Genomic DNA, 460629 nt, shown 5'->3' on the forward strand with positions numbered 1-460629 from the left:
GTAAGTCTACCTGTGCTCAGCACTGCATTTTGTGGATGATGGGTTTTTTGTTCAGGGGGTATCTAATAATGATGGATTTTTTCCTCTGGGTATATCTAGTCATCACTCGGGTGTCTCAGCAATGTGCCTAAAACAACTGAGATGTGCCTGCCTGGGCCCAGTCTTGGGAGGAGAGGGTATTTCTTGACAGCCAGAAATAACCTCTTTTGGTACTTGTTTCATAAGTAATCCAGCACTCAGTGCTTGTTGCCTAAACATCTAATCTGAGAAGTTACCAGAGATGGCAAAACATCTGTTGTTGTCTTGAGGTTTTTGCTACTCCCACAAGCAGGTAGATTGGTTTAAATTAGCTGGAAAACTAATTAAGCATAGCTAATGTCACTGGAGGGATGTAGTGAGGCTCCTGGGCCTTAGAGAATGTTTCCTTAGTAGCTTAGTGAAATGTGTGTACCTCTCTTTGCCATTGGGGTGGAGGGAAGCTGTGACTACAGCAGAGGACACTAGCCAAGTAATGTGAAAGGAAATACTGTGTAATTCTGCAGAGATGGCTGCCAAGTGCTGCATCTGGGCAGAGCACTGGGAAGCAAGAGAGCAGCGCTTGGCTGAGGGATCTGAGCACCAGTGACTCTGGCTGAGCCAGTCTGGTGTTATGTGGAGTTGGGAGTGTGGTGTGGCCCTAACTCTTGTTACTAATCCCTAACCAGTGAAGGCCTCAGCTGCTGTAGTAGCACCAGCACTGCTCTGGGTGTGATGGCCAGGTGAGATAGCCTGGCAGCAAGTGGGGAGGATTGAGGTGTGGGAGCAGTGGAAGGAACTAAGGCAGTTTAGTCTGGAGGAAGGGCAATGTAAACAGTGAGATATGTAAATAGTGATGGCAAGGATGGGGATTGTAGCCTGTGAGACAGCATGGGCCTTAAATTAGTTGAGGGAATTTGGGTTAAACATTAGGGAAAAAGAGCCTTGAAACTTCAGAGGAAGGCTGCTGAAAGAGCACAGGAATCCCAGACAGGTGGCATTCCTATGCTCTTTCATAGGAATTTCATAGGCTTGCTCTTTCTGTCCTTATCTACCCTGGGACACAAGTGACAAGTACCCCCTGTATCAAATTCCTGTGCTGGGACTGAAGTGCTGAAGTTGCAGAGAACAGAAAGGGCCTTGAGGCTATGGGTTTAGGAAGCTGTGTTTGTCTTGGCTCACACTTCAAGCTGTGTGATTCTGCTGCTAGTTTAAATCTTCCTCATGCTTGCAAGCACAGCTGCATGCAAATGCACTAGTGCAGCACAGCTGCAGCTAACATACCTGTTCAGCCATGGGTGCACAGCACTGTGCAGGGCTTCCCTGAAAGCAGGTGGGTTGTGCAGGTGCTGATGGTCCACAGGGTGGCAAAGTGAGCAGCAGAGTAAAACTAGCTTCTCTGCTGCTTTGTCTCCTGATAGCCTCTGGCAGCTTCCCCCAGCTGAGAGCAGGTCTCTGTCCTTGTTGGAAAACAAGTTGAGGGAGAAATGTACTGGCTGTCTTTATCTCAGGCATTTCTCTTCTCACTGCAGAAACTTCTAACAGGCTGCTTATTTGAAGAGTCATTGAAGTCATGTTTGTCACATGTTTTGTTGCTCCTGTCCTCAACTCATGGCACATGAATCTCAAGAGAATGAGGTTCCTGCTGAGCAGATATGCTGGGGGGGGGTGGGGTGCTGACTTCCCCTTTTCTCCAAAGAGCTGTTTTGCTTGTGCACATGCTTGTCCTTGTTCTCAGCAGCCAGGGACATCCCAATGGCTGTGCACTTGCCCAGCAAAGTGTTATAATGTCCCTCTGGTCTTTGCAATCCATTTCTAGCTGTTTGAGGCTGGTGGGATTTGCAGAACTGTGCATCCAAAGGGTCTCTCCTTGAAGGTGTCAGGCCAGCTGGAGGCCATCCCAGGGCTATTCCCCTATTGTGTTACTAAACATGCCAACTGCACCATCATTACCTCATCCCAGCCCCTCTGCTTCATAAGAACAGCTCTTGAAATGTCTGCTAGTATTTAATGATGTCTGAATATCAAATGGAATGATATAATGGAGGTAAAACCAGGCCTGGTGTACAGCCTGGTTTCCACAAACCTGTGGAGAAGGGCTTAAGGCTCAGCTGCCTGCTGAGGAGGGCTGGGCAAATGCTGTTTCTAGGTTCATTGGCCTGTGCTGCAGAGGAACCACCTAGAATTTCTTAAATTAGCACTGGAAGTTGTATTTGCTGCTCTTGCACTGCCAAATCCAGACTGCAGAATCAGTGCTGCAGAAACACAGCTGGTTGCTCTTCAACCCAGCTGCACTTGGCAGCCTCAGCTATGAAAAGCCTGGACTGACCTAGGGCCACCTGTGTGCCAGCTTATTTTTGGGGGGTTTTGAAGGTTGTTATGGGTGATACTGGTAGGGAAGAAAAGAAAGCAGGTTTGTTTCACAAAAATTTTGTGGAAAACCATGTGAAACTTCATAGTTCAAAAAAACCCCTGTCATGGGTGGTTTACCCTCCCAAGTGATATAGTCTGTTAAAATCTCACAATTCACAAACTGGAGTTAATGAATTTATTTCCCTAACATCCAAGCCTGTCATGGTCATAATTATAACTGTAAGAAATAACCTCTCTTCAAAACCGAATCTCTTTTCAACCCAAGATTCCTGCTGCTGGGGTTTGACAGCACAACCCTGGACAATGGAAGACACATGGTTGCAGTCTCCAAGGGCTGGTGCTGGATGTGTTGGATTGACTGGGACCTTGTGCTGCTGAGCCCTGGACCTGTGTGAGATGAGAGCAGCTGGGTTTGGGCTTGCTCTCCTGCCATCCCAGGGCTGACCTGCTCTATAAGACCTGGAGGTGGTGCTGGAGCCTATCCTGCTGAGGGAGCAGAGTGGGGCCAGGCTACCTGGCAGGCTATCTCAGGAAGCAGCTGCAGGGTAACACTGAACATTTGGGTCAATGCAGCACAAAGATTAATGGCACTGTGCTGTACCTCTGCTCTGGATAGTGTAGGGAAAAACAACCCTCATTATAGGACAATCCCCAGCAAGGTGGTGAGCACATGTGTGCATGCATGGCCTTCAGATAAAGCCTTACACAGCAAATATTTATCAAAACATCTTCCACCATCCCCTTTGCAAGCACTACACACCAGCTTGGGCATTTAACCTTTCTTTGGGTTTTAAAGCCTGCCCTGCCTCCTGCTAACTGAATTTAGCCTTTCTTTGTGTTTTTAAATCTGACCTGCCTCCTGCTAGCCTGACCTTGCACTGAGAGGAGGCTGGGCTGCTGTGTCCCTGCTGCCCTGGCCTCTGCCTGGTTACTCCAGGGCAGAGATGCTCGCAGAACCTCCATGTTCCACATGCTTTTGCTATTGTAGGCGGAAAGTCTCCAGCCTTCCTGTTCTTGCTGGAGGTTAATGCCCGGCAGTCCCCTGTCCTCCCTTGCCCCTAGCTCAGGTCATCTGCCAGCAGCAGCCTCTGAAGCAGTGATGGGGCAGGGGAGCTGGCCTGTAAGGGGGCTGTAAATGCACTAGATCTACCATGACCAGCACATTGGCTCTGGGTTCTTGGTCTTTCTGTCCTTATCTGCCCTGGGACACCAGTGACAAATACCCCTGTATCAAAATGCCCTGGTTTTCCCTTTCCTTCATGCTGGTATGAATTTCTGACCTGGGCAGAGGGGTGGCTGTGACCTCCTGGGTCCTGCTCTGCTTTCATTTACAGTGACCATCACCAGCCTCAGTGGGGCTGCTTCCCTGCTGCACTGTCTCCTCTGGGTCTGTTCCAGTAAAACTTAAATTGGCCGAGGTCAATTGTATGAGGTTTAACGAGGTCAATTGTATGAGGTTTAACAAGGCCAAGTGCAAGGTCCTGCACTTGGGCCACAGCAACCCCATGCAACACTACAGGCTTGGGGAAGAGTGGCTGGAAAGCTGCCAGGCAGAAAAGGACCTGGGGGTGTTGGTTGACAGCCGCCTGAATATGAGCCAGCAGTGTGCCCAGGTGGCCAAGAAGGCCAATGGCATCCTGGCTTGATTCAAAAATAGCATGGCCAGCAGGACTAGGGAAGTGACCGTGCCCCTGTACTCAGCACTGGTGAGGCCGCACCTCGAATACTGTGTTCAGTTTTGGGCCCCCCACTACAAGAGAGACATTGAGGTGCTGGAGCATGTCCAGAGAAGGGCGATGAAGCTGGTGAAGGGTCTAGAGCAGAAGTCTTATGAGGAGCGGCTGAGGGAACTGGGGTTGTTCAGCCTGGAGAAAAGGAGGCTGAGCGGAGACCTTATTGCTCTCTACAACTACCTGAAAGGAGGCTGTAGAGAGGTGGGGGTCGGTCTCTTCTCCCAGGTAACAAGTGATAGGACAAGAGGAAATGGCCTCCAGTTGTGCCAGGGGAGGTTTAGACTGGATATTAGGAAATTTTACTTCACTGAAAGGGTTATCAAGCATTGGAACAGGCTGCCCAGGGAAGTGGTTGAGTCGTCATCCCTGGAGGTATTTAAAAGACGTTTGGATGAGGTGCTTAGGGACATGGTATAGTGGTGGTCTTGGTAGTGTCAGGTTTACGGTTGGACTCGATGTTCTTAAAGGTCTTTTCCAACCTATACGATTCTGTGATTCTGTAAACTGTGCGCAACACTCCTGAGTTTGTGTCCTGCAATAAATGGGAGTGTGTCCTTCCTCTGCTGAAAGCTGTGCTGAGGACACAGGTGGATGTGCTCGTGTGACACCCAACAGCACTGTGTCTCTGCTGATTTAAGTGTCTCGCTGCCTCTGATGTGTTTGTGCTGCAGTGTCTGGGGGTAACCCTCTTGCTGTGTCTGCAGAACTCCCTCACTCCAGGCCTTGGCCACTGCGCCAGCATCCCTTGAACTGCAAGCTGCTGGGGAAGGCTGGGCATGTGAGAGCCATGAGCTGAAGGACAGAAACCAGAGCTGTTACAAGGTTAAAGCATCTTTAATTTAAATCCTTTTGTAACATGTCTGTGCCCTTTGCAGCTTCCCTGTAAAGATGCCTCCTAACCAGGGCAGCGAGGATGCCACGGCAGCTGAGACAATGGCGCTGGGCTGTCATGTGGGAGCTATGCTGGCCAGACACCTGCTATCTTTATATGTGCTTCCAACATTTAGTTTTTAATTTCTAATGCAGTATTGCCTCGCAGCAGGTAGCCTGTCCCAGGCGGCCTGTCTTGGGCCATCATGTCGCTCGCCTGGAGAAGTCTGGAGGAAGCCTACAGATGCTCGGTTTCCCTCAGCGGGTCACTGACCGCAAGTGCCTCCCACAGGGTACCTGAGGCCATTCACTTTCTCAACTCAGGAAGAAAACAGGGTGACAGGGTGGGGGCCGCCAGACAGTGGGGCTCCATGGAGGAAATGTGCTCACCCGGTGCAGGGAGGACAAGACATCTGCCGGGGAGAGGAGTGAGGCTGGCACCTGGTCTCACTCAGGGGGTTAGTGTGCTCCTGCAGCATTGCCAAGATCTCACCTTTCCTCCTCCATCAGCCTTTGCTGGCAAAATGGTTCACGTGAGCTGCTGTGAGCCTTGTTGCTGTAATAACCTCACTCTGTTTTGTCCTGGAGCTCATTTTGGGATGGGCCCCACAACAGGGGTGCGGGGGGACAGTGGTGTGCAGGGCAGGTGTGCACAAGGAATGGATGTGAACTTGGGTTTCTAATGTTTCCCAAATAGCAGCTGAGAGGCTAGGTGCATGAAAAGCTCCAGCTTAGAGGGTTCTTCCCCATCTGGAAGGTGGCAAACCACGGATGGTCCACAAATCCAGCCGAGAGGCAGAGAGCATCCCAGTCCTGTGGTCATGGACCTCTCCAGGGATGTGGGAGATGTTGGTTCAACCCAGTGGTAGCAGGAGGGATACCCTTCCTAGCAGCATGCCTCAGTTTCCCCACAGTGTGCCTAAAATCAGTGGAGAGGAGAGCAGTTAATAATGTAGGTACCTTTTGAACAGGGCTTTGCTGGGAAATTGCTGCAGGAATGCAAAATATGGAATATTTCTGTGTGAAGAGCAAATGATGAACTGGCTGGAGGCAGAGTGCCTCCAGAGTCAAGGCTGATCCCTTGACTTTATCCCCTTCCAATCTCCATCCCCCTCCAGCTTTCTCCACCCACCTTGATGCGTGCATGTCCAGAGTTAAAGCAGTTTTGGCAGGAGAGCCAAGTCCTGCAGCCCGAGTGCCTGCTGTGGGAGGAAGGCAGCGTGCGACTTGAAGAATGTTAAGGAAACTATAGGAAGATCAGGAAACGTGTGATGAGTTTTGATAACTGGAGGAAGCAGGTCATGTCCTGCTTCGAACGAGATCTGCTTGGAGGTATGAAAGCAGCCTTTGCCACAGTCAAGAATCAGTCGATCTCATCGGTGCTCCCCGCTCTGGCTGAGGATGCTCTGGGCCAGCAGGATGAGGCTGGGGACCTTTGGGATCTTGCTAATGTTTGTCCACGCGTCAGCAGCCTGTGAGTTTGGGCCCTTCCCTTACAGCGTCACAGGGATCGTCTGCAGGATGACCAAGCCTGCAACATTGCTGTGTAAGTGCCTGCTGTACGGGGCTGCGTTCCCCCGCTCTCCACCAGGAGAAGTTAGTCATAGATCAGCCAAGTGAGGGGGTTTCTTGGTTCCCTCGTGGAAACTTTATCTAGTGAAGATGTGTTAATACCTGCCTGGGAGCATGGGTTAAACCATGGGCACCTGAACTGAATAGGCACAAATTTTCAAAGGAGCTAGAAAACAGTCTTCAACCCCTCTCCTTAGTCCAAAGTTTTAGCAATGTTCCTTGCTGGGGGCTGACATGATGGAAGAACTAGAGCAAATGTGTGTTTGATTTCTCACCTTGCTGCAATTTCGTCTCTTGGGGTCGGTGTGCAGAAGAGAAGAAACACAGGGGTTCTCTGCTGCTGTGGGTATATTTGCAAGGGTTTGGGGGCTCTGTGGGTGGAGGAAGAATAATTAGTGCTTCTGCAAAGAGTGGGAACAGCTCTGTCCCATCCCCTCAGACAGTGGTACATGCAGAAAAGGATGCTGGGCCAAACTAAGAGAGGGTACTTCTCTAAGGAAAAAATCCTGTACAAGCGTGTGCCTGAGGCTGAAATGAGCTGGATAACTTTAGGAAAATGGGTACAGAAACTTAGGTCTCAGAATTTTTCCTTTGGAGACCCAACAGCTGACTGCAATACAAGCAAGCAGCAACAGAGCAAAGCACTGGGGTAAAGTCAACCGCTTGTGCAGTGTAAGGACAAGCACAGCCCCGACCTTTCCAAAATCTGCCCCTAAGGTGCAGGTGAGGTGTGTGAAAGCTGGGCTAGATTCCCTGGAAACAGCCCTGCTGGTGACTGTTGAGCCACACATGCTGCTGTCCCCAGGTGCCATCACCTGTTAAAGTTAGGGACTTGGTTTTGGTGTGGTTTTTTTTGTTTTGTTTTTTTTTTTTTACTTTACTCTGAAGCTACTTCTAGTGCTTCCTTAATCTAATGGAAATGCCTTGGATAAAACTATTCTGTAGTACTCTAATCCAGGGTGTGGACCCGACTTTGCAGCCAGGATAGATTGCAGTTTGGTATCTTTGCCCTTTTCTTCCACTGACAGTGAACCAGGAAACAGCACAGGTCATTCAAGCAGCATTCAGAAATGCCAAATTCCCAAATATCACCGGGGAAAGGTCCATGCGGCTCCTTGGCAAGGTGGCTTATGGGCTGACCAAGTGAGTATCTCTGTGTCTCTGTGCCAGGGGAGGTGTGGGCTGACAGAGAGGAATGGAAACTGGTCTTGGAGGGAGCTTTGATCCAGCGATTCCTGGTGAAAGCAAAGGTCTGGACCAGGGCAGTCACATTTTCTGATCTATGCCTTGTGGACAATTTGCACATTAAGGTTTAGGCTGCTGATGTATTATTTAAGAGCTTTTCCAACTCCGTGGGCAGACAGCGAGGCAGCGCGTAGAGCAAATCTCTGACAGTGGGGATGGGGAGCTCTGTCCCTGTGGGCTGGAGCTCCTGGGGCCCGTCGCCGACAGATGGTGCCCATGGCACATTGAGTGGCAGAGGGAACTCGGCCGGGGCTCCCGGAGACACCCGTGTCAGCAGGATGTCACTTGGTCGGGCTTTGTGACAAACAAGGCTGGGTTTCGCTGTGTTACTAACTTTTATTTGGGGACAACAAATGCAATGATGCAAATGCAGGACGGATTTCCTGCTGTGACTGCAGCTGACACAGAGCACTGCAATAAAACGGAGTTGTTTCTGCAGCGTGTTGCTCCGTGTTTCCTGTTTAAAGCATTCCTCCCCGCCTCATATCCGAACACTGCAGGGGAGGGAGGAGCAGTGCATCGAGGCTGAGCAAAAGCACCATTGCCCTTGTGCGTGGCCCCTGTGATTTGCGAAAGCTCCTGAGTGCTTCCCGGAGTTGGCACAGACCCCTTAGAGACCCCACATCCTCAGGAGCAAAGCTGTCTTGCCCGGTCACAGAAAACAGCCCCGGGGTTGGGGACAAAATGTGTTTCTGTTGTTTCTAGCATCCAGGTCAATGACTTGTCCATAGAGCAGAGCGAGGTGGAGCTCAAGGAGAATGATGCCATTCACATTGCCATTAAAAATGTGACGGCCTTCTTCAAAGGGACCCTGACCTACGGCTACGCCGGGGCTTGGTTGTAAGTACCTGGGGGCTGGCTGCTGCTGAGCACCACGGCCCCAGCTCCTGTTGCTGCCCACAGGCAGGACTGGCCCGTGGCACGAGTAGGTGCGGAGGAGCTGTGCTCCTCTGGCTCTCTAGCAATGGCAGCATTGCTTACTGCCTGAGTGAGGTGAGATTTTATATGCCAGCAGTGCTGCTTAGCCCCATCACTGCTCTTCTTGTCTTGCTTTCTGCCTTTCTGTCTGCACCATCACCCCTTGCCTGAGGAGACAAGGTGGCCAAAGCATACAAATTGACTTCTTCCCTCCCCTTTGTTGCTCTATAAACTTTGAGTGGGGAAAAAAGGGGCTTAATGCTCCCGTTCGCCTAAGTGCCGCTAAGGTGGTGATTTGCAATGATTTAAAGCCCTGATGATTTGCAAATGATTTGAGATAGGCTGCCATGTGCCGGTGCCGGGGTTTTGCATGCTGCAGTCCAAGGACCGATGTGAGAGGTTTTATAAAACCCACCCCCAGCTGATGTGCGGTCAGGGAGAAGCTGCTCCCAGCATGGGTTGCTAAATGTCCTGTCTTCTGCTGTTACAGTTTGCAGCTTTTTCATTCAGTTGATTTTGAAATCGAGTCTTCCATTGACCTCCGGATAAACATTAAACTGAGTAAGTAACAGCTGGGGATCGCTAGCTGCAGGGGGTGTTTGTGCGTGTGCTTCCTCCAGAGCAGCAGGACAGACTGGGTGATGGGCAGTGAGCCCTGGCCAGCTCTGCTCACCTCTGTGGGGATCAGATGGCATCTGGAGGCTGGAAATGGGTCTCTGCCATGCTGTGCACACAGGCTAGGAGACAACATGGCCCTCAAAGACCACATAGTTTTAACAGACCAAGCAGAGGAAGCTGGTACAAATAATTTCAGCAAAGTTATGCTGATTTACACCAGCATCAAGTGAAGAACAGTCTGGCCTTCTGGACTGTCTTTAGGACCGGCTTTTCATCTCCTGCTGTTCAGGATGACTTGAAAAAAACATGGGGATATTTCAAAAGAGTGAGCCAAATAAGGGCTTTGGTGCAGGAGGTTTGAACATCCTTATAGTCCACTTTTTCAATTGTCTCCAGGTCAGGCCTAAGGTGTGCTCTGGGAAACAAATCTTCTTCCTCAGTAGTCATTAGACTTAGACTAGAAAGGGACAGAGGCAAACTATGCTCCTCCACCTCCCATAAGGGATGAGAGGGATGTGGGTTATCAAATGTGCATCAAAATACATTTTCCTGCCTCAAAATACGTTTTCCTGGTAAGCTCCCAGGGGGAGAAGAGCAGCACGAAGCTCTCCATGACAGTATATTGCAATTTCCAAGCTTTTTGCAATATGAGTTAATTCCCTCCCCGCTCTGGTTTGTGGGTTGCACATACTGCCCAGGTTCTCCTGGGTGATGTTAGGGGGCAACTGAGTCCCTGATGATAGGAGCTAGTGAGGCAGGCAGGTATCCAAATGAAGTGTGAAGAAGGGTGTCCAGTAGACTTGCTCAGCTGGAGCTGTGAGCAGAAACCCTCCATCCAGGTACAAGGTAGCCCCATCTGCCCTGACTTTGCAGCGTCCTGAGTCTTTTGGAAACATCCCCTGGGAGGTGTGGGGAACTCTGGCTACCCCTCTGCAGTGATGCCCCGCTCCAGGTCTGCAGTGTCTGCAAAGTGCACTCGTCTTCCTCGTCTTGGTAGCAAATTAGCTATTGTTTTTTTCTTTTTTTTCTTTCATCCCATACAGTGTGCCAGAAGGACCAAGTGGCTGCTGATGCCTCAGACTGCTACCTGACTTTCCACAAACTGACGCTTCACCTCCAAGGAGACAAGGAGTGAGTCTGTCCCCCTTCAAAATCAGGCTTCACTTGCCCTGCTCCTGGTCCCTGAGCGCTTCAGCCCGAGTGTCACCCACTGTGGGCACTGCTGGGCAGTCCTTAACCATGCTCCCTGTCTTATGCAGACCGGGCTGGCTGAAGCAGCTTTTCACGGATTTCATCTCCTTCACTTTGAAGCTTGTTCTCAAGAGTGAGGTAAGACCAGCCATTTCCTGTGGACAGAGGAAAGGTTGGTTTGTATGCTACATAATCCTCTGGTCACGTATGCCCACAAGATAATAGCAATATAATTTTAGTGCTTGTGAAAAAGAAGACAAATAAATAAATAGAATCCACAAAAAAACCCAGCTTGGATGAGGTGGGAGGTTGTGCTGACACTGGGATCTCTGATGGTGCTGGACTCTGACCAACAGCCCCCAATCTCACCATGAGGCCCAGCTCTGCTCCACAACCCAAAATCCTACCCCCCGCCTTCAGTTTTTCCCATCTTTTCCTCTTGTAGGTATGCAATGAAATAAATTTTCTTGCCCAGGTGCTGGCAAATTTTGTACATGACTTAGCAGGTAAATATCCTCGTTTTTTCTGCTTTCTTTTTTATGTGCAACTTGTAACATTTGACGCCCAGCAGGGCAGTAGCCACATCCATCAAAAAAGTCCTTTGAAAATGTGTATGGGATCCCAAGCCCTCAGACAACAGCAAAATAAAACTTAACGATGTTATGCTTTGAATTTTCTGCATCAGGTTGATTTTTAAGGGTGATTGCACTGGTTGAAAGACACATTTCAGTTCATAAGGTATTTATCCTTCATTATGTAATGACCAGAGGTGCAGGATAGGTGCAGAAGGACTGATGTTAGCTAGAACAGGAGCATGCATTGGAGTATTTGGGCTGAGGTATTGCAGCATCTGTATCTGCCTGCTGAAGATTTTCCCATGGTTCCCAGTCCCAAATATCAGGGAAAAGGAGCAGAATGTAAAACTAAGAGTAATTACCCCTATTTCCCAGTGGAGAAACTGAGTAAGTGAGCAGTAGCAGGATCAGAACTAGCACCCAAAGGAATGGGGCCCCCCAGTCCCATCCCCGTGTTCTTTTATAATTCCCAGTCACCTTCTGCAGGCAGCAAGTCCTAAAAGCAACTGTCTCGCAAGCTCTGCTTTTCATATTTCTGGTGTGAGACTTTTGTGTTTTCTGCCTGCAGCAAATTTTGTCCGGGATGAGGATATCAGCGTTGATATCTCCCTTGCATCAGTTCCTTTAATAAAAGCAAATTACCTAGAATCGCATCACAAGGTAAATTAACCTGGGCTGCTCAGAGACCAAAGGTTTTCTGGCGATGATATTCACTGGAGGGCTGGGAAGGGTTGGTCCCTTTGCTGCCATGCACTGCTGCTGCAACGCAGCCAAAGGTAAGTCTGCAGTGTTGGCTGATGCCAGCCTTTCACCCAGTTGAGCAGCTTGCTCTCTGCTCTGAGTCCAGCCAGCCAGGCCTTCGCCTTGCAATGAAAAGGCAGGTATTGACATTTTGTCCTGTCTCCCTGCTGCTTGTCATGGCCAACATGCTTGCTTTCCTTTAAAGGGCCTTGTCCTGTACAAAAACTACTCTGATGTCTTCAGTGACTCTGTTTTCTCCCCGTCGCTGCTGACTGAGTCCCGAATGCTCTACTTCTGGCTGTCTGAACACATCCTCAACTCTCTGGCTTCAGCAGCTTTCTTAGATAAGCGCCTGGTGTTGACCATCAGAGGGGAGAAGTTGCAGGTGACTATTTCAGGGGTAGTTCCCTCCTTACATCATATGTCATATTTTGGGGAGAGAGTAAAAAATTATCTAAATTTTGGTTTTTGGTGAGAGCTAGTTTCTGGAGAAGATAGAAATCTATAGACAGTCACTACATGTGATCCTGGTCAGAAATTGGTACCTTCTTAGCAAGTATGTCTTACCAGGTAGTGTTATCCCTTAAAGCGATAACACCAGCTGATAGAAAACTTGTCTTCCAAGTTGTAAAGTGATGTGTTTTCTGTGGGAGTACTGAAGTAGAAAGGGGGTGAACTCAGGAGGAACTCAGCCATGCTTCTGAACTGGCCACAAGCAACACATCAGCGCTCTGGCCCATCCAGCCTGCATCAGGGCTAACCATAACCTCGTGTTTCATTTTTCTGCAATCTGTTTCTGGTTTGTTTCTGAAGGCGCTGTTTGAAATGGAAGACACAGAAGCACAGCGGAAGGCGGTGCAGATGGTAACTGCATTTTGTGTCAAACGAGGAACTTCTCAAATGGATTCTGTTGCATTGTAACATCTTGTGTCCTTCCCTCGACAACTCAAGAGTCTTGGGTGCGACTGATGGGGAAAACCAGGGACTGATGGAGAAACTGTTGTGCTTTGCAAGGAGGATTTCCCCACCCTCCATGCTGGCACAGCTTCCTTGAAATGCAGCTGAGTTATTTGGCTTGTGTGAACTGGAGGAGGAATTGGGGACTACAAAGGGGACGCAGCTGTGTGAAAGTGGGACATGGCATGGAAAAAGCCTGACTCTTCTGTTCCTCCTTATTTGACCAGATTTTTCAAGGTACCTCCTATAATGACTCTGTGGCCAAGGTGTGGAGTCTCGCCCATCCCCAAATCTCTCTTCAGCCTGAAGGGGCAGTTGTGAAGTCCTTGGTAGCAGTGGAGGTCAGCATCTTTCCCCTGGGAGAAGAGCCCCTGATGGTTCTGTACATGGAGAAGGTCAGTTCTTGCTTCTCCAGACTGTAAAGACCTTGGGACAGGCTCTGTCCCGAGTCTGGACCACTCCTGGTGCTCAGGGACAGTAATGGCAGGGAGCCCTTTGGGAAGAGGGTGGTAGCTAAACCATGGGAGGTGGAGAAGGCAGATCAGTTCCTTTTAATACTTCGATCTCTTCTCTTGACATTTGAGGCTGGGAATGATGATAGTGACCGTGTTGGCTCAACACGTCCTCTATTAGGCCAGCCCATCGCTGATGTGCAAGATGCTAAGTGCAGCACTAGAAAGCTCTGATGAGCCCCCATTAACCTGTATCGGACACAGTGAAACTCCTTTAGTTGAGGTATTTTAGGAGAGAATGAAGGCACCATGGGAATGTATTTATTTTGAAATCTCCTCATTCCCAAATTCTAGCTCTGGCCCCCACTTAGAGGATGGTTGTCTCTGTAATGAAGATACAGTTCTGAAGAATGCGAAGCTCAAAATATAACCTTTTCCTCTACGTATACCTGTATGAAAGTTCCTGCTTACACTGTGTTTTACTCCAAACTGCTTTATACTGAATCTAAGGAGGCAGAAAAAAGAAATGCCAACAGCCTTGCTGTTATGGATAACATCACAAGAAAGCAGTATGTTTGTCCAGCCTTGTAATTATGGGCTGGTATGGACACTAAACACTGCACAAAAGCATATCCCTGCCTAAGGGTAGACCAGACTCTTGAATTTAAAGGCTTAAACTGTAATTGAGAATAATTCCCTCCTGCCCTCTGCAAGTATCCCACATTAGCAGGGTGTTACAGGGAAATACACACAGCTGGTTTCTTTGCTCCAGGTGATATCTTGAAACAAATTTCTGGTAGGACTGCAGAAGCAGTCTAGAACTAGAGGTGGTCCCTAAAATCATGGCTCTCAGGATGTGATCTGCTCCTGGCCTGCCAGACCCCTGGTTGTGACCCGCAACTGGATCACAAAATGTTCCTTTTAACAAATGTTTGCATACAAGCAAAAGCGAGAAAATTAGACTAAATGGCCAGAATTCAGAGATTGATTTATTTTTAAATTTGGTTATAAATGAAAACACTATGGTAAGACTACTTGTGGTAGCCCTGGCTACCCTGGGGCTGGCCTCTCCACATCCAGTCTGATGATCCTTCATGTTGAGACAGATGGTCATTGGGAAACAACACCCTACGTAACCATTTCCTTCCTTATGCAGGATTTGGTTCAGAAAATGGCAAAAGCATCAGTCCTGTGGATGAGCCAGTCTAGGCTCCACAGGCTGAGGCTGTGGGCCTCAGAGAGGAGTTTGTTGCATGCAAATGGAGAAGTAAAATGCCAACCTTCTCTAGTAAAGCCATAAGGATGCTGAACTCTGGGTCATAGAAAGTAAACCAGAATTTCCAAATGCAACTCCCTGCTATAAGGCAAGATGTGCTACATCTCAACTCTGCCGTTCATCTCTGTCCAGGAAATCACAGTCACTATCCAAGCTGCCTATGTGGATAAGAAACTCACTTTGCACCCTTTGGACTCCAGGTTGGTACTGTGGTTTGTTGTGGGTTTCATTGCCCCTTTTAGCCCATGTCTGAGAGCAGCACAAAAAGAGGATCTCTGCAGCCCTTAGTGACCTTTTTTCCCCCTTTTTCCCCCTTTTTCCTTCCCTTCAGGACAGAGTTTAAAGTCTTTAAATGCATAGCTGATCCAAGTGGGGTAAGTCCTAAGAAAGTATTCTCTAGGCCATTTGTGGCTAAATTATGTCTTTAAAACCTTGTTCTGGCTTTCAGAATGACCCACCCATAAGAAACTTCCTGCAGACAATGATCTCGGTTGTTGGGATCCCAGAAGTGATTTCAAGTGAGTTTTCCCTTTGGGGATGTGCCAACCTACTCTGTAAAGCATCTAACATCAGATCTCCTAAACCTAAGCACTGAAAAAATACATCAATAACCCTGACAGCTGGGGGGGGAACCACATTACTGATGCAAATTTCTGCTGGATTCAGTTGGGGAATGGGGAACCCTTTGTAAATGGCTGGGACAAAGGAAAAGTGAGTTTTCTGTCAGGCCGAAGGTCGTGGGGCGTTGAGGCACGATTAGGTTTTGGCAACAGGCAGACAAGGTCACAGTACATGATGAACAGCAAGCCAGGACGGCCATACCTGTAACTGGATGGGTTTACTGATTCCATAGAGATCGAATCAGCTTTGACTTCACTGATGAACAGCAAAGGGCTTCATCTATTTGAGATCAGAAATCCTGAGATCATCACAAGAAAGGTAAGCAGAGTTCAGAAATACCTGGCTCACAAAGCCCTTCTTGGGAGTGTGGCATAACACTTTTCTTTTTTCTCTTCCCTTTTTAGGGATACCTAATTGTACAACTTGACTTTAGCTTCCCGAATCATTTGCTTCTTGATTTTCTTGAGAAAAGATTATAGAGCTGATCTCTTCATAGAGGAGCTTAGGAACTTGTGTACAAACAGAAAGATTGTGTGCGAACCAATTAGAAGACAAGCTGATTTAAATCAGCTTCAGTTGAATTTTCTTTCCTTTTCCTGAGAAACACTCCAGTTTCTGTGCAATTGTACTTCCACGGAGCCTTTCCTCTGCAAAGATCTTGATGTCTCCACCTCTATGCACGCTACTTTTTCAGGATCTTTAAAGGACTTTTGTGCTTGGGAGTAAGGGTTGGACTCTTGAAGTGCATGAGCTCTGGGTTAGCACTCACAGGAGGCAGCAGAAATGGGCTTTGCCCACCTTTTTGCATCTCTGTTTTTACATTTTGGAAATGTAGCACCTTTTGCGCTGATCCTGGGTTTCATTTCTACCATGAGCCAAGAGGCTTCTGATTTTGACAGATTTCAGCAACTCAAATGATATTACCAAACTCCAAGTGAGCTCAGAACCAGTTATGCTAAAAGACCTGGGTATGTCTGAAAAAAGTAAATGGGATGTGAATTTACAGTGCAGTACAATAATGGAGAGATCTCGTGCCCTGGGTACTTTCTTTACAGAGCCTGTAGACTCTATAAAGCACTAGGAAAATTGTTATGCCCATATTGTTGAGACAGTGGGACCAAACTTGAGAAAAGCAATAAAAATTATATGGAAGTGCAAGTGATTAAAAGAGAAAGTGGAAGTGTCTAGTCAGACAGCAGGTTCCTGTTCCTTCCTACTACAGTGCAATAATTTATCTGAAGTGGCTCAATTATTTTCCTGTATCAATTCATGCTTGCCTTTTTTAAATTTGTCTTTTCACTTGGAAGAGATCTCAGGTGACAAATCTAAGACTGTAATGGTAATTACAGTAACAAAGGCAGAGGATGATGTTCTCCCCCACAAAGTGATATTAAAGTTGGGGCTTCCACAAAGAACCCTGCGAGGCTCGTAGCAGGATGGCCTCAGTTTCTTGAGCTCCCTGGGCCTTGTGGTTGCTCCCTCCGCATTGCCATGGATGTCCTCCCCGGGGAATGAGCCAGGCCATTCTGACCTGCTCCTCTCCCACCCTCAATGCCAGAGGCCACCAAGCTCCCCCAGCACTTCCTTGGTCCACGCGACTGCTGGGTTTAACATCTCTTCAGTGGTCATGACACCAAGGCTGGTGGAGGAGAAGGCTGGGACACATGGAGTGGGCTGAATTTACAGGTTGCTCCATGGCAGCCAAGGAAGGTTTATCTTACTGGGTCTCAACCAGCCGTGCCCATGATGCAGCAGGAGCCAAGTGGTGCAAAAGGTGTGACACCATCGTGTGGCCAACGGTGGCCTTGAAGAAGCCCTGGTGTAGAGGGCAACTTTCCACCTCCCTTCCCACCCTGTTCCCATCACTGCCTCCGCTGGCTATTTCAGTACCATGTAAGGGCTTGCCCATGCTCCCTCCTGCTGTAAAGCCACCAATGCTGAGGTGATATTTGTCCTCTCTGCATGGCAATGTCTGCTGAAGACTATGGGAACTGGCTTCTGTCAGGCCAGGGTCCTCTGGTCCTCCTGAGTAACATCCCACTAGAGTGATGAGCATTAATAAAAAAGAAATGGCATAAAAAAAGCCTTTTTTCTGCCTTGGGGGTCCTTTGTCCTGCTGGGGGAAAAGTGTCTGCTGGGGACATTCAGTGCTGGACAGGCCCTTGAGGCTGGGCAAGACGGCTGCCTTTGCATGTGGGAGTGGGGACTCTGCTGAAGGAGGGGAAGAAGCAGGAAAGCGCCTAGTGGACGCCCCGAGGGTCCTGAGCTGGCTCCCTCTGGGGCTGCAGCACCCACCACAAAATGGCGGCCCAGCCCCCGCCGGGCGCTGCGGGGCGCCTCCGAGGCCGTGCCTCGCCGAGCCTGGCGCGGAGCCGGCACCGCGGTCCCACGTGCTTTCCCGGCAAAGCTGCTCTGCCGCCAGGCGGTTTCGGTTTCTGTTTTGGGGTGGTCCAGAGCTGCCGCCGCTGCAGCTATGGCAGCGTGCTCGGACAGACAGCCAGCCGGGTAAGTGCCGCAGGCGGGTCGCCCCAGGCGGGGAGGAGGCATCGTGCTGGGGCCCCCCATGAGGGTTTAGATGTGGGGGGGACTGGCGGTCTGGCTGCACCCTTTGCTTCCCCATGTTCAAGTCTAAGGTCGGAAGTGTTGCTGGAGGTGACTTTTGCTCCCAGGTGCTGGGAGCAAACCAATATCGCAGCTTTTACTAGCTGGAGCGATGTGTGGGAGTCTGTCAAGGATGAGAGTGGGGATTTTTAGGCACGGAGTTGCTAGGTTGGCCATAAAGGGGTTGCGTTGGTTGTGCTGTGACAGCTTCTGGTCTGGTGGAAACACCAGTGGGAGGTGTGGTGGGCCAGATCTAAGCAGGGAAGGCGGCAAAATAGGGCAGAGTGTGGCAGTGGGCGCTGCCCATCACCTCCCCAGCTGCTCCTTGCCACCCATGGTCCCCTCCATCCACCCCCAGTTCTCTCAGAGCTCCCCCCATCCTCTGCACCATGCTTGAGGCAAGATAACCAGAGCAAGCATTTCTGTCCGGAGATGTAGGTGTTGCTGGACCTGTGGTTTTTTTCTCATAAACGAATTTTGAAACAGCGCTGTGTGCCATCTTGCCTTGTCTGGGACTTGGCTGCAGGCTGCATCTGGTTTTCTAACCTAGCTTCTCTGGTATCTAGAGAAATATTAATAATATTTCATTGTGTGTTGCACCCTATCTGGCTAGATCTGGAGATCTCTGTGCACACAGTTCTATCTAGAAACCTGGGATTTTTTTCCTCAAATCATTCACATCTACTACGTTCTCATTAAACCTTGTCCCCGTTCCAAAGGAAAGGCAGGTTGCTTTTTTCTCTTAGATATAATGGAAATGGTAAATAAATATTTTGCCGTGTCCCAGAATAATCAGACCTATGCATATAAATAAAAATATTCCCATTGCAAGAGCCTTAACCACAATCAAGTCAGAGTTTAATCCAGTGAGAGCGTTTGCCCCTGAGTCCTATTTCTTTGGACCACTCCCCAAAAGCTTTACCTAAATTATCATCTAGCTATAGATTTTAGAATAGGATAACACTCTTCTGCTGTTCTGATGGGTATTTTTGCTCCTCTCACTGTTTTTACCACAGATGAGTTGCAGTTGGGGAATTCCTGGCTGCTTTTACTTTCATTTTGCTGTCTTTTGCTCATCAGGTCCCAAAAGCACCAAAGGGTTGTGTGCCTCGAGTGAGTTAGCAAGTGAAGAAATCAAGGCAGTGGACATTGTCCCCCAGCTCCTTTGTTTTGTGACCCCCACTTTGTTTTCGGTGCTGCTGCTCTGTTTCTGGGCTTTCGGTAAGTAGCACGCGCTCGTCAGAGCGTGCAAGAAGTTGGTAGATTTGCAACAGGGAGCTTCACATTTTGGTTTTATTTTTCATGGCCGGGAATGGTGTGAATACCAAGTTGAGGAAGGGAGGTGAGGAGTTTTTTGCAATGTGTTTTAACAGTGTTTCTGCATTTGAAGGATGAGGGCAAGAGTCAAAGCTCAAAAGTTTTCTGGCTCTTCTTGGAAGGTTTTTGTGCTTCGTTTCGAGCTCAGAGGCATTTTACTGTAGGTCACTGCCCATTGTTTCTGGTGGTCTGATTTAGCAGAGCAGTACTAGTAAAGGAGCTGTGCAGTATCACCTGAGTTTTCATCTAACCTTTCAGGGTTTTGTTCTTGAATATGAGTCTTTAGTTATTTCATGTGAGTCTACTCTTTGCCTGAACGGCTTTCGGTCTTCATTGGCATTAAGGTCTGGTTTTTAGTTTATTTTTTTAATATGGGCTTACTAAGTAGATAGTTCTTGGTCATCAGGGGAATAAAGTCAGCTGTCTACAGCTTTCTGTTTTTTGGCTGGAGAAATGTAAAATGACAGTCCGTAAAGGTTGACTGATCAGGCTACTGGGAAATGAAGTTTGTTTTGCAGGAAGCCCTGTTATTTTGCAGTTTGTTTAAATTTGAAATGTTTAAATGTTTTCTTTTAAGCTTTCCAGTTAATTGAAACATTGTTTCCTTTGTTTTTAATGCATGTGTTACTATTAGCATTCTTTATTTGTATAATTGATAATATAAAATGAATTTCATAGTAAAACATTTTGAATGAAAACTTGCAGAGTCCTTTCCAGTAAGGTTCAGAGTTTCAGTTTTTGGCATCACAGAAATGGCTTGAGGAGGACACTGGTTAAGCCCAATTTTCTTAGCATTTCACCAGGAACTTTTTTGTTGTTCTTGTTAGAATAGTGAATGAGAGGCATTAGAGAATTTTTACAAACTGGGGGTTTTACCCACATTTTGATGGATCCCAGAGCTGCTTCACTGTTTATGGAACACATCCTGAAAGCTTGATCTGGAGTGGGAACCTGGGTAGAGTCTTTCTTGCAGTGATACTGTACTATAACAGTATATGGTGACGCTGCATAATAACCAACTTGTGACATGGTTTTGATCTGAAGAGTCAGAGATTGGTAAAAGAGCGTACAGTATCACCAGCTTTGCTCTTCTTGGATGTCTGCTTGGCTTTTGGAGTGTAGGAACAGAAGAAATTGATTAGGTCCTTCCTATCCAGTCCCCTGCTGTAGTGCTCAGTCAGGTTATATCCCTTTGCTGCATTAATTTGGCTCCGCCTCAAAACATGAGGCTGTTTGAAAAGGCAGTACAGAGAGGGCTGAGAGGGGTGGTGGATTATGGGAGAAGGGGTATCCTCTTAAACATGAGTGGGACAAACATCTTGAGCAGTTTTATGTCCAGTGCTCTAACCTGGTGCCTGCCTTTTGTTTTGTCTTCAGATTCTGGGTGCATGCCATGCCCAACAGTGATGTGGGGAGGTGATGTTCTCTCTGTGCAATGTGCCCCATGGAGCAGCATGGCTCTGCTGTGAGGTCACTCCAGCACGAGCATAACTTTCTGATGAGTTAGGAATTGTCTATGCGCAGATGGGAAGGTCTTGGCTCTTTCCATCAGAGCGCCCTTCTGTCTTCCACTTCTGTTTTGAGTTCTTCCCTCAGCTCCATAGAAATCTCCCACTTTCCCTCCTTGGCCAGGTCAAGAAGGTGGCAAAAATAAAAAGCCTGAAGGCCTGTGGCTCACTTTACTGTAGATACCTGAATGGTCAGTGCAGAGGAGAGCATGTTTGGGAAGTGAGGGCTGAACACTAGAGAAGGTGGGGTCCGCAGCACGACTCCCCCATCCCTCCATCCTGGTAGTGGTGGGGTGGCTGCTGCTGTTGGGTTGAGAAGGTGTTTGCTCAGGAAATGGCAGTTACTGGGGAATGGCACTGTGTGCACCAGCCTCGTTAGGGGATGAAACAATTCTACCCAACAGGATGCTTCCACTCAACAGTGATACCAGCTTTTTGCTGAACTAGGTTGGTCACTGTCCTGTCCCCACCTCATGTAAACTTGGGTGTTACAGCAACTGCGGGAATTTTTCCCACATCACACACGGTGCAGCCATCTTGGACCTGGAAGGACTGTCCCATCTAGATGCAAGACAGGTAGCTGGTGATGGAGGCCACTCCCTGTAGTTTCTATTTCTCAGCCTTTCTGCAAACATGGTGATGGTAGTTGTAGTTGGAGCTGGCTTTTTCAACATCAGTGTAGGCAGCTGTCTGTTGGGGATAGCACAGTGGCACGGTCCTGATGCTGCTGTAGCCTGGGCTGGGGTTCTGCTGCAGGATGTTTGGAGGCATGCAGGATGGCAATCGCTTTCCTTGTCCCTTTCCCTGTGGTTGGACACCAGCCAGCGCCAGCTGCAATGCAGGGAGAAACAGTTCCCTTTGCCATCTCTGCTGAGAGGTGGGGGGCTGGCACTGGCACAGGTGGTGTTTTCAGCCCCCTGCACCTGAAACTCCTTTGCGAGAGCTGTGTAACCTCAGAGTATCAGCTTTTCACAGTTTTTCTGGTGTGACAGACTGCCTGACTTGAGCAAGCTGCTGCTTCTTCTGCTTCAATTTCCATGGAGGGGCTAAGAGCAGCAGGTTGGCATAGAAGACCAGCTCAAGTCAGGCAGTGACACCAGGAAAGCTGTGATTCCCTTGAAGTGTTCCTGTAAAGCCTGTCTTCACTTGCATCTTAGGGCACAAGGCTCAGTCCTGCATTTTCATCACACCAGTAGTGGATCCTCAAATGTCCAAGCTTTGTGGTCACTGCTGGTTTCAGTTGAGGTTGCTACCTAGAGATGAAAAGCTCCACAGCTGACTCCAGGATCAAAGGCAGAGCTTCTAGATCTGGGACCCGTGTAATTGCCCATGCCCTTTCATATCTACATCCTGCTCTGTTGTTATTATTCCTAGGCACAAGCACCAAGTGAGGCAACTGCATATAGGCATGCACCATGTGTTGGGGTTGTCACTGTGTGCTGAAGCACTGCTGCTAGCAGATCAGTTCTTCGTCAGGGTATGGAGCAGAAGCTACCTTTGCATTTGACAACTGAGAGGAAGCTGACCACACAACAATGCAGGTAGGAGACCATATGTGCATGGCTTTGCTGTGGGAAAGAAGTGGAAGTGGAGGGTGACATTGTCACCAAAGCAGAAATGAGTTGTTCATCCCCACAAAACGAGCAGCAAGAATAGCTGCTTGAGCCCTTTGTGCGGGGAAATATCTTGCTCTTAGAGTGCCATGCCTCCCCAGAGGTCCTGCTGCAAGTGAAAGATGTCCGAGATGTTATCTTTGGCAGATAGCCACCACGGTGATACAGACGTCAACAGAGCTTCTCCCTAGCTGATGCTAGAGAGACTGACTCCTGTTGTTTGCTTGTAGTACCACTTGCAGTACCTTGCAGTACCACTGCATTAGGCACTGTGCAGACAAGCACTGTGGTCCTTGCACCACGTAATGGCTGGGCTGGGATTTGCCACACGACATGGTAAGAGTAAGGCAGATAACAAAATGCTGGTTTGGACCAAGGGGTAGAAAAGCAGATCAAGTTATCAAGGGCTGTGCTGGCTGCTCAACAGCAGGGCTGTGTGGGTGAACATCTCTCACTCCTATGCCCATTGCTACTCTTTCTGGTTTCATCCCTCTAGCCTCCATTTCAGAATGATGATCTAGACCTGGAAGCAGCCATAGCAAGTGCCCGCCCCCAGCTAGTGGAGTTTCTCAGTCACCGTCCCGAATGGCTGCTCACGACCTCCCAGCACTTCCTCCCAGGTATGGCCCTGAATGGCCTGGATGGTATCACCGACCACAGAGAAAAAGTCTCAGTGCTTCTTGACCTGCTGGAGAAGGCTGGCCCTGCCACCTGGCAACAGTTTGCACAGTACCTCTGCATGGAGAGCGACCTCCCCCTGGATCTGGAGATACTGCTTATAAGTTCTGCCGGAGAAGGTAATGGAGATCAGGCCAGCTTCCTCTGAGAGTCTCCAAACACAGCCAACGCCTTGGCCCCCCATAGCCAACAGACCAGTCTAGGCAGTGAGACCACCAGTGCCCTCACTTGCGCGGTCAGTGCCTCATCAGTGAGAGGTGGCAGTCCTCTCCATGGTGTCCAGGCAGCTTACAAGCCTTTTTAACCAAGCCACTTGATTTAAAAAATGATGCTCCGCAGGAAAAAAAATGATGCTTCGCAGGGAGTCTTACACAATGAGTCCTTCTCAGCGGTACTGTCTTTCACATCCTGCTTGCAGTAACTTGTCGTTACTTGCATCAGTTGGACAGATGCAGCCTTTGGTAACCAAATGCAGCAGTAGTTACTTTTGCAGAGATGAAACGGGGGAAAGACCAGACAAACAGCAGGGAACACAGACTGATAGGGGCTTTCTCTTGGGACCAAAGGCAAAACAGATTTCAGCCTTTTAATGCTGCAGCATATCATAAAAGAAGATGTCTCTTAAGGTTTCGGAGTTGGTTTATGCTGGTGTAACTGTAGTATTAACAGTTTAGCTTCACTGATCCTTCTGAAGATTAATTGCTTTTGGTTTTGCTCTAGGGGTGGCTTTCAGTTAACCCTGACCCTCTGCGTAGCTATGTGGTTGCAGGGGCTGTCCCAAGGGTGTAGGCAGGAGTTGGTGGTTTGGAGGAGGATGACACGGGACCGCTCTTTAGAGTAGCAAAGCAGTCTTAGGTTAGGCAAGATTAACCATTAGATTGCCTCAGCTGAAGTGACTCCTAGGGAAAAGTGTTTCTGTCTGCATGGTGAGTGAGACTGGAGAACTGATGTGGGCTAAAATCAACTTGAGGGGCAGCCCAAGCAGTGCTTGGGATGAGCAGTGGAGAAATAGTGGGATCGAGTCTTCCAGCACCAGAACTGGCTTACTTGGCTTTACATGGCACACAGGGCAAGAGTCAGGATATTTGAGCTGTTGAATGGATTTTGTGTGAGGCTGTGGCGCAGCACGTGTGCCCATTTAGAGTCTTGTTCTCTGTTGCTTCGTACTGATGCTAGACCTAGAAATACCAGAGTACTGGCCTGCACTCCCAGCTGGGAAATGCTGGAAATGACAGTGAGGGGAATTAATGTATGAAGGCTTCCCATTTGATTTTGGAGAGCGATGCTTTCAGGCATTAGTTTATCTGAACAGAAGAGTCCTGGTGGTATGCAGACTCCTGTTTGGCCTGAGTAGGATCTCCCTCTGAAGCTCTGTGAACATTGTCTGTGGGGCTGGCTGTGCTGAGTGGGGTTTTGTGGCAGCTTGAGCTGTGCAGTGAGTCAGAAAAGGCCCTTGACTGGGCTGCTAAGTGACTCTGCCAACAGTTTCATCACAGAAACAACTCCTTTGCACAGGAACGGGGAAGAGTAGGACTTCCCTTTTTGGCTGCGGTGTGGTTTTAGATCAGCCAAAACTGCCCACGCTCTGAGTTTGTATGTATCATAGAGAAAAGTTGTTTCACTCCTCCCTTGAAAGCAGAGGTTAACTGTATTTTAGAGCAATCTGAAAGGAAAAGATCAGATGGGCAGTGTGAAAGCTGTCTGTGTTGCATCAGTCCTTATACTGAGTCTTGGTTTGTACCACTGTGTGTGCTGCAAGCTGCTTGCCCTTTGACTTTGGCCAGTAGCACCCCATATTTCAAGAGCAGGACACTCGCAGTAACTATTTCATTTCCAATCCAACTCCTTTAGGTAACTTAAGCCAGAAACAAGAAGCATGCAGAGATGTGAGCGCCCGGTCGCCTGTGTTGAAAGGTAAGGCTGGAACAGAGCCTGGGGTGCTATGCTCTTGGAGTTTATCTTCTCTGCCCATGGGCTGGGCAAGGCTACAAAGGTTCCACGTATTTGGCCACAGTGCTGGCAAGGTGTGGGGAAGCCACTGCAACTTCAGGTTTGATTTTTCTGTTCTTAGTGCTTTCCAGATGAAGCTCCCCGGTTTCATTTTCTCTCCCTGAATTTCAGAAAAGCCTTGTTGGCCCTGACTCTGCTAAGGAACTCGCTCATTTTAGTTTCTCTAGCCAAGGGAATCTCCCACCCACTCTGCAAAATCCCTGCTTTTTGCGCTTTTACTGTGGTTGGCTCATGGGTAGGTGGAGGAAGTTGGTTTGGCTTTTAAAGGAAGAGCAGAAAGACTATTCAGGAATTGATCCAGCAGAAACCATTGCAGAGTTGTCAGAATCAGAGCTTAGAAGAACAGACAGTAGTAGTTCTAGGGCTTTCTTCAGGGGTGATTTTGGGACTGCAGCCTTCCTACTCAGTGCAGATCATGAAATGAAGGATTTATTTTCAAGATCCCTCCTCTTCCCCGGCACTTTGCAGCAGCATCCACCACCTGAATGTCAGAAGCCTTTGGTGCAATATGAAAATACTGAAGGTATGTGCCACCACTTAGCGATGTCCCTGGGCCCTCAGGTAACAGCTGCTGGAATATCTGGAAGCTGCTAAATTCTGAGTTGCCTTCTCAGTTACCAGGTATTCCGTTTCCAGAAAATGAAACACCAGCCGAGGTCCTCCCCATGTGAAGAGTCTCACAGCAGAAAGAAAGGATGTGATTCTGGCATCCGGCTTTGTGAGAGGATAAACAGTGGAGGTTATCACAGAAAGCTGCCGTCAGTTTGCTGTGTCCTCCTGAAATGTGTGCTGGGGGAAAGCAAAGCAGAAGGAAATGAAGTGTTGTGTTCTGCAGGCTGCAGCGCAGAGGAGTCACTGAGCCAGGACCCTGGCAGTGCAGAGAGCAAAGTGCAGGCCTTGTGTCCTGTAGAGGTGCTCAGTGTTGGTGGCTGGGGGTGGGTTTGGTGCTGGATTGCCCATTGGTGAAAAAGAGATGATTTGAAGGAAAAGCTGCTCTTCATATTTTTCCTGCTGTGTGAATTTGGGGACTGGCTAAGGCTCACACTCACAGCAACAGGAGCTTCTTGCAGAGCTGGCTCTGGTTCCTGCTGAGGTTTGCCAGTGCCCTGTCCTGGTTTTGGCTGGGATAGAGCTAATTTTCTTCCTAGTAGCTAATATAGTGCTGTGTTTTGGATTTAGGATAAGAATAATGTTGATAACACACTGATGTTTTAGTTGTTGGTAAGTAATGTTTACACTGGTCAAGGACTTTTCAGCTTCCCATGCTCTGCCAGGTGCAGAAGAAGCTGGGAAGGGGCACAGCCAGGACAGCTGACCCAAACTAGCCAAAGGGCTATTCCATACCATATGACATCATGCTTAGTGTATAAACTGGGGGGAGTTGGCCAGGGGGTAGCGATTGCTGCTCAGGGACTGGTTTGGGCATCAGTCGGCGGGTGGTGAGCAGTTGCATCACTTGTTTTTTTCCTGGGTTTTGTTCTGCTCTCTCTCTTTTGTTGTTTTCCTTTTCATTACAATTTATTATTATTTTATTTCTTTTTCCTTTTCCCCAATTATTAAACTGTTCTTTTGTCAACCCACAAGTTTTGTTACTTTTGCTCTTCCGATTTTCTCCCCCATCCCACTTGGGGGGGAGGGTGAGCAAGCGGCTGTGTGGTGCTTGGTTGCCGACTAAACCACGACATGCTCTCAGTACCTTATAACTTGTGTGTTTGCATCTGCTGTTTGCATTCCCTGCTCCTGGCCAGACAGAGACAGGCTTTTAGCACTGTGCTCCTTAAGCAGTGAGCTCTCCCTGCCTCACCCTGCCTCACCAACTCTGCTGGTGTTACCCATTTTAAATCATAGGTCCCAGCCTATGCTTTGCAGTTCCAGCTGATGATATGGTCACAGAGACACTTTTGCCTCTGCTTTTCACTCAGACTGCTTCTGTGTCACGGCACTGCAAGTACTGTATCTTGTGTGTCACATGCAGTTTTCAGATCTTGAAAACAAAAGTGACCTTTCTGTTCTGCAGACAGGCTGCTGCTGCTAGCTGCTGTGGTGCCCTAGTGAGTAGGCCGTCGATCTTGCAAGTTGCTGATGGAATAGAAATTTGAAAATAGTGCTGAAAGTTACTAGGACCGGTTAAGAAAGGAAAGACTCATGCCTCTCTCAGCTCTGCCCATTCTCTCCATCTGAGAGAGCACCATAAATGAACAAGGAATTAATCACCATAAACAGCCCTGGGAATCTGGGCTGTGCATTCTCCAGAAATAGCTGTTCCCTGCCCTGTTCCCCAGGCTAACAGAGCAGTTCCTGTGCTCAAAGCAAGACAGATGGATCACCCAGCCTACAAAAAGACTCACCAGTGAGGTGGTTGTGGTCAGTCTTGGAAAATGCAGGGCAGCTTTTCACAGCAGTTTATCTAGCGCCTTCATCCAGTGCTCTCTGGCCAGCTGAGCTTGTGGAGGCTGACCTGGCAGCTGGCTTTGCTCACAAGCAAACTTTCTGTGGAGCTGAGATATGTCTAGTAATTGATATTTCCTGCTCCTGCTTTCTTTCAGGTCCATCGCACGGGCTTATCCTGCTTTGGGTGGACTTAAATCCTAAGGAGGAGTGGAGAACAATTGAAAGAAATTGGGCTGTGGGCTTTGCTACAGTGTGTAGCTGGGATATGTGGTACTGCTATTTGGTTTATTTCTGTCTCAAATCTGCCAGGCTTCTTTCATATGCTCAGAACCACTTCCTCCATGCCTTATGTAACTCTGCAGTGCTTGTGGTGTGTCTTGATTAGGCTGTCTGTAGCCCTGTCGTGATTTAACCCCAGCCGGCAGCTGAGCCCCACACAGCCGCTCGGTCATTCCCCCCTGTGGTGGGATGGGGGAGACAATCAGAAGAGTAAAAGTAAGAAAACTTGTGGGTTGAGATAAAGACAGTTTAATAGGTAAAGCAAAAGCCATGCACACAAGCAAAGCAAAACAAGGAATCAATTCACTTACTGTATGGGTTACAACAACTTAAAGGTATTTCCATTACAATCTCCACCCCTGGTCCCTTTGGACCAGACCATTGGGTTTAACATTGCAATGAACTCCTCCCCTTGCCCCTGCTCCAGCTTGGACTTACCCACAGACTGCAGTCCCTTAGGGGCGTACCTGCTCCAAGTGGAGCCTTATCTATGAGCCACAGTCTCTCCAGGGGTATAACTTCTGTGTCATAGACTTATCCACAGCCACAGTCACTTTGTGGTGCACCAGTTCCAGCGTGGCCTTCTCCATGGGCCACAATGCCTTCAGAGATATACCTGCTCCAGCGTAGCCTTACCCACAGCCACAGTCCCTTCAGAAGTAAACCTCCTCCAACATGGCCTTACCCATGGCTGCAATCCCTCCAGGGGTGTACCTGCTCTGTTGTGGGCTTATCCATGGACAGATGCTTTGAAGGTGCTCCAGCATGACCTCATGCACAGCCACTGATTCTTCAAGGTGTACCTGCTGCAGCATGGACTTATCCACAGCCAGAGATGCTTCAGGGTGTACCTTCTCCAGTGTAGATTTATCCTTGGGCCACAATCCCTTCAGAGGTATACCTCCTGTGGCACAGACATAACCACGGCCACAGATACTTTGAGATGTACCTGCTCTGGCATGGGCTTATCCATGGCCACAGATGCTTCGAGGTGTCCTGCTCCTGCGTGGACTCATCCACAGGTCATAGTCCCTTTGACTCGAGGTCACACTGGCGTTCCAGCCTGTCCAGTACAGCAGCGCAGAAACAGCAGCGATGCCCTGGCCATCTGCCAGCCCAGGCGCAAGGCCATTGCTGTTATCAAAATGTTCCCAGGCACAGCAGAGTAAGATGATCAGCAGTACAGCAAGCAGTGAAAGCAAAAAGCAGCCACTAATGAGCACTAGACTCTAATGTACAAGCTCCAGGCAAGCAAGCTCCATGGCAAGCACAGAAGTCTGCCAATTAATAGCTGAAGAGCAATAACAGCTATAAATTCTATCATCTAGCACATTCCAATCAAATCTGTCATTATCTCGAACCCTTCGAGCCCCACGTTGGGTGCCAAAAAGGACTGTCGTCGTTTAACCACAGCTGGCAACTAAGGCCTACACAGCTGCTCACTCACTCCCCCTCTGATGGGATGGGGGAGAGAATCCGAAGAGTAAAAGTGAGAAAACTCGTGGGTTGAGATAAAGACAGTTTAATAGGTAAAGCAAAAGCCGCGCACACAAGCAAAGCAAAACAAGGAATTCATTCACTACTTCCCATGGGCAGGCAGGTGTTCAGCCATCTCCAGGAAAGCAGGGCTCCATCATGCATAACGGTTACTTAGGAAAACAAAGGCCATCACTCCGAACGTCCCCCGCTTCCTTCTTCTTCCCCCAGCTTTATATGCTGAGTGTGATGTCATATGCTGTGGAATATCCCTTTGGTCAGTTGGAGTCAGCTGTCCCAGCTGTGTCCCCTTCCAACCTCTTTTGTAGTACTAGCTACTAAAAGAAAATTAACTCTATTCCAGCCAAAACCAGCACAAGCCCTTAATGCTCTCTCTACTTCTGTATGCTCCTCTGAATGCAGAACTGCACATACCTCATTTTTTTTGCCTTCCAGCAGCCGTGCTACCAGTAGGGTCATTTCCTAGGATGCTTTTTATGGACTGTTATGATAGTTTTTTGCTAAGGTTCTGGCACTACTTAGCACTGTGCCTCTAAGCAAATGAGGGGATTGAGCAAAAGGATCTGAGCATCATTTGCTAAATATATTTCTTGCAAAACATGCCTTTTAAAATTCATGTTGTTTCCTGCAAAGATTTTCAAAGCCAGGCTTCCACCAGCAGCTTGTACCTCCCTATTTCTGATGTCCCAGCTGCTGTTGGCTGCGAATAGTAAGATTTGGATATTAACAGCTCTGTGAAGTGCAAAGTCATGTTCCAATATTAGATAAATGTTGAATCCTTCTAGCTGATCATGTGTCCCAGGGAGGAGGAAGGACCTGCTTAACTTCTCTGCAAAAACACTCAAGTGGATAGAACAGGGAAGTAGCAGATCACACCGTGGCAGGCAAGATCGATGTTATCCACTAGGAAAATCTATATAAATAAACTGAAGTGTTGGAATGAATTGCTTGGAGAAGTTCAGGGAGCTCCATTACTGAATGTCTTTAGACCTGCCCAGACCCCTAGGTCACCCCTGAGAGCTGTAGCGTATTTGGAGTGGGGCAAGAGGATGGATTAGCCTCATGAGGACCAGCCCAAATTGTCTTTCTATAGCTAGATGCACCTCTGCTTTTACTTCAACATTTGCAAAAGCAGTTCTGTAAATTCAGCCTGAATTTGAAAATAGTTTTGACTCTCCAGTTTTGCCTCTTCAGGTCCCCAAATGCTTTGCTGGAGAGTCTTGCCCAGCTCTAATAAGCTGCCATTCAAAATGCTCTTTTGACATGTTTCTGACTTTTCAATTTTCAGGGTTTGCTTGCCGTCGCCATTGCTGCAGCTCTGTGAGTGATAAGGATGTTAAACAGCAACGACTAGGTATGTAGATGTTCCAGAAGCAGAGTGGTGGTGTGCTTTCCTCTGAGGAAGGACCTATTTAACTTCTTTGCAGAAACACCCAAGAAATCAACCTCCTGCATTGAGGGAAACTTTTGTTTAGTAGCTGGATAAACTCTTAATGCAACAGGTTGTAAAATATACAGACAATGGGACCTGGCAAATAACAAGAATCATCCATTTCCATTTCAGGGATATATTAAATCTACCTGAGGAGAAGGGATGCAGATGGCATAGGCTAAGAACTTCCTTAAAGTGTGATATGCTGGTAAAGCATTCAGTTGTAGGTCATCCCTGTATTTGTCTGCTTTTTTTTAACCAAATCAGGTGACATACTGACAATTTAAAACCCACTAAAGGCTCCACAGTTTCTGTAGCGCATTAAAAACTCCTATGATTTCAGCTCACCCTAAAGTAGAGAAGTAACTGAATAGATGAGTGATGACAAAGTCAAGGCAGAGTAGTTCCAGGAAAAACTGGGTAGCCTGAGCAGACCTGCGGGCTGTATAACACCAGTGTCCACATCCTTTCCTTCATCATCTGCCCTTCTTTACCCTTTTCTACCTCTGCTTTTAGCCTTACAATCCCCACGGTCCAGCGCTGCCCAGTGTCTGGTGGGGCAACACAGGGAGCATGGCAAAGCTGGCAGCTGCAGCTGGGCTGGAGACAGTTTTTGGCTGAAAGTTTGCATACAGGAATGTTCTTGAGGAGGTCCTCCCAGGAGTCCAGATTTTACCGGCTGACAAAACTCAGCCAACTTAACAGCAGTGAGGATAGCATTTTTCGGAAGGTGCTGACCGCCCTTAAGTATCACCACTATTCTCTCTTCAACAAAGAGATGCTGATACCATTGGGGATCTCAAATTCTCAAAGCAAAAGATATTTCTGTGCCGAGGTGCAGATAGCTGAGCAAGCGTGGCGCAAGGCCAGCATGGGTGAACAGGGAGCTAGTGAACACGGAATTATATGCATAATACGCCAATACCTGATTCTAATCTTAAAGAGATAATAAGATGTAGTTTTTATATAAAGCTGTTTCACCTTTTCTGGGAATTTTCTTCTTCTTCAGCCCCTGTGCAAAAATAGGAAAAATTACAGGTTATTTTCATGTGTTCAGAATGTGTCATCTTTACCTAGCTCTGTGGAGCAGCTTCTGATCAGGGCTAGTGTTTCTCTGTGTATGAGTGGTAGTATTTTGGATCTGTCATGGCTCAGAACTAACTTTTTCACTCTCATACTCACTCTGTTGTCTTCTCTATCAGATCCGGCTGAAGAGTACCGGCATCTCCTCATTGATTCTATCCGACAGAGATGTGGAAGCAGGAGAGCAGCAGGAGCAGCAGCACAGGAACAAATGCAGCCACTGGCTTTCAACCAACCTTTTGTCAACCTTGTCATTCGGTGGAGCAAAGCCTCCCGCTTAAAAGAGAGAACAGATAAACGCCGAGAGGATGTGGCAGATGCTCCTGAACTGGAAGAATGTGCAGATACAGCTGTGAAAGTGTCAGATTTGTTTCGTAGTGTGGTTCCATTGGGCATGACGAAGGTGATCTTTTTGTTTGGTAAACCAGGTGCAGGCAAGACCATGCTAACGCACAGGATTTGTCAGAAATGGGCAGAAGGTGTCCTACCGCAGTTTCTCTTCACTTTCCTGTTTGAGTTTCGGCAGCTGAATTTATTAAAAAGAAAATTGACTCTGAAGGAGCTTTTATTTGACCTGTTCCTTCAGCCAGAAGACAGCCCTGATACAGTGTTCCAGTACCTCCTGGAAAATGCCTGGCATATTCTGATCATCTTTGATGGACTGGATGAGTTTGCAGCTAACATGGATGTGTCATCCTCTTCTAAGGGAGGCCCAACATCCCATATGTCCATATCTGAGCTCTTTGCAGACCTCTGCCATGGGAAGCTCCTGCCTGGTTGCACAGTTTTGGTCACCAGCCGACCTAAGAGAGTACCTGACTTCTTATTAAACACAGTAGATCTGCTAGCAGAAATTTTGGGATTTGACCATAAGAAGGTTGAGGAATATGTCAGCCACTATTTTCATCAGAATTCATTTAAAGAACAAGCCATTGCTTACCTGAAGAACAACACCAAGCTCCTCAGCATGTGCCTGATCCCTGCTCTGTGTTATGTTGTGTGCATCTGTTTGGAGTATTTGCTCCTTAAACATCAGATGAGTGTGGAACTTCCTCAGACTATGACACAGTTTTATATCAAAATGCTTCTCATCTTCATAAACAAACAGCAGGGAGAGTGTGCAGGTGGCGAGGAGACTCAGCTGAACTGTAACAAGGAGGCCATATTGGGTCTGTGTGATCTTGCACTGAAAGGCCTGGAAGATAAGAAGCTTGTATTTTATGTTGGTGATATTCCAGAGCACGTGAAGGAATTTGCTTCCTTACATGGACTGCTGACTGTCTTTGAGGTAAAGACAAGTGGCACTCGGCCAGAGGCTGGCTATGCCTTTGTGCACTTGAGCTTGCAGGAGTTTTTTGCAGCACTGTGTCTCATGGTAAGTAAGAGGGTGGACAAGAACTACCTGAAGAAGAAGTTCTCTTTGAAGTCAAAGTGGACTTTAAAGAATGAGGCAAAGACCGAGTTCATGGAGAGTTTTCACATCTTTCTGGCAGGCTTGTCGTCAAAAGAATGTAGGACATTTCTCATGCTGCTAGCTGAACAAGATGAAGCTTGGGTGCAGGATAAGCAGGACGCAATCCTGCAGTCTCTCAAGAAACTGGCAGCCACTCATCTGACAGGGCCTAAGGTCATTGAGCTCTGCCATTGCACATTTGAAACACAAGACCTCAAAGTAGCCCAGCACATTGGGAGCCTGCTGAATTTCAAGTACACATTTAAAAACTTTAGACTGACACCTCTGGACATGTCGGCTTTGGTTTTTGTCATAAACTCAGGCCAGGATTTGACTCATTTGGATTTTGCAGGATGTCTCATGGACATTGACTGTTTGGAGGTTCTGGCCAGCTGTAAAAATGTAGAGCACTTGAGGTAAACACACTGAGTGCTATGAGCTGGTGGGTGGAGAGAAGGGCCAAGGGGTTGGAAGGGCAAGCCTAGTATTTGTTTTAGAAGGGAGAGAAAGAAGATGTGAGAAATTCTGATCTGAGCAGCATAACTTTGATACTGAAGAAATTATGAAATCATGAGTTTATGAGTGATTGAAGGATATTAAGGTGATAAATCCATTCTGGCTGTATTTTTTGTATGTTTCTTTATTTTGATTAAAACAATCAAGCAACAGGGTAGTTAGTGTATTAGATAAGAGAGAAAATGATAGGTATTTCTTGACAATACAAAGGCAGGGCGAATCCTGCAAGCAAATGAGAAAGTTGTGATCTAAATGAAATCGCCATAAACCAGATGAACAGGAGGTGACAACTGCACTCTGAGGTGCTCTCTATCAGTGCTTTGCTGTAATGCTGGAAGGACATTTCAAGGAGGATCTCTTGGGATCCTGTTGTGGAACGGGTCTCATTCTGTATTTCTGTGAATGACTTAGAGGAATATGTGTAGAGTTTGCTAATGTGGAGAAGATGGGGAGCAGCCAGGGTGAGAATTACCTTGACCCGAAGGGAATGATGTTGTCTGCTGTGAAGCAGATGAGCAGAAACAGATATGTGCAAACTGCTATTCCTGGATATTGATATCATTGTAAAAAGGACAGTAATCGATTGTTCTCTGCCTCCATTAAGAATAATAGAAATACCATTTAATTTACTGTTAGAAAAGCTTTCTGGTGATACATCCTAACTCTAAATTGCTAATGCAGGCACAGGGCAGTGCATGGAGTCCTCTGCTTTCAGAGAGCAGATTAGGCAGATGCGTGAGGATGGTTGGGCTGTTCCCTTGATTAGGAGAATGGAACAGGGGATTTTGGGGGGTTCTTCCTCAGCTCATACACACTCAAGTCCGTGCCTGCTTTTGTTTATGGTCTGCAGGATACTAGCAGTCTCAGTACTGTCTCTTGGAAGGGCGGGCAAAGGGCAGTGGGACCCCAAGCATTTCAGCTGCATGTTGCTTGTACAGAACCTATCTAAAGAAGAAGCATCACCTCAGATGTGTTCCTAATGACCGTAGGCCATGTCCGTCATGCCACTGCACCTCTGCAGCATGTTCCTGACTCCCTCTGGTTTAGGGGAACGTGGCAGAGGCACTGAAGGCAACAGGGCCATAGGTGGGTTTCTGCTCTCATGGTCCCCAAACATGCTGTGGGAGACATGCAACCCAGGGGGCTTTGTACCAATACATCCTGTAATCAGTACATCCTGCAACTGATTCAAAGGAGGGCTTGTGTGCCTGAAGACTTATGTCCATTTGTTTTTTCTAACACCACCAGTTCCTTCTATAAAAGAGGTACTTTCCCTAAAAACCTTGTGTGTTTTATATTTTGGACAACTCTGGCTACTCTGCCACCCAAATTTAAAGTATCTGGCCTGAAATCAACCCTCTCATAACTCAGCAGCTCATCACACGGGAGCTGTTAGACACTCTCTGTTTGTATGAGTTTGGTTTGCACCTGTGTGACCTCCCTTGTCTCCAGGGTCCTGACTCCGGTGGGACATGCAATAGGGCTGACTCTTCATCTGTGGCAGCACTTACACATGGTGTCACTGTATCAAAAGGCAGAAGCCATCTCTTGAGGTATTTGCAGTTGATGCGCAAGTTTAATGTTTTTTTTTTTTAAACAGATGTGTGAAAAGATAAAGATGCTGCAAAAAAGAGCATGATACAATGGCTGTTAAGAAAGAAATTCAACACTTTTTTTTTTAATGTGCTCTGTGGGCTAGCTTATTTTGGGTTTTGCTGTGTTTATGTTTTTTCCCTTTTCTTCATGTTTTAGCTTTCGTAGTAGGAGATGTGGCGATGACTTTGCTGCTGCTCTTTCAAAGAGCTTAGGAGGAATGGGGAGCCTGAAGAAACTAGAGTAAGTCTTTGCTTGTAAGGTCAGAGCCTTCTGTCTTTCTATCTGTCCTCTGTTTCTATCTTACAGTCTAATTACATCTGCTTACTCAAGGCTGATGTGCTCTGTGCAGCACTGTATAGAGAATAATGCAGTGCTATGCAGATCAGCATGGATATGTGTGGCTCTTGTTTTATGCTGGTATCAAGAGGAGTATTGCATTGCCCTGGTTGAAAAGGAGTATAAAGTTGTTTGCAGGTGGCAGAGTCAGGCCACCTCCTCTTTGTGTTGGTGTGCTGGGAGTGCGGCACAGGCCCATATCTGAGGCAGGCTTGCCATGCGCTGCACAGGATGCTCGTCCTTCCTTTGCTTGGTTTGAATGATTCTTTCTTTTTCCAGGTTGACAGGTGGGAGCATCACAGCTGAAGGGATGACTAACTTGGTCCAGGCTTCATCACAGTGCCTCCAGCTTGAGGAAATAAAGTGAGTGTGCTGTGGCAATGCCCCTCAAATCAACCAGTCGTTCCTTGGGGGCCTGGGGTACTAATGAGAATGAATCTGTGTGCAGCTTGCAGGACAATCAGATACGGGATCCAGAGGTGAAGAGCGTGATGGACCTGTTTTCCAGAATGGAAAAGCTGAAGAAAATAGAGTGAGTAAAAATGGCTTAAACCTATTAAAATTGGTAGCCACTATGAAGCCAAGCATAGCATCAGAGAGAGTTTAAATTCTCATCAGAGCAGAGTTGCTGGATGTCTCTGTAAGGGTGACACTCGCTCTTAGAGATGCCAGTGGTGTACACGCGGGGCACTAAGCTGAGGCACAGACATTTAAGTGCAGGCAGGGCTGTGCTGGAGGCCTGACTCAGTTTGAGATAGACTCAGCCTCACAGTTCTTACCCAGGTGTTTTAAAATAGTCTCAAGGGAGTCCTGGCACCACTGACACCTCTCCAGGAATTACAATGCATGTGCTCAGCTTGGTGCCTGGCAAGACTTTTTCCTCTTCTGCCTCCTCACCTCTCTTCCCCTTGGTCAGGCTCAGATTGAGATGCCTCATCTCTGCATAAGAGAGGATGGCTCCATCCCTGTCTTCCCAGCCTTTTTGTTAGCCCTCTTCTCCTGTACTCCTTCTTCTAACACTCCTCTAACAGCACAATACTGAATGAGAGGGACTGACGGCTAGGAAAACTCCCAACACGAATCTGTGTCTTTTTAGGTGGAGAGAACCAGCCTGATTTGTGAAGGGATTTAAAGCCTTTGAAAAGCTAGCAGGGGCAGTTTAAGCAGCAGCAGGCAAAGCAGAGCAGAGCAGAGCTGCTGCAAGTGTTGGAGTCTCAGTGTAGTTTGCATTACAGGAGAGGGATAGCCACAAAGTTGTACTGCCCCTGTAGAAGGCAAAGCCACAGCACTGCCTTCCCATCCCAGTTGAAAGGGAGTGACTCTGCCTTTGAAGGTCTTCCACATACCCCTGGGCGCAAGCAGGTGAATGCAAAATACATGCAGTTATTGCTGGATCCCATCTTGGAATTAATTACTGTCTTTGCAGTATGATTAGAAGTGTTTAAAAGCATGTTGGAAAGAGGGAGGACAGGGGGAGTGTACCTGCTCCTCTGCTTTCCTGGGCATATTGGAAAACAGCTTGTGGGAAATGCCAACATGTCCCCAGTGAAACAGCTTATCATATGGAAAAGGTAGGAAGCCAGTGCGATTTGTAAGGCTCATTCCTTCACACATTTCTATTACACACATGCAGTGTTGTTGTCATGGATGATTCCTTTGAGGCTCACAGGGATGGTGCTCTGTGGCCCTGAGAACAAGCAGAGGATTTGTAGAAGCAGACCTTATGCTCCATATTTAATGAGGTTCAACAAGTAATGAAACAGAATAAACATGCAATTAAAGAATAAATCCTTAGAGGTTGCTAGTGTTGTGTCTTCAGGGATGTTTAAATGTGAAGGTTTAGACCACACTACTTTAATATGCCATACTTAAATTGGATTTTTTATAGCAAGAGTTTAACTGCACTGTGGGCTGGTTGTGTAATCATAAGCATATAAAGTACATTCCCTACATAACCCCAAAATGGTTAATGATTCTTCTGTTGCACATAGAGGAAGTATGTATGATTCTAAATTCATGGGAGCTATAGCGTGCAGAGAAGAATTATGATTTGATAATGCTTTTGTTAATGCAAAATTCAGAAGTTTTGGAGAAGTCCCCTAACTAAAAGAATGTGTGCTTCAGGGTGTTTGGGTGTGGAGCAGAGGGCTTTTGTGTAACAGAAGAGTGTGCTGTTGGGTCCAGCAGCTGAGGTTGTGTTCTTCCTCATGTTCACAGTCTGAGCAACAACGATCTTTCCTTGAATGCTGTTCTCATTTTGGCAAAGGAAGTAATCACGTGTCAAAACGCTACTGAACTGCGTGTCAGGTATCAATGCATGAGAGCTGTTACAAAACCAAGTATGTTGTCTCTTTAGACGCTGACTTTTTAAAAGGACACTGTTTTACAGCTTAATTGTTGGCTAATCAAAGTCTACAAAAATTAATTTTAATCCTTTTTGTTTTCTGTTTGAAACAAAATTTGAATTCATCATATTATGGACTTTCTCTTTGTATTTTTTTAATAGGTCATTTTATCCTTGGTCTGTAAGTTGATTTGCAGGGTGTAATATTTCTTCTTATATGACAGAATTTAAACTTGCTTTTAAGCTCTGCAACATATCAACTAGGAAATTATTTGCTAGCTAGCATAAATTTGCTATAAATCAGCTAAGTTTACTGAAAAGGTGTGGATTTAAGTAGCTCTAGCTCTATGTTCCTTTAAATTACAGGTTTTGATGTTTTCATAGGTCCAGGATGACAGAGAAAGGGTAGAATTTTTAAATCCTAGCTCTTATGGTTGTCTTACATTGTAAGTTTAACAGGCCAAATTATTCCTTGGTGTAACTCAAGGGAAGTCAAATTGCCTACAGCTTTTTCTTATTTTTCGTGCTGGAGTGGAGTTTCTACTGAACCTCTTTCCAAGAAACTGCTGGTCTTGCAAAAAAAAAATCCCAGCCCAGTCTTCTTAACTGTGTTACTCTGTGGTCTGTACTGAGCCCCAGTTCAACATGTGGGGGTGTCCTCCTGCCCTCTAGCCACATGGTTGCTCAATTGCTCACCCGTGGCAATGTGCTAGCAGGGCAGATGTCAAGGCCCTCTTTAGCATCCAGGCAACAGCTTTGATCCTTACTGAGCACCCCTACTAAAGAAATGGCATGCTTCCACCTGTGCCCTAACATTGGCTTGGATCTCTTTTTCAGGAAGGACACCGTGATTATATATTTTTCTGGCCCATCTGGGAAAGTTACAAGGTGAGAAACTGCCCTTGGGGTTATGCTATATTCAGTTATGCTGATTCAAACCATCAGCTCGGTGTCACTATAATCCACTCCAGCAGCAGAACTGGTTGCCTCTGCCCTTGCATCTGGCAGAGTTGGATCCACCCGAGCAAGGAGAAAGGTAACCAAAATAGCTGGTCTTTGCGCAGACCTGCCAGCCAGTTCCACAAAGGCAGCCTTAGTGCCTGTGTAAGCTTAAAGTGCTGTGTTTCTATTGCAAAACTGCTGAAAAACAGTTTCATGTGAGGATAAATGAAGGAAAAGGCTTTGCTCCTTCTCTGGCTGGCTCCTGTGTTCTCTCTGCTTGTGCATACTTTTGAGGGAAGGGTGGATTTGACCTTAATTAAGAAACTATAAAACAATCTATTGTACCCTGATAGGGAACTCACTTTGCCCTGTGTTGTGCGGTCCTCAAGGGACCTCATGATATTTGGCATGCATGTGTGAACCGGCTCAGCCTGGCCCTGAGTTAGCTAGAAACTGCTCCTATTCAGATGCCTGAACATCTGTTTTGTGCTGTTGTAGGCAGCCTGGCACAGGTGGATATGTTTATCCCTTCCTGTGGTGGCACAATTCCACATGGAGGCAAAACATCCTGCATCTTAGTAGTGCCTTTGAATTGGGGCTCAGTTATCAAGTTGATTCAAATACACAGTGAAATCCCATGTGGACACCCCCTGTGGTCCCATCTCCTGATGGAGGTCTTCTGGCTCTTGAAAATCACTTAACCTTGCATGGAATGGTTGGACAGAACACAGACCTTGTGGTTTCTTCCAGAAAACTTCCAGAAAATACTAACCAGCTCCCAGGTCCTCATATTTTGTGAAGGCATATTAGAGGTCAAATATTTTGCTTGTTTGCAGATCTTTGGATTTGAGGAGGGAACAGAATAAGGAACATGTAATTCCAACTAGACATGTGAAGTTATGGTAAGAGAAAGCATTGAAATTCCTGCTGTCGAATGTGATTTGCAGATGACAGGTACTACAGAAGGACAAGAATAGCAGCTGTGTTGGTCCTTAAGGACAGAGGATGTTTCCACATACGAAAAAGTTTGAAATAAACCTGAATCAGTAAATAAAAATAACAATAGATATCCCTATCTGGCCCAGACAGTGGCTTTATTTCTTGTGTATTGGGCTCCACAGCCCTGGAGAGGCAGAATTCCCTTGATAATGCCCATCTTGCCATATGTTCTTATAGCTACCAAAGGCATGAGCCATATAGTTTCTTTCTTGCCTGGGCTCCAGAAGAGAGCAGTGGCTTTCTCAAAATAGGAGAATTCAGGCATGTTATCTGAGCATGTTAAAGCTGGGAAATGGCCCTCCCTTACCTCCTTCTCTTTCCCTCACTACTCTGCACAACAGAAACAATTACATCCATCCCCTTCTCGTGGATGGCAGTGCCAGGTGGCTCTCACACAAGCTGTTGCACTTGCACAGCACTCTGCAAGTGCGTCCCTCTGCACTCCTTTTGCAGCACTGGCTACAGAGAGACAGAGTAATGTGCCCAGGATTGTGTGGCAGAGCAGAGAGTAAAACCTCCCTCGCTTGGTACTGCTTCTGTGTGCCCTCATTTGGAGAGAGACACCAGAAATGCCTGGGCCCCACTGTCCCCTCACTGCTCATTAACCCTTCCTGTTCACAGCTTGCAGGATTGCAGCCTGTCTTCCCAACATGCAAAGGAGATTGTTGCCATTCTCCAGAGCTGTCCCTGTCTCTCTGAAGTGGAGTAAGTGCCTCCTTTCCTTCCTGTTGAGTGGCTGCAGGCAGGTAGTGGGGAGCAGGGGATGTTACATGTAGAGGGCAGTGAGACATGGGACCTGACCCCAAGGAGGGGTCCCAGCACTCTGTTATGTCTAGTGGGATCCTGGTTAGGGATTTTTGGTGAGGTTCAGCAGGAGATGAATGCTGAGCAACCTTCGATTCCTGTGACAACTGCAGCCTCTGGCTCCCTGAGACTGTAACCAGAGATGCCAGTTACAGAGCAGACCCTGCTAAGGAAGCAGTGCTGCAAGCTGGAGGCACTATGGAGCTATCCCAGAGGCACAGCTCCTCCAGCAAATCCTCTGAGCCAGTGAAGGGACACAGATTGCTTCTGTGTTGTCCCTTTTGTCTTCTAAAGCCATCCAGCTCTGTTGGGAGAAGTGAGTGGAGGAAGGCAAGAGATCTGCTTCATAGCCTGCACGTTGCAATGAGTATCATCCCTATCTTTCCTTATTTGCCTATATATGAGGCCACCTGTATTTGGCTGTAAAGCTCTCCTTCTAGGCTGTCTGCCCTGGAAAATGCAGGAATATCTGTTGCAAGACAGTTCAGTCCAGACTGTATCTTGAATTGAGCTACACCTCAGACCCCAGTTTTCTAGCTCACTGATTTGAATTGGGATCTGCAGATCTTTGTCATCCAGTGTTTTCTGCTTTCCTTTCTTCCTTCCAGGAGGACAGTAAACACTCATTTGGTTTCTTGTTTTATACTCCCACTTAGGTTTTCTAAAGTCAGATGTCTTTGAGGCTAAAGCATGAATCATGTTGTCCTAGGGATAAAACTCTTTGTCTGAAGTTCCTTCATGCAGAGATAAGCAGGGAAGATTGATCTGGGACAGAAGAATAGTCCAGGCAAAAAAAGCAATTGCAGGAAATGGAAAGCAAGCAGATTTTGAGGGCTTTGTTGTTGATACTGTTCAAAACAGTCCCCACTAACTGGAAAATGCATCAGTTTATCAGGTAACAAGCTTGGAGATGAAGGCTGCAGTTGCCTGCTGGAAAGCCTCCCTTGGATATCATTTTCAAAGCAGCTGGAGTAAGTGTTGCCTTGTACAAAACCAAATTGCCCTCTTTTCTTGAGCTTGGCAAGGACCGTAGAGAGATGCTGAGCAGGGATCCAGGAGGCAAAGGCCTCACCCAGACCAGTGCTACAGAAGCAGCTCTGAGCACTCTTAAGGAAGGATGAGACTCAGCCCATGAGACTGTTCAGGCTGAAGTTGGTCACTTGCTCAGAGCATCACACACGGAAACTGATCTAAATGCATCTGAAGTGCCCTTTCATTAAAACCCCTTCCTCAGGAGTAGTGGTCGTGTGTGGTTTCCACCATGCCACTTCTGAAGTGAAGTGGGTTCAAGCATGCAGCACACTGATGACCACTTCCACTAGGACAGTCCCGTGTGATTTCAGTGACCAGCTAATTGCCTTTTTTATCTTTCTTAGTCTCAGTCAAAACCACCTCTCTGTTAATGGCATTTGCAGTCTGTTGAAGTCAGTAAATACCTGCCAGAAGATGATGGAGGTACAAGTCAGGTATGTAGGTCTTGAATCATTCCTGCGGTTAATCCCAATATACAAGTCTGAGAGTTAGGTTCTGAGATTTTTGTTGAGTCACCTCAGAAGTGGGGTGGGTGAAGAACATGTCCAAAGGTGATTACTAACACTGACACTTGGTAATACATTGCTGTAAGCTGATTTTATCTGAGCCATCAACCAGAATTTGAGAAGGTACAGAACTGTGTGTCCTTTCATGCGTGGGGGCAGTTTTAGACTCTTTCCTGCTCTCTGCCCTGGGAAGTTTTGGAGAGGGGATCTCTGTGGAGTATGAGAACTGGTGACATCTCCTGATGTGGAGCTGGAAGTTCTCTCCTATTACTTTCCCTTGGAGACCCCCTGGAGTTCAAGTGTAAGAATTTTGTCTGCACTTTCTCTAATGGTTGAGAGAAACTGGGTTCATCTGATACTGCATAGTTTGATCCAACCAGGATTTAAAGCTAATGGGGATTGTTTTTTGCTTGCTTTGGGAGTGTTTTAAGTGATTGGTGTCATCAAAGAGTTCTGCAGAGCAAAATCAAGCATTCTTAAAACAAGAAGTCCTGTAATAACCAAAATGTGACATTGATTGATTCCTTCTCTTCTTCACAGCCTTTGTCGTGAGACTGCAGTCCTGAGGTTTACAGAAGACAGAGAGTTTGCTTCCCTACCTCCTAGGTAGAGTGCGTGTGCACAAATGGTGTTTTCTCAGCATCTCATTTAGTTCTTACATCCTGTTTAGGTACTAAGGGTAATACTTCATCTCACAGCAGTTCTTGCCCCCCTCCCCTTTGAATCTAAATGTAGTACTTTCTCCTGGTTTTCTTAGCCACTGTGGAAGTTGTCCACTGCCTTCTATAGTGTTTGATTATGTTTTATGTCTCTAGGGGACATTTCAACCCACAGCATCCTAAGCAAAGCAGACTGTTTAATGACAGCTGTGCTATCTGATAATAGTGAACAGTAAAAAACCAAGTGAACCCCACACCTCCAAACCAAATTCCAAGAAGATTCACAGATCCCTGCATGTTTAAAACCATCTAGTTCACTACACTATGCATTCTGGATCATGGTACTCCTAAATCAACATAAATTTGGAGTTTTATTGTTCCCCTCAGAAAATTATGGGTCAGACCAGCTCAACCCAAATGTTTTGTTTGAGAAATTGTTTCCTGTTGCTCCTGGAGCTGTAGGTTCATTTTTTTATGCCTTTGTTCTCCATGGACTGAGCCCACTGTAAAATAGCATTTCTCATGGTGCACCTGCATCCCACCTCTTAACTGGGCAGGAACAACAGGGCTATCATGGGATGCAACCCAGTTGTTGTGGCTATGCTTGAAAGAGAGTGACAGCTTGAGACACATGATCTGTGACTCCTTTAAGGCACGAGGTGACATTTCAAACTCAGATATTTTAGGATTTGGATGTTCCATTTATTTATGAATAGTAGTTTTTTGCACAGACATGGACTCTTTTCACAAAACATGTTTAGCGAAAGCTGAATTCTCCATCAAACTGCAGCTTACATGAGAAATGTGTCTTTTCCCCTTCTCCCCACTTGCCTGCATGCTCAAGTGTTTGGTTAATCACTGAAAGAAAGAAAAGCTTGCTGTTGGCAAGATGTGGGTGTGAGCTAGAGCCCACAGGTAGCCCCAGGGACCTGCCAAATTGCTAAAGCCTAAGCGTTTTACCCTTGTCTGGTTTTGTGCTCACTTAGGGAAGAGCCTGTGTTCTCTACTGATGACCAACAATATGGAGAGGAAAACCAGACACCTACTGCCCCCCAAAAACTAAGGTACCATGGCAAATTTTCATTGTATTTCATGCATGTCCTATCTCTGGATTGTATAGCTGATGTAACCTGCATCTCCAAGTTTGAATGGTGAATTGCAAGAGAGCTGGTAAAGGCCCCTTCAGTCAGTCATTTGTCACTGTGTTCACATTCCCAGCTTGCAGCACTACAAACTCTGTGGTTAGCATCTGTGGTCTTCTACAGGAGTCAAAATAGATTGTGGGTTGTGTATCTTATTCACAGAACTGGTGTGGCGATTGTGCGGTTACTGCACCAGCTCCCATGAAGGAGTTGGGGGAGCTGGTGGTGACAGAGCTCGTGATGTTGGGGGGTTCTCTACTGGTATTTGGAGAAATGCATCCTAAGCTGGTCCCATGTTCAGATGCATACCAGATCATGCTCTAACTAACTCCAGCACAGAGAGTGCCTGTCTGTTTTGTAGGCTGCAGTGAGGAAGGAAGAAGTTGTGGCTAAAGCCTTCTAACGAGGACCTTGGGGACCTGGTTCTTTGTTGTGCCATAAGTTTTCTTTACCTTGTTTCTTTATTCTCTGTTTGCAAACAAGAGCTGAAAGTACAGATTATCAGTTGTTGCAGACAAAAAAAGCATCAAGATATTTCAAGGGTATTTTTTATTTCATTATTATCTCCTCATTTATTATCTGGTTTTCTGAAGGAGTGAAGTTTACAATCTTGTTTGCAATCCTGCAGACCTGGAGTACTGATTTCTCTTTGCCCCTAGACTGACAGACAGTCGTTTTCAAGCTAGTGACCTGGAGAAGCTGTGTGCAGTGCTGAAGGAATGTAGCAGCATCTCCGAGCTGGAGTGAGTCCTTCAGTTCTTATGGTCTTTACCTGCAGTTCTTTGGGATATTGAGAAAATGCCACTTTTTTGTTCTGCACCGTTGTACAGAGAATGTGGTAGAGACACAACCTTATGAAAGGCATAGCTTTACATGGGCTAATATGCTTTGCAAAGGAGACTTACAGTTCTAGTGCTCTCTTAGGGCAAAGGTTGCAGGATATAAATCTAGAAAGAGGCTGTTTGATCACTTAGCCTGACTTCAGGTATTACAAAAGCTGTAAAACCTTGCCCTGTCATTTTTGCCTTTGGGCCATTTGGGAGCAAAGCTGCAGAGCATGAAGAATCCCACCTAAAATGAGCATGGCAGCCTGTGTTTTTGCTGATGATCCCACATATGGTGTGCAAGGATCTTCAGCACCAAAGCACTTTCTTCTGTTAGCGCTGTGTGTGGGGAGTTATTCTGTTTGCTAACACCAAGAGGTGAGCAGACCCAGCCCTGATGGAAAGACTAGCTAACACACCTCCCCACATCTAGGTTTTGAGGACAGAACAAGGACCGGCACAAGCATCTAGTCTATGTACCATCACCTGAGGGCTGGCTATTCCCTTAGGCCTGGCAGCCTGTGGAAGAGATTTTTAGCCTTTGCTCTTCTTAACCAATCATGTCCCTTGATCTCACATGGGCCATAGCCCATTGTAATCCTTAGGCTCTAATATCAAAGCCTAATATCCTTCTCCAGATGGCTCCTCTGTTGGGCCTGCCCAGGTTGATCATTTTTCAGAGCTGTGGACTTCTGGTCCCTGGTAACTGCATTAAAAAGCACTGTCAGTCCAGAGGGCCCACTTGGTGGACATGAGAAAAGGAGATTGAGCTAGATTTCTGTCTGTCTTACGTTGGTTAATTCCAGTCTCTGATTTCCATGTAGGCTTTAGTTGTCAGTGGAGAGGGGCAGTGCATGTGTTGTTTGGATTTTAGACTCTTTCTGCTTTCACAGCTCTTGTTACTAAGAGCTGATTGTGCCTATTGTTTTCTTTCTATGAAAATGAAATGCCTTTCTTTAAATCCTAGCCTATCAAATAATTATCTGGGAGACGAGGGACTTTTGCAGCTGTTTCAGTTCCTTCCGAATTTGAAAATGTTAAGTTCTCTCAAGTGAGTAGCTCCTGTTTCCCTTACTCATGGATGGGTTTTTGTGGGAGTATTGGTTGCGGAAGTACAGTCCACATTTGGGAAGGGCTCTTCAGGGTCAAGTGCAGTTATATTCTGTGTCTGTTGAGGGTAGATCCACTGTGCTGTCTGGTCTGTCCCCACCTCTAGTCCAGAACAGATTGACTCCACTTGAAGCTTGATTGAGATCAGTGCCTGAGAGCCTCTGTTCTCAGTCCTCCATGAAAGAGACAGGTGATCTTGTGTGCAGGTGTGGCACTTGGTTTCTAAAACATGCTGAGATCTTTAGCAGGCCACTGAATTTCTCCTCTCCTGGTTCCTCATCGGAAGGGAGAGCAATCCTTCCTCTCCTGAGGTGGGCACCTTTGGAAGATAAATGCTGGGGAGCTCCAGCTTCAGCAGTGGAGTCTGAATTCGGACACAATCATTGGCTTATGTTTATCTGGATATTTTACCTGGCACTCCCATTGCAAGTGCACTGTACAGGACTGTGGCTTATGGAGTACAACACCATTCTGCTTTATTGAAAGAGATATTTATTGTTCCTGTTTGATTAATTGAACTGTTCTCAAGCCAAGACTGTTCCAGTTACTGACAGTCTGCAGCTTCTCTTCACGTCAGTGCAATGAAACACACAGCGGTTGTTTATCTGTTTTTTTTTCCCCAGCATCAAGCACACTGCCCACAGTCACACGATAGACCTAATAGACCTGAGCATGATCTTAGTGTGGGTTTTGTACTGCCACAACTGCACTTACAGCCAAAGAGTTGTTTTTGCCTTGCCTCAGTGTCTCAAAATACAAGGAATTCCATTTAACCATAAGAAAAAACTTGTGTGGTGAGGATAGTCAATCACTAGAGCAGGTTGCCCACAGAGATTGTGGATTCTCCATCTTTGGAGATACTCAAAACCCAGCTGGACAATGTCCTGAGCAGTCTGCTCTATTTGACCCTCCTCTGAGCTGGAGAGTTGGACTAGATCATCTCCAGAAGTCCATTACAGCCTCAATTATTCTGTGATTTCCTGAACAATAAAAGTGAGGGAGAAATTTAAAAAATACTGGAGTGAGTTGTGTTTGCAGAACTGTAGTTGGAAACACAGGCAGAAGGTGCCAAAGAAGCAGTCTCTGAGAGTGTTGGACAAGGATCGCTATTAATGGGTGACGCAGTGTAAATTGCTACTTGTTTTGCTTGCAGCAGCTGATTTCATCTCTTCTTCCTGTAGGCTTAATGACAACCAGATCTCCCTGAGCTCTGTGTTTTTCTTAGCTCAGTTCTTCTCTACATTGGAACACATTAAAACAATGGACCTCAGGTATGGCCAGGAGTACTTTTCCTAATTTTTGCTATTTAAGACCTCAAGCTCTGGCTTTTGAGGAGTGATACAGGAGCATGTGTCTTCAAACTCCATCCTAATTATCTTCTTTTCTGGTTACAGCTTAGGACACATGCAGGTGGTTCATCTAACCTTTTGGGAAAGAATCAGGTAAATTCATACCCACTCATCTGTCTAAGCCTTTCAGACTCCTCCTTATGAGATTTTATATAGATGGTGATGTGTGAGTCCCTGAGGTATGCCAATTAAAGAGCCATTTGGCTCCAAACTCCAGTCAGGGTGGTGGAAGCGGGGTGAGCTGTTTCATGGCTGATTGATTGACAGCAGCTTGAGAGTATGGAGCAGACGGCAGTATCCCACTGCTGATCGGGGCTGCAGTCATCTCCCTCCCGGGCCAGGGCAGAGCAAATGCCCAAAGTGCTGAGTGGATGCAGAACTCTCTGGAGGCTGGACGAGGGATGATAAGGACCTTTTTCTTCTGGGGATGACGTGAACCTAATTCTGGCAGGTGGTGAGAAAAGGCAGACTGGAGCATGAGGCCACCTCACCTGCCACCACCTCACCCTCTTCCCCAGCCACAGTGTGGGGAGTCAGCTACACGGGGGCAATAATATCAGCACAACTCATGGGGTAAAATGCTCTTTCCCCAGGGTCAGAAGTACCAGCAGATGGAGAAGTAGTTTCCTGGCACATCCCAAGCACGTAGCAAAAGGACGGTGCTTTCGGTATGGCAGCCCTAGCTTCCTTTTGTCACCCAGGAGTGTAGGGAGGGATGGCTGTGGGGGTCTGTATCTGTAGCATAATGTGTGGAAGAGACCCATCCCCCTCCAGCTGTGTTTCATCAAAGAGCTGTCCTGTGCCCTGCCTGCCTTTGGAGGCAGACTCGGCTGTCTTGGAAAGGAGGTGTTTCTTTCCTCTGCTTGTATCCTGTCATGAATGATTCCACATGAGACACCTCTGGAAAAGGTCCATCTCTAATATATCTCTCTTCCACCCTCTCCCCTGCCAGTCCCCAAAATAACACTTGGTTACAAGGGAGAAGGTCTTGGCTGGTGTAATTTGGCAAAGTCCTAAAGAGATTGGGCCAGCTGGCATCAACCCAGGCCAGCAGTTATTTGTGCTTTGTGGTCACTGGAGGGACACAGTGACATGCCAGAGGCGACTGGGTGAATAGTACACCCTCTTGGGATAGACTTGGGATGTCCCCTGCTACAGGCATATATATGAAAATAAATAGTGCATCTTTTGCTTGGCTAGGCTCATAGGGATTGTCTTGCTTTACTGCAGGGGAAGCTTCTACCCATAAATAATGAGATACAGATCTGGCTGGCTTCTACATTTGTCCCATGGACACCTGCCAGTTTGTCACCCAGGAAGGTTTCTGCAATTTCCTTCTTGGAGAAGGAGATAGGAGGCACCATTCCCAGCCTTGCTCTGGGAGAGCTGAGACAGTGCTGAGCAGGGAAAGGTGCTGTCCAGTCTCCTGAGACAATTTAAGTACCAATGATGTGGCTCTAGGGAGGCAACACCCAAAGTGACATGGTGTTTTAGTGGACTGGCTCTCTTGAGTCAGCTCAGAGCTGGTGAAATTGTCTGCTTGTCACAGGTTTTGACTTCTCAGTCCTAGATTGTGGGTAGGAAGATACATGTAGTGGAAGCGAGAGGGTTGCTATGGGCCTTGTCCTAGGATGGGAGGCTCTGGGATGTGAAGGGAGTGCTGCCATACCATGGTCACGGGAAATGTTTAGCTCCTGAGTGCTTTGTTTGCTTCAGTCTCAGGGACTGCAGAGTGGGTCCAGAGGACGTGACCAGGCTGTGCCAGATACTGACTCAGTGTCCCCAGCTGACAGAAATTGAGTAAGTGTTGTGCACTTGGCAACCCTGCCTGTCTGTCTCTTTCCCCAACCTGCAGATACAGAGTCGGTGTTCAGGTTAGTAGCTAGTGTAAATCAGCTCTCCTCTCACCACAGCCTCCTAGAAACCCTGGCAAAACTTCACCCAGATGCTTAGATGAACCCACACCTTCCACTGCCCTCTCTGCTTCAGAGTTTGGCCTCTCCTAAGTCTACCATGTCTGTGTGTAAACACTTCAGAACACATATGTGTTCTCATAGTCTTCCTCAATCATGTGGCTAGACACAAGTGTTGTCATCTACTCCTTGAGACCCTGGGCTTGCAGTATAGCCAGAGCAAGAACACCTGGCCCACTAAGCCATGAACCAAACTCCTGAGGAGCTGGTCACTCCAGGCAGGAGCTGAGTGCCAAGAAAATTAGAAGAATCCTGATCAGAACAAAAACTTTGTAATAACAAATAAAAATACCATAATACCCATATTGCATGCACGAAATACATCAGTAGCATAATTTTATAAATTTACAGTAATGGAAAAGTAAGACTCTTAAAACTGGAATGTTAATTGGCTATAGGATGTAGAGAAACACAGAAATCAGACTGTAAGGTCTAAATCTTGCCCAACTTTCAGGGCATTTCTGGACATGTCCTTTTTCAGAATTTGCCTGTGCATGCCCCCCATGCACATGCGTGTGTGCCTGTCCATGTAGATTTTACAGAAATACTTACAGATTGTCCCTGTTTCTCTTGGAATTTGTTTCCTTCTGTGTTTTACAGACTGTCTGGAAATTCATTGAGTGACCAGAGCATTGAGAGATTACTGAGCTTCCTGCCATATCTCTGTCATCTGACACTACTGAGGTAATGTTTGGGGTCCCTGCTTTCATTGCTGCCATGCAACATTGGTTTGGAAAGTGTTAATACCACAACATATCTCAGGAGCATTAATCAGTAATTGTAGATTAACAAGCTAGGCAAAGAAAATGCAGAAACTCTTTCACACCCATTTCTGTCTTGTTTCTAGAACCAAAGCAGCACTGAACCTTTTTTTATTTAATGATACATAGAGAAAAAAAAGGACGGGAGGAGAAATACCCACCCTAGGCACAGCATCCCAGATAATCCTCACTTAGCAGGTCCCATGGAACATGACTTCCAGCATCCATAACGGATGTAGGACTTGTTGGTTGACTGTCGTGGTTTAAACCCAGTCAGCAACTAAGCACCACACAGCCGCTCGCTCACCCGCCTCCCTCCAGTGGGATGGGAGAGAGAATTGGAAGAAAAAGTAAAGCCCGTGGGTTGAGATAAAGACAGTTTAATAGGACAGCAAAGGAAGAGAATAACAATAATAAGAATGATAAAAGAATGTACAAAACAAGTGATGCACAATGCAATTGCTCACCACCCACTGACCGATGCCCAGCCCGCTCCCAAGCAGCAATTGCTGCTCCCCGGCCAACTCCTCCCAGTTTATATACTGAGCATGACATCATATGGTATGGAATAGCCTTTTGGTCAGTTTGGGTCCACTGTCCTGGCTGTGCCCCTTCCCAGCTTCTTCTGTACCTGGCAGAGCATGGGAAGCTGAAAAGTCCTTGACTACTGTAAACATTACTTACCAACAACTAAAACATCAGTGTGTTATCAACATTATTCTTATCCTAAATCCAAAACACAGCACTATATTAGCTATTAGGAAGAAAATTAACTCCATCCCAGCCGAAACCAGGACATTGGCACATGGTGACAGCATACCACCTGTGTGCGTGGTCAGCATGTCACAGCTCTGCCCCTGCAGGCATCTGGCATCCTGCCACACTCGACACCAAAAGTGTTTCCTGGCAGCATATCAGCCATCTAGGCTGGGAATTTAGGCTAGAGAGGTGCTGTCAGGGGCTAGGGCACTCCCACCATGTGGACAAAAAGCCCAGAAGGAGCTTGGCCATCTTTTGCAACATGTTGTCGCATGGAGGAGCTGCAGTGTCTTGAGAGACTGAATTTGTTCACGCAGGAGGTTGATTCCAGTCTGGGGTATCACTAGTCCAGTAGCCCTGGAGAGGAGTTATTCACTGTAAACCCTTGGTCTGTACTTCCTTTTTAGTCAAAGGAGACTAAAGGAGACTCTCTTTAGTTAAAGGAACACTGGGTGCCAATGCTCAAAACTTTAGATCCTTGCTCACTGATCTTGAGTTAAATGGTCCAGCCTTTTGTATCTCAAAGTAAACAATGGGAAAATTGGGCCGTGTGTATTGGAACCTTTCTTCTTGGGAGCTGATTTCATTGCTCTTTCTTTCTCCTCCTTTTCAGTATTAGGAACAACACATTTTCCCCACGTTGCACTGTCTTACTCATCAACTCCATCAATCTCTGTGAGCGGATCAGAATGGTAGAAGTCCGGTAAGACACTCAGACTGGAGCCCAGCAGCTCAGCTTTAAAGGGACTACAAAGTTTGTCATCTTTGAAGAGCATTGCTGAAGGATTGTGTTTTCTGTTTGCTTCAGGTCAAGTGAAAATGCTTTTTTGCATTTAGGAACAAGCATGCGAAGCCAAAAGACATCCTGCAGGTACTGACATACAACAATTATAATTCACTTGTTTTGATTCAGTTTGAAACACTAGTGTAAGTAGCCAAATCTCCTCTTGTAAGAAGAACTCATGGGCTGGTAGTCAAGGAGCTTGGGCTAGTAGCTGAGGCTTTGGGGCTCAATTCAGTTGCCTAGGTACAACTCAGTACCATTTGAGATGTGCTGGGATAGCAGAGGCCTGTGCCGTTCTTGAGTGGCCACTGGACTACTCATGATCATCTTGAGTGGCACCAAATTCTGCTGGACAAGCAACTGAATTGAGCCCTAGCCACTGCATTTTCCACGTGTGTGCCTCAAATTCTGGGTGATAATCTCCATAAGAGCATCAGTGTGATGTGTTTGTGATACGTGTCTGCAACCTCTTTGGGAGTGATGGTTGCTGGGTGCCCCTGTAAAGAAGACTGTAACGTGTCTCCAGTTAGGCACCAAGGAGATGGAAAAAAATGTGAAAAGATCTGTTTCCCACTTATAATGTGGGGTTTGTCATTACTAACCTCAGGGAGGTGTTATGAGAAGTATCAAACAGTGGCGTAGCTAAGGGCATTCATCTCGGTGAATGTTGCATGAAGTGTGATGTAAAAATGCAACTGCTGATGGGCAGCTCTCATTGCTCAGGCTGAGCCTGGTTGCCGGACGTGCTTTAACTCTCTTGCTGTCTCATACACAGGCTGACGGGCTGTGCCATCAGTCAAGGGCAGATAGATGAGCTCTGCAGAGTCCTGGAGCAGCGTGGGTGGCTGGCAGAAGTAGAGTAAGTGGGTCTTGAGTTGCTACCATGACATTGAACAGGAGTCACTGAGGAAGAGCTGGGTTGGCATGGTTCAGCATTGCCTGGGGTTTCCCAGCCTGCCTGTATGTGTATGCGTGCTCGTTTGGACTATTTAGAAACAAAATTGATTAGTGATCATACAGGTCCTTTATATATATTTTTTAAGAGGGCTTGAGCTGGTGGGATAACTTCCTTGGGATTTTCACTCTGTGGCTGTTTTGAGGCATTTGTTGCTTCATCTGAGCTCTGCTCTGAGCTTGTGTTCAGAGGTCTTCATTTGAGCTTGCTCTGGAGCTTATGTGTGAGGTAGTTTTGTAGGGCAGCAGTTTGTTTTAGACAGACCTTTAATGGCCAAGGCCGAGCTGGGATTTAAGTCCAGGAAGTTTGTCTTTTTCCTTCAAAGCTTATCAGAGGAGCATTGCTTCTTAAAAGGCTGAGTTTGGGTTGGTCACCTTGTTCTTCTGCCTTTCAGTCTCTCCAGGAATCAGCTGGGAGATGAAGGCCTGAGGTGCCTCTTGGACCACTTGCATCAAGTGCCCATTACCTGTTCCCTCAAGTAAGAAAACATACTGTGAATGTGAGGTGCCCTAGCAGAAAGGTGTTCACGCAATCCCTCCTGAAGCTGGTTGTCATGCTTCTTGCCCACTCCTGCAAGGTCTGAGTGAGCCATGAGCACAACTCAATGCCTCCAGGCCAGGGTGACTCAGGGTCTGATCCAAAACCTGTGAAGTAAGTAGAAGTCTTTCTATTAGTGTCAGCAGGAGATAACAAGGCCCAGGGTGGGGTAGTGTGACAGAAGTTGACCCAGTCCCCTGAGTTTTCAGTTCATCACTTTTCTACGTACGTTGTCCTCTTTGAATAACTCAAGGCACATAGATGCTGTGAGCTTAGCTGTGCCCTACGCCAGCCTCTCCCTTTCCCTTTCTGGTGGGGAAGCAACTTCTCCAGCAGTCAACTGCCTCTGTAATGCAGGAGGCATGCTGGAAGTTGGCTGTGTCACCCAAGTCATCAGTGCTGTGTCTTGGAGGGGCTTGGTTCATTTAGCACAGCTGAAGGGGCCCAGCACCCCACAAACTTCTCTGCCTTTGGTGCCAACATGAATTTCACCTCTGTGGCTGAGGAGCCTGGGGGCAACCCTGACTCTTAACACCTGAAAAACCTTCCTTCTCTTCTGTGCAGTCTCAGCCATAATAGGATTTCTCAAGATGGAGTTCTGCATCTTATAAATGCCTTTGCCACATGTGGAAATACCACTGAAGTTCAAGTAAGGTGTGTGTTTCTCCTCACTAATTTCTGATTCTTCCCTGCATGTTTTCCTCTTAATTATCGAAAGTTTGTGATCTTCAGGTAATAATGACAAGGGCCACGTTTTCAACCTCCTTTATGTGTAAGTGCATGCAAAGCTTTTGTTTATGTCCGTTTCTACTGGCAAAACATAGCTGCCAAGGAGGAAGCTAGCAGAACTGTTATTCCACAGGGCCAAGTCATTTTTCTGTATAAAGACACAAGTATTCAGCTGTACTAATTGTTGTCACATATGTATCTGTAAATGAACCTCTTCAGGGCAGGAGTCAGCATTTTCTCTCTAAAAATGTGGTCCCTAATTCACTTCAGTATGTTGAGATTTCAGAGTGAGTCTGTTGAAAGCAATTTCCAATGTTCTTTACTTGGATTTGCATCTTTATCTCCTTTCCTCTCTGGCAAAAATAGCCCATGGTTTCTGGCCTTGTCACACTGGCATGAACTGCTTTTTCTCATAGATTCAAGTCACAAGGCTGGTCCATCCTGCAGATCTGCCCTTATCAATGTTTATGTTGACGTAGACCAGTTGGTCTGTCGTGAACCAAATTTAACCAGGGTCACTTCCATTCATTCCTGCAGTTAAATGTGGGTGCTGAATCTTTTGGCTGGGCTATTTTAAAGCAGATCAGTCTCCTGTTTTAGGTCTCCTCAGAGGTTGGCAGAGAGTGCAGGGGCAGGAGGAGGCAGACAAAAGCAGGGCAGATCAGGATTGCTTCTCCAACCACCAGTGCTGCCTTATCCCAACTCAGCATTAGCAAAACCTTATTGAAGCATTTCCCTGGGCTGGTTTATTGTAGGGAGAGGTGAGCTGAGCCAGGTAGCTCTGTCAGTGCTGTGCTGTGTTGCTTTGTGCAGTTTGATGTATTGTTACATTCTGACCACTGGGAAAAATAGTCATTTTCCCTCCAAACCTTACCCTCACATGTCTTCCCTGTGCAGTTTGTGCTCCAAAGCAACTTTAATCATCAAGTTGACAAGCAGAGATGACCCGAGAAAGATTTTGAGGTAACGGTACAGATTTTTTTTGGTGATTTCTTTGACAAAAGTGGTGTCCTTTTTCTAGGGACAAGGCAGACAAAACCTCTTGTACCCTCTAGCTCCTGGCACAGTGATATTTTGCACTAATAGAAGATAAGTTTCCTTTGATTCACTTTCTGAGAAGAGCTTTCTCGCATCACAGAGAATCCCACATCCCTTTCTCTCACTGCTTCCCCACTGGCCATTCCTCACCTAGGAACCTGAAGGCATCCCTACAGTCCCTGTCACAGGACAGGGTGCTACAAAAAGCTGCACCATTAGCATAAACGTATCAGAACATCTCAACGGATGCTTTTGAAGTGTTGCCACAGTCTTTTTTGGAAGCCCTGCAAGGCACTTAAGGTTTTGGTGCCATCCTTCTTTCTCTGTGGGGAAAGGTTGTGATGCCTGAGATTTCTGCATCAGAAGGCCTGAACTGTTTGTAAGGAACTAAAACTGTTTTCTTTTGCATCCTTTCAGACTTGCAGAGTGCAACTTTCAGCCAGAGCACTTGGAAAAGTTGTGCTTGCTCCTGGAAAAGTGTACTGGTCTAACGGAGTACATGTGAGTTAATGGCTGTTTGGACCCATTTGGCTGGGCTCGTTTGTAAGCCATTCATTACAATGACCTTTGGTTCTAGATCCTCAAATAACAACGTGACAGTCCAGGCTGCAGAAAGACTTTTGCATTCACTGAGGAAAAATCTGGGTCTTCTGAAAATCAGGTACTGTGTGACTGTGCCATTTTGGATACTGATCTGAGGCTGGTCTGATCATCTAAGATCTCCTTTCATTAAAAACAAAAGTAAACTGTGCTTCTTCCAAAGATAGGTAGCACTGCCCTGAGAAATTCCCACAAGTGACTCTAAGTTATTGGTATTTCGGCTTTATCTCCTTGATTCATACTAAGCATCATGTAAAGCTGGGGCCATAAACTGTGCTGTCTCTGTAGACCTCTACCTGCCTTACAAAGAAGGTTGCTAATTCTGGTGAACACATTCCTACTGTGTCCTTAACTAGGTCTCGCCAGGGCATCCTGTGGTTCACCTGGGTAATGAGTTCTTCACTTCTCCCAAAATGTGTTGTGTTAGAGCACAAGGCCAGGCTCCCTCTTATTGCTGTCAGTGGTAGGCAGGCAGGAGGGAAGTTGATGTTTATGTCCTCCTCTGCAGGGACACTGGGCTGCTTCTCTGTTTGTTCCCAGTTTGCATCCTGTTTCCTATGTAGAGATTACCGTGATAAGCAAAGCCACCTTTGCATGTATATTAGAGTGTTGAGCACTCAGCTGACAGAGGCAGAGATGGAACTGTGCATGTGAATAAAGCAGAGCTGCCTATATTCTGCTTTGCAGCATAGAAGAGCCATGGGTATGTAAAGAAAGTGTGACGAACCTTCTTGAGCTGGCTGTCCAGGCCTGTGGAAACATTACTGAGATCACGTAAGTAGCACCTCAAGTTCTGGTATCTTTTAGCTATTTTCTTTTAGCATGATACTTTTAAGGAAAAGGGATTGAAGCCAGCACTTTAACTTGCTCTTCTGTTCTTTTTTCTCTGTCGCCAGCGCATTTGTAAGCCATTAGCCAACTTGAAGCAAGTTTGGCACAAATGTCTGTCAGGTAGAAGTGCTTAGGAGGTTTGTGGTCGCACACCTTAGAACGTTTAGTGGAAAGGAGACCATGTTCCTGGTCTCCCTTGGGAGAAAGGGTGCCCAGATTAGGCTGGATTTGGAACTAGTTTAAACATTGCAAACCTCTTCAGAGATGGGTTGTTAGCATTCATGCACCAGCATAGTCCTGTCCCATCCAGTCCTCCTGATTTTTCTTCTGGAAAATAGCATTCGCTCTCCCTCAAGAGTTCACAGGCTTATGATGTTCTCTAATCTCTACCTTTCCAGGATACATAAAGATAAAACCCTCTTCCAATTAGGTGTAAGGTTCCCACACTGCCTGGAGAAGGTGGAATCAGTCATTAGCAGGTGAGAAAGCAACTATTTGTCATTATTTTCTGCTTGTTCTGAAACTCACCATGAGATGAAAAGTATCTTCAGAGTGTCTGAGGCTCTGGTCTCCATGGTTTCAGTCTCAGAGTGCCTCTGTGCCACACATGCAGAAAGAACCTTATTCACATGCATGTGTCTTTTGGGCCACCCTCCTTCAGGCCCATACTGGACCTGCACAAGGCAAAAAAAATCTACCTACCTTCCCCACAGGACCAGCAGCACTCAGGAGACGTGAGCACTTTGAAGACTCTTAAGACATGCTGGCTTCTGCATGAATGTGTAGGGAGAGAACAGCATTAGTGTCTTTTTCCCTTTGTGTGGCTGAAGAAGGCAGCAGCTGTCTTCTTGTGTGGTTGGGGAAGGGCTGTGTTTCTCTACACTGGACTGTGGTGTAGATGGGACATAGCAGGAGAGCCCAGGGAGGGCACTTGGAAAGCTCTGATCTGTTCCTAAGCCTGGCCCTAAGGAGCACCAGACACTGCAGTGGGCATCTGCTGATCATCACTGACAGTTGCACTGTGTATTTGTATCCTGCAGGTTGAATCTGTACAAGCCAGGAATCAAGCATGCTTGCTTCTACCAAAGGGTTTGTGAAAAATGTGCTCAGCTTCAGGAATTGAGGTGAGTTGCCAGGCATTGTAGAGGATTTTTTTGGGAAGGGAGTAGCTTGTCCTTGTAGCACAGGCAGGGCAGGGGAGAGGCCAGTGCAAGGTCCCAGCCCCTGCCCTCTGGGTACCCTATGGATGGAAAATAGAAAAGACCCATAGACCTCGTGGCTTCCTGGGGTATCCTTTGAAGGCATCTAATTATCTCCCCTGTACCCAGATAACCTGTACTTTGTTATCGTGGCTGGGAGCTCGCATGGGACCTTGCCAAGTATCAATGTTGTGACACTTCAATGTCCCAGCACCGGTGTGCTTTAGCTGTGGGCTTGGTACAGGCCTTTCGCTACCAGTGGACACAGCACAGATCTGTTCTGTTCTTGCAGGTGGTCTCATGTTGAGCTCCACAATGATGAAGCAGAAATGCTAGTCAGGACTTTGCTACCTCTTCCAGAGCTGAAGAAGTTTGGGTATGTCCCCAGCTGTGGTCTTTTCCACATCTTTATTGTTTGCTCAACCCTGTGCCTCACCCTGATCCTCTCTGAAACACTCTTTGTCTGGAATATGGCCATGAGCTCTGTGATCTCTCCTGAGCCACGTCTAGGTTGCAAACTCAACAGCTCTCTGCAGTTCATGCTAAAGGTGGTTATAGGGGCACCATGTGCATGTCTTGAGGTTTTTTCCTCTTCCCCTTTTTTGAAGTGAAAGCAATTTGAGACTGAGACCTTGGCTCTTGTTTACATTGTAGGTAAGTTTGTACCACCTTACTGTGTAAAAGAGCTTTTTCTGTTATGAATAGCGTTCAGTCCTTTTCACAGCCCTCTTCAACTGCCTGTAAGTGGATGGCAGGCTTATAAAGGGCATCTCTGCCCAGTGAAATGCTGGGGGTTGGCTGGCCCAGGCAGAGACTGTGCTGTTTGGTATATATACATCATGTGAACATCTCTGAACTACCTAGTCCTCATAGTCCTGTACACAGGAGGTGTGGAAATCTCTCCAGACTTACTGGTCCCTGATGTCTATGCTGGCTGGGGTTTGGGATGGGGCAGCTTGCCTGTCAGTGAAGTAAGCTCCTCTTTTTCAGTATGCTGAGACCTGACCCTCTTATTTGATCCTTGCTGTTTTGCAGGCTGACCTCTAGCAGTATTATGGCAACTGGAATTGATTACTTGATCATGGGCTTGCAGAATTGCCAGGCCATTGAAGAGCTCAAGTGAGTGTGTTGTTACCAGGCTGTTCAGAGTCTGCCAGATCTTTCTAGAAGCTTTAGTTAAACTGCAACCTCGCTTCTGCCTGTACTGTGGACAGATGTAGTTTTCCTGATGGCTGGAGGACTTCAGATGGGGAAGAAGCAATAATTCCTTTTTATTTGCAATGAACAATAAGTGAGAGAGACAGAGATCAGTAGTCTGTGGCAGGGATGGCTTTTCCAGGCACCTACATGTAAGGCATCCTTCTGTTATGAAGTGCCACTGAACCGTGTGTGTTGCTGTCACGAGAGCTCTGCCATCTTGTGGTCACAGCAGCACCTTGCTCCAGAGATTTGGAATTCTCTTGGTATTTTATTAGGATCCAAACACGTCCAGTAGAATTGCATTAGAGAACAAAATTTAAAACTATTTGCAGGGACTAGAATACACTCCCACTTCTCTTCCACCCTTGTTCTGCTCTCCTCTGCTGAGTGCTCGCATGACTGCCCATGGGTAGTTAGTAGTTCCTGTGTTATTTCATCTTTTAGCCTGGGCCACATGAAACTCAGCAGTGCTACCATTCCTAAGCTTGTGCTGGGACTTCATGAAATGCCATCTCTGAAAAGGCTTATGTAAGTATGTGACTGCAGCTTGCCTTTAGCCTGGCTTGTGATATTGAATAACACTAGCTTAATGTCCATTTTCCTGGTGATGTTGTTTCCAGCTTGAACCATAACAGTATTAGCAATGATGGCTGCTCCAGACTCGCAGAAGCCTTGAGGAATATGCACTACCTGGAGGAAATCAAGTAAGTTTCTCCTTTCTTGCAGTCTCTCATCAGCAGAGAGGTGACCACTAGTGCCAACATTTGGAGAGACCCATATGTGCTTACACACCATGTTGTAACAAAAGCAGGGATGTTGCAAAACGCTCATGTATGAGCATTGGGCTAGAGGAAATCAGAGCTTGATGTTCAGAAGAGGAGAATTTGGTCTAACCCACCTCTGCTGCAGTCATGTAGAAAATAGATTAAACAGCCTCTGGATTTAAATCTTCTCTGGAATCCCTGGGATCCAGAACAGAGCCAGAGGCCCCCTTCGCTCCTGGGAGAGCCCTGGACCTAGCACTTCCCTGCTCTGAAAAGATCTGAATCTAGAGCAAACCCCAGGCTTGCTGTGCTTTTTTTCCTCTCTCTCTAGCCAGATTCTGTCCATTCTCCACTGTAGTAGTTTGGAAAATAATAACCAGCTGTTGCCTATTACAGTATTCTGGCTGAAGTAATTTCCCACCCATTAACAAGATCCAGTGATTTTGATTGCTCTTTGCAATTTTTTTTTAATGCCTCATTAACAGCTATTAGTGTTTCATGAGATAGTTGAGACAAGCAGCTCTTTGATTCTGCTGCCAAGGTCAGAGGTGTCATCCAGCAGATGGGAGACATTAAATAAGATCTCATACTTTGCCTGATGCTTAGCATTTTCCTTTACAACACAGCCTTTCTTCTCTTCTTTAAAGTTTAAGCCACAACAAGATTGGAGATTCAGGCCTGATAAATCTGGCTGCTGTCCTGCTGGAAATGCAAAACCTGAAGAGAATTGAGTGAGTCCCTTTGTTTTGTTTGCACTGATTTTGGTTATGGCCACAGTTGGTGGGGAAGCCTGTGTGGAAAGCCCTGTGCCACCTTCATTTAAACAATGTTCCACCTCCTTCTAGCATTTTCAATGTCATTGAAGACCTGATACGAAATCTACCAAACCAATGGAAGGTGTTCCCTCTCCTGCCCTCCCCATGTACAGCTGGGACTGGCAACGACGTTTTCTGCCAGTGCAGAGACTCTCTGACACTGAAAGTTGTCCTCGTGGAGTCACACCCAGAGACAGTGATGGGCATTTGCCAGCCTTCGCTAGCTGTTAGAATGGAGAGATCTCTGGCTCGGTTGTGTCCTGGAACATAAATCTGCAAGCTTGTGGGGAATCATACAAGTGTTAGATCCATGCAGCACCTTTCCTTGGGCTATGTAGGGTTCCCAGCATGGTGGCTCCCAGTGTTGCTACACTGCTTTCTTTTACCAGTGGAAGTAGAGGTGAAATTGAGAATTTGTCAAAGCAAGGACACAGTTTCTAGACAAGGCTCTCTCTCAGAGACATGGATTCAAACTTTCCCTCCTCCAAGGGAACAGAAATTAGAGCATCCAGGCTGTTTGTTAGGCTCAGATTTGGGGTATGCCTTGTAATTTTTTGAAATTACAAACCTGGAAATGACTTGAACAAGAAAAGGAAATTCCCAGTTCTGTCTGGGAGAGGGAAAACTGCTCCTTCCCCCCAGTACCTGCAGGGGCAGAAGTGACTCAGTACTTGACAAAAACACACTACAAATCCCCAGGCCATTTTCCAGAGACCTGTGTCTGCAGCCCCGTGTAGACCATTGTTGCGGTGACTCAAGCCTCCCATCACGCCAGGCAAACTGTGAAATATCTTAAGCTGGTATGTTCTGGTTCTTGTTCAGTCACTGAGAGTCTTTCGTGTTTATTTTAGCCTTTCAGGGAACAGTCCTAGTCCTGCTGGAGGAGAAAAACTGATGGAAGCTCTTGCCTATTGCAAGTGCATTGAGGAGCTACTGTAAGTGTGTCATTTACAATGTCCCTTCAGGAAGCTGGGCAAAAATCAAGGCATAGAAACCAAATCTAATCTGGCTCCAGTAAAGCCAAAATAATTTTTACCACTGATTCTTATGAGAGCAGGGTGAAAACTCACAGCTACATGGGATAGGAATGTGTGGTGCTGGATGTGGGAGGTTTGGGGATTGCTTGTTCACTGCAATCTCTCAGAGATTCCCAAGAACTGTATGGACTGCATGAGTGGGGAAGAACTGAATCTGCAGTTTAATAGGCATTTTCACAGGCATATGTGCTGTGCAGTGCCTGTGTTGCCTAAGAAATCAGCATTAATCTATATGGCTGCAAAAATGGAGGGAAGATGACAGATAGAGGCTTTACTCAGACAAATTTATTATCAGTCGTCATTCCATTGCAGACCAGTTTATAGAACAAACACGCCCCTGCCATATTAAAGAAATAAAATAATAAAAAAATAACAAATCAGAAAAAGTTATTTCTGTTACAGTTAAAATGCTGGAGCTATTCATATAACCTTCAGATTACAGCATACTGGACTAAGGTCACATATTAAAAAGTGCAATTTTGGTGTAATTCCAGCTCAGGACAACCCAGTCAGGAAGGGAGATCAGTATGCTCATGAGATGTGCAAGTCAGTTTTACTTCCCTGTTTAACTTCTGCTGCAGGATTACAAAACATCGTTGTTCTTTTTTTCCACCCTCTGCGTCCTTGGAATCATGCATATTAGCTTCTTTCAGCATAGTCCCATGCACATGTGGGTGAGGAATAGGGGTCACAGATATGTGTGGGTGACACACAGGTGAGGAATGAGACTCTGTAGTTCACTGCCAGTAACATTTCATTTCTGCTCCTTCCAGACTATCAAGGAATGGTTTTGGAGACAGGACAGCAGTGAAACTTGCCCTCTGTCTGCCTTACACGACCAACCTCAAGATCCTGCAGTAAGTGTCAGCCTTTGCCCCAGGAAAGCTGGATATCCTGGGAATATGTGGGATGGTTGAAAGAAGGCATGGAAAAAGGCATAGACTGCAGTGGTGCACTGGTCTCTTGTTTAGACATTATTTTAACTGTCTCAGGATTGAGAAACCCTCTACAGTTACTCTGCTGCATCAAGTTATATCAACTATTCTTGTATAATCTCTTGCAGCGTTAACTTTAGAGATGACAGTAAAATAACCCTTAAAATTGGTTTTGAGTATGTTAGCTTCTAAAGCCTCTGGCTGTCTTCTCATTCTGGTGTAATGCAAGCATAAATATGAGCATCTTTTCTGGTCCCTCACTGTTTTGTGCAGGCACCTCTGAGTCATTTTACCCCCTGAACTCAGTAGTGTTACATTTTTAAACCTTTTATGGGAGTCTTTCTAGGGTTCTAACATGTAGAACTTTATCATACTGTTGTACAGTAACAAAGCAAGAAATTGGTGAGCTAGAAGAGCTCACTGGGCTCCGTTAGCCTAGTGGTGTGTTTTCCAGCCTATGTCTAAGGTATCGTCAAAAGATATCTTAGGAAAGGAATCCTAGTGCTGGGAGACTTCAGTCCTCTGGGTAGGTTCTTGTCTTCACTGGAAAGGTGTTGGGAAATCTGCAGACACGAGGTCCCGTCCACTTTTTGTTCTTAAGGCCGTTCCTCACTCATGTCAAACAGATCCCATGTGCACAGAGCTGGAGACAGACTCCTGGTGGTACTATGCAGCCTTTGCTTTTGCAATGACTGGCTGACTGTGCTCCTTTGTTGTGAGCATGGGCAAATCCACTGAACTTGCATGTCCTTAGCCCAGGTGTCACTGACAGCAGCAGGAGCCACGTGACATGCTAGCCACTTGCTGGCCCTCTGCTGTTGCCTCCCTGTTTTCTGGGCCCCTTCATTAAGACTAATCCACAAGGATCCCAGGTTATTACCAGCACCAAGCGCTGGTTCAAAAGATGTAGCAGTTACCTTCTTGGCAAGTTAAATATGAGCTTTTGTTACAGCTTTATTCTAAAATAATCTTCCAATGCTTATGTTTCTTTTGTTAGCTTGCAGAACAATAACATTGGGCCAGCAGGAGGGACAGAGCTGGCCAGAGCCCTGGTGGCGTGTGGGCTGCTAGAAGAGATAAGGTAGGCCATGGCAGGTGCACTTGGGATGGTGCCAAACATATGGACTAGTATCACTCTGCGTGTGGGAATCATTTCAGCTCACAGGCCTGAGGCTGTCACGTAGCCTTTTTCCATGCTCAGGGTGAATCTGCAGAGGGCAATCTCTCCTCCTGTCCTAGACACTTTTCGTAGGATGAGAGGAGACACTCTCTGAAGGTCACTGCAGTGCACTGCCTGCGGGGCAGCTCAGATCACTTTAGATGTTAAACCTTGTCTGCCAGTGCTGTTTGCCAGGCTTTGTGTAGCCATGTGCCTTTCAACTACTGTATGCAGTAACCTGAGGAGTGGTAAAATTTCTAAATATGGAACTGAAGGAATGGAGATGATGTGAATTAACCCGTCCTGCTGCATCCTTGATGCCACCGTTCTTTGTTATGTGTTTATTTTTTGTTATATGTTTGTTATGTATTTGATTATTGTTATGTGTTTATTTATTATTTGGACAATGCCCTTAACAACATGCTTTAGCTTTTGGTCAGCCCTGAATTGGTCAGGCAGTTGGACTAGACAATCATTGTAGGTCCCTTCCAAATGAAATATTCTCTTCTCTTCTTGTCTCGTCTCGTCTCGTCTCGCCTCATCTCTTCTTAAACAACAAGATTAATTAGGCTGTTGGTAATTTAGGTGTGAGATATGTTAGAGCAGGGAAGGTATTGCCATGGCTTGTATTTGCTGGTAGATGAGAACAGAGCAGCGCACTCTGGTAAAGGCTGGAAGGCAGTTACTGCTGCCTCCTGAGTCTTTGAGAGCCATGTCTTCTTCCCACTCTCCCTTACTGTCATCTCCTCTCAAGTCACACCAGTCATTAACTCCAGTATAACTTCTTATTTCCAGTTTCACATACAACATGATGTGCTGCAGGTCTGTCCATCTTAGCCATTGGTATAACCCCATGTTACTGTCTGCAAACAATTCACTGCTGAATGGACTTATGTTGCAAGTTAGAGCAAGGCTGTCGTTCCCATTTTACCAAGCCAGGAATTGACCCTGAGTTGCCATGTGCCAGTCTGGCTTGTCCCTGCTGTCTAGAGTCCTCACTTAGTCTGGGTACTAGTTATTGACTTGCTAATTCACATAGTTATGTTTTGATGGTGGCTTTTCTCTGACTGTACCTGCTTTTTCTGTAGCCACTCAAACCTTTTTCATTACTCTTACAGTTTATCAGAAAATGACCTTGGGGAAGGAAGTATCCATGCCCTGTCTGAGGGACTGCCATGCTTTGAACACCTCCGGAAGATCGAGTGAGTACCAGGGCACTGAAGGCTGCCAGGGCAGAGCATGGCTGGCTTTGTTTGTAGCGTTGCCAGGGCAGGAGTGTAGCAGATGGTGCTGGTGCTGGTGCTGTATTCCCCACCGGTTCTGACACCAGCATATTGTGCCCTCTGTTTTTTGTCTCCCTGCTGCTTCAGCTTGAAACTCTGTGGAATCACTGATGATGCTTCAAAATCACTTTCTCATGGCTTCCGACAATGCCCTTCCATGGAGGAGATAATGTGAGTGTGGGAATGGATGGGGAGACCTTCAAGACACAGGTCACTCTTGTTTTAATGCCTGCTCCTGTTTTCAACTCCAGTACACTTCTGATCCTGCTAAATACTTATTGATACTTACCACTAAGTAGTTTTTAGTGATAAATTCACTAGTAATTTACTAATTGACGAAATTCACTGCTAAACATTTCCTGGTATAACTAGCGACTTATTGGAAGCTGAATGTGAAGAGCTGAACAGAATATGGAGGAAAACGCTCATCTGCAAACTCTGCCCATTATCCTTGGTCTTTTAGCATCTGCTTTGTGAGGCAAGACAAATTCCCCATCTTGTTCTCCATGGTCCAAGTCTTGCCTCCATTTTTTTACAAGATAGCCACAGTTGTCTCTCAGAGCAGAGCAGGAGCTTCTCTGTGCAATTGTAGAGGCTGAAGTGAGAGCTCAAAGCGAAGTGAATTCAGCCTGTACATGAACAGGGTGTACCACCAGCTGCAGTCTTGCTCTCCACACTGGAATAAAAGGGGTTGTTCTGATGCGTGGATGTTTAACAGGTTTTCAATAAACAGCATAGATGGGCTAACTACATTCTGACATGTGTTCACCTGCCTAAGAGAACCTCAGTGAGAAGCCTGCCAGGAACCTGCTCCAGCTTATGTCTTTTTAAAAGCAATTTGCCCCACTACACTAGAGGGACCTTAACTTTAATTGTAGTACACAAGATCCCATGGAGTCAGCAGCACTCTCATCAATCCTGAGCTACCTGTAATTTTAATGAAGACTAACACTGCCTGAGGTGCTAGCAGGGTACAGACCTCCGAGGCTGAGATCACTCCTCTGTCAGGATATAGATCTGTGAGACCTAGGCTCTCTAGTCATCTCTGCTGTGGCCAGCTGGGTGACACTTGATTAGCATGCTACTCTTATGTGCCTCAGTTCTGCAAAGTACTCGTGGATAGTTTGAGTAAAATGATGCATGGGTCATAAGCTCACCAGACTTCCCTCTCCTTCCCCCAGAAGGTATTTGTGTGGAGATCACAGATCTCTTAGGACTCAGGGCATTAGGTCAAAGCCAGGATTTTATTGCCAGACTCATGAGAGGTCTTGCAATAATCCAGTGGAGTAATGGGATGAGTAAAGCAATATTCACTGCATAGTTGTGTCGCTTGCAGCATGGCACTAAGACTAGTTAACCATGTGGGGAGTTACTACTCCTGGATTACTAACAGATAGGCAGATTCTCCTTTAATAGTAGTGTTAGGAGGGGTCTTGTCTTGTCAGTGAAGGCATATGTGAGTTCTGTCATTGGGAAATCTGAGTGACACAGCGAGCAATATGCTGATACTCACGAAATCCCAGAACAGGCTGTGAGCTTGTTTGGTGGAAGGCCCCAATTCTTGAGCTGGATCCTGTCCTGCCTTTCTTTTTTTGGCTCCTACACATGATACAGAAATTCTGGAGTTCCTCAGACGTGGGTAGAGGAATGGCCCTGTGGGGTGGCCCTAGAATCATTCAGCTGATTATTGTAGTGAAGCACTGATGGTGCCATGCTAGGTTTCTGTTTTCCAGGTGAGAGGGAAATGGCCAGGCTGTTCCGCCAGTAGCAAAGAAAGGATCTGAAGAATTTTCTCACTTGCTAATGCACCAGAAAGTGAAAAAACCAGCCTTTCAAAAGCCCTGCGAGCTATCCTTTGAAAGAGCTCAGAGTCAAAAGGCAGCTTTAAGAGCAGGTCGGAGAGACACCTTAGCTGCTGCAATAGTTTAACACCATCAGCACAAGGAGGAGTTGTCCTGGGGTAAAGCTGTGTGCTCAGCAGTCATTTCCATCTTTCGCATCTCATTCCCTGGGCCTGCAGGACTCTGGAGATAACCACAGTCCCCAGGCTCTGTGTTGACACTCCCTGGTGTCCTACCATACATGAAAATATGTGGTGAAACTGAGGAAACTCCTCAAAATTAAGCTTGTAAATCAGTGGAACATTTACCTGCCATGATAAGAGGGCAATAAGCTTTTTTAAACAGGCTAATCTGTGAGGGTGTTGTATCACAGCACTGCTGTTGTTCCCCTTGTGTTTATCGGCTGACTCACAGTTGGGATTTCTTGTCTGTCATAGACTGTCTTGGAACGCCCTTGGTGATGGAGGAGCCCAAGAGTTGGCCAGTGCTCTCCCAGGGATGGAAAAGCTGAAGATGTTGGAGTGAGTACAGCCCTGAGAGCAACCCCCGGAAGAAGACTTGTTTTTCTGTCCTTGAGCCTTCAACCACAGCACTTCCAAAAAGGGGACAGTCGTTAGGAACAACAGACAGGCTTTTGCAGTTCAAATTCTTGCTTAGCATTCTTGCTGCACGCACTGAGGGCTAGCCTTGCTTGGGTGATACACAGCACAGAGAGGCATTTTTTATTTAAGGTGTTTGTAGTGTAGGTATCTAAGCAGAAGCTAGTCTGTGAAGGCCTCCTGTTTGAGTCAGGGAAGACAAACTGGTATGTCTAGAACATGACTCATATCACTTAATGACCTCAGGTGAGCTGCTTCCTGCAAGCTTTTACTTCTCTTCAGTGTCTGGGATGGTCTAGATGGGTACCATGATCAGAGAGTCTTCCTTTGTGAAAGCCTGCAGCAAGGCAAGCAATCCGTCCCCAGGATGGAGCTGCCAAATTGTGGGTGTTGGGCTGTAGGAGCTCACAGGAAGCTCAGATGCAGCTCCTGTGCTGGAACTGCAGTGCAACCAGCAGCTCAGGTCAATGTCACCAGCTCATGTGCTGGCCTGGTGGCATCACAGCCCAGCCCTATTCCGTGGGAGAGACTGTCATCTTCTGCTCAAGAACTGTTCATGGAGCTTTCCTCCTCTTGGACCTTTGGAATATGTGGTATGTGTCTTCCATCTCTCAGCTGTATGGAAATATTCGTCTGTGGGTCATAGGAACTGAGTTTTGTTTGTCTTGGGCAGGGAAACTACATAGTAGAGCCTGGCTGTTTTACAGGTACAAGCAGAAAGGTTGTGTCTGAGGCAGGAGGAGTTGTTACTAGCATTTTCTGGCACCAAGCTCACAGTGGGATCTGTTAGAGTGCTCCAAGGGCAAGAGATCTGCTTACAAGTCTTGTTGCTAGAGGGAGGTCAGTAGGGAGCAGTGCACACACACTTCTTGCATAAATAGGGCCACAGTCATAAAGATGAGGCTGATGTAAGTTGTATGGCATTGCTGTGCTTGTGCAAAAGTATAGCTCTTCTGGGACAGGAGAAGGAGCCAGTGATTATTCAACTGTTTTCCACTCTTGATTTGGTTTTGGATTTTAAAACTCTCTTTTTGTTTCTAAAACAGCCTGGAGAAAAATCGCATTGGCGCCTGTGGGGCCACAAAGCTAGCAGAGGAACTTGCCAAGTGCCCGGAAATTCAATTCATAAGGTGAGCAGGTATCACAGAGCTCTGTGGCTGGGTATCGGCTCAGCAAGGGGAAGTCGGGGTGACCAGTCTTGGGACAGACATGACCCATACTGGCCTGCTGCCCTGGGTTAGCTGGCATGGAATAGGATATTGCAGGGGACAAGACGCAAGCCAAGTAAGCTGAGGGTTTTCTAGGGCAGCTCCACCCCTGTCAGAAAGTCCTGGGAAAAAGGGACTGAATAGCTTACTGGCTTTAAATGAGGTAAAACTGAAGACCCAGTTGTGTAATGTCCCCATCAGGAAGTTTGTTGCATTTTTTCCTGTAAGTTTTCTTTGTCCCGTTACATCTGATTTCACTTCTGAGATACACTCTGTCCTGGGATCCAGACCTCGCAGATACTTGGACACCTGACTTTTCCCACTCTTTGTCACTGCTTCTCCAAACCCTGTGTATCAAATTCCACTAGAAACCTCTTGTAGGAGAGACCCACTCATCCTTCACTTGTTTGAAAAGTCACTCTTCTGAGAGTGCCTCTGATAACTTTCTGGTAACACAGGTCCCACAGCCAAGTGTCTGCTCCTACGGGAGCTGTCTCTTTGGCCCAAAACAGGCTCTGCCTTCCCTAATAGTGAGAGCAGCCCGCGAGCAACCACTGAGGAATGTTTCCAGTCCCAGCTGGAGCTTGGGGCCCCTGTGTGCTTCCTCAGATTGGTGGATGCAGCACAGCACGCAGTCCCTCTGACTCCTCAGGGCACTCTGCTTCACGAGGTAGAGGCACAGTATGGGAAGCTTTTGGGTAGACTCCACCAAATGAGGCAGGTGAAGAAGGGTGGCTCATGTAAATCAGGTTGCTTGTGCGTAACTCCGTTCTTCCTCCCCTTTCTGAGATCCTAGTGGCCTGAGGACTTTTCAAAGACTTAATCTTTCTCCCAAGCTAGATAAGTGAGTCCATCTCAGTGGGTAGGCAGCTGCTGGGTTGCTGCTGTGTCGCTGAGATATGGCCATACCTCGCTTCTGTCTAACTGTCGGACCTGCTTTGATGAAAACCCAAAGCTGCGTCTTCCGCTGTCTTCAGCATGCCACCTCAGTAAGGTAACAGTAAGGTACAGTAACACATTTGCTGTCATTGTAGGCTGTGGGACAATCCAGTGCCCAAGGGCCTCACTGAGAATTTGACAAGCCAAGATCCAAGACTATGTTTCTCCTTCTACTAGCAAAGAAGAGCATTTGCCTGACTTGGAATTGCTCTCTGTCTCCTACTGCCCTCAAAAATTGCACTGATGAATCCAGGAAACCAAAGTTCCTACAATTAAAAACTGTAACTATTAGGTCTTCCTTTGTTGCACTGAACCAAGTGTGAACACTTAGTGGTGATTTGTTTCTTGTGAGCTTTTATTGTACAGAAAAGCAAAAGACTGTAAGAATCACTGCTGAGAAGGCAGCATTCTTGGTGTAAAAACATTGAAGCTCTCTTCAAGAGGATATGATGCATCTGCTCAGGCATGCAGAAAGCCAGCAGAGTATTTAATTATCCTTAATCAAGATTACAAGACCTACAGGGTGTTCCAGTAAAAGAATGCACATCCTCCAGCAGAGGATGTAAAATTATTTACAAATTTGTAAACTGTTGACCCTGTTAAAAATGCACTCAGGCTGTTTGAAACTGTGTATGTTGTGTATAACTGTGTGTGAAATACCTCTATGATTTTTAGGCAAAAAATGGTAATATGTTTTTGTTTGCTTTATATCAGGCTCCTTTTCATACAGAATTGCCACAGTTTCCTAGTAGAAACTTCAAGACTTTTGAAATTTCAAATCATTGCCCAAAAGTGATCAATATTTATACTGTGATAACATGGAAAGGCTGATATCACCATAAATTTCAGTGAGAAAATTTAAAGTACTGAGGTTGTAAAACAATTTGTGAGAAAACCGTGACTATTCTGTGTGAGAGGATGTGCACTACTGACTATTTTCACGTGGGGTTTTCTAGACCTTTTGGAGTTTTTGGAAGACTTGATTGCACTAATCTCTTTGAGGTGAAGCGAGGGGTCAGTTATCTTGAAATGTTGACCACATGGTAGATCCTTCAAGCCTCTACTATTCCCTGAATCCCAAAGCCTACTTGTCTCTGGGCAATGGATGTTGGACCTGTGGAAACTGGAAGGAGAAGATCCCAAACACCAAGTTTGCTGCTTAGCGGAGGAGACAGACTACAGCTGCTCTTTGCATGTGTGGAAGGACAGCTTGGGTTGCAGGAGTGTGGCCACGTTGTTCGCATTATTTATTTACTTGTATTACAATGTTTTCCTTACATGTTTGTGCTGTAAATATTTAATCATTGTGGTGGATTTGTTTATGGAATTTTGTTTACAGCAGTGTTTGCTTGGGGAGACGTAACTGATCTGATTTGGGGAGGGCAGGCGTTTGGAATGAGATGGAAGTACTAGTCCAGCAAATCTTTGGGCAGAGGATGTGGACAGCTGGTGCCCGTTATTCCTGGGGGAGCCACTGTCCTTATTTAAAGATCAGCATTAGGCTCTGTGAGATACTGACATCGTTGTGTAGAGGTGGGACACATTTTTGCAGAGACTCTACTCTGAAAAGAGTTTAAAAGCAACAACAAAGAAAAAAGGTAGTGAAATTCCTTATCAGGCCATAATTCAATGAAGTAATGAAGTACCTGAGATTCAAACACTGGCATTTAGGAAAAGCTTCACCAAATGTGGCTTTTATTTTCATCCTGTATTTTCAGATCTAGTTTGCAGATGCAAATCTTCCTAGCGCCCATTGGAGGGAGAGTGTGGCACAAAAGGCAGCATGGCCACATACCAAAAGGTGTCTCAGTGCTGTTACCTCTTCACGGCTTCCAAGGTTTGTCAGCTGGGCTCTTCCCTGGTCTCCCGGGACTTCTTTTGGAAGTATGAGAGGTTGGACAGAGTTTGCAGTAACAGTCCGTTTCAGTGTGGCTGTGAGCTGAAAATTCAGTTTTTCCTGCATTTTAAACATCATTTTAGTAGGACTAAGTACTATGTGTGATAAATAATAGAGGCTTTTTACTCTGTATGAAGAAGGAAAGTACTGGGATTGGACTTTTTAATGCACTTTATGATGGCTGTTTTGTCATCTTCGATAGCATCCATAGCCAGAGCCTTTTGCTGTTACCACAGGTCTAGGTATTGGGGGAAAACCAGAAAATACCAATGTCAAACAGATCTTTGTTCAGCTCCATTGTATCATCTCCTGATGCCACCCACTCCTGCATCGGAATTTCTTCAGGTGTTGTGATGATTTATTTTCCTCCTTTACTGGTGTGAAACATGCCTTCTTGCTTATTGTTTTTCCTCCTTTTTTGTTGGGAAAAAAATGTTCTTTAACTGAATAAATAAGAATGCTGCTTTGATGAGTGCTTGGCTGTTGAAGTCAGTTTTGTTTCAGGGTCTTGGGTGCTAACCCTAAATGGCTGCCTTGGGTAGAGCAGCCACTGCAGAGAGATCTCTTGGGTTTGGATCACATCGTTGGATTGTTTTCACTTGCAATGAAATGCACTATTTAAAAATAAATGAGACCTGAGATTGCCCCATGCAGTTTCCCTGACTCCTGAAGTTAGGAAGCATACATCTATACCATGAGGTTTGCAGTAACATAACAAGGCATGCTACAAATACTGCTGCAGCACTTCTCTTGACTTGAGATGTTTAAGAGTGCCTCTGAAACCTAGATGCACACCTGCATTTCTCAGGTTCTTCCACAAATTCAGGATTAGCTCCCAGACACACATCTGTCTGACCTGAGAGAGCAGCCATCCCAACAGAAGCCAGGGAAGGGACTTGTACGATGTCACAACACCTTTTCCAGAACACCAGGTGTCAGCAAAACCCCAAAAATGGGAAGCAGTTGTCTAGTCCAGCGATTTCGGCTACAACCGGGCTCTGCTGTATTTTGAGTGCGTGGGTTGCATTTTTAAAAAATTGAGATTTGGATTGAACTGTGTGTGAAATACAATAACGCAATCGCTCCCTCGTTTGTTTCTTACATCGAATGCCAGGGTCTTTTAGACTGCCCTTCCCCAGTGTGCTTCCAATTTTCATTGCGCTGCTGATGTCCATATTCCAGCTTGCAGTCATGTCTGAAAGTTTCTGAGGGGAACCTGGAGGCTTTGTCCAATTTTGAGGGGTTAAAGGAAACTCCTGGTACGCAAGAAGATGTGAGGCTGTTGGGGATTGTGTGTGATGGCTGAATACCAAAACAATTCCCAAATAGCTAATTAACATGGGCCATTTTTAGAGCTGTTACTATTACATTTCAGATTTATCATGGTCCAAAAATGGAAATGTATCAGGACGGTCCACACACCCCTATTGTTTCAGGCTGCCTGCAGTCTCTGGAAGACAATGTCTGAGCTAGTCAGTACTGGTTTCATACACAGAAGAGATTTTGTCTCCTGAGACCAGGTCTTTAGAAAGAAATACACTGCTGTAAATAAACATGCTGCTGGAGGGTGGTGAGGAGCCTGAATTTTGTGCTAGGGAACAGCCAGAGCCAAGCTGGGCCAGGCTTTTGCACGCGATGGCTGCTGTTTTGTAGAGCTGGAAATGCAGCTGCCGTTTCCCCTCTGCTAAAACCAGTTCCAGGTAGCACTGAACCTGCTGTGACTTGGAGGGATCATGCTGGGCAGGAGAGGAAACACAGGAAAAGATGATTTTGGATAAAATAAGCACATTGGCATTCATGAAAGACTGGCTGCCTCTCCGTTTCCCCCAAAGTGACATTTTAAGCCATGGGCACAGAAGTGGGAGGGTAGGTCTGATACAGACCCCACTTCTCCCACTGAATTCCTCTTTCAGGCACAACCTTGTCCCTTCCTGTGATGGTTTCTAGCCGGGTTTACACAAAAAGAAGGGTTTTGCTCCTAAAAACTAGGCTCAGCTTTTAGTTGGATGTTGCCTGTCGTGTTGCCTGCGCTAAGCAGGAGCATTCTTGACCTGTGAGCCCGTCCTGCATCCCCCTGCCCTGCTCCTAGGGTGCCGGAAAGGAAGTAGGGCTGGTGGAGGGAGGGACCTCATCCACGCTGAAAACTGACTCGGTGCCTTGAAACTCTTCCGCCTTTAACAACTCAAGCTGCAGGAGAGGGGAAAGCTGGCCGGGGGGAATACGGGACTTGCTTATTTTGCCCGTGATCTGTAAAAGCATGAACAGAGCCCATAGTAAAGGGCCCTGTGCAAATAAAGATGGTTTATTTAATCTGAAGCCTCAGAGGGAGGTTTCCAGTCTTATTACCCTATCTCCATATCAAAAATATCTATATAAATATCCCTGACGCCTGATGATGTGTCCACCAAGCATCAGGTGAGGTTGCTAATGGTATGTTGATCATCAGGTGAGGTTGCTAATGGTACCACAAACCTCAGTGGTACCAGGCTGGAAGGGAAAGCATGCCAGCTCCTTGGGTCGAGCAGGGTGACGGGTAGGTGCGGTGCTGGGCAGCCTGGTGGCTTGGGCTCCCCTCCGCTTCTGGGACATGCATTTGGGGCCCACCGGTTTTCCTTGTTTAACCAGGTTTTCCCTATTTGAAGTGGCGTCAGCGAGCCACTGCAGGGCACAGGGTCCTGACCCGGACCCCATACTGATTTCGGCAGGGTGATGCCAGCACCGGGAGCACCCAACACCAGCCAGGGGGGTGAACCCCACTGGCGTCCAGGCAGCACAAAATCACTAGTTTTTGGTTAAGAGCAAGGGGCGTTGGTCCAACAAAGTTATGTTTTCATTGTAGCTGGCTGGATAACACGGAAAATAATTTTCCAGCCTTTCCACGCATTGTATTTTTTATTTTTTTAAAAGTTTTTTTTGCAAAGAGTGAAGCGAAAGAAGCCAGCTGGGAAGTTTTGGGGTGGATCATTTTCTTTTTTTTTTAATCCGAGACGCATGATGCTTGGCCGGGCGGGGGAGGGATGACGGCGTGGGGGGAGCCCAGGCATGGCCGCGCCCGCCGCCCGCCCCCCGCCATCACCGCCCACCCCCCACGTCCGGGGGGGTGGACGGTGATGGCGGGGGGCGGGCGGCGGGCGCGGCCGTGGGGAGGTGCTGAGCCCGCGGCCCCGCGGGAGCTGCTCGGCCCGGCCCGGCCCGGCCCGGCCCGCAGCGGTGAGTACCGGCAGCCCCCGAGGATGCCGTGGGGATAACGGAGGGGCGCAGGGTGGAGGGCGAGGAGAGGGAACATCCGGCTTGACACGGGTGGCTGAGCCAGTCCCACGGCGGGATCGTTCACCGTGGGTCGGGTGGGTGGTGACAGCCGTGGGGGATGCACCGGCAGTGACCTCGGATATCCCGGTGGGAGGGTCGCACTGGCCGGCCAGCATAATCCCGGTGTCAGCCCCCCGCTAGGGACCTGCGGGGCAGTGGCCCCACCGGCTTGTTCCGGGGATGCATGGTATCCCTTCTGCCCTCCTTCCCCTGCGACAGACCCTCCGTCCCCTCGGACAGACCCTCTGTCCCTTTGGACAGACCATCCCTTGGGACAGACCTTCCAATCCGTGGATCAGACCCTCCATCCCCTGGGACTGTCCCCCCCATCACTTTATGCTCCCCTTCCCCAGCCGGGGCCCCTCTGTTCATGCACAGTGTAAAAGTTGTCCCGCCCATCCCCACTCTCTGTGCATCCACATACACTCCTAAAGATGCCAACCAGACGTGTGACCCCCGCCAAGCAAATGCCGGGCCTGGTGGCTCCCCAAGGCTGGGGACGTTTGGTAGGGGTTTTTCCTGGCAGCTGCCGCAAGCGCCTCTCCTCCTCTGGCATCGAGTCGCAGGGTGGGGGGAGCGGATCTGGCGAGCTGAAGGGTGGGGAAGTGCAGAAGCGCTTCTTCGGAAGCTGTTTGCAGCCCGATGCTGCTCCAGCTGGTCATTATATCCTTCGTGCAGCGCATTTAGAGAGGGACAGAGAGGGTTTACACTTGGGGATGGGCTGCCCCTCTCCCCTTCTCTGTGCCCAGCAAGACACCTTGTCCTCCAAGATAGCAGTGAGCAGAGCATTTTGCTTGGCAGCATGAGGCTGCTTGGAGGATGGCAGGCAGGGAGGTGTTTTTCCCATCAGCTGCGCCAGTCTGAGGACCTGATGCAATAAGTTTCCGGGTGAGTAACCCTAATTTAGGCAAGCGGCTGGATTAAAGCCAGCGGGGCTGCAGGACTGGAGGACTTGGTGGGCAAACACACCTTTTGGAGCTGGTGACCACAAGGAGGGTGGAACAGGAGACAGAGGTGAGTCGAGAGCTGAGCTTCTGTGGCAGAAACATCTCTGAAGGGCTGGGTCCTTGTCGCTGACTCCTCGAGAGCCTGAGCTGCTTCGTGGAAAGGAATTGGGAGGATCCCCGTGAACCTCGAGCCCCAGATTTGAAGCCTCCTGGAAATGCACTTGAACCTTGCTGGAGAAGCTGGAGTCAGAATCAGGCTGGCGCGAGCACAGCCCAGGGGTGCTCAGTTCTGATATCGCACCCCTCATCTCCGGCATCAGCCTCTTCCTGCCAGCCCAGCTATGGGGGGGCTTTCATGCCAGTGTGTGACACCACTGTGCTTTTCTGGGGTCAGAAAATATTTTATTATGGGCCAGAAATCACATCCCATTGAAGCCCATTGGGGAACAGGGAGCAGAGCACTGGGAGGAGGAAGGCTGGGAACAAAAGCTCGGGGCACGTGGAAAGGATCTGTTTTGAAGAACTGAGTCGGTGGAGGATGTTTTCCTGGATTAGCCTCAGGGAAATGCTGCATTTGCTTTGGTTACAGCTGTGTGATAGCCTGGGACACACATTTTCTGATGATGTGCATTTTTGTTTCTCTGCTGTTCCAGAGGAGCTTCCCGACTGGGATAACGTGGAGGGAATGCACCTGGTGAGGCTTCCAGCTGCCCCCCAGAAGTGCACCTATCTCTGGTGTAGGCAGCCCCTACCACTTGCCCTAGGCAGACAAGCAGTCCTGGAGCTGCTCTCCAAGGGCCCAGCATCCCTCACCACCTTGGGGACAGGGTTTGCCAACAGCCTGCCTCTGCTGGCACTGTCGGCATGTGCCACGCTGTTCCCAGGACCTGCTTGGTCAGGGTTCACAGTTTGCATCTCTTGAATGGGTTGCAGACATTGTGCTGTAGCAATGTGAAGGTGGGCAGGGTTGTAGGACTGCTGGTATTTGAGACATCGGCTGTGACGCTTCTCTCTCCCCACTGCCTTTCTGAGCTCAGTCTAAAGAGAAATGAGATCATTTAGAGACACATCAGTGCGTCTCACCCTGGGGACATCCTTGCTCCTGGGGTCTGCGCTGGTGGACAGCAAGGGACCCTGTGCTGGTTGCTGGCAAGCCGGTGCAGTTTGTAAAGCCATTGCTTGCAGGGAGTCAGGGGACCCCGGTGCCTGGCCAGTCTGTGCTGGAGGTGAGGGGCATGGGCCCCATGCTCCAGGGTTTCCAGTGTGAAAAAATCCTCTCAGGGTTCAGCTGCTGGAGCTCAGCTGCGGGTGAAGATGCTCTTTGCCCTGGGGGGATGTCTCTGCCATGCAGCCCCTGGCAGTCCTCATCTCCGCTCATCTTCAGCAATCCGGCTCCCTCACCCCAAAACAGTGGGGTTGGTTACATGATGCTGGAACAGCTGCTGGCTACCCCGTGGTTTACCAGTCTGCCCACTTGTATACCATATGCCCAGTTGAATTGCCTTGGCTTTGTTCACCTTTTAGCAGTCTCAGTGTGGCGTGCGAAGAGTCTGGGACGAATAACTTCTTCTCCTGCTCCTGTTACACCCGGTGGAAAGAGTTTCCCACTCACTTTAGTGGAAACCTCTGCCCAGGGAGAGCTTACTCGCGCCACCGTAAATCAGGGCTTGTTCTCTGGGAGCCGTCAGCATGCCGAGAACGTAATACCCGGTTAATTGATGAAAAAGCAATGCTTGCAGTCTCCTGTCCTGGTTTGGGGCTGCCAGCTCTCATAAGGAGCTCTTTATGTGAGAGCTTTGGCTTGCGTTCAGAGGCAGGATGGGAGGAAAGGAGAAGAAAAGGTAAATTTTCTGGCATGGTGGAGTAGCCAGGCGTTAGAAATGGTGCTCCTGGCAGGATGCAAAACTGCAAAATGGCGTGAAAAAAAAGAATTGAATGCTTCCCCCCCCCCCCAAATCTTACAGTTTGTCTTTTAAACCTCTAAAATATCTGTCGAGGGACCTGAGTCATCACTTTTTGCTGCTTTGGCTTGGTTTCCTGGTGGCTGGCTTTGCGAGGTTACTTGTTTGGATCACAGGAGCAGGGGAAAAAGTAGTTGCCGGGATCTTGGGTGAGTTTGGAGATCTTAACAATGTTATTAAAACACCAGAAAAACAAACAAACGTAGTATTCAGTGAGAAGGGCTCCACTTTTTATTTGCCTGCTGCTTTTGCTGAGGCTTTGGGTTTGGGAGCTGTCAGATTTTCTGCCTGTAGCCAGCAGGAAAAAGCTCATGTCTAAAATAGTCGCCTTCCCCCCAGCCCCGGATTTTCCGTCGTCACAGGATTCCAGAAGCTGAGGATTCAGGAAGAAACATCAGCCATCGTGAGGCTGATTTTAAAAATGAGATGAGCTGGAAATGCAAGTTTTGCTGTTAAACAGCAAGTCCAGGGCTATGCAACCATTTAAACCAAGTTTTATATTCCCTCGAGTGGTGCCTAAAGCTGTTGGGAAGAGGTTGAGAATTTATCAGACATAATTCTCATTATAAACCACCGCATTTTTTGTATTGCTGGCATACAAAGCCGTCTCAGGGTGAAGCTTTGCACGTCAACTGGCAGCATCTCTTTGCTGCAAAGCAGGCCAATAAAATACAGTTCTTTAGGAAAAGCTTGGATTGTAGTGATGAGAGTCACCTGCCTGAGGGGTGAAAGTGGGCTCCAGCCCGTGGGGACATCAGCGGTGCTCTTTGTGGCTTGGTGTCAGTGTGCCAGTGCAAATGAGTATTGCACATAACTACCTATTAATTAATATTTATTTTTGTTATCAGGGGAAGGGCTCTGAAGCTCTGGCTGCTATGGGGATGAGACGGTGCATGGGATGGACGGACCTGCACGCTTGTCCTCCCTTGGGGCTGCTGGTGGGGCCTTTCTGGCACGCTTGTAATTTTAGCATGCGGTTATGTTAGAAATTAGTTAAAGATATTTTTATTCATTACCTAAGTGATGATTTGTTTTCCCCCTCTCACTTGTGATACATGGTGTTGGCTGGAAATAGGAATTCAGTTAAAATTCAGAAAGCCAGCAGTTTTGTTTTCAATAACGTAGAAAAGCCTTTAATAAGTTAAACAGCCAGTATACATTAAGTATACTTAAAATGCAGGAGGTTCCCTCTGCACCTGCAAGGGAGCCCCGCTGGCTGCATGTCCTTTACTGCCCAGCTGCCTTCCTCATGGGGCTCCCCTACTCCTTTACATTTCATTGGGTCTGGCTTTAATTAAGCCAACTTTTTCCTCCAGGTTGTTGAAACAGATACATCCCTCCTCATCATGAAAGCATGTCCCACTCTTGTACAGCTGCTGTAGTATTGGGGTGGGGAAGTTTTAATTCAGTGGCTAATATCTGTCCAAAATCCTGAGAGTGCCACGTTCTTCCTCCCTGCGTCTCCTCATTTGCTTGTTTGTCCCACCTGGAGCATGTGTCCGAAATGAGCATTGCTGCCACAGGGAGGTAAGAGATTCGTGTTTGGCATTTGCCTCTCTTGGACCGAGCCTCCCACAGGTGCTGCCTGCAGCAGTGGTGCTGCCTGCAGGACCCAGCCTCCCGCTTGCCTGCGGCGAACGGGCAACATTGTTTTCTGCTCCAGCAAGGCAAAGGGAAGTGGCTGCTCTGGCAGTCAGCAGTGTGTGAACGCAGCGGGCGCAGAGCTGGCGTGTAAACCTTTTCGTTGGGTCTGCTCTGTAGGGTGGTTGTGTAAAGGGTTTGATGCAATCGCCAGGATTCACAGCAACATCACGATGTTTTCTGCCCTAAATCACAGATTTCCCTAAATTGAGCCCTAGAGGAAGCCTGTAGTCAAGCAAAAATGTGCAATCTTCTCAGCATATCTAAGTCAAATACGTACTTGCCAGCAGAGACTGGAATGGGGTTGGTCTATGCAGCTTGGCCATTGCTGTGCATCCTTAACAGAAGATGCTGCTACGCTCTTGTCTTGCCCTGGCCCTCACTTGCCCTTTCTCCATTTCTGAGCAGCAAGCCCAGAGCTGCTGCTGCTCTGGAAACCACACGTATTTGTGAACAGGGCATGCAGCAATCACAGGGCATGCAGCAATCACAGGGCATGCAGCAATCACAGGGCATGCAGCGGGCGCAGGGCATGCAGCAATCACAGGGCATGCAGCAATCACAGGGCATGCAGCGAGTACAGGGCATGCAGCAAGCGCAGGGCATGCAGCAAGGCTGGGCTCTGCCTCCTGCAGAGGCACCCATGGTGCAGTTGTCTGGTAGCAGCCATCAGAGCCCATCTTTTTTCTCTCAGGTTTAGAGGAAATACTTTGTTTGTTTGTTTTGCCACTTTCTGAGCACTCTCCCAAAATGCGCTCAGTCTGCAGCTCCTCCAGGCCCCTGCCAGCAATGGTGCTGCCTTCCTCCACACATCACCGCTGGGTGTGGAGGAACAAGTTTTGCTTAGATTTGCCAGGCTGGAGCCCTTTGCTTTCTGCCAGGGCAGAATTATGGAAACATCTTTGCCTCTGGGAGCCCGAGGGCTATGCCCTCTCCGGAGCACTTGGCTCTCCTGCTCTTCAGGGCTCGTGACTTCTTGCCAGTAAGTGGTTTTAGATAGTTTGGGAACAGTGTAATGACATTTTAAGACTTCATCCAGAGAGGGTTGGAGAATGAATGCTGTTCCCTTTGCTCCCCTGGTGCCAGGGCAGGCTCTGCCCAAGGGTGCCAGGTCGGTGCCAGCCAGCTAGCATCTGAGGCTGTCTGCATGCCAGGAGCATGTAAAGCTGTTTGGTTTTACTCACGCATCCCTGGCTTACTGAGATCTCCAGTTTTGGTGTCTCTGAGAGTGTGAGCCCCTCTGCAAGGACGTGGGTCCCATCCTCTGGTCCTGCAGCAGTGACTGGGCAGTGGCCACCCCAGAGGGATGCTGGCACAGGTACAGGACCACTGCAGAGGCTCTTGCCTTTTCCAATGCCCTCCCAGGGGGCGGCAAGCTCCCCTGAGCTACAGGGTGGCTGCTCAGGGCAGAGCAGCCCCAGGTCCCTCCAGTTTCTGCGTGGATGGGAGAAGCAGCCAAGGTGGCAAGTTTGGGTGGTACCACTGGGGGATGTGGGGGGACCGTTGGAGGCATCGTCAGGGCTGCATGGTGGTACTTGGAGCAGGGCTGCGGTAGGAGGGGGGGATGCAGGGCAGGATGGGAATGTGTGGAGGAGTCTTGCTCCCATCCTGGGGGTCCTTAATCATGAACTGGTTTCTTCACTGGCGCCGCTCTCTCCCAGAGTCCAGCAGCCGCTTTGCCACATGTGGGGATGGCAGAGGCAGCTGGAGGTGGTGGATTTGTGCTTGACATGTGCAGCAGCTGCCTCAGCTCTGGACTAGGCAGGGGAATCACACAGAATCACAGAATCATATAGGTTGGAAAAGACCTTTAAGATCATCGAGTCCAACCGTAAACCTAACACTGCCAAGCCCACCACTACACCATGTCCCTAAGCACCTCATCCAAATGTCTTTTAAATACCTCCAGGGATGGTGACTCAACCACTTCCCTGGGCAGCCTGTTCCAATGCTTGATAACCCTTTCAGTGAAGTAAAATTTCCTAATATACAGTGCTTTTGAATGGCTTTTCAGGTGATGATGCTTTCAAAATGAGACAAGCAGTGGATGGTGCTGACGAGCCCTGTGCTTTACAGGCAGCACAGGAAGGCTCCCGCACTTGTGGGTCTAGGCAGGGGGATTGTTACTCCCATCCGCCCGGCTTCTTCAGAGTATCTTCCCTATCTCTAGCTGCTGACAGCTCTCTTCACAGTCCTAAATCCCAACAGGCGGTTGTCAGCCTTGGGTTGGACCCTCGGGTGGGGGAGAGGGGAAATGGCACAGAGCAGTGAGGAGCTTTGCCCAAGGAGGAGGTCTGTAGAAAGCAGAAAATGGGATGGCCCCACCCTCTCCGGCTGAGGCGGGATGGCTGCGTGCCATAGCTGAGGTTGGGGCCGCGGTGCTTGCAGAGCACCCAGAGCCTGCGAGGTCTTTGCAAGTGCTTAGTGCCATTGTTGGTGATACAGAGGAGCTCTGCCAGCATGATGAACTGTAAATAATGGTGTTCCCTAATCCCCTTTTCCTGGAGGGTCTTACGTGCCGGACCTGTTAATGCGATTACACTGGTATTACGGTGTGATATATTACGCTGTTATGGTACCTGTCAGTGTCCCGACTCTGTGGGGCACCGGCAAAGCTGATGCTCTGGCACCTTCCTATGGATGGAGAGGTGTCCCTGTGCATCCCACGGCATGCCCTGGGAAATGGCAGTCGGGCAGGTGACACTCCCGTCTCATGGCCTGGCACGTGCCTGTGCCCCCTTGGCGGGTCCTGCCTGCCCAGGCTGAGCAGGCTGTCATGGCTGAGCACCCGGCTGGGGTTGGGCTTCCAAAGAGCACCTCCAGGCCATCCAGCAGCGGCACCCATGGGTGGGACAGGCTGCGTCACGGCTCCTCTCCTCGCACAGCGTAGCTCCTTGCAAGCCATCTGGCTGCCTGGCGGGGTGTCCAGAGGCAGGGCTGCAACGTCCCCTCTGCAGGGAGCAAAGGGGCTGGGATAGGGACTGCTGGGAGGTTCCCGGGAGGTTTTATGCCTTCTGCAGGTTCCCTTTCCACCCGTCACTCATCCCAAGCAGGGAAGCAGCGATCTTTCCCCCTGCATCCAGCTGAAGAAGCTGGACGGGGCTCCTAAATCCATGAGTCAAAGGTGCGTGACCCAAGGCTGCAGAGGGAGTGACGAGCAGGTCCTTCTGCATGGAAAGTGCTTCTTTCTTCAAAGTTATGACCCCGGATTTATCAATGCTTGGATAAATGCTTGGATGCTTGGATGGCTTAGTGGGTCGTGTCCCCGTTATCCCTCTGGTTGCTCTCTGGAGACAGATCTCCTGCTGGGTGAAACTCTCCCTGCACAGTCAGGGTGGAATCCCGGCATCCCTGCCTGCCTCATGCTGGGCCTGGGGTGCTGGGCTCAATCTGACCTAACTCCAGCCACCTAATTGCCACAAGGCTAGTTGCCACGGGTTCTCTGGGGGCTGGGGGAGAGGATGATGCAGCCTATTTGAGATCCTGCGCAGGGTACAGGTGCCCTCTGAAGACGCCAGTCTCTCTCTGGGGGCTGTCGAGGGAGCTGGGGCTTTTTCTGCCTCATTTTTCAGCTGGGATCTGCATTGCCCATCCCACTCCTTGCCCAGTCCTGCTGCAAATCCTGGCTCTCTCCATTCTCTTCTCCTTCACCACCCCAGTCCCGTCTGTCCTGGGTGCTACAGGTGGTGCCTGGCCTGCTCATCTCCATCCCTCCCAGGGATGAGCAATGGTTTGAGGTGGGAGCTTAATGGGAACGTAGCTTTGGGCTGATTCAAAGCAGTCCTTGGAAATTGGTGTGGAGTCTTGGTGAACACCTGGGCTTAAACAAAAGGTTTCATGTGCCAATAGAAGCGTGATGGTGTTACAGTCCCTGGATCTTCCCCATTTCTGTTTCAGAGGGGTGTTTTGCAGTTACGTTGTCTGTTTGGCCCCGAATCCTGGATCCCTCTAACAGCATCGTTATGAGGGTGCTGCAAGTTGCAGCTCAGCCAGCCCCAAAAGGATGCTGCTGGATGTGGCAGGATGGGCTCATCCTTGCCGCCAGCAGCCTGCATGACCAAATGCTTTTCTCCAACCACGCGCACTGCACCGGGTGCCTGCCCACCCTGCCGCGTTGGCTCAGTGGTAGGCAAGTCGCCCCGAGTCCAGCCCTGCTGGCACCCACCTGCCCTGTACTTGGGCTCTGCCATGTCCCTTGTCCCCAGTGCCTGGAGTAGCCTGGATAGATTTATTTGCACCAGGGAGCAAAGGAAAGGCTGGGGCTGTTCCTTGGCTGGTGGTGGCCACTCTGCAGTGTTGGTGATGGAGGGACTGTCCCCGTCCCCCATCCCTGACATGCCCCATGAGACCAACTGTGGTTTGGGAAGATCTTCCTGGGTTGGGACCTGGTCTTTGATGGACATCTGAGCGTCAAGGGCACAGGACAGGTATGGGCTGCCCTTTGCTGAGTGCTGCCCTCTGGGGCGGGTATGCAGGACCATGGGGCTGCCTGGGTCAGGTGAGGGAGCAGGATCAGTTCCACTTTCTTGGCCAGCCCTGATCTTGCTAAGAAGTGCAATTCAGCCCCCCCTGGGGATGCCAAGGAGTTGGTGGTGCTGCCGGCTGGGTGAGGGCTGGGTGCACATGCTAAGCTGGGGGTCTGGCTGGCAGCCACTCTAGACTTCTCGATTTCACCACGTGCCTTTAGAAGGGGTTTTGGGTATTCTGGGTTACTCCCCGCTAGACTGCCCCAGCTCCTTGCATATGTGATACCTGCCAAAGCCGACCATTGAAATTCAAATTGGTTTAGAGCTATCCAACCACAAAAAAGGTGTTTGAACCCTTTCCCAGACCTTTAAAGCTGCCTTTCACTCTCTCCCCCATGATAAATTCATTTAGTTATCGCCAAATGGCATTGTACCATATTAAAGCAAAGCAGAGATTGCAGCGAGATGGCAGACAATGGGACATTTCAACCCACCGAAGACCTCTTTCCACCAAAGACCTCTTTCCCTGCAAAGTGCCTGAATGCAAGAAGTGCCACTGGGATGGACTTGTGTTTGGTGCCTTGCTCTGGGACTCTGGCTCATCCTCCCTTTCTGCCTCAGTTTCTCCCTTGGGCTTTTATTCCTGTTCCCTGTAGCACTCGGGAAAACTCCCTTGCCTGTCCCGGTGTGCTGGCTGGGAGTTCATGGTCTCCAACGCAGCTGGGTATGGCAGCCCTCTTTGTGTAGCATTTTCTCTTGCTGGCTGGGAAGCAGGGATACAACCTTTCTGGAGGGGCTGAAATGTGAAGCCACTTTGGGGGGCCAGCTCTGGTGCTGCGGGGTTTGCCTTGGAGTTTTCCTGCAATTTGTGACTCCCAGGACACCCCAAGTGACTTTTGCACAGCTCTGCTGATCATTACTTACCAGGAGAAGCTTGCCTGGGTGCTGCTTGCATACTGGTCGGCGCAGCTGCTTGGGCTTTTGGCAAGGAGGGTGCTGCCTACACCAGTACCAAACTGTGCCAAGGTTTGGGGGCTTTTCTGGGGACAGCAGAGGTCTGAGAGGAGCTGGATGTTGTGGATGACTATTGCCTGGGCACGAAATGAAGAAGCAGGCGCTGCCGCACCGAGGTGGCCCCCAGCCGTTGTCATGCCTTGCTTGGGATGGGATTTTGCAGCGTGCCAGCCTGGAAACCAGAGCCTAGCCTGGGCATCCCCCTGTGCTGGGTCTACCCCGAATCTATGGCAATTTGGGAGAATTTGAGCTCATTCCCAGCTGTGCTGCCCACACTGGGATACTTGGAGGCAGTTTTCAGCCTTTCCCTGCCTCGCAGGAGAGATGAAGGGCCTCTGATGGTAGCAGGTACCCAAGGTACATCTTTGCAGGGAGTTTTCGTGTGCAAGCTTCCCCTTTCTGCCTCCCCCAGCCTGCTCGCCTGTGGCAGAGGCATTTGCTGGTGAGGGGACCAGCAGCACGGTGCTGTGTACATGACTAATTGCATGTGCGTTCAGAAGGTAACAAGGCTGTTATTAAGACCAGGTGCAGGCTGGTGAATCCACCCTGTTGCCTAGGCGAGACTGAAAGGCAAACATTTTTGCTTTGCAAAATAATTCTGGAGATGACTGTTTTTGTTGACAGGAGGGAGGAAAGCGGCCTGTGTGGGTTTTGACGGCGTGGGGAGCTGTGTCGGGCATCCATCACAGTGCATCCCGCGTTTTCCTGGCATCTCCGGCTCCGTGTGTGCTGTGTTTCAGCTTTTCTGCTGCTCTGGGCAACTGGTTTCTCTGTCCTCCTGCTCCTCTCCTTTGCTTCAATCTTCTGACAACCCATTTTCACCTGATCTTCATCCTCCCTCAGGTACCACTGCTCTCCCACTGTGCCTCTGCTGCCTATAAGCTCAGATATGTGCTTTATAGGAACCCAAATTTACCTGCTTGATGGTCCTCCCTCTCATTTTCCCCTTCTGGAAAGGGAATTTGCTTCTACAATTGCAGTAGGCTGTGGTGGGGCAGCCTGAGTGTGTAAACTGAGTCACGGGTGACTTCTGTGGGGTATTACAGAAATCATGGATCATCCCAAAGAAGGGAAGGGACATCCCCGGGAGGGACCCAGAGGGACTCTGCACCAGTTACTGGTGGATATTGGTACTTCTGGGGCTGTTTCAAATATGCCTGGTATTCCCTGTGAAAATAAATCTGATTTCTTTAATGAGAGGAGATCACTGAAGTTTGACAACATTATTAATATTTTAAAAAGCCCCCAAAATGTTTCTCTTAAAGGACAGTGGCATGGCTTATTTTTTTTTCTCTCTTTTTTTCCTGTTAATGCTTAAAATGGGGGCTTAGTGTGGCCCAAATGACTGCTTCTCATGGGGCTTCCCTTCTGTGGAGGGAAGGGGAACCTCCCAGGGCAGAAGTTAGTTTGCAAAACAAATAATGCCTTCGCCTCCTCCTCTTTCAGATAAGAGAGGATAAAAAGATCCCAGGGCTTCCAGCCGGCCCTTCTGCACTGTGCTTTGGGGATCTGCTGTAGAGACTGGGGAGGGGGCATGGGGTCAGGAGGAGGAGGAGAACATCTGTGTGCATTGCTCTGGGGCTCCAAGATGTTCATCTCAGATATTCTGGGTAGCCCCAGGGTTTGTGCGTGCCCCCAGCCAGTGAAACCCTTTGCTGCAGGATGTTGTGGACGCGAAGCAGCTTGGAGGTGACCAAGTAATAGAGGAAAAAGGACTTGAAGGTTATGAAGTGCAAAGATGTGTCCAGCTCAGGAGGTCTGGTAAGCTGGAGCCCAGAAAGGATTTGGGGACCATGTCCCTCCACCCTGGGGTCCTGCTCTTGTGACACCTCTTCAGACATCTGCTGTGGCTGATGGCAGACGGGACCGTGGGGCAATTGGACATTCATGCTTGTCCCTGAGCCCTCTCATCGGTAGCCTGGCCATGTTTCGGCAGGAGACCACATGTCTGCATGATTGGCATGAGGTTGACAGCTGGGATTTTACATCGGGAGAATATTTGGCCACAGATGCCAAGTGAGTTGCAGGACTTTGTTCAGGGTGGCGAATGCAGGGAGAGGAGAACAAAAAAAGGAGGAGAGACCGGAATATAGATGATGGAGAGCTGGCTCGTTTGGTGCCAGCTCAAATTCTCCCCCTGAATTTAAAGGATTTGCTGGGGGCTTAAAATGCTGCTGCCTTGCTGAAGCCTGGTGGTGCCTCAGATGGGAAGCCTCTGAAGCAGGGGGACCTGTGGCTGCTGCCGAGGCTGCAGGGGCCAAACCCCTGCCTGGCCCCAGGGAGGGTGCTGGATCTGTGCTGGCACAGCGGGAGGAGAGGTGGCTGTGGCTCTCTGGTGGGGAGGAGACGGCTCCCATGGCTGTTTCCTGGGACAAGATGGTGTGCATGGATGAGTAATGGTGGCATCTACGGACGTGAACATGCCCTGGTGGCATCACTATCTTCTGCCTCTGCCACCTCTCTGAGTGTTATCCTTTCCGTGGGGTTGTTTGGGAGCCAACCTGGTTGGGAAAATGACTTTTTCATTTAAACTATTTACTTTTTGGCTGAATCAGGATGGTTGTGCTCCTCAGGGTTTTGTACTAGGACTGGAGCTGGGGGGAAGGAGTAGCCTGAACCATGATTTGGGAGAGCTGCCCATGTCTTTGGCGTCTCCATCGCCAGTGGGCTGGCTGGACCAGCAGCTCCTCGGTGGAAAAATCATCTTTACTGGGATGGTGGTGAAAGGGGTGGCGGCATCTTCCCGCTGCCTTTTGCCTTCTTGAGGAGGGGGCAACCACAGGATTTTGTGCTTGGCGCCTGTGAGATGGCATCAAGCTCTCCAGGTTGGCACCTGGGGGAGAGGCCACTCTCCCAGTCCCTGATTTTGGGTGCCCTGGTGGAGAGTGTGTCCATGCAGGGAACATGAGTCCCACCAGGCCTATGCCCACGGCTGACCCCAGCCAGCGCTGGCCACCTCTCCTCTTCCCTGTGCCTGTTTTGACCATGTACTCCCCTCGGGAGCACAGCAGGCTGAGCGCAGGGGCTGGAGCACAGGCAATGCGCAGCGTGCCAAGAGGATGTTTTGGTGCCTGCCAGCCCTGGGAAAAAGCTTTTTCCACTGAGTCATTTGCTGCCTCTGCTTTTTGTGAGACAGCACCAAGATCTAGGGGAAGGGGAGATGGAAAAACCCAGCCCAGATCTCCCTGCTCCGGCAGGACCAGGTCCACGCTGGCACAGCTGCCCCACGTTTGCTTTTTGGAGGGAGCGGCAGACAGACAGCAGCATAAATAGAACAGGCCTGGCTATTTTAAGACATTCATTGCATGATCTGTACAAAGAAAAAAATAAAAAATCTTTGTTTTAGCTGCAACTGGCAATGTGGGGTTGAGAGGAGCAGAGGAAGCTCTGGTGGGGATGGGTGTTTCAGAGCCATCGCCCCAGCGGCCACAGGGGCTTCGCAGTGGATGAGCCAGAAGGACTTTTGCTTCTGCATGTGTTTCTCCTCAAAGTTGTGGTGGATGGACCATTGCCCACACATGCTGCTGATGTGGTGTCGTGCTGCTGTGAACGGGGAGCAATGGCATAAGATGTGCTTGGTCTAGGAGAGGGGAAACCACAGCCAGGGTAGGGACATGGGTGCTGTTTCGGAGATGTACACGTGTGTGCGCAGCCAAGGATGGGGATTGTTCTTCTTCTGGAGATGTTTCTAGGTTCCTGTGGAGCTGAAATGATTGCACCACTCTTGCCCTGGGCAGTGGGCTGTGATGAAGAGCTTGAATTTACTGTTGGGGGTTAAAATCAGGCTTGTTTCAGGTGACTTAGTGCCAAGCAGAGATCTTGGCAGGTAGGAGAGGAGGGCTCAGAGCTTTGGAAGCGGGAGCTGTTTTCTGCTCACTATTCATCACAGCTGGGGCCAAGCACTCGGAGCGGCTGGCGGTGAGCCTGGAGCTCCCTCTCCCATAGCCATGTAGGGGCTGGGATCACCCCATCGCTGTCCCCCTTCCCGTCCCAGCTTGGAGGTTGAGCTGCAAGGGAAGGGAGCAGCAGTACCTCTCCCAGCACCATGAGCACTTGGAAATAGTCGTGCCTGGGCAAAACAAACAAATAATATTAATTAGGGTTTCAATGCCAAACAGCAGCAGATGGCTTATCAAGGTGGGGGAAGGTGATGTTTGGGGTTTTCAGATAAAGTGGATGAGCCAGGAGGCGCTCTTGAAAAAGAGGGGTATGGCGAAAGGTATTGATGCAGCTGCTGAAAAGAGCACTCTCTCCAATAGCCACCCCAGCTGCAAAGGTTTATTAGTATAACTTAACCTGAAAATACTTTTTCTTCTCTTTTTCCCCCCTTTCCTCATCTCTGTTGAAGACCTTTGATAGTTTCTGCTGAGTAAACTGCACATCAGAAGGCAAAACTCTCATGTGGGATGGGGTTTTGCACTAATAATGATATAAAAGACATTTATCTCTGCAAAATAGCTTTGGTAGTGGACTTTTGGTAAGCTGTTCTTATAACAAAGGGTTTATCAGGGCCCTGTAAATCATCTCGTACACCAGGTCATGCAGTGGTTGTCACATTTGCCTTGCTCTTCTGTGAACCAACTAAAGCCGCTTTTTAATTGCACGTGGAGATAGGGCTGAACCAGGGCTGGAGCTGCCCTCCACCCCACTCATCCTCACAGTCTCACCCCTTTCCCTGTGATGATTTGGGGGGCAGAGCTCAAGTTTGGCCTTCATAGCCTAGGTCCATGGTCCGTGGCTTGGGACCAGCCAGACGATGACCAGTTTTCATGCTGAAAGATGGTGTGGAAGTGTAGTTCCTCCCCACAAAAAAACCCCAACATGCTGGAAGAAGAGGTTGGGGACCCCCCTCCCTCGGGGAGTAAGCAGAAGACGTTACCTTTCCTTGAAAATCTGCTATTTATGGAGCAAAACCAAGGCAGGTTGTTGGACTCCTCTGCTGGGCTCCCACTCAGGACATCTGCCTGGTGTGGTGGCCATGTGGGGTTGGTGACTGGGTGGGGCAGATGCTTTGGAGACAGGAAAGCCTCATAACTTATTGAGTGTAACTTAGAGCATGAGGCTCTGGATGTGACCTCTCTGTCTGGGCCCAACCCACTGGTGCTGACAGAGTGTTTTCTGCTTTTCCACTTGCACTGAGGTTTCTCTTCGTTCTCATGTCCCACAGACTGCCTGGAGCTGCTGCTGCTGGAGTCCATGGCGTACACCGTGACTCCCACACCAGTGGGGCCCATTGGCTCCCAGTACTGTGTCTGCAAAGTCGAGTTGTCCATCTGCGGCCAAAACCTTCTGGACAGGGATGTCACTTCCAAATCCGACCCCTTCTGTGTCCTCTTCATGGAAGTCAATGGGAAGTGGGTGGAGGTAAGTCCTGAAGTTGTGTGGATTTCCACTTCCTGTGGTTTGCTGATGCTAGTGTCTCTTCCCTCTGAGCTCCGCTACAAGGCTGGTCCTTGTTCCTCCTCGAGCAGAGGTGGAAGCTCTTCTGATCCTCCTGAGGCTGTGTGCGCAGCACCGGTGTGTTAATTATTCTGTGTTCTGCAACCGGTCCTTTCCTCATTGGTGCTTTCTGCTTTGTGCTGCGGGTTAGATTTAACTGCAGATCTCAAAATGCCGACCTCTGGCAAGGCACATGGCAGGCATGAAAGGATCTTGCCACCTTCAAAGTGGTTCTAGTCCCTTCTCAGTCTGCTGTAAGTTGGGGAAGCTTCGGATTTGGGTGCCTGAAATGCTGATCCCGTGTGACAATTAGATGTTGTGAGGTCCCGCTTGCAATGGGGTGTGTTTCTAGGTGAGTCAAGATAAGCTGGTTCTTGGGTCACATAGGAAGCTGATCTTCGGGTTTCGCTTGAAGAGTGGCTCTTTCTAGGGGCCAGGAGTGTGCTGGATGAGGGTCTTGCAGGTCATGTCCTGGTTTCAGCTGGGATAGAGTTAATTTTCTTCCTAGTAGCTGCTATAGTGCTGTGTTTTGGATTTAGCAGAATAATGTTGATATAACACACTGATGTTTTAGTTGTTGCTAAGTAGTGCTTATACTAGTCAAGGACTTTTCAGCTTCCCGTGTTCTGCCAGGTGCAGAAGCTGGGAGGGGGCACAGCCGGGACAGCTGACCCCAACTGACCAAAGGGATATTCCATACCATATGACACTGTGCTCAGTATATAAACAGGCTGGGCATCAGTCAGCAGATGGTGAGCAATTGCATTGTGCATCACTTGTTTTGTACATTCTTTTATTATTATTATTATTATTATTATTATTTTCTCTTCCTCTGCTGTCCTATTAAACTGTCTTTATCTCAGCCCACGGGTTTTACTTTTTTTTTTCCGATTCTCTCCCCCACCCCACCGGGGGAGGGAGGGTGAGTGAGCGGCTGTGTGGTGCTTAGTTGCCACCTGGGGTTAAACCACGACAAGTCAGTCCAGTGGAAAAATGTTAATCAGGGCAGCTCATGCTCTGATCACCTGTGGCCTCTTCCAAGAATTATATCAAGGTCAACAGTCCTTAAGTTGGGCATTTCATGGGCTTGTGAGAGGCTGGTTGTGGAGAGGACAGGACCATGGGACAGGGAAGGAGACTGTTGGGAGCTGGGTGCGTGGAGGGTTGGATCAGTTCAGCTGCAGACAGACAGCAACCAGCTGACAAATCCCAAGTGAACTCTTTGCAGACACTGGTCTTTCCTCCTTACCAGAAATCTCATAAATATGTGCTTCAGCTGCCGTATTTGATACCGGGAGGCCCTGAGAAGAAACTGCAGAGGATCTTGTTATTTGCTTGGTTTCAGAAGCCTGCTCCTTATAAATGGGAAAAGTAATTCCTACAGGAAGAGAGGAGGGGAGGGATCGTGACGTAGACAGTGGGATTGAGTGCACCTTCAGCAGGTTTGCAGGTGACACCAAGCTGAGTGATGCAGCTGACTCACTTGAGCGAAGGGATGCCATCCAGAGGGACCTTGACAGGCTGGAGGAGTGGGCCCATGTGAACCTCATGAAGTTCAACAAGGTCAAGTGCAAGGTTCTGCACCTGGGTCAGGGCAATTCCCAGTATCAGCACAGGCTGGGGGATGAATGGTCAGAAAGCAGCCCTGCAGAGAGGGACTCGGGGGTGCTGGTGGATGAAAATCTGGACGTGAGCCGGTAATGTGCGCTTGCAGCCCAGAAAGCCAAGTGTATGCTGGGCTGCATCCAAAGAAGTGTGGCGAGCAGGTCGAGGGAGGTGATTCTCCCCCTCTACTCTGCTCTGGTGAGACCCTACCTGTAGTACTGCATCCAGCTCTGGAGCCCTCAGCACAGGAAAGACATGGACCTGTTGGAGCAGGTCCAGAGGAGGGACACAAAAATGATCAGAGGGATGGAACACCTCTCCTATGAGGAAAGACTGGGACAGTTGGGGTTGTTCAGCCTGGGGAAGAGAAGGCTCCGGGAGACCTTTTTGCAGCCTTTCAGTACTTAAAAGGGGCTTATAAGAAAGATGGGAACACACTTTTTACCAGGGCCTGTAGCGACAGGAGAAGGGGCAATGGTTTTAAACTGGCAGAGGGTAGGTTTAGGTTGGACATAAGGAAGAAATGTTTTACGATGAGGGTGGTGAGACACTGGAACAGCTTGCCCAGAGAAGTTGTGGATGGCTCATCCCTGGAAGTGTTCAAGGTCAGGTTGGATGGGGTTTTGCACAACCTGATCTAGTGAAAGGTGTCCCTGCCCTCAGAAGGGGAGTTGGACTGATGATCTTCAAAGGTCCCTTCCAACCCAAACAATTATGTGATCCTATGATTATCCTTCTCACCAGCTTTGGGTATCCCTGCTGCACCAGGACATCCCGCTCAGCAGATGTGCGCAGCTGCTTGCAGCCTGTGGGCTGTGGGCACTGAGGCTCTGCACAAAGGATCACGCTGGCATGCTCCTCCGGCTGAGGGGGCTTTATTTTTATTTTCCTTGTATGCCCTAAGGAGCTGAGAGCTGCAGTCATTTCCTCTGCCTCCCTACCCACTCCAACACTTACTTACTCCAGGGGCAAGCTTACTCCAGCTTACTCCAGGGCAAGACCCTGCTGATAAAGGCTCTTTAAGGAGAGGAGGACTGTCCGTGGCTGTGCTGTCCCTGACGGTAGGTGAACACAGGATAAATCCGTCCTCTCCAAGATGCAAACAGCACACAAGGAGCCCCTGTGTGTTGTTCCCAGCCCTCCGCTTCAGTGGGACGAGGCTACCACTAACCAGGCTAACAGAACGCGAGGGAATTGACCCTCAGCAGCTGTCTGAATTATTTTGTAGCATAAGTAAAATGTTGGCTTGATCCCAAAAGCTTGCTTCCCAGCATACCCACCAACTGGATGTGTATTCCTTTGAAAATCCCCCTCGTGCGGGGAAGGGGCGCAGGGGTACATCTCCCCACTGCAAGCCGCATCGGGGACTGGGCGTGTGTGTGCTGCTGGCACTGCAGTTCATCCAGAGATGCCCAAATTGTCTTTGAGCAGCATGACCTTGGTCATCACCAGCAGTGATGCTGGCAACGGCAAGAGGTCTCATGTGGGTGGGTCTCCCAGGCAGAAGCATGTCTCAGGCTGGTTTTGCAGTCAGGGTGCGCACAAAGTGGATCAGGAACTCCCAAGGATGGTTTTCACGGTGCTTTATTGACTTTTCAGCATCTCACATGGAGAAGCTATAGTTGTCATCTCCTTCTGTGGCAGTCTAAGTTGGGCAAGGTGCTGTCTGTGATAAAATTGGTGTTGTGAAACCAAACTCCAGAATCTGTGCAAGAGCATTTACCTCTGTGCCTAAGAAAAACCTTTTGGCTACAGCGGGAAAGACTCTGGGATAAAATGCCTGGAGAAAAAAATGGGGATTTCATTTTATAACTGCAGTTGTAGATAGTGTAAGACCTCTTTTCAGTTGGTCTGGGAGGGAGCAGGTAAGCAGAGCATGGGGGTGTGATGGATGGATACAGGCATGGGTGTTGGATGCAGTACAAAATAAGCAGCCGAAGGGCATTAAATCATGTAAGACAAACAAAAATCTTCCCAATTCCTGGGAAATTAGGTAGTCTTTTTCAGACACTTGAACTAGTTGGGCAGCCTTGAGCACTTGGCCAAGGAGCTGGTGAATCTATGGACATCACCTAACATGTCCTGCAGCTGATCTCCTTGCTGTCAGCAGGGAGGGAGTAGGGGCAAACCTCACCTTACTATGGTCTGCAAATAACTTTGCTCAGCAGCCTGGATGAGACTAATGAGCTGTCTAGCCTTGATAGGTGTCATCTATTTGACCTGGTTGTACTTTTCAGGAATTTCTCTTGCTGTCAGTAATGTCTCAGTCCAGCAGTTTTGATTCCAAAGCTTCTTTTACAATACAAATGTGTGGTCTGTGGTGTTTTTTTTTCCTTTCCTCTGCTATTTTTAGCTTCTTTTTAATTGGCAAGATATAAGATAGGCACTGGACGTCAGCCTTGAACAACAGATTGCTTGGCGCTCCGCTGCTGTGGTTTCAGCGGAGGTCAGCGTGTTGTGTGAGCTGGCATGTGGTGTGCTCGCATGCCACAGAGCTGGCCCCAGTCCACTGGCACACTGGGGGCACAGCCAGGACTGAGCTCCTCCCTCATCCACACATGGCAGTAGTGGTGCATGGGTTTGGGCTGGGGCTGGGTGCTGGGGAGGACCAGGAGAGGCAGGCTCACCTGCGAGAGCCTCACTGTATGGGGCACTTGGTGGACCCTTGGCAGCTCATGCCACCATCGTTCAGAGCTTCCCTGGGAGTGCCCGTGTTGTCCTGCATGGATTTTGGCTATGCAGACGTGCCCCTTGCCCTAAGACGAACCTCTTTCCCATCTGAAAGCGGTGGCCTTAATATAGCTGAAACGTAGGGGACAGATGGGGACAGCAGCAGCTCAGCAGCATTCCACCACACAGTCCTCCACACTGGGTTAGCAACACATCCCAGCTGTCAGACCTGGTTTAGGATGTGGGTCTCCTCCTCCAGGACCAGCCCCAGCCACGGTGGTGCCAGCGTCTGAGCTGGGTGGTGGAGCTGAGGCACCAGCTGATGCTGACAGAAAGGTTTCTGCTCACTGTTCTTTCTAGCTATCACATTTGTTCCCAAATACAATTATTTTTGTCTGGCTGAGCTTAATAGAAATTAAAAAATCTTTGTGAATCAGCCTTGGAGGGGGTGGGGGATGGAGGGACAATAAACCACAGGCCAAGAAGTGACATGAAGATGGATGATGTTTAAATGTTCTGCCCGGTGATGTCATCTTGCAGGAGCCATGGAAGACTTGGCCTGTGATGCCGGGAGCAGGGACACATGACTCTCTGTGTCCCTCTGAGTCATCTATCCGGCCCCGCACCTTCAGCATGAGCTTTCCTTGGCGCTTGGGAGAGCATCTCCAGTGTTGGAGCATCAAGCATCTCCATGTGCTGGGAATGCTTGAAGGTCTCTAGCCAACTTCCCTTCAGATGCTGGAGGACTCCCTGGCTGCATTCACTGAACACAAGGGGTGTCATTGGAGTTGATTTCCCAGTTTCATACTTGATTTGTAGAATCAAGGCTCTTATCCAAATAGAAATCTTTAATTAGGCTGCTTGCCTCTTAAAAACCTTTGTGCTTTTCTGCTCTCGGGTGGCAAAGCCACCTCTGCTCTTTACAGAGAATGCAGATGTATAAGCACTGGGGGCAAAGGGGAAGGCAGGAGCTGATGGCGTGCTTGTCTCCTGGTGGAGGTGGTGTGAATAGGCCTCGTACGTGATGGTCACTGGCCAAGGTGACCGGTGCTGCATCAAATCAAAGACCAAACCATGTGCAGCAAGCAGCTGGAGCTTGTGATTTTGTTGTGCTTCATACTGACAATAGGCAGGAGATTAAACGCTCGGTTTAATCTGGGTGTTGAAGGAAGCCCCATCACTCCGGAGAGTTAGCTCAAGATACATTGGCTGGGTTTCTCTTCCCCTTCCCTGGGCTATCCCTGCCAGGGCAAAGCTAGAGATGGGACTTTAAGTTATCTCCTTTGAACTGGTGCCTGGGAGCAGGAGGACTGTTTTCCCTTGGTTCCTGGCTTCCCAGCAGTTCAGAGAACATGGAAGGAGCTAAAATCCACCTCTGTTGCCTGCACAGTCTCATCTCCTAGGCTTGAAAGGGGATTTGCCTGTGTTGTGCTGCTGAAATAAGGTAGAGCTTGTGGATACCCACTGCTCCTGGTCCACTTCATCTCTGAGCAGACGTTTGGGGTCTTTCTGTACAGCGTGGCAGGAGAGAAGGAAGGATCTGCGTGAAGCTGTATGGCCCTGGCCAGCTTACAGCCCACTGGTGTTGATGCATTTGATTCCCCAGAGTGCAGCAGGTGGCTATTCTGGGAACACAGCATTTACTTCAGTCGTTTCTTGGCAATTAAGACAAAGTGACCAACTTCAAAAAACACTGCAATAGTATACATAGCAAACTCACCACATTTCCACTCAGTCCCTCCAAAACCTGCCTCCTGTGTGGAATGAGTTTCTTTGGGACTAAGGTATGTGTTTGCATTTTTTGCTTTTTTGGAGGGCTTTTTTCTGCTCTGCCGTACTTATTCTTGGCTCCCATCGTCCCACAGCCTGGCACTGCCTGGGGGTGCCAGCGTGGCAGCTGCTTTCTGCAAAGGTCTTGCCCTGGGACCTGGGATGTGCAGGCGGCTCAGCCTTGCCCAGGACCGGGTGTGCTGGCTGCAAGATGAGGCGGGATGCTGACCGGGGCTGTGGCATGGCCAGAGGCTCCGTGGTGTCCCACAGGCAGATGGGATGGTCTTTCCAGGCACCGAGGGCAGCAGCTTTTGATAAAATCATGTTGGCACTCACCTGCCTTTCTTTTTTAATAGTCCTATTACCATATCCTGGGATAACAGGGCGATATGGCAAAAGGCCGATGCTGCCAGCTTCTCTGCCAGCTCTCGTGGGCACATGGCTGTTCCAGCTCGGATGCTTGGAGCCTTTGGCACTTCCCATGGGGCTGCCTGGGCAGGGTGCCCATTGCCAAACCGGCTGCTACCTCTTACGATATCAATAGCTGCTCTCCTGACAAAGCTCCTACTTGGTTTGCTTGCTGGAGAGTTTTCCCCCAGGCCGCAGGTGTTTGTTTCTTGTTCAGCACTCAGGCTGTGCCACCAGCATACTTTCTGCCTGTTTTAGCTTCATAAGGGTATGTTGCATGTTGGGCTCCAAACTTGCCTTTTCCTGGTGCCTCTCAGGATGGATGATGGCCTGGTGGGGATGATGGGTCCTGACATTAAAGTTCAGACCCTCCTTGGCCATTGAATTCCAGAAGCAAATACACCAGCTTTTTTTGGCCTCGTTTTCCCAGTTTCTGCCGCTTTGGCTAAAATTGTGGGTTGCTGTGTCTGTGTGAGCCCGCACCGGGAGCCCAGCTGGTGCTGCCGTCCTCCTAGCCCTCCTCTGGTCTGAGTTATGGGGTCTGGGACCAAAACTCCATTACCAGAGGGCAGCGTCCCAGGATCTCCGGTGTGGCTGTCCCCAGGATTCTTTTTTTTGGCTCATGCAAGGCTTTCTGTCCGCCTGTGCCATGCTGCGTCGTAAACCCACACTTCCACTGGCTGCCTGCCAAGTTTCCTCTGCTCTTATTGCTGCTCTTGGCTGCAGGATGCTGCAGACCGCCATGGTGCTTCCCCTCCAGCAGTGCATTCCCCACACTCCTTCCAGTTTCCATCATCCTCTGTGCACTTGCCCTTCCAAGCCATCAGAGACATCATTTCTTCCAGCCTGCTCGCAATAGCTCAGGATGACAAAGTCTGTTGAAGTCTTGTCTTCTGGGTCCTTCCAGCCTCTTGTTTCTCCTAATGTTTGATGAAATCTATGAAAAATGGCCTGCGGTGATTTTTTTCCCCCTTTTTTTCCATGGAAGGCCAAGAAAGAAGAAACCACATGAATGTTTTGGTTTGAGGTCTAGAGGGAAATGCTAGAGGGTTGCTCTTTCTGGCTCGTGACACTTTTTCTTTTTGCTTGTCCTTGCTGTTAGCTGCATAGCCTGAAAGAAAGAGGTTTGGCATTACAGCTGTGAGTGTCTGGTTGAGGAGCAGAGGTATGTGAGAGAGCATCAGCTCCTGGAAGAACAGGGGTTAGAAGCCAGCAAAGACTCTGGCTTCAATGAGCCTTGAGTCCACACCAAGCCTTGGCTGGGTGGGCACTCCTGTCCTGGCTGTTGGCTGGGGTGCACTTGTACAGCCCCATGCACCTTGTCCTCAGGGATGCAGCGCTCTGCATGAAGTGCTGTTACTCATTTAGGTGGATCCCACCTTGCGTACACAAGGTATTACGGCCTGCATTTAGGTGCTCTCTCTCTCTGATGGTCACTGCAGGGTTTCTGGGTGGCTCTGGCTGAAGTCAGAGAAGAGACATGGCAGTGACAAAGACACAAGATGCACATACCTAAATGCCTCTTTTTTTTTATTTTGCAGCTCGACAGGACAGAGACAGCCGTGAACAACCTCAACCCAGCTTTTGCCAAGAAGTTCATCGTTGACTACCACTTTGAAGAAGTGCAGAAGCTCAAGTTTGCCCTGTTTGACCAGGACAAGTCGAGCATGCAGCTGTATGAGCATGACTTCCTGGGTGAATTCTTCTGCACACTGGGCATGGTGAGTCTCTGAGGTCCCTGCAGCTCCTCCAGCAAAGGGACCCCAAATCACATCAGCCACAGGGACATTGTGGGATTAGAGCTGCTACTCTTATCTACTGTAAAGTTTGCTGGGTCCTTCCTGGCAAAACGAATTTAATTTGCTTGTCACACTTCAACTGTTGAGGTTGAACGGTGCCACGTTAGGGCTGTTGGCTACTTGCCCAAGACTAAGCTAGTCATGGTGTGGGCTTTTGCTGGTGCCTGCAGAGAGACATCAACTGGAAACTTTTGGAGGTACCTGTATCTCACCATAGGTTATAGAAAGAGCCCTGATGACCAGCTTGGATTTGGATTTGGGAAACTTCCAGATGTTTAAAGTTAGGATGCATTGTGGTCTACCTTTCTCTCTCAGTTTTTTTTTTCTTCCCCCCCCCCCCAAAGCTTTATCCATTGCCGTTGCGTAGCAAATCATCTCTCCTACTTTAGCATGTTGGTGCAGGAATGAGTCTTCTGCTCTTCCTGTGGAAAAACCTTTGGGACCCAATGCAATTTATAAGCCTTTGGAAGGTCTTTGCGTTCGTGAGCCCAGACCCTGTTAGAAGTTGGCGGCTACATTCTCCAAATGTCTTTGTCCTCTGAGCTTGCTCTGACTCAGAGGCAAGGAATGAGGGGGATTTTTTCCATTCTTTTGTAGCATCTGGTTGCTCGGGGCTGCTGTGGTACCTGGCACAAGCGCAGTGGCTGGGAGAAACTGTCTCTGTTGTGCTTGATGCTGGGAACCAGGAGGAAGGAGACACTGTAATAGGTGGGTCGGCATGGACAGCCAGCCCAAGGTGTTCAGGGAGGCTCATGAGTGTGATTGCTTTATTACACAGACTCCAGTATGGCACTGCAGATGGGAAGGGGGGCCAAGTGACCTTAACATTGCCAACTCAAGAGCTTGAAGTGTTAGAAGAGCACTGACATTTACAGAGTTTGACGTTTAACACCTTGGTTTTGGAATTGCTCTGTGAAGACCTAATTCTGCTCCTGCAGAAGTTAAGAGACAGTGCAGGCAACAGCCCAGGTTGGTGTTCAGTGATTTAGACCAAACCCATCCTTTACTGTTAGTTCCGTTGCTGAAACACAGCCACCTCTGGTGTGGGGCAGTTCAGCAATGCTCCTTGTGAAGGTCATGCTCTTGGTGGAAGCTGCAAGAACAGAATTTATGGATGGAAGGAAACAGAGCTGAAACCTTGCTGTTCCTAAACGTGGCTCTGCAGAAGTCCAGGGCTCTGCAGGCTCATGCCAGAGAGGAACAATATCTGTATGTGCTGGGGAGAAAGGTGGACCCTCCTGCTTGTTGGGTCTCCCAGAAGAGCCCAACCCTTTCTGGTGCTTTGAAAGGTGATTTGAAAGGTAGACAGGCCATCCTGGGGCTGTGGTAATGGTGGGGACTGGGCAGCTATTGTCAGGTCTCACATCAAAGGTGCTCATTCAGAACAGTTGATGGTTTAGCCATGGTGGCTCACGGGCATGGCATAACTGTCTACTGTGTCTTTAGGCACAGCTGGTGGGCTTAGTCTACCAGAAAAAAGAGAGCTCTGAACTTCTACAATCTCATGCAAGTATGTATACTCTGCAAAAGAAAACTTGGCTTATGTGTGCGCCCAGTGTTTGATGAGTTTTTGCAGCACTTCCCATGTGAGCTTCTTGGTGACCTTTAGTCCACAACAAGACACCAGCTTGGAATGGAGGGATCTTCTAATTTTCCTTTTTTCCCTGAAATTCTCTGTTAGCCTCCTCTCCCTGTGGCCAGCACGGGCTTGCAGCACAGCCTGGTCATGGGGCAGAGGTGGACTGGAGGGATAGCATGTGTGCAAGGGTGCCTGGTGAGGAGAGGGGTAAAAAGGGTGGACAGGGGCTTGTGGGTTCAGCCACCCTGCTGTGAGTTTTCTGATGTCTAGATTTTGTCTGGTGAGATGTTTCCGTAAGCCTGCCCAGTTTTGAGGCACGAGCAGCTCTTATAAGGGAAGGAGAGCAGCTGTGAGTAGCAACAACTGCACAGCTAGTATCTGACTTTCCAGTTTTGAGTTTGCATCAGAGGCCTGTCAGATTAGCCAGATTATTTTATTGCAGCTAATTAGGTCTGTGGTAAGATTTAAAAGGATGCCTGGATCATTCATGGGCCTGTAATGACCTCTGCAGCCAAATGAAATGTAACAGGGATCAAATTGCAGGCTGGAGGGTGTCCATGGTTTCTGCTAGCCAGGGCTGCAAGGAGATTTTGCCTCCTTGTGCATGGCATGGCACAAACATCTAGCTACGCTGGCTGGTGATTCCTATGCATTTATGCACCAGGACATGGCTGGCTAGCCACAATGTGAAAGGGTTTTGCCTTGAAATTGCAAGAATCTTAGGATCACAGAATGGTTTGGGTTGGAAGGGACCTTTAAAGGTCATCTAGTCCAACCCCCTGCAATGAGCAGGGACATCTACAACTAGATCAGGTTGCTCAGAGCCCCATCCAACCTGGCCTTGAATGTTTCCAGGGATGGGGCATCTACCACCTCTCTGGGAAACCTGTGCCAGTGTTTCACCACCCTCATCATAAAAAATTTCTTCCTTATATCTAGTCTGAATCTACCCTCCTTTAGTTTAAAACCATTACCCCTTGTCCTATTGCAACAGGCTCTATTAAAAAGTCTGTCCCCATCTTTCTTTATAAGCCCCCTTTAAGTATTGAAAGGCCACAATAAGGTCTCCCCAGAGGGAGGAGAACATTTCTGGGGAGCAATGGGAGGAATCCAAGCATGGCTAGGTCACTTGGATGGCAGGAGCAACAAGTTAAGCCATTTCATTACGTGGGGTTTTTTTCATCATTATTATTGTTGTTGTTGTTGTTGTTGTTATTATTATTTTCTGACTGCGTGACATAGGACCAAAGGTGGAGGCAGAAGGATGGATGGGACCGCACTCTTTAAACTGCAACCCCTAGATCTTGAAGGGGTCCCCACTAGGTATGGGAGCAGAGCACAGCTACTTCCAGTAGGTTGCTGGACCCCCATGTGGGGGTCTGTGCCTCGTGGGGAAAACTTAAGGGATCCCCAGATCTGAAGGCAACTGAAACTCAGTGAGCTAGGAAAAAATCTCAAGGGCTTTAATTCAGCTCCCAGATCATCCTGTCTGGCCTCTTACAAGCCAGAAGTGAAGGGGGGGGACATGCCTTTGGGGGCTGCTGACCCCTGTGCTTTGCTTGGCAGCAGCTGTGCAGGGGGTCCAGAATGATGCTGGGGGAGATCATCCGTCTTGTAATCAGGATTTGTCCATGGAAACGTGGCCTGAAAGCAAGTTGCTGGCAGGGGTCATGTTAGAAGTATTTAAAATGGGGTTTGAAAGGTTGAGTTGTGATTTTGCTGGGAACAAATCATGGTCCTTCAGCTGTGTGAGGTCCCACTGACCTGCTCGACACAAAAAGCTGGTCCCTGGGTTCAACAGGAGATAATGCTTCAGCCTCTTGTGCCGTTGCTGCTCTGCACTGTTCAGCTGCTGCCCTGCACCCCACGGACTCGGGTGATGGTGATATTCACAGTATCACAGTCACCCCTGAGTATGATGTCTTTCTTCTACTGTTGTGAATGCTTAATCTGAATTAGCTAACATGAGCAATGATCAGTTGCTTATGAGTCTGCTTTTAATCACTTGTACAATCATGACTTTATTTTCTTTGGCTTCTCTAGATCGTCTCCAGCAAGAAAATAACAAGGACTCTCCTTTTGGGGAATGGCAAGCCAGCTGGGAAAGGGATGATAACGGTACGGTTACTCCTTTATGTTACCTGCTGAGTGCGTAAAGGTGGATAATAACCTGGGGGTGATGCAGGACACTCACCTGGGGTCCAGGAGACTGGGGCTTATCTCATGAACATTTTTCCCTTTGCCTCCCATTTTCCTGCCCACTTTGGTCTGTTTGGAGGATGATTTATTTGAGGCAGGGAACATCTTGCCTGGTACCCAGCACTGTGAGTCTTCCACCTCTGCTTTGGTCTCTGAAATAAGAAAAACCTCAATCTGGAGAAGTACGAAGTAAATCTATGCTGCTGGTTTTTGTTATCTGGTACAACATGCCTGCAGTTGTACCTTACCTGCAGTCTTACTTTCCTGAAGCAGCAGGAGGTAAGAGGGCTGATTCCTTTGCTGGCGATGGGTGGTTTTGTTTTGTAGGAAGAGGATGGGAACTGTGTCATAGCAACAACTCTCATAGCAACAGCTGCTGCTCCCGATGCAGACCCCTTCGGGCACTGGCCTTCCCGCTGCAGATCTCTTTAGTGATGTGTTTTTTTAAAAAGAAAAGACTAAATGTAGGTGCGTTTACCTCCTGCCACATCTCCCATCCTTTTTGGATCTCTTCTGTGTTATGGGTTTCGTGAGACGTGCAGCTGGGCAGCAAAGGTGTGGAAGAAAAGTCCAGCAAGGAGTTAAACTTCTGTCAAGTTTAAAAGCACTGGAAGGGTTTAAAAGCCCAGGACCTGGCTGCTGCAAGGTTATCTCCATTGCTGTTTGCTCTAGAGGCTGGGAAGACGCTGCCAGCTTTTCTCTCTGAATTGCTGCAGTTAGTCTTTAAATGCAAGAGGAAAAGCCACAGTGAAGTGCACAAGCAGTGCCTGATGCCATGTACCGTCTCTGAGGAGCAGGCTTGCAACACCCCATCTGATGCTGGAGTGGGAAGAGCTGGACCAAATGAAAAGTTTCCAGTGAAGTTCAAAGGTTATGCACTTTAAAAAAGGGAAGGTCCCGATCTGTCACTAACATGTCATTAAAAATCAAAGGGTCTGAGACATCTGCTTCATTTTGTACCATTGATGCAATTTTCTAATCTGTTTTTTTTTTTTTCCCTGGCTTGGTGATGACAACAGGGTCATGTGTGGTGGGCACCTTTCCTCACTGCTTGGTACAGTGCTGGAGCATGGGCTATGGACACCAACCAAGGAGCAGGCTTCTGCTTTGGACTCACTCATATAAAACAGAGTTTGGAGCCAAACCCTGCCTTCCTCACCGCCATCCCCTTCAATTTTGCCCAAGTATCGTTTTTCTTAACTGAGATGCCAGAGGAGTGACTGCAACAGAATAACCTTGGCTGGATGGACAGGATCGCATGGGGATCCCTAGGTTTGAAGAGATGGGGAAAATCCCAAAGCGAGACACTGTGTTTGTAGAAATCAATCCTGAGATCTTGCCACATGCCTCTGCCAGGCATAGTGGTGGGGATGTTGTTATTGTCCATGCTGGCCAAGAGAAGATGCCACCAGCAGCCTGCGGCAGTGTGGCACAAGGACATACCTGGCTTGTCTGCATGGTCTGGCTTTTACATAGCCTCCAGTGAGTCCTAAAATGCTGGACACCAACTGGGCATGCTTTTGTGGAGATCAGCAAAGAGCAAATTTCATCCACTTCCCTACAGCTGCTCTTCCTCATGCTGGTTTTGGTGACCATGCGCGCCCACCAAGGACTGGGTGGGAGAGGAAACCAATGATGTGGCTTTGCAATAGGGAACTTCTGACTTCACGGCTATACGGGGCAGAGGGGAAAATTCGGTTTTGCATGCAGTGAACACATCTTCTGTGGACCAAAGAGTGGTGTCCTCCATGGAAAGGCTGGGAGGTTGTTGGGGAGCTGCAGCTCATCCCCTCGCCCAACTGCCCAGGTGGATTCAAAAGCTGCATCTCTGCCTCCTCATCTCTGCAAACTCCCTGCTCTCCTAAGTGCCAATAACCCTCTGATTGCTTGTTCTGCAGAAAATTGTTCCCTTGATTTCTGCAAGTTTTTCTGAAAGCCTTGCTGTAACTATGCTGTGTATCTCCAGTGAAGGACAGCCTCTTTGTGAGAGCCAGTAAACGGCCATGCTTGGGAGCACCATGTGTGAGGAAAATGTCTGCACCATGCTCCTGGCCATGCCTGTGCCGGCTCCTGCCTGAGGAGGATGCTGTGGCCAAGGATGCCGAGGGACGGCTCAGCCCACCCCAGGGAGCAGAGGAGGGGGACGTGGGGAGCAGATGCTTGGGCAGGACACAGCCTTGAGGAAAAAAATACAAGTGATTCAGAAAACGGCTGTTAACAGAAGTGAATAAATGTGGTTTTTTGTTATAAACATTCCCTTTCTTAAAATACCAAGAGACTCATTAGACCACGTTCCAGACAAAACCGGCCCACTGGTGGTTGGCATCCGAAGCCCTTCTGTAGTGTATGTGAATAAAGTCTCTTAAACTGAAGTAATCTGGGCTGCACTCCTGTGGGCTGTAGCTCCTCAGGAGCAACAATGGAGTTTTCATCCTTGGGGCCGTCTTGTTGGGTGATCGTGCAGAGATGTGGCTCGAGTCCTTGGTGCCGCCAGCATCTCCCCCAAGGGAGAGGGCAGCTGCTTTTTGCCATGCCCAGCCTGGGACATGGAGAACAAGGTGGCACATCTTGCTGGCAAGGGTCTATATGGCTCCTGCTTCCTCTTGGCTTGGTTCTTGGAGGCTTCACCAGGTCCTGGCATGTGAAAAGCCACCTGAGACCAGCTCAGGTGTGACACCCAAGACAGGGGATGAGTTTGTTCCCAGAAGCTTCATTTTAGATCTGATGGCATGGGGGAAGGAGGCTGCTCAGGGTGTCTATTGAATGGTTGTCCATTCAAGAGGCTTAATTGTACCTGTCGACTCCCATACCTGCAAATGAACGTGTTTCATGTGGACCCAGCCCCAACGATGAGGCTGTGGAGGTCGGTGGATGCCACGGGTGCTCCAGATGCAGCACCAGCATCATAGCTGGTAGCCTGCTAAAAAAAATGTATCCTGTTCTGTTTTAAAGCCGATGTGTCACTGCCTTGGTGCAGGGTAAATGGCAATGCCCATCCAGGGGAAGTTTGGGCTTTTTCTCAATCCTTCTCCATTCGAGGGAGAAGCTGGGAAGGTGGCTTTGGTCACAAATTGATCTGCAAAGGTAAAATCAGTTTAACTCCTCGATAGTGAAATACTGTGTGCATTAGATCATCCAGTCTCTTAGCTGGGAAATGGGTTTTGCAGAAGTTGTGCAGGTATCTTCAGAGTGTGTATCCTCAGGGTCTCGATTCTCCTCTGGCTTAGTGTTCACTTTCTTTTCATGCTGAAAATGAATGCAGCCTTCCTTTGTCTTTCAGATAGCTGCCCAAGAGCTCTCAGATAACAGGGTGATTACTCTGAACATGGCTGGCAGAAAACTGGATAAAAAGGTGAGTGGGGTTGTGTCTGGGGGATGCAATGTTAAACTTCTGTCCTTTGTAGGCTAAGGGATCTAAAGAAATCTCTCCTTTTGGGTATAGCAGTGACAGAAAATAGTCCTACTGGAGAAGGCATTAGGGTGAGACTGGAGGGGTTCAAGTCCTGGAGGTGCCACTGGCTGCTGGGTACATCTGTGCCTCAGTTTCCCTATTGTCATGGTATTGCTTTCTTCATCACGCACGTTGAGATGCAAAGATTATGTGTGACACAGGATCTGTGTACTAGCAAGTCTTAAAGACAGCAGATTTTCTACTTCAATGGTTGTTGTTTGGAAATGTCTCCTGATGGAGCTCGCAGTTTTGATGCCACTTGAACCCGTATCTCAGAAGTGCTGAGAGCTCCTGGCTTGTCACCTTCAGCCCCTCTGGAAATGGAGGGGCCCCATCTGCTTGTATATCAAACAGTAGGGCCCATCTTTTCCGGGGAAGAAGTGTTGACCTCACGGAGGCAGGTAATGCATGAGTTTTGCTTTGGATATGATACGTAGGAAACCATGAGCCTTTCTGAACAAAGCCATCTGACCTTATTTATCAGGCAACCAGAGCTATTCCTCTTAAACCAGTGCTGTTGCTAAGCGATCGATGGGAATATTATTTTTTTGCTCTTCCTAGCCTCTCCAGAGCTTGTGTTATTGGCAGGATGGCCCTCAGTTTTCAAACCAGGGTAAAGCAAGCATCCAGGCAGAAGGGTATTTGCTGGGGCAGAAGATGTGGTTTGTCAAGTCCCATTGTCCAAACCGGATGGATGCCTGGTTTATCCAAGTGTTTTTCCCACATCTTGGGAACAGCTGTTTTCTCACCGTCCTGCTTACCCTGCCTAGTGCAAGGAGCCAAATGACCCTATTAAGAAATCCCCAAATAACTCCATTTCATAAACGGGCTGGAAGATGTCCTTGAGCTGGTGGCTTCCTCTGACATATGGCCGAGGGTTAGGCCCATGCATGTCAATGAAGACATCCCTAATGCAACAGTTTTCTTCCAGCGCCCCTGCTCCCTTGTAAAGCAAGGGATGGGATTTCACAGCAGGCTTGGTGCCCTTCCTTTGTGCTTCAGGGTTCCTTTGCAGCTGTGGCCATTGTGAAGAGCAGGGCCAAGGACCTGAGTCCTCCCTGCAGCGCTGGTACCTCAGGCATACGTCCACTTGTATCAGCAACTTCATTGGTGGCATCACTTGCTCCATGGCAGGAGTTGCCTTTCTAATCTGGTTTGCAACCAAGTTCTCCTATCAGGTTATGCAAAGGTGACATCTTTTGATATTCTTCAACTAGGACATGATGCCAGTGGGTCTTGCTGTCCTTCAGACCCACAGTCAAGGTATGGAAATTCAGCATCTACCTGGTTACATTGGGATAAGGACTGTGAATAATCCTATTCTTTCTGGGTCTCCCTCCAGTTTATCAATAGGTGACAGCAGAAAGCTCCTTCCTCAGTGACTGCCTGCTGTCACCAGGAGCTAACAAGATTTCTTTGCTGATTCCCATAACACAGTGCAGCGTTGCAGTGCCCAAAGCCCTGCTCATGGGCAAAGGATGTTCATGTCACTTCACACAAATTAAAATGGTCTCTGAACAAGGAAATTGGACGAAACACAATATTTTTGGGTCGTTATTGGTCATGGGTGAAATGCAACTGTGGGAGCTGGGTAAAACTCGTTTAAGCTCAGGAAAGACAGCAGAGAAGTAGCTAAGTAAAAAAACCACAGGGGTAAGGCTGCAGCCTTGGGGGTAACACGCTCCTGCACCATGCAGCACGTAGCTGGGGAGCAAGGCCGGAGGCTTGGATGTCATGTGAAGGGATCAGATCTCACAGGATTTTGTGGTGTGGCCATGGGATCATCTTGCTGTACACACCAAGCCAAAGCTCCGACCATCCCTTACCAGCAGCTGTGTCGCAAACCCAGGCTGGAGCCATGCTCGGCCCCAGGCAGCTCCTTCTGCTATGACCACCCTGAGGCTGGGACCTCTCTCAGGCTGTGGGCAGGTCCGCCTCCCCATCACACATCCATGGTTTCTCCACCCGTGGCTCACTGCCTTGCTTTAAATGCCGAAGCTGCACAGCGGGAGCATGTCAGCAGCAGAACCAGCCTGAGGCTCTTGTACCTTATGTCAGATCAGCTCTTGAGAGAGTTGTTTTAAGAAAAAATGTCTTGCAGGAGAGGAGGTATTTTCACCTGGGACCAGCCCTGGTGAATTCAGACCCAGAGCCGTGTGTGCCACTGCAGCTGCGGAGACAGCAGGAGGGCAGTGATGCTTTGGGACGGCTGGGGGAGAGCAAGCACTGCAAGCCAGGATTGGTGCTGGAAGCTGTGGTTTGGGGAGCTGCATCTGGTGGAAGTGCCACCTCATCCTCCTTGTCCATGGTGTGCAAGCACCAGTTTGGATTATTTAGATTCTTGGACCAGTTTGCAGATCGATCTGGTCTGCTGAGCTCATTTGGTTGCTCAGTTTCCACCTCCTGCCAGGCTTGCAGGGTGAGATGTTTGTGGTTTTGATGTTTTTAAGATAGCAGCCCACAATCCTGTGGCTTGGAGGCATCTCCCACCCTGCTTTGAATGGAGCAAGGCTGACTGGACTTGCAAACTGGGCTGCTCTGTGTAGGATGGAAGCAGGCATCCTTCAAAGCTCCCTGCTGTCATCTGAGCTGGTGCCTCCACCAACCCATGCTGGATTGGCACTGATGAAACTGCATTGGATTGCAGGTTAAGCCAGCATAGGCAGGGTCAAGTACCCACTGCTGGTTCTTTAATCCATCAGTGAAGCTTGAAAGTGCCAAGTCCAGGCTGCGGGTGAGCAGGATCAGAGCTGTGCTGTAACCATAACCCTGCAGAAAGAATGGCTTGGTTTTCTCTCCTACAAACCTTTCTCCTAGAAAAATAGCCTCATCTCACCAGACGGCATCCCTGCGAGCCTTTATGGTCTGCTCTTCTGGCAGAAGAATTTTGACTGAAGCAGGTTATAGTTTCTCCAAGCCAAAACACTTTGCAGTGATTTACTTTTCTGGCTGGCTTTGGAAACAGGATTTGGATAGAAACATTAATGGGTTTTCTGCTGGGGCGTCACTAGAGCCTGTGTCTGTCCCAGCCGCCACCTCCCAGGCTGGCTGTGGACAGGGGCTCCTGAGGCGTCCATGCTTCCTCCTCCTCCACAAGCAGCCCCCTGCATCCCCACCACATCACTTGGAATCCCAAAAAGCTTCTGTTCAAACCTGTAAGAAGTTCCTCCAGCTCTTCACAGGACTCAGGTAGTTACCTCCCTCTGGGAGAAAAACCCAGCTGAAATGGCTTGAGTTAATGGTAAATAATTTGGAATATTTTGGGCTTGGTTTCTTGTTAGCCACTTCTTAGTTCTTCTGAATGGGAATGAAGTTCTGCTTAGAAATGCTGGAGTTTCCCTGGGTTGGTGCCACCAGTGCCGCCCTCCTCTCCAGGCTGCAGATGCCCCGAAGTAGCCCCTGTGCCGATACCCAGCAGGGACGCGTGTGTATGTGTACATATTTCTCATAAACCAGCAGCCCTTTATTGGGGGAATATCTGAGGAGATGCTGGCAGGAAGGCAGCACACACTGACTCAGGGCTGCGTATCTCGGAGAGTGTTACATGATCTCTGTCAACACCAGGGCAGCTTGCTCCTTAAAGATTTCCTCTGCTCATGCTTTACTGCTGTGTGTAGGAGGGTGGGGTTTTTTTTTCCTTTTTCCCCCAAGACACTTGTGCACTTCGTAATTCTGTTTTTCCTTTGAAGCTTTGGATGTTTTTCCAAGCCCAAATGCAGCTGCCTCCCAGCTGGGGCTGTTTTTGGTGGCATCTGCATCCAGAGAGCTTGCTGGGTGGCAGGCACCTGCCAGCAAATCCCATGGGCGCGTGCTGGGGTGCCGACTCGCCCACTGCATCAGTGCCGAAACGCGGTGTGAACATCAACGGGACTCGTGTGACCAGGACACGGAGGGGTGGCAGGGCACTACCCATGGGTGCTGCCCGTTTGCCGGCGTGCTTGAGCCAGTCTCATGAGGACATAAGGGTGTCTGCAGGGTTAGAACTGTCGGGGAAAGGAGGTCTCTCTTGGACCGGCTGTTGCTGTGTGCAGAGCACCATGTAACCTGTCCTGTTCTTCTCCCCCAGGACCTGTTTGGAAAGTCAGACCCCTTCTTGGAGTTTTATAAACCAGGTGATGATGGGAAATGGATGCTGGTCCACAGAACAGAGGTGAGCGTAACTCTAACCCAAGCTGCTGAGATGCCACCATCCTTATATCAGCTCCTCTTGCCCTTTATGGCATTATCTCATCAATCACCCATAAAGTGGGGGGTGGGATCCAGGGATTTCAAAACCTCACAGCTGTCTTCACCACGTCCAGCTGAGGCTGCTGGACTCCAGCAGATGAAGATATACTGAGGCCAGTGAGGTCTTGAGATCTCTTCTGTACTGCTCACTGCTGTATCTACCAAGCAGAGAGGGAGATGGTCTTTTAACCTGTGCTAACCTCCTGGCTCAGCCTGGGCATGGGCTGTGCCCTGGACCACTTGCCCTCCACAGGCAGGAGAAGCAGGATGAGCTGTGACCTGGGGAGGTGGTGGAGAGAGGTGGTGGGAGGGAGCCCAGGGAACGGTAGTGAGGAAAGGTTAAAATGAGCTTTTGCCAGATCCTCAGCTAATGTGGGAGGATGTTCAGGCATCTCCAGCTTCAGTGCATGAGCACTCGGGCTCGTGTCTAATGGAGCCTCCCCTGGCCAGGGAGGCAGGGACCTGTACCAAGGTCCCAGTGGGTATGATCATGGGCAGCTGACCCCTCCCTCCCTGTCCCTCATTTATACCTGCTGCGATATTTTGATCTGAGCTCCCTTCTGGTTATGTTCTCAAGCTGCTAAAGCCAGTGATATTATGGATAAGACACACAGCACGGGCAAGGAGAAGCAGTCTGGCTTCTGCTTTAGTACCAGGCTAATAAGTAGTTCTCAATGGCTTTTTTTCCTCCTCCTCAAAGCTTGTGTCAAGGCTTTTTTTTTTTGCATGTAGCTCTTGGCAGCTGGTGGAAAGAGGAGGGGGTGATCACTGCAGGAGGGGCCTCACAGCAACTCCCATGTCAGAGGAAGAGGGTCCTAGCACACCCCACCTCACCCGCCTCTTTTTCCTGTCCCCATCTCCCACCCTTCTTTTTCCTGTCCCCATCTCACATCTCTCCTTTTCTTGTCCCCTCAAGGCTTGGTTAAGGAGCCTGTTGTCCCACCGCAGCAAATTGCTGTTAAAAACACAGTGTGAACTCATGCAGAAGGAGAGGGTGGTATTTATTTTAAAAGTCTCTCCATACGTTGTTTTTTACCACTGCTGTGCAAAGTCCACGAGGATTTCCTTCACTCGCACACCCACGTGCACATGAGCACCAGGAAGTGTGTACCACCGTGAGTCCTGTGGTACCCATACGGACTGTCCTTTTAACCCTAGCTCTGTTGGTTTTTTTCAGTGCTTTCCCACACACGTTTCCATGCATATTTAATTCATACCAACCTTAATATTTCTCTTGTATTTCTGCGGGAGCAGGCTGGGCAGCCTTGTTTGGTTGTTTCCTCCTGGTTTAGTGTGGGTAGCTGGGCTTTGACTCACTGAGACACATTTCTCAGGCGTGGGGATTTTGACTGACCTCCAGCCCTTCCTCCTGGAAGAGGTGTAGGAATTGGGAATGCGGCTGTGCACCACTCATCTCTGGGATCTCTATAAGCAGGTCACGTTTATGGGGAGCAGATGTATATACTGATTTTTCCTCTGGGTTGCTGCCCAGTTCCTCCACCGTCCTGTCTCACTGGACAAGGGTCTAGCCAGGTTTTCTTTCAAGTAATGGGTGCTCCAACAGCCTCCTCCTTACCAGCCCCGAATGTATCCTGCTGCCCTCGAAGGAATCCCATACCAGGTGATCATCTTTGAGTTTTCAGGCTGGATACGAATAAATAAGGTTCCCCATTCTTGCAGCTTTCAGTGCGGGAATATAACCAGCTCTCAGTCTGATGCTGGCATTTCTCATGCCACCATGGAGGTGTCTGGCAGGGAAGGATTAGTGCGCTACTTACAGCCTGTTATTTAAGCGCAAGTGTGGACGCCCAGCTGGGCGCTGTGCAATGGAGACGCCGGATCCTTCCCCACCCACCTTGGGGACCCAGCAGCTGGCAGTGTGCGGGCACCATCTTGGGGTGCGTGGGCTCCCCCTGCTCTTTGCAGCCTCCTGGAGGAGGTGTTTACAAATTCTCGACAAATGCTTGCAGTGTCAGGGTTTCCCCCGTCTCTCATAAGAGCCTATCTGTAAAACAAGATGCCCGTTTCAGGTCCTGCGCAGCTGTTTGCCTGCAGCAGCAGCCATGGACCTCTTCCTCACTGGGCTGTGCTGTTGCTGCTTTGGCTACAAAGGTCCAAGGTCCTCCACACCAGATATCCCCGTGTTTACCCTGCACAGAGAAGGGTTAATCTGCTGCCCGTTTCTGACTTTCCTAATATTCACATGAATCATGAATCGCTTTTTGAGCACAACACCTTTGTGAAAGAGGGTATTCACCTGCCCTGCAGGCATCTCCAATGTACACAGCATGTGCCTGGAGCCTGCTAGTGTTTGCTTAGGTTTCCACCAAGCGATTGCATCCTCTCAGGAAATGTCAAAAAGCATCAATTAATATTTCTCCAGCAAATGTTATGCAGATGAGGTGAGAGCTGGACGTGCCCAGGGCTGTTTGGCTTTCCTGGCTGGTTGCGGCATCCCGCTGCTCTGACCCCAGATGGATGTAGGCTGCACTGGGGTGCTGGGTGGTAGTAAGCAATCAGTAGGGTGCAGGTTTGTTTAATTACCCCTGGAGGTGGTTAAATCACCCAACGATGCAAATGAATCTGTTGTAATTCACTCATGCTACAGCCTGAGAAGGGGGAGCTGCTGTGTCTAAGCTAAGGAGGGAGAAGAGGGCGGAGATGGGGCTTTCTGCAGCTTGTCTGGCCTGCCCCACCAAAAACCTGGTCCAGGGTCGCTCTTGCAGACGTGGCCCTTGCTTTGTGCCAATCTCCCCCTGCAGACATGCCCCTTGTAATGGCATCCCTCCATTCCCACCCCGCAGGTGATCAAGTACACGCTGGACCCTGTCTGGAAGCCATTCACTGTGCCTTTGGTGTCACTGTGTGATGGAGATGTAGAGAAGCTGATAAAGGTAATGGGGGACCCTTCAGCTTATATTGTGATGCTTGGCCTCTGGAATCAATTGTTAAACATCTAAAACCCTATGGCTCGTTTATCAAAAAAACCCAAACAAACTAAAACAGAACCACCCCCCCAAAAAAAAACAACCCCCCATCTTGTTTGGGGTCTCCAACAGGAGAGGTTGGGAACTTCGGCAGGTCTCCTCGCAGGAGATAGTTGAGGCTAGTTTGTGCTTCTTCCACCCTAGGTTATGTGTTATGACTACGACAGTGATGGGGGACATGACTTCATCGGGGAGTTTCAGACCTCAGTAGCCAGGATGTGCGAAGCCCAAGATGCCTTTCCGGTAAGTGCTGATACGTTTTCAGGGAACAACGAGGAAGGAGCTCCTTGGGGCTGGCAGTGGGTTTTGGTACTTGCACTAAGACCCTCAACCTGTGCCAAGAAGAAGCCAAGTCCAACTCCCTTTCTCCTCCCACCCGCACTGTGAGTTACCCAGGCCATGGTTGTAGCTAAAGCATCTGAGCTAGAGAGAGGGCTAAGGCAGCCTTGGCTGAAAACAGGGCTCTGCTGAGATGTCTGAAGCAGCACACATGATTTGAGGGGTGCCCTGTGGTTTGGGGGGCTAGAAGGGGAGGTGTGACATGCCACTGGGGCTGCATCTGCTGCAGGCACAGCCTGGTCCCCAAGAGTGCCAGCTCCTGTGCAACTCCATACCAGTTTTGTGGCCAAAGGTGTCCCCGTCTTCCCTGCTAAGTGCTGGCCAAAAGCCTTGGCAGATGCCACCTGACTGAAGGCATGTCGTGAAAACTCCTGGATAAGCAGTGCTTTTCACTGCCATCATTGCTAGGATTACAAAACCGAGAGGAGGTCTTGGTCAAGACATGAGGGTGTGTAAAATACCATGTGTGGTATAATGAGATAAGTTTCCTGGCTGGGGAAACCAAGGCACAAAGGCATGAAGTGTCCTGTCTAGGACTGCGCAAGGTAGGCGTTTAGCCTGTTTTCCCACTGGATTTGCAACCTACCAGCCTAGCAATAAAATCTTCTTTTCTCTCCATGTGACCCTGAGAGATGCTGGTTGGAAGGGAGTAAAACTCACCTTGCGGCATGCCTGTGCTGCTGTGCCCCCATGCATAACGTGGATCCAGCTGGGGATGGGCTCTCTCTGCCTCTTTCCCTTGCATGGCTTGTCAGGAAAGGTCGGGTGCCCTCCGTTCCCCGGTAAAGCTGTTCCCCAGCTGACGCCACTCTCCAAGTGGAGCTGCCATGGGCTCCGGGCAGAGGAAGATGGCCTCCAAAAGCAAGCGGCCACTGCTGCGTATCGCCCTTCAGCATCCTTCCTCCCTGGGGTGGCTCCTCGTGACCTGTCTAATCCTTTCATATGGCCACGCTGATGAGGGTAAATACAGAAGCATGGTCAGAGATGCTCTTGCTGTAGACCAGGCACCGTGTGCTGGCACGCTTGCAGGCGGGAGCAGCACCGACCAGCCACAGCCTGGCCAAGACAGGGGAAGGGCTCATTGCCATGTCCAGGGCCATCACCGGGCAGGTCTGAGCAGGTCCGTGGCCATGATCAGGCTGGTCTGAGCAGGGCTAGGGCCATCACTGGGCTCATCTGAGCATGTCCAGGGCCACCACCAGATGGTCTGAGGAGATCCGGGGGCATCACCAGACTGGTCTGAGCAGGATGCTGGGGGAGGGGGCACAGACCAGCCAACACTGTCCCATGTGGGACCCATGTGGGAGCTACTTGCTAGCGGGTCTGGGCTGGACCATCTGCCTAGGTTTATTCAGAGTTAGGGGATTTTGTCAATAGACCTGTATTTTGATTTTGTTCAGTCTGTGAAATGCAACGTTCACATTCAGGAAACTTAAGGATTTTAGTATTTAAATGTTCCCATTTTTGCAGCTGGAAAGAATGGACACGACTTTCTCTCCCTGCTCCCCCTGCCCAGCCCTGCCCTCTCCCCCAGCCAACCCGCATATAAACTTTATTCTTGGACAAGTGTTTTTATTCAGTTTTAGATTTTAAAAAAATGAAATATTGCAGCAATTTTCTGAATATTCAAAAGTAATTTTGTTTTCCCAGAACTTGTGAGAAAAGGTAGTGGCCTGCCCTAATTGTTCATATGTTTGACCTGTCCCATGCCGTAGACCCCTGTAGCCTCATTGGGGTGTCTTGGCTGCCATGCACCAGGTCCTGGGTAGGTTGAAAGCCCCTGGGAAGGAAAAGGAGCCCCTTCCCAAGCAGGTCCTGTGCCTCCATTTTGATCATTAAATATCAGTAGCTCACTGTGATTCATTTATGACTCTTCAGCACTTAAAAATGCATGGAGGGAGGGTGCCCGCAGGATGTGGCCGCTGGTGGCATCTGCAGCCACCCGGTACAGCCCAGCTCTCACACCAGTGTCTGTCTCTCGTGTGTTACAGCTCGAGCTAGAGTGCATTAACCCCAAAAAGCAAAAGAAGAAAAAGAATTACAAGAACTCTGGGATAATCATTGTCAAGTCCTGCAAAGTGAGTACGACGCCAGGATGTTTCCTTGTGCTCCTCACCGAGCTGTCTTCCCGAGCTCTCCCCAACCCTTCTGCCTCCAGTGCCTTTGCGTTTCCAAGTGCAGGACCTGCGGAGCATGAATAAAAGTGTGATCTTCTTTCTGCTTGGGTTTCTCTCCACTTGGAGCATCTGATGTACTGAGTTACTGGTGCCACCCCGCACCTGGGTGGCCGTAGACCCAAGAGGAGATGTTCAACATGGGCAGCATCTGCACGAAGCCCAAGCTGCAGGCACCTACCAACTGCTTGGTGTCTCTTTGGGGGCAAGGGTTGGGTGCGGGTGGGAGAGGTCCTTCTTCTGAGCTGAGGTGTTGGTGAAGTCTTCCCTTCGTATGGCAGCAGCACAGCGGGGAAAGCGCTGACAGAGCTTTTCCCACACCACATCTGCAAGTGATGTGAGATTGTTTTAGCCATGGGGAGAGGATCTTCCATTCAGTTCACCATGATGGACGCTTGCAGTTCTCAAGGATCCCTGTCCAAGCCTCCCACCCCAGCTTTTGACCAACACATGGCCCTGCTTGGCCCCACATGCCTTGTGAAGTGCCAAAACACTGCCATGGGAGGCCCAGGTGGTTCTTCCCATCTGCTTTGCTACATGGCTGAAGGTCCCCAAAGGCCCAAGCTCACAGTGGCCACAGGCTTGGGCACTTTCCATGGGTTTTTTTTTTGTTGTTCTGCAATGAAGATTGCTGAAACACTTTTTTTTTGTTTTTCTTTCAGATAACCAGAGATTTCTCCTTCCTGGACTATATCCTGGGAGGCTGCCAGCTGATGTTTACCGTAAGGACTTTTGATAATAACATGTATGTAATGGTCAAAACTGGGGAGGGAGGTTCTGTGTGAGATTTGGCACCAGCTTGGGTGGCTTTTCATGGCAATGAGGAGCTGCCCTGTTTTGCTGTTAAACCATGTGGTTTTGGGGCTTTGGGGTCATTACTGACATGCTCAGGTGCGTCCAACAGCATGGGGGGAGCTGGCTAGACTTTGGCTGAAGGCCAGACTCCCACAAAGACCTTCTGACCCTTCACAAAATGTTACCAACTTCTCTCCCCATCGCAGGGTTTAACCACCCTGCAGTTTTTTATGGAAGCGCTCCTTATTTTGAAACCAACTGAGAGGCTCTGGGCTGTTAATGAGATGGTTTTCTTTATTTTTACTGGCATTTCCACCTTCTTTCAAGCTGGACCACAGCTTGTCAAGAGTAACTAAACAAGGACATTACAACCCCGAGTGAAACCGCCACAATGCAAAAGTGAGGGTTTTAATTTCTGCAAACTTTTCTGGTGCAGTAATCGGAGAGCTGCAGGGACTCACAGTATTTCAGTTTGTATTTTGTTGTTTCATCTAAAACCATGATGGGGGGAGAGGAGTAGGAGGAGGAAGAGTTGCCATAGGAACAAGAGCGATTGGGAGAGCTTTTTGTGTGCCAATCTGCCGCTGTGTGCTAAGGTCTTGGTGCTGGAGAGCGAATAGAGGAGAAAATCATTAAATTTATTGGTAGCATGGAGCTCTTGTGTGAATTAGGCTTGAATGCAGAAATCTTCCTCCTCATCTAAATATCTACTGGTTGTTGGAAGGTTTCTCCCCCTCCCGAGACATCTTTGGTCTAAAAACCTGGGTGGGTTTGTGATGGGTGCAACGCTCCGCAGAAACACCTGAGCCTGGAGGAAGATGCTGCCGCACGCATCCCTGCGATTTGGAAAAGCCTCTGGTGTCCTCCCCGCTGAGGGAGATGGTGGGGAGAGAAGGGCTGAAGCCGCAGAGGAGAGGGGCATTGTGCCTGGCCACTTGCCTCATGCTAGAGGCAGACTAGCTGCATCCCTCCGAAATTTGTTGCCCAAGTGCTGCTCTTGGTGACGTTGCTTGCACACATCTGTCTGACTCCACTGAGCCCCCTCCCTGTGCCTCAGTTTCCGTCTTGCTCTCTGACCATGCCCATGGTGGCTCAGCAGGAGCTGGGCGCATGGGTGTGGGTGTTACAGCAGTGAAACGCAGGTTGGTAAGGCTGTAAGGTGTCTTGACAAAGAAGTTGGGTTTTCATAGAACCATAGAATGGTTTGGGTTGGAAAGGACCTTTGAAGATCATCAATCCAACCCCCCCTGCTGAGAGCAGGGACATCTTTCACTAGATCAAGTTGCTCAAAGCCCCGTCCAACCTGACCTTGAACACTTCCAGTGATGGGGCATCCACTTCTCTGGGCAACCTCTTCCAGTGTACAACATTTCTCCCTTATCTCCAATCTAAAACTACCTTCTTCCAGTTTAAAACCATGTCCCCTTGTCCTGTCAAGCCTGTTTTACCAGCCACCCTGGCACAGGGTGGTGGCACATCCTGGGCTGTGATGTCTTCTTGCCCCAGCCAGGCCAAGGTTCCCTCTCAGCCAAATTGGAGTTCATCCTCTCCTGTTAACAGATATGGAGCAAAATCCCTTGTGAATCCCCTGAGCTCAATTTAGCTGGCAGAGTTATTTTGGGGTTTGCCTTTTTGGTAAGCAAACAAGGCAAGCGCAGTCACACTGCCTGCTTGCCTCTTCTCAACTCTTCCTTCCCAGTCATTTCAAATCGGGTGGCTCAGCGTCTCGCCTCTTCTGACCAGATTTAACTGGGTCTGAGACAGGCGTTTCTACAAATGTCTTTAAATAGAAAGCCTAATTGAGGAGGGAGAAAAATTAGTGCCTTGCTGACAAAGGCCCCTGAGAGCTCAGCCTATATTGGTTCCTGGGGAAGCCCAGTGAAGAGCAGCTGCAAGGAAAGCTCCGCTCAGGGTTGTGACTCTTTGGTCAAAGACCTTGAGATCCAAATGCCCAGCAGCCCTGGCTGCTTTGGTGTCCATGGGGCTACTCAGTTCCTGAGCTTAACGCCCGGGAGATGGGCAGTGAGATTCCTGAGCTGGAGATGGTGGTGGTTTGCTCCAGCAGCAGAGGGGGCTTTGGGACGTCTTATGTGATGCTTGCTGGTGAAAAATGCAGGTGTAAGACTGAATGGCTTTGCCTAACCTAGTATTTAATCAGTTTTTTGGGGGGAAGATGAAGAGCTGGATTTTGTAAACCTTTTCAAAAGTTTGAGGTTTGGGTCTTGATGGGACTGTGTGTGCACCTCAAAGGCAATGGAGGCTCAGTGGCCAGGTCTGTAGTAGTGTCTGCTAATGGAGGACGGCTCTGTGCTTTTCTCTTGCCCCCCAGGTTGGGATAGACTTCACAGCCTCCAACGGGAACCCGCGAGACCCCTCCTCTTTGCACTATATCAACCCCATGGGGACAAATGAGTACTTGTCGGCTATCTGGGCTGTTGGCCAGATCATCCAGGACTATGACTCGTAAGCACCATGCCTTTCTGCCTCCACCCCTGTTTTGCAGATGTCTCCCTGGCTTCCTGAGGGGCTGCTGGGATGCGTATGCCTTGATTTCCCGTCTGCAAAGCCAGGGCTAAATAATACCTTGCTTTTGAAAAGCTCCTTGGGAGAGAATGGCCATATACATTGGGATGCAGGAGGAGGAAAGGGTAAGGACAGGGTTTCTCTTCTCCCCCCCATCACTGCTGTTCAGAGGAAGGGTACGTTAGCAGAGGCAGAGCATCCTTTACTGGGGGCAGCTGGAGAGCAGCTACTTGGTGCTTTCTTGGCGCAGAGACAGATGCCCTCAGCTTGCTGGTATTTGCCATTGGCAGCTGCAGCGCCAGACTGCCTTGTTCCCCAGCCACCCTGAGATGTGCAACACAGAAAAATATCATCTTAGACATCAATAGCGAAAACAAATCAGAAATTTGTTGGTCTTGCCATGCTGGCTTTTATGATGAAAATGGATAGTTAATTTTTTTTAAATCTCCAGGGTTACACGTCTGCAAGAGACTCACGTGTTTGGGCCAGAGGATGCTCCTGATCCCTGTGGGTGACAAAGCAAAGCTGGACTCTTTTCTCTCTAAAGATTGAAAGCCAAAGGGGAACATCTACTCTGTCTCTGTTCAGCTCTCATGATTTTTAAAGGCACTGTTTTGTTTTGGGAGAAGGGAAGGCTGGCACCTTTTTTAGCTGGCGCTTTAGCTGTAGTTGGGCGTTGGGCAGCTGATAGCACAGGGAGGCCGTAGCAAGAGCCATCCAAGCCTGCTTCATGTGTGTGTAAATACACCCATATGTTTTTCTTCTTCTCTTTTAGAGACAAGATGTTTCCTGCTTTGGGATTCGGCGCCCAGCTCCCGCCAGACTGGAAGGTGAAGTGTTGTGGTCATCTGTGTGTTTGAGATGCATTTGTCCTGATATTGCATAGGCAGGAGCAGAGCTGACAGGGCTTCCCGGCTGGCTCAGTCAGGGAAAAGCTGTCGGGCAGAGAGGGAATGGGCAGACATGGGATTTCAGCTGGTGGAGAGTAAGATCTGGCAGTGTGGGTGGGCAGCGAGGTGGGAATGGGGCACAGGCAGCCCATTCCTCCCTTCTAAGCTGGCATGAAAGCAGCAGCTCCCTGGCATTAACGGGCAGAGCCAGGTGTTGATTCATTTTCCTGGCAGGAGGCAGGAACAATTCTGGGCAAGGGAAAGGGCCCCTGGATGAGTGTGTCAGATGGTGGCAAAATCTGGAAGGGGGCTGGTGAGCTGGGTAGCCTCAACGTGGTGTTGCACGGGCAGAGCCTGCAAGGACTGGAGCAGAGGGGATTTCCCAAAAGCTGCCTTGATCTTTTGTTGGGATTAGGTGCTGAAGGGGTTAAAGGCACCCTGGTCCTGCAAGGGCATGAGCTGGAGCATCCTGTTCATCAGGAGGGATGCCATCGGCAGGGGTTGGGGCTGCTCCTGCAGCCCACACTGGCTGGTGGGGAGCATCTTCTCACGGCTGAGAAGATGCGCCGGGACACCACCACCTTTCAGTACTGGCTGGGTCTTTTGGCTGCTCTTTGCTTACACCCTTAATGTGCATTTTCTTTCTGCTCGCTGGTTTTAAGAAGTCCCCAGCTTTGGGCTGGGGTTGAACCTCAGCAAGCCTTTTGTGTTCTTTGGCAGGGGAGCTTTGCTCTGGGCTGTGCGCAGAAGGACACGTAAGTCATGAGCGGCTGTGAATCAGACCGGGAAGCTCATTGCTGCCAGCCCTCGAGGCTGGGGATGTCCTGCCCTCTCTGGCTTTGCACTTTCTCTGCTCTCCCGGCAGCCAAAATTCATGTGACTCAAGTAGGAGCTCTTGCTGTTTGCCAGCCACAGGAGGAGATCCCTCTGTGTGCACTTTGGAGCTGATTCATCCTCCTTGGCCTGTTTCTGGTCTGTCACTTCACCACTTTCGGTGGGAAAATCTTGGTAGGCAGCTTCCAAGGACTAACAGCCACCTGCCGTCAGGGATTTATTACCTGGGGAGAGGAATGGGAATGGAAAACGCAGTGGGGATGGAAAGGGTACAGCGGCTCAGGCTGCTGCGGAATGGGTGAATCGTCACAGTGAGCATTCTGCTCTTCTGCCAATATGTGCGGGTCAGTGCCCATGGGAAAGGCATCGCTGGGCTGGAAACGGCCCTTCCTGCAAGGCTGGAGGTGGATACCAGGTTGAGGATGCTGGCTGGGAGTTGAAGGGCAGAGGGATGCTGCTCCTCTGCCCCTCCTTGTGGCTGCCTCCTGCAGCCTGCTGCAGAAATATTTCCCACTGCTCCCACGGGCTTGGGGATGGTCTGTAAGCGCTGCCAGACAAAACACCTCGTTTTCCCCCAGAATGATGTCTAAGCCCACATAAACCTCAGCAGAGAGCAGCTCTCCCTCCCCAGGTGCTTGGCCTGTGCCTAAAGGTCACCCACCCTAATGCCTGGAGTGACCCATCGGTTGTCTTGCATTAGCAGTGGGAGCATCCCCCATGCACCGCCCCACACCACTCCAGCCTGGGGCTTTGTCCCTCCCCGGCCCACGGGGTCTGTGCATCACCGGCTCAGCTCACTCCTTAAAGGTTTTTTGGCCATCAAAGCTCATTAGGTAATTTCAAAGCCAAAGCAGTGGTTCTTCATTGAAACCTGTGCCCTGTGTTACGGTGGGCAGGTGGGGAGCAGCAGGGGACTCCCAGGGGACACGACGAAGGGTGGCTATTGTACTCACAGACCAGAGTGAAAATGGGGAAGATCATTAAGAGATAAGAGTTGTATAAATGGTGTTTTGTGCGCCCGTTGCCATGGCTCCCCCAAGGCTTCCCAGGCGTCCGTCAGAGTGAGATGTTTTGCACACAAAAGTCTCGTTGGAAATGTCAAAGAACATCTTGCCGTGTAACAGCTCTGTACAGAGCCTCGAGTGGTTTCCCAGTACGGAACAGGAGAGGGAAGCAGATGGGTTGCGGTTTCTGGGGGATGAGCAAAGGCAAGGCAGCAGCAGAGAGAGTGGTGCTTAACACTGGAGCCCCACTGGTCTCCCTGCATTTGGGAGATAGAATCATAGAATATTTTGGGTTGGAAGGGACCTTTAGAGGTCATCTAGTCAAACCCCCCCCTGCCATGAGCAGGGACATCTTCACCTACATCAGGTTGCTCAGAGCCCTGTCCAACCTGACCTTGAATGTTTCCAGGGATGGGGCATCTACCACCTCTCTGGGCAACCTGTTCCAGTGCCTCACCATCCTCACCATAAAGAAATTCTTCCTTATATCTAGTCTGATGGGGTCAGCCAAAGGAAATGTCTTTCTGCCCACAGAGCTCAGCCTCTCCGGCCAAAGCTGGCAGCTTTGCTGACGTGCCACCCACCAAGGCTTTCCCTCTGTTTGCCTTTTTTTTTCATATATAGGGAAACTGAGTCACAGCAGGGGTGGGATCACTGGGGGAGGTGGCAGAGAACCCTCTGCAGGGTCAGTTCTGCAGCACGGGCTCCAGCCATGCCTCTGCAAGGCCCTGGTAGGAAAAGATGGAGCTACGGCCATCCCCATCCAGGACTGGAAGAGGACACAGCCTGGCTGCAGATGAACGTCTTACCCTTTGGGGCCATTTGAAAGAGTTTCTGCCTGTAGGTTACCGGTGAATGTGATACCTGTAGATGCTCTATATACATTTAATTGGACTCCACAGAAACGGTTTTTCAAAGTACAAGCTGAATAGGGAATGAGACTTTTTTTTTTTTTTTTTTGTTATTTTGAAGCCCTCCTGTTGAATTTTCTAGCAGAGAGATATATATAATCTGTAAAAACTCCAGAGGAGGTTTTGCAACACTTCTGCCACACAGAGGGTCTGCTCTGTAGACGGTGAGGAACACAGCTCCAAACCATTTCATTGCTGCTTAAAAGAAAGAGAAACCCCTCTTTTGCAGTGGAAAACATGAAATTATTTTTGCTTGCCTTGTCTATAAATACTTGTATGGCAGAATTTTGAACGTCTTCTAAAAAAAAAAAAGTGAGCCCTTTACAACTGAAAATCAAGAAATTTGAATTTGATATATTGCCCAAAATTGAGGCTTCTATGAGAAAGGGTGTATGCAAAACACAGTCATGTGTTTCAGACTATGTCTCTAACCCTGGGGTTACTGGTGGCTGTGAGCGTTACTGGTTGTGCTCAACAGGAGAGACCCAAGCAGGCTGTTGACATTCGCTGGTCTGACAGCTTGTCAGCTTTGCAGCATGGTGAGGACTTTTGGTTGACCTACTTTTGTTTGGTTGCTATTTCCCACCCCACAGCCTCTTGCAAAAATAGTTTCTGCTGCTTTCGACACAATGCCCTGTATAATTGGAAAGTTTGAATCAGATGCATGTTGCTTTTACAGTCTCAGGAGGACTTCTGCTTCACATGCGCTTTAGAGGACAGTCGTTTTGCCAGCGTTATGAATGTGCGTGTCCCTGGCTGAGAAGCTCAACAAACCACCACCCTTCTGAGAGGGAGAAAATATCCTTGTTTTGTAACTCTGGCATGAACAGAGTGGGAGCTTTTTGTTTCAGAGCCCTTGAGCTGGTGGCCTGAAAGCCCAGATCACCCCCTTCAACCTTCAGAGGTGCTGGAAGTGGCAGTCGCATGTCCTTGGTGCTCCTGAGAGTCTGTTTGCTTCTTAAGGTGCCTAAATTGCAGGTAGCAGAGTGAGGAATTCTGAAGCCCCCAGATCTGATGGTTGTTCCCCAAGCAAGCTGTTGACCCATGCCAACACTGGCAAGGTTCATACTGGAGGCCAGGAGTCCTCACCCTCTCTTGCACCTGGGCCATTGAGCTACCCTGCCTTTCCTGGCAGAGACAGGTTCAAAGCAATGGTTGCCCAACATTTTGTGGTTTCTGTCTGCAGGGTCTTCCTGTGGAATTAGATGAGGAAGGTTTTGTGATTTGCAGTCAGCACTGCTGTTTGGTTTCTCTGGCTGGGCAAGTGCAACAAGCCAGGGGCAGGGGTGTGCAGGGCTATCTGCTGTTGCCAGGACATCCTCGTGAGAGCATCTCCCTCAGCTTGGGAGGAGGTGGTGGAAGACCTGAAGGATCTTGCACCTGCCTTGGAGGAGGGGTGGTTTCATGGTCAATGAAAACCAGCCCAGACTGTGCTGGGACTTGCCGGCCACCATGCCCAAGAATTCATGTCACCTCTCCTGTGCTGCCTTTAACCCTCATGATGACCCAGATGATGAAGCTAATCATCTGTTGGCTTTGTCATGATAGCTGACATGCCAGATCAGGTCTTCAACCCAGCTCGCTCTGTGCCTGCCTCCCTCCTGCTGCACCATGCCACTTGCAGAGAGATGGGGAACCAGGATGCTGCCAGAACTGGGGCTCCCTGTGATGTTAATTGAGTTTTCTCCCTTTATAACCTGCAATAGAATGAAGTAATTTCTCCTAGTGACTGGGGAGATGGCCCAGCTGGCTGAGAGTATCCCTTCTGCATGCTTTCCCTCTGGGCAGCCAGTGGGAAGCTGCGTGGACACACCTGCTTTGATAGCTGTAGAAGAATGCGTGATGTGATAATTTCAGGTGGCTCCATGATGGGGGATGAAAGGGCAGAGGAACCAGTCCACCCTCAAACGCTGACCATGTTTGAATTTGCTGCTCCTTGCTGGTTGGGTAGCAGAGGGCTGGGAAGTGTTGCTGACACAGCAGGATGGACCAGCAGGTCTGCAACCACCGGGTCCTGCCCCAGGGGAGCATCAGACCCAAACCAGCCTTGCAGCATCAGCTAAACTGGTGGTGAACATCCAGCCCTGCACTAGCCCTCCGTGTTGATTTGTGTCTTTTCTTCTCCGCAGGTATCCCATGAGTTTGCCATTAACTTCAATCCCACTAATCCCTTCTGTTCAGGTAAGCATCTACTAGGTCTTTAAGACTCCTACCAGGTCTTTAACACCCCTTAGATGCCTTCAGTGTCTTCTGTCCTTTCCTCTGCATTTCTCCAATAACTCATCTCAGGAATTTTTCAAGATCTGCTCAGACACAGACATTAACAGTGAAGCAGAGCACATGCTAAGGGTGCACTCAGAGGAAAGCAGAGAAAATTTGGGGGTGTATAGGCCCAGGGTAAAATGCAACTGGATTCAGACAGCATAAAATCTGCCTTTGTGCTGATGTCTGGTGTGTCCTACCAGCCGTCTGCTCCTCCAGCAAACCTGCAAGAAACACCAGGCCTGTTTAGCAGATGGGGAGTTCAGACTTAATGCTTCATTTAGCAGCTGAGAGCTGATCACACTCATGGCTGAAGAACTGCGCAAATCATAAGTGGTAAAGGCTACCGTGGCTATAAATGTCATCTGGTTTGACCCCTGCTTTACCCAGCAAAACAGGGCTTGGGCAGCCTCCAAATTTCGCTCACTGGTTGATGAAAGCTTGCTGTGAACATCTGCTTTTCTGCTGCCTTTGCTTTGTTCAGTCCCTCTCTGGTAGCTGAAAAGCATTCATTGGACCTGATTTATTGCAGGCATTACAGGGTGCAGAAGCCACTGTCCTGCAACTCTTATCAGTGACAATTCCTTCCCAAAGAATGGATTATCAGCTGTTTAATTGTGGAATTGGTCATTTTTTAATTACACACCCATGCATCCTTTCGGGAGAGCAGCCATTTACCCTGTTCTGGTGTGGCAGAAGCAGAAGGGTCTCAGATGACCTGCGGGTCCCAAGCACAATTTGGGAGCTCTGAGTGTGCTTCTGGGATTGTTTTGCTTCTCTCCGCTACCTCTGCTCCATGTCTGTCTGGTTTTTGGTTATGCTCAGAGACCAGGGGTTGCTTTTCTTTTTGCTCCTCCTCTTTGGCTGATTCTGAGATTTCTGCTGAAATGCAAGGAAAGCCTTCTTTGACTGTGGACATTACAAGGGCTCTCTTACCCCAGAAGATCTGAGCATCCACTACACAGTCACTAAAAGCAAAGCCCTGGTTTTAGAAAATTTGAATTGAGGTGGATGAAACTTGTGGAGCTGGATGAGTTTTGGGGAAAAAAGTATGTCTAACTTCAGCTCCCATGGCAGCATTAGCTAATGATGCTTAATTGGACTTGTGGTGGGCCTAGGCTGTGGCGCATTGTAATGCCTGGCTTCTCTGCTTTCCCTGAAGGTGTGGAGGGCATTGTCCAAGCGTACTCGGCCTGCCTACCCCACATCCGCTTCTACGGACCCACCAACTTCTCTCCCATCATCAACCACGTGGCCCGCTTTGCTGCTCAGGCCACCCAACAGGAGGCTGCATCCGTAAGTCCGTAAGATCCCATGATGTGATGGCAATCCCAATGGCTTTGAGCAGGGGAAGGCAAAGCCTAAGCTTGATTTTGTGTCTTTCCCTTTGCTGCGGGCAGGGAAGCAGGGTCTTCCCACCAGGACTGTCATCACTTCAGACGGAGAATGTAGAGTCATTGCAGATGCTTCTTAGGAAGAAAAAAATAACTCAATAACTTGTCAACAGTCAACAAAACTCCATCTGTGGAAAATCAGAAATTATTGGCGAGAGAATTGAGATGAGGGTGGGAGCTGCTATGAGGTGGGCGTCCCTTGGATTTATACAGATGTCTTGAGCACCATTTTAAATGTTGGTCCTCTTATCTCAAAGAGGATCAAACAGCCTTGGGAATGGTAGCGAGAGAATTGGCCAAGATACTCAGCGACATGGAGCAGCTCCTGTACGGGAAGCAATAAGGCTGGCACTATCTGGCCCGGGAAGTCAACTGGGAATATCAGAGATGCATAAAATCATGAATGGTGAAAAAGTGATTGATTTCTCCCTAATTCTTATGGGGAAGGCCTACAAGGCCCCCATAAGAGGCCAAGAATGGCTGGGTGATGGGTATCCAACAGGCCAGGACACAGTGGAGTCAGGGAGCTGGGACCGCCCCAGGATGGTGCCCAGGCTGATGACTGTGAAGGTCTGGAGAGGGAAGGGGTATGCTCATGGCAGACCCAACTATCAAGGGCCATTTACCACTATGCTGGGGCAAGCTCGGGCTCAGGAGTCCCTGATGTGTGCCAGCCAACAGCTGGCAGGAGACAGGAAAGAATAACTTCGTTCTCTCCTAATTTTTTTCCTAAAATATCCTCTGCTGAGCTCCAAGGGGCTTTGCTCTGAGGAGGCAGCCTCTCTCCTTATGGATAAGTTGTGAACAATAGTCCTGAGGAGTGTGGTCCTTGCTTTCAAAACAGCCTCCCGCTCCTGTGTGCTGCAGAACTGTCCTGGGGCAGGACAGACCAGATAGTCCTGGGGTCCCCAGGGGAGCACTAGGATGGTGATGCTACTGTTGTAGCACGGGTGGGAAACATGAGCAACAGGGAAGAGGTTGAGCATGACTTCAAACCTTTGGCTTATTTCCCTTCAACACACAACAAACAGCTGGAGGAAGCATCTCCCTCTCCTCCGTGGAGATCTGCCAGGGAGATCTGGGAGTGCACACTCAGCCTCACAAACAGCAGGAGAGAGCAAGTCCCTGCCGTGGCATAAAGCATGACGTTTCTGATGTGGCTGATGGCCGAATCTGAACCTTTTGCCAGAAGACCTTTCTGCTGTTCCCCTTTGAATAGCTTTTTATATTTGAGGGGGAATTGCAGAAAACCACGGGATGGCTCGGTTTGATCATTGCTTTTCACGCCACTTGGACAAGCAGCAGGCTAAGAGCCAGGCTTTGGGTTCCTGTGCAGCTGCTCCAGTCGCTCAGCAGTCCTGGAAGTCCCCATTAATTAGTCCATCAGACTGCTCACATCCATATGGCAAAAAGCCGCTTGTTAGTGCAGGGGCCCCAGACAACCACACTCAGTTGCACCAGGCCACGAGGGAGCCAGTGCCAGTGTGGTTTTGGAGGGCGAGGCTGGTGGTTGAAGGGATGCCGGGATGCCCATGTGTGCCAGGAGCTGCAGCCGTGGGTCCAGCCTTGCCGTTGGTGACCAGGATGTCCTCTTAGGGGTGCGAAGATCATCTGAAGACTGCAAGATGGAGCTCACTTGTGTCCCTGTGGCAGCAGGCTGACCACAGAGGATGGCAGGTCTGGCTCCTGGATTTTGCTGGCCAAAAGGAGCTCAGCTTGGGCATCAGCATGTGCGTGGCAGGAGCTGCCTCGGGGTAAAAGCTTCCTTGATTCCTGCCTGGCGCAGAGCTGGATCACACCTGAAATCTCCTCCCCACGGGCACCTCTTCCAGCCTTGCCTTTAGCACTGTTGCGCTTCCCAGCTCTGAGCACAAGGAAATACTGAATTTGGTTTAATTCAGCACAAATCCAGGTTGCTCCTCATTTTTTCGTTTTCTCTCAGCATCAGTGGGGGAGGGAGAAGCCCACAGGCTCCGCACTGAGCAGAGGCGCTAATTGCATGCAAATTGCACCCCTCTGTTGGCACTAATAGTTTAATCAAGGAGATTTTAAATAATGGGTACTAATAGTGCTGTCAGAGGCAAGCCTGGGTTGGCTCGGTCTTTTTTTTTTGAAGCACAAAGTGTTATTGATGAGGGATCTTGCTTCCCCGGGGTCTCCTCATCTTCAACCCGTGCAGCAAAGCCACCCCTGATGCTGCTGGCTTTGGTGGCTGCCTGGACCTGCCCTCCTCTTCCTCCTGCTCTCGCTTGTTCCCAACATTTCAAATAAAACCAAAAAACCTCATAGTTTTTCCATGGCAACATGGATCACAAACACTGGAGCCGTCAGCTCTTAAGGGATGGGAGGACTAAAACATGTTGGGGTGGGGGGAGAGACAGAGGGATTATGCACGATGACTCTTGGGGAAGGATTAATAAGCTTTGGGGAATTAAAACACACCTTGCCAGCAGGGTCCCTGCATCCAGACCTCCCCTTTTCTTATCACATGCTGTTTAATGCTGCCTAATCCCTTCAAGTCCTGCTCAAGTGCGTGAACCTAATTGCTGATATCATTAGCAAACGATCAGGAATCATCCCCAAAGCCCTCGGTGGATTCAGAGATCAGCTATTTTAACAACAAAAAGAGGAGAAAGGGGGAAGGTGCTGCTGGGTTGGTGTACCAACGGAGACCCCAGCCCAGGGGGATCCAGCCATGGGGCCAGCCTGGTCCCTGCCCCAGCAGCTCCAGTCATGGCTTGGCAGAGGTGGCACCCCAGCTGGGTATCACGGCTGGAGCCCAGAGGTGCTGCTCGCACCCCTGCCCCACTGCCATTTACTGACACCAAGAAAATTGTCATCACTCCTTGAGGAATCTCCCACCGATGCTCTCATGCGGTGCCCGCTGCTCCCTTGCTAGTAATGATGCTCCTTGTGAGCTTGCCCTGCTGCAGCCCCCCCAGGCTTTGAGGCTGACCCCCAGCATCAGCTCTTATTCCACTTGTCCTCTGAAATATGTCGTGACAAACAGTTGACGAGCTCTGCTCCCCCGTCTTTTCCTGCATACTTTCCAGCATTTTTCTCTAATCCTGTTATGGATTTCACAGAAAAAAAGGGAACAAAGGGAAATAGTCCTTTCTGGGTTTCTTCTTTTTGACCATGCATAGAGGCCAGGGGAGGAAGGGGGGAATCAGCTTAAAGTCATTCCCATTATCAGCTGCTCTCCACAAGGTTTTACTCTTCCTCCTGTACTGGTTCCCAGACAGGGTCAGGCCCCAGTCACTTGTCTTGCTTCCAGTGATGACTGGTGCTGGCCACCATGGAGGAGCATGCAGGTCTTCTCCTGGAGTTTAGTCTTACCATCCAGTCTCGTATGTTGGGGTCCTGCTCTTCAGACCTACGTCTCCCCATGATTTGCTCTGAAAAGTTTGGATTTAGGGAAGAACTAAACCCTGGGCAGTGCTCTGCAGGCAGGGCTAATGCATCAAAAGGGGTCGGGGCCAGGAAGCCTGCCTGCCCTGGCTTGGGAAAACTTCCTCACCCACGTCCTTGGATTGTGTTTAAGCTTGACCCAGCCTTATTTGTACTTGGAGTTTAGCACTGGAGAGTGTCGAGAGAAGATGATGCTTGGGGAAGGTTTCAGGAGATGTGGGCTGGAGGAAGACGAAGAAAATGGGCTCGGGGCTGCGTTCCCTCTCTTCCTTTTCCAGGATGGCTTCGCTAGTGGTTTTCAGAGGAAATGGAAAAAATGAGGAGAGGAACAAAGGGCTTTAATGCGCTTAAGTGCTTGTTTTTGTCATTTCTCCAGCACACGCAAGGTGTGTAATGTGCCTAAGCTGAACCATTACTTTCCCCTGAGGCGGAGGAGATGGGCTTTTTTGGGGTCCACATGCCCCAGATTTGCTGAGCTGAGTCCAGCAGGACTGTCTGTCCATCCATCCTCCCCCAGCTACATGGACCGGCTCCATCACCCTCCTTTCCCTGCAGGAAGGGGAGTGGGTACCAATGCCACTGCTCTGGCATCCCTCCAGCTTTCTGGTACCTTTTGCATCCCCCCTCGGTGCCTCCAAGACCCATGGCTTTGTACAGGAGATGGACAAGCCCTGAGCATGGGATGGGCCCTCCAGACCCGCAGCCCAGCACTGGGATGCAAGAAATGCTCCCCATCAGTGCAGAGATGTGTTTATGGGGATTGCCCCGAAATGCACCCCGCTGTGTGCGGGTACGGGGAGGTTTCATCTCCCAGCTGGGATTGTGTCTCACCCCAAACTCCTCTTGGCCCTGACACAGAAGCTGTGCACAGGTTGGGTTTTTTTTCCATCATTAAGTACAGTAAATCAACAAAATATTTTGGGGTGGGAGTTGGTTTGTTGTTTAGTCTTTCAAAAAGTCTTTCAAATTATCTTTCAAAAACCAGGGGGAATGGGAGCACCTGAAATTTCTAGGTGCTGCTAAAGGCGGGGGGGTGATGCCACCTGTCCTGGGAAGCGGTGAACCTCGCACTCCCAAATCCCCAGGGGACCTGTCTCCCCCCAGACATGCAGAGCATCCCGGCTGCTCGCACCCCACAGGCTCTGGCTGCGGTGTGAGGGTGCCCTGGCATCCCACTAGATCTGACCCTCTGCCTTCCCCTCCACAGCAATACTTCATCCTCCTCATCATCACGGATGGGGTGATCAGCGACATGGATGAGACGAGACATGCCGTGGTGCAGGCATCCAAGCTGCCCATGTCCATCATCATCGTGGGGGTGGGCAATGCTGACTTTGCTGCCATGGAGTTCCTGGATGGGGACAGCCGGGTGCTGCGCTCCTACACCGGCGAGGAGGCTGTGCGTGACATCGTCCAGTTTGTGCCCTTCCGGGATTTTCGCAACGTGAGTGTGGGCAGCAGGGAGGGGATCACAGGCAGAAATGGGATCTCAAGCCTGGAAATGACCCTGGATGTGGAGCAGCCCTGCTAGAGGCAGATAGGGGCAAAAGGTAGAGGGCTGGCACCCACCTGCCTTACCCTGGCCCTAAACGCCACATCCCTTGGCATAGCATGGCATGGACCACGTAAATCAGCACTACAGGCAGGGGCAGGCAGGGGCAACAGTGCTCTTCACCTCCATAGCATGCTCCATCTGAGCATCCCCGTCTCTGCCACCCCTCCAAAAACCAGTTCATTATAGCAGGGTCACATCAGCAAGCTGGGGCGGTGCTGGGCTTGCGTCCCTTGCCATAGTCCCATGCCAAGTCTTCCACTCAGGCCTTATCCAGCACCCATGACGTGCCATGTGCTGAGGACTTAATGCTGAATTGCCCCAGCCCTGGAGGTGAGCCCTGAGCCCTCCCGTCCCCTCCCAGTACGTGTAGAAACATGTAATGCTGGCACTGGCCCTGCACGTGTCCCCTCTGCGGGATGGCCTCCTGCTGCCCACTGCCCAACCCACTGTTGTGTGTTGGAAAAGTTGATGAAGGAAAAGAATAAAAGGAAAAAAAAAAACAACAAAATAAGAAGCAGTTCTCTGCCCATCTCAATCGGCCAGGAGTCAGCCCTGGGTCAGATGCTGTTGCTGGCACAGGATTGCCAGAGGATGCAGAAAATTAGCCTGTGCTTATCTTCCCTCTTTTTGCAACTAATCAGTGTAGTTCCATTTCACCTGCTGTTGCTCAGTACCTGTTTTTTCTAACCTACCAAGGATGTTTTATTCCTTCCTACCAGTGAACAATCTCCTGGAGGAAAGGTGTAGTATAGAATATAATCCCAGGTGTATAAAATGCTGGCTGCCAGTAGACTCTAGGGGGGATTAAATGAAATGCCACAGTCTGGAGTTGGGGACAGCCCAGCCACATGTGCTCAGTCAGTCCCCTACAGCCATTCTTATGCTGGTGTTTGTTTCTTTTCACCCGCAGGCCCCCAAGGAGACCCTGGCCAAAGCTGTGCTGGCAGAGCTGCCCCAGCAAGTCGTGCAGTACTTCAAGCACCAAAACCTGCCACCCATCAACTCAGAGCCCATGTAGAGCTGTGCCAGGCTGCACCCTCTGCATGTTGCCGAATCCTGTTGGTCCTACCAAAAGTGCGTGTTCCACATGCTTTTAAGAGAAGAATACCCTCCCTGAAACACTTTGTACTTCTTAATTTAATTGCTAAATTCTTAAAACTTAATCCCAGAGAAGCATCTGGATTTGTTTTGTACAGTCCCAGCCTGAGGTAACACTAAGCAGCCAGGCCATGCCCTGGTCCTGCTCTATTGAGTCACTTTTCAGTATTGAATGTACTTTGTATAATTTCAGTGGAACAAGACACAATTTTTACAATCAAAACTTGCTTTTTCCAAGCAATGAAATGCATAATGTATTATTATCATTCAATGACCTGGTCATTGTATAGTTCATGTAGTTGTACCTGTACCTCTGTCATGCTCTATGTTCATTTTTATACTGTGTACATGTTATATTTGTTATACTCAGGTTAATAAAGAAACTTGGACATTTAAAACAAGGGTCTCCTGTATGGGAAGGTCTGGGACCGTGGTCAGCAGTGCTGGGTGTTTGAGTCACCCTGACACAGGTTGTCCTGGTCCCCCAGCTGCCCACCCTGCGCTCAGCATTTCTGCTCGCTGTGCCCTGGGGTCAGCCCCAGACCATCAACAGCAGTGTGCCAGAGGGTGAGTTACTGAAGGTGGAAGCGAATGTGGATGTCCCAGGGAGGGCAGCATCCCCTCACTCCCCTCCATCAGCTTTCAGTGCCTGCCTGAGCCAAGGGCACGGGGCTGGTGTGTGTGCATGCACACATGCACTTGGGAAAACACTAGTGAACCCACAACAAACTGGCAAAGCGAGTTTTATGGTTCACTACTGCTTCACCTCTAGAAATCTTTCCAAGACTAAGTAACAAAAGCTCCCTGCTGCCTGGGAGGAGATGGGCTGGGTAATGAAATCCTGTTCTCCAGCAGCTCCTTTGAGCTGCTCATCAGCAACGTGCTATCTTGAGCACTAATTGCTGCTTTCTTCTGTTGTTAACTAATTAAAGCCTTTTGAAGCTGGCAGGTAGAAAGCTGAATATACTGCAGGGATCACCAACCTTACTCCAAACTCAAATAGACTTGACCTCCCTTCTCCCCATTAGCGAAAGTGCTTGTGGTGGGAGGTTGGTGTCTCTATGTAAAGCCTGGAGCCAGTTTGCACGTATGTGTGCTAGCGTCTGTGCTTGTTGCCACCGACCACCGCTAGCGAATGCGTGGTTGTCACTGCTGCCACCAAGTCACCAGCATGCGACCCATGCAGTCCCATGGCTCAGCCAAAGCATGGAACCAAAGCTGATGGTGAGGCCCCGAGTCAGCTCTGAGCACAGCACTGGGCGAGGCCCCATCCCTTGGGAGAGGTGGGACTGCTCCGTGAAACATTTGCCTTGCAAAGCCCCCTGGAAAGGAAAAAAACAACCAACAATACCCTTTTCCAAATGGAGAAGCAGCCTTTGAAGGGTGGCTTGTTTAAAAATAATGCTGTATACAGCTCAGCTTCCAGATCAAAGTCTGTGGCTCTGGAATAATTTTTTTTTTCTCTCCGTAAGAGAAACTCACATGCAGCTGCACGAGCTAGTAAGCTCTTCTAGTAAGTAGAGTGTTTGTGGGGGTTTGTCATTTTTTTAACACCTCTACGAAGCTTTAACAACTAGCACAGACAACAAGCAGTTTATGAAGCTGTCCCTGGGGAGAGGATGAAGCATACACTATGCAGTCATGGCAGAGAGAGAACAGTCTTAAAAAAAACCAAAAAAAACCCCCAAAACCAAACCAAACAAAAAAAATCTAAATCCACCACTGAATGACAGTGTTGCTGGAGCCAGCCATTCTTCTCCAACATGTCGGCCCTGGGGCAAGGTTACTGCCACAGCTGCCGTTTCCAGAAGGTCCAATTTATCCTCCATCCCTTGCACTCTTCATGTCCCAGCATGTCTCTCAGTGCACCTGAGTATTTTAATGTCAGATGGCTTTTGACTGTAAGAAGGTAAATAGGACCAAGGGATGGAGTAATGAGCTAGGACAGCTCTGCAGTTTGTTTACATGGCCAGGCCATGAGAACAGCAGAAGTGACTCAAACTCAAAGGCTTGTGTGAGCTAAAGGTGTTCCCCAAGTGCCCTATTCCTGCTCTTCTGGGAACAAGAGGAAAGCAGGGAGCTCTCACGCCTGCTTTTACCAAATTACATCTCCTGGCCATGCAGGGTCCAACATAACCACCAGCACCCCCCCCCTGGTTTCATCTGCAACCCCTATGGACCACCACCACCATGTCTGTCCACAAGTGGCCAAATCCCACTGTAAATTTCTGTCTAAATCAGCCATTTTGACTGCAGTTGTGCAAAATATCACTGAGGAAAATAGTCCCAGCGTACTCACAGCCAGGCCAGGCTGTTCTGACTCTATAGAGAGATTAATCTAGCTTAATGCCAGGGGAAGGACACCTACATCTCTCACTCCAACTGCTCATGGCTCTTACAAATGCAGCTTTCAAGAAAAACAGGCATTTTTTTGTGCACCACTTCCATTTCACTCCACAGCTAAGTACAATGAAAGTCACCAAAAGCAAAGCATTAGGGAGGCAGCAAGAGATCTAGCTAATTATGGCACTTTCAGGTGGAAAATAGAGTAGCTAGAGAAGAGGCAGGAGCAACTCTGGAGCAACCAGAAGAGGTCCCAGGCAGCCCAGAAGAACATGGGAGGAATTAGTGTGTTTCCAAGGATCTGATTGTGGAACAGGGTTGTGCAAACAGAAAGGGTATTTGGCTAAGGATAGCTTCAGCATGAGCATCACTCTCCTTGTTTCCTTTGGGAAAGTTCAACACTCAAGCTAAGGCATGAATCCTACTAAAGGCCTTCAGGTTCCACTGCTTTTATTCCAGCTGCTCCCTTCCAAGTTGCTTAGTGTCACATTCAGGTAACTGCCCTTCACGATGCATGTATCAGCTGTTTTCTCAGAAGCGCATACACTTCGGAGTGTGGTACGTAGAGCAGGACTGCTGTGACGGAGACTGTCACAAAGACATTTCCACCTCTGAACAGTTGAGCTGAGCTGTTCCAACCCACTGACCCTCCATTAGCACTGTCTGCACACAGATGAATAGGACAGGCCCTCAGCTTTCACAGCCTACTTCTTGCTCATGCCCAGCTCATCCACACCACCCATAAACATGCCCATGTACAGTTTCTTAAATCCAATACAACTTCAGAAACAACTGCAAAGGATGGTGTTCTCCAGCTTCTGCACAAAGAGGTTTGGCTGAACCGGGGTATCCCACCCACTCTGGATTCATGCTGTTCAGGACACCACTGCAGAAAAGCTGAATGACCTGTCAAAAGCACTGGTGTGGGAGCAACGGCCTTTGAGCAGAACAGCCAACTGCAGCTCCTCTGAATGCACTCAGAACAAGAGTTTCCATCACCATCTCTGCATTTGTAGGAGGCTGGTTTGCACTTCTCCTGGATGGTGGTTTGAGGAAGGGGCTGGTTGGCTAGAGCAGAAATTGCTTAATGGAATGGGTACAATTATGAATGGCACAAGCCGAGATTAAAAAAAAAAAAATGCATTCAGAATGTCTTTAATCATGTAACACTAAAACTTCTTTACAGTGTCATGGCAATCTACACTTCACCATCTGCATGATTTTTGTTCTGCCCCCATTTCTCAAATACAGAATAAAAATGACATTTTAAAACAGAACACATGGCTGTTTCTACAAGACTTCACTGCTTCAAGTGAGTTTTTTTTGCCTGTTAGTCTTGTATAAACTTCTTAGATCAGAATTCTTTCTTTCCATAAGAATTTTAAAAGACAAAGCTCTCTCCTCCCTGCCCTCAGACCTTCATTACATTACTAGGTGTGCCTTCTGGTTTAGGATGGCAGACTTTCTTCCAGGCTCAGTATGCACCCCAGAAAAGGAAAGGGGAGGGGGGGGAGGAAAAGAGTTATTTTAGGAGTATCTGAGTGTATTAAAGTTGTGAGGTTAGATAGAAAGATTATATTTGGGGCAGAGGATGCATTAAGCATCCATCAGGGCTTTGGAAGATACTCTGCACTACATTACACATGGAGGGATTTCATTATGGACCATCAAAGAAACTGTTGCTACGAAAGACAGAAGAGACGATCTTTCCAGTGGAATTAATAGTGCCTTCGCTATCCGAGCTGGACTCCGAATCACTGCTTCCTGAGTAGGCGCCCAGGCCAGGCAGGATCCCAATGCACACGGCTGCTGAGGGACAGTGGACCGTGGAGCCTCCCACTGAGCTGCTCCCCAAGGGAACACAGGATGGTTTTTCTGAAAGAGAGGCACCTCAGTCAAAAACAAGAGCGCAGGAAAGGGCTTTTAATCAGTGAAGGAACTGCCACGTGTCATTCACCTGCTATTGCCACATCAGTGGTGGATGACTGCAGGATTTAATTAAAGCATAAGGCAGCTTTATGCTGCAATAAAGCTATTCTGACAGGAAGGACTTGCTACCTCAGGGGATTTTTTTTTCTCATCACTAGTTTAAGCCCAGCTCTATGCTGGCATTACAGATTTTTATTCAAAAGTTGTCAGTTTGATGCTTGTCAAATACCAAACCCACTAAATAAGAATAAATAGCTCTGCTTTGTGTAATTGAATATTTTTTGTGATACAACAGCATAGTTGGGGAAAAGTTTTATTCCATCGCTCTGCTAGTCAACGTCTCCCATCTTCCATGGCTAATTAATTATTTTCAGTATTATGAAAGTTTACTAAACAGAATGAGATTCAGGAAGCACCCTGGGTTATCCTTACACAATTGAAGCTCACCCTGTTTGTGTCAGAGTACCTTGACAGCAAGTCAACTGCAGCCCTGACAGCTAAGACTGAAATGCAACTTAATTTTTCTTCTAGTTCCCCGTAATTTTCTGAAACAAATTGGTTCCAGGATGGACAAGATCACTTCATAGCACGAAAAGCTAACAGTGGAGGTATACAAATACATCAAATGCTGCTGTGAAGAGAAAAGGGATGATCTGTTCTCCATGTCTCCTGTTGACAGGACAAGCACTAGGCTCGAAATGCAGCTACAGAGACTCCTATTAGTTATCATGTAAAACTCTTAAGGGTAAAATCAGTTAAGCATTAGAATAAACTGCCTAAGGAGGGTGCACAATCTCTATCTGTGGAGATTTAAGAGCAGCTTAGACAAACATCTGTCAGGAATGGTTTAGGCAGGGGATAGACTGATGACTTGTAGAGGCTCCCTCCAGCGCTATTTTCTATGCAGGCTGTCAGCACCTATAGTTACCATTTCTACTGCTTTAAGAGAGAACGAGCCAAGTACCATCTGTGCTGTCTTGCATAATGAAGGAGCAGAAAAGCAAATCCTCTATCAGATTTAACACCAAGTCACTTGCTGTTCAGGTGAGAGACAGACAGCTTCCCACATGCAGAAATCAGGACATACCTTGATTCTTTTCATCATGATCAGTATCTAGTTTCAACCTCTTCACACTGTTACCACCATCTGAACTGTGGAAAAAATAAGAAAGTGTCTTGTTCCTCATAAGCCACATCTTTGCCTCAAATGCTACAGCGAATGCCAGCAGGGTCCCCTGATGACCATCACCACTTCTAACTGCTGTTAACTGGGGCTCCTCAGAGAACATGCAGGATCCTAGAAAAACACACCTACACTGCAAGTATCACTTGTTCACCTGGGAAACAGAAACACACCTCTGGGAATCCAAGTCAGACCTCTTACACAGTAACCCTGAGCTGCCTATTCAGCTGGGAGTACCCCACAGGAGATCAGGAATGACTACCTGAACTTCAGCCACCCCACATGACCACAGGCTTGCATATGTGGATGATTACCACGGTTGATGGTGCAATGTTGGTGTCTTTCCCCTTCCCTTCCAGGGTTTCCTTCCCCTCCTTCAAGCACCTAAAGAGCCTGTTCTAAAACATCTAGAAATCTTGCACCCAGCAAGAGGTCCAGTAGGTTTTACAACAATTCACACACAGCTTGCGGTATCTGAACTAAAAAAAGAAAGGGGTCCTTTTTGGGTCCCAAGTGGTATTGGTGGAAAGGAGCATTACTTGGACTTCTGACTATTCAGAACTTCTATAGCTCTTCCTTGTCACTGCTCAGTTTCTTTTACCCCTCTTGCATGTTCCCAATCCTAAGCCATCCACATAAACAAATGCTTCCCAGCTTCAGCTGTGATGAACTAAAGTGATGAAGTATGAGCATTTTTATGCATTAACTCTTTTCTGTCCCTGTCAGAACATGCAGTACAGATGAAAGGTTATTCTGTGTGTGGAGGTTTTAATAGTAATACATCCTTTTCAGGAAACTACAAAGCTCAGAGAGCAGATGTTGAACTCACGCTACACTTGGTTTGGGCCAGTTTGCAATAAAAGATAAGACAGCAAAAATAGAAGACTGCAAAGCAAGTCTGTGTTGGCACTGACATGTCAGTTAAGATGCTCTCTTCAAATAGATGCCATCTGCAGACTTTAGATCTGCCATTAAGCACGTGCCAGCTCCTTAGTTAGTACTAAGTTAACCAGCTCCTGGGTTAAGTAATAGTAGTTACAAGAAAAAAAACATTGTTGGCTGCTTGTTATCAGTTCAGGGTTTCTCTTCTCTGCCCTCCAAAAACCGAAACAACTACACCCCCCCCCCCCCCCGCCATTAGGTGGTGGAGGTGCTTACTTTTCAGTTTCCAGACATGCAATTACTGCTGTACTGAGAGCTAAACATCACCCTACAAGATACGCTTCTAAAATAATCTCTCATTCTCTTGGACAGATTCAAAAACACTGACTGAATTTCTAGATGTCAGTAATCATCTTAAGTATTAGACTACTCGTCTGTGGGAAATAAGTCTGGTCCCACATTCCTAGTTTCTCCATAACCTGTAGCACACCAGCAGCTGCATTTGCAGGCCAAGATCAAAACAGTAAACACAAACCCAGCTGCCATCTCCCTGGGATGGAAGGGGTGTTAATGTACCAGTGCAAATCAACGAGGAACAAGGGAAGTTTGCCTGATGGCCTCTGGGATCAAATCCGTACACAAAGCTCTTCTCTTGTAACCTATGTCTCCCCCATGCTGCCCCCAGCAGCAAATAAAACAATCCATTTTAGAGACAGATAAAATCAGCTGATAAATTACGCAAACCTGAATGAAATTACATGAGTGAGGTGACACACTGATATCTACAAATAGAGATGTAAAATAGATTCCCTCTAGATACCCAAGCAGGATTGCCCAAGCCTGGCAGTCTAGAATGAAAAGTCTACCCACTTGCTTTACACAAGCTTATCTATTTGAATTGCTTCATGTTTTTCCCACGGTTTGTGAGAAACTATAGAAACAAGGCTGGTCTTTTCTTACACTTTTCCCCCTTTTTTCTTTAAGGCTAAGGTTCACACCTCACTTTCTGGAGGCCGTTTTGGCCTGCCTCCCTTTACACTGCTAACTGGGTTCCATTCCTCATGAATTTATAGAGGTGTGAAACTAACCTTCTGTGTTTCACAGCTCCTGCCAACAGCTTTGCCTGAGAGAATTTGTTCTTGTTTTCCACTGACTTCATGGGCAATTTCTTCTCAGTTTCCTTCTTTGGGTCCATACTGACTCCCACTTTGGCGAGAGTACTGTGAATTAAGGGTTAAGGATCAACCAGGAAGGAATGGAGAGAACAGTCGCTTCCTCTCCAATATATTTAGCTAGCATTGCTGACAGCAGCGACCAAAGTTCATTCACATATTCTATCAAAATAAACTTATTTGTAAAGACATTTAGCTGGCATCTTCAGCCAAGACAGAAGAGACTTCACCCTCTGGGTTCAGAGCTCTCTCGGGTATCAATACCACCTCGCCCTGTGAAGACGTCCAGGCAGCAGACTAAGAGCTGCTTTTCTGAAGTCAGAAAGGCGCAACACACGACACATTCAGCACCCATAAACATATCCATTGTCCTACCTCTTCCAAAAGGTCTTAGAAAAGCAAAAAGGTCAGACTGGGGGGTGGGGAGGGCGGGGAAGGCAATGCAGTACTTCCCCCTCCTATGGGGATCAACACATTTGTAATTCAAATTTGCTGCTTCAACCCCTAATCCTTAACAAAATAACTAAGTAGCAACACGCAGGCTCATTCCACTCCTCAAACCCTCCTTTTGCTGAGCCCAGCAGACTTCAGCCTACCAAAGCAAAACAGTTAAATCTTCTATTTTGGTATTTATCACTCTAGCTTTTCAGCTCATCTCTTTGTAAGGGGCCACAAGGCTATTACTGCTGGTTTGAACACCAACCCCAAGAGGAAGGAGACAGATCTGATTAAGGGTGCACGTGGTCCAAGATTCACCCAAGAAGACTGTGACTGCACAGAAAAACTAAGTAGCTTAAAACAGTGTTAGCAAGGTGGGATGCAGCTGAAACCTAAGAGGTGGAGAACCTTAACCATGTTCTCAGACAGGATAAGGGGCTTGGTCTGTTATTATGGCACACTCACTCTGCACACACACTAAACAGGTCTCCTTCTGTGGCAGTATCTAGTCCTATCCCTGATAACAGCTAATGTCCAGCTGTATCTGATGAAGTGAGGTCTGGTAGCAATCCTGTTTGTTAATGAGGTGCCAGTGGAGTCACAAAAGCTTCTGCAAAACGTTTAAACTGCACATAGCAAAGGCAAATCAACCTAATTTAAAAGGGTATTTGTTTATAACCCTAAATCTAGCTTTCTACCAGTTTATTCTCTGACAATTCCACTGATCAGATGACATAACCACAAGCTGGAGTTTCACAGGTGCCCCAGTTATTGCAGAAAATACTGGATAGTGAATTTCAGATTGATGGACCATATATTTGAAGTCATAGGTTTTTTTCCCCACTGAACACCTGCAAATCAAAAACTCTTACACCTTCTTTTGAAGTGACACACTCAAAGTCTCCAATCACTTTACAATTAAGAGTGTTCAGATGCCATTGCTTATTTGATTTTCCTGAGGATACAGCAGTAACCCAGACTGCTCCCCACCTCAACTGAAAGTCGTCTCAGTCAAAACCAGACTGTTCAATTTTATTTATTTTTTAAGATGGCACAGGACTGCCATCCTCTGGCTATGAGAAGCAACCCAAAAGCTCGTTGTGTCGAACACAGTTTGATGTTGCAACACACTGCAGTGTTCAACTTCCACATTTAGGTTCATTACCTTGTTACATTCTAATACTGCCACAGAAAAGCCTGGCTGAGGAACCCAAAGACTTTTCTTTTAAAAGATACCAAATCACAGGCTTTTCACTTCCATCCTCCTAACACTCCTCAACTACCAGAGACACAGCACATTTTTAACAGAGATTTTATATGTACTGCTGCCATTAGCAAATGTAACACTATACCTAGCCAAGAAGTGTCCTCTTTCAGGAAGACATTAGAAATAAACCTCTCAATCTTAAATATCAACTGCATTGAAAAAGCTGTCCTACAGTAAAGCCTGCTTCTTGGAGGGGGACTTTTCCTACATTTACATAGGATTTAAGACAAGAGGATGTTGTTCTTGAACACTTCTTGGAACTGGCTTAAAAAAAAATAAATCTGTAAATCTTTAAACATTGTCAGACCGGTGGAGTCTGGATACATAAGGAACAAAAAAACCTAGTTCTTCATGTAGGAGGAAGTAAAATTCCTATGCATCCACACATAGGAATTTCTTATGCTCGAGAGCACATTAAAATATTCCAAGGCATGTTTATCCTTAAGATATATGATTTCATGATTGCTCAACCTAAAAAATGAAGAAAAAAAGAAAGAAAAAAAGCTCTGTACTTGAATACTGACGTAGGTTTTACCATGAAATTAATGCCTCTGGGTAGCTTAAATTGGATGTTATATGAGGAAAAACACCAAATAATCAAACCCACTGGGTTGATATTCCTCTTATTAGTTTGGAGGAGCACTTGAACAGTACCTATAGATCCAACACATTTACCTAGCACCCACTGTTTTTGTCACTGTAGTGATAAACCATTAGTAACAACCTGCAGATTGCAAAAACACCTTTTGCATTTTAAAAGAATACCATCAAAAATTTCAAACGCTTTTTGCAAGTCATTTTGCAAGTTGCTCTGAGGTTGCTTGAAATATTATGGTGAAATAAAAAAATTTAAAAAGAAGAAATGGAATGGGCAAGACTTCTCAGTTTCTCATGAGATGAGGTGACTATAAAATATTCTCCCTCCATCCACCCCATCAGCAATAAGTTCTATAGTTTAATTTACAGCAAGACTTCAGATACAGAGGCAGATGAGATTACTAAAACTGCAAAGACTGAGGTCAGATGGCTTGTACATCTTGAACAGGCCCTGCTCAGGAAATTCAGGGATCAGTGTGTTATGTGGCTAATTCAAGACAACATAAGATTCCCTCTGGGCTAGTATGGTTCACCCCAGATCTATGTGACCTAACTAGAGCTGTCAGCTGCTTCCACAGCACAATCCTACACTGCACATCCCTGCATCAGTCAGACCCACAAGCAACCATCACTGAAACTAAATATATCCCACAAACATCCCATTATTAGATCCAACAAATCAATAAAATATTCCAAATCCATCAACCAACTACAGCCTTTTTCCGAAGTAAAAAAAATGCATCAGTATTGCTTTTTCATAAACACATTACTGAGATAACTTACATGCTCTTCACAGAACACATGCTCTAAGTTGTAAATCATTAACTAATACAAGGTAATGCAGATCTTTGTAGCATTGGCACTATTCAGCTTTATTTGCTGACTGGTTTTGGTCACCTTCTTGTGTCCACAAACTCTTTCATTTATACTAAAGCATCCTTGAGAACTTGTGCTTTGTTCACCGATGACTTAAAAGCAATGGTTTTCATTAGGAGGCAAAGAAACCATCGGATTCTCCACAGATTCAGTAAATCTCAAAAAACCAACATTTAGCTTAGCACAGAAATACTCAAATCATTCCAACCTCCCTTGACTGGCCCTGATTAGAGGGAAAAATCATCCTATATTATTTTCTAGCACATCTTCATGAAAATTTGGCATTTAACAGGAAAGCCAAACTGTCCTGCTCTTAGTACTGCCTAAAAGTCTATACTCCCAAAGGAGCTGAGTCTCCATGGATGCTGACTTCCCAGAAGACAGTCAGTGCATCTGCACAGATGTATTTAATTTCTCATCCTGCAGTTATCAGCAAGGGAGAAAGTAGCTAATACTTCAAGAAGAGTAACAGAGAGAGCAATTCAAACACTATTTCAAACAGTTATGTTAAAAACAGACAATATGCATTTTTTAAAAAAAACAAACCAAGAACATTTACTTTTCAAGAAGAAGACAGAAGCAAAACATCAGAAGTAATAGGCTGTTTTTCCTTTACGTTCTCTTTCTCTTTTTAGGTATGGTATTTCATGCCCTCAATAACGGGGAAAAAAAACCCAAAACCCCAAACAATGGGGAGGGGGAGAAGGAAAGAAAAGTACCAAAGACATGTGGGGGTTGAGGGGAGGGAATATCAAACATTACAATGGAAGGTCCAAGCTACAGTGAAAACATTAAACTTTAAAAGTCTATCATTGTACATGTTCTGTAAAGCAGTTTTATAGAAAGAATGTCAATGATAGAATAAAGCTACAGCCCAGTCTCATCCTCCTCTATATAACTGCCAGCCACTTTAATGCAAAGGATATTCTGTATTCGTTTAGTTCTTTCAGCTCTTCTTCTCTTCGTTGCTTTTCTAGTAGCTCTTGCTGCCGAGAAACCTCATCAAGGAAATGCGTCTCATCTTCATCTAAGCCTCTTACCATATTTTCTGAATAAAGGAAAAGAATGCATATTGATAAGCTAAAACCACTTAGGGAGCAGCCATTTATTTTGCGTTACTTCGCCACTCTCTTAGAACATTTTCTGATTATTTCAAACTGCCCCATAAATGTAGGTAAGCATCCACGTCTCGTGTATGACATTTCTAATACTGCTGAGGTAGAACAATTTGCACAAAGTCACTGGGAACGTGCGGAGTAGAGTCCTGGGTGACTGAGTGAATCAGGTACTCCAGCAGTCATGCTGTTGTGCCGAGAAAAGGGTACAAAGCAAACTCCACAAGCTATCTGCTGGATTCTGTAATTAAGGAGTAAAAATACTTCCCAGTTAATGATACTGGATGCTAACAAGCTGAAACTCTTACATACTCAGGCACACAAACTACAATAAACTAACACCGTTTGAACACAACACTATTACTACAGAGAAAAGCAAGACACAGTTCATAGGAAGCCATTAAATGCTATTGGACTTGCTGATATAATTAAGGAAAATTGACCAAGTTTTCACACAAGCAGCCTTTCTGCAGTTCTGAAACGCCATTTGGAACAGGTTCTACAAAACAAGGAATAACCACATTAAGCAATGATATATTTGTTGTTTTGGTTTCAGACACTGAGTTTAAGCCTGTCTCCTCAGAATCTGTTCTTAAACCAACCAATAACTAGAAAAAACCCACATTACTTCACCCTATAAATCTTGCCTCAAAATAGGAAGTACATTTTCTTAAAGCAAACCATTAGTAACTTGACTGAGATTAACATCTGTTTAAAAAAAAAAAAAGTAGAAGCAAGACAATTCCTAACTTTCAAATAAAAATAAATTCTTTCTAAACACACTACCCTACTTTAAGGAAAGTATATGCTAGTGCCATAGGAAGGTCTTTTATTTCCTGTTCTGCAAATGTTCAACATCTCTCAATGAAATGATTTAGTTAGAAAGGTAATAAAAAATATTTTTTTAGAAAGACCAAGTCTTGCTGTCTGTAGTCATTCTCAGAAATCTTAACCCAAACATCACCTTTAGTCTTCATCAGAGTTTAATTCCATAAGAGGATTTTTAGGCTTTTACATGAGGTCGCCATATTGCTTTTAATCTTCACCCACATAGTCAAGTCCTACTCACTTTAATGGCAAGCTAAGAAATCCATTTACACCAAGAATTGGCCGGCTTCTGTCTTTGACAGAAAAGCTTTAAAAATCAGTTATTATTTGAGGTTACTTTTTAAAGGCTGGTCCCTACTCTTTCCAACTCTAAGAATGCAGAGCTCATTCGTAAATCTTTAAACAGTAACTTGTAGCATTCACTACTACCACTGAGGGCCCCTTCAAACAGACAGCAAAAGTAGTGAAACTCTGGACATTTTTTGAAGTGAGTGACATGAATTAATTTCATTCTCTGCCTGCCTGATCTGCAAACTAAGAGAAGCAGCCATAGAGATCCTTATGGCTGACATTATTGAGATTCCCTACTAAATAGTCTGCAGTAAGTTTTGTTCTCCTGGTTAGCAGGTATCTGTTATTCCACAAGGGTTGCCTTAAAAGCAGCAGTTGGGTTACTTCTCAGTTATCCCCTTCTCAGGGTTGTCTCTCATTCCAGTACTTGGTTTACAGGTTTCTTGCCTGAACCAAAGGGAAGACGTTGCAGATCTAATATAACTTGGCAAGGGAAACAATTAATTTAGACAGTTATTAGAAGCTTTTCCCATCTAGGTTGACAGCAGGCAGTTTTCTGGTGGCTACTTGGACAAGAATTGCTTAGTCACATCACCAAAGATTACTTGGATCAAAAGTTGACTGAAGTAAACCAGAAACTCTCTAGCTGGAAAGAATCCTGGAGGTACAGTTGGGGACTTTAATCCATTAATGCTGCTATCTGTACTTTCCACTTTTCACCACTAAAAATACAAGTGAAACTTAAGAGACAGGGAATAACTTCCACTTATCCTTATTTTGGTTACTATAATCATTCAGAAAGAAAATTTTTCAAGTTGCATTTTAGAGAATACTAGTATTATTTTTAATTTAAAATGCTGTAACATTCTAGGAAAACTATTTTACTTTGAAAAGGAAAACATTCTTGCAACGCTGAATAACCTAGCAGAAAGAACTGCTAGTCTGTATACCAGTTTTATCTACGCAAAAGGTTTAGAGTAACTAAGTCTGTGTGTTTATGCAAACACAATTCTTCAGCATTAAGGTGTTTCTCCTCCCAAGTCCCATCATCAATTCTGACTGATCAGAATGACAGTGCACTAAACTCGTTTTCTACTCCTCCAAAATTCCCATAGACAGAAAAAATACTTATGAACATGTTAAGGCAAATTCAAGCATATTAGGCAACAAATCTTGTCACAAGTGGCCAAATTGGGCTGTAACTCTGATGAGGTAAGCTAGTGGTCCACAGTCCACCCAACACTGATCTTTAGTTGGTCAGTTTCTCCCAGTTACCTTCTCCCAAAAAAATCTGGCTACAGGAACGATGTTAAAAGCATGTCCTACAAAACAGTACTACAAATCATGGTAATCGGTAATGCACTCGATAGCATCTGCAGGGGCAGGAAGTGTTATCTAACAGAACTCAAAGACTGTGCCATAGTTAAAGGCAGAATATAGTTTTGTTGCATCGCAAATACAAGAGAAATTCTAGACAGAATCCAGTTAGGCAAACTGGAGCTTAAAGACGACAATAGTTTGAGGGTAAGGCTTCCAGCTAAAGAACCAAAATCGATCAGAACCCACCTTAAAATGGAGTCCCACAGTATCATCCTCACTTCTCTTTAGATAGAGCCAATAGCTCCCTTTTTCCCAAAATGGTTGACTAATAATTTTCTAGTTCTCATTATCATCTTTGCACTCAGCAGCACATATACAGGTGATACAATGCAAAGGATTTTTCTATAAAACCAGAAATTCAAACATCAGTAGAAATTAGGTCTCCATTTCATTAGAAGAGTTAAATATCTACTTTTGGAATTTACTCATGTATGTTTACTTCTTCCAAATAGTAATCTTGAACCTCAAATCACTTTTGTGTCAAATAATTGCGGCTTGGAAATGTAACAGCTGCTGGAACAGGATTTCTTTTTATTGAGTCAAATAGGATGGTCTTGTGTTAAAGCATGAGTTCAAGAGTCACAAAACCATGTTACACTTCCACTTTTCCATGGATTGGTATCAGGGCTTTTTTTGATTTAATGTGCAAAATAAGCCTAGTATTCCACACTTTACAGAAATGCAGCTTCGTAACTGCAAGCAACTTTTGAGTTTTGTGTGTGGGCAGTGCTGCCTCGGTACCCAGAACAATGTTATCTGCAGGAACATCTTAAAAAATACAAGATTTCAATAATACTTTTCTGAAGCTTCTGTTTACATCTCAGAGAGGCAGACAAGACACACAGATATGTCCCTTAGTCAGCTGTTGTATACAGCTGTTGCACACAATACATGCAGTTTGCTGGGTTTCAGTTCAAAATAGTAACTGCTGGTACTTACTGAATTTAAATTGCTCCTCAAACTCCTGCTGCTTCTTTTCCCTCTGTTCCTGAAGTCTTTCATACAACGAACGTGGGTCATATGCCTCCTCTGGGCATTCTGAAAGGAAGAAATAAATCAGAAAATTAGACCATATGTTAGAAATACTAAATCACCAACAGTTCTTAGTTTCTTTATGTAAAAACCTTTTGAACTTGTAGAATACAAGCTATTACCTTTCATTTCTGTTTTCCGCAAAAGTGAAATATTCTCAGATCTCTTTCCTACAGTTATTAAAATCGAACCCATACCTTCTGGATCCTCAGGTTTTCGGACCTTTTCCCATTCCTCTTGCCTTCTCTTTCGCCGCTCCTCTAGCTCCGATTCAGACACAAACCTCTTGTTAATCACAAGGTCAGCAGTACCATCTCTCCCATCCATTGTGGAACAGCCCGTCCTAAAAACACAATACAAAAGACACCAGGGGCCTGATTTCACTTGTCAGTGCATGAGACATTACTACGCACCCTGAAAAACAGACCCACTGCACTTATAACTTCAGTTCTCTAAAGACCACTACATAGTAAGTACTGATTGAGATACCTACTCACTGCATAACTGCTAAAACTAACAGCACCACCTATTACTCCTTCTTTACTCTTTTTCATAATTATGTCTTCCCTGTTAGTCATCTGCCTCAGGCTGCTTTTAATGGAATCCCTCAGTCACATTTTAATGGAATTTTGCCCAGCCTACCTTGAATTTACCTTGCTTAAATAAATGTAAAAATTAAATTAAAATAAATTTTAAAAACCCCACACCTATACTCACATCCTTTTATTTCAGTTCTTACGCTACTCTGCTCTGCTCTGGAGAAAGGATCTGACACTTTGCCCTTACTTTACCTAATTTCTTTTTGCCCATCTTGTGAAGACTTGAGAAAGCTTGCCTGTTTTCAATTATTTGAATACATATATTTATAAGTGCTTAACAGTGAGATTTCAGAAATTACTAACTAATCTCTCTAACCTTCAAAAGCGTTCTGCACCTCTTTGCAGCTCTGGGGACACCTAGGCATGGACAGATGATGTGGGGGGGCTGTCTGCCAGGGTTACACAGAGTTCAAGAGGAGAGTGAAAGAGGGAATTCCCTTGGGCTAAAACGGGACTGGGATTAGAAAACAGGAGCAGCACTTCTGACCAAGTGAGCAAAGCCCATTCTCACACAGTACACCCACCCTCTGCTTCAAGAGATCCTAATAGTGAGTACTGGCCAGGTACCCATGTCAATATGAGGGGTAGGGTGGAGATGCTCCAAGGAGTCATCCTAAGAAGGAAACTCATGGTCTTGACACCTGCAAGCCCAGGATGAAACAAACTGCTTGTACTAGTCTTAAGTGGCTCCTTTCAAGATTTATTCTGCCAGCTCCATGCTACAGAGTGAAGCATTAATGCCTATTTTTGTTTCTTACATCAAGCCTGTATAGGCAAGTACAATGTAAACACAACATAAACACAGCTGTTCATTTAAAGTCATGCTGACCTCACACATTTTTCTAGTTTCTTCTTATTTCCTTGGTATAACTTCATCACGTACCCCAAGGACTACAGATGATTACCCCCTGCACTGTCAAATATTATTCATTTAGGATCTCACCCTGCCTGCATTTCAGCATTGGAAAAGAACCCAGAACACTTACTTTTGCAGAGAGGGAAGGATGCAGTAACTCAAATAATGGTAAGAACCAGTTTATCATCCTTCCTTCCTAACACAAGGAACCACTCCTGCAGGAAGCAGACTCCTGAAATTCTTACAAAACCCGATACTTTTGTGGGGTATTGTTTGTAATACAAATGACAAATGAAGGTCTCAGGAGAAATCCAGGTTAGAGCACTGGACAAATATTTGTTACAGCAGGATGCATTCTTAATGTGGGAATTATCAAAGGAAGACAAGACAAAAGGATTCTCTTAAGAACTGGGGAAAGGAAGGACAAACCGAGGGCTGGCGATTTTATCTTTTTTTTTTTACTTTTCTTTTGTTTCTTTTTTAATATTTAACAAAAATCCACCCTAAGACAAGTCCACTTTCCAGAAAGCATGGAACACCTGCTCTTTGAGTGTCATTTCTGAAGGTGGTTCAAGTTGGAAACCTATAGAGAAGATGAAAATTGAATCTCTCTCCTGAATACAGGTCCTAATCAGAAGGCCAGCTTTCCTACCCAAGTGCTGTATAAACACAATAACCTAGTTCTCCACCCGTGTCATCTCAACAAGTCCATTTAGAGAGGAAATAAAAGGTTCTAATACAAAGGTGACAGAAAGTTATAAAAACAAACTGAAAGAGAGGGATTCAGCAAGGGTACGGTATCATCTGGGGACTAAAGCCTTCAACAGCAAACCACCTGTGTTCTGGTTCAGCCAGTTCACTTAGACAATATATTTTAAGATACCTGAAGTGGATTAAGGTTTAATTATGACTTGACATACAGCTACGCTATTTTCACTACAGTCCTGGAAAGTGGCATCTGATGAAACATATTTCAGCAAACAACAGCTTTACTGACAACCACATCCTGGGGCACAAAGATGGGGAAAAAGAATAAAAATCAAGCAGCATCACATTTAAGTACACTTGCACTTATGAAGTTTGCTAGTCTTTTTGTATTCTTTGCCTTCCCCCATCTCAAACACACATAAAGTCTTCCACACCGGACAAAACACATGTGTTTTGAAACCATCCCCTGTTCACCTACAGTTTTGTCTGGTGACAGTATTCTAGTGAGTGATATGCTGTCATTGTAAACGATGGAAGTATACATCACAACTGTAAACTGCACCTTTTGATACTACCAGCTGGTAACGTTCCCAGGATCAAAAAAGTAAAACTTCACTGCTCTTGCCATCACCTAAGCTAGAACAGACCTGGAGCAGAGACAATGTCTTGGGTACCCATGTGCAGCTTCCAATCCATTCCAATAACGAGCCCCTCTACCCATCACTGCAAGAAACTCGGGCAGCGCTCCCCACACCGCCGCAGCACATCAAATAAAGTGCTGCGCACCGAGCCTGGAGCCACCCTACAGCCGGAGGTGAAGGGTCGCTCCCCACTAAGGCGTAGTCAGCCTGAAACCCGCCACGGGGATCCGGCACCCGCTACTAACGGTGCCCGAGTACGCTCGGAGCGGGTGAGCGTCGCCGGCGCAGGCCTGGGCGTGCTGGGCCGGGGCCTGCTCCCAGCCCGCGCCGCCGAGCGCTCACCGCGACCTCCTCTCTCTACCTTCCCTCCACCTACTCGCTCGGGAACGGCCTCTCCCTGCGGTACGGCCTCCGGCCCGGCCCGCCGCGCTCACAGGCCCGAGCCCCAGCCCTCTCCGCCCCTGCACCAGAAGGGCCCCGCACCGCGGCCACGGCCGCTCTCCCCGCCGCGCTCACAGAGCCCCCGACCTCTGCCCCAGAGCCCGCCACCCCCCAGATCTCGGGCCGCCGCCGCCAGCACGTACCGCGGCCGCCGGCCCGTTACACCGAGAGGCGCAGCCCGGCCCAAAGCGCCGCCATTGATCCCCTCTCGCAGGCCCGCCCCGGTTCGGTCGCCGCCGCCGGTCGCCCCACCCCTTCCTCCCGCAAGAGCCAACCGAGTGAGCTCTTCCTTAGGCGGCCCGTCCCCTCCGATAGCCAATCCCTGCTGCTTTTACGGAAGGCAGAGGAGCGCGCGAAAGGGCCGCGCGCACGGCAGGCGCGCGGGAGGGTTGGCTGCCAGTTACGTCAGGGCTGTGCCGCGCCTCGATTGGGCGAAGCACTCGGGCCGGGGTCTGGCCCATGGGCGGGGTGGGTCGCCCGGGAGACGGCGGGGGGCGGGGCCAGGCGGGGCGGGGCCGGTCGGTGTGTGGCCTCCATCTTTCCGCCGTGCGCTGCCGCGGCACAAAGGAGCGGCGCTGCCGGGCTGGGGCAGAGGGGTGTGGGCCTCACGGCAGTCTTGCTGCGTTCCCGGTGGGGCTGAGGCAAGGCAAGGCAAGGCAAAAGGCGGGGCGGACACCGCCTTCGGGCAGCGGCGGCAGCAGCAGGGCGGGCGCCGCAGGGCTGAGCGGGGTGGGTACCGGGCTGGCGCTGTGAGGAACGGGCAGCGCTGGCCTGGGCTCCGGTGGTGGCGGTGGGCCCGGTGCGCTGGGGGCCTGCTGAGGCCGGCCTTGGGTCAACGAGGGGAAGGCGCGGTGCTCGCTCCCACCCCGCCCTCCGTTTCCCCAGGAGCCACGCGTGCCGCCGGGGTAGGGTCCTGGTTGGGGGAGGCCGCCCGGGTACGGGGCCGGGGGCCTGAGGCTGCGGCCCACGCTCCGGTGGGCGCTGCTTATTTATGCAGGTGCTGCCCTGGCTTTTGTGGGAGCGTGCTGCCTCGCCGTACCCCCCGGGGAGGGCAACCAGCAAAAAAAGGCGCATGGCCGCGGTCCAGCCCCGCTTGCCTTATGCCCGGCCGGGCTGCTGGCACGCTGGGTGCTCCCAGTGCTGTGCATGGAGGCCCCGGAGCTGGTGAGAGCTGGGCTCAGGTGTAGTTAGGAGCTCGCAAAAGAAAGTGGCAAAACTTGAATGAAACGGAGGCTTGCTGGAATGGGGCACCCCAAGTCTGCTGCTGTTCGGTGAGGTGTTACAACTTTTTAAGAGCGTTTCTTGGGTGCTGGGACATCTTCCTGGTACTTGTATGACTTGCAAAACAAGGGTGGTTTGGCGGGGGTTGGGTTTTAGTGTGCAGGGGACAAAATGGCATGCTGGTCTGGGACCTCGTGGGAGCTCAGAAACACTCAGAAGAATTTTGTTGAGCACTTGAATATTTTTATATTAGTGTAAAAAGTCAGAAGCCTGAAGACGATTTACTGTGCTCTATGTAAAAATATTTCTGCAGAGCAAGTTTTCTCTCTCTTACAGAGAAAATATGAATATGTGGAATGAGCTACCAAATGCAATTATTTATCTAGATCTTTTGTTTTGCATGCTTGGGCAGTAGATTAGGCAGGGGCACCTTTCTTAGTAGTGTGGTAACACCACGGTACTGCTTTGCTCTCTTAGTTCAGTGCTTTTGAAGCAGGTCTCTTCACTGCATGCATTTCTCTAAGCCCTCTGATTCTGTCCTGCTGATCACTGTTTCTATCTTGCATACCTTCATTTTTCCCTTTTTCTTTTTTTTTTTTTAATATTGCTATTTCTTATCTTTTGTTGTGCAGCAGTAGGTACAGTGTCCCTTCTGGGTAGAGTCTTAATGTAGGTCCTGAGAATGACTGTAGTCTTCTTGGTTTTCACTTTACGTTTTGTTATTGCAAAACTTTGCTCTGAATCTCTCGGTATCCACCCCAAGCGCAGAGTTCATTTTGATGCTCAGCCTGTCTTTATTGGCATTTCCAACGCAGTGGAACTTTGGTCCATGGGGAAGTATGGACATAAGAGCTGCCTTTTCTCTTCTAAATTTATTCAGCCTTCCAGATACTTCAGTGTTTTCTGAATGCTGATGTGTTTGGTGTCTTTTTTCCTTTTATGTCTGTGTCAGTATTTGTTTTCTTCAACATAAGCAAAGAGATGTTTTTTCCAGTTAGCACTAGCTTTGCCTCAGGTTTTTAATTTTTCTGTCCTTTGTCTGGCAGTGAATGTATTTATTTGTTTTGGTCGGTTCTCTTCTCATGCCGGTCCTCAGTTCAGTTCTTCTGCTTTACTCATAATTTTCTGTACATCCATCAGTGCTATGAGGTTATTGTCATGTGGAGACCTACATTCATTTGTGTACTGTGACTCTTCCCGTTTACTTCTCAGTATTTAAACCTTTGCTATTTCCCTGCTAAACTATACAAATCTCTTAACAGTTCTCATCACCTACAAGCCATCTGAAATATTCTGTCATATCTTGTCTCCTCTTGAACTGTGGATTTCTGGAGGACTGTGCATCCTCAAAACTTGTCATATCATTTTAAGAGTCTAGGATGCTGTGAAATATGTTTTTCTTTTGCATTTATCCAAATGCAAAGAATTGATCTGTTCTTTGCTCTGATCTAAATCTGGCCCATTCTTCTGCAAGTGCTTTTTCATATGTCTTTGTTCTCCTCTGATGAAGCCTACTCAGCAAAAGAGGTCCTTTCTGCTGCTAGCACCCATTCCTGTGTCTCTTCCTTTAGGACATTGGGGTACAAAGCAACAACAGCAATCTCTGCTATTTGTTCTTGTTTATAAGTCTGGTTGAATAGGTTGTGTATTTCTCCTGGTGTGCTCTTTTTCAGATGTGTGAAGCACAACTGTAGTTATGTGATTGGTTTTCCTTGTCTCTCCTCTTTTCATCCAAGCACTCTCTTAAGGTTCCTGCTAACTCTAAAAGTTTTCAGCATCCACTGTCCATCACTTGTGTAGGAAGCTCCTCCAGGATATTTTAATGCAGTGTTATGCATCATGCACAACTCTTGTAGTTATTCTTGCTATTGCTGATTGTTTGTTGGCTTAGTCTCAGTTATTTACCTACTCTTAGATTGCTGATACATCTAATTTAGCTAGTCCACACACCTCTCATCTTCAGCTGTGATATCGGTGTGTGCTTCCAGGTAGGTGGGGTTATTGGTTTCCTTGAAGTCTTTAACTTTCCTTTTTGTTTACCTTCAGCCTTTTGCTTTTACCTTCAGCCTTTTGTTTACCTCCAATATATGGAATTTGACTGCAACACTTCATGTTAGCCACTCTGGTATCCTACTCTCTGGCCTTGTAATTCAGTGATCACTCAGTGGCTTCCTTAATCTCACTGTTACCTTGTTCTGTGTATTTCTTAATGCTCATTTTTTCTCTGAGAAGGGATGCGATGGTTTTGTGCACAACTTCTCAGCACTCTTCCTTGATACGTTTTCAATATTTTCACATTGGAGGTCTTGGCTCTCAGCATGTTTCATTTGCTGTGAGCCTCATGGATGGGCTGAAATAGATTACTTACAATATTTTGGTTCCCTCCTATAAAGTGGAACATCTCTCTTACTCTGCCTGTCAGGTGATATCAAAGTCCATTTCCCTCAATCTGTTTGCTTGTTTGTTAAAATTAAGGAATAAAAGGGAGATATTTAGTAGCCTAAGCCATAAGTTAGTGATAAAGGTGGTGATTTGTCATGGAATGCTTGCTGGCCTGTTACTCTTCAGGCTTCTTTGTACAAGTTTTCTTTCATGTCAGTATCTCCCCTAGCTGATAACATATTGTATTTTGAAATGTCTCATATTGGTCTCTAAGTCACTTAGATAATGTGGTGGTATCCTCACAGAATGGAGCAGAGCTTGTTGTGTGCACTGTTAGGTTTCCCTCTCAACGCAGAGGCGGCAAGTTAAAATGGTATCACCTTGTAGTAAATTGAAGGCAAGCTAATGTGATGAAGTTCGTCCTGTTCTGCTCCATTGTCAATATGTTGTGTTCAGCATTTTAAACTGTTTGGTTTTGGGGTTTTTTTCCTCTCTCCTATGATTGCTCCATAGACTTTGAATTTATTCCTTGCTTTAAAGTAGTGCAGGCAGAGGTGCTGTGCTGGGATTCGTTGTCTTTCAAGTATCTCATTAGAATTGTGTTGTGTCATTTTGTACTTTGCATTTCCTTGTGTCCTGACAATATATTTTGTTTTCCCTTCCTGGTTTGTATGCAGTGGCTGTAAAGTTGGCATGACATGGCAGCGGCTGTGCCAGCATGATCTTTATTTCCTTTTCTATTCTTCATCATGTCACTGAGGTCTAATATAAGTCAAATATTCATGCGTGACTCATGAGGTTGTGCGACTGGCCATCATGATCTCTCTTCAGCTGTGCTTGTAATGATCTGGTACCTTGATCTACCACTATTGTGGCCAAGCTTGTGCTTTAGACGTTTACCCAACTCTGCCAGGGGAACTTTGTGTATTTGGTAGGTTTTGCACATTCAGTAGGGATACTTGCTGGCTCAAAGTCTGGGCTGAGGTACTGCTCGACGTTTATTACTGTATGTTTGTTAATGGGGGTTCAGCGAGTCACCATGATCACTGACAAGAAATCAGTCCTTTTCATTGGAGAAGTAGTGGTTTCTAAGCATGCAAAACACTTGCAACTGTAGTTATCTTTCTCAATTTCTAAGGGTTTTTTGCTATAGGAAGTGCTTCACTTTTGCTTTAAGTTTCTGAATATCTGAGTGTTTTGCTGGACGTGAGGGGAAGGACCAGAGTTGAGGACATTCTGATCTGAAGTATTGGTGTGGCATTTTGGATTGCTTGCTTCAGTGCATGTGCACAAACTGATATTAATATAGCTTGAATCACAGATTAGAGGACAGTCAGTGAACTACATGCCAGAAGGCTGTGCCATTCATGTATTTTATACCTTCCTGTAGACAGTGGGTTGTGCTAGAAAGTGATATTGAAAAAGAAAATCCAGCCAGATATGCTGATGCTCTTTTATTTTTTTCTAAAAGCAAGGCTGTCTGGTGGCATGGAGAAGCTTAGAGTTCTTCACTGCTTTTAAAAACATGCACCTAATGGTGAATGAAGAATGATGTGTATGTTTGCCCTCAAACTCGGTCAATGTATCAGTCCTGGAGTGAAAGATTCCAAAAAAAAATTGGACAACAGGTGATTTTTTTCTCTAGTAAAAAAAAAAATCTGGTACATTTGGTGAAATAGTATCTAAATATAGTTATTAGAACAGTTTAATCTTAATTTTCCTGACATTACATATGAAGTTATTTAGGAGAATCCCCAGAGGACTGTGACTTTGTGTTCCTGATATCGTTACAGATTTTTGAGAGCTTCTTAAATTGTTTTTGAGCTTTCTGCCTTTTTTAATGTGCAGCTATAACAAACTAAAATGGGTATACACTTTTATTTAAACCATTCTTAGACTGCCTTGTGAAACATGTACATGCTTGTCTTTGGCCCTCTTCCTAATCCATGTGCCCTTGTCCTAGTCATCTCTCAGGCAGTCAGTCCCTTTCCTCGTCTCAGCCACAGGAGCTTTGAAACCTGTTGACCAATTTCCTCTGAATTTCCTCATACAGGTGGAGGCCTTAAAACACTGTTTAAAAAAAAAAAAAACCACCCCCCCCACCCCACAAAAACAAACAAAAAAAAACCCAAAACAAAAAAACCACCACCCCACAGCTCACTGGTAGGAGCAGGATACCTGTGAGGCCTGAATTCACTGGCTCTGCTGCTGACAGAAGCACTTGTGTTACACATGGTCACCTACTCAACATCAGGATCTCTCCTGTACTGTGCTTTCATGGTACACTTGTAGTGGGGCAGAGAGAAAAGGTCCTCAAGGCAGAACCTGAAGTGTGTGTTTTTCTTGTTTTTCTTTTTACTAGGTGAGATAAGGGGTTCCAGTGACCTGGCCAGAGCTGTGCATCAAGTTCTGTAGACTTCAGTTCTGGAAGCCCCAGATCAGGGATCACGCTTCCCATGAGTTGCCTCTGAGGCAGGTTTGCTAACCTAGTGACCTACATGTTATATTTGGCTTGGATGGCAGTCTTTTGAGCAGCTGTCGCTGTATCCACTTACAGGAGGAAAGAGACTCAGAAGGACATCTCCTGCTCTGCCAGTGCAGTCCCAAACTTACACTAGTACAGAAAGAGCTGCTGGCTTTCTATGGTTGGCAATGAAGGTCACAAAACTGGCTCTCAGCTACTGGCACCGAAAGATCAGGCCATCCTGCAATGCTGCTTGAATTAACAAGAAGTGGAGGTTTCTTCAGCCTGTTTCCTGCTGTGCTGTTAGGTTTTTCATGCTTGAGATGATAACCAGTGTCAAAGTGACAAATTTGGTGATGCTGAGAACAGGAGGGTCTAGACACTGTCTACCCTGTGCTCTACTCTCTGAGGCAGTTGACAGACAGCCGACCATACAAGCTTCCAACTGAGGCATCACTGAATTTTTCAGCAATGTTATCAAAATCTTTCACACATCCAAAACCGTTTTCAGAGTATTTTATGCATTCGTAATAGCTTAGTCATGCCATCTAGCTGGGCTTATTTCTGTGGTCTACAGCAGGAGACTTCTGCCTTCTACAGGGTAGTTCTGTACCTAACCTTCCTTTGAAAATGAGCCCCAGCTCTGACTTAGGAGAAACAAAAGCACTAAGATTAATTTACAGACAAGAAACAACACAACTCTGGGATTTCACCATTTCGGCTCTGTTACACAAAGGCAGTGGTTTGCTGACAAGAATCTGCCCCTGCTTGCAGCAATCCCTACTCGTAGCATCTTTCCATAGCCTACAGTGCGATTACTCAGATGCCTCTGTGCTGGCCCTAGATCTAGGCAGGACTGTACTATATGACTGTCTGAGCTGCTCAGTCTCTTGATTTGTCCCTCAAAATGCTTTTGTAGTTTATCTTTTTTTAATGTATGAGGTGCTTTAAAATAAGTATGTATTATTGCAGTTTACTACAATGAGTTGATCTCGCCATAACTTAAGAGAACTCTTTCATTGGCTTCTGAATAATAACATAGGTAAAGCCTTATCCTTTCTGAAATGGACTATTATTAAATTTACTAGAAAAAGCTTAAAAAAAAAAAGCACTGCATTTTTGGTGTTTCTTTGCAATTCTGCACCTCTGCTTGGTACCTGAAGAGTCCATACTTTCCTCCCAGCACTGTTCTGGAATTTCTTGGTTGGTTTTTTTGTGTGTTTTGGTTTTTTTGTTTGTTTGGCTTTTTTTCTTAAAGTTTTGAATCATTATATCATGAACGTTTTTGTCAAAATTTAGCAAATTCGTTTATTGTTGATAACATCTGTAACCTTCAGGGCAGCAAGGAAGATTAACGTGAATTAATTGGAGGGTTTATTTATAAGCCTCCAAATGAATGTCTGTGCCAAAACTTCATATGATATAGCTAATCAATTTTATTTTGTGTGCTTGGATCCCTTCAGTTTGTAGGATTAGTGTTCCCTGCCTGGGATCTGCAGGGCGTTATCGTTATCTTCCTGCCACTTCTGAAGCAGTGCATTATACTCTGCTCCTTGGGCAACTGCTGAGCTTGTACAGCTCTGCCATGTCAGCTTGCTGGAGGCAAGTCTTGTTCAACTTCCCCAGAGCTGTCAGATACCACTATCTTTTTTTAAAAGATCATTATCTCAGATATGTATTCAGCTGTCTCAAAGCATAGTTTTGTCTCTGAAAAGAAATGTAATGACCCATCTGCAGTCTGGGGAGAAGGGAACCAGGAAGTCATGTTCTGCTTGATTGATACCGGCATTGAATGGGTGGTTTAGACTTTCAAAGTGTTAAAGCAAAGCTGAGATTTTCTAAAGGCTGTGGTATGAAGGACAGTTCCACCTAAATGATCATGAGATGAGAAATTATGACCTCTGAGATGGAGGAAGCTAGGAGGTCGTAAATGCTTCAGTTTCTCTTTCAGAAAGAGCTGTAGCAGAACAGTCTCTGATGCTCGAGGAGCCCTGGGCAGTAGTCTCTCCTTATCCAGATGTAAGGGAAAACCTGGGCAGGGCAGGAGTCTCTCTTTACCAGGCCTACTTTGGAGACATTAGTTTAAGTGAGACAGTGAAGTTCACTTTAAATCCATGCTGCAATTTTGGTGTTCCTGTACCAGCTTAAAAACAGATTTTAAAGGAAGTAAAAAGATAAAGTAGTCCAATGTAGAGGTGACTATAAAATCGGACTTTCATGGTGAGTCTACAGAAAAATAAACTACTGTGGTGGTAGTTAGTATCTGCTGCTTCTTTCTCCTTTGACTATTATCACATCAAGTCAAACGAGATCAGATCCTTCAACTACCCTGTGTTTCTGACAAAGCTACAGTTACCTAGAGGAGACTGCAGGGTTAAAGCCCAGGTTTTTTGCGTAAGCCCTGCACAACCCTGGGGGTTTTCACTGACAACCAGAAGCTAGAAAATTTTTGAGAGATGATCAGTCTCTTTCCCTTTCTGTGAAACAGGCATGCTCGAGGTCAGTCTGCTTTTGGTTTAGGGCACTCTTACTACAGCAAGAAAGCAAATGACTAGCAATCGCTTTTTCCTGCGGGTGGTGACACGCTGCATGCTAGTAAATGCTGTTTCCCATTGAGTTTTGACACTAGTCTTAACCCTCTGGGACATTTTTAAAGAAAATAGAATTGAATTAGGGATTTGCTCCACATTACACAATGTGGTATTTGGTTACTACGTGCAAAAGAACCAGCACGGCATTTACTTGCTCCTCCTGAAGCCTGCGGTCCACTTCTTGCATACGCTGCATGGTAGCCACACTGGACACCAAGTAACTCTTTTTAGTTGCACAAGTCTTACAGTTGAGAGGTTGACCTCAGATCTCAATGTGATCTCCTGAGAGTCTCAATTTCACATTATAATTGTATTTAATTTACTGGAAATTCTTGGTTTTCATCACCTACCCCGGTTGTTTCAAAGCTGATATCCTCTCCATGTTATAAAAGCTTGTAGTTGCAAACAGGCTTATTCCCCCTCTTATTCCTGTATTGAAGCTGATTATCTTGCTGTGTTTCCTTCTTGTTATAGTTTGAACTTTTCATCCCACTGGCCTCACAAGTATTTCCATCCCCTTCCTTTTTAGGAGCATCATTTCTTTGGGAAAGAAATGCTGAGGAAATATTTCTAATTATTTTATCTCCTTAACAGGAAACTGCTGCCCAAAACTCTCAACAGTTTTGCGTTCAAAAAGCTGTCAACTTTACTGTGTGGTTTGCTGACTGAGCTCCCATGTTACTCTGCTCTTGAGAGGAGAAATTGATGATCTTACTCTTGTAACAGTGGCAGAAGCTGGAAAAGTGGTTCCAGTAGCTGAAACCATCTCTACTCATTTAAGTGTATGAGGTTTTTTGTTTGCTTGGCCATGCACTCCATTTCATGGAAAGGAGAGGCATTTTCCATCATGAGGCAGTATTATGGTTGGCTGTAACCAAATATTTGAGGGGATGAATCACTGAGTCTTGTGCTGTGTATTGCAGAGAAAATGAGCCTAATGCCAGTTGGAGCTGACTTCTCCGTTGGCATGCCCTGCCGGATGATCAAGAGGAGGCCTCCGGGCATCCGCACTGCCAGGCAGGTGCAAATCCACTCAAATAGCATTCGTTTCAATGGCTGATGATTATTGCCCCCACTGAGACTTCCAGCTGTGGCAGGTTGGTCAGTCTATGCAGCTTGCAACTCCTTCGTGCATCCATGCATGTGCTTGAGCCTGCCAGGAGAGCAGCTGCTTTGGTGTCGCAGCGGTGGTCCTGATGGCCAGTGGAGGTGCACGGGGGCATGGGAGGCTGCTGCTAGCAGGGCTCTGGCAGTGCCCCAGCAGCTGCTTCTCTCCTGTGCAGGGGAGGTGTCCAGCTCAAATGGCATCTGAGCCTGTGCTTTGTTTAGGGGAAAATGTGCCAGGGCAGCCGTTCAGTGGGTGTCCTGCAGGTGCTTTCTGGTGTAAAGGAGGAAGTGTTGGACACTGGCATTCTCTGCTGTTCCCACAGTATCTGTTCAGAGAGAGAGATGTCGGTACCAGATACTTGTTATAGAATAAAAACTTACATTTTGATCAAATGTTTGGCAACTTCATAGTCCTGCATCCCAAAGTAACATCTGATGGTCAGAATTCAGAGTGAATGGATGAACCTGCCTGTTGAAAAGCAGGTACTGGCTGTTGCCTTTACCGTTTCTTGCACTTAAGTGTGGGGTTGAGCTTTTACTAAAATACCATTTCAAAGTAAAATAAGTATTATCACTTCTATAAATCTGGCTGCCGTTGTGAACAGCTTTCATAGTCTTGTTATTTTCTAAATTTGCCAAAGAATATTCCTTGAGCAAGTGCAAAGCTGATGGGATGGGGCTTTCTAGCACTGCAGTGTATCTGAATTGACACAAAATCAAGCTAATCACGGGGAAAGTGGTCACAGCTTTTTAACATGGAGAACCCATTTTCCTGTCCTGTAGCTTAGCTCTTGCTGGTATTTTCACGCACAGTTGCTTCATCTGGAGACTTTTAGATCTACTTTGACTTGCAATAATTAAGAAAATGATGTTTGCACAATGTCATTTGTAGCCCTGACAGGAGGCAATAGGTTTCTGTTCCCGTGGCCTTCCAGGGAAACTTGTTCTTACACCTAAGCACCAGCACATGAGCTAGCAGCTAAGATACTCTTAACATATTTGGGTTAAAGAGTGTTTTGTTGTGATATTAAAACATGAAAGGTAAAAGTCACAAACCACACTAAGTTCTCCAATAGCATAATTTTTAAGAAAACTGGTACACTTTGGTTAACAATTAGTCACAACATTATAATGGAAGACTGCTAAATTTTAAAAGCAGTTGCAGAGACTCTTAGCTGTGTAACTACTGAAAAAGAATTTAAATGGATTATGAAAGATTAGTTCTCTTCCTTAACTGTGTTCTAGCAGCAAAACAAACACGCAGCCTTTGTTTCAGGAGGCTGAGCTATTGCCTCTCAGGTGAGTGCACTAGGAAAGAGCCTGTTTGTCTGTTACTGTATGCTTGCTGTTATGCCTGGCATTAAGTATCTCCTGCCAGGTAGGACAAGAGGCTTATCTTGGCCTATCTCGATACTGCAGTTGTGATAGTCTTCGTTTGCTCCTTGAATTTTTTTCTTCATTTAGACAAAGGCTTTAAAAAAAAAAAAACAAACCAAAACCCTTTCTTCTTTTATTCCCGCAATATTTGCAAGTAGACTGTTAAGTATTTTTTTGAATTAAAAAACATGTTATTTTGTGCAGGTTTTGTTGAGAGCAGGGATTTGCAAAAGTTAGGCTTGAAGTTAAATTTTAAAATTTCTTTCCATATCTGTATGCAGAGATTGTTACCTCTTACTGAAACAATAATATATTTCATCTTTCATGATGTGCAAAATGCTTTTGGTTTTGTGTGTTGGTTGTGTCACTGAGGTCTCTGAGTTTGGACAGAAGCAGAATTGATCACTCTCATCACTTGCATCTCTTCTCTACTGTAATTCCCTGTTCCGTCCTGCAGCTGACCTGAAGTTTGATGTCTCTGTCCTCTTTACTTCAGCAGTGAGAGTGCGGAAGTTGGGATGGCCACCAGCAGCCTAATGCTACAGTCACAGTTCATTATAATGTTGTAAAGCTGTCCTTAAAAAATATGCCAGCTCAAATGCAATCTAGTACATCACTGTTTTAAAATACTTTTCTTAAAAAGCTTTTCCTTTGCACTTCAGAGCCTCTCTTCATGCATTAGTACTCTGTCCAGACAAGCTGGGTTGCGAGGTGGACCTGTAGCAATCTCTTCTTCTACCTTATGTTCCTAATTATTTAGCCTTTCAGTTTGTTTGGGGCTTGACAATGAACTCCTTGTATGTGATGGTAAGCAGCAGCCAAGTGAATGCTGTCAAACTCAGCTCTTTACTAGATAAGGGAAGTTTGTCCTGTCATTTCTCTTTTCCCTTTATCTAATCAACTTTTATAGTGTACTTGCTTTTATTTTCTTCTGTCCCTACTCTACTGGAGGGTGATCTGGAGCAGATATTATTGCTTCCCTTCTTCTTCCTGTAAGCAGTAATTTGAGGAGAGCAGTCAGTCACTGCTCTGCACTTGCTATGGTGTCTGGAATACCAAGGCTGTAAAAACAGATTGGATTTGCTGTAGCTGTGTCTAGTCCTAAAGCTAGGAGGTGGCAAACTGGTTTTTGAGGCCTTGAGAGAACTTCCACCGTAAAGGCTGAGTGTGGCTGAAAATAAGTGTGACTTGTTGTCGTGGTGGGTGTAGGGAGGAGGTGGCATATGTCTACCTTAGAGGCAGTTTCCAAGTGAATTGTTCTTTCTTTTCCCTCTGTCTTCAGGGACTCTTCAGCATAATGATTCACTGCCCACGATAAATGCTTATAGAGTGCTGCTATTCCAGATACAACTGCGTCTGTGCCCTGAAGAAATACAGTCCACTCTCCTTACAGCGCTTTGAGCAAGCCGAACTGTTCCTGAACCAAACATACTTAAGGGTGAGTTGATCATAATTGCTTGTTTTTAATCATGCTTTAAGTTGTCAAACAGAAAAACCTAGGTTTCAATAATCGGTTTTAATCTTGACTTATGTCTATTTTTGTTTCCTTAGGTAGGTTCTTACTTGCTGCTAATTCCTAAAATACAGCTTTTCCATGCTCATTTTGATGACAGGGTAGATTCACTGTGTTAACGTTTTCTTAGGTTACAGAACAGCTTAACTAAATATAGATTCTAAACCTGTAATGCACTAACAATGCAGTTTTACACTCTAGTAACATAATTTACTAAAATACCCTTAAGTTATCTGGATTCATAAATATATGCGTATTTTTTCCTTTGGAAGACATGTTTTGCATTTCACATAACTAGGTCTTCTTTAAAAAAACAAAAAACAACCAACCAAAAACTTTCCAACCTTTTAAAGTTATTTGAACCAGTTGTGATCTTATACAATTCCATTTAAGATCTATGCAATCTGTATTGGCACCCTCACATCCACTTTTTACTTGCTGACTGAGAAGATAACAGCTGTATTGGCTCAGATGGAAGGACTCCTGAGCCTGGTGTCCCACCTCTTGCTGTGGTCAAACTGCTTGGAGAATAAGGCAAGCATGTTGTGATGCTGAAACTCTCTTAATGATCTGTGGTTTAGGAATTTCTTGAACCGGAAGTCAAGATCTTGTATTTTTTTCCAATTAATATCCCTTGAGGGATTCTCCCCCCCTCCGCCCCCAAGTTAGCCTTAGTTAATTTCTTAATACTGAACTGTTCACTGTGCTAAAAGAAGATAATGTACTTCAAACCTACAGAAGCATCTGTGAGAGCTTGTTTGTAGTGCTTTTCCAGTGACAACTGTACATCCAGACTTGCTCATATGACCAGTGTCTGGCTTCCCAAGTAACGCTGTTATGATCTTGTCCCAGTTGGCAGCCAACAGTTGCACAGTTACCAGTTGGCTCCGATGATAGGCAGCCTTTCATATTTGAAAGGTGGCAACTGTCTTTGACTTTCTTTTAATTCTATGGTGCTACGTCTGCTGTTAAATAGATTGATTAATTAATTGTAGAATAGTAATAACTTGTTACAGGATATTCACTGTAATTCCTAGCTTAAATGTTGATTCTTAAAAGAATAACATGAGTTTAGTCTTAAAAGTTACTTATTTATTCTGGCATGCTTGAAGTGCATAAGTAGTGAAATGATGTCTTTTGAAGGGCTTTATTTTAGCTGAGGCTTTACATAATGTTCTATAGAAATATACCCTATGGCTTGAAAAATAACTTGTAATGAGGCAGGGTTTTGAATCCTCTTGCTTTTTCTATCATTCTCAAGTCAGTGATTCTGAGGGACTGCCCTACAATCCCAGTTACTCGTGGGCCTGGATTTGATCCAAACCATTTGAGTCAAGAACAAAAGAATGACTGAAACAGTCTTGAATTGCAAAAAGGGGAAGAGTGGGTTGATGCTAGGTCCAAACAAGCATACAACGTGCTAAAATGGTGTCTGTAATTCCTGGTTATTTCAGGGTTGGTACTTTGGGTGAGAATCCAGTTGACGTAGGCACGTTCTAAAAAGATGTGTTTATGCACATATGGGTTAAACATGGAGTTCACTGTTAAATCTATTGTTTGTTGAGATAATAGCCAAAACTGTAAAGAACTAGTTTTGTAGAGTGAATCTGGAAATGACACTGAATATTCCTGTTGTGAAATGAGAACCTTAAATGTGCAGACTTTACTTGTGTGGCTTGAGCAGTATGTCTCTATAAAGGGCAAAGAACAAATGAAACTTAATACTTACCCCTTAAAGGGTAGCAGTGTGCTAGATTTAAGGACAGAGTTGTTCTTCTGCATCTAAAAACCATGGAAGAACTGGGAAATAATAGGTAGTGTAGAAAGGAGTGGTGTGTGGGTGGGAGCTACTTACCCAGTAAACTTCCTACTCCTCCTCTTCCTTCCTTTCTCCCTCTCCACAATAGACTTCAGGTACAAACCTTATGTTTCCTAGGTGCTTTATCCACCAAGACTGATTCCGTTTACTAAAATAGGAATTCTTCTGTTATTCATTAGAAATAGTAACACTGACTCTTGTTTTGGGTTTGCTTTTTCAGATCTCCTTCTGGATGACCAATGTGTATTATAACCAATTTTATCGGAAACTAAGTCTCCAACTTCCTATTCATTCCAGCTGGTAGCAACGCTTATAATGCAAAAAAATCACAGTTCAGGATCACACAAACATTACTCTTAAAACTTTCTAGATGATTGTAGTTGCTTTGGTTGTGTTCTATGCTAGCAGAAGCCTTTTTCAAAGTTTACTGTTGACTCTAGAGCACCACATTCCCTGCTTACTGGGAGTCTTGGGAGCTAGCAATATGGGAAACTCGTGTGTTTGCCGCGATGACAGTGGAGCAGAAGACAATGTGGAATCTCAGAGTCGGCAAACAGAGAACAGTAGAGTACACGTTCCTGAAGCAAGAAGCCACCCAAGGGACCCTGTGCGTCCACCCAGGAGGGGTCGAGGGCCTCATGAACCAAGAAGGAAAAAACAGAATGTGGATGGGCTAGTACTTGACACACTGGCTGTAATTCGGACGTTAGTAGATAAGTAAGTACCTCCTCAAGGAATAATTCAACATGAATGAAAATGTTCTTGTCTTCTCTCAAACTGTGACTTCATCCTCTCACCGATCTACACCTGACCCTCCCTGAAGCAGCCGTGTGTTTCCATCTGGAGGCTTAGGAGAGGAGCACCTTTCCTAGGTAATAGAAGTAGCTCCTGAGTGCCCCGGTACTGACTCTTCCAGGAGCTGAAGAGTTTTCTCACAGTTCCTGTATGGGCCTACACGCAGGTGGGATGAGGAGTGTGCTCGGTATTTCTTACCTGGCATAGATACTCGGTTTAGGAGGCAATGAACACTCCAGAGTTTGGGAACTTCCATCCTAAAAATTGGTTGTTGTGCAAGATTTCTGTTTTCAGGCTGTATTTACTTCTTTGGAAATGGTTAAGCAAAGCTGAGAGCTTTGATCTTTGTTAGCTTGTATAAACAGACTGAGGTTTTCTTTCCAGTTATAAGTCTGACTACTTTTTAAAGACTGCATGTTGTGGCTGTTCAACTCATGATCCCAGTATTGCATTCCTTGCATGCTCAAAGCATCCATTAAGGGTGTGGGAGATATTTATGCATTCATCCTTTTCTTTTCTTTTTTTTTGGTTTTGCGTTGCTTTCTACAAAGCTTTAAAAGGACCTTCAAAATGATGGGTTAAGTTAGCTCATCACCTTTTGGCTTAGGTGCAGGCTAGGAATTGGAAAGGCTAAAACAGAGGGGAAAAACACTATTGTAGCTTCACAGCTGGGGTTTAAGATGAATGAGGCTCAGGATAAGTGAGCTTTGATTCGTATACCTGCATCCGTTACTCTGGAATGTGCCTTCCTGCTGTAAAATGCTTTAAATGGAACTACCAGGACACATTTTTTCCTGAACACTGAAATCTAAGAGGGTTTTTTTAACAGGTTTTATTTTATGGTCTCTCTTCAAATCATTAAGTTAAAATCATGGCAAATTTTTTTGAAAGTCCCTAATCTCGCATGCCTTCCCCTTTTCCCTAAGCTCAGCTCTTTAAGCTGTTTCACAATGCTTTTGTGCATAGTTGATTCTGTTCCTGTGGGTCTTGCAATCGTTTTTGTAACCTTGTAAGTGCTTTCCTATGCTACTGAGGGACAATAAGCATAGTTATTTCACTGATCCTGGAGTCCTGTTTCTGACAAATTCCTGAAGCTACTGTATTTTTTTTTTATACAGACTCCAGTGAAATACTTTTAGACTTACGTAATCACATAGGTTGGAAGGGACCTCCGGAAGTTCATCTGCTCCAGCCTCCTGCTTAAAACCCAGGTATAGCTGGAGCAGGTGGCTCAGGGTCTTACCCAGTCAAGTGTTGAACATCTTCAGAATATGGAGATTCTCCACCTCTTTGGGTCCCTGTTCTAGTGTTTGACCACCCCCATGCTTTAAACAAGTAAATATTTTTAAAAGTTGGAATTTCCCATGTTCCAACACACCCCTGCTGCCTCTTGTCTTGTTGCTGTGCACCTCTGAGAAGAGTCTGGCTCTGTCCTCTCTGCTCTTTCCAATTACGTAGTTGCAGAGAGAAATAAGATCTCCCCTCCTCTCCCCTTGTTCCCCCCTTAAGGATGAACAAATCTATTTCTCTTAGCTTTTGTTTGTATGCCACGTTCTCCAGCCCTCGGCCATCTATCTCAGTAGCCTTCTGCTAGACACACTCACTTATAGCAACGCCTTTCTCATCCTGGGGAGTGCAAAAGTGGGCTGTACTGGTATACTGGTTTTCCTTGTTTCATATTAAGGCAGTTGGTAAGACACAGCCGGTTTTGTAACACAGCTACATATTACAAGTTGTAGATAAGACAAAGGCCTACAGCTATGAATAATGGAGGGGTCTGTTCATGAGGCAAACTATCTGAATGTGTCTGAAAAATTTATCCTAGACTTGAAGCTAATGGTGGCCCTTTTCAGATTAATAGGAAAGCTCACTTGGGAAAAAAAAAGTAAATCCGTATCTGGAAATCTTGGCTTTCAGTATAAGTGAAAGACTGTAGGAATAAGTATGTTCCATATTACCTGTTCCTCCTAGAGCCTGATTTTTCAGTTTTGAAAATACCACAACTGAAGGAAACTGTAGGGAAGCTGACAAATCTCTTTACGTCAAAAAATGTACAAGAATAAAGTAAAACTAAAAAGAAACCATGTGAGTAATAGCAAGTTGGAAATACGGGCTTCAGTGTGATAGCACAGCCTTAAAAAGCAAAAGATAATAGTCTAAGGAATGGAAGGCAAAACCCTTTTTCTGACAATTTTTTTTTCCAAATTCTGTACTGAAAGTTAATACATGGGGACACTCTCAGATGAATTGTAAATTAAGTTCTTATACTGTGATCTGCAATGAACAGTTGCTTTCCCTGTTTGCTGTTTGTTTGGGTTTTCTTGTTGGGGGTTTTTTTGTTTGTTTTATCAAATCTCAAAGTCCGGACCTAAAACATACCTGGCAACTGCTTTTTTCCTCTTATATCTAGAGGTAATTCCTTTCTAGAAGGAAAGGAGTTAAGTTTCATTTCCTAGCCTCAGAAGAATAAGTACTAATTTTGGGAATTTATATGAAGTGCTGCTTTAGAAATTAGCAAAATCACTGTTTGGTTTCCAAATGAGGAAGGTGGGGATGTTTGGAAATTAAGTGGTTAAAATGGCAAATCAGTGGGACAGAACTCTCCTTGCTCAGTGCCAGTAGTGCTAACACCTGCTACCCATGACAGAATATTTGTCATATTCCAATGTTATGGCAATATAAAAATGTGTTTAAACTTCAGCATTTTCTTGTGTAAATATTTAAGTGGTTTTTTTTTTGTAAGAAAAGCATGTATTTTAATCATATTTTTAGTCAAAACTGAGATTTTTCTCTTTTATAATTAATCCCTCCGAAGTAGCTTTATCTGCATGATTCATCTGTGGTGAAATTTTCTAAAATTCATCTGTATAAATACATTTCTGGTTTAAGAGGTGTGTGATAGAAAGGAAGTGTGGAACATATCATTCTAAGCCTGGGGTTAGTTTACAATGCCTCAGTAGCACTGAATAAAGCATTTAGGACATGCTGCTGCGTAAGGTTTTTCTGGACCTGGAGATGCTTACTGAATAGGATTTTGAGATCTTCCTTTAGGTACTTTCAACAGCAGTGCCTGCTCAGATAAGCAGATAAGCACTGGCCATAGGTTCATGCCATTGCTCCCACAAACCAGATTGAGGAACTGATCTAATTGAACTTTTTATGTTTTTCATGTTGGAAAGCGAATTGAGTTAAATATCTTCTGTTAAACAACCTCAACTATTTCTTACAGCTCTTGTTAATGAGTTTGAAGTCTATGATGCCTTTCAGTTTTTGTGAGGATTTTTTATATATTTAGCAGAGAATTTCTGGGAAAAAAATCATGTTTAAGCGATGTCCCTTGTGCGCTGCTCTTTATTCACTTCATGACCTCTGACATACAGTTTCTTGTTACGTACTCTGAGGAACCCTGCTAATGAATAGCACTATGCCTAAGCATTATGTTTAGCTTTTAGACATGCAGATATAGATCACCATTTCATTTATTAGCTATAGTAGGTGTCTAGATGTGCAGATATTGACTTTGAGCCAGAAGGCGGCTCAAATCCCATCTGTGCTTCAGATCTGAAAACAGCATTAGCAGTCTGCAGCCTATGTAACTTCCTTTTGTTAAATACTTACTGGATTCATTTTCTGTCTGTTGTATTATAATTTTATTTGGTGTATTATGTTGATGAGTGTGCATAAATTTTGACCTGTGTAATATCTCTTTCAGTGACCAGGAGCCTCCTTATTCAATGATCACGTTGCATGAAATGGCAGAAACAGGTATCAAGGCCCTGTGTTGGGTATTTCAGTTGTGACTCCAAAGCAAAAAAAAAATCCTTCTTTTCTTTGCGAGGAAAAATACATGCTAGCAGTATGTATTATGACTTGCTGTAGCTCTAGCAATGTGGGATCCAAAACACAGTTTTGCCCTTTAGAAGTTGCACTGAGCTCATTGCATTTACCTGAGGTTTTTTTGAACTCCGTTAAACTTCCTACGTTAACTCTCCAGAAGCAGGCAACAGATGGCCACAAACGCATTGTAATGACACTAAACTGTAAGCCACAAAGAATGTCTGCAGTAAGGCGGAAACAACCCATATATGTATGTAGACATAGTTTAAACCCACATGCTCCAGTGTTGGCAAATAGTACATACTTTTTGTCTTGGGTTTTGCTGTCCTTAGACCTCCACTTTATTAATGTACTTGTTCCAACCTTGTCCTTAAGTACTCCTGCAAGCTTAGCTGTGTTTGTGCAAGGGCTTTTTTTTTTTGTATTTTGTTACAGTAGGAGAAATTCTCCCACTTCCACCAAATTTCTTGTTTAGGTGAATTTTTGTCTCTCTCTTAATGGAGTTGGTGCTGGTCTTAGGAAATGTATTTCTATATCAAAATAAACGAATCAGCCTGATTAGATATTATAGCAATTCAGTAAAATGTCTTTTGGGGGAATGTGCTAACAAAACTCAAACCCCAGTGTGTTACTTATAGTTACTTGTTATTGTTGAAGGGAGTGCCAAGTCTCTTCAACCTCACTCACTTGTATGCAGATACAGACTGTCTTTATTTTCACTTCTAAGGGAACTAGTTTCTTGTAAATCCAAATCTGTTTACTTTATTAGTAGTTTAACATTTTATATGTGGATTGTTGTTTACTTGCAAGTAGAAGCCCTTGTCTACTCATTAAACAGTGAGAGCTGTTCCTTATGAAAGCAAATTTTATTTAGACCACCAGGCAAGGGACAAGCTAATGCAGTTCCTCTGAGGTCTGTTTTACCTGAGGGAACTCAAGAAGAGTGCTCTGATTATGACTAGAAGTAGTATTTCTTCAGTGTCATCATGGATGCAGCATTTAACACTTAAGAGTTGACATTGGACACTGAACTCTTGAGTATCACACTGGAACGAAGTGCTTATCCATACTGATCATGAGTGTTCATTCCTAGTACTAGTGGGAACTAAAGGATGCTCTGACCTGGGCAAGACAGTTCTCCAAACCATAGGTGTTCACTATTACCCAGGCTGCTGTAAACTTTTTTCTCCTTGAATTTAAACTTCTGAACTACTGCAAACTAAGACATTGATGTAAAAAGCCAACTGTCTTTTCTTTTTATTTTTCCTAGTGTCTGTAAACTCACTGGATAATTTTGAGGATTTTTCAATTTACATTTATGGATGTATTTTGAACACTTCAGAATTGCAGTGTTAATTCTGAGCATTACTTCTGTTTTGCGGTTGACAGATGAAGGCTGGTTGGAAGTTGTCCAATCTTTAATTAGAGTTATTCCATTAGAAGATCCCCTGGGACCAGCTGTTATAACGCTACTACTTGATGAATGTCCGCTGCCAACAAAAGTGAGTCTAAAGTGTATGTGTTTATCTGTGGCTGAATTTCAGTTATGCATGGTTGCCACACCCGTGATAGCTTCTGGGTGGGTTTCACCAGTGATGCAAAATGCTGTTAGCTGTTCAGAAAATGGGTGTAACTTGTTACTTTAAGTAATTTGTGGTGACTTGGTATCTAATTGCTACTTAATGCTAGAAGCACTGTAAGGAGAAAAAAAAAAGAAGAAAAAAAAAAGATAAATCTGGTCCATGGGGAAGAACAAGAGGCATTTGGTCCTTAGCTGCTTTTATTGCTGTCTTCTCCTACCGTGTGGTACATGCATGCTGGTTCAGTGAGGGTGTACAAATGCTGCAAAAGCAGTACAAGTTCTGCCATTTTGTTCTCAAGTTCTGAAAGCTGCACATTGACAAGTCACTATTGAATTTGTTCCTGCCGTGCATGTAAGGAATGCAACGTGAGTGGGTGTGTTAAGTTAAGCAAATTACTTTTTTTAACTATGAAATATCTAGATACAGTTTTGGCAAATCTGAATACTTTTTTTTTTTTGCTGACCACTAATCTGGTTTTGGATAGAAAGATGACACGAGGTGTTCATATTGTTTTGGTATGGGTGCTTTAGTGAGAGCCTCAAGTGCTTCAAGATGCTAACCACTGCTGAATCCCTTTGAATGTGAGGATTGTACAGAGAACTTGTCTGTCTTCACATGCTTCAAATGTCGTTATCTCATTTAATCAGAAATTGATGATGACATCATTGCAACTTTCACTTATTAATCTACTTGTTACACTGCCAATTTTAGTTTTCAATTTGCATTGTTAGGGATATAAAAAGCTGGTAGCTTTTTATCTTACGTAAATGCATGAGTGGCTGGAGAGCTAGTCAAGCTCTCTACCTGCAGTGAGTTAACTTTAACCAACAGCCTAGAGGAAAAATAATCTGAGACTTTTGAACAATTTAAATGTTGTATAGACTGTCACAGACTGCAAAATGATTTTGAAAGCAAAGCTATGACTAGAAATTTTGCCTGCTTTGAAAAAGAAATCAGGAAGTGGAGACCACTGTGAATGTGCCATATGAAGAATGATTTTATATTTTTTTGTTCGAGTATACAATGTACTTGGCAATCAAATGATTTGTTTTTAGAAAGCCACATGACTTTTATTTAGGTACTTTAATTTTAAGGAGCTAGCTATGAAATAGTTGACCTTAACAAGAGAAAAGGAATAAGAAGCCTGTTTCTGGGGTGCGCAGAGTTTGGGGTTTTTTGGGCGTGTTTTGGTTTTGTTTCCCCCCCCTCCCACCCCGTGCAATCTCCTTATATTGCACAAGAAGCTGCAGTTGTGGGATCTGCTGGTCACATGGAGCCTAGTAAAGTATTTGCTGCTGTTCATTTTCTTTGTATTCAGGATAAGTTTAAGTTTTTGGTCTTTAAGGGTTGTAAGTCAGTGCCCCACTTCTGTTACAGCTGGATAACAGCAGCAGGCTGTATTTCATTTTCTGTTATTGTAGGCTATAAAGTCTGTAAAGTTAAAATGGCAGTGCAGTAAACTGTTTATTCTATAAAGTCTTTATTTAACTCAAAATAGTTGATCTCTGTGACGGCTCTAATAGCGGCTAAAAGCAGTATCAGAGTATTTCAAGAGTCTAATTTTAGTGAGGTTTTTCCATCCCAAATCTGTGGCTCAGTCATCCTTTCTTCTTTCTCTATTCTTTCCACTTAACATCAGTCCTGTTCATCAGTTCTGTTTTTGTGGCTTTTCTTTTGGGAACATAACTACTTTTCAGTGTTATCTCTGTACAAACCTCAGACTCTAGTGCAGTAAACTGATTTGAATGTGGCTCAGAACACAATTCAAAAAACCTGATATATTCAACTGGAGCAGTATTCTTTTTTTCTCCAGATGGCCTGCTGATGACTTCAATATGAGGAGTTCTATTTTAATTAGATCCTAGCCTGAGATTATGCAGTTTCAGTCTGAATCAGCTGAAACTTTCATGAAGTCTGGAAAGTTGAGCAGAATTTGGAACTTTGTGGGGTGGGGTTCTCCCTGCAGGATAACTTGTTCTGGCTCTAGATTAACCCCTAACTACTCTGAAAATGGAGGGTATGCTCTAGATCTATCTTGAATTTTATCCATACCATACTGCCTGAATTGAGCAAGTCAAAGCATGGCACTCCAGATTTATTACCCTCATTGGTTACTTCCTAAATTAGTGTGACTACAGAAAGCCATTTATGCTCTCAAGGATACCATTTATGACGTCCTGTAAAGCTGACAGCATCCTAAATTTATGATGGGGATGTGGGCTCTTTTATTGGGGCACATCTCTGTAGTCCTGAATTCTAAAGTCTAAAACAGTCCTTTTCTTTTTGGAAAGGGTGTTAGTTTTAGGACACCGGAAACGGATTATGTGGCAATAGTGCCGTATGTGCTGATTGGTATTGTTTGCCTTTGTCTACTATTCAAGTTCTTATTGCTATAGGTGGTACTTTGTACACTTGTGTACATAGAGAGGTGTCCTGAGTTGTTGATCACAACAATGACCAGCAATCTGGTAGTAATTTTAAAGTTACAAATCTTAGGTATGTTGAACTTCTCTTCCCATCTGCTCTTTATTTTCTTCTTCTCTTAAAAGATAGCCATGCTGTCTGTAATATGACTTTAGTAATATAATGTAAAAATAATTTGTTGTACTATATTGAGTTAGGGGGAAAACTGTATCTGTCAGTAACGTTGAAGAGACTTCTGATTTTTCTTTTTCAGGATGCATTACAAAAGTTAACTGAAATATTAAACTTAAGTGGAGCTGCTGCTTGCCAGGATGCTTGTCACCCTGCCAAACACCGGAATACAACTGCAGTACTGGGCTGCTTAGCAGAGAAGTTAGCAGGTAAAGCCATGGGATTCTTCTGAAAGCTTGCATTTGGCTCGCTGAAGCACCTTCTGCTTTAGCACGCACGATGCAGACTAGTTCAGAAATGTTTTCTTAGAACTGAATAATGTTCTGCATCAAGGGAAGACCTTGTGTCACAGGTGTGACCAAGTCTACTGCTTGATTAAAATGTCAAACAGTCACTAGCTTGGGTCTGAATGAGCCATTCACAGTCCCAGATACTTAGAAAGACCAAATCCTTCTGATGCATGGGTAGTGATTGTGGATCAATGTTTGTTTATGGTATATTGCCTTAGCACTGGTAATCAGTCTTTCCTGTAGACCTACTCTGGCTGTGTATGAATTACCGAGAACAAGTAGTTCTTTAGCCAGTAGGCAGGAATATCAAATTAGTAGTCTTGGAGGCTGTATACAAACAAAAAAGAAAGATGCTCTTTCTGCTAAACATGTATTGCTCTATTGTAGTTAGCTGAAAAGATTCTCTCTTCTGTGTTACTTAAAATAGAATCCCAGCAATATTCTTTTAAAGTGACTTTTCATGTAGAACTTCTTATTCCTTGTCATTTCTAGTACCCTGCTGGAAACTAATTATTATGTTTCTTTCCTGATGATGGTTGGGTTTGTATGTAGTTTTTTGCTCCTTTTCTGAAAGTGGACAGGAAAAGGAGGAAAGTGATTGTCCAGTATCACCTAATGGTTATTAAAAAATAGTTTCAATATTTCTGTCAAAAAACCTAAAGAATAAGGGCAGGAAGCATTTTTGTACTATAATACTTATACCCTGTTATAATAAGTCAAAATGAGATCCTGTATCTACTTTCGTCTTGGTGGTCATGGAACAGTTCTCATTGTATCAGCTCAGGCAGCAAATCAGTTAATGTTGTGTTGGAACCCTTTGCAATTTGTTAGAGTTTGTAGATGCCAGAGTTCGATTCCCTTGTATCTCTCTCTTCATTAAGCAGACAGTATTTTTTTTAAATTGGCTGCTTGCCGTGGTGCTGCTGCAGATTGTATAGTTAACTATCAAGTAGGCTATATTAGATACTCAGTTTTGCTTATTTTGGGCTACTGATAAATGGAGCTGGTCTTTATACTTTGATTCTGGAAGGAAAGGGGAGCCAGTCTCTTTTTGAAAGTAATGAGCATCAAAATGGTAAGCAGAGGCTGATGGAGTCTTACTTCAAAAACTCAGAAGTGTGCTAGTACTCTACCCATTTACAGAAGGTAAACTGAATATGTTTGTAATTTGACAGTAACTGTGTAATTATTAAATGTGTAGCAAATACTTGATTGTTCACAATGATAATTGTTCTGTATTATAGTTCTACTTTGCTGTGAAGTTCTTAGATGTTCTTTAATTTGTTGCCTTGTGTTTAAAAGTTCTGTGCAATCATGAGTATATGGTAGTTCCCGTGGATGGATTTAATTTTTAATGCTCTTGTAGGTCCTGCAAGTATAGGCTTACTCAGCCCAGGCATATTGGAATATTTACTTCACAGCTTGGTAAGTGTCTCCAGTCTTCTTGTATGTATTCATATATAGCAATTATAATGGAATTTATTTTTTATTATTACTGTGAAAAGTTAGGGTTATGTTTGGTAAATACTGGTAATGTATGTTATAGACAGTTGAGATTCCAGAGAGTCTGTGGGATCTCCATCCTTGGAGATAATAGGAAGTCAATAGGACAAAGCACTGAGCAGCCTGATCTACTCAAACCAGCTCTCAACAGGAGGGTAGACTAGATGACCTTTGGAGGTCCCTTTCAACCTAAAGCATTCTGTGACAGACTAACAGCTTTTCCTATCCATCTGTGCTGGCTATTTATTAAATAACTTTTCTTACTGCCCATGTTTAGAACTTCCAGTCCCATCCGACAGTGATGCTTTTTGCACTAATAGCACTGGAGAAGTTTGCACAAACAAGTAAGTATTAGCCTGATACTGTTCTTAACAGTCATACTATGGCTTCTACTGCATGATTGTCACTTACTTCATCTGATAACATTTGTGAGCATGAGAGACTGGACTGGTGGGAACACAAATGTAGAGGAGAAATGTTTGTCCACTTACAGGCAAGAAGAAATATTTATTGTTTTAGTGACACCCCTCTACCCCTCAGAACCGTTGAGATATTTCCTGAAATTCAGTGCAGTCCTTCTCAGAAATTTATATCGAAGGACTTACGACATGAGGCCTTTGTTACTTGAAAAGAAATAAATCTGTATTAGAGAGATGGAGAACAGCCATGACCTAATCGTCTCTTGATGATGCAGCTCCGTGCTGAGAAGTGATATATCTGAGTGCTAAGTTAATTTCATGTCTGCTGGGGAAAGAATTTCATGCTGTTTGTAATACTGAGGTTCAAGGGTGTGTGGGGGGGGTTCTACTGCATTTGTAGAAAGTTATTCTCTCTAACTAAACTTATCCCTAGTTTATAACTTTTTAGTTAATTATTCTTTTATTAGTTTTTAGTTAATTATTCTTTTTTGCCCTTAAATTGCAGGTGAAAATAAAATTACAGTTTCTGAATCGTGCATTAGCGACCAACTGATCTTGCTAGAGAAATGGACAGATAATCCAGACTATTTAAAACGCCAGGTTGGATTCTGTGCACAGTGGAGTTTAGATAATCTGTGTAGGTATAATGAAGAGATGGATTCATTTAATATTAATCACTTCTCCAAAGAGATGGAGGACTACTTTGTGTTTGTTTTGTATAAGCACTTATTGTAAATATACCTGACTGCATTTGTAATCACTCCTTCAAAAAAAAAAGGCAAATAAATCCAATGTAATTGCATGGAAAGGAAATTTTGGCAAGGAAAATGTGTGTGAAAGGAAGTGGTTTGTACTCTGCAAGTTGAAGCTGCAATGAAAATTCTTCTTTGCACCATATTTCCAGTAACTCACGCTTCAGCAGATGTGCTGAGTAGCTAAATAGTACAGCTCTGTGGAACAGCTGGATTACTGACATCCTGGTGACGGTCACTACAGTAATCATACCCTGGCAGTGCACAGTCTCAAAGAAGTATTAAAGGCTTTTTAAAGTAAAGATATGGTCTTGTCAAAAGTGAAAAGTGTTTGACAAAGCACTTTACTAGATCTATCCTTTTGGATTACTAGCAATCATCAAATTTGCTTGTTTTGTTGTGATTTCAAGGGTGAAGCAACTCTAAAGACCTTGTAATTTCTAATGCCTTTTAGATACATTTGGGTAAAAGGTCTTGGGCTTTATGGGGCTTTAGCCAGCTTATGGAATGCCAATGTCAGTTGTGCTTTTGTAAACGTCTGTGTAAGTGTTGTAGCAAGTTTGGGATATATGAAGTGTCCTAAGATAAGATCTCTGATCTGTAAATTAACATGCATGTGTCAGCAATTTGACACCTGGCAAGAGAAATGCTTCTGATCCTTCCATGTGAAAAGGGGATGCAGGGAGAAAGAGCTGCTTTGGCTCAGTTCAAGTTCATCACCTACCTGAAAATGAGAGGGTAAAAACTTTAAATCCTTGTTTTCCCCTTCTTCCCCATCCTCAGAATCTTTTCCATCATGATGAATCAGAAAAACTCTGCCAACTGAATATACAAATACAATGGTAAATCCTGAAACAGTCGCATCTTGGTATGAACTTGGATGCCTTACATTTGCCTGTGGGTTTCCTGAAAGTAACAGTTAGATTGTAGGAGCTCTAGTCAGAGGTATAGGTCGTGTTCTCATGTTTAGAGGATATTTAACACACAGTGTATTGGACGTGATGCTGTTTTCCTGCAGGAAAAATATCAATATTTCATTCAGTTATTCCAAAAATTAACTGGATCCTAGAGAGATTGATTGCCACTGTGTGAAATGTTTAAAATGAGGCTTTGCTGCAGCAGTGACTAAAACTAGTTCTATTTTGCAGTTTTAAAAGAAGGCAGGCAGTTTACATATGAGAAGGTTGACTTGACCAACATTACGGCTATGCTGAACAGTAATGATGTCAGTGAATACCTGAAGATCTCGCCACATGGATTAGAGGTAGGATGTCACTTCATTATTTCAGCCTAAAAAGGAGTCTGAAGAAAAAGGCAGGTTTTAACTATTTTTGTTTGCTACTTGCTCCTGTGACTTCCTAGAATGAATCAAAGTTCTCTGCCAGCTTTGTATAGAAAACTTGCTTTGTTGGGGGTTGTAACATTGCTACACTGATCTCAATTGTAGAAATGTTCACAGTAAAGTAATGCCTGTATCTGTGCCCCAAAACTTGAGAAAAGCGAGGAGGATTCTTAAGTCAGCTGGCTTTTCACTCATTTTGACTAAAATAGTTCACAAAGTATAATTCCTATTGTTTGTCCTGTCTAGTCTTGAAAAGCGTATAGCAGTATGATTTTTCTCAGACATATGTTTTTATTTTCTTCCTCTGTTACTTTTTCTAATTCATGTAACATGGAATACCTCTCCATCCTTCGTACCAGGAGTCAGCTAACAACTGATGACTTAGGTCTTCCTGTCTTGGTTGTCTTAGTCTTTAAATGTTCAAATTGACTCTTGTCAACTCTCTGTCTTTTTTTTTGGTTTGGTTTTTTTTTCTGTGGCTTACCACTGAACAATTTTCAGTCTTGCCTACTTGCTAGTTTGTGTGACAATTATTGCTATAAAGAGAGGTCACTTTCTGTCTGAAGTGCCTCTAAAATTATGGTGGTGTATTCTTATATGCAAGAAACTTGATCCAGGGAAGAAAGGGGCTTAATGAAAGGGGAAGAATGTTAATTTTGTAGAAACTTAACTTTTGGGTTGGTTTTGGTAGGCTCGATGTGATGCCTCATCCTTTGAAAGCGTTAGATGTACATTCTGTGTCGATTCTGGAGTTTGGTACTATGAAGTTACAGTCATTACTTCGGGAGTGATGCAGATAGGATGGGCTACCAAAGACAGCAAATTTCTCAATCATGTGAGTACATGTAATGTCATCTAGCTGATGATGTAACTTCAGTATTTTTCTACTTACAACACCTATGAAAATAGCTCTGGTTATTCTGTGGCAGTAACTGAGCACTTGCGTGTTTCCTTCAGCAAAAATAGCTTTATGAAAGTACAGAAAAATTGAAGTTAGTGGTACAAGAAAAGGCTGTACTGTCATTGCTAGACTGATGCTGTTCACACAAGTAATGCATAGCTGCTAGCAGTGACAGCTTGTAATCTACTTGCTGTTGTCTGGAAGCTACAGGGAAATGGCTTATTTCTTGTGGCTTAGTCTCTTATTGGAAATTCTTTAGATAACAGCAGTGGTTACTGTCTGTTTTTGTGAAGTAAACAATTGCTTACTAGGAACTAGCAGATTATGCACTCACTTTTACACAGGTCACAAAGCAGCCATTTGATTGCCCTCTTTAACATACTTTCATATTAAATTAACTTTCACAAGGGAAATAATTATTGACTCAGGGGTAGCATGGTATCACTGGATCTGCTGGTAGCAGTAATATGGTTCGGTTTGGGTATGTGACATCTTCTTTTTAATGAAAAATAAGGATTACAAAAAGATTTAACCCTCTACCTTGCCTATATTCTGATAATATAGAATAAGTACACTGTCTTCTCTTAGTTTGCTTTGCTCTCCCTCTCATCCAGATAACTTAATATCTTATTCTTAATTCTAAGTATTCTTCTGACTACTAGTTTACTTTTAAAATTATGTACTTACTAGCATTAAAGCAAAATGTGCCATGTGCACATGAAGTCCAAACTTGTAGTCAAAGAATAATCTGAAATGTTAGTAGAGATGTAACTAGGACTTCTTTCTTAAATCTTCGCAGTAACTCTGTACAGCTGTTGTAAACTCAGTATGCTGTAGCATATTTGCTTCAGTATTTCCATAATACTAAGAAAGTGTAATGGTTACTACCCAAAAAACTTTTCTGCTTCAGCTTAGAGAGGACTTTCCATATTGTCAGCCTTCCAAACTTCCGTTAATGTTCATTAAAGTGCAAGCTAGAATTTTTGTACAAAAGGTGTGTATGGCCCAACCTACTGCCACTGACCAGAATGGAAATACAGGGCTTGGATTTTAAGTTGACAATTCTACTGGCTGAGCTTAGCCCTACTTTATTGTTGTAATTGCATGGCTTTCTGTTGCCACTTGGAATTTAATTTAGGAGAATATTTTTTTATATATTTTTATATATATTATATATTTAATATATATATAAATATATATAAATAAAATTATATATATATTAGAGATAAGCAGTTAAAACTGCTCATTTCTGATTATTATAGAAAAAGTCATTCTACAGCTGAGTCAAATGCAGAAGCTAATATGAAGATAGGCCAAATACATACATGTGAGTAAATATTGATGGGGGGGGCATGAGAGAAAAATACATCAAGGAGGTGAAACAAACACCAGTGGCAAGAAACCCAACAGGAATGGGAGAGTAGCTTTTCTCACCATGTAACTGAAGTCCTTCTGAGAGTTTGGTGGTCTTGCTCCGTTTCTTCTAATTATTCATGTAAATAGCATTGTCCTCTGCTGGTGTACAACATGCATATATCTATTCATCACACCCAAAGTCCAGTCCCACATCTCTAGCATGGAACTGCAACTGTGATTTAAATAAATAAACAAAAAAACCCCAAACAAACAAAAAAAACGCCACACACCACAACCAAACAAAAATACCATACTAGGCCTGTCCTGAGCACAGGCATTGTAGACATTGACTGTAATGGAAACTGTTTGAAATAAAAAGCCATGTGTCTGCGTTTAGACTAAGAGGATTAAAAGATTTTTTTTCCCCACTTACTGTTAAGGAGCTTGGTGTATGCACATTTTTCTGTCCATGCTTCCTGTACAAGGTATGAAAACAGATGTCATCACATCTCTGAGCAGGATGATTTTCTGTTGCTACAACTGTTTTGCTGGTGGCTAAATGCTACTGTTGTTTAAGTTCATCAGGGGTCTACCTGAAATACAAGGATATTATCTTCTGCATATGTCACAAACAGTCATCAGAGTAGCCATATGTTCTTTATTTACAGCATGTATAACAAAAAGACTAGTCCTAAATATGACATTAAACACCCATTAGCTGGGCTTAGCTTTAATTTGGGACATCTGAAGCTTGTGTAATCAGGTACTGTCTAATATTTGCATTGCAGACAAACCATGCTGAGCATGAGGAAGTCATCTTCCATAATGCTTTTGGGTTTCATGTTTGTGCTCTCCTACGTGACAGATTCTTCTCCCACTGTGAAACAGGGCATTTGTCTTGGACCTTGGGACTACCACTTGATAACCTTTTCACAAATTGAGGGAGGCTGGCACTGAAGGGGACACAATATGCAACAAATTCAGTGAAGGGACTATGGTTTTGTTCTCGTTCTGTGTACTGTATGTTCTGGTGGCACTTGGATATCTTGTGGGGAAAGGTATTATGAGTCTGGTATTGGGACTTCAAGACAAGAGAGTGGTTACAGTTCTGTGTTGACTTTAAGATGCAAAAAGTTAGCTGTTGGGGTACTAGCCTTCTGATTTTTAAATAGTTTAATAGACAGGAGTGATTTGAGCTCACAGAAAATGAAAAACACTTTGGAGACAATATCCCCTTCTTCCCCCCTCCCCACCCTAACAAATTCCTTTTGATGTGAAAGTGAAACTAAGACTAGTTTGAAAAAATTATCTTCATGGTGGTGGGAGAAATCCTTCCTGCTCTTGGATGAATGGTTTAGTTGAATAAAAATAAACTTTAGCCCTTCTGTGTGAAGAATGGCTGCAGACTGAAATGCTTTACTCTTTTTCTAAAGGAAGGTTATGGCATCGGGGACGATGAATACTCCTGTGCATATGATGGCTGCCGGCAGCTGATTTGGTATAATGCCAGAAGTAAACCACATTCCCATCCCTGTTGGAAAGAAGGTATTCAGTCCATCTTCTGCTGTTTATCCTAGCTGGATTTCTGCCCAGGATTTTTTCCTCTTGCAGGTGTCTAGAAAACTGTTTGTTAATAGGTGCAAACACAGCAGTTACTGCCTAATCCTGATGACACTAAAGGTTTAATAATTATTGTGCCTTTACTAGTATTTGCAGTGGTTTAAATGTACAAAGTAGGCACCACACTCTTGTTCCACAATCTGCATAAAGAGAATCTTGTTGTTAAATACTTTTTCTTTTCACCAGCAGAGTATAAATCCATAGCACCAACTAATGTTGCTGGACACTTAATCATAAGACTTTTCTCCAGATGTTTCTAGTCCTACAAAACAGGGTTGAAATCTTCCTTTCTGGGTTGAAAGAGTTACTTTAGAGAAGGAAAAAAAACCCCCTTGATCTCTGAATTAGACTTTTTTTTTCCTTTTAAGGAGGAGTTGCATTGTCTTCCTTACTTTAAATTCTTGGATAACTACTTGGACAGCAAAGTTTTGTTCTTGATCTCAGCTTTGAAATCTTGGTAGGAGTCTGTGCATGCTATGCTTGTGTGAACTGTGCCGCCTTCTCTTCTATTAAAGATTTCTTCCAAGGATGGCTAAATTAAAACACCTCTTAAAAATAAATAGCACAAGCATATTAGAAACTTAGACGTTAGCAAGTATGTGTTCTGAGGATATCTTCAACGGGTGTAAAATAGCCAAGGAGAGACGGAGTGCAGCTTTTTTCTGGCTTTGGCAAATACTCTGCAATACTTGACAACTATATGGTATTAATGCTCTGGAGACTAAAATTTTTTTTTACTATTTTGTCCTTTTTTTTACTGTCCTCTATTACTGTTTCTTCCTTTATGCTTTTGCAAACAGTTCCTTTTAAGTGAGACAACTGATGGTGAGATATGTGATACTTAAAGCAATAACTGTTTCATCTGTTGGCATTTAACAGAAGTTAAATCTTTGAATTATCTTTGTTTTGCATGTAAGGAGACACAATAGGATTTCTATTAGACTTGCAAGAAAAGCAAATGATCTTCTATTTAAATGGAAACCAGCTTCCTGCTGAGAAGCAAGTATTTTCATCTGCTGTGTAAGTATGTGCTCGTTTGGAAGGACAGTGACCTGTATGGATAATTGTTTTAATTATATGAAGTGTTTCCCATTTGAGATGTAAATTCATATTTGCTTACCTGAAGCCATCATTAAGCAGGTTTCCCAATTGAAAGTGGCTTAGAAATCAGTGAGAAGGATATAATTTTACAGGTGGATTGCAGTGTCCAAAATAAATACTTTGGCCCTTTCAAAGGTAGGTTCAACTCTGTCTTCTACTGTCAAACTAGCAGAGCATTGAAATAGAATGAGGCTGTAGCAAAGATGAACAAATTTCTAGTAGTGCTTGAGGAATTTTTGATATTTTAAAAAATAAAGCCTCAATCCTCTAGCTACTGAAGAGTGAGTATTAACTTACTGCTGTTTGCTGGGGCCAGTTCCTGTAGTAGCATATTGAATATTAATGGAAGGACATCTCTTGGTAGGATTACAGAAAGGTGTATTTTGCCAACTCTGTTAAAATTAACACATGGCTAACTCCTCTAACTCTCATGGAGAAGTTCAGCCCTTTGGTTCTGACAAGATAAGCTGGTGTGATACTTGAAAGAAGCTTCCTATGCAGCTTAATTAAACATTACAGTACTTTGCTGGCACAGTAGTATTAACTTACAATTTCATTCATGTTTTCTCCTCAAAATGAAGTTGAAGATGCAAGCAAAGAGTAGTTCAGTTTAAAGAGTTGCAGAGTGTCTTGTCTATTCAGCTTGCAGTACTCTATTCTTCATGTTGAATATGTCATTTATATAGCCAACAGATTCTGTTACTTAGTTAGAACTTAGGGTATTACTCAACTTGGGCCCTTTCAGTAAATAAAACTGGAAGAGGTGATAGTTGTGGTGTTTTTACAAGGTGTCTGTGTAGCTGTGAAGAAAAGACAGCTGTCCTGAGGTAATCCTGCCAAGGGCAAGGAGGAACAGATGGGCATTGTGCTAAGAGAGCTCAGACCTGGATTCATCTTGCACCGGTCCCACGCAAGTGTATGAGAGTTGCAAATTCCTCAGACTTGTGCCTGCTGAAATAAAGGAGCAGGAGCAGTGGACATGGAGGTGTCCCTTGCAGTTGGTGCTGCTCCTCACGACTCTACTAAACAGCAGTTGTTTGGAAGAAAAATACTTTTTCCAATGCTGAAGGAGATACCTGAGCTGATCAGTGTAAAGAGGATCAGGTTACAGGCTGTTCAGATATATGCATCTGCTTTTTGTGTAAGTGTGACTAATCCTAGTTGTAGACTAGGCAACCCTTATTGGCTGACTCAGTAGTAAATTCAGATAAACCCTGATAGTAAATTCAGAAGTCGAGAACTAAACAAGGAAAGTAATTGCAACTGAAACTGGATGTGTTAGAGGTTTTTCTCCCAATTAGCTGCAGAACATTTCTATTGAAGGAACTTGTCTCTTTGTTTCAGGGTATATTTTTGTCTGGTAATAGTAATAACATGTCTGGAAAGCTCTATTATTGCTTAAGTCATTCTAAAATGTCTGTTCATCACATTGCAGATCTGGCTTTTTTGCTGCGGCTAGTTTCATGTCCTATCAACAATGTGAGTTCAACTTTGGGGCAAAACCTTTCAAGTACCCACCATCAATGAAGTTTAGTACCTTTAATGATTATGCCTTTCTGACAGCAGAAGAGAAAATAATTTTGCCCAGGTAATCCTCCTGTCTAGTTTGAGTGTGTTTGCATGTGGAGAAATAAAATGCTTAACTTCAAAGTTGTACAGTCTTATGTTGTACATGGCAAAGTTATTTTCTATGGGGTCACGCTGCCATAGGTCTTTTTCAGAAAAGGATTAGACCATAGGCTCCAGTGCAACTTAATGAGTACGGCAGGACATATACAACCAAAACCCATTAAATTACAGTAATTTTGTAATATTAAGGTAAATTAAAATTAACTAGTACTGCACAGTAAACTGTTTTTAGTATAAGTGCCTCCTGCTGTCTAAGAATGATTAGGTTGGTTGAGGAGATATAGTCTTAATTAAAAAAAGATGTCTTATTTAAAATTGACCTAATTTGTGATGTTAGCAGCATGGAGGTACTGAATGATTGTGAGACTTGAAGTTTGACCTTCTTTTCTGATCTAGATGAAAACTTCCCCATTTGTGAATGACAGTACCAACAAAGGTTATTCAAATTTAGAAGTGCTTTCCCACCTAAATATAAACCAAGCCAGATAGAAACAGGTTTGGATACATTTTTCCTTAACTTACCAAACTTCTGGCAGGAATGAATACTAATAGCTTTTCTGGTTTAGGTCATTAGTAATGAAATTTACTGGAACACAAACAGTAACAGTGTACAATGTAATCTGGAATATAGTGTACCCCAGATTTGCAACTTTGTCTAAAGATGGCCCTCTAGAGTGGTGCTGCTGTATGTGATTGAAAAAATCTTTTGTTGCATCTAATTAAGTGGGGGCGGGGATTGTTGAAGGTGGGTACCCCTGACTGTAATAAAATTCAGAGACTGGTGTTGAATTATCTAGCTGTTCAATCAAGTGTACTTGAGGTACTTAAGTATCTTAGTGTTTAAAAAGAAAACAAAAAAATACCTTACTCTTGGATCAGAGTCATGCGTTGGCAAAGTTTGAGGCTTGTGATATTGTATTTATGCAGAGACAATCAAATGCAACTTGCAAGACCATTTTGTACTTACATACAGCCAGAGTAATTTACACTGCTTGTGACTGCAAGTGCTTTAAGTGAGAGTCTGATTTAATCCCTTAAGATGATCTGTTAGTTACCATTCTTGGTCAGCCCCCATTTCAAATTAAGTGTTCTTCTCTCTTATTAGTGTCATGCACTAGATGAGGGGGTTTGCAGTTTTTAGCTGATGATCAGATGTGATTATTATTGATGTCATTCTGGCACTACTCTTGCAGTGTTCAAGCATTAGCTGTGAGAGCTGTTATTGATTGTGCCAAAAGGTGTAGAGAGAGACTGGGGGAGGAAACTGGTTTCCTGCTGATGCCTGACTGGAGAAACTTGGCCTAACTTCTGTTAGAGCCTATTTAATATGTGATAGCACTGAAAGGCTCCATTCAAGGTTGGACACTGTTGCTCTTTGTGTAAACAAATATCATCCCTGCCCTACAGCCTGAACTGTCTGGAAATGATAAGCCAATCCTAAATTAAAAGATACCTTTGATCTTAAAAGTGATAGGAAAAAAAGGCAAGGGCCTAAGTGGACCCTAATTATACATCACAGGAGTTAACATAAACTTATGTAGAGTTGTGCTGAATTTAGTGAATCTAGTGTTGGGGCATAGTCTGGGCTAGACATGTCACCCTGCCATTGAACAGTTTTGATGTGTAGTGTATGTGTTCCAAATTTGAAATGTTTTATTCCATCAAATGGGGGGGTTATCCATTTACTCTCCCTTGTGGCAGTTGCCATACTGGGCTGTTGATTTTATTTTCAATTTCTATTCTTTTAAACCTTGTTACAGCATTATAGGGTTTCTGGATTTTGTTGATACATGGGTTTGTGTGGTTTATTTGGCTTTTTTCTTAACTCTTAAAAGTACACAGATACTAAAGAAGAAAGTTTTTGAAGTGTTCGGCTGTGGGAGCTAGAAGAATTGTAATCTGACACCCTCTTTGTCCCTTTCTGACAGACCAGAATAGGGAGTCAAAGACTATTCTGAACATCTTTGGGTGTGTTAAGCCTTTTTTGTGGGAAGTTATCTATGTTTATCAGCAGTAGTGTTGAGTAGCACAGGCAAGTGTTGCATTGGTGTTGATGCAATACTCATAGTTATGTATCTATCGTTTTAATTCAAACCCCTGTGTGTGTGTGTCTCTTTCTTCAGACACAGGCGCCTGGCTTTGTTAAAGCAAGTGAGTATCCGAGAGAACTGTTGCACGCTTTGCTGTGATGAGGTAGCAGACACAGAACTCAGGCCATGTGGACACAGGTAAAACCTTAAGAACAACCCAAACCCAAAGAAACAGGAAAATGTGTTTGACATTCAGCTTAGGTGCGACCAGATGCAGTCCCTGCTTATCTTGGTTGACTCCTCAGCATAAAGAAAATAACTCCTCCTTTTAAGGATGTGACAGATAGAGATTAAGCATAGTATTTGCACTGTTCCCCTCAGCCTACCCCTGAGCAGATTTAATCCCTAACTGTCTGTGTGTTTGAGCTTGGGGAAGTACTGTGGCTACGTATGTATGCTACCCCTGGGCTACCGAGTCTTAATTCCCTGATATCAAAGGTTTTACTAATGAGTACTTGTTTAGTACTGGTGCTGTGAAATCCAGATCACGTGAGGAGAGCAGAAAACTCATTATATACTCAAATACTCATTAAATGTTCAACAATAGATTGTCTCAAGTCACAAATTCGTCTAAAAGCTAAAAATGGGACAGCAGTATGAACAATACCATAATAGCACTTTCCTGCCTTTTAAGCAGCCTACTAGGAATTTAATCCAGTTAAGTCCACTTCCTTAGTGTTTTTAGAGCACTCATGTAAGCAGTCTTGCCATGGGTCTAGATGCTGGAAAGTTAAAAAGAGAAGAGATGTGCCTGGTATGTGTCAACAAGAAGTGGAGACAGCTTCACTCAGGGCACTGGGACTGCTGTTCTCCAGACCAGAGCAAGTATTAAGATTAACAAAAGCATGCAACTATAATCCTGACCAACTGCACTAGCAGTTTCAGGTCTGTAAGATGCTGAGCAGCAGGAGCCCCTCTCAAAGCCTGTGGATCCATAACACCTGACTTGCAATTCCTAATCTCCACACTGAAAGACTTATCTTGACTGTGTTTCTAGCAGGCTAACTAAACTGTTTAGTGCTTGGATTTTTTTACATTTAGTTTTTCATACTGTAAATGCAGGCTTTAACTGGGGTTTTCTTTTTTTCTTCTCCTTCAGTGACCTGTGCATGGAGTGTGCCTTGCAACTGGAGACCTGCCCTTTGTGTCGACAGGAAATACAAACCCGAGTCAGACAGATCTCTCACATTTCATGACATGTGGAGAAATACCACAGACTTGTTTTTAATGAACTCCAACCAATACCGAAAGGGGAAAGCATCTCTTTACGCACATAGAACCGTAGCCACAGACAGATTTCATGCTAAACTGTAATCTGTTTATCTTAAAAATGAAATCTTTAAGCTATTTCAAGTTGCCAGCAGTGGGAACTGGTTTCAACAGTAAGGAGAGCTGGTAGGTCAGCGTGCTATGGCTATTGGTTCCTCCAGGCAAGACCGTAGGAGAGCGTCGCTGCTCTTCCCCCTTTCCTTCTCGCCTGTCGCAAGTGCTGAAAAAATTTGCACTGGAAGTACATGTACAATGCATTTTAGAAAAGAAGACAAAAGAAATATCTGCTAAAACAGGGCTATTCTGTCTTGTGCGTGAAAGTCTGTTTTTGGCAGAAGTCAGTACTAAAAAAAGAATGCCAATGTTTTCCTATTTAATGTAGCCTCCTGCTGGTCAGAGACTCTGTATTTTCCAACAGTGGATATTAAACTGCTCAGAGACTTCATCTGTACACAGACTGATTTGAAAAGACAATGTGGAGACGGTAGAGAAACTCACGTTTTAATAACTTGGTGATTCCAAAGAACGTTCTGATTTGTTTTTAAATGTTAAAAGATCAGTGGTATTTTCAAGTACATAATATTTCTGATGCTTTTAACTTCAGTACCCACATTTTTTTGTGAGGATATAATTTTCGGGGGGTATTCTTAACCAATTATAATGCTGGACTGGAATTAATTTGATATTCTGGGTATTTTTTAAGGTATCATAAAACATCTTTTTTAATCAGTGTTGGTTTTGAAAGGCATATTCACTTTGGAAATATTGAGCTGTCTTAAAAGATTGGAGGAGAATTTGGGGCCAGTTTATTTAGAAAAAAAGAAATGTTACTTGGATAGCAGGTTTGGTCTTATTCTGTAACTCTTCAAAAATGCACCTTGCTTGCCACGTGTCAGTCCTGCTCTGAGCAGGTTTGGGGCCACGCTTCGTATTTTTGGGTAGGGATCATAGAGTGGGAATCTCTGCTCCACTTTAATTACGCATTTGTGACATTTGTATGTTAAGGATGCATTTCAGCAGGCAGCTTTTGACTGTTTTACTAGGTTTCTACAAGGAATCAGGGTTCACAGCTGGTGTCAGTGAAGTAGCACAAAAATCAGTGGAGGTATACTTATTTTGCACCAACTGAGGATATGACTTGGTCTCTTCCAAGACTTGTACAGGTTGCTTTTTTAAATTATCTGGCTATATAGTAGAACTTTACTAATTCACACACAACTTACACCAAAACCATCCCACTTCTTGGCAGTGATTCAACAGCAGAGGCTGTTGTAGTGAATTCTTATGCTGCAATGTATCTTATTTTTAAAATAGTTTATCATCTTTATTGTACTATCAAGTATTAACAAAGCAGAGCTGAGGTGGCTTCTTCCTGCTGAGCATTCTTGCTTCCTACCGACCTAAACAGGAGCTGAGACCTCTGCATACAGGTCCCCAGATCAAGCTCTCTAGCAATTCCTTTCACCTTCTGCCTTTAACTCAAGGGTGCTGAATTTCATCCAGAGTTAAAAAAAAAAAAGGGGGGGGGGGGGAAGTGTCTTCATTGATCCTCTGGAGTACAATGTGTGAATTAGGAAAGTTCTGTCCATCACTTTCTTGTTGACCTTTTTCCAAATATACACTGAATCCAAAACCAGAGTGCTGGTTAGTCTTTTTGCTAGAATGTGAATTCTCTTCCGCCTTGGTTGGCTGTTTTGATTAAAGTCACACTGGCAAACCTGTGCCACAGGGACCTCATTTCCTCACTAACTGTACTTTACAATTGCTGTGATCCATGTTGCCAGTCAGGGCTGAGTCCCTTCCTGCTTGGTGCTGAATGAGCAAACATGAACACCATCATGAACACCACAAGGATCTTAGAATTTCAGAATCGCTTGAAATGAAGTTTTAAATGCTTACAAATGCAATGATAGGATTTTATCCCTAAGGTACAAACATACAAGCCATACTTTAGGGAAGAGGTGGGACAGAACCATTTTGAACTCTGCCTTAATAGATTCTAGTAACTTCAGGGCTTTGGTTTCCCTGGCCAGGATTAACTGAGGTAAGATTTTCAGAAGTGCCTAGGACTCCTGATTTGTAGCAATTGCTGTATGAGATTAAGCTCTTAAGGCCCAGGTCCACAAAGGCTTTTGGGTGCCTGGTGTCCCCTTGAAATGGAGGTGACCGGAGAGCCTTGCTGCGTTTGTGGACGTGGGACTAAGTGCCTGTGTTCTTTGTTGAAAAGATATGAATGCTCTGGAAAATTTTGCCCCAGACTGTCTTCCATGCAGCTGGTGTTGGGCAGAGGAAGCCAACAGTGCCAGAGGAGGGAGCTGTGTTGCAGAGAACTGTCCTATTCATTTCACAAAGGGAAAGACTGTACAATTTGACTGGCTTTCTGCTGAAATCCATGATGGGGGTGTGTTTGTAAAGCTCGATCCTCCATGACTGGTGCAGTGCCCTCCTTGGTCCCTGCACGCCCCAAGGCTCTGGGCCTGGGGAGGGGAGGCAGTGGCTCCGCAAGCCCTCAGAAGGAGAAATTAATTGTAGGAAAGTTGTCCGTTCAACAATAAAAACGTCTTGAAGGCTATTTGTTGTTCTTAAATTCTTTCACTTCCGTTGAGAGCTGGGGTTACAAACATTTCCGTGCTAGAGGGTGATGCAGGCAGCCTGTGGAACAGGAAGTTGGCTCTGAGGCAGAAAGGCAAGTCCAGCGCCAGGCGGCTGTCTGCCCTTGTGTGAAACATTCGAGCACAGCCTTTTGCCGTGGTGACCTAAACCAGGTTAGGTGGGCTTGTGCGCCTGAGGCCCTGGCTTAGAGTGCTGTCCTCCAGCCTTCGGGATCCTGCTGTGTGAGGGGAAAACCTACTTTAATAACGGCGGGGGGGGGGCTGTGTGAATTATAACGACGCACGTTATCTACGTTTTCTTTTTATTTTCTTCCTAGGACAGCCTTTTGATGCCTGGACGGTAAACTCAAACCAGGACACCGGTGCCACCCGTCCCGCCAAGCCTGACGGCCCTCCGTGGCGGCGGGCACCGCCTTCCCGCCTGGCCCCGCCCACGTTCCCCATTGGGCCTTCTGGGTGTGGGCGGGCTCTCCGCGGCGGCCTCCGCTCTCTGATTGGCTGCGGGCGGGACGGAAGGAAGCGTTTCCCAGGCGACGGCCGGGCCGGAGGGGAAGGGACGTGTGCGATGGGGAGGTGCCGCTGGCTGCCGTGACCCGCGGTAGGTGCGGGGCAGGGCCGGGACCCTGGGCCCCTTTCCGAGGCGGGGGGGAGGTGACACGGGCCCGATGCCTGTGTTCCTCGGGAAGGGGGGGCTCACAAGGGCGGGTTACCTGGGCGCCTTTTGGAGAGGGAAGATGACGGCAGCCGGTCGCCTGGGTCCCTTCGAGGAGGGGGATGTGAGGCGGGACGGGTGCCTGGGTCTCCCTGGGGAGGGATGGGGCTGGGGGTTTCGCTCTCCCCAGGAGCCAGAACTGAGAAGGGGGAGGCGGGAGTAACGCTCATCCCTCTTCCTGTGCCGTGGGGTAGTGCTATAGAGCTGTCTCCCACTCTCGGAGGGCTGCTCTGAAGGCCGGCGTTGGATATAGCCCAGCAACGGTGGCGGGAGCAGGGTGTCCCTAGCACACACCCAGAAGCCAGCTGGCTGCTGCACTGGCCCGTCTCGGTCGCCCTGGGGTGCTGTGTGCCCTGTCCTGTGTGATGGGTCAGTAACTGCTCGCAGCCGCGGGCCGAAGGCCTGGCTGGGACACAGACCAGCGCTGGCCAGAGTCCCTGGCCTGGCACGTGGGATCACTGTCTGACGCACTGGACTGGGGTGGCATCTTCATCTTATCTGGCTTCATTTTCTTGTGTCTTTATAATAGTCGGTCATAGATGCTTCAGGAGAAAAAAATGTAAAGGTCAGCTGAAAACCCCTTACAGAGATTAACTGCAAGTGTGAGCAATTTTGAGCCTGTTCTCTGAGTAGGTGGAGAAAGTTCCTAAAGAATTTGGGTTATTACAGAAAAGAAGTAGCAGTAACTTTGGAAGAACGTGATTTTGAAATTCCTACATTTAAAAATTAAAAGGTTCTCTCCTGATTCACTGTTTGAGAAGTGTATGGTAATTTAACGACTGAATTTGTATTAATGCTAAGTTACATGTTACTCCTTAGCACTTTGTCCGAAAAGAAGAAATAACCACTATCAGCAGCAATATAGCAGATTGCCTCTCCTCCAGTCTGGTTATGCAGTATAATGATGGAGACTTCTGATGAAGAAAACTTTGGTGTAGCCATGTGAGTACACTACATTCTGTGTCAGATTTTCAATAAACTATTTCCTAGCTGAAATATTTTAATAGGAATATAATTACACAAATGAATTTATACCACACTGATTAGCAGATTCTGCCTCTTAGGAGAACAAGGGCATGAAATGCAAAGCTCCAGGAGCAAATAACATCAGTTTAGAGTTTAGATGAAGTCAAACTAAATATAACTGTAATGAGCCTAGCACCAGATAGCCCCGGCTGAGTGATCAAAATAAGCGCTGTAAGGCTGAACATTTTTTGTGTGTGTGTGTTCATCTTAAATTCAAAATTTCTCTCTCTTTTTCAAAAGCGTACATTGTCTTATATCACGGATTCTAAGAAGAGACTATTCCTCTGTGTTGGAATATGCTCCTTCTAGACATGCAAGACCTTTTACAGGTGGCCTCAATCAAATTTTACACTGGTAGATGTAAAATTTGTCTGGCATACTCTTCTCCTAAAGCTTATGGCAGAAGGGGACGTGTGTCTGTGCCTCTGTCACTCTAGTTCATAGATTTGGTTCTTTCAGTCTACAGACTGTCACAAATGGCCATGTGCCTGGGCTTCTTCAGCAGCGCAGGTTGTGCTGGCCTAGACTAGACATGATGAGGTGACAAAGGCTTAAACCCCAAGATTTGTGAGCGCGTGTTTCTTCAGGTGTGTGGATGCAGGTGTGTTGTATAGAGAGATGGAATCACTGCTATTTTGGAACAGTTAAAATTCCATTATTTGTCTCACAAGCTTAAAAAGGGGCTTAAATTAATACTTTAAATTTTCTGTTGCTGTTAGAATAAGCTATAAAACCTATAGTACTGTTTTGGAGGGGAACAAAAAGAGTGGAAATTATCCATAGCAAAGTCTCCTGTCCTTGCATGTAAATGGAAAGCGATGAGCCCTATTGCCTGAAGTCTTAAGTGTGATGCTCAGGGTACGTAACGCTTCGACTGTGCTGTGCCAGCTCCTCTCCTGGTGGCATCCTGCTCTCTGGTGGAAGAGCACACTTTTCCAGTCCCTTGGCTTGGCTTTGCTCGTCTCCCAAGGCTTAACACATCAGAAATGTTGCTAGAACATCACTTGGTGATCAGATGCCTTTTTAAATCAAGTATCTTTTAATTTTTCCTGGTCAGAATGAGCCCTATGGCTTATTATAGTTAAACTGTCAGTTGTTGGATTAATTTCACTGAACTATTTTTCAGTAGCAAAATAACTTTAATGAGTTTTTTTAAAACTTAGTCTGAAAGAGTGTTCTGCTCTGTTTACTAAAGAGAAATTTGAACGAGAAATAGAGAGACTTTTAATTTAATTTAAATAGTGTTTTCACTGATCAAAGCTAACTTTTTTCTTAAAGACAAATGTCCTATAAAGCTCGTTTCCCTCGTGTGAGAAAAGCCTGTCTTTCACCTCCTGGAGAATATAGGAAGAGTTCATCCCCCACTAAAGATGAGCTCTGAATGCCAAGGCCAAGGGGATCCTGTGGATTATCTAATGTGTCTGAACAAGCTGCACAATAATAGATTTAGCAGAGGGATCCAGAGTCCTGAAATGCTGGTACCAAAGGTTTCTTCCCTGGATGACTTCAGATCAATAATGGTGTTTAATATTTGCTCATGACTTTAGGAGATTATACCATTTATTTGTAGCATGCAGGGATGTTTCTTGCATAAGAAAAACCTTTCAGTTTCTTCAGTTGTATAATATTGTGTATATGTTGAGTTTAAGTGGTTCACAAGACCATGTATTTAGAAGTATTCTCTAGAGTGTCTAGAGTTCTGTGATCACCATGTAGAGTTACGCAGGGAAGAGAGCAGAAGGAAAGCTTGTGGTAGCAGCTGGGATTTGTGGAAAATGCTTAATTTGCTGTTCTAATTACACTCTTTACATCCTTCTGCACCAGGACTGGAATTACCTTGACCGTAATGCCAGTAAAACAACTTTTTTTTTTTTTTTTCTTTTTTTTTCCAATTAGGCACCTTACTGGGGGGGAAATACAGTAGAGGCCTGATGGGAATCCCCATGAAGCAGTCTTACCATCAGTGTCGTGGATTATTTGTAGGTTGAAACTAGGAAATTATTCATTTATCTTGTAATTACTGGGCTTATTTGTGGTTAGGCTTTTGTCAACACTTTTTAATTTTAACTTTTATTTCTGCTGTGGTTGAAATATATATTTATGGAGTACCGTCTGTCTTTGCTTTCAGCTCCTCCCCTTCTGACACAGAGTTTGATGCAATTGTTGGGTACCTGGAGGATATTATAATGGGTAAGCTCTGCATGTAGTTACAGACAAGATGAGTGCGAAACATATTGGAGGCTGCTCTTCTCTTAGCAGACATCCAGAGCCAAAATAGCCCCTGCCTGTTTCATGGAATCTTTCCTTCCTTTCATGACCCCTAACCTGGTAGTGTAGTAAAAAAATATATAAAAATATATAAAAGTCTTTTGTGTGCTGTTTGCACAACAGTGCTTATGAGTCTTGAAAATTATTCTCTGCACCACTGCAATACACTCTTTCATAAATAAACAGTAAAGACACTTGTAAATCTCACATAGAAATCAAAGCTTTTTGGAATTTTTATACCCTTTTATAAAGGGGATGGAAGAGACTGTGAGAGGTAGCCTTCCCTTCCCCAGCTCTGCCTAAACCTCTCCTAACCTGTTTGTCAAGATATTCTTAGAAGCTGCCATGGTTTGTCCAGGCAATTTGCTGTAGTGCCTAGCTGTTGCTACTGCAGGCAGCCTTTCATAATCTGTAATATAAAGTGCCTATGCTGCAGTTTAAGCATGTCGTTCCTTGTCCTGTCTCTGCTAAACACAAAGAATGGTTTATTTTCTCTGTCTGCAGCAGCATTGCGTTACTGGAGATGGCTGTCATAACATCTTGCCACTTTTCACTTTTTGAAACTATCCTTCTGAGTTGATTTTGTTGCATGTAACTTGCATGTATGCATACAGTTGTAACATGGCAGGACCTGTTCATAGCAGGAACGTTGAATGGCGCCGATCTCAGTGTGTGAGCTTAGGCAATAAAAGGTGCTAAATTCTCAGGACCATAATTTTAACTGAGAAGTCGGCATGTGCAAGGAAGTAGTTTACAAGATGCCAAGACAGAAATCATGCTAATCAGCCATCAGCTGCTTCATGAGAACAGCATATAATCTTTTTTACCACATCCTTCCCAGAGATATGTAGGTTCTGCAGCCTCAGTTTGCCTGGTGATGTAGTTGAATCTGGAGAAATGCCTGCTAAACTAAATTTGAATATATTAGGTTTTAGAAAGCTGAGACCGGTGTATTTTAACACTGTGTATAAGTAAACTTTATATTTATACCTGTTCTGTTCAAGTCGGTGGTGACCTACATGTTCATTTTTATTTTTGTTTTCTTCCACAACTGGAAAAAAAATCCTCATCAGATGAAAACAAATCTGGGAGTTTCACTAATATTTTTTAATTCAAAGAAAAAAAATTATTTTGAATTCTTGTAGGGAAGAGGTAGTCACTTTTGCTGAACAAAACAAAACAGATCCTGAAGAAAAAGGGGTTCAGAATAAATAACCTTACTAATAAAGCATAAAGCAGGAGGACTTTTTTGCTAATACTAAGTGTAAATGAAACTTGTCAACCTAGCAAGGACTACAATTACATGTTCATCCCATTCCATTCTGAATACACAGATGCTGTCAAAATGCGGACTGATGTGCTGCTGCTCTGTTGATTTGGCACCCTTAACTGAAGTAGTTAATTTCCCTCTGCCCTCCGCCAGCAGCCTCTGTCTTCTCACAGATGGGTCAGAAATGGTGGCTCAGCGGCAGCTGAGCAGTGGTGTGACTGACCCTGCATGTGTGCAGGGCTCCGTGGTTACAACAGGGAAGTGGAGGACTAGTGAATGTAGCTTTTGTATTACAAAAAGAATGACTAAACTCGTAACTGTATGATGCATTTTTGTTGTGGCCCAGATGATGATTTCCAGTTAATACAGAGGACTTTTATGGAGAAGCACTACCAGGAGTTTGATGACTCAGAAGAAAACAAGCTCATCTATACTTCTATTTTTAATGAATATGTAAGATACTTTTTCCTATTTTTTGCATGTAATGCTTTTTTTGTTTTTTTAAGGCCAATGTCAGGTCCTGTATTCCCCCCTTTATAAAACAGTGGGTTTGCATGGAGCACAGCCAACATACTGCCTGCTGTCTCATTCATCATCTGTGAGCAAGAAAGATGTTTTCTGGAGCTCTAGGTTCCTTTCTCTTTTTTTCACCTGAAAACTTATACAGATGTTTTGTTCTCACCAGTATTCCCAGCAAAAATGTTCAGCTCAGTGCGCCTCAGCAGTGGTGTGAATAATTGAACTAGCATTGCCCAGCTAAGGAATCTGTAATTGTTGGCCCAGTGAGGATAATACAAAGTGTCAATAAGGTGTCAGTGTAAGGAAGATGCACTGTTTTGAAATCTGCTCCTGAAATTTGTTATGATGTTGTTGGCGTGGTTTGTTTGTTTTTTTCAGATCTCTTTAGTAGAGAAATACATCGAAGAAAAATTGCTTGATCGGATTCCTGGTTTTAATATGATGGCTTTCACAATGTCATTGCAGTAAGTCTCTGCTTTGCTTTTGGTTGGGGGGCATGTTATGTGCTTCTCAGTTAATTCTCTTTATCTAGATTAAAACTTAGGTTCGACAGTTCTCCCTTTAGAAAGAAGTTTGTCTTTAATTAAAAAAAAGTGTTTGTGCATGCAATGACTGACTACTTTTCTTGCCTTCAGAACATTGTGCCACTCTAAATTTCTGAAGTGTTATGTGAAATATATTGGGGTTTAAGGGGTAGGAAGAGAAACCAGAATGAGAATGCTGAAGGGTTTTCTCCATCATTGTCACAAGCCAGACCCTTAAAAGGTTGGGTCTCATCTATCTCTTTCAGGCTCTGTGTTGGACACTTAAATAGCCTGGTAGTCTTTCAACAGTCATGTGATATAATGTCTTTATTGTAATTTTTGTAGAAAGCATTCAGAGAAAAGTTTGATTTGTCTTAAGCTTTTGCATTTAGTCACTTCAGCTTAACCAACTTTATGAAGAGGCCACTTTTGAAAGATCACTGTTTTTCCCCTTGAATAAGAAAATCAAGTCTCATTGGGAACTGAATATCTTATAATATTTGAATCTATTTAATTTTTTAAGTTTTTAAAATAAAACATTGGGAAGTTACTGTGAATACACATAGTATGCTTAAAAGATAGACTGTTTAAGGTAAAGCTCCTTCTGATAAGAATTAAATAATTAAAAAACCAAAACAAAACAACCCAACCCTTGACTTTTAAGAAAGTCTTGTTGAAATATACCAGTATGGAAGCACAGAGTCTTTCTTCCAAAATGTTTTCATCAAAAGTCAGCTACCAAGTATTGTCAGTACAGTCCCTCATTCTTAAGGGATATGTGTGAGCATTCTGTGCCTCTCCCCAGCCTTTCTCACCTTCCAGGGGAGACTCTAGCTGTTTCAGTGCTCAAGATAAATAAATAGGTAAACGTTAGTTGAGTGTTACTTCTGTTGACTTACTGCTCAATTGCTTTGTCTGGTTTTCAAGGACTGATGTGATACTCTTACACCTTGGATTTATGTAAATATAATATATTAATGTACTTGGATTGGGAGTACTACAAGGTAATATTTGGCTAAAGTTTTGATTTACAAAAGACCCATAGTAACATTATTGTTTAAATGTTGATATTGTTCTATTTGCCATGGTATCCTTTTGACCTCATACCATTTTAAAATAAGAGTTTATTTACCACACAGTTTTCTAATTCCCTAACTTCTTCTCTCTACAGACAGCACAAAGATGAAATGGCAGGTGACATATTTGATATGCTTCTCACATTTACTGACTTTCTGGCTTTCAAAGAAATGTTCTTGGATTACAGAGCTGTATGTATGTCACATGGTTTATTTTTCATTGGCATAATGGCTATTGTTTTTGTGTAGCTCTGCCTGAGAGTACCAAAGGCAGTGTTACTACAGTAGGTAGCATCATTTATTCAAAGTCTGTACAGGGTCAAAAGGCAAATAACTTCTCTGGGTGGCTATTTAAGCTCAAAATGTACATTTAATAATTTATGGAAAAGATGAGTGAAGCTGGCATGTGGAGCAGTTCTTCAGAAACACATGCTTTCTGCATCTTTGAACGTTGATTTCCAACTGAGCATAAGGGAACACTTTTTTACTGTGTGGGTAACTGAACACTGGCACAGGTTGCGCAGAGAGGTTGTGGAGTCTCCATCCTTGGACATAATCAAAAGCCATCTGGACATGGTCCTGCGTGGCCCAGCTTGAGCAGGGGGTTTGGACCAGATCACCTCCAGAGATCCCTTCCCACCTTGACCATTCTGTGATTCTATGATACGTTTTCTTAATTATTTTTTTTCCCCCAGCCAATCCAAAACTAGCTTTTTAAGCTTATTCCATTTGTATTTCTTCTCCTCTCTGTCCAGGCTAGAGAAACAAACAGAATTATTAAGGTTTTTGAACGACCTTTTTCCCAGGGAAATGAAATACATGTAAGCGCTCCCCAGTATCTGTCCAGTCACATTTGACAAAGGAGCAAAAGAGTCAAAGTTGTCAGATTTGTGTCCTCTGCGGCCTCACCCAACCCCTTTAAGTTTTGTGAAAATGGGGGCAGGTTCAGGAGAAAGAGACTGTCCGTGTCTCAGCAGCAGGAATAGTTTCAGTTGGGTTTTGCACTTTTGGGGACACCTGAGAGGCAAACCACAGAAGCTAGATTTCATTAGTTCCTTGAGCACTGCATGAGCCTGCTGGCTGGCCATTCTTGACCAGATGTAAGCAAGACTGTGCTCTGACTTGGACGTACGGCTGGCAGAGTGACAGCGACCTTACTCCAGGGATTCCTGCGCGATCTCTTCTTGACGTTTGTGTTCACATTCAATCATAGATGCTTAGGTAACATGTAATTTTGTATTGATTTGATGCAACAAACAGAATATGTATTGCCTGTTTCGTTTTTTGAACTGCTTATTCCAAAACAGCATTGAGTCACAGATTTCTTTTTCTCTGATATTTCTAGGAGAAAGAAGGTCGAAGTCTGGATTTAAGCAGTGGGTTAGTGGTGACTTCATTAAACAAATCATCAATATCCTCCTCCTAGAACAGTTTATGCAGCACTTTCCTTCTGCAGATGAGTGCTGCTGCTTTCATTTGGACATTAAAACACTAAAGGTCATGAGAATCAAAGTGCTTTTACATGATGAAAACTCATTCACCCTCCAGACTATACCTTCAGAGGCCTGATCCTAGAAACATCTGTTTGTGAATTCTGGTTGGTATTCTGTGACCACAGAAGACAACAATTTCACCTCTACCACAGTAAATACACAGTATTTAGTTTTAGTAAACACACAGTATTTGTACACCAGCCTAACCATTGTGCATGCTGAGAAGCCCAGCAACTGAAAGGACAATAAACAGGCCTGTGCGCGTGTTATTTGGGTTGGCATCTTAACCATCTCCCCAAAATGTAGAACTTTTCAGAATCAAGATGGCAGTGTAAAAAGAGCATATGTCTCCCACTCTTGGAAGGACAGGTGTGAATACATAACCTCTGAGTTCCTCCCCATCAATGTTTTGTTGATTGGTGTTTTTTTAAAATACTTTAATGTGATCTTAAGTGATCTACAGCTTTCTAATGGAAGAATATGTTTTAATTTGTAGAGGTTCTAGCATAAGACTGTCTCTCAGCTCTGACAATTGATATGTTAGTGTGTAAATCTGTCTGCTCTCTGGCTTTTCTAAGTCTCACCCTTAATCTGCAAAGTTCTCTGATTCACTTTTGTTCAGGCCCCAGCTCTTCTACATTGGGAAAAATAACCATGATAAACTGCAATCTGGCCTATGTATGCAATTTCTTACTTTCTTTTCGGCGAGGCACAGCTGCATTAGTTCTAGTAATATAAGCTTGATGGTAGGTTGGGCACAGACATGTTTACCGTCATGTCATTTACTGTTCTAAATAGCATGCTGATTAAAAGGCGTGATTTTGCTATTAAACTGTTAGCAACATTAGTGCAGCCATGCATTTTTCAGCATCCATTGAAAAATAGATGAGTGGCTTGCTGGTGGAACTGTAGCCATAAGCCTGTGACAAAACCCTAGGCGCATCTCTGGCAGTTGGAATTAAAATGCATTTGGAGCTACAAGGACCCTCTGTTCTTATGCTGTTCAGGCACGTTAATCTGCCACTTAATGACGTGCTCAGGCAATGTGAGTATCTCTTTAAAAGCCTAAGAGTAGATAGAACACAGGATGGTGAGCGGTACCCTCTGCTCTGACCCACTGCAGTTTGACACAGCAGGGGAGATGCCCTTCAGCAGCAGTGAAGTTGCTGATTGGTGGCTGTCACCTGATGAGAACCTAGCCTAGACAAAGGAAAATTATGGCCGGGCCATTGCAAATTTTTGTTTGTGGACAAGAAATGTCTTATAAGAACAAACAACATGAAATCCTGTTCCTATTGGCATCTGACTGGTTTCAACAGTAGTAGGACTTTGTTCTTCAGCTGAAATAGTCTTTGAATACCCGTCAAGACTCCTAGCCATGCAGGCAAAAATAAGCCATAATTACACTACAAAATACAGTAACATTAAACAGGTTTGTGGACAGACCATAATGGCTTTTTTAAGGCTGGCTGGCAACAGTAAATGTAGCATCCTAGTATTTTGACTCTGCATATACCAAATTTATGAGTGCTGCAATAATTAATCTCATTAAGTTTCTAGTATGCTGTGCTCATGGCTCTGCAGTTTTTTGTCTGGGATTATTCTAGTATGTTGAAATCTCCCTCATAGGTGCACACACGCAGATACACACACACTTCCTTTAAAAAATAAAACAACAAAAAAACCCCAAACAAACTATTCCTTCAGAATTTTTTTTAATCTCCTCTAATAAATTTATGCTTGCCAGATTTGAATGATAAAAGCCAGAAGCTGAAGCAAAATTAAGAATTGCAATAACTGTCTTGGGGGGGGGGGGTAGGGGGAGTTTCATGGTTTGTTTTGTTTTTTTTTTTAAAGGAGATTAGAAATCCTTCTGGGTGTGTTTTGATCAAAAGCAGTTTTGTAGACTTTCTCTTCCAGTGAACACCACACAAGCTCATTTTGATTCTCCCTTCAGCAACAGTAACCCGCTAAGGCAATGTGAGTACATCCCTAAAAATGCTAATTTGCAATTCTGTGGTTTGAAATGCATGTTCCTGATCCTTCTGACAGCAGCAAAGTCAGTGAAGCTCTGTCAGCTGGGGTTGTCCCACCAGGATTCACAGGTTTTTACAGGTCTACCTACCACCTGTGCCGTAAAAAGCAGCTTTTCCCATGAGCACAGAAGTCGGTGCTCAGGCATGCATGGGTAGTTAGTTCGCAAGCAGAGATGATGCTCCAAGATGTTTATTCCCAGAAATAAAGTTATGAAAACAGAGGGTTGTGTTTTTAACACAAACTAGATGCAGCTCCCCTGCCATGTGAATCCTGAGGTTAACATCAGAGAAATTTGAGACTTAAAATCTAGTTGTTTTTCTACTGACAGTGTATGGACTGGAGTTCTTCATTTAACTTCTCATCTGTTTATATAATGTTGACTTTTTAATGTCAGGAACAAATCTTATCAAATTTTAAAAGAATCTTGTTGACATAATTGTTAATTGTTGAGCTAAAATAATTATTTGCAGCTAAAACTAAAAATATCCCTGACATTTTTTTACTGTAAAAAGTTTTCATTCTTTTTCTATTACAGCTGTTTCAATTAATTACTTAAATCAATGGCAGTATAAGTTAATACCTCAGGCAGTTATTTTCTGGAGGGAGTTCTGTTGTATTTTAAGCAAGGTCTCTTGTAATTTCGGAGGCTACAAGGCACGGTTGGGGATGAATTCTTATTTTGATGGGGAATTGTATCTCAGTGTTTCCTGCAATATCTTTCTGCCCCTGTGCCGCTCTTTTCTGTCTGTGTGTTTTCTGTGGGCTGCTGCTCCCAGAATAACTCGTCCTTCTGCAACACTCCTATCACTCATCCCTGGTTTGATGCATTTTCCATCAGGCAGAGGGGCTTTTTAAAGAGATTAAATTTCTCTATGTAATGGACTATCTGTGTGCAAGTCTAACTTCACATTTTAAGAATTTTAACATTGTCATAACAATGCATGAAGAGGCTAATTTTCTTATTGATTTTTATATATATATTCATAGCTGTGGAAACTTGACGCTTCATTTAGCTCACTGAAAACCAAATAAAGGCAGATCTGCCAGGAGCTAATGCAGTTTGTCCAGTCCTTTTCAATTCACACCTTCCGTTAATGCAGTTAAATTTCCTGAGCTTCTGTAGACAAGTTGTTAAAACTTTTCCCATGCAGAGCATGCGGTAAATTTTGCAGCATAGCTCACTGTGCACCAGCTTTCCTGTGTAGAAATATCCGGAAATAAATTGAACCCATTTCATCTGTTTTTATTAGCTTGTACAAGGAGGATGTGAAAGGAAAAGTTGTGTCGGGCAGGGCATCACTTCAAGTTCTGACAAACACCAATCTGTGTCCCTAAGAAATAAAAACTGACTTTATTGTCTGCAGCATGGGGGAACAGCATGGAACTGAGCCTGGTGTGTTCCCAGAGCATTTGCAGACTTAGTTTTACTAATTTTTAAAGACCACCTGTAGCTAACATGCAAAATCGACTTGCCGGTTAATAGGTGGTCCTATTAACTCCAGCAACTCTATAGTGCTGAGTCTGCAGGAGGGAGTGCATCGAAGCCTTGGCACCTCTTTCATGTTCTTGCAGTATTGGATTCACACTCTGTGTGTGTGCACGTATGTATGTGTGTGTGCATGTATGTAAAGCAAAGCAAGGTGCACCCTGTGGACTTGGTACCTCCTCCCTTGGGGCCAGGCTGTAACGCCCATGTGCAGTGGGAAGGGGCAGTCACCTCTGCCAAGTGACATCTCTGCTGTCCGCTCGATGCCATGCTGTATGTGCACCTTCTGGCAATACAAACTTTTTTCTTGACAGACTCCACTGCTGGTTTTAGGAAGATTTTTATTTAAAGCATAAAATTTGTGCTTCAAATTGTTAGAAATCAATACAAGAACAGTTTAGACTGCTTCCTTTGCTTGGCCTTCATCTTTCAGCTCTGCCACAGTTTATGTATCGTGTTAATTGCGATTACTTACATTGTAGCTGTGAATGACCAGAGACAGGAGCCTGGGCTTTGTTTAATGAATTTTAGTATTGGAATGTATGGAATTGGCTGAGCCCCCTCAGCAGAGCTGCTCCAGCGACGAGCAGAAGCTTCAGCCTCCAGTGAGTCCATGTCCTCCTGGCAAGGCTGTGGGTCACAGCATCGGTGGGTTTGCGCTGTGGGCACATCAGCTGAAAGCATCATCAGAGACCACAGAGCAGTGTCCACGTGACCTGGTACCAACCATTCCTGCCAGCACAGGCTGGTCCAAGAACGAGACCTTGGTGGCACCAAGCCTGGCATGAGCTGACCCAGGGTGGCCCAGGACTGGGCTTTGCTGTCCACTCCTTACGCGTGGTCAGTCACTTGGCTGGTGGCTGCATTGCTGCCGAGTCCTTTCCAGGCACGGAAGCTGAAGAAAGTGCTCACCCCGTAGGCGATCATCACGAGGCAGGCGAAGAACTGGAAGAGGAGAGCACCCCACGCATGAGTATGGCGGCCACCCCAGCCCCATGGCCCACACCTGCCCACCACTACTTACGGATGCCGCGGCTCTCCGGTTGTAATCCCACTGCCGCCATGACGTAGGCTGGACAGTGGCCGCACATGTTATGAAGGCGGTGATGTACAGGATGGTTGCAACAGCATTGAAGATCATCAGCTGGGGAAGGCAAAGAGCAGGTCTTGAGGTCTGGGCTCAGACTCGTGTGTGCTGGCCTGAGGGATGAGCAAAAGGCTCAGTTTCACCTTCCTCCCTCTTCTCCAGGAGAATCAGAGGAAAAGGGTCCAGCCCCTCATGCTGAGAACAAACCTCAGGTTAACATCTCATTAAATATGCCCCAGGTTGCGCTGAGAGGTTTCTGGTTGACACCACGACTGCAGCAATGACAGTGGCTGTGACTTTCTGGATTGATACAGGGCTCTCTGTTTTGAAAATTTTCTAAGCAATTGAGGGGCAGAATGAAACAATGTCATTGTGCAAAGTCCAGTGGACTTTGTTCCATCAGCCCAGGAAAGCCTGAAGCCCTGGTCCTCTCGGAGCATCTCCCCAGGATGTTTCCCACTTGGGACCCCACCTTCCTCTCTCTCAGGTACATACCACAAGGGGCCAGGGGATCACATAGAACTTCAGCTGAAGCTGCAGGAGGTAAGTCATGAAGAAAAGGACTGTTACTATCCAGAAGAAGAGGGACACGAACATCACCCAGCCGTATGCTGCGTGGAGGTGGTATGTCGTGTCGGCGATGAGAGCCCACACCAGTAAGCCAAGCACCTGTAGGGTGAAATGGGGAACATGTTCAGGTGGTGGTTCCTGCAGGTGGAAAGCAGAGCATCACCCATGAACCCAGGCTCACCAGACCCTTGTTGCTTGGGAGTGGGCTCATCCCCTGTACTGCTGCCCCAGGAGCCAGTACAGGGATGTCCTGCAAGGCAGGATGGGTGAAACCTCGGCATCCTCACCACCAAAGGTCCCTTCTCAACCAAAAAGTCCCCATACCCACAACCAGTCTCCTCAGGTGCTGGCTCAGTGTTAGGAACATCTCATGGGCTGGATGACAGCTGGATGTGGGGGCTTCTGGGTCCCCAGCTCAGCCTTGACCTCCTCCAGGTGCACATCATTAAAAAAAAAAAAAAGAAAGAAAAAGCAAGCTTCTCTCCACTGTTTGGTTGGTCTGGTCTGGTCTGGTTTATACCTCCTGTATGTACAGCTTCTAGGGCTCACCTTTCACTGTTAAGCAGGTTTAACTACATAGCAATTGCAGCATCGTGTGCCTGCAGAGTGATCCACAAAAAAACAGGTAGGTGAGTCTGTTTCTGGGTCTGCTCAAGGAGAAATAAGCAGAGCCGTTTTCTCCCCTCACTGCAGCCCCCGGGAGAGCCCGCAGAGCAGAGGTGGCAGCAGGGAGCAGGTCTCTGCCCTTGGCTCCGTCCCTGGCAGGCAGGGATGGAAGAGCCCAGCCCAGGGTAGCATTTCATTTATTCTTATTTTTTTTCTTTCCCTTCCCTGTGCTGTGTCCACCCCTGATCTTTGGACTCTGAAGGACATTCTGCCCCACTTCACCTGCAGCGATGCAGCCAGGGAGCAGCTGCCTTCTCCAGCATCCCCTCCCCAGGGAACTCCCTGGAGCACCTGTGGCAGCAAGTTTGCAGGCATCTTTTTATTCTGATGGCCCCTAACCCATGATGGAGCAAGCAGAGGATGGGACACCAGCATGTAGCAATGGGGCCTGGAAAAGAAAGGCTGTTGCAAAGCAAATGGTGCTTTCTGTGATTTGCCCTGTTTGTTCTGCAGCCTCAACCGCAGCACATGCACTGGGACACAGAGCTGGCCAGGTGCTGGTGGGCTCTGCTTCACCATCCTTCTTCACCTCCCAGCTGGACCAGAGCAAAGCAGGGAGTCTTGAACCTGCTTCCCGGGGAGCAAGAAGGCTCCAGCCCTGCACCCTCCACATTTCCCAGCATGACCGAACATCCCGGGGAGATCCCCATGGCAAGGCTGGGGTGAGAACATGCCCCAAATGCAGCCGTGGCATCTTCTGCTTCCCAGCTGGGCTTGGGATCTCTTTGGGCAGAGGCGGGGAAGCGGCCAGCACCACCCAGCTCCTGTGCTCACCTCCACTTTGGCAGGGGAACCATGGAGTCATCTCCCACCAGTGGGGAGGAGAAGGGCTCTTTGGAAAGCTGCTCTGCCCCTGCGTAAGCCCTCCTTGCTTATTGTCACTGAAGAAACACAACGGCCTTTGTCCTGCCTGAGTACAATGCCCTGGTGCTCAGCTGCCCTGACAATGCCTCTTTGTCTGTCAACATCCATTTCTAACACTCGTGATTGCAAAATATGCATTGAGGAGAAACATGTAAAGGAAGAAGTCTGGTGTGCTCCGGGAGAAGGAGGTGGCATGTGTGAGCTGCCCTGCTCTGGCTGCTGGGGGGAGAAAAGCAGGAGCCCTTAGGAGAGAGGTTTGGGGAGCAGTGGGTCTTGGTGAATGGGAGCTGTGCCAATGTTTAACACTGCTGCCAAAGGAAACGGTACAGCCCAAGCAGGGGCACTGATGGGCTGGAGAGGTGGGACCAGGCATGGGGTTGAAGGGTCCCTTCTCCTACTCTTGGCTCCATCTTTCCTTCTTGATGCTCCTGCAAGACACCCCCTGGCAGCATCCTTCCCCAACCCTTCCCTGAGTGTTTGTTCCTGTGTCACAGCTCAGCTATGCCCAGGGGCTGAAATCTGGAGGAGGGAGCCAAGTCTATACCAGCCGTTTCACAGCAGCTGCTCAGGGCATGTCCTGCTGCCGCCCCCCAGAGACAGGGCATGAGCAAACAGGCTCCCCACTGCAGCGGGCCAGCACCGTGGGCAAACACTGGGGCAGGTCACGCATGGCCCCATATGCAGCTGAATGCCCACCCCTAGACACACAAGCTTGCACCCAAGGTCCCAGGTACCAGGAGAGAGCAGCAGCAGGAGTTTATTCTGCAGTTGCCTCTGACACTGGAGCAATGGAGAGGTGATGCTGCTGCTCATTTTGACGGTGCAAAGACCCTTGGGCTTGTCTGAGAGAGGCTGCCAAAGCCTGACTGCCGGAGAGGACAACCTGGAGGGCTGGGAGTGCGAGAGCTCCGCAGGCACCCTGGGAGCAGCCCCAACACACCCCAGTTGGGGTCACCGTGCTTCATACAGCCCCCTGGACCCACTGACTTGTGCCCCACAGATGCCCATGCAGATCGGCCCTAGCCTGGTGCTGGGAGCTGCTAGGCGTCGAGCTGAGTTACAACCGGCAAAGGGCGCGAGGACAAGCAGCCAAATTTTCCTCTGGCTTTAGAGAGGGAAGGAAGAGAGAGGGGGTCTGAGGGATCTCAGGGTTAGAGATGAGTTAGGGTTAGAGAGCAAGGATGGGGTAGGCATGGCAGCCAAAGGGAAACCTGCCTGTTTCCAGCCAGGGCAATGAAGACAAGCATTCAAAGTGGGTGATGCGCTCGGACGGCCGCTCCCGCAGCCGACCCCCCCCCTGCCCCATCCCCGGTACTCACGGCCTGGGCGCCCATCAGCCCCCCGAGCGGCGAGCAGAGGAAGGCGCCGTCCAGGGCGGGCAGGGCGGCGGAGGAGCCCGGAGAGCCGCTCCGGGTTCGCGCGGCACCGGGCAACCCCGCCATGCCGCGGGCACCGGCACCGGCACGGCCTCGGGACGCCTCCCGCCCCTCCCCGGGCGGAGCGCGGGGCCGGCCCCGCCGCCTCCCCCGGGTGTCGCGGGTGGGTCCTCCCCATCCCAACGCAGCGGGATGAGGGGAGGGGCGCCGGGCTGAGCCCCCGCGGCTGCCCCAGCCCCTCCTCCCCGGGGAGGTGCTGCGGTCCCTTCTGCATCGCCCCGCGCTGGACCCAGCACTCCAGGGGCGGCCCCGCCAGTAGCAGGACCCGTCCCCCTCCACCGCCTGGCAATGCTCGGCCTAAGGCAGCCCTGGACACCACGAGTCTTCTTTGCAGCTCATGTTCTGCTTGGTGTCCACCAGCACTCCCAGGGCCTTCTTGTGGTCCCCAGCGTGTCCCGGTGCCTGGGGTTGTTCCTCCGCAGGGGCAGGACTTTGCACGTCTCCTTGTTGAGCTTCAGGAGGTTCCTGCCTGCCCATTCCTCCAGCCTGTCCAGGTCCCTCTGAATGGCAGCACGACCCTCTGGAGTATCACCCGCTCCTCCCAGTTTGGTGTCATCTGCAAACGTGCTGAGGGTGCGCCCTGCCCCGTCATCCTGATCATTAATGAAGATGTTAAACAGGATTGGACCCAGTATTGACCTCTGGGCTACACCACTCATTACTGGCCTCCAACTAGACTTCGTGGCTGGACATCAACAGCTTGTCTAGGAGGATCTTATGGGAGATGGTGTCAAAGGCAAAACTGAAGTCCAGGTAGACAGTATCAGCTGCTCTCCCCTCGTCTTCCAGGACCATAATTTAATCATAGAAGTTTATCCGACTGGTCTCCCCCTCTGGGAGAAGCCATGCTGCTCCTGATGACCTTCACCTGCCCGGGGATGCTTTCCGGGGGGTTCCACCACCTTCCCAAGGGTGGGGGCAAGGCTGGGCGGTCCGTAGCTCCCCGGCTGCCCTTTGGAAGTCTGGGGTGACACCTACTTTTCCTTGGGCACCTCTCCCCGGTCACCATGACCACTTTGGAACGATCGCGAACGACCCGGCAGAGGCACCGGCCTGGCGACAAAGGAAAGCGGCGGCGGGCAAGCCCTTTTTCAGAGGGTCAGGATGGCCGAGCGGTCTAAGGCGCTGCGTTCAGGTCGCAGTCTCCCCTGGAGGCGTGGGTTCGAATCCCACTTCTGACAACTCCTTTTTGTGCCGCCCAGCGACCGCTTTTTGCTTGGAAGGGGCGGGGGCCGATTAAAAAAAAAAGGTGCCACAGTTGAAACCAATTAGCTAATTAACTTTAATTAAAACTAAAAAAGGCGACCTTACCGCAAAAGTGTTAGGACTTGTCAGAAGTGGGATTCGAACCCACGCCTCCAGGGGAGACTGCGACCTGAACGCAGCGCCTTAGACCGCTCGGCCATCCTGACAGTGTTGTAATCCTTGTTCCGCCGTCCCGTACTACAAGACTCGCAACCGGTCTCTGTGGCTAGCTCCCGTCCCGGCTGAGGGCCGCGAGTGTCGGGCACCGCCGGTTGGGCCCTCTGCGGCTCCCTTCTCGGTGGCCTGTGGTCGCCAGGGGCCTGTACCTCGTTCCCGCCCGGGGCGAGGGGCCGGCAGCTCTCCTGCACGCAGACCACCACAGTGGCACCAGGTGGAGGTGGTTGTACCTCAGTCTGTACTTAGGGGTTTGTGACAAATTCTCCGTGGCCAAAAAGCTTCCCAAAGGCATAAACTTGCTGTCACTGCCCTGGTCAAGTCTCACAACCCGTGCTCCCCACACAGCAGAGAAACTACCATGGCCATGCCCAGGGAAGAAGTGCAGCAGGCTAAATCGGGAGGGTGAGCTCACCCGTCGCCACCACTTCCGCCTCCTGACAGAAATACCCCGGGGAAGTCCCGCTGGGGTGGGGGAAAGGGCTGCAGCCCCGGCTGGTGACAGGAGCAGGGGGTCGCGGGGGAACCGGCAAGGGCCACACAATGGGGACGGCCCGGACCACACAATGGTGGGAAGTGAGAGGTCAGCATCCTACGCTGGGCGGCCATTGCAGTGCTTCAGGAAGCTTGAGGAGGAGAGGAAACACTGCGATCCTTCACATTGTACACCTGCTTATTTAGATATTTAAAAAGGGACCAGAAATAGCAGACAGTGTCCCTCTGAGGATGTGATGGAGGACGACTCTTTGCTATGCGGGCCAGTTGCACAGAAGTCAGCATTTCTCTACAGAAAAACACAAGTCCTCTTGTTGTCTCACGAACGGAGTCCGTTACCCGGTGTGCAACACCCAATACGCACACAGAGCTGAGATATCAATTAATTCCAAGTTTTGCACAAGACTGGGTGCTAGGGAGTAACTCCACAAAGCTAGCACACCGATTGTTCGAACAGGTACAAATATTTATACAGTTTCATTATACATATGCATAAGCGATTACATAAAACAGTTTCTTATTGGTCTACATTTCCGTACCTTAAAGTCACAGTACTACTTTAATGTTCTATGCATGCTCAGAGGTGAGGGGTCTCTACTTGGGCCGGAGTCTCTGGCTCAAAGGGTGTGATTTTTAGTATTACAGTGAGGATATTTCACATAAGGGTGCTTCTTATCACGCTTCTACTAATGAAGACAGATTGTTGTAGCAATGTTTCACTCAGCACACATATTTCTTCAGGATGTGTTTCACTCCCAAGGACGATAATTCTTTCCACATTCCAGCATGAATCCTCCTTATCAGCTTTATGTATGCCTCAGCCTTCCACCAGCTCTAGTGTTCTTCTCACATCTGAATCTTCCCACATAGCTGTATAATACTGAATACATAGCTGTATAATACTGAATTTTAATTTACTACATTTACTTGACTACACTCTCAGCACCCCTCGGCAGCTCCTGCTACTTCTCTGGAGTATATTTAATATTGGTTTTAAACTAAATGTGGTATTATGTATTCTGGAGAATTGAAGACTGCTAGGGGACTGGAGGAGGTGCCAGGACATCTGGCACATGGGACCAGACCGTGCCAGGACAGAAGGTGGCACGTGGTCTTGGTTGCGTATCCCATCTAGAGCTGCTGCAGCTGAAACCCTCTCAGCCACTGCCGAGCCCCAGAGGGTGACTCGAGGCCTGGGTCTGGCCGCCGGGCATGCACTCGCCAGGGCATGATTTAATCCTTCCCCAGAAATGACTTTTGCTTGAAATACTTTAGCTGGCAATTTGGAGAAAGATTTGTACTGAGCCTGCCAGCAGCTTCCTACCCTACGTACACATGGTTATGGCTCGGAGGAGTTGTTCTTGGTCATCTTTGCATGAGGTGTCGCTACAAAAGCAAGCCGGGACAGCAGCCAGAAGAGGGAGAAGTGAATGGGGAGGGTGGAAAGGGAAAAAGCCACGTCCAGAGTGGCACAAACAGCCAGCAGAGAAAGCTATTTTTTGAACTCTTCGGTCAGCCCATTGTCCTGTGGTGAAAGTCCCGGTGGCGTCAGAGCAGAGATGTTTATCTGCGTCCGTGTGCTGTATCTCAACAAGCAGGAAATGACACAGCAGCGCTGAAATGATCTCCTCCACGTGCCCCCTCGAGATGCAGGTCCAGCTTGTGCGTGGGATCTGCGAGAGCCTGGTACCTCCACAGGCTGAGCTTGTCCCAGGAGGTCCTTCTCCTGCCCCACGGGAGAAGTCCAGCCTCTGGAGGTGCCCAGGACCCGCAGGGAGTTTGGTCTTTGGGAGCCCCAGTCCACTGATACCGGCTCCGAGTTACCAGCACCTGGGTAGGGGATCTCCTTGTGGAGATACTTTGGCAAGGCAGAGGGGTTTGCTAATTAACTCCAGGGTGGAAGCAGCAATTTTTAGCATGGATGCTTCAGCCGAGGAAGGAATAACCACCACATGATGGCATTGTCTGCTGCAGCAAGAGGCAGATGCCCTTCCCGCTCAGGAAACTCTGTAGGAGCCTTCCCTGGGGACAGGACACGGTGTGAGTTCCTTGGGGCAAGCAGGACTCTTTCAAAGAGCAGGAAAGGATGCATGTCCCTTCCTCGTGGCCCCTGTCACCTTTGGGCTGGAAGAGTCAGCGAGGGGCCCTGGCTGCGGGCCAGGAGCTGGGGGCACCTGGGATCGGTCTTTTCTTGATCAGCCATCTGGTGAGTGCCCAGGGGAAGCAGCGTATCCTTTGCTGACGGAGGTCTTTCCTCTCAGCAGATGCCTGTCAGTGGTGGCCGGGGGGCTCAGAGGGGCCAGCTGCACCACTGCCCTGCACCCCTCCCGGAGGGAGCCTTTGCTCTAGCACTTGCCGGTGCTCCCCCATCCCCTCTGTCTCGGGATCCTCAAGGGGTCTTGCTGCCCGCAGTTGGGCTGGTCCCTAAATTTCACCCTGCTGGCCTGGAGCGGGTGAACCTGCGGTGTTCTGCAGGTGTGGGCCAGGGCTGGACGTGGAGGACACCCGTGGGGAGGTCTCTGGGCTGCGGTCCAGCTCAGCGAGAAAGGCCAGGGCACATCAGCTCTTGCAGCAGACAGTTCATTTTGTTTTGGCAGGACTGCCTTCAGTCACAAGCCCTGGTTTGAGATCGGCTCTGTCCTGGGGGGAATTTGTTCCCCAAATATCATTTTGAATCCCAGACATGCCTCATTTCTGGTTTCTTCAATTCTCCCCTGCTGCCTCCTCAGGTTGATATGAGGAATCATGGCCCAAGGCAGGAATCTCCCTTATCCTTACTTCCAGCAACCCCTTTTTTAACTATCCCCAGCCAACACCGAAATGCTAATGGCCAGCATTTGTAGCCTGTTGCTCTGTTAGGAGATGAGACAGCTGCATTGACCCTAAAAATACACCCCACAGCCACCACAGCTGATTGGGAGCCCAAGGAGCTCTTGCATCAGATGGTGGGGCAGGCATGATGCTCCCAGAAGGAAAGTTTGGGTAAGGCAAAGGTGTGTTTCCCTGGGATCAAGCTGGGGAGGGAGCAGGTTACTAGTGGGGTTATAGCTGAAACCTGGTGGGAGTGTGGAGGCTCTGGGCAAATGCAGAGGAGAAGGAGGCACCCTGTTCTTACAACCTGGGGTGCAGAAAAGCTGGGATGGGAGAGGGAAGGGGTCTGGTGACTCCCTGGTCTCTCAGTTGAGCCAGCAAGGCTTGAAAAGGGTTAAGAGCCTGGGCAGATAAAGTGCGTCTGGGTGTGTTTCCCTGCCCAGCCTGTGTGTTTAATGTGCTACTTCATGTAAAGGCTTGTTGGGTGTTGGAAGCCCTGTGGGCTCCTGGGGCTGTTTGCTGCTGCTCACCTGTGTCCCTGGGCACCGGTGGGGAGCTCGGCATGTGCCTATGGCCGACGCTTGGCAGAAAGAGCTGCTTGAATAAGCGGGGTGATAGCTCTGGTCTGGAGGGCTGTGATGTCTCATTTCTATAAGAGACTCTCAGGGATCTGAAAGCTTGTGGGACAGGAGGGCTCAGCTCAGACCAGGGGATGCCAATGGCCCCAGCGCAGCCATGTCTAGCAGGTCACAGCACTGCACAGAGGAGCTCCTCTTGCCCTTTGGGGCTGGCCCACAGGTGCCACCGGCTTTCATGGAGACACCGTTGAGGGTCAGCCCCAGTGGCACCTCTGGAGAGAGGTTTTCTGGATCTCTCCTTCACCCACCATCACGGCTTAATGATAAGCTCATGTCAAACTGGCCCTGCAGATGCTGTTGAAAGGCACACAGCCTTCTCCTGCCCTAAGGAGATGGGAAGAGGTGAGCTGTTCTGAGAAAGCAATAAACAGAGCTGCTTCTGGTAAGCTCCCTTCTTGGAGATTGGCAGCATTCATGTGGGAACATGTTGGATGGAGAAGTGGGAAGTGAGGATGTGGAGAGGTGATGATTGTGCTAGCCCATGCATGCTGTTGGATGGGCCGAAGGGCTCGGTCTGCAGCAGGCGGGATCTCCCTGCACCCCCTGAGCAAAGAGCTGGGTCCAGGACCTGGCCATTCCTGCCAGGAGAAGGAACCCCCGCCCAGGACAGGAGCATTGCTGGCACATGTGGTTTCTGCTCCTGCTGCCGCTGGAGGGAGGTATGGGAGGAGTAACTGGGGCTGCTGCAAAGACGTGCATGCCTCATCCTCTTCCTCAGCCAGGTCAGCAGGCACTAGCCTGGCCCTGGGCTCTGGCAGAGGTAAAATAGCAGAGCTGTGGCACTTTTCCTGCTCCCAACCTTCTGCCTGTTCCCACAGTGGCCCTGGTAGGACCTTTTTCCAGGATGCGAAGGAGGGGAGACCCCCTTGTACCACCCTGGTGTGAGGCACAGCACAGCCACTCCTACGCCAAGGGAAAGCCTGGCAGCAGCTCCTGCAGTCTCCTGTGGCACACGGAGGTTTCTGTCATGCCCATCCTGACCAGACCTGCTGCTGCTCTCCCCTCTCTTGCCTGCAGTGCAATGGTGAGAGACCGCCCTTTCAGGGATCATCTGGCACTCCTTCAACATGCCATCTCCATGGAAATGTTGCCTTTGGGGCCTGCAGCTACACAGAAGAATTGCAACATCAGGACGTCTCTCCAGCTCTGTAGACTTAGCGGGACCCAGGGGCCCGATGTGCTCGGGCGAGCCCATTCTGGTGGAGTCCCAGCATGCTCCTTCCCCTTCTGCGCAAAGCTACCCCGATTTCATCTGTGCCATCCAGGCACATCTCCCCAGAAGAGCTTTCCCCATCCCTTGTCCTAGGGAAGAGCTTGCACCCGGTGGCTGTGTTGCTCTGTGGGGAACAAGTGAGTCTTCTCTGTTTAGGAAGAGCTTAACTGTGTTGCAGACTATACAGCTCTGTGTTTGTTTCTTTGCATGCAATATTTTCAACCAACTTAAATCTTGCTTATTGCAGCAGCCGTTGCAGTCCTTGGCAGTCTCCATGGGACAGTCACAGAATGAGTTGTCCTCAGTTCTGGCTGCTCCGGCTGCCGAGAAGAGGCACCGATTCCCACTGCAGGTATGCACCTTTCTTTGTAATGTCCCACTGGGATCAGCCACCAGCTTGCAGCTCAGATGTGATGCTGCCAGGGGAAACAGGTGTGTCCTGCAGCCTGGCTGGCTTGGGATGCTGACTGGTAGCTCTGGGCTGCCTCACTGTGGAAAAATACAGAGCATCAGCATTTTGCACTGCGTGCTGGAGCCCAAATTTGTTCTTATTCACATGGAAGGAGGAAGCCATTATGTTCAGAGAAGTGAAAGCCTGTGTGATGTTCTCTGCTATTTTTGAAAATGTTTTCTAAGTGAAGCAGTTTCTTAAAAACACAAGCCCCGCACTGGTCGGTACTTCCCAAATAGGAGTTGTTCTGTCCCCTGTGGAGACGCTGGCTGCAGACAGTCCCAGACATCTGCTCCTCATTTCCTGACTTTTTCTTTATGTGAGATTTTCTGGATCTCCTGTCATTTAATTCTCTTCCTTATTACACTAATGGCTCAAGAGCTCTACATTAAGCATAGGCTGAGGGCATCTCCAAAATGAGAGGCCACCTTTGGTTTTAAGGAATCGTCTCCTGAGTGTGGCACTGGTTGCCTTGGCTGGGAGAGAGGAGGTTGTTGGGTCAGTTCTGGACTGCTCTGGGCCATACTACCCAGTGCCATGTCATTGGAAAAGCCATCGAAGTTTCTCCAGATTGAAGTCTGGGAGTCTGGTCCCACATGCTGGGGACCAGCTGCACACATTGGCCTCTTCTGCAGTACGTGCACCACCAGTCTCCCATGTCCTGGCTCACAGACCTTGCTGCATGTGCACTCCTCAAGAGAAACTAGAGGACCCCAGTTCTGGTGACTGTAGAAGCTCTGCCACAGTGGTGGTGCTTGAGCTGCCTTGAGTCTAACGCTCTTGGGCTGCAGTAAAGGGGGATTGTGTCAGAGTGGTGGCTGAGCTGCCAATCCCACTGAGGAGAGGTGGGTGTAGTGCAAGGATGAGCTGCCACGAGGCAGCTCGGAGCTGGGAGCGTTAGCAGGGGAAAGAGTCCAGAGTCCATCATATGTCCAGAATTGGAGTCCTGGGTCAGCCTGTCTCCTTTGCAGTATGAAGACCGGCTGGGTCTTTCCAAAAGCTAAGTGTTGTGCTGCCTCTTTCCAGCAAGCCTCTGGGACAGAGATCATTGACAACATCGTGGACAGCAAAGGAGGCTGTTAATACCTTCTACCAGGGGTGCTGGGCTTCCCTGTTCCAGGAAGACCAACTCCTGAGGTCTTGGGAGCTCCTGAACAGACCATGCAGTGGAAATCATCAGCATTCTCATCTGATCAGCTCTGGCATCTCTTTCTTCCAGGTCACATACAGCCTCCTAGGTCTCACTGACTTTTCCTTTTTCTCCAGTCACCACTTGATTTCCAGGAAGACAAACAGGGCATAGTCCTTCTTGCACAAGGAACTAAGAATAGCCAAAGAGCATACATTTCCAGCATGGAAATACTCTGAATGAGACGGGCTATGTTCTGGGGCCATTTCCTGTCTGTTTAGGACACAGCCCTTGTTCTCTCTGCATATTGTTTTGCATATTTTGCTTTGCAGGGTCAAGCTGCTTTTTGCCTTCAAGAGCAATTCCCCTGGCATTAGTCATATGTTCCTTCCACCTGCAAGGACCTTGACCCTGTGCACAGCTCAAGCACCTGCCTGTGAACAGCCCTGGAAAAGCTGCAGTGGGTGGGAAGTGCTGGAGCTGCTTTCATGTCTCTCATGGGGAAGACGGGATCTGGCCCTTTGGCCCGTGGTATCTGTGGTTTGGAGCAAAAAGCCAAGCTCCTGGCTAATGGTTGCCATTGAGCAACCAAAGGTTAGAGGTATGGCATCAGATCAGGCTTCTGAGCATGCCTTGTGCTGTCACCAACATCAAGTCCACACCAGACCTTGTTCTCCCCCTTTCTCCGCAGCAGAGCCAGCGTTTAAGTAGCAGGACATCCATCCTGATATGAAACTGTCCTTAGAGCAGAGCAGGAACTGGAGCCAGAGAGCCCAGACTCCAGTCTCGACACCAAACCACCTGGCATGAGCCACTGAGTCCTTTTGTGGGTGCCTCAGCAGATCAAACCAGGAGCTGTGTCAGATGGCCCAGAGGTTACAGTCCCAGCCCTAAAGGTGCACAGTGCCCTGTGCATGGTCCCTCTGCGCACACTCGATAGCAGGTGTACAGATGTACATTTGCTCATGGTTTTTTCCTTGTCCATGTTTCAGATCAGCCTAAGGTCCTTCCTCATTCACACTCCAGTTAAAGTTATATGGGGGGAAAAAACCAACCTCTTCCTAGTATCTACTGCTTTTCTTTGGTGCTATACCACCCCTTCAGAGAACATTTGGGTGCTGAAGGTGACCTTGAGAAGCCTCCCTCCAGTCCTCCTAAGGAAGAATGGGGAAGGGCTGTGATGAGCTGCCCCAGCCCACAGTCTTCACTGGAAGGGTATGACGTTCACGGTGGGCTTTCTTCCTCCTCAGTCTTGGTCTGCTTGGTTTCATTTTCATACATTTTCTTAGCGCAGTCTGTGTTCCCTGGCTCCCAGTTACTCAGTTTTTCTGTTCTTTGTTCCCTCGAAAGCTGGGTGTCCCTGACTCGCAGGGTTGCACACTCCATTGCTTGGGCACTGTGATTTCATGTTTATGGACTGAGATTGCCAGTATCCTCCTCTGCCTGCCCTCATCCACATCACAATTAAATCTACAGTCCCAGACCCACGCTGAATAACTACTTGCTATTCCTAGAAACTAAAGCAAAACTAAATCAAATGAAGACAACAGTAATTGCCTAGACAATTTATATCGTAACTAAAGAAGCTAAAATCAGCTGAAGCCAAGACGAGCCTAGAGAAGTCCTGAGATCCTTCATTGTCAGATCAATACAATGCCTATGGTTTATCGCTAGTTACAGCAGAAATATCTCCTGGGCTACAGCCGGTCCTCTGACTTTGGGTTTTTCAATGCTGCAAGACCTAAAAGAAGTGCAGTAAGCGGCTGGCACTGGTGTGCTGGGGGAGCAGATGTCCAACGGGATGGGGAGGGTGGTATAGGAAGCAGGTTGGGAGTGATGATGCCAGTTTTCTGTCAGCTGCAGCCCAGGTTTGTCACCACTCGTTGGAGCTGCCTGCTCCCATCAGAGCCAATTGCTGTGCCTTTGTGTCCTGTTTTCAGTGGGAACTGCAGGACTTGCTGGTGACTTAGACCCACGCCGCTGCCGGCACTTGAAAGTTTGCCGAGTCCCATGGAGCCACACTGAGGCTGCAGCTGCCCTCCACCCTCCTGCTGTGGGATTTCCTTGTGCAGATGCCACCTCCAAATCCAGCTGCCAAGCTCACTGGGAGCAAAGGGAGGTCTCCAAGAGTGTTCTGGAGGAGTCCCCTACCAGGTAAAACACCACCAGTCCAGCCTGCGCAGGAAAAGCAGCTGTGTTACCCTGCCAAAGAGCTGTTTGCACCTTAAAACAACAACACCTGTGGCAAGTCATGCCTTTAGCAAACAAAGCACTCACCCTCCTACTTTATGTGCATGCTGGAGCCCTTCCTCAGTTTTATCCATTGCTGGCAGTAACCCCTTTGCAGACGAAGCAGAATCTGTTTCTTCAGGGGAGATGTGAGCATGTGTGGGCTGTGCCATCATCACTTCCAGCAGCCAAGGGGCCCGATGGCCTTAGGCAATGCCAGTTCCTGGAATAAAAGTTTCCTATAAGGCTCTGCCCAGCCTGAGAAAATACAGTTTGGGGAAGGGGCCAGAAAACATCCCAACAGATGCAGCATGTTCTGTTCTGGCTGGATCAAACAAACTATTTCAAGGTCTTAATTTTTATTTTATTTTATTTCCTTGAAATGGGTTTTATCTTCTAGTACAATATAAGCAAAGGCTGAAGTTACAGGCTGGGAGTTTCACCAAATGTTTTAAAAATGCATCATATGGAAACCTGGGGGTTTTCACTCTTTAGGAATAAAATCCTAACTGGAACTGTTGGAATTTCCCACAGCACAGAGAAGCCAAGTTTCCACCAGCCCTAAGAAAACTCAGAAAAAAGATTTCAAGGGTAGCCACACTGTCTCAGTCTGTATTTTATCTTCATCTTTCAGTTGAGGGAGTTGGCAGGGGAAAATTGTTATGTATTCTGCTGGGATCTGAGATGAAAGAGAAAGTAAAGGGGCAGGATGTGACTGCCATTTTGGTATGTCCGCTTCAGACCTGGCTTCGTGCTGGTGCTGGGAAGTCCCCTCAGCCAGCCTGGTTGCTTGCAGATCTGGGGACCTTGTACTCCTGCTCTCAGCATCAGCAAGACCCCGATGGCTGAGACCCTGCCATGTACCGAAAGCCAGGGCTGTAGTAACAAGCACACACTGCAGACAACATGCTCAGGGAACAAGGAGCTGCTTGGGGACGCCACTGGGTCCCTGCTCACCCCTTGCTTTGGTGATGCTCCTGAGAAGCAGCCTGGCCTGAGCTCACCAGTCTAGCTGATGAACTTGTGATCCTGATTAGCAAATGCCGTCTGTTTTGGCCTAACGACCAGCGCTGCTGTTGTGAGATGGCTGCCAAAAAGGAAGGGAATAGCTGCTTTTGCATTCAGGGTAAATAATAAGCTTCATGTGCATCAGGGAGCTGCAGCTTGGAGGTTGGGAGAGCTTCCCAAGCCTAAGAACAGTGGTGTCTTAGCACAGACTGTCTGGCCAAGAGACACATCAGTGAGAGAGGAGGATGGAGCAGCCGACTCCTGAAAGTCCCTGCCTGAATACTTTGCCAAGGAGGCTGGAGCTGCTCTGTGTGCGTTAACTGCAGCTGGCGAATTCCAGGAGCCATCTAGCTCTGGAGCAGGCGGAATTCCCTCCCCTGCCCTGCTCTTCCCTCCGCCTCCTGTCGTCACCCTGAGTCGCGTGTGGGGGAGCTGAATAACAGCTGAAACCCCGTCTCTGGGCTGTATAATCCTGGAACGAGCTGCAGCAGCTGTGTTGCTCCGGAGGATGCAATAAGCAGTCGGGAGCGGGAAATACTGCCTGTAATCCTTCCCTGCCTACCCTTCCTACTGCTGACCACGGGAACATGAAGGCTGTTTCTCTCCAGATCCTGCTTGCACTGAGGGTCTTGTGCCTGGCGGCCCTGGCTGGAGGTGAGCTGCAGCTCCGCTTGCCACCCCTGGGCTCCCCAGGGGAGCAGCGACGTTCACGAGGGGCTGGTGATGGGGGGGGGGGGAGGGGGGCGGAGGCGGTGCAGGATCGGGCTACGAGCACCAAGGGAGCTTCATGGGCCGCGGGAGATCTCGTAGCAGGATCAGGCTGGGTTTGGAAAGGGGCAGGGGGACCCTACAGTGGCAATCCTGGCAGCAGGGTAGTCCGAGCAGCCCCGTAATGGCTCTTGTCATTCCTGAGCGTAGGTGGGGAGAGTGGCGGAGAGACTTTCTGATGATCCATATTAGAAAAGAAGTGCAATGCACTTTTCCCGTTTTTTCATGTCGCCTAGGGATGTGCCATGGGGGCAGACTGCAGCCTGTCCAAGGATGGATGCCTGTCTGCACAGGCTCCCTGTCCTGAGGATGCCAGTGCTCCCATCGCTGCGAGGCGGGGGCGTGCTGTCACCTGCAGCTCCAGTGCCTGTGCAGTGTGTGTGTGTGCATGTGTGCGCACACAGGTGGGAAACGCTCTCCTGTTTGCTAGATAAAGATCTTTGCGTGCTCCAGGGTGGTGCTGAGCAAGGCCGGAGGACCGGGAGGAGGTGGGTGCACCTCTCCCTGGGCTGGTCTCAGTTTAAGTCGGCCTATGGCACACAGATCAGTGATTGCTGCCCAAGGTAGCAATTAAGCAGGGTGGGTTGCCAGGCTGGCAGCCAGCTTCTCAGCAGTGCAGGCAAAGTTGGACTTTGTCCAGGACAAAGGGATGATCTATTCCCACCATGGGAAAGGAGAGGGGCAAAGAGCCCTTAAGATCTGTGCCCTGCTGCCACCAGACAGGAGGAGTGAGGGCAGCAAGGGCAGCTGGGGATGGAGCTTCTTCCTCTCCTCACACCTCCAGGCAGGTTCTCCAGGGCTGGCTTGAGTAAAGCGGGCAATGGGGATGCTGGGCAGCTTACCCTGCCCTGGGAACCTGCTGCCTGCTTCGACACTGCCTAGCTCTGCTCATCTGTGGCCAAGCATCCATCTCCTCTAAAGTGATGAAATCAGGCTGGCTCTGCAGAAAGAAAGGCTGGTCGTGCTCCCTGGCCAGGGTCTCTTGAGGAACCATGCTGAAAAGCAGGTACCAATGGCTCCCAGGAGCAGTGCCTCTGAGGAGCAGTGGTCCCAGGTGGATAAACACCCATATCCCAGGCGTCCCTGAGGCCCCTTTGGCAAAGATTCAGATGCAGCTCAGAGAAGTGGAGTTGAGTGCCCTGGGAGGAGGGGGACCACCAGGGCTGGCTCTGTGCTCCCTGCGACACCGCTCTCTCCTTGGAAGGTGCTTTCCAAGCTCTTCCACTCTGGGAAGAACACACCAGGAGTTCAGCTAATTGCAAACCATTTATTTGTGATGCCAATAACTGGAGAATCAGTAAACAGTTACCAGAGAGCCTTTGGGAGCAGTCCCTGCCCACTCCCTGCCATGCACCTCCCCAACTGTCCACAGGGATGGATCTGGCCCTCTTTGTTGAACTGTTTTGTTGAACAGTGCTCCTGAAAGTGGAGGACACCAGCAGTATGTCCTCTGGCTAATGAGAGTTAATTGGGAAGTTGGTTGCCCCTGAGCAACTCTTGACCCTAAAGTATCACAGAAGACATTATTGTGTGAACAAAGAGTTTTGCTTTAATGTTACAGAGACCTAGAGATTGAAATATGCTTCTGTAGAGCGGCCAGAGGAGTGTTTGCTTGGGATTTCTTTGCAACCATGGGTTTCCCTAGTAAATGGATCAAAAGAGCTGAGGGTGCTCCTGTAGCGACGCTCATTCTTGCACCTGGTGGCTGGATCATTCCCAACTGAACTGCATCAAATTCACCAAATTAATTTGGGAATTTAAGACAACATTTTGTAGAGACTGCCTGACCTAAACCAGACTCCAGCTCCTTTCTTCACAGGGAGCCTCGGATAAATCAGGGCTTGTTTTTCTAAGTCTTGCCCCTGGGATGTCAGAAACAAATTGCCAGGCTGCATTGTGCAACCTCCCCTCACTTGGCAAACACCTGTTGTTGGAGACTGGGGGTAGGTGCAGGAATGAAGGAACCCCAGTGGTGTGACTGACTTTGCCCCTTGAAGGCGTCAAGTGGGGTTTTATTATTACACTTTGCAAAATGTGTAAAAAACCATATTTTCCAGTGGAGATGGAAAAGAGATGTTTGGTGAGAAAGTGCTGTGAAGCTGGGCTGCTGAGATATCTATGGGAGCAATGTATCATTCACCAAAAGGTTCTTTCTCTGCATGCTTTCTCTGAGTCCAAGTGGCGTTCAGAGACCACATATCAGCAAATAGAGAGGCAGGATGCTCACCTGGAGGGGAACTCCCACAGGAGGAAGAGATATGACTGATCCAGATAAGGAGAGGACAAGCATCGTGCCCCCTGATCTGCACTGCCTGCACCAAGAGCCTGTTGGTGATGGTTGCAGCAGGTCTTTTTGGGGATGAAGAAATGCGTCTTCTGGGCACAGTGCTGAGAGCAGTCCTCCTGTGACCCAAAGGGGAGAGGACCTGCAGGTCCAGGTGCTTGCACAAAGGACCTCCAGTCAGTGCTTGCACATCCTATAAGGCAAGCTGCAACAGTGTCCCAAGAGCCCCACGATTTTCACAGTGCTTTTTTGTGGTTTTCTGGGTATCACATCACCTGTTTGTGTGATACAAACAATCATGGCCCTGGCGGGATTTGTCTTCATAGAGGCATCTCATTTTAGCAGTGATTGGAAATTTCCATGGCAAGCTTCGGACTCCTCCTCCCCAGAGAAGGAGAAAAAGAAAGTGCTGGTTTTAATTGTACCTAATAAAAAGCCAATGTTTAATATGTTGAATACTTTATTTCAGGGCAACCCAAAGCACCTCTGAAGTGTTCAACAGAGTGCAGCCGTTTTACATCTGGAATAGCAGCGAAGCGGATAAGGAGCTACCGCAGGACTGAACCCCGCTGCACCAAACAAGCCATCATGTAAGCACTGCCCCACTGTCTGCCTCCCTTGCTGTACACCCCCCAACACCGATTATGCATTAACCTCTCAGCAAATGCTGTTGCTTTGGAGCAAGGAGCAATCAGGAAACAGTGAACGCTGGTATTTATTTGAAGGATGGGTGGGGTTTTTTCCCCTATTTAAAGACCGACAGCCTCCAAGTGAGATCAGGGGCTCACACACAGATTGCGACAGGGATAAAGGGGTGGGGAAAAGGACTGACAGATGTACATGCTGGCAGAACGGGGCAGTGGAATCATGCAGGGCGAGAGCTTGTGTGTTTCTGTGAAAGCAGGTATTTTCTCTGAAAGCAGATTCAGACTTGTGAGCTTGACTGGATGAGAAAAACTGCATTTTTTCCCCAGAATAATTATTGGTTTTGACTTACCTTGGAGGTGAGGCACCATCAAGATCACTTTACTGCAGCCCAGGAGGTTGGTCCAAAGTGAACCTGCTGGGCTGACCCTGAAAAGTCTTGTCTCACTCAGTAGATCAGAGGGTTTTGTCTTCAGGGACACTTGCCCCTGGGTAGCTGGTGCCTGCAGAGATGCCCACTCTGAGCGCTGGAGGCAAACACTGCGTCCAAACATCAGGACAATGCTTTTGAAAGAGAAGAACTTCTTAGGGGGAAACCCTTCACCCATGAGTCATGTTCAGTTGCTCCTCATTCAGTCAGATCTCAGAGGCACCTGCCCTTCCTGAAATAAAAATCCATCCAACCTGGTGGTGTTTACTATGGGTGGAGAGTCAGTGTTGCTGTCTGCATGCCTTCCCTATCATGCTGATCATCTAAAACAGCGTTTTCTTTATCCAGTAAGTGATCCCTTTTTATTTTCAGATTTATTACTCTGAAGTCAGTGGAGATTTGTGCAGATCCAGAGGCAGAGTGGGTGAAGAAGATCGTAGAGAAACTGGACCAGAAAAAGGCCGCAACCTCCCCACTTCCACGTGATGCCACCTCAGCAGCAGTGCCAGAAGAGCCTGGTGTTTTTCAGAAACATGTTGGTCTTACAGTAACAGCTCCATCTCAAGCCACTGCTCCAACTAGTTTCTTCCAAGGGACTGGCACAACAGTTTTGGAGAGAATTCATGTTCTTCCTGCCAGGATGGAGGTGTCCAGCAAGTACCCACCAGCCACGCAGGACACCACCCAGCTCCCTGCAGGATTGTCCCGTGCGATACAGGAAGTTGCTGCCTGCTCTGAAGTCACTCCAGAAGCAAACAGAGATTCCTTAAAATCTTCTGCACCTTCAACAACTTTTGCAGCAGGCATGGTCTCCAGCCAGCCCACCCCATATCCCATGGCTCTTGTGCATGGCTTTGACAACACCGTAGGATCTACAGAAGAACCTGTAGGACATACTGCAAATGCTACTGCTGATGTTCAAGACATGACTTCTAGCTCAAATTCAGACCCCATGGCCATTACTAAAGGATCAGACCATCCTGTACTTTCTACAAAGGAATCTCTGGACCCTGCAAGTGCAAGAGCCAACGCACCAGATGCTGCTTCTAGCCGTTTTAGTTCAGATCTCCCCTCCATCCTGAACAGCATGGAGATCACCACAGCCCCAGCCACACCAGTTCCACCAGAGACTACTTCAGTTTCTACTCTAAACCCCACAACTGCCATAGACAAAGGTCCTTCTGTCCATACCAACAAGGTTGTCAGTTCCTCTGCAGATGCTTTTGGTACTAGAACACTTGATTATTCATTGCCTGTAGGAAAGCAAGATCCTTCAGATACGTTAGTTTTTAGTAGTCAAGCATTCTCAGGCCAAGCCAGAGTACAGATGACTACAGAAAGACCAAATGATCTGCCTCTTCCCAGCTTCTTGTCAAGATCTCAAATGCACTTCATCATCCCAGTTTCTGTGGTAGGTGGTCTGATGGCTTGCAGTGTTGCTGTTGTATGGCTATATGTAAAATTTGGAGTCAAAACAGAAGAAATGTCAAGAGAAATGGTACAAGGCTTGCTCTACCAGAAGGAGGGACATCAAAACAATGTTTATCCAATGGAAATAATCTGAATGCTTTATGGAGTAGACATTTTTGGCCTAAACTATGTGTGTGTTGCTGCAGAAAAGCTAAGTTTATGCTGAACTGGTGACCAGTACGAAGCAAGGCAGGGAATAAAAATACCAGAGAAACCTGATTTTTTTGCAGAGCAGAATGTCCAAAGTCATCATTGACCAATGACAGTATTTTGGAAATAAATGAGATGCGTTTTTTCTTTCTGGCACTGTTAACATACAAAGGCTATTACTATTCTAGAGCTGCTTGGTGGCTCTCTGCCAGGTGGTGGGCAGAAGTGAATTTCCAAATTGCTGTTGGGAATTTTTCTGTGTTTCATCACGGCCCAGCTGAGAAGCCACCGACTCACCCACGCTGCTGGACTCGGGCTCAGCCACCTTGAGCAATCTTAACACCAAACCCACATGATTTGCACTTAAACTCTCTGCTGCTTCTTTCTTTGCACTTCAGGTCACTGCTCTGTCAGACCAAGACTGATGCTGGTGGTCAGCTGAGTGCTGGCTCTCCTTGGGCTCATCAAATACCCCATTTACTCTTGCTGGAGACATGAGGGGTAGTCTCGCTTTTCAGACAGCGGTGATGAGAATGGCGTCTGATTAGGGGACTGAAAGTCAGTGCTACAGATTTCACGTTCAGAGGAGCTGGCAACCCAAAATCTGGCTCCTCCTTGAAATCAGGCCACCTTTCTCTCCAACAACTATGGGCATTTCTTCTTGCAGATTCAGTCTGAGACCTGGTTCTTAGCAAATCAACTGCAATAAAACCCTTCTGCCAGCTAATGCGCCCTGTGTCCAGCTGCGTCCAACACCAGAGTGAGATAATGTGGGTGAGCCTTTGCAAATGGGAGAAAACAGGAAGTCACCCAATAATTTTGCTGTTCCTGTGATAACATTGGAGGGTTTTTGCTGTTCTCTGCAAGCACAAACCCCAGGAAATACTCTCTTGGAGGAGCTAAATGCAATTCTGGATTTAGTCATATAGGAATTACTCCACCACAGCAGATGTACCATCCTTCTGGTCCCATATTCTCTCTAGAAATAAGCACGTTTGCTGATCCACAAAAAAGCACAAAATGCCTGTTTGTGGTCCTACACTTCATCTGCATTTTAGTTTTTCTTTTTTGTACAGCACTGATCATGAGGCTATTAAAGCACCATAGCAGTACCAGGCTTTTTTTTAATCCAAGTTGGTTTTGATTTTTACACATCTAGACATTGCTGTATGTAAGCCTTATCTTTTATCTGTGTCAGTTCCTGAGAGCCCTTACTAAACATTGATTCCAGTATGAATTTTGCTGGAGTGTGCAAAGGTCTTCACAATATGATGCTTTGTAGGTAGAGACACATATCAAGGGTCAGATCCTCCTCTAACCAACCCCAGTGGATCAGATCCCAAAGTATAAATATGCAAGTAGAAAAAAGAAAGCAAAACCACATAATAAGCAAGATAATCGAAGCAAAAATGATGAGCCAGCTGTAAAGCAGAGCTAGTGGAAGGCGGCCTATTAGATCCATCAGATCGCATCTTCAGGGCATCCATCCAGCCCTGGAGGTGGAGAGGATAGACTGCAACAGTGTTTTCTGCCATCATTCAATCCCTTATTTCTGCATTTTGTTGACTTGAGAGAGGGGAGCCAGGGATTCATCTCGGGCTTTGCAGGTACAGAATGAGATCAGGTTAATTGTAATTAGGAATTTGGGGTGAAACCCCTCCTTGTGCAGCAGCACTCCCATGCCCAGTGTAACACTGGCTGGGGTTGATTTACCTGGAGGGGAAATCAGGGGCTGTCAGTGCCGCCTCGCCATCCACCCCGCTTGTGCACAGCTGGGGTTCACGGCCTTGCAGTTTGTGAAGCGGTGTACTATGGCATTATTTTTATATGAAACACTAGAAATGTTATTTTTGTAGTAAAGTTTTGTAGCCATTTGAATGTATGTAATGTCCTGTCGTTGCTACTGGAGCATTGCAGAGTCGAGACCTTTCTGGGAACACTGGAAAACACCGTGCCTTGACTATTTTCTCGCTGGTCTTGGATGGCTTGTGCATGTCCGTGGGAGCTGGGTTGCTCTCCGGGCACTTACAGCAAATGGAGCGGACACTTGTCTTGTCTGGCTACGGGTGAAGTTCTCAGCTCGGAGCGATGCTGGGCAGGTGAATGTGCACCAGGCAGTCCCACCACAGTATTTGTAAGAACACTGTTTTCAGCTCCATGATGGGCTCCCACCGTCTTCCAGCTGCCATGGTCATGCTGGCAGTCATCAGAAGAAGCTGCTCCTCCAGCCTGAATCAGTCCTTGTGCTCACCTTGCTCTCCTCTCCTGTTTCCAGGCTGTTAGCAGGCAGGGCGCTGGCACCCCTCATGGGGGCAGTTAAAACCCAGGGCGGGGGGGGCCCGTGTTCCTCCTTGCTTTACACTGTGCAATGGGCAGTCTGGGAGGGCACAAGGTGAATGCTGGTGCAGAAGGACGGAGCCTGTGGGTGTCACCGGTTCCTGGGGCTTAAAATGTCATTTGCTGTAGAACGCAGTGAGTGTTACAAGTTCTGATTCATTTGTGTGTCAAGTATATATGAGTGTGTGCATGAGATATGTGTTCTGTACCTTTTTTTAGAAGTAAAAGTAATAAAGTCCTTATGTTAAAAACTCTTGTCCTCAGGGGATTCAGCCCAGGGCTGGGTGACAAAGCCTGGTCCCTGCAGAGGTGCGGAGATGAATGCATACGATTAAGCACCGTGGGGGGGGAATCCCAGCATCGCCGGAAGATGGCAAAGCTGGTGCAGCTGATGCGGCTGGGCTATTGCTCCACCTTTTCACTGTTTAAGGGCTTCAGTCTTGCAAAAAATTTGCAGGGAATATATTTTCTCACAGGGAGTCGCATTTCCCATCCTGCTAAGGCAATACCGAAAAAACAGCTGGGTTTTTGCTTTGTTTAAGCAAAGCTACGACCAAACAGGAACCCACAGAAAACAAGCGTTACACTCCAAGTCTGTTCCGTAAGGGGGCAAAGGGGGCAAGAGGCCAAGGGCTGAGCTAGGACCTCTCCCACCCCAGCCAGGGCTTGGGCTGCCCTTATGTGCTCCTCTCTAGTGTTGGGTAGGAGAGGTGGGAAAGGCAACACAATACAAGAGTCATTGCCCAGACACTTGCCTGGAGTGGGGAGTTGGAAGGAGCAAGAAGGTCAGGGATGAGCATCTCCCCTGCATCCCAGGAGCCTCTGTCCCAGCTGTGCCCCAGCCCCATGCTGTGCAGCTGACCTGTCCCATACTCCAGCACTGCCAGCATGCTGGGAAGATGGCAAGGTCCATGAAAACTTCCCCCAGATGAATCACCAGGCCAGAAAGGTCATTTTGGGTATAAGAAGCTCTGTGGAAAGGAGAGCACTTCTTTTCTTTTCTTTTCTCCTCTCTGTTATGGGTAGAGGGTGGGCAAAGGAGGACTGTGTCCCTGTTCACGTCACTGCAAGGGCTGCTCTTGTAGCTGAAGTCCCCCTTGGGTAAACACAGAGGTTGTCAGGACTCTCCAGGGTCACACCTCTTCAGTGACCATCTCAGGTGATGGAGGAGGCTTCATTTCTGAAGCACCCTTTAAGTCTGCCAGGTGAGCTACAAGGCCATGAAGCAAATAATTTAAAAAAATAATAGAAAAAAACCTTTCCCTTCCCAAAAAGTAAAAGAATAAACGCCAAAGGGTCTCCAGGGAGGTGTGAATTTTCTGGCTGCAGTAGTGATGGCTTGAAAACCTGAGAAAGGGGAAGCAGAGCATCCCAGGCCAGATCTTCTGCAAGATAAGCAAGCACAACTCTGCAGAAGCAGGCCCCCACTAGTATTTTTACTTCTCAAAGTCCTCTCCATCCAGAGCGGTCTCCTCTCTCTTCCCTGACCCTGGCTGCTGGGTGCCCCTGTACTTCTTCAGCCACCAGCACTATGTGCTGCCCTGGCTGCCCACCCAAAGCATCCCCCATAGCTGAGGAGTGGTCGGCCCAGGCCACAGGGAGACATGCCATGGGCTTGCAGCAAGACCATGCCTCTCCATCCCCAAAATCCTTCTCCGTCGATCAGGGTCCAGCCCTTGGAATGGTGGCTTTGCCCCAGGCGTGGTTAGGGCAGGCTGTGCGCTCCCTTGGTCTGTGGCTGCAGGGGAGCCTGCATTCCCCACCAGCTTGAGGATATCTGCCATGGGTATGACAGCATCATGCCACCTGCGCTTGGTGGTCCTACTCCTGTGCATACCACAGGCAAGACAAAAATGCATTGGGAGCAGCAATATGGCCGATGTTCCCAGCTCAGCATTGCCAGTTTGGTTGCAGCTCGCAGAGTGTCGTGGTCTCCAAAAGGCTGCCTCCTGAGACAGTCTCCATGGGCTGGGAGGCTACTCTGGTCCCAGCAGCTTGTGGCCCAGGTTTGGGGAGAAGCTCCTGGAGAGGCACGTGAGTCTGCAAGAAGGGAGCTTGGGGCAGAGCAGTGGTGGGGAGGTGGCTGAGAGGGAAGGGAGCACCTGCAAAGCTGTGGGAGAAAGGAGAGATGCTTTTGGGGATCAGCAGGAGGGCACAAAGTGTTTATTACAGTCCAGGGAGACATTAAGTCGCTGGGTTGAACACATGCAGGAAGGAATGGCATTTGTCCTTAGGGGTTGTGGGGCCTGTTTAGAAATGCTTTATTTTTAGTCCTCTGGTGGCTACACAGCATGGGTGGCCTCATGCCAGCTCCTTCTGGGCCAAGTCATGCTTTTGAGACATAGGGACTCTACCTTTCCACAGGAGCTGAGCCAAAGCACAGCAGCTACAGGGGTCTGAGTATGTATTTTAATCATTTCTGCTAGGTTGGGAAGAGCCTTGGCATACCCCAGCTGGGCTCCTTGAGCCTTCATCAGCAGATGTGTCTCCTACTGCAGCTGGGGTTGAGGAGACCTGGGCATGACCAGAGCAGTTCTCAGCATTGGGTGGTTTTCCCCCAAGTTTTTTAAAAGGCACCCAGGGATGACACAGTCCCAGCCATAATGTCCTGCTCCAAAGAGGCAGAGGGTGGCTGGGGGGGTGCCGATGTGAAGAATGGCTTGAGGTGGCCCCTTGGGTAGCTCACAGTGGATGACGGGGGACCATGGTGCTCCAGGGATGTGCATGGGACCCTGCTGCTCCATGCATCCACTTACAGCTTGGGAAAAAGAGGCAATGGGGAAATGAGCTTCAGACCAGGGGCTGTGCATGACTGGCAAGGACCCGCAGAAGGGTCTGGTGGTCTGAGTGTCTAGGTGAGGAAGGGGGAGTCGAGCACAGTGGGGACAAGCTGTCCCAGTTTAACAACACAGAGAGGCTGACACCCTTTCTGCAGATCTCTGCAGGATCTGGGAGGCTTCAAGGCTGTAACGGGAGGAAGATGTTGGAAAAACACCCAAGAACTTTGAACACCAACTTTTCCTTCCACTTCCCTCAGCCTGATTCAGCCTCCTGCCCTGCCCTGAAGCCAAGGGGCTAAGCCAGCCTCATCTGCAAGGGAGGGCTCGGCTGCACCCCCTTCTCCTTTCACCCCACGCTTTCCAGCTATAAACAGGGATTTTTTGTGGAATACTTGTGTTCCTCTCCATAGGAACAGCATGGAATGTGATGCAATTTCTGGCAGTATTTGACACCTTACAGCTTTCAAGCCACAGAGGGCTGGTGGCAGCAGCGGTCACCACGTTTCTGCTTAATGCTCCCCTGGGAATTCACAAGCCATCCAACCGTCTTCAGCACATTTATGTTGGCTCTTGGGCTGAAAAGTGACTTTGCATGGAAAGCTAGGCTTTGCCTTTCCTATCGCTGCAAATCCCCTCTCTGTGGGTTTGGGAGCCCTCGAGTTTATGCCTCCGCAGAGGAGGATTTCACTTCCCTCGTGGACCCTGCGGCTTTCCCACAGACCCGTCTCGATGAACGCAGAAGTTGCCGAAGTCTGTTCAGTCTTTCTAGGTATTGTCTTGGTTGGTAACCCTGAAGATCCCATGTGACATGGAAATCCCCCCGGCCAAAGAAAACATACAGGGATTTCACTTGAATTTGGTCAAAATTCTTTGGAAAAGGGCTAACGTGGGGAGGGGGTGGAGAGAATAAATTGCAGCACCTCCTTGCCTGAGTTTACAGTTGAGCTCCTCTGAAGAGGCAGAGCAGCACCCCGCAAGGAAGAGCTCTCACGCAGCCACCATGTTCAGTGCAAGGACCGTCCTGGTGCTCGCAATGCTCCTCACTCTCTCCCCACACTGTGATGCAGGTAAGGCACCTCACGGGCCACTGCTGCGGGTCGGGGCTCAGGGTCGTCCCTTTGGGGAGGTCAGGCAAGAAACGCCAGTGTGGAGCAGGGACGGTGCTGCTGGCAGGGGGAGCAATCCCCTGGTCGGGACAGGGCTGCACATCCCAGGGTGCAGGGAAAGATGGAGACTGCTCCCGCGGCTGGGTGGCTTCAGCAAAGCTGGCTGCAGGGCTGTTGGTGCTGGATGATAACCTGGAGTGTCCTCCTGCCCCGGGAAGGAAGGAGGACACCTGGGGCTCCTCATGGCAGCATCTGCAGAACTTGGGGGATGTTGTGTGCATCACGGGGGAAGGTCTTAAAGACCACTTTCCAAAGCCAGTGTTCATCATCGCTCTTTGTTTTCTCCAGCCCCTTACACACCGTCTGAGTGCTGCTACAATTACGTAAAGTCCCCTGTCCGGCTGGCTAACCTGAAGGGTTTCTACACAACTCCCAAGGAGTGTTATTCCCCAGCAATTGTGTAAGTCCTGATAATTTTCCCACCGCTCTGCTGTCTCCTGGGCCACCATGGGTTCAGTTCATCCATCCCACCTGGGGACAGGACTGGGCCACGTCTGTGTGGCCTCCATGGGTGGCTGTCTTCCAGCATGAAGAGGGGAGGACATGACTGTCTGGCCACTTCTACAGAGTTAAGGACGCAAGTCCTAACAGCAGCTCCTGAAGGCTCTGCAGAGGCTCTAGAGGCATTGGGCTGCAGAATGAGCTGCTTGTAGGACAGCAAGTACCCAGGAGCAGCATGCAGGGCCAAAGGGAAAGGAGAAGGAGTGCAGGGAAGGGAGGATGGCATGGACGAGAGTGGGGTTATAGCTGCCATTTCTCACCAAGCTTCACCTTTCATCTTGGCAGGTTTGAGACCAGCAACGGGACCAAGCTCTGTGCAAAACCAGAGATGAATTGGGTGGAGAAAGCAGTTGAGAGGCTTCAAAAAAGGAACGGACTCCATGCCCCCTGATGTAGAGCAGGTGCCCTGGTTCAGGCTACCCAACATCCTGGTGGGAAGGAAGGTTTATAGTCATCCTCCTGGAAAGGCCTGCAGAGGTCCCCAATGCTGAGGGATGGCACTGACTCCCCAGAGCCCTGTGCTACATCGACCAGCTGGCCACCAGCTCCTGGGGTGCTGCTGGCCCTGCCAGCACCTGCCCACTGAGCACAGCCACAAAAATAAAGGTTTACTTCATGTGGTATTGGAGAGTGGTGTCCTTTCTTCTCGCAGCCCCAGCAACTGTGCTGCTGCCAGCTGGTTGAGGCATGGAGCCAGCCGAGGGGCTGGGGTGGGATGGGGGCTCTTCCCACTGCCACCTGAAACCTCATGGTTCTCACTGGGTCAGGCAGGGAGGGAGATGGGAGGGTGCGGCATGGACGCTCTGGGCATTTGGGTACTCGCTTCAAGGGGGACCCAAAAGGGGCTGAAGGCTTCTCTGAGGGCTTTTAGGTGCAAAACTGCCATCGGTTTTGGGCTTAGAGTTTTCAACTTGTCCCTTGCATTGCCCCATGCATGCCGTGCATGAGCACAGCCTGGCTGCCCCATCTTCCCCAGGACTTTAGTGTATATCTATCTGAGCTGTGCTGCAGAGGAAGGATTTCTCTGCAGAGCTCCCTGGGCAGGTAGAACAGACAGGTGATACTGAAGCAGGCAAGGGATTCACCCACATACAGCTGTGGAAATCCCCTCTGTGGCAGGGGCCACGGGGAGCTCACCAGTGATCGCTGCCAGGGTTTTGGGATGGGGAGGAGAATTGGAAGGGCAAAAGTGAAGAAAACTCATGGGTTGAGATACAGACAGTTTAATAGGTAAAGCAAAAACTGCACTCAAGCAAAGCAAAAATAAGGGATTCATTCACTCCTTCCCGCCAGTGGGCAGGTGTTCATCCTTTGCCAGCAGAGCAGGGCTCCATCATGCGTAACAGTGACTTGGGAAGACAAATGCTGTAACTCTGAATGTCCCCCCACTTCCTCCTTCTTCCCCTGAGACAGTTTAATAAGGGGGAAAAAAGTAAAACCAACGAACCAAAAAAAGAAAACCACCAAAACCCCCTCCCCAAGTGATGCAAAGCCATCACTCACCACCAGCCAGACGATGCCCAGCCAGTCCCTGAGCAACAGCCACCCTGGCAGCTCCTCTGCCGGCTCTCCCAGCTCCTGGGGAATGGGATTTTGGCTGCAGTACCTTCACGGATGCTTTCAAGGCAGAGGCAAAACCCATCCAGTGCTGAGGGATGACCCTGACACACTGTGGGTCTGGGAACCAGAGGTCTCATGGGCACCAAGAGGCAGGTGGAGATAGCTGGGGTGCACCAGGAAGTGCTTCAGTCTGAGGAAGTGTTTTAAACTGTTGCCTTTACTCTTCAGGAGCCTTCAAGCCATGGAGACACCCTGTTTGCTTGGTCTTGGTGCCCTCTCCTGACAGCTGTGGCATGGATGCAGCACAGACCCCAGGGATCCAGCTGGATGGGGAGGTCCAGCCTGGCAGGTGTTCATCCTTTGCCAGCAGAGCAGGGCAGTGAGTTGGCAAAGGGAGTGAGCGCAGCGTGCCCGAGAGCCCAGAGCCAAGCAAGGAGGAGCATCCCATCACCTGGAGGAGTGACCGTCGGGTCTGAGTGGGGCCTCACATCCGTCCTGGTCCTTCATCTGCCTTCCCCAGTGTCAGCTCCTGGCAGAGACCTGCCAGCACAGAACCAGCATTACTGTGACCTTGGCCCCAGCTGAGCCCATTGAGAGGCCTCTTGCCCCGTCCCACGGTGCATGTGGGTCCCACCAGCCCCTGCCCCATGGTGCATGTGGGTCCTTTCCAGCTCCTGGGGCAGGGGCGATCCTGCTGAGCTGGAGCAGGTCCCTGCAGGACCTTGCCCTGCCAGGCTCCCCAGGAAGGGCTGGCCCAGAGCATCCCTCCTACCCATTGGCATGTGCTGGAGGTGCTGTGCTAGCAGTGCAGGGTGGTCCAGGCCACCAGGAGCAGGAGAAAGCTGGGGCCAAGGAATAAGAGGCTGCTGGTGCCCCTGAGCAGGGGCAGCCAGTTGTTGGGTGCCAGCCCCATGGCGTCCAGCACGGTGGGGCCGGGACCAAGAGCTTGGGCCATGCTTTGGAGCTGCCTTCTCCAACCAGAGCAGTCCTCTGCGGCTGCTGTCACATGGGGACAGGGACAGGACTGGGGCTGTGAGACAACTGCCAGCGCTGTGACACCATCACATGCATCAGAAATCCCTGGCAGAGGGTCCAGACCCAGGACTGAAGGGCACCTGGCTGGGCAGCGGTTGTGGGTCCTATGGGCAGGTCTGGGTAACCTGGGACCTGCTGTCCTGGGAGAGCCCTGCACAGCTGTCAGGAGAGGGCACCAAGACCAAGCAAACAGAGTGTCTCCATGGTCTGAAGGCTCCTGAAGAGTAAAGGCAAAGTTTAAAAGGCTTTAAAAGGCTTCCTCAAGCTGAAGCACCTCCTGGTGCGCCCCAGAGATCTCCACCTGCCTCTTGGTGCCCGTGAGACCTCAGGTTCCCAGATTCACAGTTAACACACCGGCCCCACAGATACCCCACCTCTGATCCCCTCCAAACAGGGTCCATGGAACCAGAGAATGAACATGGCAGGGAAACTTGGGACCCCAGGGCAGCCTTTATACTCGTATATTAAAAAGTTGGTTTTCTTCTGCTTTAATTTCTTTTTCTTTCCCATGCATTTGCATTGCCATCAGCTTTATCTCTTGCTGACTAACTGCCCGCTGCCTAGACACATAATCTCAGCACAACCAATAATTAATTGAACAGACACATAGGTTACTATTATAGCCATTAGCCCTATACATACAGATTTGAACAAAGTTTTAAGTACATTTCCAAACCATCCACCAATGTCTGGTGTCCAGCCCCACCTGTCAAAAGGGGGTTTTGTTTTGGGGGGTTTTTTTTCATTTTATGAAAAGCCTTTAGGTGGTTTTGGATTATCATTACATCTGTTTCTATTCTTTTGCCTTGGTCTACACAGAAACAACAACTGCTGTTAATGAGAGCACAAACCCCTCCTTTGGCCTCTAATAGAACGTCCAATGCTAATTGGTTTTGTATCACCATTTGACATCTAGATTTGACCTCTGTTTGTAAGGTCTTTTTGCTATTTACCATAGCATTTGCAATACTATTTCCCTCGATGCATTTACTATCACCTTTTCCAATTCTATTATTCCTAGCTATGGCAAGAAGGCTCTGGTGAATTTATGAAAGTCAGTTATTGTTATAGTTTTGCCTTTGCCTTTTTGGCCATGGTTGATGGTGATGAAGGCTTCCTCCAGAGAGGGTTTTGGTGGCATCAGTGCCAGGGACCAGTGTCCCCACTGTGCAAGTCCCTTATGCTCTTCCATTTTCTTTGACATTTATCATATGCAGAGGATTCACATACCTTGTTAAACTATTAATTTTTATGATTAACCACTCAAAACCCAAAACATTGTATGAGTCAGAGAATATTTCCCATCTCTACATTGTTTTTTTTGTCTGTGCCTACCCATTTTAATTTCTAAAGTAGGGTTTTTCCTCGGTCAGAAATTTGTATTCAACTATAAATTGTAGTGAGGTTGCAGTTGGTCTGGACACCAATAAAAACATGTGCACAGCCTGTCCCTCCTTTTCTCTCCACACAGATGGCTGCTTGCCTTTGCATTTGCCTAACCAGGAACATCTGGGGGGGCAGCCCTGGAGCTCCACACCTGGAGAAGAGGCTGTGCCAGCGGTGGGGATGGCCCAGGAGATTGCCAGGAGCACCCTGGGCATGGCAGTTTTGAAGGGGCTGGAGAAGACTAAAGCCAAGCCCAAAGGTCCACTGCTGGGCCAGGGACAGAAAGGAAAGCCCTGTCCTCCAGAGACCCTCATGGGGCCTCTCCAGGCCTTCAAATACCCCACATGCACTGATTTGCTTTATGAAGAGCAGATGGTGGAGGCATCTACTAATGCTTCTGATGGGACTGGGGACAGGATTAATTAGCTAAGGGAAAGGAGGAGGCATCTATTAACACTTCTGATGGGACTGGGGACAGGATTAATTAGCTAGGGGAAAGGAGGAGCGACTGCGTGCCTCAGACAAGCCTGAAAAGGAAGTTCAGAGCTTGACACATGAGGTTTTCTGTGTGAGATGTTGGCTGGAAAAAGCCATTAGCTCAGTTCTCCCTTAATTACAGCCCTTCACTTTTAAGCAACGTCTAGGAAATGGTGTGACCCTGGTGGCTTGTTGGACTCAAGGGTCTGTACATCAGGGACATGGTAGGAGCTGCAAAAGGGAAGGTGGGAGAGCGGGGGGGGATGCAGAGACTAGAAGGGGGCTCAGGGTCTGTGTATTGGGTGTTTTCTTCCTGCAGTGCCCTTTCCTGGGGAAACTGGCATTAGAAATCAGCAGTGCCGTGCTCAGCTCTCTGCATGGCCACCCTGCCACCGTGCCAGGCCACCAGACCCGATGTCCTGCAGACCACATCTTGCAAACCAGAGTGGTCAGCACATTTGTTTCCTTCTCCTTTCTTCTTCCAGAGAAGTCATGCAAACATGAGATAATTTTCAAGGAAGTCTGTTTCCACCTTTCTTCTCCTCCGAAAAGCCCTGGCTTGCCTCATCCCTAAGCCACAGCCAGGTCCCCTCCCATGCTTCCACTCACTGTCATCCCACGTGGGTTCCCACCAGGTCTTCACCACCTCCTTGCACACAGACCACAGCTGCATCTCACCTTCCTGGGGAGCAGATCTCTGCATGGAAGCTGGGCTGATGTTCACCAGTGCTCCGTGGTGCTGCTGTTGGGGTCTATGCCACCTGCCCCTGCTGCCCTCAGGGTCCTCTCTGGGGTCTGAGATGACTCTCTTGAGGTTGTGGTAGGGTTTGTCCCATCTCCCTGCAGAAATGACCTGTCTGTGCACTGAGGAGCACAAGCGTCCATCCCTCTGCCCCTCTCATTTCGATCCCATTGCTGGTGTGGGAGGCAGAGGCCATGGTTGGGCTCAGACTTGGGATCAGACCCAGACTCTCCTCAGACGCCCCACTACTGTTGCCCCATTTCTTCCTCTTCTATAAAGTCTCCTGAACCCACCAAAGGCATCTCTGCCACCCCCTGCTCTGGGGTCCCTCCTAGTTCGGTCCAGTGTGGCTTTTTCTGCCTGACAACATCCCATCCCATCCCATCCCATCCCATCCCATCCCATCCCGAGTGCTTAAGTGCCTAACCCAGTGCCTTTGGTATGGCCAGGGTGGCTGGGGAGGCCAGTCTGGGGGGGACTCATTAGTCACTTGCCTTTGATGACTCAGGCAAACCAGCTAAACCCATCGATGACCTGTTCTTGCTCAGAGACTTTGGGTTGTCTCTCCTGTTAGAAATGAACAGGCAAGCATTAGACTTGATGTCTTGCCTTCTCAGAAAGTTGGTTTTAATCTGCTTTCCTGGGTAAATTTCAGTTCCCCTAAAGTCTCCTGGAAGCCACTCGCAGCCTCACGGCTCTTCCGCAGAAAGCAGAAGTGGCTGCCCCGCTCCTCGGCCTCTTCCACCTGCCACTGGATGTGCCCCCAAAATAATGACAGAAATCCCTTTGTCCCTGGGAAGAGGCTTCTTAGAACATGTCCGAAATTTCTGGAAAAGCGGTTAAAGTGGGTGGCATGCAGAGGATAAATTACGGTGCGGCAAGAGCCAAAGCCACGGACACTGGGCAGGGAGGCACGAAGCAGGACGGAGGAAGAGTCCTCACACAGCCACCATGCTCACTGCAAGGACAGGCCTGCTGCTCGTGCTTCTCCTCACCTTCTTCCTGCACCGTGCCACAGGTAAGGCACCTCATGGGTCACCACTGCAGGTTGGGGCTTGGGGTCCCCACTGGGGACGTCCCGTTGGGGAGGTCAGGCAAGAAAGGAGGTCAGGGGACAGTGCTGCTGGCAGGAGGAGCAGGGCAGCATGTCCCAGGGTGCAGGGAAGGATGGAGAGGGTGCTGGGTGGCATCAGCAAAGCTGGCCCTGGGGGGATGCTGCAGGAGCTCAGAGGAGACTCTGGCAGCTGTTCCCCAGGTCTTAGCTGGATAAGCAAGCGGTTGGAGGGGGGGGCATGTGCAGCTGTTTGGAGCCTCCCGAAACACCTTGCAAGTTGTGCCCCCGCCTTGGAAACCCCCAAAACCTTGTCCCCAGACTGAGCACCCCGACCTCACCATGCACTTTGGCAGCTGCAGCAATACGGGCTGTGGGATGTCAGGTCCCATGCCATTCCCCTTCCCGCTGCTGTCCACGTTTCCCAGTCCTGTGCTTGCTGCCATGAAGGGAAAAGAATCCCTGCCACAGGATGCTGTGGGAGCTGCTGAGAAGCTCCACGGCCTCCATCCTGTGTTTGATATCCTGCGGTGTCACTGTCTGGCGATGCAATTAGTTGCAAAATGCTGCCAAGGGTGCTCACAATGTCTCTCCCTTCCCTTCACAGCCCACTTCACGCCCACTGAATGCTGCTTCAAGTATGCACAGAAGCCCATCCGACACATGCAGAGTTTCTATGAGACGCCCAGCGGCTGCTCCTTGCCTGCAGTTGTGTGAGTACCCTTGGGGTTTGCCTCCCACCCCTGGCACAGCATCATGGTTGGGAGCTAGAGCAGCTCCCCCCATCCCATCTTGCCCCGCAGACAGCCCAGTCCCAGCTGGGAACACGTGCCTGGCAGGGGGGCGGGGGGGGCTGTGGCAGGAAAGTAGCCCTGTGGGGTGGGCAGAGGGGGAAAAAAAATAGGTTTTGGTGCTCTCTGCTAATGCCAGTGGTCTGGGAAGACTCAGACGTACCGTCAGCCTGAGGAGGGCACAGGCTGCTGGAGATGGCTCCGAGCCTCCATCCAGGATGGGGCTGCACAAAGGGAGGGGAGAAGTAGTGCATGGGAAGGGAATGGCTCATGGTTCATGTTTTCACTCTTTCCTCACTTCCTCACTGCAGGATTGTGGCTGCCACCGGTGCCGAGGTCTGTGCCGACCCCAAGAAGCCCTGGGTGAAGAGAGCCATGAAAACACTTCGAAGGAAAAAATGAAATACTCCTTCTGCCATCCACAGTCCTACCCGCACATCCGGTCCTCTCATCTCTGGAGGAAGCAGATGGTGCTCATAGCACTTCTCCGAAGGGTTCTGTGGCGGTGGGTGCCAGCGCCACAGGCAGAGCCAGCCTGTACCCTGGCAGGACCAGGTGTCACAGTGGCAGGGGGCAGCCAGCCACAGAGTCCCTCCCGCCATCACTACCCTGCCAGGATGTGCCCAGTGGAGCAAATATTTGTAATAAAGACTCATTTCCACAAGCTGCTCTTTGAATTTTTCCTGATTCTTCAGCCCAAGGAGCAAATCCTTCAGGCCCAGGGCATGGTGCGACTGAAAAAACCCTTTGCCATGAGCACGTGTTTCTCCAGGCTTGTGCCTGGTCACAGCGTGCTTCATTGGGAACATGATAGTGGAGCCAGGTCTTGACCCACAGGTGAAGGACCCATAAGTGAGGTTACTCTCACCCATAGGTAAGGCTATACGTCCTTAAAGCATGCTCTCAGCCCCATGGGCTTTGCAAGTGCTCCAAAATTAGGTGGTTGGGAGTGGAGGGTTCAGGGAAAAGATAATGATCTGCCAAACCCTTAACACCTTGTCAGCCTCCAAATATGCTGGTGGCCACTGCAAAACAAGTGAGGGAGATGAAAAACAATGTCCACAGTGCCAGGAAGGTGAGGACACAACCCCCTTCAGCTGGACAGGAGAAGAGATGTCTCGGCTGCAGACCCTCTGCAGGGCTGGGGAGGGGTGGGAGCAGCATGGGTCCCCAGCTGTGAACACCATGCTGATGGTCCATCATTTTACATGAGAGGTACAAAGTGTACATGGGAAAACCTCAGAAAGGTGAACGCAAGAAATGTGGTGTCATGGACTGATCCTCAACCTAAAGCTTCATCAGTGTTTCATGCTCACAATTAGAAAACATCTAGGGTAGGGTTGTATTTTCTAGGATAGTGAATGTAGCAGGGGACAGCAAAAAACATCCCAAATGACATTTTTGTCGACAAATCATAAGCACCATGGGATGAAGCAGTGGTGGAAAGGAAAGCTGAACCAGAATCAGATTTGGGGGGAAAAATGTCTGTTTATAGACACAAAGTTCCAGGGTTACAGCTTCACAGCACATAACCCTGAGGGCTATGATGGCCATGTTGTCTTCTGAAAGAAAAAACGGATGTGTGAGTAGCCATACAAGGTAGTAAGCTTGTGGATGGCACCCCCAGTCTGTATTTCAGAGACTCCGTAAACATTTTTCTTACTAAGCAGCCTTCTGCAATCATTCAAATTTGAGGGTTGCAAAGATTATTTCCTGCATTATTTTTAAACACCACTGAAAATCAAAATCATGTAGGCCCACAACCAGAATATTACAAGTGGACAACATGATGCTCAAGGAGAAAAAGCAATTCTTGCCATGGCACACAGCCAATCCGGAAATTTTTGACCTGCAAAAAGAGCTGTGTTGACAAGATGTGAAAGGTGTTACAAGATGCTATTGCCAACAAGAGGTGAAAATGTTGAGGAAGACCAGCAGATCATTTAGGAATATTATGGGGATGACACATCGCACCCTCTATGAGAAAGGTGATGATGAAAGTGTGGGACAAATGCCGTCTGTCCATGTTACAGAGCAGCCTCTGATGAAAAAAAAAATCATTATTATGATTTTACTAGTCTCCATCCCTTCATTAACAAAATAAAACAACACTCCACTGGGCACGCCAGTATTATTCCGGAGGATTTTACCACCCTGATGGCCTGTTTTAGGTGACAGGGGATGGAGTTGCAGTGATGTTCAGTACTCATCCAGACCCCAGGGACCTTCTGCTTGGGGACCACTCACATGAGCTGACGACTGAGCTGCTGCCAGTTGGGACCGTTACTGAACTCATGGCATCAGGACTCAAGATGCAGGAGGTGGTCCATGAAAAAAGGGCACTGACTGAAAATGTCTAGGGTCTGCCCTAGGGGTTCGATCACAAGCATGCACTGGAAGCATTGCTTTTCCACCGTTTCTGGCAGGGCTTAGCAACTGTGGGAGAAGCTGTTTTGTAAGAATTTTTGTAGAACAGCCATCATGTGCTTTCTGCTATGCTGAGAAAATGGTATAGTGGAAATATATATAGGTGTCAGCAGAAATATATATAGGTGTTGGCAGCTGCTGCATCATGAACTGCCCCTTAAATACCCTGTTATCAAAGCTGGGTAGGACTTACTTAAAAGTCTTAGCGATAATTGCTTGTTTCCCTCTAATAATTGCACGTGAGGCGGCAATGCCTGAGCCAAGGGCCTGCCCTGACCACCAAGGGACCCATGGAATGACAGGGACACACTTCTGCTGGCATCTGCTTACCCCTGGATGGGGAAAACTGATCCTGGAGCCAGCTCATCCTTGTTGAGGAGAGCCCAGCTCCTTCCACCGGGCAGTCCCAGGGCTGATGTCTCCCAAGCCATGGGGAATCACTGCACTAACCACCCCACTGCCCTGCCTGACAGCTGCTCAGGCAGGGCTGGACCGCATCCCACGTCGGAGGGGACAAAAGCTGATGCCTGTGCCAGCTCCACCGCTCACCTTCCCCAGCACAACTCCAGCGAGCAGAGACTGACAAAGCACACGGCTCCACGCTAGCTCTTGCACATGGATGTGTATTTTAATAAAAATAATTCTGTCAATATACAGCAGAACGTCAATTTCTTTACCATATTTCCAGTATATTTCCATAGGCTTTTTCTCAGTTAAAATCCCCCCCCTCCCCTTTTTGAAGTTTTCATGCGAAGCATCAGATAACTTAATTCACAAATACTAAGCTTAGACTGAACCAATGTGCACAATTTGTGTAATGTCCATTTAGCCGATGTTGTACCAAAGAGGAGAAACCCCCCCAAAGGTGATGAGAAGTCTGGAGCGGCAGAGGGAGATCTGCTCTGTCGCAGCCCAACTGTGGTCATTCCTCCAGGGCTGGTTGGAAACCTGCAAAGACCTCACACCCCATGCTCCAGCTGAGCATTTCATACCTGAGTTTTGAGCAACCAGCAGAAGAGAGTTAACTGCGTGGTGGGCAGGTCCTGGGGCTTGCACTGCCGAACAGGTTGTGTGCAAGAGCTTCACATGCCAGCAGCCTCCTTCTGCCTCCCCTGTCTGGAGAGCCATGAAGAGCATGCACAGGTAGGACTGAGAGAGACAATCCCCATCAAATGCCTGTGCAGAGTCCTTGGTCTGGAAGAGTCACCACACTTGTATTTTTAAAATTTTATTTAAAATCCTGATCATCCCCAGAGCTGCTGCTCCTTCTCCTTTCTTCAAGTTTGAGCTTGTGAGAAGCCCAGCCTGTAAAAATCCCCTGTGCTCCCTCTCGGGGGAAGGATGCAGCTAAAGCCCTCCTGAGAAAAGGAGTCAGAGCACATGCCTGGACTCAAGTGGAGTGACCAGAGAAAAGGTGTCTGCCTGGCCACGGGAAGTTCAACAAGGAGCAGAGGTCTGCATGGCCTCCAGGAATGTTTCTGCAGTGATGTGAGGACTCAGTTTCTTGCAAGCAGGAGAGAGTTAAGCCTCCCCCTTGGAAATAAAAAAGCTGACAGGACATGCACTCCTCAAGCCTGGATGAACCCTCGGCTTGCTGGGCACTGCTACAGCTCAAGGCTGCAGGCTCTGAGCTCTAGTGTGGGATGCAGGGAGAGGGACAGACACGCCACATTCACTCATCCATCACCTGCCACCTCTTGTTGCAGGGAAGGATGGTGGAGAGCAGCTAGTGCTTCCTCTGGAAGAGGCCTCCAGGCTATCAACTGCTCCCCTTTCCTCCCCAAATCTGCTGTAGCTCCCCCCACACACACCCCGCCAACACTTCCTCCAGCTCTCTGACCTATGCGGCAGATGGGACATGGCTCACAGTATGGCTCTGAGTAAGAGCTGCTGCACTGCAGTTCCCTCCATCACTCATTCTTCTGGGGCAGAAGGGTCCCAGCAGCACACAGCACATGTCCCCTGTCATGTTCCCCTTCAGCCCTTTTGCAGAAACATCTAGGGACAGAGATGTACAGCTGGAGTCCCAACACCAGCTCTCTACAAGAGACCTACTCCCCTCCGAATCCACCACTCAAGCTGCTCTAACACGGGCAGGGTTTGAAGGAAGTGGCTCCCTCTGCAAAGGGGACTCCCGGGTGGACCAGGACCACCTTTCCAAGGAACGTGTTCCTTCTCTCATGCTGTGACCAGCTTCACGGGGCCTCACTGCGCCCAGGACTGAAGCGTGACGGACCTCTCCACTTGCTGCCCTGTGGGGCAGTTGAAGACTGCACACTTGCTTCTTCATGGAAAGGACTTCCCAATACCATGTTGTGCACCATGTAGCTTCATGGCATTTACACACTGCTACGTAGCCTGGCTATCACGGTTCACCTTCTCAATCAACCCCATGATGGCAGAAGGAACTCTGAAACTTGCATCTAAGCAACACATGCTATGTGAGTATTAAGGTCCTAAGCACAGCAGCATCACAGCAATCCAACGAGGTTTGCTTTGCTGGAGAAGGAGATGGTTCATCATGCCTGAGGAGGAAAATGATAAATTCAATCCCCAGAGCTAGTTAGACCAGCTCTGCTTGTTCCAGTTGTTGAAGGGAGCCTCAAGAACAAAGCTATTTAAAGAATGGTAAAGATGCCTTAATAAGACTACATGAAAAATAAGGACACAGCTTGAGGACAGGTAGAGGTGTCACTGTAGAAAAGCAGAAGGAATAAGGAAGCAGATGGGAAAATCCTAGGTGTATGCAACCACAAGGAATGATACTCCCGAAAGGGCCCATTATCCACACTAGTCACAGCTGCATCTCTTGGTGTCTGAATCAAGTTGGCAGCAGCACGGTGAGCACCACCAGGATGCTGGAAATAGAAACAGGCTATAGCACCAACAATCACACATCTTCCATGTATCCCAAAGCAATGAGCTACAGTTCTGGTACACATGGGGGGAGGGGCTGGAGGGGAGGGAGAGCAGCCACTTGACAACCTCCCCCAACAGCTGGATGCCATGTACTCAGTGCTTCACTCTGGAGGTCCCTCTCCATTCTGCTGGCCATATGCAAAGGCTTAATTTCTAACCAGACTCCAAAAGAACAGCAGAAGTGCTAAAGCCAGCCCAGCTGCAGGCTGATGGGATCCTGTACGGTGACAAAAAGGGATCGTCCCACACAGATCTGCCCCTTTAGGCCAGTGCAGCAGAAGCAAGCCCAGGAAAAGCAGTTGGAGTTGCCATGTCCATGCTCGACAAACGCACTGTTGGCACAGGCCACAGACCTGACCCTGGTCCCAAAGCAGCTCCTGCAGCACCAAACACTGCAGATACCACTTCTGGAGGTCACACAAGTGAGAGAATACTGGGATTGTGGGAGGCAAAGGAGCAAGAAGGGAAACTTGGTAGCAGTGAGAAGTTTTCCCAAGACAAGCTGGCTTTGAGAGCACATCTAATGAATGGGAAATAGACTGCTGCCCTCCACGTTCACAGGAGAGCTTCACTGAGAGCTCACTCAACCCTGCAAGTCTTGAATCAGCTTTTGTTAAACACCTGCTAGCATAGGATCACAGAGCAGTGAGAGGAATCGTCTGGAACAAGATGGTTCCAAAAGGAACAAGAAGAACCAAGAGGAACAAGATTTGGCTCCCCTGGTACAGGAGAGATGTCCACAAACTGGAATGCATCCAGCAGAGACCACTAAGATGGTCAGAGGCTGGAGTGCAAGGTGTATGAGGTGGATACACCTCCCAGAAGCAGTTATCCTAGCTAGTCCAATGCCTCCAACTCCCAAATCGATCCCTCATCTCACTCCAAAGTTCTCCCATATTACTGTAAATGCGACTGCTCTCACTCACTGCTTGTGGGGACAGCGCAAACCCTTGTCCACGGTGAGAAAAGCCTGGTGATGGAACTCAGCTCCATGAAGCTCTCTCTGCAGAACCACTGAAGGACACTTTAACCAAGGCTCTAGGTCTGGAGTTCCCAAAATGTTAAAAGGCAGGGCATTGGGCTCAAAACCAAAGCCCATGATGTTCACCACCCCTGAAAGGAGGTTTCCACTAGGTCCCTGTGAAATGTTATCCTTCTGAGAGGCCTTTGCTGCATTTGAGGAAGGCAGGTGGAGTGGTTGGTGTCCAGAGTACACAGCTGGAGGGTGCTTCCCACTGTGTTGATTACAGCTCTTTGGTGGTGACACTGGACTGATCAGTTGAGAGCCGAGACCCTATGATTGTGTAGACATGGCAGAGCTGGAAAAGGTGTAGTTGTTACAGCTGCAGCATTTCACAGGTCCCGGGAAGGACGCCACAGCTAGAAAGCCTCCCTTGGGGCCGTGGGGCAAGAAATGTTGCCTGTGAGCAGTGTCTGGCTGTGGTTTGGAAAACCTTCTAGGATCTGAAGTCAGCCCAGCAGAGAGCAACCTACGTGTCAACCTCATGTGATGGAAGTCCTATATCCAATGCCATCAGCGTTGTAATGCAGGGCTGAGACCTGAGACCTTGACAAGGTCAAGCTGAGAAGGTCAATGACAAGCTGAGACCTTGTCACCCTCACCAAGAAATGGGAAGCCAGCAGTTTCTACTACGGGCTACACAATTGTTTACATGGCTTTACTGAAGGACTCCTGGGAGAAGCGACACTGTGAGGGACTGCCCAGATGAAGCAGAGTCTCAGCTGTTCTTAGCTGAGAGGTGTTCTTAGCTCATCTGTTTCCGAGCAAAGCATGAGGCACTTGGAATAACAAATCCCAAATCGCTTTTATAAAAGTAATTTTTAAACTGCATGAAGCCTCAGGTTAGGTGTACAACCACATTCAAAGTTAAAGACCTCAAATCAATTTAGTTCTGTTCATTTTTTAAAATGACCGCAACAATTCAAACCAAGTCTCAGCTGACAGGAACCATCAAGGAGCAGCCAGGGACACTGAAAGACCAAGGAAGGGGCTTTGAAAAATAACCTGGGAAAACCAAGTCAGAAATCTCATCTAGGAATCAGTGGTAGGTTGAAGCCTATACCTCCATCACACACCGCAAACACATTTCTCTTCCCCACACTGAGTCATGACCACATTAGTCAGAATCTGAGCACAAGCAGAAACAACTAGTGAAACTGCAAGAACACTTGAAATGAAAAAAAAACAAGCAACAGGTATGGGACAGATATGTCACAGCAGAAAAGCCTTTGCACTCCCCAAAAAACAGAATCAGGACACCAGGTACAAGAGCTAGTGAGTGCAAGAAGTGGAAGCATCACTGCTGTCTAGTCTACAGGGATCTACTGCCACTATGTGATGCACATTGTCAGAGGCAGGAAGGGTGGCTCAGCCCTGCTACATGCAATTGATCATCATTAAGAGTGTGGCCTCTCAGCACTAACCTTGACACAAAAGCAAGATGGTTTCTACCACAGGGACGGTCTCCACGAGAAGCCAGAGAGACCATCCCATCACGCATTTCTTGGCACCAGAATAACTGGGTATCTAGGAGCATCTCTTGGGGTTTTTTTGTAGCAAAAGGGAAATCAAAACAAAAAAAATGCTCAAGGATAGTCAGCACAGCTTTGCTGAGAGACCAAGTGAGGCATTACTATGACATGTGACAAACAGATTTGGCTTAAAGGAAAAAGAAAACCCAGAAATAGATAAAGATGGCATTGCTACAAAGATGAAAGACAGGTCCGACTGCAGCCGGACAGCAGCAAGCTAAATGGTGACCAACAGCAGAGGAAGTCACCAAATGTGAAAGGCAAAGCCAGGTACTACAGTATTTCCAACCTAAGTACCCACAACCAGCCCATCAGTGGTGCCCTAAGCCTGGGTCTAAGAAATGGAGAGCCTGCAGAAGAATCTCTCACCAGGGCAAGTTCATATGCTGCCTCAGGTTCAGCAACAGCACTGGGGCACGACGGGTTAGGCTGGGCAGCCTGGCAGGTCCAGCATCAGAGGCTCCAGAAAGGAAGCCTGCCCACTGAGTTAAAGTGTCTCTGCAATTGTAGTGAGGTAAGGACTGCAGGCTGGGGTAATATCCATCACTAGGACAACAAGCAGAGTTGAAAATCAACAGATGAGCTTTCAGGCACATGTGCTGTTCCCCAGATTTGAAACAGAAGCCCCAGATTTTCAAGTTAAATTCTTCTGCTTAGTGCAGACCTCTGCTTCTGTCTGCCCAGAAGAAAGGCTTTGGTATGCAGAGCTCCCTCTGCTTTTTTCCACTATACGAGTTCATCTAATAAAAATATCTCCTCCATCTCTAAACCTCCTGTTGCCTGTTTTCTTAGACCACCAGGGCTCTAGCACTGCTTCAAAACCTTCACCGAAAGGTAGTGATAGGAATTCCCAACCACCTCCAACACCATCTGCACATTCACTGCCACAGTTGTCTTCTGCAGTGCAGGGGACACCTGCTCCCCTGCTCTGCCTTGATTTCAGACCTCATGTTCCAGCTGCAAATCAAGCCTGCAAATGCAGCAAATCCTTAAAGCTCTGGGCTACTGCACAGAGGTCACACACCACCTTCCTTTCTTCAGTGGTTCACAAGCTCTCTTGCTGCTTGAAGCCCTGGCACAGGCTAACCTCCATTTTAAGGGCAAACTTCAACACAATCTGTTAATCTTTCACTGAGCCTTCCAAAAAAAAAAAAAAAAAAAAAAATTTCAAGAACAGCACTAAAATGCATGTTGGGTCTGAGCTCCCCTGGGTCCTCCTTAGAGCTACTGACCTAAAATTCATTTGGTGCAGCATTACAATTCTTCCCATGCAGTCAGACTGAACCTGAAGTCTCCTAATGGTACACCAGAGGATGCAAAGCATGCAGTCCTGCTACATGGCCTCGCCAGTTCAGAGTACATGCTCAGAAACACTTACAGGCAGATGGTTTGAATGCCAAAAGCTTAGCAGCACTTGAGTCCCTGGGCCTGATACATACTGCAGCAGTGACATGTTAGTCCATCTTACTTGGAGGTTACTCACCCACAGATGCTTGCTAGTCGCTTTTGAACCTGAAACTAAAATAATTTTCTTAGAAATCCTTAAAGAAACATTGCTGCTTCCTTCTGACTGGCTCAGGCCTTACAAAGCTAGTACTGACCCTAACCCACAACCTGATCTTGGCATGTGCAACCTGCAAGGGTGAGCACAGTTCACACTAGTGTTCTCAAGACACTTCCAAAATGCAGAAGTGCTCATTTAGATCAGTGTTACGTGGAGGGGTCAGTAAATATTATTGAGTCTTAGTATATTATTAAATATTATTGAGTCTCAGTAAATTATTATTGAGTCTTAGTGACAGAGCCCTCCCATATGGAGAAAAAGGGGGATTTATGTTTTAACACAAAAACCGACAGCCCAACCAGCCAGCACCCACGGATGTTTCCTGCAGGCTAACATGACCTGCTTCTACCAATACAGTGGTAGATGACTTCATATTCATCAGTCCTGTCCCTCTAGCTGCTGTGAGAGCTGGATGTACCTATTTCTCAGGGCTGTGAGATGCTTCTACAGTGCAGCCTCTAACATAGGCAATGTCAAGTCTTCTACTCTTTCCACTCACAAAGATAAGCGTTTGAGAGCCTTGTGCTCTTAGAGAGGCAGGCAGGCACCATGAAGGACCAAGCTCCTCCAATTCCCATCATTAGTGCATGACAGAACCTACCTCACCTACCTCCTGCGGGGCTGCATGATGTGTATGGCTGGGACCGAGTCTGTGGGCAATAAATACATCAATGACTTTGTGGAGGTGGAAGAGACCTTTTTAATAAACAGGATTCAAATAAAATAAAAAAAATCCCTCTGAACTGCCACTGCAAGAAGAGTTCAGATAACTACCACAGAAGATGATGCTGTAAGTGCATGATGGAGGGAGAAGGGAAGAAAAGAACAAGCTGTCACCAACTTGATGAACTTCCTCAGTAAATCAGCAGAAACCAGCTCAGCAAAACTCTCCAGATAAAATACTGGTGGATCCATGAGAAACAACTCAAATCAAAATAAAGAGAAATCCCTACATCAGAAGGCGCTACATTAGAATAACCAGCGAAATACTGAGTGCCGCTGGAGCCGCAGCAATGGCAGGGAGACAGGTAAGATCTGCCAGTCGTTCCTGGGGTCAGGAATAGCGACACAGTGAGGGACTCACTCAATCCTTTCACAGGCAGTGTGTGTGTGTGTGCGCACGCTAGAGCGGGTGTTGGTGGCAGGGAGGTCAGGCTATCGAATGAGGTGGTGATGTAGAGTGGCAGCAACGGAGGGTGAAGGGCAGCACTCAACGATCTCAACTCCATCTTGCTCCAGTGGCTAGTGCAAATAGTCGTCTACTCTGGCAAAGGAGCAGGAGCCCAAGCCCACGCGAGCCATGAGCCGCAAACACTCCGAGGCCTGGCCCAGGGCAAGCATCAGCGGAGGCTGCTTTGGCAGGTTCTGAGATTCTGTGGGGGCAAAAGAAGAAATCTGTTAAGACGAGGTGTCCTGGTTGCATGCCAGCTCACCTGCACTTGGGTCCCTCTCAGTCCCACCTGGGCACCAAGCCCAGCATCCCTGGCAGAAGGCATTGTCTCTGGAAGGAAGCTACTCCTGAGTAATGCTTGCTCTGCACTGCTGCTCCTCTGCAGACCTCACCACCCATGACACATCTCACATGGGGCCACAGCTCAACAGGGCCTTTGAGAAAGTCCTGTTGTGGTGGCCAGAGCAAGAAAAAGGTAGTGGAGCTCCTGCTACCTCAGTGTCTGCCAGAAAACCCTCAAAGCATGGAAGAATAAGGAAAGGCAGGAGAAACTGGCACCAAGTGAGAGGCAACTTCTCCATCGCTCCCACTTGTGTAAGTCTACACAAGCTCTAGACAAACTCACTCATGGGTCACTGCTTCTTTTCAACTTCATGTTTGCTATGTATGCAAGAGGGAATCCTCAGCTGAGCTAGACAAAGTGTCTTGCGACCTGTGTGACAAAGCATGTCCAGACACCATCTTTTACGTCTCCCTGGTGACACCCCTCAGCAACTTGTCCGTGCTCCTCAAGCACCGGACAAACAATGACTGAACTGAGCCACCCTGCTGGACACCCGCCCACACTGACTGTCAGGGGAAGGGACTCTCCTTACCAAACTATATCATTTCTGTTCCTTTCCTCAGACAGAACAGGAGCCCTCATGGGTTTGTCCATCAAGCTGTTCCTTCCCCCAGAAGATAAATCTCTAAATCTCCTTCTGGCAAACTCAACATGAGGTGCACAGACCCACTAGGAAATACATCTGGGCACAGTGAGCTGGACTGTGCACAGGAGTCAAGCATGCGTTTCCGAGACAGAGAAGCTGTCCAGCAGACAGCGTTTGGCCAGCTGTGGATGGACTGAGCTAACCCAGACTGGGGAGTGTCCTGTGAAGTTACCTGAGCAATGACACAGCATGTGCACGGTCTGGTGACAGGATCAAGGGCCCTGCCTAGAATTAAACAATTCACTTCCTGCAGACCGGTGGCAGGCCATAACCTAATTATCACTATACCCATTTCTCCACCATGGGATTTTCTGTAGCTGAAGATGCTGGGAGGGTCAGCAACAACATGGCAACTCACTGATTGCAAGCACAAGACTTCCATCAGGGAAAGCTATTGCATTTACTACACCAGGTTCAAGACAGGAGAGTAAATGACGACAAGCTGTTGGGCCAAGGAACGTGCTTGTTTAAGGGCAATAGAAGAGCAGGCATAAACACTCAGCTCTGAGGACACAGAGGAGGGCAAGAGACTCCTTATACCTGGGATCCAACCATGACCCATCCTGCTGACACAAAGAGCAAAGCTCATCAGAAAAAGGGGAGCTGTCTTGCTATCTGAAGAAAACCAACCTATAACCAGATCTCTGCACAGAACAGGGTCCTCTCAGCACAGTTACAACCAGAATTCTGGGAAAGAGCAACAGCACTGGACCATTACCACAGCCCCGATTTCAACACTGGACTGCAGGCAGCCACGCTCTCTGGGCTCTAGCAGGCTCTAGCTCCCATAGCACACAATGGGAACATACAGAGACAATGCTCGAAGGGAAGACAGACCCATTTAACTCTGCATGTCCAACATGAGCTCAAAGGTAACTGGATTTATGGCACCCCTCTGCTTTAGAGCCAACACTATGGAAACTGGCTTCACTTACGAGCTGCTGCAACAGAGCAACTGCATTCCCTACCAGAAAGCAGGATGATGCCAGGACAAAACTCTGCCAACCCAAACAGCATGGAAAAGAGCCCTGCTAATGCCAGTGAACTGATTCAGGTGGGTTTGGAGCAAGAAGGAAGAGGGGCAGGAAATGCATCAAAGACATCTTGGCTTCCTCAGTAAGCAGGGGAAGAAAATCCCAAGGAGCATCCTTGGAGGCAGCATTGAGGAAGACCCAAGGAAGGGAGCCAAAAGAAGATCAGATCAGGAGGATCCACTGTCTGCAGGCTTCCCTCCTGCCTCCCTCCCTGCATCACTGCCTTGTCACTCCCCAGCAACAGAAAGAGAGGCTAAACACAAGTATTTCTGAATTTTTCCCTAACACTCACAGGCTTGCCCGCCACAGGACAGCCCTTGAGAGCAGGTATGTCCAGTGGGTAGTGCTCACATAGGAACCGGGCCTTACCCAATATAGCACTATTAAGAGCAGCACACACAGGTTCCCTCTGGATTGGGTCCAGCTGTTGACCAACAGGGCAGTTCCAAGGGTCTGAGTAAGCTAACAAGCTAAATGCATCCTGTGTGAGAGAACAGAAAGGCACAGTAAGGTCATGCATGGCTGCAAACACACAGGAAAACTGCCGAGTCTGTCAGCTGGGGCACCTCCTGCCATTGCCAAGGTGACAGGTGCCTACCTCCTGAAAAGAAATGGCCCTTTTCTTCTTTGCAGCAAGGGACCACACTGGGCCATCAAGATAGTGGATTAAAGAGGGTGCCCCCTCCACCTGGCAGGGGAGCCAGCACGGGAAGGCAGGTAGAGTGTCACCTGGAGAGAAGAAGAGCGAAGGCAGGCAGGAGCTGTATGTGTCTCTCCTGTGCCGAGAACTGGGTCTAGATGCTCTACGTTCACTGAGTTTCAACCTCTGATCCCCATGCAGGACCCCTCTTCCTCACCAAGTGCAGAAGTGGGAGCCACCCAGAGCTCTGCAAGAGAACCCACACACCCAGTCCTGGCCCAAGGAACTGCTGCGATGCAGCACAAGGCCCAGGCTTACCTGAAGCATTTTTTTGTGTGTTGTGTTCTTCCCATATTCTCTGCAAAGCTGCTCGCTCAGCATCTGCAGCTCCCGTCCAAACTGGATCATTCGCTCTGTGGCAGCATGGTTCCCTCCACAGAGCTGCCTCTGGGGGCAGCTGTCTTCTAGAGGAAAGGCAGTGGAGAAGTAACAATTGTCTCTCATTCCCCACCACTGCCCACTCTGTGCCATGCTACCCATAAACTCCTTCCCCTTCTGGAGCAGGTAGCTGCTCCCTGCTCTAAGCTTATCCCAGTGGAAGCTTCTTCTGATCGCTGCACTACAACAGCCAGTAGTGTTTTTTTCATAGCACCTGTTAGGTACAGGGAAAACTTGAGGTCAGTTTGTTTATTGACCAAGGACTACCTACAAATCAAGTATTCTGATAAAATCATGGGAGCTTGCAACTCCAGCTGTGTTACCCTTTAATATGTGTGTTACAGCGTACACAAGACGGAAACCCCTGGTCTAACAAATCCTGGACTCAGAAAACTTTCAGTCAGAGATGCCAACGCCACCAACTTCCCAGTGTTAGGTGGCCACAAGATCCATTATAACTGGAGGACTCCCCAGTTTCAGAGGTAGTGTAGCAAATTCTTCCTCCCCCTCCTGGCTAAAGCACCCACAAACAAATTGTAGCAGACAACACCGTGCTGAGGACACTTTGCGGCTAGGCATCAGCCAGCCTTTCACAGCTCCGTTCAGTTCCTCAGCTGGAAGAAGTGCCAGGACTGCTCTGAGCTGGAATTCATGGCCAGCGCTGAACAAACCTTTGACTCCTATTCCTTTCCCTGCCCCACAACATCACCAGCACTGCTGCAAGACTATGAAAAGCCAGACCTAGTTTTAGTTCCAGGACAGATTCATTTTCCCCGTGAAACAGGCATCTTGAGAAATTCATTCACTGGCATGGGGAAAGAAACCCAAACTACATGTGTTTTCCCCTCAATCCAACCACAGTTTTAGCTCTTGATACCAACTCTTCCTATTTCCCTTTTTCCCTGCCTGCCTCTGAGGCCCTACCCATGCTGGATTCATCCGTCTGCAGGATCTCTTCATGTTTGTAGGTGCCATTCATTATCCTGGTGGATGAATTTTCCAGGACTCCATTGGGGTAATGCTCAGCCTCCATTTCCATCTCACTGTCACTGAGGTGAAAGGAGGAAAGAAAGGTCAGATGTCTAAATTAGAAAGGGAAGAAATTAAAAGCTCAGATACCAAATGATGGTATTAAAAGCTCAGATACAAATGATGTCCAGCAATGGCCAGTAAACCAGGAAAGGTGCCAGTTAGATTACAGGGAGCCAGATGGTCTAATTCAGCATAGCAAAAATTGTTGCAGGCTTCTGAAGACAATTTATGAAATAGGTTTCTGTTCCAAAAGTGCCTGTCATAATTACAGGTGCAGAGTGCTTATCATCTTCCCTTCAGGAAGCAGTCATCTCTGGGACAGGAAACAGCAGTCAGACAACAGGTAACATACTAACATACTAAACAGGAGGGAAATCTTGGCTGTGGTAAGCCCTCAACCCTTGCAAAAAGTGGAATACAGAACATACAAGGACTCTAGGCTTAAATGTTCAAGACAGCAATCTGAATGAGATTGCTGATTAACTGCTCATTAACTGAAATGATGAGAAAATCTTGCTGGGACTTGGGCTCTACATTTAAAAAAAAAGAATCATAAATCCAGCATTATCAAATTATTCTGGTAAACTGAGTCTGAACAAGTGTTTCTCACTCAGTTACATGCTGTATGGCTCTCAAGAGGTCATGATAGAGACTACAAACTGTCCTGCAAACTGTGCTCAGCACAGTACACAGAGAATGAATGCTAGCTGCAATTAGCAAGAGATTCTACTAATCACAAGGATATCCTCTGCTCCAGCAGGGCCTCAGACACCCCTGCAACACCAACCTGGAAAGTGAGCCCAAAGGAAGCTCAGTTCTCACCACAGCTCAATATGCTCCACATTCCAGTAAAAGCAGCACTAACTATCCCCTTCTCCTGGACTGCCTATGGCTTCTTGGAGAAGGGAGGCTTTCTAAAGATCTGACTTGCTGTCGCAAGCATGAAACAAATTACTGCTGATTCAGAGACTTGTCTGTAAGGAACTGGACAACCGGTAGAGATAGCCCAAGAAAATTACTCAAGAGGGCAATGCACCAGCCTAGTAATCACTTGAGCTGCTGCATCACCCACTAAAGGCAGGCAAGCTGCTTAGCAGCAGTAATCGACTGGCTGAGGCAGCAGTAACAGCTCAATGGGAGAGCTTCTATGCAAACTATCATGTTGGGCTCTGATGGCATCAGTTTAATGGGACAGCTTGGTGCTTGAAACAAGCATCATAATATTCCTTAAGAGATAAGCCTCCAAGCCTGAGCCAGAGTAGGGGAACTGGAACAGGCTTGTGTCTGCTGGGAATAGTAGTGACCTTGTAGATAAGAAGAGTTACTCTGTTGTTCACAAGTGCAGGACAGATGCCCTTCTGGCTCCTCAGAAAGCCCTCTCCCACTATCTCACCCTCCTCAGGCATCTACAAAGGAAAAAAAAATACCTGGTTTCTTGGTTACTCGTACTACTGTGCTGCTGAGATTTGGTAGAATCTGTAGAATTGGACTCAGAGTAGTTCACAGATGAGGGGGAGGAGGAGGAGGAAGATGAAGATGATGAACTCAGTGTTGGGTATTTACTGTGACTCTGTTTGCTTTTTGTGGACATGACTCCATTGCTACAGGTTGGACTATCTGCTCCTGAAAGTCAAGAAGAAAGGGAAAAATGAGACCAGACTGACAATATCACTCTATTGTGAAGTCAACAATTTAGCAAGAGAAGCTGACCCCAAAGGAAGAAAGCAAAATACTACTGCAGATTCTTAAATTATTATTCATCATTCTTAAATTCAATAGGGTTTAGAGAAAAAACAAATTAATACGGAAGGAACCCCACTGTTCACCAGCGACATCTAAGCTTAAGGAAGTTCCAAAAATGGGCTGCAAATAAGAGATCAGCAGAACCAGCTCACACAAGCACAGAAATTATTGTTGAAATATGAAACATGGATGGTTTGTAAAGAAGTTTACAAACTCTCTTCTCACAAACACAAATATTTCTCATAAACCCTCTATCCAGGAAAACTATGAAAGCACAGGTGAAAATCGGGGCACAAGGAGAACTCTTTGCAAGCAGAACTTCCCAGGCTTTCCACAACCTATCTTACATTAGGGATATACTTGATTCACACAACACCCAGCAAATAACAACAATCCTCTTAAAAAGCACAAGCTAACCTTCCTCGTTCAGGAGAACAGACATCACTGAAAGGAGAGTCAGGCTTGAAATCTCATCCCCTCCCCCACAAAAGGTGCTCATCAAGCTGTGGAACTTGCTGACACAGGACACAAATCTCCAGTCATTACCACAAGTTTTATATGGATTCAAAAATTACTGGCTAAACTTACAGGGGCTATTTAATAAGAAGACAACTGCAAATCATTAGGGGGTCAAATAATATTTTGGAAAAACCTCACTATGGGCTTGCCTTCTTCCTAGGCAACCAATAGTGACCACAGGATCTTGACTACATGATGTGACCTGGCATGACTGTTCCTCCAGAAGTGATGGTGATATATCCAAATTCATCAGCTGATCCCACAAATATATTTATAGCTAGGGAATTTATTTATATTTTTATCACAACAACACAAAGATTCAAACAAAAGGCTGTTTTGTGCATTTTAATGACAAAGACGCAGTAGGCTGTGCACAACAGTTCTGCTTAATCTTTGAAACATGACTGATGAAGTTACCGCTATTTTGAAAGCACCACGGTCTGACAGAGAGAACTGGAAGGTGGTGTCCCACGTATGGAGACAAATATATATGAATTCTGCTTTGCATTGCAGGTTTTTTTAATGTAGGCATCTCCTGGTCAAAAACAGGTATTACCAAGAGCTTTTATGGACTGATGGGATCATTCTGACTATCTAGACAGAGAAACATACCCAGGGTTTCTCGCAACACAATATAGGAAAACAAAGATACTAGCTTGGGAAGGTGAGTGACAGCTTGGAGGCATTCAAGCAACTGTCTTCCTTTCCCTTAAATGTTTGCCTGTCCACAGTTTGTCACATGCAGCAGCAGGAATACTGAAACAAAATACACTCAGATGGCTGTGAGCAGCTCAAAGCTCAGTGAAGCAGCTCAGACTGTTTTCAGGGGCTCTGCAGGTCATACTCCCTGGCCCACTCCATCTTCAAAGCTGTATTCAATAATTACCTAGGGAAGATAGCTTGGGTGTCCTGGTTTATCTTGTTCTTTCCACTTGAAATCCTAAAGTTTCATTCCCCAAACTGCAAAGAGTTGATGCTTCAAAGATGGGTTTTGCAGGTACAGAACTGTCCCCTTCCCACATGTTTAGAGCTTGCAAGGTAGAGTCCGTGGGAGAAGAAGCTCTCATTCAAGGCATCCCCCTAACCTTTTGCTCAGTTGGCCAGAACAGTGCATCTTCTGCTCAGTCCTTACTGGAAAGCAATTCTTTTGCAGACTCCAAGGTACAGGAAACAGGCTTTATCTTCCAGACCTCCTCTTACAGCTCGGTCAGTGAAACACTGAGCCACTAGTGCCTGCACTAGAAGGCCACCTTCAAAAGCTTCTTTATTCTGAAAAAAATCTGCTCTGCAGACAATTGTCTGTGGAAAATAACTAATGCAAAACCAATTTTGTAACATTATAGAGACACCCACGACAACAATATGTCCTCTCAGCTGGGTATCATAAAGGAAAGGAGCATTTCATAGAATAAAGTACAGAAAGTAGCGGGTAATGGACAGCAGTCGACCTTTAACATTTGCTCTTCTCACCAGGAGACACAGAAAACACACTTACCGGTACTATGAATGTGTGAGTTGCTTGATCCATGCCTAGGACTTAAGCTGGGGGACCCGGGGTAACTGTCCTGGGATCTGGGGCTGCGGGCACTGAAACAACGTACTTCACTGTCTGTCCCATTTACCATCTCCACAAACTGCCGACACCTGATTTCATAGGAGGGAAGGAGGAGAAAAGGGTGCGTGACAGCCAGGATGCTCTGCATTGAGGTTTCCTTCATTACTGAGCAGAGAGGTCCTAGAAACTGCATAGGAGTTAAATTTCTTGGCTTTGAAAAAGACATTCCAGACTGCTGGTACCTTTGTATTGCAAGCGCTCTGATAATGCTGTGGAAGGAAGGAGTTCAGAAACGGCAACTTTGATGCTAATTAATGTTGAGACATTCCCAAAAAGCAAGTTTATTTTCACTGCACTAAGAAGAAACTGCATCCTTTACAGCATGCTTTCATCTCCACCACCTCTGCAGGTACTCCAAAATTGAATTGTGGGAGTTTTTTTCAGGGAGAAGATATTAAATCTGCCAAACATCATAGTTCTCCCACTACTCCAACAACCTAGAAATACTGGTGTCCAATGGAAAATAGACAAGGAAGGGTAAAAAATGCAATATCCACGGTGACGGTGAGGACAGCTCCCCATTTAGCTTTACTGGGAACTGTCCTGACACAACTCAGGAGGCTGGGAAGACCCACCTCTGCCTGACCTCATGAGGCAAAGCCATACTGGGTCTGAGCAGCAACCAAAGGGCTACGTCTACATTGCTACAAGCACCGTGCAAAGGACTGAACCTACATCCTCCCCCACCTGCTCCCAAAGGGATCTCAAACAGTTTGAATTCAGACCAAGGTGTACAGATGGGCTGGATGGCTGGACTGCCTCTTTCTTCTCTCCTTCATCTACACGTTTCAGCATTAGGGAGTATAAAGCTATTCATACTTACTTTAACATGAAGAGCAGGTTAGGATTATGTTCTAGGAGGCCAGGATAGAGCTGCTGGGTGGTTTCTATAGCCTCTCCCACTCTGCCTGCTAATACTAGCTTCTGTATTCCTGAAAGCAAAAGGAGACCTATTGACACACAGGACTGGCCAACAAGAATGGCCAGAAGAGTTGTCTCACATATGCCACACAGCTCCCCACTACCACCTTGCACATGGGCTAGGGAGAACTGGGGACCACAGTGTTTATTATGGATTAGCATGAGGAAAAGTCTGTGAAAATGAGGGAGAATCTGTTAGTAGCTCAGAAACACCAAGAGTAGAAGGATCTGAAAGATGAAGTGGGTGCACTGGGGTGGGGTGCTCTTGGACTTTAGTCCTTTAGTCACAGAGCTATGCAGCAATGGAGAAGAAAGCAGGACACGACAGCTGGATGGGAGCAAGGAGGTTGCTGGGGAAATTACCATTTCAGAGGGAAAGCCCCTAGGTCACCCCTACGTTACATCCTCTGGTTCACGCTTGGAAGCGTATGTATGGCTGAGCATCAGATAAGCAGGGTATTCTTAGAGGGTCTGTGGGCTTAAACTACAGCACAGTACTGTTTCCCCAATATCCCTACCTCTGAGTAGAAGTAATTATACCAACAAGACTGGGTTCCTGCAAGTCCCACCTCAATGTATTCCCAGAGAAGTAACCTGACCTGCAATGAGGATGTGGCACCTGTAAGCTAGCTCCATGAATCAGCTATTGACTAAGCTAGAAACAGCTCAACAAGTTGTACGCTTCTAGGAGGTGCAAAGATACAAGGCAGAAGCCATCTATCATCCTGGGTGTTCATGTCCCACGTATGTTCCTTCAGTGGGTCAGAAGACACAAGTGCACGACTTAACTTGAGATCCCACCTCTGAACACTCAGAGAAGCTGCTCATCTACAGAGGTTCACATTTTCTTTTTTTTTCTAAGTGCACTTAAAACTAAAAACTAAATGTACTTAAAACAAAAAATGCATTGCACTTCCCTCTCCGTTTTTCCAGGACTCCTTACAAACAACAGAGAGGAGGTTTTGAATCGCCTGTGAGGTGCTTTGCAAGCAGACGCTCTAACAACAGGTTGTGACTTTTGCAAGTCATGAGCAGTTGAAAGCCCAGCCTGGTGATCCTCATTAGCAATCTCCAGTAACAATCTGCAATGACTTGTCTTGGCTCCCACTTCTCAGTGTCTATTTGCTTGTTATCATAGCTGAAAGCTAAAACCAAAGACATGGCTCTCACACCACTGTGTGTTGCACAGTCTCCTTCATTTCACTCTGTTTCTTCTACTTACTGGCACGTCCATTTTCACATCTGACTGCTTTTGACAGCTCTCTTCTTTGCCTTGTTTGGCAACTCTCACAGATGTTGCTGCCTTTTATATTTTTCCTTCTTTTTGTTTTCCCATTTGTGTTTTCCTCACACCTTTTATTTAAGCCCCAACTTCAGAGCTCTATATTCTTTCCCTCCACCTACCTTGTCACCTGTCCTTAGACAAGCAAGACTGCACTGTTTCGCGTGCCTCCCATAAGGCTTTACCAATTAAAAGCACACCAGCAAGAACACTGGCTGGGGTCAGGGTTGCATAATGCATGACCTGGAAAGCACAAAGCCCATCATCACTAATGGGCAGCAGCTACAAGTTATTTTGGGTACTAAGCAGAGTCCCCAAATGAACCCAAATGCTGGCTAAGCGTATGTAATGTATGAAGTGCGAGCTACAAAGGGGCATGATGCTCCTGATGCGTAACAGTCACATGAGAAACAGTTCACAAAAGGAAGGTAAATGGACAGAGTGGGACTTGGCCCATTCAACAGCCAGGAGAATGCAGAAAACACACCAATGTTCTGTGATTCTGCAGGCTGAGCCTGTGAATAGAAAAGCTAAAAAAAAAAAAGCACAGCAGGAGAAATCTGCAAGCCTTATTCTGCAGGAACCAAAAGCACTTACAGCCACTGAGAGATGAACCACTTTGGAGGAAACACCAGTAACCGAAACAGACACATAATACAAATTCTTCACCTAGTGTGAGCTAAACACATTGGCTGTGAATTTGCAAAACCCTTAGTATGTGAAAAATTTACCTGAAGACAAAATGTGCAAAAGGACTGGAATACTCATTAACTCTGGGAGCTGTAGTCAAAATAGATTGATGTGTCTGGGTCCCTATGACCATGCTAATGAAACTGCCCCTGCTGCAACAGACTGCATCGAAGAACCCAAATCCAAAGGGATCTCTGGTGCAGAGTGACCTCAGTTCAGGTAAAGTCCAAGGTAACCAGTTCCCTTCTCCACCAATTTGGCACTACCTCCAAGAAAGCACCTTCTGCCCTGGGTATTACATTTAGCCTGATGTGTGAAACTGCTGTACTCAAAGCTGAGGCTCACCTCGTCTCTTCCAGGATTCAGCTATTCATTTTCAACAAGACTGAGGAAAATTAAACAAGTTCATCAGGCAACTTAGCATAATCAAACTGCCAGGCATGCAGGTCATTTCTCAGAGCAGATAGGTAAAGGAAAGAATAGAGCAGTTCTTCAGGCAAAGACGGCAGAGGGTGGAGGAGACACAGTGATGACAGGAAAAGCACTCCCAGCCGTGGTCCTCAAGCTCTACTGAACCACAGGCAGCAACACTAAGTCAGCAGTGTGCTGTGGACAGCTTTGTACTGTCGTGGAATAGCCTTCTACTTCCACAGCACTTAATCTTCTCTGCACAGTCCTGAAGATAACATGTGGCCAGCATGCCACACTTTGGGAACGACTACCCAAGAGACTTACTTTGTCTGTTCTTTATTGAGGCCTGTTCTTCCTGGATTGTGGTGTCTGTGACTCTGGCAAAGGCAGTTGCTGTTGAACAGTACCCATGATGAACCAAATATGATGAAACCATACTAGAAAATAAGAAAATACAAATAGATGAAGAGGCATTGGTAAAACAGAGTAATCACACTGGAGGAAAAAAATCAACACAACAGAAGTTGCAATTTCAGTGACCAAACTCAGCTTGCTTAGAACATGACCACGGTCCTACTTCTGGGTCCAGACAGTGCAAATTTACAAGACAGGCACCTGGTCCTCAGCAAACAGGAGGGAGGCTCTAAATTCACCTTACAGGAGGGGAAAAAAATTAAGACTCCCAGTGCATACATGGTATTTATTTATTTAATTACTACTCTCCAAGGGTGACTTGTAAGAGCTCAGTACTGTGTTACTGCCAGTGACATTCTATATAGACATAAAATCTGAACCTCAGAGAGGCTCATGGCTTTCAAGTAGATCTCAAAAAAAAAGAGATTCTGGTCCTGAATTTCTTCCATCACTTATTTTGCCAGCAATTATATCTTTGGTAGTTGAATCTCCTTATGAATTCTACACGTTAACAGATACTTTTATCTGCTGATTTACAAAGAGTAGACTGTCAGCATTGATTTTACAAACATTACGTTGTATTTTCAAAAAATGTTGGGGGGTGGGTGAGGAAGTAGTATCACTGTCAGAAAACAAACACAATAAAAACGTCTTTCTGAACAGACCATTTCTAGAGCACTTGTGCCTTCCCAGGATATCTCAGGTAAGTGTTAAGGCTCACTGGACTTTCAACAAAACCTGAAATGCCAGCACAGGATCTCAAGGCTTTTAGTGATGAATCCCCAAATAGATTTCTCATTATGAAGCTGGTATTGATCTGATCAAGTCACAGATCAAAACATGTGTTCAACTTTGCTACTTTCAGTACAAGAAATAAGTATTTTATGAGTCAGCAATAATTTTCAGGCGTAACATTGTACGCAGGTGTGTAATTTTTAAAACCTGTTTTAAAAACAAGTGATTCTGACCACTGTTGGTACAAGACGTGCCCTTTGCCCTTGGCAAGATACAGACAGGCGTAATAAAGCGCATCCCTCTCTGTGTCAAGCACAGCAGCCAGGTCGCCCTGGCTCAGCCAGGCTGAAACACTGAACACAGCAATCCAGGCTGGCAGGAACGGAGGGAAAAAGCCAACTCTTGCTTCAGTGTAATTCAGTAGCCAGAGTCAGAGGCTCAACACTGCGAAAACGTAAATGCTCTACAAAGCTGCACAAAAACTGAGCTCCTCCCTTTGCCACTTCTGCCTGTGACATCACAGGAAGCATCCCTGTGTGGGTACACAGCAGTATTACATGCTGGTCACTATGCCAAGCTAATTTTCAGCAATGACTTATCAGTTCTGTGTCTCAGCTACTTACTACAGCAGTGCTGCACACTCTCAAACATTCAGCAGTATGTATGCAAACAGGGGTACCTCTCCTGAAGTTCTGGGGGAACATTATCGTGCTCCACTGTGACCTATGTGACATGTTCATGAAGACAACAAAAACCTTTCAGAATCCCAGGTTCTCCAAAGGAATAGTTTTTACCACTTGGGAGCCACAGTTGAAACTTGTTGACAGCAGAAGTGCTCAAATCACAGGAGCAGCTACCTCTGCGCTGCACCTAGGGGTGCTTCTCTTACCTAGAGCAGCCTTTGCAGTAGTAGAGAGGCTTGTACCATCTGTGGCTTTTCTTCAAAACAGAACTTGACTGCACGCTTCTCTGTACAAATTACATAAAGTTCTCCTTGTTCTGTATAGCATCACTTAGATTCTCAAATGAACAATACAACGTCCTCCCACTTTATCAGAAACAGGGACCTACACCATTCCTTCGCCCATAATCAACCACACCAGCTGATCTCAAGGCTCTCAAGTCTCAGATGACTCCTACTCAGATTCTTCATGGCAAGAGCTAAAAAGATTAGAGATCCTAATAAGACTGTAACAACACACAAAGAAGATGAGTTATCCATGTGAGTCCCTTTCAAGGTTTCAAGCACCTGAAAACCTTGTCAGATCAGCCTCTCCAGTGACAGCATATCCAGGAATGCAACACAGATGAATGCATGATGTGATGCATCTTGTGATGCTTAACTGCACAGTTAGAGATGAAATAAGATACTAAGAAACCTACCAAAGCCACAGGACAAGATAACATTGTCCCAAGAGCTCCAAAGGAGCTCCAACCTGAAACAGCTGTAATTCTAACATGAGGACGAGCTCTGACTTAAGCCTGCCTACGGAGAGGAGGAAGATGGGAAATGTGATACTGATTCTTAAAAAGAAATCCAAAGGAGGTATGAAGAACTCCAGAGCAGTGACCCTGACACCACAACCATGCATGTCAGAAGAAACAATTCTGGAGAAGACAAGGAACAAACACAGGCATAAACTGGTCTTCCAGTTGGATAAACTATTGCAGAAGAATCAACAGCTTTTGTAAGGGGAAGTCATGGCTCTCTACTTTGGTGATGTTTTTGGAGGGAGTCAGGAAGCAGGCAAAAAAGAGATGCTTTTGCAGTCCACTTGGTTGTTCAAAGATATTTCAGAGAGACTTTCAGCAAAGTCTCTCGAAGACACTTTGCTACCATGTGATAAAAGGAAAGGTCTAACCTGGCTAAATATCCAGTTAAATAACTCGGTGGCAAAAACTGGTCAGTTTACCAGGAAAAAACACTTGAGTGCTACAGGAACCCATGCTATTGACATATTCATAAAACTAAGCTTGATGGACCAGTGCTCTCACCCAATGCAGGTGCTTTTATGTTCAAAGATGCAGGGCAAAGACTTTTTTCTGAATAAGTTGCCTTTTGAGCATTAAGAACTAAGTATTTCCATTTAAATATCAATGAACTTCTTAATTATCTTTGGCTGCTAAGCAAGCTTTCCAAAAGCAGATCCTGTCTTTCCACAGCCTGACAAGATGCGTTGCAGAGAATGAAATGACCCCATAAAGTCAACAATCCAGTATATCAGAATGAAAATTAATGTTAAAGTCAACAACTTAACAAAGTTTTAAGTCTCTGAGCATATCCATGTTGGGCCAGACCAAACATCCCGTTAGCCCAGTACTTGTACCTCCCAACTGGCAAAAGCAAATGCCTAGGAAAAAAAAAAAAGAATAAGGCACATATGAAATTATACTTTTCCCCATAACCCTTCCAGCTTCCAATGATTTGTCAGATACTTCCCATCCTAGACGTGGTATCTCTCTACATCGTAGCTCTGATAGACTCTTCTTTCTAATAACATCTCCAGTCACTTTTTGAATCCATGGCAGTTTTCACGGTATCTTATGGCAGAGAGTGTGAAAAAAAAACCTCCTTTATTTTTTCTAAATGTGCCATCTGGTTAACTTCACTTGATGCTCTTTAATTCTTGCAGTAGAGAAAACAATGAACAATTGTTCCTTCAGCACCTTCTGCAGGCTGTTCAAGATTATTTTTTTTTTTCACACTTCTGCCTTACCCCTTCACAATCATATCCTTCAACGCTGTGGGTCTGTATATTCGTTCCTTGCTTTACACCCACCCCATACCTTTGCATATCCTTCCTGGTTTTTTTCCCTATGCTTTTCTCACTACATACTTTTGGAGACAAAGAACCAAAACATCACACGGTATTCACGTTAAGGGTGCACCACATATTCACACAGTGACGGAATTATTTTTGTCCTCTATTTTTCCCCTAACAAATCCTAGCTTTTTTTTTTCCTGCTTGCTACCAAAAAATGAACTGACATTTCTGTGCAATGATTCATCATAACCCAAAGATCTCATTCCTTCCTGGAGGGTCCCTTCTTCCCAGTCATTTCTGAACACCCTCAGCAGCACAGACACTACCAGCACACCTCCATGTACAACTCTACAGCCACTTCCTCCAACAGTGACAATCCCTTACCCACTCGTTCCCTCTTTTGTCTCTCTTTTAAACAATTCATAATCTGCATTGGGCCTCTGGCTGCACAGTCCCCCCTTAGTCTGCAGCAAGGGAACTTCTCAAGGATTTCCAAGAGAAAGATGGCAGCCCAAGAACCATATCCAAGTGCTTGCTGGCTCCTCTTCGCAAAACCCACGTCCTATTTCTCCACGTGCCCAATGCATCTACCCTTCCATAGTGCTTCTGTGGATTTGTCCAAGCCAGACATTGAAGTTCTCTCAGCCCATCGCTGCCTGACTCTCTCCTGAAACCCTGCATGAAACGTGGCACCATACACACCATCCTCCCTTCTCTTGAACCAAGGCAGTTTGGAGAGAAACTTTGTTCCACAGCCACAAGCTCACCTGTTTTCTCCTTGAGTCCCGTTAGGACTCTGGGTAAATATCTGATCCCAGACACTTTCTCCACTTCCTCTCACCTATTTCTTCCAGTGCTTCTTTGACAGATGCTTCAATCCCAGACACAGCCTCTGCCAAGTCCCTCACAAAGAAGCATCCCAGCATGACAACCTACGTGATTTCTGGACACACAGGCAAAGAATTCAATTGGATATGGTCTTATCTTCCCCAAGGTCTCTTTTTATACTGCAGTCCTCTACAGGCCCGACAAACTCTCTGGCAGGCCTCCTACTCCTGATTTTCTTCAAAAAATATATTATTATTATTTTCAATTGCTTCTGCTAGTTGCTTTTCACAGGCTTTGCTGGTTGGCCTGAATTATCTGCAAATAACCAAATAAAAGACTAGCAGAAAACAAGAGTGATTACGTGGATGCAATCATCACTGCATCTATGCCTCCTGGATGACAGTGACCAGTATCAGGTGTTTAGGGAAAGAATATAATAAAAAGGTGAAACACAGAGTTATCTGTAATCAGAAACAGAAGCAACAGCCATAAATTTGGGCTTTTAAAATATAACTATGGAATTGGCCTCCATGAATTACTGTGAGTATTTATATATGCATCTTTTAAAATCCAATTATATTTAAACTACCACAACTTTCTGCAGCAGCAAGTCCCACAGTTTCACCATACACTTAGTGGAAAAAAAAATTAATTTTTTTTTAAGCCAGAGGTGCTTTTTCTCTAATTCTTGTGTTTTGAGAAACAGTGAATAATCACTTCCTAGCCATACTCTTCATGGAATATATAAGCGACTGACAGACAACTACAGTCCACCTCCTTCAATTACCTCTTTCCAAGCTGTGGAGCCTTAGTCAACTCAGTCTTTCTTCAGGCAGAAGATACTCCTGACCTCTGACAACTCAATCAACATCAAGTTCCACTCAATCCTTTTTGCAATGGGAAATGCATTTAACATTCATAAATTTATAAAGTGCTATAATTGTGTTTTCAGTTAGGTTGGGTTTGGAAGCCTTTGGTTTAGGCTATTTCTTGCTCTTTCATATCTGAATTCAGCTGACTTACATCCTGCCTTTTCTCCTGTGTTAGAGTTTTTATGGTATCCTCTCCACTCCCCTTCGCCCAGTGCATCACCTCAAAGTGTATGTTCTTTCATTCCTACAAGCTTTCATGCAGTCTTTGGCTGAAAACTTCTCCTGTATCTTTTACATTTGAAACAGCAGCAATCTACACAGGAAAGACTATTAAACAACAAAACAGAGGGTAAAATAATTTGAGCAAAATGCACTGACTGGCAATTTTTGCCATAAGAAAACATAATTAGCATTAAAAAAAGTATTTAAAGCCTAAGAAAACAAAAGAAGCTGAACACCAGAACAGTGACTTACTTCTGCAGCATGGCTTGCCACTCGCCTAGTCTGTCTCCTATGGGAAACCGCTTAATGGTGCTCTGAATCTTCGCTCGCCACTCCCTCATGTAGTCCTCAATGTCGAACACAAATGGCTGCTGCCCAAAGTTGGCATCGACTATCTCTCCTGGAGTTTGGAGACCCACTGTAGGGTAGAGATTTGACTGGGAAGGAAGAAAAAGAAACCTATATTAAACCCAGCTTTCTCTTTCTGGTCCCAGTTGCATGGTTTGGTAAGACAAAAGAGCTGCTCTTTAAATTGAAACATGTAATGGAAAAGGAAGGGGCAACAGCCCTTTAGGTACACCTCAAGAAACCCCATGACTTATTGTGCAGTTATTAAAAGCTATTGCATAAAACCAAAACTATGGGATCAATCCCCCAGCAGCCTGTGATCAACGTCACGACTGCTGCCTATGGTGTGTCCACTTTCTGGCTTAGTTTTCTGCAGTTTCTACCAAAGTTCAACAGTCAGTAAATAATAATAATAAAAAAAATTAAAGCAGCATCATCTCAATCAGCAGATTTAAGTGTTCTCCACTGTTTCAACTGAACTCTCTTATTCCTTGGAAGCTGCTGTCTAAATATTTTACATCTTTGATGAAAAGGGAATGGATGGTAGCGGAGCTCTGAGGTTAGGTCTTTGAGGATCCCAAGACAGCAAGCCATCCACACAAGAAATTCCACTACTGATAGATTAATTTCATTTTAAGAACAAGCATATGAATCCAAATGGGAGTTCTGACACCCCTCCCTGCCCCGAAACATGGGGAAAAGAAAAAAGTTACCACTGTGAAAATACCTCTAAAATTCAGCCAGTAATTCAGCTTCCAAAGAAGATGATCTAATTGAAAACAGGTGGTAAAAGTCTATCTAGAAGTTCTCTGAATTCAGGCTATTTTAAGAATAAACTTATGGATACAAATTGAATCCCTGAGTCCACTTAAATATGGGAAAAAGAAAGGGCCTCAGAAAAGGTAAAGGGATGCCTTGTTCTCACTCTGGATCACATTTTTTAAGATCATGTTCCATTCACTGTCATGTTACTTTTCTGCAGCACAAATTACTTCTCTGTTTGCAACACAAACTTCACTAATCCTCTGCTTCGGAGCATCTGCTGATAGCCTGCAGGGTGTAGGAAGAAATCTCTCTCATGCCACTCATGAACTGTTTGGTGTTGGGTATTTTCACTTTGCTTTAACACACTGGAGACTGACACAGCCAGAAACCAGACACTGGGCAAGGCACATGGATGCACGTAGAGAAACTGAAGTCTAGAAGGTGCCTGGTTGCGTTGTCTTGCTCATGGTTGAACCCATGTCAGACATTAGATCAGTGGAGGAGCAGACCTCTCTCTCCAGGTCAAATCGAGAACTACTACTGGTGGTTAGACAGTCATCCTAAAGAAAGCTAGGATGTTCCCTCCTCCTCTATAGCAAGGGGCATGGGCTTTCTTACAATTGTCTGGAAAATTTATTCAACTAATTCTTCACTATTGCAGAGACCTGAAACATTGGCAATGTCGTTGATCTCCCCTTGAGACCTGTAGCTGTGGATTTTACTTTTTACTAAAGGTATTAAGATTGTTACGAGGTGGAACTCAGCAGAATCCTAATCACATTAGCAAAAATGGAGCCAGCGTGTCATGGGAAGTGATTACTTCTCTCTGCTTTCACTGGCGTGTCTACATCTGCAGTACTTACTTGGTTCACCCCCTCCACATCCAGATCCCCAAGACAAGAAAGATATTCACAAACGGGGTCCAGCAGAGTTCTGCTAAGATGGTCCAAGGCCTGGAGCACATAGCATACGAGGAGAGGATGAGGGAATTAGCTTGGAGAAGACAAGGCAAAAGGAAAATCTAACTGCAAGTCTTCCACTCCCAAAAGGGAGGTGATAAAAAAAGAGGGAGACAGATTCCTCTCAGAGGTGCTCTGTGAAAGGACAATGGGCACAAGTTGCAGGCAGGGAAATTCTGATGGGACATAAGGAAGAAATTATTCCTTGTAAGGATGATTAAAGACTGGAACAGGTTCCCAGTGAGATGCAGCATCCCTGTCCTCAGAGATTTTCAAAACTTAACTGGATAATATCCTGATCAACCTGCTCTACCTTTGAAATTATCAAATCTCAAAAAACAAAGGAAAAAATGAATCTATAAATACAGGCAGGAAATTGAAATTAGAAATCAGGATGATTGCATCACTGCTGACCCAGCACACCTCCTCCTTTCCTATTCTCACACCACAGAAGTCGCTGGGTTAGAGAGATGTGTAAAGAAAATATAGCATGATGAAGGAGGAGCTACCAGAGGAAAATGACGTATTTAAAATCAGTCTCTCCTTTCTTTCAAACCAAGCTGACAAGGAAATATCTCTAATGAGGGGTCAGATCGTTTCCACAGTCCATACTTTAGACTTTTTTATTAACTTAACTTTTTAGTATTATGAACCCAAGGACTTCCAAAGCCAGGAATCAGACCCCCCAAATACTTGGAAGTTAGTAGTAAAAAACGCCGTATTTTTCAGACACTTTTGGGTATGTTCATCTTTGAGGGGAAGCTGGCCACCCCCAATTTGTCTCAAATAATCTCCGAGTTAAAATAAAATTTTTCACATGTAGGATGTGTCCTCTCTGTTTAGCAGCTGTTGGGAAGTACACTTATCTCCACCACCCTGCCAGATGCAGGGAGACATCATCCCAGAGCCCACGGACCAGGCAGATGCTTCTCCTGCCAAGTTCTTCAGGCACACTTTCCCCGTGACTTTTGGACCACTTCTTGCCTCTGATATTGGTGGCCAGTTGCTCACAACCCCCAGTTCATCCTGACTTGTTTGTTAACCTCCTTGTCCCTTTGTGCCCCTGCAATTCCACCCTGGGCTCTTCCACATTCTGCTTTTTTACATTTCCTATTGTTTCAGCAAACCGCCAGGCAGGATAAACCTGATAGGGGCTTGTGTAAATAAGAGAGTTAGGCCTAAGCATTGACTTAAATTGGTGAAAAAGGGGAAAACTCCCTCTGTGGGATATTCACTTCTATTTGCAAACAGTTATTTTTGTATTAACTTCCACCTGTGCTAAGCCAAAATGCAATTTTTTCCCTCACTGTATATTTGTACAGATGCAAACACTCTTTAGAAGGAACTGAAACAAACTGAAGCAAATATGCTTCACTGTGTGTGAAAATTATCACAACAAAATGTGGTTTTCAACTGAAAGTATCAATTTCAACTTCCTAATATTGCAAATATTGCAAAAAATTGTCTTCATCATTTGCCTCTGAAAGGGGAATTTTGCAATAAGCACTTCAAGGAAACAACTTCTAGACTGGTAACGTTTTGAAGGGTCAAATTAATTCCTTGTGTAATCTCACTGACGTGCCAACCCTAAAAGTTATTTAAGCTTGCAAGCTGTAAAAGTATTGGGGCTTACTGGCCAAGCTTCTCACTGATGTGTGCTACCAGTCAGCTTCAACATCACATAGGCTGTAATGCAAGAAAAAACTTTCAAACCTACAGCCCCTCCCCACAGGATTTCAGTTATTAGGTATGGAACAGAGCCAGAGCCAAAAAATGCGTGTCAAGCTGCTCAAACCACAGAACCTGAAGGGTCACTCAGGTAAGACTGCTGTTTCCATTCCCGTCTGCAGCTAAATTTTAGACTGCAGCTTTAGCAGGTGAAGAACACAGATTACATTCTGTATCTTTCATATAATGGGTGTTTTCTCTTTATCTTATAACAAATGGATATTATGTTCGAGCCTGGATCACAATGCTGTAATAAATGAAAAATACCACTTGCACATTATATCAACTTCCAATTCCCTACCACCTCAATACTTCTACAATCTCTGACAATAGTCATTATATTTAAACCAAAAGTCTGTCTTGGGTTTGGCATCCCCTTCTTCAGGAAAGGGCAGTAATCTCAACTGTTTGGAAGAACAACCAAGAAGCCATGGACCAAGGGAGCAAAAAGGGCCAGAAAAGACCCTGGAATACATAGGCATCTGCAAGGGTAAGGGAAGAAGGCAGTAATTCAAGGGAAGGATATTGGAAAAGGAGGATGGGAATGACGGAATTCAGGTGCAGGCATCCTTAGGATGAAGCTGCCAACACAGCAGCTGAGCCATTTAGCACACAGAGAGGAACATCCAAAATCCATATGGAGGCAGAAGTCTCCTGTCCTTGCTCATATCCAGTTAGGGGGTGAAATGACTCAGTCAAGTTTCTCTTGCCTTCTTTTTAAAGAGAAATTATCTCATGGAGAATAGTTCTCAACAGCAGGAGGCCTATAGGGCATCCACTGTTCTCCTTCCTGGCCTAGAAAAACAGTGTTATGGATTAGTTGCTGCTGTAAAGGCCAGAAGGAGATTTCCATGGAAAACAGCTCTGCAAACTCTGGCTGGTAAAAGGCACAGAGATACCATTTAACCATTGGAAACTCTGCCACAAGGCATGTGAATAGCTGATCCCAAAAAACACCTGACCAGATCGTCCTCCAGTTTAACACTAAAACAACATCTCCTCTGCACAGGACACACAAACAAGCATGAGATCCTGTAAGGATGGCCTGGTGAGATCAAGAAACAGCAGGATGGGGGGATGTCCTGGGCTTAGAAGGGTTTTGAATTCATTCTTAGCAGCACTGCAAGACCTCACTGCTGCAAGAGCCCTTCTGTCTGGTCTGCTCCCATGCATCTTCCCCAGCTGTTCATCTCCTATTTGTAATAGAGACTCAACACCGGTGTGAACAGCCTACAAGTGCACATTAAACGTATACATCAGCTCACTGTGCACTCCTGGATCAAAAGGATGCAAGTTAAGCTAAGCAGGACAGGTAATTTCAGCCTGCCAAATCAGTGCTGCAAAGCCCTACAGCAACACTTTAGCTGTAAACAACAAAACAACAGTATGCGTGTTTGATAGCTATTGTTGATTGATAAGAGCCTAAACAGTAATTATCTACCTATCTATCTATCCCCATGAAGACTGTTCTCATCTCAGAAAGAGAAGCAGTCTAGCCAATGAGAAGACAAAGCGGTGAAAAAATTAGAAGGAATATAGTAAAACTGTGACTCCTAATGTATCTATATCCACAGGGAAAACAAAGAGCACCTAAAACGAAGGGTTATATCATAGAAACGTCTTCTTGCCATGGATGCAAGGTTGTCACAAGACCTCACACCAAAAGGTTAATATTCATGGACAGGCAAAATATTCTTTTACTTTAATAAACTGTACTTGGACCAAGTGAATAAACTACTGTGAATTAAACCACATAAAGAGGATTTCTGGTTTAGAATACACTGCAACGTTACCAAGTTCAAAGAGCCTAGGAACAAAAAAAAAAAGCTGTATTGACAGCTGATGTGAAAAGGCAAATTAAATAACTGGAACGTCCTTCAGCGCAGACACTGGCTGGGGTATGGGACAGATCTGTAAAGCCATAAATCCCATTGGGAATGTGAACAGGGAATGCTAGTCATTATTTCTCACAACACAAAAATTAGAGGAACAAAATAAATTTTTTGGCAGGAGGTGCAAAACATAGAAAAGCAAGCTTTCTTCCACACAATGTGTAAGTCAGCCAAGAAAATCGATCACTTTGGAGGCCTAAACAAGTTATGGAAACTAAGAACTTCCTCAGAGGAAATTCATTTGGGGTTATTAAGTACAAAGACAGGAGTGCAAGCTCTGGGACAAGGAGCTCTACGTATAAGAGAAATGGATGCAGTGGATGTAATGGTGTATGCCTGACCTGGTTTTATCTTCTTTTCCTAAACACCTGCTCCTTGTCCAGGAACAGTTGGGTCTGAAAAAGAGCAACCATTTTTTTGTTCATGACCCACTGTGAAAGTCATACTTTTGTAAGACCCAACTAGACGTTATTGCCTGATGTAACTCAGCTGGTGTCACTGCACTCAAGAGTAACTCAATATTGGGGCTGGTGAATCAGAGGAGTAACTATCAACCCCACATGGGTGCCAGATACATTCCTCCAGCAATCCCACAAGCTGGTTACTCATCATGGGCAGAGGCTTGACAAAAACCTGTGCAATGAGACAGCTGAGCCTGAGCTTCACTCTCAGAAGTACCCTTCCCTAACCACACTGTGGAAAGGGAACAACTCCACCACGGCTGCAAGACTTGGGTGAGACAGGAAGAAGCTGAGAATAAAATCATTAGGCATTTTTGGGCTCTCTGATGATGGGACATGAGAGGCTACTCAATCACTTTGCACTCCCCACAGTTGAAGCTGCATTTGGAATACAGTGACCTGTAATAAAGCTTGAATCCTCGCTTTAATTCCAGGAGAAGGAGCAACATATTCTTAGAGGTGGTGAGGGATGAGAGGAGGCATGTGAGTAGCCCACAAACCCAGCCACAGTATTATGAAATTTCAGAAGAAGGAGCATCCACATCATTCAGTAATGTGCATTACCATTTTTTAACAGGGCATCAAACAGAAAAAAAAAAAAAAAATCACACCCCCACACTCTTCCCCCTCCCTTCTGTTTGCATCCTTAGTTAAAATACTGAAAATAAGTGTACTTACAGGGAGGTCTGTAAAGGCTATACCTGTGGGGGGAAAAATATTAGAATTAAAAAGACAAAGGATTTTTTTCCCTGCTTGGCTACATCCTTAACATTCTACAAAACATTACTGCATTTCAATAAATCCCAGCCCTGACCCTGCATTTCACCACCTGTCATATTTAGAAGTAACTTCCCTCCCGACTCCCCTCCTCTGCAAGATTTTGCATCTGGAGAAAGGTTCAGGGAAAAGCCTAAATGTTTCAGACATCTCTCCCAGAAACTGGATTTTCTAAAAAGCAGCTCCTCTTTTCTTTGCTTCTCCCTTTGTTACTATGAAGGAGTTGGTTTTCAAGACTCACTTTGGCTTTAGAAACAGAGTTTTACTATAACGTTGCTTCAGTTTAGGCTATAACTACTTCGCCTTACCAGCCAGAGAGACAGGAACAAACACTGAATGCTTTGCATTACAGCTAGGGAACAGCCTTGTGACAGGATCAAGCTGCAGCCAGGAGCACCTAAGAAATACTGTGCAAAGAACAGCTTCATCCTCAACTACACTGCTACAGTTCCAAATATAAGACATGGAAAAAAGTGTATGTTTTCCCTTTTCATTACATTTGGCATGCCAGAAAAGAGCTATCTACTTAAGCAAAGACAGCCATTGCCTAGGATCGTTAACAGAGTTGTGACCAGAGACAACGCTCAGCTAGAGTCAGGCTACCCCCAGGCACAGCTCTGCAATGCTCTGCATCTGATTTAGATGTGAGGTACCACTCAGAAGGAGGGTGCCTCTCTTCCCTCTCCCGTGGCGTGTGTCCCTGCATCCACCGTGGGTGAGATCCAGCAGCCAGGCAGCAGAACAGTGAGATGGATCAGCCAGTGACAGCAGCTCTAACCCACGGGTCTTGGGTCACTCTCATCAACAGCACAAGGGAAACTGCTGCCATGCCCTGTTCATACCATCAGGCTGAGCTTAATTCCTGTTTTAAGGAGTCAATCTGGAAGCTGCAGTCTTGCCCCACACAAGCTGCCAGCAATGCTTTCTGTCCCCAGTCAGAGGAAGGCTGGTATCCACACCAGTATGCCCAGTTCTCACACACGTCCCACCTCTCAGCCACGCAGCAGTCCCTTCTAGGTGGCAGTGAAACAGCCACACAGAAGCAAGAGCGCATTGTTCTCTGCTTTTAATGTTAGGACTATTTTAACCAAGAGCTGCAATGTAATGTTACCAGATCAGCCTGAAATGGTAATTTAAACCAATTTTAGGAGTCAACATAGGAAACAAATAATTATTATTACTAACAAAATCAAATGCTTGGAAAAAAATCCTGAATATTTTACTAAATAAACAGACAATAAGGTTTAATTAACAACCTGACAGATAGTCAATATGGTTTAATTAACATCATGGCAGTTTGGACCTTGTCTGGTGAGTAGCCTCTCCACAACCCAACCACAAATTGTGTATACAGGTGATGCTGAATAACTGGCTAAGAAAAATGTTCAGTAAGCATTTATCTCACGCCAGCACTTTGCCCAAATATAGTTCCTCACTCAAACCTGTTTTTCACTTCGCACTTGTTTTGCTCAGCTGGCTTGAAACAAGCTGAAAGCTTGTTTCTACCCTTACTCCAGTATGAGGCCAACCTCCCTGAGTCTGCAGCCCACTGGAGTCCTCCAGGATCACTCAGAGCCAAAGGTGGCCTGGCTTTCTCACGACAACTCATGTAGCTGTACAGCTGGGAGCTGCATCCAGTACACAGGCAAGCATACGATTTTTGAGTGGACTACAAGGTGGGTGGAAAATTGGCTGGACTGTCAGGACTGAAGGGTTGTGATCAGCAGTTCGAAGTCCAAGTGTTGTCCCTCTGGGATCGATGGTAGGGCCAATACAGTTTAATGTCTCTATTAATGACCTGGATGATGGGACGGCATGCACTCTCAGCAGGTTCACAGATGTCACCAAATGGGTGAGTGGACAATACGCTGGAGGGCATACTGCTATTCAGAAGGCCCTCAACAGGCTGGAGAAATGATCCACCACAAACCTCATGAAGCTCAACAAAAGCAACTGAAGAGCCGTTCCACCAGGTTGTAATATTCGCAGAAAACAGGACAGGCTGGGCCAGTTGTAGCAAGGTGGGTGTCAGTCTCTTCTCCCAAGTAACAAGTGATAGGACAAGAAGAAATGGCCTCAAGTTGCTCCAGGGGAGGTTTAGATTGGATATTAGGAAAAATTTCTTCACCAAAAGGGTGATCAAGCCCTGGAAAAGGCTGCCCCAGGGCAGTGGTTGAGTCACCATCCCTGGAGGTATTTAAAAGACATGTAAATGTGGCACTTAAGGACATGGTTTAGTGGCGGACTTGGCAATGTTAGGTTTATGGTTGGACTCGATGATCTTAAAGTTCTTTTCCAACTTAAATGATTCTATGATTCTATGAATGGAGAGAAAGCAGATCTGCAGAAAAGGATGCAGGGGGTCCACCTGGGCAACAAGTTGAGCAGGAGTCAGCAGTGGGTCCTTGCAGTGAAGCAGGTCAACCACATTCTGGGCTGTATTAGTAAGAATGTAGCTGGAGCTGTATTAGTAAGCTGGGCTGTATTAGTAAGAGTGTAGGTTAAAGGAAGGGATTGGACGCTTCTCTTCCACACTTGTGGGTCTAAACTTGGACTATGATGTTCACTTTTGGGCTCTCCAATACAAAACAGACAGCAAAACTGGAGTGAGTCCAGCAGAGGCCAACAAGATGAAGAGAAGCTATGGGAAATTGGGTTGTTCAGTCTTATTTAGGGGTTGTTCAGACACTTATTGCTGCCTACAACTACCTAATGGGAGGGTACAGAAAAGGCAGAGCCAGACTTCTCCCAGAGATGCATGGTGACAGGACACAGGAGGCAACAGAGACAAGTTGCAACATGGGAAATTCTGATTAGGTATTAGGGGGGAAAAATTCAGTATGAATGTGGTCAAACACTGAATCAGGGGACCAGAAAAGGCCCTTGGGGGATCTCCATTCTTGGAGGCAGTAAAAACTTGGCGAGTTTCTGAGTAATGTGATCTAGCTGGTCCTACTTTCAGCAGGGCGTTGGATGCCATGACCTCCAGAAATCCCTCCCAATGAAAAACACTCTATGATTCTATAAATAAACTTATTACACTACTTTAAATTAAGGCATTTATATGTTTTGCATCCTCTATTACGTAACTAAGACCAATAAAATGCTTTATGCGTACAGAACTAGATCGGTTGCACAAATATGTTTGCTTAGAGAGTTCATCCTGAAACTGTACTGCTACACACCTGCAGTGTAGCAAAGTAATGGAGGACTTTGTTTATATATCACTGTGTTTGGGTATGGGAGTACCACAATGATATAAACAACATAGGGCCCTGTACAAAACCCCAAAGATGGAAAAAAGGCAATATATTTTCGGGAAGAAAGGAGATGGGTGACTGAAATGATTAAGCAGACAAATACAGCATTCTTTTAATGTATCTATTTATCCTGGAAATATAGAACTCACAGGGTTCCTGAAAGATGGAAGAAAGGGAGAACTTGGAAATTCTGTATTCAATCAAACTATTTGAAATCATTGAACTATTCAATTATTGTTTTTCCCTTTCCGTTTTTAGAAGAAAATGTGGCTCTGGATACCCTGAGTTAAGATACCCTGAGTTAGGTCCTTTGTTAGGACTCCTAACAAAGTCAAGAGCAGAAAGCGAAAGAATCACAGCTCTAACTAGGCAGCTGAATTTGAAACTACACTCTTTCTCTGCGTCACCTCCAAAGCCTGGATTCAATTTAAAATAACAAACTTCATAAATTTAAAGACATAAGAACTGGACAGCTCAAGAGGTCAGGAAGCATGAGTGAGCGTGTGAAGAGCCTCTCCTGTAAGTCCACGATGTTAACCTGATCATCAAGGCAGTGATATAAAGGCATGAAATGAAGGTTCAGTGCTGCAGGACAGTGTGATCCACACCTTCACCTGCCATCTAATCAAAGGACTTTCACCTTTCCATGACCAACACACACTTATACATGTCCCCATGCATACAACATGCTTGTGGACCTTCTAGCCCAACTCTATCCTCCACCCAGCAATAACCATCCTGTCTGCTTCACAGTTAGCCATTTTCTTCACAATAAATTTCAGAATTCAGTTTGCACAAGACAACATACATTTGGGTGATCAGCTACAACACTGCACTTCGTATATGGCAGGGTACTCCTCCACCATCTGTTTAGGTAACCATAATTCAGAGAATGCTGATGAACTGCAACAAGCAACAACAGTCAGCAAGATGGGCATCTTAAAAGATTAGACTAGGAAATGCCAACCCATGAAATACTTGAATACTTCTACAACTTGCTGCTGAGGAGAAGTACTATTAAATCCACACAGCTCTACATGCTCTTGGAAACAGTTATCCTCCAATCAAGCCACTCAGGTAAAATTGTTCTTACAGAGAAACAAGGCTGTAGCCAAGTTTGAGATTTTCCATTCATTTCAAATTTGGTTCATCTAAAGTCTTGTTTCAAACCTCCCAATGCACTTGCTCTCTGCAAACTTTATTTGAAGGTTTGAGGGCAAACCTATTAAACCTGGGATGGACATCTGTAGATCTCTGTGATAAGCAGATTTCTTCATCATCCCTAACATTCCTGTTAATCTCTAAACTGGTTGCAGAAGGGGTATTTTACTTTACAGGTTAACTTGGTCTTTCCAAGGGCCTGCACTAGAACTCAGACAGACTACAGGAAGTTTTCTATGCCAAGACTTCAGAGGGTTGCATCCTCTTTTTATAGCCCTGCTGCTCCATTTACTTTGGTCTGCTGTCAAAGTCAGAGATCTGAAACACTCGTACATTAGTCCCTGAGTGAACTCATCCACTTAATCCCAGAAACCTGTAATAGTCACATTCCCATATCATTTTCTACATCCAAGACTCTCTGCTTAATGGCTGGAGCCCCAACATTGCTCACATTCTCCCTCTTTTTCTCCTAATTCAACCTCACCACACTTCTAGCCACATGCCAGGACTCTGCTCAGAACTTGTCGAAAGCATTTCATCAGTAGCCAGAAGACATTCAAGACATTTTCCAGAACACAGAATTAAGACTACATACGATGTCAAACAGCTTTCATGTGACATCTCCAATCAAAGTTCAAGACTTAGCTCCAACCAGAACATCCAGAATTTGTGATGGCCAAGAAAATAGTTCTTATACAGTGCTCCTGATGGATCTGATTAAATGGAAAAGTATGGAGACAATGGAAGATCATAGTTAAGCAACAGGAGAAATTACAAGGAAAACAAAGCAAGGGGTGTCTAATTAACAGATGAAAAGGAGAGGATGAAATGGTGAAGAGAATATCATCTTTAGGGACAGACAAAGCTATAGTAATTCCATTAAAAGTGAGACAAATTCAAATGCCCAGAGACAGGGCCCTGAAACCCTGCTGTCAAGCTAACTGGCATCACAAAGGGGCTGATTAGTCTCATGAATATTTTTTATATCTGCAGCAGGATTACATAGTGATCTAATTTCCTAAGAAGAGAGATATACAGCTTCAGCTGCTTTGTGTCAGGGAACATCAAGAAAAAGTACATTCATCCCCTTCCTGGTAAATCTCGGGTTTACACAACACAGAAATGAGATTCTCAGGTTAGCATAAGTATCATGAAATGTTCAAGATATTCATGGAGATGCTTCCGCTAGGGCAGAAAGTGTTCTGACTTTCAAATAAATCATTGCTCCTTGCCTCCATCTGGTCTTGGTTCCTCTGCTGAGACCTGCCTCACCCTGTCTCTTCACATCTACCTGTTCAGTGATCATGAGAAGCTGGGTAGCAGCCAGATGATTGGGATCTGTGGTCTTACAGGGCTCAGACATGCTCTCCTCAACAGTCAATGGAAGCACTTCTCTTGAATGTTGTGTTTCTTTATAAATGGCACAAATAGACACTACTGGCCCTTAACAAGAGTCTTCCCAGGTGAGGTTTTCATTCTGCTTTTGTAAAAAGATGGTAAAATGTTCCAGCAGCTATTGGGGGGGGGGGGGGGGCGGGGGGCAGCCCAGCAATGGGCTGCGACTCCCTAGTACTTCCATCACTGTCTCTTCTAACCACGTCATGTCTCCTCTCTGAGTACAACCATTATGCCACTACAGCTCAAAGATAAGCTGGTACACGAATGAGCCAGTTGCAAACGCTCAGGAGAGTCTCCTACCTATAATTTTCTCATACATCTCCTGTCTTGTACCATACATCTGAAGAGCCCAAGAAGAGGATACCCAGGAGAGAGCAATATTTATAATCTACTGTTGTTCTCTGAGCATGGTGTAATTTAATTCCCTTCCTTTCCTGTTTCTCCCCAGTGGCATTGTTCACCACTGGGGCAGGCTGCTCCCCAAGGGATCATTCAAATGTCAGATTAGAAAACACCAGCTTTCCACCCAAAAAACCCATCTTTGAAGGAAAAGGAACGCTAAAAATCAAGAAAGGAAGACCAGGCAACTTCATTGGTGTAAAGACGTACAAATGTCCCAAACAAAACAAATCTCTGAGCATGACACAAGGCAAAGAATCAGAGGATGATAATGATGAAATGCAATACAGAAGTTACTGAACTGTGCTCTTTGTTTGGCTTCACCTGCCCAGACACCCAGGCACAACACAGCCCTGGGAACAGAACGGAGGACGGAGCAAGGGACAACTTTTCAACCAACACCCCTTCTATTCTGCAGGCTCCTGGTCACTAAAAAGAAATTAAATTTCAAATGAACAAATTTGTATTCATTAAATAGAAAACCTGGCCTCTTCCTGACCGTTACACTTTCATTGTGATGAAAAGTAACAGCACTGTCAGACTAAAAAACGGTGGAGCTGGAAAACCACCCACTCAAACAAAGGAAAACAGCCAGAAGGGCACAGCACAAACCACTATACTACTTCTGTGTAAATACACACTAAAAATCAAGGACAGCAACTAAAACGAGAGATTTTGTGAAATCTTTTTAACTATTTCAGCACCTTGGTTGCTGTGTATGTGGAACTTGTCTCATTCCTAAGCAACAGCTCCTGCTTTACACCATCAGCTGTTGCTTTCATACCTCCATTTGTCTTCCCAGTACAGGACTGACAAGGGCAATGTCCACAGAATCTGGGCAATTAACTAATACTTATGGACTACAAATTACTCCTAGTGTCTCCACTAGTGACTGATCTTGCTAGGTAGTAAGCCACAAGTCTTCACTAGGAGTTCCCCAGCAACACACATGGTCTGGCTGATAAATAGTTATAATTTCAAAAAAGAAGCCAGATCAGACACTCAACTCTGAGCAGCTCCCCACTGGGCTTCTGATGGAGGCTCCATTTATAAAATTAGAATGTTAAAAACAAGCCTGAAAGGATGCTCAAAGAATTTCTTTTTCATTCAGGGCTGAAGATCTCTTGTATTGCAAAGCGTCAGGACTAGTTGCTGAATGCATGGTCACAGACTCAATATAGAATGCTCCTCAGAAAGCACGTGCCTCATTTCTAAGCAACCATCCCCTCACAAATCAACAAACGGTGGGTATAGAGGAAAACTGAAAACAAATTTCCGAAAGTTCTGTCTGCATGAGCACCAGGCCTTTCTGCATCTGCCTCAGAGGAAAGATCCTTCTTGAGATTTGAGGGGGAAAAGCCCGCATCTCAGATTTGTATCTCTGCTGTAACTGTAGCATAGCGTGCTACTTTCACAGAATCACAGACTGGCTGAGGTTGGAGGCACCTCTGGAGGTCATCTGGTCCGACCTCTCTGCTCAAGCAGGGCCACCCAGAGCTGGTTGCCCAGAACCATGTCCAGGTGACTTCTGAATACCTCCACAGATGGAGACTTCAAAACCTCTCTGGGCAACCTGTGCCAGTGGTCGGTCACCCTCACAGTGAAAAAGTGTTTCCTTATGTTCAGAGGGAACCTCCTGGGTTTCAGTTTGTGCCCATTGCTTCTGGTCCTGGAACTGGGCACCACTGAGAAGAGTCTAGCTCCATCCTCTATGCAGCCTGCCTTCAGGTATTTATATACATTGATGAGATTCCCCCAGAGCCTTCTCTTCTCAAGGCTGAACAGTACCAGCTCTCTCAGCCTTCCCTCCTAGGAGAGATGCTCCAGTCCCCTAACCATCTTAATGGCCCTTCGCTGAACTCCCTCTAGTGTGTCCATCTCTCTCTTATATGGGGGAGCCCAGTACTTTTCCCAAGAGCTCACCAGAAATTACGCACTCTCCAGACACACACTGCACTCCAAGCCCACTCCGTCCTTCAGCCCAGCCAGTAACTCAAAACAACTTTTGTTCTGATAAATGTTTTGAGTGGAGTATTTTTCTACCAGCTGCTTCATCTTGAATTCAGCAAAGTAGAATTGACACAGCAAGGAGAAGCAAAGGAAAGGAGTGCCTGTCCCAGCAAACCAAATGAATTCCAGCACAAAAAGTGAGATGAACTTACCAAAATTTACTGCATATCTTATGTGACAAAAAAATATTACAATAATTTATCCGGGGTGGAGAATATGTCATCCAGGGGAAAGACATTTGAGGTGAAAATGGCCACAACTTTCTATTTTAGACATATCAGATATGATGGATGCCTGGAAAACATCTGTGAGCTATTCCTTTGGGCAAAACTTTGAAGTCCTTAACTTTAGAGGAACTACTGAAACAACTGTGGAATGAACCAAATTATAGGTCAGTGCTTAAGTAAGACTTCTTATGCCAAATTATTGTCTAGCTTTGGGAATGCTTGGACCAATGCGTTAAGGCTTACAGATGGACAAGTCCCTTTAAAAAGTGAAAAGATACTTTTCAGTGTCTTTGATACAGTGGCTTTGATAGTCAGTTGAATAAAACACTAACTAAAATTCCCACTTCTTTATTTCCCTGTTGCCCAGCCATTAGCCATCTTATCCAACCTCCACAGGCTGTGCAGTAGCAGAGGAAAGGTGCAGAAGCTGGGGATGCAATCCTAACCTACTTAAAGCAAATGGAGCAGCATAGAAACCATTTTACATGCTGAAAGTGTTTGTCTTGGAGCCAGTTTACATCTCCTGACTGCTGCTTAGTGCTCTTTTTCTCTCCCGTTTCTTAAATTTTACCCACAAATGTGGGATAAGAGTTACAACACATGCAAACTATTAAACAGCAGCAGTGAGAGCAGGGCAGGAGAATCCATCTCCTGAGAACACCTTTCTTTACTTACCTAAACTGTGGCCATTTTTTGTGTAAAAGCAGGTATTGTTGATAAGGTTAACACAGCAGCCGATCACATCTCCAGTGGTGAACGTAGGGCCATAGGGCTGTCCTGTCCCCGAAGAGCAGAAGGAGTGCCCATCGTCACCATGGTACCCATAAGAATGTTTATCCCATCCTGCAAAAGACAAGACAAAAGAACAGGTCAGCAATGAAGCCAGTTTAGCTGAATAACATGGCAGCTACAGCTCTCAGGACAAAATTTTCTGGTAGGAAATTTGAATTTTGATTCCCACTCCTGATTCACCCCAATATTAATTTTCACATACCAGTAACTGAAAAGAAATTAATGATCATCAATCATAACACATCATTTGGGTTTCAACCTCATTTGTCCCTTATGAGAAATAATAAAAAGAACAGATTGCCAAAAGTCATTTTTACAAAGACCAAGATTTTTTGTTTTAAAAACCCTGTTTCTGTTTTCTCTTGCCTGCAGTGAAACAAGCTCCTCTTTGTAATACATTTGTGTTTCCCACTAACACAATCTTCCATCAAAACCATTTAATAAAATAATTCTTGTACAACTGCAGCTTTGTCTGTAAGTGCTGCTCACAGGTGTAACTGAATGGCCTGAGGCAATTTTTGCACTCTCACATTTACATTTCCCTTCTAACAGTTTATAAGGATTTCTGTGTTCCCCTTGGGCAACAACATTTCCCATTCTGTGGACAGATGAAAACACAACCTGTAAATGTCAACAGGCAATTTTCAAAGTGGTCAATTTTACCATTTAATATCTTTTATTTCTTCTGCCAGTAACACTGTGCGTAGGGTTAAAGCTGGGCTCAGGGATCTCTACATCTCACAGTAATTGCATCATTCTGAGTTCCTGATTTTGTTCTGTTCTACCCCAATTCTGTTGTAAATTCTCTTGTGAATTTCTTACATGTAGGAATGCCAGATATAACTGCAAACGATTGCAAAGAAGAGAGATTAATCCATCCTTTAAAAGTTGAAGTGTTCTTCAGGCAACACACTGGTCTTCTCTTTTCAGGACTCTCATCTCCTTCTTGCAGAGGAGAGGGCAGTGCTCCCATGGTTGTGGCCACAGAGTGATTCAGCGAATGCCACCTGAATCTACTAACCCATACCTGCCAACTTCAGTTGCCGCTACTGCTCAAGATGGCTTATCCTTTCTCTCTTAGGAGACCAGCTACGGCAGGTAGGCATTCATGAGGAACAGTCCTCTTACGAGAGAGTTTAAGGAAAGCATGACACGCTCTGTCTTATAAGACAACTTCAAGAAGAATCAGGATCTTCTCCAGCTCTTTGGAGCGTTCCTATGAATTACACCATCAAAACCACATCTGACAGAGAGATTACTTCTATCAAAAAGCCTGAGACAGACACAACTAATAACAACCACCCGTGTTTTAAATGGATACGGTTGGATCCTTAGGTAGACCATGCCAACTGAAGCAGAAGCGAAATAAAGTGCTTTGACCACCTACTGACCTTATACAACCTAAGGGTAGTGCAGAATCTGTTAAATGTGGAGCAATGGTTTTGGCAAAAGGACTACAGAAGAAATGCAAAAACCATGAGAGGAGAGGGGTTAAAAAGTAGAAAGCGCATATCCTGCAATAAGGCAAAAAAAGACTGAGCACACTGCAAACCAGAGAGAGGAGCCCTGTGAAGGTGGGCTGGAGCACTTCTGCAAGCCATGATTTTCCTACAAAAACAACAACAACATGAGAGCACTAGAAATTTAATCCCGTAAAATGGTGCTCAGCTCCATGCACTCGCATATCTTATTATCAGCGGACCCACATGCTCAGGGTTTCTCAGAAAAGCCTGAAACATTAGGTGCATGCCCAAGGCCCTCCTTTTATTGCACCACACCACATGAATGCCAACGGGAAAGTCAGAGAATGAAGCAAGACTGAAACATGCCATAGTCCAAGATTTTGGACCTCAGGGCAAAGTTTGGGAGTGGAAGGTGTGAAGGACTCCTAGCAAATCCTAGTTCAGAAATGGTGAATAATTTCCTCTGTTAAATCCCACACATCCACAGGAACAGACTGAGATGTCCCAAGAGTCAGCTCCGTCTTCCCTAGGACCAGCTTCCTGTAGCACCAGTCCTGTTTAATAACTTCATGAAAGACAGGGACAACAGCACAGGCAGCACCCTCAGCAAGCTCAAAAATTATGCCAAATCAGGTTGCCAAAAACAAAGGAGGGAGTGATAGGGGCTCTAGAGAATCTGTTGTCAAACTTCCACTTCTGAGACTCCATCCAGTAAAAATCTCATTAAATATTGAGTTTTTAACACTATGGCTCCTTTCTGCTATCCCTTTTATTTTCTCTGCTGCTGGCCTGTGAAAGACTGCGATTGCTGATTTGTTATTTCAGTCTCCCCAAACACGTACCTGTTACATGTGTGTCAGTTCAGAATGTCTCTAATGTAGCTGCTTCACAACTTCAGATGATAACTCTAATCAATTTATCTCCTAAGCTACTTAATAACACAATCCAAAGACAATCTTCTGACTCTTCTGCATAAAAAACATTCCTGGAATTACAATGCATTTAATAAGAACTTGGCATTAATTACATCTAAGTAGTCAGATGCTTACATATCATGCAGCAGGTAGGGCTACCGTGAGAAGTGCAATAGCGTGCCCAACCATGAGGACAGTTTCACAAAATAGTTGTGTCAATGCAGACACTACATGCTCTGTAGTATAAGAAAAAAAGGTTTCATTACCTACAGATCACAACTGATCCTACTGAAAAAACCCTCCTCCTGCTCCTGTAAGACTTGTGCTTCACAGTATCAGTACTTGCTGTACCACCAAAGGTGGTGATGAACGCATTGATGAGATGAACTCCAATGAGAAGTGACTGAATAAAGGCTTTGAGGACAGGGTCAAATTTGGTATGTATTGCAACAGTGCCTGGAAGGAGCTTGATTTGAATCTTATTCTCCACAGACAACCACTAATATCACCAGTTAAGGAAATCTCACTCACCCAGCACTTTGCTAATGACATACAGAGTTAACTTTTTCAACTCAAATGTTGTGTAGTGCTGAATTTGGACCTAACACAACACTAAGTGTTTTAAATCTAGACTGTCAGCCTTATCAAATCACCATGGTCATCTTAAAAAAACAAGCCAGATTTGTTTCAGAGAACTTACTGTACTCACCATAAACATAAGCTGAGTGGCATTAATTAGATGCCTAACCTTTAGTTATTTATTAATCAAATAATGTACCAGTATTTCTAAAATTCTGCCCAGAATAAACACGAGGGCAATAGCATACAGGTCACTCCAGCACTGGCCAACTTCAGCCAGTCTTCTGAAACTTCCTAATAATCTGACTTAAAAATAACAATCAGCACTTCTAATACTTTTAGTCAAAGTTATCTGGGCCTATTGATTTAAATAGCGTATCCCTATCAAAAGTGTTTGGCATTATCTTGGATTACAGCAGAGTGGGGAGTAACTCAACACATGTATTTTGCAAGTACATCCTCCAACTTCTCTCCAAATACAAAAACACTTGCTGAAAACCTGGGACTTTTCTTACCATTAACAATTTACTGTCGCCACCTAGTAATACATCTATGATATTACAACCTTTTATTTGACTCCTATGACACTCTTCGTGCCTCCAGTTATGCAATAGCTTCTTCCTTTACAAAATCTAACACTGTTTTAATAAGGGCTGAATCAAACTTCCTTATATGCCTTCCCCACACTTACATCTGCAAATTCTCCATACATTTTAACCTTTGTACCACTTGTACTCAAGTACTTCTAGAAGCCACTGTTGTGACCCAGAAGGCAGAGATGAGATGTTACCTGCATGTTCTTAAAAAGGCTGGCCATACGGGATATGGGGTCAACCCAGATAAGGATCCTCTTCAAGAAGTGAGACAGCATAAGCATAGGACATGCACGTATCATGCTCTTACTGAACAGCGTTACCACTTTCCAACTACCCGCAGCATAAAGACATACTGAGACAGATGGAGATTCTGTTTGCTTAGTACTCCTCAAAGGATTTTCTTTCCATTAAATTGTCCAATTCTCCTTTAAGCACATGTAAGCATTCACACCATCCACTGTATCCTGCAACAAGGATTTTCACAGCGTAACTGCAAGCTGCATGAAAACACGATTCCTACTACTTGTATTTGATACCCTGTAGTTCTTATACTGGAGATGGCAAACTATGTATTCAGTCTCTCCAGAACATACATCATTATATAGACCTCTACGAAATCCACCATAATCATCCCTTTTCCAGACTGACGACTCCTGGCTTATTTAGCTATTCCCTGCATTTCTGACCATCATCATCTGAACCTTTTCTGGATTTATAGTGTTGCTTTTGAGAATAGAGATGAAGGTGCACCATGGAGAACGGAAGCAGGCTGTAGTTGTTCTCTGTACTGTTCTCTAGCCCTCTGTGAGTTAATCCCAGTATTTTCCCCTTTATTATCCTTTTTACCACTGAACTGATGTTTCCATTAAGTTATTGTAATCACTCCAAAACGCATCATCACTCTTGTGACAACGTGGAATCTCTCTCTTTGTGCGGAATCTCATCTACCATCTCACCACCAGTGCACTCAGGCTCAGCTCACTCCCACAGCTCCTCTTCAGCACCTTTCACCTTACCACCCTCAGCGGCTTGGAATCCTCAACAGCTTAGAGCAGTTCATCCTGGGCTAGCGAGGTGCAGGCAGCTGCTTCTAAGAAAACCCTGGGAGTACCCATGCATGAACAGTTTCTGACTGGTAACTCATTCCAACAAGACTGTGGGGTTTAAATAACAACCCATTTCAGTCTCTTGGTGACAGCTAACATCTAGAGCCATCTTCACACCTATGTGCACTTGACCAAGTCTAAAAATTCTCAAATGCTAGTGCAGATTCCTTACAAAATTTCAGAAATCTGGATAACAAGATTGGAGAACATGTTTTTCTTTTTCTTGTAAAAAGTAGATCACGGACCCCCGAAGGACCATACTCTGTAGACTGAAATCTAGTGCGCTAGAGTGGCTGGAGAGTCCAGCTAGCACAGTTCTCTCACTCCTTCCTTTGCTTCCCTGTCGTCTCTTCAAAAGCACAAAATAATTTTAAAGAGGAGAGACAGGCAGAGAACAGGAAGGATCTGGCCACCTGACCTATGGCAGTGGTTAAAACAGAACCTAAACATCGTGCCTCCTAAGGTTCCTGTTTTCACTACAGCTCATTTTGAAAACAAGTGCACTTTGAACATATACAGACAGAACCACTCTGCAGGTAGGACCCCAGTAGCTAGTGAACAAAAGAGGTTAAAATGACATCCCTTTGAATTGAACACTTCACCCCCTAAACCCAAAATATACGTAAAGTATTTATTAACATCCAGACAGACACAGAATAGCGCAGACTGGGCAATCAATCAGAGAATGGGAAGAAAGAAAAACAGAAACCATGAGTAGGGCTTGGGAGAACATATTTATATGTTTAGCACCAAACTGAAGTTCTGTTTGGCCTGCTAACAAGAAAAAGCAGATACGTTGATCTTGGCAGACTATCTTGATCCCAACACACAGTGAAAAAAAATGAACAGCAAGTTCCATTGCTGCTGCTTGATAAACATGCCCGAATTATGCAATGCCAGACCACATGGCAGAAAAGACTTGAGTTACTTCAGGACACAGTTATACAGTCAACTCACAAATACTTGCTCTTAAGTGAGCATTGGAGTTAGATGAAGTGTGCTACTAATACCCCTAACTATCCTACATCCATCCCTGTTCAATCCCACCTTGCCCATTCAATGTCAGCCCTGCTTTACTCTTGACTTTTTGGGCAGATCCTGTGATGGGCCTAACTTCTATAACTGAGATCAGGCTCTGCCACACAAAACAGTGACTGGGAAGCAGTACTATTGGGCTGGGACACCATTTACCTCTTAGCACTGTGGAAATAACACGGCATTTTAACTTTCTATTTCAAGAGTGCCAGCAATGTACACAGAACTTCTCGTAGGTACTGGGTAAAAGTGGCATCATGGCTCCATCACACATCTAGGAACACCAGGACCTGAATATGCTGCTCAACCTCAGAAGCGTGTAGAATCAGCCCATATACAACACAGAGGCAATGCAATGCAGGATGCCCTGATGGAAACTACCAAGAGCAATATTTTCATTATGTCTTTGCTGGCCTGCTGCTCCTTCCACAGAGTGCAGAGAAGAAAGCAAACTGATGACATCCCTCTGCACATCAGGATTCAAACATGCCAGACTTGCCCGTGGGCACAGAAGAGTGGGGAAGGCAACATTCACAGGGATCCATACTGAGCTCCAAAGGACAGACGTGCAAGAAGATGGTTGTTCCAATAAGTTACAGCCTGACACCTCAGACTTCCTACTCTGCCACTTGCCAGGCTTAAAACAATGGCAGACAGATGGACTTTACCATTGACACATGGACCATTCCCTGCCCATGCACATTCCACAGGAGAAACATGTTCCACTGCAGCTCAGCCCACACATTCAAGGTAATCAGTACCTGGTGCTGAAGCTGCTGCAATGGACAGGGCCTTGCTCACAACAAACTCAGTGGTAACCTGACCTGCAATCAGGAAAACCTGAAACATCTGAAGTAGTAAGTAATGTTGGTACAGCATGCATTTAGCCATATGAAGAGGAGATGAAAGTTCCTCAGAAAGAACCTGAAGATTTGTAAATAGGGTTTGTAGGGTTTGTGTGTGTTGTATCCCGAGTAATACAAGAGTTTGGAGGCTTATTATTCAGGACAGACCCCAGTGACTGCTCTACAGTCTCTGCAGTGTCTGCATCTTTCCAAGTTTTACCTGTACCTACTTTCTCTCTTGTATTTTGAAACACCTTTCATTTTTCTCCCCTCCCTGTTCTTGCCCAGTATTTTGCCTGTGCCATTCCTCTTCCCACTCCTCTGGCCAGCAATCCTAGCTTCCGACAGCTGCCCACGCCAGGGCAAGTAGTGTGCAAACACTAGCCACAGAAGGACAAGAACTTGTGTAAACACACTGAAGTAAACTAAACAAAATAATTTTAATAAGATTTATTGAATCCAAAGTCCAGCAGAAACAGATGTACAAACTCTGCTTGTACAGTGCTTGGGGAATGGGATATTGAGGGTGGAGCCAGCTACAGAGTCCAGAGTCACTGCTGGACCACATTCTGGCTGGAGGCAGGGTCATTTCCACGCACTGCGCTGTGCAGGCTGCTGTTGCTCAACCAGCTCTGGGTCTTTGGCGGCAGCAGAGCATGATGTCAGTGGAGGGGAAGGTACATTAAACAGAGGCTGAACAGATGAATATGGTGCAGGGAGAAGTGGGATGTTGCTGTTCAGAGTTGCTTCTACAATGTCCTGGGCAGAACAGTCCCAGGCAAGAACTGGTGTCAGAGGGGACAGGACAAAAATAAATATGGGGAAGAAGTAGTTATCACAGCAGAAGCAGAACCACCTTCTGTTGACTGCTCTACCATCTTGCAGTGGATTTGGTTCTGCCAGCGTATGTACCTTTGGTGTATGTTAGCCCAGAGCAGTGAAAGCATGCCTTTGCCCTAGCAAAGGGAAGGCTGAGCAAGTCCCTGTGCTCCTACAGCCTTAGAAGCTAAATGTCTGGTCAAGAAAAGCCTGTTGCCTCAAGAAGCATCTCAGGTGCTGCAGCATCTCAGCTGTAGTTCATAGCCTTTATGCCAAACCATATGAAGTTGCACAAACATCACATGCTTGGGTGAGAGCAAGGAGGTAGCTTTGTTTTTCTTCATTCAATCATGCTTCAGAGTCAAATTAACTATTACTGTTGCAACACAGCTTTCTGTTTTCATATCCAGCCTACAAAAATAGCTGCTCAGTGGCCACAGCAACCTATGCTATAGATTTGAGGTGGTGGGAATAGGGGAGGCATGGTCCTGGCATGGAATAGCTGTCTAGCTGGTTCATGTAAGAGGAGGTACAGTCACAACACCAGCTGCAGGACAGGAATAGGTCCAGGGAGCAGCGTGCTTAGCATATTACAGCATCTTCCTGGCAGAACTTCAAAGGCCTGGACATCTGCCCAGAAAGTGTCAAGGAAAAAAAAAAAGTGTCCCCAAAACCCACTTATCTAGGGGCACCAGGAAATGAAGAAATCCTAGCTAGTAACACCCCAACTTTTTCTCCATGCACCTTCTTTCTCATAACAGCTTCTACTTCTTCTGCAAAGTAACTTCGAATGCAGTAGCGGCCCAAACGCCGCACTGCAGGACCAATGTGTATATAGAAAATAAAACCACTTCACCTCATGGAGGACAAACTTCTTAAAGCAGGGATTGGACATGCTCAGCTCTCATAGTCTTTGTAGTATCACACTTAATCATGTACAAGGTAACAGTGCAGTGCACCACACCATTGGTCACATCCCAATGAGGGACTGCTGTACAGTGGCCTCCCTCTCACCCCAGTTCACAGCAGATCAAGCAGATTCATCGAAGGCCAGTTTGGCCCCTACAGAGCAACACCAGCTGATGCTAATCAAAGAGTGCAGAACTCTTGGCAGGCCTGGCTGCAGGTTTGGCTCAGAGGCTATTCCATGTTTTTGAATAAAGTACTTGCACTTGCAACTGTAAAAGAGACAAAGCTCAGACCAAATCCTCATGGCAGGGGGACTTAAATGTGGCAAGCATCCAGAGGAAAAAAAGAAAAAGAAAAAAAAGAAAGAAATCGCAGCATCTCTTTCATATTGACAGAGAGCAGGAACAAACTAACACAGTGACCCAAAGATTAAAAAGACTCCAAGACAGACAGCTAAAAAGGCCTGCAAGAGTTTGGGAGATCCAGCAGAACGTGGGTGCTAACAAGCATTGCCTTATCCACCACAGAGACTATAAGCAGAAAGTAACACTGTAAAATTTCCATTTTAACAATATTGATCTGGCGATTTTTAGACCAGATCAGCAACTCCTACCATTTGACAGCTACTTCATGTTAACTAGGTTTCAAAACAGTTTACCACAAACACAGTTTTCAAACAGTTTTCAAACCACAGTCTAAAAACCACAGTCACTTAATTATATAAAAAGACACTACCCATTGACTCAAAGAGAAAAAACAAAACCAGAAGGCTCTGGATGGCTGCAACACAGGCAATACCTTGTCAACAGGAATGATCTCTTCTACCTGCCCCAGAGATTTGTTAATGAATCCAATTTAGCATGCACCTCACCACAGAATACAGTAATCAAGACAAAAATCCTACTTCCTTGAATGAATAAAGATGGCAAGCCCTCCTAACTTAGAAGCTTGATGGGTCATCTGTCAGAGTCAGAACATGATCTGGTCTTCCCTATACTGGAGAGGTCAAGACAAGCTACAAGCCATTTATAGCCCTGTAAAGAGCACAATATGGTTAAAGCACAACTACAAAACAGGTTTGTTCTATCTACAAAGGCAAGGCTCAAAAAGCTCTCTGGCATGATCAGGTCACCACTGTACTATTACATCTATTATATTCCCTGACACACCACACTGGAGGGGGTGGGGGGAAGTGCAGGGGTGCAAAACAATGTAGGACAGGGATAAAAAAAAAGTCAGATGAGTTTTACCATTAATCTATTAAGCAGCAGGGGCAAAGAACAAGTTGGATACAAAAGCTTATCACATACACAGGTTTCAAATCTCATCATACTAAATAATTCACATTTTCATTTATAGGCCAACTTTTCAACTTTTAGCTGATGGGCAAGAATGCCATTATAAAATATTAAGACACCTTCAGAAAAATCTTGCAAGGTAATGGACAAGAGTCATTTTACTGAGACACTGAGGCAGAGCAGTTAAATGACTCAGCCAAAAGCAATGTCAGAGCTCACTGCAGAATGCAGGGGACTAGCATCCAGCTACTATTAAAAACAATCCCTAAAATGGTATTTAATGAGGTAAGAAAATTATGAACAAAACACATTTATATAAACACAAGACCTTATGGAGAGAGAAGTCTTCCAGAAGAAGAGCATCTCCTGATGTTAAGGGGTTGCAACAAGGCCTTCTAGATTCTAAACTGAGGTTCCTTAAGTACTTTCCACATCAATTAAGGTAAAGCAACAGGGTGTTCTGAACAGGATCATATTTATCCATCAGTAAAAATAGCTGCTATCTATCAGTTTGAGTTGTACTGAAATTTAGGTTTGTGTTGATGTTATATTTTATCTGGAAGGCTCAAATAATAGGTACAGCCACCAAAAATAATTTTTTTTTTAAATCTGAAAAACAAGCAGTGCTGATTACAACTCTTGCTGACAGCTAAATTGCTGTCTCTAAATTGCTAGTCAACTCTTAACTGTCACTAAGACTACCTGTATTGTCCATAATCTGTGCTACAGCTGGAGGTGCAGCCAGGGATATTGGTAAAGGCCAAATCACAAACCCCACTATGCAATGCCATCTCCACTCCGCTTTGGAAACTCTGTTTTCAGAAGGCACAAAACCAACGCAACCTGCTGGATGACAGAAAGCTCCACACAAAGGCAGGCTCCAACGTACCTGTATCATACATTTCTGGGAGCATGTTGCATGAGAAGAATGCAGAACCTCTACAAGGAGCCAGCCCACCTCCAAAAGAGTTACAGCACAGAAATCAGGGCATGGAAAAGTGCAGGACAGCCATACCCCCTGAGTAAGAATCACTTCTTACTCACCCACACTGATGCCTGAGCACTTAATAGCCAGTAGAAACACTTTCTTTGTATCCACCTATGTGCAAGATAACCTAATTAGAGGAGGCACATCTAACGAGCAGAGCACAAGAGTGCATGGGGACGTTGGCTTTGGCAGCCATGAGGGTAAAGAAAGAAATTGCATATGCTTCCAGGTACAAATATAACTGACAGTTCAGCATTTCTTGTTTTGCTTATTCTCAACAGCTTATAAAAACTGTGAGTCCATCCACTATAAACTACAGATCCTACACACCACACTTCAGCACCACGACTCCAAAAAACAAGACCTGTTGGGAAGAAGGGAATGGTACATAAAACAACATACAAATTTGTGCATTTCTTGCAATTCCTGCACAGCATGTTTGTAGTGAAAGTTGGTTAAGGATCTACCCAACAGGATAGCTCAAGCATCCTAAGCTGGACTCCTCCATGCCCCTACAACTTCCCTTCTGCAGGTGTTGTAGACATCAAGCTTTTTTTCCAGTGCTGATTATGGGTAAACAAGACATGAGCTGACCACTTTTGACATAAAACTCCATAAAAGCTGTTTCCCCAGACAAGGCCAGCCACATGCAAGACACCATGCCCAGACAAAGGAGCAGCAGGAAAGATAAATGCTACTTTGCTCCTCACGACCAAAAATCTTGCAAACTATTGATTTCAAGATAATATACACATTTTTAAAAAAATGGCTGATCTGAATTCAGGTTATTCAAATGCCCTAACACCACAATCTAATCTAAAATATCAATTCACATAACGTGTATTTTACAACAAAACCATCACAGCCATCCTTGAACACAAATTCAGTCCACAACCTTCCCCTCCCATACCACAATGCACCCACACACAGTACACCCAGTTAATTCTTTTAATCATATACTGGTAAGTTTTAACTTTGGATGTCTCCAAAATTTAGATCTTGCAAATCCAAATTTGTCAGAAAGCTATTGATATACGAAAAATTGAAGAATCTAATCAAAGAATATGCAAACATGAACCTCCAGTTCTTCTAGGAGCTGAAGATGAGGTATTAATGAATTCATAGCAGATGGATCAAATCCATTTCAATATTCAAGCTGGAATTTTCATACAAGTTCAGGTGACCTCACCATGCAGACTAGGATCTGCAAAAACTGACCAGAAAGTAAGAAAGCTTACACAGGATGAAGACAAGACAATTGAGCAATTAAGTGGAGCTCAGCAGACCTTGATTGGCAGTGGATAGGTCAATCATAAAACACAAGATTCACGAAGATATGCAGAACCTTTTTTTTTTTTAAATAAAGATCATACAATTTTGAGAAAGAACAACCTTTTTAAAGGGTGTTTATTGATCTGCAGAAAGTAGAAGCAGGAAGAGAAAACAAGATGAGGGTGAGTTAAGTAACGCCAGAGGAACGCAGAGATCATGATTCTTCAACATAGATGCAGTAGGGCACCCATGGTGCATTTAAAATTTGGTCAGGCACCACATACACAGAGTGAAGACAAAAAAAGAAACAATATAAATGAACGAGAGATTCCCAAAATAAACAGAAAATTTGTATTTCTCAGATTACTTTCCTATGATGAAGTTTTACACACACTGAGCACATGAAATTCATTCCATATGGGAAAAATTCTTACACTAAGAATATGTGAAAGCTTAAGTTCAAAGGAAATCCTTTTGTTTTATTATAAGAAGCCTAAATTTCTTATCCATTTCTTTAGCATGACCTTCATTTGGACTTAAACTTCAAAAAAAAAAAGCTATTTTGAAAATAGCACATGGTGCAGCACAGTAAGAGCAGATTTGGAGAATGAAACAACCAGTTTCAGCCAGTCTCAGGACACTATTTCTCCAGTGTGAAATTTAATTATTTTTTTTAGATAGGGATGGGTACCTTGTATTACTTAGCCTTGTCCTGTGGACTGAATAGTTATTAGCAGCTGGAGTGCACTAACTGTGATCCTGGAGCACATCTTTCAGTTTAGTTTAGAAGAAACAAGGGTAGCACAACTGAAGTTACAAATAAAAGTACAGCAAAGTGGTGACAACCAGGAGATTCACTTAAAAAATACACCCCACTTCCAAAAAATAAGAGACTCATGTAGACAAATCCAAAAGGCTCTAACTTAAAGGCCAGAAATCTTAAATCTATTGTAATGTGTATTTTTTTCTTGGTAGTGTAGGTTTATTATCCACCACTGTTCTAAGCTCCACCATAATTTTCACTCAGCCAGATGAGCTCTTGAGTGGTGAGGAATCCCTCTAAAAATCCATTCTGCACAAAAGGATCACTAACTCCGGAGCTGAACCAACACACTGACCCACTTCGCTCTCATTTCTTCCATTACACAGCACCAAAACCTGCAATTTCTAAACATACCAATAACCTCTTAGGATGTTGAAGACAGATACAAATTACTTTTTCAGGTTAAAACCTAGCTAAGTTGGCAGCAACAAGGCTACCTAAGTGAGTTTTTCCTCATGACACCCTTCCATAGCCCGGGCATTGCCACTACTAGCACACAGCCCTTCTAATAATAGCTAATAGACCTTCTGAGCTCAGTAGCTTTGCAAACCTTCAGTCCCTTGATCATTTGGACTACAAGGTATCAGATAGGTAACAGCAAAACAAGCATATGCTTTCATTGACATTTGTTTTCAATGCTTTACTATGTGACTGAATGAAACAAAGCTCAGTGCAAAAAAAATAATCCAATCAAGTTCAAATATCATCTAACTCATCACCAAATAAAAGGTATCCAACCATCATCTTCAAACAACTTGAAAAAAGGCAGAGACAGATAAAAAAAACTGGAGACACACAGACAGCCAAGGTAGCTTCAGCCCAGTATGCCCTAGCAAGATGCTCCTTCGTAAAAAACAGCCTCCATGATCAGCTGGATAACTGTTAACTGGAGGGAATGCTCAGTCTTTAATTAAGGTTTTCAGCACATATCTTAGGCACAAGTAATATTTGTTTCTATGAAAATTAATATCAGACCACTGTTACCTATGCATTTCTGTAGAATAAAGTTTCACAGAGGAGTTGTTTCAACCTGCACTACGTGTGTGATCAACTGGCCAACAGAACAGATTCAAGTTAATAACAATCCCAAAAATCAAGCAGTGCCCTCCACCCATTATTATTAACCCAATTACATGGCCCTGTTCACATGCAGCCCCACAAACTGGTTTGCTAGGATAAATGAGAGGGTACCAAAAGTGTAAGCAAGTTTGTGGATAGGAACTGGCACAGCCAGCTGAAGTCCTAAGTAACTAAGTCCTGGAGGTGTTTCCATTAAGCAGTTTTGGGGGAATGCACATTTATTATTGATTTTTTTGAATAAATAATCAACCCTATATTTTCCTTAACCTGACATAAAAAAATTAATTGCCATACTCTATAATTTATGCAGGTACTAAATAAGTGATGTCTTTATGAAATTCCTTATGGGTACTACAGTTATCTATATGCAAATTACACACCAAAACAAAGATTGGGTGCTATTCAATCTGGGTTATGCCTACTGCATAAATAAAATAAAATTCCTGACAAGTCAAATCTCCTCCTGGCTAGCAAGGGGAAAGGTTTAAACATGGAATGGCAAGCAGAGTTGGGTTATATACTAAGTCTTCATTGAATAAATCCAGCAGGACACGGTATAGATGGTATCGCCATTACCAATCTAGCAGAAGTAACATTAACAGATCCAAATTGCCATAAAAAAAATTAAATGTTGAACCAAGTATACATTTTGGTACCACTTTGATTAAATTACTCAAGTAAGCACTTTTATCGCAAAACTCTATCAAACAGTACTCAAAGGTTTCCATGGTGCTTAGTCCTGAAGAGGACCCAACAAAGTGCAAGTAGAAAATACAAGGAAAACAGGCAAGAAAGAGAGGACTATAAGCAATGAACATGCAAAAGCAAGTACTCAGACCCCTTCTAAGAAATCACGAGGCTTCCTTCAGCCATTCTCAAATAATTCTAGACCACTAGAAACCTCACTGGTCTCAACTTCTCCATGAAGAGCCACAGCAACAGTAAGAACAAAACAGGGGTTGAGGGGGAAGTAAATTGAATGTCTCCATGCTTCTTTACAGCATTAAGCTGCTGTATAGATATGCATACAGCATATCTTCCTTATGGAGAATAATGGAGGGGAGAAACAGAATTCAGCTTCTCCACGGCACTCCAAGGTTCCCTACACACTCCACGGGCATCGACCATAAGTAGCTTTACTTCAACCTCACATGCACTGAGCACAACAGGCAGCCTGCCCATAGCCTGATGTCTGGTTGCTCAGCCTTGACACATGGCATCCACACTGTCAGCAGCTTGGACTACCACTGCCTTCTTGTCCTTTTTTCTACCCATCTGCCCTCCTAATGCGTCAACAAGTTGCAATAAGGATAGACTACATAATTAAAGTTACATCTAAACTAAAAGCAAAACTTTGATCTGCTCTATTTCCTCTACACAGCAACTAGAGTAAAAGAAAAGTTACATCTGAGGTATATTTACTAAAGCAAAAAGGAAGGGCAAGTACCATTGTATAAGACTTTACTAAGACACTGTACGGAAATCCCACATGCCATTTTGGTCAGGTATTTTTAAGGATAGTTCTGGAAGAGCTTTGCAGGCAGGACAAATACCATAAGGTATTTTAAGACAGAGCTTGATCAGCTGCATAAATAGTTAAACAAACTTAATAGAAATTACTTCTAAAGATAGAAAAATCAAGCTGGGTGTCCAAAATGCTGATTTAGCCAGGAGGATTTGAAAGCAGATTGAATCACTATTTGTTTGCCACATGCTGTTCATATATTTAATCCCATACTTAAGGGCTTTTGCTGGTTGCTCTAGAAGCCAAGCAGGAAGGCCCTTCTTTTCCCAGTTAACCATCTAGCTTCTTCCCCTCCCCTTTCTGCTTAAGCCTTAGAAATTTTGAAAGCTTGGCAAGGATTCTCCTTTGCCCTTGTTTGCAGTGTGGGATAAGAGCCACTTCCTGGACTTGCTCTGAATTTTAATGGTTTTTTTTTACTATAGGAAGTAAGACACTGGTGCTTGCAATGCATCCAGTTGTTAGAGTTCAGAAAAGGTCAACAAGAGTTGTCACAAATCAAGAAAACATGACAAACAGGGACAGGGTGAAGAGCCAGGGATGTCTGGTCTATAGAGAAGACCACAAAGCAGTGATAGAGGTCTTCATGTATACAGCTACAAAGAGGAAAGAAATTAATTGTTCTCCACCTCCACATGCTCCAAGAGTAATGGACAGACTGCATGGGATATTCAGCTTAGTCATCAGGAAAAGTTTCCAGTACAAGGACAGTGTTGGAAGAAGTTGCCAGAAAGATAACTGAAAGACTGGTTTAGACACACACCTGTCAGGCAGAACTGATGCATGATTGAATTAGCTTCAGATCAGATGATTTGGTGAGGTCTCATCTTCTATAATTGTTTTATTTACCACTGGGACTAAGTCCTTTAGCACAGGTCCTTCATTTGTCATTGGAGTCACAGAAAGTGACAATCCAAAGCATAAGCTGATACATGAAAATGAAGTTCTTTAAACACATTTGAAGTAGAAAGATCCCTTGGCAACCACAGGGAAAAAAAAAAAACCCACACAAAATCAAAACAAAATTGGCTAGAAGGAACATCTGGAGGTCTCTAGCCAAACTTCCCGCTCATAGCAGGGTTAACTTAAGAGTTAGATCAGGCTGCCTGGAGCCGTGTCCAATTGAGGTTTGAAAATCTCTGAGGGTAGAGTCTCTGTAGTAACCCATCCCCAACTCTGATGAGGAATAATACCTTATTTCCCATGAGAATTTTATTTGTTGCAACCAGTGCCTGTTGCCTCTCTTCCTTGTACTGTGCACCTCTGAGAAGAGCCTGGGTCCATGTTGTCTGCAAGCTCCTTTAGATAGTGAAAGGCTGCTACTAGATCCTTTCTCCGCCTCTTCTTCTTGAGGCTGAACAAGTCCAGTTCCTTTAGTTTCTTGCTGGTTCCTACAATACATCCATCCAGCCTCCCTCCTCTGGTAGCCCCTAGAAGGGAGCACACCTGCCTGGAGAATCCTTGTGAACATCCCCAGGGGAGAAACCAGTATCTTTTTCCTCTCAAAGGAAGGAACAGGAAGACAGATTCCTCAATAGCCTTGCTCCCCTGCTTGCATCTCCTCTGATAACATGCAAGATAGGACTTTATTTCTTCTCAGCTCATCTACAAATGTCAACAGAAACCTATCAGCAAGAGGAGAATGCAAAGGAAAGGAAGGGATCTCCAAACAAAGCTAAAATGGAAAGCCAGTTCATCACGTTGGTGGCTTGTGGAGGACAGATGGCTTTCACAGAGGAGGGGAACACAGGGAAGTCTTAATTCCCAGTGCTCATTTTTATTTTGTCTAGAGAAACAAATCATTCACAAGGACCCCTTGCTGAGCAAAGACACAGGACAGCTGGACAAACTGTTTCTAGTTTTGCTGACCTGGCTTAAGGCATTACAGTCCCAGAAGCCAAACCCCAATATGAAGCAGGTTTCTGTACAACAAATTCTGCTGGTTTATCTAGCTGCACTCTAATTCAAGTCTATAAAACATTCTTGAATTTGAAAGCTTGTTCTTTTAAAAGGGAGTTTGAAGCAGGCAGATAGTGAATAAGCCAAGCAGTATTTTTTCATTTGAAAAGTAAGTTGAAAAAAAAAATAATCAAAGTTTCATAAAACAAAACAATGGTGAGTGAAAGCTGGCACTCCCTTTAACACGTGCAATGCTGTATAGTAGGGCAAGTGAGTTATTAACCAGAGGGTGTTTAAAGTCTCTAAAAGTGACTGGTCAGATCCTATCTATGCTGTTTCAGAAACTGAAGTAGGGTATGCCTAAGGGTATGGTTTCACAACATTTTAGGCTGAATTAAGATCTTGTTGCAGAGATCTTAATTCATCTCTGCATGCAAATCATCTCTGATGATTTGTAGAGAATCATTCCTCCTTCCCTCTCTGCCTGGCTCTATGTTCCTGCTGGGTTACTCTCAAAGACCTAGAACAAATAAAACATTATCTCTCACCAGCATGAAGGACTTGAACCAATGCAGAACACCACATGTAGGGGAGAACCATCTCCAGCATGCACATCTCATCCATATTTAAGACAGGAACATCATCTCCATTCTATGAAGGTCAAGTGAAACCGGTAGCAAACTGCCAACGCATTTTCAGCTGGGCTCAGAAAAACTTACTGGATTGAGGGCTAAATAATAATTTAAAAAAGGATGTTTCAGATGTTACATTCAGGAGGCAAAGGTAAGAGCATTGTTCCACGAGTTCTGAAGGAACCAGCCTGCCACAACCCTAACACAGCAGAAAAGCAGGCAGGTTCCTGCCGGGCCTGAAAGCTGGCCTGGCAAAGGAGGTGACAAGTGCCAGGGCCAGGGGCTTGGACAAGGGAAGAAAAGGGACTGTGCAGCTGTAGGTGGGGGGGGAGGAAGGGTCAGGTTTCTCTCCTTTGATGACAGCGAGTTAGATCAGTTCAGCTGTAACATGTAATTTCATCCTCAGATACCAAAATGCTGAGGACACGTGAAGAAAAGTTGTATCTGGGGAAAGAAGTGAGCAAACATTTCAATAAAAGCCACTAGTTTAAAGCAGAACATTTATTAGTAAGTGCTCTAAATGTCTTCCAAAAATTTAAAAAATAATCATAAAAAAATCATCAAGACATGTCAGAGTCACCAAAGTTGGCACTTCAGTAAAATCCCACAATAATTTCAGACCTGCTGATTGAATTTCAAAGCACAGCCCACAGAAGCCTCGAGTCGAACAGGGACAGGGCACTCTCCTTTTAAAAGCATCTCTGTTTGCAACGCAGAGAGGGGTAGTTTAAGGAAAAGCTCAGGTTGCTCCAACCATACTTCCAACCTTCAGATAAAACTCAGCACTACCCCCACCAGCGCAGAGCTGGGCTGAAGCCAAAATAAATCTGGCATAAAGCACAAATGCCCTTACTTGGAACTGGATATGGCCAGAGTGTTTGGTCTCGGAACAGGGCGGGGGGGAAGGAGTTTGAGACAGAACCCAGCAACAAGATTGTTCTTTGAATTAGGGCTGACAGGGTGCCAAGGATCCCCACTGAAAGTTGGAACAAGAAAGGGACCAACTTTGGCTCCTATACCAGGCTTTGGACTCCCAAACCACTACTTGTAGTGGGTCACATTCTGCCCTGCCAGCATGCTGAGCAAAAATTGATCTGTTAGAGCAGAAGTGACTTAGAAATGGTCTCAGGAGACAAACCTGACAGGGTTTCACGTCACAAAAAGTTAAAATTACACTTTGACACGAAGCCAAGCCAAGACTGTCACTTCTTTGTGAGCTCTTGCTTACTCTGTGCTGTGAAGGACCTGATAACGGTTAAGCCTGATCCATATTTCTCACCTCAGTTACTTGAGCAATATACTACAAAAAAGTAAATCAGACTCATTCTCCAAAAGCCAGGAAGATACTTATTGAGCTGTAATACAGAGCCATGCAGTTCATTTTACATAGATGATGGGATATCAACCTAACTATGCCCACAGAATCACTCTTGGCAGCGTAATCTCCATGTGATCAAACAAACAACAGGTTCATAAGATCAAATTCGTGCAATTCATTGCTAAATAAGCACTATCTGAAGTCTCAAGTTCACTTTATTTTTTATTTCACTCAGAGAAAAGAATTCCACATTTGCCACATACACTCTAGAAATACTAATAGTATACAGGCACTTTGATTCAAACTGGCCACAAAATACTGCCCATGTAGCTCTTGGGCCTTAAAGCCATTTATCAGATAATTTTTAGTCTCGAAAGAAAGAAAAAAAGAGAAAAGAAATTATGTTGGCTATCAGTTTCAGGACAGCACACCTATGACATTCAGTATACATCATCTCAGGTTAGTATTCAACCATGTTTTATATATTTTTTTAATATATATATGTGTGTGTATATGTGTATATATATACATATATATATTTAAAAAACTGTGTTATAATCTCAGGAGAATCCTAGGTTAAGCATAATCCAACCAGCAGTCTGTAGGCCAAGTCTACATGACATTCCCACTCTTTTTTCCAAACTACTTCTCTTCCAAGCAGCCAAGAACTTCAACCCTGGGAAGAGATGATAGGACTAGACTCATTCTTCATCTTGTACAAGCACACAACCCACTTGGGTTGGGAGGGAGTACAGAGAGAGGAGGAGTCTGAAAATTGAGACTTCTAAACCTGTTGACACCAGATCATCTTGATCGAGATGTTCCCTACATTTTTGCAACCAAGTATCACTCGAGAAAACTGGCAGTGTCCTGCCTTCCTCCTTCCCTGGTCTAGTTCTGAGGGGATAAAGACCTGACCTTAATTCTCCTTCCAATACATATATGCTGTAGTTGTCATAAAGATTATTGAGAAATCTAGTTTGCGCTAAGATGCAAATTTTTTAAAACATGGGTGTCACTGAAACCATTCTTACAGAAACAGAGTTATCATATAAGTATAGAATACTAAGGGACCTAATACTAAGAATAGTTAAGTGTAGAATAGTAAGTGTAGAATACTAAGGGACTAAGGAGGGAAGGGACCTCCAGAAGTCACCTAGTCCAACCCCCACTCAAAGGAGGTCTAATTAGATCAGGTTGATCAAGACCATGTCCAGCTGAGTCCTAAATATCTCCAACATTAGATGTTCCACCTGCTCTCTGGGCAGGTCTGAAATTACCAGAGAAAAACAGATGCAAGGAAGGTTGTGCCCAGGTCAGACCAACAGGTCTTAGGACTTGCCTCTGACAGTGGCCAAAAGAAGACTCTCAAGGTCAATCAAACACTATCAAAGGGTACCTGGAAAAGGAAAGTCTACCTGCAACTGTTAACCATGGTTGTGATTTATGAATGGCCCACACATTGCACTGACATTTGTCACTAAAACAGTGATGCTTATTGTTTCACTGGCGAAATTTTAATTCAACTAATTAACTAATGCATTCAGCCTACAATTCCAAATGTCTTCTTTATCAACGCAAAAAGTCCCAAATGCTCCCTCATGCATTCCAAGATCTCCATACTTCTCTTCAGTAACAAGACAAGGCAGCTGTTCCATTCCAAAATTCAGCAGCAGATTTACAATTAAAAGAATTGGCACCAGAAAGCTGGCTATTTTCTGAAATCATCCAAGGACCCTGGCTGTCTTAGTCTCCTTTTCATCTTCTTGCTGAGACTCAGTCTGCAGTCTTAGCAGAATTTCAGAGACATAGCTATAGAAATATACATTTCAGAAATTTGTAACAGAGCTACGGAATCACATATTTTGCTAACAGAATAGTCAGGGATTTTCCTCCAATGCCACAACATTTTCAATCGGAGGTTATAAGGAAAAAAAATGAGCATGTTCTGCTCTCTGAATATGCAAGTTACCAGTGAAGATGAAAACAAAATCCTCACTAAGAAGTGAATTCACAAGAGTGTCAGTGCAAACTCTATGGAAGCTCTTCCTTTTGTTAGGACATTCACAAAATATTCTCCTTTGGAAATACCAAGATGCATACTAAGGGTTGAACACACATTTCAGCTTTAAAACAACTCCACCAGAAGTAAATCACACCCAAGACCAAAAAAAGCCCCCACCACTGGGAACCAGCTGCCATTCATTCTGGCACTTGAACATTTACTTTCTACCAAACACAGACAACTTCTAGTTTTAAACCCAGCTGAAAGAATTCCTGCTACAGAAGTCACTATGTTGATCTAAATCTAGAAATTATAATTTTACCTAATAAATTGTATATTGTTAAAGAAAGATTACCAATTATTTATTTTTACAAAGAAGCTACTTAACCAACTTAGAAGCTAACCTAAAAACAAACATTTCAAACAAAGGAAGCAACAATATTAACTGGAAATACCACTCTCACGTTTTTCAGTGGGAAGAGGAAAGAAGAGAAGAGAGACAATATGATAGGCCAATTTTCCTGTCATTTTCAGATTCTTTCATGTGAATTTGTCAAGTGGGATATACAGATTAAATGTCAAATTAATTTGCTACTTATTTTTCAGACGCAAAGAAGAGCTTGCATGTCTGAAAGCTCATCATCTTACCCATTATTCATTAATTTAATATTAATTTATCTGCTAAAATCATCATGGCTACATTAACAATACTAGTAACTCAGTTTAAGATAACACTCAACAGTTTGAAACTTCCTGATGTAAGACACTTAGTCATGACATTTTATTAATAGGAACACACATCACGAATTCATATATATAAATTAAAATCTTTATTTCAAATGAACATTTAACACAGACTGTAAGCCAAAATAAACCTTAACACTGACTTACCAGGAAGCCTGTTCATGTTGACCCCTTGAGCAGAAAGTCCTATTCCCATGTACCTTCAAAAAAACCAAACAAAATATCAGTCAAGCACAGAATGGCCAAGCCACAAGATTTCCTGCAGCAGAAATATAGCAGTAAAAAAGACCCAATCCACAAATCACTTAAGGTAAGAATGTTGAAATAACTAAAGATTTTCCATTACTTTAGACTTTTCTTGAATCCAAGATAAAATGTCAGTCTGCTTTAGGGACTGAGAGGTTTCCAATATACAACTACAGCTACTCTTTAGCTCTTAATTGGTAAGAAAAGGACTGGAAAACAATCAGCAATTAAATTTCTGGGTTTTGTTTTTTGGTGTTTTTTTCATATATCAGAAAAAAACCTATTTATATGGGTGATTAACAAGAGAGTAAAAAATACATAAGGGCAGATATAGTATATAACAACAAGTGTCTGTCTAGACTAATGTATTGTCTCCAGGAATAGCTGGTAGTGGATGCACAGGACAGAGCAAACAGTTGTACTTTCCAAGACCATTCTTTTATTGTTCAACATATATTTTATATAATTTCCTAAGCAAAAGGTGGTCTTTCTGTATTTCACACCCCAGTAGATTTCCTCCATTAATCTGATAACTTTCTGAACCTTTGTAAGCTCTTTGGAGAGGCAATATCCTGCAGCTCCACCATTCAATTACTGTCCAAGCTAGTTTTGCTTGGTACCTGCATTTTTAGAATTGGAAGAGAGAGGAATAGCATTTCTCTTAACTTTCTCAAGGATTTTAAAGTCCTCATTCATACCCCGCTCCCCAATGGTCTCTTTTGAAGGTTGACTACTTGCAGTCTACTCACGTTGTTCCTCTTACAGAAGTTCATCTATACCTCTTAATACTCTTGCTACACTTCCAGTTCTGTATCTTCTTTGAGAAGCAGGGAGAAACCAGAACCACAAGCATCATTCACAACACACACATGGTGATTATTACAGACAATAGTATAATGATGTTCTCCATTTTGGTTTCTATTCCTCCCCCTCCTGGTCTCCATTATTCCATTTATTTTTTGACTGCAGATGAGAACTGAGCTCATTTTTCCATGGAACCGGGACACAAAGAACTTGTCCCTGCACTCTAAGAGGCAGCTCAGAGACCATTTTTTGTGTCAAGTTTGGATTGCTTATTCTCCCCCCATGAAAATCATTTTATATCTATACAGCCTGAACTGCATCTTGCATTTTATAATCCATAGTCAGCCCTTGATTTTACAACTCTAGTTAGCTTCATATCATCAGCAAAAAATTATCATCTTACTATTAATTTCAGTTTCAGGTCATTTATTAAAAGGTAGTGAACATCAGAGGTGTAGTACACATCCCCACAGAAATCCACTGGTGAACATCCTCAGCTGCAGGGAGGAGAGGGGGCATGACATGCACACATGGGCCATTCATTTCTCTGCCCTGCTTCCTACCTGTTAGCTAATTGTCTAACTGATCATTCAACCACACAAGCTCCTTCACTTTATCCCATGTTTCCTTTACCTTCCTCAAGAGTTTTGAGACTGGACCTTGCCAAATGGCTTTTGCAAATCCAGGCAGACTGATCTTTATCTACTTCTGCATTCAACAGGACTGTAAGGCATAGCCAGCCTTCGCAAGGGCTCTTCTTCCTCACTGCAATATTTATGCACATACCAATTTTTTTTGTTCTATTTCTGTTAATTTCCATGGTCTGTAATTCTTTTACTATTCCCTGGAACCACAGAAACAGCTGCCCTGCTCAGTTTCTTTTTAACAAGCTTCCATATTTTTAGGTTACTGCACTTTGAAATTAACAGTTACTGTTGGGCTCTTGTTCATGTAAAGGTATAAATCCAAACAGGCTACAGCCAGTGTCTACAGGCTACAGCCGGTTTTCTTCCTGTGGCTTCCTCAACCACCTGCTCCATAAAACATTAACCATGTCTAAAAATATTATTTCAGAATTTGACCCCAATCTTCAAGCTATGTGGGTTAAGTCTCCTGCAGGACCTGTTCCCTGCCCTTGACTTCCCCACCTCAATCACTGTCACCACCCCAATCAAATGGCATGGAAATGGTAATAACTGATTTTTTTTCTTGTTTACACAGAAATTTTAATCCTTAGAGATCTATAAATTTATCATATCTTAGTCTATGATCTCTTTAATAAATAGCACCACATCTTCACAAACATGGCCAACTTTGTCTTTTTCTTGTACACTTCACACCTTGGTAGCATGACCTTCCAGATTTTAAACACCTGAAACCCAGTTTTACAGTGCTTTAAATTAAGTCAGTCCCTTCTTCAAAAAAAAAACACACTCTATTTCACAAGTGCCCCAGCTTCCAGAGGATCCGGACCCCTCCTCCTCAGACCAATTCCTCAACAACATCCCAGAACTGTTCCTCCTCACCTCTCTTTCTGGTCCTGGGCAAAGCACAGTACTGCTGTGCAAAGGTGGGGAAAACCATTTTGGAGGCTTCTACAGCAGAGGTCCTGGTTTTCAACCCCCTATGTAATAGTTAAAAGTTTTACATAGAGAACCTTTTCTTCTCTTCCCTATGCCTTCAGCACCACAGGGATCACAACTATCACTTCACGCTCAGCAACTGGTACAATATTCAGATGCCTTGGGAGAGCTGTGTACTTTGTGTCTACCAGTCAAGTCGTGATACCATTCTCCCTGGAGTCACAAACCCAGTTATCTATACACCTGATCACTGAATTGCTAACCATGATATGGTCCGCCTTTCCCTTTTAGCTGGCCCCTGGCCTCTTAGGGTTATCTTCAGAGGAAAATGGTACGTGACCATGATATGGAGAACCTATTGCTGGACTTGTAACTTCTCTCACCTAGCTCTGTGTTTCCTGCCGCAAGACTAGGGCTCTTGAAGTTCAAAGTTTCTTGGGATGAACACTGACAAATAGGGCTATGTCAATGTAATGGCCAGCTACAACCAAGAAAAGGCCAGCCCAGGTCCTTCAGCTCTCACCCTGTATAAATTATGTAACTACACAAGCACAAGGAAAGTGTTAGTGTTTGATAAAGGAAATAGTAAGAAGGTCACTGAACTTCGAAAAATACTCAAAAGAGGCTTTGGCAGCAGCCAGTTCAGGAGCAGAAAATTTGAACCTCCTGACAGCATTTAGGGCAAACAAGTTTATCTTGGAAACTCTCCAGTCACGGAGGACAGATTCCAGGACATTTGGCTGGATTTCCTATTTCTCATTTAGAAGGATAAAGAGAGATTTGTGAGGGTTTCCAGTATATCTGTGATGTACATTATTAGGTAGCAAATCGGATATTCTCTGCAGAAGTGCTAAAAGCCTGCAGCCTGTCTACAAAAAGAACAGCTCAAGGCACTCTTCTTGTTGAGACAGGCCAGTGGACACCCCAGTGCAATACAGCTTGGACACAGTCAACACAGAAACCCAAACAAATGCCCTAAGCCTATTCTGCACTGCTCCAAGTCCCAGGACACAGGTGAAATGACTACTTCCTGCAGATAGTAGCCCTAAACTTTTAGATCTGACTGGCCCCACCCTGGAGATAATCCTCCTCATCTTGCTTGGTCATGATGGAAGGAGCTCAAGGGCACCACCTTCCCTACCACAGGCTAACCAGCTCCTCCAGCACAAACAGGGATCGTTTCACCTGCACTAAGGGAACTGTCAGCCAAAGGTCAGCTAGCATCTGCCTGGGCATGCACTCCCTCCAAGGAGGGATTAGAGGCTGCCAAGATACAGCCTAACAAAAGACATCCCAAAGGTTTCTGCTGCCACATGCCACCAAATAGCCAGGCAAGACATAACGAAAGAGTGGAGTGGGGAGGATTCATACAAAATTAAGCCCTGCATAGTCTGCAGTACGTCCTGAAGTAGAAAGCTCAATGGTAAAGACTAGCATTGCTTTAAAAAATACATGAACTGGGAAGAGACAAGGCAAGACTATGGGGCATTCATCCCAAAACATAAACTTGCAAAGGACTATAAGGATGACAGAACCTATTCTCTATCTATTCCTCAGTAACTCAGTATAAACAGGAAAAAAAACCTGTTTCATCTGAGGAGTGATACCATAACTGCTAGTACCTTTGTTGCACAGAGTCCAGAGGGAAAGATTTTGTTTCATCTTTGGCCTAGGAACTCCTTTGAAATGCACTTGAGTGGAGACGAGAAGGACAGCATCATGGCAATTATCAGCTAAGACAACAGCAGCTAGTTGCTGTTCTGATCTTATGTAACAGTGAAAGTGTTCAGCTTTCTATGAACAGAGATCAACTGCTGGTCTCCACTTCCCTATTACGATAGAAAATATGGCCTGCAAAACACCCCTACCCAAGGGCCCTCCAGCATCAACAACTGCCATGAAAAGGACAAGGAAAGACTTTGGAGCACCGTAAGCAAGTTACCACTGCTGGAACACAGAGAGGTTTTGATGAGGTCCTTTACCAGAAGATCTTAAAGAAGTTATCTTGGTATAAAAAGAAAGTTACCTCACAGACTAGTAACTGGTTTAAATTATAAAAGACCAAGGGTAAGAGAAATGCTTGCAGGAACACAGACATGAGGTAAAGACATCATCTTACAGGCTCAGGATAAATACCTGTAACTTGAAGAGGAGATCTGGGAAAGCCAAGAAAAAGAAGGGGGAAAAGAAGGGGGGGGGGGGGACGACGACGACACACCACTATGATTAATCAATACAATAAAGAAGAACTGCTCCCACCAACCACAGCCTATGAGTCCAGCCAGCAGGTCAAGGGAAGGGATTTCCTCCTCTCTATTCAGCACTTGTGAGTATCATATTCAGTTTTGGGGTCTCCAACACAAAGAAGAGTAACAAACTGGAGTGAGTGCAGCAAAAGACAGTTAGGGGCCTCAAACCACATGATATATGAGAAGACACTGAGGGAAATGTATTTGTTCACTCCTAAGAACAAAAGACAAAGTGGGGATCTCATTGCTGTCTACAGCTACCTAATGGGAGAGTACAGGGAAGGTGGAGCCAGACCTCAGACACACACCCCCCACAATCATGAGAAACAACAGACAAGTTGTAACAAAGAAGATTCCAATTAGACATTACTAAAAATATTTCAGCCATGAGGGTAATCAAACACTGGAAAAAGGGCCCAGAAATGCTACTGCATCTCCATTCTTAGAAATAGTCAAAAACTTGACTGCACATTGTCCTGAGGAACCTGGCCTAACTTTGGAGTTGGCCCTGCTTTGAGTGGGGAGCTGAACTGCCTGACCTACAGAGACCCTTTCCAACCTAAATTATTCAACGATATCTTCACTTCAGGACAGTTTTGCTGACAGGCAGCAAACTCTTGGCTAGCAGTGCATAAAGCAGGATATCAACCAAGCTGAGAAAAGACAGAACTTCCTGAGGCACACACATATACCACAAGCTAAGTCCTGATCTGATCATACCAGCTGAACCCAGCTTTCTTCCTAGTCATCAAGGAGAACAGATCATCCAGAAAAAACTGGTTCCTAATCTACAGAACAACCCTGAACTCACAAACAAAACATGCCATGATGACTGCTGCCTGGCACAACTCCTGAACCTAGTGTCCACTTGAAGAAAAGCAACAAGGAAGGTTCTGCTCTGATGTAGAGATCTCAAGGACAGAAGAGACTAAGAGAAAGCACTATGATTTAATTCCTTTTGATCCCTAAAAACATCACACTCCACAGTTAATTGCTCAGCTATTTCATTTTTTAGAACTCTTGAATGAAGACCTGATAACACCTAATGATTTGTTCCTGTGTTTTATGGATAAATAACACTGTTGTTGTATTAAGCCTTCAAAAGGAGCCAGATAATAATTTAAAAACAAAGATTAGCATGTGTTTTATTGACAAATGAACTCTTTGACTTGAGCCAGATAATCCTTTAAAAGCAGAGACTGGCATTTGGGAGCCTCTGAACATTCCTACCTTTTCAGAGCCTTTAAAAAATTCTCCTGAATCACCTCTTGGTTTTACAGACTCTCCAGCTTGCTTCCCATTCCTGATGTTTTGGGAGGGAAAAATACTCCTTTAACATTTCAGACCTTAAGCCAGATGTCCTTCAAGTCATTTTGGTCAACCTTATTGTTTTTTTTTTTTTAAATTAAAAGTTTGTTCTTTCCATTTTTCTCATCTAATAAAATTTCAGCTTTTGGAGGGTGTATCCCTATCCTCTTTCACCCTCACATCTAATTATGTCAATTGTCAGGTCATTTTGAGCCTCTCTAATAGTTTACACACTTTTACTGTGATCCTCCAATATGATGTCTCCTTAAACAGTCTCCATGCCATCTGAAAGCATTTTATCTTTCCAATTGCATCTTTTTATTAACTCTTCTTAAACAAGCTTCTTTAATTTATACAGGTTTGTTTTCTGGCTTTTTTTGTTGTTGGGTGGTGGGGGTTTTTTGATGAACACTGAAGTGGTAGGGTTTGGGGGCCTTTTTATAGCGCTTCTCAAAGGACGCTAAACATGAGTACTTATGGTCAGTGCTGCAGAGCAACTTATAAACACACATTTTTTGTAAACATTTTCTGCACTGCTCAGAGCATGAGTCAGAAGTTACATCCTTTCTCATGAGTTCCCTAACTAGCCTCTTCTGAAGCAGTCATTTATGGCATCTAAAAATTTACTCTCACAGTCATGTGAGATACACACATCTATAAAGAATAAACTGAATTTTAAGGATATGTTTACAGCCTTCCAGGCATATAGGAGAGATTTCCCTATATCTGCAGGCAGCGCTCTAGCTCTTCCTCACCACCTTCTTAGCACAGTGGCAGATAAGACAGCATGCTTGTTAGCATTTCAATTTTCTTATTCCTACTGAGTCTGGAACCCTCTGCTGCTACAGAGTTTTCCTTGCTACATGGTGGGTTTTGCTGTTTTGATTTTTTTTCCAACTACGTGTGCAAGCAGTCGGGATCACAGTCCACAGCTAGAACTACATTCCAGGTCTATATTGCTTCAAAGAGCACTGAGAAGCGCCACCTCTGCCAACTGTTCAAGCCTCAGGGAAGCTGTGAATTCAAGGTCCCAAACTGTTTGAACACACAATAAAGGCACCATCTAAGCCTGGTGCAATAATACCAGAGTGCTTGGTCCGGATACTGGCAGGCCTGAAAACACTTAGCAAAAATCTGTCAAGGAGCAGACCACTCAATTACTCTGGCAGAACGATCCCCACCACCTTCACCTGCTCATGTTAGCAAGCCCAAGACCTCCTGGATTTGCTGGCAGCTACCGAATTTTGTTCAATGAGCAGGACATGCCTCTCAGCATAGGGCATGTTTCTTATGTCCTGATCTGCTGAAGGTGAAACACCATAAAACCATGGCCACTTTGTCTCCTCTAGCACAGCTTCGTCATGTAGTGGTGTCAGCTTCCTCAGTTTCAGTATCACACAGCATGGCTTCACTAATGTAGGGCCATTGGCCAACTCCGTCCCTCCTGAGCCTGAAGGTGCTTGCCTGTTCCTACTTCTGCTGCTGTTCACATTAGCACACCTAGAATTTAACAGAGAGAGCGGATACCACTTCTGCACACAACCTTGGCACGCAACCTTATGAGAATCATGGCTGCAGCATTTTGATGGCTTCCCTCCTGTCCCCATGCCTCGTTGGGTCATTGCACTGCATTGCCACCATTATGGTGGCAATACTGAGCAAACTCTTGGAAATTACAAGAAATAACATAATTGTTGAAGTTGGATAAAATCATCTCCCACTTCAGCTTATCCTGCTTAACTTTATTATTTTCTATGCAGATTCATCCTCCCTCTTTTGTGTACTGCAGCAAATCCCATGCACATAACCAAGGGCAGAAATGCGTACAAGAGTGTCTTTCCATTTTCAGACAACACAGCTTTAAATTAGGGCTAGAAGCTTGTATTTTTATAAAAAGCAAGTACTACAAATCCAGAAATTCTAAATTTAAGATTACACTTTAATCTAGATACACAACAGCATGGAAATGTGTTACTGAAAAGAAAGTAAAAAATGAACATGACCACAAGCCTTCCTGGTTCACAAAATTTTGCTCTTCAGCTTATGCTCTCATTTAAAGCTTAAGACAAACTTTAAAAATAAGACCATAATGACTGTAGAACTGTACATAGAATTTGCAGACAACCTAAAATAAAATAAGATCTCTCACCATACTGAGTTTCAGCTCCACAGCCTACAGCTTATATCCAGAACTTCAAATTGTCACATATATTATTGCTGGTTATTGTTTTAGAAGATGCTAGCTACTTTGCTTTTCCCATCTACTATCAATTAATATATCAGAAGTGATGGATGAAATGAGCTTTGAGACCTACAAAGCCTCAGATTTAAAAAAAAAACCAAACCACACTCTATTGTCTTGAAAATTGAGGAGGAGAAAAAAAAAAAAAAACAAAACCAAAAAACAAATAACAACTCATCTTCAACTCCACCACCACCAAAAGCATCAACTGCTTTCTGAACTTCTTGGTGCAAAACAGCTTCTCACTTCCTCGATTCCAAATGCTCCCAACCAGTTTTGTATATACAACAAATTCAAAACTAGTTAAACAGTATTTGTGGGCATCCTCAAGCACAACCTACTGCTTGGTTTTTTACATGAATAAATTAAAACATGCAATATCATTCAACAACATTCAACATAAATCTCTACAGAGTCTGCCTGTCTGCATCATCACTAGTTATGGAGGTTTCAGGTGTGGACAGACTCCATATGGGGTATCCTTGAACTGGAGCCCCTTTTTGAGGGATTCAAAGAGCCTCTTAGAGGAGGATGCACAGCAAGTGAAGCACTGATACAGCAGTACGGAAGAAATAAAAGAAATGTTAGCACCCACCTTCAAACAGGAAGAAAAATAATCTTTTTTTAGGGTTTTGGGTAATGATACATTTAAATCCATTATCCATCATACGTAAGATATATACCTTAACTAAAGCCAGGCAAAAGTGACCTCCTAAAACCATCTTCTCGGCAGTGAAGATTGAATAATTGGAACTGCCCCCCACACCCCATCAGAAGTTTCAAAAAATGCTGCATCAGTAGGTCAATTCCAAATAGAGCAGATAGACAAAAATAAACACAGACACATGCTACTGATTCAACCGGAAGTCTTGTTTCCACTTACTAGGAGCCTCAGCAGTTACCATAGCACCAAATTTTTGCAGACTTCTACAGCACCTCAGCCCTGCCCAGTCAATACTGGTTGCTTTTTAAAATTTGAATAGGCTGAATTAGCCACACTAAGCACCAGTCACATCATCAGCTCTGCCTCTTTTATCCATGCACTGGCTCTCCTTGGCCACAGCAGATGAATGAAAGACCTTGGTAGCAAGCCCTCATGCCAAAAGATGCTGGCTCCACACACACCTTTGCACAGCACATGACCAGCAGGACTGCCAATATTTTTCCCTCTAGATCTTACAGCACCATGACCATGGTAAGATTAAGTTCAAAGAGACAAAGCTTTTTGGTTCCCTTCCCCAGTTCCCAAGTACTTCAGCAGTAAACATCAGAATGTATGCTACTCCAGCACAGTGATGTTTAAAATAGGGCAGCATTCACTTTTGGCTCGTGAGAGAACTTGTGTGGTGCACTGTGTAGTGCAGTTATTTTCAATGTTACAATTTAAATATTTTTTTTAATATACAAATTATTTTTTGCTTCTGCCAATAAGAGACTTTCCCCGGAAAAGAGATGGAAAGAGCCAAAATGATGACTGTACTTCTAAATTAAAATTTAACTCTGAAAGATACAAAAGATCTCGGATGCACTGACTCAGACAGGAAGCATTATATATTGTCCCTGGGCAGAAATTATCCAAAAAGCTACAAGAAAAGTTATTCCACAGGAGTGACAATATTTGACTAATCTAAATTCAAACAAAGGGATCTCTTAAAGAGGCTGTTCTAAATGTTACAGTCATACAAGTAGAGGAGTACACCAATGGCTGCATTTGGTTTGTCCACTGAAGGGGAATCCATCCATGTGACAAGCAATTCTTCGAGTCAAAAGATGTTTCCTTCAGAACAAACATGATACCCAGAGAGCCTGCCAAAAAGTCAATGTAAGAAAAGTTTTTTGGCTAGTCTAAAACCTACTTTGTGCTAACAACCCATAAAAATCCTCATGAACCCAGCAGAAAAACAGACCTGCCCTTTGACAGCAAGTAGCTAATGCTGAAATTCTAGCACTTGCATCTATTTGACTTTTCAAGTGCAGGAATGAAGAACCTGTTGGGTAGAAGAGAAGAGAACACAGCAGCAGAACTCATGTATAACTGTACTTTGTATTCTTCAGTTTTAAGGATCCCAGGAGTAAAGAACATCTCCCTTCAAATGCCTGGAAAGTACCCAGCACTTGGGAGGCACTGCTATATGCAAAATAAATAAAGGTGGGGCAGAAGGAGGTCTCCCTCCTTCTAAGGACTAAGCAATTAGTCCATGGTCATAACTGGACCAGGGCAGTATACTTTAAACAAAGAAGGAACTATTTCTTTACCCAAAAAGCTACAAGACTTTCTCCAAGAAACTTAAAAAGAGTACTCATCTCAAATGCTAGTTCTGACAGTTAGCAGAGCAGATTTATTAAGGCTCTGCCATGAAAAGAAAGATATTATGATTCCCCCTTATTTATTTCTTAACATGTTGAAAGTTACCAAGTTAGGATGGTAAAAAAATCCATGCCACTCCTCTTCCAAGTGTCTGTACAGTTTACCTAGAAGGCAGACAAAATTCACCCCATCTGAAAGCTGGGGAAATGAAGGTGGAAAAAAACATCGGTTTAGCATTGGTTGGCTATCTAATGGTCACAAGCCTAGAACTCTTCTTTACTGTGCCAGTAACACCCTGACACAGTAGTCTCTCCTTAGAGCATGCTTTACTGTGTATGCAGAGATACACTGAGGTCCAAACTTAAAGAGTTAAAAACAGATGTTAAATAATTTGTTTTGTAGGCCATGACTTCCAGTAAAGCAGTCATTCCCTGTTCAGTTGGTAAACTAACAATATCACCAACATGCAGTAGAAATTCCTGGGACTGGCATTTTATTACGTGGCTCAGCCAAGGCCAAGCAACCCAGCTGAGCCATGAGTTAAACAAGGGATGTTCCTCTCTTCCAGAGGTGAGTTTGTGATTCAAAGGCTTACTGCATCCTGCAATTTTTTCTAATAACCGCACTTACCTGGTAGGAATCCTGTCCTCCCAGCTATCATGCACCCCCTTCTTTCAACATACACAGTTAAGTCTAAAATAATGAAGCTAAATTACTAAGTTAGAGATTAATAATACACCCCATCACACTGGTGGCATTTCAGAGACTTTCAGTCTCTCATGCAAAGCTCTGAACTATCATTCTTGTCTGAAGTGGGCCCTGACTTCATGCCAGGTTTAAAGACTGGCAAGAAATGATAACCCATATCAATTTACCACCTGAAACCACATTGTCACAGTTATGGTGGGGGAAGGGGCATGTTATTTTAAAGCAGTGAAAAAACAGTTACATCTGTTTAAAAAAATTACCTATGGTACATAAAATACTGGATTCCAACTGTGTCTGACTCCTCAGTCTAACAATAGTATTTTTGAACTACTTCATAACGGAATATAATGAATCTCTTGAGTGGAAGCGGTTCTGGTTTTATTAATGCATATTGTGCTGTTCTGTAACAGTGCTTCAGAAATAGCACTGACGGGCTCCAGAAAGAATCCCAATTCCCCAAGCAGAGGTCAGTAAAGACAAATAATGCAAGGCTGAAAAGAAGTACATAAAGGCAAGAAAATAAAATTCTTAAGGGCTCATTAAAAACAACTACAAGTATCCTGAGGTATGGAGGAGTCCACTGCACATCAGTGCTTAGAAAGGCAGAGAAGCTCTAAAAGACAAAGAGCATCAAAGAGAAGGTGAGTGAGCAGAACAAAATTAAGAGGCAGCATTCTGGTAACATAACTTCTCAGTCTGTTTATGAGTAAATACTGACAAAACTACAGAGGAAGAATAAAAAACTATTTTCGCTAGACCAAGGTATCAGATTCCCAGCTCCCTTCCAATTTTAGGATCACATTCAACTGGTATCCATCAGCTGTAGGAAGGGTCAAATCTGTCCCTTTTCTGTGTTACCTTCAGGAAGGGAAAAGACTGATGACGTAGATTAGCAATATATGTAGGAACACTGAAAGACAGAAAATACAGATCAGAGATGAAGACTTGACTTGAGCACCATTTAAGAAAAGGCATAATACAAGCCTCACCAGGCTAAAATCACCGCTAGGATCTGGCCAGAACAACCAACTTCTCCATCTGCCACCCCAAACATCATCACATCCAACAGGACCCCAACCCCTGCAATATACTGTGGTCAAAACGAACTGTATCTGAAGCTAAGGTGTCCCAGCAACTTAGTTTTCCAACTTTAGATTTTTCACTCTTGACAGCTGACTTGCTCTCCAAGTCAGCTGGTATACAACAAAGTTCACATAAACCATGTCAGTGGCAAATGGTACATTCAGTCTGGGAATAGCATAAAGCATTACTGATATTAATTCTCTGTTTATTTATTCTGGTTACTCCAATTGAAAAGGTAGAATTTTTGTTCAGTTTGTCCTGATGATTAACAAACCTCACTTCCAAATGCACTGTTCAGAGTTGCTGAAAATTTTTATCCAATATATTATGGAAGTTAAACACATTTCCATGACTGAATGGACTTAAGATTGCTTGACTGCCGCAGGCAACAGGCCATTCCAAGCAACAGGCCATTTTTTCTGGCACGAACAAAGCCTAGAAAACAGTAAAGACAGACACTAGAGGTACCACAAATATCTAACAGAAAGGCATCCAAAAGAGGGCAAGTCACATAAAGACTACAAGTTTCTCACTGAAGACTAATCTTGCATTTCAGTCCATCATAACAGTCAGCTTCAAACAGCAGCTCAAGTTCCTGTTTTCTCCACTAAAACACAGGGGGAACAATGTAAATACAATACCCAAATCAGAAGAAAACACTCTGCTGCCAGGTAGCTAGTTCTCTTAAGAGGTATTCTCCCACCCTTATAGGCTAATTTGCTCTGGTTTAGGCTTCAATCAGGAAACTGATAGTAACCATTCTTATGCAAGGAGGATTTACCTGCCAACAAAAGTTTTCATGAAATTACAGGAAACAAAAAAAATAACTGCAATATTTACATAAGAACTGGGGTTTTTTTAATGTGGAAAACACATTACAGAAAAAGTAACACACAGTTTAGACAGATGTATTTTTGAAATAAGAATACTTTCTCTTTAAAACAATAGCATAGCCAGAGAGTTAGGGAGAGCAACACACATTCAATTTGGAGATCTTTACATGCTGACATCTCCACAACAAGGAACAAAGGCTAGATGTGGAGAGCATCAATACAAAGAACTTGTAAACAAGAATGAAGATCGTATCTCTAGGATTGGAACTGTAGTGTGGAAACAGAGATCAGTCTTATACCACAGGTACAATGTAAACCCCATTCCTAGAAAACTTCTTTAGGAGTTCATCATCCCAGCTCCTTAAGTGAAGGAAAAAAGTTTCCCCTCTATAAAAGTTATGCAATTTTTACAATTTAATTATTAAAACAGAGAATTGCTTAGATGTATAAGCCTAGAACATTTAAACAATTGGTTCCCATTAGTCTATTAACGGTGAACATATTCTGAAGAACTGAAGCATAATAATGTTTTACACATATTCTAAAGATGTTCAGTTGATTTTGCTAGAGTTTACTGTTGCCATATTCCTACCTTTTCTATAATAGATATTCAGAAATAGCAGGGGGAGAGGCGAGGAGAAAGAAACAAAAACACACCCCCAATCAAAAAAAAAAAAAACCCACTAAAAAAAAAAGCAAGCCCACACAACTTTTCCTGAAATTTTTCTTCTTTACTGTGCAAAATCTCACAACTTTAACTGGACCAAAAAGAAAAAAAAAAAAGAAATAAATTAACAGAAAGGAGTTATCACAGCCTGAAATCTAGGAGATCTCAGACTTCAAACATACCTAAACGCACATATCACAAGTGAAAGAGTCACATATCACCATCGCTACTTCCATTTTGTTTCCTAATTTCACAAATTAATGAGAAATTGATATTCTACCATTACAATGGATGGGCCCGTGATACTGCTATAAAGCACTGAGTTTCACTTTCCACTTCATTGATTTAAAAAAAAAAAAAGGCAATTAAAAAAATTATCAACTGCAAATCAGATACTGCAGTCTCACAACTTGCTTTACATTGAAAAAGCTGCTCTCAGTATTACTCCTTTTTGCAAGAGTTTAGCAGAACAACGACAAAAAGTAACAGCTCATTGAGATGTCATCAATTGACGTGAAACCTCCACAGAAAATGAGTGTCTCTATACTTCAGAGCACCAAAGCTCAGCCAGCCAGTAGCTGAGAAAGCAAGACTTGCTTGGGCAAGACTGTTTGCAATTGGGAACAAGGTGAGAACTGCTTACTGAATCTACTTGGAGGGATTTATTTATGTGTTGGTTTGTTTAAATGAATGTCTGCAGAACAGCATAAATTCAAGTAAGCAGACATACCTGCAAACAGAAGAACAACCCCCTCTCTGTGCTGGTTTTCATAGAATCACTTAGGTTGGAAAGACCTTTAAGATCATCAAGTCCAACCGCTAACCTAGTACTGCCAAGTCCACCACTAAACCACGTCCCTAAGCACCACATCTACACATCTTTTAAATACCTCCAGGGATGGTGACTCAACCACTGCCCTGGGGCAGCCTTTTCCAGGGCTTGATCACCCTTTTGGTGAAGAAATTTTTCCTAATATCCAATCTAAACCTCCCCTGGCACAACTTGAGGTCATTTCCTCTTGTCCTATCACTTGTTACTTGGGAGAAGAGATTGACACCCACCTCACTACAACCTCCTTTCTTGGAAACCAGGATGGAAAAAATAAAAAGGGGGAGGAAATCAATTATTTACAGGCTTATCAGATATAAATAAGGGATCACACAGCACGTGCAGACGCTAGAAATCCTCAGTTGCCCCAGAATATTCCTTAGCCTTCCCTACAGCCACATCTAGACACACATGAAATTATAAGGTGTCCTCAGTATAACCAGCCGATGGATGCACAAGGACAACCGTGCCATTAAAGCCACTGACATCAGAGCGCTTCACGGACAGGCCTTCTATCAGCATCTGGAAACCATTAGAGCACACGAGTGAAAGGCTTTTTGAAGAGTAATCACACTCAGCATATGCTGAAGAGAAATGGAAAGTTGGCAAGGAGAAATATAAGCAAGGAAGCAAGGGGCAGATTACTTGTTAACGTAAAGACTGCTAAACAACCAATACATCTGACCTTTATTTTTCTTTTTCAGTCAGAGAGAAACTAAGCTATTTTTAAGTCTGGGATACGGTGCACTTAAGTCTGGGATACTTGTGCAAGAAAGCTAAAGGAAGATTTTAAATAAACTATGGTATGGACTAAGCTAGAGTAGCTCTTCAGCCACTCTCCTCAAAGTACGCTTTCCTCCCTCTCTCAGAAAAATGCCCACAACCTAAGCTAGCGCTGACTGACAGCTCTGGGCAACAGGCTGCACATCTCACAGCGACTGTGAAACAGTTCGTGCTGGAAGAAGGATATCAACACATCCTGTTGCCCATATCTTCCCACCCTCCCTCTTCTGCCCTTCTGGGTCTCCTCTTCCCCACTTAATGCACAGAAAGCATTGTATCAAGGGCTGATCCAGCAAAAAGATAGTTAACATGATCAAGCTAATTACACGGTCACTAGTTCTGGCACAAAGGAAAGGGGTTAAAAAAAAAATCATAGCAAGAAGAAAAGCTGGACTGGCTATTTCAGCAGCCTTCCTGAGATGGCTCAAAGTCCTCGTGAAATCGCCTGGCTCCCCTGGCACAGAGGGCTCTGCCACTTGGCACCTCCTCTGCCCACAGACCACACTTGCTCTGTTTGCACAGAACACACAGAGCCACTGTGGACAGGCAGCGGGCTCTGCCACTGCCAGAGAGGTCAGACTTGCTGCAGAACGCCAGCATGCCAAAGTATCCACGAGTAAATCACTATCCGAAACCAAACAATTACCAGAAAAGACAGCTGTTGACAGCAAACTGCCATTGCAAAGGCAATCCACAGGCTGCTGGACTTTCTTTCCCAGGAGCAGCTCAGAAATGGAGAAGAGGCTGCAGGACAGGTGACTTCTGCTAGAATCAGGAACCCATGCACAATCAGGGTCAGCCTCCAGGATGTCCTCCCCAGTCACACTCCATTACAACCCATCGCATGGCTGGGGGAGGTAAAACAGGTCAAGAAACCAAAATGGTGGTCAGGAACAAGCACTGCTACCCATGAGACAATTCACCTTGCCCCACCATAAAGAGTACAACAAAGATGAATTGTCCTCCTGAGTCACAACAGCCTGTAAGGTGTGGGTTGACTGCCCTACCCTGATGAGTCTTACACTGTTCCTGTTTACCAAGCAGAGATCATCTAATGGGGAAACAGAAGCTGTGAAATGTGCTGACAAATCAACAGCAAACACACACATATTTGAGACAGAGAGGATAAGAGTCCAGTGCTTCAAATATAGTTAAGGTTGAACTGTTATAAACACCACCATGATAAAAGCATGAGTTATTTGTGGCAGCTCAGGAACATAAGAGTCACGTACATTTCTGCCAGTCTGCTCATCTGAGGAATGCTGGAAGGAAGCCATCCACAGAACCACAGAGAGTTTTGGGCTAGAAGGGACCTTGGGACCTTCCTTCTTCATCCTTCTGCCCAAAGCATAAGTAACTCTGAAAGTTATATCAGGTAGTCTGGGGCCTTGCCCAGGCAAATTTGAAGATGGAGATGCCACAGCCTCTCCAGGCATCCTGTTCTGGTGCTTAACCATTTTAATGAGGAAATTTCTTTCTTATGTCCAGCTGGCATTTCTCTTGCCACAACTTGTGACCCATTGCCTCTTGTCCTTTTGTTCCAACTGACAACACTCAGGAGACGTGCACACAATGGCTCAGGAATTAAGTACCCAGCAAGTCTTAAGACAAAACTCTTCAACAACAATTTGAATGGAACTAAATGAAGATTGCTGCAATCCTACCCTTCCCTCTCCCAGCTCAGCCCATCCCTTTATTGACTTGCCTTCAACCCACATCAGGGAGCAGAATCCTGAAAAGGAGTCCTCAATTTAAAAAAAAAAAAAAAAGGTAATTTCTGACAGCGACGTCAATAGATTAAATGATCATCATTATTTTGATGGGGCCAGCTTTCAACCAGTTATCTCCTTGAACCAGCTCACCAAGGGACTGCATAGCAGATTGTCAGCATGAGGGAAGGCACAGAAACATACAGCAAATGGAAGGGCAGAATCCCAGTCTTGACTCGTATCATCTTAAAGCATCGTGGAACCACTCCCTGTGTGTTCAGTGCAGACAAGGAGGCGAGAAGAGAGCTGGAACTAGAGACTAGAATTTAGTAAACTAAAACTGGAAAACTGGAACTAGAATTTAGTAAAATAAATTCTGCTCTACTCTCTGAGGATAAGAGCCACTTCCCCAAATAAAGAGTAGCACAAACAACAGATGAATCTACTGGCAGATCTGATTTTTTGTGTTACCTAGCCTCCTTGTCAAGACAATTTTTAAATAGTAGCCTGGCAGCCTCCCCTCTCCCAGATAAAAGAAAAAACAAAACAAAGGAAAAACCCACCCAAAAAAACCCCCAGCAGATAAACATGACCTCTTATCAATAAAGACTAAAAACACCAGGGTGGGAAGTGACCACCATTCAGCTAAAAGTAAGTCTCAAATAATCTTTCTTTAACTAAAAGGATTGTGGTAATACCCAAGTGCATGAGCAGTGGAAGATCCAAAGCTAAGAAAAGCTGATAAATCGTAAGAGTTTAAGTGCACGAAATGGACTTTTTGCATGCTGTACTTCCTTTGAAATATCCGCCAGTAAACTAAGCTAGATTTTACCAGTGTTGAGGAAGAAGAGTCTAGTAATGGGTAAAAGGAGAGTTTTCATAAATCATTTCATTTGCTTCTTGAACAAAAGCACCTTTATGTAGCAGCTGCATTAAAGGACAGGGGAGAAAGACAATGCAAAAGAGGAAGCTTTTCCGCCAGCTACGGGTGCAGTGCCATGGCAGTCTAAAGCAACCTGTGTCTGTCCTGCTGCAGTCCCTCCCTCTTCCCTTGCACTGGGGTTTGCAAAACTGAGCAGAGAAGTAATCTGCCTGAAAAATGGGGGGAGGTGAGGGTGTTTGTTTTTACTGCTAGGATACAATGTGGTGGGAGGAAAGAAAGGAGAGAACCACAGCATACTGGATTTAAATCACCTTAGCCCCATGAAAGTAACAGAAGGGAGAAGTTAAAAAGGTGGTACTGATACCTCAGCTGTCTCTATAGCTCAGGTTTCTCTACCACGGTGACACCACCAATCCAGAACTGGCACTGTCTCATGCCAACTCAAGAACCCTCATATCACAGTGCATCATACACAGGCATCTCTTGTCAGGCTGCAAAAAGTCATCATGTGAGCTTCAGATTGTTACATCTCCAGTAAAAGCCACTGGGAGTTTCTATCCCACTTCTTACCTGCAACCTTAGTTTCTGTTGTTTATTAGCAACTGTCAGCATCTAACCAGAATGTAGAGAACTAGACTAATAATTTATTAGCACAGAAAGATGATAGCTTTGAGTTACTGGGGGGGGGGATCAGAACTCCTCAAAGCACGCTTCCTGAAATTTGTTCCACCAAATTATTTTTTGAGTAAGTCTTGTTTTGAAACCTGATCGCTCACATTTTAAACCTAAATGTAAAAAGCTATCACAAACTCCAGCAAGAGAGATACAGTGAATAACATCACATGATCCTCACCTCACTACTGCATACAGCATAAATAAAATAACAAGCTACAGAGCAGAGACTTTACACATGAAGTACCCATTCTGGAAATGAGCTCAGAAAGATTCCTCTTCCTATCCCCTTGCTAAAGGGCTTCCACCTGAGTTGCTAGGGACATGCTTTGCCACTTGAAAACTCCCTTTCATTCCCTCCAATCCCTTCTTTAGATTTCTGGACTTTTATTTCCTTAAACTGAAGCCACCATGGTGTAATAAACACTGGAGAGCTTCCTAAGAAGAAAGATGTCTCTGCCGCAGTTCACTATGACAACATACCGAGCCTCCAATGGGCAAACTTCAAACTATTAAAGATGACACACAAGAGTACCTTCTTAAGTTACAGACAGGCAGCAGCTATAATATAAATTCACAATTACAAATCCCCAGCACCACAGTGTGCAAGATAAAAATTGGAGTGCTCTCTACCAGCAAAAGAAAAACAAGGCACAGGAATGGCTGAGACATCAGACAAGCTCTCAAAGGCTCACTGCTGACTTTGGATCATAGCTATCAACTTCTCATGTTCATATTGCTATAATGTTAATACACATGGTTCCATATCTTTGAAAGTATTCTTGGAAAGTAACTGTAATTACAGAATACAGTAAAAACAAAAATGGACTATTAATATAGAAAACTGATCTTGGGAAACAAGCAGCAAATTCCATTATCTCCCTGTAAGATTGATCTAGAATGCAGTAACGATTAAGTGCTGTTCAGTGACCTTTCGTAATGTGATTTCTTTGGAAAATTGTATTTAAGTTCACTGTAAATTAATTTTAGCAGTTACATAAACTAATCAAGTGCAGGGTTTCAAAACAGACAAGCAGTTAATCACCAAGTCAGTGAACTGAAAGAATAAAGATGGTCTTTTCACTACATTTGTAAAGCATTCAGCCCAGCATCCACCTCTGCACAGATAACCTAATAATTATTACAGGCCTAAATGCAGAACAATTCAAGATCCTTTGCAAGTCCCTTTACAAATAGGCCATTTCTCAATTCAACAGTGACAGCAAAAATATTCAACAGTAAGAAATTATGACTTTAATTTGGTTTCTAGTAGGAATATTTTCTGCCCTTCCCTAAGACCCCTAAACTGGACAGAGTTCAAGTGTTATTCTTGAAGGACTGGATTCATTAATTACACTCAATACCTCCTCCTGTGCAGCTTTCCCTTCTGGATAGTTGTATCTGCGATATTCATCCTTTAGCAATGAAAAATGCCGAACACATAGACACACAGCAGGCTGATACCTTTATAACGATTAAAAATTAAATCTACACAGTAGAAACCCAGACCTTGTTAGAAATGCCCTTTTACTGCTTTCCCACATTTCCCAACATCCGGAATATGGCTTTAAAGGAACTCCACATACATCCTGGTTCACTTACATTTTGGATCAAAATAGTGCCTAATACTGCGACTGCAAGACTGGATGAGATCCAAAACCCACTGCTAGTTCAGTTCACTGAGGTGCCACCTAGTAAAGTATGGTTACATCTCATGCTACTGATAGGATTTACTGCTCTTCCAGTTCTTCCACTTGCTACTGTTCATAGTAGTATAGACTGATAGGGCAAACGCAGTCTCAACAACAGCCTACAATATTAAACGTTACCACAAAAAACATGCTTTGGTTGGGAAAAACCTTCTCATATTTAGCATTCTGGTTCCAGCACAGTCTCCCAAGCTTCCACAGTTGTTATGTGTCATGATACTCTGTGGTGCAATCTATCCTGAGATAATGACTTGAGACCAAATTTAGGTCCTAGACTAGAGATGACAGGAGTAACACAGATTCCAGCTTATATTCACAGTCATCTCATTTCACTCTCTTTGAACATCTTTTGCTTGACCATGCATATGGGGGTTCTAAAAAACAGTCTCAGAAATTCTCCTTCCAGTGCTCAAGTACTGCTATGTCTACTCTTCACCATGCAAACATCTGTCTAACAGCCCAAAAGTAAGTTCAAGATTCCTCCCTTTTATTTCACTCCACTTCTGAGGCATCATAATTCCAGAAATGTGAGTGACCAGACCTGGCTAGCAAGAGGAAAAACTATTTTAATTCAAATTGCAGCAGAAACCCAAAGGTTCCTAAATTTTTAAAACTGCCCATATCAAACAGCACAGAAAGCAGCTGTGTAAGTGCCTCTGCTTCCAGTGCATTCTACCACATTTATATTCTCTTGGTTAATAGATGTAACCTCCCCATGATGTACCTGCCTGTTACACCCAGCAGCCATGGGACCTCTAACCCTTCCAGAAATGAGATCAGAGTACAGCAGAACTGCTAAATACACATCACCAGCCACTGAACTGGAATAAGGCACTTACCCATCTCTACCTTTACTGACGATCTTCACTTCAAAGTAATAAATGCCACAGGCTGCAGGTATAGGGTGCGTAGCCCTGACTGAGGCAGCATCTTTGTGATTTTTACCGTGACCTAGGAAAGAAAAGAAATGTAAGTACTGATGGGATTTGAACTCTCCCACGTTTTGACCTAAAACATCACTATCTGAACACAGTGGGGATCTGTTTCTACATACATCCAACAATTTAAAGCATGCTTTTCAGAGAACGAGAATATACAGTCTTGCACTGCCACTACGATCAATCCCTACACTATGAGCACTGTTGTTTTTCCTTTGTTTTCACTGTGAAGTTATCAAGAAAGACACACAGTACTACCTCTCCTCCTCCCCACATACATAATTTGACCAATGAAGACCAATGTACACAAACAGAAGACAAAAATGATTACCCAAGAGCGGAATGACATCAGTGTTTACTAACCAGGCAGGAAAAGGAATGATCAGTTCTCTGCTGGGTGGGTAGGGAGAACAGTCTCCAATAGTGTGCAAGAAAAACATTAGTGTGATTCCCCAAGTCCTGGAAGTCTGTGAGCATCTATTTTGTGTAAACTCGAGGAGCCAAAGCCCCAGTTATGCAGCGTGTCGATGTCATCCAACCCCTTGGCCGGGTTTTAAGCAGGATGACAGAGTAAATAGACGATCTGGCTACACAGACATGCTCGGCCCGGGTTAGTGACACTGCAAAGCCTTGTATGCGGCAGCACACTCTGCCGGGAGAAAAGCCTTCGGCTCCAGACCACCTCCGCTTCCCGAGCCCAGGAAAACCCCGCGCCAGGCTGGAGTCCGGCCTCAGCACCCACGACAAGCAGTCCGACCCGCGGCCGGAGCTCGGCGTTCCCCCCTCCCCGCGCTGCTCCCCAGCCGCGGCGCCCCTTCCGCCGGGGCTGCCAGACCCGCGGCCGCCCCAGCGGAGGCCCGGGCTGCCAGCCCAGCCGGCCGCCCGGCTGGCCCCGCGGAGCAGTGGGGCCAAGGGCCGCCTCGCTCCAGGCCGAGGCCGAGGCCGAAGCCGAACCCGCCTCCGCCGCCCCAGCCCGGCACCTTTGTAGTGGACGCGCAGGTTGCCCTGCGAGAGGCCGATGTAGTTGTACTTGTCCTTGGGGCTCCAGGACCGCGGCAGCGGCGTCTCCTCCTGGTTGACAGCGGGGTAGAGGCGGCGGAGGCGCTGGCTCAGCTCCTGCTCCTCGGGCGGGCACAGCAGCGCCGCGTCCCCCCCGTGCAGGCTCCCCGCACCCGCATCCGCCATCTTGGATTCGCTTTGTGTCACCGGGCGGGGAGCGAGGCCCGGCTCCAACCGCCAGCCAATGGGGTGCGAGCGTGGCCACAATAGGGCCGCGCTGCCCGACGGGAAGTGGAGTCCGCGCCGCTCCCTCCCGCCCGCCTCTCGCGCTTGCTGGGACTGCAGGTCCCGAAAGGCCTCGCGCTCGAAGCCCCGCCCCTCTCCTCGGCGCGCTGCACGCTGGGAAGCGTGTCCTCCCTCCGCGCAGCCCTAGTAAGCTCCGCCGGGTGCGGGACTCCCGTTCCCAGCGTGCTCCGCGGCACAGCGGCGCCAAGGGACCGCCTCGCGCCCGCCGGCCGCCTCCGCGCAGGGGCCGGTTTCGGCCGCCGCGCCAGGGGGGTCGGGCAGCGCCGTTCCGGCGGCCTCGCCCCGGGCCCGGCCGCTCCGCAGAGCCTGCCTCCCGCCGGGGCGGGGCTGGGCCGCGCCAGGGCTGCCGCGCGGCACCAGCGCGTCAGGCGCTGCCGGGGCAGCTGTGGCGGCACGCGAGAGGGTCCTGGGGGGAGGGGGGAAGCGTCTCCATGGTGACGAGTGTAAACAGCGCGGGAGGTGCGGACTATGGCGGCGCGCCGCGCTCCGCCGGGTGGGTAAGGGCCGGGCCGAAGGGAAATATCGGCGTCCGGGCCCTGCAGGGAGAGCCGAGCGGAGCCCTACCCCTCCCGCAGGGTGTGGTGCTTCCACGGCCCTGCCACAGGCCGCGGCCCCTGTCACCCCGCCCCACCCGCCGAGAGCCGGCGTCAGAGCAGACCGGGGGCGGCAGGACACGGTTCACGACACCAGCCTGTCTGGAAGTGTAAATAAACAATGGAGAAGGCCTTCCAGAACTGCTCATGGGACACAACATTTCTGTAGCAAGGGCCACACTCACTCACAGGGGAGCAAGGGACTTGTTGGGTGATTCCTGTGGTATTTACTTTGCCATTGTTACTGTTTATAGCTAGCTGTTTATTGTTAGCTATAGTTAGTTTACAGTTTGGAAAGCAGTGCCTCTTCCTACTAATTGTTTTCCATACCATTCCTTTATCAAAGCATCTGCCTCTACTGTCAATACCTTGTTCCAATTAGTCTGAATAGTTCAGAATAGTTATAAAAGCAGAGAGGTCTCCTCTCTTTTCCTTTCTGGGAAGGGAACAGTGTCTTCTAGCACATGGGTCTTTGTTCTGCTGGCCACCCTTTACCTGCCTTCTGAGAGCACAGGGCTGCTTCCCAAGGGAGGGCGAGACAGCTGCCAAAGGTGACTGCAGCACAGGCAAGGCCCTCCCCAACAGCACTTACCTCTGGTCATAGATGAGGCCAAGTGATGAATCAGGTCCAGAGTGAGCAGCTCAGAGACAGAACTGGAGACAAGGCTACAGTGTAGGTCTAAGGCACATTCAGGAGACAGGGCTGAAGATAGTTACAACTACAAAGTAGCTCAGGCAGCATGTGAAGGCCCAGGCCTGACCTTAAATGGAGCTCCTGGACCAAGTGGCAAGAGGGTGCATGGGTGAGGGTCTCAGCTGAGCCTGGTCAGGGTAATTAAGGCCCATTGGAGGCTCTGACAACTGCCTGGGCTGCCTCAAAAGGAAAATTCTGGTGTGTTTGTGACCAAGCCTACTTTTCTGTGTGTGTCTTGAGCCTCCCTCTGGCACACTGACGGCCTAGTTTATACTCACAGATAGGTTTTTATCTTCAGATCTCAGACTTGTATGATGCGGGTCGTCTAAAAGCATGCTATTACTGCCTTTTCTGCTGGAGAGCTCCAACATGGGCAGCCATGTCTACATCCATTCAAGAAAATTTACATGCAGTAAAAGCAACTTCAATTATATTGAAGTTGCATGTTTTGCACTCCTGGGAAGTACCTTTCATCAAATGAGCAAGTTTTTCTTGTTCCAATTTTGCTAGCTTTCACAATGCTGAAAAAGCCATCACTACCAAATCCAGGCTGGCTGTACCACAGTCCAAGTAACAATCATTTTCACTCATGGGAAAAGTCATAGGTACTTCTTTTTTTCACTTAATGTGGTTGCCTGGAAACAGGCACCTTTTAATTTCCAAACATGGGCCATCTTGTAGTCAGAGACGCTGCTTTTGTCAGGTGAGTTAAAAGCTGTCCTGGCTGGTAGTGTGCTGACTGATGTGGCTGTAAACATTGCCATTATCTTAAAATCCCATCCTGCAAGAAAAAAACAGACATATGGTCTTGGGTGGTAAGTGCACTCGGCTTTTATGAAAGCAAATGGAAGCAAAGAGTTCTCAGTACTTTATCAAACTGGTAGCAAGTTTAGCTGCAGATAAGAAGATGCATTTCTGGATAGCTAGGAACCTTATTTTGTTTAAATGCATGAAAAGTGCCATTCAGATTCTAAACCATGAGTTACTATATGTTTAATGGTCTGTTATATATTGGAGACTTCCAAAACACTCTGCAATTCTGACCATAGGCCACTTCATACTCATCCTGCTCCTTGCTCCTCGTGTGTCCCTGGCCAGTGGAGTTTGAACTTCTCAGGCATGCCTCCCTGTAGCCAGGCACACAGCACAAGCTTCCACACCTTCCTCAACTGTGCCATGAAAGCATGTTGTGCAGGTACAATCTTCTTGCAAGAATGAAGTGTCTTCTGTGTGTCTATGACCACTAAGCAAAATTAAAAGATGATGCTGGGTTAGTTTTCTGCTGAGGTGATGCCTTAAAGCAGCTTATAAAGAGGTCTGATGAGCAGTGGCAGCAGCACGGGGTTAACAGTGGAAGGATACAGCTAGGAGGAGATGGTATGGCTTTTCAAGAGCAGTAAGCTGCTAGATCAGCTCACAGTGTCTCAGGGAATCTCACCCAAAGGTGTGGTTCGTTGGGCTAGCTGACCCAACTGCTTGGGGTTTCCATCTCCATCCTCACTGACAGCTGCAGAATTGCTCTCCCATTGAGGAGTGAACTTGCATGTTATGTTTTTAGTCAGTCTAAACTGGGTAACTGCAGGTTTTCACTTGGATTAGCAAACTAAAACAGCTCAGAGAGTTGCCCAGCATATAGTAGAGCTAACACTACCTAGACATCAGGAGGCTGTTGTGGTGGAGGGAGAAACAGGACCTCCCCTTTCAGCAGTGCTGAGCTATTATCACATTTTACAGAGCTGCAGCTTGAGGCTGCTGTTTTTTATGCTGAGGTGCTAGATCCAACAGCCCACCAGATACAATCTCCCACCCCAACACTGTGCTGGCCCTTGGTGGGCTCCTGAAAGCTAGTCCAGCTCACCCTATGCACACCTCCCCCAGAAAGCAGATGGTTGGAGAGTTAGATCTGCTGAAAGTATAACAACTGCCTGCCACCCAACTGTGAAACCATGCTGGCAGCTGAAGCCAATGCTCAGATATCAAGCCGAGTGTGTGGTCATGTTGTGCCAGCGCAGTGCCTGCAAATTCACCGTGATCTCTGGATTGCTTTACTATATCACGGCCACCCTAATTTTCCCTAAAACACAGATGCAACTGTGTGTTTACTTCTTAAAAGGCCTTTCACCTATACATGCCAGTTTCTAGTCTGGGAAAGAGGGTTCCTGGTTATAATTGTTCCATGGTTTGCCCATTCTACTGGCTGTCAGGCTGTCTGTGCCATGGCATTACTGCCACCCTAGAGAACTGGCTTTGCAGGCACTTTTGGGACTTGGGACAATCCCAGTTCTTGATCCATGGGTAACAGGTTTTCTAGCTCTGTTTCTAATCTCTCCTCTTCAGAAGACCAATTTCTTCAGGCTTACCCAGCTGCAGGGTTCAGCCTGGTTGCTCTCACTGGGACAGTGAGGAAGATACCAAATGTTGTGCCAGTTATCAAATAGCAAATCCTGGAGTTCAGCTGCACCACAGATGTTTCCATCAGTCCCTCCCTGTACATTATCCTATTGGATATTTTCATCCATCAGGCACTTCATAATTGGCTGCTTACCTTAGGTATACATGAGCCAGACTCTCAAGCTCCAACTGTATATTTAGTTAATTCTGTATATTTTGAAATGTTTCTTTCTTGCCATTGCACAGGGCCGCTCCTGAATCTTCCTCTGAGACTCCAGATTGCCAAACACACATCAACAGTCTGAAATACATCCTCTCCAAGAAACAGAAGACTGGTGAGTTGAAGAATTCCAGTGAAACATCCAAACTTTAGCTAACTCGGTCAACTTTGAATCTTGCTGGAAGCCCAGGGACCATCCCAAACTATTAGGAAGTCAAGCAAGTTCTAATCATTTTAATCTTTTTTTAATATATATACATAGAAAATCCATATGTTGCTGCTAACTCTTGAATTTCAGATTCAGATGTCATCTTCGTGAATTAATTACTGCATTTTTAAGGGTGGAGGAAAGAGGAGAGGAATACAAATATTGTTCTTGGCTGCAACCTTTTGAGTGGACATAGATGCTAAATACTGAAGTCAGAATTTGACCCATATAGTTTTAAAAAAAAGAAACCATACCACCGCATGCTGTTTAATCATAGGATAAGAGCATCCTACAGGAACATATACTCCCTAGTATTTATCAGTCTTAGTAAATAAAATAAATGAGCATGGGAAAAATCTATATCTAATTTATGAGAAAAAAAAATTCCAGGAACATTTATACCAACAAACTAATGGGAGGTTAAGAGCTATAAAAGTCCTAAGTTATTTATTTTTAGGGGTTTTTTTCATTAGCATTTTGGTTGTATTTCAGAAATGTGCCACTTCTATGACAAGCTGTATGTGCTACATCAGCACAAGAACTTAAAGCATTATTTTGTCCCTGGAGCTGGGACATTCTGTAAGCACTTCCTCATTGTACAAAAGATTTTCAACTCAATAAATTGGAATCTTACTGTTTCTCCAATGTAATCTTCCTGCTTCTTGCACTGAAATTAGGGCATTTAAACTTCTGAGGCTTTACATTTAACTGTTTCAAGGCTTGGTCAGTCTGAAGTTTGGGTTTTGAAAGTCAAACCCTCCTGTTTGCCCATAATTTTTTTTTTTTTAAATCTTGCAGCCAGAATAGGGATGGATTTGTATTGGACAATTGCAAAAGAATTAGTTTTAATAATTAAGATAAAGTAGAGCAATCCAGCATAGCTAGCTTTTTCTCCCCCCAAAGAAATACTGAGAAAGTTCCAAGAGAGAATTTAACAGCTTCTTAAAATTAACAAGATTTTGCTTTCAGAAGAACTTACAGTTTCTGAAGGAAATTTCATTCATCATGTTCTTTTTACTGTTCCTCAGACCTTATCTTCATGATGTTCTACACTGACGCAAATTCAGCTGTTTTGTGTAGGGTCACCAACCTGCATTTAAAATTCATAATCTATATGAGTTAACCTAGTTCAGTGCGCCCTTACTAGGGCACACCCCAGTGCAAAACTCCCTAGTAGAAACAAGACCTAAGTCAAACCTGTCATTTTGGTTTTTATCTGGATTAATGCAAGATTCTGATTTGTTTGTGTGATGCTTTATTTTCCAGTGGTCCCAGCATAGACCAAGAAACCCTTTTTCACCCAAAGATATGAACTCTTTCCCACAATCATGTAATCTAGGCAGCATGAACAATAACTACCAGAAGATTGTTCAGAGGTGTTTAACAAAAGGTACTAGTCTGGGAAGATGATTTCTTCAAAGAACAAAATGTTTACTTGGTTTTTGGGTGTGGTCAGTCCTGGCTGAGAAGAGTTTTGGGGTATGGCCCTTGTCTTTCTATTTGACTGTACTCATAGGCAGTTGTATTGATTCTGGATTTTGTCTCTTTGTTGTGAGTTCATAGTGCTCAGATACAGCAAAGGGATTTTTTCCTTTCAGTCTTTTCAGCTTTCTGCCAGAGGCCATTGGTTCACGTGGCCTGCATTGGCATCCAGGCAGACCATCCTAAGGAATCACAAACCCTCCTGTGCCCCAGAGGAGAGACAGTCTAGGTAAGTTCAGCCTGTACTACTGGTTAAGTCACCAGGATTGCTGGAAGCAGTTTTTGAAAATCAAGAACTTACAGAGCAGAATCTCTTCCAGTGTTAGTGAGAACAATGATGTTGGGTTACCCCACAAGAGTTCAGCACAACAGAGAAGACATTGATGGTTCTGACTAGTAGCTCAAGTATTTATGTAATAGCAAGTCATGCTTAGTATAAACATTACCATAAAATGCTATCATTTAATAATTCATTGACTGACATTATACAGGATCCTGGCAGGGCCTCAAGTGCACCAACAGGCTCTGCAAGCTCTTCTCCAGTCCTAGGCATTTGGGTGCCTGGGCTCAAGATCAGTTCTGATATGGCACAGCTGGGTAACCTGGGACCAGGTGCTGTAAAAAGAGCTGTGTGAGAAAGAGATGTGAGAAGCCTTTACTCAGGCTCATTCACCTTTGGTTCTTGCCGGAGCTATGGCGTAGCCATGTCTGTCTTGTACCTCACTGACCCTAGCCTGCTGATTTGAAATCCCAGCTTGGCATTGGACCTTCCTCATCACTGCAGATTTGCCTGACCATCACTGAATGATGAATGACCCTGGCTACCATCAAGGGACCTGCTCTGCTATTCTTGTTTAAGTCCTGTGGCATTGTGCCCTGCTGAGCAGGTCGCTCTCCCTGGTTGCCTTGCTGTCACCCTGTGGGGTCGCAGCTCCCCTTGAGCACAGGCACCTAAACCCCCAGGGGTAGGGGAAGCGGTTGCAGAGCCAGTTGGTGCACTCAGGGCTCTGACAGACTGCAGGACACAGTTGTGGGTGATATAATAAGGATAGTTGTGCTTTTTAGTTTTAATTCTAGCTGGTTTTAATATGAAATATGCGTGATACATCCAGCAAAGGGACATTTAGCCTAGAACCTCCTGAGGAACCTAGAACCTCAGGAGATGTAGTATGTATACATATATCCGTACTCTTTTCAAATGGCTGTTTTCCTTGACACATTTCAAATAACGTAATTAGCATTTATTCTTTTCTGCCACAAAGAACCCGCTCACCTGGCTTTTTATACCAAAAAGCATTATGAAGTTCTTAAACTGAAGAGTAGTAATAACAGGATGTCTTGAACAGCCTCCTGCTTCATCAAGGAATTTTAAATTGGCCATCGTATATTTTTTTTTTACAGTAGTACATATATATTCTCTCATATAAGGGAAAATAATAAAGTCCTGCTGCGAAGCAATGGGCAGGAGGAAGAAAACCAAGATCCTTGAGCTGATTTATTATGAGTTCATTCTTACACATATGACATACATAAGTCCATGCATCCATTCTTCTCCTGTGTCTCTGCAGCAATAAACAGGCCCTTCTCACCATTCCAAAGCCACGATACTTGGAGCAACTGGAGTCCTACTTAAGGAAAGAGCTGCAGTCTCTTGATCTGACTAAAAAGAACTCTCAGGAACTGAAGTTACAGGTCTGATACAAGGTTCTCTTGACTTGAAACTACATGCTGAGATGGATTACTTAAATTGGCCATCCAAAGGAAAAAGTAGATGAGAAGAGTAGGTGCCTGTGGGTAGTATTGGATAAGTGGGTTTGCAGCTCACATTAGGGAACTTGCACAGAAAGTACTTCATTTATATGTTGGGTTGCTGTTGTTTGCATGTTGGATTTATATAGAATCATAGAATAGTTTGGGTTGGAAGGGACCTTTAAAGGTCACCTAGTCCAACTCCCCTGCAATGAGCAGGGACATCTTCAACTAGATCAGGTTGCTCAGAGCCCCGTCCAACCTGGCCTTGACTGTTTCCAGGGATAGGGCATCTACCACCTCTCTGGGCAACCTGTTCCACCAACCTCATTGTAAAAAATTTCTTCCTTATATCTAGTCTGAATCTACCCTCTTTTAGTTTAAAACCATTACCCCTTGCCCTGTTGCAAGAGGCCCTACTAAAAAGTTTGTCCCTGTCTTTCTTATAAGCCCCCTTTAAGTATTGAAAGGCCACAATAAGGTCTCCCCAGAGCCTTTTCTTCTCCAGGCTAAACAACCGCAACTCTCTCACCTTGTCTTCATAGGAGAGGTGTTCCATCCCACTGATAATCTTCATGACCCTCCTCTGGACCTGCTCCATGTCTTTCCTGTGCTGAGGACTCCGGAGTTGGACGCAGTACTACAGGTCGGGTCTCACCAGAGTGGAATAGAGGGGCAGAATCACCTCCCTCGACCTGCTGGCCACACTTCTTTGGATGGAGCCCAGGATACAGTTGGCATTCTGGGCTGCAAGCGCACATTGCCGGCTCATGTCCAGATTTTTATCCACCAGTACCCTGAAGTCCTTCTCAGCAGGGCTGCTCTCAATCCCTTCATCCCCCAGCCTGTATTGATACCAGGGGTTGCCCCAACCTAGGTGCAGGACATTGTACTTGGCCTTGTTGAACCTCATGAGGTTCACGTGGGCTGACTTCTTGAGCTTGTCCACGTCCCTCTGGGTGGCATCCCATCCCTCAGGCATGTCAGCTGCACCACTCAGCTTGGTGTCATCTGCAGACTTGCTGAGGGTGCACTCGATCCCACTGTCTATGTCACTGATGAAAATATTAAACAGTACTGGTCCCAATACAGACCCCTGAGGGACACCGCTTGTCACTGATGTCCGTCTGGACGTTGAGCCATTGACCACTACCCTCTTCATGTGACCATCCAACCAATTCCTCATCCACCGAACAGTCCACCCATCAAATCCATATCTCTCCAATTTAGAGAGAAGGATGTTGTGGGGGACCATGTCAAAGGCCTTACACGAGTCCAGATAGATGACATCCATAGCTCTTCCCTTGTCCACTGATGTAGTCACTCCATCATAGAAGGCCACTAGGTTGGTCAGGCAAGACTTGCTCTTGGTGAAGCCATGCTGGCTGTCTCGAATCACGTCCCTGTCCTCCATGTGCCTTAGCATAGCTTCTAGGAAGATCTGTTCCATGACCTTCCCAGGCACAGAGTTGTTCACATCTTCTTGTGTACTCCACATCTTCTGTAACTGTTTCTATTTTCAAATCAAAGTCCAAGTCTTCAAAAAGACATGGTAATCTAATATGGATGTGAAACAGAATTTAGTCACTAAACTCCTGAAGATTCCTGTGTAAACCCATAAAGCAGCAAGTGTGTAGGTTCCCAAATTTTCACTGCAAAACCTCTAATTTCTGAAGCTAGGTTTCTGCATGTGAAAAAGAAGGGGCTTTCTCATCTAGCTCTTGCCTGAACCTAACCAGGATCCCCCAAATTTGCAGCTTCTAATGGGTCTGATCCTGGGGGGTTTGTTGTGAGTGTTTGAGGATACACCTCATTGGAAACACTGAGAATCACCACTTTAATTCAAAACACAATTAGAGTAGGAGTGGGTATTCCTGTTTTTGTGATATCCTCCAATTAGAGCATTTATGCAGACTGCAAAGTTTAGATTCAATTGTCTCTGCACAAATTAATTCAAGTTCTCATTCCCAAAGGAATCCTGTAATGATGGGGAGAGAAAGTGGTAGATGGAAGAGAATGGAGGGAAACAGAGAATAACTAATGGCAAGAGAAAATAGAGATCTCATAACTGTGTTTGTGCTTTGAAAATATTTTTTACTGTCTTCTAAACTACTACTAAACATGACATGTTTAATGGTATTTAATAGGTACACTCAGTGAGAACATTACTTATTGCTAATGGCCCAGATACAACACAGGAATTTGACTGTTCTCTCTAAGTTTTATTCTGCTGAGAAGGACAACATCTACAGAGAGATTCTCTCTGCTCTGCAGAGCTTGTCATTTAACTTAACAAAATAGGCAACAAAAGCAGCAATATGATCTTGTTACATATCTTTAACATCCATATCGTTACATCCATATTCTAACTTGAGTTCTAGTCAGCTCCATCTGAACAGTATCATTTTCAGGACCTGTGCCCTGATGGACTTAATCAAAGCTTCTCTTTGGCCACAAAAATGTTTGTTTGCTCTCCATCATGCTGTGGTGCCTATCAACAGGGGAGAGAACTCCACCTTCATATGACATATTTGGGATGGCAGACCAAAGATGGAGAGACAAAATAAAATGCGGTAGCAGTACTTTTATAATTATTCTCACTGTCATTAGATGCCATTTCTGTTGGACAAAACAGCTATCTCTGAATTCTGAAAAATGTGCCACTGAATGTTTTCTCAAGCTCTCTTTCTTCTCTCAGCCCTACAGAGAGATCTTTGAATTTTTCATAGACAACTTCAAGACCTCTAAGCCCTTGCTGTCAGCTATAAAGAATGAATATGAAGTTACTTTGGGTAAGCTCTTGGACTTTGACCTGTGGGGAAAATACACTAATGGAGATGTGTTCTTACAGAGCTTAGTTGTGTTGGATACATATATGGGATGAACAGTAAATAGATGTCAACTGGTAAAACCTTCTTTCTGGTCCATTAGGTCTATTTCCTTCATACATAAGATGAAGTTGTTGGAGGATTTTTTTTCCTATAATATTTGAGATTTTTAGATTTAGATTTAAGATTTTTAGATTTTTTTAAATCTTCATCAGATACACTGTTCAGGCAACAGCAGTGTCAAGGTTTTTCTGGGACAATCACATTTGTAGTGGAGTGTATCGTACCAATATATTTGGATGCACTTGCTCTATTAATGTGAAGCTTGAATTAAACCTGAAGCAAGGCAGGGCAGAGAACTGGACTGGCTGTTCCCTGTCCATTCTTAGTGTGCTTTAAATCTTGCTTGGCATTCAGATGCCACAGTGATACCAGTACTTTGTAAACAATCACAGAGGGCTAGAAACAGACTGTAACCAGGAGCTCATTTCACACTGGGCACCAAGCAGCTATCAAATGTCAACAGTTTTCTACTGGGACAGTCTCTTAAAGGATATATATTGTTTATCCCAGTACCTCTTACCTGGGCTACCTAATCATAGTCCCTCATTGTAGACAAAAATCTTTCTTTGCACAGTATACTTCAACCAGGTGAATAAGTCAATGTTACTCATTATATAAAAACTTTTTTTTAAATCAGTTTCCTTCCAGAACTCTTTAGTAGACATTTCTTTGCTTCAGCTCCCAGAGAGATTACTGGTGTCCATGCTGTAGCCTATATTGTACTCCTTTCTGAAGCTGCTTTTTTTTAAGCATTTATTTACTGACGCCTCCATATTGCTTGGATGTGATATTTCCCTTTTTTTCTTTTAAGTCTCTGGCTACCCAGCAAAACTTATCTTTTATAATAGCTTTATTTTTGGAAATCAGTTGAATGCCAGTGAACCAATATGCCATGGTAGCAAGTGTACTTGAAGCTCTAAGAATAAAACAAATATAATTTTTTTTTTTTTTAAGTTGGGATTGGGATCCTCCCACCTTTCTGTATGTTGAGGACTCATTTTCCTAATTACAGATTTTACCTTGCTAATGAGACCTGCATGACATCCATCCCCTTTTAGCTAAGGGTATTGGATGGGGTTATCTGTAAGTAATTTGCAGGCCTCCCTCTCCCTGCCTAACACAGGCAACAGTTTACTTGCCTGGCCAAGGAAGCAGTGATCTAATCCAACCCAACAACTCATGGCCACAGAAACAAGAAGGTCCCACTTCCCCAGTCCTGATGGTGCAGTCCCACTGCTTAGACTGCACCTGCTCTGTCACTCGCTGGACACCTCTATGAGCTGAGTCAACTCACCCAGCAGGAAAAACAAAGACCAAGAGCTGCAACGTTTCCTGTTGGTTTAGTGAGTTGAATTGCTCACAAAATTGTCTGTGCTAGGGAAGAGACAAGAGCAAGTGTCCGAGAGCAGAAAGAGTACAAAAGAAAGAGAAAAGGAAGAAAATGTACTGATTTGTAGAACTGTACTCCTAAGTACTTATCTTTATTCTTAAATTATGTCTGACTGTGCTTAACAAAAACATCTTTAAAATCTGTGAGATGTGGCCATTCTGAGGGCTCCTAATGGTCAGAATTTTATATTCTGTTTATAGTCTCTCACTACAGTGCTTGGAGTCTTAAGATGCAGATAAATGCGACAGTTTGCTTAGAGAGATGTCTCATCACTCCACCTAACATGCATACTCTATCTGTAGCATTTCAGCTCCCTTTGAAATTGTAACTAAACCTTCTTTACACCACAGCATTGCATTTCTCAGCCAACTGGATGTTATCTTTGTAGTCTGATTTAGCAGCTATGTCTTATTCTGTTTTTTCTGCCATCCTGTACTAGCTTAGCCTATATGATGTTTAAGGTGCTCACCACTGCACCCACTGTCAGGGCGGGATCTCCCCTTAAATATGCTAGCATTACAACATATTCCCAGTTCAGTCAGAATCATCTGGGTTAAAAAAAAAAAAAAAAGGTATTAAATGTTGTCCTAAAACTGTACTGCTTACACTGTATATTTAGCTGCATCATTTTGGCAGCACAACATCTGAAGTAGCTAGCACAGGCATAGCTGATCATGCAGACCAGAGAAGGCAGCCACCTCTGATGCAAACAGGGATGTGCAGCCTGTACTGGCTGCTTGCAACTGTGTGTCTTCTGCCAGAACTGGACATACAACTGCAGCTGTAGCTCCTTTGGGTGTTAAGGTTGTGCTGAGCCGGTACTGAGGCCTTATTCCATTGTTTCTGGAGTAAATCCACATGAATGTGACGGTACTAAGCAGAATTTGGAACATAGCACTACAGAGAAAAGAGCCATCAAATCCCTACAGCTGTTACCTTGATCCAAGGTAAAGGTATGTTGCTGGGAGCTCCTTTAAGACAAAGCTGAGTGACAGGGTAGGTCTTCATGGTGATGTTATCCGCAGCTGAATCAATTTCTTGATTAAAATAATACTCAGGTTGCTATGTCCATAGGGTCTTCACATTGACTCCTTTGTGGTGCTAAGACTTCTGGGTCCATCCAGCAATTCTGTATGTGCAATGAGCTGCACCACAGCCTGAATTCTTTCCAAGTGGGAGTATGTCTGTCCTTTCTTGGCATGGGGAAAGTTATGAGAGGTCGTCAGAGAGCTAACGTTCTCAGATGGCACTGGCCAGCGTCCACACTGCAGAATAATCCCTTTGGCAGCCAGTTAGAGTTGTGCTCTAAGTTCTGACATACTGGGCAGCTACAATTAAAAATACTGTTGCACTTAATTTAAGGGGGTTTGCTTGCAGTCAGGAGTTGGTTGTGAAACACTCAAACTACATGTCGAAACAAGTTTGCTGAAGTTTTAACATGGTCACACCGAGTAACCAAACAGCACAGTGGCAGAATCCCTGTGCTAATGCTCTAATTTTTGCCATCTCTTGTCCTGATACAAGTATCATAGTGAAAGAGTTCTGCAAAGCCTTTGGTACAGTTATAGCATGGGAAGGAAATTCACACCCAACTATAATAAGAAAAGTAGTTCCTGTTCTTAGATTTATGTATGCATTTTAACTTTTAAAATGCAAAATCTGTTGCATAGTAATTGCACATAAATACTAATAGCAGGTTTTACTGAGGAGGAAAAAACCTCCAAGTCAGATTATTCAGCATCCACCAGCATGTCTATCCTTCTGTTCAGGAGAGGGAGTGAACAGTTTTGATTGCTGAATAATGCAGTTGTTCACAAACAAAATAAGACTTGCTCACAGCCTCATTTGAATCACACCATATCCTGTCTTTGATAATTTTTTTCTCTGGTGGAATTCCATCTAGTCCTAAAAACAAGCCTCCGCACCAAGGAGGTGGCATCAGATGAAATTCTACCGTGTAACTGTAACTAGGATGTGGGACCCAAGTAAAGTACTGGCACTAGGTTCCTCAAGTAAATAACTTCAAGAAAAATTTTCAAGTCAAAGGGGAAATAGCTGAGAGTGAAAAGCACATGTTACAGCAGAGAAAGCCAAGGAGAGCACATGAGTTCTTTACTAGATGTACCAAAGGAAAATGCAAAAGAAGAGAGGTCAAGACATACCTACAAAGAGGGGAGAGTGGGTAGACAACAATTTGTATACAAAGGGTTGCATGAGACCATGCATTTGGAGACAAGAAAGCACATAAAAGTTCATTAATAACATGCCTTCACAAAAGAGGACAAATCACTAATTACCAGCTGTCTTTAGCCCCATATGTTGCCTGTGCTTAAATGGTGACACCTTCCCACCTAGTGAAACATAACAAAGCCATCAGTGCTCATTATATCTTATCAAAACCTTAAATACTCAAGAAAACAAAATAAAATACTGTTCATCCTTTGTTTTCCAAACCAGGATAAATAACATGAGCTGAAATCAGAAATCTTTATGAAGTTCATATGCATAGCTGGATAAACAACAGAATATAATCCCAAAAGATACGACTCCCAGTCCTTAGACACCCACCAGGCCAAGCAGTAAAAGCTACGTGTTCAGTCCCACTTCCCACCAGCACTGTTTTGAGGTTGAATATCCAACAGCCCAGCTGAGTAAAATTCAGGCTTTGTTGCTCATTGTGAGATCCCCACCTCTGTTTTCTTTAGCTCATCAGAAGAAGACAATTCATGCCATAGAGCCCCTGAAAGCTATGGTCACAACTGTCTCCAAGGAGTGTGCCTGGCAGATACTGGCACTGCAGGAAAAGAAGCAAGATTAAATAAATATGTTTAAGCAAGATAAACAACATTTGTTAAAGTTCATTGACAATATGAAGGAAGAAAAGAATTCTCTTCAAACTCAGGTAAATTACACAATGGTGAGTCAAACATTTCTCAGCTTCAGCTGGATGTATTTTATACATCTGATCTCTTACCTCCCAGCCTCTTGTCCTTTGATGCCAGTAGAAGTTCTGGAGCAGGCACTGAACATCTGGCACAGTAGTGATGCTGGATCTTGGCCAGCTCCAGAGAACATTCTGATCTCTTGGGACAGGCTGTGCTGCCACTGTCAGAAGTCTTCACTTGTATCTCTTGTCCCATCAAGCTCTTCCAGTGTCACATTTGAAGGGGCGAAGAAATAAATATCTTCCTGGTACTAATGTTTTAAGTTCTTATGTAAAAGTACATGCACTCTTTTACAACATTGTACCCTTAGCATCTTTAAATCTGTATCATTCCTCTTACTGCTGGTGCAGTCGCATTGATATCTATAGGCAAGATTAGTTAAGTCTTTCCAATTTAAATTACCACTTCATACAGTTCTTGAACAGTTTCAGCTACTCAGGCTGAAATGACACTACAGTTGGAGAGCAACAAGAGCAGAGCTGCTGCATGAAAAAGGATGAGCCAGGAGCTGAGAGTGACTGCAGTGCAGTCAGAGCCCCACCAACCAGGGCACAGTCTCACAGCACCAAGCAAGGTGCTGATAGCAGTCATCCTCAGCAGATCCAGATGAGGCACTTAAGCCCAAGGTCTATCCGTGGTGGGAGGGAGGAAGCAAGCACTCAGGAGCAGTGGGAGATAGGACCAGAGTCAGAACTGGAGACAAAACTGCAACAGACATCCAAAGGGGTCCATCCAGGAGAAGAGCTACCTACAACTTCAGTCCAAGGTCCAGTTAGGATACAGAGACAGGGCTGGAGGCAGATACACTTACAACGTAGCTCAACAAAGACCAAAAGCCTCAGCCTGAGCTTAAACAGAGCTCCTTGGCTGCGGGCAGATAGTGTGTGGGTGGAGGGTCCAGCTGAGGCTGATCAGGACAATTAAGGTTCTTGGGGCCCTGACAGCTAGTGTAGCTAATTCAGGAAGTAACAAAGAAGTGTTAGTTGGAAGGAACATCTAGAGTCTCTAGCCCAACCTCCCACATGAAGCAGAACTATTGCCTATGTTACATCAGATCAGCCATGGGCTTGTCTGGCTTGAGTTTTGAGATCCTCCCAAGATGCTGATCCTCCACCTCCCTGGGCAGCCTGTTCCAGGGTTGTACCATCCTCCTGGTGAAAAATGAGCAGGAGGAAGAAACAAATTCTCCTTGTCACACAGCAATTCTGCTGTAGTTAGAGGTGTGATAACAGCCTGAGGAACTCTACCTGAACTTGCTTTCATCCACTAGTTTAAGTACTAAGTTTAAGTGGTAAAGGTGAAGAAGAACAAGCTTCAGGACAAACTATGTAGGCTCCTTATTCATCTACCTAGCACTTGGTGAACCTTAGAGGCTTTGGTTTCACTAGCTAGATCAAAATGCTCATAAATATCTCTTCCATTTGCAGTCCTAGAACTAGCCAGTTCCACTTGTTGGTACTCACAGGCCTCAGTGCTTCACAGAGCCATAGAGAACCTTCTCTGAAAGGAGCAACTGAGAATTTATGCGAAGTTATACTTGCCTTACCTAAGAAGAGCCCAGAATCCAAATTCTAGTTTGGGCTATTTAAATTTTGCAATTTGGGTGAAGGAGGTTGGGAAAAATAACTATGCTAAAACCAGAATTCCATTTTTGAGACAGCATTCAAATAATCTAGCTGTGGCACGGTTAGATATTAAAAAATTCCTTGGAAAGATCCACCTAAGCTGCTGACTTGTCTGCTGGTGGCAGTGTGATTGTGGCTATGATGATGTAGGGACACAGGCAAAACAGCATTGCTACAGAGGGCTTGTATTTTTATGAGACTAACAGAATTCAGAATTCTCATCAGAATCAGAATGGTCAGAGTTCCCTGAGGCACTAGTTGTCTTCTGAGCAACAAGTAAAACACCATCTTGATTCATTCCCTCTCCAGCAGATTAGGCAGGCAGTGACAGGATGTGATCACGTAATGAAATGCACTTCATGGGAATAAGCTATGGTTTTACACACAATCCCAGTTCTTAGACTTCCAGATTTCTGATAGTTTTACTTTGCAACTAATTTAAAATGCAATTAAAATTAAAAATTACAACAAAAAATTAAAAATACAGCACAAATACAATCCCATGTTGCCATCCAAGATACTCCACTGGAACTGGTGACAGAAATGTAAATTGGTAAGAGTAGCAGCTTTTTTTTCTCCTGTGTGACCAGCAACAGGGACAGAATAAGTTGCTGGAAGGTTTTCTAGATACAGGCTTACAACAGAGAAATGGTGTAACTCAGATGATGAAATGTATATAATTCACTCTCTAGAAGGATAAACACTCAGATGGAGCACCCTTTTGCACACTACATCTGAGTTTGAACTCTTCTGTCATATTTCTATCTGGTCCATCCTCTTCTACGTTGTTATCTCTTGCCCACTCTCCTGGTCCAGTTTTTGGGGAAAAAAATGTTCCTTCCCTTATCCCACTCTCTGCTGCTTAGTTTCTGCTCTAGACCCACCAAACCAGTCCAAGAGTTCCCACTGATGCCATGCTCCTGATCAATTCAAGCCTCTGTTTCCTGCAGGTGGAGCATCTGCGGACTGAGGAGTATGCTCGCTATCTCAATGAGTACGGTGCCTGCAAACTACTTCTAGCAAAATTGAATTATATGCATGATGAACAGCTGGACATGATGTGTCACCAAGTCCAAGGTAGAGAAAGCGGATCTCTATAAGAACCTGTCCTGCACAGAGACCCAAACGCACATCTGTGGGTACAGCATTGCAGTAAAAATTCAGAGTATCTCTGAAATATCTTCAGATATGCTTTGATTCTTAAAAGAAGTTAGACAAATTCATGGCCAAAAAGTCCATAAACAGGTAGGAAAGGGCTGCTTGTATTCTTGTATGTTCTTGCTTCGCACAACAGGTAAATTGAAGGCAGGAGCTGCACAATGCAAAGGTTCCTTATGTTTTTTGACTCCAGTGCCAACTGTCCACACATCTCACCTGGCCACAGCTGCCAGCTTTGAGCCTGGCCACAAGGACAGACAAAAATGCTGAAATTCAGGTGTCACAAATACCTGGCACACAGGTTACTCTGTTGATCCACAGACTGGTTACAGGCACCCATAGTGCTACTACTTCTTACTTGCTGGCTGTAGCCATTGCATCTGTGTAAGGCTCTCCCCGTCTGTGATCCCTTCTGTTAATCAAAAGCAAGCCTGAGCCTTTGAAAATGTATGTGTGCTTGGGAGAGGAGGCAAGACAGTGGGTGGGAATGTGAACACTGCAATATGCTCCTGGACTTGCAGTTCTTCAATAATAATACAGTCTACACCCATTCAGCTCTTGCCGACACTTTGTAAGGTTATGTGGTCTAAAAGCTTAATAGATGATTTAGAAAACTACGACTGCAATTTTACTGTCATGGGCTTTCATCAATGGCTGTTTTCTAAAGATGTCAAGGGTAAAGATGTGGTGAAGTTAACTTTGGCATTAAAGATAGCTCGGCAGGACCTCACAAAAGCCCAGGTGAAGCTGAACACAATGATAGCAGACTACAGAGATGTTGTGCCCAGGAGAGATTTTGAATCACTGGAGAAAAAATACTCTGATTTGCTTCAGGAGTTGAGCACAGGCTCCTAATTTTCAAGCTATACCACATAAATACAAACATAACATGATGCTTCAGTATTCAGGTTGGGATAGGGATTCAGTAAAGCTAGAGCTCACATATGGGCATTTCTTTGGGGTTTTGTACATACATGAAAAGTCACTGTCTTCTAATCCCCAAAAGCTCCCTACCTATTGGAATCTTATACTGCCAGAGCACTCAAAATAGTATACCATCACAAACCCTTAACATCAATTTTAAATTAATTAACACAGTAAAAGCAATAATGGCCCACAGACCACCAAGAGCCCACAGATTACAGCTTGAGAAGTACTGTCTGAAGTCATCATATATATAAATAAATGAACTAGGTTCACCTCACAGTTTTGTCCAAACCACAGCTAACTAAAACTACTGCTGGGCTACTAATGCTTATCTGTCTAGCTGGGTTTTTGCCCTTTCCACTACTATTAAATGGCTTCTTTAGCCTGCTGAAACTCCAAGGTCATCAACCCAACTATGGGGCTGATCAATGCATTTTCCAGCTGTGAAAGACCTAGACTAGGTTCCTCATGTTGTATCTGTTTGCTGCCTTTTCAGAATAAATGTTTGCTTGGCTTGCACTGGAGATGCACAGGAGCAATACCATGTCACATGCAGGACGGCAAAGGAATAACACACACCAGTGGTTAGGATGGGGTCTGCTTCCAACCCCACAGTGGCAGAGTGGCAGTGACCTGATCTCTAGAAGGAGAATGAAAAAGATAACACATTGGATCCCACCACATAGTGCACAGCTATGAAGAGGGATGGATGAAAACCTCTGTTAAGGCAAGAAAGTACTACCCACCTCTGTGCTTCAGAAAAGCGGTGCTGTGCGGTCCCACATACATTTGGGCCACTGGCAGCTCCATTGGCAGCTCCATTCCAGTCCTGACCGTCAGCACAGCTTGATCCACTGTTCATGTCCCTACATTGTAGCATAATAAATACAGACACAGCCCTCAAAACCCAGACTAGAGCTGTGGTTACCTCTGAATCATGATGTACCTTTGTTGCAGTAGAGCAAAGATAAATCATATAAAAAAGAAACACTTCCTAAATAAAGTATAGTGGATCTGAAGGGGATGCGTGTAAAAATTTATAGAACAAAAGCATATGTTTCTTTTGCTCTCTCCTAGTGGATTAAGATCTATTTTCAAACACAAAAATAGGTATAAAAGGGTTATTGACATGTTTTGTCAGAAGTTTTTGTAAATGGTAACAATAAAATTTAATAAATTATTTATTTTTATTCTGATCTAGAAGCAATTAGCCAGGGACAGCTCTCCGTAAGTCTAAGGCCTACACTGACTGCTCACTGGAGCTGTCTGACAACAACAGAAAATTTCTGTTACTCTGGTTAGTTACAATCCTCCTTTCTGTATCCTTTAGATGAAGACTCTGCAGAAGGATTTTGATCAGCTCCATGAGGAATATGAAACACTGCTGGAAATGCACGGAGAGACTGCAGAAGAGCGAGACGACTTCTGCGCTGAACTCCAGCGAGTTCAGCACAACTGCATACCCCAGCCAAACTGGGCAAAGTGTTCAGGTGCCAAATGTATTCAGCAGTGGTTTGCTTAAGGCAGCTCATCTTTAAACACTTTGCTATGGTGCATTTCTTACCTGCAATGCGCCATTTTCTCCTAGGCTTTTAGGGAGTGGGCTGAGAGAGAGGAGCTTGCAGGGTATTCCATTTTGCCTTAGACACCTTAGGAGACAAACTGGATGTCTAGAGATCTGTATCTATCATAAAGCTCCTAGTGGGATTCACACAAAACCAGTGTGCGTGGGTGCATTCTCCTCTTCTAGCAGCTCAGCATCTTTTTGCTGTTGCAGAGGTGACTCATGGTGGAGCTGACCAGTAGGGCTGTCTGGCTGAGGGGAAGACCAGTGAACAGCTAGCGGATGTGCTTCTGGAAGAAATAGGAACAGGAGCACTAAAAGACATAAATGTTTTCCCTGGATGGGTATGTGTAAGCTTTCTTCTCTGCTTGTTTCCACTGAAATTAATTGGCAATAAATATCCATTAGAAAGGTGGGAGAATTGCTTTCATGGCTGGAGTCTTCAACATTCACCTTCCCATAGTGTAACCACTGAAAATTTTAAAGCTAGGAAAACTCAGGTGCAATAGAAAAGCTGAAACTGGATGTGAGCATACTGAAGACAAAGCTGAAGTAGCCACACTTTACAATGAATCATCAGACGTGCAGGTAGCACTAGTGAGCTACAGCCCCTTACTAATGCTCCACTGTGTGGCTGAGATAAATTAACAGCTTCCCGCTGCTGCCTTGTCCTTCTCCCCTGTCCCTACCCCCTGGTACTGGCTGCAGCAACAGGGAAGTATCCAGCAGAGCAGGATTCGTTTTTTCCCAGGTTAGTTCTCTGATGATGAGATTAACTCAGACAAAGCACTAGAATGACTAAGAAGCAAGACTGCATAGCAGGGAATGACTACTTTTTGTGGCATCAGGAAGTTAATTCAACTCACAGTCCCATTGCACTGCACCCCAGCACCTGGGGGAATCAGGAAATGATATAGGGACAGGGAAACGTTACAAGGATTCTTCACATCATACCAAGCATAACTGTATCCAAAGATTTTCTCAGGGACAGAGTAGCATTTCTTTGGTCCTTCAACATCTCTTCCTCAGCCTTTCCAGAAGCTTGAACTGTTTGCCCTGCGATTCCTGGAAGATATTTCCAAGGAAGATCTTTCCTCTCCTATTCTTGCTGGGCAGAACCTCTCACACAGTCCCATTTTATCCACCCTGGAGCACTTGAGACACACTGCAGAGGTGCTGACAGATGTGTTTTATAGTACTGGGAATGAGACCCACACAAATGACTCATGTTAATGGCTTTAGATGCTGAGAACATGGCTTTGGTGCTGCATCACTGCCAGTGAGGCGAATGCCTTACCTAATCTGTGTTTCTTTTCCATTACTTAGGGGAAAGGTGACAAGGTGCCTGTGTACCTGAGGCATGAAGGTGAAGTCAAGAACAAAAAGCTGACTAAGAAGGATGTGGTGAACATCCTAAAGGATGCCTGGAAGGAGAAAATTGCACTAGAACAGCAGGTTTAGTCCCATTTTCCTTCTCCACAAACAGCATTTGCTATGACAGTCAGTCCAGTTTGGGAAGCCAGGGTCTCACCTGCTTAGTCCTGCCTAGTGTTTCATCTGAATCAAGCCGCATAAAACATTGTAAGAACAAACGGCCTCTGCTGGCAGTAACCCCATGCCTGGCAGGGCTCCCCAGGGATCTGACTCATGAATTAGGACAGTGTCACATGTATAACTGGAGTAGCTCCATCCCAGGCCTAAGAGGCTTCTTCTGCAGCTCCTGCTCCCAGGCCAGCTGAGTGCTCAGGAAGCAGCTGATGCCCAGCCACCACTGCAAATTCAGAGGCATTCAGGAAACCAAAGTCAGCACTGGTTGCTTTTATGTCCAGGGCTGTAAACTGCAGTCATCCAGCAGCTGTTGCAAGAGCAGCCGAGCTGTCCCTGAAGATTCCTCCACAAGGCAGGGTGCCCGGGGAGGAACCACTGCAGCAGTCACCCTGAGCTAAATCAGCCATGCTCGTGAGTCTGAGACCTTATCTAGACTGACTGCTGCTGTTCTGGGGCGTGATGGTGTTCTGTAGACCGGCATGCCATCATGACTGTGCAGTGTCTGTTCTTAGGTGCTGGAAACCTCAGCAACATCTGTGCAGCCAAAGCAAGGCCAGCGTTTTTTGCTGGGTTGACTTTAACCCATGTCAATCTATTATAAAACTCCATAGTGTTTGTGCCCATGCACGACAAGAAAGAAACAGGTGGCACTGCAGGAAAAATGAGGAGCAGGGACAAAAAATAATTTATATTGATAAATTAGTTAATATAAAAGTGCTTTGGTTTTGTTACACAAAAACCAAAGAATTTCCTCTTCTTTGTCTAGGGTGGGTTGGGAGTGACAACTGGACGCCAAAGGTGTGGTGTGTGTGTTCTCTGCCAAGGCAGACATTATGGGTTGCCTGTCTGGGGTGATACAAGACAAAAAGAGAATAGAAGTGGCTGTTTAATTCTTCCCATGTTAGGGACAAGTATGATACCATCTCCCCCGATACTGGACAAGCCCTGTTACTGTGCCTCAGTCATACAAGAGCAACCTTGAGAGAGGCAGAGTCACTTTATAGATCTCTTCTCTTGAGCTAGAAGCCTAGAAACATATCTGAGATCAGCCCTAAATTGCTTAATGTTTTCTATGGCAGCTGTCCTTTACTTTCAGCTTGGTTCCCTGGGGAAATAGGGTTGCTGCAGTCACTGTCTGGCTCTACTTTTCTCCAATAACTGCTTCCATTTCTCAACCCATGAGCCAAGCTTAGCTAAATCTGGCAGAGGAGTAACGCCTCACAAGTAGCAAGTTCCTACATATTTCACAAAAATAGGTAGGAGAAGAGAGACTTTATCAGTGGTCTCAGCAACAGAAGAGCTTCATTGTAAACTTACCCACGTTTAGAGAACAAACCTGGGAGAAACATTTTGAATTATCTGATAACAGGGAAGACTCCAGCCAGCACTAGCACTGTGTTAGCTCTGTGTGAGATCCCCAAAAGACAGACATCTATACACAAACAGCTAGAATCAAACGGGCAGATTTGATTTAGTTCTGCTGCTTATGGGAGTTACTCGTTATTCACAGATGGGAAAGCGATCAAGTCTTCCCAAGTTATTTCTCAGCTACCTCCAGAAGAAGTACAGAGATGCCGCTGCCATGGAATGGTCTTGCACCCTCTACGAGAACACGCAACTCTGTCAATCAAACCATGTCCTGAGCTCATTCTATAACATACTTACTGGGGAGGTAGGCAACCTGCAACCCAATGCCGCGCCTCTGCCCAGACATCCCTGGTGTGACAGGCAGCAGGCAAGGGAAGCGTTTCTCTCAAACATTTTAGTCACATCGTATCTGCTCTCTCTCTGATGAGAGCTTCTGTTTGCAAGACTTACATACAGGCCTCTTTCTCTCAGTAGGTCTTTCCTGAAACAGCTTGTGGTCTATCCCTGTGCAGTGTTTGTGAAGATCAGGACACAATCTCTGAACTGCAGCACGGTGCAGGCCCTGGCAGCCTTGCTCCCTGCTCCCCAGCACCATGTCAGAGCTGGAGAGCTCTAGCTACATGGCCACATCTTTCCATCTCCTGTAACACAAAGACATGTAGCCCCCCTAGGTCCTCTTATACTTGCTTATGTCTTATGTCCTACTTATGTCTTGCTTGGACTTAGGTCCTACTTATGTCTTGCTTGGAAATGGAAAAGTGGCTGGGACCAAGTGCCACGATCTGGGCAGGGAGGCTGCCGCCATTCTGGGGGATCCAGGGTGTGCATCTGCACCTGAGGGTTTAACAGTTTAAGCAAGTTGTTCAACAAGAAGCCACTGTGAGTGGGTACCCTGCAAGCCCCTGCATAGCAATTATCTATAAATCGCTAAAAGTCGCTCAGATAAAAGTTGCTTTAGAAGCAAGCACAGTCCTTTTGCAGTTTTGCTTCCCTTTCGAAGGTAGTCCAAGGAACAGATGTGGCGGTCACTGACCTTTGAACCTTCCCTGTTTCACAGGTGGGTGAAGAACAGTACCACAGCCAGAATCAGCTGATTTCCAACCTGCAAAAGGAGCTGGCTGCCTGTGACAGCTCAAACAGCGGATCCCTGACCAGCAAGCAGTTCAGACAAGAGGCTGACTATTGCCCATCGAGTTCTGCCCACATCAGATGTTGTGATATGCTGAGTCTGTCTGCTTTGCTTATCTGCCAGCACAGCCAGGGGAGGAGGTTTTTTCTCTCTTTTAAAATCCTGTGCGGACAGCTCTAGCAAGTCTATACTTGTTAACCTCTGCATTAAGTTTAGAATAATGCGAATACTGCAAGTTTTGAGTAGTGCAACTGAAGAGGCCTGAGAGCAGACTTGGGGTGCTTAACACATGCAGCAGAACAGGCTGGCAGCCCCTGCACCCTGCCACGCTCCCTAAGGGGACACAGGACCCTACACAGTGCTCCCACGAGCTCCTATGATAGGTCACAAAGCATTTCTGTGAATTTTGCTACAGGTGCAAGGTTGGTCAGTCTTCTCCCAGTTAATCAATCAGCTGTGCCTTCATAAGTGAAACTCTAAAAACAACATTTCTTTGAGCCATAGCACAGAAGAGAAGCATCAGCCATTGCCAGCGCTTAGCTGGGAACGCGGCTCTGGTACAGACACACTAACCAATTCAGTCTGGGCTACCAGCTAACCCATACTCACAGTTGCATTCAGAGTTTCCCACATGGCTTAGCATCCAATGCTCACCTGAGTCCTAAGCTTTGCTGAGAGCTTTGTCCTTGTTTTGGTGTCTGAAGGTGCATGTGCTTCTTGAAATGTGTTTCCTGTGAAAGCAATGAATTTTTGAAGATCTGGCCCATGGAATACATGCACACACTGGTAGCCTAAAAAACAGCCACACTGGCAGTCATTAAGTTCTCGTACTGTAACAGAATACACACTTCTGGCGGTATTGCCTGTCTCCATACAGCATGACTGTGAGGGAAGCTTTATAGCAGTCTTTATTACATGTATATTTAAAAAAACAAAGGGATGCTACTAGACGCAGAGATAACAATATCAAAAGACATCTCTTCTCTGCAATTCAAGCAGCATGGATTCTCACTGTGGCACAAATACATGAATATTCCTTTCACATACCACAGCATAGCAGTGACTGAGTTGTTTTTGAACAGAGAGGCGAACGCAGATGATCTGAAGATCACCTTCTGCACAATCGATCCTGATACTGATGATCAGATGCTAGGTACCTACATTGGCCTGGCTTATCAGGTCTGAAGAGAACAGCCAGACCAAGAAGTTGTCCCTGTGGAAACTGCACTTGAGAGACTACTCACTGGAGATGTGAGACGAGTAGGGCCCCCACCCTGGGAGGGAAGCATGACAGGCTTTGAAGGAGAGTAAGGAAACTTCCAGGATTAAGAATAAATGGACTGTTTGATCTCCAGGTTTGGATACCAAGCTGAGAGTCAGAATTACTGCACTAAATACTTCCTTCCCATGCATACAGAGATACACCTAGTAACTAACAGTAGAGAGGATAGGCTAGCTTGAACTATCAGAAGCACTTTCAGCTTAAGCAGCAAAACACTCCAATACAACTTTGCAGCCTATGCAGAGTCATTTCAGCTCAGCAAGACTTGCAGCAGGAGGTTGCCTGATCCCCAAACAGAGGCTTCACACCCCCACGGCACTGGGGCACCACAGGGTGTTGAGCTCTCTGCTTGGTGACAAAACAACTATGCTCCAACAGTCATTACTTGAACCTGAGAAGCCACCATCAAACTCCAGGCTGCAATGTTGCTGCTTTAGCCCTTTGGCCTTATCGGTTCCTTGGCTCAAAGAGGGACAGTTTCAAAGATACATTTGCAAAATAAGGTGCCATCAGCACAGTCAGGGTGAATTCAGCCCACACCAGGTTTGCTATCATGTCTGTCCCCAAGGAGACTTTTGTCTTGGTGTAGCTGCTGTTGTCCAGTATGAAGTCACTTTGAAAGAAATTCAAGTGCTGCCCCACGAGTAGGTTTAGCCAAACTCTGAGCTGGACAAGTAATACAAGCACAGAAACACTGAAATCTGTCCCTTGCTTCAGGGAAGACACCACATGCATTCTGGTTACTGCCTTTCCAACCACTGGCATCAATTAATCTTTCCTATTCATTAGTGGCCTCTCTATCCAGTATGTAGCCCTCTCCAGGGAGGGGAATAAGAGCTCTTGAACCAAAAACCCCATAGGAAAGCAGGTCTGCTATGGTTATGCCTAAGTTGCCAAGTAAGTGGAGCAAACCCAAGAAGCAAAACCTGTTCTTTTTCTCATAACATATTTGAAAAGTAGAAAGAGGAAAGCTGAAATCAGAAGATGCCTTCCTAACAAAGGAAGGCATCTTGCAAAAATTGATTGCATTTGTAAACTGGAAAGGCATCACAGCCTGTGTGACAGAGTAAGTACCACCCAGAGGTACGAGGCCCCTGGGATTTCTGCCTTGAACACTGAATTTGGTGCTGAGCACCTTCAGTACAAATTGCAAAATACCAGGAAAGGAATGATAAAAGGATTGAAAGGGAGATGCATTGTCTAGCTAGAAACCAAATGTCCAAACTGCAGGTATGTCTAGGGGTATTCTGAAAGGGCGAGTTGTAATATGGCAAAATTCAGTACATCTAAAAAGAACAGGGAACTTGGAGAAAGTGTCTGGTAGATGAACATCAAATTTGCAAAGCTTTTCAAGAAAGCCCCTAATGGGGAGCAGTGGGCTACAGAGAGCAGGAATCACTCGTTTTGCTTAACCCTGAGGACTTTAGATCCCAATAAGTTAACTGCTGTTTACAGTGCCAGGTATCTCTTTCTTTTGCCCTTACAGTTACATTGTTAGGACTTGAACAATGTGTCCCAAAAAATCTTGAATTTAGTTAACCCTGACTTTACTGCAACTAGACGCTGAACACGTCTCAACAGAAGAGAAAGACCAGATGGGGAATCTTACCTCTCCCTCTCACAACATTCCCAACCATCGAAGCCCCATCATCTCCTGCCTTCAGATGGAAGCCGTTCAGGTCAGGAACCTGGCAGCTGAGGAAGCTGGTTGCAGATGTGTGTCCTAGCAGCATGGCTGCATGAGGAGGCAACGCAATGGAAGGAAAAAGGAACCAGCAGCTTCTTCCTGGGAGGATCTCTCCTTAGGAACCAGAGAGGGTTCTCAGGGCTCTTCAGCAACACAGAGAAAAGAAGTTGGAAACTTCATTACTACTTCAGATCAAAATTTTCAAACTCTGGCATGCAGAGCCTTGAGGACACACTCGAAAAGTCCCATAATGTCAGAAAGTGTGTTTTAAAAAGTACAAATTTTGCAATATGTTTGATAAAACAACAAAGCTGTTTCCTTTTGAATATTGAAAAAAATCCCCTTTGTTGTATTAATGGGATTAGTTAAAAAAAAACAAAAAAAAACAAACTTGAAAAATTACTGACCTTTGTACTGGTATTGCCTGTCAAAGAGATTTTAACTATATTGCTCACCATTTCCTTTAGTGTTGTGCAAAACCTGTTTAACTTGCAAGTGGTGCTGCCAAGAGCTGGGCTGGATTTCCAGGAGTCCTTAACAACTGCGCCATTTGGCTGTAGTTTTGGGAAACTACACTGCGCACACAGCTTAATCCAGAGACAAGGATCCATACTTGCAGTGGGATTTAGGACAGGCTTAGGATGGGGAGAAACAACTAGAGGGTGGCAGGCATCCTATGTGACCATCAGACTGGCACCAGTGCAATCAGAGCCTGCACAGACTGTGCCATCCCAGGAGCCTCAGAAGAGACACCAGTGAGACGATGTTTGCGCTGAGCTTTGACTTACCCCACTGGACGTGCTGACTGTGCTCAGCCCTGCTCTGTCCTGTTTGAGACTGCAAAGCAGCAGCCTTGAGCCATCCCTTCTTCACAGACATCTAGAAGTTAATTAATCAATTTAAAGACTCAAGTCTAAGTCAAATTAATCAATTTAAAGGCTCAAGGTTTTCAAGTTCAAGACAGAGATGCTAAGAATTAGGGGGAAAAAATAAAATCTATTCATTTTTCTCAGAAATTAAAGCAGCACTGTGTCTTACCTTGGGAGTTACAGACTAGCTAAATAAAAGGAAACCACGTTAGTGTGTCAGACTGACTCCCTGGAAAGACACTGAAGAAAAACGTGAGAGAAAGTTTGATATCCATATCCATCCCTTTGAAACTGGTATGTGTGACAGGCATCATTCTTTTCCAGCCTGTGAATTGTTTTACAAAGTCAGAGTCCTTTGCACCTGAAATCCTCTGCTGTGTCTAACCTCACTCCTGGTGTGGTTTAGGTTCACTGTAAGCAGTAAAGTTATACACAAAAAATTGGCTTTTATTGTCTCCCTACTTGAGGAACACAAGGGAGCGCAGTGCAGACCAGCTCCTCTGTGCAGCAAACCACCTGTACGAGACCACAGGTGGAAAGCTAAGTGGCACCATGGCTCACACCAGGAGTGGAGCAGCAGAAACAACACAGGTGTGTCGAGCCTGCAGAGGATTTATTTGCACTTTTTAGTTAGGGGGTCACTGTTTGGATCTTGCAGCTTTGGATCATGACACAGGACACCAGCACACAATGCTACTGTGACCCACGAGCTGACCTGTGCAGCACAAACTGCAGCTCACAGGGCTGGACCCTGCTTCATAGACTAGCTTCTGGTACTGCCTGCCTCCTTGGTGACTTTCCAGATACATTTCTGTATGTAGACAGAACGTAGAGGACAGCACCAGGCCTGGCAGAAAACAGATGTGGAAGTGCAGCCTTCAACTGTGTGGTTACACCATCTGCAATAGGGTCATTTGACCATAGCTGGCTGCCAGTCACCCACCCAGCCGCTCTCTCACTCCCCCTCCTCAACAGGGCAGGGAAGAAACAAGATAAAGCTCATGGCTCCGGATAAAGACAGGGAGATCACTCACCAATTACTGGCATGGTCAAAACAGACTTGACTTGGGGAAGATTAAATGTATTGCCAATTAAAAATAGGTTAGTGAGAAACAAAGGCAAAACTAAAAAGATCTTCCCCTCACCCCTCCTTCTTCCTACACCCAACTATCTCCTCCCTGCCAAGCAGTGCACAGAGAAAGGGGGGTTTCAGTCAATCCATAACACTTTGTCTCTGCTACTCCTTCCTCACACTCTTCCCCTGCTCCAGCATGGCATCCCTCCCATGGGATACAGTCCCTCAAGAACTGCTCCAGCGTGGGTCCCCCACAGGCCCTGGCCAGCAAACCTGCTCCTGCATGGGCTCCTCTCCACAGGCTGCACTCCCTGCAGGGCATGTCCACCTGCTGCGGTGTGGGGTCCTCCACAGGCTGCAGGGTGGATATCTGCTCCACTGTGGTCCTCCATGGGCTGGAGGGGGACAACCTGCTTCCCCATGGTCTTCTCCATGGGCTGTAGGGGATTCTCTGCTCCAGCATCTCCTTCTTCACTGACCTTGGTGTCTGCAGGGTTGTTTCTCTCACATTTTCCTCCTTTACTCCTCCCTCCCACAGCTGCTGCACAGCATTTTTACCCTTTCTTAAATATATTATCAGAGGCACCACCAGTGTCACTGATAGGCTCAGCTTTGGCCAGCGGTGAGTCCGTTTTGGAGTTGGCTCTGACACGGGGGCAGGCCCTGGTTTCTGCAGCATCCCCCCCCATCCCACTACCAAAACCTTCCCACGTAAACCAAATACACACAATTAACTCCATCTGAATCAGTCTCTCAGTCCTTCATCCACCACGTGTGCACTAGAAAATTTCACCTCTCAAATGGTCTTAAATTATTGCTTACTAATTTCCCATGAGATAGAGAGAGAGATACAAAGTAAATATAAAGTATATTTTCCCATTTCAATTTACATCAGTAAACAGCTGTGGTCACAGATGGATTATGATCTACTCTTGACACAGTAGACTAGACTAGCAAAAAGGGACAAGACTCAAAGTTTGAAAGCCCCTGCTCTAGAAAAATACACAGCTGTAACAAGGATCTGCTTCTTTCCATAAGGCAGTCTACAACCTTTCTCCTTTGAGCAAACAACTAGTTAGTATGAAGAGCATCAACACAGCTAAATGTCTATTAGGAACATTTTGAACAATGCAATGCAGTAGCCTTTCAGCTCACCGGAATAAGCAACACTTGTATCATGCAGAATACATGTAATATTTTATTTATCAGAGCTGTACAAGTATTCAAAGGTAACAAAAAAATCAGGATAGTCAAATTACTTGTAATAATAGTTGCTAATGAGATCCAGCAGGCTGGCATGATAGCCACAGCACAACCCACGTCAGTTCAAGAGAACATCGACCGTTTATTGCGCGCCACTAGTTACTGGTGGAATACTGTCATACAGAGCAGTTACACAGAACAACCTACAGCCAGCCTCTGTGAGCAGGCCATCTTGCCACCCACAAGAGCCACTGCTGCCAGCGGGGCACATTCATTTGCAGGGGATCACTTTATTTCCACTCACAGCAACCGGAATCAGGAGCTTCCTGTACTCCAGAGGCAGGTAACGCTCTATCAGCACATGCAACGGCATCTTGTCTGTCACCAGCCCTTGTCTTTGTTCAAAAAGAGGAGAGCAGAGAAGAAACAGAGAATTGTTAGCGAAAAGTGTTTCCACTCAAACTTAACGTCAGAGTAAAGTTTTTAAAGTTATCTTGCAGTGACATGTTTGCATTTAATAGCTGAAATGCTGTGGCTGCTTGTGATAGAAAAGCTACAGGCAACTTTCTCAGGTGATGCACTAGGTCTTGCACACAGTGCAGACATCAGGCTTGCCTACACGTGAAAGTGGACCAAGAGAGTTACTGCAGACCAGCTTCCCACAGAGTTATGTGTTTATCACAGTGAGAGTCAGCATACTGATCTTTACCAAAGTATAAGCTCATTGCTTTTTAAATTCATAATCCACCTGCCATGGGATAAATTTTACTATTTAAAGACATGCACAGAATGATGTAATAGAAGCAAATAGCTCATTACCCAGCAGAGTTTTTACATTTACAATTCAGAGGTGGTTGACATTTTCCAACTGTGTAGGCCATGTAGTTTTCTAGTACACCACTTAGCTGATTGGCCTGAAAAAAAATCAGCATCTCCTCATCTTGTTGAAATTTTTAAAAAAGCAGCATTTATTCATGCTTTCCTTGTGGAAGGAACAGAAATACTGTTCTTATTCATGAACCAGCAACAATTCCTGATCCCTTTATGAGGCAGTGGAAAGGCATAAAGACATCTAGAAAAAGGTAAAATAACAAGTGTACAGAATCCTCAAACCTGGCCAGCTAAACCATCGCATGTCTCAGCCTGTTCATACTAATTCCAGCACACATCCATCAGGTGGGAAAATAACAATCTCCAGACCAGGACAGCAACAGATTATTCTTTTTAAGCAGCACCATCAGCTCCATCTAAACAAGCCCATGCAAAGCCAATGCCTTTAAATCAGATGTGCCCGCAAAATCCCTCAGATGACTTCAGCATCACACCTGAAACTCTTCCAATGGAAATGAGGAATAACAACTTGGAATAATGACTTTAAATTTGTTTCAGGCCACAGAGTTTTACAGAGGGCTCCCAAGCCAAGAACAAATCCCTTGTGTTTTGGTCACAGGACAAGGTAAATTCAGTCATGAGATGGGGGAACTGAGGGAGCCCACAGGAAAGAGCAGCAGTTGAGAGGCTCTGAGAGCAGTTCATCCAGGCTGCTGGCCAGCCTGCCCCTCTATGGGGTCTCGAAGAGGCAGCACGAAGGGGAGCGCAGTTATTAGGAGAGGCTGGCCCTGGCCTGCCAGGCTGGAGGCTCCTTTTCCTGCTCTGGAGAGGAACTGTCAGTTTGAACCCTTAGTATCAGCTTCTGCAGAAGCAGGAAGAGTGGGATTTTGTTTGGAAGAGTAAGTCATCAAAACACATAGCAGGCCATGTGAAAACACTCACGCTATTTCAGTTGCAAGTGCTTTTAGTAAAGAGATTGCTCAGGGACACCAACGGTGCAGCCCAGCCTCGCACTTAACCGTTACTCTGCTTCTTCTCCTGACACCACTCATTTCCCAGCTTAACTGCTTTACCCTTGCACACATCCCCCTCCTCTTGCTACTTGTTCCTCAGACTCGGGCACTCCCAACCCCTCACTACTTCCTCTTGCCCCTCCACCACTTTCATCATGTAGTATAAAAACCGAAGTCCACTAATGCCCTCCTGGGACAGAAGGCCAAGTGGCATCACACAGATTAAATCACAAGACACCACACTTAGAGTGGAAATACTTACTGCTAGTGCACACCCTGGCAAGGACAGTCTTACCGGGCTATCAAAGCACCACCAAACACTATTACAGGTTAATAATAACCTTCCCTTTACCTTCTCATGAGGACTTCCAGGTCAGCCATCTCCACTGTCTTCCTCCCTGCATGGTTGCTGTAAGCTTCCAGATCGCTACTTAGCTGCTTGAAGTATCTCTCAGAGCTGAAGGAGGATTGAGGAGGGAAATAAATCAGGCTGTGGAGTGTGTGAACTTCTATAGGGCAAGATGCACTACAGCTGCTTGCTGTGCAGGTCACACCCTGCCAGAGAAAACTGCAGGAGAATAAACTCTCCAGCCCACAGAACAAAGTATGGCTTCTCAGCCTGGGCTCCCTAGAACTTCACAGCCAAGATAGCTGTGAAACAGTTGCATGTTTGACAACCAGAACCTTTCCCAAAATTCCCACACATGCAAGAACAGGGGTTAACACAAGTTAAAAATCAGCACTGAGGATCGATTAAACTGTTAGCTTTTACGGAGACACTGTTCAAACAATCTGCAGATTTTACTCATGAAGGTAACATGGTCTATGGATTCAAAAAACTGAGAAACTTGGATTCAGAGGTAACACTGCACAGCTGGAACAGCTTCACCTTGCCCAGCACACTGACCATTCTCCAGAGCCATCCCGCTCATGGTGAGTGCTAATGATACTAGTGTACTGTTAGCTACAGCAGATTGTGAATGGAGCAATTTGTACTGGTTGAGACAAAACCCAGAAGCTCCTGCAATGCTGCATTGGTCACAGATACCCCCACAGCAATCAAAAGCACCTAGCACATTTCTGTCCTCATTTTAATCAGACCTCCCATGACTCTCCCCAGCTGAATAGGGAGGGCTGTCAGCTTGCCAGCAGCACTCCCGACAGGTTTGTTATTTCGGGAGATAAAAGAATGAAAGACTAAAAAGAGTGGGAAAAGGAGCAGTTTGTTGCTGCTTACCATTTTTCAACAATTTTGAATGCATCTCTGGCCACTGGCATTTTCACATAATGGCTAAATACCTTCTTTATCAAACTACTTGCTACTTCAGGCTCACACATTTTTCTCCGCGGTGCCCTTGAGCTCTTTGGAACTGGCTTAGCCCGCAGCAGCTGCAGGGGAGACCTTTGAGGGAAATTGAAAATTCACACATCAAATGAACAAACACGAGGGAGAGGTAGAGAACACCAGGCTGAGTTTGGGCAAACCTTATGCTGAATTGGAAGGAGTAAGAACTACCTGGAGCTCTTAATTCTTTCTCCCTCCCAATTCTTCAAAACCTTCTTGCCCACGAAGTAGAGTTTGCAAACAATTCATATGGCATTGTGACCTTGGGAGAAGCAATCCAGGCTCAAGTTTTCTGACATAAGCATGCTAGCATAACAATTAATCAGCAAAGCATAGTTCTCTCCAATACATAAATGCAGTTTTCACTGCATCCCTGTAGCTTTCACCCTCCAGGAATGCACAAAGTTTGATGCATCCACAGGCCACCTCTGTATCTGCAGACAGGAGACCCTCCTGTCTGCAGTGTATACTCAGAAATTTTTGTCTGTGGACAAGACTCACCTTGAAGTGACGAGACTACCATGAAGAAGCCCCTCTTTTGATACAATCTCCTTCCACAGAACAGATGTCCACAACAACTTTTACACTATTATGAACATTTTGTTTAGTTTTGGGGTTTTTGGGGGTGTGTTTGTTTGGGGTTTTTTTCCCTTAAACAAGACTGGAAGTCCCAGAGGAAACTACTACTGGTTTTCATTCTAAAGAGGAAAAATTGTAACACGAAAAGGGGAAATGAAGTCCCCAGATTCACTCAGTAGACAAATGGAAAACAACAGAAAAGACCTGGAATCTCAGGCTAACGCATGCAAAACCCACAGAGTGCATGTATCATTTGATTCTCTCTCCAACCCACCTGCATGTTTCTCTGTCAGAACCTCAGGGGCAGCTGGAAGAGATCAGCCCCAGAGATGAAGTATGTGTAGTAGTGAGAAAGAAACCCAGTCATTATTTAAGTCATCTTGGTTACTGTTTCTGTGCCTCACTTTACCCATTTGTGAATGATTATATATGAATGTTTGGTTCACAGGATCAGGGCAAAATTGAAGTTTAGTGACCGTATGAGACTTTGGTGTTTCTAAAGGAAAAGTTCTGTGGCCCTAATCTGGTATAGTTGACCACAGTAGAATTGTACCAGTATAAAAAGATTATTTTACAGGAGAATGCCTTAACCGTGGTGCTCTCATGGTTATTGCTCCACTACATAACCTAGAGTATTCCTCAGGCTTTTAACCTGAGTATTGCTATCTTGGGAAGCAAGCAGGCCAACTCAGGGTCAGACTGCATTACATACAGTGCAAACAAACCGTGCATTTTTTGTGCAACAACTTCCTGTAGTCTAGGCTCTGAACCTGTAATTACAATCATCTGTTATCTCAGCACAGCTTGAAAGCCTGAAAATCTGTCAGTCTATTAATGTCCAGAAATTCCTATAAAGAACGTGCATCCAAATATGTGGACTTCTTTTGCCAACGAGGACTAGCACTCTGTACAAAAGAATTAGTATTCAGACATTCCATATATATGTGTGTGTATATATATATATAAATAGCAAGTGCCAGTGCAAAATCCCAAAGCAAATCTGCATTCATTCAGTTCCATTTCAGCAAAGTATCAAAGACTCCTTCTTCTATTTTATAAATATATTTTACTATTCGTGATTAGAGCAATCATCCAGCACCTTCTGTAAGCATCATTCATCTCTGTTCACAGCAGTAAAGGGCACAAGAATTTGGTTTTATTGTTTATTGCTTCAATAAAGAAAAATCTAGAGTCATGGGCTAGAAAATTCCTCCTGTTCCCTGGGACCCACTGTTAGTGGTTCTGATGAAGCATATGGCTTCACCAAATTTTTAGTTAAGAGGGTGACAAATGTTAATTAATTTGGAGTAACGCAGAGGACAAGTTCACTTTCTGCATCTAGGCGACCTTCATTTTATACTCAGCACATGGCCACTGCCTACAGCTTTAGGCTTCTAAAGTCAATACAAATATGTCATATGTCATTTCATGTGATCAATGTATCATAATCTGTAATTCCCCCTCTTCTGCAAGGGCCTCTGTATCCCATATTGGAGTCTATGGTTCCAGGGTAGCTTACCAGTTGAAAGACTCCTAGGAAAAGGTTTTGGCCTTCAGCACAAGAAAATATTACAACAACATTCACTAGAAAGACTTGAGACATCAGATCTGCTCTGGGAGAGTACTGACTACTTGACAGAACTCTTTATTCAACTGCTAAAGCAGTGAATGAACTAAAGATTTCAGGACTGCTTACTCTACTACAGCTGGTAAAGCACAAAACAACTGACAAAGCTGGGCTCAGCTTTCTCCCCCTGGTACTTACATCCCCCAGACACACTTCTACCGGGCCACTGCTGAAGGTGGCTTATACTTACTTGGGAGCAGCAGATTTTGCAGGACATGGAGTTGACAACTTGGTAGCAGCAGGTTTTGCAGGACGTGGACTTGACAGCAGTGCCTTGTAGGCTGCAGCACGAACAAACACGGGTGTCTTCATGGAAACCTCTAGGGAAAAAAAGTACTTGAGCAACTGAACTCTATTTTCAGAGTTCCTGCAGCAAGCAGTGCTGTAGCAGCAGACAGAAGCCTAGCCAGCTTTCCACACATCTGGTCCAGTGTCACACTGCCTGCGCTCAGACTGTGGCTCCATGGCACCCTGAACCAGCGCAACTACTGGCTGCCGCAATTCCACCCACCCCACCTTCTGCCACACAGGCTGGTGGCTTCCCTCACAACAGGTCCAGCCCATCAACCCCCATGCTGGACCAGCAGGCTGGGCAGGGTGTAGGAACACACACTGCAGGCATGGCAGGCCAGGCTGCAGGGGCTGATGGCAGGGTCGACTTAGGCTGCCAAGAAGCTGCAGCCTCTCTTCCCAGAAAGAACTTCAAAGTCTGCAAGCTACCTCATTGTCATCCTGCTAGATCAGTGGCAAATTCTCCTGAACACAGGGATGAGCAGACCAACAAAGTCACATTACAAGGGTCAGTCTATAAGCATCTCCCATATTCACAGATTTTCATAAATTCCCTCCAGCTAAGGCTCAGGTTCTAGTCAGTACCTCACCTCTTCTTTGCTGTGAACTACCCGTATCAGTTTCCTCCAAGTCTAATCTGCATCCTCTAAATTCATTCTTGAATTTCTTCACTTCTCAACAAGCAAGAGCAGGAAAGAAAACATTAACAGAATTGAAATACTGAGCAGTTTCCTGCTAGAAGAGGAGTGGTCATGGAGGGCTTCTTGCCTACCAGTTTCCCTTGCAAGCTGAGTGCAGCCCAAGAATCCAGCGTATCTGCTAATGGTGTCAACTTCGCAACCCTCCCTAAGAGCTAGGACACCTGCCCCATTATAGAAGACAAGCCCAATTACTAGAGGCCTCAAGTACTACTGGGAGTAGTAGTACTCCACAACTCAAAGGTCAGGAATCTCTCAGAGAAAGCAGGGCTGTGTGAACTACCCTGGTGCCTTGCACTAGCTTCTTCTAAAGAAATATTTCCATGTGCTGGAGGGACAAGGGAGCAGGATGCAGGGGAAGAAACCAGTTATGCTGAGGTTTCCGAGATAAGTTTTATGACAAGAGTGCATAATTTTTCATCTTTTCTTCCTGCTTTTCTTCCTCTCCTTGTGCAATGAGACCTGTAAGATGCTACTCTTGCTGTCCCACCCTATCAGTAGAGATCTATTCATCAAGATCTTTCCATCTCTTCATACAGCTGTGTTAAAGACAAGCATACTGACACACTATTGTAGACACCCTAAGAACACCTACAGCTTTTCTTGTGGCAAAAGTGTACCAGTTCAACTGTCGTCTTTGTGCCTTCCACACTGCATAAATACATACAGGCACTGATATTCTCATTATAGCTGTATTTCCCCACAATGCTTCAAATCCTGGCAACGGGATTCTTTTAGGCTGTCCTTAGTTCAGTTTTTTATTTCAGGGTATATTGTACTTCATAAGATTTTAAGACCTGTCCCAAAAGACACCACTAAAACACACTCTGGGCATTCTCAAATGTGGTGTTGATCGAAGAGAACTCAGTCTGATGTATATGTTCTTCCAAAAGGCATAAGCACTCTTGGGGCAACAGAGAGACTGATGCAGTGTCTGAAGAACTGTTTAGAAACAGACACTTCCTCTCAGCTTTCTGGAAAACCAGCCTAATCTTTTGGTTAACTGAAAACGACATCTGTAACTACACGTACAAATCATGGGGTTCTAAAGTAGGTTTCAAGTCTGGAGTCGCATAAATGGCTATGGAAACAGCAGTTCAATGCTAAGACATTAAACAGTCAGCGTGAAGTTAGGAGTCAGGAAGGAAGGAAAAATAAAATGGAGGATATCCCTACGTCACTGTATAAAACCACTTTGCACTCAGTTTTGTCTATTTGTGCACTTCCATTACCTTCACCTCAAAAAGTGCAAGATGATCTAGGTCCCTGAAGCACCTGATAAGCCAGTAACAATCTGGCCCTAGGAACAGCAGCCAACAGCTTCCCCATGACTATCTGATGGACTAAACAGTTAATAACGCTATTAACCCATGTTGTTCCTCAATCTGTCAAGAAATAAGAGGGAAAAATTTCTCCAACTGCCTTCTGCTACTGCTGCAATAGTTTTCTTACCTTCACTCTCAGGGTCTTCAGCTTCATCCTCAGCAGGCTCTTCTTCTGGACCATCCAATTCTACCGTGATAGCCTGGTCCTCTAGTTCATCTGCCTGTTCAACAGCTTCCTTTAATGGCTTCATCCCAGATTTTTCAGAGGAGGAAAAAGCATGAGAACGCCTGCCCAGACTTCCAGCTCCAACACCTTTGGCAATCTCACGTTCTAGATTTCCAAAACACGAAAAATACTTCACTGGAACAAGTATTATAGCCAAAATTTCAGAGCACTCATAAGAATGAAACCCAACTCTCCATTTCTGACAACATTGTCACCTACTGTATTCCTACCTTCAAGGATTAGGGGGTCAATACACTAAGCTAGATAAGCACTGATGAATCCTCAACTTTTCCCTCTGCTACATCTAGGTGTGCAGAGGTCACACAAAAAAACCCAGCACTTGGTAATGTGGAGAAGTCCATGAGATTTGAGTGACATTTTTATCTGACCTCCTTTTAAATGAACTTCCTTTAATAAGAAGTTTTATGTCAAAAGAAGTCTTACCAAAGCCTTAGTGCAGCACATTGAACACAGAATACCCAGCAATTCAGGAAAAGTAACTTGGGAGACCCTGATTTGCCAACACACTCAGAAGGTCTCCAAAGTTTATCAATCTTTGCCTGATTCTAGAACTCCCACTAGTATATTTTAATTAAGCTTTCCACAATTATATATTTCTAAGCAGTATTGCCAATATAATTTTGTTTTCCATTTGAGCAGAATGCAGTCTTTCAGCTTAAAATGCCAAAATTAGTTTGATATTTTCCCAGCATTTAGCCCAGATTCCAGAATGCAAAGAGAGTTAACAAGTCTCTCTCCCAGCACTGATGCCAATAACGCAGCTTGAGAGGTCTTTGGCACTAGAGATAGTCTTCAGTATTAGAGGTTGTCCTCACCAGCTTCAGGAGAGCCTTGGTGTTCAACACTGCCTTCTGCTATTCCCTCTTCTTCTGAAGGGGCCATTTCTGTTTCAACTCTGGTATCCTGTGCTGCAGTTATCTGTGACTCTGCTTTTTTGGTCAGTGTCTTCTCCAAACATTCAGAATATCCAGCATTTGCACGATGCTCTGCAGCTAAAATAGGAAATGCTATCATCAATCTTACCTACAAAAAAACCCCAATCAACCACCAGCATACAGTTTAACAACCACTAAAATTTACTCATGAGAAGTAAAGTCAGCAACAGCCATAAACGATAAATAAGGGAAGCAGATGCAGTTCCCTTCCAAAAGTTTATAGCTGAAAAATGCACAACTTTTCCTATGTTTGCTCTACAGCCACCTAATTAGGGTGCACATCAGATCCCAATGAAGGAATTTTACTTACCAGTAAGCAGAACTCCTCCAGATCTGCCATCTCTATGTCTATTCTCACTTTTGGTGATTGTCTGAAAGACCAATTTCTTTTTCTTTAAGCCTAACAATACATGGCATTTGTGCTCAGATTCTCCTCCCCATTTCCTCAGTTTTTTCTGAATAAACAATTTTGCAAGAGATATATTGCATTATAAAGAGGAGACCAGCAGTGGTTTTAACCATCCCAGACAAACCTCTAGCAGGCAGGATGAGGAGAAATAAATGGACATCATTTGCATGTCTTTAAAAACTTCAGCTACTGAAGTACTGAAGAGTACTTAAGTACTCCTTTTCCCTACATAACTAAGCCTATAGTCCACATGTCTGTTACCATGTAGCTCAGAAACCCACAATGGGAATTATTTGGAGAAATCTTACTGGGAACTCTCATAGTACTGTCACTTGCTGAAGGGTTTGGAAATCTTGGCTGAGCCCAGAACCAGAAGCTGTAAAAGTGGATTTTTACCATCCTCTCCAGTGACTGGGAGTTTTCACACTCAAAAGCAGAAGTGTCAAGGTCTTGGGAGGCCCAAGCCCCAGTGAAGGGGCCAAGGAAATTTGGCCAAAGGTGGTGCACAAATCAGTAATACCAATATCACTAACTAGAACATTGGGTTCCCTACACCAATGCAGGGCAAAATCTTGCCTAAAGTGAAATATTAACTAGTTTTGTGGGATGCCAACCCTACATTAAGACTGCCTAAGGCAGACAGACACCAGTGAACCTCCTACACTACTGGATCCCTGCTGGGACACACCCAAGTAAAAATATAACAAAAGACAAAAGAATCAAGAAAGATTACAGGATGCCAACCTTACACAACTGTAAATTCAGAGGTACAGAATATCTGCTACCTTAACGAACTAATCTAAAAGAACAGTTTAAGACAAAAAGGTAGCATAATGAATTTTGCTGATACACCTGGTATGTGCAAGCAATTACTTATGGGCACTGCAAGGATTCAGTATAAAATTCTAATAACAAAACTGTTGGTGCTATAGACTGTTCAGTTTCCATACTGCCATAAGGTAATTCATATGAGACTTCAGACATGTAATTAAGCCTAGGGAAAGCTAAACCTGCATGGCAATGGTCTTCTCTCATTTCCAGACACTGTTGAAGGAACAATGGGAAAGACTTAAAACAGATTCTAAACTGTAGTCTGGAAAATGAAATTCAACAAAACACAGGAATCTGTATCCACACATACCCAAAGTTTTATGTAATGACTGGATAACAACTGCCAACCTCAGCATCTCTACAGAGTTTTTACTGTCTTATTCTAAGGCAAAAGGATTTCAGAAAAAAACTGAGAATGTGCTTGTGAAAGCAGGCAACTTGCATGACTTGCTCTCTTCCAGAAACAAGGAGGTATTAAGGCCCAGCCTACTAGTGACAATCTTTAGTACTTAAGGGAGGGCAACCTTCAAAGCCCCTGGCTTAAGAGAAGACTTAAGAGAAAAAGATGCTGGTTAGTACTGGAGAAAGATAATGGCCAATGTGGCTTAAATAAATATAGTAAAGCATTAAAATGTACACAAACAAAAATAATGATTAGCCAGACATATTCCTTGCCAAGAGGGAGCTATTCATCTTTCTTATGGGAAGATGAGCAGTATTATGAACCTAGCAAAAAATATGAAAATTAATTCCATTTGCAGTCACTGTGAATAAGGCAAATGCTGACAAGAAAGCAGACGAGCAAACACATTAGAAAGCTTGTCTGGAAATAATCACAGTGTCTCTGATATGACTTGAATTAAATTATCTCCAGCATCTACTGCACAATAAAGTCTTATTTTACCCTGCAAGTCACCTGAAAAGCTCTTGGTTTTAATCAAAGTACTCCATTCCCTTGCAACACTGAAAGCACTTCTTACCCTCTCTGAAAATCTCTTCCTGTTCCACTTCATCCACCGTATTAGCCATCTCTTCTTCTGTATCGCTTACATCTAGGTCTTCAATTATATGGGACACAACTTCTCTCAAAGACATGCTGAAAGATCTCTTAGGCTTTAGAGTGACTGGGGATCCCAAACATTTACTTGAACTTCTGGATGGCAAAGAGGAGCTCCATCTATTAACAGCTAGAAATTGAGAGCATTAATGTGCCCCCAGTATCTTTTAAAACTTTCTTTTAGCTTTCCTGGTAAGTAAAAAAACCAACCAAGCAGAGAGAGGAACACACACAAGAAAATGCTCTTCCTTTACTTGAAACAGTTTAGGGAGTTTGCATGGTATCTTAGGAACCAGTTGGAAAAGTCCTTGCAACTATTTTGCAGTTCACACTGAGGAGCAACATTGACATCAGATACCTTTGGTAAAACAGCAGAACTACATAACCATTAACTTTTGACATTAATGCCTTACAAACTCCAGCATCTTCAAGATACACTCTCACTCCCCCTCCTCTTCCTCTCATTTGATACAGTCCCCTATTCCATGTCCTCCACACTCTTCTCCACGTTATCTATCCATTTGTCCTCAAAGTGCCTACCATTGGACTCTTCAGAGCAACTAACCTTTTTTTCTGTTCATCTCTTCCCTTGTCCTTTCAAAACAACTTTTCCCACCAAGCTTGCACAGACAACCCTCCAGAAGCAAAGTATGGTGCAACAGTCCACCAGGCATTAATTAATTTCTAAGCTTTCCATGGCAAGAACTTCTCTCCTGGCTTGAGCAGTACTGAATACACCAACCATTCTTTAAATGCCGTTTCTGTCACCCTTTTGACAAAGGATCATAAAAAAACATAAATGAAAAAGAAACATTAGCTGTCCATACTGCATGGAAAGCATAAGTTTTGATTGAAGAACTGCACGAAGCTATTTACTACAGCAGATCCTGTCCTGGCTAGCTGCCCCAGGGTCACCAAACAGAAAATTTTAGGGTTACAACCATGCCTTGGGGCCTGGCCTATGCAATATGAGGAAAAAACGTGCTCCCATTTACACAGCCAGGACAAGGTATTACAGGGAAATGAAGGCAGAAGAGAGATACCAGACACCAGGGAAAAACTGGCAAGTGATAGGACTTGCAAAGCATTGGTACAGAGTGACCAGGGAAGTGATTACCTCTGTCCAAGGGACTTTTAAGGCCCTGAAGACAGCGAAGCGGTTAGCTGTAACATATGAATGACCTTACCAGGGTAAAGCTCTAGACTAGTAACCTCCTGAGACTCCTTCTAACTCTGTCTACAATTCCTACATATTGTCTCCTTATCTCACCATATTTGTGACCAATTTACGGTGTCGACTTCTGGGATCCCCAGTACAAGAAAGAGATGGACATACTGGAGAGAGTCCAGCAAAGGGCCACGAGGACAATTAAGGGACCGGAGCATCTCTCCTAGAAGGAAAGGCTGAAAGAGCTGGGGCTGTTCAGCCTGGAGAAGAGAAGGCTCAGAGGGAATCTCATCAATATATGCAAGCATCTGAAGGGAGGGTGTAAAGCAGAGACAGGCTCTTTTTAGTGGTGCCCAGTGCCAGGACAAGAGGCAATGGGCACAGACTGGAACACAGGAGGCTCTGTCTCACCATAAGGAAACACTTTTTCACTGTGAGGGTGACTGAGCACTGGAACAGGTTGCCCAGAGTTTGCAGTCTCCATCCTTGGAGATATGTAAAAGCAGCCTAGACATGGTCCTCGGCAACTTGCTCTAGGTGGCCCTGCTTGAGCAGGGGGGTTGGAGATGACGACCTCCAGAGGTCCCTTCCTGCCTCAACCATTCTATGACTTCAGATAATATCTGCTAAGCCCCAAGTCCTAACCCATAGTACTCACTGCCAACCACCACCTCTTCTGAAACAGAAAGCTGCTCCAGTGGGTTACTCTGCTGGGAATGATCTTGCTTGTCTTCTTGCTGGTTTGCAGGTGTTTTTGGAGATACATGAGTCATTCTGTCAACATGCTCATGATCAAGGATTAAGTCCTCAGAATATCTTTGGGTCCTTCCCTCGTTTGTGCCCACACTGGATACCAGGACTACCAGCCTTGCTTCCTCTTGAGCTGCATCAGAAATCTTGCTTCTCTGTGCTGAAGTTTTTGAATTGAATAGCTGTGGTTCAAGAGCAGAAAGCTTATTTTGGCTCTGTTCATCAAACTGAGGCTGAACAAAGAGCTCTGTGTTACTCAGCATGATTTCTGCATCACTTGTCAGCGTGGCTGTTCGAATCCCAGATGCTGTTTGTGAGTCCACAAGATAGTTCTGTGCTGTTTAGATAAAGTTTTAAAACAAGTTTTATGTGAGAAACTGTTCAAGGTCATAGGGGCACACATTTATTACCAGGACTGGCATAATTCAAAATTTAAGTCATTCAACCAAATTTTATTCATCCTCTACAGATCAAACACTGAAACTGTATCACCACACTGCAGCGCCCCTAACTTTCTGTACCAAACTATCTCCCCAGCATCCAGTTACGAACATGATCCCAAACAGGATACGATTCCTGTGGTATAAATCACCAAACTGGGTGGAGCACATTTTAAGTGCATAGAATCAAAGCAACTACAGCTGCAGAGCCTCATTCTAATCTTGCCTCCCAAATTACACTGGATTTCTGTGAATGTGCTAGTAGCCTTTAAATCATAAAATACAGACCACACTTCAGTAACTGCTTCTAAAAATCACCTTGTATAAAGACCTCCCTCCCAAAACAGAAGTAACAACACAAAAGAAACCTTTTCTCTTCAGCATGTTCTGTTCCACTCCGCCTTCAAAAGCTTCCATGTCAATAGCTTTGCGATTTTTTGGCCTCCGGCGTAAGCCTCTCTTTTCAACAGTGTCTGGTGGGATCAAGGAACCAAGAGACATGCGAAGAGATCTGTAAAAAGAGGAGGGAAGAAATAATTTTCCAGACTTACACACTCCCCTTTTACCCTCAGATTACACACATGGTGCCGCTAACAGTGAGACATTTCACAAATCCCTTAGCTAGGAGGAATTTTCCCTTAAAAAACCTTGAAGATTACATGCCAGTCTACTTTAAACAAATAGTTTAATTTCATGGTATCACCTAACATCTGGATATGTATCCCAGAGATCAGGAAACAGACTGTGTTACAGCCTCCAACCTGGAGCGGGCTGCAACAATGTATCTGACAAAAGGTTCAGGAATTTTAAAAATTTTAAATAACAAAACAAAGGGAAAACAAACCTTTGAGAGTGAAGGTGTCCTTTAGATGACAGCAGGGTGGTAGGAGGACTTCAGAAAAAGTCTAAGAAGCCACTTATAGTATCAGTATTCACAGCAAAGTACAGCTACCAACACGCTGCTAACTTTTTTGAGATGGGAGCTAAGGTAGCAACATGCAAAGCATGGGAGAAGATGTATCTCAATGTACATATTTTGCACCCCAAAAAGACTGGCCGTGCTCAGCTACTTCCTGTCCCTCTCTCTAGGCAGCCCAATCAAAAAGGGGATTCAGAGGATTCACAGATAGGAAGTAGAGAAAGCAGCCCTATGAATCACCTTGCATGGGACCATGAGCAAGGACTACAGTGAGAAAGGTGAAATAAATGGCTAATCATGGCTAGGATCATTAGCAAAGTACAAGGGCAACACAGGAAAAGTAGTTCTTTGACTTGCTAAAAATCCTTTAAAGTCCAGGAAAGTTGGACTAAAGACTGCATAGATGCAACTGATGTGATGAGTCAATTAAAAGGAAGAGATAATATTCCAAGGTCATCAATTAACAGGCAGAGATCATATTCTAAGAAATACTGTGTACTGATTTATTGTTGGAAACATGAGAACAAAAGGAAAAAAGGAACGATCCTAATAAGTAAAGAGAGGAGCAATAGTAGCAATACAAGGTAGACCAATGTGAGCATACAGTGCAGAGCCACAATTTCTGAAAATCACAAGGTATGTAGTGTAACACCTTCAAATTCCATCACCAGAGTGGGAGATGATTGTGTTATTACTAACAGAGGTCTTTATAATGAACACAGGTATCTATACTGTTCTTCACAACTACAGGGGTGATGACTCAAGGCACCTATAGTTAGGACAGCCAGAAGTTAAGACATTTTAGTTTAAACTCACCGAGCCAAAACAGAGCTGTCCAACGTTGACTGAGCTAGAAAAAGTTGGTGACACATTAGTTGAGAAATTACGCTAGCTGAGAAGTTACCCTCTACACAACAGGCTACAGGAACACCCCAATGGATCTTCCTCTTTCTAGAGCCAGTTATGCTGCAATCCTCAAAAGTTACATTTTGTTGAGAACAGAATTAGATGACAGGTTCACTTTACAATTTCTTGTCTGTGTTCCAGAGCTGCTTGTTAGAATTCTAATAAACAATTTCTGAAAAGGTAATAAAAGTTATTTCAAAGGTAATTCAAATATGGCACATGCCTTCACACTCAATAATATTAATCTTACCACATTAATAGTAAGATTAGGCTAGAGCCTCAGTCACAACAACCCTTCAGCAACCCTTTATCTCCCAAACATTAAAGCATTTGGAAGCTTTAGAAATACAGATAGCTACTCCATAGATTGTTGGTGAAACTGTAACTCAAACCTGTTCAACTCAAAGTCCCAAAAATCCAATAGCAGATCTGGAGAGCACTGACATAATCATGCTCATGCTAGAAAATACTAGAGCATGCCCCCTCTGCTTTTACAGAGCTGCCTGCATCTTATCAGGACATGTTCAGACCAGGTATCAGGCTAAAGAAAGACAAGTCAATTTTTTGACCACAGGTGAGTCAGGGTGGGCTTCAGCTCCAGAATAAAATATCCAAACACAGGTGTCTATGTTCCCATTATCGTCAAACACAATTAATCAAATGTAGATGTCTACTTTAGGGTGAGCTGCATCACGCTCCAGACTCCACTGATGAGATCTCCCCTAAAGTTTAGGAGGACTTCAGCTACTTAGTGTACGCAGAGGTATAGAGAGTCTATAATTCGGAGCTGAGGTACAGGTGGCTGTAATTTGGAGCTGAGTCCCACCCTAGAATTCTACTCCAGTTGCTACTGCCAATAGGGTATGTAAACCAAGGTGAGGTGTTTTATCTGCCTCTGTTAAACCACAACTAAAATGAAAGTTGTATTTACCAAATTTGCAAATTTATGTTTAAAGGGAAGACTTATTCCAATTAAAAAAATATTTCTTTTATAAAACTACAATACCCTTTTTTCTGAAACAAGAACTTTATAACTTATTTGACATAAATGCAACAAAAAGTATGCAGCTTGTTCTATTTTCAAGTTTCTGGAATTGAGGAAGACAGGGATTGCTTCCTTTGCAGATACTTCAAAACTCAAAGAGCACCAAGTTCAAAAAAGAGTCAAAGTTATATACAGTCAGGGCAGAGCCCATAACTTGGCTCAAAAAAGCTTATCTTAAATTTGATAGGAGGGGCTTTTACCTTCTCCACTATCCTCTCTGCACAAGATACTGCAGTCTCGCTTCCAAACATACAACTGCCCAGCTGAGAAATTACTAAGAACTAAAGTGCAGCAGATGAAAATCAATTGACAGCAAACACAGTGCTGAACAAAGTACTTTTTGACTGCGGCCTTACCTTGGTTCTGAGGAAGTCGTTTGTCTGCTGCTCTCTCAAATTCAGAAATGCTGAGTTTCTTTCTCTTCTTAGTCATGTGGAACGTGGTGATAGATGTGTCCTCAGGAACAAGGTCTGGCAGTTGCATTTCCATCCTACCAATACAAACCAAGCCTTTAACAAAGGACTTCTTAGCTACCTTAGAAAGGTCTCTGTAATGCCAGTGAAAAACAAATAGCAATTATTTGTCCTTGCTGCAGCAGAAGGAAGGAACTAATCTGTGATTAGCTCAGCAAATGCAGGAATGCATCATTCTCTCCTACTAAATCAAAGTAAACTTCACAAAGTAAGAGAATCAAAACTTGAGCGTATATTCAAAACAACAGGGCTGAGAAAGGTCAGACTGGAGTAAAAGCATGGACTCCCAACAAGCTCCATAGCTCTCTTCTCCTAACAGCACGCAACAGCAATTAGGTTTGTCAGTCATTACAGTGTAAATGAAAAAGCCATCATCATGAAACATTAGGTATCCCAAAGCTGGTACATGGAACAGACATGTAATATCCCAGTCAGGCACTGGATCAGGACCAGAAAGTAAGTTTCTGAGTTGTTTTCCCCCTTTACTGAGGAGTTCCAAGAATCCCCTGTCATGAAGGTCACATTCAGGAGTGCTGTCAGCGCTCCACACTGTCCTGCAGAACTAGAGCATAGTGTTCCTCCCACAGCCAAGAGCTCACATTCAGCAGATGTAGCATTCTGCATCCTTTGCTGCAACAAACGTGGCTTCAATACAGCAAGAATGGTAAGGTGAACATGTTTATAGCTCTCTTCCCCTTACAAAATACATCCTCTACCAGTCAGAAAGGTGGCCGATTTTCATTACTGTATTATGAGCATAACGTAAGCCTAAGCATTAGAATTAACTGGCTTGTAAGGAGATCAAATGTAAAGCAGCAGGGAAGAAAAACATGCTCATTTTTTGCATCTATCCTGGAAGATGCCATTACAGCTAGGGAAAGCAGTGCCTTCCCAAACTCAGAAAAGTGCACGTCAACTTAAGGGAGGCTGTAAGGGAATTTAAAAAAAAAAAAAAGACTTACATTTTTTTAAAAATTCAAAAATATTTTTTAAAAGTCTATACCTGTTTAACTTCAACAACTAGCTAACATATGGAATATAAAACCCTGAGAACATCCAACCATCTGATCTCTTCATTTAAGACAGGTTGATGAGAAGCACATTCAGAGATGTTAAAGAACAACAAGCAAAATCATAGAATCATAGATCATATAGTTCCAACCCCCCTCCCATAGGCAGGGACACCTTCCAGTAGACCGGGTTGCTCAAAGAAAAAAAAACCAAGAAGGAATTAAAATAATACTGCTCATCTTTTTTAGTTTAAAAAACAAACAAACAAACCAACTCAAGCAACCACACTTACAGAAAACTCAGATTTTTCTTCCTCTATCAAAAAAAACAGAAAGAGAGAAGTTACCTAATATTTTAGATGACCTGTTTAAGGTTGCTTATAGTCAATGCAAAAAGTTTAGCTATAAAGACAAATCAAAGGAAATCACATTATTTAGAACAGTCTATCCTACTTTGCTGCAAGCAAAACCACACATAAGTGTTGTGACAAAACTGGCTAAAGCAAATTAAGACCTACCACCACTATTGGTTTTCTTCTATTTCATAACGAAGTGGAAGGAAACAAACCATGCTTCAGCCTCTCAGTCAGGCCTATTAACTTAAAATACTAATAGAAGCTAAACATGAATAAAAGCATCTGAGCCTCAGGCAAACCTCACCTCCAAACCACTCTATAGGAAGGCAGTAATGCCTAGCAGCCCACAACAAGGACAACCAAGAAGCAGTAACACTGTAAAAAGCTACAGCAGCCTGTGTTCTCAATACAAGACACAGCAGTCACTCATTACACCTCAGCATTGTCAGCACACAACCTGTAGCCTTGGAGAGATCCAAGAACTTCTATTTTAGTATCTGGCACAGACAACTAAGAAAAGTAGGCTTCCATCAGGAGACTTACTGTACCCAGCAGTTCCACTACAAAGATACTAAAAGTCTGCATCTAAGAAGGGGAACTAAGCACAAACCTGAAGTATTTGCTACTCAGTCCCCCAGTCCCAGTGATTCCTATGTGACTTTTAACATTGAAGAAGTATTTCTGAAAATCCCACCTGACAGAACACAATTCTGATCATTGGCACAGAAGTAAAGAAATCCTGCTCCCCAATCCCATCGTAGGAACTGCAGCTGTACCTGGTAGTGTAAAAAACCACAAATATTACTTACATGCTTGAAACCCTCTTAGATGGGAGTTCTGATCGAGCTGCTTCTGTTTCTTCATGTTTCGTTATCTCAGGTGCTAGAGGTGAAACTTGTGGTTCTGCCAACAAATCAAAACATTTCCTTTCCACAATTCAATCCAGCAAGAAAGCCAAAATGCAGCAGAGTGTCAAATCTACACTACATTCTGTAAATTACATTTATTAATGGGTTAAAATAAAGACCTGGTGAAAATTATTTGGGTTCTACTCCAAGGAAGGCTGGCACATACAATCACAAAGCCAACAGTGACAAATGGCAGCATGGGGGTTCCATGTACTGCAGCAAGGCTGAGCTGAAGTTTGCAACAGGGCATGCCTCTCTAATTTACACACGATCCTACAGGTAAAGGCAGCACAAAGATTACATGCTTGCTCACCAGGATAAGACGACTGAGTGAAGAGGATTTTCAAGAACATGATTTCATCAATGCAAGACCTGGTCTTTGAGACAGAGTTGTATCACATGACCTTGTTCAGCTGCCACAGCAGCAATTCCTCTTTTACATAAATCAGTCATACAGTGGTCTGGATCTCTGTTCCATGTAACAGGGTAAGAATAATAGGCTACGAAAGACCACCTCCTGTTCTCAACTCCACCAAAACACTGTCCTTCTGTTCTCTGTTTTCCTGAAGAAAGATACTTACGGGTCCAGATGATTCTCTTGAGCATAATCCGTGGTGTGTCATTGTCAAGATCAGGGAACACAGCTGGTCTCTGCTTCACCAAGGTGCTTCTGCCAGAATGCTTCTCCCTTCCTGAATCAGATACAGTCTAAAGAGAGAAATCAGAGACGTGCAATTGAAAAATTGTATTTTCATCACTAAAGACAAATCTTAGCATCAAAAGCATTCAACATCTGTCTTCTAATAAAAATCTAAGGTAGCTAACATGAAACATTTTCCAAATTCCCAAAAAGAAATCGTGCACATTTGCTTTTTAACAATGCTGGCACTTCATTTTTTGGGCAGAGGCCAATTCACAATGTTGTATCATCGAGGTGGGTTTCAACGCACAAGCCTCATTGCAGACAAAAGCCTGAGGGACTCAGGCCCTTCATCCCTCATAGACCTGACCTAAAACAACCCAAAAAGGGGAAAGAGAAGAAAAACATAACCGAGGTGCGAGGCTGTAACGGCCCTGCTATTCAGTGAGCACGAAACTCAGGGGCTTCAGCCCATTTTCCACGTTTAAAGGAGAACAAGGGCAAGGGAGCGTCCTTTGCTCCCCGGTCCCTGCTCCAAGGGCCTCGCTTCTCCCTCGCACCGAGGGGGAACGGGCGGACAGCGCCGGGCGACCCCCGCCGGACGGGACGGACGGACGGACGGACGGACGGTCGCAACAGCGGCTCTCTCTCTGCCTCTCCCTCCTCCCCTCCCGCACACCCCGCGGCGGGGCCGCCGGACCCCATCTGCTACCTTCGCCACTGGGCAGCGGCCGCTGCGCCTGGCCCCGCGGCGGGCACGCGAGCGGCTGTCAGCCATAGCAGAGCAACGGCCGCGCCGCCTCCCGCCCAGCCGCGCCTCGCGAGATGGCGGCGCAGCGCCCCACGGGAGGGGGCGGGGCCTGCCGAGGGGGGCGGGGCGCCGCAACGTCCCTTGGGAGCGGTAGTCGGCGGGGGCGGGGGCGCAGCGCAGTGTGGGGCGGGTAGTTCCGGCGCGGCGCCGCCGCCGCGGTGCATTGTGGTCCGCGTAGTTCCGGTGCGGCTGCGGCGGGCGGCGTTGGCGGGCGGCGAGAGGCCGCGGTTGGCCTTGTGGGATCTGTAGTTCGGCGGGGGCCTCCGCGCCCGCTCTCCCCGCCGCCGGGGCCACCCAGGGGTGTTCCCCCCCCGGGAGGCCGCCCCGCCATGCCGGGCTTCACCTGCTGCGTGCCGGGCTGCTACAACAACTCGCACCGCGACAAGGCGCTGCACTTCTACACCTTCCCCAAGGACGAGGAGCTGCGGCGCCTCTGGCTGAAGAACGTCTCCCGGGCGGGCGTCAGCGGCTGCTTCAGCACCTTCCAGCCCACCACGGGCCACCGCGTCTGCAGCGAGCACTTCCAAGGCGGCCGCAAGTCCTACCTGGTGCGGGTCCCCACCATCTTCCCGCTGCGCGGCGTCAACGAGCGCAAGGCGCAGCGGGCCGCCCGCCGCCCCCGCCCCGCCGCTGCTGCCTCCGCCGCCGCCGCGCAGGGCCCCGCCGCCGCTGCCGCCGCCGCCGAGGCCCCGGCAGGGGGCGCGGCCGAGGACGTGAAGCCCATCGACCTGACGGTGCAGGTGGAGCTCGGGCCCGGGGCGACCGCTGGGCCCGGCCCCGGCCCCGGGAGGCTACCGGCGGCGGCGGGGGAGGAGGGCCCGGTGGAGGGCGGCCCCCCGGACCACTCGTACTCGCTGTCGTCGGGCACCACGTCGGAGGAGCTGCTGAGGAAGCTGAACGAGCAGCGCGACATCATCGCGCTGCTGGAGGTGAAGATGAAGGAGATGAAGGGCAGCATCCGCCGCCTGCGCCTGGCCGAGGCCCAGCTCCGCGAGGAGATCCGTGAGAAGGACCGGCTGCTCCACGCTGCCAGCGCCGGGACCCGCAAGCGCCATGGCCTCTGAGGGCTGCCGGGGCCCGGCCCGGCACGGGGGGATGCCCGGCACGGCACGGGGCTCTCCACCCTGGAGCTTCTGCCGCCCTCGGTGCGGTGCCGGACAGAGCTGAGACGGGATGGGCTACGGCCCCCCCGGCTCTCGCTGCCCGGTCCCTCCTGCCCCCATCGAAGCAGCCCCCAGCCGGGCAAGCCTGCGCCATCGGATTCCCCTGCCTCGACAGGGCAACTGCTGTCAACTTAATGCTGAGCCCCGTTATCGATCTGACGTTACCCCAGAGCTAGCACTGCGGGCCCCTGCTGGCGTCCCGTCTATGGCGGGCCCATCAGCACCCTCTCTGTGCTGGCAGTGGCAGAAAGCGCTTCTTTTAGTGTAGATGGGACCGGTGTCACCACTAAGTGGATGTAGGGTATCGGTTTTCAGCAAATAAACTCGCTCTGTGTTAAGTGAGGTAGCAGCAACACTACCCCTTGGAGAAGGTGTGTCTGAAAGCATGGTTGGCACTGTACCCTTCATAGGAACAAACAACGATGTCGTGTTTGGCCTCGCTTAGCAGAGGCACGAGGAAAGCTTTAGAAACCCTCTCAGGGTGATGTGTTTCTTCAGTAAATTACTGATGCCATAAAAGACTGCTGTTTCTAGCGTGAAAGAATCCCCAGACTAAAGAGTGCTCTTGTACTATGTAGTTTTTGCTTTCTCCGCAGTACATACGTATTTGTTACAGATGTCTCGATGCTCTCAACACTAGTAAGGATTACGATCTGGTACAAAGAACCCGGTGGCATTTGATGGCTGTAGTTTATCTCATTGGCTTAAGAACTCCCTCTAATGAAATGGAGGCTTTGTAACACATTGGAATTTAAATCCTTGGCTTTCGTTCAGAGAACCGGGATGAAATGGAAGCGAAGTGAGTTTATCTGCAGTGGTTGCAAACCCTTGCTGTCTAATCCTAAACTAGTTGGCATGATTAATAATCTGTACATTAGGCAAGACCTTACTGAAATGTGCTTGCGTGTTCTAAACCAAGATTTAAGAGTATTGTAACAAATCTATGTGGAATGATTGTGTAGTTTCTGTTTCTAGCCAGCATTAGTCCCCTCAATTTCATCAACAGGAAACCAAATTGACGTTGGCTAGAAAGAGTGAGGGTAGCAAGGCTACTAGTTTGGCTTGAATATGTACTTCCAGGTTAGCTGGTGGAACAGATACCTCAGCGCTTTGGGGGAGGAAGAGGAGGGTATCTGGTGCACCTGCATAGCTCTATGGCGATGCATGCTTAGGGGGTACAGCTTCAATAGCAATGGATGTTGAAAACAAAAGGCAGTTCACCACAGTGTGCCCATAATTACATTTGAGGGAGGAATGCGTAGGTGTCTTCTGAGTCTGTGAGATCTTTCTCCTGTAATCAGAGTGCGTTACACTCAGTAGATCGGGCTGTCAGTTTTACTAAATTTTATAGAAGTATTTTCTAAGTGTAAAAAGTATCTTTAGTTTGAAAATATTGTAATCTTTGTAACACTGGCTAATGTAGCTTTACAACTGTCTGTTTCGATACTCTGTATGACCGAACAAAAGGGCAGAGTGGGATTTGGTAGCTGGAGGTTTATCTGTTGATCATGTAGCCTGTTCAGCTAAAGGCATCGGTTGTCACAGCCTGCTATGTGATGCATGGGTCATTTTTCTATTAACGTGTGTACTGAGTTGGATGGTCGACCATAAGGATACTACAGGTCTATTCATGTACTAAGTACTTCCCATTATTTCATGTTAATTTATTTTCTCCAATCTAACATGTAGCTCTTATAACTTCAGCTCCGTGGTATACTGATTTTCCTGCGAGTCAAGTAAGCAGCAATTTTGTTGGCTGGTTGGTTAGTTTTTTGGTTTGGTTTGGTTTTTTAGGGAAAGCAGATACCTGCTACACCATCTGATTTAACATACATAATTGGTCCAGCAGATCTATGCTCCCATCAAGACAATAGGCAGCACGACGTCTCTCCTTACAAACGAGACTGGTTGTGCGTCCTAGCTTCTTGAGAACGTGCGTGTCGTAACAGTCGTGGTACTTTTTCTACCATTGGAATGCACTTCAGGACGTTCAGCCATTCGGCCTGCTGGACTGGTTAACTGCTGGACTGTTTGACTTCTCCAGGTTACACTGAGGTGCTAACATGCTTAATTTTAATAAAGTATATTTTGTTTTGTTATGTTTCCTGTTTCCATGCTGTATATGTATATTTCTGAAAGGCTGATGGCTGTAGCTTGTCTTCTCTTTTGCAACATTCTTTTATTCCTCATGAACTCCATGGCTGCAACAGCGTGAATATCTTTACGTTTGTGTAGGGTGAGGAAGAGGAGTTCGAGGTCTGTTCAGTGTAGTACATGCCTGCCTGCACAGGGGTTAGAGCTGTTTTGATGAGCAAATGGCTGTTAGGACAAGGGTGCTCTAAATAGCCAGGAACAATTTGAGCAGCAAGAGCTGTGCTTGCCGCACAGGGCTTCTGCTGGAGGGACAGCATGAGTCTCCCACGTTATGCTTGGTGGAGAAAGGAGAAGGCATGGCCGCCCGTGAACCAGCCTAGTGCAGGGAAGAGCTAGCATGTAGTATCTTTGAATTTCTAATTCCACTTCCCAAAGTTCCTAATTTCAAATTGGTTTAGAGCTATTAATCTCGAACAACTGTAAGCAGCAAAAAATTTCAGCTGTGCCTCAGACATCACATTTTTGGGTTGAACTGGGAATGTTAAATGAAGCTGCATGACAAAAGTGAACACTTTTCCTCATGCACACTTTCCCTCATTTGCTGCTAAATTAAGGTAAGTGAGCAACAGCACTGGCAGTGAATTAAGGGGCTAATTCTGTAGGAAGACACCTTAATATGCTATCAAATAAACTGTATTATTGCTCAATGCAAATGCTTTTTCTTCCATTTCAACTCCTCACCTTTCTGCATCCTGTATTCTAAGCTAGCCTATACCCTCATGGTATTTTTCTTCTACCAGCTTCAACTATTTTTGGTTGCCATATTCCTGTGTGCGTATATTATCAAATGTTAGTCCTAGAAGGGGACTTGAAGAACGTGTATTTAAAATGGCTTTCATGGTTCTAAGGGAAAACCTTAATGTCCTGTTTATAACAATCAACCCTAGAGATTAATAGTAACTCCCTTTCTGGGTTCTGTACCTATTTTTAAGTTTTTCTGTAGTAATAGGATAGCCTTTAACCCAGAGGGTTAATTTTATTCTACTTAAGATGATGCTTTCTTGCTTAACATCCTCCAGCTGCAGAGCTCAAGCACTAAACAAGTCATGTATTCCCTAAGTAGCCTATACCCAGCGTTGTGGTACAAGTTCACTTACCAGTTCAGCTTTCCAGTTACACAAGAAATCTAGAAATGTAACTCCATCTATGGCACATTTAGCCATGCAATCCTAAAATCCTGGCAATGTGGATGAGGATAACACAGCCTGCCTATAATGGGGAGAGCTGCTAGTCAGGTTATCAGCTGGCTGATGGGGTTTTCGATATCTGTAGAGTTTCTGGTTTTTCCTTCCCTGGTTTCCCAAACTATCTGCCAAAATCACACAATGACTGGTTGAAGCTCAGGCTAGACTGAGTGAAAACAGCATTCTAACACACGTAGTCTTTACCTAATGGCTCTATCCATCTGTACAAGCCATGTGATCCACACCTCTGAATTAAACAAGATATGTTTTTCTGAAGGTAGTGCACCTAGTCGCTTGGCTCTACCCAAAGTGTTTGCATTTCCAAGGACTAAGGTTTCTGAACTTTAATAAGGTAAAATCAGTCTTTGTGAGAAGGGAGTATAAAAAGAGCTTTGGCCACAAAACCCCTATGAGAGCAAGGTGGTGACCTGTAGCCTGAGCTCTATGTTGCGTTCTTCATGATCAGATATGGATGGAAAGGGACGGAGGGGCTCTTATGTGACAAGAAAAGTTAACAAGCAGAACCACACAGGAGAAAGACACAGAAGCTTTTCTCCAGTGCAAAACCCTCTCTCCTGTAGATGAAACCCTAACCGTCTTCTCTGCACATGAACAAGGCTTGCTCAGTTCACCTTTATTTTAGAGATCAGTATCGCTCCCATTAGATTATTAAACAGACAGACAACTGTTTTCATGACTTCTAATACAGTATCTTTTGCAGGGTGTGTTCCTCCACAAGGAATATTCTCCAGCGTTCTGCCCAAACTCTTTATCTGCAGTTCTTTTCTTCCATTGTTGGAAGCCATTGTGTTGGAAGTCAGTGTGTTCCCATGCCATGTTTCCCTGTCTCATGTCCTGCCTCCAGCTTTGGAAACTGCCTCCTCTTACAGTCCTTCCTGCTGTTCCTACCTCTGCCCTGTGACCAGGGCCTTGCTGTGACAGGGCAGAAGTTACTGCGCCAGTGAGCGTTGTTATGCAGAGGCTGGAGACCCCTCTGGGAACTGGTATGCTAGAAAACACAGACCGATAGGCTGGATGGATATCTCTCTGATACAGCCTCAGACTTCCCTGCTCTCTATACAGACAGCAGAAATGCTGAAATTCTGGGCTAAATTGAGAGAGATGGCGCCAACAGTCCCAACCTTCTCCTTGCCCTTCTTTTCCTTCTCTGCATCTTACCACATGCCCTCTTTTTACTCTCATGATGAGGGGTGTTGAGGGGTTGGCTCCCCTTGCTATTCTTGATCAGAGCCCAGGCAGCCTGGCAGGCTCCTTGTATCATTCCCAGAAAGCAGCAGCAGCCTCCCAGGACCCGCACAAGGAGGAAGCGTCCAAAGCTTTCACTTTCCTCCAGAGCAGAACACAGGAGCGTGCCCAGGGCCCCAGCATCACAAACTCATCATCACTTAAGGGCTGGGTGAGAAGCAGCCAAGCAAAATTTGTTCACCTCTGGTCAGGATGGATGCTACCAAGCCAAGTGTGCACTTTTGTCATGCGCTTCCTAGCACAGTCCTGTCTTCATTGCCTTGATTATTCTATGGTTTTTAGATTGCACATTTTCTAGGGTAAAAATCGTCTCTCTTGCACACTTGCACATAGTGCCCAGCAAAGCAGGGCTTCAATGCTGCCTAGGCTCCTAGGTGATAGCCTTCTTAACCTCTGGTAAAAAATAAAGAATCAGCATCGTTCTGCTGCTGTCCACTCAGTTCTCACTTCAAAGGGCTGATTGTTTCCCCATGGAAATATTACAGTTCAGATAAGCGTGCTGGGGCAGTCCCAGAGACCAGATGGGCAACCACAAGGCACCAGCCACACCTGTGCTGGTCCCACAACTCATCTGGGAATCACTACGCAGGCAAAGAACAAAAATGGTGTGCTCTTGTGGGTGGTGAGGTTACCATCTGCTGACAGACCTTCACTGCTTCACTTCTCCCTGGTTTAAAGAATCAGTATGTCCCTTCTGATGGAATATGATTTAGGAACAGCTCTCACACAAGCAAAACATCCCTAAAACCCAGTTACCTTCTTCTCAGGATGCTCCATTCAGCCCTCACCATCTCATTTCTACTTCTCCCCCAAGTCACACAGCAATTCTCCCTCAAATTCTTACTGCATCTCTCCTTCGAAAATGAAAAACCACACTGCACAGAGCAGAAAGGTGCTACTATAGCTGGGTAGTCACACCATAAAAGATACTTATCCACAGAAAGGAGCTACTACAGCTGCGTAGTTGCATCCTAAAAAGATACTTATCCCACTATAGTGGCTACTACAGGAACAGCAGAAGGAAAATCAACACCATTTTATCCCAAGGCCTGCAAGTTCCAGGCTTGGGTCCTATGTTTGGAACTGACTCCATAACACATCACCTAGAACAAGGGACCCCAGGTGATCCACATGACGCAAATCATTCTTCTTTGTCTTTCCATATGAAGAACAAATGGAAAGTAGCTTTTTCTGTATATTCAGAGCTTTGTATTGGTGTATAATCAACCCTGTTCCTTGATATTCCTAGATAAATCTGATGGGTCAGACTTGCTGTGCACAAACTATGTACTCGTGTAACAGTGTCACAGGCTCCATGATTTAAAAAACAGGTTTTGTTCATGATGGAAATCCTTAAGCTGAGTCCACAAAGGACTGTGGTCAGGATGGTGCCAGTCGTTCCACTGACATTTTTCCCCTCAGGGGAGAGACAATCGGTAGTGGCTGCAAGGTGCAGAGCACAGAACATGTCTCAGGCTGCCAGCTGGAGATCTGAGAACGTCGTGATAAAGGCAATGAAAAAGCTCATCATTTTCTCCCAGGAACAAACCAGCACCTCAGTCAGAAAACAAGGAGGAGAGAGGGAAAAAAAAAATCACCTATTTATTGTTCAGCTACTCTTCACCTGGACTCAGCAGAGTATCAGCTCCCTGCAGTCTCCACTTCCAGGCCACGTGGGGTAAGAAGCCATGAGATAGTGACCAAAATGGTTTTGGCACTCAGGTTTGCCTTTTTCAAATAGGAGAAACCTGCTGGAACACACTGTTAGTGTTACATTAGAGGAGTCTAGGAAAGAGGCTCAATGTCAGCCACCTCTGTCTCCTTTTCCTAATATTGCCTTCAGCAGCAAGCCCAGACAAACGGACCTCTCTCTTTCCAGGGCTGTGCAATGCTGTTTCTCTCTAAACAGACAGGTATCACTCAGGTTTGCTGACAGAGACCTGGGAACCTTCAGAGCTGGGCCAAAATGCCATACTTGGTATGGGACAACCGCTGAGCTGTTTCAGGCTCAACCCTATGATCTAACTACCCAATAACAAAGACTTCTGCATGTTTATAAGCCCTCTGCTGCCACTTGAGTGAATGTGATGTGGGCCTCCACTGAGACCGAATCCATGTTTTTTAGACTACTTATCTGTTTGCAATAATTTATTTGAAGGGGTTTTTCTACCACCCCGCACCTTCTGTGCTAACTTCTTTCACTGCAAGCAAGCTGAGCAATTCCTTTTTATTTTTTTTTTAAAGACTTTTCATTGTATAGCTCTTGTTAGGGGAGTTAAAAATGAATTTCACGACCTGCAGCTCTTGCTGCGGCTCATTCTACCTTCTTGGTCAGGGCCGATAACCCTCTGACGGTGGGCCTGGCCGGCCTGGTGTGCCAACACTTCTCACCTCCCTCTTTGGAGTGAAATCCTGTCACCGTTACAACCCAGGGACAGCTGTAACTGGAGCAGGCGAGATGGGCCCAGGGAGGGCAGAGGGTCCCCTCAGCCACCGGAGCCATGACTGCCCTCCGGCCGCCGGCCCGCGGGGGTGACAGGGCCCGCCGGAGCCTCCCCGTGAGACGAGGCCTCCCTCCCCGGGACGGCTTGGCTGGCCCCGGGACAGGCCGGGGCGCTGGGTTTGTCAAGCAGGGGCCACAGGGCCCTGACAGGGCACACCGGGCGGCGGGTCCGGGGCGGGAGAGAGTGCTCGCCTTCCCCTCCCCCGCCCCTCCACGCTCCGCCACTATCCCACAGTGCTCCGGGGCACCGCCTGCGGGGCCAGCGATGCGCGGTCCTCTTCCCTTCATTCAAATGAGCCACCGCGGGCGGCGGCGCGGGCCACGTCGGGAGTTGTAGTCCTCCACGCCCCTTCCAGTGCGCGCTCCAGCGGCCAGCGGGACTCGCTGTCCCGGCGTGCCGCGGGGCAGGGTCGGCGGGGCGGGGCGGGGCGGGCGGGCGAGAGAGGCTGAGGGGGTTCGCGCCGCGCACGGTGCCGCTGCCGCCATAGTGGGAGCCGTGGGGTGAGTGCGGGGGGCGGGGCGGTGGCGGGTCCCTGGCGGGGCGGCGGGAGCGGCCCCGGCCCCCCGCGGGCCGGCACATGGCGCCGCCCCACCCCGCGCTCGCCGGCCGTGGCCCTGTGGTCCGGCCCCAGCTCTGCCGCGGGGCGCTGCCAGCAGCTGCGGGCCGGGCTGGGCGGGAGCCGGCGGCCAGAGCCGCTCTGACCTTCCCCGTCTTTGAGGCGCCGGCAGCGCGGTCCCCGAGGGGCGGTGGCCGGGGCCCAGCGCCCGCGCTTACCGGCTGAGGGATCCGAGCCGCCGCCGGCTCTGCACGGGGCTGGGGGGGGGCCGGGCGCAGCTTGGCGGGGCCCCGCGTGTGGGCGGGCGGGCGGCGGCGGTGGTGGTGGTGGTGGTGGGCTGAAGGGGCTGGAAGGCTCCCGGCCCAGCTCCTCCGGCCGGCTGCGGGGTGTGAGGGGCCTCCGCCAGGGTGAGCTCGGGCCGCAGGCTCAGGGCGCCGGTACCTCTGGCGAGTGGCCGGTACGTACTCGGGCGGTGGGCGCTGCTCAGCGTCCTCACCGGCGTACCCAGCCTGCGGCAGCAAGCGGCTCTTCCTAGGAGTGCTGTCCCTGCTCAAATGTGCTTAAGGCTTTGCCGTCGTGATGGTCTGAGGTACCAGGACTTCTTGGCGCCGAGCTTGGTGCCCGTCGGTGCTTCTGCCCTGTTTTGTGATGGCTTGGTATCGCAGGGAGGGGCTGAACTCTCACAGTGAAAACTGCAAGGAGATGGTTTGCCTAGTGTGAAAGGAGGTGTACTTGAGTACGCTTTCTGCTTCGAGTATTTTTGACATTCTTACGGTATTACTGTTTTGCCAGAAGGTTGCGCAAGGCCTGAAGTTAGCCTGACATGGTTAAATCACTTTGTCATATAGAAAATGAAAGGTTCACACTTCCTTGGAGTAAAACTAGCAAAAGTGCGTGTGCTCAGTGATCTGTTGTAGCCATCTAGTTTTTTCCTTTGAGTTGCCAGTTTCTGGTGTGATTCTACAAGATATGATCTTTTTTTTTTTCACCTCTGTAGCCATTGTCGCTTTTTAGCTTTAAAAACAATCAAGACCTGCAATAATTTACAGTAGCAAGGAGTATATCTTGCATTTTGTTAACATGAGAGAGCTTTCTGAAGTTATTAAGTCCCAAAGATGCTGTTCTTGCAATTCAAATTTAACTCCCTGTCTAAGGCAGGCTGTAATGCTTCAACTGTTTGTTCTCATTTGAAGTCCATCACATCCAGTGTAAATGTGTATTTTAGAGTTGGATTTGTGGCATATACATTGTATTGCAGTCAAACGGGAACAAAGCCCAGGTAAATGCTTGAAGAGTAACAGGAATTGGAATCAGTTGCAGAACTGTTGCTTGAAAGTTGAATCTGATTGCTGAATCAGCCACCTCCTCAAGTTGGTACTTTTTTTGATTTCTCTTTTTCTGGGAGGAGTTGTGTTCAAGCAATGCTTTCTGTGTTTGTGTGTGGTGTGACTTGTAAGTTTTCTTTTAGCAGCAATAAAAAAGGTATTTCACATATCTCTTCATGGGAGTAGAGAAATTACTGTATATAATATTATTGGTGAAAAACATAATCTAATTTAAAGTGCAATGACATTTTGGCTTACTTTTGGGCCATTTAACTGTTTTCCAACGGGGGTCCTAATTATTATTTTATGTTCCTTCCTAAAAGATTGCAAGTTGTTTGGTAGATGATTTGAAATATATTTGTTTTAACATCTGTGTCTGTTCAGTTCTTTAGAAAAATGCAAATGGTAACAATTTTCTGCAGCTCTCTCTGTTGGGGTTTCTTTTGTCTCTGTCATTAATAATAGGATTGTCTAGTGTTGAGTATGCTTTCTATAAGGATTGCAATATATACTAATAACTGGTAACATTTGTAAGCATGATTTTTTTCAGTTGTTTTAAAACTCATAAATATTGTGGCATCACGGGCAGTTTTGATACTCATATTTGTGCATGGCCAATTTGTTTGCTTACGTACCATGTTGCTGGAAGCAGGCCTATTATGTGTTGCAGGGGAGGAAAAAAAGGAAGCAAAGGAGGATGGGAAATGAGGTTCTGGAATTGTAAGTGAAAAGTTTCGGTGACTTTTTTTTAGGTGTATTTTGGAAATTTGGAGCTCAACCAAAGATTGGAGACCAATCATTTGGAGGTGAGGTATAACAAGCCTTGCTTACACACATGAAAAGCTTGTGGATCATAAAGCACATTGGAGAAGATTTTCCATACTTTGAATGCTGCCAATCAATAATAGAGGAATGCTGTGGCTAAACGTAAAATTATGGGGTAATAGAATGCAAAATAGCAATGTTATCTAGGTCGTCTTGCATTTATCGCTGCACTAGGGTATGCAGGGTTACATTTTTAGGGGTAACTACCTTTGTGCTGTCTAATTCAGGGCTGGTATTTACACAACTGGTTACTTTTAACAAACATACAACAGTGATTGTTTTCAAATGTGCCAAACTTCAGTTGTGAACCACAAGAGAAGTTGCAAGGATTAAACTGCAGTTTTTGATAGAAATTCTATTTAGAATAAAAATTAATACTGAATATTATTTTGCTGCTGAGTTCATGAACAAACCTGGTTAATTTTTAAGTAATGATTTGGTACAGAAAAAAAGGTTATAACTAGTATGACATCTTTGCTTCTGTAACTTAAAAATCAGTTCCTAATTTTCTCTTAACCTGAAACAGCTGTCATGATAGTAAGAGATGGATAGATAGAAATATCTTATATTCTGCTGTTTCTTGGAAATTAACTGTTATGTTACTGTGCCTATGAGGTAAAGAAAAGTGTGGTGCAGCAGTTCCCACCGTCCTATCCCCCATTGCCTCCTCTGTTACTTTAACACTGAGCAGTTTTGGGTTCATCCTGCAGAAGAGAGATGTGATTTCAGCTTTGTAAGCTTGAATTCAGTTTTTGGATTGCAGCAAGAATACTGTGGAAAAATGCCAGATGTGTAGTGTTGTGGCTGTTGCTTAACAACAAAACATTATGTCTTCCTATCCAATTATGTAATATAATACATGTCTATATATTTCAAAATCATCTCTGCTGAGTCTTTGTGACTCTATTGGGTTGTCAGCTTGCAGGTAGGATGAGCATCAAGCTGTAGGCACAGTGAAAGCTTTGCCAGAGTCCCCCCCGTGTATTTTGTTTACTGGTGGCCTTGCACTTGCTGACATCTGTAACCAAAAAAATATACTTTGGGTTGGCATAATTCCTGCATTAATTTGTTTTAATGAAGTTGGAGTGGAGGAATAAAAAGACTGAGAAGGGGGAAGTCAATTTATCTTCCATATTTTTCTGAAGGAAACAGTCTGTGTCTTGCCACTCTTCCCCTTTATCCCTTTCCATCCTTTCACTGTTCACATATCTAGATTTAATTATTTTTAGATCTGAAAGCATATTTAGAATAATGTAATTTCTTGCGCAGCCCATAGCAATTACTAGGTGAAGGTCTGTGTTGAAATCAATAATTTCCAATTGGCCTGGAGCAGTTATTTTCAGATTGTTAACCTCCATGCTACTGTGGAGATGATAGCGGAGATACCTAAGAGAAGCACTTCTTTCTTGCAGTCTCTGAATGCATGAGTTTGCTCCTCAAGTGGAAATTTTATAGGTTTTCAAATGGAGAAGGATTGACCACTAAATTGGAATTTCTCAGAAAGAGGTACAGTGTGTTTAAGATAAATGACCGATGATGTGTGATGTCCCTGAGTAAGTTCCAGGATTTCATCACCCCTGTGTTAATGTGCATTCTGCCTGGCCTGGGCTTGTTTAGCCTAGAGAAGAGAAGGCTTGAGCGGGGCTTAATCCTAGCCTCCAATATCTGTCAGACCATTATCAGGAAAACGGAGCCAGGCATTTCAGAGGGGTACTTGGTGGGAGCACAAGAGACAAGGGGCATAAATTGGAACAGAAGGGATTCTGGTTGGACATGGGAGAGCTGCCCTCTGCATGAGGGTGGTCAAGCATTGGAACAGGTTGCCCACAGAGGTTATGTCGTCTCCAGCATCAGATCTTTTGTGGATCAAAATGGATAAAGGCATGGGCAACCTGGTCTGATCTCCTAGCTGACCCTGCTTTGAGCTGGAGGAGGTCCCTTACAACCTGAATTATTCTGTGATAATTTGTGTAGTTTCTTCTGTTGAGAGTGTATGCCTTTGCTAAAGGAAGATGATCTGTTATCAAGTGATTCTTGGTGTAGTTGAATAGGTGATCTGTTTGAGAGAAGATTAACTGGTCCTGTGATGCTGGTTCCATTGTGTTCCTAGAAAGTGTGCACAGGAGACGCTCCTATCTTTGTAAGTTGTAGTGGCAATAGAAAAGAGATTGAAGGAAAAACAGTCTAAAAACTGTTTGCTGATTTACTTTTCTTTTTTACTGCAGTCTAAAGGCTGCTCACTCTTTTTCATCTGAGCAATCAAAAATACATGCATGGTAGAAATTGCATGAATAACAGGAACTGAAACAACCGAGAGCTCTTTTGTTGTCCTTATTTACTCTTGTTAGTCAGTAGTGAAAGGTGCAGCAACTGGTGGTCTAAATAATGTTTGCCATGGATTCGCATGTACCCCTGGACCAACAGCACCAATTTAAAGGGAGCATTGGTGCTCTCTTGTTACACTGTTTTTCAAATCTTCCAGAAAACAAGCTTGAATTCAGTCTAGAGAGTTTAACTTTGGTGCAGTGGTGCGTAGGGCCAGCTTTTTAATATCCAGGGAGCGTGGTTTGTTTATGCTCTGATTACTTATGGAATAAGTGTAGTCATAACTGGATAATAGATGGCATTTTTTTTTCTCCACTAGCATGTTAGAATGTATTAGTTTGAGGTTTTTCCTCTTTAAATTCAGTGTTTTCTTTCTTGGTGTTCCACAGATCAGAAAGTCTTTACTGAGCTAATTTGCCTGTGATGCTTGTTCATTGATTCCTTGAATACAGCTTGCTTTTTAAATGTGGCAGTCCCTGGGAGACTGCCTTCGTTTTCTTTAGCAATTTACATTATACTTTACTATGGCTCATACTAGTTTTTGTTGACATTTTCAGAAAATGTAGGATTTTTATAGAAGTGCAGGTCTGCCATGCTTGACTTCAAAAAGACTTAATTTTTTAAATTGATAACAGTAAGCTTACATATGTCCAGGTCTGATAATGCAGTAAATGCAGCTGCTGGTTGAAACAATTATTTGGTCTTTCTCCATACTGCAGAGATAGCCCACCTGCTCCAAATGTCACTGGTGCTTACATGTTTCAGGAAAAGCGATCTGTTTATTTGTCTGTCTGCATGAGACTCTTTCTACTTTTGCCAAGTAAAAAGGTGGCTTTTCCTCAAGTTACACCTCCGAGTAGCTCTGGTGATGCTGCTTGAGATGGACTTTCTGCTGCAGCATGCTGACAGAGAATTGTCTCCAGGTGGCTTCATGGTTTCTTGTTTGTTGAAGGAAGCAACGGGAAGAGTTTTCATCCAGACCTTTTGCAGAAATGGGTCTTTAAGGACTGTGTTCCCCTTAGGAGTTATGGGCAGTCTTGGTGTGTTCATGCTGATCTCTCATGCCCGGAGTTAAGGCAGAGAAGGAAGAGGGATGAGTATAGATAGGAACATCTAAGCTGTGACAGGCAATGGGAAAAATTCTGTGTTTCTAGATTTTGTGGACAGAAAATCTGTTGCCTGAGGCTAGTGTAACCCTAGTCTAATTCAAGATCACTCATGGCCTATGTGAAGGCTCCTTTTTCTTCTAGTCCTCCTCTGTCTCATACATTTATTTCCTCCTTGGTGTTACTACTGCTTGGGTCATGCAGCTTCACATCATATTGGTGCCACCTGCCATGTGCCAAAGCAGATGAGGGGGAGCTAATTCAGGCAGTTGTTTCCCTCCTGGACCAGCATGGCTGGTGGTGCAGGACACAACAAGCTGGAGGAGCGTATGGGGAAAGGAGGGAGAGAGGCTTCAGGGTGTAGTGTAGCCTTGGATGACTTGGCAAGGTTGAGCAGCAACAGAAGCACTGGGCGGTATAGATGGGCGGGCTGGGCTGCCGGGATTGTGGGGCCCTATGGAAGTCCTGTTGATGTGGGGGGTCTGTGACTGCATGTAGGAAAGCCTGGTGTCATGGGGAACTGGGAAGTTCTGCATGGTTTAGGGTATGAATTCCCTCTCCTGTGCTGTGGGGTGCTGAACACAGGAGCTTTGCTGTGCATTCAGGGATGCTGTGTACCCGAAAGCATTGTGCAGCAGTGGCAGTGCCAGGATGAGGGATGAACACGGGATGAGGGAAGTAGGATGAGAGCTGTAGGAAGTGTGGCGAGAGGTGTGCAGAGGGCCAGAGTTTACACTGGAGGATGTGTCAGTGTGTTGCCTGGCAAAGGTATTGGAAAATTTTGTTTAGACATCACTGAGGAAAACTCCCCTGTGGAGCAGCAATCCCAGCTCTGCAGTGTCAACGTATACCTGTTGAAGAGAGAGTTGCTGGCAGCTGCAGCTTTTGCACACTGTATTGGGTTTCAGCTTGAGCACTGACTGCTGGGTGGTATTTGAGGTGGGGATAAATTCTCTAATATGAGCAGATTCCAAGAAATTGAGTAATGCGAGTTAAAGTATTACACTCCGTGTTGGTAGCTCAGCTTTGCTGCTGTGCTTCTGTGAAGAAGCTGTTAATCAAATGGGCTGTGATGTTCTTAAGTGGATGTGGTGAGGTAGGTTTGAAGTGACAAAGGAAAAAAAATTAATTAGCCTAAAGAAACTATCTCCTTTTCCATGGGGAATTAAGGTGGAATATCCAATAATAGTTATACAGTGGTAACTTTCAGCAGGTGCCTTTAAAAGGACAGATGTGCCACATCTTATGTGCTTTCTAGCTTACTGAAACTTCTTTTATCTGGCTTAATATTAACTGAATATTCTTGCCTCTGTAACCAAACTTTGAGTGAACTATGGATAAGTTTGGCTGGATGGCTCTGAGGCTCAGCTGTGTTGTCCTAGTGTTTGACAATGTCAGAACATGTGCATTCTTCCTAGCTTTGCAATAGATCTTAAAAGCCTTTTATATTACACTTATCTCATTAAAACAGCCTGATAAATGTATCAGTACAATCTTGTGTGGGTTGTATCTCATTGAAAGGGACTGGACTTGATAACACAAGATCATTCTTATCTTGTTCTTTCTTTAGGTGTACCTCTAAACTTCTTACATCTGTGATGACAGGCAGAAAATGTAAGACAGCATGGAGGAAAAGGTGACAAATCAGAAAAGGAAAATAAAAAACCTTTCCAGGGAGAGTGAGTGTGTTCAGCAAAACCATATATGAATGGCACAGGAAAAAGAGCAAGGTTGTAACAAAAAAAAAAGGTCAAGGATCATTAATTTCAGCAGCTTTTTTTTTTAGTTTGGTTCTCACTTCTGGCAAAATCAAAATTATAACTGGTCAAATTTATACTGTTTTTTTAATTTATTTAAAGGTATTTTACCTGCCAAAATACAAATACATTTTTTTAGAAGGAGCTAGCAAGCTAGCATACTAATTTTTAGTTTTAGAAACCATAATACTACTTTCTGTATTTAAAATACAAATTCCTTAATTTTTTGCAGTCTCAAAGGCTTTCTCACAGTTTCAGGATTGAACAGAAGGCATCTGGTGCTTGAGGGAGGCTGTTGTGCCTTGAAGTTGAAAGCCTCTGGGTCTAAACGAGGTGCAGTGCTAGCATGGAGCTTGATCTTGAGTTTGTATGATGGTACAGTGAGCTGTTAAGGGTGAATACACATCGTGTGTGTGTGTAAATTTAATTTAGCAATAACTTACTTTAGCTTCAGGAGAATAAGCTGGTGGTTTTTTGCTCTTCACTACTTCAGTGTTAGATGTGTGGCTATTTAACATCGATACTGTCAACTGGATTAGCACTTGAATATTTAGGAAGGATATCTGACAGTGATGTGAGCTCATGTGAAGTTGAAGCTATGACAATCCATAAAAAGTGAACAGAAGTGATTTTTCCACTTGGACTGATTGTTGGCTCCACCGCAGCCATCCCAGACTACTCACCTCTAGGTACCTGCAGGTCTGGAATGGAAACAGCAGACTTCAAAACAAAGTACTAGTACTTCTGGTTTTCCAAACAAGACATGAGAGTCCTCCTTAAGAGCAGGGTGGACATCACTCAGTAAAGTTTCCAGGGAGCTGGTGTGATGGTTTTAGGGTGGTTTTCTTTCAACATAAAATCCTTTAATACAGGCTGAAGTTGTTTGATTTCTACATCTGCTCCAGGTTAGGCTGGTATGTGGCAATTGTGGATGTGCAATCAATACAACTTTTTCTCTTGTAAAGAAGTACATTTAAGTTGTTCGGGATGTGCATGTGGTTTGGTTTTTAAACGTGTTGTACTTGGATGGATTTTTAATTTGTGATCTGTTTGCCCAGAGGAGTGATCACACTGGGTAAAACTCTTTCAGACTGAGTCATGTATTGCAAGTATTAGTGGAGCACATGTGATGGTGACTAAGGCCAGATTGTAGACCTTTTTGGAGCAGTTCAAATATTAGTTATGTGGCAATAAGTCTTTGAATTTTTAGTCTATGTTAGTGTGCAGGGTTACTGAGTTTGATGTTGACCATTTTGCCTAGGTGGTTGATATTGAAATAAGGATGTTTAAAAATGGGATAGGTATGTTTCTATTTTAAGTTCATTTTTGACCTTATCCTTGAAAAAAAAAAAATTTCTAAGGTACACTTGAGAACTAGCATGCAGCTAGCATCAGTTGGATGTCAAAAACCGTGAAGTCTGTAGCATGTTTTTGTAGTGCATTGTCGCAACCAAAGCTCCTACTGCTGAACCTCCTTTTTTCACAGGCTACAAAACATCCTTTTCTCAGCAGGGAGAACCACCTGGCCAGTTCTCTATGCTGTCACTTTCTCTGCTCCACAGATGCCAACCGCTTTCTCCCTCAAGTTGTCTGGATGTCTAAGATCTAGCAGTTGTTCTTGGTTTGTATTTTACTTTGGTAGTTGAATTTACTGCCCTGAAAACTTGTATGCTACCTTCTGTTATGCCATTGATCTAATAAGATATTTGGCTCTTCTGTAAGTCTGGCCAAATTTGTGTAACCTTAAAACTTCTGGTCTAGGGTTTGAACCCATTTCAGTTCCCATTTGTATGAGTAAAGCTCAAACAGCCAAAGGCCTAAAATATGAAAACAGCTTTCTTGTCTGACTGTGCACAGAAAGCTAGGCCTGGTAATAGTTGCTGTGGAGATCTTAGGAATATGTTTTTTGCTTCTCTTAGGAATTTGTCAAATCTTAAGCAGGTGTGTGAGTAATTGACATCTAAAGGAAGCCAAAATAACTGTCATGTCCTGTGTCCTAAAACAATTTCACACTTTTCCAGACTCTCAGTGCAATACAGAGCTGTAGCTCAAGGGTTCCTGGTCAGGGATTACAAAGAGGGACTAGTGGCTGACAGATCTTCATGTTTAGCAAGTATAATTTAGTTTGCTTGAAGTAAACTCAGACCTTAAAATGTAATGTGGTGGGTTTTGAGCACACCATGGTTGTGTTTTGACTTTTAACACAATTCTTCAGTCTTTCAGAGAGATATCAGGATAAAGAAAAAATGAATTTGCTTTCTTGAAAAATTTAATGGCATGGTAAAGCAATAATCTATACTGATTGTCCATGATAGTTTCTAGACTGGGTCTGTCTGGACTGCTGCACATGCTGTATGTTTAATCCCTCTAAAATAGAGGGACTCGTGTTCAGAAGCGTGGCATGCCTCTGAGCTTCCAGTACCTTCACTGGGAACTGCAGATTCTCACCACTGTGAAAAATCATGGTTTGTATCTTGAAATTATTATAGGTTCCAGGATAAATGTCAAGTGTACTTCAGCCCTAGTGACATGATAGAAGAGGAAAGTAGGCTTGTGTTAAGCAGAGAGCTAGTGAATTAACTCCTGTCGTGTACCATTGAAGGGACACTCTTCCTTAGAATGGCCTGTGGACAGTGAAATACCTGAGGAGCTGAATAGATAAATCAGTTGGTGTAAGCCACTTGCAGACAATCTATATTAACATGTCAGATGTTTACAGTAAATGAGATCAAGTCAAAATAGCAAGCGCTTGCCAACTTTTTCAGATGGTGTAATTTTTGAAATACGTGAATATAAGGTGGTAACGCTTATTTTTGTTCTTGCTCTCCAGTTTTGTACGTGAGTTGTGACCTCATGCTGAAATAGCTCTAGAAATCAGCAAATACTGTAATAAGAAATTAAACCATTTAGTATCCAAGATTTTTATTTCACAAAAGTCTAGGATACAGAGGTGAGATTTGTCCTACTTTTTCCAAAGAAAAATTCTGGCCAGCTGAGAGGATCTGTGTTTACTGGTGCTTAATACTCAAGCCAAGTGCTATGCCTATTTACGTGATTGTTCTTTCTGAGTTTTTTTTGTTTTGTTTTACAGTTGCTGGCTTTAGGTGAGGATTCAGAATGGGAGACAAGCCTATCTGGGAGCAGATTGGGTCCAGCTTCGTACAACATTACTACCAGCTTTTTGATGCAGACAGGACTCAGTTAGGAGCAATATATGTAAGTATCTACAAAAGGGGGGTGGGGCGCTCTCCCATTATCTGTCTAGGTTTCTCTGTTTTGATGTGTGGGAATACACAGGGTGGGATAGTGGGTTTTATCCTGACTCCAGAATGTCAGTCAGTGCAATCGCACTTACTCAACTTTTATTTATTGCATTTCCTTTACATTTCACTTCTATTTTGAGCTTTGTCTGCCTTATCTATAGGCAGTCAGACTTGGAAAACCCGCAGTTGGCTGTAGACAGTGGTTTGTAGTGGAGAGGGCTGGTGGTGACCCCATGATGAAATTCTCTGTAAAAGCAAGTTTGCTAGCCATAGTCTGCCATCAATTTATGGGCGAGGATTTGCTTGGGTCCCTCTTGAAGTGGGATGTGACTTAAGGCCTACTCTGTGTTTAGGAGTTTTTGCAGGCGTTTATCAGATCTTATGCTGTATTAATCCTCAGAACATTAAAATAGATTTAAAATTTTGAATCCAGTTAAAATATTTAGAATTTGTTAAAGAAATCTAAATTCAGTTTAAAATTCTTCAAAAGTTAGGGGTTTGTTTTTGCTCCTTACTTGGGGCAAAATAGATTTAGTTTCCAAAATTTAAGACTAACTAACCAACCCAAGAACATCAGCTTTTGGTTTTGGGGGAAGACTCCTCCAGAACATGCAGTGAGGAATGCTGCTGGGTGGCTTAGGCATTTCAGCAAGACACTCAAGTCTTACAAGTCTTCTAGCAGCATATCCTGTTCTTATGACCTGTTTTTCATCTGCTGGATGAATTGTTTGAAGCTTCACCAAGTTCTTGAGTGTTGAAACTGTTGCACAAACACCATCTGACACCATTCCTTATACCTCAGCGGTATCCATCAGCATCAATAGCATTTGCTCTTTGGATTGTTGTGTATTTGCTATCTGCTAGATTGTTGCCTTATTTTGGCCAAGAAGCTGTGTACAGAGAGCCTATAAAGCAAGAAAAACAAGTACCCTGTGTTAAGTCCACGGCTCTAAATATGAAGGCACGTAGCAGTTTCTGTCATGTTATTACCAAAACACATTCAATCCCCAGAAGACTGGTGGTAAGTACAGGCTAATTTAAATTCCTGGAAACATGGTCTTCCACACAATGAACTCCTGGGCCTTTACCACCCTTAGGATCTTTCTGCCTTTTGTCATTCAATGGAGATACCTATGCAAATGTAGTCAGGAGAGCTGTTATGCAGGTCACCAATATGTATTGTTTTGTGGAGTTCATAAGCTATGGAGGATGGCACCCTGTTTTGTGTGGCTAAAATGCATCAAGGTCACAACTTGTCTAAATTAGAGGAGGTTCTGCAGAAATGCACTTTTACATAAGCTTTTTGCGTTCTGAGACCCTGTGGGAGCAAACAAATTTTATAGCATGCAGGAACGCAGCAGGGAGCTCTTGGATTTGTTTTGCATTCCTGTATTGCTACTTCCACTGCAACGTTCAGTTTTCTCCTTTAGTGGTGTAATCCATTTGAGCTTTTGTCACCTATTCCAGGTAGGGATCTGGGCTAGTCACTTTTGCTATGAGTTGCTTGAGTTACATGAGTTGGAGGACTAAGTCGAAGACTTGTTTTGCAGTTATCCGCCTGCAGTCATTTTGCCAGAAAATGCTGTGGCTGCTACTTTCCTCTGCTTTGGGCATGTGGCTACTTACAATGAAATATTTCCTTATTTTTATGCCATTTTCTCATCTGTAGGGCTTTTGGGATAGAGGAGGGGATGCTTTTTGTTCTTGAAGCAGTTGCTCCAAGACTGTTGATACAGTGTCAGGTGGACACTAATTGGGTACCATCTGAAGTTGTAGTGTGTTTCAGGAAGAGCATATTTTCCTCACCATCATAATCTATGTCCTTTGCTACTCTTTGAAACATCAGGACGATCCTGCACCACTGTGTGCTCACCTGCTGATTGCTGAAGTGGATTCAGTTTTGGGCAGTGGATTCAGTTTTGGGCAGTGGATTCAGTTTCAAGGCAGGTTTTGGGTCCCCTCTGCTTTTGTGGCTTTCCATATTTGAAGGCTGTAATTTGAATTCTTGAGCCTCATTCCCTGGTACCATGACCTGGCTTCTCAAGTTATCAATGTGAGGGGTTGATGTCATGTAAGATGCAAGTGGTGTCAGCCAGATGACTTGCTGTGTGACTTTAGATTACACAATCTATCTAAGTCTCTCTCCTCCTAAAAGGAACACATCCAAACTCAAGAGGAGGCTGTATTCAGGGGCTCTTCATACTGCTTTCGGTTGTATCTGTGACTCTGAAATGCTTCGTGCTGTTGCCTGTGGTCCCCTTCTTTGTTCTTTTGGCTCTTGCTGCACTGTATAGTTCCTTCTGATGATACATGGAGGACCAGAAGCTTTTTTAGAGTGGTTGTGACTGTTGTGCAGGTTCAGCACAGCATGCGTGGCTGAAAGAAGTGGCTTTTTGATATGGTGTGTGTCAAAAACAGGGCCTGGAAAATCTACCAGAGAGCATACAAATGGAGTTCTTTGGAATCTGCCATTTTCTGCTGAGACATTCAGAGCTTCAGTAAGAGTTGAAGACTGGATGGGAGAGAGCAGGAAATCATGTTCCTCGAGGTATTTAAACTCAAAAAGGTGGAAGGAATAGCCATCTGCGATATGGTGCATGAGGACTTGGGCTATCAGGTATAGGGTGAGGGTGCTGTTTGGAGATGGCAGCAGGCAGATTTTGAGCTCAGTGGAAACCAATGTAAATTTAAATCTGTTTGCCAAGATTTAAAACTAGATTTGAGAAGGCAGAGCTATGTCAACAATAGGATATTGTGACTCTGGTTTAAACAGAGTATCCTGAGATGAATAGAAAGCTTCTTGCCTGTTGCTGTTATACCTGATATAGCATGCTCAGAACGCCCTCCCTTATATACTGGAAGTGCTTGTAGGCTGAAGCACCTCAATCGCTTCATGCCACGCAGGTCAGTCTGTTAGAAAACCTTTAGAGGCACATTCTACTTTTCTGGGTGTGAGTAGGATATGCAAATCAGTACGTGAGAGGAAAAAAGAAAAACTGGTGGTGCAACTCATTTTGTCAGATTTCTTCATATATTTTTGTCTCTCTACATGCTTGACTTCATCTCCATAGGATTTTTTTTTGGCATCCTTTAGATTTTCTTCTGAAAGCTAACTTTGATCCAAAGGCAGGAACTTTTTTGCTGGTAGAATCATGATAATGAAATTTAATCTACTTAATTTCTAGTTGATTATTCCAAACTTTTTCAGTTACTCTCTGTGGTTTCTTTCCATCTCCCTTTGAGGTAGTTTCCAAATAGCTGGATTCTAAGGGTATAGGCCAAGTAGACAGTCTCTTACCAGGATTGCTTAAGGGTTACCTAAGCAGGTTGATGAATTTTCTTCTTTTCCCCTCAGATTGATGCATCATGCCTTACGTGGGAAGGACAGCAGTTCCAGGGCAAAGCAGCTATTGTTGAAAAACTCTCTGTAAGTCTGTAATCCTTACCGAATGTTTTGGGAAACAGTTCTGAAGACTATAAATTAATTGCTTCTGAAAATTTGATTTTGACTTCAGCAGTTTAAAACTCTTGAATGTGTGACTTGTGTTTCCAAGTTTTGGTCTTCAAAAAATGTTACTTGTGATTTAATTCTATGTAGTGGGGTGTTCCATTGATGGCTCTAATGGTGGAATGTTAATCAACTCCCTTAGTTTGCAAGGTTATTTTGTGACTGCAGTTGCATTTTACATTACTGATTTATTTTTTAAAAAGTATAGTTCATAAGTTGACACCATGACCTAGAGGAATTAAAGGTGTCTTTTTGTTCTGTTAAAGTATGCCCAGGAAGTAGCAATAGCAAACCAGTTATTTGGATCTGCCTATGGTAGAGGCTAAACATGTTATTGCAAGGAACAATTTGTTTTCTGATATATAAACTGCAAATAAACTCTATGGTGGAGAACCTGACTTATCCTCAATGCAGAATTTGTCAGGTGTTCAGATATGAGCAGTTACGGTTCAGAATTTTGAAACCAGTGTTTCTTGTTCATCAAGTGAGAGGAAAGCATTTCTTACTGTCTAGAGAATGAAGCTCTCTCTCCATGTTCATTTAGTTAAACTTGGAGAAGTTTTAGCTTCTGGGTAAATCCATGCTTCTGTTATAAAACTGGATGCGCTTATAAGCTGTCAGGAAACTAGAAAGTTTGCTTCTCTTGCAAGATATGTGGAGGGCATGCTTTAGGTCCTCAGATCATGGTGTATCTTCTGCTCAGAGCATGGTATATCAGGCAGATATACCATTTTTATTACAAAGATTTTTCTTTGCAGTGTGTGACTTCGCTTGTCTTGTTGTACAGCTACTGCTCCTGTGTTTTGGAATCACTGCTTTCATCCAAGACATCTTTAACTGTGAAGGCTGAGGTTTGCCCTTGGGTCTGTGTTGTTAGGTGCCTGCATTGCCTTTGAGAAGGCCAGACACCTCAGAATAGCACAGCTTGCAACTGCTGGCTTCCAGATGAGGAGATACTCAAGTTCCAGAGTTGCTTGTTTGTGTACTCAGTGTTCTTTAGACTTCTGGGCTAGCAGCCATTTAGATACCCAACCAGCTAAGCATTTGCTTGGCCACAGTGTCTCAGACTGCTGCCTTGGATCTGGCCCAGTGCAGATCGGCCCCTTTCCCACCAGAATGTTACTCATCTTTACCTTCCCTGTCTGTGGTGCCAGTGGACCCTCTGGATTCATGTGCCTGCTGCACAGTCTTGCTTGGTGAGTGAAGGCATGCTACTTTGTCTCAGATAAAGTTTTTCTGACTTGTATCCATCTGCTTAAAGTAAGGAAGAAATGCAGTAAAATTATTCCATGCCCTTCCACTGCCATGGCTTGTTATGGGGCTGTATCAACTTACCGTGACTCTAATGTCTTTCAGCATACCTCTGTCAGCGCTAGGCTCTGTTTGCTGTTTCAAGGTAATGTGCACACCTTCTCTGTTTGTGCTTCTGGAGCTTCTTAGTCAGTTGAGCAGACCACTGAAAGTTTGACTCTGGAATTCTTTTGCACTTCTGCAGTCTTGCGTTCTTCAGTGCCTGGCTGATTAATCTGTGTAAGTGCCAAGGGGCAGGATTTTCTTTTACAGCAAGCTCTCTGCTGTGTAACAGCAACACTATGGCACCTTTTCAACCTACTCTCTCAGATGATGCTAATACAGTAGGGCAAGGTTGTAAAGGCATTGCTTTGCTAGCACTGATGCACCTGTACCTTGTTACAGAAAGGGAGTTGACACTTGTTCCTTCTGTGTTAATTGGTGCTGGACTTAGGAATTGTTTCAAATAGAGTGCCTGTCCTAATCAGGGGGCAGCCTGATTTACATTGAGCATTTGAGATAATCCTGTAGTTCTACAAACTTCCTGGACGAAGGAGGAAGCTGGGATGGGTAGCTTTGTTGCCAGGAGTGAGTTTAAGCTACTTGACTTTATTCTTGCAGAATTTATCTTACCTGACTTCAAGGAGGATTCCATGTTTTGGTAGCGAAAGCCCAGACAAGTTTTAGTGTCAGAGGCTGTTGTTGTGTGGCTTCTCACTTAAGTCACTTTTATTGTACTCTTCATATCAAGAAATGCTTCTCTCCAGTACAGATGGATGCCCATAAGCAACAATCCTTTTGAGGTAGCTTCTCTCCATCCTAAAAATAGGTGATCTTTCCTATCAGCTGACCCTACTCTTTCCAGTGGGATTGCCCCCACTGCATCACATGAAGAGTAGCTCGCTCGGCTGGCCAACCATTGGGGTCCTTTTCTCTGAAGGGGACAATCGGATACTTGAAACAGGCACCACCTTACCCAGCCTTGTCTTTGGTTCATTGTCACCATTTTGCAGGTCACTTTTTGCAGGTCCCATTTTGCTTGACTCTGAAGCCTTTCCTTCCTTCCTGTCTTCTCTCCCCAGTCTCACCTCTCATTGGCATCTTGTCACACTGGAAGCTGGGTTCTGGATACAACCACATTCATTCCCCTTCATCTCTCTGCCTTTTCAAGAGATTTTTCTTGCGGGACTCATTCAAGAAGCTGTTGTGCTAAGGTGGGACCAGGTTTCATAGTACTCCATTTGTCAAAGGAAGGGTGTGCAATGTCCCAGCCTATGCTTGTGCAGGCACATTCAAGTTTGGGATGGTGACCCTGGAAAATATTCTGCAGGTAGTTCAGAAAAGACTGCTCTGGATTTTTTTTTTTGTTACTAAATGTCTATTCCGTATTACAAACCAGTGGCTTATCTGGCAGTTCATGGTGGGTTGGGATTGTTCTCCCAGCCAAGAGGAAACACTGCAGGCTTTATTAGAGAGTGTTCTTGAGTAGTGTCCTTCTGTGATTAGAGGGCTGCTCTGTACACTTTCTTTGCTTCCCCAGGTACTGATCCTTCCACAGTTTGTATTCTCTGTTATCCAAGGATTTAGCTTCCTGGTATTCTTCCTGAAGCCTTGTGCTTGTCAGGGCCAAGTCTGTACTTCACATCCTTGACAGTAGGACTCTGATCTCCTTTTCTTGTACCTAGGCCTTCTAGGAAGTCTTTCAGGCTCCTTCAACTAGAGAGAAATGCAGAACTTGTCAAAGTACATGCTTGGGTCTGCCTCAACCTGTTAACAAATCAGGAAAATGAAGCAAAGGCATCGAAGTACAACCTGAGGTTTAAATGACTGCATGCTGCTGTCCTGTGCAGTGGATGGACTCTGGGTATCAACCATGTGGTCACTCAGAGCTCCATCCATGCTGAACTGCCACTTCTTAAGTGTCTAGCACTAACGCAGCTTTTGGTAGAACAGTGCCAAAATTGCGTTTGTGTGACAGGACTCTGAGATCCCCCAGATATTTGGTGTTCACTGCTTGGAGTTGTCTGTGGTTGGAATGTGAATGTGGTCCAAGTTGAGAGAGGAATTACTCCCCAATGTCTGGCGTTTCTCAAGGTGTGTTCCTTGCACACTTAACTCCAGACATACTTGCATCTGCTACATGAGCATGGAAAGCTTTTTTCTTTTCAATATGTGTGCTTTTGATCTCCACCTTCTCCTCTTTTCCCCCTGCTCCTGCCTGGTACGTGGCAAAGATGGTGCCTGTTGCTGTGTTGGTTCCCCTCAGGTGCTGTTACAAAGGAAAGAAAAAAGGGGAAAGGTGGATATGTGGATTTCAAGTCCTGAACGCTGGTTCTTGGTCAACCACCTTTCCTTTGTATTCATAGCCATTTTAATAAAGAATGAAATTTGGAGTTGTCTGGTAAACAATCTTTTAACACTGTTCAGAGCAGGGAAGCTTTGTACCTTTACATACGAACCTTCAGCTTGTAGATGAACTGAAGTTCTTCGGGCAGTGTAATTAGACTAGGAAAAGGTACTGCTTAACTTATATGGTGACATATTATTTCATGTCTCTGTGCTTGAAAAACACGACTGTTATGATCAACCCAGCCTGAGTAGTGTTGAGTTGCAACAACTCTCAATGCAGTGCTACCAAAATAGTCTAACACTTCATAATGTTGGATTTGCTTGATCTTTGTTCTGTAAGTTAAATAATGCAATGACTGTACATTTCTTTATTTTGTTTTCTTTTCATTGCAGAGCCTCCCTTTCCAAAAAATACAACACAGCATCACAGCACAAGACCACCAACCTACACCTGACAGCTGTATACTCAGTATGGTAGTGGGACAGCTTAAGGTAAACTCTTTCCATTACAGGTTAACAAATGCTTATGTCTTAGATTTTTTGCAGGATTCTAAATAATCTGATTTCTGAAAATATTAAAATGCTCTCTTGGGTGGGGAAGGAACACTGGTAAGCTTGCACTGGGATGTCATTCTTCTGCTGTTCAAGACCATCAAGAAACTGCTCATCCCTTCAGATAACTAGCACTAGGTAAACCACCTGTAATTTGACAGTCATATGTTCCTGCCAAGCAAAGTACCATGGTTTTTACTCTGCATACAATTATCACATGGGCTCTATAAGCATCAATATTTCCCTTACCCTGATGCAGTAAGGTTTCAGTGTCCTCTGCATTTAAAAGCATCATTACAGTGTTCTTGGGCAACATAAGCACATCTAGTTTAATGTGCTCTTTGATGTAACGTATGCATAAAGCTGTGATTTAGCAGACATTTTTTGTTAGCTGAAAACCCTTCAGTAAGACCATGTTTTTTCTTTGCTGTCACAGGACACAAGAATACAGTTCTGGTGTTAATGCAGTCCAGTACCTCTGTAGTCAAAACTGGTTCAGCAATGGGAGTGTTGCCTCTGAGATCAAATGTTTATTGTTGAAACAGCTGCTTCTTGTGAAGAAATCAGATTATTTTTCAGGCTGTAGTATGATTACATTGCTGTTTATGTTATAATACTGGACTGCATAAACCTACCCAGTCTCCTGCTCTTTTGAGGAGACGTTGGATCTAAATATACCAGGGCCACAGACTTGTAAGCTAATTACACCACTTATCAATGAAAGAAGTTGTCTTGGAATCCGCAAAAAATATCCTGTATGTAAAGTCAGCTGTAGGCAGCACTTGCTCACAGTGAGCAGTGTTTGTTTAAAAAGTGTGTTTAAAAAGCAATAGTTAAAATTATCAGAGTTAGTTTTGCCAGGGTTTGGTCCAGCCATGCTGTCAAGTCAGGACTGTAAAGCCATCCAGTCTTTAGAGTTACTTGGATCCAGTTTCTTTTAAAATAGCTGTTTAGGTTTCCTTTTCCTGGTAACTCTGAATGGCACCTCTGGTATCAAAACATTCAAACTTCCACTGACTGTACTGTTAACTAAGGAAACATAGGACTGAAAGTTTAAATCTGCTTGCTTAGCTATTCTCCTTAATTGTTTTGGGCTGGGTGGTTGAGAAAAGCAGTTCCTAGTGTATTGCATCCACTTCTAAGCCTAACATAGATAGCTTTGGCTCTCATTAAAGTTGCTCCTGCAAGTTGGATTCCAGCTTTCTTGTTGCTCAATCCCTCCTGCACATACTCTGAGGAAAGACAGCCACATGTAGCCACGGAAGGCATTGAATTGCAGGACAGGTATGATGTCAGACACTCTGATCTCATCTGTCTTACTCTTGGTTATGCACAAAACTCAGTGATGTGACCAAGACTACTTGACTCAGTGACTTGGGCCACTCACATCTGCACCTGGTCTTGCACAGTCATGTTTTTAAGGTTATTGTGTAATCATATAGCAGATCACAGCTTGCAACAGTGATTGTGTTGAATCCTGCGGCAAGATACCAAGTTTTTAAAGATTCTGTAAAGCTTTTGGGTTTTCATGTCCTTCAGTATGGTGTTAGGGTTGTAGATGCAGTCCAGGAATGCTGAAATTATTCAGAATAATTCAGGGATGACGTGATAGTCGTCTAAGTACTTGGAAAGAACATATTGGATTAAAGTATACCTATTGTCATGATCAATGACCAACTTGTTTGTGAATTTTTAGTAAGAGAGGCAACATTTTTTCCACTCTTCATGTGTATGTGTCTTCAGTCTTAGCTTTAAAAAGCACATTTTAATGCCTGGGAAATGTTGCTCCTCCCTGAGATACTTACACAGGTGGACAAATGAAAGGATCAGTAACAGTCTGTAGCACGACATATATAGTAACCATTTCTGCCAGTGCACGAACCTGGTTGTCATATGTAGAGAATACTTTTTCTTGTGCTAATACATAGGTGTTGACAGCCATTCTAATGCATCTCAGTGCTGTCCTCGATACGATTCGGTAACTGAGAACAACTGGGTTCAGTTAGTGCATTTTAACAAGTGGCTCATCTGTCGCTCCAGTTGAATGGGGTACACTTTAGCACACAAACATGGAACAGCATTCTTAGTTTTATTTAAAGGTTGCCTTCTTAATGGTGTGGCTGTTCTGCACAGCTCACATCTGCTGGTGTCAAGGAAAACTGTAGAGAAATTTGCACAAGGAAAGGGGACTTTGAAGACCATCAGTAGCAGGGTTTGAAGGGAAAAGCCATGCTTTCTGCTTTACTATTCAGTTATCCTTTTCATGAGACTGTGAGCCAAATTCTTCAAAGCCAGTACAGTTTAATGCATATGCTTTTGAATCCTCTGCAGTTTTTCAAAACTTGTGTTGTTTTATGTAATAAAGGAGCATGCATAATGCTTTTAATAGAGTAATACAAAAAAAAGCTAAAATACCTGTAACATGCCCTTTCTAAGAACTCATTCTTGGCATATTTAAATGGCTTTTCTGAGGCCTTAGTTGCTTGAATTTAGTCCCAGAAGTTCAGTGGAAACTCATTCTTGAGTGAGCTGGGCACATTTTGTATTTCTTCCTTAAACCATTATATTTTGATCTTGCTTGATTTTAGGGGAAAAAAACAAACCAAAGCAGAAAAACATTCTGCTCTCCCTGCATATACTGTGAGGTGAACTGCTACCAAATTGTCACAAAGCCTCAGCTCTCTTATTAACTGTACAAGAATAGTTCTGGAAGAAATAACAGGGTCAAGGACTACTACTGTCAAACTCTGTATTTCCTTTACCAGAGTATTATGCCTTAAGTAAGCCTTCAGGTTTGGGTTGTTTTAAGCCTTTGGCCTCCCCGCTGGAGGGGTCAGTTGAAATAATTACTGCCCTGTGACAAGGTCAGGATGTGTATCTGCCTCTGTGCTCCTCCAGTCTACAGCCCAGCACGTGAATACCAATATGAACTGTAAATAAAAAAAAGCAACATCTTTTGCAGCAGAATAATCATGTGCACTGATGGAACCAGACACAACAGCTTCTTGGAGAAGATGTTGGAGAGTGATAGAACATTTAAGTAGTGTGAATGTTACTAGTGAGGATCTAACTTGCTGACAGAAGCAGTACAGTAATCGCTTTAATTAAAAAGCATATTTTCAAGTAAACTTACGAAAAATCCTCTTTAATGGATGTTGGGATAGGTAGTAATGTTTTTTTATCCTTTTGTAGACGTATAATAAATATACCTCCACTTATTCCAATTCTGTTAATCATTTTTTATTGCTATTCATTATCTGGGTGCATGCTTGCTTGCCTCAACTAGGAAGAGTAAGCATCAGTTTAAGCCTTTAGGAGTGAGTTTCATTTGGTGTGATGAATGCCAAATGAAACTCCTTTGCCAATGTTCATCCAGAATGTCACCCACTATTTTCAGTGTGCTTCACCTAGTAACGTATTTCTCCTGTCGTGCTCAGGCAGATGATGACCAGGTTCTAGGCTTCCACCAAACCTTTTTGTTGAGAAGTTTTCAAGGTGCCTGGGCGTGCACCAACGAAGTCTTCAGGCTAGCCCTCCACAACATTTAACCTTCTGCCTTACCTCTCTTCCATGCAATCCTCGCTGTCCTGGTTGAGTAAGGAGTGCTCTCTTCTCGCTCTTCTGTCACTTGATCTCGGCTGAGAAGCATGGCTGTGGCTTGCGCTTTCTCAGAGCAACGTGGCAGATCTGTGGCTCTCCCCCCGGAGTGTGAATTTTGAAGTGATTGTTGCAGAATTAATTGTGAATAACTAATTGTTATGCAGTGTTTCCTAGTCTTAAAAGCAAAAGGAAATTTGCAATTAAAATAACTGGATGTTTTTGTAATGCATGCTGAACACTTAAAGCATTGCTTGAAGCCTGTTAAATGAGGCTTAACATCTGAAAGAACCTGCTATATTAAGTAATTAAGCCTTTCCTTTGAGATAAGGACAGCTACAAGCCTGCAGTTCAATCAACTGTTGCTGTGGGGTGCTGGTGAAAGAGTAGGACTGCCTCTGACCAGACAAGAGGAGAAAAGTTGTGCAGCTAAACTTGGATTGCAAAGTAGTGTTGCATCTAATACTCTGACATGACCCATGGCTCTGTGAGCTGAAGACTTTCTACAGTTTTGAGCCTCCATGTCAGAAGGGATGTAGAAAAACTAGAAGAGGTCAAAAAGCTGCCAAGATGGCCAGTGTTGGAGAGCTTGTGGAGCTGGGAGAGGAGGCAGCTAAGGGCAATCTGCCTGAAATGTAAGTGGAAAGTAGTTGAGTACTTCTGACAGCCTGAAAGCACGCTAACCTTGGTGGTGCCAGACAGTGTAACAAAGGACAGTGGTTGCAAACCATAACTTGGGAGGTTCAGTTTGGACACAAAGGAAAGATTTTCACTGGAAGGCTGAAACCCTGGGAAATGGTGTCTGGACACCTTGTGAAATGTCTGTTCTTGGAGGCTTGGAAGACTCTGCCAGACAAAGCTGTGGCTGCTGCAATGCTGCTGGTAGTCTGTGCTCATGCTGCATGAAGCTGGACTGGAAACCAGAGGATCCTTCCAATCTGATTCTGTGACTTTTTCATGCCATCCTTGAATTAAAATAAAAATAAAAGAATTTGAACTGCATAAAGGAAAGATTTGTAGGAAAAATAAAGGCCCTGTGTTTCAAGCCTGGGCTCGCATCTGGAATGCAAATTTTGAGTTGGACATAGCTGAATTTGGAGTAGAAAGTAAGGGTAAAGAGTTTCAGTGATGTTATCTGAGCTGTGATAAAGATCCAAGATAAAATGGGATAGGATTAGTCTATACCTTCTAGAGCATCTCAAGTCACTCAACTGTGGGCCTTTGTTATACGTTAATAGGTCGTATTCAGAATTTTGGGAACGGACTATAAATTACTTCATTTGCCTTAAATATAGTCTAGGTTTTTCCTTGTTTTTAAAGTATATTGCTACTCTATGCTGTGAAGACATAACATGAAAGGAATAAAGAAAGCAATAATGTGTGACTTCATTGTGGGAATTTGCCATATGTACAACAGCAAGTGTTTGGGGAAGAATTCCCTTTTCTCTTCATCTCTTTTCATGTGTCCAGTCCTGAATTGTGTAAGAAAGGTGGAAATTCTCCTTAAGCCAAAGCACCAAGAGCTGCAGTGCAGCTAGCCTTATTGGAAATTGAGGAAACCTACACTAAAACTAATCTGGTGGTGATATCTTTTTTCCCAGAGGTATATTTTTAAAGTGTACTCATGTCAGTAAGGACATGCTCAAATTTGGTGTGAAAACTACTTATGCACCTTGTAATAGATGCCTCAGTGACCTAAGAAGAAGAGACCATAGGGCGACAGAGTATACTAAATGCTTATTAATAGTGTTGATTAGAAGTGATTCAAGCTTAAATGATTCTGCCTGGCTGGCTTAAACTGAGCCATTAGAAAGGAGCTGACGTGAATATGAATTCATTCCAACTTAGTCAAAAGGGATAGCATTAATAAGATGCTTTACCAAGTCGTATGTCAAACTTTAATGTACAGCTCTCTGATGCTACTTAGTTTTCTTAATGATTCCTTCATGTTCAGGAACCTACCAACTATCAAGCAGTAGTGAGACTATACTAGGATGCAAATATTATATTTGATACCTAGGAAAAGCTAGAAAAGGCAAAAACCCATGGGTTTCATTGCTCAGGCCACCTCTTCAGCATGGATATGCAAGCATCTTTTCTGGGCAGATCTAATAATGATAATACTTCTCCTGAAATAATTGGCATGACTGTTGTCATATGTGCTAATGAACTAGATGGATGGCTGGTCTAATCCAGCATAATTGCTTGTGTTCACACTGTGCTGAATATTATGGAGCCTCTGCCTAATGCAAGAGGAGGCATATGTCAATGTGACAAAAAGCTGACCAGTTCATCAGCCTGTTGAACAGTGACTTTATTGGCACTTGTCTTGCTTGAGGATTTTTCTTTCATTCATTTGTCTACTGAACACTTAGACTTGCTCATATTTCTGCTTACTTGTTGCCTTCTTAATTTCTGGCTGTAGTAGTTTCCTCATTCACTTTGTCCTTCATGGTTTTATAGTAATTTGATATCTTGCCCGTTCTCCCCACCTTGATCACACTTTTGCAGGCTAGAGCGTCATACTCAATTTACTTTCTTCAGTAGGAAGCTGTCCTGTAGCTGGCTCATCTTTCTTGCCCTTCTCTGGCCTTTGCCTATTCTACCATGTTAATTTTTGTTAAATAAGTGCATGCAGGATTTGATAATGTGGGTGCTCTCTGTGCATTTATATGGTTGCTTACTTACAGGTTTCGGTTCTCTGCTCCTTTCCGAATAACTGCTAACACTGTGCTTGCCTTGATAGCTGTTGAGCTCTGAGCTGGTTTCAAAAACAAAAGTAATTGTCCATCAAGATTTTAGTATCACTTTCCTGAGAGGCCATAGCTAATTTAGGGCCCTTTTTGGTTTTCCTCTGTGGATTAGCATACACTTACTGAAACTGCACTTCATCTACATTTTATTTCCTAGGCAGTTGTCACTGGGAAATCCTTGCAGTGGTTTTAGATTTGAATGCTGCTTTTACATGCACTTCATCCTACCAGTGCTCTGGCAGACTTGCTGTTTTGTGATATAACTGATGTCCTTAGCAAGTTGCTCCTCAAAGCTGACTTGTTTCACAGTCAATTTATCACTTACATGAATATTACTTTTTAAGTAAAGGGGGTTTCTTTGTTTATTTTGTCATCTGCTTTGCTCTGCAACCTTTTCACCTTGCTTTTCTTGATGGACAGCAGCAGAGCATTGAGAATAAACTTTCAGCACTTTGACAGTCTGTTTCATGTGTTCCTCTGGCTGCTGCTTTTCAATGCTTTTTTTTTTATGCATTTCCCCCCTTTTCTGAAGCTGAATAGTTGTGAGCTGAAAGAACAGAGTGTAAAATCCTCCAAAAATGCTGAATTGAATACACCATGGTCAGTATCAGAAGATTGTTTTGTGGCTAGGTCCTGTGTGCTGTTTAGATTAAATCCTATTATGTGATTTCCAGCTGACTTGAGAATCATTTATGTTATTTTGAGGCTTTAGTTTGTGCATTATGTCTCTGAGGAGACTGGTAAACTTTAGGTGGGAGAACTAGTCTCCCTCTAATACTATTTTCTGCTTTGGTAGTAATATAGTAAATATTGTGCAGGTACTATAACCCACCTAGATGAATTGTCAAAGGCAGGAGTTGAGGCACTGCTGCAATGATCCCTGTGCTTAGAACATCTCGTCACAGCTATAGCAGATACTTTACTCCCTTTGAGCTGTTCCTAGACAGTGGAAGTGGGAAGTACCACATTGGTGGCCAGCTGTACCTGCTCTGGGAAAGCTTTCAGAAGTCTAGATCATTACCTAGATCATTCAGGCAATATTGTTGATGCTGACTTCTACAGAAACTCTTTTCTGTCATCAATCCGAAGTACAGCAGCTACAGACTGATTTTGAAATACCTTGCTTTATGCTTGGTCCCTGGGCAAGGCCCAAAGAAAATTTGTGATTCAGCACTGAGGCAGGCACGCTCTTATCAGTGTTGTGAAGCTGCTGGAATGAGATGTCTGCAAGTCTTCCAGAAAATCCCAACTTGAGATGCCATTGCAGGATTTCTGTGTCATTGGGCACTAAGTGTCCGCAGGGCACCCTGGAACAGAACTTCTGGTTGTATTAGTCTCTCTTGAGGTACTAGGCATCTTACAGCATGTGACATCACTGTTAATGTTGGCTTTTAAGTCATCTTATTGTGAGTTTTGGAATACATTTCTCAAAAAAGAGCTTTTTGAACTTTTCTCCTCTCTTTCTACAGGCTGATGAAGACCCTATCATGGGATTCCACCAGATATTTCTATTAAAGAACATCAACGATGCCTGGGTTTGCACCAATGACATGTTCAGGCTAGCATTGCACAACTTTGGCTGAGCTGGCAACCCTGAGGCACCCATGCTTTTTTTTTTTCCCTCCTCTTCTCTTACTGGTATTATTCACACTCACAGAACATTCCAAATATCATACACAAACCTGCAGCACTGCAGAGCGTGAGCAAGCAAGACCTGTGACCTGCCCTTCTGCTGAGTTTACATTGTCACTAGATGAGTTTCTTGTGCATGATGTTTGGAAGTTAGACTTAGCTGCATTTGACAAGAGAAATTTGTGTTGTACCAGCATGCCTCAGAAAGAATTTATAATGCAAAAGGTTGTTGTTTCTTTACTGATGAGATGCTCTATAACCCAAAGAAATGAAAGAACAGCAGCCTGCACAGCCCAGATATTGATTTGTTCAGATGTTTCAATGCTACATTACACAATAAAACCATGAGATTTTCTTAACAGTTTAAATTGTTTTAATGAGTTGGATATGGAGTATATGGTACTGTTTGCTTTGGATACCCTCTGTTTGCCTGGTGAGGTAATGTTTACAAACCTAAAACTCAAGCTGAACAACACTTGATAGTTTTACCAATGAAGGCAGTTCAGGTATGCCCTTGGCCATACAACTTTTTTCCCTCCCTCTCAGCAGCTTTTATAACAGAGACTTCTAGCTCAGTTTTTAACATGGACAGGTTAGTTCCCAGCTGTTGTATTTTACCAAGGCAAAAGCCTAAAATAATACACAAGGATGATAACAGTCATGGTAGCCTTCATGACATCTATTATATTCGCCCTCAAAGCTAAACAGGACAGCTATATTTTCTTCATAGGCAGACACATGGGATATCAGTCCAGTGCTGCCCTTCCTAGGCTTTGTATCCAGCTCTAAAGCCCTGGCCAGATTCGTGATCTGTGTCCTCTTTCTAGCATCCCTTCCTTATAATTTGAGCTGGTTGGGAGAACTGAGCTTGCTGTGCAGGTTTTTACAACATGGTTGGTTGCCATCTATGTTCTACCCTGGAGGTGGCGGTGTTCTGCCAGTGAAGGGATTTATTAAAATAATCTTTCCACCATATGAGATGGCACAGGAGCAGAATCACATTTACTTTACCTTCAGACCTCACTAAGCCATTAGGCCCCAGTTTTCAAGGGATTAGCACGCCTTGCGGAGCTCCCTTTCAAAGTATATGAACTTGGCATTTCCCTTTTTGAGACATGTCAGGAAAGCCTGGGATGGGGTATGCTCAAGCTGGTCAGTTCTCAAACCTGGCTGCTTTGGCATGTGAATTAGAATAGAGCTTTATTGGAAGCTAATGTTAGGGCCCTCCTGTTCGGTATTGCAGCCTTTTCTTATATTCCCTGTTTCAAATGTGGGACTGTTCTGTCACTGCTTCTATGCTATGAAAGTTGCGCTCAAAATGAATCATTTGAAGAGACTAGCTCTTTCAGTAGAAAGAGGCATTTTGTGTGGTCACTGCTAAGCAAGGATCCTGATACCGTAGCTCCAGATCTAAATGAAGCCTGGCAGAGGAGTGAGGATCTAAGAATAGGTCTGGCTTATGAACCTTGCCCTGCAGAAGGATCTAGTCCATGAGGTTGGGGTAGTCCTTTGAATAGCAAGCTCAATAAGCCGAGAGAGCGCTTGCTTAAAAGTTCGGTTCAAGGAATGATACATGTGGCAGGTGTTAGCTCAAAAACTATCTAAAATGATATTATTTTAGGCTGTTAAAAGTGCAAGGCAGTTATCCTCCAAAATGGGTCATGTAGATCTTTCTGGGCCTTTTTCCTGCCTTTCTCCACAGTGATTCACTCCTGGCTCCTTACCTGGAGGAGACAAACACCAGTTGTTTCTATATCAGTACTGCTTATATTTTTGGTCACTTTTTGGTCACATCCGCAGGTCACTTTTGAGGCCCAATATGTGCAAACAGATTTGCTGTCTCCTGTTTTTCATACTCGTGTTTACTGCAAGTGATAGACTGAGCCCCAGTAGTCACCTCCCAAGTCAGGAGGCCTGTGTGGAGAGATGGTGAAAGCTGCCCATGGTCGAAGGGAAGGACCAGCAGCTGTATGGGATTATTTTTCTCCCCTAAACAACCTGACTTAATCCTTTATGAGTGAGACTTTAGGTATCTCATGGTATTGCACGTAGCGGGTAACGCCCGAGGGGGCCAGGGCCGGTGCAGGCCCTTGAGGTCTGTGGCAACCGGCTCCCCCTCAGCGCCCGGGCTGGCGGCAGTGGGCCGTCCGGCTGCCCCGGCGGGGCTAGCGAAGTCCCGGCCCCGCGGGGAGAAGGATAGGGGCTGGTGGGGGAGCTCCCGGGCCGCGCCCCCGGCGCACATCCCGCCGGGGGAGGGGGGCGGGGCCGACGCCGTCAAACCTGGCCCTGCCGGCCGCCCCGCCCAGGGCCGGGCTGGCTCCGCCCCCGCCGCGCCCGGAACCCTCCATCCCGGCGGCGGTTTCCGCCCGGCGCACTAGGCCCGGACCGGAGGCGGAAGCGTGGGCGGCGGGCCCGGGGCAGCGCGGTGGCGGTTGTGCGGGCGGCGGCGGGAAGCGGGCTGGGCCCCATGGCCTCTTCCTCCAGCATCGACATCGAGGACGCGACCCAGCACCTGCGGGACATCCTCAAGCTGGACCGGCCGGGAGGTGAGGGGCTGGGAGCGCGGGAATACGCCGCCGGCGGGCCTGGGCGGGGCCGCCGCACACGGCCGGCGGCCGCGCTGCCCTGTCCCGGGCCGGGGCTGCAGGACTCTCCTCAGCCGGTGCCCCGCGGCTCAGCCGTCTGTTAGGCGGCCGCGCTCCGGGGCTGGGCCCGTTTCCCTCAGCGCGCCGGTGGCATCACCCTCCGCCGGCGCCATTCCCGCCCGGGGCGAGCGGGGGTCCTGGTCGGCCCTGCCTGTCTCCCCGAAGAGCCCGGGAGCCAGCGGGGAGGTGTGTACCAGCCGGGAAAAGAGAGGAGTCAGCGACCCACTTGAGAACCCTCGCTTATAGGAGAGGATTTTTGTTGCTGAGCAGAGTGGGAGCAGTTCGGACCCAGAGCTCTCTGCTGCTGTGGGTCTCTGGGCTCTTTTTATCTGAGAAGTATTGCTGCTGAGAACTGAACGGCACTGACCTCGACTCAAATCTTCCTCCTTTGTTAAGAATATTTCAGGTTTTTCCCAGGTGTCTCGTTGGGCTCAGTGGAAGGGGCTATCAGGCCTCTCCGAGATCAGTACTGTCCTCAAACCTGATGAGATAATGGTCTGAAAGAGGCTGACACCATGAATATTTTGAAAAAACTCTTAGCCTTTGGGTAGAGGACAGAATTTATGCCTGTGTTGTGCTCCTGTTGAGGAAAAGGTGGAATAACGTAGCTTTTAAGCATCCTGGAATCAGTACCAATGTGCTACCTCCAACTGCCACGTGTGCTTGGCCAAAAGGATGAGGGGTTTGATGCAGGATTGTTGTGGGAGGCATGTAGTGGCGCATGGGGTGACAGAGCAAACCTACAGGAAGCTGGCTTTGTTAGTTTTACTACCCATAGAAAAACTTCTCATTACTTGAAGTAGTTTCTCTTCTTTCTGGAGCACTTGGGTGCTCTCCGATTATAATTCTTTTAAGAAAATACATTTTTTCTTCACAGTGCAGCACTCTGTACTTGAAAGACTGAAAGGAGAACTCAATGCAGGGATGGGGAACACTTGTTTCAAAAGCAATTTCTGAATTGAAAGTATGTGTCATGGTTGGGAAATGGTTGGAATTGTTTCTGTTCTCTCAAAGTGACTTGACTTTCCCCTGAAGCAGCTTCTTTTGCTGGTTGAAGCAAAGGGGTTATTTACTGAGTATGGCTTATTTATTTTCAGTTTTCTTCTTTCCTCTTCATTCTCTTTATACCTTCCCTGTCAACTCTAGGGCACAAGAAGGCAGTTGAGAGGAAAAGGAGCAGATGGACAGTAAGTCAAGCAGTAAGGAACCCGTGGTTGTTGTCAGCAGAAATCACTGCCTGGGTAATAGCAAATAGACTTAAAGAACTGGACATAATAAAGTGAAGAGCAAGAGTACATGTCTGTTAACTTAAAGCCTCTGAAAATCCTGTTAGGACGTCAGAGGAAAGGGAAACTGGGGGATCCTTCAAGGCTTTTTAAAGAGAATAGAAGCAACCTCATTAATTGCATGTGTAGGGCTAGTCTTGTCTGGCATAAAGTTGCTGTGGTCAAGGTTCTTTCTAGTTCTAGTTTCTTTTATAACCTAGGTTTCACTTACAGATTTTCATATCCAGCAGAGACTAGTGTAGCTGCTTTCCAAGGCTATTACCACTAAGAGAGGTTTGTTGTACTACGTGCACGTAGCTATGAGCAGCAGTTCTAGGTGCTGTCCAGGCAGATGACAAGAAACAGTCACTGCTCTAGAGAGTTTACAACTGTCATAATACTCTTTTTAGTTCTGCTGGTTTCAGTGATTGTGAAAATGTGATCTACCACCAAAATCTCTCTTGACAGTTTTCTCCTAGTTTCAGCAAATGTCATCCATTGCTTCAGAAGCCCTTGCCCTTTTTTGATGCCGTGCTCTCAGCAAAGGGGAGCTGCATGATCAAACCACGGACCTCCCAGCTGGGGCACTTAGGCTGTCAATGCCAGTGTGCTATGAAGGAGAGTCCCTGCTGGGGTTATGGGCAGGATCCTTCAATCCATGCTGAAATCTCTGCTGATAACCAGGTGTTATGTGGGCTCACCCTACTCATCTGACATTTATCGGGGAAGTGTTCTGTTCAGTACAAAGTAGCATCCCCTGGTGCAGGTGATGGTGGGAGCAGAAAGAGTTCAGTATCTCAGCTGTGATTGCTCCTGCTTTCCTGCTCTTTGAAAAGGTAATGAATACGACCACACTTCTTTCCCTTTGAAGGTCTAGATCTACTAGTCTAAGTTAACATTTTTTTTTTCTTCATGTAGCTGCTAAACACTGAGCCTCTTCCCTTCTTTTTTGCCTTCAGGACTGTGTGCAGGCAGCACCTGTGCTTGTCTGGCTCCCACCAAGACAGTAATGGGCTAAGCCCATTCCTGAACTTCAGTGTACTGTTGTTGTGCCTGTCAGCCTCTGGGGAGTGTTGCCTCCTTCCCTTTCCCATGGAGTGAATGTTGCTGTCCTGCTGTCCATAAAAGAGCAGAGATACTTACGTGAGGCATTCCTGTTGCTGCAAATAGAGCAAAGAATGTATCATCTTTCTCTGGCAGGCTGAATGCTTTTTCTGTAGTGAATGTTTCCATGCTTTTGGTCACAAAGGATAAATTGCAGTCGATGGAAGTTGCTGCAACTGGACAAGCACCCATCATATGCTACAGGAATAAGGGGCACATCTTAATGTTGCAACAGCAAGTACACCACAAATGTGTTAGGTGGTTACAGGATCCCATTCCCTGGCCTGAAATTTCCTTGTGCTGTGTGAGTGCCGCTGCTGTTTTCTTCATGCAGTGCAGGTAAACTGAGGCGAGCACCCAAATGGTCTCTGCATTGGGATACCGTGTCGCTGCACAGGCTTTTTGTGTCCATAGCGTAGTTGCTGATTTAATAACTCTGTTCATAAACAGGCAAGTTTTAAATATTCTTCTGTCAAATGAATAATAGTCACAGTTATTTCTGTAGGCAGCAGCACTCATCCTGGTATGTTAAAGCCTGTTTGGTAACTGAAAGCTTGCCTTGCTTTCAAAGGACATGCCTCTTGCCCACAGTTACATTTAGGTTACGTGTGCCAGTAACAGTGGAGCTTCTGGTCCTTGAAGCAGCCATTTTGCAAAAGCTCAGCAGCAGTTGTTACCTGGCAACAGTATACGAAATTGCAGTTTTCAAAACCAGTGAAAATTTCAAGCAAGGATTTTGCTGAGACAGGAGGTTTTGACTTCAGTGTATTGATGTGTAAGTGCAGATGGACTGGGCTTCCTCTCTAATGGGGATTGTCAACGATTTACCTTGCTAGTGAAACAGAAGAGTCTCTTCACCTCCTGTTACATCTGTCCCCTTCTTAAAGCCTTCAGAAGGCATGGAGGCCACCAGGCAACTTGTGCTAGGCCAAATATATCATGTCAGGGCACATGCACTCTTCAAAGCACAGCTGAAACTCTGAACAAATGGTTGCTTTATGCAAAACTTGAGTGCTGTAAACTTCTATGTGACTAGTCGACCAAGGGAAAAATATGGGAATCCTGTAGGCACAGCTGCACAGTTTCATAGCTCAGTTACTCGAACACCTGGACTTTGAGGTTAGGTCTCAGTCAGAAGCCAGTTTTGGAAAGTAACAAATGTATTACTTCCAGCCAACCCCAAATGTTGCAGCTAACCACTGTATTGCTGGACTTCAGGGATCTCTCTGCAGGCACGAGGGTTAGAAATGACCCTTCAAGAACCCTTTGGTCTGGCCCTTGATTCAGTAAATCTGAATTACCAGCTTAGTCTTTCTGATCCAAGACTATTGGTTCCTTGAACCTGTAAGTTCCTTGTACCTGTTCTTTGGTGTTTTTCTGGTATGCTGGGATTGCTTGTGTAAGAAAAGAGGTACAACTTCACTCATTTCTGTGGAGTTAAGTTTCTTACATGGGAGGTCTCTTACACTTTTTTCTTTTTTTTGGAGAAGAATACTTTTCCCAACCAATTCAGTGTATTCTACCTGATAGACGAGTAGACCTGACAAAAAACATATGGCGGTAGTGTATTTCACACAGTGCTATTTCTTTTGAATGGATGTTGTGCACAGTTGGTCATGCTTTTCCCTAGGTTCAGTGAATGAGAACCAGAGACCATCAAATTCGTATAATGGAGACCTGAATGGACTATTGGTGCCTGATCCCATCGTGGCTGGAGATGGACCTTCTTTGGCTAAGCCAGTGCATCGCAGCATTTCTCTGGGAGCCCTTCAGGAGAAGCAAGTCATGTAAGCTTTGTCAAAAAAAGGCTGAGAGTGAATAGAAAATGGTTAAAAATTAGTTCTGGTGAGCCTGGACAAGCATGCTGGGAATCTGACAGTGAGTTTTACATTGAGTTCAGGTGGCAGTTGTGAGTCCATGCTACTGCTCAGAGCTTTTGTAGCTTTTGTGATGCTGATGCATGGAGCCTGCCATCCCTGCTGCTCAGGAACTGAAGAATATCAGCAGAACTGTTTAGGGAGAAGAGGAGCAGGACATTGCAAATCAGGATGGAGGTAAATTAGCAGGGCTCTGGGTGGAACTTAGCGTTCTCATGTAGCTCTCCAGCTGGACTCTTTTCAGGGACCCAAGTTACCTGAGTGGTAACTTATACCAGTTTGTAGTACAGTAGACCTTGCCCTTGTTGAAGTATTTCTCTCCACATAACTTAAAACAGGACAAATGATCCTGAGCTAGATTCTACCTAACTCTTTGCTGAGTTGGGCATATACATCGGTGTGTTTTGGACAGTACATGTGCTTTTACTACTTATATGCAAGAGAATATGTGCATATAGAATACTTTGGGTTTGTCATGAGAGTAATAATACAAATCCACAGCTACAAATCCACATCAGTGTAATTAGTGTAATGCTTGGCTTCATGTGCTGACTCTTAACATCAGAGCTCATGTAAATAGCTTTTGTTTGGTTCTCTGGTCATAGTTTTGAGAGAGGGTGCTGTGAGAACCATGAGCAGTGTGCACTGCTGTTGATGAGGTTCAACTGGTTGACTTTGGTCTCTTTGCACCTTCCAGTGTTGGGTAGTAGTCAAGGCAACTTTAACCAAGTGTAGTTCTGTGCTCAAGTCAAATAGACTAATGGACTGTGAGAAGGGACTGGAGGTTTTTAAGCTGAACAAACCAGGTGTCTGGCGCTGTCAAACCTGTGACACATGGGGAAGGGAGACTCTTAACTGAAAGTAGTTTCTGTTTTCAGTTGTTCAGTTCAAACCTCCTAGATGCACAGATACTCCTGCATTGCTGTTAAAATTATGAATAGTAAATATCTGACCTCTGTTCTTTTCCTGTGAGTCCTGTCTGATTTTTTTTTTCCCTTTGTTTTTCTTAAAAGCTGCCTTTCTGGTGATGACAGCTCCACTTGTGTAGTGATATCAGCAAAAGATGTGGAGATAGTGGCCAGCAGTGATTCCAGCATCACCAGTAAGGCCAGAGGGAGTAACAAGGTAAGGAGCAAGAGGAAGCATAGTTTGTCTTTTTTTTTAGTCACATCAGCTCCTGCTTGAATATTTTAAACAGAAATTACTATCATCTTTCCTGTGTTATAGGAGCTTGTAATTAGGTAGAAGTTTGTCGAAGAGCTTAACAAGGGGATCAAAATTTCGAGCGGTATCTTGTAGTTGACTGTTACTGTTATTCCAGAGTCTGGCCAAGTTATCGTCTAATTTTCAGGAATAAGTCCATGATCTAAGCTGTAGGTTCCTGGGAAGGTGTCATTCCTTCATGAACAAGCTTTTCCTGCTGATTGTTTCTTCACTGGAAGGTCTTCATTATGAAGGGAGGGTTGCTCTTGGTAGCTTGCTAGCCTCAGTCCTGCTGAGGGCTCCACCCAGCAGATCAGAGCTGCAAAAGAGCCAATATGCTGAGATTAGAACTAGTGCTGTAGCAGAGTACTAAGACATGCTGAGAACAAATGCTAATAATTAGGAGAGAGAACTCTGGTCTTGATCCTCTTGGCACTTTTTCATATTATATAATTTTGTTCCTTGATGTGCAGTGAATTAAGGGACCACAGAGATGGTAAATGAATACTGTACTATGTTATCATTGTTTTTCATAGATAATACTGAAGATAAAAATGAAAGGGAGGATCACTGCCATAATTTCCATAGTATTTCTTAAGCATTGTCTCTGCAAGAAAAGAATTATAAAATAAGACCAGAATTCTTAGTTTCTTGGAAAGCAGTATTAAAAATAAAAAACAAGTGCCCATGCAGCAAATGTGTTTCAAAAAACTTTCCAAGAACTGGGAATCCAGACACAGTGCTAATAAAGAGGTAAAGGCTGCTTTGCTGTAGTTGCAGGGTAGAGTGTTTTTCTGCAGTGTGACAAATTCAGTGAGTTGCATTCCTTCTTGCAATGGAAGGAAATACTCATCAGCCTCCAGAACTTTGAATGTTCAGGGCTCTGCTGCCTGGTATTCAATGTGCAATTCTTCTTACCAACTACTGCTTCTAATAGTTTCCTATTAGGCATTACAGATCTTCCCTGGAGGAAATAATATATTTGGCAGGTTTGTTCCAGGAAAAAGTTAATTCCAGACACTTGTCATATTTTATTTTCTTTCTCTTGAGCAGGTGAAAATACAGCCTGTTGCTAGATATGACTGGGAGCAGAAATACTATTATGGCAATCTGATAGCTGTATCAAACTCTTACCTGGCTTATGCTATTAGAGGTGAGATACCTTCTTGTCTTGGATGTGATTTGTATTCTTTTCCTCTGTGTATGTCTAAAAGAGGCAAAGCTTGCATCAGAAAAGGTAACTGGCAATAATTGAAACACTTCTTGGAATACCAAGATCAGAGTGCTGTTGTAGCAGGAGTATAAGTGAAGCTGGAGCTACAGGGGAGGGAAGAGTTGGTGGTATAGGAGAGTTTCCACTGAGAAGGAGAGCTTTTCTGAAGTTAGAAATAAAAGAAAGAGAAGGACTCAGTGGGGATGGAGGAGAAGTTGAAGGATTACATTGGTTTCACTGGACAGTAAGCTGATGTTCAGATTACTCCTCTAATTAAATATTTCTGCAGTAAACAAGCTTCTCTGTAGCTAAGCACAGAAACAGCCCCGTGGTAATTTGAGCAGATAAATGTTTGCAATGGATTTGCTTGCGTAAATTTAGAGCTGAGTTTAAGGCTAAATTTAGAGGAGCCAAAGAGCAATGCAGATGCAGTGTATTTTGCAGTAGGAAGGGAGAGAAAAGCAGAACAACACAGAGAAAGATTGTTTTGCAACATACATGAAACAAATGAATGCTTAGTCATCTGCAATTTCTCTTTCTGCTCTCATATAAGCACACAGTGTTTGGGGCTCCATCGGCTCTTCCCTTTCTTCTTAATTCTAACACCTTTTAGTTTGGCCTTTTATGAAATCTACTACTCCGCTTCTATGGTTTTTCCTAACTGAGGTTATTCTAGAGCAGCTTTAGGGCGTCTCATCCTTTTTTAAAGTATTAAAGCTTGGGTGCAGTAACACTATGGAAAGCTGAATGGTCTGCTAGGGCTGGCTTGGGCATCAAGGAGTGAAAACAATAGGGTCTCCATAAGACTGCCTGCATTATGGTGATGTTTGTCTGAAATGGGGAGGCTCGAAACTTTGCTTGGTATGTGCATGCTCTAAAGTATGTTCTTTTCAGTCATGCAAACCAAAAAGCACTACTTTTTGCCATGTGAGTGTTTATGCTTTTTACATTCCCCTTACAGAAGATATATTTGAGCTACCTGCCTCAGTGACTCCTTTTCTCCACTTACTGAAAATGAAATTGCAATTAAAATTAACTTTCACTGTCACTGGAGGTCAGTCTTGGAGGTTTGGTAGTTTTGTCATGAGCTCGGCATAAAGATTTAGGCCTTACATTTAATGAAGGCATCTTTCATGAGAATAATCCTGGGAATCATGAGAAGTCAACTTCTGTTGACTTTTTAAGTAGAGCAACTTAGAATTTGAGGTGCTCAAGAAATTGTAGAAGATATGGGGAATTAAGCGGCCCCTTACAAGATAGGCAAACTCCTTGATGCTGCTGTTGCAGTCTTCTGCACCAAAGCTGAAAAGCGCAATGAATATTCGTGCATGTATCCTGGGTCTTGAAAGGGCTTGTTAACATGGTACCTATTGGTATGGGTTTTCAGTGTGTTGCCAGTGACAGCTGATGGCAGGATGTGTGCTGGAAATGACAAGCCGATGGCTAGAAACAAAGGCAGTCCTGTGGGGAAACTGCACAGATAAATGATGACTTCTCCCTCTCTCTTCTGCAGCTGCCAGTAATGGCTCTGCTATGGTGCGGGTGTTGAGCGTCAGCACTGCTGAGCGGACCTTGCTGAAAGGATTCACAGGCGGTGTGGCAGACCTGGCTTTTGCTCATCTCAACTCCAACCAGCTGGCATGCCTGGATGAGGCTGGCAACCTTTTTGTCTGGCGCCTGGCCATGGATAAAGAAAAAATCCAGTATCTTGTCAAAATATGCCTCATAATGGTCTTTGTGTAATGGTGAGATGTGAATGCAGCCTCAAAACTGCAACTTATTTCGTAGCCTTTTCAGAATAGCAGCTTGCAGTCGATAGTTCTGCCCCTTCCAGAGTATCAAATCAATCAACCTGTGCCTGTATTCAGCACAATCATTATGTGAAATTGCATGCAACTTGAAATTGTAGGAGTGACACCTCAATGCTCCTTCTGGTCCAGGCAAAAGTAGTCAGTGAGAAGTATCAGTCTGTACTAGTTGGCCTTACGCATGGACAGTGTCACCTCGACCATGTAACAAAGCTTTTTACTCACGTTTGTCTGGCTCTACCTCTTTTCCTCAGTTACTTTTCCGGGGAAGAGGATGTAATACTTCCCCCCCCTGCTCACTATCTTCCTTCCAAACATGTCATCCCTCTTCTTTTGGCGGTCCTGAAATTTATTTTCAGTGTTTGATTCATTGCCCTAAATCTGTTCCTTTTAATTGCTAGGAATGACTGCTCAGTGCTTTTCGGAAGCACGTCAGTCTGTGGGATATGTCATCTTAGGTTGTGGCTTCTTAATTTTAATTGTATACCATCATTTCAAAAGCAACTGGAGCAAAGGTGGTTGTAGTTGTTTAAGATCTGATTTGTATGGGTGGACCAGAGCACTCAACCTGGGGCAGTGTGGTAGCTTTCTGTGGTAGTGTGATGATGCTAGCTGAAATCAATTAATCTGTCCATTAGCAGTCAGGTGGATTGCACATTCAGATGAGTGTGTGTACTCCTGTTGTGCTTATCCTGTCCCTGTCTGCAGCCTGCAAGAGAGAATTATGAGACTCTGTGAGCTTTTGTGAGCTTAACCTCTTCTGCCAGTGAAGAAATGCTAGCTTGCAACCTTTCTTAGCAGAATCCTTTTATCTGATTTCTTTTTGAATCTCAATGATCAAAAAAATCTTGAGGTTTAGTAGTATTTACTGGAGGACCAAGCTTGAATAGGTTATTGCTGAGTGTCAGTAGCACTGCCGGAATGTTATGTTTCTTAACCATGGTGATCAGAGAGGAGATCTTGGTTAACATCAAGAGACCTGACAATACCCCATTGAACACCTCTCGAAGAATCATCTGGTGCCCTTTCATCCCAGATGATAATGAGGAGAGTGGTGAAGAGGGAAGTCAGACATTGGCATTGTTGCACGAGGACAGGGTAAGGAAACCTTGCTTTTGAAACGTTGTCCCTTATTAGAGGGAGAGAATCTAATGAAGGAAAGAACCAATATGGTTAGAGATGTAAAGGCTCCTGTCTAGTCTGTGCTGGGGATCCTCCCATAATATGAAATGTGGGATTCCTCTCTTCCGAGGAGAGGTCATGCTGATCTTTCCTCAGAGCTCAAGAGGAAGGAAAATGATGACTTCTGCTCACCATCAAAATACAGGACCACTAGAAACAATGTGGAGGGCCGGAGGCATCATTCATCTGCTCAGGCTGAGCCAGTTCCCAAGGGAGGGGGATTGGTGAGCCACAACTACAGCTGCCAAGAGGAGTTCCCTGTACTTGGGTCTAGCTGGGTGTCAGGAAAGCATCTAATGGCCAAATTGGGTGGAAATGGGAAGGTTTATCTCACATACTTGCCATTGGGCTGGTATGTCAGGTTATAAGATAAGGATATAAGAAATTCTTTACTGGATCAGACCAGTAGTTGTAGAAATAAACCTGTGTGCCCACGTGTTTGTTTTCCAGGCAGAGGTGTGGGATTTGGACATTATCCGAACGAACAACAGCTCCTGGCCGGTGGAAGTGCCTAGCATCAAAGAAGGCTTCATTGTAGTGAAAGGCCACAGCACGGTATAAAGCTATTTTGCTTTCTTAACTGCCATCACAGGTGATCACTACAGATCACTTAGGTTTTCTTTGGGTTATAGTGTCTCAGGAGCTGCAGTTCTTAGGACAGTTGGCTGTAAAAAAAAAATCCAGTCTCTTACCCATTCACACTATCACCCACAACCTACTGGATATGTACACACACTATTGGTAAGTAACCTTTGTTTAAAGAGCCAAGGTGAATGTGTAGTCATTTGCTTTTGAAAATGGCTCTTGAAAAAACTCATCTGTATTTCCAAGGGCCTGTTTGACAACCTGGGCTGTATTTCAACTATTTTGTTATATCTCCTGGTAAATGGAACACTTAACGCTGCAGTGGTTTACTGCTGGATGAGGAGGGGAAAATTAAGCCAGAGGTCATATTTATTCTTCTGTGATTTCCCTAATGAGTATAGTTATATCTGTGAGTACAGTGGACCAGGACTGCAGCTGAGTATCCAGTAGGTGGTATTTTGAATGCAAAAGAAACAACGGGAAAGAGTCCAATTTCACTTCTTGAACAGGATGATGACAAAGTAATAGTATTGCTTAGATGAAACAATTACAGTGGTGAAACAATAATGACTGAAAAGCCAGAAGATCCCAAAACAAAATGAGCTCCGTTCATAACATGAGTAACAGTAGGAACATTAGCAGCACAATCCATTGTACTTAAATTTGCTGTCTGGAAAAGGTGATTGTTAATTATTATTACAAAAAAAAAAGTTCTGTCAGTTCTTCTGTGAAGGGTTAAGTTGCCTGGTGACATGTCTGTTAGAAATCACTCTGACCTCATGTAGTATCAGACTGTTAGTCAAATTCCTGTTTGAAGAGAGTACTCTTTCTTCATGAAGAGCTATAAAATCACTTTTCTGTGTCTTTCCCCCCCCCCCCTCTCTGTTTAGTGCCTGAGTGAGGGAGCACTTTCTCCAGATGGAACTGTGTTGGCCACAGCCAGCCATGATGGTTTTGTCAAGTTCTGGCAGATCTATATTGAGGGGCAAGATGAGCCAAGGTAACTGGAGAATTAGAAAATGAAGGGTTGTGGAACAGAGCAGCATTTTCTCTGAGAATTTCATGGTTACAGAATCGCCTGCGATGGTCGTTCTCAGGACATTATAAAGATATAGGGTGAATGTTTGTAAAGTAATTTGTTGCAGAAGAGTTGTATCACTGAATATCATGTATACTCAAGGTTTGGTGAACTTAGGAAAAAAGCAAACAGCTGTGTCTGTAAGCAGCAGTTCTGTGCTTTGCACAGGCTGTAGTCAAACTCTTTTGCACTGTCCCTGAAAATGCAGAACGCTTCTCTGAGCTGTTCTTCTCAATCTTAACTTTTTATGTATTGTGCCCTTGTTAAGACACCAAACCAAATACGAACACATTATTTCTTTTTTTTTTTTGTCACAATCTATGGCTGCATGGGCTGGGATCTCTTTGTTTTATATAAGCCTGTAAACGGCTACAAGCTGATAACACTTGGTGGCTGCTGACTTAGTGCTGTCTTTGGACAAGGGGTAATGTGTTCAGCACCTGCCTTATATATTCCTTATTTACTACTCCCTGCACACTCAATCTTTTCTGATTCTTTCTTAGGTGTCTTCATGAGTGGAAACCCCATGATGGTAGGCCTCTTTCCTGCCTGCTCTTCTGTGACAACCATAAGAAACAAGACCCAGAGTAGGTCTCCAATCCTGTACTTGGATTATCAAAGTTTAGTAGTGTCTTCTAACTCTACCTTTGGAGGTTTCCTTGTAACTGCATTGTACTTGTGAAAGATTAGTGTTGTGGCAGGAGCAAGTCCTGTCCTCTTTGTAGTCAGTTTTCTAGTGATGGAGAAATAAAAAAGGCTCTGGAGCACAATACAGAGTGACTTCAGTTCTAGTGTCAATTCCATGAAAGCAATGGAAATTCTAAATTGATAAGTCCTTTCAGGTTTGTGGTATGGTCAGTTTTAACTGGCCTGTTATCCTCCAAATTTTTACTGCAGCTGATTAAAAAGTAACTGTTTTGTTTTGGTTTTAACTTTTATTCTTTCTTCGGTCAGTTGTGGCCTTAAGGTTCTTGAGAGCTATGAGAGCTCAGAAGCAGAGATTTTCTGGGAACTTTAAGATACAGTTGGGCAAAATCAGCTATGGGCAGCTTGTGAGGAACTTTTCTGTGAAACGTCCTTATGGGAAGGACCAGATCTTCTTTAAGATAACTTAATTCTTTTATGCCTGTAGGGTTCCCTTCTGGAGATTTCTCATCACAGGAGCAGATCAGAATAGAGAACTGAAGATGTGGTGCACTGTGTCTTGGACCTGTCTGCAAACGGTCCGGTAGGTGTTGATATGCTGACTCCCCTGAAGGGTTGGATTTACTTTGATGAGCAGTAGTTGGTAACAAAGCTCTCAATTTCCAGGTATACTTTCTTTGCAAAGGTGATCCTTCACCTCCAATGGAGTCTACTCTAGTCCCAGTTAGAGCCTCCTCCTTTGCCAGTCTGACTTATCTGTTGAAATTAGGGCTGTGACAGACTGTCAGGTCAAGCTTTGGCAAGGCAGGGGAGGTTGGTCCTTTTATACAGCCTCCTTGGTGTTACCAAGACCTGTTGTCTTCACTTTGGTCTGTACAGCACAGACATACCTGTAGCATGAGGAGAGGCATTCCAAACTGCACTGCTTGAGAGCTTTCTTTTGTAAAAATACTAGATATTCAATAACCAATCTAGGATCTCTCTGCTATGTTGACAGAACTTAAACAGTTATGCAAGGCTTATTTGCCGATCCATATAGGTCCAGAAGTTCAAATTCCACTTTAGTCACTTTAGTCCATCCCTTCACTCAATTTATGTTCCTTGTTTTTACTTTTCAGCTGGTAGATCGTGGCCTCTCTGATTACATGCACGTGTAAGGCCACTTCTGAATTGTCCTCTTAAAATGAGAAGAATATGGCGTACAGCTGAATGGTGCTTTTTCCACCTCATACGTACTCCAAAACCTATAGAAGGGTTATTTTGGTGTGGTGGATTTTTGTTTTTAAATCTCTAGCATTGACTCTTGTCCCCCTATGACTGTGGAACATGTTAAGTAATGACAAACTGTCATCTTTCATTTAAATGTTCAGAATCTATATCTAGATCCTATTCTGTGATCTCTGTGCTGATCTCCTAGCTGAAGTCAGCACTGATTTCTGCAATGATGTTTTTGTTTTAGTGGGTGGTTGCACTGTAATATGGCCGTAAACTCCTTGATGTTTTTTAACTAATGCAGTTTCATAGCAATCGTTCTAGTTGTGCTAATCTGCCTTGCTTTCTGCACCCCCCCACCTCTTGTTTGTGGATTTAGCTTTTCTCCTGACATCTTCAGCTCCATGAGTATTCTTCCCAGCCTGAAAGTCTGCCTGGACCTCTCTGCTGAATATCTGATACTGAGCGATGTGCAGAGAAAAGTAGGTCGTTCGTTTTATTGCTGGCTGTGTGGGTAATGGTGGCAGAAGGAGAAATGACCATCTGTGTGACTGATTCTGCTGCCTAGGTCTAGGATTTGCACGTTAATAGCTAAAAATGCAGAGGTTGGCCTCAGCTATTTCACCATGAGATGACAAATGGTAACAATTCAGCTGATTAATCCTGAGGAGCCTTAAGGATTATTTCTCACCCTGAAATAAAGCTCTCATTTGGAGACACCTGTGTCTGGCACAGTTGGATTGAGTTCCTGATCAACATTGACTCAGATAGGAGTGTGCTTATTGTGGTTCCCTTGGGTGTTCTGTTTCAAATTTAAATGACCCAGGCTTTATTCCTCATGTTATTTCCATTGTTCCGAATCTCGTTCAGGTGCTAGGCTTTGTAGTCCACACACATGTACACGTGGTCTGCTCTGAAGGCACAGTGACTTACTGTTTCTGATTCTTCTAGGTCTTGTATGTGATGGAGCTGATGCAGAACCAAGAGGAGGGCAAAGCTTACTTCAGCTCCATCTCAGAGTTCCTCCTCACCCACCCGGTCCTAAGCTTTGGCATCCAGGCAGTGAGCCGCTGCCGGTTGAGGCACACTGAAGTGCTCCCAGCAGAAGAGGAAAATGACAACTTGAGTGTAGGTAGGTGGTGAAGAGAATTTGGCTGCTGTGAGATCAGGATTTCTTTCCTGACTGGTTCTGGCTTTCTCATGAAAGGCTGGCTCTCTTCTTCTCTTAGTCTGTATGAAATACATCCTGTGCAGCTAGAGTACTTCAGGGAAACACAGTAGAGTTGATTACAAAGGGACCTCTGGAGGTCTCTGGTCCAGCCTGCTGCTTGAAGCAGGACTGTTGCTGGTGGCAGATCAGGTCACCTATGGCTTCATCTAGTTGCATGTTGAAGGCCCTGAAGCATGACACTTCTGTCTCTGCTCTGGTGCCCTGTCGCAGGGCTGCAGACAGAGCACCCTTCCTAAAGAAAATGTTTCTTAATATTGAACCTGAACCTCCCAACCCAGGTTATAGCCATTGCCCCTTACCACACAGAAACTCTGCTGAGGAGTTTCTGTTGTTAAAAAAGCATTCCAGGGCTCTTTGGGCTTAAGTGACTGCAAGTGACACTTTGGTTAAGGTACAAGATTAGCTGCTTGGTATCTGGGCTGTGATGCTTTTGCGATTGCATAGTGTCATTGCCCCCAGCAGAATGCAGGGGACAACTTCCTCTGGCAGCATAGGGCTGTGTCTCCCTCCAGCACAGTTTGATGCAGGCTCACAGGAGCAAAAGGGTTCCTGGAAGAACTGGCAGGATATATTTCTGTGACTGTTTATCTGAGTAAACTGTGTAATTAAACATCAGAGGTGTGAGCACATGGTCTGAGAAACCAGTTGGTTGCTTCTGAATTATGCTGCCTGAGCTGTGACAGATGTGAGGACAGTACGCAGTCTGAGTTGAGGGAAAGGGTGGGGTTCTTCTCCATCACATCTGGAAGGCACATTCCCAAGCCACAAAGCTTCTTGCAAGAGAAATGAACAAGTAACTCACTTTAGAGGAGAAACACACGAGATGTCTTCTTTTGGCTGTTACTACAATGAATATGATAGTGAATCCTGTGCAGAATTGTCCCATGTAGACATTCCTTGATCACTGCCCCTCTTCAACTGTTGGTTTGCTCCTGCTCTCCTACCTTTCTATTAGTAAAATTTGGAAAGATGCTTTGAATAACATCAACATATTTCCTGTTAGAAAGATATAGCTGTACTGATAATCCAGGAATGATGTGCTTCCCTATGCAACCTCTTGTACATAATTACAGTTAATTCATGTTGTTGTCAATGTTAGTGGCATTGCTATGAAATGCAGAAGCAAAAATGATGGATACATGTAGCAAGTCAGGAGCAGACTAGGACTGAAGCTTCAGGTCCCTGATTGGTGCTCAGATAATGAGGACAATTTGCATAGGAATGCCTAATATTTTTTTATGGGGAGTTAGGTTTATCTCTTCTACTCAGCCTCCTTAGCTTTTTTAGCAATGAGACTGATAGAGGTGTTGAGTGAATGTTGTCAGTGCTGGCTTATGGGAAGTTATTGCAGAGCTCTTCATAACTATGGTTGTTTACAACCAGGAAGGACAGTTGAGCCCTAGTCTGAACTTCTGTATGATATAAATTAGTGTGTCTTAAAATATATCTAACCAGTCACTTCAACAGCCAGAACAAATTGCTGGCAATTCCAGACCTCAGCTTCCTTCTCTTTACCTAGTAAGGTATCTTTTTTTTTTTTTCCCCTCGAGGCTTATTTGACTGGATTAGAGCAAATTTGATTGCTCTCACATTGAAAAGTAAAGGAAGTGTAGGATACACTTTCCCTTAACAGGGTGAATCTAGCTCTGAAGTGGAGAAGTGATGAAGCTGTATCATGCTGGTTCTCTGCTGCTGGTTCATCTGCTATGATGTTTTTCTACCAGTTTGTCTGCAGTTTCCATCCAACTTCATATTTGACTTTTGTCTCGCTTACAGAAGGTGCTCAGGGAGCTGGGGCTGTTGAATCAGCAGCAGGCGTGCTGATAAAACTCTTCTGTGTGCACACCAAGTGAGTATGCATAGCAGCTACCACGGGCAGCTGTCTATGGTCATCCTAATCCTGCACTGACCTATAGAAATTTAACTTACCAATTCCTTTTGCTCATAACAAAAAATACTTGGACCCATAGGAACTTCTAGCTCTGGTGCGTTCAGTATGGCCTTACCAGGAAGTAGCCCTGCATGGTGCTGAGGCAAGCTAGTATTTTTGTCGCCATGAGCATGCAGTGACTTAAGAGTTGTGCTCATGGGTAAGTGCTGGGAAACATCTCTCAAATACCCTGGATGCCAGAACTGGGTGGCACAGCTGAAAGAGGATCAGCTTCTGCTTCTTCTGTCATGGGCAGAAAATGCTAAAGCATCTTTCAAGGGAGTCAGTTCTGTGAAGAGGAATCTTCTAAGCATTAGGCTTCTCTTGGTGATTCATAAACTAATCAGAGATGCCTGTGTGTTTTTCAGAGCCCTACAGGATGTGCAGATTAGATTCCAGCCTCTTCATAGTCCTGACATGAGTGCATCCATGCCTTCCCATGGCTCTCATGAAGAATTTGGTGAGCATTTGTGTTAAATTGATCTTCAGTGCTGCTGAGCCTTTAAAGGTTGTTGGAGGGGGGGCAGCAGGAGGGCAGCTTTGGGTGCCTCTTTGTAATAGAATAGAGTGGTGTAATTGCATAAAGGGTTCTGAATATGGGCTAGCTGTGAAGCAGGCCACTTGATTAGAGCCTGGTGTGAGTATGGAACATGGGGACATGTTAGGCTAGGCGTGCTAATGATTTGTGCACACCTGACTTCACCTTCCTAGGTGATTTGGCACTTGTTCCAGAAACTTGAGGTTTGTCTCTTGTCAGGTGGAAGAGGTTACAGTGACACCGGAGCTTTGGGAGTAGAGGGGACTGGGCTGTATGTAGCATGTTCTTTCAGTTCATTCACCATTCTGGGATGTGTCTGTTAAACTGGCCTTGCATTTAGGGAAGAAAGGAAGCTTGGATCTCTTATTATCAAAGCCTGATAATATCCACTGTTTAGCCTACAAAGAGTAAGCATGACACAGGATTTGCCTTGCCCTTAGCTTTGATTAGGTTGTTGTAGGGTCTTTGCTTGTTGTTTTGGAATCCAGTATGGCAGGCAATGGTATAAGTTCATACTTTGTGGAATTAAAGCTTTAGCTTTTGGGGGAAGTTCCTGTAAATTGATTTGTATTTTTCCCTTGGAAGCCTTTCCAGACCACATGGCTGATCTAAGCACAGAAGGGCTGGGATCTGAAAAAGGATCAGTGCATGGCTCTCAACCAGACCTGCGGCGTATTGCTGATCTGCCTGTACCAGCAGACTTTCTGTCTCTCTCAAATGATGCCAAACCTAAGCTGATGACTCCAGATGCATTCATGACACCAAGTACCTCTCTTCAACAGGTAACCAGAGAGAAGCACTGTTATTGGTGGTACAAGGGGTGTGTTTGGATTTTGATACTTTGGGGAGCTTTATCTAGGCAGTAATGACTCTGATAGACTATGCTAGCTGAATGCAGAGCACACAGGAAACTGTGCATGTAACCAAACTGAGTAAAGACGTGTTGGCTCATCTAAAATGCTAAGCCAGCCTAAGCTTGTGTTGCAAGTGCTGTGTTTAGCTGCAAAACTGATGATGTAGCTGTGTTGTGTCAAAATATGGGTTTGCTAAATAACTGTACCTAAGCTAGAAGACTAGTCTTACTGGTTTACACACAGTTTGGGGTGTGATATAACTATAATGGAAGAAATACCATCTCTGCACATCCTGTCTGATGGGATCCTGTGGGAATGCATGTCTGAAATGATCAGGTAGGTAGATGGGACTGTAAAATCTTCTGCGTGAGATCTGCAAATTGGCAATCCAGTAGCTTGGTGGCTTTTTTTGAATCTAACACAGCAGGCCTTAACTTGTACAGAATGCAAGACTTCTGTGCTTGCTCCAAGGTTTTCAGTATCAGGAAGCATGTGAAGCATTCCTCAGGATTTGGTGATCTCTGCAAAGGATAGCAAAGTGTCTTGGTGAAGAGCCATAAGCAAGCATTTACTCCCCAGTGGAGTTCTGATGGAGCAGTTGGAAAACATGGACTTTCTCTTAATGCTCTGTCACGTGTACATGGCCAGCAGTGCTGCATCATGCACTGTTGAGTCCTGCCAGGCATTTCTAGAGGCTCTCTGGCACTGGCAGTGTGCATCTGTCTAACTCAGCGCAGGTTTCTGCTGCCCCTTCTTGGTTATGCCAACAAGCAGAAGTGCAGGAGCTCGCTGTTTCTTGGCCACTCCTCATCCAAGTGTCATGTTAGTTTGTCTTCAACCCATTCAGATATTCTTGCTTTATAACCTATTCCATGCATCTGTACTGAATTTGTGACTGTGTAGTTTTCTCCACGTGCTTTTAGAATGGGAGTAGATGTAAATTAAAAAGTATTTTAAAAAGGGCATCCTTTAAATCTGCAATATAATTACAAGGTGTGGATTCCACTGGTGAGAAGCTGTGCTGTTTGTGTTTTCTCTGCCTTTCTGTGAGACTGTCAGCGGTTGTTTGCCGTGCTGATATGGTTCTTACGGGCATGGAGTAGAGTGCTTGTGAGCAGCACTCCAGGTACACATCCTAAGGTAGGACTTCCCCCTCCAAGGGAGGAACATGTGGTTGTCACCACAGCCTGAACATGTACTGGAGGAGCCTGGGTGAGGATGGGCAGCACATGGAGATGTGCAGAAATGGAGTTCATGCTGAGTTGACCGATGAGAGAGCACCACCCCAGTGACAACTTGAGGAGCAAAGAATAAATTAACCTCCTCCTAAAGGTTTTGATGTTGCTAGCAAAGTTGCTGAGTGCAGAAGTTAATTATGTGCCTGAGGGTGGGTAGCCTTCCCAATGCAAAGAGAGCAGACAGAAGTTGTTAATGGGGTGATGGTTGCACATACTGTTTGCTACAAGGAGCAGCTCACTCTTCAGTTTAAGCAGTGTAACTGTTCAGTTTAAACCTGGCTTTTCATTGCTACCTATTTCATGGCAGGCTTTTTCCTGCTGGCACCAGTACCCAGGACCACTGTAGGGTGGACACAGCCTTCAGTTTAGCTCAGTCTCTGCTCTCTGCTATAAGCAGTGTCAAGTGCAAGAAGCTTGGCCAAACCGGCTTTCCGAGCTGAGTACTTGCGGGCTTATGTTGGTGTTCTCTCTAGGTGTTTCTTGATAGCCAGAAGCAGCAGTGGGGGTCAGCATATCCCCCTGTACTCTTTACTGCTAGGCAGCTAGCTAGATGAGTGATACCTCTTCTTGTCCATTGGAGCATTTTGCTTCCATGTATCAGCAGTGCAGGACCTAAACCCCGTACAGACTCTGGCCTCACTAGTGGCAACAAATCTTGATAAGAGCAGTCTAGCTCAAAGAACAAAATGGGGAGCTGGTGTGGAGCCCTGCAGAATGCCACTTTGTTTTGGGAGAGCAATTGCTTGATAAAAGCAGTCATGGCTCACATGATGAGGATGTTCTGGGGCTTGCCTTCGACCAGCACTTGAGCACCCAAGCGGTACAACTTGACCTATTTTTTTTTCTATTCCATCTTTGCCAAAGACTCCTTAGGAGTTCTTCTGGAGCCAGTGTTCTCAGGTCAAGTTCTGCTATTGGACTTTTCTGTCACATCCTGACCGTTGTATGTTTTCTTACAGATCGCTGTATCTTCAGGCAGCAGCATCAGTTCCCTGACTGCAGTCACAGCCATGAGTAGCACTTCTGTCGCTGATGCCTCTATGCCCAGGTAAATAATAAGTATTAAATTATATATCTGCAGCTGAACTGATACTGTCCTTCAGGGTGGCACAGAGCTGTAGTGTATCTTGTGGGAGAGGAGATTGTAACCAGAGTTAGAAACTGGCCTGATTCCCAACATCCCTATATGGGCAACTGTTTGCATCTCTGATACAGCTTGGAGCATGCCTGTTGTCATCCAAGGGGCCAACAATAGCGTTTCATTTGTGCCTCACAGGGATTCTCTTATTGCATCTCAGTTTTATTCCTTTACATGCTTCTCCCAAAGGGCTGCCATTGTTTACAGGTAAGACAACACTGCAGCCACCAAAGACAGGGAGATAATTGGGACTGTTAGGAAAATCTAACTGATGTTGTGGTGGGTTGGGCTGCACAACAGGCAAAAACTTACTTCTGGGGGCTGGGAAAAGGACAAAGACCTATCCTGTAGTGTCCTGTTTCTCCCTAAACTCTGTACAGTGCACACTGAAGATGTAATTGGTCCCTTCTCTCATTGACCCCTCAAATTCTAAGATTGGCATGCCCCCTTTTTTTTTCTTTTTTTTTCTTTCTCCCACCTGGTATCTCTTTGGGCTGTATGGGGACTAGGAGTTGCAGGTGCTAGTTGACAGGGAGTAGCCAACCACAGTGGAAAGAGCAAGGGCTTGGAGAACACTAGTGAAGTTTGGGTTGGGCTCCTCCATTGACCTGTGGATCCCATCTCCTAACCTCCAGTGTTTGATGCAGATCTGTATCATTAGGTTGGCCTGCTTGATTTGTTTGTGTCTGTTTTCTGCAGGCCATCAGAAGACTTGACTGTGAGTCCCAAGATGCAGCTGGACACCAGCCTCACGCTGAGTAGCAGCAGTCTCCAGACTAGTCCTAGGAGCCATTCAGTTCTTATCCCAGGCCTCCCTGACAAGCTAACACCAAAGGCACCTGTTCCAGTAAGGCTTCAAATGCTGCTCCCTTCCTTCTCCTCGTGGGCCAAGGGACCTCTCTCTATGGGCCTATACAAGCTGAAATTAGACTACTTTGGATATTAATGGGGCCTGCACCTGCCCTTTGGAAACACAGCTGCTGACACAGGTCTGCAGCCAGGTTTACCCATGTTAATGGAACTTGACCTTGTGTAAAACAGCATGTCTCTGAAAAGTAGAGACAGCTCTAGCTTATGCCGTCACTATCACAATGGTTGGACATGGTCAGCCTTTGTGTTAGGAGACAGTGCTACCTGGAAAGGTTTCTTCCTTGTTGGTCAGATGGGTCTGAAACAACCATTTCCTATTCCTAAATTTTTATTTCCAGGTGTGATGTAAAACAGATTATGACCAAAGCTTGAAATTGAAATCAGCTTTCAGTACGGGAGATGTTCAGTGTTAAAACTAACTTTGTCCCTCAAAGAGAAGGGATCCTGGAGCAGAGTGGGGAGGTAGAACTGGTGTGACATTTTTCTTTTGAAAGTGTGTTCAAACTAGCATTGGCTTAATTGTGTTGTTAGCCCAGCTGGGAGTCTATTACAAGTCTTGGGGCCCTTCTCTGTCTGCTGAACAGAGTGGGAGCACAGGGTTCATATGAGGAAAGGATACAGCTGGCTGTTTCCAGAGGTGGTTGGTGTAAGGTACCAGGGGTTCTTGAGGTGTCTCCACATTACCCTGAAGGCTCTTGTTTGATTATTATTTATTTATAATTCAGGTCACGCCAGGAAACCCCTCTCTAGCACTGGAACTGCAGGAAGTGGAGCCCTTGGTGGTGCCTCAGGCTTCTCCCACCCGCGAGCGCTCTCCAGATGTCATTTCATCTGCTTCCACAGCCATGTCCCAAGATATCCCAGAGATTGCTTCTGAGACCTTGCAACGCAGCTTTGCGGCAGCTCCATCTGGGTTACCTTCCGAGGTGCTGGAGCCCAGTCATCACACAGACAGTATGGCATCCGCTGCCTCAGCCTTGCATTTGTTGTCTCCGAGGAACCGGCACAACTCAGAGCACAGCCACCACTCTTTGGACGTGCCTCCAGTGGAGGTGGACAGACTGAATGCTCCATCATTACTGGAGACTGCCTTAACTCAGGAAAATGCATCTTCCGACAGTGTTGTGAGTCAGCCATGGCCAGCAGCTCCTGACATAACCAGAGAAACCAGGAACAGCATGGCAGACAGGTAATCACTTGGGTTTGTCTTGCTTACGGCAATTTCTTTGCACTTGCCAAATTGCTAGCTTGGTGAAAAGTTCTTACGTTGTGATTAAACCACAGCAGTTCTCCATCCCTCCTTTCCTTAAAGGACCTGATGATTCAACCTTCCTGTGTGCTTGGGCTGTGTATGCTGTGTCCTGAATTTCCTAGGCCAGGTCTAACAATTTGTGCTCTCTAATACCTGTTGCAGCATAAAGGATCTCTGTTAAGAAGGTGAAAAGTCTACTTTATTGGCCTTCATGTTCACCTGGGAATGGAGACTTGAGATGGGATTTTTTATTTTTTTTTTACTCTGGAAGTAAAACCAGTAGAAGCTAAATTCTCCCCCAGGTGATGCATTTCTGCATGCTTTTGTTGAAAGGAATCAATTAGCACATAATTGACAGGTTTGATTATAGGTTAATTGTATATCTTCTCTTCTAGGATTGGCTCTGTGCAGCTAGCATTATAAATAAAGTACTTTAAAAGTCAGAAAATGAATCGCAATGCCTCTGTGGAGCAGGCATGTAGAATGGGGCAACATCACATACGCCTGCTTACCAGGAGCAAACTGTTAACTGGAGCAGTGCTAGGATTCACCACAGAATCAGTGTCTGTGTCTTGTAGTGGGACGGGAACAAGATGCACCTCCAGAGTCTGTCTAGGCCAGGGCTGCATGCACCATGAGAGCCTGCAAACACCCTCCTTTTCAACAGGACTAGCAGGCTAAGAGTGTCAGTGTTGTCCCTCAAACTATCTGGGGCTGTTCCCTCCCATCAGAATTGCAAGAGAAAGGCCTTGCCTTGTGCCTCCACACCTGAGGATGCTGCTTCAGGAAACGATATCAATTCTGATGACTCTGGGAAGCGCACTGAGGCTGTGTCTCAAAAGCAGTGGTTTTGCTTTTGCTGATAATTTGAAGTTGAGAAAATACTTTTATAGGAGTTTGCAACTCCCCTCAATCCCACTCTGTCTTTGAACTCTTCAGGACTTCTCATATCAGAGTGTCGGATATCTCTGGATCTGAGAGATTTCTATCTTTTTTTTTTTTTACATTCCAGCTCAGTCAAGCCATCAGCCTATGTAAAAGTAACAAGTGCTCACTTCTGTCTAAAGATCTTCCTGCAAGCTGAAGTCAGACCTAGTTTACAGCTTAGAAGCACGTGCAATTTGCTTTCAAAATCTTTATGAAACTTGGACTGGATTCAGTGTTACAATTCTGTTCTGTCTGGTAGAGCTAACCCATCGAATTCGCACACTTTCTCAGTTCTTTCAAATGTCTGAGGAGCACTGATGATTTTTGCCCCAGTGATCAGTATTACTTGAGGAAAAACAAACCCAAGATGATGCTATTCACTGAAGTACACTGTACTGCCCATTTTGAGTAGTGATTTACCTGTCTTGCATGAACGTCTGTTGGGAGATTGTTCTTGGTTAGTGCCTGAAGCATAGCTGAGCTGCTTCTCCCTTCTTAAGGCCCCCAGAAAAACTCATGGAGAAGTTTGAGTGTTTAGTACCTCTAAACAACACCTCCTGCTTTCTGGATCTGTGCAGATAGGTGTGGGGTTTTTGTTTGTTTTAGACCTTCTATCAGGATCTCTCATGAGAAGTGGAGTGAGCAAATACCCAAGCTGAAAGAGACTTTCATGATAGTATTTTCTCTTTTTTCCTCCTCTAGCCCAAGGGATGAGGTTGAAGAAAAGCACAAGAGCTCTTCCTATCATCGACACAGCTACCACCTGCTGCAGCATGACAGCCAGGATGCTAGTGCAGAACAAAGGTACCAGAGTGCTCAGCCCCCTCTGGGCTGCCCTGCATGGACTCAGTTCAGGCTGCATTCGTGCTTCTGTCCCCAGCAAGCCTTCACATGTGGGGTGAATGTCTTTGCTTTGTCTCCTGACTTAATGTGTGTATGCAGTTCAGCTTCCATAATGTTCTGATGACTTCAGCTGATCACGAGATTGACCTCTGGGCATTTGTCCAATTTACTCCCTGTAGGGAAAGGTTTGACTGTGCTGCTCCTAAGAGTATGGACCAAGCTTGGTTTAATTATCCATGAAAACCTATTAAGGGATCGGTTTCCAAATACTGTGCCTTAGATAAGGTAGTGAGGGTATCTCAGGAGTTAATTTCTTGCTTTTGACATCTTTGCTCCCTCATGAGCCACCCTAAAGCTCCATGGGCGCATTCTGTGTGCCTGGCAAGCTCAGCCCTGTTTGACAGCTGAGGGTTCATTTATAATCCACACTTAAATTCAGGCTGAAACGTGCAGCCTGTATTGGATTGCTGGTCAGCAGCTGAAAGACTCCAAGGTACTGAGGATCATGTACTTCCTAGGCTCAACCTGATTCTCCTCTGTTCCTGCAATACTTGCTGCATTAAGTGCTTTCTGTCTGTAAAGCTGTAAGGATATGCTATGCATGGGTTCCCTGCTGGGTCAGCATCACATCCTAGGGCTTATGTGGTAGTGTGTGTATGCAGCAAGAACAGGCATCATTCTGCCATGCTTCCTGAACCACAGTTGTCCCTAATGCAGAGATCCTTCAAGTCTTGCTATGCAGCACTCGAGCTCAGCCTGAGCAGACCTGGATCAAAGCAGAGCAGCACATGCTGAGCTCTGTAGAGGTCTCTGTGTTAAAGACCAAGGTGGCAGGCGTCCTTAGCTGCATGACTCTGGCCATGTGTGGATGAAGAGCAGAGTGTGAATCCCCTCCCCTTAGTGAAGGCTAACCCTTTCCAGTATTGCAAGTGACATCATCTCCCCTGCTGTTCCTTCATAGTGATCATGATGATGAAGTAGCAAGCTTGGCTTCTACGTCAGGTGGATTTGGTGCCAAAGCATCTACACAGAGGCTGCCTGTGAAGGACTGGAAAGCCAAGGCATCCCCTCGGGCTTCCCCAAAGCTAAAGCGGAAGGGCAAGAAAGATGACGGGTACGCTGGGCTTGCCAGAATACAGGTGGCTGTGGGATCAGCTGTGCAGGGCCACAACCTGATGTAGCCATTAGCAGCGAGACTAGGGTCTGAGGCTGGGCTGCGGCCAAGTGCTCCCAACCCTCACCCCATTTTGCAAATGGCAGTAACCCCACAGAAAGTGTTGCTGGTTACTCAGACACTGACTGCCACACAGGGGTGTGGGAGTAGGTACTGCACTACCTTTCCAGCTGGGACTCAAAATCCAAAATATGGCCTGGGATTCAGAAGATGCGTGGGAGGTAAATTGCACATTGTGGGGGGACACTGAATCCATTTGCCAGTTTCAGTGAAGGCTTCATTGGAACTGTGATGCTGTGAGTACAGCTTAACATGGACTCCATTTCTGATTGGCTTCTGAACACTGGCACAGTGCCCTTGTTCAACACTATCTATTGTTCGTTACCTGCTTACTGCTTTTGTGTGTTTCTAAACGTGCCCATATGAATGTCTTGTAAGTGAAAATTGGTGACTGGAAAGGTCTGCCCTTGGCAAATTAGACCAACCTGTCTGCATTAATGAGAGGAGAGCAGCACAGCTTCTGCATGGGGTTCTCTCCTCTTCTTGTGTTCCTGTAGCTCCATGATTTGGATCTCTGGCTGTGCAGATTACAACAAAGATGGGCTATGGCATTAAGTTTCTGGCTGTGGTCCTGTACTGTGACACCCAGAAGCTCTTAGCCTCTGAAATTACTTCCATTTTTCCTGCCTCAGTCCTTTTAAAGTTGCTGAATGGATGCTGTCTGGGAAAAACAAACGTTTACTTTCCTTCTGGTAGCATTTGAATATTCATAGATCTGTGACTGTGATGGAGACATGCGGTATTAGTGGATCAGTTCAGTGTTTTTCTTTATTCTGCTGTGTATGCTGGAGTCCATTACTAGTTTCTTCACCTTGAGAGCTGGAATCATTCTAGATTATTTGAAGCTCATTAATTCTATATTTAACAAATGAGTACTTGGTTTTTCTTTGTAAAATATCAGGAGACCTTCAAAAGCTGTTTGGCAAAGCCTTCCCTGGCTTTGAATTTGGACAAAACTGAAAAATCAACATATGTTGTTCTTTGTAACAGTCCTCATTAATACTTGGTTCAAATCTCACTGTGAAGGGACCAGTCTGTAAGGAACTTCAGGGCCTGTGGATAGTGCAAATGATGGAGTCACAGTGCTGTAAGGACTGGGATTTCATCATGTTCCAGTCGCTCTTCATGTTATACTAGGCAAAACAGAAGTATGAGCTGGAGTGTAAGATCTAAAGCAACCATAAAATGTGTGATCTGTTTTGTCAGAAGACTTGGATAATAAGAGCACTTAATTGACATAATTGGGTTACTACTTTTTTTATTTCCAGGGATGTGAACCAGTCACCAAGATCATCTAACAACCAGGTGAGTCAGAGCTGCTCTGCAGTCTGTCCCAAGGGCATGATGCTTCATCTCTATTTACTGTCTTACTAAAGACCTGAGACCTTCAGCCCAGTTCCCTGAAATACCGTGGGCCCCTGCCATGCCTGAGCAGGCTGAGATGGGGCTGCGCTTGGGCTTGGTATTGCTCTTCTCTGCTGTGCAAGTCAGAGAACAGGAGCTGCTCAGTGCTATCCAGACTGATGGCTTCCTTCTCACCTTTGCATATCGATGTGTTTCTGTGTTCTCACAAGCCCTATATCATCTAAGACGCTACCACTCATTTCCTCTTCCCTGCTGAGATGACTCACGTGCGTCAGCAGCAGGATAAACTGTTCCCAGCAAAGTAAGGGTCACAGTGGGACTGGCCTGTTGGAATTTCTTATCCCTGTTAAAAGTACCTTCATATCTGGCAGAAAATGCTCTCAGCCAAGTTGCATACATTTCTTTAAATTGCCTTTGATGTGTGTGCGTCCTTTAGATATTTGAGCAGGTGAAAAGACAATGAACTAGAGATGTATACTTCTCCAGTTGCTTGGTTATTCATAAATAAGTGAAAGAGCTGAAAAAGTGCTGTAGGAAACCTCCTTCTTACTCTACTGATTGCATAGCTCTTTCGTAAGTGTTTGAGGTCATTATTTACATTCAGAGGCCTAACCACTTTCTCTCAGTATCTGGCCAAAAGTGAACAGGATCTGTTTTCTTCTGTTTTCTTTCAGATGCCAGAGCTTTGAAGGGGTCTTGAGTCTAAACAGTTGATATTCTAAGCAACCATTTATGAATTCCATGCAGGAACTTCATGTACCTTGCTTTATCAGTTTTTCTTGGACAAAAGTCTTAAAAATAGGCATTAAGCTGGCCCCATTTTCTGCTTTGTGTTATACTTCAGTCCTAGGCACAGGGGTTGACTTAATACCTAGCAGAAAGGTTGGCTGACCTCTGATCCTGTTAGAAATGAATGCTTGTCCTGTCCACACATAGGTGACACCAGAGTTCCAGGATGAGCTGATGTGCGTATTGAGGAGCCAACAGCGGGAGCTCTCTGAGCTGCGTCAGAACCAGATGGAGCTGCTGCAGAGACTCACAGATCACCTTGATGCCATTCAGAGCTCGCTTATGGGTCATGTGGAGAGGGTGATTGACTCCCAGCAGGAGCAGGAGCGTATCCTTTTTTGCAGATGTTGTGTGGCAGTTAAGGAGTGGAAGGCCGCAAGGCAGACTAGAGACATAAGGAAGGCTAAGAAAGTTCAGGGATCTTGGTAGCATGGGCCACAGGTGCAGCAAAATTGCCTGGCTGCAGTATAACTATTTCAGTTCCTCTTGGTCCCTTTCTAAGGGCAAGAAACTCAGAAATAGAACGGAGAACCACCGATACTTTCTCCATGCCACTAAATCTTCTAGTTACCCATTAAGACCATAAGTGCTGTAACGCTGGAGTGGACTAACACCTAATACGTTATCCTACGTCAGGCAGTGGCCAGTTGCACAAGAGTAATTTCGGGATGGTCCTTTCCTTCCTTTCCTCCTTAAGGCAAGTCAGTACTTGCACCAGAAATAGCATCTGACTGCTGTACTGCATAGCTGAATATAGAATTCTCTTGTCTGTACCCATATATACATCTGGTTATCCACAGGTCCCTTATGTGTTGTCTGAATGGTACTTTCTTTTGGTGTTTTCAAACCTGGTGTCCAGTTATTTTTATTGTACTGTGAGTAGCCAGTTCCTGTACATCTTTTGCTGCACTGAATTTGGTCATGTTCCCCAAACTGAGCAGCTCTAGCCAGTATCATGTCTGAAACCACTCTTAACTTCTATGATGTGACAATGATTTCTGTTTTCTCTATTAATTAGTCTTGGATTTTCCTTTTTGACCATCAGGCTGATATTTTCATAGGTAATTCAGATAGCTTTCTACTGAAGTTCAGAGTCTAGAGTTATATTGTAATATTAGAATAATTTTTCCTTATCTGCCCAACTTTATACCTGCACTGAATTTTGTCAGCAGCTGAATTGTCTTTTCACTGTTTGTTTTATTAGGGGGGGTTTTTTGGGTTTTTTTGGTGTGTTTTTTATTTATTTATTTATTTAAGATGCACATGCGTCTCGGTGTTTGTGTGGTGGCTCCTTCAGAGAGCTTGGTAGCTTCATGAGGTATGAGTAGCTTTTATTAAGCCTGGGTTTGTTCCCATGCACTATATCACTTATGTCCACCAGTTCCATGCTGTAGAAATGTTTTTGGCAATTTGCTTTTTATGGATATTGGGCTTCTTGGTTTCTGTGGTTGTTTTGGCTGGGATGGAGTTAATTTTCTTCATAGCAGCTCGTATAGTGGTGTGTTTTGGATTTGTGACCAAAACAATGTTGATAACACACTGATGTTTTTGCTATTGCTAAACGCTATCAAGGCCTTCTCTGTTTCTCACACTGCTCCACCAGCGAGCAGGCTGGGAGTGGGCAAGAAGTAGGGAGGGAACACAGCTGGGACAGCTGACACCAACTGACCAAAGGGATGTCCGATACCATATGACGTTGTGCTCAGCAGTAAAAGCTAGGGAAAAGGAGGAGGAAGAGGGGACGTTCGGAGTGATGGCACTTGTCCTCCCAAGTCACCGTTAACACGTGATGGAGCCCTGCTTTCCTGGGGGTGGCTGAACACCTGCCCACCGATGGGAAGTAGTAAATGAATTCCTTATTTTGCTTGCCTTGCATGTGCATCTTTTGTTTTACTGTTTTACTTTTGTTTTACTGTCTTTATCTCAACCTTTGAGCTTGCTTACTTTTACCCTTCCTGTTCTCTCCCCCATCCCACTGCAGAGGAGTGAGTGAGCAGCTGTGTGGGGCTGAGCTGCCTACAGGGGCAGCTAAGTTAACCCACAATATGTAGGGAACACTACTGTCGAGCTTCTTTTAGCTGTTTGGCTTTTCTACCACGCCTTCCAGAGCTCTTCTCTCGCCCTCTTTGTTTAAGAGCACCCTGTTGTTTACAGGAACACATCAGCAATGTTATTAGACCCCTCTTTCACCAGAGCTGCAGATTTGCTCTCACTGAGCCTCTGGAGGTGAGGCTAGTGTCCATCTTTGTGGACAGGAGTGTTGAGGCTAGAGAGGAAATCCATTGTTTGTCCTCCTTAACATGCATTCTCATTAGAGAGAAGACTAGACCGAGCACTGACAGAAGGACAGCAGCGCAATGGGCAGCTCCAGGAGCATCTGTCTCAGCAACTCTCTCAGTCCCTTTCCACTGCTGTGTGTAACCGTCTGGAGAGGACCATTCGTGAGGAGATGAAGAAGACCGTACCCCAATGTGAGTGTTGCTGCCTAGGTTTTGAAGGTGGACCCCTACAGTTATCCCCATAGGGATTGAAAGCATGCTGCGTAAAAGTGTTGGCACTATATGAAGTAGGAGTTAGGTTATATCAAGACTAGCCATTGCACTTTAAACTGTTGCGGGCCCCACTGTAATTTGAGAAGAGGAATTGTGGTTTGGAAGGAGTATGAAGCAGGCTCCCAGAGGGGATGCCTTTCCAGAGAGCATGGTCTGACCTTCCATTATAATCGATAAAGTTTCTGGAGTCTGTTCGATGGAGGAAGGCGAAAGAGGCTAATGACTTTGGAAATGTTGAGACTTGACTGGAGCAAACTTAAACTTGTCTTCGCCCTACGTTGACGCACTGGCACCATCCACGTAAGGAAATGTTCAAAGAAATGGTGGTGGGAAAGCCTTCTGCAGCCATTAGTGTCCACTAGTCTGCTTGAAGCAGAGCTACCCACTATTCTGGATCAGGTCAGCTATGACTTTGGGGCAAGTCTTGAAAACCTTCAAGGTTGGAGATTCCACAGCCTCTCTGGTGACTTCCAGAGCTGTATCACCTTCCTAGCAAAAAGTTTATCCTAAAGTCCAACCTTAGCTTCCCGAGCCAGAGCTTGTGACCATTGCCCCTCGCTGTGTCATATCCAAGAAGAGTTTGACTCCATTTTCTCTTTCAGGTTTTGAAGCATGACTCTAGGCTTAAAGCTGCAACTTTGACATGTTTGTGTTGTGCCTAGGCATTTCCAAGAGCATGGACCCTCTTGCTGGCCAGCTGAGTAACACCATTGCTGCCAAGCTCACTGCTGTTGAGGGGACACTGAAAGAGAGTATCACCAAGCTAGTGAAATCAAAGGTAAGGAGAACCAGGCTGTAGCTTTTCCTGGGGACATTGAGTTGTCACCTGCCTGCATAGTGACTCCTCATACCTCTTCCCCTCACCTATATCTACAAGTAAGGTCAGTTTAGCTGCCAGTCAAAGCTCTTTCCTGGTCTCAAGAGCAAGCTTGTTGTGTACTCCCGTGCCCACTTTGCCTTATTAGTCCTTTCTTTCATTTACCAAGTTGTTCATTTTCTACTAGAGTAGAGAATTCTCACTACGGCAGTGTTTTTAGGGCCATCTCAGTCAGTCATGTGGTGAAAGTTTGACTGGCTCTTCCGCTCTCCACTCTGTTCTCAATTTTATTTAGGGAGCAGAACTTACCTTGTCGGGGAATGGTGGATTGTGGGAGGGAAGCAGGGGAAGGGGAAAGGAGCCATGCCTGACTATGCCACCTTCCCTTGCTCTACAGCTGAACTACAGGGAAATCGTGATGTTCTCGGGCAGCCCCTCAGCAAGCAGATGCTCTGTCTGCTGTAGTCATGGTCAGCCTGGTCAGTGGAAAGAGCTGAGGGAATACTTCTGACACTGGCCTGTCCTTATCTGGTGTGGGTGTATTGCAGGGACCTACAGTGTTTGTTCACATCTTTGGTCTGCAGCAGGCTGTTGTTAATTTTCTGGAATCTTTTCTGTGTGTGCTTGTAAGAACCTTACAGATACCATTGTGAGGGCAACGGCCGATACCCTGCAGGGGCCGATTCAGTCAGCTTACAGGGAAGCATTTCAGAGCGTCGTACTGCCAGCCTTCGAGAAGAGCTGCCAGTCCATGTTCCAGCAAATCAATGACACCTTCAAGCAGGGCACACAGGAATGTAAGTAGGTTTTCTTCTCTGAGTTTTCTCTGCACAGCATATTTGCATTAGTGGCTGACAGCAAGTTGGCCTTTTCTTATGTCTTTACCTTTCAGAGTTTCACTGGTGACTGTTTAACCTCTTAGCCCATCTGCGTGCTCCATTTCACACTTGGGAAATGGAAGCAGAAGTGAGGAGGTTTTTGTGGGTGGGGCTGTAAGGACAGAGATTCACCTCTGGTCTTTGTAGCCTATGCAGCAAAACACTTGGCCTCATTCTGTGAATCTGTGACTTAATCGATTAAGTAGAAAAGCCCAGCTGTACGATTACCCCATCCTGACATGAGGAAGATGATGTATGGAGAGGGCAGCAGTCCCTCAGAGGGGTAATGGAATTGGGGAAGGTTTAGAGAAGGGTACAGGGATGATCAGAGGTTAAATAATGGCTGAACAGTGTAGACAGACATGGTCAGGCTGGAAAAAAGAAAACTGTACTCTTAAGTAAGGAAAATTGTACACTAATGCACTGGAGAAGATCTTTCCTCTTCTCAGGCTTGGGGTGCAGTTCCTTGGCCTTCTGGAAGGCCAGCCAGGTATTACTCTGCAGAGCTGGTTTCTGAGGGGGCCTGAAGTTGGCTAGTGCTGGCACAGCGACTTCTGTTGTCTGTAGATCTGCAGTGTCTCCAGCCGCTGTTTATTTTGCACCCTTCCTTTTCCTCACAAGTCTCCTACAAGTAAATAGAGCTTATATTCTTATTCCTTTTGATCAGACCAGTTCATAAAATGTATTTTAAAATACAGCTTTTTAATCTCTGCAGATGTGGTTGGTTTTTTTTTGTCAGAAATGGTCCTCCTCTTTCTTCAGTGGCATTGAAATCCGTCACTAATGCAGATCACAACTCACACTGTGTATGAAATAAAATACCCTGGCTCCCTCCTTTATCTTGGCCTGAACAAACAGTGCCTGTAAAGGTCTGTCACAAGAGAACTTGTGGCTTTGTTGCTGTGTCATGTAATCCTGCATGATGGGGAGGCTGGAAGCAGGGTTTCTAGGTTAGTGTAATGCAGCCCAAAACAAGGCTTGTGTTCTCTCCTCTCTCCTGCACTCATACACTGGTTCAGTAATTGTTTCTGCTGGAGAACATGTAGAGCCTAGCAGCTGGATTTCTGCCCTGACCATTATCACAGGTACCGATGGCACAAGCATCTTCCTTTCTTGTTGTTGCAGATATCCAGCAGCTTGAGACTCACTTGAAGAACAAGAAGGTACGAGAACAGGAGGCCCGGGACCCACTGCTGAATCAGCTTCGACAGCTCATCAGCACCTTCCAGAGCACCACCGAGCAGCTGGCTTCCACTGTCACAGCCAGTGTCCATGCTGAGGTGCAGCATCAGCTGCATATTATCGTGGGCAAGTAAGTTGACAGCTGGGCTTGTGGAGAGAGATGTCAGTGAGAGGTATACATGTGTGTAATAAAAACCTCTCCCTGCTAGTTGTGGAACAAGCCATTTGCCACTATACAGCTGCTTGTTGGCTCTGTGCACAGTATGGCAAAGCATGTGGGCTGGTGTAACTGTTGCCCTGTAGGGCACAAAATGAAGACCACAGAAGGTTTCTAACAACCAGATGTATTGCTGCTGTGTGTGTGAGCTCAGGGCCTGCTTTTCACAGCATCCCATGTGCGTGTTGGAGGACAGAAGGACCTGAGGCAGCCCAAAAGCACACTCAATTCTGACTAGCCTTCCTATTCTGAAATGTTCTTCTGGTCTTTTGAGGGCTTTTCTTCTTTACTGTGTGTCCTCAGGCATACCAACAGTTTCTGCAGGCTACTCTGTCCTCCCAGCTGCTCTGCAGCAATTTGTGCTTGGCCATCCCGGTTTCAAGATGTGATCCTGGCAGTGCCTTCAGCACATTTGCACCATGAAGCTGGTGGGGGTTGCCAGGCATTAAGACTGGCTGGTGGTCACCTGCGAGGCAGAATGCCCCTGTCTATTTTAAGCCACTAGAACATATGTCAGAGCACATTGGGGTCTTCGATGCAGACCAGACTTGGCAGGAAGGCTACCAGATTAAATTCTGGTCTTGTTGCATGGGCTGTGCTTGCTCCCAGGGAAGTCCTGCTATTTTACCTGTGGTAGAGCAGGTTCAATGCTTTGTACCCTTTGTAAGAGGGGAGGATCTAGCCCTTGGGGGGGGGAAAAGGTGTAACACACCAGCGGAGCCTGCATTGTGAACTGTTCTTGTGTGGAGAAGTCAGAGGCTCAGTGGAAGTGTGTTCTCATTCTAAAGGTGTCATCTGCAGGCTAGGAAACTGCATCTAACAGATCTGATATAGAAAGCTGGGCCCATTCAGAGATTAACCTAGAGCTTAGTAGCCTTGCTTGTAAGCCAGACACATTAAAGATTTAAAATGCTGTATAAAGAGAGATTCAGTTCCCTGAAACATCACTTTCCCTGCACAGAATCCCAGCATCTTCCGTGATGTTGTTGGCCACAGAGCTACCTTGCGCAGCGTGTTTCCAATGCTTGTGCCTCAGAGCAATTTGTATTAACCCTTTGGTAGCCACGCTACAATAAGCAAGCAAACCTGTGCTTTCTTGCTGATACAAGCTTCATGATACAAGCTTCGTGCAATGTTGTCCCTCAGCTCTTCATTTTCAGAGATGCCTGATTGTTGTTTTGGTTTGGTGTGTGTGTGTTTGTTTGCTTTTAGCATGCAGGAGGCTATTTTGGCCCAGGTGCAGAGAGTCATTAAAGGAGAAGTGAGCCTGGCTATGAAAGAGCAGCAAGCAGCTGTCACCTCGAGCATTGTCCAGGCAATGCGCTCGGCAGCTGGGACTCCAATCCCATCTGCTCACTTGGATTTCCAGTCTCAGCAAACTCACATCCTTCAGCTGCTCCAGCAGGGACACCTCAACCAAGCTTTCCAGCAGGTACCTAGGCTTCCTGGTAGTGGGCATCACTGCTTGTTGGGGGATGGAGTGGGGCGAAAAAGGGCTCCTTGAGCTGGGGACGTAATCCTACAACTCATACAGGAGTTGCCTGAAAAGACCTGTGGCAGCAGACTGCCCAAGGGGTGCAGCTGAACTTTCATGCAGATTGAGCCAGAGCTGTGCAAGTTCCATGATTTGGTGGCAGTTAAGTTCCTTCTTCCCTGCCCATGCCCTGTCAGGACAGTGTCAGTGCTCCAGTAAGCCAGAGTGTTTTGCCATCACTGGTGGCACGTGGTGCACCCCTGAAGAGCAACAGCTTCATAAGCCTCTCCAGGCAGATCTACCAGCAGAGGCCTGACCTTGCCTTTGTCTTCGAATATGTAGGCAGATCCATTTGAGCTGCTGCAGACTAACTCCTCTGGGAATAATAGCAATGCCACGCCAGTGGGCTGGCAGGGGATGGAAGTATGGCCCTGCTCTGTGCTGCTAACTGTAACCTGCTCCCCTCTGTCTGGTTGTGGTCTGTTCAGTTTAGAACAGACACAAGTGTCCTCTGAGCATAGACTGAGAGCCTAAACATGGTCTTGCTTGCATGTACAGCGGGGTTTGCAGAGACTTCTACTTCCAGAGGAGGCTGGCAAGCCATTGAGCTGCCCCAAGGCAGAGGGCTGCCTCATGCTCTGTCCTTTGTCCCTCACCTGCCTGTTGTTTCCTCTGCATTTCTAGTTGTGTCTTCCTTGCAGGCTCTAACAGCAGCTGATCTCAACCTGGTCCTGTATGTCTGTGAGACTGTGGATACTCAGCAAGTATTCGGACAGCAGCCGTGCCCGCTGTCCCAGCCTGTGCTCCTCTCTCTCATTCAGCAGCTCTCCTCAGATTTGGGTACTCGTACGGAACTGAAGTTGAAGTAAGTATGATCAGAGCACTGGGTCTGAACCTATGCAGACCTGTTCCTGGCTCTGGCTTTAAATTCACTGCCTGGAAGTGGAAGGTGGTGCTTCAATGAAGGTTGGAGCTTCTGTAGTCTGTTACTGGCAAGTGAACCAACCAGTAATGACTTTGAAAAAGATGTAGGCATTGCCACAGAAAGCTTTGCTGCCCAGAGGTAGTAGTAGAAGGGGTACCCAGCTGTAGGTGCTGTTACATCCTAGACTGTAGTCTGTAAATATTATATGAGGTCTGTGCAGCGATCCCCTTTAACCAGGGAACAACTCCCCTGGGGAGGTAAAAGGAGGGGTAGTGCCGTCTTTCCTGGATAGCTTAATATCCAGAGCAACTTTGCTCTGTCCTCAATTCTTAACCCATTGCTGGACTTTGTGTTGACAGTTTCTTGTCATGACTGCCAGAGAGGCTCAGTGGGAGGTGGCAGCAGGAGCTACTGGAAGTAATGTCTGTTAGATGTTCTAAGCAAAGCTTGTGTGGCAAAATAGTGACTGTGCTGATACTTGCCATGAACATTTTTAGTGAGTGAGTCAAAACCCTGTTATCTGTCCTAAAAAACTAACTTGTTAAGGTACCAGCAGGTTTTAACCATGGCTCGTACAGAAAATGACTTAAATTGAGTTTTTTAACTCAAGTTAACAATATACTATATATAACAATATACAATATATAACTCAAGTTGGGATAAAGCAAGCTAGAAAAGCTGAAAAAGAGCTTTAAGTTACAGATGAGCTGGTAATTGGAGTTAAAGTTGCTGCTGTTAAGTTCAAGCTGGTCTGTTAGTGAAAACCTTTTTCAGTGACCACATTGCCTTACTCTCAGGCTGCAGTCTGAAAGTTTATGGCTCGTCTGAACTCCAGAATGGCTTGTTGGTAAAATTCTTGCTCTTCCCCTGTTCCTTCCTCGATAGACGTATTGGAAGAAGACCTTAAATATATCTATCCCTACATGAAATAAGCCTCACTGCTGAGCATTTTTACTGTCTAATAAGTGACTAATTCTGCTTATGCTAAAAAGGCATCAAAGAAAATATCTACAGAGCTGTGACCAGGCATGGCCTGTGGCCAAGTGCCACCTCCAGCTCTGCAGGGAGTTCTGGCTTGCTGTTGTGCCTGCTTGGTTCAGGCAGCCAGGTTGTGTTGCACATACTGCAGGCTGGAAAATATATAGGCTGCCCTTACGTGTTGAAGAAGGGATAAGTGGACTCTGCTATGAGTCAGTGACCTTTATTTTCTGATGACTGAGCATACTGCACTGAGTTTGGGTGGGTGGAGGAGCAGAATTGTGCATCTTCAGTGCTAAAATGAACTGAATCAGATTGGGATCGCATGTTGGGTTTGGTTCTAACCCTGGTCACTCTCCTTCAGTTACTTGGAAGAAGCGGTGATGCACCTGGACCACAGTGACCCCATCACCCGAGACCACATGGGGTCAGTCATGAACCAGGTACGGCAGAAGCTCTTCCAGTTCCTCCAGGTGGAACCCAACAACACACTGAGCAAGCCTGCCCGTCGCCTCATGATCATGCTCCAAGGCCTGGTCACCCCCAGCATGACCTAGGAGGACCTGGCTGTCTTGTGGGCTGCTCCATGGAAGCCCACCCAGCAGATCCAGTAGTTACTAACCACGTATGGCTTGTGTTAAGAGCTCTTGCCAGGAAATCTATCAACGTGTGTGTGATGTCTCTAAGGCAAATGCCATGTGTGTATAGTCCCAAATAGTTACTGAACGCTCACTTGGCTTATTTTCCTAAATAGCCTCTTTTTGAGAGAATTAAGTCTCTTCTTCACCTGCCCAGCCCTCCCTGAGGCCTGGCTGGCAGTCCAAGTTGCATTCAGTAGCAGCCTGTGGATTTCTTACCCCTTTAGTTTGGAGTCTGCTGCCATGAGCAGAGGAGGAGGGAGGTGCACACTGAGCCCTGAGCAAGGGGGCTACTGGGAACACGTGCTCCTTGTTGACCAGAAACTAGTATCTGTATCTTAGTCAAGAACTCAAACTCCTCCTCCCTCGTGGGGTGAGTAGCTGGGAAGGATATCAGCCAAGCAGGAAGGGGGTTTCATTAACTCCAGATCTGCACTGCCACCGCAGTGGGGTGTCCAGCCCATCCTACGTGGTGTGGGCAGGTTTGGGCAGGGAGGCTGTGTGTGCTCTGGGTTGGGATGGTCAGACAGCAGCAAGCTGCGAGAGCCCCTGGGGGACATTGGTTCTCTTGTGTATCGGAGCACGTCCATGGTTCAGACGTTCGTTTTGATTTTACACCAGGGTTTTTCTTTTTATCTAAATTTTGAAAATTTTTTTTTGAAATAACATTAAGAACAATTCAATAAACAACTTTTTGAGGAAAAAAAAAAAAAGAAAAGGTTGTGCTGCAGAGGGAAGGCTGCGTGGCCTTTGGAAGGCTGCGCAGCCCTGGAGCATGTGAAATGTGAAAATCTTTAGCCTGGAGCGGGAGGCGAGGGGCTGGGATGCCCTTTCTTTCCCCGGTCTCTGCTTGAGCTTTCCTAGGTGAGTCCAGCTGGGTGCAGCGGTCTTTCCTTCCCGGGCGAGCCGGGAGGCTTTGTTACGGATGGTGGTGGCCTGCTCTCCGCAGAAAGGAGACGCTAATTGCCCTTTTCACAGCAAAAGCGTCTCCCGCTGCTCCTCGCTCCTGGGGTTGCATGGTCTGGGATCCAGCCCCGGGGGGCTCCTCCACCCACCCGCGGGGGCAGGCAGGGAGGGCTCAGCCCGGGGCTGGGAGCCGGAGGCGGGCAGGGGCGCGATGCCGGGGCGGGGCCGGGGGCGGTGCGGCGGGGCCGGGGCTGCCGGCGGCGGCGAGGCGCGGAGCACACGGCGGCGGCGGCGGGGTCCGCACCATGGGCTGCGGCTGCTGGCGGCTGCTGGGCGTCGTGTGCCCGCTGCTCCTGCACCTCGGTGAGTGCCGCCGGGGCGGGGGGGGCGGCCCGGGGGCTGGGGGAGGCTGGTGGGTGGGAGCGGGACCCCCGGCCGCCGGCTTCATTGCCCCTGCGCCGCCCGTGCTCTCTCTAGCTGCGGGGATCGGCGTGCCCGGTTGCCCCGAGGCTCAGCGATCCACTGTTGCCCTGTCTCCTGCCGTCCCGCAGTGCCGGGCAAGGAGGAAAGCGGCTTCGCAGCACTTCCCGGGGATCCCTCTGCTCAGGCAGGGACAGCCCCCAGGCTCGGGCTCTCCAGCCCGGAGCGGTGCCCCAAGCCAGCCCTGTCTGCCGACCCCATGATCCTGGTGGCTTTCTCTGCCTGTCCTCCTTCAGGGGCCTGGAGGGCATCCTGCCTGCTGGGGAACGGTCATCCGGCAGATCCTGCACCTCACCGGCACCAACGTGCCGCCTCCACGCTCTCCCGCTTCTCCCAGAGCAGAGGGAGGACACCGTCCGGCTCCAGGCGCAGCGGTACCCAGTGGCATCCCTGCCCTGAAGAGGAATGCAGGGGTCTGGGGGCTAACCTGGTCCAGTGCTGCACGGAGGGTGGAGGACGGGGGACTGCCAAGCCTGGGGCAGTTTTCGCGCTCAGAGGGTGGATGATTCAGGCCCTTCCCCCGAAGCAGGACGACTGCGTCAGCACTCGCTTGGGAGCCAGCGATGCTGTTGCAGCACCCTGGGAAACTTCCTCCGTGTGCTTCCCTTGGGGCTCTCCCTCTGATGGAGCCAGGGGCAGATTTTTTCCACGTCGTTTTGCAACAGGGTGGTGGAGGTGATTTGCCCTCCTGATTTCTCCTGCCTGCCGTGCCCAGCCTCGCACCGAGGGAGCTAGGCGAAGGGGAGGGCTTGTGCTAGGTGTTAGCAGAGCCTGGGAGGCCAAAACCCAGCCTGTGGCAGGGACCAGCCAGCCGAGGGAAGGCACCTGCTGGCCCTACCAGCTGGTGTGTCCCTGGGCTGATGGGAGACGTGCTTGTTGCCTGGGGCTTGAAAGAGGAGCAACGGGTCCCACTTCCTCTGTCGATACCTGTGATACTTGTGACCCACGTGGCTGGCATCAATCTGAGACTTTCCTCGGTGATGTGCTCAGGGGGTTTCTCATCACAAACACCCGCCATGCTCCGTGACAGGCTGAGGTTTCAGGCTTGCCCCGGCACTAGTCTCGGCCACAGCCGCTTTGCTCAGGGCCTTGTTCCAGGGGTACAGGCACGGGATGCCAGCAGTATGGCACACAGCTCCCTGGAGACATCCTGGCTGCCTTGGCAGCCACTGGGCAACTTTCAGCTGCTTCTGGGGGCTTCTTCCCACAGGGGACCTCTCTGGGACTGTCCTCATGCTTTTTAGCATCCTCAGTTTAGAGAGCTCCCAGGCACCCACCCACAGCACTTCCAAAAGTCTCACAACTCCTGTGACATGGCCCAGGGAACCCACATCCATCTGGCCCTGCAGGACACCTGGGGCAGAGCCAAGCCAACCACGCAGCATTTCCCTGTGACCCAGCCACACACTGGCTCTTCTTGGGCTTCCCCCCAGCCATGGATGGCACTCGCAGTCATCCCCAACACACCCTGTCACCCACCATCCCGTGGTCGGCACCAGGGTTTGGCCAGTCCTGGTGGTTCATCCCTTGCGGAGCAGAGCAGGGAATTGGGACTTTCCAGGGTGAAGCAGCCGGAGTTGCACTTGTGCCTCGTCCTTTTATGCTTTTCCTTTCCCTTTCCCCATCCCCTTTCATCCTCCTGCTCTCCCCTTCCCCTATTCCTCTTCCCTCCTGCTGCAGTAGGAGCAGGGACTCCAGCTTGCCGAGCCTTTGCTTTTGTTTTTTTTCTGTGTAGTCACAAATTAATCTTTGCTGTCAGAGGATAAAAGCTGGGACAGATGGCTCTGGGGAGAGCCCAGGAGGTCCAAGGCGAAGCGGCCTGCACACTGCTCTTCCCCTGCGGCTAATGGCAGCATCGCTTGTGGGGTCATCGCACTGTGCCATGTTGGGCTCCCGGGCTAGGGGCGAAGGTTCATTCTGAGTGCCTGGGGAGAGGATGCCAGGGGGTCCAGCAGGATGTGGAAGGGGGTGTCAGCCCCTCGCCACATTTTGGAGCCTGGTGTCACCCCCACCCGGTGACACCTGCCCCGCGTGCACCCCTGAGCTGGGTAGGCGATGGCCATTAGGGGAGTCCATGGGGGCTCAGCTCCATCTCTCCTGTTCCCTGCAGCCGCGAGCCAGGAGCCCATCAGCATGGCAGGGAAGTGTGACACTATCTACAAGGGCTTTGCTGGCTGCCTCATCAGCCTGGGGGATAGCATGGCCCAGAGTGTCCATCAGCAACGGGAAGAGGGTGGTGAGGAGGCACAGGAGCTGGATACCATCTGCAAGTGAGTGTCCCCGTCCCTGTGGGAGCTGCTGGGATGGCTGGGTGACCTGCCACCAGTGGTCCCCCTCACCCCTGCCCATCTCCCCAGGTCCTGGGACGACTTCCACGCCTGTGCCAGCGAGGTGCTGTCGAGCTGCCCTGAGGAAGCGGCCGCCATCTGGGAATCACTGCGCCAGGAGTCCCGCAAGATCCAGTTCCAGGGGAACCTGCAGGAGTTGTGCAGCGCCCGAGGACGCCTGGCCAGCACCCGTGGCTTGCCAGCTGCCGAGACCAACCAGGCCACGCTGCGGGGCTCGGCCACCCCTCCCCACCCCCCTCTCCTGGCCCTGCTGGCCCTGCCGCTGCTGGTGCCCTGGCTCTAGCCCTGCCCACCCACAGGGTGCCCAGCCGATGCCTCGGGTCAGTCCCCTGGTGCTGGCCGGGTACTGGCGCCCGCGGTCCCCACCAAGCCCACCTTCCCCCTGGGCATCCCTCGCGGGGCATGGTCCTGTCCTGCAGCCCTTCAGATGGATTTATATTTATATTAAAAGACGCTTTTACATTTCTCCTGTTCTCTCTGCTGTGGGATGCCCCTCGTGCCCTTCCCAAGCTCTGGGTTTGCTCCAGGGATTGGAGGGCAGATGCTGCCTGGACCAGCCCCTGGGGAGGGTGACTGGGGGGGGGGCTCTGTGGCTCTGTCCTCCCAGCACATTGCCTGCAGCCATGCCGGGCAGCCCACGGTACCCCGACGGCCCTGGGGAGGGCTGGACTGGGGATTCCCACCACCCTGCTGTCACCTGACAGATGCTTTTCAGGGCTAGACATAAAGGATATTCCCTTTACAGATGGGTCAAATGGTTTCTTTACTTTAAAGGACATCTTAGGAAAACACAGTGTGTGTATTTCTCTTTTTTTCTTTTCAGCAGCCGATAGCTTGTCCTCTGATGGGCAACTCTAGTGGCATCAGACAATTTTCTGAAAGAAATCCCGTTTTCCATCCCTTTTATTTTGGTCCTGCCATATTTGGTCCTATTAACAGTCATCAAGGAAATTGGGGTTTGCAGAGAAAAGAGGAGGGTTTTTTAGATGAGATGATATAGCTGAAAAAAACAAGGAACTGAAGTTCTAATCCAGGGCCAAGTGGGACTTGTTGAAGTTAAACCAAGATGACGTGCTAGAGTTTAACTTGGTTAAACTTGTGTCAATCCATGGTATATGCTGTTAATCCCATCCCTTTTGCTGTTATGCTGCAAACTTCAGAATTTTTTTTCCTAGCATACTAAAACCCATTGTGGTAAACCATTTTCCCTAAATGTGCGTTGGTAAGGCAACCTCCCCGTTCTCCAGGGAACAGCTATCTCTCCCCGCCCTGCCACCTAAAGGGACATTAAAATTGCAAATGGGCCACCCCATCTATCGCACAGATCAACAGCTCCTTGCTGGCACGGCCCCAAGGCTCCCAGCAGCGGCAGCGGGTAGATCTGGCTGGCACGTGCGACACCATCCCGCTTGGTAAAGGCAACAGCACCCAGACTGCCAAAATCCTCTGTCCAACGTGAGCGCCACCATGTCCTGGAACTGCGACAGCCCTGTCTGCTGCACGAGGCTCAGCTGCGAGCAGGAGTGATGAGAAAAGCAGTTATGTGCCGTGAGTATGAGTTGCTGCAGTGTCTGATTCCCAGGTGACTTCAAGGCTGTCCCAGAAATATCACCGCGGCCGGTCACAGGGCACCGTTGTGGTTTTGGTCTGGGGAAGTGTTTGCATGCTGGCCTGTGTCTGAAAGCCTTTGGTGTGCAAGCAAGAAGCCTAATTATCGCTGTCGTCATTGAGACAGGGAAAATTATTGCTTGTTTCATTGCAAACCCTCTTCCTGCGAGGTCCGGTCACTTAAACATGTGATCCCCAACCTCTGGGATATCATCCCGGCTGCCCTGGTCACCTGCCAGCATCCATGGCTGGGAAATGCTGCCTGGATTGTTGTGCCATGGTGCATCCTGGGGGGCTGAGCAGTTGCTGCTGATCCCTCAGCTTTACGGGGGGACCCCGCATTTATTTAATGTTATTTATTTCATTAACCAGCCTGGAGCTGGCTTGGGGGGGGGCACAAAAGATCACATGGAGAGGAGTGGGGATGGGCTGCCAGCAGCCTTTGCTGGGGAACAGCGACGAGCCCGGGGCCGGGTCCCCACTGAACACAGGGCAAAGTGCTGACCCGGCTCTCCTCGACCGGCAGCTGCTGCTCCCTGTGTTTAAGGCTAGCGCCGGGGGGGATAATCTGCCGATTCTTTCCTTTCCAGTTTCTGACAATCCAGTGTTTAAGGGTGAATTAATGCTGGATCCCCGCAGGGTGGCTAAGAGGATAAACGCCAGACAGGCGCTGGCCATGCACCGCACAGCGCCTGTCACCTCGCCGGCACCTCCACAGGGCCAGGAGCAGTGGGGTGGCTGCTGCAGGCTGCTCCCCGTTGTCCTCCAGCAGGGTAGCAGGAGGTGGCCAAGGATCTGGAGGGCCACCAAAGCAGTGCTCTGCCAGGCCATCACTGCAATGGTGACACTGGCGTGCACCAAACCACGCTGCTTCGATCCAGCTGGGAGCTTGTGGGTGTTTGGGAAGATCCACAAACACCCACCAAACACTCTGGGTTTTTGATCCTGCACACAGAAAGACGCGCCACACATGTCTTATGCCCTGGAAGATATCACCATACATGTCCCACATCCTTGGCTATGTCACCACGTGTCCTGCACACCAGCACATGTCACCACACATGGCCCGCACCCTTGGCTATGCTACCACATGTGTCCTGCAGCTGGAAGGTATCACCATATGTGACACCAGAATATGTCACTGCACAGCCTGCAGGCACTGACGGCTCCAGGGAGCCGGGGCTGGGATTTGAGGATGCTGGGCTAGGACGGGCCTGTGAGTCACCACTGCTTGGTGACACCCCATGGTGCAAGGGTCCATAGCAGAGCACTGCCCTAAACCCACTGTCACTGTGTCTCCCCTAGTCCTCCTTCAAGGAGGTGCCTGCAAGGCCGGGAGTGGCAGTGTGACAGCAAGGACGGGCCTGCTGACCCCCGGGAAAGTTCTCCAGGTGCTCTGAAATTGGGACAAGCAGCCGGTGTCTGCCCTCCCGTTGGGTTCAAGGGTTTGTGGCAAGGGTTTGGGACAGTCCTGCAGCACTGTCCCGCAGTGGGAAGAGACAATGTCCTCGTTCCTGCCCCTAAAACTGAACAGCTGGCTCCCTGAACGCTGGCCAGCATCTTAAAGCAGCTGCCCAGGCTGAAACCCGTGGTCGCCGGATGGGGGGGGTCAGGGACCAGTAGTCCCCAGCACTGGGCACCTCTGAGTACTCAGCGTGTTGTGAAAACCCATCGCTTCGGTTACGAAACTCCAGCGACCTACTTTACACTCCCCGCTTTTCTTCTTAATTCCCAGATATGGCTGCTCTCCAGATTTTGCCCATCAAGGCAAATTAATTGGAGTAGATCCTAATTTGCTCTCTGCTATTCTTTGGACAGAAGATTAAATGCTCTGCAGACATTATCTCCCTCTCTCTTTCCTAAGAGACAAACCTGAATTATTAAAAAAAAAAAAAAAAAGAAAAGGGGATAAAGGAAGGCCGAGTTAGGTTGAGTTGATGTTTGAATTCACTTTTTGTAATCGCAGAAGTGGCCGGGGAGGCCCCTGCATCCCCGGGCAGCTGGAACCAGATGGTGACACTATTCTGGGCAGCTGTGTGAGTGGGACAGCACACGTGGTGTGGCAACAGGAGGGCCAACCTCCCAGCCGCACCGCCTGCTGCCTCCACCACGCGATGGATGAATCCTCCATTCCTTTGCCCAGGGAAATTCCTCCTGGCAAAGGTGCCAGCTGGGGAATGACTCCTTGTCTGCGGGGATGCACTTGGGTTTCTCCAACAGGATGGGCTGAAGCTCTGCTGGGGCCACCAGCAGAGATGGGACGGCTCCTTGCCCTCCCACGGTCCCCAGTGCCACCGTCCCAATCCAGTATCCCCATGGAGGAGCACACCCAGGTACCAGCCCTTCCAGGCAGAGCTGCCTCCAGCATCGGCAGCAGCCCAGTGCGCCGGGGGGAGAGGGAGTGTCGGGAGCCGTGCGTAGCCTGGAGGACACTATGTTGCAGGGCTGGCCGCTGTCCGAGCTCACGTGGGGATTTCTGCCAAGCCAAATGTCCAACTTTCCATAAGAAAACACCAAAAGGCAACCTCAATCCCCACGGATTGGATGCAGCAGGAACGGCTGAGCCGGAGTCACCTCTGCTGCCAGGGCCACACTCAGCCCCCAGCCTGGCACCCTGTCTGTGCTCAGCTTTGGGGCTTTTTTTTCTCCAGAGAGGCTTATGGAAAGTTGGATTTCTTTTTTAAGCAGCTTTAATTGAACATCCTCCCCCTCCGACCTCTGCTCAGCCTTGTCGGGACAACCTTGAGCTCTGGCCTGGCATGGCTGCTAAGGCACGGGCTCAC

General features: G+C 45.8%; 15 protein-coding genes and 2 non-coding genes across 40 annotated transcripts; 12 read left to right on the plus strand and 5 right to left on the minus strand.

The window, feature by feature from the left end:
• The first annotated feature begins 6273 nt into the window (after positions 1-6273).
• CETP (cholesteryl ester transfer protein) lies at positions 6274-15670 on the plus strand. The gene is made up of 16 exons (XM_072873137.1): positions 6274-6537; positions 7592-7706; positions 8514-8648; positions 9217-9287; positions 10388-10475; positions 10604-10673; positions 10981-11041; positions 11679-11770; positions 12057-12236; positions 12665-12715; positions 13036-13203; positions 14669-14736; positions 14868-14910; positions 14985-15054; positions 15390-15475; positions 15562-15670. The coding sequence occupies exons 1-16, from the start codon at positions 6393-6395 to the stop codon at positions 15634-15636; spliced, it is 1518 nt and encodes a 505-aa protein (XP_072729238.1). The 5' UTR covers positions 6274-6392; the 3' UTR covers positions 15637-15670.
• A 1945-nt stretch (positions 15671-17615) lies between these two features.
• On the plus strand, positions 17616-71441 carry NLRC5 (NLR family CARD domain containing 5). 11 transcript variants are annotated; one of them, XM_072873125.1, is made up of 48 exons: positions 17616-17662; positions 21958-22124; positions 22693-22993; positions 24726-24788; positions 30340-30405; positions 31686-33435; positions 35288-35371; positions 35747-35830; positions 35916-35999; positions 37685-37774; positions 38649-38699; positions 39590-39655; positions 40374-40457; positions 41444-41527; positions 41933-42022; positions 42635-42700; positions 43740-43817; positions 44555-44638; positions 45687-45770; positions 47011-47100; positions 47224-47271; positions 47772-47846; positions 48895-48978; positions 49752-49835; positions 51285-51374; positions 51480-51542; positions 52231-52314; positions 52805-52888; positions 53512-53601; positions 54574-54639; positions 55132-55215; positions 55292-55375; positions 56002-56088; positions 56544-56624; positions 57186-57269; positions 57637-57720; positions 58380-58463; positions 58989-59072; positions 59165-59248; positions 59956-60039; positions 60975-61058; positions 61934-62017; positions 63093-63176; positions 64373-64456; positions 64625-64708; positions 66816-66899; positions 68024-68107; positions 69220-71441. In XM_072873125.1, the coding sequence occupies exons 2-48, from the start codon at positions 22119-22121 to the stop codon at positions 69299-69301; spliced, it is 5583 nt and encodes a 1860-aa protein (XP_072729226.1). In that variant the 5' UTR covers positions 17616-17662; positions 21958-22118; the 3' UTR covers positions 69302-71441. The 11 variants fall into 11 exon arrangements, with proteins under 11 accessions (XP_072729226.1, XP_072729233.1, XP_072729230.1 ...); XM_072873132.1 differs by lacking the exon at positions 63093-63176; XM_072873129.1 differs by lacking the exon at positions 56544-56624.
• A 2668-nt stretch (positions 71442-74109) lies between these two features.
• Positions 74110-132079, plus strand: CPNE2 (copine 2). Its single transcript, XM_072872709.1, has 16 exons — positions 74110-74231; positions 89527-89723; positions 97793-97972; positions 101673-101747; positions 105109-105180; positions 109346-109429; positions 112311-112400; positions 112638-112736; positions 114824-114910; positions 115669-115728; positions 118131-118264; positions 119100-119154; positions 124093-124144; positions 125388-125521; positions 130238-130474; positions 131496-132079. The coding sequence occupies exons 1-16, from the start codon at positions 74132-74134 to the stop codon at positions 131601-131603; spliced, it is 1764 nt and encodes a 587-aa protein (XP_072728810.1). The 5' UTR covers positions 74110-74131; the 3' UTR covers positions 131604-132079.
• A 3068-nt stretch (positions 132080-135147) lies between these two features.
• On the minus strand, positions 135148-150559 carry PSME3IP1 (proteasome activator subunit 3 interacting protein 1). Its single transcript, XM_072873286.1, has 7 exons — positions 150405-150559; positions 147214-147359; positions 146924-147022; positions 143296-143418; positions 139109-139241; positions 137043-137107; positions 135148-135901 (listed from the first exon to the last, which is right to left on the minus strand). Exons 2-7 carry the CDS (start codon positions 147341-147343, stop codon positions 135684-135686), a joined length of 768 nt encoding a protein of 255 aa, XP_072729387.1. The 5' UTR covers positions 147344-147359; positions 150405-150559; the 3' UTR covers positions 135148-135683.
• A 226-nt stretch (positions 150560-150785) lies between these two features.
• Positions 150786-188268, plus strand: RSPRY1 (ring finger and SPRY domain containing 1). 5 transcript variants are annotated; one of them, XM_072872593.1, is made up of 16 exons: positions 150786-150990; positions 162686-162841; positions 164956-165452; positions 169243-169295; positions 170757-170869; positions 173628-173754; positions 175202-175260; positions 175616-175682; positions 176260-176394; positions 177658-177773; positions 178543-178686; positions 181542-181653; positions 182646-182748; positions 184265-184417; positions 186582-186686; positions 187648-188268. In XM_072872593.1, the coding sequence occupies exons 3-16, from the start codon at positions 165106-165108 to the stop codon at positions 187742-187744; spliced, it is 1731 nt and encodes a 576-aa protein (XP_072728694.1). In that variant the 5' UTR covers positions 150786-150990; positions 162686-162841; positions 164956-165105; the 3' UTR covers positions 187745-188268. The 5 variants fall into 5 exon arrangements, with proteins under 5 accessions (XP_072728694.1, XP_072728697.1, XP_072728698.1 ...); XM_072872596.1 differs by having other exon boundaries at positions 176263-176394; XM_072872597.1 differs by having other exon boundaries at positions 165176-165452.
• A 2225-nt stretch (positions 188269-190493) lies between these two features.
• On the plus strand, positions 190494-202403 carry ARL2BP (ARF like GTPase 2 binding protein). Of its 4 annotated transcripts, none has more exons than XM_072872841.1 (8): positions 190494-190582; positions 190747-191027; positions 191961-192083; positions 194296-194357; positions 196052-196158; positions 196603-196688; positions 197920-198020; positions 199170-202403. In XM_072872841.1, coding segments are annotated over exons 3-8 (399 nt in total). In that variant the 5' UTR covers positions 190494-190582; positions 190747-191027; positions 191961-192042; the 3' UTR covers positions 199172-202403. The 4 variants fall into 4 exon arrangements, with proteins under 4 accessions (XP_072728942.1, XP_072728939.1, XP_072728938.1 ...); XM_072872838.1 differs by having other exon boundaries at positions 197920-198016; XM_072872837.1 differs by having other exon boundaries at positions 197920-197942.
• Positions 202404-203213: 810 nt separating this feature from the next.
• PLLP (plasmolipin) lies at positions 203214-207475 on the minus strand. Its single transcript, XM_072872842.1, has 4 exons — positions 207347-207475; positions 204423-204596; positions 203865-203984; positions 203214-203785 (listed from the first exon to the last, which is right to left on the minus strand). Exons 1-4 carry the CDS (start codon positions 207467-207469, stop codon positions 203672-203674), a joined length of 531 nt encoding a protein of 176 aa, XP_072728943.1. The 5' UTR covers positions 207470-207475; the 3' UTR covers positions 203214-203671.
• A 1086-nt stretch (positions 207476-208561) lies between these two features.
• Positions 208562-208644, plus strand: TRNAL-CAG (transfer RNA leucine (anticodon CAG)). The gene has a single exon. It is a non-coding gene; the product is annotated as a tRNA-Leu (tRNA).
• A 148-nt stretch (positions 208645-208792) lies between these two features.
• On the minus strand, positions 208793-208875 carry TRNAL-CAG (transfer RNA leucine (anticodon CAG)). The gene has a single exon. It is a non-coding gene; the product is annotated as a tRNA-Leu (tRNA).
• Positions 208876-219285: 10410 nt separating this feature from the next.
• On the plus strand, positions 219286-227137 carry LOC140657084 (uncharacterized). The gene is made up of 3 exons (XM_072873599.1): positions 219286-219510; positions 222378-222498; positions 223356-227137. Exons 1-3 carry the CDS (start codon positions 219444-219446, stop codon positions 224545-224547), a joined length of 1380 nt encoding a protein of 459 aa, XP_072729700.1. The 5' UTR covers positions 219286-219443; the 3' UTR covers positions 224548-227137.
• A 3583-nt stretch (positions 227138-230720) lies between these two features.
• On the plus strand, positions 230721-231778 carry LOC140656323 (C-C motif chemokine 5-like). Its single transcript, XM_072871850.1, has 3 exons — positions 230721-230787; positions 231175-231286; positions 231673-231778. Exons 1-3 carry the CDS (start codon positions 230721-230723, stop codon positions 231776-231778), a joined length of 285 nt encoding a protein of 94 aa, XP_072727951.1.
• A 5633-nt stretch (positions 231779-237411) lies between these two features.
• Positions 237412-238831, plus strand: LOC140656445 (C-C motif chemokine 3-like). Its single transcript, XM_072872146.1, has 3 exons — positions 237412-237605; positions 238246-238351; positions 238741-238831. The coding sequence occupies exons 1-3, from the start codon at positions 237539-237541 to the stop codon at positions 238829-238831; spliced, it is 264 nt and encodes an 87-aa protein (XP_072728247.1). The 5' UTR covers positions 237412-237538.
• A 2638-nt stretch (positions 238832-241469) lies between these two features.
• On the minus strand, positions 241470-326991 carry RANBP10 (RAN binding protein 10). Of its 4 annotated transcripts, none has more exons than XM_072872116.1 (14): positions 326772-326991; positions 325693-325804; positions 304385-304437; positions 282274-282441; positions 273045-273067; positions 266466-266650; positions 260702-260814; positions 257897-258005; positions 256954-257102; positions 254624-254819; positions 253089-253213; positions 252045-252187; positions 251456-251567; positions 241470-249265 (listed from the first exon to the last, which is right to left on the minus strand). In XM_072872116.1, exons 1-14 carry the CDS (start codon positions 326974-326976, stop codon positions 249135-249137), a joined length of 1824 nt encoding a protein of 607 aa, XP_072728217.1. In that variant the 5' UTR covers positions 326977-326991; the 3' UTR covers positions 241470-249134. The 4 variants fall into 4 exon arrangements, 3 of the variants coding, with proteins under 3 accessions (XP_072728217.1, XP_072728216.1, XP_072728219.1); XM_072872115.1 differs by having other exon boundaries at positions 252045-252190; XR_012044078.1 differs by lacking the exon at positions 241470-249265 and adding an exon at positions 251685-251815 and having other exon boundaries at positions 252045-252190.
• A 30083-nt stretch (positions 326992-357074) lies between these two features.
• Positions 357075-378163, minus strand: CENPT (centromere protein T). 2 transcript variants are annotated; one of them, XM_072872143.1, is made up of 14 exons: positions 378052-378163; positions 376839-376965; positions 376159-376252; positions 373867-374000; positions 372376-372409; positions 371009-371151; positions 370109-370537; positions 368206-368412; positions 365866-366042; positions 364931-365134; positions 362680-362809; positions 360176-360340; positions 359291-359395; positions 357075-357489 (listed from the first exon to the last, which is right to left on the minus strand). In XM_072872143.1, exons 2-14 carry the CDS (start codon positions 376861-376863, stop codon positions 357366-357368), a joined length of 1971 nt encoding a protein of 656 aa, XP_072728244.1. In that variant the 5' UTR covers positions 376864-376965; positions 378052-378163; the 3' UTR covers positions 357075-357365. The 2 variants fall into 2 exon arrangements, with proteins under 2 accessions (XP_072728244.1, XP_072728245.1); XM_072872144.1 differs by lacking the exons at positions 368206-368412; positions 378052-378163 and adding an exon at positions 377610-377765.
• THAP11 (THAP domain containing 11) lies at positions 377862-380970 on the plus strand. The gene has a single exon (XM_072872145.1). The coding sequence runs from the start codon at positions 378038-378040 to the stop codon at positions 378770-378772; it is 735 nt and encodes a 244-aa protein (XP_072728246.1). The 5' UTR covers positions 377862-378037; the 3' UTR covers positions 378773-380970.
• Positions 380971-386395: 5425 nt separating this feature from the next.
• Positions 386396-413179, plus strand: NUTF2 (nuclear transport factor 2). Of its 2 annotated transcripts, none has more exons than XM_072872337.1 (5): positions 386396-386479; positions 396965-397089; positions 400492-400563; positions 404677-404775; positions 412655-413179. In XM_072872337.1, the coding sequence occupies exons 2-5, from the start codon at positions 396991-396993 to the stop codon at positions 412766-412768; spliced, it is 384 nt and encodes a 127-aa protein (XP_072728438.1). In that variant the 5' UTR covers positions 386396-386479; positions 396965-396990; the 3' UTR covers positions 412769-413179. The 2 variants fall into 2 exon arrangements, with proteins under 2 accessions (XP_072728438.1, XP_072728439.1); XM_072872338.1 differs by lacking the exon at positions 386396-386479 and adding an exon at positions 395368-395494.
• Positions 413180-415203: 2024 nt separating this feature from the next.
• EDC4 (enhancer of mRNA decapping 4) lies at positions 415204-456137 on the plus strand. 2 transcript variants are annotated; one of them, XM_072872077.1, is made up of 30 exons: positions 415204-415363; positions 419462-419618; positions 420722-420833; positions 421962-422064; positions 423638-423827; positions 424883-425030; positions 425565-425669; positions 426590-426699; positions 427281-427364; positions 427910-428005; positions 429014-429116; positions 429586-429766; positions 431642-431714; positions 432164-432255; positions 432919-433115; positions 435385-435473; positions 436263-436410; positions 437159-437622; positions 439315-439416; positions 440417-440569; positions 441958-441994; positions 442991-443171; positions 445159-445314; positions 446058-446173; positions 446844-447009; positions 448216-448402; positions 449702-449921; positions 450665-450828; positions 452231-453773; positions 456001-456137. In XM_072872077.1, the coding sequence occupies exons 1-29, from the start codon at positions 415285-415287 to the stop codon at positions 452421-452423; spliced, it is 4206 nt and encodes a 1401-aa protein (XP_072728178.1). In that variant the 5' UTR covers positions 415204-415284; the 3' UTR covers positions 452424-453773; positions 456001-456137. The 2 variants fall into 2 exon arrangements, with proteins under 2 accessions (XP_072728178.1, XP_072728179.1); XM_072872078.1 differs by having other exon boundaries at positions 415205-415363; positions 421965-422064.
• The last annotated feature ends 4492 nt before the right edge of the window (positions 456138-460629 follow it).

This window comes from Ciconia boyciana, chromosome 9 (assembly GCF_034638445.1).
Source record: "Ciconia boyciana chromosome 9, ASM3463844v1, whole genome shotgun sequence".
NCBI lineage: Eukaryota > Metazoa > Chordata > Aves > Ciconiiformes > Ciconiidae > Ciconia > Ciconia boyciana.

Excerpts from the sequence above, each read along its gene's own strand:
- LOC140657084 (XM_072873599.1), top strand. The coding sequence starts at position 219,444 with ATGAAGGCTGTTTCTCTCCAGATCCTGCTTGCACTGAGGGTCTTGTGC. Across the intron at positions 219,511-222,377 it reads CCTGGCGGCCCTGGCTGGAG|GGCAACCCAAAGCACCTCTG; the intron begins GTGAGCTGCAGC and ends ACTTTATTTCAG. Across the intron at positions 222,499-223,355 it reads TGCACCAAACAAGCCATCAT|ATTTATTACTCTGAAGTCAG; the intron begins GTAAGCACTGCC and ends TTTTATTTTCAG.
- LOC140656445 (XM_072872146.1), top strand. The coding sequence starts at position 237,539 with ATGCTCACTGCAAGGACAGGCCTGCTGCTCGTGCTTCTCCTCACCTTC. Across the intron at positions 237,606-238,245 it reads CTTCCTGCACCGTGCCACAG|CCCACTTCACGCCCACTGAA; the intron begins GTAAGGCACCTC and ends TTCCCTTCACAG. Across the intron at positions 238,352-238,740 it reads TGCTCCTTGCCTGCAGTTGT|GATTGTGGCTGCCACCGGTG; the intron begins GTGAGTACCCTT and ends TCCTCACTGCAG.
- CETP (XM_072873137.1), top strand. The coding sequence starts at position 6,393 with ATGCTCTGGGCCAGCAGGATGAGGCTGGGGACCTTTGGGATCTTGCTA. Across the intron at positions 6,538-7,591 it reads CAAGCCTGCAACATTGCTGT|TGAACCAGGAAACAGCACAG; the intron begins GTAAGTGCCTGC and ends TTCCACTGACAG. Across the intron at positions 8,649-9,216 it reads GGCTACGCCGGGGCTTGGTT|TTTGCAGCTTTTTCATTCAG; the intron begins GTAAGTACCTGG and ends CTGCTGTTACAG.
- CPNE2 (XM_072872709.1), top strand. The coding sequence starts at position 74,132 with ATGGCGGGGGGCGGGCGGCGGGCGCGGCCGTGGGGAGGTGCTGAGCCC. Across the intron at positions 101,748-105,108 it reads CTGGGAAAGGGATGATAACG|ATAGCTGCCCAAGAGCTCTC; the intron begins GTACGGTTACTC and ends TTTGTCTTTCAG. Across the intron at positions 112,401-112,637 it reads ATGTAGAGAAGCTGATAAAG|GTTATGTGTTATGACTACGA; the intron begins GTAATGGGGGAC and ends CTTCCACCCTAG.
- EDC4 (XM_072872077.1), top strand. The coding sequence starts at position 415,285 with ATGGCCTCTTCCTCCAGCATCGACATCGAGGACGCGACCCAGCACCTG. Across the intron at positions 426,700-427,280 it reads GAGGGGCAAGATGAGCCAAG|GTGTCTTCATGAGTGGAAAC; the intron begins GTAACTGGAGAA and ends ATTCTTTCTTAG. Across the intron at positions 439,417-440,416 it reads GATGCTAGTGCAGAACAAAG|TGATCATGATGATGAAGTAG; the intron begins GTACCAGAGTGC and ends GTTCCTTCATAG.
- RSPRY1 (XM_072872593.1), top strand. The coding sequence starts at position 165,106 with ATGATTGTAGTTGCTTTGGTTGTGTTCTATGCTAGCAGAAGCCTTTTT. Across the intron at positions 176,395-177,657 it reads GTGGAGTTTAGATAATCTGT|TTTTAAAAGAAGGCAGGCAG; the intron begins GTAGGTATAATG and ends TCTATTTTGCAG. Across the intron at positions 181,654-182,645 it reads CCATCCCTGTTGGAAAGAAG|GAGACACAATAGGATTTCTA; the intron begins GTATTCAGTCCA and ends TTTGCATGTAAG.
- NUTF2 (XM_072872337.1), top strand. The coding sequence starts at position 396,991 with ATGGGAGACAAGCCTATCTGGGAGCAGATTGGGTCCAGCTTCGTACAA. Across the intron at positions 400,564-404,676 it reads CTATTGTTGAAAAACTCTCT|AGCCTCCCTTTCCAAAAAAT; the intron begins GTAAGTCTGTAA and ends TTTTCATTGCAG. Across the intron at positions 404,776-412,654 it reads TGGTAGTGGGACAGCTTAAG|GCTGATGAAGACCCTATCAT; the intron begins GTAAACTCTTTC and ends CTCTTTCTACAG.
- PLLP (XM_072872842.1), bottom strand. The coding sequence starts at position 207,469 with ATGGCGGGGTTGCCCGGTGCCGCGCGAACCCGGAGCGGCTCTCCGGGC. Across the intron at positions 204,597-207,346 it reads GGCTGATGGGCGCCCAGGCC|GTGCTTGGCTTACTGGTGTG; the intron begins GTGAGTACCGGG and ends TTCACCCTACAG. Across the intron at positions 203,786-203,864 it reads ACCGGAGAGCCGCGGCATCC|TTCTTCGCCTGCCTCGTGAT; the intron begins GTAAGTAGTGGT and ends CTCCTCTTCCAG.
- ARL2BP (XM_072872837.1), top strand. The coding sequence starts at position 192,043 with ATGATGGAGACTTCTGATGAAGAAAACTTTGGTGTAGCCAT. Across the intron at positions 192,084-194,295 it reads GAAAACTTTGGTGTAGCCAT|CTCCTCCCCTTCTGACACAG; the intron begins GTGAGTACACTA and ends CTTTGCTTTCAG. Across the intron at positions 197,943-199,169 it reads GCACAAAGATGAAATGGCAG|GAGAAAGAAGGTCGAAGTCT; the intron begins GTGACATATTTG and ends TGATATTTCTAG.
- RANBP10 (XM_072872115.1), bottom strand. The coding sequence starts at position 326,976 with ATGGCGGATGCGGGTGCGGGGAGCCTGCACGGGGGGGACGCGGCGCTG. Across the intron at positions 304,438-325,692 it reads GTCAGTAAAGGTAGAGATGG|GTACATGGGAATAGGACTTT; the intron begins GTAAGTGCCTTA and ends GTTTTTTTGAAG. Across the intron at positions 253,214-254,623 it reads ACGAGTAACCAAGAAACCAG|TGACAGTGAGATGGAAATGG; the intron begins GTATTTTTTTTT and ends CTTTCACCTCAG.
- LOC140656323 (XM_072871850.1), top strand. The coding sequence starts at position 230,721 with ATGTTCAGTGCAAGGACCGTCCTGGTGCTCGCAATGCTCCTCACTCTC. Across the intron at positions 230,788-231,174 it reads CTCCCCACACTGTGATGCAG|CCCCTTACACACCGTCTGAG; the intron begins GTAAGGCACCTC and ends TGTTTTCTCCAG. Across the intron at positions 231,287-231,672 it reads TGTTATTCCCCAGCAATTGT|GTTTGAGACCAGCAACGGGA; the intron begins GTAAGTCCTGAT and ends TCATCTTGGCAG.
- THAP11 (XM_072872145.1), top strand. The coding sequence starts at position 378,038 with ATGCCGGGCTTCACCTGCTGCGTGCCGGGCTGCTACAACAACTCGCAC.
- NLRC5 (XM_072873125.1), top strand. Across the intron at positions 37,775-38,648 it reads GCTACTGAACTGCGTGTCAG|GAAGGACACCGTGATTATAT; the intron begins GTATCAATGCAT and ends TCTCTTTTTCAG. Across the intron at positions 41,528-41,932 it reads TCATTTTCAAAGCAGCTGGA|TCTCAGTCAAAACCACCTCT; the intron begins GTAAGTGTTGCC and ends TATCTTTCTTAG.
- PSME3IP1 (XM_072873286.1), bottom strand. The coding sequence starts at position 147,343 with ATGGATGGGAGAGATGGTACTGCTGACCTTGTGATTAACAAGAGGTTT. Across the intron at positions 147,023-147,213 it reads AAAACCTGAGGATCCAGAAG|AATGCCCAGAGGAGGCATAT; the intron begins GTATGGGTTCGA and ends TCTTCCTTTCAG. Across the intron at positions 143,419-146,923 it reads TGAGGAGCAATTTAAATTCA|AAAATATGGTAAGAGGCTTA; the intron begins GTAAGTACCAGC and ends TCCTTTATTCAG.
- CENPT (XM_072872143.1), bottom strand. The coding sequence starts at position 376,863 with ATGCTCAAGAGAATCATCTGGACCC. Across the intron at positions 374,001-376,158 it reads TCTAAGAGGGTTTCAAGCAT|GATGGAAATGCAACTGCCAG; the intron begins GTAAGTAATATT and ends TTGTATTGGTAG. Across the intron at positions 372,410-373,866 it reads ACGACTTCCTCAGAACCAAG|CTCAGTCAACGTTGGACAGC; the intron begins GTAAGGCCGCAG and ends AACTTTTTCTAG.